Source organism: Filobasidium floriforme, assembly GCF_021052385.1.
Source record: "Filobasidium floriforme strain CBS 6241 chromosome Unknown HD553scaffold_10, whole genome shotgun sequence".
NCBI lineage: Eukaryota > Fungi > Basidiomycota > Tremellomycetes > Filobasidiales > Filobasidiaceae > Filobasidium > Filobasidium floriforme.
This window is the reverse complement of record NW_025763631.1, coordinates 167,629-676,842: the sequence shown is the minus strand read 5'-3', so window position 1 is coordinate 676,842 and position 509,214 is coordinate 167,629. Positions and strand designations below refer to the sequence as shown.

Genomic DNA, 509,214 nt, shown 5'->3' with positions numbered 1-509,214 from the left:
GATGCGGACATGTAAATGACGACATGTCCGGCGCATGTGCGCGCATGATGTTGCAGCGCTACTTTAGTTTTAGCGCGCTGAAACTAATCGATGACGTTATTTTGTGACCCAAAGAATTGGGTCACAAAAAATCGTCATCTTCGAGCGAGTTGTCCGGATCCGCGAGTTGTCTCTTTTGGCGCGGCGAATTACTCGGAGGCGCGCGAGATCCCTGGGTCGGATGCAACCTTCGAGAACGACGCGCGAGAGCAGATCATCGGATGCAAACTTTGAGATCTCGGAAGCTAAATTGAGCCGCGTGACCTGAACACATTATACCGCCTCAGGGGTGCTGTGTTCGAGTCACAGGTGGGACCCATTCTTTTTTGCCTCTTTTCCGCAAATTTTGGGTCTTTTTCCCGTCGGAGGCACGGGATTCTTCGACGTTTCAACCCGGCGCCTTGTCAAGCTGTCTCGCCTACCTAAAGAGATGCTCCTCCTCTCTTCCTGCACTCTGACCTCCTTCCGTTCGGCCGCGAACGAGCAAGCTGACCTTCGACTGATGGAAATTCCTGATATGGCAGCTCAAAACGGTCGCGCTTGCGTGTATTCTTTCCGATCTATCGCAGCGGCGCAGAGGGGATCTCAGATTGTATTGAGGTCCGACGTTGTTGTGGTTCTACTGACCCACCATTATCAAGGTCCTCAACTTCAGACTGGCTTGGACGAAAACATGTGATCCCCAGTAACGACGCCTGGTTCTTGGCGATACCCTGTCAATACCGTGTTTGCCCATGTCATCACGACGGTGAAGCACCACCGCGATGACAACACCTGTGTCCTTTTATATTCTTGTCGAAGACTCATGTTAGCGAGCATTCCCCTTTCGAGAAAATGCGGTTTTCGATCGCACTCGGCACGACTTTGCGTCCAGGTTCACAAGCAAGTCTGCACCGACGCATGCACTTGTAACCAATCTGTCGTTGCAGCAGTCTAAGCCTTCCATGGCCGGACCATCGGCCGCGCGAGCGCTCGATTCTACTGTCCGTCTACTTTGCTGCCTTAGATGCTGTCAGACACCATGGAATCAACTGCGCTCTCTTGCGCCCGGGGGTGCTGCGTTCGAATCACGAGAGGGACCGCGGTTGACGACGTCAAAGTTGTTCTGTGGCGGGGCGCACGCGCGCGTAAGTGTGCCGTGTTCAAGTCACAACAGGGACCCTAGACAACCGGCTGTCCTTCGTACGATCACCCCGTCTGTCAGATCCGGGTCGCTCGTCTGTCCTGATCCGATGGTATAAGCTACAACGATATTCGGCCGTACTTTGTACAATTCCCAGGTCCCATGCACACTATACTATCACGAGAACGAGAAACAAGAAAATCCCAAAATGCATCCTCACTAAAGCTCAATCACGTTCCCTCGACAAACCCCACAACAAGCCCGAAAATCCAGCTGCCGCAAGGGCTGCGAGGTCGGGAGGGTGACGACTGGCGGCAAACGGTCCGATTTCTCCTGACGCAAGTGGTGTCGAGGTCGAGACAACTCGAACGAATGCGAGGCCGCCGGAACTAGCGTGGCGCCTAGCTCGTCGTTGGATTCGGGGCCGCCTTTCGACACAGGGACCGGTCCACGGGGAAATGCAAACCCTCGCAGCCTGCTCGTTGGGTCAGACGAGGCGACGCCGAGAGGATGACCAGCACCTTGTTGATACGACGGCTCCTGTATCCGAGCCGCAGGCGCCAGCGCCTCGAGACGGACCTGCAGGCCGGCGACATTGGCGAGGGCATCCACTTTGGCCTTGCGTTCGCGCTCAACTTCTTGTGCCAACTTGAACAGCTGATCACGCATGGACGCCATCATCTGGCTGGGTGTGTCGACTTCGAGCACCGACGGTTCCGACGGACTGGCCGCAGAAGAGATTTGCGAGAGATGGTCGCCGACTATCGATCCAAGGACCGTCAGCAAGCAAATTGACGTTACCGCCTCCGAAATCGGCCGACTCACGTCTCCGGACCCGATCCCGCAACACCCCGCTCTGCTGCCGTTCGGCCCTCAATTGCTTGTCTAAATCTCCACATCGTCCGCGCCAATCCTGAATGTCCTGCTCCATTGCCATGCGTTCCATCGCGGCGTCTGCCAATTTCTCCTTGAGCAACGCGACGTCGTCACAGTTCTCAAACGACCCCAGAGCGATACTGTGAGCCGTAAGACTGCGGCGCCTGCGAACTCGCGAACTTGAAGGCAAGGCAACCTTTTGCTCCGTAGCGCCAGTGACCCGCGGCGTGTGTTGCGGATCTTCGACGTCGGCCGACTCGGACACCTCGTTGAGCGTCCTGACGGAACCGCTCAAGCTCACGTTTGACACCCGCTTGCCCCATCCTACCAGACTTCTGGGTCTCCGTCCGACCTTGGCCGATTCCTCCATAGCCGACGCGGAAGTCCTGCTAGAAAAGCTCGTCCTCCGCGTCGATACGTCGGACGCCGCATTCGACCCGGGCGACATGGGGGTAGACTCGATGGATGACGACCGACCACGCTCAAAACTCAACGAATGGCGATCCGAGATCGAGTCATCCGCGTCGAACGGTCTCATGGACGAGGCCGACTCGGAAGACATGGACAGCAGGCGTAGCGGTCTCATCCGGGTGGACGTCAAGGATACTGGTGGCGGAGACGCTATCGGGGAGGCGGCCCTAGGTGTTGTCGGATCCGCAACCTCTTGCTCTTCCTCGTCAGGCTCCTCCTCTTCTACCAACGTGTTCAGATGCGGCTCGACGCTCGCGCCCATGGTCGGCGCCAATGTCAATCCGAAACCAGGCGCTACCGCCGCTGGAGGCGCCTTGAACATCTTTTCAAACGAGTCCCGAGTCGAAGCGGGCGCCAAGATGATTCCCGAAAGCGGCCTCTCCTTGACCGGTGGACGCGGTGATGACGGAGCCGACCCGAACGGATTCGGCGACGAGACGTCCTGTCCCAAGATCTCTTCGTCGCTATCGAGATCGGGAATCTGCACCTCGGGTGCCTCTTGCTGAGCCTTTTCCATCATCAGACTCTTCCGGCTGCGCCGCTTGCCCTGAGCGCCGAGACCACCCGCGCTGAGACGCCTGCCATCCCTTCCAAACAGCCCATCCACACCGGGCATGGGCCATGTCAAGTTTGACACTGCATTGACTGACGCACCAGCAGCGAGTCCGTTTCTCGCACCTTCGAGCGTCCTGAGTGCGCCCTCGCGATCGAGTTTGATGTCTCCCGGAGCCTTGACAGGGCTGGTCATATCGAACCCCTCTGTCGGACTGGACGGACCGGGACTCAGCCTTCCGCTCGGGCTGGAAAAGGTGAGCGGCATCTGATCGATCGACAGCATGCCAGGTGACCTCGGAGCGGCTGGCACCCCGCTGTGCGGCAAGAATGCGTGATACGACGAGACCGACCCCGAGCGAGTGTGGGAATGCCGCTTCTTCCTCGTCGGAGTCGAAGGTAGACTAGGCATCGACACCGCCGAGACGGGCATGTCGTCGGCCACGGGGTCTGACTTGACAACAACGGGTTCGAGCTTTTTGCCAAACGAAAATGCAGACATGGTCGGCTTTGACTCCGCCGGCGCAGGTTGTCCGAATTTGAACCCCTCGAACCGCTGCTTGACTCGTTCCTCTGGTACGGGCGAGGGACTCGATGTTGAGGCGCGTCCTGGTGAATTCGAATCGAGAGCGGGCAGAGAAAACTCCTCCCAAGCCGGTGTCGAGGGGACTACAGCAAGTTCGGGCAAGATCGAAACCGGCCGTTCATCCGCAACCTCTCCCTCGACCTCGTTTCGAGCAAATCCGAACCCCTTTCGTTGAGGAAATGAGAAAGGCGGCATCTCGCTCGGTGCATCCGCATCGATATCCATCGGGATCGAAAAGTCCAATCCCGGCATCTCTAAGTTCGATTCTGTCTCTCCCGCGGCCGATTCCAACCTTGCACCAAATCGGGGGATCGAGAAGGGTTCCCCCAACCCTCCCAGCCCGGGCCCTGCATCAGAGCCCACCCCTTCCAACCTCCCGGGCGCCGTCCGGATCCCCATCTCCTCTTCCATATTGTCGCCAAATACGCCTCTTCCCTCAGGTCGTCTGCCGCCATTCCACCCGCTTCCTAGTCGTCGAAGACTATCTGCCGAACCAGTATGACGATGCGTAGGCACAATCTTCTTGAAGGATCTACGTTTTCGGTTCTCACTCGACCGAGGGCTGTCACGGAGTGGAGAAGGACGGTCGGATCCCTTGTCCTTGTCTTCAGCCCAAGAGGACGATTCGGACTGAACATCAACACCTCCCATCTCTCGACCCGTTCCCCATCCTATGCCCAATCCTAGTCCCAGGCCGATCCCGGACCCAGAACCGGACCCAGATCTGCCCATCTCTTGTACCCTAATTGGCTTCAAAGCCTCTCTCTTCCTTCTCCCTGCCAGCCTCGTCTCGCTAGCACCCGTGCTCAAGCCCTTCGTACCCAACAGCATAGACCCCGGATCCTGGTTATGATCCTGATTCATATTGGCGGGCTGAGGTGAGGGAGATACGAGCGCCAAATCCATCGGGGTGAGACACTTCGATCGAGCTCTTGAATGCGACCCCGATCCCGAACTGGACGCCGGAGCGTTCCACGAAGGCGCGAGAAACATCGGGGTGACCGGTCGTTGATGGCTGGAGCTAGATGGGGGATCTTCTTCTCGATCGGAATTGTCCGCCATCCGTATTGACGTTTCCCGCTCGTCAACCTCGGGAGACGGATCGATCACCGGACTAGGCAGCAGTTTCTTTGCTTTCTGTTGTCTGAACGAACGTAACTATTACATAGCAGCCAGTATATCAGTACAGTCAGCATCCTTGACCACAGAATTGACCGCTCCTTCTACACTCGCTCGAAGGAAAAGAGGGCTGACCTTTTTCTTGGCAGCTACCAACTGGGCTAACCGGCGTCGTTCATAGACCGCCTTGACCTGACTCTCGACCGGGTCGTCCTTCTCTCCACTCTCCCCTATTCTATCGGTTTCCACATTTTCTTCGTCGTCTAATGAAATGCTCTGCGGTGCCTCGACCTCGACCGTCTCGATGCCGGGGAGCACGAATTCCATCGTCCTGATCTCGATTTCCGTCTGACTTTGGTTTGTGTTTTCGTGTATCGAAGTAGATCGACAAAGTGCTTTGATTTCGAATGGTATGTCGTATGGAAGCACTAGTTGACCCCTGATGGTTGCAGTGGATGTCAGGTGTGGCAATGTTCGAGACCAGCTCGTATACACTGTCCTCCACGGATGGCCCGGTCTAGGTTGTTATCGACTGGAATAAGAGCGATATTGAAGGTTTTATGGGTTGAAGCGGCGAATGAACTCTGTTAGAGAGGCTTGTAGTATCAAGACATCGAGATCACTCGGATATAGTTGTAGGTAATGGTCCGGTTCAGATTGTCCGACGTAATCGTCAACCTCGGTGATGGAACTAGCGATAGACTTAGTAGTGTCCTTTCTCGGTGGCCCAGCTGAAGGTCGATACCAAGCTTGAAAATCTGGCAGCCAATGATATGATACTAGAGATAGCTATTGTCTATACGAATAAAGGTTGTGGTTGAAGCTGTGTTTGTGGCGAAAGATGTCGTCGTCGTCGTCGTCGTCGTCGTCGTCGTCGAATGTGACGTTTGTTTGTTATTGTTTGATGAAGGTAGAAATATCGATCAAAAAAGAGTGGCTGTCCTCTTCAGGAGAGAAAAGTCGAAAGTGTGGGTGCGAAACGAGCGTAGTATAGATGTAGCGAGAGTGAGGGGGATAGAGAAGTGGCAGCAACAAGTATGTGATGGTATCGTTTGGCCTGAGTAAATGATGTCGTGAGGTCTTGTTCGAACCTTGATCAGATGGATCTTGGAACGTCGTCGTCGCTCGACAGTCAGTCGCGTCGCTTCCCCAGCTTTGGCCTTCCGCCGCCGGCCGTGACCGGGACAGTTGCGTCACGTTACGTAAGCGAACGTGGTTGAGCTCGGCTGGATCCCTTCCAACTTAGTTTGACGGATTCGACTCATCCTGAGAACTGTCTTGTGCTCATCACGCCCAACCTCCATCTTTTCCAAATCACCTGCTTTCCTTATAAACGAGACTAGAACGGTCACGTGAGGCACGAACCAAACGAGAGTATATACTTCCGGTTCACTGCTAGCTCGGAAGCATATTACGACTTGCTCATATTCATCATATCGCTCGACCTTCCAACAAATAACTCTTCTAATACCTTGACCCCAAATATTCGGGCCCATCAGGGAAACACGCCTCCACCTAGAGCCATGTCATCCTCGGACTCGGTCATCTTCCTTACAGACGCTTCGACGTACTCGTCACTCCGCCAGGCGTTACTGGGTCAGCTTCTCGGTCCTGACCGCTCGCTAGACTTGGTCTGACGAGTCATGACATGCTTCTACCACTGTTTGCAGCTCGGGATGACGTTCGAGCGCCTCAGACTAGTACGGGCTCGCGATCAGATCACAAATCCGAAGCAAACATCTCGACAGATGCTCGCAATGCCACGGAAGAGATCTTGACTTACAAGATCGACAACAAGTATTATACGGCCGACATCTCTCTGTACCTTTGTTGCGTCAGCGGGCCATCCTCCACGTTTCCTTCCTCCCAGTCCTCTTCCTCTTCATCTCCAATTGGGTCAAGAAGTCCAACGACAAATATACCACTAGTCTTCAGGTCACTATGTTTACCAGAGGGAGGAGAAGGAGCAGCTCAGGCGTTTGTCTGGGCCTTCTCCGACGAGTCGATGATCGCCACGGGATCGGGTTCGAACGATCTTGTGAGTAGAAGTGGGAGATTGGCAAAGTTTTCGAGATTTCTGATCTAAGCTAACCGTATCTCATCTCATCTCCGAACGCTCCGTTGTGGACTCGATCTGCCTTGTCTGACCTGGCCGCATCGGAACTTTCCCGGCTCCAGCCCAAACCTCCTCCCGAATACCTTCAGACCATTCTCGAGCATCAACCCGCAATGGAACTGAGTTATGCGCTGTACCTCTCTAACAGGGGCGGGAGTCGGACTGGAACTAGCGAAGAAGACATCCGAGTACGAGGTTCAGAGGAGTTCGATGCATTCGGGTGGGAGTTCGTTCATCACTCTTTGAACGAGGGAGACGCTACGATAGCTCGCGACGAGGAGGTGGGTGTTCCGCGAGACCTAGATGAGGAGGATCTGCAGGAAGAAGACGGCTTGAAGGTCATCTTCGATTCCCTGCAAACGATCATGTGGGAAGGCATGAAGAGGAAACCCAAATCTGCCACCTCCAAGCCTAAACCTAATCGAGAAGTCGATCGGGAAGACGTCGAGCGGCATATTGTTCCTCTGGCACCGGGAACCAACCCGGACTTGAACTCGGACTTGGACTCAAGTCTAGGTCAAGGTCTTGGTGCGGTGGAGAAGGAAGGCGTGATCAGCCGGGACCTGGCCGATTCGAAGCGGATGGAGGACGACCTCGAAGCCTGGCTGAGCGATAAGCCCGGTGCTGTTTCGCCTACACCTGCCTCGCTACCAGCGTCGGCAGATAATGCAGGTGGTAAGGACGATGCAACGGCATCCATAGGCTTCGAGGACGATTTCGGGCCGTTCCTCTCGAATTCTTCCAGCTACGCTTTGAATCCCAACACGCGTGCGGAAGACCCGGATCTTGACCTTGACCTCGACCTTGACCAAGAGGTCAATCTCGAAGCCATCCTCGATCAGCTGAACAGGACGAGAGCAGAGTTGGGTATGTTCGAGAACGAGGACGAGCGGAGAGTCAGGGCGGGCAAGGAAGTCGGAAGGTTGTTGGGCATGATGGGTCTAGACCTGGACGATGACGACGACGATGATGATGGCGTCAGAGACGAGACGATATAGCGAGACTGTTGTAACTTGAGCAGTAATCAGGAGCGAAAGCTTCGCACCGCTGGATCGGAGCATGCTCGACGAGCTTTAACATCGTCCTCCCCAGTTCTTGCAAGTGTTAAGATGTGCCCTTAAGGCTCGTGTATGCTCAAACATGCTTACGCTCAATCCACCTTCCAATCGTCACCCAATGAGCCTCGAATTAGATAAAGAGGTTGATCTCAGGGAAAAGATGATCTCACTTGGATTCACAGCCCCTAAAGACACCTGCAATCTCGAGCTGCATCTACAGCAATGTGTCGATGCATCAGAAATACTGAAACGCCGCGATGATCGGTTCGCGCGAAGTCTCTGCTCTGCTGTTTCTGACGAAATGTAAACAAACGAAATGTTACCCCTTGCGGTGGAAAAGGTTCAAGTGGAATCTACGCTACTCTACCAGTATGTCGGGTATCGAGTGCTACCTTCGCATATACACACGGCGACTTGCATTTCCGAGACGTTGATCATAGACGGACACGTATATCCGCTTCTTGCCCGCTCGATGCCTCCAGCGATCTCCAAGCCTGCCGCGGCGCTCATCCGTTCTCCCTCGCTTCGACCTCCATCGTGGATAAGCATCTGGTTCGGGTTGAGCAGCGTCGTCCTTCTCTGGGGTGAGTAGCTCTGTGCTATAGATCTGTGTTATCATCAGCAGGATGAAAACAAACGCTGCGCGCGATTTCTGATGATGCCCATGCCCGACTCGTTTCGCTTTAGATGCCGGTTACTGTCTGTTGAGGCCGAGGTCGATGCCCGGAGGAGATCTGCATTGGGTCTGGAAGCCGTACGAGTGAGTTTCTTGCCTCTCTACCTCTCGCATACGATTCTGTCTGATACGCTTCCCTTTCTTGAATTGCCGTATCCTCCAGACTATACGGCGAGATCGATCACCTGTACGGTCTCCCTGGCTTCACCTCCAAATCTATTACCGGGTTCACCTCTGCCCAAGCTACGCTCAACATCATTCAATCGACTCTCAATCTGGAGTACATCTACCTCTCTCACTTTAGTCAGAACAAACGATGGAGACTGGAAGGGAGCGAGAAGAGGTCCGATCCGAAGGCGCCCTTGATCGGGTTCGCAGCAGCGGTGATGATGTTCAGCAAAACGGTCCTATATTGCCTTCAAGGTTAGTCCCCTTTGGAATTTCGACAGCGCAAATCCTACCCTGACGGTAGGGTCGATTCCGGGTGACAGAGTACTTCTGTGACAGCTGCTCGATCGGGCATAATCACCCGTACGACTTGTTGGTATTCTGGATCATCCCTAACGTGAGTACCGAAAGTCTTCGCTTGTGCCTTTCGATCAAAACTCGACTCGTCGTCTTCGCATCGCTTACTGATAATTCGCCTACCTATAATACACCACCTCGACGTTATCTTGTGTCCCCCTTGAATATTCTTGCGATCCCATCGAAATAGGGGTAAGCACTCCTTCCCGTTCCTAGGCGATGACGATTCTCTATCGCCCGCCGTCTCGTTCTCATCGCCGTGCTCCTTCGTATTTCCACAGGATCTGGCTCCTCCTGCCTCTGCTGGTCATGTACAAACTCAGCTCGCAAATCACCTACGCGCTCGGGAGACACGCTGCCGATCTGGCCGAAGAGGAGGATCGGTTGTTGGCTGATGTCGGGGCCGAACACGTCGAGGACCGGGAAGTGCAAGCTAGCGAGGAGCAGTCCGTGCCGGTCGACGCGTCCTCGCCGGTCAAGAGGGGTCGAGGTCGACCGAGAAAGAACGTCGACACCCCAGTCAAAACGGATCAGGTCCCCGTCTTCACTGTGGAACCACCATCAACCCGTGCTGCTCAGACTACCCCAGCCAAGCGCACAAGGACAGCCCTTGCGCCCGTCCCGGTCGCCTCTCCCGCTGCAAACACCCGATCGCGGAACAGGATGCCAACAAGTACCCCTGATTTAATGGATGATTCGGATCAGGATATGATCACCATCGTCAGTCCGGTCAAGAAGGCAACGAAGACTATCAGGAAGACGAGGAGTTCGAGCAAGTTGGCCGAGTGAGCGAGACACAGGAGAAGAACGGCGATCATGGGCGGGTTTCGATTTCTTTTCATACACCTTTTGCGGGGAAGGTCGTTTCGTCCGGAATTCCTTTCGGGTTCTCGGCTACTTTATAATGCGGTTTCATGGGATATTCAGTATCAATATTCATTTCAGTTCGGCCGGCAGTTCTTCGCCCTGAACTCCGGCTAAGACATTCTTTGCGCCTAGTATACCCGAACGATGAGTGATCCGGCGCGGTCCGATCGGACTAGAAGTCTCGAATCGACTCACAGAGCAAAGCCATCCCTTCTCTCGAATCCCACGTCGCGCTCCCAACATGTGGGAGCACGACACACCGAGGTTGTTTTACTAACGGGTGATCCGCCTTGACGTTAGGTTCTCCGTCCACGACATCCACTCCCGCGGCGAATAGTTTGCCCTGGTCAAGTGCTTCTGCGAGGGCGTGCGAGTCGACCACGGCGCCCTAGTAGATCCAGCCGATATAGTCGAAGACGAAGCAAGAGGGCAGTCAGGAGTATGATTACCAGCGTATCGAATTGCAGATTATGACTCACCCTAGCAGTATTGACCAGCACCGCCGTCTCCTTCATATTACTTAAAAATTCCTTCCCTACGATCCCCTTAGTCGACTCGTTCAGGTTGCAGAGAACGATAAGCACATCGCTCTCCCGTGCCAACTCCTCCTTCTCCACCCATTTGACCTCTACCCCGAACCGCTTTGTATACTCGGCGTCTATCGAATCTTGTTCAGGTCTCCGGTGAGACGAGGTGTAGATGACCTTCGGGGCGTCCGGGTGAGATGCAGGCAGGGTGAATGACAGGAACCGGCTGAGAACCGAATGAGAGATCCTGCCGAAACCTAGGAAACCGAGAGTGAGTTTGGGCCGGGAGAAGGAAGGACCGGTCAAAAGGAACGGCGACCAGTGCGTCTGAGGCCACTGCGAATAGACAGGAGTGTGATCAGCTTCGGTCGCACGGAATAGTGAAGATAGCTAGGATAGAGAGACGCTCGTACCTGGCTTTTATGGACGATATCCATCCCTTCTTTCGCTCGACGCATAGCCATCAAGGCTAGCATGACCGTCAGATCCGCCACTATATCGAAGACATAAATGTTGTCAAGTTCTTGGACTTGAATTTGAATGGGACGGGTGAGAAAGACTTACCAGCGTCGTTCAGAACATCGGGAGTATACCCTAGTCGGACATCACGTGCTTGAAGAGCATTGACGTCGATGTGGTCTTATTCCAGAGAACATGGGAAAGGGTGTCAGTACGGATTGATTGCATACAGGTAACATGGGAAAGGGTGTCAGTACGGATTGATTGCATACAGGTACGACAGTCGAGCTGCTCGCTTACCGTGACCGACGCTGAAGGTGGAGACAACCTTGAGGGAGGGTCCAGCTGGTTGCGAGGACAGATGAGATCCTGATCGCTAGCTTCTGATCCGTAAACGAGCATTGAATAGCTTACCAGCATCCAGTAACTCTTGATTTGCCTAAAAATTCCCCATTCTCAGCTCCTATCGCCACGACTCAGCTGATATTGCCTACTCGCTCAGCCAGCGCACCTTGTCCGCCATCATCACGCAGATTCCAGCAGCTCCCTTGATATTCTCCAAGACCCAGCTCCGTGGCGGTGGGTCTGGCGATCCAGGGAACACAACGACCTATACCATGATATCCAGAAGGAATTGTTGAGATCGGTCAATCACAATGGACCTTGATTGGCAAGCAGCATTCCTCACCTCGTGATCCGATGCGGTCAACAGACCCATAGCCTTCTCGCCCATATCCCGACAGACGACGATCTTTGCTCTTGACATCCTGGCAGAAGTACTCAGAGTTCGCAAAGATGTTCTTGTGACGATGCCTGATCCGGCGAGCATATGGGTATCGAGTAGATCTACTTTGATTTGCTAGTCCCTTGAAACGATGATATAGCTACGAATCCGCAACCTCGATGAGATGCTCGTTTCGATTCAACATCTACGGCTCGGGCCGGGGATCACGGGCATCACGGGCCGATCATTCTACCGGGAAGGATCACGTGATCGAATAGCAGGTCCACACACCTCACAACTCTACAATCTTGCTTGTCGCAACCGGATCTCCTATCCTCCTTACGGGCTCTTCAGCCTGGACGATAAAGCCCTCCCTTTCCTTCTCCTCATCCTCTCCCTCTTCTATGCTTTCGCCTCGCGCCTCCCTCAACCTCTCGATCCTGACGCTGATTACCCGTTCCAGCTCCATCCACCCCGTCCTCCCGATCAGACCCGCTAGCACGTAGTAGAATTCAAGCTTCTTGAGTACTTGTTTGTCCCTGATACTCTCAGTCGAAGAATGAGCGGAGGAGAACAGTGAGTACAGGTCGGAGATGACCAATCGGACCGGGTGAGGTTCCGTCACATCCAAGGGCGGCCGGACAAGGTCTACCAGGTCTTGCAGGTATTCAGTCCCCTGAACAACATGGAACTTGCTTGAGCCACATCTCGTTTACGCAGGCGCGACTCTTATCTCTCAATACTAACCTCGGAGCCCATATCCATACCCCCATAAATCTCCCCCTCCACATCCGCCATCCCGCCAGCTTTCCAAGTCGACCGAGGGTCGAACAAGAACCCGACAGTCCCCTTGAGAGAAGCTCTTATCCGTTCGACCTTTCGGTCGTTCGTGTTCCCAGTTTTTAGATCGGAAGACGAGAGGAGGTTTTGTAACGTCCCGGTTCCAGGGATGAAGGTCTTGATCGTGATCACGTAGGCCAGACTGCAGGTTGCGTGAAAAAATGCGTTAACGAACGTCCTTGTCGAATTTCTGTGACAAAAGGGAAGAGGGACTGACCAGATTGCCATCAGATTGAATCTTAAACCCATGACGACAGTCTCCGGGATCGAGATCTTGCCTGACACCGCTTCGTCCAGCATGTTCGGTTTCTCTGAGACAGCGGCCCGATCTTTGAGAGCGTCTTGGCCTTGCTCAAAAGGCTCATCTTCATCGTCCTCGTCTCCGTCCAGCTGGAGAACAACTCCGGTCGGGGCCCACCATCCTTGCCAATCGTCTCCCGCAGCCGCTACCTCCTCGTCGGAATCTCCAAGCTCGTCATCCTCGTCCTCGTGCATTTCGTCAGCCTCGGCATCCCGTACCAACCTCGCCCGACCTTTTTCCGACTGTAAAGCCCCGACAAACTTTTTCCGGTGCGCTGCGGGGAGGAGGGCGAATAGGTCCTGCGGAGCCAGCGAGTCTGACGAAGTCGTAAAGGTGGAAAGCGGAGGGTTGTAAATAGGCGTTAGCGTTGAGTCTCTGGGGTTTAAGGACGAAGAAGTTGCGAGAGGTGCTCACCGAGATCGACCCCCTCGAGTTTGCGTACGAGTTCTTCCCTGGCTTCCTCATCCTCCTCGTTGTCAGAATCTTCCTCTTCATTGCCCTCCTGTCCATCTGTGCCGGTTTCTGAGGCGATCAACCCTCGGTAGAGATCTTCCAGCTTGCTCGCTCCGATCCCGTTCCCTCCCTCCTGGCCTCTTCCTTCGTCTCCTCCTATTTCATCGAGACCCTGATCAGAGTCGCCATCCGCGCCCCGTTCGAACCTCTCGAGGATCGTGAACATCCCCTTCTTCTCCTCATCTGTGCTGGAAGGATTCTGGGCGATGGATTCCCGGATAGAAGCTGCGTAGAACGGTTCTGAACACTGAACGTGTTGCTGTCAAATGGAAATTGTATGTCGAAGATCGATAAGACGAAGATGTAGCGTTGATGGAGGCATCATGGACGAGACACTCACGGGCGATCGGAAACAGTCGAGTGAACAGTAAAATATGTTACATCTCGGACAGACGTATTTGCTCTTCTTCTCTCGACATCTACTCAAGAGCAACGCCAGCCCAAACAAGGAGAGGTCCGAATTCTCTTCAGTGGAAGCTGGGAAGATAGAGCACTGTGAGACGACGGGCTTACTGACATGCCGCAATCCGTCTGTTCGACCTGATTCAAGTGGGTGGATTTCAATTTCGTCGAGAAGGGGAGTCGGATGGGTTTCCGGCGGTTCAGGTGGAGGTTTGACATCCTGCTCGCAAGAGGTCAAGCTGGTGAATGACCGGAGTTTCAGAGCTTACAGTCTTGCTAGAAGATCAGATGACGGCAATGGATGTGGACGATCATAAGCAAGAGGGTTCTCGCTGATCGCTGAACTTCTGCGACAAATACAAGGTGGATGATGACCGAAGATCAGGATCGAGGTTGAATAAAAGATCGATAACTGACACGTCACACTGCTATTTGTGCTATCATTGATAAGAAGGGGGAGGGGGGGAGGGTGATGACGTATCCATCCATGGATCTCTCTCGATCCCCACTTTGTAAACAGCAGCGAACGCATGCTCCGTCGTGATCATCGAGGGACAAGATCGAACATCGTCTACCTTGCACACCTTGATACCGCCTTTGACTCGTCATCGAAACATACGCAGCACCTATCAACCACCCATAAATCTATCTGCAGCCATGTCCGACTACCCACCTTCCAACCCGTCGATCCACGACATCACCAACCTCCCCGAGACCATCAACGTCGCCCCGTCCATCCAGCTCTCCACGCTGCAAAAGAAGCAGGTTGGGGTCGTTCTCGATCTGTTCCAGGCAAAGGGGACGATGGCTAAACTGGAAGATTGGTTGACAGAGGATGCGGTGTATGAGGACCTGTTTGCTACGACTAAGGGGAGGAAGGAGGTCGGTGAGTCGCCGGATTTCAGCAAGCGGTAGTTAAATGATCGCTTAAAGAATGTCATATCGGCATACTTCGTAGCCGGTCAATTCCTAGGCCTCCCCGTAGTCTGCCAATCATCCTCGACCATCTCGCATCAGGTAACTCAGCTGCACACCCCACCAACCGAAACTTCCTCCTCGTCTACCCACCCGATCCCGACCTCGACCTACCCCAAGATGTACCAGATCGACATGGATATTCAGCATCGATTTGTCTTCAAACCTCTGGGGAACCAGGTAGAGATGAACAGTACGATCATCATTTTTGCCAACCCGGAGGAAGAGGGTGGGAGGATCGTAAGGATTCAGGATAGGCCGGTGGATCAGATCTCGGAGAACAGTATCATCAAGGTGAGAACCCGTTGCGTTTCCTTAACCTCGTAGTATACAATTATGAGCTTATGCTAAGGGCCATCGTTCCGACCCCGTTATTCTTAACAGGCTCTCCGGACGATGAACGCCAAGATCACCCCTCACATCCTCGGGATCCCAAAGAACGAGCAGGAAGATCAAGCCAAGGCCGAGAAATTCGGTGCCATCTGATAGCCCGGTGGTCGTACGCTGCTTCGGGAGCAGGCTTTGTTTTTGAATTGCGAATGTTTGTATGCTTTTGTACTAGCTTACTAGGATGACTTGCTGTAGATCGATTAATGGCAGTGCCGAAGTCGTCGGAAGTAGATTTGCGGAAGCAAATGAGCGATCACTCGCATTTCGCACTTGGTCGTGTTTTGATCGTTTTGATCATCTTATTGACCTAGCACTCTCGTCTTTCGTGATTAGTGACAACCTTGGACCAGCAACAACGTCATCAGCTCATGAAGCTACATTATCCGCACTCATTAGAGTGAGGTCCTCGAAGTATCGTGCTTGAGCATGTCTCTCGGCGACGATCGCCTGCGACCGAGGTGTTCGGAGATGGAGCCGGACGAGGGGTTCACCCTCATTTCCACAGGCCCAGATCCACATACATCAGCCTTGTCGCCCTCGAGTGAGAATATCAATGAGGCTGAGCGGGAAGTTGAAAGGGAAAATACGAGACCGGCGGATTCCCCGACGCCTCGCATCCCTCTGGCTATAGCGAGGATCGGGAATAGGGTCAAAAGGCCCGTCCTGTTGATCCTCGTTGCGATCTCGGATGCACTGGTCAACGAGATATTCCTCTTTCTCTTCTTTCTCAACAACCCCAGCAACACTATACCATCAAGTTCCGGCCATAGAAGCATCCTCCTTCCCCTCCTCATCTTCGGCTTCTTCAGAGCTGCTTCGATCCTGCTCTTATCTCTCCGGAAGAATTGGTCGGCGAGGGGGAAAATGTGGACGACAGTATTGTTCACGGTGACGGGGTTGGGGGTCTTGTGGGAGGTCAATCTCAGCGTGTTGTATCGCGGCTGGCACGAAGAAGAGGGGGTAGGGAACGATGGAATGGGAAAGGGGAAGATAATCTATTTGGTCTTGGTAAGTAAATTATGCTGTCCGTCGAATCAGATCTGGAAAGCTGGACTGATGAGACCTTGCGCGGGTTGGGCATAGCAAATGGTATTCGCATCACTCGAATACGTATGTCCGCCTTCCGTCGATCCCCCGTGGCCTGTCTACTAAATCAACTTTCTTCCCCTTCCTCTCCATAGATCGCATACGCCCTCTCCCTGCACTTTGCAACACGCGAAGGTCATCACCTCTCCTTTACCGCCGACCAAGCGCGGAACAGACAACGCGCGACCTCGATCAGGTTCGAGGAGAGCGACGTCTTCCTGGATCAACCGAGATCTTACGGGACGAGCGCAGATGGGTTGTTGGCCCCAGGACCGGGACCGCAATCCAGGCCGCGGGCGGAGGTAGGAGGAGTTACTCGTCGACATCTTGAGAGCGACAACGAAGAGGACGAAGATGAGCCCCTAGACTCGGAAACATCCTCAGACCACCATGGTTCCTCGAACGAATCCGACGACGAAGCCTCTACGGACCCGGATGAGATCATCGACCTTCCAATCCCTGCTGAAGCCAGGATCGAACGCAAGACATCACAGATGTCTCTACGTAGACGCCGCGCCGAGGCTATCAGTGAGGATACGGGACGAACGGTGAACGGTCGAGAATTTTTAGTTGACCCCGCAGGAAGAGGCGATGCGCCAACCGAGACGAGGGAGATTGAGGCGAGAGAACGCGAAGGGGTCTGGGAGAGCGTCAAATGGTTCTTGGGGTTGGGCTTATGGGATTGCATAGAAATAGACATCGAAACAAGGATCAGTGGTGGATGAAATGTCGTGTAGCCCGGAACGTGGTTGTAATGCAAGCTAGATGATCATACCCTCGACGAACGATGACCGCCAAGCAGAGTATAAGTACGGGCAGAGACGGCTTTATACTGCTTTTTTCATCCTGAAGGGGATATTACGATTTCTGCATGCACGAAAAGCAAGCACCACCTGGGCGAAGAAAAGGGGTTGCAGCGACTGAGGATATCTGTCAATTCGATTAAGAGTTGATGATCCTGGTGACCTTTGCTCGATACGAGCTAAACTATTCATCGCCCGGGGGGCCCTTCGTCTGGCTGCGCGTGCTTTTGGCGGCGCCTTTGACTTTCCTCTGCTCCTGCTTCCGAATCATGCTTCGGATTACCGGCTGCTCCAGGCCCTTATCCATTAGGCTCAAGAACCTCCTCTGCTTTGCTTTGACCCTGCCATCCTTGAATTCCTCCGCGAGCGGAGGTAGAAGTTGAACACGCAGAGAAGCAACATTTGTACATTAATAGCAGGTTCCTCTGGCTGGGGATTCGCTTCTGGATAGTTGTTCATGCTTGTGATATAGCTTCTGCCAAGACACAGAGGTAGACAAGAAAAGAGAAGAAGGAGAGAGTATGTATCCGAATAATTTGTTGGGGTGTCGGTGATCGACGAGAGCGCAAAAAAGAGCATTGTTTAAGAAAGCACGAATCAGCCCTCGAACGAATCTTCTTCTACTCACGCGATCCAGTCCGGACGCAAGAAGCTTTACACAATGCAAGCTTGGACCGACGGGGATCTGAAACAGGACCCTTTACGGTATTCAAGCGTGTGCGCCTTTGGCACTCTTATCATACCAGGTCTCTGCGGAGCGTGTCGTAGGTACACTGTGGTGATATTTAGACCTTCTCCATGGTTATTGGCTCGAGGACACAGCGCGACCCACGTCAAGGTCTTGCGCTTGAGCAGCATGTCACATCATTGTTGTTGTGCGACCGCGCCGCGCACCGTATATGGGAAATCTGTAGCCCTTGAGATGCCAAAGTATCAGAACTGAGTCCTCCACATCATTCTCCAGTTATCCTGTATGCCCCACAAGTCATTTCTTCCCATATCATCCGAACCCAGATACAAGCCGACTGCCTGGTTTTTAAGCGCTGCTTGCTGCTTGTGTCCTTATACCCAGATCACGAATCAGGCCAGATCGTGATCCTGCGCCCGCTCTCCGCTGGCGGGAATGAGCATACTATGGCACCTCTGATCGCTTGACATATCGGCGAGTGTGAGTCTACAGAGTGAATGGGTTCGTGTTTCACGCTGCAACACCATCGCACAGGATGCGCTCATCAAGCAATTTGCTTCCGATGAGCCGATGAGGCCCAGGCCGCGAGCTGACCATGATAGAAGCAAGTATAGGCAATTGCTCACCATCAACTCGAACTCGACCTCGATAACTGTCGTTATATCTATAGTATCCGCTTCAAGGTCATCGTCATGGTCAATCTACGCAGACCCCTGTGGTCGCTACTGCTTCTTCCCGCGGTACTGGCCTTGTCAAACGAGGAACCGGTAGCCGAAGCTCATTTCTCGACACCGGCATCCAGATCAACATATACCCTGTATCACCGGATTTATAACCCTATCGCTGAAGCATCACCATGGGCAAAACGAGGGGAAGTTTTGATTGCTTCTGACGGCACATCAGGATGGAAGGCAGAGGTCGGGGAGGAAATGAGTTCGAAGGACTCGAAGGAGGACGCTTGGTACCAGGTAGCTTTGGGTTCGGAAGGGGAGGACGATAATGTATCCAACCCTCGGTTTGGAATGAGCAGCGTCAGACTGGTAAGTCTGCGAATACGTTTACGACACTTTCCTGCTAGCTAACAAGACTACTCATCGCGACCCACAGTGTCACCTTCAATTCAGTCCCAACCTGACCCTCTCCGTCAGGCTAGACGGAACCGCATCACAGACCCCGAAATCCATTCACCTATCACTCGCCAACTCAAAAGGCATCCCTAAGGACGGTCGATGTCGAGGACCTATCACGTCCGATCGACTACCCAAATCCGAGCTTCAGATCGAGCTTGTCCAGCCTGAGGTGCTCGTTCCGTAAGCCCGATCTAGCCTACTCCCTACGTTACTGTCATTAGATCGCAGACTGATCGCTCTTTTCAATACCGGTCCCTCCTTGTTATCCTGTACAGAATCGCCCCCAACCTTTACTCTGGGCCCTCATCCCCCAACTCCCACTCCCCACCGCTCGACCCACAAACCGGTAAACCCCAAGCACCGGCAGTCAAGGAGAAGACGTTCTTCCAGAAATACTGGATCTACCTCTTTGCGGGTATGATGGTGTTTGCTATGATGACCGGGGAAGAACCTCAGAAGAAGGGGGCTGCTCCGGCGAAGTGAGCTTGGGAACGGGGAGTTGTGGCAGCAGATGAGGACCGGAAAAACAGGGTGGAATGAGTTGGGGGTCGTCACTCGGATATATGAGGCATATAGATGTCTACTCTTGGTCCAGGGGCAGCACCCGGATTGAGTCACTCTCATCTCGTGAATCCTCTTGAGTCATTACTCGATCGTTATCATCTGGGTGAGATGAAATGTCCCAAAAAATACGAAACCATCCCCGACGAACAGCCCAACCGCAACAAAACCGCTCTCTCTCCACCTTACTTCCGCTTCCCATCCTCTTCCTCCACTCCAGCTCCTCCGTTACCCACAGCTTTGCTCATGACCGCTCCTACCCAATCCTTGACCCTCTCCTCCTCGATCCCACCGTCCTCGTCTACCAGCTTGCCAATGTCCACGGCAGACGACTCGGTAGTCAGTCTCAGCAAGGACTTGTTGGCGTTGGTCGATCGGCGGTAGAGTAGGGTGAGGGAATATCGGGGAGGGGTGTAGGTGGAACTTTGACGGGAGGAGGCGGAGGGGAGGTTGGTGGACGTCACCTGCAAGGTCTCGGTCTCGATCTTTGTGCGGACAGGGATCAGGTATAGATCAGCTAACGAGCTTTGCGTACGACGAGGAAGACATGATGAACTCACTCGTTTGGAAAGGCTCTTACGCTTGCCTACGTAGATCTTCTGTCCCTCGACGTAGTACCCATACGCAACCTGCATGACGGCCAAGACCGCATAGCTGGTAACCCCATCAACGCAGATCCATTCCACCACATCAGCTTCATACTCCCGAGGCACAGCAGAAGAGTCCCCACATCAAGCTGCTCACCAAAAGACGCCCAACATGGTCATCCCCTTCGTCTGCTCGAACCCAAACTTGTAGCCGTATCCCATCGTACCCGCTGCGATCAACACTGACGTCCAGCCGAGAGCTAGTCGGACGTCGGTATGCGTGTGTGATTGCGTGAACTGGTGTTCCGTGGATATAATCTGTGTGGCCGGTTTTCAAAGCACAAAGCGGGTCGGAAATATGTGGTGAACAAGGTCGATGTCAGTATATTATTCTGATGCATGAAAGGGTAAAGGATATGGATGAGGTAACGCACCTTTTTCACGGCCTCGTCCAGTGCCAATTTGATCTCCCCCAAGCTCGCATTATTCACATGGACAGTAGGTAACGGCCGGCCTTCAAGGCTTGGGAACTCCTTCATCTCTTGTACGTGTGCGATGGTCGATGTACTTTGCGAAGAGAGGTTGTTGGCGGTCAAAGGTTGTTGAAGGACCGAAGACGAGGAGGACGCTTTCTTAGCCATCCTGAAGGTATTTCGCTTGTCTTTTTCAACTGTTATGTGCGGAAAGTTCTAAGCAGCTCGACAGCTAGTCTGAGCACTATTCTTGTCGGTCGGTATGTGTGATCTGGTTTGAATGGTGTAGGAAGAGTACAGGTGATCGACGTCCATACCTCAACATACACCATCAATTCCCCTCGCGTGCGCCGGGGCCTCGAGTCACCCTAGCCTGGCCTGACCCGAACCTGCTTGAACTATTACATCTCTTCAAGCTACTAGCCACTATCGACTACCTTTCTCGCCTTCTATCGTCGGACCAGTTCTTCACACTCTCAACATGTCGTCATCCTCGTCCACCTCATCACCGGCCGAGACCATCGCCCGAGCGGCACGGGAAGCGTTCGAAGCCTCTCAACTCGTCGACCCCGAGAAACGCAACGACGCATTGCGTTCGATCAAGGACGTATTGAAGGAGAACAAGGATGAGATCTTGGCCGCCAACGAGAAGGATATGGAGGTGAGCTCCGTGGTCAGATGTTGGTATGAAACAGAGGAACGATTGACTGATGCAGTTCCGTGATGTCCATGCATGACAGGCCGCAAGACCTCTGGTGGAATCCGGACACCTATCCTCCTCGCTCGTCTCCCGACTGTCCCTCTCTCGTCCGGGCAAATTTGAAGCAATGCTCTCCGGGATAGACGAAGTCGTTGCCCTTCCCTTGCCGACAGGCAAGACGACGTACTCCAAGGAGCTATCACCAGGTCTCGAGCTCTACCGAGTCACCTGCCCCATCGGCGTCCTTTTGGTCATCTTTGAAGCTCGACCCGAAGTCGTCGTCAATATCGCCGCATTGGCTATCAAATCCGGGAACGCTGCCATTCTGAAGGGAGGCAAAGAATCCGTGCATACCGCCACGCTGCTCAACGAGCTCATTCAACGAGCCCTCGGCAAGACCGAGTTCCCCTCGACCTCGATCCAGTCGGTCGCGACGAGGAGCGAGATCTCGTCCTTGTTGGCGCAGGAGAGGTACATCGACTTGGTCATGCCGAGAGGAGGCAAGGCGTTGGTACAGAGCGTCAAGGATCAGACCAAGATTCCAGTGATGGGGCATGCGGATGGGATCTGTGCGATCTACGTCGACGACGAGGTGGACGAAGGGATGGTCGAGAGGGTCGTGCTTGATAGCAAGGTGAGTCCCGTCTCAAAGGTCATGCGCTTCTCAGACAGACAACTGATAGAATCTGGTGCAGCTCGACTACCCGGCAGCATGTAACGCTTTGGAGACGCTGTTGCTGCACGAAACCCATCTCAAATCACTCTGGCCGCGCCTGGCCGAATCCCTCCTCGACTCCAAGATCGTCCTCCACCTGGATCCTTCTACCTATTCTTCCCTCCCCGAGTCCACACGATCGAACCCGCTCGTCAAACAGGCCGGCCCAGATGCCTTCGATACCGAACACCTCGACCTGGAACTCTCTGTCAAGTCCGTCCCCGACGTCCGGGCCGCGGTGGACCACATCAACCAACACTCTTCCCATCACACCGACTCGATCTTGACCACCTCGGACGCTCACTCGTCTTACTTTGTCCGGGGAGTCTCCTCCGCCGACGTGTTCATCAACGCCTCGACGAGGTTTGCCGACGGACAACGTTTCGGCCTGGGTACCGAGGTGGGCATCTCGACGGGCAAGACGCACGCCAGGGGCCCTGTCGGGTTGGAAGGGTTGTGCATCTACAAGTGGGTGTTGAAGAGCAACGAAAAGGATGGGAGCGTCGTCGGGGACTTTGCGGCGGGCAAGGGAAAGACGTATACGCACAAGGATTTGAAGGGGAAGGAAGCGCCGTTCTGAAGGAATATGCAGCGGAGCGTATCGGCAGTGTAGCAAAGCAAGAGCATAGTAGACAGACAGATAGATGGTATAATCATAGCAAGCATACGAACATACACGATCAATCCAGCTACCCGTAAACTAAACTAGTAGCAAAAAACGAATTCATCGACCCCGACTCGTCTCAGCAGACTTTTGGTAAGACCAACCCTCGACAACCTCTGCTCGCCCTCTGCCCACTCTGCACACGATGGTGGGTGGGTGGAGGACGGCCGGGACAATACGAGCTTGACTCTATGTGTTGATAAATCTCATCATTATGAGAGTCGGGGTTCGACGTTTCGTTCGTTTCTCTTTCCTAGCCTCTTCCTTCCTCTTCCTTCGAATTTACGATGTGTGAGGGGGAAAAGAGTTGGGGGAGGGGAAAGGATGGATAAGTCGGGGAGAGGGGGAAGAAGACATTCGAGAACGACACCTGGATCAACGCGGCTGCGATCACCTTGGATCGCGACACAGAGACGACCAGGCTCGATTCGGCATCGACCAAACCGGGAAGAGGCGGGCATCGGGACTGGTCCGATAGTTCGTGCTCATCAGACTCGTCTACATCGATCTTCCTCCCTCTCCCGTATACGAACGAACGAACGGCGAACGTATACGGGTAGATGGCGAAGGACCAAGGTGACAAGCTGACGAGCCAGTGTGTACCGAAAGTCTCAGAGCAGTCCGGATGCCCCGTTCACCGGAATGTCGAATGTTTTACCGGCGCTGGTTTTACGTTTCCAATGTTTTTGGTCCAAGTAGATGCTACCACGTTGTATCCAGGGTGTGTTGCTCGAATGTCGTACCATCAAGGTAAGAAGAAGAATATATGATAGGAAGTCGTTGTTCTTCCCAAAACCTTTGTAGCTCGATGAGCGGGGAGATGCGCTTAAGGGCTGGACAAGGTGATTTCGTTGATGTGCCAACTAGAAGCGCAACAGGCTGTGACCATCTCTCGCGCTTTCTCACGCGTCTTCCTTCCCCCAGCGTCTCCCTTTGTGTGGGCCCAGTGACTACGATCGAACAATCGATGATTCAACAAGTTTACAATCGACAAGGTATCAATGGAAAAGAGACGTACCAAGCTATCACCAAGACAAGCTAAGCCTGCAATCTCTCAAACGCACTCGTCGAACTTCCCGACGCACAGCAAAAGAACCCCGGCCGCCCCACCTCGACCGCCTCTCTTGACAAATAAACGAGAAACACAAACCGATCGACTGTAGACCTTTCATGCCTATTTCGTCCACCCGAACGACCGTCATCATCACCACCATATCACCTCTTCAGCATCGTAGGAATCATAGTTTTCGGAATACGGGACCCGATATAGACCGTCGACTTAGCGGATAAAAAACAGAGAACACAATCATCCAGTTTAAAAACCAAACCTACCAAGCACTTTTTTCTTGTCGCAAACTATCAAACCGAGTAGTTGCGATAAAGAAAAAAAAAGGAAAGAACCTAGTTACCTGCAATCATGGCTACCGTAAACATTCGACGAGATGTGGACGACAAGTTTTACGTGAGCGTCTTGTTAACTATCCTTCGTTATCGACCGCCGAGGCCTGGACCGGATCGCTAAATTCGCTTTTCGTTTCTTTCTCGATCTGTTTCTCTATGTGGCATGGCCATCGGGTCATCGTCTTTTCTTCTTCCCTCCATTCTTCCTCTCAACCTTGACCTCGGATTTGGATCCTCTACGGAACACAATACTCCTGGATGGTCATAACTCGCAAACCTTCGATCTGGGTTGACACAATCATACGCGGTTTTGGGAGTAATAGCGTTACAAGTGAGTCTTCGAAAATCAGAATGTAGACCGAACTTGGCAGGAGACCAGATCGGCTGATACCGTCGGCTTCGACTTTATTTCGCGCTCCGACTCGTACTTCTCAGGATGCCCGTCATGACGACCAAGATCGAAGGACGAGGTAACGGGATCAAGACGGTCATTCCCAACATGGACGAGGTCGCCAAGGCGTTGAGTCGGTTGCCTACCTGTGAGTTGAGCGTCGAATCGAAAGCGCGTCAACGCACAAAATTAGCTGACACTCCCCCGGCTTCTGTTGCAGACCCGACCAAGTTCTTCGGGATCGAACTCGGTGCCCAAACTACCATGGCCAACGACCGATACATCGTCAACGGAGCCCATCAAGCCGACCGTCTCCGAGAACTCCTCGACGTGTTTATCGAGAAATTCGTCCTCTGCCCCTCGTGCAAGAACCCCGAGACCGTCCTCCTCGTCAACGAAAAGAAAGAAGAGATCACTCGGGATTGCAAAGCTTGTGGAGCGCAGACGATGCTGGACATGAGGCACAAGTTGACGACGTACATCTTGAAGAACCCTCCTGCGGGATCTACGGGGAAAAAGGGAAAGAAGGGGTCCAAGGGAGCCGCCGATGCCGGTGCGCCCAAGAAGGACAAATACGCCGAGGCCGAGGAGTTGAGGGAGGCACAGTTGGCGGGGACCAACTTGCCCACCATCGGAGGTGGGACTGCTAGTCCGGCCAACGGCAATGGCGCGGCGGCCGAGGAGGACGACGACGATGTGGCCAAGGGGTTCAATAACCCGGCGGTGGCCAACCGGAAACTCACCGACGACGACTGGGCCGTCGATACTTCTGCGGAAGCCGTCGCTGCCCGTATGAAGAATCTAGCCGTCAATGTGGATGGTTTCGCCGGCGGTCTCGGGGACGAGGACGATGATGGCGAGGGTGCGGGTGACACCAAGTATACTGCCTTTGGAGCTTGGATCGAGGAGAACAAGGAGGATGCGACCGATGCCGAAATCGCCGCCAAGGCCAAGGAGATGGAAGTTTGGGGGAAACACAAGGCTTGCATCGAGCTGGGGCAGAAGCTTTGGAGGGACGATCTCGTCAAGGACGTCGAGAAGCGGGTTAAGATCTTGGGGGTTGTGAGTCCTGCGTTGACGCGCGCGTTATCGCTTATCGGAATCGCGGCTGATCGTGCTTGCACATGTCGCGCGAACAGATGACCACTAACGAAAAGGCTCAAAAGTCGTTGCTCGGCGGGATCGAAAAGTACTTTGGAAACGATCACCCGGAGTTGATCCCTCAACTGCCCAAGATCCTCATGGCGTTGTACCAAGCCGACGTGCTCGAAGAAGAGGTCATTACCACCTGGGGCACTCATGTCAGCAAAAAGTACGTCGACAAGGAGACCAGCAAAAAGGTCAGGAAATCGGCGGAACCGTTCTTGAAGGTACGTTCACCAAGTGCACGTGTCCTTTGGCCGTAATTGAGACTGACGAGGGTGTTCTTTTGCGATCCAGTGGTTGGAAGAGGCCGACGAGTCGGATGACGACGATGAAGACGACGAGTAGAAGGAAACTCAAGTCGCTCAAATGCGATGGTCCCGCTGAATGCGCATATTGTAACGATCGACATGGATTTGTATCGACATCTCGCCACTCCACATATCATATATATATATATCTCGTCAACTTGGCGCGACTCGTGTTATTCGTCAAGGAAGTTTACTCGTAATTTCAGGCCGTAAAATTCGTATCGCACTAACTGGCGTCGGGGGGTATACAACTGTTTCTCGATTCGTTCTCGAACCGGTCACACTCGTCTGTATCTGTCTGTCTTGTCTATCAAGCCAGCGCGGCCAATTTCCCTTGTAGCCCTCGAACCTGCTCCTCCAGGTCCGTCTTATCCGCTACTGCATGCTCAAGCTTGTTCTTGAAACGAACCCTGTCCGCTTCACAGACTTTCCAGTCGTCTCTCGCGCTGTTTCTCTCCCTACGAAGCCGCTTGTTCTCGGCTTCCATCTTCTTATTCAGATCCCTGTACTCTTTCTCTTTTTCGCTCCAGATCGTCTTGTCATCTTCGTACTGGGTCTTCACATGCCTCACCTCTGCCTCACACTTTTGGCTATCGGCAATGAAGTTCATCACGAGCTGCATGGCCTCGGTTCCCGTCACTCCTTCAGACATGGCGAGCGCATCCAATGCCGGGGGAAGTGGCGCAGGGGTTACCACAGGGATCACCGCATCCTCTCTGTCCACGGTCATAGCTCGAATGTCGTCCGAAGCTTCCCTGATCTCTGCCTCGTCGGCATCATCTTCTTGCATCGGGTCATCACTCCCGCCGCGATCATCCGCTTCCTCCGCATCGTCGTCAGTGTACATCTCAAGCAGACCGAGCGACTTTCCGCCAGTGGTAGTATGCATGGGGACGACCCGGTTCTTCTTCTCGAATGCTCGAGGATCGTCCGGTACTCGCTTCGAGGGAGTCGCGGAGGCAGGCTTTTCCGGCTTGATCGAGAGGTTTCCCCCTCTCACTGCGATCAGGCTTGGATCAATCAGCGTCTCGTCCGGTCGAGTGGTGACATCCATCGCGGGCGGGGTCGGAGGAGGAGTCCCTGACGGCGCCTCCATCCGCATGTCGGACGATGCAGTCAGGCTCGACTCGTCACGTTTTTTGTACGATGCTGTCAAGCTCGAGAGCGCCTTTTCGACCGGGTCTAGCTGAGGCGTCGACGGCTTGTACGAGTAGCGGGACGGTCCAGCGGCGACGATTAAGTTGGGGTTGTCGTCGTGAGCTAGACCTCTACTGGTGTGTAACATCGCCGCAGGCATCTTCGGAATACCTGCAGGAGGCTTTGGTCTCGAAGCCACTGGCCGGGTAGGACTGCCGATTGGCGTCGAGGTCAGGGGTGTGTTTGGAGAAAGACCGCAAGTCAAGGTCGAGGCCAGCTTGGGACTTTGCGAGAGGACCGAAGGCTTCGCGGTGGAAGCCGACGTCGACGCTGCGGCTGTGGTCACGTCTGGCATAGCGATCGAGATTGGGGTCCACACTCGAGACAGCGCCGGGGCCGAGTGCGAATTTGACATCGTGCTTGCTGTGGGGATCGGAGTGGAGATTGCGATCGGCATGGCAACCGAGCTGGGCATAGGCATGATCATGCCCGTTTGCTGTTGATTCTGCTGCGCGATTTTGAGCTGCTGATAGAACCATTGTCCAAGATAGACGCCCGCCCCATTCTCCCTCAACTCCTGGTCAGCAGTGTCGTCTACATGTAACAACCTCGCCAGTTGCCTCCTATCTGTCAACCTCGCCAGATCCACCTCTCTGTGCTCGTCGATCAAAGGCTGCTTGACCTTTCTTTCCAGGCCTTCGTGCCACTTCTTCCTCATGGCCAGTTCCATGGTATCCAGCGTCCATACATTCTGATGTCGACTGAAGGCTTCCGATGCAAGATGGCGTCTCCAACAGACTTTGCACAGATCCGCCGGCCCAGTGTCGGCTTCCAACTGCAATTCCCCTGGACATATGGGATATCGGAGTTTGTACAGGGCAAATTGCACCAAGTATTTCTCCAACTTCAAGATCGCGGATATACGATTGCCGTATTCCAAGCCCGGCAGCGCAGCTAGCACAGCGGGCGAGGAATGGTTGTTTCTGACCCATTCGATGGCTTTGATCCACCAGCTCTTCTTCTCCTTATCGTACGAAGCGAACCCTCGGCGAGTGTGCGGGTAGAGAGGCCGCCATGAGACTAGGCTGAGCACCGGCGCCGGTTTCCCGGCTGGTCACGACGGGATCATTCGAGGGGAGAGGTAGAGGGTCAGCCAGATCAGGATGTATAATCTGTCGAGATTGAGTGATCGAAAGATCTACAGTCCGCTGGACTCACCGACCTTGGACGCGTCGGTCGATTTTCGAGAGGGTGCTTTGCCCATGATGTGCGGAGAGCCAGATATTGGAGAGACGAGGACTGCACCTTAAATGGCGGTGTCTGTATACCGTGTGATAGGTTGGTCTTTATGAGCAGTAGCTCCTTTTTCAATCAATCTACACGTTTAGGCCAAGCACATAAGTACCGTATAGTCAAGGACCCTGATGGTTGGTCTCCTTATCAATGCTGTCGCTCGCGATCCGTAGAGTATCGATCTGTTTATGACAAGCGGGGTTGCAAGACAGTTTGATGGCGATGGGCACGACGCCTCTGTGTCTCTGTCCGTCTGTAAGTCCGCGTCAGGATCGAGATAGCCCTTTCCCTGACCGAGTCACGCCACGACGTACCGTGTGTCGGAGCGATCCCGTACAGCACCTTGATGTCAAAAAACGACTCTGCCACGGACGGCTCGTTGCTCGATCTTCTCGTATGTCTCTTTATCGATTGGTTCGCGCCACTAAGATATCTTGAACAGGTTGTAGGTCGTGTACGATCGTTGTTGTATTTGTTATTTGTATTGTTGTTTTTTCGGTCGGTTGGTGGCCCCTGAAAGGACCTTTTGAGTTTCGAAAAGGAGGGAGAGGGGTACGCGGCGGAGGATGCTCTACTGCTGAGACTCTACTTGCCACTAGTTGATGGTAGCTTGGGCTGGATGTGAACGAGAACGAAGGATGATGTGGCACAGTGTACAGTGGTACAGTAGATAACGAAGTGAGACTTGTTTGGAGCTGACCTTGATCCTTGATCGGTTCGACTTTTATAGTTGTTCCATGCGCCCCATGGACCCAACGGTTGCGGATGCAAACTGAACGGCAGATCTATACAAGATCCCTGTGGATCATCTTGTATGGTGATCAGGATTTGACACGTCATCCTGCATCCTGTTTCATGACCTGATAAAGCATGTACTCCGGGGGATCTCCGGGGTATGATTTGTCGAGTTTGATCGCATCAATCGAGTCGCGAGTCGTTGATCGTCGTGAGTAGCCAAAGAGATTGATGAGCCACAGAGTTTAGCGCGACGAGCCTGAAACTCGCAATTCGCGTCGACGGGTGCGGATGAATGCTACCAGTGCCAGTTGTGCGATACACCTTGTGACGGTGCTACATCGCCAATACACTTTCGCCCTACGTACAAACCCACGACAACCCCGAATCGTTGCAAGCCTACAGCGGTACAGCGGGCCCCAAAAGGCCAAAAGTCGCCTTAAAACCCCAAATCCCAGCGACCCGAACCTTCCTTTGAGCACTTGTTCGTCGCCATGCCAAGCGCGTCATGCTGACGTCACCCATGGAACATGACGTTATTCCGTGCTCGGGCGTGACCGGCGCGAGCTTGTGGACGAGGACAAGGGCGACTCACCCCGAGGTTGAGAGCGACACAGCCCTTTGCATGATCAACCAAAGGCCAAAGGTATATAACCCACACAATCGCGACTGCGAGCAGAATCACTTCACATCGTCACCAACCTACTCGACTAGATCACTCTTCACAAATACCAAATTACAAACACAATCACACATGCAAGGCTTATTATCCAAAGTACAAGAAAAGGCCCAGGCCTCCGGTCTCTTGAACCGTCAAGGTGACGCTCAACATCCCGTCGATGGACATCACGCTACCGGGACCAGCCCTACTGCTACTGCTGGTACTAGTTCGGGCACTACCGGGAAACCTGGCTTGTCGGCTCAATTGGGTCAATTGAGGTTGGTCTCCTCGCCGATCTGATCATCTTCCACCCACTGATCAATATGCATGCTGATCATCAACCTCGCTGTATCGCGTTCGCCTTGAGCAGCCAGAACCCTCAAATAGCTCAACTTAACCACCAGCTCAGAACTTTGCAACATCATTATGTGACCGGGTCGACGGGCCCTGTTCTGAAAGGATTGCAGATCGGGATCACCGCGCACAAGGTAGGTCATGATGTAGTGAAGGGAAAGAAAGAAAAAAGCATCTGACCAAACCTTCGCGGATACTCCGATTCTGTGCTGTTCGTTGTTATGATCTGTAGGGTGTCGCTTTGGATTACGAGACGCTCTCCAGGGACACGTCCATGTTGGGGAAAGAGATGGACGCTTGGGTCGGTTCGTTGCCCGCTGGAGATGGGGCTGGCGTGGAGGGACACGTCGAGGGTGGGGTCGTAGGCGGTGCGGGGAGTCTTTATGATGGTGAGTACCGAGTTGATATTCGAATGACTCGGAGGTCTACTATACACGGGGAAAACAAACTGACCTTGAAGGCACGTGCCTTGTACATAGCCCCTCCCACCTTGACCTTGTTGAACCTAACGACCCAGCTCTCCTCTGCGCAAAAGATCCTCTCCACCCGTCTGCTCGAAGCCCGCGCCCCGCTCAAGGCGTTGAGGGAAGTTGAACAACAGATCAACGACCGTCAAGTCCGATTGAACGAGATGGAGAAGCGTTTCGCGAAAAAGGGCGGGAGCGCCGGGGTCGCCGAGGTGGACGGGTTGAGGGAGGAGATCAGGGAGTTGTCCCTTGGGGTCGGGGAGAAGAGGGAGGAGGCGTTGGTCCGGTCGGAAAAGGCCGTCTGGGAGGCGTATGCCGAGGTGAGTCGAGAATCAGATCGCGATCATTCATAAAGGCGGATGTTGACGACTTGAGAGTTATTTCATTCTTGTTTTCTGGTAGTACGCCCGCAACGTCATGGTGCTCTCGCATGCTGGGACCACCTTGCTTGACCTCTACCCGAGCGCCTCTCGAGCTCAACAACATTTGACCACTCCTGCTGGCACCGCTACGCCGATCAAGAACGTCAATATCTCTGGGCCATCTACTCTGACCCCGGGGTCTCAGCTCTCCGCCGGCCAGAAGAAAGACCGGGTCAGGTCGATCGAAGAGGGCGTGAGGAAGAGCCTTGCGGGCCTCGAGGGTGGATGGAGGGTCAGCGTCGACGACGGTGGTCTCGTCCCTCATACCACCAGCGGCAGGGTCTCCCCGAGACTGTCGACCGGTCCAGCTCATGTCCCTTCGCACGTCTTTGAGGAGACCAACAAGCCCCTGAACGCGGATATCATCGGAGCGTACCCTTCGTCCCATCTAAACAACACACCCGCTCCGATCCCTCATAGCCCACACGGATCGTTCGGACAGGGGACGGCCGCTTCGCCCCCTTCACACCCTCACACCGGGATGATGGGCGCCTTGAACGTCGGTCCGGCGCACAAGCACCGAAGCTCGTTTGACCACCCCGTTCAGGCGTCTCATCAAAGCTTCGGAACTCCCTCTGGAGAATCCGCGTTGAGAACCGACTCGCCCCCGACCCTGCTCAATGACGATGCTGTCGCCTCTCACCCTACTGTCGCTGAGACGGGCATCCCTGTGGACAACAGCCACAGCGCCCAAGGTCCTGGTCCCGCTACGGGTCAGTTGGAGCGGAAGGAGAAACCCGAGGCGGGTCATGGGGTCGTCAGGCTGAATAGCCTCGGTGGAGCCGGACTTGAACAAGGGCAACAACAGCAGCAACATGGGGGTGATCTGCCCGGGTACGGAGAAGGATACGCCGCCCGAGCTTCGGCCCCGGAAAAGTCTGGAGAAGCCTACCCTGTCGTTGGAGGGTCGGAGGGGTTGCCTCCCCCTCCTCAACACCCGGCCATCGCCTCGGGAACCACCCATGCGGGAGTCGGATCTGGGGTGGAAGGGATGACGCCCAGGGAACAGGCCGAGTATTATTACAGGCAGAGTCAGTCCGGAGCTGGTACTGGTGCTGGCGCGGGTCTGCGTTAAGAAACGGAATGAATGACATCGTCTACTGAATCTCGAAAACTTACGAAGCACGATACGATAGGACAGCAGTAGGCGCTGATGCGGATAGATAAGGATGTTGTATTACTAATAGTTACTGCGATACACGGAACGCAGCCGAGGTCCTGATTGCACACATGATACCCTTTTCAAAGCAATCGAGCGTCAATGCGATCCGCATATACGCCCTTTTACGATGATCCGATGACCGCATCTCCTAGATGCCATTGCTGTCCCGCATATATTCTGCCGCTGCAAGTCGGTTAGATGTCTCAAGAGAGAAGCGGGCGATACGGCCGGTTTACAGCATGTTAGGGTGGACCACTGGTACCACATTGCTCTTACATTGTGGCTCATTGACTGGGCCAAACGAAGATACCCTCCATCAATTTTCTGGATGTATTGCTACCTTTTCCATGGAGACAACAATCACGAGGAACGACTGGAGTGGGAGTCTCTCATCGCAGGCGTCTACACGAGATAGCTCATGCCCTGCGACAAGGTAAGGGGATGTAGACTTCGCTCAAACCGAACAAAGACCCCGTCGCGAAACGTTTCGAGTTTTTGAGCCTAGACTCGTCGCGCGCGCAGCACAAGGGCGAGGGACGGGCGGAACAAAAGGGATTCACGCGCGCTTCCAAAACGAGTCTATGAAACTCGGTCATCAATCCCTTTTCTCTTACCCCCGGGTGGGAGCTGGAGCTGCCTTTGCGTGGGCCGAGGCTGATGAGACGAGGTGGCACCCTGCGCGGCTGGAAGCATGAAGCGCGGGAAGAGGAGGGAAAAGGTGAGAGAGGTGTCGTCGTGTTGCGTTGTTGTTGTTTGATGAAACTCCCCGGTTTTGATGGGAACATGTTGGATTTGTTGACATGTGACGATCGGATGGGAACGGGGAAGGCAAGGGAGGGGCGGGGAGAGGCGGTCAGCGAGGCAGCAGCGGTATATAAACCATCACCGCTGTCAAGCTGCAAGCTATTACCTTCGATCTACTCCACCACTTTCTGTTCTCACATATCGTATCGCCACCCCTCCCTCTCACGCTTGACGACAAATAACATCACGCATTCGGTAAACACACACACACACTCATTCACTCTAGCCGGTCTATACAACAGATTTACGAATCACGAACAAACACAACCCCGGTCCCCACGAGAATTCTCGGGCACTTCCCTTTGACGACACCTGCCTTTATCCATCCCGACTCGAGTTTTCAGGAGCCCAACCCCTTGACACTCGACAAGTCGCAACAAAGAAACACCCTTTGTCACGAACTCTCATACGGAAACGAAAGTGAGTATTATCCGAGACCAACTGGTTGTCCATTTTGATGGACCTTCGCTGATCGCCATCCCGAACGGCTTACGTTTCCATTCCCGACTGGCCTCATCTGTCTTGACTGGTGGACAACAGCAAGATGAAAAACTTTAACGCCCTCGTCGGACTCCTGGCCTGCCTGGCCACTACCAGCGTCAACGCTGCTACCAAGGAACAATGGCGTGGCAGGTCCATGTACCAGATCGTTACCGACCGTTTCGCCCAGCCCACTCCGGAGCAGGCGTTGACGGAGGGTTTGGTCGCCAACTGCGATCCCAAGGGAGCCACTTGGTGCGGTGGTAACTGGAGGAGTATTATCGACAAGCTCGACTACATCAAGGACATGGGGTGAGTACAAGCAGAGTTTGTTCCCTGTCTCGAGGTATGGTTCGCTCATAGTCAACGTTACCGATGACCTGCAGATTCTCCGCTATCTGGATCTCGTAAGCATCTTCTCCTCGCTTCTCTTCATTCATATGTCAATCCTGATCACATTCGCTGGTTTAAAACCTTTACAGCCCCGTCAACCAGAACATCGATGTCACTACCCCTTACGGAAGCGCAATCCACGGATACTGGGTGAACGACGTGACCAAGCTCAACCCTCGATTCGGAACCTCGAACGACCTGAAATCGCTCATTCAAGCCGCTCACGATCGTGGGATCTACGTCATGGTCGATATCGTCATCAACCACATCGCCACCATGCCCCGGGGGAAGGGTACAGTCAAGGAGATGTTGGATCAGGATCCTTTGATGATGTACAGGGATGAGGGGAGCTACCACAACCCATACTGCAGGATCAGGGACTATGGCAAGCTCCCCGAGTATCGGGTTTGGTAAGTAGGACGTCGTTGTGGTTGAGGAGTGAACTCTGCAAGAGGCTGACTTTCTATTGTCGGTATTCCAGCTCCATGGGTGATGACAGTGAGTTTGTCCATACTGTGTCTGGTCTGCCGCCGAGCTGATCCTGATCCATCACAATTTTGACAGAGGTCGCCCTGGTCGACGTCGACACCGATAGTCCTTCGGTACAATCCACGTTGAACTCCTGGATCAAAGGCTTTGTCCAAGAATATGCCATCGACGGATTGAGGTTGGACGGTAAGTTGATCATCTGAGCTGTGTTTGACGACTACTATGATTGTAGACTCACACAAGCAAGATGATCTCTCAGCTGCCAAGCACATGGAACCCCAATCGCAGAAGGACTTCTGTCAAGCCGCAGGGGTCATGTGTATGGGAGAAGTCTACAGTAACGCCGCTCAGTAGGTACCGCATGCCCGTGACATTTGACCGTCTCGATATGAATGAGCTGATGCATCCCGTCCCTGTCGATAATAGGGATCAAAAGAAGTACACCGACGGCTTCATCGACAGCATCCACAGCTATCCCTTGTACGAAGGGTTCAAGCACGCCTTCATCCCTGATTCTACGCCTACCCTCAACATGCAGTCTTTCTTGAACAAGCTCGACGAGCAGCAGTACTGGATCAAAGTGAGCGAAACCTTCGAACTGTACTAGACATGCTCGGCGGCTGACATCGGAAGTATATAGGACACCACCGTCCTGGGAACGTTCTTTGGTAAGCTCTTCTCTCCGCGCCATAGCCGATGTCATCCAGAGAACCTGATATCTTGCGCGTAGGAAACCACGACAACCCGCGTTGGTACGCAAAGAACCAAGATGCGGTGATCGGTCAGAACGCCTTCGTCTCTGCCCTGATGGTCGAGGGTATCCCCACAGGTTAGTCGAGCGGCTCTCCCATATCGATTCTCGGTCTAATACTCATTGACCTCCGTCTCGTAGTCTACTATGGTGACGAGCAGGTAAGTTTCCAAAGTAGGCGTTTCACATGCCGTATGCCAACCTTGCTGACGCGCGCCCCTCTATTGTAGGAACTCGCTTATGGCCTGGTGAGTTGTTTGTTGTGCAGAATGACCGAGCCTTGTCGCTGATCAGTCTGAATGGTGCCGCTTAGGACGACCCCGTAAGCATACAGTATGTCGCATGTATTGACTGAGCTCGTCGTTGACCGAATGCGATTTCACCGCTTAGGACAACCGTCAAGCTCTCTGGTCCACCATCGGAGGTGTTGGATCCTCAAACTATCCTACTGACAAGCTCGCTTATCAGACTATCAAGGTAGGTACGGATGGGGAGTCGAGGCTGACACGCTATAGTTGCTAATCCAGCTCCACTCCAATTCATGTAGCGTGTTCATCAAGTTCGAGGATACCTCTCTACCTCTAGCGACTTTGACACCCAGCTCGCCAAGCCGATCACCCCCAAAGGATCGAAGACCGAGGCCGGACTGAAGCGAGGCAAGGCGGTCTTTGTCGTTACTAACGTGAGTGAGCTTCGACTATTCCACAGCGGACCCGAAAGACAGCTGATGGTTCCCCATCAGCGAGGATCTGGTAGCACCGAGGGTACCTTGAAGGTCCCGAGCACCGGGTTCAACGGAACAGCGGTAGAGTAGGCCTGACAGCTTGATTCTCATGCTCCGGTAGTACTCAATGCACTGACAACTCCATTTTCTTCAGCATGCTCACCTGTACCTCGTTCCAAGTTGCTGCAGACGGTTCCGTCGAGGTCAGCTTTGCTAACGGTGGCAAGCCTTTCGTAAGCGAGATTTCGATTCTGTATTTGCCGCAAATAAGCTGATACCCCCAAACAATACACCAGGTCTTCCTTTCCATCGAGGACGCCGCTGCCAGCGGCATCTGCCCAGACCTCCCGGGTGCCGCTTCGACCACAGTTGCACCTTCTTCTGCCGTTTCCACCATCAGTCTCACCACCTCGGCCGAGACTGGCAAGACTGTTATGCCCGCCGCTACCACCTCCGCAGGAGAGATCGTCGAAGCCATGCCTAGCTCGATCAAGCATGGAGCATCATCGGCGGACGACATTACGCAAGACCAAGCTACCCCGACTGATGGGCCCGTCAGTATCACGGCGTCTGATGGCGCCATTGCACAGCCTACTCAGGTTTCTGGAGAAGGCGAGCAACCCAGCTCTGTCGTCGGTACCAGTGAAACAAGCGCCACGGCGCCCGAAGCCACTCAGGTCGCCGCTAGCAGTTCCGGCAGCGGTTCGACTGCTAGCGGAAACGAAGCTCCCCCTCAGGCGACCGGTGCCGACGGAAGTGCCCCTCAAGCTACTGGACCTACAGGAGCCGCTCCTAGCCAAATCGACAGCCAGCCCGATGCGAAGGACCCGGCCACTACCTCTGTTGGAAATTCTGCTCATTCTACCGGCGTGCAAGTCAGCTTTCTCGGGACGATGGTGATCATGATCGCTTACCTTGGACTCTAACAGTTGCAAAATGAAGAAACGCAAGAGATCCGTCATCCCCCAGCTCTGAGAGCGATTACTACCTCAAGAGGTGGTATCGCATCGAGCAGCACCTCACGGACATTAATGCCGTATTCCTTACTCTCCTTTGACGATCTCAGCCCCTATGTAGCGATTTTGCGTAGCGTTTTCACTTTAGTGATGTGCTTCATTATGATCATATCCCTCTCTTTCAGCGCAACGCTGCGCAATGACAGCTACAACCTGAAACGGCGCAGACGTCATGCGGATTTGGCCCAGCCTCGTCTCCCGTACCGTAAAACCATTCCATGATGTGTTGATAGTGTCCTCCATGATGACATCTGTGGGAATACCGCTCAAGGTCAGGTTGTGAGAGTCTGAGGTTAACATCTGACTCACGTTTGGCAAAAGACGAACGCCGACTCGAGGGTATCTATAGATCGTTTTTTGATGATTCAGCAGAGCCTGCCGGCCAGCAACCAAGGGGACTCACGGTGTGCCGGCCCATCAGGTGGTACCATGTCAATCTGCAGTAGACACACGATACAGCGAGGCAATCGATTGTGACAAGTCGGACAGCCCATTGTCTGCCGAAACTGCCTGTCAGACTTGGTAGCTCACAGACGTTGCCCGCAGAACTCACCCTAGTCTTGCTCTGCACAGTTTGTTCGCGCGCGCCGCCGCTAGTGATGTTCTTCTGACAGAAGTTGCACCTCACGACGACTTGCTTCGGGGTCCTGATCTCGTCACCGTACCATCGAGCGATATTACCTCGGCTCATGTCAAACATGACCCTGGCACGGTATAACTTCCACCCGTCAAGCATGTCGCGATAGTCCTCGATCCAGCGAGTGACCTGAGCCGACGGCCTTCGGGTTGTAGACCCCAAGATGGCGGCAACTTGAATATCGCCGGTAATATCCACATATCGAGATATCACTTCGAGACCCGCTTCGCCGAGACCGGTCAATGGTACGCCCTGCAGCGAGCCGTGTTGTTGCGCGATCTTTGTCTGATTCTCCAAAAACGCTGACAGCTAGTATGCATTTATAGGGTGAGCGCAGAGACTGGAGCACAGCCGATCGTCTTAACGTACCGCAGAATCGTTCACAAATCGGATAGCGAGAACAGTCCGATCAAGCAGAGGCAAATCTCGGTCGTTGATAGTCAGTTCCCAAGAGGCACCGCCTGCGAGATAATTGACCATGGCGCGCATGTACGGGTCGGACAAGCGGAGCTCTTTGGCTACCGCCTGGTCTATCCGGCCTTGCTGCAGGAACGAGCTCAACATCCGATGTGTATCGCCTGGTGAGACACCCGGGGGCAAGTGTTAGCGATATTTGGAATAGTAAAGGCCAAGAGAGGCGACTGACTATCGCTTTGTTTGAGCATACGAATCGCCCGGTCTCGCTGAGTATTCACGAGCGCTATCCAAGCAGCCTTAGTGAGCTGGGTTTGCGAGATCCTAACGGAACCACCCAAAGTAACCGTCAATACACGCTCTTGTGAATGCTCTTGACTGCCCTTGACTGCCCTTGTCATACCTTGAGATTTCTGCTTCGAGCCGTGCTCCTGTCAGCTCGCCACAGATGGCCAGCATGAACCTCCGGTGTGTGCGTCTCGATGTCTCGACAGGCAACACGGTATCGAGGAACTCGTCGGGTCGCTGTCGGATAATCGTTTCCATCGCCCGGATGTAATCCGGATCCATCGAATTGTCAGGCGTCCTGCCACCCCTCGAAGCCGCTGCTCTGGCTGCGACCGCTTTGGAGTATAGGAACGAGTCCGATCCGGCTTCTCGTTCAGCTGATGCGCTCCGTGACGGGGCCGCGGGACGTCCGTTCCAAATGCCGTAGACGCCTTGCAGTGTGAAATCGTACCCATCCATCGACCGCATCTCGGGAAGACCCATCAACCGGATGAAACCTATCATGCAGAGGTGAACATTGATCAGCCCTATGTCTCATTCCCCCATCGAGAACCTGGAATACACACGATCGAGCCATTCAAATAGGAACCCATCGGTCGTGGGGATCTTGGCCTCGATCGCATCATTCGACGAAAGCTGTCTCGATGGTCTCACTTCAGCATGTCATCTCAAAAAAGATCGCGCTGAACCGACTTACTTCCAAGCCGAAATCCAGCATAGCCTTGCGGCGCATGGCTTCGCCAATATCCATCCCGATGATATCGCTCCAGTCAAAATCTGCTGAATCCTCGGGAGCGGGCACGGGCGAGATTGCACCGGTCTTCTCGCTCAGATATGCCTGAGCGGCTTGAAGAGATGGTCCCTGCATACCCCCGCCTCCTTCTGGCGTCCTCTGCCAAGTCAATGGACCTCCTTGCCCGGTCGGCCGCGTCCGAGTCTGTTCTACGACAGGCTGCTCGGGCACCATGTTCGTATCCATCATAGCATTCCGGTTCAAGCTCAAGTTGCGGACATTGAGCGTCGTGCGTTGCGATCCACGTTGAGAGCGCGTCCGACCGCGAGGCAGAGGAGGCGTGGCGCCCGAGCTCGAGGTGGTTCCCGGTAAAGGCGGCGTGATAGCGGTAGGTAACATAGGGACTTGTTCCGAAGGCGAGATCAAGGTCATAGAAGAGTTCAACGCAACCGAAGCGTCCCCCATCCGTCCAGAAGCCACCTGACGAACAGCACGCCCGGTTAGCCCACAACATAGCAACTTCGATTCTAGGTCTCAAACTTCACGAGTGGTGACAACCCAGTCTCCTCGACCGTGTTCTTATTGTCTCTGAAAATGCTCAAGACGCTCGACCTCCCCGAATCCCTAGGTGGCAAGAACGCAAACGTCTGCAAAACCGCGTCCGAGGTCGTTTGCGCTACGGAAAGCCACCGCGCTCATACTGTTTCAGCGATCTTGCCACGGAATGATAGTCTGAAGTCCAACACTGCAGGACTGACTGTTTTTTACCCCGGCCAGGGTCGTCCACTTTATTCCACCCGACCTTCCTCCCCTTCTCGAACCCGTCCTCCCAAACTCACTCCCTGCACCTGCACCTTCCCCCTCCCCGTCGTCTTTCGTGGTATCGACCGTCTCCCCACTCAAGACGTCATACAAAATCACCCCGCCCTCCTTGGTCCCTATTCCCAATCGCTGTCCACCCCGCCCAGATTCCCTCTGATCCCACCTAAGCGCTACGACACCTCCTCGTCCGGAATCGTACGAACAGGGGTCGCTGAGAAGGCTATTATTGTTGTTGTTATTGTTGATGTCAAAGTTGAACAACCCGGGATGATCGGTCCCAGACCTCAAGAACCTCGTGTCCCAGATCTTGACCGCTCCAGAAAGTCCATCTTCACACGAAGCAAACAAGTGCGGGTAGAGCGTCGAAGTACAGAGGTTGTAGATGGCCCGGGTGGGAAGTGAAAAGGCTAGGTTCCCCAACCCTGTCGATTCGCCGGGATTTGAGTTCTGTCCCCCTGTATTCGCACCTTCCGCAGACACACCCGGTACCCTTAGATCGACACATTTGATAGCCTTCGAACTGGTTCCGGCGAGAACAAGCGTGTTGGTATGCGTAAACGTGGATACGGAATTGACGCACTCTCCAGGCAAGTATTGTTGCAAGGGTCTTCTCCTCGACCCGTCCGACGTGTTTGCGTGGGAATCGGGATTGAGGTAGTCGATATTGGGTCTCCGGTGATCTTCCTCGGTAAACGGGTAAGGTCGGAGTTTCTCCACGTTTCCTGCCCTGGTCCCATTAACAAACCCAGGACCGGCTGGACCTGCGTTTCTACCTCTCCCTGCGGCACCGTTTCCGACATCAAACCCTCCCCCCTGCAAAGAAACCTCCAAATCCCAGATACACAACGAAGCTTGTTGTTTCACCTTGTCGAACCCGCCTATCACAACCGAAGGGTCGACTGCGGACCAGGCGACTTGCATGCAAGCCCGATTAGTCGGGAGGTTGAGGGTTCCGAGGATCGTCGATGACGAAGACGTTGTCGACGAGGTACGGCGGGTCGATTCCGCCGAGTTTATCTGCGAGGCGTCAAAGTTGCCTGGGTGGTAGTTTTGCAACGTAGTCGAGTTGAGGTCGACGATGTGGATCTTTCCCTGGGTCGTCCCGCAAGCGAGGAGGCATTCGTAAGAAGGGTGGTTTGACCAGGCGATGGTCTGTCAACGTCAACGCAATGCAGCGTCAAGAGGGCGACAGTGGGAGGACAACTTCAGTTACGGTCGACGAGATGATCAGGGTGTTACAAGGAAGCCTCTCTTCGACTCACCTTTAGGCCCGGGAGGTCGGTAGCGTGGGCGACCAATTTCGAGCTGGATGACTGAGCTGGTCATGAACACCCCCGGCAACGCATCAACACGACTCGAATCAGCTCAACGTCCTGTATCCCCGTCTCCTGTAAGAAAAGTACACAGGCGGTGAACGACTTACCTCTCTGTCATACTCGTATAACTTGACTTCTCCCGTATGTCCACCGAACTGGGTAAACATCTGGGAGATGACATACCGGCTCTTGCCGTCCGGGTAGGACGACTCGGGGCTCGAGAGCGCGACCCGTTTGATTGATTGCATGAGCGACGAGCGGGTTTCCAACGAGGTAATGTGGCCGACGGGGACTGTGTGCCCCTTGACTCCTTGGTCTATAGGTCTCGAGGTATGTAGGCAGGATGCGCCGATATGCCGGAACGATGTAGAGTCTGCATGCTGCATGGCGATGACCGAAGAGAAGAAAAAGGTGTCAGGCTCATCTCACCTCAGCTCTCACCTATCCCTGGCACCGTGACGCGCTGGCCTAGGCTAACAACTCTACGACAGCGCGGCTTAATTCTATGCTAGATTCGCCTTTTGCGATCGTCGCGCGAGACTTTGCGCGCAAAGCCAAATTTTTCGCGCGCCGTTACGTCATTCTCGCATCGCCTAAATGAGTTCCCGTCCACGGCCCTTTGCATTCTCGCCTGCAAAATAATACTTCCCGCTTCCTCTCAAGAGTCGCCCCTCCCCCAAAACTCTCCGCACTTGCTATTCTTCCCTTCAGTCTCTTTCCAGACAGTCCCTTCTCTATGTATCTATGTACAATTATCTATTCCTTTCGCTGGAACACAGATATACAAATGCCCCTCCATTCTGCAGTGTCACACCACGTCGATACTTAGCTCCAGCCAAGACATGGACTTGATGCATTTCTCAAACACCAAATTCCTTTCTCGCAAAGACATTTTGGCTTGGGAGAGTACACCATTATATTTATACTGGAAGATAGTACAGACACCTTGCTAAAAGTACATAGCTCGAGAATGAAGACCGCTTGAGATGCAAACTATACAATTACTTGGGATCCAACACCGAGTTCCTACTTCCCGCCGGCTTTACCTCTCTTCCCGCCCTTTTCCTTCTCAGGCTTAGCCGCAACAAACTTTGCGTCCCGTTCTTCAATACGATCGCACAAGTCCGCCGCGCCTCTGTACGTGTTCTCCCAGAAAGCTTTTAGCATTGGTTCCCACGACTCGTCCTTGGGTTCCACCATGCCCGGCGAGGTGAATAACACCACCGTTCCCTTGTCGTCTTCTACCATAGGTCGAGCACAGATGGTCACCGATGTCGTTCCCGTTCGTTCCGCAAGATTCACAGCTTTCGTCTTCACGGTATCAACGAAATTGTTCCACTCCTTGGCTCTCGCGTCGCGGGCTTGCTGGTCGGTCCGACTTTCACTCGCCGTAATGATACTTGCGGGAAGCCAATCACCATCCTCGTCTTGCTTCCAGGTGATATTGGTAGCGTTCTCCTTCTTCAACGATGGGTACACGTGCTTCGTGCAATCGATGTAGACCATCCTTCGACCCAGAGCCTTATGGAAGAAGCTGTCAAGCGAGAGCAATTCATTATGTCAGAAGTATTTCCATCGAGATCCAGGCATTTCGACACTAACGATTCTCCGGTTCCCGCCTTTTGCGCCCCTTCCCGCACCGTATCCTTGTTGGCTCCCGTAGTGACTTCCGTTGTTGCTTTACCAACCTCGTCGACCACGTCGGTAGCAGGCTTATCACTCTGCCTTGCGGGCTCGGTACCTTGGTCTATGGTGATATCCATATCTAGATCACCTTCCCGATCACCCTCCTCTCCGTTCCCGGTGCCAAAGTCGAACATGCCGTCCAACTCAGGTTCCTGTTCCTCAGGTTGGCTCTGGCTTGCATCGATTCCTGCGCCAAACGTGTCGCTGGATATATAACCGTGTGATCAGGCCTTTGACTTGTAACAACCACGTTTCATTAGTACACTTACTCATCCCACAGAGCCTGTTCTTCCGCCAACGCGTCTGCCCGCGCATCCTCGTTTTGCCAGTCAACTTCCATCCTCGTTGCGGGCTTGGACCACATGAACTTCTCCTCGATGATGGTGGCGTCAACTTGTGCCGACTCCACACGGCCGTCCGCATCGAGCTCTTGGTAGTGGAACTCAACCAAAAATCGGTGAAGACTATGCTTTGATTTGTCGAGCTCATCGGTCTTCTCTTTCTCGTAGAGCGAGTGTTCAAGCAGACCCATCACCTTAGCGAAAACCGATTCCCGCGCAGTTGCACGAGCACAAAACGTCATCCCGCTCATGTTACCAAGTTTCAGTTGGTGAACATCCGCAAAATAGCTCGCCCAGGTCTCCGTGTGTGGGAACGTGCCAACCTTGTCTTCGACCTGAGCTCTCAAAGCACGTCGGCCAGCGGCGATGAGCGGCCTGTTACCCAAGTTCACGACCCCTCGCAGTGCTTGGGCAGCTTTGACGTTGGCCAAGTTTGCGTCGATGGCTATCGGCATCCTGAACGATTTCCCGGATTCCCGCCAGAGCTCTCGCGCTCGGCTACTGATATCAGCCCATCGCTGTCGTGCTTCCGGCAGCCGCACAGCACCCAAAAGCGCTTTGAGAGTGGATTGCGTCATCACGCTATCGGTCCTGCGGAACATGTCGAGGATGGGGATCCATTCGCTCTCATAGAACCTGCCTTCGCCCAATAGCCGCCGCAGATAATGTAACTCGCCGGTCAACGAGCTTGTCGATTTGTAGTCCGGCCGGTTTGCAAATCCCTGCAGCACCCCTCCCATCAAAGATACCAGCGCGGGAGAAGCGCCTTTCATCCATTCCCGCCCCATAAACACCCCTTCGATCCACCCATCAGCACGAATTGCGCAGGCTAGCAGATCCCGCTTGCGACGCGCCTGCGTGATCAGCCCCCGGCTGGTGTCCCATAGAGCCTTCTTTTCCGTGGTGTCGCATTCTTGTGGGCGTCCATCGATGCCCAATCGACCACGCTCCACCAGTGCGGGGCTGACCTCCCCGAATAGGTCAAAGACAATGTCGGCGACCCTATCCTCGATCTCAAGGATTTCGTCCAGCATCACCTCCTGCTTGTCGTCGAGAACGTCATACCGGCAACCGAGCTGTTCACCTCGGAACACAAAGTGCAGCTTCTCGTACAGTTCGTGCTTGGACATTCCTATCCACCGGTCCTCCCGCGCTTCAATGGCTTGCACCACGATCCCATAGGCCTGAATTATTGCGGGATTATCGCAGATGCTGAATCCTTCCGCATAGGCACCTGAGTCCCAACACACTTCGAAGAATTCGCAGAGGCGGGAAAATTTGGAAATACTACGGTTCATTGCGATGTCCCGTATCTTCTCCCATTCCGCTCCTTCCCATCCTTCTTGAAGAATATCCTTCAGGTGTGGAACAACGCGATCCTCCCATTGTTGAGGTGTGGCAATCGAGTCTTCGACCGCATGCATCGCTTGCATGAGTGCGTGACCGAAACCTTCCACGTTTTTGTGCCGCGCGGTAGGGAATGGTTCTCTCCATCGACTTCCAGGCCGGTAGATAGGCTGGGTCAGCGTTCGCTTTCGCCCATACACCACTTGTCCCATGAAATCTTGCGCCTCTCCCGTTGGGTTGTCCTGCTCGGGATTCGGCTTCGCTCTTTTGCGTTGACCCTCGCCTACATCGTCCGCCATTACCGAGCTCGACCTTTGTTCATGATCACCAACCGGGTCCAAGCCTTGACTCCCTCCTCGCCGTTTCCGTCCTTGTGTCCAGACGCTTTCCGCCGCTGCTCGAATCGATCCAATCATCGATTCCCGCCCATCCCCAGCAGGACCCGAGACCCCCGCAAATTTTTGGAACTTTGCGAAATTGGCTTCGAGAGCAGCCTTGTCGATAGGCTTGAGCTTAGGTAAAGCTCGGATTTGACGTGGACCTCTCAACCGGATAGTTGGTACCGGCCACGCTGCTTTGGGAAAAATCCCTTGGAAAAGGTCAAATCGCTATTACCACAAACCAAATCATCAACAACTACTCATTCCCGCCTGCTGATATGATCTTGAGTCTCACCGTCTTGGCCTTCTCTGACTGCTCTTCCCCCTCCTCCTTCTCTGCTTTCTCCTTCTCCGCTTTCTCCTCCTTCTCTGCTTTCTCCTTCTCCGCTTTCTCCTCTTCCGCCTTCTCCTCCTCCGCTTTCTCCTTCTCAGCTTCCTCCTTCTCCGCCTTCTCCTTCTCCGCTTCCTCCTTCTCGGCTTTCTCTCTCTCGCCTTTCTCCCTCTCGGCTTTCTCCGTCTCGGCTTGCTCTCTCACGGCCTCCGTTTCAACATCGGCTGGGTCGACGGCCTTCTTTTTCGATGTGGGCGCGTCCGAGTTCGCCTCTTCGTTCTTCCCGCTTTTTGCATTCACCTCCCCTTCCACACCAACCTCAATACCATTTCCCGCAGGTTGCTGCTGCTGCTCCGGCTGCTCCTGGTGTTGTTGTTGCTGTTGCTGTTGTTGTTGCTGCTGTTGTTGCTGTTCCAGCTCGTTTTCGTTCGTACCATCATCCTGTTCCCACCAGCACAAGTGCAATTTAGAACACGTTGACACTTCACGCTTAGTACCACATGAGAACGAGGGCTTACAGAGAGCGGAGTCAACGGTGATGTTGCCTTGCGAGACCTGGCCGGTCCCTGATTGTTATCCGGAGCCACACCACCGGTCGCTGCATGTCCCTGTTGGAACAGCAAGGGTCAGCAAACAACGTTCCACGCCATCTGAAAATACCATAGCCCAATAGCCACAACTTACCTCTCGTTCCCGCTGTCCGTCTGTCTCTGCTGCCTTGGCGAGGTCGGCCTCCTTCTTCAACCTTTTACGTTCGTTGATCTGTTGTGCCCGCCACCTCTGTCCTGCCTTCACTTCAGCCTTGGTCTTCTTCGGGGTAGCTGCGTTCCCACCGGACTTCTTTGATACGTTTTTCATGCTTATATGTCTGTGAGTTAAGTCGGTAGTGAGATTTCTGCGGCGATGCGAATCTAACGATGAGCGGGCAAGGGCGATGTATGTGCGATGAGGAATTTGCCAGGTGAAAAGAAGATAAGAACGTCAATGATATTATATGCACACATGTAACTAGCACAATGACTGTCCTTGTTCGCCCGTATTCATATGAGCTTGATATACCTCTTTCTCCTTTGTTGTCTGTAACGGTGATCAGGGCTAAGCAACCAGCTAACAATTGCGAAACAGACATCGACTCTTTGTTCGTCCTGGAGACAGAAGACTCTTCTTTCGCCCTTTGTTTCTCACGTGACGTGGGAATCGTTCCCGCTATCCAGCAGGCACTTCCCGCTTCCCGCCGTATTGACAAGTTCAAAAAGTCAACAACAGTCAGCCTGATAACTGCTTAGCTGCTTACTGTTTTGCACTCCCGTACTTCACCTCATCAACTCCATTCAGACAACGCTTCATCAGCTCACCTTCTCAAATCCATACTATCTCTCAATTGATACCCCACGCTCAAATATCTCGATCCCCTACAAATATAGCCATTCATCAACAACCCATCAAAGCCTCCCTAACAACATGGACCACACAAACGACAATGAGGACTTCCCGCTCGATCTCGCTCAAGATTTATTGGAAGAAGATGCAATCCCGGACTTGGGTGAACGTCTCGACCTCCGTACAGCCCGCCCACAATTCATGTCGAGATTGAATTTCAGTCTTGCCGTTCAGGATATACTGTCGTCGTTGCGCAATCAATGTGCCGAACATGCTACGAGGCTCAATGTAAAGCCTCAAACGCTTTTCCATTCTGTCCTAAACATAACTGAGAAGGAAAAAAAGAATCGGAAGTTAACTGCTTGGCAAGCAATGGTACACGTTACTCGGGAAGACCTTAGTCAGTTCAGTGTGGTTTCGTATTTTCATCCCCATGCACATGTTTACATCAGCTCTGCGTCATGGCCCTGCAGAACGTTCAGCTACGTCGACTGCTTCTTCACTGGCGGGACATGACTTGGATACAAATATTCCCACTCCACCACGGGAGTCTTTCGTCAATGCCATTCTAGAGGCCAAAAAAAGGAAACAGCAGGGTTACTGGACAGAGGATTACATCGAAAAAGTCCGACAAGATCTGGAATCGCGACGGGCAGGACGCAAGACGACCTCGACCACAGCCCCCCCTCGTACCACTGATGCCAGACGGTTCGCAGCTAGGCGAGCTGCGGAGGTACAGCAAGACATTGTTTCTAAAGTTAGTGACTTGCTATTCCCGGCGCAACCGAGTTCGACTCCATGCTGATATGTTTCGGTTGCGGGAATCATCTCGTCTTTCCTGGTCTTAGCTCAATCGACTACACGAGATGCACGATATTGCCAGCTGTCTGTTGCTTATGCCGGTCGATGCCGATCACCCATTTGTGCCGCAATACATCGTCCAAAGTCCATATCTAGGAGCGGTGCTATGGAAACGATGGGGACTGGGCGGAGGAGACATGGCGGGAACCTATGGCGTTCTCAGCGGAATCCAAGCTGCCATCCAGGAAGCCCGTGCGCGACGAAGTAAGCTCCCTGTCCGACTATGTATCATCTTAGGATTCAAGTTGACAGTGCGTTTGACCTGTCGGAAACAGACGACCAACAACTAACAGCTGCTAGCACGGCGGGAATTCCATCTTCGACTTCCCTTGAGCGTCATCATGCTGGCATGAGCAATGCTCAACAGCGTACCCGACTCACTGAAGAGGTCAAGGAGCAGCTTAACGCCATGCTACCTCCCAGTGCCAAGGTGACGCAGGTGCCATGGGCCAACATGCCTTTAGTCTGCCTCCGACATTCCCTTTGGTGGGAAGGCATTGACGCCAACTTCCGGTGGGAAGGCGTACGATTGACATCGAAACAAGAGGTTCGTGCTTCGGTCTCGAAGCTTCCATTGCAATGTTCTGACTTTTTACAGGTTACCTACGTGCATTGTTATCACAGATCGAGACGCTGGGCGCAGCGTATGTCAAGGGTAAACTTCGTTTGCGCCGACTAGAAAACTATTCTGAACATGTCACCGAGTGACGATCGGAACCGGAACGTCGGCTCAGCATAACCTCGGACTTATCCCGACGCGCTACGGAACGCGCCTTTATTTGGCCTTTCCGCCCGATTAAGCCCAAGACGCGCTCTCGACCGGTCGAACACACCGCCGCAACGTAGTTTAGAGGAGGGCGATCTATTGTAGAGTAGAATGAGGAGCTTAGAACCGAATTGGGTTCTAAGCGACGATATCGAAGTTCATCATACCGTTACCTTCTGTATCGTGGACTAAGTCACAACGAAACGGCCGCTATAGTACCAAAACGCCCCGAACCGCCCAACAACTCCCGCGTCGACGTATTCTAGCCTCCCCGTGACAGTATATCGTCGCTTCAAAATGTCTGCCCAGCGATCCACTTCTGCTCAACCCTTTGGTAGAACGAGGCTTCCCCGCAACGGAAAAGCCACGGTTCCGCCCGAGACGGTAGAGGAGGATGACTCCGCTAGACAAGAACAAGACGAAGACGAACAAGGTCCGGCAAAGAATAGCGCCGGAGAAATTGCGAACGCCGGCGAGGACGCCGAGGAACAGAACGACCGAGAAGGGTTAGATGACCAACTCGATGGAACAAGGGAACCGGATGACGAAGAACAAGAACTGAGTTTGACGGAAAAGTTGTTTGAGGAACTCGAACTCCTCAAAATGAAGAACCAAAGGTTGGAATTGGAGATGAACGCGATGAGGGAACGGGCCGTGGAGAGGCCAACAAGGAAAGGGACGACGGGAGAAGAGGGCAAAGTGTCCGAACGCCGATCTGTTCGGGCACGGGTTCAGGCGGAAAGGTACGGAACCGCCCTGTCCGACAGCGAAGGAGATTACGTGGATCCCGAAGACGTCTGGGAGGGCGTCGACCCGTACGCCAGACTGAACGAAGTTTCGAGTTCCGTTCGGGCCGCTGTCATGCAGGACAGGGCCAAAGCGTACGAAAAGGCCTCGGGTAGGGACCCCCGAGCCCCAGAACCGAACACATTTCACGGGAAGAGCAAGCAGCTGCCTTCTTTCCTCGTACAATGCGATACGTTTGTAACTTTGCAACCGAATACGTATCGGTCCGAGTTTCAAAGGGTACTGGCCGTTATTTCTCGGTTCCGAGACGATGCCGGGGTATGGATTACGCCTTATATGGACTTAAGCGCCCGTGATAAGCCCCTTATGTTCCAGAATTATCAACTATTCAAGAATGCTATGAGAGATCAGTGGCCGATGGACGATGAAAAGGAGAACGCTAGGCGGGTTCTTCAGGAAATGAAGCAGACTAGTACCGCTCAAGAGTACTTGGCCCGTTTCGCCCTACAGGCCCTGTATAGCGGGTACGATGACGACTCTCTGATCAGCCTTGCTGAAGGGGGTTTGGAACATTCCCTACTGATCAGACTCAAAAACGACCTAGACGCCCCGGAGAACTTCGACAAATGGAGGCAATGGGTCGTTCGTATTGAGAACCGTCAACGCATCACGGAAGCTCAAATCGCTCGATCCCGTTACCGTCCCAGTTCGGGACCTTTGTCGGCTTTTACGCCCAGAACCGCCGTGGCGGTCCCCGCTTCGATTCCTCAAACGGCCTATGTGCCCCGACGACCTTACATGTCACCGGAAGAAAGGGAAAGAAACATGCGAGAAGGGAACTGTTTCTCGTGTGGGGAAAAGGGACATATCGTTAGCGCGTGTCCGAAAAGAGGCGGAAAGGCCCAAGATCTGGCGACGGGGGCCAACGCTATGGAAGTCAAGGCCCGAGCCGCCTACGTGGAGGACTGTTCGAGCGATTCGGAAAAAGATTGAGCGAGGCGATTGGTCAGGAATCGTCTCGTGTGGAACAAAAGAAAATGACTGACACGCTTAGGAAAAGGTTTCGGATTTACATGGAGGGAAGTCATACGAGCTACTTCAGGGCGGAATTGGACGGTTTCGCTGGGAAATGGAAGTTCTTCCTGGACGATGGGACTTCTCAGAGCGCGATCGACCGACATTGCCCCTTACTTGAGGGTTTAGTACCGATTGCCTATGAGAGGAAGAAACGTCTGAGGAGGATTGACGGAACGATCGCAGCAGACGCGATCACGCACTTTGTCAAAATTCGGCTGCGAAAGAAGGATTTTGGACCGATCGAGATCGAACTGGCCATCATGGACCTCGATACGGGCGGAATAGTCCTCGGTTTAGACTTTAACGTCCGTTTCCGGGCCATTGTCGACTTTAGCGACATGTCTATCGAGATTCAAGACGACCGTTTGACGACGGAAGGGATCGAAGTGAAGGGAAGACGGAGCACGCTCGTAGATGGCAATGGATTGGAAAAGGGAGATCCGGTCTTTAATGCCCTGAAACTGGCGGAAGACCCCGACGAGGAAGAGGAAGAGGTCGAAGAGAGCGAGCTACGTAGCCTTGTACCGTCGGAATGTCATGGTAGTCTGGACTTATTCAAGCGTGCCAGTTACGAGTCATTACCCGAAAACAGGGATTTCGATCACGCGGTCGAGCTTAAAAGCCCTGAATTGTTACGAAAGGCCCGAGTCTACCCACTTTCGCATGCTCAAGATCAATGGCTGAAGGACTGGATCGACAAGAACAAACGGATAGGTCATATCGAAGAGTCGAAACACTGGTTCGGAAGCCCTGTGTTTCTGGTTCCAAAGAAAAACGGGGAATTCCGGATGGTGACGGATTTCCGGGAATTGAACAAGCAAACGGTGAAAGATATATACCCCTTGCCCCGGATCAGTACTCTACTCGAACGGATTAGGACGGCTACGATTTTCAGCAAGTTCGATATGCCCACTTCGTACCAATTGCTACGAATGCGCCCGGGGGATGAAAAATGGACGACTATTTTGACACGGTATGGGGCGTTTCAGTCCAAAGTGATGCGGGAAGGGATGTCGAATGCAGGCGCCAGCTTTCAACGGTTCATGAATGTGACTTTCGAAGACCTGATTGACGACGGAGTTATCGTCTACATAGACGACATTTTAGTGTACAGCAAGACCAGAGAAGAACATATCGTTACCATCAACAAGGTTTTTGATCGACTACGACGGGCAAAACTTTACCTGAAGCCGTCGAAGTGTGAGTTCTTCAAGGATGCGGTGGAGTTTTTGGGCTTTATAGTCCGAAAAGGTGTCGTGGAAATGGAGAAGGGCAAGTTGGAGTCGGTAAAACGTTGGCCGGCGCCTCGCTCCGTCAAAGAAATACAACAGTTCTTAGGTTTTGCGAACTTTTATCGACGGTTCATACGGGATTTTGCAAGCAAGGCCCAACCTTTGACAACTTTGACAAGGAGTACGGTACCATGGATATGGACCGAGAAGGAGGATTTGGCTTTCAAACAGCTCGTCACGAGCTTCACAGAGGCACCGGTATTGCGTCAATTTGACCCATCGCTGCCGATTACCATAGAAACAGACGCGTCGGCGTACGCGGTAGCCGCGGTTGCGAGCCAGAGATTCCCCGAAGCGGACGGTTCAGCCATTTTACGTCCGACTGGATTTTTCTCGAGGAGACTGAAGCCGGCCGAGATGAATTACAATGTCCACGACAAGGAGTTATTGGCCGTGCTGTTAGCTTTTCGACACTGGAAACCTAACCTATTGGAAAACCAATATCCTGTGGAAGTCATTACCGACCATCGAAATCTGGAATATTTCCGTGAAAAGAGGGAGCTGAACAACAGGCAAAAACGATGGCAGGAAGAGCTAGCTATTATAGGCGTCACGTGACGCGCGACCTACGGTGCGCGTCGCCTCGGGGTCTCGTTCGGAGACCCTCTCGGGGACTCTCTCGGAGACCCTTTAGGAGATGATCTCGTAGACGTCTAACTAGTACCTTGTAGTAGTTAGACATCCGTTATTACATTACTATGCCTATCGTTACCTTTCCCCAGTCCCGCGACCTTATTACCTCAAGACCCGGCAGGTCGGCTGCCAGGCCTTATAGAATAACGGATCACCAAAGGACCCCGGCTGGGAACGCGAAAAGGGGTAGTGATGGGATCCCGCTGCACATTGGTGCTAGCGGTAACCCTAGTGGTCCGGAGAGCCACCTCACTCTGGTAGGAGTGTTCTACCCGCAGGGGATTCCTGTGCAGGCAGTGATGATGGTAGATTCGGGGGCCACGGGTATGTTCATGGATCGGACGTTCGCGAGGATCCATAACTTTGATGTGATAGACCTAGAGAACCCTAGGACCGTCACGGTCATCGACGGAAGAGAGATAGTGGGTGGTCAGATCACCCAGAAGGCACATGCTATTGTGCGGACAGGATTGCACCAAGAGAAGGCGGAGTTCTTCTTGACGGATTTGTGTGGGTACGCGGCGGTCCTCGGGATTACATGGTTACGACACCATAGCCCACACATCCAGTGGGATACGAATACGGTCACCTTCGCGGACGACTGTTTGAAGAAGGGATGCGTCAAGAAGGTAGAGGTAGTATGCTCCCCCGACGAGGTGGAGATAGAAACGCGGAATATCGATCCGCTGTCGAGAATGAAGGAGCCGATCACGGAGAATCTCGTGGTGGCTCAAATGCAGATGACGAGGGAGGATGAGGAGCGGGCCCGCAGGCCGGACCTGTGGGACTGGGACGTCAAGCCCACCGACTCGATTCAAAACGAACTCGATCCTCCCGAGTACATGGAGAAGTTGCGAGACGTTGTGCCGAAGAAGTACCATGAGTACCTCGGAGCGTTCTCCAAGACGAAGGCAGACTCGCTGCCTCCGAAGCGCTCGATCGATCATGCGATCGAGCTGAAGCCTGGCACAACTCCCACGTATGGGAAGTTGTACAACCACTCGCAGAAGGAGACGGACGCTCTCAAGGCGTGGTTGGCGGAGAACCAGGCGAAAGGGTTTATTCGACCCTCGAAATCCTCGTGTTCGAGTCCGGTACTGTTCGTACCGAAGAAAGGGGGTGAATTGAGGCTGTGTATTGATTACCGCCGCCTCAACGAAATTACCGAGAAGGACAGGACCCCCCTGCCGCTTATCTCGGAGACCTTAGATCGCCTACGGGGATCGAAGGTATATACGAAGATGGACCTGAGGGGAGCGTACAACCTCCTGAGGGTCAAAGAAGAGGATGTTTGGAAGACCGCGTTCACGACACGCTATGGTCTGTTCGAATGTCTCGTCATGCCATTCGGTTTGACAAACGCGCCGGCGACGTTCCAGCGCTGGATGAATCAGGTCTTCCAGGACATGTTAGACGTGTGTGTGGTCGTCTATTTAGACGACATATTGATTTACTCCGCCGATCAGGAGACGCACGACGAGCACGTACGGGAAGTGCTGAGGAGGCTACAGGCGAATGGCCTGTACGCAAAGGCGGAGAAGTGTGAGTTTGACACGACGGCGACGGAGTTCTTGGGGTATGATATTGCCCCTACGGGGGTCAGCATGAATCCGTCGAAGGTGAAGTTGGTGTTGGAGTGGGCGGCGCCCCGAAATATTCGAGGCCTGCAGTCGTTCTTGGGGTTCGCGAATTACTATCGCCGGTTCATTCAGAACTACTCCAAGAAGATTCAAGGCATGACGGCCTTGACGAAGAAAGGGGTAAAGTACCACTGGCCGGAGTCAGCGGATGCTGCCTTCAAGGAGTTGAAGAAGGCGTTCACCGAGGCGCCCATCCTCGCTCATTACGACGAGGAGCGCCAGGTGGTACTGGAGACGGACGCATCGTCAGGTGCGATGGGAGCGGTGATGTCGCAGGTAGGGGACGACGGGAAACTACATCCCGTGGCGTTCATGTCGAAGAGCCTTACGCCGGCTCAACGAAACTACGACGTACACGATCGCGAGCTGCTCGCCATCGTGTACTGCTGCCAGATATGGCGGCATTACCTAGACGGGAAGTTCCCGGTGAGGATCCTTACGGATCACAAGAACCTGGAGTACTTCAAGAAGGACAAGATGTTGTCCCACCGACAAGCGAGATGGTCTCAACTGCTGAACCAAATCTCGTACACGTTGGAGTACAAGCCGGGGACAGAGAACGGGAAGGCTGACGCGCTCAGCAGGAGAGAGGAGTTGATGGAGGAGACGGAGCCCAAGCAGGCAGAGACCCTGCTGCGCCCCGTTAATGCAGACGCGTTGGTGGTCAGCGCAGCGACGGTACAACCCCCGTTGAGGTTGTGCGGAACGATCCCCGTCATAGGGGATTGGTTTTTGAAAGCGTTGATCCCTGCGGGACAAGAAGATCCGGTCGCGAGAGACCTGATCAAAGGCGTCAAGGAGGGAACCTTGACGAATAGTCGGTACAGTCTGAGCCCGGGAGGCGCGCTCATGTACGACGGGCTGGTGTACGTTCCCGATGCGGGAAGCTTGAAGACGGAGCTCTTGAAGAGGCTCCATGATGGGAAAACCGCCGGACACTACGGGCGGGACAAGACGGAGGACCTGGTGAGTAGAGATTTCTACTGGCCGGGTATGAAGGCGTGGATTAGCCAGTATGTGGCTAGCTGCGACAAGTGCCAGAGGAATCGGAGGCCAAGGGCCAAGCCAGTCGGGGAGCTGGCTCCCCTGAAGGCGGAGACGGAACCCTACCAGTCGATCACGTGGGACCATATCACGGACCTACCGGAGTCGAGGGGTTCGAACGCGATCCTGGTGATCGTCGACCGCTTCAGCAAGCGGGCACATTTCGTGCCTTGTCGGAAGGACAACGACGCCAAGGTGTTGGCGCAGATGTTCCTGCAGGAGTGGGTACGATTGCATGGATTTCCCCGGCAGATCATCTCGGACAGGGGAACGCTGTTCACATCGAGGTTCTGGAGGGAGTTCTGTGAGTTGTCCGGTGTCGAGCCTAGTTATTCGACCGCCTTCCACCCCCAGACGGATGGTCAGACGGAGCGCAGTAACTCGACGCTCGAACAGTACTTGCGGACGTACGTCAATTACCAGCAGGACGACTGGACCGATTTGTTGCCCATGGCGGAGTTCGCCTACAACAACTCGAAACACTCGGCGATCGGTATGTCGCCGTTCATGGCATCGGAAGGGCGGGAGCACGCCGTCGAACTCCCCATGCCTATCGCCAAGGATTCGGCTGTGGAGTCGATACAGGAGTACAGAGAGCGGATGAACAACATCTGGGAGTCTGTTAATGTCGCGCTGAGACAGGCCCGAGAGGATATGGCGAAGTACGCGAATCGGAAGCGTACGGCGGTACCGGACGAGGGGTACAATGTTGGCGACATGGTGATGTTGTCGTCGGCCCACGTCAATACCGTGAGGCCGAACAAGAAGTTGGAGTGGAAGACCTACGGCCCGTTCAAGATCACGGAGGTCGTAGGAGAAGGTCGCATGGCGCGACGTTTGGAGTTGACACCGGGGATGCGTAGGATCCACCCGGTGTTCCATGTCTCGCTGCTAATCCCGTACAAGCCGAACGAGCTTCCTGGGAGAGCAGTAGACCCACCCCCTGAGCCAGAGGTGCTGGACACCGGGGATTTGGGGTGGGTGGTATCGGAAATCGTACACTCCAAGGAGTTGCGTTCGACGCGCGCCGGGCGTAGGACTCAGTACTACGTGCGCTTTGAGGGGTACGGGGACGAGCACAACGAGTGGGTTAGCCCCTCGGACTTCCACCACAACGACACGCTGGTGCTGGAATTCCATAAGCGACACCCTGAGTTGCCGGTACCGGGCCGTCAGGAGTACGGCGATGCTTGATGCGTTCGGAGCTCGCATCTAGGAGGGGGATCCTATTATAGGCGTCACGTGACGCGCGACCTACGGTGCGCGTCGCCTCGGGGTCTCGTTCGGAGACCCTCTCGGGGACTCTCTCGGAGACCCTTTAGGAGATGATCTCGTAGACGTCTAACTAGTACCTTGTAGTAGTTAGACATCCGTTATTACATTACTATGCCTATCGTTACCTTTCCCCAGTCCCGCGACCTTATTACCTCAAGACCCGGCAGGTCGGCTGCCAGGCCTTATACTAGCCGACTTCAATTTCAATCTTCGTTACCGACCGGGGCGGAAAGGTACAAAACCGGACGCACTGACAAGGCGCCCCGATTACCACCCTGGACGTAACAAAGCGGAAAGGGCCATAGAAGCCAAGAACAACGAGTCGGTTTTGCTGGAAGACAGGCTGTTCGTGGAAGGACGGGCCGCTATCGTTGAGGAAGTGGACGAAGGCGAAGGAAACAGCTGGAGCGAGGAAGTACTCGCGGGTTACGAGTTGGGTACGTTACCGAATGGTATGAGAGAAAGGGTTTTCGCTTTGATTCCTTTCGGTGGATCGGAGGTCGGTGCACCTCTCACCTTCAAATGGACTCGCGGAGGGTACTTGTGGTGGAAGGATAGATTGGTAATCCCGCAATACGGGGCGCTTTGGTCCAAAACCGTCGGCAGTCGGCACGATGCGATGCCTTTTGGTCATCCGGGCAGGGACAAGACGCTCGAATTAGTGCAGAGGGATTACTACTGGCCGAATCAGTACGAAACGGTGAAAGAGTACGTAAGAACCTGCACAGAATGCCAGCGGAACAAGGGCAAGAAGCACAAGCCTTACGGCGAGTTGAAGCAGTTGGTCATAGCAAAGAGGCCTTGGAGCGAAATCTCCATGGATTTCGTGGAACAGCTACCGAGATGTGGGGAGTACGAGAACATTCTCGTAATCGTAGACCGATTCACCAAGGAAGCTCGCTTTATACCGACTCGACGTACAATGACGGCGCGGGAATTGGCGGAAACGCTACTGTCCGTAGTGTTTTCGAAAAAAGGGTTCCCAGATGCGATCACTTCCGATCGTGGTTCTTTATTCGTAAGCGCCTTCTTGAAGGAGATGTGGCGACTGATGAAAGTGGAAAGACGGGTTAGCACCCCGTATCACCCCCAGACAGACGGGCAAACGGAGAGAGTTAACCAATCGTTGGAAGGCTATTTGCGGACTTATTGCGGATGGGATCAGGACGATTGGGTGGGTTTATTACCTATGGCTGAGTTCACATACAACAACTCGGTATTATAGGCGTCACGTGACGCGCGACCTACGGTGCGCGTCGCCTCGGGGTCTCGTTCGGAGACCCTCTCGGGGACTCTCTCGGAGACCCTTTAGGAGATGATCTCGTAGACGTCTAACTAGTACCTTGTAGTAGTTAGACATCCGTTATTACATTACTATGCCTATCGTTACCTTTCCCCAGTCCCGCGACCTTATTACCTCAAGACCCGGCAGGTCGGCTGCCAGGCCTTATAGAATAACGGATCACCAAAGGACCCCGGCTGGGAACGCGAAAAGGGGTAGTGATGGGATCCCGCTGCACATTGGTGCTAGCGGTAACCCTAGTGGTCCGGAGAGCCACCTCACTCTGGTAGGAGTGTTCTACCCGCAGGGGATTCCTGTGCAGGCAGTGATGATGGTAGATTCGGGGGCCACGGGTATGTTCATGGATCGGACGTTCGCGAGGATCCATAACTTTGATGTGATAGACCTAGAGAACCCTAGGACCGTCACGGTCATCGACGGAAGAGAGATAGTGGGTGGTCAGATCACCCAGAAGGCACATGCTATTGTGCGGACAGGATTGCACCAAGAGAAGGCGGAGTTCTTCTTGACGGATTTGTGTGGGTACGCGGCGGTCCTCGGGATTACATGGTTACGACACCATAGCCCACACATCCAGTGGGATACGAATACGGTCACCTTCGCGGACGACTGTTTGAAGAAGGGATGCGTCAAGAAGGTAGAGGTAGTATGCTCCCCCGACGAGGTGGAGATAGAAACGCGGAATATCGATCCGCTGTCGAGAATGAAGGAGCCGATCACGGAGAATCTCGTGGTGGCTCAAATGCAGATGACGAGGGAGGATGAGGAGCGGGCCCGCAGGCCGGACCTGTGGGACTGGGACGTCAAGCCCACCGACTCGATTCAAAACGAACTCGATCCTCCCGAGTACATGGAGAAGTTGCGAGACGTTGTGCCGAAGAAGTACCATGAGTACCTCGGAGCGTTCTCCAAGACGAAGGCAGACTCGCTGCCTCCGAAGCGCTCGATCGATCATGCGATCGAGCTGAAGCCTGGCACAACTCCCACGTATGGGAAGTTGTACAACCACTCGCAGAAGGAGACGGACGCTCTCAAGGCGTGGTTGGCGGAGAACCAGGCGAAAGGGTTTATTCGACCCTCGAAATCCTCGTGTTCGAGTCCGGTACTGTTCGTACCGAAGAAAGGGGGTGAATTGAGGCTGTGTATTGATTACCGCCGCCTCAACGAAATTACCGAGAAGGACAGGACCCCCCTGCCGCTTATCTCGGAGACCTTAGATCGCCTACGGGGATCGAAGGTATATACGAAGATGGACCTGAGGGGAGCGTACAACCTCCTGAGGGTCAAAGAAGAGGATGTTTGGAAGACCGCGTTCACGACACGCTATGGTCTGTTCGAATGTCTCGTCATGCCATTCGGTTTGACAAACGCGCCGGCGACGTTCCAGCGCTGGATGAATCAGGTCTTCCAGGACATGTTAGACGTGTGTGTGGTCGTCTATTTAGACGACATATTGATTTACTCCGCCGATCAGGAGACGCACGACGAGCACGTACGGGAAGTGCTGAGGAGGCTACAGGCGAATGGCCTGTACGCAAAGGCGGAGAAGTGTGAGTTTGACACGACGGCGACGGAGTTCTTGGGGTATGATATTGCCCCTACGGGGGTCAGCATGAATCCGTCGAAGGTGAAGTCGGTGTTGGAGTGGGCGGCGCCCCGAAATATTCGAGGCCTGCAGTCGTTCTTGGGGTTCGCGAATTACTATCGCCGGTTCATTCAGAACTACTCCAAGAAGATTCAAGGCATGACGGCCTTGACGAAGAAAGGGGTAAAGTACCACTGGCCGGAGTCAGCGGATGCTGCCTTCAAGGAGTTGAAGAAGGCGTTCACCGAGGCGCCCATCCTCGCTCATTACGACGAGGAGCGCCAGGTGGTACTGGAGACGGACGCATCGTCAGGTGCGATGGGAGCGGTGATGTCGCAGGTAGGGGACGACGGGAAACTACATCCCGTGGCGTTCATGTCGAAGAGCCTTACGCCGGCTCAACGAAACTACGACGTACACGATCGCGAGCTGCTCGCCATCGTGTACTGCTGCCAGATATGGCGGCATTACCTAGACGGGAAGTTCCCGGTGAGGATCCTTACGGATCACAAGAACCTGGAGTACTTCAAGAAGGACAAGATGTTGTCCCACCGACAAGCGAGATGGTCTCAACTGCTGAACCAAATCTCGTACACGTTGGAGTACAAGCCGGGGACAGAGAACGGGAAGGCTGACGCGCTCAGCAGGAGAGAGGAGTTGATGGAGGAGACGGAGCCCAAGCAGGCAGAGACCCTGCTGCGCCCCGTTAATGCAGACGCGTTGGTGGTCAGCGCAGCGACGGTACAACCCCCGTTGAGGTTGTGCGGAACGATCCCCGTCATAGGGGATTGGTTTTTGAAAGCGTTGATCCCTGCGGGACAAGAAGATCCGGTCGCGAGAGACCTGATCAAAGGCGTCAAGGAGGGAACCTTGACGAATAGTCGGTACAGTCTGAGCCCGGGAGGCGCGCTCATGTACGACGGGCTGGTGTACGTTCCCGATGCGGGAAGCTTGAAGACGGAGCTCTTGAAGAGGCTCCATGATGGGAAAACCGCCGGACACTACGGGCGGGACAAGACGGAGGACCTGGTGAGTAGAGATTTCTACTGGCCGGGTATGAAGGCGTGGATTAGCCAGTATGTGGCTAGCTGCGACAAGTGCCAGAGGAATCGGAGGCCAAGGGCCAAGCCAGTCGGGGAGCTGGCTCCCCTGAAGGCGGAGACGGAACCCTACCAGTCGATCACGTGGGACCATATCACGGACCTACCGGAGTCGAGGGGTTCGAACGCGATCCTGGTGATCGTCGACCGCTTCAGCAAGCGGGCACATTTCGTGCCTTGTCGGAAGGACAACGACGCCAAGGTGTTGGCGCAGATGTTCCTGCAGGAGTGGGTACGATTGCATGGATTTCCCCGGCAGATCATCTCGGACAGGGGAACGCTGTTCACATCGAGGTTCTGGAGGGAGTTCTGTGAGTTGTCCGGTGTCGAGCCTAGTTATTCGACCGCCTTCCACCCCCAGACGGATGGTCAGACGGAGCGCAGTAACTCGACGCTCGAACAGTACTTGCGGACGTACGTCAATTACCAGCAGGACGACTGGACCGATTTGTTGCCCATGGCGGAGTTCGCCTACAACAACTCGAAACACTCGGCGATCGGTATGTCGCCGTTCATGGCATCGGAAGGGCGGGAGCACGCCGTCGAACTCCCCATGCCTATCGCCAAGGATTCGGCTGTGGAGTCGATACAGGAGTACAGAGAGCGGATGAACAACATCTGGGAGTCTGTTAATGTCGCGCTGAGACAGGCCCGAGAGGATATGGCGAAGTACGCGAATCGGAAGCGTACGGCGGTACCGGACGAGGGGTACAATGTTGGCGACATGGTGATGTTGTCGTCGGCCCACGTCAATACCGTGAGGCCGAACAAGAAGTTGGAGTGGAAGACCTACGGCCCGTTCAAGATCACGGAGGTCGTAGGAGAAGGTCGCATGGCGCGACGTTTGGAGTTGACACCGGGGATGCGTAGGATCCACCCGGTGTTCCATGTCTCGCTGCTAATCCCGTACAAGCCGAACGAGCTTCCTGGGAGAGCAGTAGACCCACCCCCTGAGCCAGAGGTGCTGGACACCGGGGATTTGGGGTGGGTGGTATCGGAAATCGTACACTCCAAGGAGTTGCGTTCGACGCGCGCCGGGCGTAGGACTCAGTACTACGTGCGCTTTGAGGGGTACGGGGACGAGCACAACGAGTGGGTTAGCCCCTCGGACTTCCACCACAACGACACGCTGGTGCTGGAATTCCATAAGCGACACCCTGAGTTGCCGGTACCGGGCCGTCAGGAGTACGGCGATGCTTGATGCGTTCGGAGCTCGCATCTAGGAGGGGGATCCTATTATAGGCGTCACGTGACGCGCGACCTACGGTGCGCGTCGCCTCGGGGTCTCGTTCGGAGACCCTCTCGGGGACTCTCTCGGAGACCCTTTAGGAGATGATCTCGTAGACGTCTAACTAGTACCTTGTAGTAGTTAGACATCCGTTATTACATTACTATGCCTATCGTTACCTTTCCCCAGTCCCGCGACCTTATTACCTCAAGACCCGGCAGGTCGGCTGCCAGGCCTTATAGAATAACGGATCACCAAAGGACCCCGGCTGGGAACGCGAAAAGGGGTAGTGATGGGATCCCGCTGCACATTGGTGCTAGCGGTAACCCTAGTGGTCCGGAGAGCCACCTCACTCTGGTAGGAGTGTTCTACCCGCAGGGGATTCCTGTGCAGGCAGTGATGATGGTAGATTCGGGGGCCACGGCGAGGAGGCAAGCACAGGCTGCTATGAAGGGATGATGATAGGCTGGCTGGACTACTCTGCATACAATGTGCTAGTGATGATGTCCATCACCTATATCTCCAGCCCTAGGTCGCCGCCGGGGGCGCGCGCGCTCCCCTCCCCTCAAGCTGGCCGACTCTACCCTCGCTCGTGATGTGGAAAGAAGAAAAAATGTTTGAGCGGTGTCGTGGGTTGTCGTCCATCCAGGTCGGTTATCGTGATGTCGTTCCCGACTGTTCGTGTCGTATGCCGTGGTTCTCGTCCCCGGTCCATCGGCACCGCCGTCCTCGTCCCCTCCTTCTTTTGGATTTGTGTTTATGTTTTCGATGAGATGCTTTTTGTCGTTGTGAGGATGATTGTGTGTCCGTAATGATGTGAGGTTGTTGTCGTGATGTGTATCCGTTTGTCGAGTATGCTGCGTGAGTGTATCCGTGATTGTGTCGATGTGTTTTATGCTGTGATGAGTGATGTTTTTATCTTTCCGTGTCGTGGTGGGTTATGTTTTATGTGTCCGTGTCGTGATGAGTGATGTTTCTTTCTTTTATGTATCCGTGTCGTATGGGTGATGTTTTTATGTGTCCGTTTCGTGATGAGTGATGTTTTTATGTTTCCGTTTCGTGATGAGTGATGTTTTTATGTTTCCGTTTCGTGATGAGTGATGTTTATGTATTCGTATTGTCGTTATTGAAGTCCGCTGTATCCAAGTCGTTGTCGTCCCGATCGTCGTCCCTCTCGTCATCTACCTCTCCTCCATCGTCCCCCTCCTTCCCGTCTCCGTCTCCGTCTTCTTCCCCTATCCACCTCTTCAGCCTCCGAAATCCGACTGTGCCTTTCCTCGGGAGGCCCTCTAACGTTTCGAGCGTCACAGACCTGTTGCCTGCGATCTTTCGTACGCGCCAGGGTCCCTGCCACTTAGGCCTAAGTTTCGCTTCGGTGGAATACGTCCTGTCGTCCGAGGTATCGTACAGTAGGACGAGGTGACCCACCGACGGGTAATAACTGTTCCATTCCTTCGAATTACCTTTTCGCCTCTCTTGTTCGTCTCGAAACGCGTCCCTCGCATCCGCTCTACCCGCTTCGAGCAGCGCCAGCCGTTGCGGTACTGTTGGTATTTCTTCTCCACCCCCTTGTTCCGGTCCTAGTAATACTTCTCTCGGCGACAAGCCCCCGAGATAAGTCAGCTTTCTATCATTCAGCGCTTTTACCGACCCTTGGAGTACTTCTGGCCAGTTTCTCGGATACGGGGGTCGTAAAACAGTGGGGACGTGTTCCACATCCAAATTCGCCAATCGTCGTAGTCGCTCCAACAGCAGGTGGTTTCCGTTTTCAGCTAAGCCGACATGTTCGTAAGGAGCAGCGAAATCGAGGGTAGTATCCGCTCCGCACCATTCTCTCACCGCCGCGTTGTCGAAAGCGCGGTCGTTGTCCAGTAAGAGTGCTTTCGGCCTTCGGTACGTCCTACTCAGGTCCTCTAGGCTCTTTATCGTCTTCTCGGCTGTTCCGTTCCCTTTAAACGGGTAAGCGACCATGAACCTCGAAAACACGTCGACGGCGACTAGTATATTGTCTACGCCGTTTTTGCCGACGGGCATCGCTAGGTAGTCCATCGCGACTCGCGCAAACGGGGCAAATTCGAATACCGGCTTCAGTAATAGGCGCTGCATCCTGGTTCCGAACTGAACACAGCGTTTGCATTCGTGTAGCGCCCTGTCGATATCCTTCCTTGAGCCGGCCCAAATGTGCGTCGCGAGTATCCGGGCCTGAACCAGGTCTCGTCCCAAGTGACCACTTTCGACGTGATTCTTCATCGCGAAGTCGAACCCTTCTGTCTTAGGCAGAACCGTTACCGCTCCGTGTCCCGGGACCCTATACTTTACCACGCTCCCATCCTCTATCCAGTACCTCGCCGCCCTGCGTTTGACATCCCCTAGTAGCTCTTTGTCCACCATGTCGATGTCTCGTTGTAGAATCCATCTCAGCACATCCTCGAGGTCATCGTCGGCGAATCTGTCCAGGAGCGCTATATCTTCGTCCGTAGTTAACGAGTTCACTTGAATCGTCAGGGGGGATCCTCCCATCTCCTCCTCGGCTGTCGTCGTAGCCTTTGTTTCTTCTGGTTCCCCCGATGGGTTTCTTGACAACGCATCCGCGATCGTGTTAGAGACGCCCGGTACGTGTTCGAATTCGACGATACCAGCGGCACATATCGCCTCTTTCCATGCAGCTCTCGGGCCCGCGGTCGTCTCCGAGCGTAGTAAGTCTCGAACAGCCTGGCAATCAGTCTGCACCACGACCGGGAAACCGTACGTATACCTCGAACATTTATCGAGTCCGAACTTTACCGCTATCAACTCGAGAGTTGATGAATGAGCCCGGCTCTCTACTTCAGTGGTCTGTCTGGAAAGATAGGCGATCGACCTTTTGCACCCGTTTTCGTCCTTCTGCCACAGATGGCAGCCGATCCCCGAGCTGGAAGCGTCCGTCGAGAGGTAGAACGGTGTCCCGTCAAATCGAGGACCGACTAAAACCGGCCATGATGTGAGCGCTTTTTTCAGAAGCCCTACCGCGATCTCGTGTTTTTCCGTCCATCGGTCATCGATCATCTCTCCCTGTAGCGCTCGTTTGTAGGCGCCTCGTTTGTTCCCTACGTCCCTCTTTCCCGTCAACTGAGTCAGTTTGTATAGCGGCTCAGCTATGTCGGCGAACCTCGGAATGAAGTTACGAAAGACAGCCGCTGTATTGACGAACGAAAGCACGTCGTGGGAGGTGTGTAACTTCGGCCATTTCACCACCGCGGCTACCTTCTGCGGGTCGGGAGCAATCCCTCTTCTCGAGAGTACATGTCCCCCGACTGTTGCCTCCGATACAAAGAGGTACATTTTTCCAGCTGAGAGTTTGTAGTCGTCCTTCTGAGCCGCTTTTAGGAAAGCCTCCAAATCTGACAGGAGGGTCTCGAATTCGTCGCTACCCGTGAAAAAGTCGTCCATCCATCGGTCCCAGCGCCCAGGGTTCAGTAAGTGCCCGAATGTTCGTGTTCCAGCGACATAGTAAGTGCCGGGGGATCCGTTCAGTCCCATCGGCGTGCGTTTGTACATCAGGTAGCCCCTGGTTGGTATGAAAAAACACAGGTACGGCCTGTCGATTTCTCGCACCGGAATCCAGAAAAAAGCTCCTAATCCATCGGCTTGACAGATCCAGCGCCTACCCGCGTGGCGTTTCACCATCATTTCCAAGTCTCCAGGCGGAAAACTCAGTACCGGGGTCGCTTTGTTCAACTGGCCGAAGTTGTGGCACATCCTGAACTCGGTCTCCTTCGGTGCACTGCTGACAGGTACATCAGCAGTGTCTGCTCCCTTGTTGCGGCGAGATTCACTATCGGAACTCACCGCGAGGGCTTGGGAGGCTTTCAGGCCTCCCTGCCTAGTACCGACTGAAAAGGGTCGCTCAGTCGACGTATACGGATACGATTTTTCCATTCTCCCTTCCACCTCCTTCCATAGTTCCGTCCCACCTGCGGCCCTCAACGCGGCATCTGCTAGTTGGGCTAGCGTATCCACGTCTTCCTGCTCCATCTTTCCTTTCTTCACTACCATGACCGTAGGCGCGACACACTTCGGCACCTCGGGCGTGACTTGCTCTATGATGTCGGCGGCTAGCATATTGTCGACTAGCTTGACCGCAGCTTTCAGCTGTATATCGCTCATCGGCCTCCCAAACGCCGTTTTCGTAAGCCTCGAGCTCCCATCCACCTCGAGCCTATGTCCCGTATGTCTACAGGGTCGAAGTTCGCTCATATCGACCGCGAATACCCCATGGTAAGCCGCAATCAGGTTCAACACTCTCTCCTTCTGCGGGCCCGTCAGGTCTTCGCCGATCTTTACCCTCTTGAGGACTTCCACTTTATGTTCTTCCTCCGATAGGTCCTTTCCTAACCCTAAGCTTCGTATCGGCTGTTCCGCGAAGCCGTTATCGTCGTCCCGATGGCGTCTTGGCCCGTCGCCTGCCCAACACCGGGTTGTCCCATCATCCAGACTCACCACAACTAGGTCGTCCGTATGATCGATTTTCGCCCCGACCGTTCTGAGCCAAGGCTTCCCCAATAATACGTCCCACGAATCCCGCGTATCTATCACGAAGAATGTCGCCTTCACGTACACGCTGCCATCAGGGTGTACCAGCTCATGCGCGACCTTCAGGCGTCCTCCCGATGCAATCCGCTCTCCCGATACCGAAGTCAGCGAACGAGCCGTGCCAGTCGTCTCACCCAGCGAAGCCCGATGTTTCTTGTAAAATGATGAGCTTATCGCATTGACCATCGCCCCGTTGTCCGCCATGCCGTCAACGTTTATGCAACCGTTCAGAATCAGCGGCATGACGATTGGGTCCTCCGTCACTGTCGTGTCCCTCAACGGCATCCCCGCCGACAGCCCTCTTGCTAGTCCGTCCTCTTCGTCGTCCTCATTGTATTCTCCGCTCCATCCTTCGTCTGTTAGATCTTTCACTCTTCCGTCCCCACCTACTCGGCCTACCCGCAGCACCTCTTCCCCGACACCTTCCCGACGTTCGCCCTCACCTCCTCCTACCTTCGTCTCACCATGCGGTATCTTCGTCGGGATCCGGCCGTCCGCTACAGGTCGAACCCCTCGTCGTTTCCCGCTTCACAAAAAGGCGGGTCCCACGCGGGTCCTTCCAGGCCGTTGTCGTATGCGTCAGGCAGCCCGAACCCGGACTTAGCCATCAATCCTCGGATAGGCACCGTTGCGTTCGCTCCCGAGCCGTAATTCCTGCCGCTCGCTGGGCCTTGTTGTTGCCCTTGTCGTCGCCTGCCTTCGTTCATGACCTGACCTCTGTATCGTTGTTCGTTCTCCGGGATTTCCCGCCCGTTGCACTGAGGCCTCAAATGCCCTAGGTTACCGCACCTGAAGCACTCGCCTGAGCCGGGCTTAGCTGTGCCTGGCGACATCGGGAACGGCTTCGACAAGCTAGATGGTGTACCGAAGCCGTACCTCGCATACCACGCCTTCGTCGCGTCCGTATACGCCTGCTGCCCCTCCGGAGTGAGGCTGAAAGGTCCGATCGGGATCGCGACCGCTTGGTTTTCGCTATTCGCAGCTGCGTCTCGCTGGAATATGGGTTCTTGTTGATAGGGGGTCTGTCGCAACCCCGACTGGCCAGGATCGATCTGAGAACCGAACGATCTGCCCCTGCTCGTCTCAGCTCGGCGGATCTCCTCCAACTGCTTCCTCCATCGGTAAGGCTCCATCATGACGTCGATGTCGAGCTCCGTCAAACCCCTAATCCCGTCTACGACCTCCCTTACTCCGGGATTCCTACCCAACGTCAGGCGTAGGTGCTTCTTGAGTTCGGGACCCAAGCCTTCGAGCATAGTACTCGCCTTCAAGTTGTCCGACATAGCCGCGGTTGGGATGCGGGAGGCAGCGGTGAGGAGCTCCCTAGCGAACGACTCATGTCGCAGGCTTCCGTTCGCCTCTCGAGTGTTCAGTTCTTGGTCAGTGATCTTCAGCTTCCTCAGATCTTGGAGACTCTCCGCGTCCGACTTGATCCTCGTGCTAGCGAAGAGATTCTTGTAGCTCGATCGCATCGAGTCGAAGCTTTTGCGTTCTTGTTCCGCCAACGTGTCGTACCAGGCTTGCGCCGGGCTGTCGTTCACGATACACGTCTTCCAATACTTGGCCATCTTCAGATCGTCTTCGTCCACGTTCCTGTCCAACATCCCGGCCTCAAACGAATTGAGCCATTCTCCGACGAGTTCGGTACCGGTACATCGGGGGAGTGGCGAAATCATCGCGAGATTCGTTCGGTTCTGTTCGATCTCGATCGCTTTCAGCTTCTTGGATAGCTCTTCAGGGTTCGGTCCTCCCTGGTCGTCAGACTGGTATGATGGTGGAGTCAAGGGCGAGTTCTGCGATGCTCTGAATGGAGGCGAAGGTAAAGGGATCTCCGGCTCTGTTTCGACTTCGACTGGTTTGTAGAGCTCGTCGAGGTGTGTCAGGCTCCAACCGGGTAGTCGATAAAGAAGGATCTGGGTGACCCGTTCCTCTCCTCCTTTGCACTTTCGGAGTCTCTCGATCTGGTCTGTTCTAGTACGAGCTCGTCGCTCTTCCATGCGTTGTTGTTCGGCGGCTGAGTAACTGCTCGATTCGGTCGACGTGGACGTTGAAAATTTGACTACGTGGGTGATCGTGGACGTGGACTCGTGGAAAAAAACGGCAGACCTCTCACCAGCGGGCTCAATCCTGCATGCGTCGCCACGAGGAGGCAAGCACAGGCTGCTATGAAGGGATGATGATAGGCTGGCTGGACTACTCTGCATACAATGTGCTAGTGATGATGTCCATCACCTATATCTCCAGCCCTAGGTCGCCGCCGGGGGCGCGCGCGACGGGTATGTTCATGGATCGGACGTTCGCGAGGATCCATAACTTTGATGTGATAGACCTAGAGAACCCTAGGACCGTCACGGTCATCGACGGAAGAGAGATAGTGGGTGGTCAGATCACCCAGAAGGCACATGCTATTGTGCGGACAGGATTGCACCAAGAGAAGGCGGAGTTCTTCTTGACGGATTTGTGTGGGTACGCGGCGGTCCTCGGGATTACATGGTTACGACACCATAGCCCACACATCCAGTGGGATACGAATACGGTCACCTTCGCGGACGACTGTTTGAAGAAGGGATGCGTCAAGAAGGTAGAGGTAGTATGCTCCCCCGACGAGGTGGAGATAGAAACGCGGAATATCGATCCGCTGTCGAGAATGAAGGAGCCGATCACGGAGAATCTCGTGGTGGCTCAAATGCAGATGACGAGGGAGGATGAGGAGCGGGCCCGCAGGCCGGACCTGTGGGACTGGGACGTCAAGCCCACCGACTCGATTCAAAACGAACTCGATCCTCCCGAGTACATGGAGAAGTTGCGAGACGTTGTGCCGAAGAAGTACCATGAGTACCTCGGAGCGTTCTCCAAGACGAAGGCAGACTCGCTGCCTCCGAAGCGCTCGATCGATCATGCGATCGAGCTGAAGCCTGGCACAACTCCCACGTATGGGAAGTTGTACAACCACTCGCAGAAGGAGACGGACGCTCTCAAGGCGTGGTTGGCGGAGAACCAGGCGAAAGGGTTTATTCGACCCTCGAAATCCTCGTGTTCGAGTCCGGTACTGTTCGTACCGAAGAAAGGGGGTGAATTGAGGCTGTGTATTGATTACCGCCGCCTCAACGAAATTACCGAGAAGGACAGGACCCCCCTGCCGCTTATCTCGGAGACCTTAGATCGCCTACGGGGATCGAAGGTATATACGAAGATGGACCTGAGGGGAGCGTACAACCTCCTGAGGGTCAAAGAAGAGGATGTTTGGAAGACCGCGTTCACGACACGCTATGGTCTGTTCGAATGTCTCGTCATGCCATTCGGTTTGACAAACGCGCCGGCGACGTTCCAGCGCTGGATGAATCAGGTCTTCCAGGACATGTTAGACGTGTGTGTGGTCGTCTATTTAGACGACATATTGATTTACTCCGCCGATCAGGAGACGCACGACGAGCACGTACGGGAAGTGCTGAGGAGGCTACAGGCGAATGGCCTGTACGCAAAGGCGGAGAAGTGTGAGTTTGACACGACGGCGACGGAGTTCTTGGGGTATGATATTGCCCCTACGGGGGTCAGCATGAATCCGTCGAAGGTGAAGTCGGTGTTGGAGTGGGCGGCGCCCCGAAATATTCGAGGCCTGCAGTCGTTCTTGGGGTTCGCGAATTACTATCGCCGGTTCATTCAGAACTACTCCAAGAAGATTCAAGGCATGACGGCCTTGACGAAGAAAGGGGTAAAGTACCACTGGCCGGAGTCAGCGGATGCTGCCTTCAAGGAGTTGAAGAAGGCGTTCACCGAGGCGCCCATCCTCGCTCATTACGACGAGGAGCGCCAGGTGGTACTGGAGACGGACGCATCGTCAGGTGCGATGGGAGCGGTGATGTCGCAGGTAGGGGACGACGGGAAACTACATCCCGTGGCGTTCATGTCGAAGAGCCTTACGCCGGCTCAACGAAACTACGACGTACACGATCGCGAGCTGCTCGCCATCGTGTACTGCTGCCAGATATGGCGGCATTACCTAGACGGGAAGTTCCCGGTGAGGATCCTTACGGATCACAAGAACCTGGAGTACTTCAAGAAGGACAAGATGTTGTCCCACCGACAAGCGAGATGGTCTCAACTGCTGAACCAAATCTCGTACACGTTGGAGTACAAGCCGGGGACAGAGAACGGGAAGGCTGACGCGCTCAGCAGGAGAGAGGAGTTGATGGAGGAGACGGAGCCCAAGCAGGCAGAGACCCTGCTGCGCCCCGTTAATGCAGACGCGTTGGTGGTCAGCGCAGCGACGGTACAACCCCCGTTGAGGTTGTGCGGAACGATCCCCGTCATAGGGGATTGGTTTTTGAAAGCGTTGATCCCTGCGGGACAAGAAGATCCGGCCGCGAGAGACCTGATCAAAGGCGTCAAGGAGGGAACCTTGACGAATAGTCGGTACAGTCTGAGCCCGGGAGGCGCGCTCATGTACGACGGGCTGGTGTACGTTCCCGATGCGGGAAGCTTGAAGACGGAGCTCTTGAAGAGGCTCCATGATGGGAAAACCGCCGGACACTACGGGCGGGACAAGACGGAGGACCTGGTGAGTAGAGATTTCTACTGGCCGGGTATGAAGGCGTGGATTAGCCAGTATGTGGCTAGCTGCGACAAGTGCCAGAGGAATCGGAGGCCAAGGGCCAAGCCAGTCGGGGAGCTGGCTCCCCTGAAGGCGGAGACGGAACCCTACCAGTCGATCACGTGGGACCATATCACGGACCTACCGGAGTCGAGGGGTTCGAACGCGATCCTGGTGATCGTCGACCGCTTCAGCAAGCGGGCACATTTCGTGCCTTGTCGGAAGGACAACGACGCCAAGGTGTTGGCGCAGATGTTCCTGCAGGAGTGGGTACGATTGCATGGATTTCCCCGGCAGATCATCTCGGACAGGGGAACGCTGTTCACATCGAGGTTCTGGAGGGAGTTCTGTGAGTTGTCCGGTGTCGAGCCTAGTTATTCGACCGCCTTCCACCCCCAGACGGATGGTCAGACGGAGCGCAGTAACTCGACGCTCGAACAGTACTTGCGGACGTACGTCAATTACCAGCAGGACGACTGGACCGATTTGTTGCCCATGGCGGAGTTCGCCTACAACAACTCGAAACACTCGGCGATCGGTATGTCGCCGTTCATGGCATCGGAAGGGCGGGAGCACGCCGTCGAACTCCCCATGCCTATCGCCAAGGATTCGGCTGTGGAGTCGATACAGGAGTACAGAGAGCGGATGAACAACATCTGGGAGTCTGTTAATGTCGCGCTGAGACAGGCCCGAGAGGATATGGCGAAGTACGCGAATCGGAAGCGTACGGCGGTACCGGACGAGGGGTACAATGTTGGCGACATGGTGATGTTGTCGTCGGCCCACGTCAATACCGTGAGGCCGAACAAGAAGTTGGAGTGGAAGACCTACGGCCCGTTCAAGATCACGGAGGTCGTAGGAGAAGGTCGCATGGCGCGACGTTTGGAGTTGACACCGGGGATGCGTAGGATCCACCCGGTGTTCCATGTCTCGCTGCTAATCCCGTACAAGCCGAACGAGCTTCCTGGGAGAGCAGTAGACCCACCCCCTGAGCCAGAGGTGCTGGACACCGGGGATTTGGGGTGGGTGGTATCGGAAATCGTACACTCCAAGGAGTTGCGTTCGACGCGCGCCGGGCGTAGGACTCAGTACTACGTGCGCTTTGAGGGGTACGGGGACGAGCACAACGAGTGGGTTAGCCCCTCGGACTTCCACCACAACGACACGCTGGTGCTGGAATTCCATAAGCGACACCCTGAGTTGCCGGTACCGGGCCGTCAGGAGTACGGCGATGCTTGATGCGTTCGGAGCTCGCATCTAGGAGGGGGATCCTATTATAGGCGTCACGTGACGCGCGACCTACGGTGCGCGTCGCCTCGGGGTCTCGTTCGGAGACCCTCTCGGGGACTCTCTCGGAGACCCTTTAGGAGATGATCTCGTAGACGTCTAACTAGTACCTTGTAGTAGTTAGACATCCGTTATTACATTACTATGCCTATCGTTACCTTTCCCCAGTCCCGCGACCTTATTACCTCAAGACCCGGCAGGTCGGCTGCCAGGCCTTATACTCGGTGCATTCGGCAACTCGCACAACTCCGTTCTTTGCGAATCATGGCTATCATCCTCGATTCGATGTCGAAGGGGAACTTTTCAGTACCGAATCGCCCACGGCCGGAGTTATGGTCAAGGACTTCGACAAAATGTGGAGGGAGACTCAATACTGGATAGCGGTCGCTAATCAGCGGACAGCGTCGTATGACGAAGGGCGGAAAAGCCAGGAGCCGTTGATAAAAGTAGGCGATCGAGTGCTATTAGACAGCGAAGTGGTGAAGAGGTATCGCCCTACCAAGAAATTGGCGGCGAGATGGTTGGGTCCTTACCGAGTCAAGGAGAAGGTCGCAGATCTGGCCTACCGCATCGAACTACCAAAGAGTTGGAAAAGGCACGATGTATTTCACGTTTGTCAACTAGAACCCTTCTGGGAGGCGGCGGAAACGTACCGAAAAGCCCCCGACAGTACCGAGGAGATACCAGACGACGGGCAAGAGTTCGAGCTGGAGAGGATTCTTGACTCTCGACAGCGCAAGGGGAAGGGAATCGAATACAAGGTAAAATGGCGGGGGTACACAGGACCCGATGCAGTGGAATGGGTACGAGAGGAAGACATTGAGGCGGAGGAGTTGATTGAAGACTTCCATATCTTAAATCCGGGTGCACCAAAACGGGCGGAAAGGCCTGTTTCCGCCGTGGACCGGGAAGATATGCAACGGACTGAGATGCGAAAGTAGGGGACGGTGCAGGTAGCGTGAGAGGAAAGTAGTGGAGGTAGCGTACGAGAGAAGAGCGAGAAGAGACAGCGAGGTATAGTATTTATATCGCCGGGAGTATGCCCGGCCGAAAAGCCCAAAAGAGTACAAGATCGGAAAAGATTTACAACGAATAAAAAACATAAAAAGAACAAAAACAAGAAAAAAGAAGACGAGTCTATTCAGACTCAGACGTTTCCTCGCCCATGGACGAGTCGGCGTCCGAGTCGGCGGCGGAGAGGCCGGCGGAACGGCGGAGCTTCCGCTGGAGGCGGAGGAACTCCAACCTCTGGGCCTTGGTGGCGGCGGCGGCGGCCTGGGACTTCAAGGCCGAAGCGACCTCGACCTGCGAAACAAAAGACGGAAAAGCCAGGATTAGTACGGAATAGTCGAGGACCGGAGACCAAAAGAAGCTCACCATCACCGCTTTCATCTTTTCCGGGCTATCCCGGCGAACCTTCACGAACGAACACTTCGAAGAACCCCGAGCGTTGCACTCGAGGCAGGACTGAAAGCCACCGTTGGCCTTCCTCTTCGCTCGGCACTCGGCGAAGACCATCGTTTCGGCGGGATCGTCCCGCCACGCCCGGCAGCTCGTACAGCCTTTGGCGGGGACCATGGTCTTCTCCCACCGGGCGAGGGCCTCTTTGAGGCGGACGAGCTACGGAACGGAGACGATTAGAGGCGGAAAAGTCTGAGAACGCCGAGATAAGAGACGGATACGTACGAAACCCTTCTTGGCGTCGGCGGCATCGCCCAAATCGCTCCCGACCCCCCTCTGACCGACGGCGAAAGACTGACCGCGGAACTTGATCGACTTCACACCGGTGGCGGAAGTCTCGACGACGGGGGCGGCAGGCTTGGCGTTAGAGGACATATTGAAGAGGTGGAGGGCTATTTGGTATGAAAGAGTATTGGTGGTAGTTGTCGAAGGGGGAAATCAAGAATCGACAAGAACAAACGGTCGAGACTATATACTGTTTGCTTCTCGACAATCGCGGATACAAACGCATAAGCGCAGCTGCGCTTTTACTACATACAAACGAGGACTTACAGCGAACAATAGCATCAAAGTACGACGAGGCAAACGATATACGACGATCGTAGTATCGAGACAATACAAGAACGATATCGACAAGAATAGAGTTTGACGCGCTAAAAGTCGCGAAGCGCGATGACGTAGGCGCGCGAGAAGCGTAAAGGACGAGGATCGGCGGAAGGGTACCTTATAGAAGGTCGAGGACGACCTTCTTTCGGAAAGGGGGATGTAATGTCACCGAGTGACGATCGGAACCGGAACGTCGGCTCAGCATAACCTCGGACTTATCCCGACGCGCTACGGAACGCGCCTTTATTTGGCCTTTCCGCCCGATTAAGCCCAAGACGCGCTCTCGACCGGTCGAACACACCGCCGCAACGTAGTTTAGAGGAGGGCGATCTATTGTAGAGTAGAATGAGGAGCTTAGAACCGAATTGGGTTCTAAGCGACGATATCGAAGTTCATCATACCGTTACCTTCTGTATCGTGGACTAAGTCACAACGAAACGGCCGCTATAGTACCAAAACGCCCCGAACCGCCCAACAACTCCCGCGTCGACGTATTCTAGCCTCCCCGTGACAGAACAGCAACAAACAAATATGAGGGCCCTTTTGACGCAATTAGTGTTACAAGGGTGTTCGGAAAAAGCCAAGAAGCGGGAATGGGGCGATAGTCCACCCAACTTCTCACAAACAGAATTAAATAGGTTGATTATTCTTGTGCCCGGGGCAGCCGAGCTGCAGTGATTTTGTGTAGCGAATGTCCTCTGTTATTGCATCTCCGTTATTGTATGTTGTTGTGGATGTGACCTGTGGTGTCAACGATACCGTGTCGAATGTGTGACACAACTGTTCAAACAATTCCCGCCCAAAAATAGCGCATTCCCGCCAAAAACATTGACGCCGAAAGGTACACACTCCAGAATCGAACACTAAATTGCTGTGAAATCTTCAGTGCAAAAAGAATTGCCAGACGTGCGCCGTTGCACCATTGCACCATGAATACGAAATTACATAGCCCCGTCGCATCATCTGTCTCACTGTCAATGGTAGAGTGTGAAACTCTTGGCCAATCTGAAACGCCAACCCTTATGAGGATAATCCTTCGTTCGTGAACACCACTGCCCGGTTCTGACAATTCAAAGCCTGGCCATCGAAGTATTTGAAGCAGAGCAATAAGGTGACCTGTTTGTGAGCTTGAGCTAGACGCTGACAGCTGGATGCCGATCGGTGGCGGGAACATCGTTGACGTTGGGTTATGAGGGCGGGAATAGAGAACTAATGATCTGACGTGAGACGGGAACAATGGTTTCTTAGGAGTTCATATCCTTGGGCAAGTCATCGTATGCATTGTCATTTCCCGGTGGCTTCAAATGGTGACTCGTATATGTCATTGCCCCTCAAACATCGGCACAAATATATTTGATCTTCCTAAACATCTATCTGTCTTGTATTATATGGAGCATGGCGTAGAGGCGTAGAATAGCGCGACGAGAAATATGTTGATTATGATAGTATAAATGAATATAGCTTTATAGCTTTATGATGGACCTGAATATCAGAAGATTAATACGGTTCTGATCGGCGGGAAACAAATTTGGGAGACATACGTAGCGTATACTCACCGGTCTAGCTGCACTCGCCCATGAGACCGTTGTGTAGACATCGACACATCTTGTTCGCTCGAGTCGATTCTTCTCGGAACGTCGCCAGAGTCTCCGCCGAGAAGGCGGGAAGTTTCTTCGCCGACTGTTCTCTGGTCATCCGCCAAAGTTTCTCCCATCGTTTGTATATGATGTTGATCCGGTATAAACCGGCACAAAGCGGGAACCAACTTCGAGGAGTGTGCTCCTTGCACAAGCGTAACATCGCCATGCAGTGGAACAGTCCTTGGCCGAACGCATAGATCTCGTACATGCGATCATCATTCCGGGCGGCGAGCGTGACCATACCGCCGGTCGCGAGGATCTCGGTCCTGGCGTCATCATGACCCATCATGATGATGTCCTACCAACAACGGAATCAACAACGGAATAGATCAGATCAATATGACTTTGGTGCAATTCCCGCTGTTAAAACTCACGTGCACTCGGAACTGAGTAAAGCCGTCGTCACACCTTTCGACCAAAGGATATTTGAACGGGATGTCGGGGGACATGAATAATTCCCGCGTGAGGTCCTGCGGAGTGTACCCGGGCGGGAGACGATGCATGCCGAGCTTCCAGTTCCATTGTAATCCGAGGCCTGTCTCATTGATCGCTTTCCAATTCCACTCGAGACAAGGCTGGTTGTTAAGCCTATTCGCCTCGAAGATGGGCGAGCGAGGCGGGAATATGCCTCGTAGCATACCGGGAGGAGGTGGCTCGTCGAACGCGCACATCTCTGGATACAATTCGACATTGTGTTCGGGTGCCCAAACAACGCGGTGATCCCTTGCGACCGTGTACGCATTGCCGTTCTCGTCGTAGTGGTAGACGCCGGGGGAAGTAGGGTCCTGGTAAGGACTGTATTGGGCGACGTGAGGGCCATAAAACATGGAGGGGGGACGGGTAGGAAGAGGGATGTTCTCCATGGTGATGAGCTTGACGAATGTGAAGGTGATGCGTGTGTATCGGCTAGGATGGTGATAAGAGAACGCGTGGAACGTTATGTGATTGTGTTTGATATACATACAAGTTACAAGTCGAAGGAAAGAACGTAGGTCAGTGCAGGTATATATATGTTTAGCCATTCGCGAAGTAACACCAAACGCAAGAAGAACTCTTGCAAAGTGCTACGATAACGATCGTCGGAAGCTTGCACATAACAAAAGATAAACACCTTTAAAGGACCTTACTAAGCAGCGAAAGGCATCGCAGATCATCATCGTATCCATTTAGCAAGCGAAACGAACGTACCTCACCCTCCCAGGCACGGAGAACAAAGAAGAATTCGTCAAAGGATGGACGATCATCCCAAGGTAATCACCCTATTCTCAGAGGCCACCGGGTACAATCGGAAGGCCTCAAGTCTCTGAAACGTTCATACTTGGCGCCGGTATTTGCGGGAATACAATTAAGACATATTCGATGCGGGAACTTCAGGGAAGTTCCAATAGATCGTCAGCAGTCTCAGTCAAACCAGGGAGTTGGGCATCGACCAACGGGTCGATGCCTTCTTCAGGGAAGTTGAGTCTGGCTTTGCCTCCCCCGACCTCTTCGACACACATGCCAATCCTGTTCTCATTTCGCCAACATAGTAAACGACGATCCGGCCTCACGAAAGGAAATGTCGGCGAAGGCTCAAGCCGGAGGTGATCGGTGGCGGGAATATCCAATTTGGTGAGGGTCTTTCTGCCATCAGAAATGACTCGCTGTAGCGCTTCAAGCTTTTCCTGTTGGTACAAGACTGCGAGCATGGGTGTGATAGCAGACGGGTATGCGTCTAGCTCGTCAGGCTGTGCATTGCCCCACAACGCTGATATTGGTAAAGGAAGCGCGGCTGAGTCGATCTGACTGCAGAGAGCCTGGGGTGCCTGGTCCATCCAGAGGAGTAACCGGGACAACTCAATACCGAGTTGCTTCTGCTCCATAATAGCACATTCATGCAATCTTGCGTGACGAATCCCTTCTCGTGCTACCGGTTGCGCCCAGTCCTCATGGGAATAACTCGACATGCCATCCCGGGCAGATGTGAAGTGATCTGAGACCGAGTCTTGCCCTTCCCCTAATGATTCCCGCTTCAATAGAGGCGGTTTTCCTTCCAGTGGAAGGTCATTCCAAGCGTCTACGTAGCGCTTATGCGCGGCATCGATACCACGAGCCCGGTCCCTGAGAGCGGCTGCGATCTTCTGGCGCAACTTGTAGTTGGTACCTGGCCTTGAGCATCTTTCGGCCTCCTGGAACCGATTGATGCATGCCAGCTCAAGAGCGTCCAAAGCCTTGTCATACTTGTGACGGCGCCAAAAACGTCCTGCTCTAGTACCCTCGGGCGAGGATATCCAATTGGCCAGGCGGGAATCGTTATCGAACGAGGCTTCTCGGCGATGCTCTGACAAATGTGCAAGCAGCCGGTCTTGTGTTGCTTGTAGCTGTTGTGAGGCAGCGCACATGCGAGCAAATGTCGTCCATTGCTGAGGCTGCGTCTGCATGTGATCGAGACCCTGCGTTGTGGATATCGAGGGCGACAATGCTGACCACTCTCGTTTCGCAACAAGGTAATCCAATGCGAGAGTCCATAGCTGAGCGTCTGCAAGGCCCGCTTCATAGCCGATACCCGTTGCCTCAGAAGCACTACGACGGCGGGCTTGTTTTTCATCCTCCCAGAGTGTGTTGAAATATTGCAGTGAGAATTCCGGGCGGGAGTATTGTTTTTGCATTTGAGCTATCTTGTGTGTGGCTTGTTGCTGAATATGTACCAATTCCCGCCAACCTTTGACCAAGTTCTTAGCTGTCGGGAGAGTCAACACAAGGTCCGTACGCTGCAGCGGCGAACGGAACGGCAGTTTGACGTACCCATCAAGCATAGCTTGTCGTTATTCCACTGTTCTATCACCCACTCGAGTTGCTGATGCCGGTGATAGCGAGTAGCGCTCCGCGTGACGCCTGCTACGCCGTTTGTATACGAGAACAGCCTCTCGCATGTTTCGAAGTCCTCCAAGCCGGCTTCAGCATTGAATCGTGGGTGGCACTTGACCTGACAGGGTCTGTCGTGTGCGTAGCCATGCCACGCACCAACCTCTGTAGGAACAAAAGGGTCGCTGTCAATATGTTGATGTAAAGTATAATTGGAAGGACAGTGTCTGCATGTAACTCACGGAAATTGATGCGGGAATTATGAGGATCGGGGCCTAGCAGATGGGAGACAGCAGGTGCGTGTCGGAATGTCTTCTGAAATTGACACCCAATGTCATAGCCGAAGGTAATTCGGCCAGAGTATTGCGTAGCGAACCAATGCGCTAATGCTAGTGGAAACTTAGATTGTTCATACTCCTTGATCAAGTCGGCGTATGCCAGGACAACGCCGTGCCGGCAGACAAGCGGGAACCACCCCATCTCTGAGAATCTCATATTAGCACGTGGCCTTGCCTTGGCTGCAGTCCAATGCGATGCGCAGGGCCCAAGTGGCTCTGCAGAAGGTTGTGTTGTTTGGGTTCGGGGACGTTTCGTTGTTGTGCGCTGTGCCTGTGCTGTTATGGTCTGGTTTGAGAACCGGTTAACAAGTTCGGGAGGCAGCCGGAACCGAGATGAATGTTCTTGATAGGCCAGTCCTGGCCGGTCCCTCCTCTTCAGAGAATTGTTCCCGTCCAGAGCGACGCAAAGAACGTAGTCTTCAGTTCCCGCTTTGCCATCGACAGGGAAACATAAGGGACATGTATCTCTTTGAAGAGCAGGTGCCTTGCGATCTGGCTGCGACGGCGACGATGTTGTTTCGAGAGCAGTGGGATTGCCACTACTTGTCGTTTGAGCAGGTGTTCCCGGGGTTGCAGGGGGATCGCGGGGTTTCCTGGTGAGTGTTTTGCTGAAGTGTTCCATGTAATTGACGATCCGGTCGTATAAGTCGACCGAGAAGCTGAACCTCTCACGTAGGCTTTCGGTATAGGGGATCTAAGGAGTAGATTCGACATGGGCAAGTGTTTTGTGGGTTGACGGGAAGGCACAGGGACTGACCTGGTTATAGTCACAGAGTGACCGAACGAAAGACATACGAGATGTCTGTGTGTGTCGGAATTGAATCAGGTAGAATTCTACAGACCGCATACTGAAGGCTACCGCAGGCCGATTAATTCTGGAGGGAAGGTAGCCTTGGGCCAGGACATGGGCGGGAACCCCTATAGGCGAAGAATCCCATGCATGATGTGGGTACTTGACGGAGCGACAGTCTGAAGTAAGACAAGCACTGTTGAGCGGGAATGGTAGGTTGCAGGTCAAACGTATTCCCGCCAACTCACAATATGTATCGATCAGGAGGAGATCGGTGGAACAATCTTGTGTGGGCCAGGGTGGGGGGCCGAGAGTTCTTGGACGGTAGCGAAACTTGTAGAACTGGATGACTAGAGCCGGCAGGGCATGCTCTAGGGCGAGTTGTTCCTGTTGCCTTTCCGAAAAATAACCGCTGCGATGACGATTGGGGTGTCGATGGGCATGCGGGAAGACGATCTGTAGTGAGGTAAGGTAGACTCACGATGGCATCGTCTGTTCTACAGCCATATCCTTGAGCTCTTTTAGAAGGTCCTCATACGCTTGTCCATCCTTCATAACGGGGAGTTCTGTGGTGTTGGGCGCGTCAGTAGGGAAGGTGTCATTGTCAAAAACATCATTGGAGATGAAAGGGTTGTGTAAATAGTCCAGGGAGGGTGGATTGGATCCAGGATTGGGCACGGTGAAGCCGGTTTCAGAGCCGTTTGGGCGGGAACCCTGGAAGGAAATGATCTTTCCCTTATACCGGTGGTTGTTGAGAAGGGTAGCCTTTGGGTGATGATCAATTTTAGGTGGACGAGATGGAGTGGCAGGAACAGTCCAAGTAGAGGCAAGGTGATCACTACCACGACGGCGTCTCTTGCGAGGAGTGACAGGAGGAGTTGACATGATGAGAGGCGTAAGATCCAACCTAGGAGCTGCGAGAGTTGGTCAACAGGAAGTCGAAAGGTTGGTTTGACGTTTGCACATGATTCTAAGTGAGCGGTCAAGCTGAGAGACTCGCAGGGCGGGAGCGAAGGCGACATTGCGGGAATGGGATTATAGACTGTGGGCAGACGAGCTGCAGCGGCGATTTGATGAGCGAGACAAGTCAGTGTTTCTTCTACAATACAGTCTGCCCTCATCACCTTTGCGAAGCAGCATGTATCTCGCAAGTGAGGCATGACAGTAGTACAGTAGGGCTCAAATAGATACTGACGTGGACGCCGCCAGTTGCAGGTCAAGAGGATAGACCACGCGTGAAGTATGTAAGTGTCAACGATTCGAGGCAGAAAATAAACGTAGGCAATGTATTATACGCCGGAAATCGAATTACAACTGAAACAAAGCTACTTGACTCGGGAGCTGGGGCGGTCTCAGGTAGAAAGAAGAGACTAGTATTTATCCCCGTGGTGCCGTTTCATTAGACGTTGCTGCGCGAGCTCGAGGGCCATCGATCTGCGGGCCGGCTTTCGGAGTGGTTCCCGACAGACTGCGCCCAAGTCTTGCATCCTACAGAGCGCCTCGATGTGCTGGAGCATGAAGGAGCCGCAACTCGATCCGTCTTGCTGTTGCGGGAGAGCCTGTATCTCGGATCGTTAGATCAGCCAGTCAACGTCACCACAGTTTGACTAACAGGATAAAGAAACTGCCAAGCGTCAGAGTTCAAAGCCTCGCCTCGGAACATGAGATGGAGATCGGAGAGCCAGCCTCCCACCGACTGTTGAATACAAAATGACCGAATTGATCAGTGATTATGAATTCCCGCACGTGGAAGAGCAAGCGATTTGACGACTCACCTGGAAAATAGTTCGGGCCTTCTGTAATGACGAGTCGACAGCACAAGGCTCAGCAGCGGGAATCTCTTCCCGCTGTTCCCCATGGAAAGGAGAAAGCGAATCCAATACGGCGATTGTCTTTGACGGGAGATCCACGATCACGGCAACCCAGTGGAAATTGCCGACGTTCCAGGGGATGGCATGGAACTGGTAATCAAATGGATCGAGAGAGTTCTGGTATTGACAGATAAGAGTATGAGCGTCCCGGCGGGATCCGTTACCAGCAGAAGGGACTTGCCTGGCGAAACCATTTCGCCATGTTTGGTGGGTTTTCAACTGACTCCGGTTCGAGTCGGCTTTGAATCCAGGGCGAAACTTGAGTACTGTGAATGAAGACCGGAACGAGACCGTTTTCGAGGCGGCTATATGTCGATTGGCGCCAATGGATCAAAGTGAGGTAGGAATCCACTAGTTGATCGTTAAACCAGACGTTGGTTTTCAAGTACTGGTAGATTGGTGGATCACCAAGGATGCGGATGGCGGTGGGGGTGGAGGTATACCAGACGGGCGGCCTGGAGGGGTCCGGCGCCGGACACGCAATGTGGGTCGAGGGGGGAAGGGTCGGATCGCTGCCATCATGGCAGAAATAGCAAAGGTGATTCAACTTTATCATGGTAAGGGTCATGAGCATTCGAAAAGATTAGCAGTGGACAGCGACCAAAGACCGGTACTGACCCATTCCGACAGGCTCGGGACTGCAGCTCCGAATAATGTGCCCTGTGGGACGTAAGCTCGGCCGTGAATCTCTGAAGAATTCAATGCGGGAAGCAATGTTCCAAAAGCGTGAGGTTCATTGGCCGTGGAGGCGATGGCGGCGGGAATGGAGGGAAGTTCCCACTGGATCTCTTGTGCAGGTGGGAAATCCGGGGGGAGCTGCCTCTTGGCCTCCGCAATCTTTCGGAGCAAGGCATTGCGGGCGGCATCACTGTCAGAGGATGGGTAGGGAAGGCGGACTCGATCGTGTTCGGCGGGAATGGGCGGGGACGTCTCAGGGGTCAGACGGGGCGGCAGGTCGTCGTCGGGAACAGGGACATCTTTACCCGGCGAAGTTGTGTTGTCGGCTACTAAGGCATGTGATACAACGTTCAGCGGACAATCGAAGGATGCCTCAGTATTAGACGATGGGGCTTACGTTGATCCGCGGCGAGAGGCTTCATGTCGGGTTGGGGCTTGCCGGCGGCCTGCTGGATCTGCTGCAAAATGTTCGAGTCCGGGAGAGCTGTTTCCCGCAAGGGGTCCGGCCGCGTAGGAGTTGGTCCGGTGCGAGAGCGTTTCTCCTGCCTGGGAGAAGAGAAGAACTTGGTAATGCGGGGCTGCTGCGGGTCCTCACGGGTGGGAGTATTGGGTGTGTTGGGCGGTTCCTGCGAAACAGCTGGGGCGTGCTCGAGGGGGGAAAGCGGGAATTCAGGAGCTGTTACGAGGAGGGGTCCGAGAGGTTGCAGATTAGCCAGCAGCTAGGGTGAAGGTACTTGAGTAGATGCCAAATCGAACATACCAAGTGTAGTATCCATAATTGGAAAGATTGGCGTCGTTCGAATATGCGAAGAGTGATAAATCTAGGGTGGGAAGGGCAGACCAGTCACGATGTCAGTTGTGGGAAGAGGCAGGTCAAGAAACGGAAATGAATGCATATCGATAGCGGTCAGGAGGAGTGACTTGAGTTATATAGGTTTTGAGGATCAGAGAGGGACAAAGGCACGACAAGACCAGCCGTCTCTGATGCGAGAGGGCAACACTACAATAGCACAATCGCCAAACTAGCAAGGTTGCTTCAAAACTGAAACTCTACCCGAGGTGTTTTGTTTACAATCTTGATGCGGGAAAATCATACAATAAGGCCAAAGGGATGCCTGAGGCGGGAAGCATTGATTAAACGCGGGAAGACAAAAGATAGAAAAGGTAAACAAATAACGGGAGGGCGACACGTATCTGGAGGACTTTTGCGCGAGTCATCGCGCAAAGGCCTTCAAGGCCAAATCTAGCATAGAATTAAGCCGCGGTGTCGCAGAGTTGTTAGCCTAGGCCAGCGCGTCACAGTGCTAGGGATAGGTGCAGCTCTACTCTCAGACTTACGTAACCCCCCCGCGCCCTAATCCCCCAGCTTGGCCCGCCCTCCCCTCCTCGGCTGACGTTCATAGACATTTCGACCGACGTAGACGAGTTCATAACTATTCGATCATCATCACTCTAATGTACCATGCAATCACACAGCTATAGATAAGTAGCAGAAACGGTGATATCCTTCTAAGTACCGGTATCGGAAGCGTACCTCATCGAAAACAGCACGAGGTAGTCGAGAGATCGCGCAACCCAGCGATCTACGCCTCCCGGAATACCTATCCTCGTTTCTGGTTGCACCGAACGCTTTTGACGAAAGTAGGGCGATCACCATCCTAGGAACTGTACGAAGGGCGAGGCACTAAACGATCTTGATGAGTCGTTGAAGAGGATCCCGACGACATCTCTCCTCAGGTCGGACACTCTGGGTCAACAACGTAGCGTGTGACGTCTGCCCATTCGTCTTCGCCTTTCGACCTCACTCCTCATCTACCACTCGACCGGGAGTCAGACCAACCCAATTGTTCCACTATCCTGTCTCTGTCGGCTTCAGACTTGTCACCTGCCATAATGTCGACCCGACGTACGAGCTTCCAGATGCCTACCAGCCGATCGAGCCCGGGTGGCAGTCTACCTCCACCGCCCGCTTCCTCCTCGGGAAGCGCCGGGGTCGTGACGAGGAGGATGCCGTTGTACAGTCATACGGAGAGGGACGATCTTGATGATCTAGACGAAGAGGAAGAGGAGGAAGGTGAGTTCCGATTCGAGATCCGGGTCATGCTGAAGGGCGAATCAGAGGTTCGGCAGAGCTGAATTTCTTTCCACCCGTTTGGTTCGTTAGATGACGATTTCGGAGGCCCGAGGTCGAGATCGACAAACAACAATACCACCTCGACTAACGCACCCCGATCCCGTAATTCCCGTTCTTCGAGCCTCGACCTCCCTCCTCCATCAACGTCGACCGCCAACACTCGCAATCGCAAACCTAGCACCGCAATAAAACCCCATCCCAACTCGAAAACCAACCCCAAAACCCTCTCTGGCCGCCCGTGGATGTTCGGCGCCAACCCGGGGATGCGTGGGGGTGGGTTGTATGGAACAGACAAAGAGTACGAGGGTTACGAATACGAGTACGATGGACCGGACCCGGACGCGAATTTCTTCAAGATCGATACGATGCGGATGGATGGGAGCGATTCAGAGGAAGACGAGGAGGGTGCCGTCATCGTTGGTGGTGGAAATGGGAATGGAGCGGGACAAGTCGGCGTTGCCGGATCGGTTTCTGGATCGGGGATGACGAGGCGGGGCAGTGGGAGGAAGAGGTCGATACAGGAGGTCACGGAGCCAGCACCGGGCAAGACGTATGAGACAGTCGGGGATGGGGCTACACCGGCGACCATGACCGAGATGGCAAACGCCAGCAACGGAGCTGAAGCAGGCGATTCCACTGGTGCTGGTACGGCCACGGGTGACAATACGGTCGGTGGTCCAGCCGTGCCTGTGATGAGCCCTGCGGACCCCGTCACCGAGTACAGCTCGAAAGTGGCCAGTCACGTCAAACGACAGATCTCTGACGAGGTTATTCCCATGCTCGCCACCCCCAACTCGGACGAAGGGAGGGAACGTCTGGAATGGCAGACCATGCTCGTCTCGGTGCTCGAGGGTGAGATCTTGAAGGGCGAGAAATCCCGGATCGGAGGAGAGAGGTCGACGAGCGAGACGTACAAGAAGGAGTTGGGTACGGCGTTTTGGTGGGAGATTCGAGCCAAGTTGAGAGGGAGGAGCGACATGGAGGAGAAGCGGAGGGTCAAGGAGAGAAAGGATCGCATGGTGGACGCCATCCTGGAAGAGATTGATCGGTTCAAGGTCTCGATCCCTGACGACGCCCTGCGCAAAGAGGGTAACGCTCTGGCTCAAGAGGTCGAGACGGCGGTTACTTCGGGGGTCAATGGCGAGGCGACAATCCAGTCTGAAGCCCATGCGGCAGAGGTGGCCATGACCGCCGATCAACACGCCATGCTACAGGTGCTCAACATCCTCAACAAGCTCAGCCTGGCCGAATCGCTTTATCCGAATAGGATGGCCATGATGTTGGAAAAACCGTTGTACAAGGCCGAGACGTTTCAGGCCAGGGTGGACGCCATGTCTTCCTGGGCGACCAACGTCAGGCTGGTCCAGGCCATCGTCGGTCGATTGAGGCAGTGGACCGGGAGCGAAGAGCTCGACGTGACCAAGCCGAACACAAATCACGAGAAACCGCTCGTCACCCACGGAGGGAGACATTACCCTGGGGACGCCAAGGCGAGGATCGACGCCGCTGACGATTCGACGTTCATAGAACGGACCCTGAAAGAGGTCTCGATCGAAAAGCTGTTCGAGAAGAAGACGTTGACGGACCTCTACTCGATCGTTAAAAACATCAAGCTTTCAATCATTGCGCATCACGCCATGCTCAACGAGGTCGGCCTGGTCGATATTTCGCACTCGACCTTTCACCCGCAGGTCATCCTCCTCATTTCGTTTCCCTGTCGACTCGTCGTCGCTGCCTTGCGTGTCAGGCTGAACGCCGCTGCCAAGCTTGTCGATCCCTCGCTCATCGTCATCAACGACATGTTGCACAACATGAGAATGACCCTCGGTGCCGCTTGTCGCGTCAAGTACGAGTACACGAGGACGTTCGAGTCGGATCCGGAAAAGGCTTGGCAGATCCCTCATTGCATCGGGGAGGACTTTGACGATGTGCTGTTGGAGTCGTTGAGGACATTTTTCAGGATCTTGCAGTGGAAGCTGAGAAGCGGAGGCAAGGCGATCTATTTCCGAGAGACCGAGGTGCTTGATCACGAGTGGGATTTCCTGTACAAGATCGCCGACGACGTCGCAGGGGGTGACGTGTTGGTGGCAGAGCTTTTCTGGTGAGCGCCTGACGAGCTGCATTGCGATTGACCCGATAAGCTGACAACCCTTCGCCCGGCAGTTCCTTGACCAACAAATTGATGGTCCGGGTCATACACTACTTTGAGACTCAGGTCAAAGTACCTATCATCACGGAAGAGGAGGAACAGGCCGCTAATATCAATACCAACAAGATCGACGACGAAACTCACGGGTTGGATCAAAGTCAGGGACCTCGAGTCATGCGTCACCGCGAGATTTTGCCGTGGTTCTCCAAGATTTTGGATGCTGTCAAGATGAGGTATCGAAAGTTGCAGACTTTTGCGAGGTGAGAAGAACTATCGAATTGAGCCATCGGAACGGGCATTAACATCTAAGCGGGGTTTCTGTGCAGGAAACTGACTGAACGGTTCAACAACTCGGCCGAGTACGATCTTTGCGATGTCGACCTAGAGCTTGTGCTTGAAGCTCTCGACGACACAGACCACTTTTTCGTCTATACTGGCTCATTCGAAGCGCATGGGACCTATCTCATTGCCAGTCCAACGCTCCGAGACCAGCCCGAAAAGATCAAAGAGCTGTTGTATCGAGCTTTCCAACGCAAGCCCGGGGACGCCGAGGCCAAGGACAAGGATGGTAACCCTAAGAAACCAGAGCCCAAGGGGATGATCAACTACTCGGCCGAAGAGCTCTTGTTGTCAAACGGCAAGATTCCCGAGCGAGTCCCAGTCCCGAAACCCAAGCCCTCAATAAACGAGATTGCTGAAGAAGATCTCGATGGTCGTGGCAATGAAGTTGAACAGGAAGAGTCGACACAGCAGCCGACGACCAACGTCCCGCAAGAGACACCGGAGCCGCCAGCCGTATATTTGTTGATGTTTTCGCCTCGTCAACGTTTCGTCTGGCCAGGCACGGTCCTACAGCTCGATCTGCCCTACGTCGACTTCCAAATCCAGGACAACCGCATTCGGCTCGTCGCTGATGGTCCCCTCGGACGGCTGAACGCGGCCAAAGAGACCTTCCTCGACTCCTTCACGGATGTGCCCACCGGCGAGACCTTTGTCCAGCTCGAGTGCCTCGTGCCGCAACAGGCGCATTCACCGAGACTTCAGCGAGAACTGCGCAAGATCGCTCGATCGGATCACAGCCTCACGGAGACCATCGTTGATTCAGTGTCACACGTGCAGTCGGCCTTGAAAGGGTTCCGTTCACCGATGGCTCAAGAATTGCTGCAAAACTGGTTTGCTTTTGCTACGGAACACGGTAGAAAGCTCGGCTTGAATATGGAAGTCACAGCTTGGTCTCGTTTCAGCCGGAGACTTATGCGTCTCGCTGTGAACTGGGTCACGTTCATCTGCGATGTCTGCGACCCATCCGACCGCAAGACTTTCCGTTGGACCGTCAACGCGCTCGAGTATGCGATGGCTATGACGACCGGCACAAACGTATTGCACCTAGACCAAAATGAGTTCGCGTTGTTACGTGCCAAGGTCGGAACTTGCATGCAATTCTTGATCGGTCACTTCGACATTCTCGGAGCTCGAAGTGGTATGGAAGCGAAGCGAGAAGCCGAGCGGATTGAAGCCCTTCGACGGTTGCAACGAATGCAAGAAAATATCGACGACGAGTACGGCGTCTCTGCCCAATCCAGCTCGCCAACTCGGGCCAATCCTAGCGAAAGGATCAGTCAACTCACCGAAGAGGTCTATGGATCTGCTGCGATCGACCGAAGTATTCGTCTGGTTCGAGATCAACGAATGGAATTCCTTAAAGCTCTAGAGGAAGCGAGGATCGGTCGCATCAACGACCAGCACCTGGTCGGACAGGTTCTAGACGAAGAGGTGTCCGAGGACCGGTCCCTGCTCTTCTTGGCGTCTTCGTCATCCAACATTGCGCTCAAATGGCAGCAGGGGTCATTCATCGGTGGAGGTGCAAACGGAAACGTTTATATCGGGTTCAACCTCGACTCGGGTGGTATCATGGCCGTCAAGGAAATCAAGGTTCAAGATTTGAGTAATAGTCCCGCGCTCTACAAACAGATCAAGGACGAGTCCGACGTCATGCAGATGCTCTCACATCCCAACATCGTCGACTATTATGGTATCGAAGTGCATCGAGACCGTGTTTACATCTTCGAGGAATACTGCGAGGGTGGAAGTTTGGCGGATCTGCTCGACCACGGTCGAATCGAGGACGAGGACGTCATCATGGTCTACACGCTGCAGATGTTGCACGGTCTCGAATATCTGCACTCGAAGGGTGTGGAGCATCGAGACGTCAAGCCTGACAGTAAGCACCAGGTTCATGATCTTAATATCGCGGGATTTGTCTGATCTTCTTTGTCCCTGCATAGATATTCTGCTGGGGGCAAATTCTGTTATCAAATTCGTCGATTTCGGTGCCGCAAAAGTCATCGTCAAGGGCAACAAGACTATGGCAAAGACCCGTCGGATGGCTGCAGGGGATGGCGCAGCTATGAGCGGTCTTGCAGGTACGCCCATGTACATGGCACCAGAGGTTATCAAGAACGAGAAGAGCGGTAGATTAGGAGCCATGGACATCTGGAGTATGGGTTGCGTCATTCTCGAATTTGCAACAGGTCACAAGCCTTGGAGCAACCTGGACAACGAATGGTAAGATGTTGTCACACTGGTAATGCCCTCCGGAGTCCTGACGGGTTTGACATCGTGTATACAGGGCCATTATGTTCCACATCGGTGTTTCGACCAAACATCCGCCGCTTCCTGAACCTGGTCAACTGTCCGAGATCGGGATCGATTTTATCGAACTTTGTCTCACGCTCGAAGCGGCACGAAGACCGACCGCGGCGGAACTGCTACGACACCCTTGGCTAATGCCGATGCAAGAGCAATTGACTGAGCACAACAGCGGGACGCAAAGCTCGTTTGGCAGCTCATTCCAATCTAGCAACATGACGTCGATGCGCTCGCATGGCTTTACACCAGAGACTGGTATGACTCCGGACACAGAGATGACCGGCTTCACCACGGGTCTTGAGAAGCCAAGCAGAACAAACTCGGAAGAAGCGGCACACATTCAAAAACTCGAGACAGCTCAGGGATCCGCTATCGAGTCTGCGGAGGTGAGTCGCGCTGTTTTCTGCTCGATGTTCTTGACCCTGACTGGCGAGATTGCCATGCACACGGTCTCATCAGCAGAACGGTCAGGACCAACAAGAGCAACAGTACGAAGAGGGTCAAGAGCAGCAGTATGCCGAAGGCCAGGAGCAGCAGGACGACGATCAATCATATCCCAGTCTGGAGCCTGCCGCCCTGGAGATGGTGATGGAAAGGGCAGAGCAGGACGACGAGCTCGCCGAGTCTTTGCGGTCCGCTCTGACCATCATCGATGATTGCATGAACGACTATGGGTCAGCCCGAGATCCCGACCACTTGGCAACCAGTTGGCTGTACTGATAAGATACTCTACACAGGGAGGAGAATATTGCGCTGTCTTACAACGGTGGAAAGGACTGTGAGTAACATCATCACAGCTACTAATGTTAGCAAGCCAGACTGACTTTCTTGCGCTCTTTATTAGGCATCATCCTTCTACACCTTATCGCCGCTTGTCTGTACCGTCGACATCAAGCTGCGCTCCCAGGAGACGGCTATCTCTACCCTCCCATCCCCGGAATCTATATCGCTCCCGATTCGCCCTTTCCCGAGCTCGAGCAATTTGTGTGGGATTCGGCGGCATATTACAACCTAGATCTCGTACAAAAGGGAGGAAGCATGAAAGAGGCGCTCGCAGACTTTTTGGCGAGCGAGGTCGGAAGCAAGACCAAGGCAATCCTCGTCGGGACGAGACGAACGGACCCTCACGGAGGTAAGAGCCTGATGCGATCGTCTGTCCATGAACCAGACGGAATACTGACGCATACAATGTCCTTTGTTCGGTCTGTGCATCTGATAGCTAATCTTTCCGCTCGCGATCCTACGGATAACGACTGGCCGAGTTTCATGCGGGTCCACCCGATTGTGGACTGGGACTACCATACAGTCTGGATCTTTTTGCGCGAGCTTAGCGTGCCTTACTGTGGACTCTATGACGAAGGGTAAGCTGATAGCTGCGCTCGCATCATGCGCGCTATCATGCAACTTTGACGAAACGTTAATGACTGCCTCCGTACGCACCAGATATACCTCCCTTGGCTCGACGTACAACACGCATCCAAACCCATATCTCGCGGACCCGGAGATGGAAAAGGGTTTCGCTCCAGCCTGGATGCTGGAAGATGGGTCCCAGGAAAGGGCCGGGCGAGAAGTAACGAATCACACACAGCAAACCGAAACCGAGCCCGAGATAGGGGGTGAGGCGGCCGTCGCCGACACTTCGGGTGAGAACGCGCAGGTTGCCGATTCGACTGCGGGCGGAGGAGAGTAGAAGCCTCGACCTAGACACACACGCACGCACGCACATGAAATCACTTTTGTAGCTGTAATTTGCATAGACTCTGGGGTAATTAGAAGTTGTACAGATACGAGGGATTATACTGTGATGCATTAGTGCCTGTATTGGCGAGCTAGTAGCTAGTCGGTATATGCAGGATCACCGTCTCGCGAAAGCAAAACGCTCGATCTCGAGGATGTCGCGTCAGGGATCGAAGAATAAGCTTCCGCCCGCGTGCGGGGCCTATTCTAGATTGGAAGATCTTCCGGCCTCGCTGCAAGGTCGTGTTCGGGGTGTGTTGACGCAACCGAAGTGATCCGAGAGATCTGCGTACCGGGGGGAAGGCGATCGAAGCGACGACGATCCCCACCACTGCACCGCCGGCTCTTTTGTCTCATCATAGCAACGGTGTCAAAGCGTCAGGACCGTCTGCGAACCTTGCGAGATTTGTATTTCTTCAAAGTACGGGGCCGATTCGGAACAACGATGGCACGTATGGGTACTTTCCATATGGCGTACATGCGAGATCTGATGTCTCAGCCCGGCCCAACCCGCGGTCAGGAAAGAGGGTCCATGCCAATCATGATCAGTGATTTTCGCTTTGTCACGTGAAATGTCAGAGGGTGATCGAGGTGGAATTAGCAGGGCAACCGGAAAGTTCACGCTGCTCTCTCTCTCATTCCCCTGCTGTTTCCCCCCGCTCTGCACCGGGTTTGCTAGCTGCTAGCTGCTAACAGTTGGCAGTTGGAAAGGTCCGTTTCAATTGACAGCGGGATGGATTTCGAAACCTCGAATGACGACGACCAGAGCTTCCTGAACATGAATCTAGCATCGCATTGGTGATCGGACCCATCTACATTGACATATATCGGTACTCGACCTTCATTTGGTGTGGCAAAAGGCAAGAGAGAGCTCTTGCAACAAGGCGTTCGATTACGCCAAAGAACGACGGTGCAAATAGGACTGTAGACGGTGAGTAGTCGAGGCAGGAGCATCCCCGGTCGTTCAAAGCATGAACGCTAGCTACGACCAGCTTTCGTACACCTTGAGTACGGCTATGCTGAACCAACATCGCAACCACAGATTCATATAACGAAACCGGGCCACTCGACTGCGGCCCTCTCATTTTTTTCCCAGCTCGATATCGCGCGAAACGACTATCCGGCAAAGTTCGTAGCACCGGGTGTTGACGAATCCGTTTCAAAGGCGAGTCACGAGTCGACCACAGCACCCAGCTTCTCTACAAACAGCTCGACTGACCTCGATACCAATTCATCGCCATAGCATTCAAAACCTGCCACCGGCCACCAATCAATTCATTCGCAACGTTCGCTCAGAACTAGACCGACGGAGGGAACTTCCGGCTAGTGTGAGTACATTCAAAGTGACATGTCGCGCGAGACGAGGCATATCTCTCTCGCGTAGCTCCCGGGCCTTCAAACTCGTCCGCTGCGGTCGCAATCACCGGTCGATCGATGGCCGATGGTGGTGTGCGACCTCTTTCTCACTTATTAAAACTGTATGCTGATTCCTTATGATCCTTGGCATGCTTCTTAGGCTAACAGACGAGAACAAAGCAAGTCGACTTGCACACAAAACGTGGACTCGGGCACCTGGACCGCTCGGTGAATAAGTCGGACGATAGGGCGACTTTTGGAGCAGAACGGCGCGTCTGTCGTCCGTTGCACTTCGACATTGCTCTCATTCGACGGTCGATCGTCTCCTCAGGCGTTTCTATCAGGCTACATTCTCCAATCGACCAAGTTCACCTCTCTGGCGCCGTGCGGCGAACATAACCATAGTTCGAGCGTAGAGGAGCCATCTACCTTTCGGACTAGTCCGAAATGGCCACCTATCTACCTCCTCATCCTTCAAACCGCGATGCAGGAGGTGTCTATGATCGGAACGGCGTGAACGGGGATGAGCAGACCGTGGAGTATGGGTTCAAGCCAGAGTACGCATCAGGGCAGAGGTTGAATGCGTATGTGGGGTATCCACCGGATCACGGGTTCAGGACGGAAGGAGCGACAATGGAGAGCGCGACGCATTCGCGGCCGGACGGTCTGAGGAGGTCAGGAGGAGGTCTCGATGTTCAGGTCGATGAAGACAAGACGCCGATTTTTGCATCAGACAACACGAAAACAGAGGGATCTATCAGTCCCACAGAGTTGCCGGAGACGGCGATCAAGCCAGGCGCACAGCTCAATCATAAGAGCACCTTGTTGTCTCCCTTCGTACCAGGTCACGGAAGCGCATTCCCCAACTCGACCAACGAAGATTACTATGCTCAGCCGGAAAGTCCGTCCAAGGGCGACTGGCAGAACGCGGCCGCACTATCTACCCCTGTTCAGCCTATTCTCGAGGGAGATGCTCGACGAACCGTAGAGGGTTCCAAATCGGCCATGTCCACGCCGTATGGTGGAGCGACTGGATACGCATATGCTTCGTACACGCCATCCCAGGTGAGGCACCCGGGCGGATCTTATCCAGAGGGAGCACCTGGTTCTGCCCAGGGTCAGGTCGGTCAAGAGGTTGCGCCTGCCATGACCTATCAGCCCTTTCAGTTCCGGCCGCCACCCGCCAACACTTACATCGAGACGTTCCAAGCACCAGCACCCCAGGGGGTTACGGGGCAGTATCCTTACGGTGTAGGGTACCAGACGCATCCTGATGGACAGATCTACCATCATCCCGGCGATCCAAACGCGATGGCTACTCGCCCGTACCATCCAGGACAACCCCTCGAACATGCGTTCCAGTTCCCTCAGGCACATATGGCTTACAACACTATCCCGGGGCCTCCAGGAGCTCCATACCACTATGTTATGCAAGCCGGACCTCAAGCGGGACCACCCGGAATGACTTCGGTCGATATGCAAACGGATGGGACTCAGGGACAATCTGGACAGGCGGGTCCTCCGGGAGTCGTTTTTGCGCGAAGCGCCGATACCAAGACGGCTCGACCAAAGGTCAAGCTAACTTACGATGACAAGAGGAGGATCGTCGAAATCTCGCAAAGCAATACCAACCTGCGGCAGGAAGACATCGCCCAGCAGTATGGGTGAGTTTTGGCCGCCATCTAGCGGCTTTCTGTCTGAGCTGCTTGAGCTGAACCTTGATCGAGCATACAGCGTTGATCGAAGTACGATCAGCAAGATTGTCATCCAGGCTCACCGGTGGACCGGTCCGCCTCAGCCTCCTGTCGTACCGATCCCCAAACCTGCAAAGCAGAGTGGTGGAAGGTTCCCGGCCATCGAGCACGAGATGCTGAAGTGGTGGGATGCTCAGGACGCTTGCGGACGAGAGGTCAAGGATTCGGTAGCGAGGGAGCAGGCCAAGGAGATCGCCCGGATGATGGGTTTCGGCGAGGACCGGTTTAAAGCATCTGCTAAATGGCTCGACAAGTTCAAGGAGCGTAGAAGACGTCCCTATGGTATGCAGCAGGGTTCTTCTCACGAAGGCAGCCCGATGTCATACAGTGGCTCCGCGACTCCTGGCAGTGCGGTAACACCGGCTTTCCCGACGTTTTTTCAACACGGCTTGTACTTGCAACCTAGCAGCGGTTACGCACATACGTCGGGCTACGCCTCTCCCATGAATGGTCAACTGTCGAGATCACAATCTTCGACGACGTTGGCATCCATGGATTCTGGACACCCTAGCTTGCAGATGAGCAGCAACCAATACGGCGAGCGGTCGCATCCAGTCGGTTGGAATGACCCGGATTCCGCAGGCTTGCACGGCTCCATTTCGGACATCAGCACCGTCTCGTCCGCATTGCACAGTCGTCAGCGGTCACGTTCTTCGCCCCAGCGGAACGGTCCATTTGACTTTTCCCAAGCCGGCTCGATCGACCCATCCTCGGGACGGGCACCGAGAACCTTGACGTCTGGCCTGCAAAGGTCTCAGTCGACACGGGTGGCCGGTGTCAGCCCTAGTCCGCGTCGACCTACGACATTACATCGTACGCAGTCCTCGACATCGAGCGTGTCAAGCCGACGAGGCAATCGACCTACTAGCCTCGCCGCATCTGCTTTCGGCTTGACACCGATGCAACAGCCAGACGATGCGATGGCTGGGGCGGATACGCCGGCGAACGGAACGCCCTCCCATACACCGGACAGGCGACAATCTAGTGAGAGCGTCCATGTGCCGATGCGACCGTTCACCACGTCAATGTCTAGCATGAATATTTCTCCGGCCGAGACCATGAGCTCGGCTGGCACGTTGACATCCAGCTCGAGCTCGAATTCGATCCAACAGCATGCATTATCTGGGCCATTACCTATCACACCGATCGCTCCGGGCGGGCATTTCATAGAATACCGTCACGTTGAGCCTGGATATGCTCCACCCCACCAAGGATACCAGCCCGTCCAGATGGCGGATCCTCATCGACAGCCAGCATACAACTATGCTTCCAACGCAGGTTACCATCAACAACACGCATCCGGTCCCGTCTACGACGACAAAGGCTCGATCGTCTGGCGTACTGAAGGATGAAACCGTTCTTTCTTTCGCCATCGAATACAAAAAGAGCGAACGCCGCTCACATACCCCCAACAAATCGCCATGCGTCACGGCTTCGTATCGCATGATCCACTTTCCTTACGCCCCCACGTCCATCTCACGGAAACAGAACAGGTCGACGAACCCTTATAAGATAGTTAGAAACTAGAGAATGTGGCAATTGTAGAATACTTGGGTAGAGTAAGCCCAAGACCTGTCTGTATATACTTGTACATCACGTCGCATGGGATGGATATGCCCGTTCAGCCTGTTACGGCATCGGCCGAGATATGATGAGCGCCGATCTAGGCAACTCGGTCAAAGACAGCTTCATCAGCTTCAGCCAGAAACTCCAAAGTGTCAAATTCAACTTGTAGCAGTACATTCTAATCGTAACCAGCAGGAATAGATATATTCATACCCAAAGCTTGAGAGCTACCCCGTCTCAGCTCGGAGCTCCCGACGATCCGGTAGTCATGTCCAAGAAACGCCCGACGTATACGAACGCCGAGATTGAAACTCACCTCTCCCAGGTTTGTCGAGAGAGGTGTGCAGCGACCGAGGCCAAGCTCATCAAGTAACACGATGTCCATAGCTTTCTATCCCTGCCACTGGGGGCCAAGAGAACCTAGAAGCACTGGCTCCATTGGTGGTCTCGCTTCAGGACACGAGCACAGAGCAGGTCTACTTGCGAAGCCTCGACCGATTCGTAGAGGAAAAGGAGAAGCAGATCGAGGAAATATGTGGAGACAATTACGAGGTAAGATAGATCACTCTTCGTATGTATCGCTGGACCACGACCTGACGACGAAAGGGCTCCTGTACAGGACTTTGTCTCTTCCGTTAGCACTTTGCTTTCGGTTCGTCAAGGAACCGCCCATTTGCGGCGACGTATCGGCGAGCTTGATGGGCAGATGGGAGATGTGGGAAGAGCCCTTACAGACAAGGCAAGTTCGGTCGATTGTTCGATTACAACAAAAGTGTGTCGTCCCCCGGGCTAATTCGCTCAGCTACCGAATCGATAGAAAAGAGCTCTCCTCAAGCAGCGCAAGATTGCTCAGAACATTGACGAGGCTATCGATACGCTGCAGACATGCTTAAGGGTGCTGGATCTTGTCAACCGGGTTCGCGATATGATCAACGAGGGAAAGCACTTTGCCGCGCTGAGGGTAAGTCGTCCGGTCGAGGTATCTCAACCTATTATGGTACTGACTATGCTGTTCGTCGCCTTCAAAAAGGCTATGGAGGATCTCCAAACTCTACCGCCATCAGCCATCTCAGAAACTCCCTTCTTCCAGCACATCATGTCGTCGCTCCCTTCCTTACACGCCGAAATAAAATCCGCTGTTACAGCCTCCGAAAAAAATTGGTTGCTCGACATGCGAGAGGTTTCGGCTCAAGTAGGGCGACTGGCACTGATTCAGATGGAGACGAGGATGCGTAAATGGAAGTCAAAACAGGACCGGGACCCAGGATTGCGACACATCAGAGTCGGGGATCCGATCGAGTTGGCGAGCAACGACAAAACGGAGTGTAAGTGACTTTGACCGCTTGAAGTGGTTCCAGGCCTGACTTGCCCTCTTAACTGTGCAACCCGTTCCAGTTGACCCTCTCAATAATGATCAGGTGCAGGTAGATCTGCGACCTCTGCTACAGTGTATCCATATCTACAATGCTTTGGAATGTCGGCCGGAACTGCAGCGCAATTATCAGGAAGATAGAAAGGTCAGCATCGCGAGACAACATCTCAGCGAGCCCGTGGTATTGACGATCCGTACGACCATTTTTAGCAACAAGCCAACCTTATCTTCTCGCAGAGATCTACCATTAATGCCTCCAGTATCAAGACTGCTTTGCAACCTCTGCTCGAAGATCTCGTCGGGTTCTTTATTATCGAAAAACAAGTCCTGCGAATATGTCGGGATTTCCGGACCTCGCAAGAGGTCGATCTCTTATGGGATGAGATGTGTGACAGAATCGCCCGGATCGTGAGCGAAGGTCTCAAGACTTGTGAAGATCTTGAGACGTTCCTGGCAGTCAAGCCGGTCGTACTGGCTTTTGAACAGACGCTGCAAGTGAGTGCAAGCTTCAAGATAAAGATACTGCATCTCCGCCTGACACCCCTTCATTCGATCTCAGGGGTACGGGTTTGACGTCAGCGCTTTGAGCCGACTGCTCATGACGCTGTTCGAGCGATACTCAAACCTCTTACAGCGCAAGTTCAGCGCTGAGTTCGATCAAGTTAGTCTCCCAGGTTCTGATCTTCGGACTGAGCGGCAAGCTTACCTTGATATATCGGGTAGATTGTGATGGAAGATGATAACCAACCGATGATGGTTCAGAACCAGGAAGAATTTGATCAAGTGGTATCAGCCTGTTGGCTAGCTACAGGTGAAGCAGAGCAGATCGCTATGTGAGTTGGGCAATAAGCGGATATAATTGTGATTAGAACTGATTGATGTGATTGTATTTCAGTCAGGGCTTCCCCCAAGCGTTACCCTTTTCCCAAACTTTCCCCATGTGCTGCATCAACATCAGAAATTTTGTGGACCAGTTTTATCAATTTGTGGAAGGTGTTCCGCATAGACGATCCGGTATCGATGAAGTGCTGCGCCGGGTAAGTCCTGCTTTTCAACTCCGTGGCATCACAGAGTCGCTGAAAACGTGCTATACTACAGTCGTTGGACGGTCTGCTCATTTCCCATGTCTCGAAGAATATCTGCGACAAGGTCAACACGATGAAGAACCTCAGTCAAGTTGCACAAGTCGTCATTAACGTGGAGCACTTCGTCGTCGCGGTCGACGAGTTGGAAAGCGTGCTAGTGGATCTCAAGTATGTGAAATCCGTTATCGGGGGGACGGGCGTTTGCCTGACATTGACCCCTGGCACCTGCAACAGGTCTGGTAATCCGTCTTCACATTCCCACACCCATTCGCAGACCTTGATTACGCTGCAATCGGGAGCTTCGTTGCAGTCTACCCTTGAATTCGCCCAATCCAGGATCGACAAGATAATCGCTGACAAGCTAGATCAATTCTTCGAGATGGGTTGGGAAGAGTTTGATTGGACGCCCAAGCTGAGCGAAACGGTCATGAAAGCTAGGCAGCAGGCTGCGGCTACCTCTTCCGCAACAGCACAACCTGCGGCACCCGCCTCATCGGGTGGGTTCATGAGCGGAGCCTTTGCTGGAGCAATGGGCTTTGGCGGCAATCATGGAAACAGTCGCCCCGCTTCGCCAGGACCAGGACTCCGCCCCCAATCGGTCCTAAGTACTCCCGGCTTGAAACGACAATCAACTATGATCCGCTTCAAGTACTTCGACGCAAACACGAAACGGGAACCAAGTACCTATCTGTTCGAGATGATCACCTTTCTGACAGCCTATGTAGATTCTGTCTTGATCGGCTTGAGAGAGGATGTCAGGGGTAGAGCCTATCGTGGCGCCCTTGAACACGTCCGGGACGGGTTGCTGGTGCGAATCGTGGCCCCTTGAATACATCTCCGTCATCGTATTGACTTCATCTATTCCTCACAGAACCTTCTTGTGACGCAAGATATCCCCAAAGCCAATGAACAGGCTTTCAAGAATTTGCTGGATGACATCGAGTTCGTTGAGCGCGAGATGGGTAGTCTGGGCCTGGACGAGGCGGCTGTTGGCTTAGGACAGGTCTTCGGCGAAATCAAAGGCGTAAGTCGGCTGATCGCGTATGTACGGCAAATACTCTTCAACTAAAAGCTTGGCGTGATAGTCTATCAACCTCATTCTGAGCGACTCGGTGCAGTTATACGTCAGCGATCCCAGCGTTAGAGCATCGCATGCGCAAGTGCGTCCCAGAAACCTAAAGATCATGCTTGAAAAGCTGGCGCGGTGGACTCCCGAGCCTACCCGGCTGACAGGCGCGGATGCGGAGCGAATGGCTGGCAGACGTCGGCAAGCAGATAGTGTAGCAAACTTATTGGCCTCATCCTAGGGTGAGGATATGTATCATAATGTACTATCATGATGTAGATTGATCTAGACGCTCGGTGCCTGTACTGGTAATCGTCGATCTTGAGCAGGCTATAGCGTTAAATTTTCATCGCACTTAGCCGTCTGAGGGCTTTAGACAGTCCGCCTTCGACTTTCGACGCCGCGACGATCGCTTCTTCGTCGAGATCAGGCAGATCCTGCTTGATCATGTAGGTGGCCAAGTCCTTTTGCTGGTCCGTCAGACCTGGCAGCGTTTCGAATAGAACAGCTCGGTCCCTGATATTAGCCTGTATCGCCACGATCAGGACGGTTGCTGCTTGTCGTGCAGCGATATTGGAGGCCCCCATTCCCTGCGCGACAAGATGCCGTTCGTGATCAGCAGATCTGGCGATAACGCATCGCAGAAACAATCCCAGGCGAATTGGGGCTTACCGAGACGATCAGGTTCCTCATTCGTGGCAATTGTTCACGCAGTACGGCGCCGGGTAAGCGCAGCACTAGTACAGCGAGTGCCATCGTCGAGAAGAACAGAACCTTCCACTGGTCCTGGGTCCCTGCTTGCAAGCGAGAATCCGCTTCCGATATTTCGTTGAGCAACAGACCGACAGGATTTGCAGTCATTTGACCCCAAATGGCCAGTAGAGCTGCAGCTGGGCGTCGCATCTAGTGTAGCTCTGCTGATAAGCATCAACCCGAGCTACAACGATTCGAGATCAAAGCTCACCCGACTTTCGTCTGCTTGATATAGACCAAACAGGCCAGACAAAACCAAATGATCTGATTGATCACAAAGCGAACGATGTCTGACGCAAACTTCCCATAGAAGGATGAGGTAAGAATCGAGCAATCTTGCGTCCTGATCAAGGCAGATAACTTGTCAATAACAGTCCCTCACGATTAACCTCAGACGGCTGCTGACCTGTTTGCGATTCAGTTGCTGATTAACGACCTCGATGAGGTCAGCTACAGCCTCTTCCACTCCCGCCGTGTGTCTCAAAGCATCTTCGCGATTAAAAAGTCTCCGTATACCGTCGATATCTGTAATATCACTAGCTGACCTGTTGCGGCCATGCGCGATATGCACGAGCCCCCGAAACACTTCCGTAACATAGTCTGATGTTACGGTGCCGGTTGACTTGGCGTTTCGATGCAAGGCCAATGCGGCTTCGTGGCGCTCCTGATCAAAGTCAAGCATCTCCTCGACACGCACAGCTTCCAACCAGGTCGCACAATCCGCGAACGGTGGCGTACGGTAGGATTGAGCTGCAGGGTTCCAGTCTGTGGTTCCCGGGTTGTCAATGGGATTGACCGTTGTGGCTGGCGTTTGGATCGGCTCAGCCACCCCGCCTGGGAGATGCTCGCCCACGTGTTCCTCGCTCTCGCTGGCAATGATCTCTTCGGTCTGAACCGCTTCAGGAACCGTGAGAGCAAGAGGTAAGATTGCCGGCGTATCAAGCACGGTGATGTCAGTCTGACTTGGCGGCGAGGACCGATCCGTAAAGTTTGGGAACGACGTGCTGCTAGTGTCTACGACAGCGAATCTTAGACTGGCCAACTCGGCCTGTATAGCATCAATCGATGCAGCGGGAGGGGGAGTGGGGGAAGTGAAGACATCCTCAAAGGGATTTGGTGCTGGTCTCGGCGGGCAGACGACTCGGGAGGATTGTCGGTTCCTCCTGGACTCCAAATCGATGAGGATAGGAGATTCTGGAAGGGGAACATGGGCTGGAACAGCCGGTGACTGTTTGGGTTGAGCACGAGGTGGTGTATCATGCCGGGAGAGCGATACTCGAAAAGCTTTGGCAGGCGATCGGGTCCCCGTGACTGGCGCACTGATCGGCTCCTCGCCAGCTTGTGTGTTCTGCACAGGCGGGGTAGAGTCCGGCCGTAGAGGAGAACTCGGTGCCGTCGAGTTCGAGTCCGTCTCTGGAAGCAGCAAGTCCTCATTAGAAGACCTGCTAGCTGCCAACGCTCGCATCGCTGCCATCTTCTTTCGCTTCATCTCTGCCATCATGCTCGAGACTGGCTTGCGCTCCTTGGTGGCCGTAGGTGCAGATACATTAGTTGTAGCCGGGATGACGGGTTCGACTACTGCCGCCACGGGTGCTGGCTTGACCCTTTCCAGCTGCTTTCTCGCCCCATCGTCGAGACTGTTCAGCAGATTGGTAGCTTCGTTCGAATACCGGATGTTGAGAGCCCAGAAAGCTTGTCGTGCGGTTTCCCTAACAGAAGGCGTACTGTCACCCAAAAGATGCTTCAACATCTCGATCACGCCGCCGATGTGCTCGCCACTCCAAGCCTGACCCCGATTTGCGTTATGTTTCTCGATGTAGTCCTTTAAATGTCTGGCGTAGTAACCACGTACTTGCGGTGCCTTCTCGTGGACACCGAGCGAAAGGAACGGTATAAACGTTTTTGGTGGACATGTAGTCTTCTTGATGATCAATGACACCGTGTTTTGCGAATTCTCCGCCGTGATCTTTTTAGTTGCACCTGAGAGCTTGGCCAAGGGAGACAAGATGGAATCGACCAACGGATCGAAAGCCGTGCTCAACTCATCGAGCAGATCATTGTACATTCCGATGGTCAAGACCGACAAGGTCGTTCGCAGACTGGCGAGCTATAAGACGGGAACGTTGAGCTATGAACTCTTAGGAAATATCTGCCAAGAGTCCGACTCACTGCTTTGGTTGACACGCTCATGAATGACGACCGCAATGTGGAAATGAAAGCTGCCTGCATCTGGCGGTGAACGCCAGTGACGAGCATTCCTCGTACCCGCGTTATTGCCCTTTCTCGTTGTATCCAGTTGTGTTCGGTCTCCTTGCCCTGTACCATTAACAGGCAGACAAGTATCAGGATCTGGACCCAGAAAGTGCTCGAGAGCAGCGCGCCGTACCTCAAAAGCCGGCAAGAAGGAAGCGAACTCGCTCTCCAACTCTCGTTGTGTCGAGATCTAGATCGCGGCCTTCAATCAGTGACGTACTGTGTCGGCGAGATTTATATCGACTCACGTATACTGGCGCGATCTCCACATCGTCCATCATGCCTACACTCTTGCTCGAGGCCACTCTCGATTTGGATCCTCCCATCGATACACCGCTCACGTTCCGACTCGGGCTAGGTCGAGATCCACCATTGGCAAGCTGAGCGGCTGCCTTGTTGATCTGATCCAAGAGAGATTCGATAGTCGTGGTCTTGATATTTCGAGACTGCATAAGCTTTTTCAACTCTGCTCTAGCTGAAAGAGGCGTAGATGGCGATGAAAGTAGGGATATCAAGCTCTGCGGCGAAATGACATTAGGATCAGCTCTGCCGGTCAGCTCTTGTGTCCACGGAAACGTCGAGGAGATGCAACTACTCACGGTTCGTGCACCTTCTCGAACGGCACTGTCACCATCCTCCAGATAGCCCGCCAACAAGGGCATGAACGGTCTCAAGCTCAAAGCTCCTCTCTTCTCCCTGATCCCGACAACCACCTTCATCCCGCCAACCTTTCCTCGAGGGGATTTTCCCTCCATCGTGTTGATAAGCAATCTCTCGTACATTTGCTGGACCGTCTCCCTTTCTTTTCCCTTGTTCAAGGTGGTCGTTGTTGACCCGGCGCTGTCCGAGGTGACTGACTCTGAGCCAAATTTGGTCGGAGTACTGTAGATGGCCAAACCCAGGGCAACGACGTTGTCTACGGCAGGCGTATGAACTCGATCCTTGGCGTCATTCATACGTTCCAACAGCGGGGATAACAAGGTCTGCACGAGTAATCGAGCTCGATCCTTCTGTGGTGTGCCGTCGTTCTCGGCAACCAGCTTGATCTGAGCCGGGATGAGAGAGAATAGGACAGGCGTCAACAGAGCCGGACTTGGAGAGGCTAGTAGTGGCGGGATGGAGAGTGTGACGGCGTCAATCGAGGTCGTCGAAAGCTAAAGGACCGAGGAGACAAGTATGAGCCGAGAACAATCTGTGTTATCAGAACATTCCGTGACTCGCCTCTGGACCTGCGTCCAATCGGAGAGCAAAGACTTGTACGATATCAGGTTTCTTTTGAGGCTCTACATTTTGCGGCAGCACCAATACATTGCGTCGTCAGCTTTCCACTCCCTATCAGTTAGCCAGCCGTATTCGAGCAACTTACGAGCATCCTTGATCGCTTGCAATGCTTCAGCTACGTTGTCCTCGTTGAGCGGCGTGGAGGCGTCCGGCATTTTGGAAGTAGAGCTATTCCTTTGGAGTATTTGACTGCTCTGAATGGCGTCTAATGGTAGTGTAATGAGGTATCTATGGCAAGGTATGGACGAAATATGACATCGCCAAGGCACATGCACGGTGACCATGGCTCGACGACAATGTCCGACTTGGGATGTTTGTTTACAAAATGGGGGGCGACGCGCACGTAGCGATGAGGGGCATGACGTTTCAGGTTGGAGGACGTCAATCGACCGAGATTACGTTTGGTATGATTATGACTCAGTAAGGTTTACAAGGAAGTTGCAGAAGGAAGGTGAGGCAGATTTCGTGTTTACAGTGAGTAGGACACCTAGGTAGTAGAGACGTAATAGATAGAAAGATAATAATGAGGGGAGAAATCGAGATTACCAGAATCGACCGGGAACTCATCCGCGCATCGTCTCACGATCTCCAAACACAGCGGGAAGAGGCCGGCTTCGGCCCAGACTCATTCCTGTAACCTTATTATTCCTCAGATTACTGTTTGACCTATTCTCCTTGTCCTCGTTCAGCTCATCGATGGTACCCCCCATCCTCGACCCAGGCCTGCTGGACAAGAACCCGCTCGACTTGGTCGTCTCGTAACCCGATTTGCCCGATAACGGCGGTGATGATTCCCTGGATCCTTTTCCAGCCGCAGCAGACCTCGAGACGAGGTTATCGGTCTCGAATGCTTGATATTCGAACGCGCTCGAGTCGAAGCGGCTTCGACTGGTCTTGTTCGGTTCTCTCGTCTTGATCGGGTCGAGAATAGAAGCTCGGCTGGACGATCGGCTTTTGATCTTGGGGATCGCCGGGAACGGGTAACCCATGTCGGACCTCCCGATTTCGACATCCACAGTCTCGTTCGGCGGGTAGGGGGTGCTCCATCCGTCACCGTTTTTGAATGGCAGCCCGTCCGTCGGACTCTCGGCCTTGTCGGCAAAAACCTTGCCAGCCCGTTTGTCCGAGTTGGATCGTTCGGACAAGATGTTATTCGAGCTCGAGCGAGGCAAGATCGGGATCTTGGACCTAGAGGCGAGCGACCCAGTTTGGCCCGTTGGTAGACCCATTAGCGGTGGGGACAAGGCTCTTTCCCTGCTCTCGCTCAAGCTGGGCCTCCCAGCGAGAACCTTTTCCGGGCCCAGAGAAGGCCGCGAGCTAGGTCTAGGCGGCGGCATCCTCCCTCCCGGACCCATGCTCATCTTCCCTCTTCCCTGTTGAACGGGGTTGGAGTTGCTCCAGTGCGAGCTCGTTGGCAAGCCCAGGATCGGGGTTGACGCGTTGGTACTCACCCCAAGCGCATTCGACCCAGATCGACCTGGAGGATTGGCGTTCGGAATCTGTTTCTTAGGGGTATACAATCCCAAGCTAGTCCCAGGCCTCGGAGGGAGATCCAATCCGGCCTTTTCGAACGAGTCGTTCCTAATAACCTTGTTGAAAGGCGGAGAAAATGGCTCGTGATCATCCAAAGGAGACTCTCCCGGAGAGTATCTCCCTCCGCCAATAAAGCTCGCCGGGGAAGCGTGCATCTGCAATGTCGGCGCCTGTTGTTTCTTCGGGGTGCCCATCATGTTGAGGTTTAACAGGCTTCGAAGCCGGAAAGGTTTTAGGTTGGTTCGACGACCGTTGGAATCCTTGGAGCTCGGGTCGTTCGACTCGGCTGTGTTCGATGAAGCGTTGACGGAGAGCTTGTCCATCATCTGCGGAAGAGGGGGGAGCGGGGTCATCGGTGGAGGCGTGGGGGCGTCGCGCCTGATAAGACCCGATCGTCAGCTTCGTTGAACCGTTATTTATGCTACTATCGAACGACTCACGAGAAATGCTCCATACTCGCCCTCACCCACCCTCCACTCTTCCTCCCGACCGACTCTCCCGCTGCCTTGTTACCGTCGTCATCAACGAAAGGCACCTTGCTCCCGCCCCTCACCGCAAAGCCGAGCAACGATCTCTTCTTCTTGGGTACTTGTTGTACCGGTCTAGGCTTATCCGAGGGTAAGCCGAGGATGTCGTTGATCGTCTCCAGGGCAGCGATATCGTTTTGTAGGTCCGTAGCCGGGTCGACGTCCATCATCTCGATGTCCCCGTCGTCACCTCTGCACGCGGTATGACTAGCTTCAAGATTCCCGCTTGAAGGTCCGAACATCCCTCCTTCCCGGCCTCGTCGATCCTGCTTCTGAGTCGGGGAACGGAAGAACTCTCCTTGGGCCATCGACGGTGTCGAACTCGACCTTCCCTTCCCAGTCCCAATTCCACTACCACCCCCATCGCCGCCAGGCGTCCTTCCTTTGGCCCTGTTTTCCATCTCCAACCTCTTCAAACTCGCCTTCAACCCCGCCTCGGCATGCTTCTTCGCAGGGCTTTTGTAAGGACTCGTACTGCTCTTCTTCTTGACCGGACTGGCCGAAGTCTTCAAGCTACTTTGGGAGGAAGCCAAGCTGTTCTTCCCCGGAGTGTTCGTGTTCGTCGCTCCGTTCACATATCCACCCACGCTATTGATGGACTGGTCAGTGACGGTAGCGGTCGACTGTTTCCTCGTCCTCCTCCTCGAAAAAGGCGATTTCGAGCTCAACGAGGAGATAAGGGAGGATGATGATTTCTTCTTGGCCGGAGTGCTAAAGGTAGATGGGTGCGGTAGATTCGATACGTTGACGTTGACGAGGTGCTCGGCTGGACCGGGAGGAGAAGGAGGGTTAGGACGGTGATGGTCCATGATGGCAGAATTGTAAAGCCCGTTGGTGAACTGTAACGCACCGAGACCAACAGGTTTAGATCGCCTTGCCACTCGATAGAGTTGGAACAAGGTTGGGCTCACCAATGGGGAATAGGAATGATCCGCCAATGACCTAATGCTATCCGTCGAAGGTCTCGCTGCGTAACTAAAGGACGGTCGAGGAGGTGGAAGTGGAGTCGAGTACGAGTTGTCTCTGCCTTTATCTCTGTCGTCTTGGCCCATAGTGAGGTGAGCGTGGTCGTCGTCGTGAGGCAGAGATCGTTGTTGTTGAATTGTTGTCTGATATCAATTTGGGTTCGGGGTGATTGTCGTTATCGTTATCGCTGTTGTCGCCAAGTAGGACGTGTGGATCTGGAAAAGGTTGTGGATGTATCTCCCTAGATCTGGACCTCTCCTCACGGCCGCGAGACCTTATACTCGAAGTCCGGCTCTCGTGATGACGATCGAGATCAAAACAAACAACAAATCCTACAACAAATGTCTGATCAAACACGATCAGACAATCAGACTCGATCAAAAACCCTTCCTCTCTCCTGCGCCGATCGTGATTTGTTTACTTTTGATCGCTTAGGGCGGGGGTTCGAGATGAAACACCAAACAAGGCGGGTGGAATCTACTTGGACCGATTAGCGCCTGATCAAATGAAGGCAGGAGGAGGAGGGGATAAAATCTGGACAGCTTTTATTTTTGATGGTCCGATGATCATCCGTTTCAATCCCCATCAAGAGCTGAAACGTCGACAACAACGGGAGATGCGATCGGTCTCTTCAAGCGCCCCTTCGGTCGAAGGCGGTGCGGGGTGGCGCATCGTGATGATGAAAAGCATCCGATCCGGATCTACGTCACCTGATTGTCTCGATCTGCAGTCTCCCTCCTTCGAGCGATTGGGAGCCGTTTCAACGTCAAGCTAGGAGATATTCCAGGCTACACCATCATCTTCTGTAACTATGAACGCACCCTGCCCCGACTTGGAGGTCTGGCCAGCTCTGGCTCTGACTGGCATGTCTCGGATGACAACCACCCTTTGGGCGCCAACACCGCAATCTCGGAACTGAATCAACTTCCGACCCTCCCGCTCGGTTTCCCGTGTGTGCGTGTGTGTTTTGCATCCGGTAGTGACCCTCGAAATCTCTTCTTGTTCTCACTCGGCTTGGGGGGAGGAGAAGCCAAGAGGATTCGAGGTCGACGAGGTTCGACGACTACAGTTCTCTCAGGATATACAAGGGACAGGGAGGTTCGATTCTCATCCACCAGACCTACCATCCTCGTTCTTTGCCCGGGCTTGAAGAGACCGAAGAGACGAATCTCCAGCAGCAGACGAGTGTCCAGTACCGTCGTATAGCCTCATAATCTCAAGAAGATGTCTTCTGGTATCTGTAGCAACCGACCTGACCAGGGTATCGTGAGTCGCACCAACGTCTTGGATACTACCTGAAATCTGACCCATACACGATCCTCGTCTTGTCAACGTCAGGGTCTCCACAAAAAGTCAGTCCTCGCTTCGAGTTCTGCCTCACACAGCCCATTGGGGACTAACGTCGTTTACAACTCCCTCGTTCATCCGCCTTTGCCTGGAAACGCCGTATCGCAGGGTCTTGACGACATGTACGACCGACGTCTTCCTCGTCCCCCTCGCTCCCCTCGTCGCGATCCTCATGTTCTTCGTGTGTTTCGCCATCCGGAAACGACACCCGGGGGAGAGGGAAGAGAGTGAGTCCGGGTGGTTCTCGCTCGAGAGCTTCCTGTTCGATGAGGAAAACGGTTGCTGACAAGCTCGATCCTCGTCTCATCCCCCTCTCCCTTGTCTTCCTGCAATCCGACACTCTCACCTGCAGACGTGCCCTTACAAGACTACACCTCGAAGAACACCTCGGCGGTAAATAGAGAGGCCATCCATTCTTACCGTGCCGAGCGGGAAAAGAGACAGTCCAAGGCAGGCTTTAGGTTCGGGTTGGCGGTGTTGTGTGGGATGTTCTTGTTGGCGGCTTTCGGGATCGAGGTCTATGAGATGAGTGAGTGTGGGGTCACCGGGTCTGCTGTAGATCATGATGTTAGAACCGATATTGATATACCCTCACATGTGCGCGCAGTCCGTCTCGACCAGGCCAAGCTCGGAATAGGTCTCCTTCCTATTGTACCCATCGGCATCACCATCGTCCTCGTCCCCCTCTTCGTCCCCACCCACGGTACCAACAAGTACTCTCGGATCGCCCGACCGCACTTTTTCCCCTGGGCCCTGACCTGCTTGGTCTTTGGGGTGTTGAGTTGCGTGTTGGTAGGGGTCAGGCTGAACAGCTTGATCAAGTTGGGTGAGGTAGAGAACATGAACAAGAATTCGGCAAAGAGCAAGCATTTCATCGAGAACGGGACCAGGAAGGTGAGTCTCCCTTGGCTCAAATCGGTGCATTAAAGAGCTCGTCTAGCTAACTCGAACCCTGAAACCGTATATTGCTGCCTTATAGCTCATCTCGGTCCTCCTGTGTGCCATGTACGGAGCGTTCTCGATCGTCTACTCGGTTCTGTGGTTCCACGATGCGCAAGCCTAGACAGGTTGTGCGACGTACCTACACAAATTTCACGACGGAACTTTCGCCCACACAATATCGCCGGCGAAGGTACCAAGCATTCTGTATCTCCATGTGTCAGCGAGCCTTGGCTTGGACGGCTTCAACAACTCTGTATCACTCCGCTGGACTCACTCGCCTTGCAGACCAGTTTTTTGCTGCAGTAAAGGCTTAAGGAACATCGTCTAGGTCGAAGGCATAACGGGACTGTATTTGTACTACCTTACAGATATGCTGGGACGGCGTACTACCGATTTGAACAATTATATATAGATGCGTTGAACAGGAAAGAGACTTTCGGGCCTCTCCTACGTTCCGTTCGAACACAGCTCGAGTGCAGTCAAAGCCAGTCCTCAAGGACTTTCCGTTCAAGTTGGGCTCCAGGACGAATGCAGAAATTTCCGCTTGCCGTCCCTTCGTCTATGAAGCGAGGATTGTGGTGGCCTTTCTCGAGCTCTCTGGCTTCCAGCCGTTTTCCCACGTATCGCGCCCGTCAAACCCGCACCGACCATGAGAGGTGAGGCGGATCGCAACGTCCAGCTGCCGTGCGTTCTCGGGCACATTCGTCGCAAACGGATGCTCCGCCTTTGCCGTATCGGCGTGTGTGGTCGCCGTCGCCTCCGAGGGTTGACTGCCTGCAACGAATATAATCGGAGCGTTCGGAAGCGGGCTCTACCAGCTTAGTGAGCACAGCTCGACTATACGATCCGTTTCGAGCCTCAGGTCTTATCCCTCGATTTGCGGGCTGCAGTTGGAGGAGTCGGTAAAGGATGAACACTCCATCCGTGAGTGGAGCGAAATTCGAGCCGAATCCGATGCAGGGCAAGTACTCCTCCAGGGAAACGTTGTCCTCTCCCAACCCACGTTACTTCTTGCCTTTGCCCTTGCCTGCATCGCCCCGTCTCAACTTGTCCACCATCTCCTCCACAACCTGTACCACCCGATCGACGCCTTCCGCCTCCCAAAACACCTTTTCGTCCCTCCCCAGCTCGCTCAAGACCCATTTGACTACCCCTCCATCGCCAGGTGCGTTTCCACCCCTTCCGATCCCCAGACCTAGCCTCCAGAAATCTTTCGTCTTCAAGCTGGACTCGATAGAGGATAGACCACCGTGCCCCTGAGCAGATACGCCGAACCGAGGTTTCCCCACGGTAAGCGGGTGGAGGGTCAGATTGTCGTGCAATGCAATCAAGGTTGGAGGAGCGTAGGTCGGGGGAGGATGAGAGGCGGAGAGGGTTCGGAGGAGGAATGGGAGTGGTCGGCCGTTGATGTTCATCAGGACGCCTTTTGTTATCGATCGTATAGGACAATTAGCTTAGTGAATATCTCACTGGTGGGGACCTTGGTGAGGTGGCGTTGAACGTACGAGGTTTAGCGACCGTCAACCTGAACCCCGCGTTCTGATCCCCAGCACCTAATTCTCGACCCCGCACCATCCCACTACCGACCCAACAATCGTGCTTCCTCTCCAGCCTCAGGAACTCCCTTTCTCCCGGTAGTCCAAACCGAGCGAGTAAACTCGGGATGATGTATTGTCCCAAGGAATGTTTGGTCGTAGGATGGGTATGGTTGCCTGTCGCATAAAGGAGGATATGTGGGATCTTGGCTGGCGCCGAGGGGAGGACGTTCATGCTGCGGGCAGGTCCTCGAAGGGAATGTCGGACGCCTGACTACCAAATGAGGGGAGGGTGTAGATGTCTAGTCAACGATGAAGCCGGTTCCGATGCCGATTACTAGAGTACTCTAGCACGTTCAAGTCTCTGTCAAACCTGAATACTGTACAGCTCCTTCGAAATATCTTCGGAATCAGATAGGTCATACCTCTCGGATGCTTTTTCGGTGAGAACAATGTGTACCGCGGATGACCGATACCTATTTCTGCGTACGTCATCTGTTTCTGGCCGCGGCGGCGCACAGCTACCGCCAACGGGGGGCGGCCGAGGACGTACGGTCACAACAAACAAACAGACAGAACAGACCTGGAGTATCGCAGGTCTTGGGGATATTGACCTACTCATGTCCACAGGTCCTCGACACAGCGACATGGCCCGTGTACCTGTATGACCAGCGTCTCCTTTGACGTCGTTGCTGTCCGTAGCCCAGTGAAACATGCCCCCCTTGTCCTCTTGTTGTGTGTGCGCCAAGTGAAATTCCCCGCGTCCCTCCCCCTCTCTCTCTCTCCTGTGCTGTGCCGGGCTTTTCTCTCGTTCCCGCCGCCGCCGCCTGCCGTCGCCTCTTTGGATCACACAAACCAAACCCACTCTGCAACCTCTGCAACCTCTCGCCTCTCGCAACTTTGACCTCACCCATACCTGAATCTGAATCGGACGATTGCTACTCTGGTACTCTGATCGTACTCATCATCTTCGTGTCCACTTCGACGCCATAACAACCCAAACTGTACAATCTACACGACCATCATCATCTACTACGCCTTTCCCGCTTCAGCCCAGAACGACCAGACCAGACCACCACCTAAACAATCACTTCCTATCTCCCCCATCCATCCACCCTTCAATAAACACCAAACATCAACCAACCGACTATGCCTGCTACGATCATGTCCACCAGGTCTCCCTTGGTTCTCCTCTTTACACTGTTGACCTTGTTCGTCAACACGCTCAACGTCGGCGCTCAACGTTATACGACCACTTTGCCGGTACGTCTCCCTCGCCCGGTTGGGAAGAGAGATTTGAGATGTGAGGGATAATGAATCTAGGCTGACGAAAGACGATCTTGGTGCTACTCTTGTTTCGACTTACTGGATGATGCCACTGTTCGGGAATGATAGTGGATTGTGAGTTTTTCACCTGCCATCATCAGATGCTTACCGGCATCGTTCCTCGAAGCTGATCTCTTTTCGCTCGCAACAACGCCATTCTGGATCTATAGGACGGAGATACCATCATCGTCTCCCAATCTACTAACGCCGCCGGAGTGACCCTGGAGATCGAGACCCTCTCCACCATTGCAGCCGTTACGACCGGGCTCGTCCGTACCACTACCACCCCCGGAGCCCTCTTGACCACTACCACCCCGCTCGTCCCGACGACCACCTCGATCCCGCTCGTCGCTACCACGACCACTACGCCTCTGGTGCCCACGACCACTACGACGCCGGTCAGGGTCACCACGGATTTGGACGAGGAGACGACGACGAGCAGGAGGAGGACGTCGACCAGTATCGCCATCGTCGCGTGAGTCACGATATCTGGTTCTTCTGTTCTTTCGGCACAGAACGGGGCAACAGGCGAAACCGAAACTGACCGCCCCATGCTCGTCCTCAATTGCGCCCTCTGTATCTCCTCTTGCCAACCGCAGCACCCCTACTGTCGCCCCTGGCGAAGTCAACCCCGTCCCAGCGGGTACCATCATGGACTACACCGAGTACATATCGTCCATCAACCAGGCCGCAAAGACGGGCGGTGTTAACTCTGCTCTGAACGATGGATCCAACGGGGCGGGAAGTCTGAAGGTTGACCTCGGATTGGGGATGGGGTTGACCGTCTTGGGAGGGGTTGTGGTGGGCGTTGTTGGACTGTTCTAGACGGAGCACGGGAACACGGGAGGGAGGAAAGAAATCGAAGGAAAAGTCACGATTGGGAGACGAAGGGACGAGGCAGGGAAGGTTTGATGGGGTGTAATGAGATAGCTGGGGAGGAACTGGCAAGGAAGGGATGGAATCGCTGGGAGGAGTGCTGCATAGGGGAAGGGCGAGCGACCCGCAAGCTTTCCGTTTGATCTCGCATCTTGCTGGGATAATCGTCGAAGAAGCGCAATCGCCTTGCCGCGCTGGAGGGATTGGGTCGATCATCATCTCGCACTCGCATCAGACCGCTAGGTCTATCGTCTGTCTCGGCCACCCACCAGATCACCAATTCATCACGGACGCCGACACATATACACACACACGCACACTTTTATCTTCATCGCCATCTCTATACCGCTACTCTTCCATGGACTCTGTTTCTTCTGGCTATCATTTATATAGAACGCTCGTTTATCGCCATGGATCCAGTCCCTGCCTTGTTTCTGCTTTCAGTTGATTGTGATTGTGATTATATCATATTCTCCCGATCATCGGTCAGTTGAACTGATCCTTCTCTGGTCCGGCTCGTTCAAAATTGTCAAACGTGTCATCAGAGTATGTAACGATCGTGCTCGACGACAGTGACGAACACGAATAGCTGGGTGATCTCAAACACTGCTAGACTCTGACCGGTCAGGCAGGATGTTATCGAGACCTCATGCCCTGACAGCAGAAACTGGCTCTCCAGCGAGAAGAACAGTATTCAAATGGGTATAATCACAAGCGGGCATTAGAAGCAAGTACGGAGCACAAAGAGGACGACCGGTTCTAGCTCTACAACGCAGAGCCATACGACACGAAGGTTCGCGACACGATGGCGGTGCCCATACCCCGGATCGAACCATCCATTCTTTTTTCCAAGTTTCGAAAGGCAGACGAAGCGTAGCAATCCAAGATGAAAGGCTGATGACCGGTATTATAGAAGAAGGACGAATCGGTAAGAGCGGGACAAGAGTCTGTCGTCATGCCCGCCTGTGCCCAGTGGGAGGTTGAGGCGGTTCGTGTATATTGACGTAAAAAAGGTCGACGTTTGACGGGAAGCAAACGAGTCTCGAAGCTATCTGCGGAGAGTCAAAGGTGGTACATTTAGCTGAGTACAGGTTAAGGATTGTGTTTGTAGGGTGTGAAAGGGGATTTCAAGGAACGTGCTTACGTGAACTGGATTCCCGGCCTATCAAGCAAGTCTACCTTACTTGCTCCATCGGAATTTGTTAAACACCACGATCGACAGTCTTCCGCCTAAAGAATGGGTCACAAGGAGTAAAGAATCAGTAAACATGTTGACGAAAAGGGAGTGAGAAATTACAAAGCGGAAAGAAAGCTCACCGATGCGGTCGACCTTCAAGACCTGTTTCGGTGAAACAGGACGTAACACAAATGAGCGGTCAATTACCTTTGCGAGGTTGGTGAACGGTTAGTAGGAGGACTACTTACACCGGGGATGATGTTGAAAGACCTATTGTGGTGGACTACGGAAATGGGCATCTTGGACGGTTTGGATCTGACGTTCTTGTGGAGAATGCCTGATGGACCTCAGCGTTCGATCTTTTTGCCCGAACAAGAAGCCGAGCTTACAAGCTGACGGTTACGGGAAGAGGCTAGCTAGTAGCTGGTGATAACGGTTCGAGGTTTGATGTTGAGGGGTTTTCAACAAGTCTGTGTGTCCAGTATGTCCAGTACTTCGAGAGGCGAGAAGATCTTTTTGCTTCTTGCTTCTTCTTGATGATTCCCCTCAATACGCACTGCGGATGGCACAAGGAGGAGGAGGGAGCAGCTGATCGGGCGCGATAAGGCAAAAACGGGGGGCAAGGGTGATGATCGGATGCAAATTACCCGCTTCATTTCGCGTTTCGGGAGCTAGTATCGCTACGTCATCGGCGTCGTAAAGGTGGACATACCAATTTAGTGTATGTCCACCCAACCCTTGACGGAGGTCGATCCGCGTAGAACATGGATCAACCAAATCACAACAACGACCTTTGATGCATGTCGGGTCTCATCAAAGGTCCACAGACTCGAATGAAGCGTCAAAACTAGCTACTACATCAATTTTACATAGCCCAACGACTCAAGACATCCTGCTTGGACGAACCCTGTAGACAATCGGCCGGCGGAACCCCCCTTGCCAATGCAGACCCCGACAAAGGCACGCAGTTCGAGGCTCATGGCCACCCCAATCAAGGGCGACCTCTTCAGTCCGAAAGCGGTCGCTCAGATGGGTCTGAATTCGCCTATCAAGCTGATTTCCGGCAGCACGCCTAACTCGAAGGATGCTGGAGCTCTAGGGAAGGACAAGGTGATCGTTTGCGTCAAGTGAGTCACCGTTCAACAATCACATGCGATACTCACCGTATCTGCCGAGCTGATCCCCGCAACCTGCTATACACCTCTGAACAGAGCTCGACCGGTATCATCCCCGGAATGCTTGGAGGCCTACGAGCTGGACCCGGAGTTTCCCACTCTAAGTTTATCCGATACGCATTCGAGGGTGATGAAGCGAGGTCGGAAATCAGGGAGAGCGGGGGAATACAGTTATTCCTTTGGTGAGTCCCATCTCGTTCCCCCTTTCCGTATCAAGCATTGTTGCTGAGCATACCGTATTTGACTCAAATGACGATGGTGGGATACTGTGTTGTGTTTTACTGTGTAGATGCCCTCCATCTGCCCCCGGCTCAGACGACCTCGCTTTACGAACAAAACATCGCTCCGTTGGTCATGAAGTGCATGGGAGGGTTCAACTCGACCATCTTTGCATACGGTCAGACGGGATCAGGTTCGTATATCCACGTCTTCTCTAAAGCAAGGTGATACGTAGTGCTGATTACCCTCTGGTGGATTGGGTCGGGGTCGATCAGGGAAGACGCATACAATGAGCGGGACGAGGGAGGACATCGGGGTGATCCCTTTGGCTATCAGCAGCGTGTTCCAAGCTATCGAGGAGGTGAGCAAGACATGTATATAAGTGAAGACGTGACGGGGAGAAGCTGATATTGCCACATATATGGCGAGAAGAACTCGGAAAGGCATTATTTGTTAAGGGTATCGTACCTGGAAGTAAGTCATTCCTACCAGCTTCAGCCAAGCTCGACCTGCCCATATGAAATGTATCTGAGCGACTCGGCGTTTCCTAGATCTACAACGAGAGTATCCGGGATCTGTTAGTCTCGCCGAAAAAGGTCGTGCCAGAGAACGAGCGTCCCAACATCCACGTCGAGAAGGTATGCCCCGTTCATAGAAACTTCAGGTCGTCTCAATTAGGCTTCCCTAAATGCATTAATCTCTTTCTGTAGGGTCTCGTGCAAGTCCGGCCACTGGTGGAAGAGATCGTCAAGAGCCCGGAAGAGATCTTGGAGCTGTTACAGCGAGGGACCAGTAACAGGAAGACTGGGGCGACGGATTGGAATTTTTCAAGTTCGAGGTCTCATTGCGTCTTCACTCTCGTGAGTCTGATCGCTCAGTCGTACAGACACGTTCTGTTCGTGGACGATCATGACTGATCGGACACTTTGCTACACAGACAGTAGAGAGCCGGGAAGGCACCGACGTTCGGCGGTCCAAGTTGGTTAGTGCGTTGACGATCCCCATAGGCTGTTCCTGTGCTCACAGATAGTCGACCGAGTAGACTTTGATCGATCTGGCGGGAAGTGAAAAGGCCGTCTCTGATATGGAAAGGTTGGCCGAGGGCAAGTATATCAACCGGAGCTTGCTAGCGTTGGGAACGGTGATCGAGGCCTTGTCCGATGCAACGCGAAAACCGTGAGTCAGCTAGTATTTTCCTTCGAGCATCCCGGAAAAGGCTCACACGAAGGATTACTCTCGGACAGTGGTGGACACATCCCTTACAGGAACAGCAAGTTGACGCATCTACTGGAACAAGCCTTGGGTGGCAATTCGAACATCGCCGTCATCTGTACCCTTTCACTAGAGGAGAGGCATCAAGCAGAAACGCTGGAGACCCTTAAATTCGCGTCTCGCTGCGCACAAGTTCAAACGAAAGCAGTACAGGGGATCGTGGTCAGTTCCCTGATTTGTGATCGTCTTCCGTCAACCGGAAACTGACATCGTATTGCATCACAGGTGGCTTCTTCGGAAAAGGCTATGCTGTTGGCCAAGGAGGAAGAGATCGCGGCTTTGCGATCGCAACTTGACGAGATGGCACGGCAGCGACCGCCTAGTATCTCGGACAGTGACGGACTCGATGCCCGCGCCGAGGTGAGAGCGTCGGCGAAGTTGCACATGTTCGATGTTGGCTGACCTGGTCGCGAAACACTATCTAGCTGACACTTGAACTACAAGAACTGGCGGCCCGTCGAAATCGCGCGATAACGCAGCTCGCGCAACTGAACGGACAGATCCTCTCCGGTCGCTCGAACGGCTCAGGCAACAACATCGCTCATCGAATGCGTAGACGTGTCAGCGATCATATCGGCACGTCTTCGCCGAGCCGATTCACAACTTTTGTGACTCCGCAAAGGAACAGTCGTCGAGCGGTGAGCGGAAGCATGGCTATGTTGCTCGAGGACGTCGGAGACGCCGACGAGTCCGCTCCGAGTTTCACTGCCGAGGACATCGCCCACGTCGCACGGTACCACCGACGGAATCACAGCAACCAAGTCAGCGACCTCGCGGCCGATCTGTCGGTGGCCGACTTGTCCAGGACCGGGATGCAGCTCGAGATCGATCAACTCGTTCACGACAAGACCGAGGTCGAGCGAAAGTACGAGAGGGAAAGGTTGGCCAGGATGGAGCTCGAAGAGGAACTCGAAGCCGAGAGACGGGCTGGCGCGCAAAAGGATCAGGCGATGAGAGCGATGACCGAGGAGATCGCCAAGCTGAAACAGCAGGTCTCTCTGGCTCGGACGGAGACGGCGCGCGCGAACGACCGGGTCTCGCGGTTGAACGAGATGGGTCTACCCAGACCACCTGCGGAACCGGAGGGAGACCAGAGCCCGACAGCGGGAAAGCAACAGGTACTTCGACACGCGGGATCACTGAAGGAACCTCGACTCGCCTCGATGGTCCAACCTGCGAAGAGTCGGGAAGCCGAGGAGGTCGATCGGTTGAACAAGGTCATCGAGGGGTTGAAGACGGTACAGGACGAATTGCTGGCAAAGGTGGAAGATTGGCGGCAGGTGAGTCGGCGTAGGTGCTCACAGCTAGTAGTGGCGGGAACTAACGCTCGTACCACGTCGATTCCGCAGAGAGTCTTGGACCAGAATCAGAAGATTCAAGCGTTGACTGTAGGGATGATGGGGGACGAGGCGACATCACCGACCCCAACCCCTACAGCGGTCACACCCGCCCATCGAGTCTTGACTCCATCCCGGTCGATCCGCTCCAATCTCGATCAACAGCTACCGACCACGCCGACACCGAAAGAGAAGACGGGGACCTCGAAGTCGATGCTGAAATCTCCCGGGTCCCCAGGATTCTGGCACTACAATCACGGTCAGACGGGATCTCCTCGTCCGATTCCCATGCACGAGGGGATGAAGAGCAACGCGAGCGCGAGAAAGGGGAGGAGGTTGACGGTCGAGAACGACCTGGAGAGATTACGAGGTGGGTCGCATGAAGAGTCTCATGGAGGTGATCCGGTCGATCGAATGATACGAGCGAGGTGTTGACATGTTTGGCACTTGATTCTAGATTCGAGTAGGGTGGATGAGGCCAGGCATTTGTTCACGCGCGAGGCGAGATGACATGTCACGACTGTTTCCGGGATTTGAGAACGCAAGAAGAATGGGTCGGCTTGTTGTCTATGGACGTAGTGTGCTTGTTTTTCGCTCCAAGTTGTATGTTCGGATCAGGTGGTATACCAAGAGACGTTGTACGTCTTGTCCGGTCAGACGACATACGGTCCGGATACCGGTTCCTTCGATGGCGCCGTCCCTTTTTCGCTGCGGAACGTTGAGACTTCGGGCTTCGGGCGAGTGAGATCGTTAGCGCCCGCGATGACGAACGAGGCCGAGGTTGGTGGATGAGATGATGCCGCATTCCTTGGCTTTTTGCTGTGTCCAGAACGACTTTGGATCGGGGTCTTGCAGGTCTCGAAGCCTGCAATATCACGGACCGCTGTGCATCTTGTTTCGGACAAGGGACAGATGTGAGACGGAAGCTCCTAGCCGCAGTCGTTGAGGATCGTGGTGCTATGTTGCAGGAGGTGGGGTGTGAAAATAGCCAAAGGTGTTCTGCGAAAACGCCGCGGGCATCGTGCTCCGGCGGTAATTCGTTGTTTCGCAGTTGGGCCCCTCTCCCCCTGGATTGTTGATGATCGAGGATGATCATCTTCGAAGAAAGGACCCCTCTTGCCCTTCCTTTCCTTTTGGTTTCTCCCTTTCTCAGCACGCAGCACGATATACATCCATCAACATATTCATGATAGCCATGCAGCCCATCAAAGCAGTAGCATATCATCGTCGCCACAGAGCTAGACGACATCCCAGCTCAAACAAGGACTTTTTAGCCGCCCTTCAGCACGCCAAGCGATCCAACGCAACCACGCTTACAGGGATCGGCAAGCCTCAGATTCATCATACCGGCTCCTCGATCTTGCTCGTGTGGTCGCCTGGACGACTACCTGCTTTGTATAAAGGGAAACTTTGTTGGCCGAGGTTGATCCAGCCGAAACGTACTTGAACGGACGATAGCTCTGGGTAGTTGATCCGCGATCGGGGCTCGCTACAATTGAACACCAGCTTGTCGACCTCTCAGCGGGCTAGCTGGAGTATCATCAACCTTAGTCTCAAGCACAAACAGCTCAAGTTCAACAAGGGATATCGATCTCTTCAAAGGACGCTTTCGAGTGGACCGCAAGGCAGATGGCACCATGGAGCGCTAGTCGGTGCTTTGAGGAAGACAGAGAGAATGGGTATATCGCACTGAGAAGGACATCTACACCGGTAGAATACGGACGGGTGAGTGATCACAAACTGCGTGATCGCCTGTTCATCATATCATGCTTAGATTCGGATTGGGAAAGCTGACCCTTTTGAAAGCTCCGTTTCGATCTTGATCTCGCAGAGCGTGATCCGACAATCCTTACCGCCGATAATCAAGCTCATCTTCATCGCCCTCGTCTTCACCTCTGGAACCATCATCGGCACGCATTACCCAACCTGGATCAATATCTACTCCCGCCGACCTGCCCTCAATCCGATCTCCCTGCTCCCGCCCCGCCTAACATCCCCGGTACCCGCATTAGACTCCTCCTTCCCATTTCTTCCTCCCGCTAGGAAGGAAATCCCCAACATCGTACATTATGTCTATGGACTGGATACGGCCCATGAGGAGGATTTCCCTTATTACGCCTATTTGGGGATGAGGTCGGCCTTGCTGTCACTGAAGCCTGAGCGGATCTTGTTTCACTGTCTAAAGGAACCGAGGGGATACTGGTGGGACCAGGTCAAGGAGTGGGGGCTAGAGGAGGAAGATAGACAGGGGGAAGGAGTCGGGATAGGAGGACTGGTGGAGGTCGTCATGACGAGGGATCCGACGTGGGTGGGCAAGAATAGAAGACCGGTATCGAGTGTGAGTAGAGGGTCTGCGACAGACATGGATACATGGGAATTGACAGCGATTCGTCTTGGGGTTCATGTTCAGTTTGCTCACAAGGCGGATATCCTGCGACTAGAAGCGTGAGCCTTTCGAGAGCAAAGTCGGTTGCATCGAGCGTCTCTCTGATCATCGCTTCACATTCGTTCCGCAGACTACGAGAATATGGCGGAATCTACCTCGACATCGACACCTTCGTCCTCGATTCCTTTGCCCAAAACGGTCTCCTCACCCGGGATATGGTCCTGGCTATGGAAGCTGAGCCTACAGACTGGGAGTACGGGTTTGAAGATGACGAGATGCGGCCAAAGGGACTTTGCAACGCCATCATCGTTGCCAGGAACGATAGCCAATTCCTGCAGAAGTGGTTAGAATCGTATGATTATTTCGACCAGGACGTCTGGGCGGATCATTCTGTGGTGAGTATTCGGGTCTTTGACCAGATGGCTTTTTTGTTGAACGGCAGGCTGAAATGAAGATTCGTCATCGCTCACCCGGACAGAAAGTTCCCTGGCACCTCGCGCAAAGCTTCCCGACCGAGGTCACGGTGCTATCCGATCGCGCCTTTTTCTGGCCAACGTGGTCAGACGACCATATTGACGCCGTCTATCACGGCAACGAATACGATTTCTTCAGTTCGGGACAGCTGGCCTACCATCTGTGGGAATCGCAAATGAAAGACTACCTATACGACCTGGACCCGTTACAGGTCTGGAAAAAGGATACGAGCTTTACGAGGATGGCTAGCGCGTTTATGGCCAGTGGGGAAAAGGAACGATGGCAAGCCCATCTCAAGGCTTTGGAAACGGGGTCAAGATGATGAGAACCCCCAGCACCTGTATCACGTAACGCCTCGAACGGCATTTATACCTTTGTATTATTACACCTGCATCACATTCGTCGACCCCTGTATTTCCGCAGTTGTAGAACCGCGGAAGCAGATAATCTCAACTCCGATGTCAACTCCGAGGAGTTGAGATGACATCTTGGTAATCCTGGACCCTGGAAATCATGAGACTCGCTTTGGGGCCTAGCCGAGCGGTACGACATCGGAAATGTATATATAGAGAGAGAGTAGACTCGGGTTCGTTGCAGAGATAGGACGTGTACCGAAAACATCTACTTACCAGAGAAAGCGAAATATCGCGATAGTGAGCATCAAACTTATCGATATGCGCGCGACACAAGAGCCCGCTAACGATTCTGATGACGGTTCACGTGATTTTGCATTGCACTAGATGTCCTCCCTCACTTACACCAACGAAGCCGGTGCTGGCCAGAAGCACAGCGACGAGTGTCACTACTCCCAGGCGGTCATCATCCCAGCTACTGCAGACGTCGTCAAGTGCTCTGGTCAAGGTGGTTGGGACAACACTGGATACTGCGATGCCCACAACATCAAGTTGCAAGTCGATAACGCCTTCGACAACGTCGACAGGGTCTTGCAAGCCGTCGGTCTGCGCGGATGGGAGGATGTCTATTCAGTCAGATCCTATCACGTCGATATCAGCGAGTCCTTTCCTCTCGTGGTCGAAAAACTCAAGAAGCGTCTCCCGGGACATCGCCCCATCTGGACCTCTATCGCAGTGCCAACCTTAGCTTTTCCTCCGATGAAGATTGAGATCGAAGTTGAAGCTTTGAGGGAGAAGAAGTAGATAGATGGGGGTGTAGTTTCCTGCGTTGTATCCCAAAGAGCGGACCTATCAGGATCACGTTCTCCAACTGTCGCCGATATCCAGGTCGAACGAAAACCTGTGTCAACACTTCGTCAGACTTTCTGAGCTCTTGACCCGCAGGACACTTGAACAGACCATTCTTGGGACTGTTCCAAGAGTCTGGTCAGGGCGCCCGGATCCGACCAATCGAACTCAGGTATCTGAGCCCGAGTTAAAAGTAAACGTGGATTCCAGGTCAAAGTGGCGGGCGTTTCTGAGAACCTCGTGCAATAACTCACGTTCACATTCAATGCAGTTTGATCCGATATCGCTGGTCTCTCCAGAACGGGAGTCTCCTCCGGCTCGGAAACCAAGCGGTTCCAAACGCCTCTAACAATGTGCGCCAATCGATCAAAGAATCTTGCCTGAAAGTGCGGGATGTTTTCGCTGTGACTGAAGCGAAAGCAGGTGGTCGAGACTGAAGAGAATAGCCTTTCAACGTTCTCGAGCAACTGGCTATCCATTTGTTCCCCTAACTGAACATCGATCGAGACACGAGTCAGCGCGTGTGCACGTGGATCATCCTCGCCAGTTCACACTCACTCGCGTGAGCAGCACAGCCATCTTGGATGCCTTGTATGTGATAAAGTCAGGGGCAAACAGTAGGACCTCTGCTGGACCCAACACGTCCACGACATAGTTGAGCCCCTTGATTCCCTGCCCTATAGCTTGGGCCAATGCTGCAACATGATCCTCTTGATCTGACGAGCGGAGACGCCATTCGGCTATGTCCATCCGGGCTGCCAGGTGATAGAACCCGACGATTGCCTTTGATGTAGGGTGCATCGGCTTTGGAGCTAATGATACAGCGAGTTGCACATCAGCGTTACTACCCTGTGTACCGCTTCTGGCTCTGATTTCGACTTGCGCTCGTTGCCAAACCAGCGTTCCTCCCATCGATCTGTTTGTATCTCCATGTTCCTGATGACAAGTAGCCGTGTGGCAACGTCAAAGCTTTTCTGAGAACCGTTCAAAAGATCGATGAGCGCTTCTCCATGTGGAAAAGAGGCGGCCAGCATGGTGTCCGCATAGCAATAGACTGTAGGATGGTCGCAAAGCCATTGATCGATAGAGTCCAGGACCTGCGCATCTATCATCCGACGGGTCCGACCGTGCAAGTGAGACATACTTCAGACAACGTTCAACATCAGTCCCAGTTCCCACTATTCGGAACTTGGTGTACCGTATGCTACTCACGTACGATCGAAGCAAGCAAGCTGTCGGAAAGTCCGCTCTTTGTTCTGAACTCGTCGCCATTGGTCAAAATCACGTCTGCCTTGACAAAGCACAATGGCCTCACCAAAATCTCGCGAGCAGCATGCTGATCAAGAGGAAGGGGTCGAGCGTTCGGCATGTCCAAACCCAACTCATAAGCCATCCTACCGAGAGACCCGCCGTTTGATAAGACTTCAACCGCTCAAGGTAGACATAGACCCCAGCCAAGACCAACCGTATTGCATATCCGACTCGCAGCCACGACCCGTGGTCCCTCGGAGCCTTCCATACGCAAAGAATGCTGATCGCCTGGACCAACCCAATGCTGCTGTGGCCTTCTACGAGGGCTTCTCCGAGTCTGGGTTTGAAGAGGTTCAAGAGGGCTTCGTAAAGTCGTGGCATGTACACTTGAGAAGCTGCAGTGATAATCGCTAGGAATAGATCGACAGAGGTGCGTCGACAATAATCGATGGTATGAAGTTCAGGGTCCAAGATAGCGATATAGGCATTCATCTTCTCAAAGAAGCTAATAACAAAGGATTTCATTGAGTCGTCCTTCCTCCAGCTCGATAGATGACTACTCACCGTTCAAACAGATAGGTCTCGTGTTCTGGAGACAAGACGCTTCTTATGGTGTCGTTTAGACTATCCTCCATTGACTCGTGTCTAGCCCGCGTTGCATTGCTTGTTGAAGGCTCGATCCCGATTGGGCTTCGGTTCCTTCCGCTCGACCCTGCTTGAGGCGGATGATCGGACGATGGAAGGGGAATCGAACGTCGCACATCACTTTCCATGAGATCCAACATTGATAAGAATGCCATCGGGTATGTTCCGGGTAAAATAGTAGCGGTAGAACTCGATGTTGAACCAGGTTCATTTCGAGGTTGGCCCGCCTCGCTGTCTTCGACGTTGTCCTGCTCGCCAACGAAATCGGCTGGCTCTGATACATATCCACATTCAATCTCTGGGTTCGCCGCCCTCTCTCTCGTTCCCGAATACCGCTCTGGTCTGGTATACGGTTCGGGCCGGCTTCTCGTCCTGCTTGATACTTCGCTCTCGCCCGGCTCATGGGCTCCTCCGTTCTGAGGACCTCTCTTGCGTTTGGGTTGATATCGGCAGGGTATTGCTAGCCGGACACATCGATGACATGGGTCTTGATCTTCAGAATCAGGTAGAGCATACAGGCATCTCAGCTAATTCGTCCAAAAGAGGGATGTAAGCAGCTGAGATTGGGCTATTTCGCGGGTCCGAGCGCGGCTCCCGAAGACCCGCCTTGTTTTCCCTGCAACTCGTGCAAGCAGTCCTTCGTCCCTGACGAGACTGCTGTTGGGATATCATCAGATCCGGATCGATATATCTGATAAACGAGCCAGGATCACCGCTTCTCGGTGACGTTGATGGTTTGCAGAGTGCATTCGAGCGATCCGAGCACAAGTGATCAACCAGCCAGCATCATCGGCGATTGACACCGAAAAAGTAAACAGGGAGGCAGAAAAGTCGTGAGGTGCAGAAAAAAGCGGTACTGATGGGACGTCAAGTACTGACTTTCCGCACACGCCATCAGCCTCTTTTTAACATACGCCAGCTATCTGGAATACGGCCGGCTTGTCGGTCTAATGAGTAGGTAATACATCATCCATCGTCCGTGCGTCATGATCTTCAACAAGTCTGTTTTACCAATATAGCGCTACAGTAGGATCAATTCACGTGAAACTAGCAAGAAGTCAGAAAGTGCCTTGGTACCTTGCAGAGTTGTAAGGTGATGTGTGAACTTCCGCCCAACTTTGAAAGTTTCCAACCAGGTCTGTACAGTCAAGTTTGCACATGATGGAACACTTCATCAGCGATCTGCTAGGCCATGCCTTTAATGCGTACGATCGACACCGTGTTTTGACCCGGGAAACGTCCCGTGATCTGTGATCTGTGAAGACTCAGACTCGACATTAATGTATTGGCTCTCTTTGATTACTGGTTCTTACCGCCTCTGCCCTGTCGGTATTGGGTATGGGCCTTCGGCCGGCGCAAACTATCCAAGTCTACCTTTATCTTACGATCCGCTTCCGTGTTCGAGACAATCATCGTGCTGCAGCGCTGCCCCTTATTCCAGATCGAGTCCAGATTTTGCTAGATAGTACGATGTAAGTGGTGTATGCATTGGATTGCCCTTCTTGGCCGAGCAATCACCCTCCTCCTTTTTACTCGTTCAAGCGGAACAGTTGACAGCTGGGCGACTTCAACGATGATCGCGACAGCCTCAGAATGATGGCCAAGTGTCTTGTTACTTCCAACTCCTCACTCGAGACAGAGGACCCCGATAGGATGGACAAGTCTATACAAGCTTGTGACGCTGTACAACGAGTATGTGGATGCAGGTTTGCGTTGCTCACAACCGACTTCGTTCACATCGATCATCGGTCGTTGCGTCATCTGAGTGTTGTGATGTTCAGGTAGATTCTACGCGGGAACGACCGTTTTTACGTAAACCGTTTCGTCGGTCGACCTTCTTGATCACGGGTGGGACGTTGGCTCGAAGTCACAAACCCCAACTACACCTCGGGCTATAGACACGAACTACTTGAGATCTAGACAACAATCTTCAGAAGTAATAGCAGATTCGAAAGCCTAGGAAGAAGGCCCTCGATCACCTTGCCTGAATGTCACGGTTCGCGGATCCACCACAGCCCTTGCCAAGAAGCGGTTCTTTTCGAGACCTCTCGCAACCTCCTTTGACTACAGCAAGATCGCAATCGTCAATACCCTCAGCCCCTTCGACTCCGATGCTCCGTCCGGCTACCGGTAGCAGGCAGAACATGCAGTTCGATGAGCCCAGTACCCCATCCAGGCTAGGGCCGGGAAGCCCGGGCCAGATGAGAGGGAATGTGAGGGCTATGGCAAAGCCCGACAGGATGGACATCAATAGTGAATTTGAGAAACTCCTGGTGAGGTTTGAAATCAATTTCAGCTGTCATTGGTCGCTTCTGAAACCAAACTTTCTCTCATAGGACCAATATCAGGTCCCCGCGACCGTCCGTGCCAAGTTGACACCTCTCGACACCCCGATCAAAGAATCCATGCTCCGTTCCTCCCAACAACCTCGTCTTCAAGGTCTTCGGACCCAGTCATTCTACCCTGGATCCCCCTCAAGAATTGCCGGTCCACCATCTACGCCTATGCTAAGGAAGACTCGCTCGGGATCATCGCTCGGCTCTCCTGGAACTCCGATCAGGGGATCCGACTCGATGCCGGAAAGCCCCTCGTGGCGGTCCACTATTACGGTCGAGGATGACAAGTTCGTCATGGTCAGGTCCGAGGCTCAGACACCTGTCGGTCGGAAACGTCTCACCACGGACGGTCTCCCGATGCCTCCCCCTCTACCTGGCGATTCGCTGCCGGACGAGGTGGTCGCTACAGGGAGAAGAGATAAACGCTCTTCTTTCGACTTGACGAGTATGAAAGAACGAGCCGGAAGCTTGGCCGGTGGTTCTTTTTCAAGCAAGGGAAGCATCTTCAGTAAGAATAAATCTAGTAAGACGCCGGGTGCCGGCGCAGTTTCAGGTTCGGGCTTTTTGAGCCGGGCTCAGCAGCCGGAAGAACGACAAAGAACCAGGAGCAAACCAGATGCTCCAGTCATGAACGGCAAGAGTAACAAAGAACTTCCGGAAACGTGGGCGAGATGGTTGGCTGGGGAAGACACTTTCAAGATGGATATAGGCAAAGTCAAGAGGTTGCGAATGTTGTTGCGGCACGAGACGACCGAGTGAGTCTGGAATAGCACCGTTGACACCGCGTGGTTCAAGCTCAGTATCTTCGCTGCGCAGATGGGTAGAAACTTTCTTGATTCACAAGGGGTATGACTATATTCTTGCTCGACTAAAGGACCTCTTGGATGTCGAATGGCGGTATGTCAAAGGATATCGCCCACGTACATGTATACCGCTCATGCAACGCGGTTACATTCGAACAGCGAGGAACAGCACGACGATCAGCTGCTGACCGAGCTACTACGTTGCATCAAGGCGGTCGAAACTGCCGAGGTCGGTCTTCTCATGGCTCTTTACGGAAAATTGACCTCCCTGACATGGTTGCGTCACTCAAAATAGGTTGGCAGAGAGACCATGCGGGCATTCGGTACCAGCCCGTTCCGTGAGCTCGTAGAACTGCTCTACAGCTCGAAGAAGCCCGGAGAGGTGGTCACCCGGCGATTCATTATCGAGATCGTCCAGTCGCTCCTACAAGTTTACTCCGACAGCCCGGCAGAGGTCAAACTCCCTGCCTCTACCTCGCGACCCGGTAGCAGGCCAACGACCATCTCATTCTCCGAGCAGTCCGTGCCTATGATAGCACGAACAGCTTCACGACCCAACCTTCGAGGCGCGGGCTTCGGATCACCGCCAATTCCCGAGAACCACCCCCATATCTCTCTTTACATCGCAAGCCTGCTTAAACACCGGCCTCAAGTCAAAGCGCTCGAAGACATATTCCAGCAGCCAGCGCATGATCGGTCCGGGTCCAGGATCCTATGCCCGGCTTCCGAGCTTCCGGCACCCAAGTTAGAGATGCACGATTTCGTCAAACAAGCACACAAGGATAGGGCGTACAGGCAGTACCTGGACGAAATCAACGATGTGTGCCGAGATTATTTCTGGTAGGTTTGCGTTGTGTCTATTTCACTGCTCTAGTCGAATTGAATCTCCGTATCGCCATTGCAGGGTGATGTGTCATTCTGGAAACGGCCTATGGGAGCTAGCCGAAGTGGACATGAATAGTATCAAGCCGCAGGCACCTAGCGGGGCGTCAGGCGGGGTCGAATTTGAAGCCATGGATTACCTAGTCAGTCGCGCGCGTGTTGTGAATCCCCATGACGTTGACATATTGCCTAACGTGTCCTGTGCTGTAGACAACACACTTCCAGATGCTTAACGCACTCGGCAGAGCTCTATACGAATATGACCTACAGGATCCGGCGGTACGAAATAACGAAAAGAAGGGAGACGCTTGGAGGTTCTTCCAAGATATGGCTGCGAGCGGTCTCGACCGAACATTGGTGGTGAGTAGATTCAAGGTATAGCGGGCGACGAACGATACTGAAAGAAGGTCGCGTGGCATAACAGACTGTGCGCAAGGCGTCATACGAATACTACCCTCACTTTCACCTAGAAGTCGCCAAGTTCATCCGCCTCATTGTCGATGTGGGATTCGACCTGTCCTATCCCGTCCAGCGTCTCCTCTGTGCACCACCAGCGCAATACAGGAAGCGCGAAGAAAGGGTCCAAGACCGCACTTCTTACACGACATACGAAGCGGCTGCTAGAGGAGGAGGTGGTGGTGGTGGGTTCCTCGATACCGCGAATAACAACGTGGCTCTATCGAGAGAATGGGATCGACCCAGCGGGGGCGGCAATTACGACTTTCAACTTTGACGACCATAATGTTTCGTTTCAACGGCTTCTGACGACCTATATCTTCGCTCGTTTTCGACTTGTATCTTTTTACAACTTTGGCACAAGAGCGCTATGACCTCGATATCACGATTGCCGGCCTACGAATCGCTTGACTAGCTGTTTTGCACACCCGTCTTCGTCGTCCCACTCAAGATCCATATGAGACCCAGCACATTGCACGACCAAGATTCGACCGAGATCTCCTAGCGTCTTTAGACCGATATGATCGTCCTTGTAAAGGAAGTCATGCTCTTCCATCCGGATCAGCTCGTGTGTCTCCGGAGCGAGCGAACCAAAGATGGCCGATTCTTTCGGGTAGACAGTTTCTGTTATGAGTTACAAGGCAGGATCAATCTACCATTCGCCAGTTGAGTACAGGGCCGAGAACATTACTCACCGTCTTTATCGAACATGACCATGACATAGTTGTCCAGTCGAGCCAAGTTCTTTCTAGCGACCGGTTGGTCCTCTGTTTCTCCGTTAAGGCGAGTCAAGTAACTGGGAGACGCAATCATATCGCTCGAGGATCAGCTTTGAAAATATGAATGACCAAATCGACAGACATACACGTTCGCAGCAAGGAATTCCTCCAACCGATCTTGATCACGGAAATAAGCCGCCTGAATATGCGTTCTCCGTCAGTCATCTAGAGAGATCCTCTACGCCAATGTGCTTTCGCAGCCCGCTTACCTGGATGATGTTATCTTGAGCCCACTTTCCGTAAACCCCCCGTTTGGCAGCCGCTTGTGCGAGTCGACAGGTAACGTCTAGATTCGATTTACACGGGATCAATGCGGCGATTCCCATGTGAGGTGAACCGAACTGGAAATGAATAAGAGGAGTACGGGTTTGAGATCAGCGAAACGTACGGTGCGGTATTAAGGAGATTCGTAGGTGGACTTACGGTGATGAGGTTATGAACCGGGGGAGAGTTGTACCTTTGGACGTAGTCCCGGATGAACAGGCCGCCCTGGCTGAACCCAATAGCATCTACAAAAGCCGAGGTTTAGCCAAGATGTATATGTAGCTGGCACCGGGGTGGAAGGCTTACCGAATCCTTGAGCCAGTTCCGGTGTCGCAAGGATCTTTTCCGCTACGATATCAACTTGGTCTGTAGCATTACCCCACTGCTGACAAGACAGACGATCAGAACCGAGACCAAGCTGCCTCCTCCTGACCGAGTGGAGGGCGACTTACGAAACCCGCCTTGCGCTCGTCATCGAGACTCCCTTCACCAGGCACTTTGACGTTCATAACAAAGATCCCTGGGTACATTCCTTCGATATCCTTTTTGATGCTTGCCATTCCCTCGCTGGCGGCGGTATCCCCTAACCCGTGCCAGACGACCAGAGGACGGGGTGAAGCAGGTCTCGAGGTGGCGGGAGTCAGAGGTTGTTGTCGGCCAGGGTAGGCCAAGGCGGACGGCACCAGTCCAAGTAGGACGATTGCACGGATGAGCAGCATCATGAATAGCCAGTCAGTAGATGATTGTCCTTGTCTATTCGATCTTGCAACGTATGTCGGTTCGCAAGAACTTTGAACAAGGTGATAGTCGTACGCAACCATGCGGCCGGTGGGGGGGCGAGGCGACATGGTTTCGGGTGGAAACAACGAGCTTCGGCGATCGTCACGTGCGTAAACTGAGCCGGGCTCATGTAGGACGGTCGCATCGAAAGGACCTCGAGAATGAGAGAGATGGAGTGCAGAGCGGGAGAGGGTACTAACGTACTAACGTAGCTGATGTAGTCGAAGGACAAGTATGCCACGGCATATGAGCACATGAAGCTTTGGAGAGATAGTGAGAACCCATTCACAAGAAGCAAAAAGGAATGGTCCCCGTTGCGAAGCCATCTTCTGCCAGGCGCATAAGCTACAAAAGATAACGACCGTCCCGTTCCCCTTCCCGCCTACTCCTAGCCAGAGAAAGACTTCCCCTCAACCCTTGCCTTCAACTCCACATTATATTTCTCATAGTTGTCCCGAGTAGACTTTCCCATAGACCAAGTCGGTCCGACGAGGAAAGACAGCATCCCGGAAAAGTCCTCTCCGTGGACAAAGGTGGTATGTCCGGGGGTGCTCTGGGAAGGGTTGAATTGGAACGAATGGTCCCCGCTGAATATGTAGGGGATGCTGCCTCGCCAGCAAAAGACTGAAGGAGTATTAGTCTGTACAATGAGATCTCGTTCTCAGTATGTTGCTTTCAAGACAGATCGACTCGAGTCTGCCTTGACTCACCAGGACGACCGGCTTGAACGTAGCCCCAGGAAGAACGACCTTGAGCTGATCCCCCTGATTGATTTCACCAGTCTTCCGGGGCGTGACAATGATGCTCTGAAAGAAGGACTTAGACCATTCGGGATAGCTGTCGAAGTCGAGAAACTGTTGTACCAGGACACAGGGAGGAGTCGTAGTCGGCTTCGTTATCGTTCGGCTTGAACCAATGTGGCACGGTCGACGGCTTACGATTTCGCGGACTTTGGCTGGGGCAGCAGCAATCTCGATAGTAGTGCTGACGATAGGCATGTCGATTTGATGCGGTAATTCTCGTAGGGACGAAGAATTGGTGAGTGTAAGGTTCCCTTGATCGTTCCTCTTATCGGTGGGAGGCTCTTCTTGCTTGACATGCCGTGCCGCTTGCCGTGATTATGATGAAGCACGCGCGGGACCATTCGATCACGGATCCGAGCAATCAACGGAGAAACATCGGGTAGTAGCCAGCAGGTCACGTGCTCTTCATAAGCGTCTCTGAGCAAGAACATGGTATTTTGCATGCTAGGCAGGATTCTCGTTTCATGTCGTGAAATGTCCAGGCTCCGATAGATATATTACACCATGCGTATGGATCAAAATAGCAACTCCGCTGCACTCAATTCAGGAGCGATACCACCCAGAAAGACGTGAGCATTCCCGCACCGTTCTCTCAAGCGACTCGGCATTCACATACCTTCATTCGTCTGAGTACTCGCATCCTTCTTGGTCTTGAACAACTGCTTGTAGACAAACACTTGGTCATACTCCCTCATGACCTCGCGTTGCAAAATCTGCCTGTCCTTGACAAGCCTTTCGAATTCCTTGACGACAAAGATCGTCTGTGCCGTGATGCAAGCGTTACAGATGAGGGCGATGATCGGGTTCGTATACCCGATAAGCTGAAAGAGGACTGGTTGGATGGGCGAGTAGTAGCTACGATAGAAGGGTATCGTTGATCAGGTTCGATACGCCAGACCGAGATCATATCGGGTGACTCACATGAAGAAGATCATGTTGAATTCAGGAGGATCCCAGACGGTCAAGCTCTGCATCATCTCCTGAGCTCGCTTCTCTTCTTCCCGTTTGATATGAGGCGGTTTACCGATCATGATTCTGATCAACGTCAGGGGATTGATATACGACCTAGCAAGACAACCAGCTAGGATCAATACCGATCGAGGTTTCCCGGGCAAGCGGGATTAGGTCAGGTATCACATACCATACGAGGAAGAAGACCTTCTTGGCCGTCCATTGGGCAACATCCTCGTCTTCCATCTCAAGATCACGGGAATTAGGGACGGGAACGCTTCGGGCATTCGGTGTGTTGAGTTGGTCCTGAACAACGACCCCATCAGCCCTGGCACTCAATCAACCGGTGTCTGAAGTCGAAATCGACCCACTTTTCGGAACCGCATGTCGTAGCGCCTTCTCGAGTTGAAGAGGTATGAAGCGTTGGCAAAAGATATACCAAAGACGATCAGGAAGAACAACCAGTTCTGCACACGCGAATCGACCAAGTCGTCAGTCAGCACCTTGGAGCCGAGCATCGATCTTGATAGAGGACTTACCCCGAACGCCCCCCAAACGCTGGTCGAACCCAGACCCAGCCAGCCCAAGATCTTCCAACCCTGTTTTCCCGCCTCGACCATCTGATCATACCTCTTCAACCCCGAATCAGGTTGTACGAACACGCTATCCGTCGGTTTTTGCGTCCAACGGCTTGATCGGCCCAGAGGTAGAAAGGACAGAAAGATCTGCCAGAGAGGTGCACGGATAAGAAAGTGGAGGGTGTGCAGGAGAAGCGAGATGTAGGGTGCGGTATGGGGAGGGAGAGTGAGGTCGGTGATAAAATCTACGGCTTCTTCGTAAGCATATCGAGGGTATGCGATGATTCTATAGCGTGTCAAAAGGAAAGTTGGAGTGTCTACCTCCGTTGATAAGGACTCCCAACACCTGACCCACCTGTCCGAAAGTTTGGCTTTCCGTACAATCCCCTTCCTCTTGACGCTCGCCCGTGACGAAAAGGCGTCTTCGCTAGATTTCCGTCCAAAGTTCAGAAGACCTCGTTTCCAACCTCCTTCGACCGGTGGCGTTCCAACATCCTGTACTTGTTTAGGAGAAGGTTTCTTCGCACTCTCTCTGATGGCCTCTTCAGCGTCATGCCGATTACTCTCCCTGTCGAAAGGGAGGATGGTAGATCGAGAGAATTGCGATGGAGTAGATGGCGAATAGTATGGGGTGAGGTGGCCGTGGTCATGTAACGGGGTCCCAGCTAGAGATTGACGGGATCTCGTTCGGATCTGGTTTATTGGTGTATGTATCTCCGTCGACGTGGAGGTCGACATCGAAGTAGGCCTCTCTGCTAGGTGCCGCATGTTGGGAATGCTCTTCGAGGTCGACATTCCAAAGCTGCGGGGCATGGCTTTGACTGGAGTGCTTTCATGGCTAGAAGGCTGTTCCAGCCTATTTGGCAGGTGTCTAGAGGAAGAGCTTGATACCATAGGGGAACCCGTGTCATCGACTGTCACGACGTTGGTCGAAAGCGAGGACCGTCCATGAGGAGCTGATGATCTGGAGCCATCATTCTGAGATTTATTCGGTGTCCTCAGATCGGTCCTGGCAAAGGCCTTGAGCGGAGGCATGGATTCTATTCCTCTAGTCCGGTAGACAACCGCAGCGATGGTGAGCTAGGTCGACTTCAGTTGTGGCCAAAGGTCTTATAGGGGTTCATCTTTCAAGTTGATGATCATGAAGTGGTGCCCGATGTTGTGGTTGAAAGGGGGCGACGCGTATCTGATGATCACCCTGAATTGTAAACAAACCCAAGTCTGGCGCTGGAGCTCGGTAAGTTCGAACTTTGAGATCGTGGTATTCAGGCTGAACGTGATAGTACCGACTCGGACGAACCGTTATGACCTCCAGCCACACGATCAAGAAACAGCAATCTTATGGCGTCATTCAAGTCGTAGTATTGCTCCTTCAAACCACAATAGAAAGGACCTCGCCATGTCGCGCTCACGAACTACCACTTCGGACTCGTCCGCAACAGGGTCGGCTACGGCTTCAACTTTGACCAGGACGACGAGGTCTAGGGCTCAGATAGCCAGCGCTTCAGCTTCATCCAAATTTGCAGTTTCAAGCTCTGCTAAGGCGGTGGTACCAGCCGCTATACCACCTCCAGCCCGAACGCGCAGGAGAGTCGAGCCGGCCATCGATGAATCTCCTACCAAGGCCTCCTCGACCGTTCCGACGGCTACACGCATGATGTCGCTCAAAGATAGAGCTGCAGCTGCAGCTGCTACTAGCCAGATCGCCGCCAGTGGTACTGGAGCAACTTCAAAGAAACCGACCACTAGTGCTCCAGCTCGCACAGCTCGACCACCCACACGAACGGTGTCAGCGACTACCTCTGCGAAGAAGGGAGACGAGGTGGACGAACTAGCTGTTGCGCTTCAGGACAATCTGCGAGTGGAGCCTAAAGCCAGAGTCGATACCAAGGTGCTTTCTGGAGCCAGATCAGTACCCGCTGCAGCAAATCCTGCAGTCCGACGGACAAGGGTCACTTCTGGCTCGACGATCTCTTCCTCGACAACCAATACCAGTGCTGCACGAGCCAGAACCAGGACGGATTCCTCGGGAAAATCCATCAGCAATTCTGGGTCTATCCCTAAACCTCGCATTGCAAGCCGACTGGCTCCTGCGCAAACCTCCAAACAGACTGTTCTAGACACAGGCCGGCACGCTCGTACAGAAACCTCTTCCACTACGACTTCCGACCCCGCCCGGATCAACGTGATCCCGCTTAGTACCTCCTTGCACATCCCAGCGCATCTTCTCGATCCAGCAGAAATACAGCAGGCCAAGATGACCATCAACAAATGTATAGCATCGTTCAAATCTGCTCAGGTGGAGGGATATCGATACGAAAAACCCACCGCTGGCAGACGGCTCTCTGCGCAAGCTAAAAAGGAACCCGAGACGGATAAAGATAAACAATGGACGGATCCTAAGGTCAAGGAGATCGTTGATAGCTGTTCTGCAGCACTGAGGGGCTTGGTAGGGCATCTACTAGCAACGAAGAGTGGGGCTCCGGATTGGGATGCCGAGGCAATTGCGGCGGTTCAATTGAGGATGCAGATCGCCAAGGCTTGTTCTGATTTCGGTTTGGTAAGTCGACGTGAACGAGCTTGCAGTCATAAATGCAAGACCGTACGCTGAACCAAAGTCGAACAGCATGCATCTACTGTGAAGCTGATGGTAGAGACTCGACCGCTTGTTATGGTCTTGCTCGAACGCGAATCGGAAAAGGAGGAAAGTCGGCGTGAGCTTGACGATATCGTCTTCTTGCCCAGTACAAGCATCGATCTCGAAAATCTGGATTCACGAACAAGGATGGCCATATTCAGTTGGTTGTCCATGTTATGGTTGGCAATCACGAATAAAGCTCTGCACGGGGCCTCGGAAGAAGAGATGCGTCTAGTCCTAGAGACGTTCTCGAAATTCAAGACCCGATCTGGGGTATCGTGCTTACACCCGCTAGACCTGACCCGGGGGCTCGAACTGGACATCTGCAAGAACTACTTGATGATGCTCTACAGCCGGATTGGGAAACTCCTCGCTTCAGTATCTGGTATCGCAGGGACCGGATTAGACGCGGACACGACGCATCTCTTGCTACTCGTATGCGCAGGTTCTGCGTCGTCTCAAGGCAAAGTCACCATCCCTAGCGTATGGGCTCAGGTCCGGCGTGAATCTGAGAGGTTGGCGAGACAAGCTCTTTCTTCGCCCGGCAGCAATTCGGCCAACCGGGAAGACGTCGAGATGGTCATGGCCAGGAGGATCGCGGCGATGATCGACGATGTTATACAGTTTGTCGTCACCGATGGGCGAAAAGGCAAGCTGAGCGATTGGCAAGCCGGTAAAGAATGGGAGGGGTTGATGGATCTATGGGTCGGGCTGTGCCGTGCAGTAAGTAGGGGTTAAGGTATCGAGCCGAGAAGTTGCTCTGAACGTTCTTCTATTACAGCTCGGGGATGTCAAGGGAGTAGAAAAGGCCCTTACGTATCTGCAGACTGCCCCAAGCGCTCCAATAGATCCTGCAGATGTGCTGGACGCGGGAATAGCCAAACTCAGCCTGGACGGAGACTCTGGTTCAAGTTCGATCTCGGTAGTCTGTGGAAAGCTTGCCAAGCTTGTGACACTCCTCGATCAACCGAACCTGAGCGACCTCGCCGAGGAGGTCGGGAAACTGTTACAGGAGCCTAGGCCGTTGAGAGTTGTCAAGCAGGCGTGTCAAGGACTCCCAGAAGAAGAATTGCTTTACACGCTGGGCAAGATCTCTAGAGCGGTCGACCGTGTTCGCAGTCGATTGGTCAAGATCATCGACCAAGCGAAGCAGGGGGTTTCCGTGTCTCCGACGCTGCTCGATGGATCCAAATCTTGGTTGGCGAGCACGTTCGACATGATCGAAAGCTTGCTTCAAGGGCCATGTTCGCAGGTCGAATATCACGAACGGCACGCGGACCTCACGGCCATTGCGATCGATACGGCCATGACATTGAGCAAGTCTGCTTTGATGCCGCGAGACCCAGACAGCAGGGACAGGTCGCTCGACCTCTTGAAACGATCGGAAAGCCTGTTTCGAGCAAGCCGTGCCCCCACCTCGGACTTGCAAGACTGGGCAAGATGTCTCTCCAACGCCGCCTGGTCTTGCGGTGCAGGGATATACCGTATCGAACTATTTGTGCCTGCAACACCGTTCGTCCAGATGGCGGTCGAGCTTGGCGACCACGCGCTGGAAACGTACCGCGCAAGTCAATCTGGTCTCACTGAGATTGAAAGGGACTGGGATGCCTTGAGGAACATTATGTCGGCTCGGTGGGAGGCATTGTCAGTATGTTACATGAGGTCTGGCAGGAAGACGGACAGCCTGAACGCACGGATAAGCTGCATACAAGCACAGCCAGATATTTTGCAAAGCCTCGAGAATCAATCCAAATCTCGACCGCCATCTATACTCTTCACGCCTGCCAACAAGATTTCAGCAGTCCTGGCACGACTGGCTTCCGTCCTCATAGGAGAGAGTCTGTTCCTCTCGAATGCAGAGGAGCGATTTGAAGATAAGTTTTTCGCCAACTACAGAGATCGATCTGCCTCGGCCGCGATGGCAGAACACCTCGTCACATGTATGCAGCATGTTGAGTATCGTCCGGAAGTCGCCGCTTTGATGCAGGCGTTGCTGCACAAGACAATATCGGTTTACCGCGAATCGGAAAGCCCGATACGAGAAGTCAGGTTAGTTTCAGGAGGCGGCCTACCTCTTTCACGTATATACTGACACACTCTACCCACCCCGCGCAGATGTATCGCCCGGCTTCTAGAACACTGTCTAGCAATTGGCGCGCCGTTACAAGGACTTGATGAAATGGTAGCGCGCGCTTTCGACCTGCTGAAGGGGGTAAGTGGAGCTGGATTCCCTTCGTTGACCGCTTCATTGATCATCTGTGCTTCTGTTCAGGACTTGGGTCAAGACCTTAAACTAGTGGCATATAAGAACCAGTATAAAGGAGAGCTTCACATGCTCGTGGCCACGGAAGCCTGTGCTACTCGCGATTCCGACCTATTGAACATACTGAAAGATCATGCTGCTGAAGCTGGACAGTGTTTGATCGGACTCGTGGACAAAAAACGATTACCTCTCTCCCCTGTGGCAAGGAAGACAGCCGCCAGGTCTGGTCTCAAGCTGATACAAGAGGGTAAGACGAGACCAACGGATCTGTGTTGCATTTCACCGTCTGACTATTTCGATGTGGACTAGAAATGCCTCTGCCAGCAATCGATGATCGTGCAAGCCTTTGCAATCGCTTAGGTAGGTCTATCAGCTTAACTGACGACAGCAAACGCGCTTATATTTGCGATCCCTGTAGACAAATTCATTGGGCTTCTGAGTATGCAAAGTCATGCGTTGGTGCAGTTAGAATTTCTTAGAATCAAGAGGGGATTGGAGAGGGACGACCCGTCTCTCCTGAGCGGTGAGCCGATATCGGGAAAGTCAGTCAAGTGAATGATCAAGCTGACTGGAATAACCGGTAAAACGTAACACAGACTATCTAGTCAGCTCTGTTCGCCTTGCGGCCGAGTATGCAAGATTGGGCAAGATGAAAAGAGCGGGCGCCATCTTTGCGAGCGCCCGGAATGCCGCGTCGAAATCAGCTGCGAGTACACTATCAGTTGAGCAGCGAGTGGATTTCGAGCTTCGTTACGCAATCTACCTCGCTGCCATTGGTAACACGTCGAAGAGGTACGTCTCCAGATATACCGACTGCCAGAACGTTGTGCTAACGGCTTGAGACGTTTCAGCGGCGAGCTCTACAACGATGTCCGAAGGCTTTCCCAGCCAGAAGCCGCTCCTAAGGGGGGCTCATCGACTGCTAAGATCCGACATAGATGCGCTGTCCTCGAGAGGGCTGCTCTGGCCAATCTCGTTCTGGCAGAGATCGCTCATGTACAGGATAATGCGACCGCAACGATCCGCTACCGATCAGTGGCATTCCGACTACTAAGCCGTGCTGCCGAGAATCTGGCGAGGATAGCGCCAAGAGCGGTGTCAGCGGTCGACGCGCCTAAACCGATAGACGAAGACCCTTTCGGACCACCATTACAAAACGCAAAGCCGGAAGACGCCCCGGCTGTTGATGATATCAACAAAGATACTAAGCCCTCTCACTTTACTGGCAAACAGCTGATCGGAAAGCATCTCAGTCTCATTGGCGTGAGTGTTCTTGTGTTGATCTAGAGGGTAGTATTGACCCTCGTGTCTATGTCTAGGATCTCCTCACAAGTTCGCTTCAGCTTGCCGGAGATCTGCTCTCAAGAGGATCTGCTAGAGACGCAATGAACTTTGTCAACGAAGCCAGGAGCTTAGCCGAAGTGACCGGATCGCCTTATTGGTCGGCAAAGGTCTCGTGCGCTGCGGCTGAAGTCAATATCGCTCTACGGCAATATGCAGAAGCCAATTCGAACGTAGAGCAGTCGCTTGAGATCTTGTCGGAGGTACGTGCTGCGAAGACCGATGATAGTAGATGATGAAATCCTGAATCCTTTGGGTGTCTTCAGGTTGAAGGTCCAGAGTTCGCGGAAGCACACCGAATCCTCGCGGAATTGCAATCCCGGCAGATCACCACGGAAGATGATTCTGAGCTAATCGAAGCCGCGGAGGAGGCTTTCGAAGCTACGAAACAGGTATTATCCAAACTTGAAGGATCCTTCACCGTCTCGGACCGCCTAGCGGGAACGTACGTTGAAATGGATCATGGTTGACGCGATCGATATGTGCTGAATCGTATCTAACCTTGCTTCAGTCCCGTCAAAGCGACAGACACGCCCACAAAACGTGCAAACCTCCTCGATACCGGCAATACATTGCTAGCTGCCACTCGTACAAGAGTACTAATTCAGCAAGGTGTGTAGTCTCGACGTGGCGCTGAGCCGGACCACCTACTAATCGCTTCCTGCAATCCTTTGTCTAGCACGTTTACTACGCAGAATCGACCGGATGGACGAGAGTAATGAGTTACTCGAGCAAGCCCGTAACATTCAACAAGGGGCAATGTTTGGGGCCGACGAGCTTCATATCATCGGTACAACATCATTTTCTGCGGCTCTCAACCGCTTCAAATCTGATTTGTTTCTCAACTCGATGACCGAATCGAGTAAGCATGCGCTGCGTATGATAACCATAAAGTACCAGATTTAACACCTCGAATTCACCTATAGCCATTTCGATGCCGGTCGGCACGGTGAACGACGTGGATGGAGATATTGCGCAAAGTCGAAACGCTATATCGGCTACGTTGCAAGACGCTGAATCGGCTTTCCAATCGTATATTTCACTTCGTGGCAATGCGGGAAACGTTAGTGACGTACGCGAAGCGACCGTCACCATCGCTATGCTGCGAGCATACCAAGCTTCTCTGGGACGAAACTCGGTACAATACACGAGAGGCGCGGCCTCGTTATTAGGTACGTAAGGATCATGTATCGCGCACTGTATGGTGATACTGACTTCGGCAAACAGATTCCAGCTGCTCTATCACCCTCCGAAGGGAGTTATTGGAGATCATGTCAAATCGAGATCGCGATAGCCGGCTGGACGAGATGGTGTGGTCCACAGAGATACCCGGACCCTTATTTCTGCCGAGTCCTTCGGCCGACTCTGACGAGGATGATACAGAGCTCGCCATTGATAACCCGACTGGACCGACTGAAGCAGCCGCCGCGGTGACCATGTTCGACGAACCCGACCTCTCCAACATGCCTTCCAACTGGTGCGCCATCTCGGTGAACGTTACCGAAGATGGCACGACCATGTTCGTATCCCGGCGCCAACGGAACCGGCCTCCAGTCATCTTTACTCTGCCACTCGATCGTCAAGGCAAGAGAGAGGAGGAAGACGAATGCTTTACCTTGGAAACCGCATTGACAGAGTTGCGTCAGATCATTGCGGATAGCGACGCTAGCGCAAGGAGTGCCAAGGATGTAGATCGCACAGACCGGACGGCGAAGACACAATGGTGGAGCCGGCGCAAAGAGCTGGACAAGAGACTGAAGGACCTACTGGATACGATCGAGTTCTGCTGGTTGGGTGCTTTCAAGGTCAGTGCATCTCTTGTTGCATCGCGCTGCTGTCCAAACACTCATCATCATCATCCGGTAATAGGCCATCTTCAACCCGGCCGGCGGACGATCGCCCAAAGCACTTGCCGCCTTCCGCAAGACCCTCGAGGACACCTTCGCTCGGACACTCAGCCACGGAGATAAGTCGAAGCGGTCTCGCATCCAGTTGGACGACAGCATCGTCGAGTGCTTTTCAACTCTGTCTTCCAAGTCAAAGGATCAGGAGTTAGAAGACCTCGTCTACTTCATCCTGGATCTCCACCAGTTTAACGGAATAGGGGTCGCGTTGGCAGAGATCGATATCGAAACGGTGCGCATCATTCGTTATACTGTTTGCCACGCAGACGCTTATGAAAGAATTGGATCTTTCCTTAACAGCTGGCGATGGACGTTCAGAACGCCTTGCAACAATTCGAACAGAGTATGAGAGCAGAATCCATCTCCCCCGTGGCAGACGAGCACATCTTCCTGATCCTCGACCGGAACGTGCAAGAGATACCATGGGAATCCCTCCCGATCCTTCGTGGCAGAGCTATCAGCCGGGTTCCTTCCTTGACGTTCTTGGTGGATCGGTTGCCCAAACCTATGCCTGGTGCAGACTTCGACCCGGATTCATTAAGAAAGGGCGTCAACCCGCAAAAGACGTTCTTCATCCTCAACCCTAGCGGAGACCTTGGGAAGACGCAGCAGACGTTTGGCCCTTGGTTGGAAGGCATGGTTGAAAAATGCGGCTGGAAGGGGATCGTTGGTCGCGAGCCGACTAGTCTGGAGATCAAGTCTGCTCTGCAGAACTATGAGCTGGTCTTGTGAGTCCAAAGGAGACAACCATAGAGGGTTTCGTGCTGACACGCTGCTTTCGTTCAGGTATTTCGGGCACGGCGGGATGGAGCAATACATCTCATCTAGAGCCATCCGAGAGCTGCCTAAAAGCGCCTCTGTCATGATCTGGGGCTGCTCGTCGGGTCTCATGAAGGATCAAGGCGATCTAGACAGGATCGGTACGCCGTACAATTACATGGTCGGCGGAGCGTGAGTCGATATGAATCCAATCGGGACCTTTTGCACGCGCGAGTGCCAGAACTGAAACGAGATTTTGTTTTTCTCTTCGTTAGACCTTCCCTCACGGCCGTACTTTGGGACGTGACCGATGCCGAGATTGACAAGATCGCTCAGTCCACATCGTCCCAACTTCGGATGGACGAAAGCCACATGGAAGAGATCCGAGCTGGGAAGACGGATCTGCCCGATTCAGCAATCTCGAACGCTCAGGCGCTGAGCAAGGCGCGGGAGTGTTGCAAGTTGAAGTACCTGACGGGGGCTGCACCGGTCGCGTACGGGATCCCTCTCTACTTTCGATAAGAAGAGCCTAGAACAGTATGACCTACAGTGGTATCCGTATAACATTCTTAGCGTTGTAACTAAGACTCACAATACGTATTGGATTGTGTCGAGCCATTACAATTCCGTTAGTCATCCACTTTAGAGAATTAGCTTCCGCAGATCTCACCGCTTTGGGATCGAATGAGCCTCCCCCTTGCCGATTCTCTGTTGACATCGGCTTGGGAGACACACACACACTCTCTGCCTCTCTCTATAGGAGACGACTCGACCTGGTCATCGTGTAGAAGTAGTGACGACGACATTGAACCTCGTCTTTCTCTTGAACCAGTCCGCCATGTCCAAATTGTTTCGTAGATCCACCTCATCCGTATCGGTCCAGCAACAAGCTCTCGGAAAGGGTTCGGCCCCGGATGACGATTCTTCGACGGCCGAGCGCAAGATGTCCAAGTCTCTCTCGATGAGGTTTGGGAATAAGAGAAGAACGTCTAATGGCTCGCTCGTCGGCACGGGAGAGGTGGTCGAGGGTGACAACGAGTCACGAAAGTGAGTTTGGAGGATTCTTGACGAAGACAGTTGCCGGAAGCTTAGCTCGAGACGTAACAGGTCCGGCTCGAAACGACGGCTCTCGTCGATCTTCAAACCCTCTAGTTCCAGTAGAGGACGTGAAGGATCCGTGGCCAGTATGGACGATCGATCTTCCCTAGCTTCAGTGGACCCGTCAATCACAAACAGTGGGAAACTGTCAACTTCGACGCACAGGCCTCCTCCGGCTCCGTCCAGCGGTCTGGGCACACCCACCAGGATCGGCACGAAGACGCCCGTCGAACGTAGAGATGTCGTCGCAAACGGCAATTCGTCACGGGAAGGCGTCTCCCCGACCGCAGTCGAGGCCAGATTACAGACCATGTCACTATCAGCGAACACCTCGCCGGTCGCGCTTGCCACCCCTGTCTCCTCTATGGGCTTATCCCCTTTGACGACTGAGCCTGAATCAATATCCACAATCATCTCGCCGGTAGCATCTCCTGTAAAAGCGACCTCGTCGAATGGCTCCCCCTCGAATGGAGGATCCAAGCCGAGGAACCGGTCCGACTCGGTCTACAGTCAGTGGAGTTACGACTTTGGGGATGAGAGCGACAGTGACGGGGAGGTATACGGAACTCCGGCTGAAGGCTTAAGCGAGGTCGAAGAAGAAGACGAGGAGGAAGATGTTGCACGACCTGCGAACATAACACGCTCGGATGTGCCCGCTAGTACAAAGCCAAGAGAAGAAGCGATACCGAGCGAAGCATTCTTGCCTGAACCTTCAACGCAATCCGCCAACGTCTCGCCTCCAGCTTATCATGACCTGAGGAGACAATCCAGCTCTGCCGTGATCCAAAGGGCTACAGTCGAAACGCAACCCGATATGAAGACCGGACACAAGATACAAGCGCACAACCCTTCCGCCTATACCGACCTTGACCAAAACGCCGTACTGCAACCCGATATCCAGAAATGCAAGCAGATCATTCACCTCTTCCTCACGTCTCGGATGAAAGAGGCCGAGGCCTTGTGCCAAGAATCGGACCCCGATGGCGTACACATGTACATCGGGAACGCTTCAGCCGTCATGCAGGCTATCAAAGCGATGATGACTTTCGATGGCGAAGATCTCAAGGCGGCGTTGGAGATCGCAAAGACCACTTCGGCGCTCTCGAACAGCTTGAGAAAGCCGGCGGGGTCGTTGACCGGTCGTCTGGCAGGCTTCGTACGGGATCGAAGCGGGATCGCGCACGTGAAGTCGATGACGCTCGTAGAGAAACATGCCGAATTAGTCTTTGCGGAAACGCTTCTCATCAAGGCCGTTTTGGGTATCGTCGCAGGCGGCGACTGGGTCGGGTTGATTAAAGAGGCGTGAGTTGGAATGTGGGGGCTAAATGGCCGAGACTTGGTGCTGACGATGTATTTGCCTTGATCCAGGCTCAACATGCGAACGGCGTACGGTATCTATCGTACGCTCCAGTTGTACCTTGAAACCGGCAATGATCCCACGCTGGATCAGCATTTCAAGTCCGGTGTCCAGTTGGGTAGCGGATTGAGCTCTCTAATGCTCAGTCTCTTGCCTAGCAAGGTAATGAAGGTGGCCGAACTGCTCGGTTACGCAGGCGATCGCAAGACAGCTCTGGCTACATTGATGGCAGCTGGTGGATGGTCAGCGGATCGAAAAGAGCCCGCTATCTCGGCTGAGGAGGACGGTCTACGAAGAGCTATCTGCGACATGGGGATTCTTACGTGGGTTTAGTATGCTCCGAAATTGATTAAGAGAAGAAGGGTTGAACATATTGATCTCGATCCGCCCCACTCCCTTCCCGTAGATTCCATCTGGTCATCTCATTCCTGATGTGAGTCTTTGCTTCGCTCTCGCTGGAAAGCTGACAGCCACTGACATTGCGATCAACGTCAGGCCTGTCGCAGGGGTAGACGTGCATTTAGCCCAGAACGTGCTCAATTTCAACATGGAGAGGTCAGTGATATACCTCGTGTCTCCTCAGAAAATCACTCAGAAAATCACAAACTGATCGTTCGTCGTGTTGAAATGTTGTACCGGCAGATTCCCTGACGGTACTTGTGTGATACCACCATCTTCGTGCACGATAATGAAAGCTGACCAACTCGACCCTGCCTTGTTTAGGAATCTTTTTCATGTACTTCCACTCGAGGTTGCTCACGCTTCAGGCACAGCCAGAGAAGGCCAATGATGTGCTGCAAAAGGCGCTAAATATGCCGCTGGAGTATGTTCAGGTAAGCATCGCCGTACAACGCTACTTTACTGTTCGAGTTCTGAGCTATGCTTTGCATACCGCAGCTTCAACATATCTGTCTTGTCAGTATCAAAAGCGTGCTGATCCTGTTCAAGATTGAAAGCCTGACTTCGATCTTCTCAACAGTGGGACATGGGGGTGAACAACCTTATGATGAGCCATTTCAAGCGATCGCGCGGTTGTTTCAAAATCTTGGCAAACGAGAGTTCTTGGAGTAAAGCCACCTATATGTAGTAAGTCAGATATCCGCGCTAGGGCTTGTAGATTGCCTTGGCTGACCATCTTCCTCCAGCTCCGAAGCTGCTTGTCTGGCCGAGCTGAGCTCAAGCGACGAATCGTTCAACGAGCACGAGACTCTGTCAAACATCATGCTCGAAGTACCAAAGAACATGAAGAGGATCGCCGGAAAGTCCCTTCCGGTCGAGGTAGGTTTTACGTGGCGGTCAGGACGTGTCTGCACGGCACTCACTTGCCCATTTTTGCCGGCTTAGAAATTTGTCTCGCGGAAAGCCCGAAAATTCATTTCTCAGGGTAACCGATTGATGCTGCCTGCCATCGAGCTTGGATACTTCTTTGGAGCTGTGAGTCACTTCCTCCCCTACAGTCATAAAGGGATGCGATTAACGCGAATTGCTGCGCGACATAGTTGCCCAACACACCGCCGCGCATCTTGTACAACAAAGTCATACCTCGGATCGAGCAACAGCTGAAAAAGGTCATGGCTAGCGACGAGCAAAACTACGAGGGTGGAATAGGGTACTGGGATGGTAGGCTACTAGCTCGATAAAATGATGATACGACAACAGCTCATTCAATTCGCTACACATACATAAAGATTATTGTCTGGCACACTTCCTACTTGGAACTGCCTATTCCTTCGCTGCATACCCGGTGAGTTCGGAGCAAACCATGTTTCCAACGGGATGGCAATTGATTTACATGCGGCGATGCACAGCACGAGGAGGCCATCATTGCGGCTGATGACGAAAAGACGTATAGCATGACATCAAAAGAAGCAAGTCAGAAATCCAGCGCCGCTCTACAGGCAGCACTCAATAGCAGTTCCAAAATCACACTTGATCACTGGATCCCCTATTTTACCCACTATGAGCTGGCCCGACTCTGCTCACAGCAATCCGATCAGGAGCAGGCCAAGCACCACCTCGGCCTGATTCTTTCTGGTCAGTCGGACCGCGGTTCAAATATCTAGGTGTATGATTCGCTTACTTGAGTCAATCGTTACGTAGGCAAACCTTTGGAGACTGCACCTACCGGCAAGGATCACGGTAAATACAGCCTAGAGAACGCTCTGATGATCAAGGCATACGCCGGGATGCAAACACTCAGAGAGAACGCCAGCGCGAAAATGCACTAGACGACCGTTCGTTCCAAGGATAGACAAAGATACCCCGATCCACAGGCTACAAGCCGAATAATGTATAACCTTGACTTTCCGATGCCATGCAGAATACAATGTAGATCTGATATGTCTAACAACGGCGCTGGATCCCTTGCCGTATCTCGGTCTCGCGATACTCGAACATGACCTGTACCGCTACAAAGAGGCAGGCACATGAGAACAGAGTGAACTGAAGCCCTGCGAAGCCGCGCAGCATTACAAGCCAGACATAAGCGCTCTTCGATAACAAGCTAACTTATCGCAACTACGCCTCCAACGGAACTCACCGCCAGAAGAGGAAATCAGCTGTTGAGCGAGATATCGCACTCCGTCCACACCGATAACGAATCCGACAAGGTTCGCCGTCATCATCATGAGCACGTTGAGGACAGCTCCGAGTGCAGCGATATGTCGGTACCAACTGGTATTGCAATACTGCGATCGCCCGCAAGAATTAGTCCGCAAGAAGTAGTTCGTGCGATGAGAAAGCTGCACAAAGCCAAGACTAACTTTGCTTTCCGGTACCATTTTGCTCGCTACGAGTTCTGGCAGGATGAACAAGCTCACTAACCATCCCCATGTGAGGAGGCGGAACGACAAATCGTGCCACAGGGCTACGAAGGTGAATACCAAGAGAGTCGCTAGCACGACGTTTTTTGCTCCTCCGAGAGGGACGTAGATGTAGCTGGAGCAAAGTGCAGTGCCGTACTGTCAGTTCATGCGGTCATCGCTAGGAATCCCGGCTTACCGAACCACCCAAAGGTTGTAGCTACGATGCCAACTGCGCCAGAATCCATTGCAGGAATAGTTGTTCGCCATACAGCGGACCATGTTCTCAGGTGGGTCCATCCCGTCGGCCAAGGCCCATAATCGAAAGAACCTCCAAGGGATGAGAAGCTGCAGGACTTGAGACTCAGCCGTTGAACTCCTGCACGATAGCACGAAAAGGACAAGTGGTGACTCACTTTGAGCCAAACGACGATCAAGTTCCAAAATCCGACCATGCTGAGCTCCGCCGGCGAGTCCCCTCCCCAAGATCCGGTATCCTTTATCGCTACGACGTACATAAAGTGGAGGACAAACTCCATCGTGAGGAGACAAGATAAGAATCGAAAGGCGTAAGATAGGAGATTTCGTGTTGTAGGCGGGATTGGATTCCGGATCTTTGTGTCGGGCCCGTAGAATTGGTCAGACGGAGGACACAAGCAAGACGTTTTGAATCGCACGAACCTGCCAGCTAAAGTCGTTGAATGTCATGATGGGTCCGGCGATGTAGAGAGGCGGGTAGAGGGTATATGCGACGAGGTTTTTTAGCGTGTACTCGTTTTGAGGAAGGCTCGTCCGCACACGCTCCTTGTGTGTTGACGGTGAAATCTGTAAAGCGACGACTATCAGCCCAGATGTGAATTGTGCACGGTCGGCTTTCCGCGGATAGTGTTTACCTTGGTCGCATCTGTAGTCTTCATCTGACTAGTATCCTCCGGCAGCGAAGCTGTAGTAGCCCAATATCGGTCCATTCCGAACGAGATGAGTCTCAACATCGTCATGTTGAAATGAACGTGCCATCTAGGCAACAGTCCCGGATACCTGTCCTGCAACCGACGCTGTCAGCTGACGCGCAGCACCACATCACAGTCAGAATAGGGTCTTCGAGCTTACCATAAACTCCAGGGCGCTTGACACGGCGCCAAACCGATATCCCTCGAAATAGTCGTTTGCGAAGATTACGGCAATATTATACGCCCAGATAGCAGCGATACCGATCTTGCCCTGCCCGCCAGTCATCCCCGCAGACGAGGTCGCCCATCTGGCAACAGCGTAATTCCCAAAGATGATGACCAAGACCTTAATGGCATTCGTCCCATGCAAAACTGCTATGAGGATGACGTTGAAGATACAGAGGAACGTCGTCGGAGATACATTCGGGTACGCAGGCCTGACGAGGTTGAAGAAGATCCGTGATGATCCCAAATGAGCCAGTGCTAGACCTAAGAGCGACGGAATGTTGCCTCTGAACGACCGGTATTGTGGGTCCGAGATGTCCTGAAAGGCACCATAAGGATCAGCATCACTCAATTCATGCGGCCTTTGACACCCTGAGCGCCATCGGCTGAAAGGGCAAGCTTACGATTTGACGTCCAAAGAGCCAACCTTGAGATAGACGGTTCCGGTAAAAGGGAAAGTTTGGGTGCGAGGCTGCCCATGTTGAAAATTATAAGCTGGTGATACGGCCAGCGAATTCGCCGAAATATGCTCACGCTGACTGAGCCGGATGGGCACCCATATCATGATGGGGACTACGATCGCGAAAATCACGCCATAGATCTTGAATTCGAGAGTGTTCCATCTTGACGGTTTACCCTGGACGTTCTGGGCCCGCTGTTGTGTCTGAACTGCCTGCGAGGGATACGATTCTGGTATATTGACCGTAAACTTGGTCGGACCCCTCCGTCTGTCGACAGGAGATTTGGCTGCAGGCATGCCGAGAGTTTCGCCAAGTCGATCGGTTGTGGGCCTGACAATTGGCAACTCCAGGCCATCCATAGGTAGCTGCGGATGAGAGCAAGATTACAAAAGCTAAAAACGAAGGACGACCATTCAGTTATTGAACAGCGAAGTATAGCCTGCGATTCGTCACGTACACGCATTCGAGCAGGGTTTCGGTCGTCTTTTTAGGTAACTTGGCAACCCAGCGATCGGATATTTTCGGAGTCTTCTTGAAAGCGACAAGAGAGAAGCTCCTGCTCTCTATAGCTGTACAGCTGTGGTCGTATAGGGTTCGATGTGCAAGTACATCAAAGCAAGGTCATGGATGACGAAATACGTAAGTTAACTTGCTGTGGATCGGGATCGCCGAGGAGCGCGTCCTAGATCCAGGCGACTCAGCTTGGGCAGCTTTAGCTTTGAATCTATATGAATCTCTATACGTACTGCAAGTCCATCTGCTCATCATCCCGACTTGCCTTGAAGATGGTATAGCTATACGGTCGTGCTCCGTCGACTTAGCCAGCTCCAACATGTCTGATATCGAGCAGGACATCGATCCGAACCTCGATGCCGAGGTTCCCGAAGTTGCGACCGACATCGCTAAGCCCGCACCAAACCTGCTCAACTTTCTCAGCGGACGGCCTGCAGCGGATACTACGACACCTGGACCATCGGAAGCTCCCAAGAAGCGGGCGCCAAGGCAGAGGAAGAGTCTCGCCGATGGGGACGCTAAACAGACGAGATTGGGAGCTGGATTGAGACCTGTCAAGGTTCAACCGGACGTGCCGGTCGAGGAGGATATAGACATGAATGCTGCTACCGCTGGACCGAGTCAACCGGATAGTAGCGAGCAGAAGAAACCGGGAAGGAAGGGGAAGAAGCGGGTTGTAGACGACGAAGATCGCGAGATCAAGGCCATGGCGAGGGCTGCTAAACAGAAAAAGCCAGCTGCTAAACCAAAGGCTACGGTCACGAAGGGTAGCAAGAAGAAGGATGCTGAAGGTGTTTCGGATATTGGTGATGAAGGAGAGACCGTACGAGGTCAGTTACTATGCCTCAAACCAACCATCTCCACTGAAACTAAACCACAAATTGAAACCCGTCTCACGATCAGGCCGCAAGACTGCTAAACGGAAATCCACAGCTGCCCCGGCTTCGAGAATCTCCTCACCGCACACCAACTCCATAGACACCGCCATCCATATCCCTGACTCTCCTGACCAAGTGATGGTCTCAAAACTACCCGTCTCGAAAAGGCGCAAGCTGGAAGCCATGAACGACGAAGACTCGGCGATCGTCCTCGACACATCATTCGACGATGACGATGGGATTGAGATCCTACAAAAAGCCTCGCGCTCCGTCTCACCGAACAAGGAGACCCGTAAAGCAACTTCAGTGTTCGCAGCCGGCCAAGGAAGACATGTTCACCCGTTCTTTGGGCCTAAATCCAAATCCCGCGGGACCTCGGCTACGCGAACGGAACCGAGAGCTGAATCGATTATCGATCAGGTGGACGATAATCCGGATGCACAACAGTCCCACGTCATCCACACCATCCCTGAAACCCCAAAGCCTGTCCGCAAGGAAGCCAATCATCCCGATAGGGCCACTCACGTCTTCTTCAAATCTAAGGGGAAGGCATCAGATGCAGGTGAAGCGGTGCTGGAAATGGGTCGTAAGGCTGTCCTTGGGGAACCCGTCGCCCCTCCTTTGGTAGGGAAGTCCGGATGGGGGAAAGGTGACGTCGAATCGCGCTTGTGCGCAGCGAGATTTCCGACTCAAGAGGAACAGGCTTGTCATATGAAGCCAGTGAGAGAAGGAGATTCGGGAATGAGCGTTCGAAGGGGAGGGCTCGATATGCCGAGAAGGGAGAGGAAACGCTCTCAGACCGAGAAATCAGCCGATTCTAGCTTTTGGCAAAGGCTTTATCCCAAGGACGAGCACACGATTTCGCGGAATTCAGCTCCTGAGTCGACCGCTTTTGACGGAGTCGTTGCTAATGATCAGGCATACAAGGAAAACGCGGCCGTCCAAGCTCTTTCTACCAAACAAGAGCAAGCCGCCCCTTATAGCACTCGCCTTTGGACCGATAAATACAGACCGACCGATTCTTCTCAGGTCCTCGGGAACGAGATTCCCTCTGACTATCTAGCCCGGTGGATGAAGGAGCTTGCTCTAGGTAAAGAGGCAAAGAACGTTCCTGGTGGAAGCGAAAAGCCCAGCGCCGATGTGACTCCCAAAAAGAGGAAGATCATGAGGAAAGTGAAAAAAACACGGAAGAAGAAAGAAAAAGAGGATGATTGGATCGTCGATGATACGCTCGACCCGATTGATGACTACCTCAGTGCGGATGGGACGGATACTACCGGAAGCGTGACGGAAGACGAGAACGGGAACGCCATTGACATATCGCTCGGACCTCCGATATACCCTACGTTCAGCTCGCGACTTGCCAACTCGATCTTGCTGCAAGGTCCACACGGCTGCGGCAAGACAGCGGCGGTTTATGCGGCGGCTGCAGAGCTAGGCTGGGAGGTATTTGAAGTGAATGCAGGTGCTAAGAGGAGCGGGGCGCAACTCAGTGCCTTGGTAGGCGAAGTTGGGCGGAACCACATGGTAGGGCGTTCTGCACATGCTGCTCAAGACGTCTTGCCTGCCAAGACGGTAAAGCCGGCTGAAAGTGCTAAGGAACCAAGGCGGAACGCGCTCTTCCAGGCCTTTGCCAAAGCGAACGGAAAACAATCGTCGAGCTCCTCTTCGAAATCTGCGTTGTCCGTCAGCACTGCAGGTCAATCGGATGATACACAATCGAATCCCTTCATTACGCCATCAACCCATGATCCCGTCGTTGACGAGAACGGCATAAATCCCGCCGAGACGGCGAATTTCGGATTTATTGATGGGAAGGGTGACGGCGGCGCTGAAGGGAGAAGTATCAGACAATCTTTGATACTATTTGAGGAAGTAGACATTCTTTACGAGGAGGATCAAGGGTTTTGGCCGCAAGTGGTGGAGCTGATCGCGGGCTCGAAAAGACCAGTCGTGATGACTTGTAACGGTAAGCCAGACTGACATAGGCTCCCTCATCGTGTATCCTGATCGGTGCCACTTGAACCCGCAGATCTCGGTCTGATACCGTTCGAGAAACTGCCACTACAATGCACGCTCCTGTTTTCGCCACCTGACGCACCCTTACTTCAAAGCTACCTCTCAGAGATCAATCGGATGGAACAAGGTGGCTCTCTGCCGGAGACCTATCTGTCCAATCTCCTGAAAGCGGCTGCTTACAATCACCCGACCGACACTGTCCTGCAGCAACCGTTGGCACCCGTCACGCTGCGTCAGGTGAAGGGGATTGATCTGCGCAGGAGCATCATGCAACTACAGCTCGACTCCAGGTGCTCGGCTTTGCGGTCAAAAGCAAGAGCCGGTACCGGACCACAACAAGCGCACTCGACCGGCGTCGCATCAAAAAGCCCGACTTGGAAGGAGACAAGATTGCAGACGGAGGCAAGATCGAAGGTGGACGCGTATCTTAGCATGAGTCCCAGTATGATTTTGGACGTGAGTACTGAGAGATGGTGGTGCCGTATACGACCAGGCTGACCTCGAATCTTCCAAACAGAATATCGAGATCGATCGATACAGACCTTCTGCGGACGATGAAGAAGGGATGCATCTGGTACAGAAACCGTTCCTCTCTCCGGACCTCCCCATCCTGCCCGCCTTTTCGAGGTCGGACGAGCTGGCGCAGACGATATGGGTCATGTCGGGTAATCCCGGAGACATGCAGATCGAGGCGGAGGATCTGATTTCGCGCTTGGCGAGGGACCGGTAAGTGTGAAACCAGCCTTCCGACTCTTGAGGCGGGATCTCATTTGCTTATTTGTCCTTCTATAGAGAGGACTACCAACTCGCAACTCTCCCCTTCCTGGATCCTGTCATCCCCCTCGAATCCTATCTCTTACCCTCTCCAGTCCTCTTCACGACTTACATTCCAGCCATATCCAGCATGGTCGCGATCGATGATACGCTTGAGCAAGAGGATGCCATCGACGCCGCTCAAGGGAGACCTCGGAAGAATCGAAAGACGGGCAGGATGATGAGATTGACCACCAACGCTATCAGCACGCCAAACTACGTGAGGCAGATGGTATCGAGCGACGATATCGGAATAAAGGGATTGCAGGCGGTGAGGGATTGCAGGCTCAACTTTGCCATCTTTGGCGAGGGCAACGACGCAAGGATTAGTCATGCGCAACCGGTGGAAGGTGACATTCAGGTCGTCGAGTAATCGGCCTGCGAGATCGCTGTTGAAGGATGTATAGCATTCATAGAGGGTCGCACGCTGTTACGAGGTATGAGGTATTACGCCTGTCCTCTACCACAAACATGTCGTTTTCATGACCCAGAATGACTTGGAACGGTCTGGCCTCTATCAAGTTTGTCCCCGCGCCCTCTCGCCGGCCGAAGCGGATCGGTCCGCTTGGCAATCAAGATCGCCCATGTAGCGACTTTCGTTCATGCGACTCTACAGATCTATAGATCTCGAGGCCCAGGACAGTGTATACAACAGACTGTATCTTTTAGCAGTTCACTCAACCTAGACGAACTTTAGCGCAAGTCTCGACGTTTCGCCTACCTTCCACGTCCGACCGTTCGCCTCTTTAGGTCGGCCGCGTCACTCCCTCACCTTTGTTCCTTTTGACTTGTAACTGCGGAAAGTGGTCAAACCCTTGCATCTCCATCAAAGGATCGGCAAGACGGCTTGCAATTAGGTTGCAGAAATCATTGCATACAGTCTCGTCCGATAGTGCAGACGTCTTCAGTCAGAACGTCTACGACATCCTACTCGACAATAACTTCCGCCTAGTTAGTAATAAAAGGACACAGCCGACCCTCAGTTGACGACCTAAATTGCAAACGGCGGCTCCATCCAACATAGGGATAGATAGTCTGGAAAGACATGGCCAGATATGCTCCTGTCGAGGGTTCTCCAACCCATACTCGCAACTCGTCTTTCAATCTCAATCCCTCTCGGCGGACGTCATCAGTCTTTACAGGACGGCAAATGAATGGCAACAACAGTGCTAGAGTAAATGGCAACTTTCCGGATACGAGGGAAATGGCCGCCGCCTTTGAATTGAGTGACGATGAGGATGAAGAAGATGATGTGCGAGCGGATCAGAGGGGTCTGCTTAGTCGAGGGAAGCAGGAACAGCAGTTTACGCTCGGTGGAGATGATAGCGACGAGGAAGATCACGATCAAACCCCACGCAATCCATCGAATATGCAAGGCGGAGGCGATCGTTATGATGACCCTTTGAGGGACGAGCGGAATGTAGAACGTCCGCAACCAGCACCGATCGTAACGACCGACAGGATGCCAGGCAGTTACGATTTCGACAGGGACCCTGTGAGTGAATTCTAATGATGCGCCGATCTAGTAAATCTCGCTAACGAGTATCTTCACAGTTTATCACTTCAGCTCCTCCTGCTAGACCAGCTTCACCCCCTCCTTTCTTCCCTTACTGGACGATGAACCCTGCGCCCCAAAACTCGAACGGGATCGTCCCTACAACAGCACCGGATTACCCTCGAGGCCACCCTTCGCATCGCTCTACCCGGCTCGAGCTCATCGGGGCGTTGCTACCGTCATTCTTCCATCCTCGGACGAGGAACGCTCAGGCTCCCGCTTTGGGCGGCGGTCATACGGGAGTGTTTGCCAACTTGTCGGCTAGGCCAGAGTTGCCAAGGGCTGCGCCGAGAGCGGGCGAAGCTGAAGGTCCCGAATGGGTACCAGAAATGGAAGGCACAGACGTTCCGCCGACGTACGATGCTGCATTGCGAGATGCTGTGCCTCCTTACTGGGAGACCACTGTCGTACTGCCCAATTCATCAGGACCTTTCGGTGAGTGAAGGGTCGGCCTATCCAATCCGCGTGTTGCCTTACTGACGAGTGTCGCAATTCTGCTAGGTACGATGACGTCTTCGATCACCGGAGACGAGATCCTCATCGATGGCATGCCTGTCGGGAACTTTTTCATTTTTGCTTGGAACAGTAAGTACCCTTTGTCATGTGGGCCTAATGACATGAGCTGATGATTGCGTCTGGATATCAGTGCTTGTTAGCTTGTCATTCCAGTTTGTCGGTAAGTCTGCTATCGAGACGGCTCTCGCGACCCAGAGCTGATCGCTTGCTCGTGCTTTTTCAGGTTTCCTTCTTACCTACGTCCTACATACGAGCCACGCAGCCAAACACGGATCACGCGCGGGTCTTGGCATCACTCTCATTCAGTACGGGTTATACCTGCGTGGCCGTGCCGAGGAGATGATCTCTACCGGGAAATTCCCACATGACGACTCGGACGATACCGACCCCAACTTTGACCCTTTCGAAAACGTCGACACTCTCCGGCAATACTGGAGGCCGGGTTACCGCACACCAGCCCACTGGTCGTCAGACGGAACCGTCGAGATCCCTTCTTTCAAGTCTCCCGAGGAAGCAAAGGCTTGGGAACTCGACAACGCCGCTTTGAACATGACGATGGCCGAGATCTTGCAAGAACCCACTGCCAGACAGGTCGGGCAGGCCAACGAGTACTTGAGCTTTATGCTCATGGCGGTGGGATGGTTCATCTTCCTCACAAGCATTGGTGGTTATTGGCGGGTGAAACGATTCGGTGAGCACACCTGCGCGATGCGACGTCCGGCAGAGCGAGGTACTGATAATACGCCTCTTGTGCAGAGAATGGCTTGAGGTCTTCGCAAAACACCACGGAGGATCCCACCACCGAGCTCGCCAACGAGCCTGTCGATCCCGAGGCTTCGAACCCCCGCAAACCAGCATACTACATGCTTCGAATGTCGCGCGCTTTGAATTCAGTTCTGAATGCAGGCCGGACTATGCGTGGGTCACTATACTATCTGAATCTGCCACCGCTTGGTCGAGGCGGGACCGATGAGAACGCCAGTCGACGCGGTGCGCAGTTGTCCGAAGTGCAAGAGGCGGATGGTGCAGATGGGTACTTACTGTTCGACCGAGGACGAGATAGAGAGATCGACATGGACGACGGTGCTGATCTGCCTAGCGCAGCTGCCAGTCAGGGCCTTACGACCGAAGAATGGAGCCGAAGGAATTTGTATAACGGTTGAGCGCTGTCCACACCGTATGAACTTGTTTTATGTAGTCGCTATCTCGCCCTCCATCTATAGATACCCTTGGCTGTTTTCGGGTTGTGCGGACAGATGCCATTATGCTGGTCTTGGATATCAAGGTTATTGCTCCTTCACCGCCTCCTCTCCATCGCTTTGCTGCTGCAAGTCGCCTGCTTACGCAATACTGCCGTTAGGCTCACGTTGTCCGTAGACTCTGCGGAAACGCTCCATGAGGGCAGGAGGATTATTACGTATGGTGGCGCTCAGAGGCGTCGTGGCTTCGCTTGCGCTGCTGTCTTGGCCGCCAGTTTTCGAAAATTTTGTACCTATTGGTCTTATAAGGTTTGATGGCTTTTCCGGAAGCAAATCGGAAGTAAATGCGGATACAAACTTCACCACATTCCGGGCTCGAGCGTCTCCTGGAAACATATATAACCCTGACCGTCTGGTCGGTTCATCCCCCCTCGCCACCTTCACTCTACTCTCTTTTCTCACAAGCAACCTAATCATCACTACTCCTTCATCGATCTTCACCTTCGATACCTTCACTACACTCCTTCACAACCACAACCAACCACACTCGTTAAACACAAACACAATGTTCGCCAAGCAGATCATCACCTCTATCCTCTTGGCCGTCGCCATGACTTCGGTCACCGCCGCTCCCACCGTCAACGAAAGGGACATCGCGATCAAGGGCCTCACTGGTGGCGACTTCCACCTCAAGCAGAACGACGTTGACCTCGTAAGTCTACCTTTACCTCGACCTTCCTCGCCTTGATCAACATGCTCCATCATCATCATTCATCATCGTCATTCGTCATCGTCGTTGTCTTCGATCACCGCTGACCTTCGACGTCTCTCACCGCAGGAACACTCGCTCCGACAACGTCAGATGGGCGGTAACGCTTACACTGGCGCTTCCGGTAACACCGATGGAGGGGATGCCATCACTTACCAAGGAATGGGCCAGGGTAACAGGAACGGAGCCAACAACGGAGGCCTGCTCGGAGGCAACGGAGGCTTGCTCGGCGGTAGCTTGCTCAACCTCAAGGCTGCCAACATGGGCGGAAACGGCGGACGAGGTGGACAATCTACTACTGGCAACGCTCACGGAGGTAAGCTCGCTTCGGTCCTTTCGCTCGATCGCTTTGACTGGCGCTGATCTCGATCATAAATCTTGCAACTCTAGGCAACGGTGGTGCCGCCATGCAGCAACCCGCTCCCGCCCCCGCTCCCCAGCAGAACAATGCGGCTCCCGCTCCCCAACAGGACCACGCCGCTCCTGCTCCTCAGCAAAACAACGCCGCTCCGGCTCCGGCTCCCGCTTCTGCTCCTATGGCTGGCACTGGTGGCAACGCTTACACGTAAGTCATTACTTTTTCTCTCGCTTTCCACGAGTCACCGACGCTCATCTCGCTCTGCTTGTCCGCCTTCGACAGTGGCGCGAGCGGCAGCGCCCAGGGTGGTAACGCTGTCACTCACCAAGAGGGACTCATCAACGCCGACTTGCTCAACCTCGGGGGTGGAAACGGTGGAAGGGGTGGAATGTCGGGCTCTGGTTCTGCTTACGCCGGTCACGCCTAGAGAGATCGCTACTGTTGTCACTTTCTTCTACTCTCGACCGCCTTTTGGGACGGGGATGACCTTGTTTAGATTGACGATACAATGATGTTTTTATCTTTCAACTCGTTGTTTTTGGGCTTTGCCTCGTTGGAGTCTTCTAATCCTTCGTCCCTTTTGATCTCGCATCTTGTTGTGTTCCCTCGATCTGCTCCTCTCGCCACTCGAGTCATCGTGCCTTCGCCTACCATGGTGATCAGTCACTCACCTCTGTCCGGTCGTATCGTTGCGCGATAGTGGCCATAGATCTAGATGCGCAACCCGACCGGATCAATGACATAGTTGTTTGAGCGACGCGTGCGATACGGGATATCACGTCATTGAATTCAATAATCTACTCGCTCTGTCTTACATTTGTCTTGAAATCCATCACGGCTGGGTGAGATCATCCTTGTTAAAACGTGATGTTCTCGACTCGTGCCAAAGCGACAGTGAACACGTTCTGAACGACCGTCGCGATTCTCCATATACGCATGACAATCAAGCGGCCACAGTCCCATCAAGCATCATGTACGGCAGGTCCACAGAGTCACACCACGAATCGCAAGCTTCACGTTCATAATATGGCTCCATAGATGTCGGAAAATCATGGCGTGAGCAGTTGCAAAGAGAACACGATAATCGCCTTCTCAGCAAGTCCTACGACCGCCCGAGTACCGTTATCCAAGGATACAGTCTTGACGCCCAACAATTGACCCGTCTCAAAACCCTCGCCAAACTTGATGACCGTCTGTTTAGCCTCGGTAGCCCGACTTTTGCCCCCCGGGGCCAACGAAGTGTCCTTGACAGGCGGCCAGTAGACGTACATGTTCCCTCCCAGGCCGTGGGCTTGTCTCGATTCAAAGATGAAGACGACCGCGCCATCGGCTTCGGTCTGATGGTAAACGAATTGTGCGTCCCGCTTCGAAGCCAGGACGAACGATATGGCGGGGTTTGTGGCGATATGTTTCCATGACGCTTCTGACAGATCTTGCGGCGGGACATATAGGTTCCCGTCCACATGGGCCTTGATTAACAGACTCTGATCGGGTTGGTCAAGTCGCCCTTTCATAGGCCTTGACAGGACGGATACCGAAGCGGTCTTGCTGAACGTCTTGACCGTATAGCCGGTTCGATCGGCATCGTCCTCGAGGTACGTAAAGACCGATTCCTTGCCAGCCTTGCTGCTACCTGCGCCACCCAGGCTTGCGAACTCGCCGCCGTCCATATGATCGTCGTCGTCGAACCCATCGTCGTCTTCTTCCTCGATCTCTTCGCGAAGCAGACCGGGAAGGATGGCACTGGCACGATCCGCTGCTTCGCCATGACCCGCTGCCACAGGCTTGGACTGAGCGAAGCTCGCCAGATCTTGGTGGCCCAAACCGGCGTACTTGTTCTTTGGCGGCGCGGTGGGTGTCTGGTGGAACCCTTCGAGACTCGCCTTGACATAGGCTCGGTCTTCCTCGCTCATCGTTTCCGGCACCTCGATCTCCTGATACGTCCATTGGTCCTCGTCACCTCCCGCCGGACGTGCTTTTCGGACCGGTAATAAGCCTTGGTCGTCCTCGTCATTTTCCTGACGGGGGGCGAATAGCTGGGGCCACTTGACTCCCTCGTTGGCCTTTTCCAAGCTAAGCTCGAGCTTGCCGAGAGTCATGCCTGTAGCAGGGTCGACTTCCTTTTCCCACGTCCAGGTAGATTCCTGGCCCTGAATCGTATCCCACCAATCGTGAACACCATCTTTTCCCCCGTTCCGCAAGAGCTGCCGAAGCGAGGGTTTCAGGGAAGCGTTCTCACGGGCATGAATCTGGAGGGTGAGGGTATTTGGACGGAGAAGGCAGACGATGTCTCGCGATGGAAGGATATCCGTGGGTAGCTTCTCGATCGTTAGGTTGATCGAGGTCTTGGTTTGCGACCAAGAGTAAGGGTAATCGGTTTCGTCCATTGGCATCGCTGCTCCAGACTGGTCTGAGGTCAAATTATCCCGCCCAACGTCACCTCCGGTAGAGTCGTCTTTCGTGGATCCATGCATCACAAAGGTCTTGCTAGCTCCGAAGATCCAACGGCCCCCGACCCGCTCGACATAGGTCGGGAATTCCTCTCCCGATAGCCTCCAGAGGACCGACAATTCTCGGCTTGCCGTCGTAGCCGAACCTTCTGAAAGTGGAATGACTACGCAGACGAGCTCATAGGAAATGTTGTGCTTGAGAGCAGCTCTCTTGCTCCCGGATGGCTCGTCCTGCGGTATTCTGATAGCCCGGGAGAGGACCACCTCTGCTCGATCGTCCTGAACCGCACCCACAGCCCTGATTAAGAACGGTTGGGCTTCATCTGCTGACAGATCATACTCTGCGACGGAGACCGTCTTGGACTCGGTTTCCTTGATTACTGATAGCGATCCCGTTCCCGCTGAAGCGATGTAGTATGACGTGTGCGTCTGGGTAGTGTAGGGAACGGCGATCACCGAGGGATACTCTGGTGTGGCATCCTGGGCAGAGCTCGAGGCCGTTTGAAGTGGTATCGGCAAAGAAACCACAGTACGGTAAGACGGAGAGAGATCGGACTGAAAGGTGGATATATAAATGCTAGATATGAGCGACTTGTTCGGCTTGTATCATATCGATCAACTCACTCCGATTGACACCGTGACGATATTATAGGCCTCGTCAATATAGCATATCTCGTTCGGCGAAAATCCTCCCGCCGCATGGTCCCACCCGACCCTCGATTGAATCTCCTTGAACGCTAGCTGGCGACTTGCAGGGATCCGAGACGCTGTCGCTACATTTCGAGAGGGAAGTTCATGTGTACACAAGGAAGCGGTTGGAGGCAGGTCCGATAGGCGATAGGTGTTGAACTGTGGGTACGACAGGGTCGAGTCCGGCTGGAAGAGCTTTATTGACGCCATGATGTTCCTTTACAACGTCCAAGTCTCCTGTGGGATCATGTGATGAAGCAAAAAAGAGCGAGGTCTGGGACCAAAGACAGACGACGATATGCGCGATACTGAGATCGAGTCGAAGTTTGTGCGATGCTCTTTCGTTCCAAATCCGCTTCCGGATCACCTCTGATTTGCTTGCGATGCGCCTATCCGTCGTCCGTACTCATAGGATGGATCTCGTCGAGTTGAAGACAGTCGACCCCGCGCAAAAAGAGCAAAAAGCCGTGGGCGCGGCCGGATTTGAACCGGCGAGTTAAAAACATCGGATTTCATTTAACAAGAACTTAAGGCCGACCCGATAGACCACTACGGGACACGCCCAATCTAAATTTTGAAGCCCAAGATTTTGATATACCCATATATTGTGCCTGACCTGCATCGCGTCATATTCCCTTTCGCTCATCTCAGCAAGTTGCGGTTTGCAGCTTCCAACTTACCAAACGAAAAGCAAACCATCATGTATCTGCCCAAGGACCCGATTTGATACACTAGGCCCTAGATAATCTTCCTCATAATTGCCTGAATCCCGAAACATGTCCGGTTCGTGGAGGGACAGTGTCCCTTCTCCATCCCGCTCGACCGCACGGTCTCCGGCTTTATCTAGAACTCCCTCGGGAACAGCTATCAATATCGCTGTACCTACCAGGATCGGAGCTCTCGGGACGACTTCACCTGGGATGACCTCGCCGCCAAACTCGGTCGGAGGTGGGAACGGCGCTCCGTCTCCTAGCGATCCCAATCAGTACAGGCCATTTGCGATCCCTTATCCTCCTCAAGCGGGAGCTCCTTTAGGTCGAGCCATCTCCCCGTTCAACCCTACCTCGAAAAAGACAGAGTCGGAGAGCGTAGGTAAATCCTTCTTGGCACCCTCAGACTTTGGAAAGGACAAGAAGGAACCTCGATTGGATGAAGAACCGGTCGTCTTGGGGATCTGTGCGATGGATATCAAGGCCAGGAGCAAGGCCATGCGTGAGATCTTGACGAGACTCGTCCAGATAGAAAAGGGTGGAGTAGTCGTCAAGCTGTTCGGTGACATGGTTATTCTTGAAGAAGGTACATCGAGGTTGTCGAGTTCGGATTTCCGGGATATGTGTTAACGGTCCCATTTCGTCACTCGAAGACATCACCCACTGGCCTCCCGTCGACGTCCTCATCTCGTTCTTTTCGACCGACTTTCCCCTTCCCAAGGCCATTGCCTATACGCAGCTCCCCAATCCGACCCGTCCTCCTCCTATCAGTATCAACTCGCTCGCCATGCAAGCCTTGCTCTGGGATCGTCGACTTGTCCTCGCTATCCTTGATCACATCGGCGTACCCACTCCCGCCCGAGCCGAGGTTACCAGAGACGGAGGACCTCGTGTCAATGGAAGACTTCGAGAGCGGGTGAGGAGGGATCTCGGACTTGTCCTCCCGGGGCCTCTCGGAGAGGGTGAAGACGCCTGGGGTCCTCCTAATATTCCCGAACGTTGGGTGCAAAGCAGAGCTAGGAACAGTAACGGGGACAAAAAGTACGGCAAGGTCCCTCGAGGCAAAGAGGTCATCTTGCGTGAAGATGGAGATGCCATTATTGTCGATGGTCAAGTCATCGAGAAGCCTTTCGTCGAAAAGCCCGTTGATGGAGAAGATCACAACGTGTATATCTACTTTCGAGGGGGTGGAGGAAGACGTCTTTTCCGCAAGGTCAGCAGTGCTCACCGGCAGACTTCGTATGGAAGAGAAGATGTGGCTGACCACAGACATCGCTCGACAGGTCGGAAACAAGTCTTCGGAATTCGATCCCAACCTCGTTCACCCTCGAACTACCGGTTCGTTCATCTACGAAGAGTTCATCAACGTCGACAATGCCGAGGATATCAAGATCTATACCGTTGGTCCCACCTTTTCTCATGCCGAGACTAGGAAATCGCCTGTCGTGGATGGTCTCGTTAGACGAAACGCAGATGGGAAAGAGACGAGGTTCATCACTCAACTCGACGACGAGGAAAAGGGCTGGGCCAAGGATATCGTCGAGGCTTTCGGTCAGAGGGTGTGCGGTTTCGATCTGCTCAGGTGTACCCACGAGGATGGTGGTAGGAGAAGTTTGATCATCGATGTCAACGGTTGGAGCTTTGTCAAGGGAAATCAGGTGAGCTAACATGCACACGGGCTCTTGCCGTACGTTTAACGCTGATCGATCCGTTCGCGTACATAGTCTTATTACGGTAATTGCGAACAATTGGACTTGTCCATGCTTGCTCGCTCGCTGATGGAATTGAACTCTACAGATAAGGCTGCGGAAATCCTGTCTAGCGTCTGTCAGACCGCTCGTGAGAAGAAACGCAAGTTTGCCGACATTGTCGCAGCTCCCGGCGGCGCTTCCGTCAACAAGACCAAGAGCGAAATGCCAGTTTTGAGTTCCAGTACCCTCAGAGCTACTGTCACTGGTAAGACGAGCGCTGGCGACCCCTACAAAACCCGGGCGAAAGCTGACATCATCGCTGTTCAGTGTTCCGACACGCCGACCGAACGCCCAAGATGAAGCTCAAGTTCTCTTTCCCAGCTAACCAGGCCTGGACAAAGCCGTTTTTGCGTCTGTTGCGGGGATACCGAGAAGAAATCATCTTGCGTGGACCGGGTCAACTGCACTTTATCGTTTCAGCCGTTGAGGAGGCGCTCAAGCTGGAATGCGCTCCGGAAGCTGTGAACAAGCTTGAGCAGCTCAAGGACATGCTCGTCAAGAAAATGAGTCTGCCTGGAACCAAGGCCCAGCTCAAGCCGGCGTTCTTCAAGAAAAAGGACAAGGATAAGAAGAAGGACAAGGACAAGAAGGGAACCGAAGAGGACGGCGAGGTTACCGATAGTGAAACTCGCGAGCGGGTCAAGGAGTGGATCGAAGAGTCAGGATCTATGACTACGCCTACTCCGGGACATGCACAGCCCTTACTTGCTCCCGGAAGTCCGAGCAAGTCGTCGGCCTCCGCCAAGGACAAGCATCGAAGTGGGCTTACGTCGCCTTACCCCGAGCTCGAGTCAGCTTCCGCTGTTGCTTCTCCTGTCCTTGCACCCAACGACCCCGCCTTGCCCAAGCCTCAGGAGGCGCTCAGCAACAAGCACGAATCGATGTCTGCGGTTACGCCAGAGGAGATGGACGACGAGGAGGCGATTCCGGAGGGCTTGGAGAAGCTCCAGTTGGTTGTCAAGTGGGGAGGAGAAAGCACTCACGCAGCGCGTTACCAAGCGAGGGATCTCGGTGATACCTTCAAGAAGGTGAGTTCGACTGTTAAAGACTTCTCAGTCAAACTATTGCTAATGGATCTACCGAATCTAGGATCTGATGATTATGAGTGCGCAGAATCAAAGACAATCATCCGAGAGCGTATGCTCGTGTATGCTAACCAGCGTGGCTTCGCAGACAAGGACGTCTTGAACAACGTTCAAATCTACACGTCTTCGGAAAGACGTGTTGTAAACACTGCAGAAATTTTCGCACGAGCGTTGCTTGGCCGGGAACAGTCTTCGTCATCAAACATGACGGGTGGTTTGCGCAAGCCAGACGGGGAGGACAATACACCCTTGATCGAGCACTTGATCCAGCGTCGAGACCTGCTTGATGACAATAACGCGGCGAAGGAGCTCACGGATCAAGCCAAGAAGAAGCTCAAGGTAGATATACCTTCTTGAATATTCGGCGGATTACACTGATCCGCATCGCATCGTAGGTCCTGCTTCGGCCCGGCGAGTCCGAGAAGCGGCCCGAACTAGCTTGGCCCAAATCCTTGAAGAAGGAGCCGTTCGAAGTTGTCAAAGTATGTGGGATTTCGGAATGAAACACACGGCGATAGAAGCTGATAGCCGATACCTTTACAGGAAACCGTTCAGCAAATGTCGGAACTGCGGGAAATCATGCGACGCAACTTTGAATCCGGCGCTGTTGACAAGATGTTACCACAGCGATGGTGCTCGGGGGACGACGCTCGGATCGTTTATGAGCGTTGGCAGAAGCTGTTCGACGACTTTGACGAGAAGAAGATTGAGAAGTTTGACCCAGCTAGGGTAAGTCTGGAACATACAGGTCGGTCGGTATACCGGGATGACTCACCACTTGAGTCCTCTACAGATTTCCGAATTGTACGACTCGCTCAAGCACGACGGAATTCAGTTAGTCATAACAAGCAACTCGCGCATGAGAAGCAAGTGACTGACGTAATATCACAGCAACCGGCAATTCTTGTTTTCCATCTTCAACCCAGAAGGCGTTCGAACCAAGGACGGTCAAACGAACCCTGACAGGAGTGAGTCGATTCCCTTTGAATCAGCTTATGCGTCTACTGAAGTAGGTGTATATGTACACAGGGCTTCATGAGCTTTACGCGCGAGCAAAGGCTCTTTTCGATCTGGTGGCGCCCCAGGAATATGGAATCGACATGGCAGACAAGGAGGAAATTGGTGTCTTGACTTCGCTTCCGCTATTGCGAAAAATCGTTAACATCCTCATCGAAGCCAAGGAGACGAGTAGCTCGACTGCCCAGTTCTTCTTCACCAAGTGAGTTGCATCATCCGCATCTTTCTCGACTATTCACTGACGTGCGTTTGATCTGACTCTCCAGGGAGTCGCATATCCAGACCTTTATGCACTTGCTCTTAACCTCCGGTCTGCCGCTCTTGCCCGTATCGCTGCCCCATCTAGATTATGCAAGTCATCTTACGCGTGAGTTGGCACCCTTATGCATCGTGCAATGCTGGATAGCTGCTGACCATCTTCAGAATAGTCGAGCTGTACGAGCGAGTCACGGGTTCAGGGAACAAAGTGTTTACTATAAGGTTAGTGGGCCCAAACGCGCGGTAGCCCCGAGGATCCATCTGAAGAGTCCTGATTCCAGATTGGCGGCTTCCGAGGGAGCTCACTCTGACGCAGTCTTTGACTCGTCTGTCGATGGTAAGTCCGACCCCGCGATTGAAGACCGTCACCCAGGACTAATCTCGCCTTCCATCAGCTCGTCATACTCTGTCGGTCCAGCCGCGGTACAAGCTCACTTCGTAGGTCGGATCGTTCAAGTCAAATGACACGCTCATAGCTGATGATCCATATGCACAGGCATATCGACTTTGACACGGCTCTTGCATGCCTGACCAAGCACTTCAACTCCTCTCACATATCCTCGACCACCCCTCTGGAGGTTAGTCGTGTCGTTTGCATAGCTTCTTTGTGGTCAATCGCTCACCTTATACCAACATTCGCAGGGCGACCAAGTATACCTCAAACGGGAAGTGCACGACGAGGCTGTGTTGCCGTTGTCCGCTCTCTCTAGGCTCGGTGACGATACCCCGCGACATATCAGCTCTGCCGCAAGCGACCGAACCCACGCCAGCGATTGGTGATCTAAGCGACTCTTGAGGAGTATTCCTGTTTTTAGGGACAACATCCAGGATACGTAATTTACAAGTTGACTGTTATCTCGCAATGCTGTCGCTGTATGATATTGCCCGCTTGAAAGGCTGCTCTCAGCGATCTATCAGAACCGATTTGCGCCGCAACGGTGAACCAGTTTGTCACGGCTGGCTGCGTGATCCCTCGGACATGAACCAAAGCCAACAGCGGTTGTTTCAACATAAAGCCAGCCATCTCCACGTCATGGACTGTGGCCGCAAGCGCCTAACGCTCTTAACCAACGGGCAGACCAGGTATTGGGGTAGTCTCGACAGCATCATCCGGGACGCAAGATAAAGATGATGTGTGTTTTCCAAACCGAACAGCTCGTTCCACGCTGCCAGTCTCCGAAATCATTTTAGAAATGCGACCATCTGCTGTGCGGCTTACATTCTGCTCGTTTCTGTGATGATGGTCTTCTTGACTCATCAAGATCTGTACTTCAGGCGACTAATGCCACAAACACGTTGCATAATTGTGGTAGTCTAGGATATTGGCAGAGGCGTTCCAAACAATAGTAGCGGCGGCAGTGTCGATACCAGCGGTAGGAAGTTAGATCATGCAAGCTTGCCTTGATCATGATTGCGATTGAGGTAATCGGTCGACCGATGTGATTGACGGTTTCCCCTGATCGATCTTGAAAATAGGTGCGTCCCGCCTACCTACTCGAGCCCCGGATGCAACTGTCTCATTTAATTCATCTCCGTCCTCGTCCTGTCTATTCTTCCTGAGTTCAAACCCGCTACAATAGTTCTTTATGACGCATTTGAACAAGAACAGGATTGAGGAGGGACATCATTCAACTTGTACATGTTCGACCTAGTTGGCATTAGGCTTCCGTCCTTCTGATGCTTCAGGAAGCGTATGAATGACGGTCAGAGCCTGACTATGGATGTTACCAGGGTCAAAGCGGCACAAACCAAACGTTAACACCCCAAGGCCAATGCAGCCGTAAGCGGTCCGTGAGGGATCTGCAGAGAGTGTACAATATCTCCAGGATGGTAATCCACTCGTTAGCCTCCCTGTCTACGCCCAATTCTGAGGTTAAGATGCCGGTCACCCGACAAAATTATGTGCATCAGGGCTTGACCGATCATCTCTGTTGGACACATAGTCGGGCAGCATGCCCAAGCAATGAGCCCGATAACGCCCTAAGGCTCAGGGGCCGGTGATCCAAACATGCATATGCCTATATGTGTACGGGATCCTCCTCGACTGTTCGAAACGCCAGGTGAGATCGGAACGATGTGTCTTTGCCCATTCGAGCTAGACATTACCTGACATACATCTTCGCACCACTGTAATCGACTCAAGACATGTCGAGGTTGAAACCCGATCGACCTGGGTTCCTGGCTAGGATTGTGTAGCACAGCACATCTTCATGTATCCATACATCTAGGATCATTCTGTCTCTGAACGACGAGTTTCCACCTGGTCGGTTGTTGACCGCTGCGTGATACGTATCAGATGTGATGGAGTGAAACGCAAGGTGGTTAGTCGATCACGTGACAAAGACAAGGTCGGTCATCCCGGTAATTACATCCGCAAGCGACTCCTTCCGGAAGCTGATTTTTGCCCAGTTGCATGGATGATCGAGCTAGAACGACAGGTCTGAATGACATCTTCGATTGTACATTGTCCCTAGCAGTATTGCGATATGGAGCAACGTCGATCAAGATGGAGCAGGTCAGACCAGCCGCAATCATGACGTACCCTCACGATCTGCCGACAATCTTCTTACCTCCTCTTCCTCGCCAGTCGCTCAACACCCTCTCCCCGCTCACGCCAGACATCATCACCTCACATGTCGCTCATCTCCGTACCCTCCTTGTTCCCTCGATATATGGCGTCGACATCGCCGCGTCGAACACTAAGGCCGGGTCCAGCTCCAAGGCAGCAGCACAGGACGGAGCACAGTCGCCTGTGACTTCACCTTTGAGCCGAAGCGTCGAGTCGAGCGCTTCGCATATCTCGGCGGCTAGCCAAAGCTCGACGACTCCTCGTGACAGCGAGGCAGGTCATGTCGTTCTGGACGAATTCGAAAGAGACTGGGCAGAGAAATGGCTTCACGGCCTAATTACCCGTGGAGAAGGATGGTTAGCTGAAGTGGAACCCGAAGAGGATCAAGACGATGATGAACTCGAGCTGGAGCAGGGACGGACAGCTGAGATGGATGAGTCAACCGAGGCGGAATGGGCAGCTTATACAGCGAGGGAAAAGGTGTTAATGGACGCAAGTGCGCTGATAAGCAGCCTGGCTGGATGTGCGGGTGAGTCGAGACACGCCTTGGAGTCGCGTTACGTTGGGTGAGCACGGTCAAGCTAAACATCGAGCAATTTAGCGGGAGGCGGTATCACCCGGGATCTGGTCTTTCCCCTCAATCTCTCTCGGTCCAAACACGTAGAAGACGCATCTTATCACGAGCGCAAAAATACTCAAGCAGACACGGACCCTTCAACAGCCGCTTCCGAGATTGTCCTCAAGATCTATGATGCACCTCTTTCCGATCATACCTCTGTAGGCGTTCAGACATGGGGATCCGCGATTCTTCTAGGGAGGATCTATGCGCTTGACCCTTGGAAGTACCTCATGCCGTCCGATCTTCCCTCTTCGTCGACACCGCCAGAGGGTGTGACAAGAGATCCTAGGATCCTGGAATTAGGAGCGGGAACGGGGGTCATGTCCATCCTAACACGCCGGATATTGGATCATATCGGGATGAAGGGGCGAGGCAAGGTACTGGCCACGGATTATCATCCTTTGGTCCTCGAGAATCTGAGCAAGTGTATTCGATTGAACTTTCCCAACGACGGGGAAGCTAGGGAGCACCCGGATGGGCACACAAAGAAGGGGTCGAAACGCCGGTCGAGGTCCAGGTCGATCTTGAGCGCTGGATCTGGTTCGGCGGAAGTGCAGCACAAGAGAGGCAATGCTGTTGGTGGTACGGGAGTTCCAGGCCTCGAGTCCATGTTGCTGGATTGGAGCACCTTCCCTGGGATCGTGGACGAATGGTCTGGTTCGACTCAGACGACCTCTACGAATACGCCAGCAAATGGACCGGGAGACTGGACCTTGCCCGAGTCCATCTCTCACACGGATTCCTTGTTGACGGAACAGATGAGGGACACGCTGAATTCTCCTTGGGATCTTATCATCGCTGCTGATTGCGTGTATGATACACGACATGCGGGGATGATCCGGGATGTGGTGAAATGGTGTTTGCGGCTCCCCGAGTTGAATGAGCGGGACGAGATAGTGAGAGAAGGAGGAGTTCTGGTAAGCTATCATATTTGACTTGTTCTTCGTTCGAATCGAGACTAATCAGTCTGCCTTGCCTGGCATTGGCATACCTCGACGTAGCACCTGTTGAGCCCCATCAGACCGACATATGCCGCAGAGACGGAATCTATCGTGCGGGCGTTCCCAGCTTCGCACCTGCTGCCTTCTCGTGCCGAGAGAAGAGCGCGACATGAAGCGCTGCGGAAGAACCCCTCCAACGAAATCGTAGCCGGATCAAACGGTCTGTTGTCAACACTATCTGCACGTCTAAGCAGGCTTCATACCAACACGACGTCTTCGAGCGGACGGAGCACACCCAACAACGACATGCATACGAGACAACATGTGCCTTCCACCAACAATTCGTCGGGTCGGGCTACCCCTCGTAGTTCTGCACCCATATCATCAGCTATGACAGGAGGAACGGCGACGAAGACGACGACGACGACGACGACGACGACATATAGTCCGCAGACGAGCCGACAATCCGGAACCGAATCCAAATCAGAAACATCACTGGAACCCGCCTCTGACAGTGGGCCGACTGAACCGCTCGATCACCAAGTTGATCCCTTTGGCCTCGCGGTTGACATGGAAGAGATCCTCGCCGAGGACATGGGGAGCGGTCGGTCTGGCAGTTGGGTCTTGGCGACAACGCAGAGGCGCGAGCTGCAGCGAATGCGTGGGAGCGGGAGGAGCGACGAAGTAGAATATTGGTGGTGGGAGATACGGTGGTGTTGACTGGGCACGAGCGGATTATATGATCCGGGACCCGAACGATGCGACTCCGTTGCAATTATCGAGCGCGACATGATGAACGGGACTAGTGTTTCTCCGATGATCAGCTGCAACATGGCTCCTCCGTCGTGAACACTTACCACTCTGCCCATCGATTCGCCGCTGTGCTCGCTCGTCAACCAACTCCGATGCGTCCCCGACGGACAAGTGCGAATCGAGCTTTGAGTTTGAACCCGTCGAAACCCTTCCAACCGCCGCGGTGCTCGTCGCGCCGTCATCGACAGCCCCACCACGATGCCCGAAATGAACGGTACAAACCTTTTTTTCTTGTTCTCAGCGGGACCAGTTGATCAGCCCCCGGATCATCAGACCTCGTTTTCGCGAGGCCGAAGGTCACCGAGCTGTGACAACTCCTCTGCGCTCTTTCCGCCGGCACCTCGGTCGAATTTTTACCCTCTTCCATGTGGCGTTTCTGATTTGGTCGTGTTTCGCCCCTGAACCAGACCCGAGGCGGGCAAGGAGCGCAGGAACGACACAGACCGAGCGCTTCGACTTTGTGAGAGCCGGGCCGAGCGTCGTACGGAGCGAGCTTGCAGAACCGAGCTCGTTTTGAACTGGGACATGGGGTTTCGTTCGATTTATTGGGGCGCGATGTGGACTCCACCGATATCGGACAGGAATTCGATCAGGGAACGTAACGTTCACAGCGGACAGGGTGCGGGATACGTAAGAACCGCAGAGCTCAGCCGAGACCCGCTAGACCCGCGGTCCTTTTTTCTCCTTCTCCCCAAACTTTCTACCGTTCTTTTCGTGGTCGATCGTTTGTGTCATGCAAAGCACGATGATGCCGGTCCGCTAGTCGCTAAGACCCTCCAGTGCAGAATATGAAGATAAACAAACAGGGCGCTACTAAGATGCAAAAGTACACTATATGAACTCTTCTGTGACACCTCTCGAAATCGTAACGATGGTTGACAATTGAGCCAGGACACAGCATACGTATAGTCGCATCTGAGGTGTGGCTTTGCCCGAAACTCGCCCGCCCGAAGCGTCGTGCTTCAACCTGGGGACGACTATGGCTCATCAACACAGTCGTCGACCTGGTGGATCATCGCACCACCAGTACCCCGAGCAGCGCAAGACTGAGGAAGATGTCGTTGTTGTTGGTGACAGGTCAGGAGTCCACGAGGTGAGTCGCTCTGTTTCACGGGGCATTCCCATTACCCGGTCGGTCAGGTCCAAACGTCCAAGCGAACACCACGTACCACGCAGATCTCGCTGACACGAGCACATATCCGCCTCCTACCACGCTTCCCCCACGTCCTCCTCCACTGCTAAACACCGTACCGTCCACCGTACTCTGCATACGACAACTGCCGCAAAACAACCTCGTTCCTATCCTACTGCATCCGACCTTTACTCGTCGGTCCATTCTTTTTCGACTGCTCGTCTCTCTATCGCTCTCGGTCCATGAACGGTCGATCTACGCGCTCGCCCTTCCTTGATCTGATCGCTTGCCGACGTCGACGACGAATCTGATCAAACGTCTGCCATCATCTCATCATCATCAAATCCCATCATCGTACCGTAGCCGAAACATGTCTACTCTCGCCAGCCGACCTTTTCGACACCGACCTTGTCGATGAGCGTTCAACTGCCTGACCCTCATCTCGACCAGATGGGGCACGGGTCGATAGATTCGATGCATCATGGTCAAGGTCAATCGAGGGCACCTCCGGGCCACTCTGTCACTCTCTCCTCGTCATTGCCCTCGACCGGAATGTACATGGGTGCCCACCACAAGTCGGGATTCACGAGCACACCTCGTTCGGGATTGATGCACCTCGCCGGCTCAGGGTCGACCTTGAACAAGAGCAGCACTACTACCCCGGCCTCGACGTCGTCGGCCAATTCGCTCCTCCCACCTCATTCTCCTTACGAACAACATCAGCTTCAATTTCAGCAGCAACAGCATCATTACCCACTAGAATGGTCGTACGCACATCAGAACCAGACCTATTCGCCGTTCCCATCCATGACTTCGGGGCACTTGTTAGAGAACGTCTCGCCCACGATCGACACTTCGGCCTTTCTGCTCTCACCCGCTAGCGCAGGGGAGACGACGACCCTGGAAGCGAATCCGCACGGAGCCGCAGCGACGACCTCGACGATAACGCTCAACTCGACTGGGACACCTCAGTTGACCGGTAATCACCATGGCGGCGGCGGTCACTTTGACGGGTTCCATCTCTTCCGCCCCGACGCTTCTTTGCCAACCGGTGACGTGACAATGGACGGCGTCAGCCCCAACCCGCCAGCATTTCGCGGGCTCGGATTGGAGCACGACGGCCTCGGTCTCGGTTCGATGTCGACCATGATGATGGGGAACCCCTATGATTCGACCTTGGGCATAGGAATAGAGGCTCCTGGGTCGAACTGGCAATCTTCCGGCAGCAATTCGTTCGTCTCATCGGACAACGGCGATCACCTTCTTCACGCACCCTCCTATCATCAAGACCCCCAGCATCAGCACCAACAGGCACAGTATCACTTTCAGCAATTCCCCCATCATGGCTCCTTTCCGACAGACTTTGGCGGTGACGGCCAAGATTACAGTCATTATCATGCGCAGCAGGCCTATACGTACCTTCCCGTACCGGACGCTGGCCCACAGATCCAGTCCTCCCGCTCACCGCAGATGGCCACGCATCAAGTGCAGGGCACCGAGCAGCAATCTGCATTTGCCCATCCGACCCAGCCCCAACTGCCTTCCCAACACGACTTGAACCCTTCGTTACATCACGTCCCACCTCCTACCGATCGAGAACTTGAGCAACCGACTCTCCAGCTACCACAACCGGCAGAATCACGTCCCCTGTTCCCGATTCAGGGTACCACGATCGACCCTGCTACCGCGTTCACGGTGCAAGGGTACCTCTCAGCAGCCAACCGGTATGCCTTTGGAGAACGCAAGCTGGTCATCCATTCGCCTAGAGTTGCACAAAAGAGTTATGGGACCGAGAAGAGGTGGGTTCGACAAGATGTCGTGCCCTAGCATGGACACGTGACTCAAAGCTGATTCGACTATTGATCCCCGGGCTACCGAGTCAGATTCATCTGTCCTCCTCCTGTAGCGGTTTTGCACGGCCGGACGTGGTGGACCAAGAAGAGCAATACCCTGCAATCTGCACCGGTGATCAATATATCGATTACCGACGAGGCTCGCGCTCCCGATGTCCGGTCGAGCTGGCATACGACCAGCAACCGGTACTTGGAAGAGCCTATCGACTTTGGATTTCCTAACGGTGAAGCTGCATTCATCGGCAAGGCTTGTGGGAAAGCTTTGCATATCTCGGATACACCCGCTCGAAAGGCAAAGGCTTCGGTACAGGCCATGATTACCATCATGTCTGCCGCGGGAGAGTCGTCGGGTTCGACCGGACCGAGACCAGTGATAGGCACGTTTGAGAGTAAACCGATCACAATCGTCAGCAAGCCGAGCAAGAAACGGCAGAACACCAAGAACAGCGAACGTGAGCAGGTCCAAGCTGTCTTGTACTGTTTGTCATATAGCCTCAAACTTACCCATGTTCTCTCGCCTCGTCAGTCTTTTTGCAACACGGAACGCCCGTATCATTGTACAACCGCATTCGATCACAGACGAGTTCGACCAAGTTCCTCTCGGTGGCGACCGATATCACACGGCATCTGGGCTCGGACGGCAAGGCGATTCCGACCCATTCCGGCATGAAGAGGACGGATCCTGCGTTTGTAGCTGATCAGGCATCTTGGGATCGTAAGTCGGATTCTGACGTCAATCGATCGACTGACACAGTCTGATTCTATTGCCAAACCATAGCCCTGCTTATATGGCTAGTCGATCCTCAAGCGCATGATCGACCGCCAGTGCCGGTTTCTGGAAGAGAAGCTTGGGATGGGTATCCCCCTCCTGCCGATGTCATCAAGCCGCCAGACAACGTTCCGGTACCCGTCATCTGCTACAACAACACCATCCGATTACAGTGTCCTGCTACTGGATTGACATCGCCGATGCTGGTTGTTCGAAGAGTAGACAATGGAACCACGGCGTATGGAGGTGAAGCGGTTAGGAGAGACGGATATCAGGGCAAATGTGCACCGGGGGAACTGCCGGGAGAACCTGTCAGCCAGCTGCACAAGGTAGGGTTCTCTCTCATCCCGCTATCGAAAAGGGCGACACTAACGTACGCTCCATGTCCCGCCAGATTGCCCTCGAACTGTACGCGCTACCGAATATCCCTAATCTGCCAGTGTACGGGCAAGACTTTAGGTACTCGGGACAATGGATGACAGCAGAAAAGGACCGCATTGAGTACCGACTCGGCAAGACTGCTCGAACGATGGCACCCGAGAACGCTCCTCCGACACCCAGATCTCGACCGGGAAGCGCATCGAGTTTACCTTCGTCGCCGAACATCCACCTGACGGGCCTGAAACCGTTGACGTCACGTGCGACTGGACCTGTCACTCCCACTACAATGACCACGACCCTGCCCAACACCTTTGGTTCGAACGGTCAAGAATTTCTTGGTGGAGGCTTGGCGCGGCAACCATCCATGACCCAAGGCTTTGGGAGTGCTGGAACACCCTATGGCGTTTCCGAGAGTCCTTCGAGAGAGAACAGAGCCGAGACGAGCGGACCGGGACCCACTCGCCGAAGACGGACAAGCAGCAACGCAAGCGTCTCGAGCAGAAATACCTTGGGGCTTTCTTCAAGCATGAAGAGCAGTACGATGAGTCCGCCTGCTCCCCCAAAACCGATGAGGACCATATCTGGGGAAGCGTCACCGTCATCAGAGGCCACGCGATGGTTCGTGGAATTGGCTGAAACAGCTACTTGGTGCGTATCGTGCTGCCTCGCATCAGTGTTCTTGTTGCGCATAGGCTGATAACCTCTGAATGCTTTGTGACTACAGGACCATTGTCGGCGCAGAGACAAAGGCTTACACGTTCTGGGTCAACCCCGATTTGCAAATCGAGTCGCCTGTGACGCCAATGCCGTCTGCGGAGCAGTGTGCGCAACCGGGCCAGACTATCGATACCGGTAGACGTCACATGGTCACCACTTCCTCCATGTCAACGTTACCCCAAGCAACACTGTAAGTGCCTGTTTTGACCTCGTCTACGATGAGTGAACTTTGGGCGGCACTGATATCCCATGAGGGTTTCTTCTAGCTATGGTGGCGGATTTACGAAAGACCATGAGGGTAACCCCACTTATACCGTTTGGTGGGGAACCGAACCTGCCGAAGAAAACGAGTTCAAATGCCCCGAGGTCATGTGCGCCTCCGTTCCGAGGACCCCGCCTGCACGCTCAGGGCGACCAAACAACCGACTTCCGATCTGTTTGGTACGGCAGGACGGCATGGTCGCGGTCCCTACTGGCTTGACTTGGACAAGATAGACATCGTGTCTCGTCGAGTGCTGCCACGACTTGTGTAGCATCCCGGTCGTCAAACCGATAGAGGCGATCGCGAGGCTGTCATTTCGATCGTGCTTTTGTGTCAGGTCCGCCGGCGTCCTTCGTTCCTGCAAACGTACTGTATTATAGCTTATATCCTAGTGCTCGTCCATGTGTATTATAGAGGAGAGACGCATGCGAGTTGATATTTTGCAGAACTACCTATGACGTCGCATCTGGGCGCATGTGATCGGAAGTCCACTCGTGCACGGAACCTATTTCGTTCGCCGTTTGCCTCTGGGAGCGTGAGGCGACCAGTGCCAGTGGCCAGAGAATTCCATGAACTTTCGGAGTTTCCTCTCTTCGTCAAAGTTACCGTCCATCGAAACCCCATCGTCTTTTACCTAGCTATAACAGTCAGAGCCTTGATCGTCTGCTAGCTGCTAGTCGACATGGATCGCCCTTCGACCCCTCCGCCGCAGTCGGCGGACCATCGAGCTTCCTTCGATTCTCCACGCTCCGTAAATTCGAACTCTCAGGAAGCCTACACCTCCCTTTCCGACCTGATGAAGCAAAAGAAGAAACCCAGAACCTCGTCCAACCCGAAACCGCAACCTCTGCGACTGGGTCAAGAATCTTCAGACTCGCCGGACAGGCACAGGGGAGCGAGGGTTGCCGGTCAACGTGGTCAGAACTATGGTGCCGTTTCCGATGCTGCTGCGGCCAAGAAGAAGGAGAAGGAGAAGAACCGACACAAGAAGCTTTCTTTCAAGCAGTTAGTTGCTCTCACTGTCTCCATGGGTGGTAGTCAGGTAAGACAAGGAGCCCTGTCACCCCTTGACGCCCACTCCAGCTCACAAGATTCCTCTTCACTTCACTTGCATAGATCGCTTGGGTACGTTTGCAACGTTTACCTACAACGAGAGAGAACGGGTCTCACCGGTGTCCTCTTTTCTAATAGGTCGTCGAGCTGGGTTACGGAACGCCGTACTTGTTGTCCCTCGGTCTCTCTGAACAGCTTACATCCCTCGTCTGGCTGGCCGGACCGAGTACGTATCCTCGAAGTTTCTCTGCACAACGGAATGTTGAAGCTTACAGATGCTCCTCCTGTTAACAGTCTCTGGTCTTATCGCTCAGCCTCTGATCGGAGCCATCTCCGATTCGTCCCTCTCAAAATACCGTCGTCGCTCCTGGATCGTCGGCGCGACCATCCTGCTCGCTGCTTCGGCCCTTGCTCTCGCCTTCACCGAACCGCTTGCGGATATCCTCGTCGACTTGTTCAGGGGTGGTGTTGCTGATTGGGACCCCAAGAGGCAGGAACTAGTTCAGAGCACCGCAATTGCCATCGCTGTCATTGCTTTCTACGCTCTCGACTTTGCTTTGAACGGGCAAGTCCAACTCTCACCGACTACAATGACGTCGCGAACCTCAAGCTGACTCTGTTTTGCGGCATTGAACTCAGTCTGCAAGGATCTCTGCGGAACCTTGCCCTCGACGTTGTCCCCGGAGAACAACTTGCTACAGCCAGCGCCTGGCACGGTCGATTCAGTCACTTCGGGAACATTCTCGGATACGCCTTGGGCAGTCTGAACTTGGCAAACGCACCTATTTTGAAATACGTTGGAGGTGGACAGTTCCGAAAGAGTAAGTGTTCAGCCATATCGAGATCAGTGAAGAAGGATATGTCTGATGCGAGTACGTCCCGCTTGAACCAGTTTGCATCATCGCGATCGTCGCCCTTGTGACTACCGTCTGGGCCACTGTCTGGTTTACGGAGGAAGAAGAGCGTGAGGAGCAGTTTGGGCAGAAAAAGTCGTAAGTATTGGGAGGCAATTCACCGTATTGGCACGTCTAACAGGTTTACCGATACATACAGCAAATTCACCGACGTCTTCTCCACCATCTACGAGGCCGTCATCCACTTGCCCAAGCCGGTTCGTCGGGTCTGCTACGTGCAGATCTGCGCCTTTATGGGATGGTTCCCTTACCTCTTCTACTCCACCACCTGGGTTGCCGAGGTCATGGCTACTGAAATTGGGAGAGACCCCAATGTCGATGACGCGACTCGGGCGGGTAGTCTTGCTTTGCTAATCTACAGTTCCGGTAAGCTCCAGGTCCCAGGGCGCTGTGACTCCTTAGGCATCTTTCTAACGTCTCCATCGCAGTCGCTATCGTTGCCGGTGTCTTGTTGCCTTACCTGGCCGCACGAGACCACCGTCTTTTGAGACCCGATAACGAAAAGCACGGACATGATGACGACGAGTCAGACGAGGAGGATGAAGACGACAAGGAGCTCAAGCGTATTCAAGACATGGTTCGAGAATGGAAGGCTGAAGCCCACCGGGAGGGCAAACCGCTCAAGCTTCCTATCAGTAAGTAGCGTCAGCGAAACGAACTGTCATGAGGTACCTGACTATAATGGTCTTCCGTGTATAGTGCCGTTCTTGCTCCGAAACATCTGGACGTCTACCTTGCTGCTCTTTGCCTTTTTGATGTTCACCACATTCTTTATCAACAAGGTCTGGCAGGTCAGTCGTCCTCGTCGAACTGGGTGATTGATTCACATTGCCTTATTACTGACCGGACCGGGATCTATAGGCTACCTTGATGATTGCTTTGGTCGGAATTTGCTGGGCTGTTGCTTGCTGGGTTCCTTTCGCGTAAGCCTGTTTTTATAGTGCCGCCAATACAGATGTCGAGACTAACTGGCTCTACCGCATGATAGCATCATCATGGAGTATCTGAAAGAGGTAGACGACCGAGGCAAAGAGGGCGGAGAGAAGCCTCAGGCTGGTCGAGCGGAACGTCCTCATACTGCGGCGGGCGGCTTTGCCGGTCGACCCGGACATGCTCGTGCCGCTTCGACTCCCGTCGTCTGGAACCCGCCTTCGGCTCCTACCGAGAGGACCGGTCTGATCAGGAGTCTCTCCATGGCCAACATTGATGACCTCAACGAAGAGGTCGACTATGCTGGTTCCAAGCCCGCCGGTGGTACCATCATGGGTATCCATAACCTTGCCATCGTCTTCCCTCAATTCCTGGTGAGTCTGAGCCGACACAGTTGTTGATAGATGAGGCTGACTGCTTCTTGCTCTTCAAATTAGATCGCGGTTATTGCTTCTCTCATCTTCAAATGGGTCGATGGCGAAGCCCCGGCTACTGGAGGCCTCGTCAAGCAGCATCACGCCCAGACCAGTGGCGTCGCTTGGACCTTGCGTTTCGGCGGTTTGATGGCAGTCGTGAGTGGTCCGACAATGCGAAGCCATGCCCTGACCACGCTGATCGTATGCTTCCTCGCCCATTCATATAGGTTGGCGCTCTGATCTGTCGAAAGGTCGCCCCTACCAAGACCGAGAAGGCCATGAGGCGTCGCCTTGCAGAGATCAAGGAACAAACCGAAAACGACGAGGTTTAGGCTGTCGAACACGGCCGTGTTCTCGGTACCACGTTTTGTCCCGTCCCCGTTTCACCCATCAGACTGTATGATGTTTTGGACCCTTTCTGTAGCCCACTTCCATGCCCAAGACATCTGGCAGACCCCTCTTTGTCTATCTTATAACGGTTCCGGAGCTCTGCATGTCGCCTGATTTCATTCTGCATTCCCCATATCGCGAATCGTTTGTTATCATTTCTCGTTTCGTGTTAGCGCGGATCGCTGACCTTTTGTGATTCAGAGATCAGAGAGCGATCAATCTCATTCAGAGTTGTTAGTTAACCATAGTACCATAGCCATTAATCGATAGTACAGCATCGTCTCTTATCACTAGCTACAGGATAGCCATCATCTCAGCATGTCATCATGTTGAATCATTGACGGGGAGCCTCGCCGACATCGCACAGCGGCATCATCGAACATCATCGAAATCCGGGCATAACAAAATGTCCCAGCGTCCGTCTCTACAACCTTCTGGACCCCGCCGATCACAAGAAGACTTTGAGCGTGCTCTCAAGTTGCCTGCCAATACCCAATATGTCAGCTCGAGCGACCCAGATAGGATCTTACCCGGACCTAATCACGGTGGCATCTCGAGAAGCAGACAAGGAAGCTCGGCTGGGACAGCTCTGCCTGGGATCTCGGAAACAATAATAGGTACCAACGACAGACCTGTCGGTCTACCGAGACCTGATCCGGGACCATCCAAGCCCTCGTATACTTCAGACCGATCGTATACATCCGAAGCTAGTAGTTCTAGGGCTTTGAACGAGGAGGAGAGACAACGTACCCTGAGGTCCATGTCGGCGAGCCACAAAGGAGCTTCGTTTGGAATCGACGGTGAGTCTCGGGATGTTTGAACAAGCACAAATAATGGAAGCTGACCCTGACGATGGGGTGTCGGATTCAGCTGAATTGAGCCCCCAAAGTGACAGGGCTCAGTTGTCGAAACGTCGGAGCATCTTCCGAAGCGCTGGAACCTCGAGCACCCCTGATCTCACACAACGGAACAAGGCGTCTGGTCAAGCTACCGTGAACAACATGCCATCTCCATCACAGGAACCAAACGGAACTCGGGGTTTGGTTCCACCCTCAACCGTATCGAAGGGTAATCAAGGGTCCTCGGAGTTTCTCTCTTCACCTGTGAGGACTCGACCAGGACCTCTGGGCACCGAGGAGAAACCCGTACATCCTGGGAACCGGGATCGTGCCGCTTCACATGGGCCGGCTGTGGTCCAGACTTCGAGTCAGATGAGCGGAGGAACGCAGCGGTCTACGAACACCTTATCGAGCAAGTCGAATGGTGTGCAGAGCCCTAGAGGGAGCACGATTACGAACCGGACGTCGACTACACAAGGCGATGATGGCAACAAGGTCGGTTTCATGCCCAGTCGGGCGTGCTTGTTGATTGTTCAGCTGCTGATAGTCGAAGCGTCCTCGTTATAGAGCGTAAGAAGCAAGACAAAAGGCTTCTGGGGGAAGTTGTTTAGCTCGAATCGGGATGAACCTCTTCCCAGCAGGGTGAGTTGATATGTGACATGCTGTGACTGCCTAGGATGGATACTAAAGCGTCTGACGTTGCGTCATCCCAGCCTGCAAACGCGTTCAAACCTTCGCCTTCTGCTCAGCCTCTTTCGACCGTACCGCGACCTAACGAGCGTAAGGCGGTATCCGCTATCCAGCCTCAGCCGATCCCAGCGCCGTCCCGCAAAGATTCTGCTGTCAGCGCAACCAGCCCGATCAGTCCCTTGCGGTCGCCGGAACTGAGTGAAGTCCCGTCTCCGGTTTCGGAAACACCCCCACCATCCTCGGCGCATCCACCCAGAATGGCCTCTCGACATCATAGAGAGCCTGCAACGCAGACGGGGGACGATAGCGACGAGGACGACGACAAAGAGGCTATACGCAGAGGATCGAGTTCTGCGAAAGGCGGTCCGGCAGATTCTACACCGGTACGAATGGATCAATGGCGCAGGCATGTAGAGGGTATGCTGGAAGGCGATAGTGTTGAACGGGACTTGGCTATGGAGCTCGGTGTTCCTGCTCAGAGCATGACACTTCGAGATCGGACGACAACGTCGCAGTCTGCTTCTGGGATTCCTTTGCCAGGATCTCCAATTGCTTCATCGAAATCCGGGCAGGACCTACTATCGCATCCTTCTCGGTCAAAATCGGCTGGATCCAGTCCAAAAATCCCCTTGGCTCCCGCTTTATCGACCCGCGTGTCTTCTCTGGCTGATGCGGACTTGACCAACACCCCGGTCCAGCAGGCCACACAGATCATGTCCATGTTGACTCCTCCTGCGCGGCCATCTAGACACCTGCGGTATCCTACGCAAAGCACCGATGAGGATACTCCCGCAAGTGAGGCTTTGCTCAGTCGTAAAGACGCCGGGAAGAGGTTGTCGGACGGCGACACCAGCACGTTACACGGTCGTGGGACGCCTGTGGCGGGCCCTGCAGCTGACTCACCGTTAGACGAGACGAGTCGAACACCGACCACAATGGGAAGAAGCCCCTACGCATACCCGCCTTTGGTCGAGCCTGAGGTAGACGAGAGCATCGATACCGAGGCAGGAAAGATTGCGGTTGCATCTTTCAAAGGCGAAGAAACGTTCGTCAAGAAAGATCGGCTGGCAGAATACATCGGTGGCGTGTGAGTCTGGCTCAGACCGCTTGAGTCGAGTCCGGTGCTGACTGTCGGGAATTTAGCAAGCCCATCAATCGACGTACTCTGATACACTATATGCGACTTTTCAACTTCGACGGGATACGGGTAGACGAGGCGTTCAGGCGAGCTGCTTTCCACCAATCATGTCAAGACGAATGCTTATGCTGATCAAGTTGGATACAGGCAACTTTGCCAGAAGCTCTACCTCAAAGCAGAGACGCAGGAAATTGATCGGATCCTCGAAGCATTCAGTCAACGGTACTTCGATTGCAACCCTACAACTATCTTTGCGTCGCCTGGTATGTCTCTCAATATGGGGTAGCGTTTGCGTCTGCTTAAGAATATCCTCTATTATAGCTGTGGTGCATACAGTTACTGGATCTTTCCTCTTACTGAACACGGATTTGCATATCGCCGACATCAGCGAGCACATGTCGAGACAGCAATACGTTCGCCTCACCATGGACACGATCACGTCTCATCTGGCCAAGGAAGGGACTTCTCGGCATGCTTCCACTCCCGAGCTAGTTCACAACGATAGCAGCAGCACGTTGCGGACATCCATTGCATCTGCGCCCTCACCGCCAGTCCCGGCCGGGAATCACCGATTAGGTCCTGCTATCAATCTCGACCGGGACGTTCTGAATCGGAAGGGTTCCATCGCTTCGATCGACCGGACTGTGGACCGGAGTCAGCGACATAGTATGCTAGTGGTGACCAATTTGGGAAAACAGCCCAGCCCTCACGATGCCAGAGGACGGCTACCATCTTCAGCAAGCGTTGGATCTATGGCACAACACGGAAGCAAGTGGGAGGCTGAGCTGGAGTCCACGCTGAAAGTGAGCATTGTCATGGGAACAATGGTAGGAGATCCAGTACTGATCGTGTCACCCGCCTTGTTTTCTCCTACTAGGATATATATCAATCCGTCAAATCCCGACAGATACTCCTACCGACAGCTCACGACTATGCGTTCCGCGGAGCGCGCAATCCGATGATGCGAACCACGTCCGATACCAGCGGTTCCGACCGTATGAGTGCCTACAAGCGAGGCAGCATACGTGGCATGCAGGGGCTGGGACCCGGGCATTTCAACCAAGACGGGCGGGCCAGCCCAACTCCCAGTCATGCAACATCAATCGGCGAAGTGAGCCTTTGCCTCTGTACCGCAGAGAATAACGATCAAAAGCTGATCCCACGGGCCCCTTCCTTTCATCATATTAGAATGTCGACAAGCATTACCCTTCAGGCCCAGCTTTCGGCTTTGCCAATAATCTGACACATACCGTCATCAAAGAGCACGAAGACGAAGCGGCTAGCATAGCGGAGTCTGCAACAACCGATGGCACTGAAGACATGACAGACGACCAATTGGCACTCCTCGGGCCGCCTTGGGCAAAGGAGGGTAATTTGCAGCGCAAACCCTACTGGGAAGGTCCCGGGAAACGATCCAAGGAGAAGAACTGGCGGCAAGTCTTCACCGTGCTTCAGCAAGGGGACATCTACATGTTCTCATTCGACGAGGGCTCCGGACGAGCTGTTCCGAAAGGACTCGCTATGGGTGGAGGAAACTGGATGGTGAGCGGCGTCTCACTCGGTTGAATTTGCGTAGAAGCTGACTCTCCGCACCGCTGTCAGGCTAATGCTCGCGGCCAAGGCGACATGAACCTTTCCCACGCACTGGCTTCTGCCCTACCGCCGCCGGGTTACAACACGCAAAGACCCTACTGCTTCAGTCTCACCCTACATAATGGCGAAATGAGCTTTTTCCAAGCGGGGACAGAGGAATTGGTACAAGAATGGGTATCGACCTGCAATTACTGGGCAGCGAGGCGCAGTCGACCTCCTCTGCCTGGAGGGGTATCGAACCTTGACTATGGCTGGAAAGCTCTGGAGAGTACAGATCAGCCGGAAGACCACACCGACTCGCAAAGCGTCTTTAGCAATCGGAGTGCCAAGAGTCGGCTGTCGATGCACAGGACGTTGGGCCGACGAAACATGCCAGCGGAAAGAAACCATCTGAGCGATTGGAAAGCGCCACAACCTTCCCTCATCCCGAGCAAGCTCGACGAAGAGGCCCAGCTAGAGTCGCTACAGAAGCATGTCCAATCGCTGGTGAAGGATTTGGCGGCTCACAAGGCGCTCGAAGCGCCACTTGCTAAATACGTAAGTACAAGTCACTTTGTTCTTATCAGATCAAGTCTCTTACCGATCGCGCTGGCTTGCAGTATCCCGCACGGTCGATCAACAGCATCAAGGCGCAAGAGAACTGGAAACATCGTTCTCTGTTTATCCATTCAGAGATAGTCAAGTACGAAGTGTATACGGACGCGTTAAAATCTGCGATCAACCTGCGCTTCAAGAAGCAAGGCGAAAAGAAACTCGAGAAATCCCTTAAAAGGAACATGGAAATTGACGAAAACGAGGACGACTTTTACGATTATTTACACGACACGAACGTTCGGTTGACGCCGGTTGAACGCAGATAGCTTCCTCTCCCCTTCTCTCGCTTGTAGTGATATTACCTTTTACCTTCGAATTCGATCTTGGTTCGTGCAATTGTCGGGGTACTCAAGCTCTACGATCGAACAGGATAGATGAGCTGCCCTTTGACGTTCAATGAAGCTTGTAGGAGCAGCGGTCTCGACTGCTGTAACCCGCCCCTGACGGACGAAACCAATAACAGAGTGATGTCATATTCCTTCATTCTTGATGAAGATTATCGTCGTTTACTTCTATCATACAGTCTCAACCGTTTCACACATCGCTGCATAATCGGCTTTTAGCCTACGTGGGTACCTGCATCAACAGCCCTGAGTTGGTAGCCGGCAAGTAGGTTACGTTCTTGTTGCCAGACAACGAAGTGGCTATGGATCGTTCAAGCACAAGAGCTCATCAGCACTCTTTTTGTTCTGCAATAACGAGAAAAATGGCCAAGCACTCACCGATATCCTTGCTAGCCTCGATCCGTCGGAAAGTAACGAAAGCCTCGCCGGCCTTGTCCAAAGCCTTGGAGATGGTGAACGCAGCCTCGGCTTCACCCTCGGCCCGGATGACGGCGGCTTGACGCTCTTGCTCGGCCTGCGTTGATCACGAAAAGGTCGGAGGTATAGAACGAGAGACGCACATATGTATCCGTCAGTATGTGTACCGAGGCGAGGAGGAAAAGAAGAAAAGGGGGATGGGCAGAGACGAACCTTTTCAACGACAAACTTGGCTCGCTCGGCATCCTGCTGAGCAATCTGTTTCTGCTCGACGGCGGTAGTGAACTCCTTTCCGAAACTATTCGGTACGGAGATACGAGATCAGTCTCTGGGATTCGTCCGGGCTGCGTTCGACGACTCGAGTTTCCGCTATGGATGCTACTCACGTCATGTGCGTCTAGAGTGACATAGCAAACCAGGACCGAACCAATTCGAACGTATCAGTCAATACGCAACGCTCAGCCATTCCCAAAGACGCTGACTCACGATCGAGACGTCCTCCAACAGGATGTTGAACTCCCTCGCCCTTGTCAACAGATCCTGCCTGATCTTTGCCGAGACGACCTCTCGCTGGGTGATCAATTCGGCAGCATCGAACTGGGCAACGGTGGCTTTGAGGACTTCGTTACCGATCGAGGGGAGGACTCGTTCGTCATAGCTATCGGGCCACACCGGGATAAAGTTAGTCGAAGTTTCAACGTATTGACGGGAGGCCCGGACGGTGAAAGAAAAGTTGAACTCACTCGAGACCTAGGTTTTGGTAGATCTTGGGCAAGACGGCGATATCCGGCCTGGACATGACCCTCAGCGTTAGGGAGACCATCTGCATATCTATAGTGCCAACACGCATCGTAACAAGCGGATATACGAGTCAGCGATCTAATCTTACAATAGCAGATCTTTCAGCGAGTTTGCAGGATTGCGGACTGACCTTTAGATCCAGTGGTGGTAGAAATGTTCTATTCAACCCAATCCGACGCAAAGACGACCACCCGTTAGTCCCTTCTGCCTGATCTGCCTTGACGAAGCAATGCGAGGGACACATGAACCCACCCTAGGCTTGATCCTGACATCATACAGGATGGCCTTTTGAAGCCAAGGGACGAGGAAATGGGTTCCTTCCCCGGAGGCCTGGAAACGGGAGAACGAAGCATTTACGAAACAAGATTGTATAAGCCACCGTATAACCTGGACCTGATCGGAACCTCTGGCCGAGACTGACCTCATTCTTGACTCCGCTGAACCTGTCGAACATGACGGCCCTGTATCCACCGGGTACATCGTAGATCGAAGCTTGGAAGGCGGCCGTACCCAGCGCGATAGGGACTACGGATGTGGCGCAGTCAATGCGTTTTGTTCAGGTCAAGATCGAGGTTCCGATGCGATTCCGATAAGGGTTTTCAGCGGTGGTCAGGTGGGAAGTGAGAGGAAAGAAAAGCAGAGAAGAAGATGGGGTAAGTGACCAGATTCGCCATCGATTTCGTCAGACAGGCCAAAGCCGATCCCAATCGGCCAGGACGAGACGTGATCCACGCACCGATCAACCTGGAGAGTGTGTTACCGAGAGCAGCCATTATGAAGATCTCTAGCAGTGTTTGTGTTTGACGGGGATGGGAAGCTGGGGGGAGTGTCGAGATGGATGGGATGAGGATGACCATTCTCAACCTGAAGATGGTCGATCGATGAGCAAGTGTTCCCCCGGCCGGGCTAGCTAGGGGGCGATGACTAGTTGCGCGTCGCCCCTGGTCATCTTGATTACGGTATGATCGAGCATGTAGTTGCATAGCAGAAAACATTACACACTAGAGGCCACCATCTTCTCCTCCCATGAAGACAGAGATAGAGAGAGGCTGTTCATAGATAATACGTGCACCCTCGGCGCCTACAACACCCGCTTGACCTCGAACCAGCTCTTCAGATAAGTCACGTTCCACGCGCAGATGGCGACGAGCAAGAAGCTCTGGACGATGGACCACCATTTCACCCGGTCGTTCTGCAAGAAGCGGGTTTGCGAAGGTATACGAGGATCAGCTCATGGCGTATGATGGGTACATTGAGACTCGAATGACTCACTGTCGACTCGGCAGCTATGTCAAACAAGACACCAAAACAACAAGAACCAACATCATCTCATCAGCCTCTACCCTAGCTCCAGTCTTCCTTACCCTCCATGCCTTCAAGACCCGCCAAGTCAGACTCAAACTCACTATCCCGATGAACCCTCTCCCTCACGACGATATACTCCTGCTCGTCCTTGACCCCCTGCAGTCCCGTAGACAGGGCCCGGATCTCGGCCTCGACGGGTGCGACCTCGCCAGAATCTTCCACGTAGAGCACTCCGTGGACGTTGAAGCTGCAGGTCGAGCGAAAAGGGAGTTTATCACTTGTATCAGCGTCAAGTATGATGCAAAGTGAAGAGGAAAGACCTGAAACTCATTGTGGGCGCTCACCTGACGACCTTGGGACTGACGCTGCTCATCTCGTTGCTGAAGCAATACGTATATCTCCCGTCTTTCGCCGCTGTGAGCGCGTAGGTTCCCGTTGATTTGCGGTAGATGCTGGACAGGGTCGCCGAGGTTGGGTCTTGAAGCTGGAGGGGGATCGTGAGATGAGAGGATCAGCTCTTGAGCTCCCAACCACACCTTGTTTCTCGACACACTCAAGCGGAGCACCTTGTCTAGGAATCGAGGCAAGGGAAGGGGCGAAGAGAATGCGAACTCACGTAGAAATCGATATCCATGTTCCCGCCCGCTCCGACCTGATAAGTGATCGTCATCTACCCTCGCCGTAGCGTAGCGTTGACGAGTCGAGTTCGAGCGCGGTTTCAGATTGATGGTCCGGATTTCAAGCGTCATTGTCCAGTCGAGAGCATGATCCGAGCATGATCCGAATAGGTCCGAGAAAGAACAAAGAGGATACGAAAGGAAAGCAAAATCGCAATAAGCCAATCGTATTTCCACTCAGACGGGAGCTTGTAATCGAGATCTAAAGAAACGCGGTACGCACCTGATCCTCGACATGCAGATCCTCGAAAAAACAAGCCTTCTCTCCCGCTGGGATATCTATTCGATGCGCTTGCACCAGGCTTGTGGTGAGGAGGGTGATTACGGCTAGGAAGAGGAGGGGAAGGATAGGGAGACGCAAGTTGAGGTTGAGGTGATGCATGATTGTGGTCGTGTCGCAGTCAGGGTTATGGTCGCTATGCGTTGATTTGTCGAGGTTGCGGAAATATTCCTTCAATGTTATTTGTATGGTAGAGATTCTGACTGTTCAATCGTCTAGGATTGAGGCTAGAGAGACCGGTATCGAGACTGCAGTAGTGGTCGTGAGATGTGGAGGATCGTGTAAAAGGGTCGTGCTGCTCTCTATGTCGTAGCGGCGTATCGAGCTCTCTGTCAAGCCTAAAGCGTTCTATGCGTCGAGCGTCACTGATGAGGGAATGCTGGATTGTGTGGATTGTGAGGTGTCGCTTGGTGAGCCGGGTAAGCAGGTCTGGTATGTCGACTTACCTGTCCATCTTGCATGTACAGCACTTGTGCACTTGTATGATGTGTTGACGAGGTCGCGCGCTCGTACGTCCTTTGTTTGCGCGTCGCCCCTTTCTCCAGCCAACGGTGATTTTGACAAGTCTTCTGGAAGAACAGGAATGACCTATCGGCGTCGAATCGCTTTGTAAGTCATCCAAGGAATAGGACGGAACAGGGTGGTGGGTGATGTGAAGGATCTGGCATGGTTAGTCTGTCGCAAGTCCGTGCTCAAGTGCCAAATTCTCTGTCGAATTCTGTCAGACGACGGTACACCGATCACCGGTACATAGACTGACATATGACAGACATCATGAAGGACTCCAACACGACATGATATAGATATTCTCATCGGTAGTACCAATTGTACGTCACACTTTATAGCGATCTTAACATCCGAGTCACCCGTTGGGAGAAACTCTTCTTTGACCACTTCAAACTAGGACGCTTGCGAAATCGATCTGGCTTTAGACTCCTTTTCCCCCGTGTTCGTCGTATCAGTAGAGGTATATGTACGGCTGAGGTCGTGTATGAACAGTGTTTTAAGCTGGACTTGGAGAAGCTTGAAGAGAGAAGAAGAGGAAAGGGGTGCGAGCGATGGGTAGATGAGAAGTACGGGATGGAGAACGAAGGTTTATATAGACAGAGTGACTCTGAGGTGAGACTCTTCGTCGATCACAAGTCGATATCAGGGTTGCGGGGGATGGGTGTATCGAACATCACTCAACATCTCCATGTCGCATGTCGTCGTACTCCTCGATTCGTATTCACCTCGACCTCTTGCGACTTTGGCAGTCACTCCTTATATCCTTGTCGATGGGGCAAGATGGCGGAAGATACGGGAGTCGACCCAAACATCGAATCAGAGCCACGACACCACGAACAAGATGAGCTGCTCGGAGACGGGAACCAGCCCGGTCAGGATCAAGATGACGAGGATCGAGGTGACGAAGATAGGGACGAGGAAGATGGGGAGGAATACCGGGTCCGATCACCTACCCATCCTCCCGATCAGAGTGTCGACTCCGATGCCGGTTTGAACCCTGCGATGGAGCTGGACCTGGATATGGAGCTGGACTTGGAACTGGAGGCCAACCTAGACCCCTCACTCCGCCCGACTCCTACCCGTCTTGACAACCCTCGGTCTAAACGTAGGATGAAGGTCAAACGCAAACGACAGTTCGCCTCTGAGCTCGATATCGATGATAACCTCAACATCGATCCCGAATTGTTCTCTCCCTCCCCATCGGAAAGACCGACCCCGCACGCACTAAAACTGGCCGATTCTCATTTGCGACAACGGACCGCCGGTCTATCGCACGTCCGAGACTTGTTGGTCGAGGAGAACGGGAGGTTGTTGGCGGATATCAGAGGTCTAGAGGAGGTCATGTCCGTCGGAGGTGGAGCTGAAGTTGGAGGTGGAGGCTCGAGCGGGGACCTGGGAGGTGCAGGGAATTGGCATGAGAGCCACGGTCTTAGGGATTCGAGGACAGATCTGTTAGCAGAGGCAGATACAGATACTGGGACAAGGCTGGCGGAACTCCTGGAGAACGAGATGCAAGAAGAGATCCGGGCATTGCGGGCAAAGCTGGATGGGAGCGTGGGTGATGACCGGATGGACGGGCGGGGAGAACTCACCGAGATCGTGCAGGATCCGGAGATGGCGAAGGAGACGGTAGCGACCACGTCAAGTTCAGCATTGGCAACAACATCGCCTGTCGGATCCACGTCCCCCTCGACATCGACACTATATACTTTGATAACCCACCTAGACCGTTCGCTCCGCACCCAAACGGCGTCTTTGGCTGCGTTGCAGGACGAACTGGCGCAGCTCGTCCATCAGCAACAACAGCAGCAAGAAATTTCGAACGACACTGGGATATCGAGGGTCGAGCGGGATCGACCCAAAAAGTTCGCTACAGGCCGTAAACGCAAAACCAACCGCGATCAGACGCAAAATCAGGATTCCGGCTACGGCTCCGATTCTTCTATTTCGCAGACCGACATTGATTCGGCTGAAGAGCTGGAAAGGGAAGAGCGCGAGATCATCCACGGTCCTGAGCAGAGCGAGGTGGAGAAGGTCATTATGGATATGAGGGGGTATGTAGAGGTCTGTATGAAACTGTGGGGCGAGGTAAGTCGGGACCGCCGTTTTCTTTCTTCTTTTCATCATCTCTTCCGCGCTGTTTCTTAGTACCAAGAAATGAATTGACCGAATCATCTCTAAACTACAGGAAAGCCGTCTACCCGAAGCGTCAGACTATCTCAACCCGGTCTACCCGGTCTTTGCACTCCCTTACGTGCCCAGACGGATGTACAATACCCGTCGAGGGAAAGTACCGGCGTCGAGCAGCAAGCCCAACGCGATGAGAGAGATGCCGGTCGAGTTGAGAAAGTTGATCGCTAGACGTGCTAAGGGGGGCGGGGATGTGCTGGATTCGGAACCGGAATCGGAATCGGGACCGAAGGGAGAGGCAGAAGGAGAGAGTTCGACGGCCAACGCATCGGCATCGAACGCCGCGAGACCAGATGCTGCGCCAAAAGAGGACGAACCATCGAGCTCTTTGAAGGGAAAGAAGCGCGTTGCCCTCGGACCACCAGCGACAGATCCTCGAGTACCAAAGAGACGTGGTCGGCCGAGCTTGTTGGATATGCGAATGAAGGGGCTGGAGCCGACCATCTTCGAAACGATGACCCGCTCTGCTGAACTAAGTCCTAGAGCCACAGACGGGTCGAGCTTAGGCCCAGGCGCTGGCTCGGGGTTGGGATTGGGTGATGTGTCGTCTCTGTTACCGGACGACATCGTCTACCCAGATCCTCCCCCGAACATCCCCATGTGGGATCCGGCGCCAAATGTGACCTCGGCGAATGTTCATTTCCACACCCAAGTGCCCTATCAGATCCAGATGGCTCGGCAGGAAATGGCTGATAGGCTGGCCAGATCGTTTGTCGCCTCGGTCCCGGGAGTGAGTATGGACGATTATCTGCCCGAGACGGACCACCATAACCATGAGCAGGATCCCAACCGAGCCGGTCCATCCCACGCTGTGATGGGAGCCGGAGCTGAGCAGGGGCAGGACGCCGTACCCGACTTCTCATTGGAAGACCTCCAGCGGCATGGGCTGTTCGATCATGAGATTTCTCAACAACAAGTGGACAGGACCGATCTGGATCAAGACAATGCATCGGCTCTCGACAAGATGCAGAACTTGGCGGTGAGGGCGTTGACGTGCGAAAATTGCGGCCGTACGGGAACGTCAGTCTGGAGGAAGTTGACGATCGGCGAAGATGCGCAGAAACAGACGTATCGCGTGTGCAATCGTGAGTCACGAGTCAAGGCTAGCGTTTCCAGGTCGACGAAACTGACACCAAGCGACCCTCTTCGACAGCATGTGGATTGCACTACCAGAAAAACTTGGTCATGCGGCCCCAGGCGATGTGGGGAGATATCAATATTGCGCCACGAAAACGACGGCCAGCCAAGCCGAAGGGCACGCGTGCCCAAGAGATTTTGCAGCAACAGAACGAGGAGCAGCAGCTGCAACCAGACCAGAATGAAATGCACCAACAAGAACACCATCCCATGGAACTCGGTACCCTGCAGATGGAAATGGACATGAATATGAACGATCGGATCGAGTAACGACAGACTGGTACAAGCGTTCCGCTCTGAGATCTTTCTTTTTTCCTTTCAGTTGTATATGTGGTCAAATATATGTGGAACGAGTCAAAACGAGCGTGTGTATAAGCGAGTGCGATGACCGATCACTCTTGATGAGCGTTGTTTCAATGGTCAGGCGGGAGACCTGGACGCGATGCCTCCTTGATTGATGCGGAAACCAAAGGTCTTTTCGAAAGCGCCGATGAGGAGATGGGCGAGAGCTTCCTCCTGAATTCTGTGCTGCGTGGCTTCCATCGGGTTGTAGGACTTGCCGGGAGTAACAGGGTCGGCGCGGGCTCGTCCAGGCGCCCTGGGAGTGCCGAGCGGACCCGGTCCGGCTTGACGCGCTTGGTCTCGTTCGAGTTTCTCTCGAACTTTGGCTTCGATGGAAGAACGCTGGATCTGGCTCTCGGTCCGGATGTGGAAAGCCGGAGTAGGAGAGACAGATTGCATCGTCTGATGAAAAGGCGAAGAGTTGGCTTTGGCGAGAAGATCGAGTTTCGACGCAGGAGGAGTGGGAGGCAACTGCGATCGGTGGGCGGCGAGAGTCCTCTTTGCGAGCACAGAGATAGCACCTAGTACAGAGACTTTCCGTCAGAAACGTGACGATACAGTCATCAGACTCTTGTATCCTTACCGGCAGCACACGCAAACAAATCCCAGTAGATCACCGAGGTTTTGCTTCCACCAGCCTTGTCTTCGTCATTGGCAGCGATCTTGGACAGGAGCGACATGAGGCTGTGGAAAGGCGCGAGCGGGCTCTTGAGGAATCGCCCACTCTGAGCCGGAGAGGCGATCACAGAGCCCTCGCCTCGTCGAGGTGTTTGCTGAGGGGTCTGCAGACCCGCGGGGTTGTCGGTAACGGTAGATTCAGGAGCCATATCGATGGAGCGACAGAGAGACATCAGGTTTTCGAGTTCACGCGGACCGGAGGGGCGAAGCTGATACACGGCGTTGTGAGTATAAAATGAAGTGGGCTGGCCAAGAATGATGACTTACTTCGGTGATCAAGGCAGCATGGGTAGAGAGAGTGAGCGTGACGGGGCGGGCTCGAGGAGGATGACCCAGAACCGCATTTTGTCGGCTTCGCAACACCTGCGTGGCGGCTTGCCTGTCCCGGCACTCAAAGAACTGTATTTTCGCTTCAGTGAACAATCCTGCGTATCATTCTGGTATATCTTCCTCACCAGATAGTCCTTGGCTTTACCATCGTTACGATCGAGCATGATATGAACGTTCTGAATGAGATTGTCGGCAAGCGTGTTGGGTGGCAAAAAGGCAACGACCGCTTCCGGGGTGACGTCCTATTGGTTCCCGGAAGATTAGCCATAGCGTTTCGAACGAACTATTCATACTGAGTACTTACCCAGGCGACATTGTCCATCCTGACGACCACAGTCTCCTCATTCTCATCGGGCAAAGCATCAAACGCCAATCGCAGTTGGGTCTCCTTGTCCTCGAGCTTGTCCGCTTGCTGCCTCACGGGCGGACTAGCCAAGAGGTAAGGGATGATGCCGACAGTTTCTTTCCCGCATCCGAAAGATGAGCATCGCGATCTGCCTGGGTTACCACCCGGTCCGTTCGAGCACACAGTGTTGAGCACGGCATTGAGGCAATCGAAACAGGCAAGGTGCTATTTTTGAGGGGATGCGTCTCAGTACTATGATCACGGTAACCAAAAAGACAAGACCGGACTTACGTAACAAGGCTCCATCAAAGTCAAAACGCTCGTTGCCGTAGCCCTACCGCAAGTATCGCACTTTCTGGTCTCAAGCGCCTTGGCAACTGGGGACTTGAAAGGTTTGGTGGCCTTTGTGAGACCAGGAGGAGGAGATATGACCGATCCGTGCGTACCAGCGATACTAGCGATCGACGAGGTTGAGGAATTCATTCGAGTCTTGAGGGGTTGGTACTCTTCCTCGCTGGTACCGAATTGGAGAACCCGCCCCTGGAAGTCGCCTCGCATGGCAGGACTGATTCCGGTAAGCTTTCGAGGATTGGCTTGAGATCCCTTGTCCGCCTCGTTATCTCCCTGTTCGGTCTCCGCATCGGAAACTTGGCCGCTACCAGGAGAAGTGGCCTTCTGTCGCGGCCCGAGACCAAAGGTCGTGCTCATCGCAGATACCGTCTCGCCAATGGAATCGACATCCGAATCATCAGCAAGATGATCCTCGATATCGCTGCTGGTAGTGATGGATTCTGGTTGATCGGGCAGAGTGCGTTCAGGACGCACGTCTTGTTGAGTGCTTCGAATGTCGGCTGAAGTATGAGAACGACCGTGCCTGTTGTCCTTGGAACGGGATCGTTTGCTCTGTTCCTCCTCGCTCTCGCCTTCGGCAGGGATACTGGTGAGCGTGACCGAGCGCAATCGTCTTTGAGGGTCAACGTAACTGAGAGAGCCCGAGCTGGTAGTCCGTCTCTTGGCTTGAGCCGGTCCGAGAGGTTGACGAGTGAGAACGACGCCGTCCGACGATTCCATATGCGCGTGGACCAGTTCCAAGATGCTAGGTTCGCGCTTGACGAAACGGTCCGACGGAGCAATACCTACACCACGCAAAGCGCGTTTCAGCAAAAAGGCGCGCGAGACGGACGAAGCGATACTCACTCGGCTTGCCCTTTCCTAATTGAGACATGGTCCAGTTGCGTACCCTTCCGCTGACGATCGCTTTGGTTTCTTCCTCCGAGCCGGGAAGGATTCCGAAATCCCTGGAAAATGCTTGCAAGTCGTTGTACTTCATATCCTGTCTGCCGACACCGCCGATAAAGTTCATAGCGCTAGTGTAGCCTCCCTGATTCTGGCTCGTCGGTAAGCCTTCGATTGAGCGATCTTGACCTGTAGTTTGCGGCATTGTGTCGATCGGTCCGGTCTCCTTGTTCGAGTAGCTCTCGGTACCATCAGGATGCTGAGTTTGAGGACGAACAGATGGCTGGGATCCGGTCTGGGCGAGGCTCTGGGGTACGAAGGGAGGACTAGCCGCAGAAAGGCCGGCACTCCAGACGCGGTTGTGAGCAGAGTAGCTCGAATCGACCGCTGCCGGCGGAGTCTGGCTTTTGGCTTCGGTGCGTGCTAGCGAAGAAGAGTGAAGTGGCAGAGAAGATTTGGCCTATACCGGAAACATATCGAAAGGTATCAGCATCGATTCCAGCGACGCTCATCAAGACGACAACTTCCACCCGCACTCACACCCAGCTCGAGCTCGACGTTGCCGGAGAATTGTCCCTTCCTCTGTTTGGCCAACATCTGCGACCTCGTCTCCTTTTTGACCTCCGTACCAGCGCTATCATAATCCAATTCGAAATCCTTGAGCGGCCTCTCTTCCTTTGGCTTGTTGGCGACGGTAGCCGGAGGCGAAAAGATCTCTTCGGCGTCCTGAAACAGCTTCCTGGCCTTTTCGAGCCTCGAAGAGGTGGTTCCGGTCCTTCGAGATGATCGTCGGATCGATCGGGGCTGACTGGAGGGAGTGATTCTGTCGGTGGATACCTCTGGGGTCTCCTGGTTGGGCGTGACAGACGAGGTCGGCAAGGTGTTGATCGCATGAGGGGTAGAGGAAGCTTCTGGTCCTTCAAACGGGGCGGAAGAGGGAGCAGGAGAGCTGAGTAGGTGGGTAGGTAGAAGCGACGATTCCCGAGAGGGGCTGTATGGGTCGGGGAGAGTCTTGTCATGGCTAGATCCCATGTCGACGTCCGACAGAGTCTTGTCGTGGACCGATGCCATCTCGACGTCCGAGGATTCCTTCTCACAGGTTTCAGATGGCTTCTAGATTCGGAACGTGGGAAGTACGAGGCGATAAGTACGATAAAGGTATCAGTTTCCGTGAACATCCACTCGACTACCCCTATTCCGGAATGACCCATTTCGGCATACCTTTGCGCTCGATCCAGCAGCGTCTTGCTTGACAAGGTCAGACGAAGTACTCTGTTGACTCTTCCTACGCTGTCTTTGCATCTTCTGCCTTTTGGGCCGGACGGTCTTGAACGAGCCGATCAGAGAACTGGTTCCCATCGGCGGGGATTTGATCGAAGATTGTTCCTGTGCATCGACACCCTTGGTCGCAGCATCGCCGGCAGGCTTGGTTTGGGGTGTTTGCTTTCCCTCAGGATCGTTGATCTGACTGACGGTCGTAGTAGATGGTTGAGACGATCCGGCGGGACTGCTCTGCTTGGACACCTCCTTTTTCGACATCGCGCTGCAAGGACCAGAGATTTTGATCAGACCCTGGAAAGTGTATCGGTTTGTGTTCAGTCGTAAGACATACCTTTGACTTCTCTGTCAATCAAGTCAACCTCGTATGGCAGTGATTAAATATGTGAGATGTTGGTTGTCGTTCGAGCTCTTTCAGTTCGAGATTGAGAGGCGAAAGGTGGGATGTTCGTTCGCCTCGAAGGAGCGTTTCAGGTGACCCCGGGGGCAAGGTAATGAGAGGGTTGCGGAGGTATGCAGTATGTACGATGGCGTACGGTGAGAGAGTAGGTGTATTGGGGATGGGGTCGAGGCGGTTTGATCGAGTCGTGGTAGAGGGTTGAGAGGCGAAAAGTCTCTGATGAGGGGTTTGCGAGCATTTTGATGGGAATTTGATGAGAATCGAGAGGGAAAGGGAATGAGCTGATGGCGAGGGGACGATGCGCTAAGCGAGAATTTACTTCCGAAGGAATTTTACTTCCGGATCGAGGTCAGCTTCCCTGTCAAACGAAACTATGGCTCTCGAGGAGAAGAGTCCTCTTGGAAGGCATATCATGGTTTGGGAGGTACAGCACAAGGTGAGTCGGCAGACATGCCCCTGTTGCTATCTGCGCACGTCGTCTACTCGAAAGATGCACGCGCGTAGCGTTCTTGACGTGTTTGTGAAACGCCCTCAGAACCGCGACACGAACGTCGCTTCTGCAAAACCCCAAAGTCATCAGTAACGCTCCTCCAGTCTCTCCCTTCTCACCAAGAGCCGTACTTACCGACCCACTCGACAAGCTTCTTCACCCTCCGCATCCCAATCTCTCCCTCCAACAACCGTCGATCCGGTCTAAACTGCTGATCCTCCGCCGCGATCGCCCCCCTGTGCCTCTCACAGACAGCGTCGGTGTCTTCCCCCTTCCTCCTGGTCTCGCCTCTGACGACGTTTCTAATCATCGCAGCAGCCGCGCACTCTTCACACCGGTCCGTAGGCCCGCGATTGTGATACCGATCGGGCATGGCACGGTACATGATGGTGATATTCGTCGGATAGCTGGCGTTAGGGCGACGAGATCCGACCGAGCTGATGAAACGCGGCCGGGCCCGGTAGGCGGCGTCTTTTTCCGCTTTCCGCTTGTGGTCCAGGTCTGCCCGAACTCAACGTTTTGAATCAGCGAGATTCTACCACCATATAGCGGGATGGTCCAGCAAATCCCATAATGTGCTCACTCTTGATCCAGACCACATCGCCCGACTTGAGCCGTTTCACGTCATCCGCATACTCGTCCCAAAAATCCACCCTCAACAGAGTCTTCCTCGTCCCCCACCCTGCCGAATCGTCGGCCCGTCCGTTTCCTATCGGCTGGCAAAGCTGAACCTCGCACTTGTTACTAAACCTCTCTGTCGCCCCGACCTCCCAGACGACGGCCAACAGGTCTACCCGCCTCGAATCTCCATCAGGTGGCAAGTTGAGGAGTTCGGTGAGGTCCGTCAGGCTATTAGCAGGGATGGCGAGATACGAGGGGAATGTGCAGATGGATTGCGACTGGCTAGTAAAGAGACCGCTGCCCGTCTTCCCCGTAGGGTTCATCGTCTGCGAGAACATGTCCGAGTCGGCAGAACCGGTCGGACGGGCACCTAGAAATCCGATACAGCACAAGTAGATCAGCGAGACTATCGATCGAATTACAAAACCAGGCAGACTGACCCTGGCTGATACTCTGCTCTCTTCCCGTCGACATCCAACCACTCCGAGACACGTCGGCAACGCCCGAATTTCCACTCCTTTGCGTTCTGAGTCTCTTGCTCTGTTTCCCGCCGGTCGGGGTCATCTCCCAACTTTCTGACCAGTCCATCCCGGTCGCAGGCCTCGTCGCCGAATCGGGAGCTAGCGATGCAGATTCGTTGAAAGTGGAGTTGTCTTCTCGCTGGGAGGCCGTCTTGTCCGCTCGTTGTGGAGCAGATCGGGAACCGTCGGTGGAGAAGGAAATCGGGAGATGCTCTGCGTGGAGCGGAGACTTCGGTCGAGCTCGGTCTTCAGCGATAGGCGATCTTCGTGTCGACGATGACCCTTCGACATGAAGCCTCGATCGCTCGTCCATCCCGCTGGGCAGGTCCAACTGTGTAGTCCTAGAGCACGGCAAGATAGGCGCGGGCCATTCTATCCCGGACTCGTTTTCGAGCTGAAAGAAATCTTGATCACCTGCACCTAAATCTTCCCGCTGGGTGGAAGTGACGAATTTGGCAGTCGCAGAGACGCTGACAAGACTCTTACTTCTGGACGATTCTCCATTCAGAGCGTTCGAGATCGGGGTATCCGCGATCGTGTTCCCCATAAGACCGAACCTCGAGCCGGTCCTCAAGCTGTGCAGCCGTTCCAACCAGATCGCGGACTTTTCTTCTTCTGAAACCTGATTCTGATTCGGAGTGTCTAATGCGACCGTATGAGACTTCGCTAGTTTCGAGACCTTTCTGGGACGGGGGTTGGTATCGTTCGCCAACAAGACCGGTTCTGACCTGAGCGGTCGGCTTAATGGGGTAGAGGGCGAAGCAGGGAGATGGCGACGTGGAAACCGAGGAATATTCTGTTCCGGTGTATCCAGAACTCCTTCTGAGCACGTCAACCTCCGGTAATCCAGCATGTTTGGCCAATTCGTTATCCCTTTCCTAGTACTGTCCGGTACGACATCTTTGGAAGGTCTCTTCTTCTGTGAGAAGCTCTTGATACTGTCCGTCAATTGACCTTCCGGATCTTCCCCGTCGCTTGCCGACCGGCCAGTCTGTACTGCTATCAGGTTGTCCTCGAGTGGACGTCTCGTATCCTCAGCAGCCAAGCTGCGATACGCTCGAATCTGCGAGTAGTCACGGCCGGGAAAACGGCCAGAACGATCGATAGAGTTGTCCGGCTCGATCTCCATCTTTTCGACGTCTGTTTTCGTCTTTCCCTTCAAAGCGCCGCACAAGTCATCAGAGAAACTCGCAAGCTCATCCCCGACATCGCCGGCCAATGCGGACGACGTCTGAGAGTCGGTATAGGCGAGCCGGTGAAAATGTATAGTTCGGAACCCGCTTGTCGGATGGTTTTTGGCGTTCTGATTGACGTTTCTTGACGTGATTGTGGAGGGCGGGTAAAAGACGTGCGTAGCATACGAGGCACACATCGTCTAGAATATGAAACAAGGCTATACCCGTTGGGATCTGTCGATGATATGACATACCATCGACCAATGTTACAGGCAAGCCCATAAGAAGGCTAAGAGTACCCTCGGACGTCTGTCTCACTTTGTCAACATCAATCAATCGTCCCTTTTGCGCTTATTTCCACCTTTTATGTAACTTCGAGAGGAGACTTCGATTGAGCATCTGGGGAATATGCCGAAAGTCGAATCTGTAATTCTGTAAGTTAGGGTGCAACTTGTAACTAATTCGCATATCGGCCACATCGACAAGCACAAGCTAGTCCGCTAGTCCTCACCTTCTGGGCGCATAGTATCGAGCTACGATCGAGATGGAAGGGCATAATCCCGAACTGGTTCAGCTGTTGAACGCCCTTGCATTCCCGACGGATCAAGCAACCTATACCCAGGCAGACAACGCTCTTCAAGCAGGTCTGAAACAACCGGGTGAGTCCATAATACGCTATGCGAGGCAGCGTTTGATGTTCGATCTGATAATCTTAGGTCTGCTGGCAACGCGATCAGGTGTATACGGTCAGCTTCAAGCCATTTCGGCGACAAGAGAGTTCCCAAAAGAAGTCAGGCTCCTGTCAGCTCTGTTAATCGGTCGAGAGCTACCCAAGAAATGGAGAGCTAAGGCGTAGGTCTTGATTCCACACCTATGAACAATTTGTATTTAAGTCGAGAGGAATATTAGGGCTGAATCCTTTGCACTTTATCTCCATTCAGGATCGTACCGGATGAGCTCAAACCGGAGATTAGACAAAGGTTCTTCCAGTTCTTCGACGAAGGAGACTACCAGGTAAGAATTGCTCAGTCTGACGAACCGTGAACGATCGCATCTTGATCATCATGTTGATTTTTTCAGATCGCTCGAGCTCAATTGAGGACCCTCGTCACCATCGCTCGTCAAGAATACCCTCGAACCTGGTGAGAAAATGTTTAACCCATCCTTGTCTTCCAATCTCGCCGTCAAAGGGAGGCTTACCCCTCTCATCGTCTTTCACATCCCTCAAAAGGCAATCACTTCCAACCGATCTACTCAACCCTCTTACCTCTTCCTTTGCTCACATCTCTTCCCATTCGACCGGGGACCTCCAAGACCAGGAACGGAATCGACAGAAAGTCATCCTTCTGAACAGCCTGTGGACTTGGAACGCTTTTGTCAAGGAATGGAGGAGCGTGAAGTTACCTGTCGGGCAGAAGTTGATGGCCGAGGTAAGTTGCATGTCTGGGCTCATCAGGAGCGTCCGGGACTCGTAGTGGCCGAATATCCATTTATCATTCTGGTTTCGGTTTACAGTTCATTCACTCATTGAGGACACCGATGTATCAGTACCTGGATTTCTTCATGGCAAGGGATCCGGTTTTGGAGGATTGGGAATTATGGGAGAGCGCTAGGTATTGTTTCAAGTAAGTGGATCTGTTCACATTGACATTCTCAGATGATCTATGCTGACCGGCTCGTATCCAGGATCTGCGCGAGATTGGCGGAGTGGGAATTCAGTCGACCTGCCGATAAACGGGTTGATCAGGATCCCAGTCGGGTGGGTTGAGGTCGGCCTCTAGCATAATGTCATTTTCGCTCATATTCTTCTATCGCCCCAGATCACTCAACTGGTGACCAACTCGCTGGGATACTTGTCGACCCTCCAAACCATTCGCCTTCAACTCCTCTCGTCTCCCTACTACACCGTCCCATCCAGAGAATACCCGGCTGCAAGCACCGCACCCGCTAGGATGTTAAAGAGTCTGACAAAATTCATCCGGGTCATCGGAAAGACCTACGAGGCGCTCATGCATATCGACCCGAAGACGTTTGTTGCCATCCCCGGAACTGTTGGGGCTGTAGGGTGGTGGTGGAGCGAAGTAGCGGGTGCTGCAGAGATGGACGAAATGCCGCAGGAAGGTGAGTAGATAAAGCTGTTCGTGAAGCTATAGCGATCGAGCTCATTCTCGAGGTTGGTGATCTTGCAGATGATGAAACTGCCAAGTATCCCAAAAGGTTCTTGCTCCTCGGGTTGATCCTCTTCAAGAATATATTGCCAACCTTGTCCGTTGATCATCCTGAAGGTAATTCCTCATCAGCGATGGTCTTTGAAGGCAAGCTTACTGATCCAGCAGTCTCGTATACTCGATACAGTCTTCACCGATCAATTCATTGCAGACGCTTTCAACCTTCTCATCGATCATTTACTACCCATGACCGACCGTGATTGGGAACAGTGGAACGAAGAACCTGAAGAGTGGCTGGTCGAGAGCTTGGACGTTTCGCAAGCATGGAGTTATGACTTCAGGGTGAGTCGAGGGGATTTGCACATATGGGTTTGCATTGATGTTGATCACCTCGTCATGACCGCAGCCTTGTGCTGAACGGGTCCTCATGTCCCTGAGTTCCGCATCTCGGGGGAGGAAGGTTATGGAACCTCTTCTGTTGCAGAAGTTGGAGGCAGTGATGGGTACATCAGCATGGGTAATGACCGCGAAAATACCTACCCTTGGCTGACCCCCTTTTGTCTGATCGCAGCCCTACCGAAAGATACATTGAACAACTTGTTGAAGCAGGACGCGGTCCTCTGTGCTGCTGGTAGGATGTCGAGGGCTCTGATGGACCATATCAAGTTAGATCAGATCCTCTCTCTCCTGGCGCCGGCTTTGGCCTCCAGCAATACAGAGTACGTACAGGCGATGCAATGCACGCTTGAGTTGGACCACTGACCGACAAATTCCACGCACAGAGATCGGATACTCAAAGCTCGTGCCGCATGGCTTATCGGGCAGTGGGTTTCTTCTGACGAGGACGCTGCGAGGCTGCAAGTGGTTTGGCAGATGCTGTTACACCTCTTGACTGTACGGCAAGACGAATCGTCAGACATGGCGGTGACAATCTCGGCCGCAATGGCTTTGAAGGAGTGCATTGACGTAAGCTTGAAAGCGAATCGTAGAGGTCTCAGGCTTAAACTAACACATGTTTCCTCTTTATCAGTTGTGGGAGCTTGAGGTCTCGGTATTCGAGCCGTACATCAGGCAGATCGCCCGCGATCTGTCAGTCTCAGCGTCGATTTCGCTCGACGATCACCGTCTGATTACCTTGCCTACAGCCTCAAAGCGATAGATACGGCAGTCACCTTGCCAGGCAAACGGGCGATCCTGGAATGTTTGACCATCTTGATCGACAGAGTGCGGGACAAGGTAAGCCGTCAGAGTTTACGATTCACTGATCGGGATTGACGTTGACAACTCGCTATTACCAGATCATGCCATATCTTCCCGATATCAGTGCTGCCATTCCGCAATTGTGTGAGTACTGTGCCAGCTCCGCCGAAAATACGTGCCCGGTGCTGAAGAGTAATTTGTTGATGCATAGGGGCTGGATCTGTCGATCTCGACGGAGAGTGGCTATTCAAGGCCTCTTTGGTCGTCATGGCATCCAAGTTGGTTGTCGTAGGTCTTCAGGTCTTCATTGGTTGCTCAAGCGACACAGGCGCATACTCAGTTCCCCATTGCTTTCAGGCTGCTGGGTCCCAAACGTCTCACATCCTGCATCTGATCGTGCCTCTCATCGAAGAGAGCTTGACCGGACCTGCCAAGGAGCACTTTGAGGAGGATGGCATGGTACTGTAAGTAGCACTACTTATCACCGGCCAACACGTACCCAATCTGAATGGCTTGTTTACGATCAGGTGGCAAGTGGCACTTCGAGCGGTCCCATCACTGCCCTTGAATGATCAAACCGGCCTGGCAAAGTTGTTCACCGGCCTACTTGGACTGCTTGCGGAAAATCTGGATGTCTTACGGACAACAGTGTCCCTCATGGAGTCATACATGATTTTGGCAGGAGAAGATCTGATGCAGGTAAGGATAGGACTAGGAGAGGTGATGTGGTTGATGCGCTGACTGGCTACATAACACCAGGCTTATGGCGAACAAGTCATCCGGGCGTACGCGGCTGCGCTCAACCAGGTTCCGAAAGAATCTACGAGAATACTATTGGAATCCCTCGATGTCGTCCTGCAAGTGTCAAGTCCGAGCACCTGGATCTCGCACTTTGTCAACACTGGCCTTGCGCAAAAAGCTTGCGACATTATCGACGACCCGAAGACTGGCGGTCCCGAACTTGCAGCATATGACACCCTCTTGGCGAGAGTCATCTTGCGGGAACCAACCGCTTTCGCGACGTTTGTCAACGCCTACGCGCAAACTCAGGTGACGGCCAACGCTGTAGCCAAGCAGCTCGAATTGACCATCGATGCCATGTGGCGCGCTTACGAATATGTCGGGGACGCCAAGAGACGGAAAATGGTAGCCATGGCGTTTGCCAACTTGCTTCTACTGGTAGGTCCTGTTATACCGCCCTCAAGAGGTAGATGCTCTAATATTGTCGAATCGCTACCGTTCTCAGGGAGAGGGTGCCGTTTTCGAGCACATGGAAGGAGAGTTCGGTAAGCCACTACATAGATGCGACCGCATAACCATATGATTGACGCCGCATTCTCCACACGTAGCCAACGCATGGCTGGACACGCTCGGAGAGATCAAGGAGAATCCTGACGCCGGCAACGAGTGAGTGCATCGATGCCAAAGCTCCACTCGAACCGCTGACCCAGACATTTTTGGGACAACAGGATCGTGCGAAATTGGCAGGATTCTCAAGGCCTCTTGGCGAGTGACCTCGAAGGTACGTTGAAAAAGCGATCCGCTGTCCAATGGCTTCTCGCTAACATACCTGGCCGTGACAGGTACCGAGGAATACAACCGCCGAAACGCACTTTCAGCTGTTGATCCGGTATTCTCGCAAACGCTCAAGGCATACATTGCTGAACGATTAACGCGAGCACAGGATTTGGGGATGAGGCCGTATTGGGATCGCTTGGATCAGGGAATCAAAGACTCGCTCACCAAGTTCCTCTCTTAGATAAGCTACCATTTATGAACGCATTAACGACCGACTGCTATCATACAGTCCATGTACAGTCCCCAATTAGCATTGCACTATGAATCAAATTAGAGACCCCGAAGAACCCTTTTACTAGCATGCGACCCGACACGTCATCGCCCAGCGAAAGCGCGGATGCGCTTCCTTTGTCATACCGCACCTTGCCTGAATCATCGAACTGCATAGTTACTCATTACTCAAAGGTTCTACCTTCATTTGCCGTAGTGCCTGTTGCTACCTTTACCCTCAACAGACGTAAAATTTACTGTATCAGACGAACGAATTTTAGGCTAGATACATACGAGCTGAACAGTCCGCCAGACAAAAACGCAAGACACCCAGGACCCGATCGATCGAAAACCCCGCAACCAGAAGAGCAACATGTCGGCGATGCAGGTAGATGAGCACCAGAGTCAGTAGAGCTGCCTTTCCACTCATTTTATGATTGTGTAGCTGATCTAATATACGATATTACCCACTTACAGTCGATGGTAAGCGTATACCTTGAGCAAGCATTAGCCGGTGAACAAGCTAACAGATATCTTTAACAGAGTCTCTTTACTCTCGACAGCTGTAAGTTTGGCTTGTCGTGAGCTTACACAAACTGAACCCCGGCTGATCTTTCTTGCTTTCACCAGCTACGTTTTGGGTCATGAGGGTAAGCGTTCTTGGCCTGATTCTGACTCATTCGTAGTTCCCGCTCACCTTGCTCGGGATTCGCCTCAAAATAGCCATGAAGCGCATGGCAACCTCGAACGTGCTAGTCGTCGGAATGAAAGGGTTGGGAGTCGAGATTGGTAAGATCCTGTGGTCCGAGTATACCTTTCCAGGGACCTGACGAACAAAACTTCGCTCTACAGCCAAGAACATCGTATTGGCTGGTGTAAAATCGGTCACGGTGTATGACCCCTTCCCGGTCGAGGTGGCAGATCTGGGTTCGCAGGCACGTCTTCAAGCCTCCTACATCACCGAGTATCCGAAGCTCATACTTCTTGAATATGACTCACAGTTCTTCCTTCGAGAAGCCGATGTTGGCAAGCCCCGAGGAGAGGTGACCGTACCCCGCCTTGCCGAGCTGAACAGCTACGTGCCCGTAACATTGCTGGAGGGGGAAGGAGAGGTCACCACCGACATGGTCAAGAAGTTCCAGGTCGTTGTCTTGACAAACACCACCTTGAGCAAGCAGATCGAGATCGACGAGTTCTGCCACAACAATGGGATCGCTTTTATCGCCGCCGATGTTAGAGGACTCTTTGGGTAAGCTTTGATATGTGGAAAGTCGACACGAATGAGGACTTGTTTCTGACTCTTTTCTCGTATGATAGTTATGCCTTCAACGACTTTGGTTCAAAATTCACCTGCGTTGACCCTACCGGTGAGAACCCATTGAGCGGAATCGTGGCTAGCATTGACAAGGTGAGTCTGGCCTTCTGGTTGGCGTCCTTTCCACGAGACTGACATTGCACTGTAGGATGGAGATGCTGTTGTGACGTGTCTGGATGAGCAGCGACACGGTCTCGAAGACGGTGACCATGTTACTTTCTCCGAAGTCAAAGGCATGACCCAGTTGAACGGCTGTGAGCCGAGGAAAGTGACGGTTAAGGGGCCTTACACCTTTACTATCGGGGACACCACCAGCTTCGACGACTATGTTAGCGGTGGACTTTTCACCCAGGTCAAGATGCCTAAAGACATTGCTTTCGTAAGCACAACAAAAGACGTTACGATCCCGCTAGCCCTGCTGATCACCATATCTTTTCACACTGACCCTAAACAGAAAACTCTAAAGCAATCCTTGAAGGAGCCTGAGTACTTCATGACCGACTTTGCCAAGTTCGACCGTCCCGCCACTCTGCACGTCGGTTTCCAGGCACTGTCATCCTTTGCCGACCAGCACGGTCGCTTGCCTTCCCCTCGTCACGAACATGATGCCAAGCAGGTCGTCGAGATCGCACAAAAGATCAAGGCAGACCTCGGTCTCGAGGACGAGCTTGACGAGAAGGTCATCACCGAGCTTGCCTACCAATCTCAGGGAGAACTTTCCCCCATGTGTGCCGTTATTGGAGGATTCGTCGCCCAGGAGGTACTCAAAGCATGCAGTGCCAAGTTCCACCCAATGGTGCAGAACATGTACTTTGACTCGCTCGAGTCGATGCCCGACCAGATCCCTACCGAGGAGGAGTGTGCACCTGTTGGCAACCGATACGACGGTCAGATTGCGATCTTCGGAAAGACCTTCCAGAAGAAGATCCAAGAAACCAGGGAATTTTTGGTCGGATCGGGAGCTATCGGATGCGAGATGCTGAAGAACTGGAGTATGATGGGTCTGGGTTCCGCCGGAGATGGATGCATCCAGGTCACCGATCTCGATACCATTGAAAAGTCCAACTTGAACAGGCAGTTCTTGTTCCGTGCTAAGGACTTGGGCAAGTTCAAGTCGGAGAGCGCTGCTGCCGCTGTCGCCGAGATGAACCCCGACCTCAAAGGAAGGATCATCAGTCACCAGGACCGAGTCGGGGAGGACACGGAGGGTCAGTCTACGATCAAGCTCGACAGGTCGACTTCTATAATCTGATTGAGCGTGATTTTCTTCAGACAAGTATGGCGACGACTTCTTTGCCAAGATTGACGGTGTCACCAACGCTCTGGACAATGTTGCGGCTCGTAAGTTGCGGACCCTAAGGTGTCAGCCTGACCTTTACTTATTTCGGCTGGTTCTCTCTTGTTAGGGCAATACATGGACCGCCGATGCGTGTACTATCAGAAGCCATTGCTTGAGTCAGGAACATTGGGTACCAAGGCGAACACTCAGGTCGTGATCCCCTTCATGACAGAGTCCTACTCGTCGTCTCAGGACCCTCCCGAAAAGTCGATCCCTTCGTGTACCGTCAAGAACTTCCCCAACGCCATCGAACACACCATCCAGGTGAGTTATCTAGCAGGACAGTATCGAGAACTGCGCTGATCACCTTGTCGTCTATAGTGGGCTCGAGAGCAATTTGACGCCTTGTTCGTTAACCCTCCCAGCAATGTGAACCTGTTCCTTTCGCAGACCAACTACGTGGACACCCTGAAGTCCTCGGGCCAGCAGTACGAGACGCTGAAGACCATCTTGGAGTTCTTGAAGACGAAGAAGCCCACTAGCTTTGAGGAATGCATTAAATGGGCACGTCTCCAGTTTGAGGAGGACTACAGCAACAGCCTGAAGCAGCTTCTATTCAACCTTCCCCGGGATCAGGTAAGTTGGCGATGGCATTTGGCTGGAATTCGCGCTCATTCCAGTCTGCTTCAGGTTACGTCAACGGGCCAGCCCTTCTGGTCGGGTCCCAAGCGAGCGCCCGAGCCCCTCGAGTTCAGCGCCGAAAACGTAAGCCCGACATCACTTCAGTTTATATAGCTTGAGTATCGACTGACCCATACGTTACATTGCAGCCCGTCATGTTGGATTACATCGTTGCTACTGCCAACCTCCACGCCTTCAACTACGGCTTGAAGGGAAACAACGAGCCCGATTTCTTCAAGAAGGTGCTATCAACGATCGATGTACCCAAGTTTAACCCGAAGGAGGGTGTCAAGATCCAGGTCAACGAGAATGAGCCTGTTGCCAACGAGTCCAGTAGGTCCAACTCCCGAATAAGTATAGGGGCGTGCGATATTCAAACGACTCGCTTACAGGCGGAGACGAGGATCTCGACAAGGTTCTGGTCGAACTGCCCAAGCCGAGCGATATGCCCGGTTTCAGGTTGACTCCTGTCTCGTTTGAGAAGGATGATGACACCAACTTCCACATCGCCCAAATCACCAGCGCTTCCAACCTGCGAGCCATCGCTTACGGTATCTCCCCGGCGACTTCCCACACCACCAAGCAGATCGCTGGTAAGATCATCCCTGCCATTGCCACTACCACGGCTTTGGCGACGGGAATGGTTTGTCTCGAGGTAAGCTTTCGCTTGGGCACATCAGCACTTTGACCGTTATTCGTGCTTACTGTCTCGTGTCAACTCACCAATCAGTTGTACAAGGTAAGACCGAGCGATCAACTACGTGTCATATCGATATTGATTTGGGTACTAAACGGATCCGCGCATGTAGATTATTGACGGCAAAAAGGACATCGAGAAGTACAAGAACGGTTTCGTCAACTTGGCGCTGCCCTTCGTCAGCTTCTCGGAGCCTATCGCACCACCCAAGGTAGGTGGATCGGGTCGACAGCAGGCGATGTGTGCGCTTATCGGGTCGTCCATAGTTTGGTCCTCCCGAGAAGAACTGGACCTTATGGGACCGCTTCGACGTTCAAGAGGGGACTTTGCAGGAGTTCATCGACCACTTCAAGGCCCAGGGTCTGAATGTGTCGATGATCTCCAGCGGTGTCAGCAGTACGTCGATGCAGGTCTCGTCTCTATGTTGACAATGCCGCTGATGCCCCTGATCTGCCTTGAATAGTGCTTTGGTCAAACTTTACCCCTCCTCAAAAGGTAAATCGAGCTCGCATCGCAAATATCATGCAACAACGCTCATTCTCATTCTCTGGTATCTCAGGCCAAGGAGCGTCTTCCAATGATGATGTCGGAAGTGATCGAGAACGTTTCCAAGAAGCCTATTCCTCCTCATCAAAAGGCGGTGATCGTCGAGGTTAGTGCCGTTCAATTGGCTGTAACAGGAGGGTGACGATTGACGACCTAAATCCCATACATCAGATAATGGCCGAGGACGACGACGACGAGGATGTCGAGGTAAGTATGACGAGTTTCAGTAGTCTTGTGGTAACATCCACCTAACGCCTTTGCATGTATTGCGACAGACTCCCTACGTCTTGGTTCATCTGAACAGGAACTGATCAAATCGGAAATGTGTTGTGTCCCTGATGTCAATGCCCATGTAGTCTACAACCATCGTAATATTCGTGTTGTACAACTTGCTGCTACGCCTTGTTTTCCTCAGCATTGCGGAACAGGCTTTCTCCTGACCCCCTTTGCCACGGTTCCTAACACCACACTATTTGCTGAGAACGGCTCCGCTGACGGCGTGTTCACCGAGCTTTCCTCGAGCTTTTCGACCACGCCATGCATGTTGGATAGCGGAAGCGAGAGGTTCTTGACGTTTCTCGGCCGAGTATTCGACGCAGACAACGCTGGTGGAGGCACACTATGATAGTCTAACGACGTGCGTGCCGATGCATATTCGGAGGGAGGTTCAGTCGACGTATGCATTGATTTGTCATCAAGCGATAACCCCTCTCCGAACCCTAGTCCTAGGCCATCTCGTGCCGTCTGCCTTTGATTTGCCATCGAATATGGCATCTGGTCGGAAACGCTCCTCGACCGATCGACTGGCAATTCGAGCCCGAACGTCGGCCCCGTTCTCATTCCCGTGCCGGAAGATGCACTCCCATGTCTAGGTTGAGGGAGGCTCGACAAGTCTTCTTGTCGGTAAGACGTATACGGCTGACCCGATACCGCATCGGCTGAAGACCGTCTCCAGCCGTCCGACATGGCCGACTTGACACCGGTGAACGAGGGCGATTTGAGCGCCCCGATGATGCTCCTCTTCTTCCCCAACGACGTCCCATCTTGCCCTGTATATCTCGGCGAAGATCCGCCCGCACCGGGACTGACGCCGGAGAGCGTCCGCGAAAAGTAATTGCTCGTTGCCGAGTCTGGGAGTGGGGGTGGAGTGTGCATTTGGAACGAGTAGGGCGTTTCGGGGGTTTTAGGCGTAGGGAGACCGTTTTGAGAGGTCATAGATGGGGTCCTGGATTTCTTGCCTGTCGCTCCCGGAAAAGTTGCCGCTGCAAGGTGCATTGAGCGAACTCCACCCAAATAAGCTTCCTGTGTATTGCTCTTGATCACATCGACGACGCAGACTTACGTGTATACACCCCTGACGTGCTCCGTTTCTTTTCAACCCCATCTACGATCTTGTATTCGTCCTTGACTAGCCCGACCCTTTCCTTCTCCTTGTTCTCCTTGTCCCTCTTGAGTCCCAGTTCGGCTTTCCTCTCTTCTTCCCTGGCTAACCGGGCATTGACGTAACCCGCAGCGCTAGTGTGTCCTGCAAGGGACGGCGTCGTCGATCCTCTCGAGTGGGAATTGTTATGGTGAGCTGATGAAACCGAATGAATGGAAGCGGAGGAAGAAGACGGTAGAACCGGGTAAGGCCGTTTGAAGAATGACGAGGAAGAGTTTCTCGAAGACAGTTTCGGGAGAGCGTTCAGATGGGTCTGTCCAGGATCCGGGTGCGAACTCGAACCCGAACTAGAGCTGGGTATTGAGTTCATACTCGTGTTCGAATTCGTACCCGTGTTCATAGGGGTCCCGTTGAATGGCGACCCGTATGGAGGAGTTACCGCGGGACTCGGGAACCCGCTCGTCCCCGTGGTCATGCTGGAAACCTCTAAATCGCTACTGTCGCTCCGACTCGCTCTGAGCATAGGAGGCTGGGACTCATTGCCGAGGTTAGGATGGAGCCCTGATCCTAAACCTGGGCTGGAGCTTGTGTAGGGTTGTGTGAGGATTTCGAACCCGTCTGGGAATTGTGGGCTGGAGAAGGGGGAGATGGTTGTAGATGCTGGCGGTTGATGAGGTCCAGATCGAGATTGTGACGGAGGTTGAGATCTCGATGTGCTACGTTCTGGAATGACCAAGGAAGAAGCAGAAGGCTTCCTCCGCTTTTCTGTAGAAGAAGAAGGAACGACGGGTTCCTGGGGAATTGTCGGGGTAGTATCCGGCTTGATGGTGGTATTGCTCAAGATCGAGTATCGTTGATGATCCAATCCTCCGGTCTTGGCCGGTCCTAGTGCACTGTCCAAGACAGGTCGATCTCGCTCTCCGAGCGTTTCGTAGCTCTCGACCGTCGGCGAGTGTAGTTGTATGACGGCAGGAAGCGGCGTATGGTGATTGTCGACTAGCTGAGGGCGATGCTGATTGATCGAGTTTACGATCTGTCGAGTCGTTTCCTCTGGCTCCGATTCCGACCTTAAACTTGTCTTCCCAGCATTCTGATTCACGCCCACATTCTCCTGACCCTTCCCTCCTACTACATACTCAATAGAATCGATCGTCTCGGCCGACCCCTTTCTTTCGATGCTCAGATCAGGTCTGTCTGTACGTCTCGTTCCTGCCGGGCGTGACCTGGCTCGAGGTGGGATCACGGGTGGTGCGAGGTTCATGATGGCAGCACCGGCCCCGTAGCCAAGCCTGCTGTTGTTACTATAGTCTAATAGCCAAGAGATGTACGACTTTGTATAGTAGAAGCTGGAAGATGTATCGGGGATAGGACCATCAGAGGTGCTTTGGTGTATTTGTGGTTGACGCCCATCGATCGCGGTGTTTACGATGTCACCGATGTACGTACGCTTTCCTTTCGGCAACTGACACCGAAGCTAGACTTGCCTCTTCCGGCAATCCTTTGAACTTTGTCGATAGCTTTCGCATTCACACTTTTAAATCCCGGATACTGGGACGAAAAAGAATGTACCCGTCATGTTCACGCTTGCCTGGGATTCGTCGTGCTGGTCGAGGTTACAACGATCGAGCCCGACGTGGAGACAACCTCCCGGTTGCGTTCGTTGCACCGCCTCGGACGACGAGGTCGCGCTAAAAACCTAAATCTTAGTTCAGACAAAGGATCCATGCTCGGTCACGAGACCCAAAATGGTATCAAGCTTCTCAAAATGTCGCCATCGGTATACACATGGCCTCATCCTGATCAGGTGGTGGCGAATGAGAAACGAACAGTAGGACGAGGAGAGATCACAGAGAGAGGATGACGAACATCTTTTTCTCATGATAACAGGCTGAAACGCGCGCGTCGATCCTTTCATCGATGAGCTCGTCAAATCGTCAGCATGCAGCATGATGTATCGGTAAAATATCTGAATGAGGTGTAACGCGAGGATGTGTCAGCTGATGTAATGCTTGTTGATCAAGGGGTCAGGTGACACATCACGATATCACGATGATCCTTTTATATGCAGCAAGCACGCAAAAGCGCGGAACATCTATATAAGGCACCGCGTGTAGATGTATAGAACCGGATTATTGTAAAGGAGTATTTGCCGAAATCCGCCATTTAACAACCTCTTCCCTTTTCCACGTCGATCAGTATCTCCCGCAATGTCACCCTTGCAAAGAAGATCAACTGCGCCGTCGGACCTGCAAAGCTGGGCAAGTAGTCAGAGCTATCAGCAAGGAAACGACCCCGCGACGCCAGAGCCAAGCCGCTATTCCACAGAAACAGGCGAGAGTGGGATAAGATTGGCATTCCATGTGAGGAGAGATGACGGAAGCGTTGGTCTCGCCCACATGGAGATTCCAAAATCCTGCTTCGGAACAGATCCCTTGGTAAGCGAGGTTTGCTCTTTTTCTCTCTCTCTCTCCGTCTCTCTCTGTGGCTGAAGAGTTGAAGCTATGCATGATTGGTGGGAACGCAGAATCACCATGACCATGTCAAAAGCATCGAAACGTTGTTCCAAGACTTTGCCTCAAAAGGTACCCTGGATACAGCTCTGAACCCGGAAAAGCTCTTGAAAGATTCCTTCCAAAGCTGCTGTGAAGCGTTATGTCTATGGGGCGTGTGGGAACTCACTCTAACTGCTACTACTAGTGTCACCGACATGCCTGAGGACACTGAACCGCAGGAGAACAAGGGCAGCCAGGCGAAACAGGTCGCAGATTTTCTCAAGGTCGCGACGCCATTTGAGAGGAGTGTTATGCATGGCGCGATATTGGGGGTGACACGCAAGGCTCTTGCCAACTTGCGAGCGGAACCATCAGAGGAATTTGTGGACTCCAATGGTGATCTCGTACAAACATACGCCAAATGGGTATGGTCTTACATGAACAATCAAGACAGAAACGACGCTCAAGCTCTACAGCAAGTTCCAGGTGTCCCAAACATCGCGGTCTTTCTGGACAAACAGATACAGGATGTACCAGGGTTGAACGATCGCGATTGCATGTCATACTACCTGATCAGATGGTACGCAAAGGAGAGGAAAGCCCTTGGGAGGAAAAGAAAGGCGATTACAGAATTGGACAACTTGAGAGACAATCTGCACAAGGTGATTTTGTGGGTAGACAATCTAGCCTGTCCCAAAGAACAGGCGGATGAAGTCACGCGAGAGCTCTCTAGCCTTGAGATCTGATTCGATCTATGTATCTTATCACGAACCGCATATCTGGTCGCTTTGTAATCTATCCCGTGATCTCGAAATGTGACATTAAGATTGTGTCCTTTATCGAATGAGCCATGTGTTGTGTTTTGCAGACGATCGCATTGTAAAATATCAATAAGTCTGATTAACCGAAGACTCCAGTCAATCCTTCAGCCATTTTCACCGCTCGTGCTTCAAATTACTATCATATCAGACTCTCGTATCCGCGCCCTCAACATCGAACATCCCCAAACATCGAGGTGAAAGGTCCTACTCAATAGCGTTACATCGTCATAGCCTGATTCTATCGATAGTCCCATGACATGAGGTCGCGCAACACATCCACTCCTGTGCTGGATACAGCAGCGTACAGGTATACACAACTAGGAACTGTATGGGATAAACGACCGCTTGACACAGGTGACAATCACCTTCATTCGTGCATGAAAATGTCGCAGCACGTTGCTGTTCATTCCAACGCAAGTCATCAATTTCGCTCGTGTTCTCGTACAAACCCTCGAGCACAGCTTACCAGTTTGACCATTCGCCCATTCCGAACCGCATTTGTCGTTCTTCATGGCGTATCCATGGAACGGCAGATCGGGTTGAGCAGATACAAACTCGAAATGCCCTTGTCCGAGCCATTTCGTGCATGTACCTCGTTCGGGGTTGGTCTTCCAAGCGAGCCAGTCAGCTCCCTTACACTCTGAGTGATGAGTGCAATCTTTCAGCACGCTTCGCATAACAAAGCGGTATAAAAAAACGAACCGGCATCTTCCCAACATTTGTCCGTGCACTCCAGCAGCGAGCTGGTGGTGAGAGTACTGTTCAAGACCTATCAATCTCCCAGAAGTCAGTACGAAAAAAAAAAATTGGTCAACGTCAAGTCAACGCCAAGCTCACAAAGCCCAAAGAAGCTCCGTCCCTTATGGCCTGCTTGCCATCCTTCCATTCGCCTTGTGCGAATCTTATAGCAGCGAAACCTGTATCGGAGGGCCTTGAATCGGAGCCCTCGCATTCGCCTGCCTTTACGACAAGCGCGCAGAGCAACGATATGATGGAGGTGGCGGCACCGAAGAGCATGCTGAATATTGAAGGTTGCGTTTTCTGTTTTAAGTGTAATATTGATCTTTTCGTATTTGATGGATGTTGTGATCTTGCGATCTTGAGTTCCAGAAACGTCTCGACCTCTGCACATCGCTCTCCTTATATCGTCTTTCCTGAGGGACATGTCATTGGTATCAGCACCTACACGAAGCGGGGCGCAACCCTTTGTCGCGCCCTTTGACGCGCTCTCAGGTCCCTTTGTGTATTTTGCCACCGCCATTTGTTCTCGCTTGTTAGCTGAAACACTGTCCATCTGGCAAGAGGGATTAGTGCGGATATATCACTCTCATGCCTATCGTTGCCGAGACAGGTCCCTGAAGGGGAAGGGCTCAATGGTGAGGGAGCCTCGGTGTACATCAGGGGCTGTTGCATAGCAATGACAATGGGGCTCGCTGAAACGTGATAGGTTGCCAGGCGCGCGCAAGCGGACCCTAGAGCGCATGACGAAGCGGACCATGACACAAAATACGACTCGTTGGACAGCTGTTTCGAAAGATCTCCTTCTCGTTTCATTCCTGGTATGGAGCCTTGAAACTTGGTTAGGATTATGTGATTATCGCATTCGGCTAGTGGGAGTACTGGCAGCAGATACAATGACCCACACCTGGTTTGCGGCTGACTTAGGCGTAAGAGATTTGTGGGTCTCAATAGACGAAATATCCACAACTCAAAATGATCGGACATTCAGGCAGGCGGCCCGATTGCATTGACTCGCATTGTTCACTCAGGCTCAGTCAACAACACGTACATTACCAGGCAAACATCGTGCGAACGCTCTTGGTCATCAGGCATCGGTGTCGTTCAGGCACAAAACGGGCATTGCAAAGGTAGACGATATCATGTGATCGACGAGTCTTGTGACAACTATATCGTTTCCAAGCGACGACGTGATGCCATTGCAGATACTTTAGCTGTCTTTGGATACCACATAGTTTCCTCCGGAAACGCAGACTTCACAGAAGTACTATGCATTTCCATCCTTTGGCATCCAGATATCGCAACAATTGTGATCCTCTTTCAATACCATGGGCTCGGTCAGCCTCATCACTGCTTCCCATTCCAGTACTCATGTAGGCAAGGTAGAAGACTTACTGGCAAACTTCTGCGCGTCCGGATCATCGCACGTCCCATCTCGACGCCAAGCGACCGCTTGAATACCCTTGCCCGCCTTGGGAGACCTGAGATTGGTGGGAGTCCCTTCGTAGAAAAGCTCACACGCATACATGTCGAAAACGTCCGTCTTTTCGACGAAAATCACTCCCTGACAGTCTGTCCCCATCAGGGCGGACAGATAATTCTGGTTCAGCGTCTCGGTGCGAGCGTAAGAGGAGAAAAAGCCTCACCTGATTGAGACCAACAGATGTCGGTACATTCGAGCAAGGTTTTAGCGACCCGGTGCGTGCTGGGCTGTTTCGGGGATTCGTAACCAAGCGGTACCAGACCCGCCATCAACGACTGGACTTTGTCGTGATCTATGACGCAAGATTAGGACGCCCAGATAGTTCGACTCACCTTAATTTCAGCGGGCATACTACCCTCTTCCCAAGAGGCCGCGACGTCCATAAACGCAGCGAATCCGACGCCGGTTGATGTATCCGCGGCGTTCGAACATCTCCCGGCAGCAACCGTGGCGATGGCACTGAGGGAGAAGAGTAAAGTGGCTGTCCAATGCATGTTGTTCTGGCGATTGTCTCGGTTTTGTATCTCTAGACGATGGTAGAGATCGCTGCGATAAGATGTCAAGCAGAGCAAAAGATGAGAGGTTTCGAGAGGTTTCTGGACCAGCTGAGGGGGTGGCTCTTTGTACGATTCAGTTCCGGATACTCTCTTAGCGAGACTATTTTGACCCACGTCTGAGAACATTCGGATCCCTTTGTCCCATTCTGAATCCGAGTTACTGATCGTCGTCAGGGACCAGGGGTAGACGATCGGGCTCCTGATCTTTGCTCCCCTCTGAGACTTGTTACAGGAGGTTTTCCAAGATCTGACAAAAGAACCGGTGGACCTGACCAGGAGCATTCCAGGGGAATATGGGGCGCCTTGATAGATCCTGCTGAGTATCAGGTATTTCGTAAGCGTTTGAGAGCGATGTTGACAGGCGGACAGGTGTTTCAGGTGCAGAACCATCCGCGGATCGGTTGGTTGATTGAATAGATACACGTCGCCCCTCCTCCTTCTCTCTGCGATTTCATTTAGTTCGCGTTTGCAGGGACGCGACGTGTTGGGCGAGTTGTGTTGTTGCGTTGTTGACATCGGACTCATAGACTTTACAGCTACATCCATCCATCCATCCATCTGATAACGTACCTGTCGTCCGATACCCCCCTGCCCTATTGCTGATACATCCAGAGGAATAAGGTCTAGACGTCACACTCCTTCATCATGGCCGACCTCCTCACCCAGACGCAGGACCCCATGCCGGTCTTGCAGGACGACCTCCTCAAAGATCGGATCCGACAGTTTACAGAATTCTTGGACGACGAGGTGAGTCTTCACCCTTGCCAATCACCCTGTCGCTCCACTATGATCTACTAGCTGACAAGCTGATGTGATTCGCCTGTGGATTGACCAGACACAAGCCGGTTACAACTATCGGCATGCGACCAAGACGATGCTGGACAACAATCAAAACAGGCTCATCGTCAACCTAGACGATTTGCGGGACTATGATCGGACCATGGCCGACGGGTCAGTTTCAATCAGCTGCAACGTGCGGACTCACCAATCATTTCGGCTGAATTATCATCGTCTGTGTGTCGTCTAGGCTGTTGCTACAGCCCATGCAATACATCCCAGCGGTCGACGGAGCACTGACACAGCTCGTCACTAGCTTGCACGATCCTATCAAACACGATATCCTGGGCAAAGAATGTCCGTTTCCATTCACCCTCATTCGGTTTGTGCGCCTCTTTGCCTTCTCACTGACTTGTAAACTCTGTTTTTGCTGTATATATCAGTCCACGTCGGGCTGAGAGGATCGTTCGGACAACAACACTGTAACCCGCGGACGTTGAGGAGTCATCAGATTGGAAAGATGGTCAGCCTGGAAGGAATCGTGACGAGGTGTGAGTCCGCGAGTCGTACTCTTCCACAGCCCCTTGCAATCTGCGGTTATAGGCTGACGCTGCTTCTGAAAATCTCGCCCGACCAAACCAAAATGCAGGCTCGCTCGTCCGACCCAAAATGCTCAAATCCATCCATTACTGCCAATCCACCGCGCATTTCCATTCCCGAACGTACCACGATAGCAGCACCATCTCCGCCCAGACCCTTTTCACCGCAGCTCCTTCCACCACAGTGGTCCCGCAGGACGACGGCGAGGGAAACCCTATTTCCATGGAATACGGTCTCAGTACGTTCAGGGATCATCAGACGATTAGTATTCAGGAGATGCCGGAACGAGCGCCGGCGGGGCAGTTGCCGAGGGGAGTCGAGGTGGTCTTGGCGGATGATCTGGTGGATGGATGCAAACCTGGGGACAGGATTCAGTTGGTTGGGGTCTACAAGAGCGCAGGAGGTGGGCAGGGTCAACGAGGGTTCCAGTGAGTCTGCGTCGACAAGTATCCCGGCCAAGAGGCACATTCTGATATGTTCGATCTGCGATGTCTTCTCGTACAGCACTTCGTTGATCGCGAACAACGTCATCCTCCTCTCCTCTAAAGCAGGTGGTGGGATCGCTCAATCCACCCTGACCGACACCGATATCCGGAACATCAACAAGCTTTCCAAACGACGCAACGTCTTCAACCTCCTTTCTCAATCCCTCGCTCCTTCCATCTACGGATCGGACTATGTCAAATCTGCCATCCTCCTCCTCCTTCTCGGTGGGGAGGAGAAGAACCTGGCGAATGGGACGCATATCAGGGGAGATATCAATATATTGATGGTCGGAGATCCTAGTACGGCGAAGAGTCAGATGTTGAGGTTTGTCTTGAACACCGCACCTTTGGCTATCGCGACGACGGGTAGAGGAAGTTCGGGTGTGGGTCTGACGGCCGCTGTGACGAGTGACAAGGATACAGGCGAGTCCAGTTAGGATTCATCATAGACCACCTTGATCTCATACTTATCCAAAGGTGCCATATGATCTGTAGGCGAACGACGTCTCGAAGCAGGCGCCATGGTCTTGGCCGATCGAGGCGTGGTGTGTATCGACGAATTCGACAAGATGTCCGATATCGACCGGGTGGCCATCCATGAGGTCATGGAACAGCAGACAGTGACCATCGCCAAGGCAGGAATCCATACCAGTTTGAACGCTAGATGTAGCGTTGTGGCAGCCGCCAACCCGATCTACGGTCAGGTGCGGTTGATTGTCACAGAGAATGGCCCTTGTGTAGTGCTTTGTGTGCTAACAGAGATATCTCTTGCAGTACGACGTGCACAAGGATCCGCATAGGAACATTGCCCTGCCGGATTCGTTGTTGTCCCGTTTCGATCTGCTGTTTGTCATCACCGACGATACCGACGAACAGAGGGACAGGGCCATCTCGGAGCACGTCTTGAGGATGCATCGGTACCTCCAGCCGGGTGTCGAGGAAGGTCAGTCCGACCGTGGTCATGAACGAATTTGCTGAGCAGCAAGCTCATGATCCTTCTTGACCGTTGCTCACTGCAGGCACGCCCGCCGTAGAGAATCTCGTCCAGCATCTAGATGTCGGAGGGGACGAACAAGACGCCCGAACGCTCGAAACCCCCGTCTTCGAGAAATTCAACCCGCTCTTGCACGGTGGGGTGACGACGTCTTCGGGCCGATCGACGGGCAAGAAGAAGGAGGTCTTGTCAATCGCTTTTGTGAAAAAGTACATTCAGTACGCCAAGAACAGGATACACCCGGTCTTGACAAAGGGAGCAGCGGACTACATCGTCGGCGTGTATGCGGCTTTGCGAAATGACGATCTCGCTAGCAACCAGAAGAGGGTAAGCTCATTCCTGGCGTGATGGGTCGAGGCAATGAAGGCTCATATTTCCGCCACACAGACCTCTCCGCTCACAGCGCGTACTCTGGAGACTCTGATTCGTCTCTCGACGGCACACGCCAAGTCTCGATTGTCGGCCAAGGTCGACGAGCGAGATGCCATGGCTGCTGAAGAAATCCTTCGATTCGCCCTGTTCAAGGAGGTGCTCAAACCCGAGAGGCGAAAAAAGCGTAAGCTAAACACGGGCAAATCTAAGCGATCAGACGGAAGTGACAGCGACGATTCGGACGATGAGGATGAGATCGATGGCGAGCTTGCGGACGCGGACGGCGAGGATGATGACGATGTTGTCAACGGCCGGACTGAGACAAGGGACGAACGGGCTGCAGCCAGGTCAAAGAGGATGACTACCCCAAGAGAAAGTGTGCCGAGAAGCGTCCAAGATGCTGATATGAACGTCGAAGCCGAAGAAGTTATGCGGGAGATGGAGAGCGGTGGCGGAGACGGTGCAGGTGCCCCTTCGTCGGGCCGGCCAGAGCGTGGCCCTGATGCTATCGAGTCAGAGAGGTGAGTTTCGGCGTCAGTCAAATGCAAAAGACACGCACTGATGTTTCACCGTAAAAGACTTGACCTCTTCCGAGAGCGACTATCAGCCGTCTTTGGCAAATACCCCGACGAGGACTTTTTGCCGTTCGACCAACTCTTGCCCGACGTCAACGAGGGGCTGACAAACGCCATCATGTTCGGTCAAGCCGAGGCTCGGCTGGCCATTACCAAGATGAGCGAATTGAACGAGGTCATGGAGGCCGACGGCGCGATCTACAAGGTGTAAAGGGTTCTTTCTTTCTGCGATACTGTCACACGCGATGCGCCGTGTATTCTATAATACGTTCGAGTTGTACATTGGGATTACATTTGATTCATACAATCTTTCGAGTCCGCAGCTGCGGCTCTACCTTTACTCCATTTGAGGTGAAAAGTTCGCTATGGACCCAGGGGTTCCTTGCCGTGTCTGGATTCTGTGGTCAGCGAAACCTCCTGCCTGCTCTTTCGTTTCTCTTTGAAGGACATCACCGTCTTATGGACTGTTACTTTCTCGAATACTGACCTAGACTTATATCTAGGGTAGCAATACTCGGTGCCCTATAGAATTCCTCTTATCCGAGAAAGGAAACCCCTAGCCGCAAACGGTTTGAACCTTCTGTGTAATGTTGTTCTCACTAACACCGTTGACCTTGCTTCCGTAAAGTATCGCCTTATTCACCTGGGTAGCAACGGGCCTGTTAGAATTCGCGAAAGGAATGGCCAGAAAAGACGAAGCAGCCGGTGTTGTCAAGTGGCGATCCTCAAAAGGGCCTCTTGCCGGGTCGAGGGGTGGACACATCAGTTCAGCGTTCCACAAGAGTATTCGTCTGTTATACTAATCCGGAACAGTGAGGATGTCAGACCATTTCCAGCTCCAGCTTCAGCCTCGACTCGGCTACCAAAGAGCCGTCGGGCACAATGAGCAGGGCAGAGAACGGCTGGATCGGGTGGGCGCGACAACGGGATCTTACTTCGTTCTCAATTCCGCGTCACGAATATGGTCTTACTCCCAGATCAGGTGCGACCCCGTAGCGAAATGCAATTGCGCGTGAATGTGGTCCGGTACCAAACGGCGAAGACAGCATGAACTCTCATGCATTTGGCCGGCGATCACGACGGGGTCTGCCAAATCGCTGTTCGTATGATAGATACAGTGAGAGCTGTTGTCGCTCATATTCGTTCTTGTCGTTATGTTTTCTTGCTCTAGGTTGGTTCTGTTCCTGTTCATGTTGCCGGACGATTTCCGGTCACCGACGATGATCTAGAATGTCTATCTGATTAGAGCACGATTGGGCTGTTCGTCATCGGCTCGGAAGGTTCTCCTTGTACAGGTTCGGTAGATGCCGGTTCGATCGATTCGGCCGGTGTGATTCGGACGACAGGTGCTGACGTCTTCAATGGAGCCAAAGGGGCAGTACCGTGCACTTGTAGCCATTGTTGCACCTCGCTGAGGGGCTTCGCTTCTTTGGGCGGCAAGCTGGTGTCGGGTATTGTCAAGAGGTTGGCCAAACTGTTGTGGTAGGCTCCACGAGCCCGTTGCTCGCGAAAGCGGTTCATAAAGGCGGTCGTCTGCGTGCTCTTGGCGGTTCCAACGGGCTGGAGTCCATAGGAATGCGCGTAGCGTCGTTTGGCGGCGGTCTAGACAGGCGGTACTGATCAGCATATTTGAACCATGTCACACTGAGCGTCAGAGCGACTGACCTGGAAATCCGAGATCGACTTGATAGTACCCATGAGATTGAGTGTACCCCTCGTCTGTGACGCGCGAGTCGAGTCAGCGACAATATCCTGCCAAGGTAAATGTACAGCAGAAACTCACCACTTGCACAACAGGAGCAATCGGTTTAGCCGGCGTACGATCCATTCTGGTGCTATATCGATCCCTCCTACACGAAGATTGGACTTCAGCTGAGTGTGCAGCCGAACTGGCGATCTAGAACTACCTACCCTAACGAAGACGTCTATACGCACAAGGCACAGAGGAGCACTGATCAGTACTGGATCTTTGTTGCTATCCCGCTGAATATAGGTCGACTTACCACGCCCAGGGAACTTGCATAGGCAGGAGAGGCTCCAGCAAGACTCGCCGACAACAGATCCATCACCTTGTCCCCGGACGACCCCGAATTCTTTCCAGCTGGCGTACTCTTTCCTGACGTACTACCGAAACCTCTAGCAGGCTTCCTGGCTACAGGGGACGGTTCTCCTCCTTGTGTAGGTGTGTCGGGTTTGGCTCGCTTTGGGTCCAAAGCTCGTTGAGCGATCGCCGAGTGTTGCTTGTTCTTCTGTTGACTCGGCTCGTTCACCGGTTTCGCGTCATCGCTCAACCGGCGCTTCTTGCGCGCCGGGTCCACCGATTCGTCATCCCTATCATCTCGCTTGATCTTCTTGTGATCGTCCCTGTCGTCCCATTTATCCTTCTTGGGCCTGTCTCCATCCCTCTCGCGATCCCGTTCGTCGCGAGGTCTTCTCTCGCTCTCGTCGCGCTCGTCCCGTCTGACTCTCGTAGTCTCATCCCGCTCATCTCGCCTAACCTTCTTTGGTAATTCCCTTTCCCCTCGATCCATCTTGTCAACATCCACCACTTCATCCCGTCTGACCTTCTTTGACTCGACATCACCTCCGCGGTCCGTTCTCGCCACCTCCCTCTCCGCTAGATCACGTCGCTGCTTAGGCTTAGGTCGACCATCCTCCCCCCTAGGATTCTTCCTCGGCGTGTCATCGCCTTCACCAAAGCTCAACCTCGGCTTCTTCTCCTTCCGGACATCCTTGTCCTCGTCATCGACTCTTTTTTTGCTCGGTTCGGGCTCCTGGTAGTCGTCCTCGGAGTCCGATTGAACGACACGTTTCTTTTTCAAGGGAACCGGCGTGTGAGTAGTGCTCGTGCCCGAGACTGTCCGATCCAGCTCCCTGGCTTTGGGTAAGCTAGCTGAAGGCGGTGATGATCGACGCTTCGACGAAGAAGGCTCGTCGCGAATTTCTTTCCTGGGCGTCTTTGTCGCCCTTACTTCTTGTGAAGGGGAAGGCTCGCTGAGATCGGAAGAGCCAGAAGAATCGCGTCTATTTTGAGCGTTCCTCTGTACTTCTCTTTCCCTTTCAGGCCGCTTTGGAGGTACGTCGTCCGGTCGAGATCGCTTGCTAGGTCGAGCGAATTTGTCTCCATCGAAGAAATCAAACGTCTTCGATTTGGGTTCCTCCTCCCTGCCTCGATCTAGGCGAGAAGGACCGGCCGTAGCCTCGGGCCGATGCCTTCCTGCGCCCAGCTCCCTCAACTCCGGCAGAGGAAGAAACTCGGCGTCCAGCTTGCCTCTCTTTGAAGTGTTGCTGCGCTTTGCAGGCGGAGGCGAGAAATCATCCTCGTCGCTATCATCCTCCTGATGCTTGCCTTTCTGTTGGCTGCCCCGCGTTTGCTTGGGTATAGCTACACCGGTACGCCAGGCTTGCAGGATGACCTTGGAAGCCGTGACGTTCCTCGATAGCCCCCTAGGCAGGACCGGTTTCCATTCGCACTCGACGTTGGCATCGATGCAAATATCACAGGGGAGACCAGAGAAAGCGGGGGCGGGACACACTTTCTTGACAACATCCGAGCATCTAAGAACCGGGCGTGAACCTCGTTAGGTTGCAACTGATGAGGAAAGGAGCGCCTAACTGACCTCTTGCAGTTCGTGCTATACTTTTCGGGGTAAAAGTTATCCTCGTCGACGAGACGAACGCCCGGTTTCCCCATGTTACTAGCGGTTCTTGTGACGCTATAGGGCTATGGTAGAAGCTGTACAGAATCGTGACGGTGTGATAAGTCAGTCTATCCAAATTCATATCTAGTCTAGTTACTTGTAATGATTAGCGGGATGTAGAGTCCAGGTTGCCATAGGTCAGGAGGTTGACTCGGAGTCTCAGCTTTGGGGATTTATGAGCAACTCCGGGTTTCACGGACATGATCCTATTTGATCTGGAAGGGACAGCATCATTGCATGTCCGCCTCACGTTTACGGAACCCGGTCGGGTCTCTCGGGCTCGACGAGGATGATCGAGATCCAGTTGAACAGTTGCGATAGACGATCCCACAAGTCGGTCTCATCGTTGATCACCCTACCTACAATCTTTAGATATTGCTCTCAAAATGGCCGGACCTGGTGCGTCCTCGCGTTCGACTGCTGCATCCCTTCGCCAGAAGGACTCATCCGTCTGATCGTCCGGTCGAATCTTGCTATTTGCAGGTTTCCACCCTCACCCCCCGTCGTTCGGACACCGATTCTTGGCCAAGGGTCTCGGAGCTGGCATGTGGTTCTTCATCTTCTACCGAGCAAGGTGAGTTGCGGATCAACAGGGTTGGACCGGTTATGTCTGCCTGGATAATGCGTAGATATTGACAAAGTATCCTAATCTCCTCCCTGTTTTTAGGCAAGACGGAGCTGCTCTTCTGGTACGTCTCTGTTGCTGGAAGCCTAGTATGAGACGTTCCCGGACACGTTATTGACGACTCCTTGTTCTTTCTCTTCTTACTGTGACATGATGACAATAATGATCGACTGCGACGAACCTTTCCACCACGATCATCAAACCTCCCCTTGCTCTCTTCTCAACTGATCTCTTCATATCGGACACGTCGCTGGATATACCGAACACAGGGTCTCAAACATCCTTGGGATGGTCACGGCCACGGCCACGGGGATGACGGCCACCACTAGAAATTGAGAAGGAGACAGAGAAGGGGAAGATGATGACGCGGACTGCTCGGGTCATGGTGTATCAATATCGCTATGAGACTATCGGAAACATAGGAAACCCCAGCTGAGCCGAACCAGATGGATTGCAAAAGCTTCGTTCGCTTTCCCGAGCGCAGCTTGGTCAACCCGCCATTGGCAGGGTGTCCACATCCTCACAAATGGCATCGTGGACATCGAGTACGCCGCGGTGATCGGGTTCGTCCTCCAATTTCCCTTGGCCCTTATGCTTAGTGGCGATCAGCATCCAGTTGGGAGTTTCGGCAACTATCAGTGTAGTGGAGATGACTTGGAGTGAAGTTCGCCGACGGCGAAAAGAGCCGTTTAAATCGTGCCAGGTGGCTTTCTTTAAACTCGTTCGTCCGCGATGGAGTCGTCGTAGGTACTGGTTTCACACAGAACAAGCGAGCCTGGGTGTGTGGGAAACCCTCACGCTTCGCTCCAGCTTTAGCCATACCAAGCAGCCGCAAACTCGCCAGGCGGTGAGCGTGAGCTTAATCTGAGATTTGCGCGTTCCTGTACTGTAGGTGGGAAGCTGTGTCGGAGCTGTTCCGTACAGAGCGCTATGTGAAGTGACTGGAATATCTCGAAAGCTTGCTGCCTGAGTAGGCGCACGCGAATGCAAGTTCATCGATCGCCAATTGTACGAAGGGCGTGTGTGGCCCGGAGTGCGCCCTCAGGTTTGCGCAGTGGAGCAGCGACCAAGTCTCGAGGGCAGAAGAACAGGCACCGGGTCGGGTAGACACTACTGTCGAGTCTATCTATAATATACCGGACGTTCATGGTTCCATCTTGACAGACTCTGAACACACAGACCACCAGTCCCACCTGGTTGCCCAGAAGCCGTTGTGATACATCGAGAAAGAAGAATATGTGTATACCCTACCTCGGCATTTCGCACAACAGGGTATTGATCACGGACTGACTCGGCGCATCTGAATATATGACTTTGATAACATGCCGGACGATGATGTTCCGAGAGCTTGTGAAGCGAAAGGCAGGATCACTACAGAAGACTGTCATAGTCAGCCCAGACGCGGCTGATGATCACTTTGCCCTGTCGAGAACATGGAACGAGTTCTGGTAAGGAATACCTCAAATCATATAATTACATCCCAGGCTCGATCTTCGCTTCGTCCTCCCCTGGCTTGCGCTTGTGTGAAAAAATGATCCACCACAGCCATCCTCCATTCCCTCAATTCCTTGCTACCAGACGTATCAACCCCATTATTATCCTGCTCCCCCTTCAACTTGATCTTGGTCTTTTTCCACCACCCATACATCTTCTTGGTCTTCTCGAGCAAGGCTTCATAGTCTTTTGTATCGCGGCGAAAATTGTATTCTGTAAGCAGGCAGAAGTCCGAGTCGATCGTAGACTTGATCAGCGTCAAGGTCTGGTGGGCCCGGACTTGTTTAGGCATACCTGAGCGAGTCGACTGGCTACGAAACGAACCGGCGCTACGGGTCTTGGCTACCCAGTCGTCTCGGACCTTTGCCCCTCCGACTATATCCAATTGCCTGAATAAATCAGGGAAACCAGTGGAAGCTGACTCTCACTGAGACCTTCCACGACTGGGCGCAAGTTGTCCGGGCGGGAGGTCGCCACCTCAGTGTGGTCCCTGGCGCCCCCGTTGAGAGCAATTCGGCGTGCTGCCTTTCCCACTTCAGATTAGGTCCCTTCGCCTAATCCTTGGCCGGGATGTTACGTTTGTATTTCATCAACGGTATATCCCCATCTGGGAGCAAGCTTGGCCAAAGGCGCCTCACGTGAAAAGTTTTCAATCGATGCCCTTGATATGCCATCGTCAAAGCCGTTTCAAGCCTATTTCGGACCTGACGCTGGGTCTCTGAGTAATGCTCACGGTGGTCAATGACCTATCATCGGAGCTTCAGTACCGATAAGCCAACTCGATGCCGTCGTTGGGTTGGAGCACACCAGCTATAACGGACTGCTCGATCCAAACTCCCGTTTGAAAAGTTGCCACTGCTGTATCAATTTGTCAGAGCCACAGTATTGGTGAGACCGCGCGATCATGGAGAATCTCCATGTCAAAGCGTCTGATGACTATCGTCATATCTCTAGTATCTTACGGAATCAAAGCTAACTTCGGCAATCCTACCAAAATCCAAGAGCGCACAGTTTCAGTTGGCACATCGCGCGAGGATCCAAGTGAAACGAGTAGGGCGACGACCGAGGCGGATCTCGACGTGTTTCCCATGTCCGTTCATGATTTCAACCTGGCTCGCCCGGAATTCGAATCGTAAACACACTCAAGTTGTAGCTTCGTCCATACCATGACTTTGATGCATGATGTCTTATAGGTACGACTGCCACTTTGACTCGAACGCTATACCAGCAGGACGTCGATATATCTAGAGGATACGGGTTTCATACAGAATACTCGTCTCGCAAGCAAGATGAACTCGGATCAGGAGCTGTATCATATCTTGGAAGCCACCCAGCAAGCGGATCAAGCGATTCGAAATAATGCTGAAAGCAGCTTAACCTCATTTCTGGCTCGACCAGGTAAGTCCGTGATCTGGTTGTGTTCAGATGTCTGCCCATGATGTAAGCTCAACTCCACGACCCGAACTATGCTAGATGCCGGCCTCAGCCTCTGTCGAGTTGCCCTTAGTCAAGAGGCGGCTCATCCGATCAGACAGATGTCTGCTCTTGTGCTGAAGAAATACGTCAATCAATACTGGTCGGCGATCTTTCCGCAGTTCATCGGACCAATGACCGATGCAGAGGTCAAGCGTCAGATTAGGACCCTATTGTTGCAAGCACTCGGAGAGCCCGACTCGAAGATACGCATCGCCATCGCTTTTGCGTTGAGCAGCATCGCCAACTCCGACTGGCCGAACGACTTTCCCGAGCTGCTCCCAGGACTTTTCACGATCTTGAACAGCAACAAGGATCAAAATGCTGTCCATGGAGCGATGAGAGTTCTGGCCGAGTTTGTCCGATCCGACATTATGGAAGAGCAGCTGCTGGACCTCCTGAGAGAAAGCATGCCGGTTCTCTTGGCGGTACTACGCTCTCCAGAGACGACATTCAGCACCAGGAGTCATTGTATCAAGATCTTCAGAACCAGTAGCAAGACTCTATATTCAATGAAGGACGAACACCCCGCCGTGGTTACGCAAGCGATGGAAGCGGTATTACCTGCTTGGATTGCCGCTATCGGCGAAGTCTTGCAAAGAGATTTGAATGATGAACTGAGTCGGGACACCAACTGGGATGGTATCAACACGCGGAACGAAATTTTCAGGGCGAGTCCGACGTCGTCGTCTATCTTGCTGCAACGGCCATGGCTGATAAGCAGCCCTCAAACAGACCTTGACAGTACTGCAAGCCTCGTTTCCCCGTGTCCTTCAGCCACATCTAGCCTCCTTCACGCAGCTATCGTTATATCACCTAACGACACTCGCACCTCACTTGCACGCCTATTACCTTTCGACTTCTGCCTCTGCCCCAGAGCCCCCCTCAGACCCCAACCCTGAAGACGGCCAAAATGCTGGAATCGTCGACCTGGGTGCTAGCATCCTAGACTTCTTGACCGGAATCAGCCGCGCCAGGAGCCTTCGAAGCGTTATGGTCACGAAGGACGAAGGTGCCGGTCCCAGCCATGGGTCAGGTGCGGCTATGAGTAGAGAAAAGCCAACTCAGGTCCTTGAAAGTCTTGTGTATGAGATTCTCGGATGGACGCAGATTACGCGAGAGGACGTAAGTCTGGCCGACGCCTCACAAGTACAGGTAACAGATAGCTGATGTTCTCGATCTCGCCTACGAAAGGCTGAAGTATGGGCAGAAGATCCCAATGCTTTCGTGGCGGACGAGGACGACGAAGCTGATGCTTACAGTTTGAGAACTGCTGGTTTCGATCTGCTTGGTGTAAGTTTAGTTTGATATTAGTATGCTCTATCAGTCTGACGTCCATCCCTGGATCAGTCGCTCCTGGATAAATTCGAATCCACGGTCGCCAAGGTCCTGCAGATCACCTACCGTCGCCGGATGGAAGAATCCAATCAACTGCATCAGAGCGGGGACCAAGATTGGTTGGTCAGCTGACTTGTTGATTCGTGGATATGACTGACATCATGGTAAACCAGGTGGAAGCCCCTGGAGGCTGCTCTTGCCTGTGTAGGATCCGTCGCCGACGCTTTGCTGGACATGCGAGACGAAGAGAGCAACGAAGGCGTGACTGAGAGCTTTGATCTCGAGAATCTCTTCAAGGAAGTGGTGCCGAACTTGCTCAATTCGTCAGGTAATTCGCCTCCTAACTTTGACATGCGAAAAAAGTTTCTAAATTCGCCCCATCCTATCCCAGATTCGCCGTTCCTGCAAGGTCGCGCTTTCGTATTTGCTAGCCAATACGTCTTGACGTTGGCGGAGACGGGTATCAGCAAGCAGTACCTGGAAGCTGCGGTGCAAGCGCTCGAAGCACCTGGTGTCGAAAGCGTTGTGAAGATCTCGGCTATCAAGACAATCAGGAAGTGAGCATATTTGAGTGCTGCCGGCGCCGGCGCGCCGACGACTGCTTTAAAGAGCACGTACTGATCTCTCTCTCTCTCTCTCGCAATCCAGCTTCTGTCGTTATATCAAGCCAGAAGAGCTCCAACCTCTTTCGCTACGAATCATTGGCGATTTAGGCCCTTACCTGACGGAAGCCACGGAAGAGACTTTGGCTCTTGTCCTCGAAACGATTCGAGCTGTTATTGGAGTCGATGGGAGTATACTCGATGAGAGCAGTACCCAACAACTGGTGAACGCTATCTTGCAGGTCTGGGGTACAAACGCGAGAGGTGAATCTCGCTCAATCCGCCGTGAAAGGCACGATCTGACCTACTCTCGCTTGCAGATCCCGTTCTGACGGCTATAGTAGAAGAGGTGTTCGAGACGATTGCTTCATCACCATCGCAAGCTGTGTATGACAGTCTGATCTCAACAGCTATGCCGCCGCTCTCGGGCATCCTCACCAAGCCTCCTTCGCTAGAGGACATGTCGTCAGCATCGGTTGCGGTGGAGCTAGTGAACGCTATCATGCGTGGACGAAAGACAGATCTTGGCGAACAGCTTGGACCAAATATCTGGCCAGCTCTTTTCCATTGTATGCTCACCACAGAAGACAGTGACACTGTGCAGGTAAGGAAACTTTGTGTTAAGTCTCTGATCTGCAGTTGCCAATGACTGACCGTGGCGCTTTTCTTGCGCCAGTACGGATGCAATGCCCTCACAACCTTTGTCAGGAAATCCGGACCCCAGTTTTTCGCTTGGTGAGCAAGGATATCGATCCTGGTCTCACCCTATCCTGTCCGACCACAGTACTCATGCCTATCATCATCGATAACAGGCAAGATGCTAGCGGAAGGTCGGGACTTGATGCTGTCTTGGCTGTCTTGGCGCGACTCATCGATCCGTCGTTTTCCGAATCGGCCGGTCTCTGCGTAGGGGATCTGGTTTTGCACCTCCTCCGAAATGCTGGACAGCATCTCACAAAGACCGTGCCGAGCCTGTTGGATGCGCTCGCAAGAAGGATAGCGGTAGCGCAGAGCACAATCTTCACTCAGGTATGTATGTATGCCCCGCAATCCAAATCAAATCAGTCTACTAAATGGCCCTCGACACCCGCAGACGTTGTGTTTACCCTTTGCATACCTCTTGACTGTCGAGCTAGACTTGACGCTGGACCTCCTTGAGGGCATGACTATCGCCTCACCTTCTCAAGAGTCTGCAAATCGAGTGCAATCCGGTCTCGAGGTTGTCCTGTGCTCCTGGTGCAACGACGCCGTGGACACAGTGCAAGGGAGCTACAGTATCCGCGTCAAGTGAGTCACGGAAAACAAGCCTGATCACAAATCGCTGGACTGACGTGTGCCGTTGCACACAGTGATATGGCTATGTCCAACCTCTTGGCATGCGAGCGCCCATCCGTTCGCGCGCTGATGGTTAAAGGGGATATGGTCGTCGACGAGGAGAATCGTAACAGTGAGCCTTGGTCCGGCGGATTCGGCTGCGAGTGTTGTTACTGAGTCGACCTTGTGTTTCTTGCAGCGATCATGACTCGATCACGTACACGAAACAGTGAGTCTGCGTACCGCCTAAAACGTTCAATATGCATACTGACAGTACACAACCCTTTCCGTTTCAGACCCTCACAGGTTCGAGATGATCCCTTTCCACCAGCGAGCTTTGAAATACCTTCTAGCGCAGCTGCAGAACACGGAAATTGCCGAAGCCGAGAATGCGCAAGACGTCGATATCGCCCCTGATGACGGCGATGACGATTGGGAGGAGGAGGACGACCTCACCAAGAACGAAAAGGATGAGATGGCTTGGCTGAGTGGTAGGCTTGTCGTTTCACTGATAATATGCCGACGGTTTCGCTGATATACTTTGATCCTCTATGCAGACATGCTCGGTGGGGGCGGAGGCGGTGGCTGGGGCGACCTAGACGATGATCTCGATGGACAAGACAATGACGAAGATTTGATGGGCGACCAGATCATGCAGGTCGACATGGGAGTGAGTCGAACTCAAAGGGATATATCTACATGATGATGACGATAACTGATTTTCGACGCCGTACGCAGTCCCACATCACTTCCGTGGTGAGACAAGCATATGTCAAGAACGTGAATGACGTGCAGGATTTGTGCAACCGTCTCACAGACATCGAGAAGGCTGTGATGAGTCGCAAGGTCCTCTCGATGTAATGCAACTTTAGCTCTTGTCTTCAATAGATATATCGTAAAACCATGCGATTGATCTGAATGATCTGATGAGCGATCATAGCCGATACGCTGCCTCAGAAGCTTATCTGATAATGCGGCCGAACTCAACGATCGACAGGGAACGCCATCCCCGAAATGGTCAGTCGCGATCACTCGAGGTCGGTCGATCGAGAAACGCGTCGCGACGCGATTTGTTTTGTTTGTCGTCTAAATTACCTTATCAAATAAATGATGGATGGACTTGTCGGTCTTCGATGCATCATCGGAGGTTGCTTAACGGATACATCGGACTCTTTCGTCGGGATACCAATTCGATAAATACTGCCTGTATACCCGTGGGTACATAGAATCTGCGTCGAAAGAGACGATCCGAGCGGTGGGCTTGTTGCTTGTTGAATCCATACTGTCATTTTCTGACGATCTGACGTGTCATTGCGATAGAGATCGAAAAGACGCGTCAGAACGCGTCCTAAAGTGGGTGGTGGGGGGATGGCACGCGACGGATATATAGGCAGAGAGGGAGAGAGAGAGGGCGGGGGATCGATCGCGCCCGCAATTTGTTTTTCCTTCCTCTTCCCATCAAACTACCTTCATCTCGATTCGGTCTATCAACCATCCCACTTCGTGTCCTGCCATCGCATCTACCCTCACAACTAGATACACAAGGTCCATCCCAGATACATTCACAATGTCCACCGACTTCGAGACCCCCAGCAAGCCTCTCGCCAACGGCCTCTCCGGGATTGATCTCACGAATGGATCGACAACCTCTTCGGCCGCTCTGAACGCCAAGTTGCAGGCATCGGCTGACGTCTCCAAGACGAGCAAGTCAGACGCTGAACCCGAGAAGACCGAGCCTGTTGATGAGAAGGTTGCCGCCATCGAGGCTCAAGAATTGGAGGACTCGAGGAAGAAGTTTGTCGGCGAAGTAGACCTGCCGGAGAGCGAGGAGCCTCTTTTGAAGGAGTCCAAGAGTCGATTCGTCTTGTTCCCTATCAAGTACAGAGAGGTTAGTATTCTCACGTCTGTTTGGTCGTCCTGCACCGTCCGCTTACCACGATTCGGTCTTCACGCTGCAATTCCTGCCCGCAGATCTGGCAAATGTACAAGAAGGCCGAATCGTCCTTCTGGACTGCCGAAGAGATCAACCTCGCTATGGACTGCCACGACTGGGAGAACAAGCTGAACGACAACGAGCGATACTTTATCGAGCACGTCCTGGCCTTCTTTGCTGCCGTGAGTTCAACGCTTTTGTTCTTGTGCCTACTATGTGTAGACCATTAGTGGCTTACCACGTGCGAATCTATCTTTTCCTCCAGTCTGACGGTATCGTCAACGAAAACTTGGTCGAACGTTTCAGTTCCGAGGTCCAATGCGCCGAGGCCAAATTCTTCTACGGTTTCCAGATCATGATGTACGTTTCTACGCGAGAAACTCGCATTGATCCCCCATGACTGACCTGTCGGTTTGCTTTCGCCACTGCTTCTGTCTCAGGGAGAACATCCACTCCGAAACCTATTCGCTGCTGATCGACACCTACATCAAGGACCCTGCTCGACGAACTTACCTCTTTGACGCCATTGACACCAGTAAGCCGTTTAGGCTTGTGTTTCGATCAGAACTCTCGCTCATCCTGGCCGACCCTGTTCCAGTCCCCTGCATCGCCAAGAAGGCCGACTGGGCTTTGAAGTGGATCTCGGACCGACGCAGCACCTTTGCCGAGAGGTTGATTGCGTTTGCTGCCGTCGAGGGTATCTTCTTCTCCGGGTCTTTCGTAAGTACCAATCTAGATTGTTTGTGTCAACAGGATGCTTACTTGCCCTTCCATAACAGGCATCCATCTTCTGGCTCAAGAAGCGAGGTCTTATGCCTGGTCTCACGTTCTCCAACGAGTTGATCTCGCGTGACGAGGGTCTGCACACCGACTTTGCTTGCCTGCTCTTCACTCACCTGTAAGTCAACTTTACTAGATGCACTCTTGGACTTGAGATCACATCGCTGATATACTTCCCCACCCTATAGTAAACGCCGCCCTCACCCCGACACTGTCGAGAAGATCATCCGAGAGGCTGTCGAGCTCGAGTGCGAGTTCTTGACCGATGCTCTGCCCGTTTCGCTGATCGGCATGAACGAGAAGTTGATGTGCCAATACATCCGCTTCGTTGCCGGTAAGTTTCGCAAAATGTTGTTGGCAAAGGCATCAGTTGGAAGCTTACCTATCTTCGGCTATTCCCATAGACCGATTGCTCGTCGCTCTTGGAAACGAAAAGGTGTACAATGACACCAACCCCTTCGACTTCATGGAGATGATTTCTCTCCAGGGCAAGGCTAACTTCTTCGAGTCTCGTGTATCAGCATACTCGAAGAGTTCGGTCAACCAGAGTATCGATGCGGATCACTCGGCAGTCAAGAAGGGATTCACCATGGACGACGACTTCTAGAGCACTCGCCATATTACTTTTGCTCTGCGCGTCGATCGCGATCTCTTCTACGTCTTGCCATACCCTACTCTGCTACCCACTAGACTTCAGTTGTGCACTACTTCATACTCAATAGTTCAATCTTGTATCCAAATTCTTGCAAGGCCCGGCCGCATCGGCGGTCTCTACATGTAAAAGTATGGGAATCATACAACTCTCGCGATATTCACGTCATCAAGTTTGGGCGTTGAGCAGCCTCACAGCTCGCTTTCCCTCCTTTTCACCAGTTTCTACGGCTCCTGTGACACTGCCCCTATTGTTCAAACTGGTATGCTCGCCGGCAAAGAGCAGTCTGCCTTGCCATTCGGGCTTTCCTAATTCCACAAAGTTCAGGGGCGTGACTTCGTCTGCGGCTATGACGGGCGTGGAGGTGGCGCCTAGGGCATAGGGGTCCTTCGACCAAGAGGTCAGTTCCGAGACGATCGGTCGCTTGGCTTTCACACCAGCGGCTCGTGGGAGGTTATCCAGAAACAGCGAATGGATCGCCTCGGTCACTTGCGCGGTCGTCATCGCCTCGAGCTGTACCGCAACAGGAGCCGGTAGATAGGTGAGCAAGGTCGGGTGAGGCGTGAGGGACGATTCGACGGCGAACGACGCCGTCACGAGCGATACCGAGTTGAGAAGAGCACGGGCATCTTTGAGAGGCGCTTCTTCCTTGGATACCGGAGAGGCAGTAGGCAAGATGGTGAACGCGCCTACATCTGTCGGCCACCACGCCTGATCGTAAGAGAGCACGATCTTGCCGAGTTGACCAACGTGGGTCTTTTCGATCGCCTCGACCTTTTTCGACGATAGGGGAGCTTGGAACAGGTCCTTGTGGGACTTTTGCAACACGGCGAGTGGGATGGTGCAGATGACCAGACGGGCCGACAGATCGTCACTTTCAGCGTTGCCAGTCGAGGTGTGAATGTCGACGCCTTCACCAGAAGCCCCCGGGTTCACGCCGAGCACGGGCGTGCCAGTCCTGATCTCGCCTCCGAGGGCGGTAAAGCTCTTGGCGAGGGCGTCGATAACCCTCGAATAGCCGCCTTCGGGCCCAGCGTCGGTCCCCTTGAAGCTGTCCTCGTATCCGTTCCACCTCAAGGAGAAGCGTTCCAACGAAGCGCCCATGCCGATCTCGAGCGTTCTCGTGAGTCCCTCTACTTGACGTTTCTCTTCGTCCGAGAGCGAGGTGAAGAGACCTGCAGCGTCGTGCTCGGAGAAGAGGAAGGCGCCAAGCGAGCCCGTGCCAGAGGACTTTGAAGCTTTTTCCAGCGCTTTGGATTGGTTGCTTTGTAGTTTAGAGACGATCTCGGGATTCAAGACCTCTATCGAGTGGGACCATGATCAGACAAGATGTTTTAGCTTGATATATGATGACCGACAAGAAGCCCAACTCACTGCCTTGCGAGATCACCACGGAGCGTGCCTTTTGCGGTACGGTGGCTTTCTGCATAGCGAATCGATCGATCAGCCGCTTTCGAGACCTTGTCACACCAAAGAGAACTGACGATGCCGAGCTCCTCGACCAGATCCCTGACCGGAGTTCCCTCTGCGTAACCATGAATCCAAGAACATCCAAGATCCACCGGAGCTGGAAACAAGTCTTTGCTCGTATAACAACGTCCTCCGAGCCGGGATTGAGCCTGTAAGCAAGGGAATCATACCCGTGAGCGAGAAGGGTGGATACATCCAAGCTACTACTGGCTGAGTCTGCCTACTCACCTCGAGCAAGACGACCTTTTTGTTGGCTCGAGCGATCGTCCTGGCGGCGACGAGACCCGCGAAACCAGATCCGATGACGATGGCGTCGTACATGTCTGCGATCTGTGGTAAGAGTGGAATCGCAAGTCGCAAGATCGTGATGCTTGGGACACTCGCTGACTTCTTATGAACACACGAAGAAGGAGAAGAGCAACTTGCAATTTGTGATCTGTTTTGTGTTCACAACCACCTCGAGCTTTCCTCGGCATTCCCGGTCCGGCGGATACTCGGGAGTATGAGACAAGATTACGTGATTGTGACTTCCACGTGAGCCTAGCGCAGGCATGGGAACGTGGCGACCATGCTTTGTTTTGTTACGTCAGATGTTACGCCATCGTCTTGATGCTCTCCCCCTCCCGTGCTGGCTGACTATAGCGCCTGGTTACCCTCTCTCTTCTGCCCCTGCTGCCCCCCCCCCTCTGCCCCGGAAGAGAAGATTTCTAAAATCACGCACACACCCACACACTCGCTCACCCAACCCCCATTCTTCTCCCGGGCGGCCTTGGTTCGATGGTCGACATCGTAACAGTGCGATATATCAACGTCTTCTCTTATCCCGTACCCACATTCCAACTCGTTCTCGCTTCAGATCACAAGCATCTCTCATCACGATAGCAAGTCTGCAAGAGACGTCTCCTCGACCTATCCAATCATAGTCATCGAGAAGCTTCCTTGGGCGATACCGAACCTCACATCGTCCTGAAACAAAGTGGTCGACTCCTGCTATCGACAATCTGTCATCGTCCTCAACCTTCGGCGTCTTTATCCACCCGCTCATCAACCTCATCTTCATCTGTCACACTACTGAGACACCCTCGTTGCAAATAGTTCCAGAGCCGATACCATTCGGATCAGGTTCAGTGCCTCGCATCCCTTTCGCCCAGAGATTATGCTCGATTCGTCAAAACGCTTCGGACCCCCCTCGTCGTTCTCTAGCCAGAACTACCCCTCCCGAAAAGACATCTTTTTCAATAAGAACAACAACAACGACATCACTGGCATTAGACACGCCGACCTTTACTACACGAACAACCTGAAAAGAGGGATCAGCAGGGCTGGGCGGAGAAGAGATTGAAGGAGGAAGAGTAGCGCGAAGAAAAAAGGAAATCAGCAACGGAGCTCTTGTGCACCCGTTTCTGAGCGAAACTGACATCAACAGGCATCGCTTAGGGGGAATATAGCACCTCCCTACGACGATTAGAAGATAAACTTTGAGAGCACAACAAACCACGGTCGCTCTTCACCTATCACGAGACTGCTATATAGAACGCATAGCACAACGAACTGGTCGCACGACCCATCTCCCATACACATACACACACCTCAAACCACCTCCACGCAAACCAAATCAATAGTCTACCTCGAAATGTCCAGTGCCCAGGTCAAGATTCAGCCTGGCCCTCAAGCCTCGACCAACCAGAAAAAGATGCTTCCCCCTGGCAGTAAGTCGCTGTCGGGCTTGTCCGAAACTTTTCTTGGGCACGACCGAGCAGTCGATCATGGTTCATTACACGTGCTCATCACGGTTTCATGACCTCGTTTCGCATCTCACAGCCACTACTGCATCTGCTTCTTCTGCTTCTCATCCCGCTCGCCCCGCCACGGAGAACAAACAAGGTCCCTCTAATTCCTTTCTCCATCAGCCCAATCCCAACCCCACCATCCCCAAGGTCCGTCTCAAAGTCAATAACGTCAACGCCGCTCCAACGACAAGCCAGTTCTTCTCGGAAGTCGGCCCTTCGGGTCCTCGTCCTCGTCCTCCAGTCAAGTATCATTACCCGATCATCCTCGATGATGACGAGGAGGATGACGAGGATGACGATGGGGATGCCGATTATGCCGAGGACGACGGGACGTTCTCCTCTCATCGCAAGAGGAAGGATTCCGTTCAGGCTTCTGCCGACATTCCCAGAAAGAATACGAACGAAGGCAAGCACAAGAAGGTAGTGAGCAAGAAACCCGATGGAGGCAAGGATCGCAAGGGGAAGAGCGTGGCTCGGGAAACGACCGAGACGGGCAAAGCGAACGGATCGGTGGCGAAAGGAGAGACTGACAGGGAGAAGCGCACGGCCGATGTCGTCAAGTCAAAGAAGAAGGACCAGAAGTTAGCTTCTATCGAACGTAACAGCGCGAGGAGGGAGAAGCTCAGTTCGGGCATGGGAAGCATCCAGACCATCGCCAAGGCGTCTGGTTTCGCGGATGATTCGGATGAATTGAGCAGTCTGCCAGATGAATACAAGTCGGCAGACGAAGCGGCCAAGTAGGTCGATCCGGAGCTTGACGAGTAGCTTTGAGTCTCGATGGCTGACTTGTTTGAGGACAAACAGAGCTGACCGCAAGATCAAGCGAGAAAAACGTCGACGAAGACACGGGCACAAGCGATGTTCCTGTTCATCCCACTCGCATCGACATCGACGTAGAGAGGTGAGCCTGAAAACCGCGGTTTACGATGAAGCATAGCTCATATCTAATCGCCTTCAATAGCGCAACGTCGACCTCCCGCTGGAATCCGCTTTCGCCGGGTCGTTGGGACCGGATATGGAGTTTCCTTCGGGCCCACCTCAAGCATTGGAAGACGAGCCTCAGCTTCCGGACGGAATTGACCCTTCCAATGTCGAAGACGTATTCCTCGATGTTGCGCCGCCGAACCTCGCTTGGAGTACTGACGAGGAAGAAGAGGTGAGTGCTAAACAGTGGACAAACGTCAAGTACCTGCATCAACTGATACTAATCTTGCCTGTAACAGGAGATCTTGTTTGCCGCCCTCGACGATTTCGAGGACACGGCCCAGACCGACGACAATGGCGCCAACGATACGGATGCTACCGAAGATGAATCCAGTGCGACCTTCTCCTCGGACTCGGAAGACGATGATTTCTTCATGAATGACGAGTTTGGATTTGGTCCGGCCAGCGATCTTCCTCTTGTTCTGATGGAAGACTGGTCCGGCAACCTAGTCTTTGCTCAACCGGTCATTGAAGCAGAAGACAAGGCTCGACCGAGTCGTGGAACCAGCAAATCCCGAAGCAAGGGCAGCAAGAGGTCCGGCAAGGGAAGCAAAGGGAGCTCGGGAAGCACCATTAACGGCGAAGGTCCCGCTCTATTGGTCGATGCCGAGGCTTTCGAGACTGAAGGTGACGGATACGATGATGGTATGAGTGATGGAGGCGATACGACGGACAGCCTTCCCGAAGAGGACATGCCGAGCCCGCCAGACATTATTCCCTTTTCGCTCGCGGCTGCCGGGCTCGAAGCCAACAATGCCGCTTTCGGAGTGACGACGGTCGACGAGGCCGCCTTGGCCAGAGACCTTGGTCTGCCCCTAGCGGATGCTAGGCATTTGCTCGAAAGGGCTCGGGCGGAAGAACAACAACACATCCTGGGAGGGGTTTCCAATCTCAATGTGGATGCCGATACGGTCATGTCAGACGTGTCGAACATCCAGTCGACGCCTTTCGACACCACGCATGCATCTGTCGTCGGGTCTAATCCCGCTCTCCAGAATCAATCGCGTACAAGCTCGGCGTCGTTGAACACGCCTCCTGTGATGGACGCTGTATCGCCCGGGGCGCAAGCGGTCGCCTCTCCTGCTCCCTCTACTGCCTTGTCTACCAACGCACCCATAGGTCTCCCGCTCATGGGATCATTTACGCGTGACGCAGCGGATCCAGAGCGAGTGGCCGTCATCGATGGTACGGGCAAGACTGCACCTTCGCCGTTTGTCCGTCGAGGGGCCGCTCGTGGTCGAAGCAGTGTCAAGAAGAGGACGTTTGGGCAGAGCCCTGCCGCCTCTCCTGTTGGCAGACCGAGATACTCGTCGGTGCCGGCTTCCAGTCGCTTCGGCTCGATGCGAGGTTCTCCGTTGCACCCAAACTTGCGTCACGAGCCGTTTGAGCGCGAGGACACGCCCTCGGACATGGAAGTCATGGTCGAACCCATCTCCATCGATGACGTGCTCGACGTCGACGCTCTACATCATTACACTCATGACATGGACCATCAAGCCATGCCAGATACCCACGATCCGCCTCGACACCTCCGAAACTTGCAGCGATGGGAGCGAGTTCCGATCACTACCTTTCGTCGGAGTCGTCATACCGGAGACGCTACTGCCCTGTCACCAGGACAACAATCGAATGTCGGGCCCTTTCGAGGTAGCTTTACCAGCCCATCGATGGCTTCGACATTGGCTGGCGCGAGCACCGGTCCGCTCGGGTATGCGCACGGCATGATGGTCTCGCCCATTCTCGAGGCGGTGCACGAGCAATCTTACAGCCACGATATGCGGCCTCGACGTCAGAAGAATCGCAAACACACGTCCAACGGTACCCTCGCCCGTAACCGGACTTCCTCTCTAGGCTCGATGCCGCCTCTCAATCTCGGACGATAAACATCATTCGGATCCTCTCGCATTACGACTCGTCTTCGGTCGTTCTCAAGAATCTGCTCTCTTTTCTCTGTATATCTGTGATTTTGCACTTGTATATATACCTTTTTCATACCTGGCTCCAGACCAGTCACGCGGATAACTCAACAGCCTAAGAGCGCAAATCATCATGTAACGAGAATGATAGAATACAAGTACCATGCTTTGAAAACTTTCAGCCACAACAGGGACGTTCGTTCCGGCGCCTCTTGACCTCCGGATCGATAACCTTTCACACTTCTCGGCATCACGCGTTTCGCGACGAAAGCCGAGGAGGACGCGACCGGTACGGAGGAGGAATCAGCCTGGGTGTACGATATTATTCTGATGGATCCTGCCCACTTGCTGATAGCTAATCACGACGACATCTCGCTGCAATCGGTAACGACCCATAACGACCCTGACGCAACGACTCCAGATACATCAGTAATCCGGGCTTGAGGCTGGATTCTGGATCGCCGTTCATTCACCATGTCGAGAGGTAACCGGGACAAGTACAACCCGAAGATCACGTCTCCGTCCGAGTCGAACTTTACCATCGAGGATGAGCCGAACGATTATGTCGAGCCTGGCACTAGAGCTCAGGTGAGTCGAGTTTCGAATGATCGAGTGAATGTTCCGTATTGTTCGGCCATCACGGGGGTTCGGTGTTTCATCGTCACGCGAACAAGAAGGAAAAAGGGGAAGAAAAGTTCCAAAGGAAGATTGGGACGAATCTTTTGATGGATGAGACGAGGATCGACAGAGAGCAGAGAAGATCAACCAACATGTTGTCGGGTCGATCATGACGACGACGAATAACAATAAGAAATGAGAGATGGGACGGGACAAGGAAAGAGGTCGACATCCGAGCCCAGCCAGTCGGGAAAGACCCCCCAATCCAGCCTGACGACCTTTTACCACCATGTCGCTCTCTCGAACCAAAATCTTTCGAGATCGTTATCGCATGAACAATTTGTTGGACCGCGACGCTGACTGTAAATCTCCCGGATCCTGCCACATAGTCGTTCCACATCCCCGACTATTACTACGAACCCTCGGCCCAACCAGAGCTGAAAGCCCCGGTCCCTCGATCGTATCCCAAGGGGTTGACTTTCTCGGAGTCTGACAGGGACCTACCCTACAATCTCGCCAACAACAACAGTGGCATCTCTCCGTCTCCGTCAATCGAATCGTTTCACCACGGACCCGACGATCGGGTTCGATATCCAGAACTCTATACCGCGGCTACGGGACTGGGTCTCGGTCTCCCCAACGAACGCTCTTTTCCCTCTCCAGATCACCTGTCCGTTCAGCAACCTGCATACGCATTAAAGGAGCGTCAAGGTTACCGTGCGGGCAGCCCGGTCGTGCCGATTCAGGAAAAGTTCGGAGCTGAGGATCCTTTCAAGTCGGAGTCTGACAACGGTCATTCCAATTTCGGAAGCAGGGCAGCCAGTGTACGCTCAGGTCGACAGGGTGCAGGCTCCGCTTCGATCGCCACTCGACAATCGAACAGGGAAGCTCGTGAAAGGATGATGGAAAAGGCCCGTCGGCAGAGGAAGAAGCGTCTCATCGTGATAGCCGTTGTGGTCACGATCGTCGTGCTCGCTATGGTCATCCCGGTGGCATATGTGACGAGTCGAAAGGGCGACGAACCGGAACCTACGGCGACTCGTCGTCCAAATCGAGGCAGTAACAATACTACAAGCAAAGCGCCGGAACAGAGCGAGCTGGCTAAATACTACGCTGCGGATTCCGTATTCAACCCTCTGGTATCCCTCAACTCGACCGACGTACAGCAAGGTGGTAATGGAAGCGCTGTTTCGACCTATGTCAATGGAGACATTCTCGAATTCACCTACATCAACGAGTTCGGCGGGACCTTCTTCCACGACCCGACCAATCCCTTTAGCAAGGGCGGTCAGGCTCAGAGCTGGTCGCCTGCTATTGGAGAACCATGGGTATGGGGACAGGATCTCGTCCGCGGGGTCAAGTGAGTCGACTAGATCGGTTGGCTGTATAGTCTATGGCCTGATGTCTGTTGCGTGATCTAGCTTGGGCGGATGGCTCGTTTTAGAGCCCTTTATTTGTCCCTCGATGTTCCAGGGCCAATGGGCAGGAACGCTGAATGAGCGGTAGGCCCCTTTTTGCAACTTGTCCACGATGACCCGATACTAACGTCATTCGGTGTCGCAGGGAACTTCATGCGAAAATGCGAGCGGTCTCCAATGTCACCTTGTAAGACCGAAAAGCAGCATCGCGAAGCTCGACACCTAGCTAACCCATCTTTCGTAGAGAGCTTGCGATGCGTGAGCATTACGAAACGTTCATCACCGAGCAAGACTTTGCCGAGATCGCTGGGGCTGGTCTGTGAGTGATCGGCTGTCTGATCGATCAGTTGTTTTCCAAGACTCCCGCTGAAGCCTGCTATCTCTAGCAATTACGTCCGAATCCCTCTCGGATTTTGGGCTGTCAGTACACTCGAATCGGAGCCTTTCTTGGAGGTGAGTGCCTATCCTTCCCGTATCACCAGTCGCAAACGCTCAACCTGTTCTTCGTGGTCGAGCAGGGCGTTTCGTGGCATTACTTCGTGAGGGCTGTCGGGTGGGCTCGAAAGTACGGTATTCGCGTCTTGCTAGGTATGTCTTTAAACTGCATTAAAGGGCAAGACCAGATCCAGAATTGATCGATGCCACCCGCTCCAGACCTTCATGCGCTGCCCGGCAGTCAGAACAAGTGGAATCACGCAATGTCGAGCGGAGCCGTCAACTGGCTATACGGCGTGATGGGAATGGCCAACGCTCAACGTAGCTTGGAAGTCGTTCGAACGGTGACCGAATTTGCTAGTCAGGAAGAATACAAGGATGTCATCACCATGGTCAGCCTGGTCAACGAGGTCGTATCCGCAGATATTGGTCCCAACGTTCTTCGATCCTAGTACGTAGGGACCAGGCTAACTCGTGCCTCGAGACTGATTCGAACCATCTGCTGCAGCTACTACGAAGCGTACAATATGATACGTCGTATTACCGGTATCGGCGAAACCAAGGGACCCATTGTAGCCATACATGAAGGCTTCGAAGGTATCGCACCCTTCAACGACTTCATGCCCGGCGCCGATAGACTGGCCCTAGACCGTGCGTCACCGACAAGAGACAGAGCCTTCGTAAGAGGTCAATGACTGATTTGCGCTGTTCACAACCACAGAACACCCTTACCGAGCGTTCATCGATCCTGCCGGGATGGACATACCTTGGGAACAGCAGTATCAAGTGGTTTGTGGTTGGGGTGGCGGGACGAACGAGACCCGGAACTCTCATGGTATCGTCATCGGTGGCGAATTCTCTGCGGCCATCAATGACTGCGGGATGTGGTTGACTGGGGTTGGAGGATCGGCCACGTACGAAACGACCGGCAAGACTTGCACAGCATGGAACGACTGGCGGTCCTGGTCACCCGAACTCAAGGCGAACATCAGCAATTTCGTTCTCGCCGAGATGGATGCTCTACAGGAATGGATGTTCTGGACCTGGAAGATCGGGACGCCTCAATCGCAGTCTTGGCCGTCCTCGCCGTTCTGGCATTACAAACTAGGCAGAGAGCAAGGGTGGATCCCGAGGGATCCTCGAGCGCATGTCGGATTCTGTGCCAGTGTCAATGTTGGAGGTGACAAGTTCACGGGCGAGTTCCCCAGCAGCGCCGTAGGCAAGGTAAGAGTGGTCATCGAATGGATGGATTTTCCGCGAGCACGCGTTCTGACTCGACTCTACTTGCAGGGCGATGGGGTCATCGCTACAGCAAGCATTGCCAACTACTCAGCCTGGCCGCCTCAATCCCTTGGCCCGTCACCGAGCTACGATGCCGCCCAAGTCGCTTTACTACCAACATTCACCCAGACGGGTGAGCCGATCACCCTTGCTCAACCCAGCCAACTTGCCGGCGTGGCAGTAGGTAGCGGATGGGCGAACGCAGCAGATTCGGAGCGCGCTTGGGTACCTGTCGCGGGTTGCCCTTATCCGGATTCTTTCAACGCGACGGCTACATCCTTGTTACCTACCGCTGTGTGTACCGGACAGCCGGTGAGGAGGAGCAAACTGGCAAGCTGGCCTGAGCCTACGCCTCGTCCCTAGATAGATGCGAAACAAACTGTAGAGAGCTAAGTTATAGACAAGTGTAACGGGTTTTATGGAAATCTGTGGTGGATCTCTGAAACCCGTGCTGGTGGTGGCGCGCGCGGGGTGGCTGTGAGCTCTTTTTGATGTCGTCATCGATTCACATGGAGGGAGAGAGAGAGGGAAACGGCAAATTTGATCGGAGAGATCACAGGTTGATGACCGTTCAGGATGTCGAGAAAGAAACGGTCGGGCGACTTTGCACGGATGTCAGATCCTCAGGCATCCAAGGTGATCCGTGTATATCAGAACCGTGGGTGTCATGGTGTGGGAAGATCATTGTTGAAGCTGGCTGGGTCTTGGCTGGCTGTGGATAATCTTTGGGTGGGGTGGAGCCCGAGGGAGGACGCGCGCGCTGGTTGGCTCGAGCTTGAGCTACCTCGAGGGACATGATAGTCGTCGATTGTAGACCCTACCTTCAAATCGCTTGTACATCCCAAAGATCCAATACAATACACCATCGACATCTAAAGTAGTCACCAAATAATCTGCCAGTCATGCTCAAGGTATGTCCTCGCTGCTCCAACCTTCTTCCCCTTGCACAGCTGCAGGTCCGGGTCACAGAGCTACACACGGATCCTTTTCTCCTCGTCGACTGACGAAAGAAGGATTGCTCATCTGACCACGACGACCCACCCCGGGCCTGGTCCGAATCGCAACGTCCGACGCAAGCTGACACTCACCTCGAAACATCTTCATCTCGTAGCAATTCTGGCCGACGACGCCATCTTCGAATAATAATGTAGCCTTGCCGGGTTCGGGACCTGCAGACCAGACGACACCAAGGGCGATCAACCACTCCAACCCTTTCGAGCAGCAACAGCAGGCGCCGTTTTCGCCATCATCTTCGTCAAACTACCAGCAACAGTCATCAGCCATGTCTCCCCGCTTAGACAATCTCTCCCTCCAGTCCCAATCCCCTTCGTCGGGTGCTCGAACACCTACCTCTCACTCTCATCCGGACTTGCACCTCAACCTCCCGCCCACCTCTCTCTCCTCGCTGGATCTCCGTCATACAGGGCCGATGACCCCTCCAGCTCATGTCGGAGCTTCGAGACCGACAACCGGGATTACGATTGGAGATACGATGGGCGGGACGTCAGGGATCGGATTCGGGTTGAAAGAGCCACCAAAGATGAGGAGGGCGATGACAGGTGGTACTGGGAGCGTAAGCGGCGGAGGCGTGGGCGGCGGTGTCAAGAGCGGATTGAGCGTGTCCAGCAGCGCCGGAGATGAATGGGGAGAAGACCAGGGCCAGACTCAACAAGGATCTCAGGGGCAAGACACACCGGCTTCGGCGACCAACACCAACGATCGAGCTCGGGCGATTCGGGGTACCTTGACGGTCAAGCTCATCTCCGCCCGTAACCTCGCTGTCGGCTCTGGAGACGCCGCGATAGGTTCAAACGGACAGGGGAAACCCGAACCTTACGTCGTAGCGCAATTCGAGCAGAACGAGTTCGTCTCCCGCCCCGCCCTTGTCGGGGACGCCGCCGTCCAGGAATCGAACCAGCAGCAACAGCAGGCTTCCTCGGGTGTCAGTACGGCTGCAGGCAAGACGATTCCTCGGACCAACTCGTACGGTCCTTCTTTGGGGATAGCTTCCATATCGCGGGCGTTTGCCGATGCCGCTCGACGGACCAAGGGGTCCAGCGCAGCTGGTGGAAAGAACGGTGCTAGCGGGCAGAATACGGGTGGTCTAACTAGCGGACAGACGACGCCTAGGGCTGGCGGACCAGGTGCAGGTGCTGGACCGGCCAGTCCGGGGTTGGGAGGGTCGTTCTTTGGCAAAGTTGGGGGATCGACGGCCGACCCTGTTTGGAAGGAAGACGTCTCGTTGTGAGTCTCGATAGCATACCGGTCCGAGTCGAGAGTGACCTTCGCTTATCAATATATAATGCCGACAACAACAGCGACGTTACCTCACCGAACTCGGTACTGACAATTTCGCTCTACGACCGAAGCAAGGCGGGAGAAGGTTTCTTGGGTGTCAAGGAGATCAAGCCTGTCCTCAAGGATGGGGTGACGGTAGACAACTGGTTTTCGCTCTCGCCCAGGGGAGAGGAACATGTCACCGGTGAGATCTGGTTGCAGATCAGCTATGACGCGCTCAAGGTGAGGAGAGAATCTGGGCGGGTTGTTTGTGGGAGAACTACAAGGTCTGACACGTCGTTCTTCCTGCCTTCCTACTCGATAGAGCAAGATCCACCTCTCACCCAAGGACTTTGAGATCCTCAAGCTTATCGGACGCGGCACGTTCGGAAAGGTTTTCCAGGTCAGGAAACGTAACACGAAGCGGATCTACGCGATGAAGATGCTGTCCAAGAAGGATATCGTCGCGAAAAAGGAGATCGCGCATACCATCGGTGAACGCAAGATCTTGCAACAGTCCTTGGACTCGCCCTTCCTCGTCGGACTTAAATTTAGCTTCCAGACGGAAGATTATTTGTTCTTCGTCACGGATTATAAGAGCGGAGGAGAGTTGTTCTGGCACTTGCAAAAGGAAGGCAGATTTACCGAGCCTAGGGCCAGGTTTTATATCGCCGAGCTCGTCCTTGCGCTTGAGCACTTGCATAAGTATGACATCGTGTACCGGTGAGTTTCGAGCCCAAGACTTGTTGGTGCGTTGACTTGATGGCTGACCTTGTCTGCCTCTTCTGTCGTCGTTAGTGACTTGAAACCGGAAAATATCTTGTTGGACGCTACTGGCCACGTCGCGCTATGCGACTTTGGTCTCTCGAAGCCAGACCTCGGAAGCGGCCAGTTGACCAACACGTTCTGCGGGACGACCGAGTGAGTTCAAGTGTACCGTCAAAGACCTTGCATTAGGACACAAGCTTATTGTGTGCGACATTCTGCAGGTACCTTGCCCCAGAGGTCTTGCTCGACGACCACGGCTATTCGAAGCTCGTCGACTTTTGGTCACTCGGAGTTCTGCTCTTCGAGATGTGTTGTGGATGGAGTCCATTCTACGCCGAAGATGTGCAGCAGATGTACAAGAATATCTGTTTCGGCAAGATTAGGTTCCCTAGGGGCGTCATCGGCGACGATGGCAAGCAGTTTGTCAAGGGGGTGAGCGGACGCATAGGCTCACTTACACCAATCTGACCTCTGATGCTAATACCGTTCTGGATGGATTACAGCTCCTCAACCGAAACCCCAAGCATCGTCTCGGTGCAGAACGCGACGCTGCCGAGCTCAAGGAGCACCCCTTTTTCAAGTCGATCGACTGGCGACTCCTCGCTGCCAAGCAGATAACGCCTCCCTTCAAACCGATGGTCGAGAGCGACGAATCAGTGTCCAACTTTGACCCGCTGTTCACGTCGTCTGACCTCCGGGACGTACCGTTCGATTGGAGCGCCTCGGACGACACCTTGATGAGCGGGAGCGTGGGGCACTCGTACAACGGACCTGGAGGCGGGATCTCAGTCGACAGGACCGGGAAACCGTCCTCGCAGGCGAGCGGGATGAACATCAAGCCCACTCGACCTGGTCTTGTCCCCACTGGAAGTCCCCTGACGAGCAGCGTACAGGCCAACTTCCGAGGCTTTACCTATACCGGCGAATCCATGGCCGTAAGTTCCGGCACGGGCAGACAAGACAGTACCTATGTCTAATCCATATCTTTCTCGATAACCCGACCGTCCTACAGCCCATTTCCAACCTCGCACATGGTTTCGACGATAGCGACGAGGGCGAGGGCGACGAAGATGCTATCGACGAGGAGGACGATTTCGAACCCCAGGACGAACACGGCGACCTCGTTCGGAGAACGAGCGATGTTCACATGGATTGATCATGCTTGCTTGCTTGCACCCTACCTACCTGCATGCTTGTCGACCTTGTTGTAATATATACCTAGTTTCCGAAACATAACAAAGTATAATCAAAGCGAGGGTTCAGGGCTCAGACTCCCAAACGTGGGGTGGGTGTCTGGAATTTACGTTATCGTGTGCGCCCCGGGGGCTGTGGCGGCGTTGGCGGCCGTGTGACGCGCTCGCCGCTCGGGGGATCTCGGGAGGGTTACGCCGGGGTTGGTAGGACATCGTCACAATCGTCACAGGCTTCATGTTTCGCGGCCGCAGGGGTCGCAGAGGTTTCGTCTGCCCCTGTGAGACCTGAACGACGGTGACGAAGGCGAATCGAAACACTTGGCGAAAGTCGATCCCGGATCGAACATGGCCTGGAGATGGGCCGCGACCATCGTGGACTGCGACCTGCGACGACCTGTACGAATTGAACATCTGTCCACCGAGCAAGCGAGCGCGAGCGACATGATTCCCACTCGTCAGTTACTCTCCTTGCTAGTGCGCACTTTCGATGCGAGATCCGCGCGAGCCAAACGAAAATTGATGGCGAGAGTGATAAGGTTCAGCCTGCGACGGGCGTGAAAGGCAGCAGAGGGGGTGATGCCGGCACGAAAGAAAAAAGGAAAAAGCCACCGACCATGCATCCCCTCTCGGCGTGGCTGCCTCTCTCGCCCCCTGGCTTCTCCTCCTCCCTCCTCCTCGTGCTGCTGCTGTTCCTCTCGGCAGAAACAGGGAGAGCGACGACGACGATGAGAGATTTGGGTGATGATCTGCCCTCCGAGCCTGCGACCTGCCTCTCCCCCCCTTCACAGTCAACTTTCGACGTCGGTCTCGCGTCTCTCAGCAACAGTCACTTGTACTGTAGTACTGTAGTACTGGCTGGCTACTCCTTTGACATCAGCCCTGCGAACTGGTCCACTTGCCTTCAGTAATCCCTTGTTCTATAGCGGCGAACAGGCGACAACTTCTTCTACTTCTCCCCGTCTGCACCGCGTCGATCCGGGCCGTCCGTCATCAAACCCATTCCACCTCTTTCCCCTCCCCCCCCCTTTTTGACTTCCCGCCCCTCTTTGACGTCTCACTGCGCGGTCGATCTCGATCAAGGTAGCAACATCTCGAATCTCCAGTTGGAGACAGAAAGATAGCCGAGATCGCCATCATTGGATCGGAATACAATAGTCTGGAACGTGTTGCGTGGTGGAATTGGACTTAGGCCTTAACTCGACGAGCCAATTCGGCAAAGAAAGGACGAGACAAACGCAAGGCGTTGAACCTTCCGGATAACATTCGTCGCCTCTTCATCCGGAGAACAAGCAGCGAAACCTCTACCTCGTCAGCATCGCCGCCATCGTCAACATCACCGTCATCGTTGAACCGTTGACGTCTCGAGCTACCGTGACATAACAAGACGAGACCAGAACTAAGCAGACAAGACGTTCGATGCCACTCGCCCGGAGGTTGACCGGCGGGAACCCCCAGCACGCTCCACACGACGGCTCGCACCACGCACAATCATCATCACAAGGACCAGAACGAGGATCAGAGGGTAACGCGGGACTGACTCTACCATTGTCGTCTCCGGATTCTGGTCTCTCAAGCGGCAAGACCAGCCTCGATCAAGCAGCTGTCCGGTTGCCTTTCCTCGGTTCGGCACCAGAACCCATCTCCCCTACCAAGAGCCTCGATACGACTTCCCTCTCGCAAACCAATAACCTGGCCGTCCCGAAACCCCCGCTCCCGAGCACTTCGAGTAGCCAGACGGTCGTCGACGAATTGGAGACGGATCCTTTCCGCTCGTCACCCAAGTCCATCTCCAACTCCAAGTCCATGAACCTGAAGCCTACCGAACCGAACGCGATGACTGGGGCGGGAGTAGGGGCCGCGCAGGAAAAGCCTCATCCGGGCTTACACCATGATCAGCGGGCGGTCCAGGATAGGCCTGGAATCATGAGGAATAGAAGTGCCGTGAACACGCATGGCAACGATAACAATAACAACATCAGCGTTAATGGCAGTGCAGCCGGGCTGAGGGGGCACGATCCGGAAAAGGGATTAGGATTAGGTGGAGATGCTGGAGCGCACAAGGGTGGAGCATTGGGAGCGTTCAAGGAGAGGTTCTCCAACAAGAACGCTCTGAAGGGCTCAGGGGTCGTACCGAAGATCATCGGGGAGAAGGATTTCGCGGATGACAATCCGACGACACACACTCACGCTCATAATAGCAACAACCGGGCCCGATTCGAAAAGGAACCCGGGTCGTTCGATTGGACCTTGAAGGAAACCTGGGCGAGGGTGAAACAACGTCTGAGGAACCCTTCGCACCCTTCGTCGAGTTCGCAGTTGGAAAGCGCTTTGGGAGAGGACTCCGTCAGCGCCATGGGATCTCATCGGCCCCGAAATCCGAGGAGCGTAACGGGCGGGACGAGCGTCGGGAGGAGTCCTTCGAATTGCCAGGGTGGGTATGAAGATGACGAGATCATCGGGTCGGGTGATAGGGGGATGACGGAACCCGTTAGCGTGGTCGCTGTAGAGAGCGATCTGAGGCAATTCGTACCCGCTGCCAAGAGCGACAATGGAAGCGCGGCGAATACGGGCAGCGTGGTTAATAACAACCCGAATAACAATACTACCCAGTACGGCGGAAACGGGTCGAGTCATCGTCCGGATACCGATGGAAGTACGACCCAGCCTTCCTGGGTGGCTAGGATGGCTCAGGGAGGTAGTTTCGGCATGGGCGATGGTGCGGGAAGGAGAAAGAACGGGGACGACGGATCGAGTATACGGAGGGACAGGAGGACCAATCTCATCAAGCGGACGTGGCTGTACGAGATGATCGCTGAGCGGGCTTGGCCTGTCGTCGCGCATTTCTGCGATTCGAAGTTCCCAGAACCGAGCAAGGAGAAGAGCTATTTGAAGGAAGTGCATTTCACGCTCAGGAGAGGCGCGATCTGTGCCAGTCTTTGTGAGTACACGCGTTTGTGCGAGTTGAGCTTCGGATGTCGAGGCTGAACTGAATCTCCTGATTGGCAGTCTACGTCATCTCGTGGATCTTGACGGCTGCTCTGCAAGCCAAGCCGTATGGGCCCATCGGCGCTTATGGTTATATGCTCGCCACTGGGGTCAGTCGACATCTTCCTGGGCATCACATGAGGCATTCGAGCTGATCGAAATGTTTCTCCACGTGTGATAGATCTTCATCGTTCCCTTGCCCTTGCTTGTCATCTTTGACCTGGTGAAGACCCGACCGTTCTTTTACCAGGCTTGGTTGTGGTGTGCCACATGGGGCTTCTCCATTATCGTCCTGATTGACATGTGAGCGAGACCTGTCGCCTCGCTGGACGGGCACCGTTATTTGTCGACTGACACTGTGATTCTGTCTTCGCCGGTTCAGGTATGATTGCGGATTCTATTCGGATCATAGAAACTGCGGGAAGAAGGACTTTTTGGGTCTTTTCTATTGGGGTCTTTGTGGGTAGTCGCGAAAAACAGGCTGGCCAGAGAGACCTCTAGCTGATCTCTCGAATTGTGCCTATTCTTCTTAGCCCTGCCCGTATTGTCCATCTTGGCGCTTGGTGCGAAACGGTCATGGCACATTTTTGGCATGATTGTTTGGGCTGCTTTAGTCATCGCTTTGATTCTAGGTGAGTCTGTATCCAGATGGACGTACTAGCAAATCAAGGAACTGACTGGAAATCTTTTCCATCAGTCGGAGGCTCTCCCGCATTGATGTGAGTGGGTCTACTGGTACTAATGCGATGCCAGATCTGATCCGTTTCCGACTTCCCACGCTTAGGTATCGAAACTTCGTCAACTGTGAGCACATGCTCGCCTTAGTTATCACGGATAATGGCTGAATACGCGCCCTCGACAGTCCTTCTGTTCCACGGTTTCTTGCTCATGGTCAGCTACCTCAAGGAAAAATCAGACAGACAATTGTTTAGCTTGCGGACCCAGTTGAAGCTGCAGTACCGGTATGTACCATAGTTTTTTGTTACCACCCCACACGAGGCCAGCCGTGCTAAGGTTTACGACTTCTCGAAACAGTGCTACTCAGCAAGCGCAGATTTCTGAGAAGAAGGCCAACGCCCTGAGTCGACGATTCGTTTCTTACATCTTCCAGTACGTTGGGCCGGACTTCGTGCTGCTTACTAGACCAATCCACTAATCTCAACGTTAATACCTATAGCGAGGTCCGAGTGCCCCTCAACACCGCTTTGTTGGCCGTCCAGAATCTGGAGAATGAAGGCGTGTATGACGCCGTCGACAAAGATCAACGTGATATGGTAGATGGCCTGCAGGCTTCCCTGTGAGTTGGGCGTGTACGTGTGCCGTTTGTGTAGCCTTACTGACGGATCAAGATCTTCCCAGTACGATGATGGAGAAAGTTCTTAATGATGTGCTGTCCTTCAACCGTATGGAAAGCGGAAAGGTACGCGTGCATGCGTAGAGGCAGTATTCACGCTTGTCTAACTGGGTCTTAACGTTGCACGATCAGTTCACCCAATCTCGCAAACCTTTTGACTTGCACAAGTCGGTTCAACTTGTTGTCTTGTCACATAACGCTCAGGCGCAAGCGAGTGGGCTCTACTTGAAGGCCGAGCTTGATCCCGAGATCGACAAACTTGGAGGAACCTTTATCAGCGACGAGATGCGACTCCGGTAAGCTCCACTTCGCCGTTACATCGCAGTCGTCCATCGCTAATGGCCCGCATCACTATAAAGTCAAGTGGTTTCGAATCTCGTCAGCAATGCCGCCAAGTTCACTCCTTCCGGTAAATATAGCCGTGCTATTACGCTAGAATATACTTGCTGATTTCGACGGGTTTCAGGTGGAATCACGGTCACTACGAAACTGCTCTGGCCCCGTCTTGCAGAGTTCACTCCCCTGGACGAAAACCCTACGGCATCGCACCACGACTCGATCACCACCGAAAAGACCCTCAATGGGGATGACGCGAATCCCTTTGCACCGTACCAAAAGGACTTTGTTCGAGGCAGTAACGACAAGGCGATCATTCGCGTCGAGATCAAGGATACCGGTATTGGTCTCAGTCCCAAGGATACGAAGCGCGGGGCTTTATTCTCGCCCTATGTCGTAAGCTACCTTTGAGCCAGCACCGATTGTGAGCGTGTCCTTATTTACTTCTTTTTGCAGCAAACCGAAATCGGTCGTCGTCAAGGCGGTAAAGGGTGAGTTACAAGTGATCAGCTGATCAGACCCAAGCCTGACCTCTGGTATCCGCCTCGCAGAACTGGTCTTGGATTGGCTTTATGCATGCAGATTGTCAAGTTGATGGGCGGTCGAATGGGCGTGGATAGTCAACTAGGCGTCGGTTCTACGTTCTGGTGAGCACCGACATCGAAAGGGAACTCTTTCGCGTGTTTCAACTAACGTCTTCTCCTCTCGCGTACAGGTTCGAACTCGCATTGTTGCTGCCCCCACCTTCCTCCCATCCTGTCAATCTCCTGCCACTGCCCGAACCATCCCGCGGACTGAAAGACCATCCCCCCGTGCACATTTCCGACAAGGCATATCTGCATACGGCTGAGGCTCCGGCTGATCTCGAACCGCCTCGACCGCCTTTCCTGCAAGTGCAGACACCGTCATCACCGGGAGAGGTAGCGGAGACCCCTGATAGCCAAAGTTCCGGCGATTCTGCCCAGACCCGTGCGTTTGATTAGCAGCGATCGTTTATCGAACGCAACTGACCGCACCGCGATCCGATAACAGCCTTTAAACCCCCTTATGAACTTCTCCCTTACCAAAAGCACATGAAGGCGGAGAACGTCTTTGACGCCATTGAAGAACAAGTCCATACCGAAGTCATGCATCAACAGTATCCAACCTTTACCCCCATCGTTCAATCGGATGAACCAAGCTACGAAGAGTCGGAAACGTCCACAGTATTTAGGAAACAATCGGATGCATCGTACGCGTTCAGAAAAGGCTCGGACGCTCAGTCGATGGCGGGAGCGATGACGCCAGCGATTACCCCGATGAAACACAAGACCAAGGACGGTTTGCCGCCCCTGCATTGTCTTGTAGTGGATGATGACAAGTAAGCTGGATGTGGTGGTAGGTAGATGGATCCATTGAAATTTTTGACTAACTGCCATCAACATTTGTCTTAGTATGACGCGGAAACTGATGTGCCGGTACGCAGATCCCTAACCGAGGCCATTCTTCCTCGGCCTTCTCACTGATTAGTCGACTCTTTCTGTTAACTAGAATGCTGCAAAAGATGGGCCATCAGACGGATCAAGCTGAAAACGGAAAACTCGCACTCGAGATGGTCCGACAACGACACTTCCGCGAAGTGACGGACACGCAGTATGATATGATCTTCCTGGACAACCAGATGCCGGTCATGACCGGGGTCGAGTGTGCGAGAGAGTTGAGGTCGTTTGGATGCCCGATCTTCATCTGCGGCGCAACTGGAAACGCTTTGCAGGACGATCAGACCGAGGTAAGTCTAGAGTTGGAACCCGCCCGACCGAAGATGACTAATCTTTCTGTTCACATTTCTGTGCTCCAGTACCTCGATGCAGGAGCAGATCGAAGTGAGTTTGCACGTTATGGTAGTGCGAATAGCCGAGCCTTTAATTGATACAAAAACCTCTCATAGTTCTGACGAAACCTATCAAGCAAGCCTCGATGATAGAAGCTATGGGTGAAGCCCGCTTGCGAGTAGCCGGTGACACGAAACCTAAAGGTGCCCGAACGGAACAGTTGAGCGACGAACTCTTGGGAAGCAGCATACCGCCGCCTATCACACCATGATCGGGAACGGCAATAGAGGCTCGGGATTTCTTCTGGTTTACGACTTCGACACGACTAGCACACACACGTTTTTAGAGTGATACTGTTTCGGTATTTGTATTTGATTACCACTGTAGTCAATATCTTTGGGTCTGAATATCTCGATGGCAGTCATTAGGATGCTGACAGCCAAGGGTCTTCTCCGGGACTTGTGTAGGCAGATGTTTGTACGATTGAGTGTGATAGCTATATAGGAAGTATATGTAGCTAAACAGTGGTTTCCAAGACGTGACCCTCCTGAGGTAGTGTTTGATGCTGTATATCGCGATTGAGGAACATCGGCTTGTGGCATTGGCAGTGCTCCTTGACGATTCGCTTCTTCTTCAGGGAATTCTCCGCATTGCAATGAGCCAGCACCTGAGCGCCAGCCCTGTAGACACTAATCCCTGAGCCTATGACATGAGAGTGAAATGCGATTTGGGTATAGAAACTCCCGTCTCTCTCAATGGTTGTCGGCTGTAGATTCTTTGAGGCATCTGAGCAGGCTAACCATTTCTCTAGAATCTGAATGGGGCATCGTTCGTTACAAGGCCATAGTCGTAACTATGATTGTTGGCATTATTTGGTCGTGCTGGTCATTAAAGGCATGGGCGGAAAGATTACCTCGTCTCTCCTTCTACGAAATCATCGCGACCGTTAGGATCTATACTCCCTCACGTCCCGCTGTTCATCCATCGAACAACCTCCTCGAGCTCATGTCGAGCATCATCTTTCATCAGCCCGCCAAAGACTAGTATCAACGCTTGTCCCGCTGAGGTCCAGTCCCTACACAGAGCCTCGTTGTCAGCATTGGACTGAGGCTGCCGCGGATGTGCCTCATCGATGTGCATCGCATCGAGATTGCCGCTCATCTTCTCGGCTGCCGTCCCGCCCGGTCGGAGATGCGCTCGGCTGGGTTCGGTGTACCACTCCCAGAATCCCCTCAACCAAGCGGTTCCCTCCCACATCACCGCCAAAGTCTCGGGTGGGAAACCTCCGCTCAAGCTCAGCCCTGTCCAGCTCTTTTCGATGAGGTGTAGGCAATGCCTCGTATCCCAAATTCCGGGACCAGGATCGTCCGCCGTCAAGAACCCTCGCAAGCGCACAGGGTCGTCGTTGAACAGCTTGCTCAGGAGAAAAGAGTATAGTTGGATAGGTATGATTTGGGATAATCTCGCATCGATGTTGCGCAAGGTTGGTTGAAGGGACGGCGAGACAGCAACCTCGGTCTTCTTCTGAGCCTTTTTGGCACGAGCTTTCTGTTTCTTCGAGAGCTCTTTGACAGGGGAAGAGCCTTCCGGGCGGTTTGCAGGATCCCACATTGAGATATCGCCTGTGAGTACAGGTCTCGGTTTCGTCTCCGTGGGTGATTTCGACACCTCCGGGATCTCGCGATTCGAGACTTGGTCGTGATCAAGCCTCTGCCTGACTTCGTTCAGTATGCTTTGAGCAGACAGAGATGGGTACCCTATGGTAGGTACGTTGTGCACCTCGGCCTGCGACGCCAGCTTGTAAGCGTTCGTAAGACGTTCGCCTGTAGGCCAGAGCAACAACAACAACTCACCTGCAGTCTCAAATTACGGTCATCGGTCCACAAGACGACCTGTGATCCGCCTTGAAACGCAGATGAAAAGTATCTGCAGCAATCAAGGATCTGGGTATCCGCCTTCTTTGGCTGTGAACCACGAGGGATGCTTCAGCCAAACACCCGAAACTAGATTGTATATGATCAGATCGAACCTACCAGATTCAGAATCCCTACTCCCATCTTCTCATCCCTCTTCTGGAACCGTATCGACCGCCATATTTGCGGGATCGACGGGGAACCCGATTTCTTCTTGTCAACCTTGACTTGTCGCTGTTCCTCCGCTCGCAACACCTCGAAGAGCCAGGCAACGGCCTCTCTCGCTGACGACTGAAGATCGTTTGGGCCGTTTCTGTTCCGGGAGAGATTTCCAGGACGATGCATCGATAAATCCAAAGAATCGTTGGAGATCAGGGAGAGCATGGGGCCGCTCGCTTGTCCTTGTGAAGGAGTGTACATGCTGGTAGCTGCGGGAGGAGACGACCAAGCTGGACCTTTCATCTTGAACCTGTCCAATTCTATGCATGTGACACGAAAACATGTCCACATTCGGTCAAGTCGATCATGTATTCCGAGGAGAGCAGCCGATACTGACCGTCTAGAACAATGCAAGGTAGCAGAAGGCATGTCTCTTTAAGCTGATCAGTCTTGTGTCTTGTCGCGGAGGAAGCTTGTGCTTGGGTTGTTCTTGCTGATTGGGCGACTGATGATCCCTGAAGTTTGAAATAGACCTTCTTGACCAGATCCAGATGCGAGATCAGGACGTTGGTATCGATAGCGATGTAGATGTATTGATGAGAAGGGAAGATCGGCGTAGCTGCTGTATTAGAGCTTTCGCTTGGTCTAGCCGGTACCGGCTCGTGGTCCATCTGGACATCGTCATACATTGCTTCAGATCTCGTCCCATTGAAGCGGGCGGACAGCCTTGGTTGATGCGATCCAAGCTATGGATGATTAAATTAGAAGTTGTAACTCAAACCTCATAACGACAGCTGAATATGCTCAACCTGTCTCGGATATAAATTTACATCCGGAGCAAGCGGGCACGTGATGATTATAAGAGAACCTCTGATTCACCAGACTCGTACTCATAGTAGGTTACAACAGAACAACAGAATATATAAGCATCACTAAAGCACAGCTATGGCGTGTATTATCGTAAAGACCAGTCGTTCGCAAGCAAGACCAAAAACTCCATATCTCTCCAGCCTACTGTTCGTCCTCTTCGTCATCATCACCGTAAGGGTTTCCCCAAGGCGCCATGTTGGATGGCACTGCCGCTGGCATCGCAGATGCGCTTCGGTGAAGTGCAGTCGGCCTTCCGCTCCCATGAGCCTTTTCCAACGGCACCGAGCTCGTTAAATCGGATCGATGAGCCACAAGGGCGTGCTGGTACGGTTCCATCCTCGGCACTCCCGAATATGGCGCACAATTGGTAAACGTCTTGAAGCTAGAGCCGCCAGACTTTTCGCGGGATGATATCACGCTCCTGCCAGAAACTCGAGCCTTCTTGGAAGTCTTCGTCGCTTTTGTCGAGTAGCCAGCGGGATCGGTGATTCCAGGCGGGAGCCCCGACACGGCCGACACTATAGGTCGAGATGGATGAGTTAGCGCTGTGAATAGCTCTGAAGGCCATTGGCGCAACATACCTCGTCGAGCGTCATTCTCCTGGCCGTAAGAAGAGTACATGGCATGACCGTTGGCGTACCCAGCCGGAGTCATTGGATGAGCAGCATACGAGCTCCTCAACTGCGTTCCAGTGGCGGCGTTCCCGGAACCGGCGGCAGACTTTTTCTGTCCTCCCTTTCCCTTCACCTTCTTGGCGGCCGTGGCGGCGACGGTCACCGCGCGCATCTCGACCTCACCAATGGGCCTGACCTTCTTATGGGATCGTTCATAGATACCGCAGCCTAAGGGATTGATTTTATGTTAGTCCTTATACTGTCTTCTAATGAGTGGGTTCGAGCACCCACGGTTGCAGAGCTATCGAACCGAGGAAAAAAGGGGGTCAAATGAGGTGAGCTAAGACATCTTGCTTGCGGTTACAGGACCATGATCACTTACGATCCGACTGGGGGAAAGAGTACTTTTCCTCCAACTAGGTGGATCCCGACATCCACACGTAAAGCACTCTCGCTTGACCTGTTAACCAATCAGATCCATCAGACTCATTCTCACGCTAAGTCGCACTGTTCAAACTCACGGTATCGGTCTGCTTCTCTTCGGCTAGCGAAGTGTAACGGACAAGGTTGCTGTCAACCGGCATCAAAGGTGGTAACTTGATAATGACCTTGTTGGCCTTGTCGAGAGGCGTATGTACGACTGGAGAGCCTGTCACCTTCTTCGACGCGGCTGACGACTTCTTGGTGGGCGTCGTCTTGGGGGACCCCTTACCACCTTTACCCTTCTTCTTCTTGGCTCCGCCTTTAGCCGCGGTGGTCTTCTTCGTTTTCTTGAAGCTTTTCGGGATCCACTCTTCTTCGGCAGAGTCGACGGGCACAGCAGAAGCCTCGGACTCGGGCTCGCTCATTGGCTCGTCGAGCCTTTCTTCCTCCTGAATTTGCTCGGCTTCATCATGGTGAGCCCCGTTCACGCTAGGCGTAGGCGCGTCCATTTCCATGTCCTCGCCAGGTGCGTATTGGTAGGCAAAGACGTTGTGATGTGTGGCATGAGGCTGTAAGATGATCGGATTCGGTCCGCCCTCTTGTCTAGGCTCTCCCCCTTCCTGAGCGGGTTGCTGAGGCGGTACGCCATTCTGAAACGCGTGAGGCGGATAAGAGATGAACTCTTGGACCGGCATGCCTTGCGGAACGTAAACGGGCATCCCGTTGACGGGACCGGCGAATGAGTATTCAGGGTTACCGTTGGCATCCCACCCGACAAGAGTGGTTCCAGGAGGATGAGAATAGTAATGGACCGGCTGCATTCCGTTTGGCGGAGGGTAATGCTGCATCCCCGCAGACTGGGGGAACGGCAAGTGGCGCGTCTGCATGGGCTGCAACCTCTGTTGAGGCGCTAGCTGGTACGCTTGAGGGTGGCCTTGAACTTGTCGCTGGAGGTGATGATGCTGTTGTTGCTGCATCGACATTTGCGGTCCACCACTGGCAGATCTTTGGCTCGGAACGTTAGCCTCGATGTAGAGCTGGTTAAAGCCAGGTAGAGAGACGGGACCGCCATGTTGCGCCTCGTTCGGGTTGGCAATCGGGATCAGACCCTCGGGTACCGCAGACGAGCGGGGTGGAGCCATGGCCACGTACTGTGGGCCGTAGGCCCAGTAAGTAGGAGCTTGAGTGGGAGAGACGACGTGTTGGACGTGATACGAAGGCGCACGGGTATGCGGCTGACCAGGCTCGTTGAACGACATCGACGACTTTCGCGATGAATGCGTAGCGGCTCCGGCCGAGTAGCTGGTAAACGACCTTCGATACGGTCGTGCAGGTGGGAAACCTTCCCCGATTGGTGTCCCATTTTGTCCTTCGTACATCTGAGCCGGCGCGGAACCGGGGTCCATAGCAGGAGGGAGCGGTCCAAAGGCAGACTCGTCCTGAACGACCGTCTTGAGTGCCGGCAAAGACTGCTGCTGCTCGACCTGCTGTTCCGCCTGGTTCTGAATTTCGGGCATCTGAACACCAGCGCTTTCGAAGGTATGTCGGCTCGGCGTGGGAGTCATCCCTGTATAACCAGTCCCACCGACGAATGGATCGGCAGAAGCGCGAAGCTGGAGAGGCCTTTGCATACCCTCACCTTGCTGCTGACCAGGAGGCGCAAGCCCGTAGTTTGATTCAGGGTTGGCGTACATGTTGTTGTACGATCCATCAGCCACCAGAGGCGGAGGAGGCGCACGACGAGCGCTAGCATTGGCACTCATAGGTCGAGGGGTAGATTTGCCTTCGGGTGTTTCCAGGGTGGCCATGGAGACTTCTTGAACCTCTTCGACGTGTCGGGGAGAAGCTGGAGTGGACTGAGAGACTTTGGTACCGAATCGATCGGAATTGGCAGGACTGGTGGTAGTAGGGAAGTGAATGTGGAACGCAACCGAGCGATTGCTATGAGCAGCCGTACTTGAAAGGCCACGGGTCGAAGGTGACGTCGGAGACGCTACGTTCGCTTGATCTTTTGTCGATGAAATAGCGATAGGATTAACACTCGAGCGAGTGATAGGACCTGTGTGGTAGGGATAGATTCCAAGTCCTGAAGACGCGAACACATGATAGGACGATCAGCTACCAGAAGTTTTGCAGGTAACTTCGATCGCAACGAAACGAAGTAGATCGACATGATAAAGGCGAGGTGACGCTCACCTTTCAGATCACCTTGTGTAGGATAACGACCAGACTCGGAAGAATTAAACCCGTGGCGATCACCTGTTTGATCGTAGTGGCTGTGCTCGTGATGGACGACGTCCTTGGAGATCGCGGATGATGCCTGATGGAGTGGCGACTTGGTCGAGACGGGCGTGGTGATGATGGGTGAAGGATCGCTAATAGGCGAGGAATGTTCTGATCCTGGGCTGTGCAGGTATTCACGTGCAAGGTCTTGAGGACTGGGTACGGTGCTGTCGATGCTGGATCGTTGTGATCGATGGTGTTGAAATGTGTATACAGCTTGATCAGCTGGCTGGCGAGGCGAGGTGAAGAAGGTGTCGATGGGCGCGACGTATGCAAGAGGCGATGATGGGCCTCTGTAGTGATCTTGTCGTGGTGATAGGTGTTGATCCGGTAAGTCCAAGATCGATCGCTTTGACGGCGATGATGGAGATGATGGTGGTGGTGTTTGTTGATGCTGGCGATGTTGGTGCTGCATGATGGAATATGTTGATGATGAGGCGAGGTCGTTTCTTTATGAGGGAAAAGCGAGAAGTGATCAAGGGGTATGGGGCCGGGACGCGACTGCGACGGGCGAAGGAGAGTGATGGGGAAAACAACACCGTGAGGTGGATTGAGTGGGTCGAGAGTCAGCGAAGATGCGGTTTGAAGGGGACGACGAGTGAAAAACTTACCCGATCGTGGCAATTGGCTCGTCACGAGTATTTATCGACGACGACGAAGACTACGGGCTACGGTATGACCCGCAGAAAATAACACGGTACACGGAACGGATTGGTTTCGGGGGTCACTTCCACGACGACCTGTTTCCAGGGTGGTGAGCTGTCGACGATTGGAGCGATGGCGGGGAGGGGAGAGCGTGAAAAATCGTCGAGTACCCAGATGAACTGATTTCGAGATATGGGGAATGTGAGAGTGAGACAGCAGAGGCGCGCGCGGGCAAGGCCGAAATCCAGGGTGATGAGCGAAGTGATACAAGTCGATATGGGTCCGTCGGACGGGCAAATCGGGCGATGGTCAATCCGTCAGTTATTAGTATGGAGATTGCGGAACGATCAAGAGGGCTCACGATTAGGGCCGGTACTGCTAGTCGATACTGCGAAGTGGTCAAGCATGAAGATCAGCACCTCGGACGAGCTCGCTGGTCGTTGTGTTTCGCTCTCGTGATGGGTACCTACGCGGAAACGCGAGAGGGCGAGGGGGTCCTTTGGGTTTTGACGCGGAAGCTACTCGATCAGGCAAAGAACATCATCATCATCGTCGATCAGTCCAACTGGCTCATCACCGATTGATGGCGCGATCCGGTCCGTCTCACGCTATGCTGTGCCGCTGAGAGTGAGGTCGCACAGAGCTGTCAAAGGAGGGTGATCGTTCTATGGGTCGTCAAAGGTATCCGTGGGCGTGAGAAAGGTCGTAAGCTATCGAGCTAGCAAGGTAATTAGGTAACGTCGTGGGTGTTTCGTGCGGGCGATGGTAGATCGTGGGTGGAAATCAAAACAGTCCCTTCAGCGAAACGCGAATCGAACGATCAGTCCTTTGATCGTCGATCGTTATATCATCCCTCTTTCCTCGCCCCAATCTCGCTGTGTTGTTTCGATCGAAACCCCCTTGATTGATCGATTTTTTTTCTTGTTGTTTCCATCACCGCATGATGGTTACTCCACGCACGCCACACCACACTCGAACCGAGCAATCCACCCGCCTGTCCTCCTTCTGCTTCCCGTATCCACCGACCGATTCATCATCAGAGACAAGGGGGTGTGATTGCCGTTTTTCTCGCTGAAACGCGTTTCGTCGACATGAGGCTTCCTTTCCCCTGCTTTCCCGTCGCCGATCGTGCCAAGGACGCGGCATGTGGAGCCGAGGATCGGGACGCCACTTCGGTCATCCGCGGCTGGACTGATACGAGAGCGTCATGCAGTACAAAGATATCATTGAGAGCTGAGGGTCGCTCTTCAGGCCTGCAGCGTACAAAGAACCCCTTCACAACATGGGACGTTGCCGGTGGAGCGAGAACGCGAGAACTGCCACGGACCCCCTTTTGTTCCCGGTTCGTTTCAAGACGCGAGAAGATCCTTTTGTCTGACGCGCTTAGTAGAGACGCGCGCTTTTATTTGGGTCGGACAGCGAGGTGAAACGCTAGGCGGGATTAGGCGCGAACTGTGACCCGGTTGTCTCACCACATGATCCCCTGCCTATAGCTGTGAGTTATGCAGTCATGTCCCTGATGCTGTCGAAGCTACCTGTCGGTTCGACTCAAAAGACCCGGGATGGCGATATGCTCCCGTATTAGACAGGACGAGTACAGGTCAACTATAGGTGAGCGTTTGGATCATGTTCAACTTGACCGCTGCTAAGGTCGGTGTTATTGTGTATAGAATGGCGACTTGACTCGTATGTTGGTAACCAGTTCTCGCGCGCACAAAGACCACTGCGCATTCTATACAGAATGTTGAGTCACATCGGTACCATCGTTTGAATTGATAGAAACGGCTTCGGCTCTCGGCCGCTCAGTATTGCTCTGTTCGGGAACTCACCGTAGTCGGACGGCAGATCAGCCTTAAGCTAGTTGGCAAACAATGCGATGGTAAAGAGAAACCAGGCAATCTTTGCGATCTCTCCTGTCATTGAGGTCAAAGACGGTCGTAGCGGTACCGACCTCCGCCGCCTTAGATCGGAGACTTTTGTCCTCGGCAGGTACCACAATGACATTTCATCCAATCTCGAATGAATATAGCAGCATCCAGCTGCCAACCTCGTCGTGGGCTTGTATAAAGAGGACTAGTGGGAACAGTCCACGGACAGCAACGAAGTCAGGTGAACTGTTGCCATAAGCTCTGATCTTTTGCATAACCAGCAAGTGGAGAACGCTAGTTGTCGGCGAGGTAGTGGTTAGTAACGTCGGCGAGTTCACGACATTCCCACAAATCCAAGGCCCCCCTCTCTCAGGTACCGCTCACACCCTCATTAGGACGCCAGGAGCTATCAGGCGACTAAATACCAGTTCAATATCCGTCGATTGGCCCGGCGAGGGCACCGCTACTGGACTAGCGGCACAGAAAAGGTTTTCCTCGGCATCAATGTCTGGATATCGCTGCTCAATGCGAGACACTTCGTCTCAGACAGGAGTGCAATATCCGGCGGGTAGCCTGGTTGCCTCGTCGGACCCGGAGCGGGAATATCATTGCATTGACGAGCATCGGGTTTCGGTATGTAGTCGTGCATATGACCTGTTGCCTCTTGGTACGGCGACATCTCCACGCCGAAACGCTCCAGTCCGGCTCAGATCAAGTCCAGGCGACTTGGTCTTCGGCTCATGAAACAAGCGTGCGTGGGAAGAAGATTACGATTGATAGGCAGAACAATGTGTCCTTCTTTTTATTCTTCAGCTTTCCTGGTCATCTTTCGCAGCGCCCGCGAACGATGAGCCTGGACTGCATCGATTGTCAAGTAAGATAACGGTCAGATCTTTCATGATACTCATCGATGGCATCCGTTCGAGATCAGTCGTCCTGTTCGGTGGTATCCGGCTCGACCCAACCTAGCACCAACTGTCTTTCTCTCTCTCTCTCACACGCGTCTCACACCCACTTCTCGTCGGTCCTCGAAATGAGTTATGCCATGATATATAACCCCTCTAGGATGCTCACAACCTCCTCCCCACCTCGACCCCAAACCTCCCACGTTCCCGCTCGATCGCCTCTTTGCCCCTCATCCCGACGCCCTTGTTCTTCCTCTGACCCTTTTTACCCGTCCCGTCCCCGAATCCTGGAGCGCCGGACTGTCGGTTTCAAGACACAACGATAACCATGTATCAGTAAAGACCGAGAAACTCAGAGACAGCGTCGGCACTCACCCCTCCGTGCAAAATCTGAATGGCCGCCTTGAGCGTCTGCATAGGGTTCCTCGACCCCTTGATGGTCGCTGAGCAATCTCGAATTCCGCAGGCCGTCAAGAGTCGATGCAGGGTAGGGGGTACCGCCAGTCCGAATCCTTCAAACGCGCAATAACAAGTCCAAGTTAGTGAACGAGTTACAACACCAGATGGCTGTGATAGTCGACTCACCAGCCGGTCTCCCCCTCATGATGACCTCTGTACTACCCCACTTGCTCCTCAGATCTTTTCCTGCTCCCCAGAGCGTCCTCCCCTCAAACTTGTCCACGTGGTCCATACTCAAGACGGCTCGTTGAAAAGCGGAATCCATGGCGACCGGGGCTGCGTCGCCTCGACCTCTACCTATTCCGACCAGGCCACGGGAGGGGGAGCCTACTACTACCATTGCGAAGAGGGAGGGCCTGGAGAATGCGGAGAGGAATGAGGGGAGGAAGTGGGGTTTGATAGCTGACGATCAATAAGAGCAGTAGTATCAAAGAAGTAAAGCGGGGACGACCTACATTTTACCCTTCTTGGTCATGTTGACTACCCGCTTGATAATCACCGTATACCTGTTCAACCCCCTAATCTCGTCCGTGCTCATCCCCGTCAGAGTACTCAAGACCGCCTCCTTGTTTTGAGCCTCCGTGAATCCTCCCAACAACTCTTGTCTCAGCTGACCGGAAGGCGGCTGGAACAACCTGGTAGGATGGTTGATCTGTACATGTTTGGGTGCGTTGGGAGGAGGGAGTTCGTTGCCGGATTGAGATTGGGTAGAGGGGATCTTGGACGATTGGGGCAGGAGGAGACGTTTGGCGGAAGATTTGGAGATGAGAGGTTGAATGCGTGGGGGGAGGATGTCGAGCAAGAGGTCTCCAGAGGATGTGGATGCTGGAGATGTCGAGCTCGAGGCATGGCGGAGAGCGAGTCGTCGAGGTTTGACGGACGACGCCGAGCGAAGGGCCGTCCGTACGATTCGGGGCGTCGTTGATGACATGGTAGATGAAGGTCTAGCAGTGCTGCTATCGATCGAGAGTGTAGCACATCAAGTTCAGGTCATCTGAAGTTGTCCAAGATCCAAGACGGATATTTCCTCGACCCCTTTGCCCTGCTACTGCTGCTCATCGGTTCCAGGGGCTGAGGTTTGACGGACATCAAGGTGTATTCTCTCGCCCCGGACATCCTATGATACTATCATGTCCGCCTCATGGCCACTCAAACGCGTAAGACGCGACGCGTTTCCAGTTCGTCGACCTCTCATCCTCTCATCTCAAAGGGCAGAATACTCGTGCATGACGACTTCATTTCAGTCTGCCTTGCATCCCTTGGCGACAAACATACATCCCTCACACAGATCAGACTCTCAACACCTCGCTATCATGTCCGCAGAACAGATCAAATGCAACGAGCTCGTCGAACAGGGCAAGAAGGCCCTGGCGCTCTCGGACTGGGAGGGGGCCGTAGAGAAATATGCCGCGGCCTTGGAGATCATGTGAGTCTGGCCTCTTGCTCTACATAGTCCATGTCCTCAACATATTCGCAAATTTTTCCGTCTGTATGATGATAAATTTCTAACCTTTGCGTGTTTGTTCGTGTTCATGTGCACGTATCGGACGATTTGCGATCCAGGCGATCGATGCACGGCGACTCGGCACCTGAATCCGCTCCTCTGCTCCTGCCTTACGGAAAAGCGTTGGTAGAGATCGCTATCGAGAACCAGGGAGTGCTCGGGAAAGAAGAGCCCGAGAAAGAAAATGATGAGGGACAGGAAGAGGGTGAGCAAAGCTGTCTGTCCTTTCAGGCGGTTAGGACTGGAGAAAGTCGTTCAATGCTGACTTTACCTGGAATGACCCTCTCACGACCTCCTTTGTACCGCAGCTGGCCCATCTACCAACCAACCTACCGCATCTGCTTCAGGCGAACCTGCCGAAGAACAAGAGGAGGAGGAAGAGACGGAAGACGACGATTTCACCATCGCCTGGGAGATCCTCGACCTCGCACGGATATTATACCAAAAGCGCCAGTCTTCTGGCGAGGACGTAGGAAGGGAGTTGGGAGAGTGTTTCGGACTCTTGGGGGATGTCAGTTTGGAGAACGGTAAGTTTCCGGTCGTTCTCGGTTGTCGAGGACTTCGGTGATGTCTCAAGGCTGATTCGACATGACCAACATTCGCTCCGTATGACCCGCAGAAAATTTTCCGCAAGCCGTTGAAGACTACAAATCCGCCCTCGAATCGTATTCCACCGCCCTTCCCTCGTCATCCCGTGAGATCGCCTCGTCCCATTACAAACTCGCCATCGTCCTCGAGAACATCCCCGATAGGAGGGAAGAGGCATTGGAGAACGTCAGGTTGGCGATCGAGAGCGTGAGGATGAGAAAGGGGATCGTCGATGGCGGCGAGGATCCTGATAAGAAGCAGAAGGACGGGTCAGCGGGCAAGGGCAAGGGAAAAAAGCAGGAGGTTGGGATCAAGTTGTCCGACGAGGAGAGGGAAAAGAAGAGCAAGGATTTGCAAGAACAGTTGGGAGACTTGGAAGCCAAGGTGAGACCGCGTCGCTCCTTCATCTATTTTGGTTTGGGACGCTGACTCTCGATTGCGAATCTGGTGACAGCTGGAAGACCTGAAGACCTCGCCTCAACAGCGAGACGTTGTCGAAGAATCCGTCGCTCACCTCCTCGGAAACGCCCCGACGGACATCCCTGCTTCTATCGGCTCGGCCGTGCAGAGCGGGGTAGACGCTGTAAAGAACGCCGATGTCGCTTCTTCCATCGCTGGGGCCGGTCAAAAGGTGGCTGAGCAGGTGGCGCCCAAGGTCAACGACTTGACGGGGATGGTGAGGAGAAAGGGAAAGAAGGCAGGGGATGCTGTTGCCGATCAGGCTGGCAAGGGGAAGGAGGTTGCGGTGGACCAGGCTGGTAAGACCGCGGATGTCGTCCTAGACCAAGCCGGGAAGGCCAAAGAGGTCGCTCTGGATCAGGCTGAACAGGCGAAACAAGTCGCACTGGAACAAGCCACCAAGGCCAAGGACGTCATAGTAGACCAGGCCAGTGGGCTAGCAGACGTCCTGGCGGACAAGGCTGACCAAGCTGCCGATGTCCTCGCCGCGAAAGCCGTCCAAGCTCAATCTGCGCTTATGGATGTCGGTGCCCAGGCCCAATCCGCCCTCTCCTCTGCTGCCGATCAGGTCTCTGTGAGCGTCTCCACCGCTACCGACTCTGCCGCCCAGACTGCCCAGTCGGTGGAAAAGGACCTGGTCGAACGTGCCGAACAGGCCGCGTCGGATATGAAACACCGCATGGACGAGACCTTGCGTTCGGCGGGAGAGGCAATCGAGAAGCTTCAACATGCCGGGCAGGACACGTTGAGGGATACGATCGGCGCGTTGAAACGGACCGCCGAGGGGGTCTATGCCGAGGTCATGCAAGAGGGTAAAGAGTTGACAGAAGGTGGGGTCGAGGCGTTGACGGGCGTCGCTGACGACTTGTCGAAAACCACCTCCTTGGCCGAGGGACTGGTCGAGAATGCGGAAAAGAAGGCCAAGGGGGCATACAGCGCTGCGGTCCAGGCAGGTACCGCGTTGGTAGACGAGGTGATGGAGGAGGGCAAGGACATGACGAGGTCGACCGTCGAGGACGTCGTCGGAGCCGCAGAAGAGGTCATGGAAGGGATCGAGAGGGTCGGGAGGGAGGGGAAGAGAAAGGTGGACGAGGTCGCTCCCGAGCCCGTGCAGGAAGAAGGCAACAAGAAGCAAAAGACGCAGTGAGGATCCAGGTTGGTGATGGCCTGACAAGAATGCAAGCGGGGAGAGCAAGGGGTTACAGGGGGTTTCGCGTCTACAAGGACGTGTGTATCGATCGAGGCAAGTATCTATGGCTTTTCGACATGATAATCAAATATGCAATCTACCGAGTCCGAAAGACATGGATACGTGTCGGAACAAGATTGCACCAAGTCTCGTTCATGAACAGTGAACATCCAGCAACTATCGCTGTTCTCCTTCAGAACTGGCCGTAACGGACCAGAATCGAAGGTCGAGACTTTTGACCGCAGACAATCGCAAATCCACAACGTTGTTACTGATCCCAGCATCAGTGATTGCTGACGGAAGGATCTGGGCTGCAGCACTCATTTGATCAGTGCCTGTTGCTTGTCTGATTACCTTTGCCACCCGTCAATCGATCCATCTGATAGAGTTTCATAGGTGACGGGACAGCGTTCATATCGATGATATATCGAGGTGGTACGATTGGATTCACGCCACCTTGCCCCGGGATACCTCCACCCTCGGCGGTCGGCGCGTTCATTTATTTACGTGATCGTGGCGTTTCCCCTTGCTCTTGATCCTTCCGGTCGTCGCGTGGTAAACTTATGGGGGAAGGGGGGTTTGTTACGGCGACGCGTATCTAAAAACGCTAGAGGCCTCTACAGGATATGAATGTGCGCATGGTATTGAGAGCCCGGTGTCAGCCAGGGTTGGAATCACCGGGTCGTTCCACTTTTGCCCTTGGACATCGCCACAACGATAGATCGGGACGTTCGGTAGAGGTTGTCTACCTGTACGCTCATCTAGCATCTAGCACTTGGTGGACCTACAGCTGGGTAGCAATCTCGTCGATCGTCGATTGGCACGGAACCCCCGCGATTTAGCAGACGCGCCCCCGGGATCGCTCGCTCGTATTTCTTTTGTGCGCACCTCCATTCAAAAGCAATCACATCACGTTTTATTCTCCGGATCAACATCATCGACATCAACAACGATCGCCTCGACTCCATAGGTTGCATCTCGTCTGTCTCTTTAGCAACACCCTGCCTACCGACCTCAGATCGAGGCATCGAGGAGGATCTCTAGGATGATTCGCCAGCTATTGCGTGCAGTCGCCGCGCCGGCAGCAGCCGCGCCCATAGAGGCCATCACCACCTTTTTCGTGCTCGTCACCTTGGTCTACTTTCAGCTATTGCACGCTATCGAGGGTAGCGAATTGTGAGTCCACGAACCTTGGAGGAGAGAGGCGTTTTATCTTGGTGTTTGGTGGTGCTTGGTATCGTTTGGAGGCCGGGCAGACGAACTAATAGCCGTTTATTCTTTTGCTCGCTATATTCCGTTTGTTCTGTGGCATCTACAGCTTTACGCTCCCGGACCATTCGGCAACACCGGCCGTCCCATCGACTTATTACGTCCCCACATTACACCTCTCTACTCCCTCTAATCCCGCAAACAAATGGACCCAGATCTCGGACCTGGACAACTCGGACATCTTCTCACCGTCTTCTCCTCTTAGCGGGTTGAAGAACGTCTTGGTGCAACGCTTCATCGTCGCCGGCGGCTCAAACACCGAGTCGGCGAGTCTGGATGAAAAGCTCAAAGCGCTCAGGTTGATCGTGGACGTCAAGGAAGGGACGACGGTGGGGTACGAAGATGTCTGTTACAAATCACCTACTTCTTCTTCTTCGGACTGCCTGGACGTGCCTGTGGAAACGACCTCTACCCATTCCTCGGCCTCGACGGCAGAATCAGAAGATGTTGTCGTCACCTTCCTCCTACGCGATGATACCCTCGGTCGGAAATACCTGGATACGCTCAGAGAGCTGCAACACGTTACCCTTGGCGTGGACGCTACGAACTCGATAGTCCTCTCCGTCATCCCTCTGTCGACGGGTATGTTCTCGTCGCCATCGGCATCATCGTCATCGGTCTTGTCCTCGGGACTAGGTGCCGGGAGGTCGGAGGAACGACTAGGAGGAGAATCAGTCTTCAGTCTTTACCCGTACTCCAGCTTGTCGATCTTTACGAGGACGAACAACGACGTCTTTACGCCTTCCCAGCGCAGAGCTTATCGTCAACAACAACAGCAACAACATCACGCTCATCTTCCTTTCCCCTCGTCCTCCTCTTCGGCGCAGGAACACGGGTCGGGTCTCCCTGTGACGCCTTCCAACTCCGCTTCGCACATCCCGGGAACGGAGACCAACCCGGCGAGGCACATCAAGTTCCTAGCCTATGCGCTGAGGGCGCTGGTCACCCGATTCTGGATGTTGGCCAAGAATGCCGATTCTGCCGACATCTTTGTCGTGCTTTTGGGCTATGTGTTGATGCACTTCACGTTTGTGAGGTTGTTCCTCAACATGCGAAAGATGGGGAGTAGTTTCTGGTTGCGTGAGTACCTTCTTTGGGGAGGGTGGATGATGTCTGCATATAATAGCTAACATTTCGAAAACGGTGTTTTTTGCTACTGGTTGACAGCCTCGGCCACACTGATCTCGTCCACCTTTGGGTTCCTCTTGGCGATATTCTCGGCCTACCTCCTCAGCTTCCCCGTCGACCTGATCTCGCTCTCGGAAGCCTTGCCCTTCTTGGTCATTACCGTCGGGTTCGACAAGCCCTTCCTCCTCGCCCGAGCCGTATTCAACAATCCAGAAATCGCACCCGTACGTGCACCTCTAGCCGCGCCCGTCCCGGATTTGAGCGGGGAAAAGTTCATCGCCAAAGCCAAGGCTGCTCTGGAGAAGAAGGAACGAGCCAGGAAGTCGGGAGCGCATTCACAACAGGATGGAACTGATCACGACGAGACGACGCCCCAGCCCAACGGGTTTGCCAACGACCTCGACCTGTCGGCGCTCGATCGAGAGTTGGCCGTACACGCGAGGATCCAACGAGAGATCGCCGAGGCCAAGGATCGCAGCATTCGATGGGCTGCACCAATCGGAGCCAAGTTTATCGTCATCGATGCCGTGAAGAAGGTCGGTACGGGGATCGTCAGAGACTACGCTATCGAGGTTGCCGTACTCTGTCTTGGTGGGGCCAGCGGGATTGGAGGATTGAAAGAGTTCTGTCACCTCGCCGCTTTGATTCTGGTCATGGACTGCGTGTGCTTGTTCACGTTCTATATCGCCATCCTCACCGTCATGGTGGAGGTTCACAGGATCAAAATTGCCAGGAAACTCACCCCGTCAACCACCAACCGACGAGGATCCTTGTTCGACGCACCGACTAGCTCGGTCACCCCGTCGTCTTCGTCCGGACTAATCCCCGTCTCCCCTGTCAAGGAGGACACTGCGTCGTCGGCCTCTTCTTCTCCGACGTCGTTGTTGTTCAGGCCTAGCGAATGGAAGAACGCGTTGATCGGTCAAAAGGGATCCAACTTGAACGAAAATGTCAGCGATCTAGCGAAAAAGAGGAGTCCCGCCGGAAAGCTCAAGTTGACCTTGGTAAGTTCGGTTGACCAAGTTTGTTTGAGGCTGAGACTGATCACTGATTGAAACACATCGCTTAGATTGTCGCCTTCCTTGTGCTCCATGTCGCCAACCTGTGTACTCCGCTCGCCGAACATACCGCGGTCAAGCGCAACGTCGCCCCGACTGGGCCTCTGCCGGTCAACAAGGATCTCGCCTGGGTGCAGAAGCACGGTTCGATCTTTGGCGTCGACGCTAAGGTTACCCTCGAGATCCTGCCTGCCATTCACGCCATCGCCCTTGCCTCGAACCCGACGTTGCAATCCGTCGACATCGGGACTGGTCTTCCGCTCGAGTTCAACCGAAGCAAGGGAATGGCTTCGCTCGATCACTTCATGTCAGGCTGGACCAGTCTCGTTGGTGACCCTGTGCTGAGCAAGTGGATCGTGGTCGCCTTGTTCGTCAGCATCTTGCTCAACGGTTACCTGATGAAGGGTATAGCTAGCGGTTCCGCACCGAGTCAATCGACCGGGCCCGTCGCCGTCGCTGCAGCTGCTGCCAGGCTCGTCGGCGCCGGTGGTGTCTGGGACCCAACCTCGATGAACCGAGACTCTTTGAGGAACCGTCGTCGATGGAGCGGTGGCATTCAACTCGAACGCTTCAGCAACACCCGTCAGACCGATTCTGACGAGGAAGGTGGAGCTTCGCATCAGCACAAGCTCGATCATATCAAGCACGCCGATCCCGTCACTCACAAATCTCGCGGAGCGTCCGCCGGTTCGACACCGGTACCCAAGACCGGAAAGACTGGAGACGACATCCGATCGGGCGAGGCAACTCCTCGATCTGACGGTGGCAAACCTAGACCTGATCCCAAGGCCGAAGTCGGTCGTCTCGTTGTTAACGATACTCCCCGCGTCCCGTACCCTACTACTATCATCACCAACACGGACGCCGACGATGACGATGACAATTCTTCTATAGAGCTCCGCTCGACGCACATTGGCCGACGAAGCTTGGAAGAGTGTTGGGAGATTTACGCCGGCGGATTGGGTGCTTTCGATTTGTCTGACGAAGAGGTCATCTTGCTCGTCGAAAAGGGCAAGATTCCCGGATACGGACTTGAAAAGGGTCTCAAGGATCTTGAACGTGCTGTTAAGATTCGACGAGCGGTCATGTCGCGTGCGTCCGTGACGAGAACGCTCGAGGCGTCTGACCTTCCCATGGCCAACTATGACTACAGCCGCATCATCGGTGCTTGTTGCGAGAACGTCGTCGGATATATGCCGATCCCTGTCGGAATTGCTGGACCCCTCAACATCGACGGCATCTCGACCCACATCCCGATGGCTACTACCGAGGGGACCTTGGTAGCTTCGACTTCTCGAGGCTGCAAGGCCCTCAATTCGGGTGGAGGTGTCACGACCGTCTTGCACAAGGATGGAATGACCCGTGGACCTGCAGTGGAATTCGGTAGTTTGCAAGAGGCGGCCTCGGCCAAGATTTGGATCGAAGAGGGCGACGGTTTCAAGGTTCTCAAGGCCGCTTTCGAGTCGACTTCGCGTTTCGCCAAGTTGATCTCGCTCAAGTGTGCCTTGGCCGGTCGAACGCTTTACATCCGATTCACCCTGAGGACCGGAGATGCGATGGGCATGAACATGGCTGGAAAGGCTTCGAACGCTTCCTTAGACGCGCTTTGCGAGCAGTTCCCGACAGCCAAGATCTTGGCCTTGTCTGGAAACTACTGTACCGACAAGAAGCCTGCAGCTATCAATTGGATCGAAGGCCGAGGCAAGAGCGTGGTTGCCGAGGCCATCATTCCCGGTAGCGTTGTCAAGTCGGTTCTGAAGACCGATGTCAAGACTCTCGTCAACCTGAACTGGAAGAAGAATCTGATGGGTTCCGCTATGGCTGGATCTATCGGAGGGTTCAACGCGCACGCCAGCAACATCCTTACGGCGATGTTCTTGGCCACCGGTCAGGATCCGGCTCAGAACGTCGAGAGTTCCATGTGCATGACCTTGATGGAAGCCGTCAACGACGATCAAGACTTGATGATCAGCTGCTCGATGCCTTGTATCGAAGTCGGTACCGTTGGAGGCGGAACCATCCTTGGACCTCAGTTCGCCATGCTCGAATTCTTGGGCGTGGCGGGTGCACACCCTACCGAACCGGGTGCCAACGCTCGTCGTCTGGCCAGGATTATCTGCGCCGCCGTCATGGCAGGAGAATTGAGTCTGATGTCGGCGCTCGCAGCGAACCAGTTGATCTCGGCACAGTAGGTCTCAAAATCAGGACCCCTTTTGCCATCCGCTAGGCAATACTGATCCGACAACCTCTCTTACAGTCTCAAGTTCAACCGAAGTACCGCTGCGACACCCGTCTCGCATACCCCTGGTGCGATGACTCCAGCCCTTACACCTCTCAAAAAGGCTTCTGCGACGCTTGCACCCATGTCTACATGAGCGGATGGGAGCGAGCATCGATGGGCACACCAAAAAAAAAAACGGCAATCCGACGGACTTGTGGTCACCAGGATTTTCCACTTTCTATCCTCATCTTCGATTTGCGCTCTATTCTTCCCCTCACGCATATCCGCACACATGGCATGGCACATACAACCTTGCATATCCGCAGCTCTTCTCTCTCCCACACAAACACGACGCATGGATAGTCTCACAGGCATATGTTACCGATACCTTCTTCTCGACGTGTATATACGACGTTCCACGAGCGTGCGCTCCAGGCGCTTTGTATTGAATATGTCATCTTAATCTCACGGGTCATTCTGGATCGCTATCCCCTGCCTGCTGCTGGCTGCTGCTGATGAGAAGTGGCCGGACCTCACTCCGTCGCGTGAAAGCTTTCGGTCGCGAGAGTTTGGCGTCACAGCGGGGCGAGGGGCCCGTTTAGACGTTACGCGCGGTCCGTTTGATGCCCGTTTAGAAATGACTTTTTTCCAGCACTCTCCGCAAATTTCCGCAATTTTCATGTCGCGAACTAAACCCCGTTTGGGGTCCGTTTAGGGCTTATCAAAAGTCAAGCTTACGTCAGCCTTGTTTGGGGCCTAACCGGGCATGTATTCGACCTGTTCTACATTCATGTAAGACCAACTATGTTCATACGTTCATACCTCTCACTTTACCACTTGTACCAAATCCTAGTAATCGACCTACAAAGGTACTCTAAACCCACCTCAAACTGACAACAATGAGCGGCTTTAGACACAACGCTCCAAGGTGGGATCAACAGTACCCGTTGTCACTTGGGTTGGACGAGATATTGAAACGAGTGGTACGCTAGATGGTCGTCAAACGGGCCTCTCTGAACCCCCACTGATTACCAGCATCAGCCAAAGCGAAAATTTGGCAAGTGCTACTGTACCAAATGTGGACCGGGCGGCGTCGCTATCTTAGGACGGACTTATTACGCCCATTCAGTGGCCGAATGGACCCTGATTGACAACCGGGAATTTGCCAGGCAGAGAGATCTGGATCGACTCGCCGCAGCGACTCACCCCCCTCCAGCTCCCCCTGAGCCAGAAGAGCCAGAAATGCGGCCTATTACACCCCAATCAGAGGGTGTTGATACACCGTTTGAAGCACCAGCAGAAATGTCCCTGGGTGATCATCTTCGGGCCTTCAATGACTTCCCCGAGAACATCAATCCTGATGTGGAACGGTCCTCAAATGACCATCGAACGGACCAAACCGGCCCAGCACTGCACACAGCTCCTGGTCTACACGACATGATCGACATCTGGCCGAACGATATTCCTCAGTGCTTGCAAGACAGCCCCCTTAGTCAGCCTTTATCAGGTCTGATTAGCGACCAACAAACGGCCGATTTGCCTTTTGTCGAAAGGTTCATCTACACGGTATCGCTTACGCTGGAGGCTGTCGGCGTACCTAGGGATAAAGCAGAATACGCCCTCAAAGCCATGATTTGTGTGGCCAATATGACACTGTTAAAGGCCCGAAGAGACTTCACCGACGAGCAGATCATCGACGACTCGCCCGCACAAACTCTCAAAACAGTCCGCAAGCGAATGGGCATCGATCTGTCTACAATCGCCCATCCTGTTTGCCCAAACAAGGACTGTCAAGCAGTGCTGTATGAAATTACCACGATGTCGACTGCCGCTGGGGCTTTGCAGGGGGTAGAGAAGTGCCCGAAGTGCGGCCTAGACTGGGCCCAACCGGGCTCAACTAGAGGACCATCTACCCCTGCAGTATTTCCGACACTTCCCCTCACCAGCGAGATTGAGAGACTGCTAGCATACCCAGGGGTAGAAGAACTGGCCTTTAACTGGCGTGAAAGGCACGAGGTCGACACCCAACTGGCTCAACATGATTACCCCGACCTGAAAATCTACCGGGACCAGACGGATGGCTCATATTTACATTCACTGCTCGATCCTGACGGGAACAGGGTGGATCAGGGCCCGTTTGAAGGGGTAAAAGAGATATTTGTGAATCTGTCTCTCGACTGGCTCAACATCAACTCGTCATCGCATGGACCTGGATATTCTGTCGGCCCAATCCTACTCCAAATGGGCAATCTTCCGCAGTCAATGAGGGGGCTTCAGGCCATGGTTATGTGTTGCGGTTTGACTCCAGGTAAGCTTTGTTGATCGCTAGCCATTCGTGTACATTGGGTTTAAACGTACTCTTAACAGGCCCGAAAGAACCCAGTAAAATGACCCTTTGGCAATTCATGCTTCCGATCATCATGCAACTTCGTCGGACTTGGGAAAAGCCAGTTTTGATCAGGACGCCAAAGCACCCAGACGGGGTCTTATGTCGCATTTATCTGGCCACAATCAGTTGTGATAGGCCAGCCTTCACGTCGCTCGCTGGGTTTACCGGACAGATGTCGAAGGATCACATTTGTACGCGATGCACCCTTACTGAGGATGGTTTTGCGGCCAATCAAGGTGCGTTTGATCCTCGTTCCAGTTTCACATGTATCGCTGACGGCTGTTCCAGTTGGGGAGCCTAGAGATTCGGTCAAACAGGCTCGTGATTTTCTAGAGAGTGAAACCCGAGTCGCAGCGGCGGTCGAAGAGGCCCGTTTAGAGCACGAAGAACGCCAAAGAAATCTTCAAATCTTGTTTGACGCAGGTCGGGAAACACACAGGTCTCAACCGCGCGAGTTAGGGGCCCGAATACCCCCCGCTCATCGCCCCATGCCTTTCAGCAGGCTAGCTGCACAACGTGTAGCCAATCTACCTCAAAACAGGCCTTCACCGGGCCACTTGAGCGCCCTGTATCTCCTCCCCTACGTGGCGACTGCAGTTGCTGGCGTTTTCGATGCCATGCACAACATCCTCTTGGGCGTGAACAAGACTCTTTGGCGATCATGCGTTGTTCAGGGCGAATACAAGACCGACAAAGGCCCGGTTGAGTCTGGAAATCGATCGGCATCGGAAACTGAGACTGATGATGTGGAGTCAAATGGAGAGGGCTCTACACGTGGTTCGCAAGGCCTGTTTGGGCCCCGTCCCCCCCGCGTTGCTACCCTACGACTGGATGATCGAGTCGGTGATAAACCATTGACTCTGACAGCCCATCAGTTGTCTTTGATCAAAGATACAATCGGCACTGTGAGTGGAACTTTAAAGGACCGTTTAATGTGCGTTTATGCTGAGTTTCAATACATCTGCACAGGTGATTACGCCTAGCAATCGATCTGTCTTCCCACGTCTGCCATCGACATTTTCGGACCTCAAAGGGGGGTCAATGTCGGCCGTTCAGTGGCGGTGCTTCATGGAGTTTTATGTCCCATTGATTCTCCCCGAAATTGCCCTCTTATCCCGCTCGAACGAGGCCCGAAACACCACCAATAGGGGAAAGTCAAATACTCGGATCACCCCAGAAGAGGTCGAGATGCTGCTTCTACTATCGGGCATCAATCTGGTCTTAATCAGGCCCGAAATCAGTGAGATACAGCTGCAAGAAGCAGAGAAGTTGATCAAGCGCTTGGTACCTCTGGCCCTTAAGATCCGACCGGGCCTTAGAGCCACCCGTAACCTACACCAGTTAATACACATTATAGACGACATCAGGGCGCATGGGCCTATCTACTCGCACTGGTGTATGTGTGGCGAGCGATGCGGCAAGTGCATCAAGAATGGCAACACCAACAAAAAGACCCTCGAAATTACTGCAATCAATGCCCGTTTAAAGGCCAGTACAGCCGGTCTCATACAATCAGTCCTGTCACGCTACACAGAACATCCAGAAGATCAAGAAGCGGTACTCAAACTGGCCTCGTTCCAGTCAGGTTTCCTAAAGAACGACCAGGCTCGTGGGTCATCTGCTTCAGAGCTCTATGCCGAGATGCAAGCCGACGCAGCCCAAGTAGAAGCTGGCGTTTATCGGTCCCTGAACGGCCGACTTCTTGGTCCACTGAAGGTTACTCCAGCACCGCTGTCCTATCTTGAACCCAACCTGCGTCCTATCGTACTCCAAACTCTCATGAACAGTGAACAAAATGACGGGAATGTTACTTACGCCTTCCGTGAACGAGGGGCTGAAGTACCTCAAGGGGAAGACTTGGACAACACCTATTTCATCCAACGAATGGTCAAGAAACATGCCCGATTGGACACCCATTACAAAGGCTTCAATACGTGGAATTTGAAGGCTGATCCTACAACTGCCAACTTGGAGTCGTTCAGGGATCGAATGGCCATTTATCAGCCCTCTCGCAACGTACTTTACTGTACCTATGACTCGCCATCCTTGATATTGCTGGATAACATCCTTACGGTGAAGGCTGCCACAAACGGGGGTCAATCGCGGGAGTTTGTACTGCTTCTAGGCCGTAGAAGCATTGCTTACAGGGGAGAGACCGAGCACGTCTACTCAGATCAGTCAGTATCAATCGACCAATCACTCTCACAGCTTCGTGTTAACCACCCTCTTATGTAGCCCCAATCTGGGTGTACAAATGTGGGAACCCAACCAGTTCGAAGAGGAGCCTTGTTGTTGGGAACTGAATACACACACTCTCACTGCCTTGAGACCCGTCACCTTGCGATCGATGCGGGCCAATCCAACCCTGAATGACCCCCGTTTAGTATGGGCTAGTATTCCTTGCACTAGGGTCTGACTTGATCCGACTTGATCGAGCCAGTGAAAAGACTTTCTCATCAAACAGGCCGTCTTGTTGTTCGTTTGGGTACCGTTTGAGGCCTTCTAGTTAATCATGATAAATCGATTCGGAATCGCTTACGAGCTTAGTATCTTATAGCAGATAAGTGATCGCTTCTCAGGTGAGCGCTCAAAACGTCTGAACGGACATCGAACGCTCATTAATCGGACCCCAAAGACTTCTATATATGCTACAAACAGATATTGATACATGTCGTAAAGAACTCGTAAAAAGACACAGCACCTCGTAAGTTAACATTATAAAACGGGCTCTAAACCCGCCTCTATTGCCTGCGTTGGCCCCCATATCGTCGTGAGAAAAGACGTCGTATACTTACTTGGTCGTGAAAAAAGGCCGTAACGTAAGTCGAACACAAGAAAAAACACGTCGTCGTATCGCCGCTGACTCGGCCCGTTTAGTGTCAGTTCAGACCCCACTGCTCGCACGAACCTCAAGTGCAGGTGACGCCGGTATCCTCCTTGTAGAATTGGATGGCGGCGGCCTTGAGCTCGAACGAGTTTAAAGTGGCCCCAACCGGGCTCTGATAGACCCCGATCGTGTCCCGAATGGCGACGTTCGCGCCCTCCTCGAGCCACTCGTCGAGACTCTTCATCGCGGCGTCGTTCGCAGACGGTATCGGATCGGGGTATATACGGGCCCAAAGTTCGGGCTTCTGGGTCTGGATCTTCGTCCGAACGTCCTGGCGAATCATCGACCGGTAGATCACCCACAGCCTCGGGTCGCTCTCGTTGGGGACGTTCGAGTCGTTGGCCGAAGGGGGGGCCAAGTCGTCCCGTTTGAGGTCCGTTATGGGCCAGAAGCGTCGGGGACCACACCAACGGTTGCGCCAGGTCGCTTGCTTCCCCTCTTGAGTCACTGCGAACTCCCGGTCGATCACACTGGCCGCTTTGATAGCCTGATGCAGGTAGTTGATGGTGTGTTTGATGGGGGTTGACGAGGCAGAGTATCGAACGAGAGGAAGAGGAAGAGATAATGTTATCGAGTAAGTACTCAAACACAATCGGTATCTTAACGGGGTCTGAACAGGCTGGAACATACCTCGTCGGACATCCAACTCGGCCAAACGACCTCCCAAGCCTTCTCGGCCTTCTCCTTACCGAGTACGATCCGCCGGTACGTTTGCCACGCGTCGACCCCGATATCCTCGGCCTCTTGATCCCCGTTCGCGGGCCGTTCCATGTCGGGAACCCCGGGGTACCTCGCGTCGAGCCCTGGCTCGTCGGCCTTGTAGAACGACGGTGCGAAGCACCTCTGCCTTAAGTACCTATAAACGGCCCTTTTTTGACAGTCATGGAGGATCGATTTCCCCCACATCTTCTCTCGGTCGGCGCAGGTCTATACGGAGATGAAGAAGGATCTTAGAAAACAGAAACGGGCATCAAACAGGGGTTAAACGGGACTGACTTTCAGCGATTGACGGTCCGACCACGTCACCCTCGACTCTCCACCAGCCTCAGAGTTCTGGGGGGCTCGACCGGCCTTGGTCCGAATCGTCTCCGCGTACTTATAGATAGCGGTGACTATCGTATCCCGTCCAGGGACCGGTTGATCCCCGTTGAACTCCTCCCAATCGTTCTTGACGTTGGCCACGCAGGCGTCGATGAAGGGTGCCCATTCCCTGTTTTGATACACGTTAGTTGAGTCCGTTTGGAGTGCGTTTAGGGACTCACGGCTTCTTCACGTTCTTCCAGTCAGGGCGCCAAAACGTCACCTTCCCTTCCGGTCGAGTGATCTTGACGGTCTGTCGACCGTCGCCGCGAGGAACGGGGAAGACAGCGGGGTCTAAACCGTCGTTTTTCCACTCCGGGTGGGTGCCGGTTAACTTCGTCTTCATCCCGACGAGAAGCTTCACCGTGTGGTGAGCGTGTGCCTGCAAAACGAGGGTTAAACGGGGTCTAAACGTATGCATCACAAGCAAGAATAGGCTTACTTCCAGAACCTTGTTCCTCCCGGCCTTCTCCTTCTTCTTCGGCGACGACGACGACGAAGCACCAACGGGCCCCGATTGGGCGTTGGTCGGGGTCGAGGCGCGGGCGCTGCCGGTGATGTCCCGAACGAGTTTGGCGAACTCAGGGTTGCCGTAAAGAAGCTGGAGGACACCAGCAGCGTTCATCTCCCCAACGAGTGGCTTCGAGGCCTGTTCGACGGCCGATTCCGCCTTGTCCTCGCAGTCGTCGACTCGCTTGCGGAGCCTCTCGATCTCCTCGTAGCGCTCGTCGAGCTCACCAAACAGGGCCTGAACGCCCACCAAAGTCCCCTGAATCTCCCCCAACCCAGCCGCAACGACTCCGAGAACAGGAAGCGTCTGCTTCAACGTCGACACCAACTCCTTCGTCTGCAACTTCTCAACCTCCCTCCCTTCGGCCATCAAACCGACCGCATCAGACACCTTCTCGACCAACTTGTTGACGGACCTTAGGCTCTTGTCGAACCGGGTCTTGGCGGCGGCGAGGTCGGCAGGCTTCTCGTAGGGGGTGGAACGGGTGTTAAACTGTCAAGATGGGTGTGACCGTGGATCACGATCAGTAAGCAGTCAAACAGAACGATCTCATAGGCTCACGAGGTCCTTGATGGTAGTCTTAGGCTATAGACAGAAACAAACATCAAACGGGGATTGTTCAGGCTCGATAACACCTTCCGAGAAGCCCAAAACAACAACATCGAGAACTTACGGCGGCAGGCATCTTGAGAGGTCGTAAAAAAAGATAGTAACGTTAAGGGGGTCGTAAGGGGGTTCGTATGGGCTAGTAAGAGGTTCGTAAAGACTTTGTTTGATGTTTTATAGATAAATAACGATTTCGAGTAGTATGTAGTAAGTTGTAAGTCGATTCGAGCTTCTCGGTCGAGTATGAGGGGGGGGGGGCGACGCGTACGGGGGTGCGGATACAAATAATCGAGAACAATAAGACCGTGTTCGAAGCGCGTTTAGAGTGCGGTTGAGACCGGTCCACAAAGCGACATAAACTGGCATCGAACGGGGGTTAAAGTGACCGCGTGTACCCCCCCGTTTAGAGATTTGTCCCCTAACAAATGGCGCGTCTAAACTAGCCCGTTTAGAACTCCTCTCAACGGGGGTAAAACGGTCCACGCGTGAACTCCTGTGCGTTCGCGGTTCAACTTTCAATTTGTTCGACCGACCTTGGCACTTGGTTGGGTGATTTGGTAACCACAAGCCAGATCTTCTTGAGGATACATTCCTACTCGTCGATCGCTGCGAGCCATCACCACTGCCAGACCACTGTATACCTTGGCGGCTGCGATCTCCCGGAAGGCCTTTCATAATATTTTAGAGCAGCCGAACTACCAAAGAACGAACCCTAGATCTGCGAATCGCAAGGTGCTACAGCTGCACTCCCAAGACACTGGCGGTTCTCCAGTCTCTTTCTTGTTCCTCATCCGCTATCGGCACACCACGGCTAGAAGAATCGGGAGATTCGGTCTGCTCGATCGGCTCGTTAATGCTACACAGACTCGCAAAACGTTTTGCTTTACCCCTATAAGACACGATGTCTGGCGTGAGTTTTTGGGTTCTGCTATCAGGTTAACCCGGCAAATGCTCACTATCGTAACGGCCGACCTAGACTTCCACAAAGGATGGCAGAACCAACGCTCTTGACCAGCTCAGGCTCAGGCGGCAAGAAAAGGCTGAGAAAGCAGCAAAGATTCCTAAACCCGACCCGGATGACGAGATGCCCAGCTCTCCCCCTCCGGCTGTCGTTCTCGCTCCCGCTTCCTCTCCCGCTCTAGGTCGTACCTACAAGACAGAAACCAGCCCGAGAGGTGTGGGGTCCAAGTTCTTCAATGGACAGCAAGACTCTCAGCAACGTCATCCGGGAAAGAGCTACAACGAAGCTATCCTCGGGGACGACCACATCGGCTCGCTGAACCGGAAGGCTGCGAAACCCAGAGACAGAGACTCGCTCAGCACTCTGATCGCCAATGCTGCTGCACGAACTTCGAGTAGCAGTACGGCAACTTCGGAAGCCCCATCTTCGATGTCTAGCTCAGTGATCGATCGGGATGAGAACGGCCAAGCTGTCAAGAAGCGAGCCATGACGTCTCGGGAAGGATCCAGCTTTAGCGTAGGCCGCGAAATGGCGCAGCTCGATGTGAACACTCGACCCGGCACCCCGGACACTCCTAGCGGACTTTCACGGACTTCCAGTTTAGACATGGGCACTCCAGGAAAGACCAAGATGTCTAGCCTTCCAGAGACTCCGCTAGGTCCCGGCGGCCTTAGCCGCTTCAAGCATCGTGCAATTCCAGGAAGCCCCAGCCCCAGTCCGAAATCTTCCCAAACGCAATCGAGTAACCCGTCATTGGGTTTGGTGAACTCGTACCGAGTCCTTTGGCCCGAGCTCTCGGACTCACAAATCGAGCAGGCCATGATTCAGCACGGTGATGGTGATAGGAAGAGTTTCCTGAAAAGGCTCGACGCTATGAGGGATCGGAGACCCTATGTTCCTGCTAAACCCAAGGCATTGGGTCCTGGCGGTAGCCCGAACGCAGCCAGGGCTCAGCCACCTTCATCACCTATCTCTACGTTGAATGACGGGAAAGTCCCAAAATACCTACCAAAGCCGGATCAGCAAGTCGCAGCAGCTGCTGCTTCACGAGCAGATATGAAACAGAAATCGGCCATTTACGCAAACAGGCGTGGAGATGGTGCCAACGGACGTAACTCGTCAACAGTCAAACCCGTAGAGACTGGGGCCAAGCGAAGAAGAGGGGATGATTCAGGGTCCGACGCTGACTGGTCCGATGGTAGCGATGTCGCTGGGGGCTCGCGAGGGAAGAGGTCTTACGGTGTTGATGTGGAAGACATGAACGAGACGAACGCGCTCAATGTCTTCAACACATGCGAGCCGGCGGAGTTGACTGGATCGATCGGTAGGTCGAGAATCGACAGTCCGTTGCGAACCGAAGATATGGTAACTGACATGAAATTTGATACCGCAGTATGCTCGGAAGAGCAAGCCAAGATCATCATATCACTTCGACCCTTTGAGTCGGTCCAGGACCTGCGCACACGGCTACAAAAGAAGCGTGGCGTCTCTGTGGGCCTGTTCGAGCAGTATATGGAGGTTATGCAAGGATACATCCAAGTCGACCGATGTCTGAACAAGTGCGAGAATATCGGGAAGGAGGTCCTCGATATCATGCGATTGTGGGGCGGTGGTCGAAGAGGCGCCGAATCGGGTCGCAGCAGGACGTCGACACCGGAGGGCGGATCTCAGGCTCTGGGTATTTCATCACAAGATACCGGGATGCATATTGCCACTGTAGACGTTGCCGCGCTTCGCGAGATGGCCGAAACCGAAATAGATACGAAAAAGCGAAGAATATTGAAGTCGTACAAGGCTGAGCCGCCTGCCGGACTGGCGGATGGCGTCAAGCTGAAGGATTACCAGATCGTCGGCGTCAACTGGCTCAACATGATGTACGAGCGGGAGCTCAGTTGCATTTTGGCGGATGAGATGGGTGAGTTAGAGCACAATAAATAGCATGCCAAGATGACGTGCTGATTCCCTGATACCGACCATCCAGGTCTCGGAAAGACTTTCCAGGTCATCGCTTTCCTTGCCGGCTTGAAGAGCAAAGGCAAACGCCATTCGCACTTGATTGTGGTTCCGTGAGTACTATGAAATAAGATGCTCTCATTCAGGTTCGCCAACAACCACACCTGCTGCCAGATCATCTACGTTGGAGAATTGGGTTCGAGAATTCCAACGCTTTGCACCAGATATCGATGTACAGACGTATTACGGCTCTCAAAAGGAGAGGGAAGAGCAGCGATATCACTTGAAGACGCAGCATCGTAACGGCGAGCTGGAGGTACTCATCACGACGTATGATCTCGCCTTCCGGCAGGACGACCAGAAGTTCCTGAAGAAAAAGCTCGAGTTCGAGGCAAGTGGCCTGTCGCAGAGCTTCTGAGAAGCCCACCTGCTAACCTGACATGGTTCATCCAGACCTGCATCTACGATGAAGGGCACACTCTCAAGAACTACAACAGCTTACGTTATAACAAGTTGATTGAGATCCGACCTCGGTGGCGTTTACTCTTGACAGGAACGCCATTACAGAATAACCTTCAAGAGCTGGTCGTGCGTATTCAAGTCGCTCAACATCGTGATCGTGCTATCATCAGCTAAAGCTCTTGCTACATACAGTCCTTGCTGAAATTCATCCACGAAGACATCTTTGATGATGCCGAAGCATCGCTCAGGCAAATCTTCAAGGTCCACGCAAAGGGCGCCAACAACCTGCTGTCCTCTCAGCGTGTATCAAGAGCGAGGACTATGATGACCCCCTTTGTATTGCGGCGGAGAAAGGCCCAGGTACGTGGAGTCTGTCGTGACTGGATGTGGACTTGGCTCACGACCTTCACGCATGCTGTCAGGTCCTGAAAGACTTGCCCAACAAATTGGAAAGCAAGGTATCCTGTCCCATGGAAACGGCTCAGGAAGCCCTTTACAACGACATCGTGCAGCGTTCACGGGACATCTTGGTTACCCAGACTGAGGAGGAGCTCGAACAGGCCGCACTGGATGATGACGACGAGGATGGCAAGCAAAAGGCCAAGAGCAAGGCCAAGAAGAACCAAGCCAAGCAGAAGGCGAGCGCGTCGTCCAACATCCTGATGGATCTGCGTAAGGCGGCCCTCCACCCTTTGCTCTTCCGGAGAATCTACGATGACAAGGTCATCCGCAAGATGGCTCGAGACTGTATGAAGGAGGAAGAATTCATGACGTCCGAGTATGACCTGATCGTTGAGGATATGGAGGTGAGACGCACTTTCGAGTTGAGCCAGACGCGCGTGCTTATTACCCCTCACCTACTCTTTGTTCCAGTTCATGACCGATAGCGAGTTATACGACTTTGCCATCCGCTACGACGTAAGTTGAAACTCCTAATCAAGTCTACTCGTCAACATCGCTGACGGATTCCGAGCACAGAGCGTGAACAAATACGCAGCACTTTGCGAGGACGCGTTCTTCCAATCGGCAAAAACGGCCATGTTGATAGAAAAGCTGGAACAATGCAAGAAGGAGGGCCGAAGAATGCTGCTCTTCAGTCAAGTGAGTACAAGGTCTTCTCAAACCCAAAGGAACCCTTATCAGAGAGGAGCGAAACTGATCGACCACACAATATAGTTTACTCAAGTCCTGAATATCTTGCAAGTGGTCCTCGCCAAGCTGAACACACGGTACATGCGACTGGACGGTAGTACCAAGGTCGACGAGCGTCAAGGTATGGTGGACGAATTCACGGAAGACGAGGGTATCCAGGTCTTCCTGCTATCAACGCGGGCCGGTGGGATGGGGTGAGTCACTGGTCACAAATTCGAAGAAACCTCTTGTTGGAGAAAAAAGTTGACAACTTCATCGTTTGTAGGATCAACCTGGTGGCCGCGTCCATGGTGGTCATCTTTGATCAAGACTTTAATCGTGAGCGCCTCAATCCTTGCGCTCGAGTCACAGCGTGTCTGATGATCTGTTCCGCCATCCTTTCAGCTCATAATGACAAGCAAGCGATGGATCGCGCTTACCGAATTGTGAGTAGCTGTCCTATCCTCGACTTGCTACCGACATGGTACTGATGCTACCGGTTCTAGGGCCAAACACGGGACGTCCTGGTCTATAAGTTCATCACAGTCAACACGATCGAGGTAAGCACGAAGCACCCAGATCTGCCGTGACCATACGGAAGCTGACTCCTTTACTTCTATCTGCATCAATAGGAAGATATATATAAGCTCGGAGAGACCAAACTCCAACTCGACAATGCCGTCGGTGGCATCGGCGGAGCATTGGATGCCGATGGCAAGCCCGATCAACAGGCTGCGAACGATACCAAGAAGAGCTTGATGAAGACGATCCGACAGCGCGTTGTAGGCGCCTCAGGACAAGGAAACGAGAAGACAGGAGAGAGTGCCAGAGCAGAGGATGTCTCCATGACCGAGTTGTAGACACAGGCCGATCGAAGAGATGCTTGTAGCGATAGCGAATGAATCAGATATATAGCATTGCATTTTCACATGGGACGATTGAACGATGCGGCCATGTCCGACGACACCCTCCACATTTTGTCAACAAATGGCTCGGGTTGGCTGACAAAGATGCCAGCTAATGTAGCCTGTCGACTGTTGCATCATCCATCCGGTACAAAGGGGTCGATATCATTCACCTACCATCATCATCTTCTTTGCCTGAGCACGCTCTACATTTCTTCCGTCCGAATCTTCCAAGCTCCACATTGTACGCAACCATGGCATCCGATCGACCTACCGCACCGCCCTCCATCTCGTCCACCCGAGCTCCCGGGTATGACCGGTCGTTTATCCCGAAACCTGCTCAACCTATCGGTAGCGTCTTCAAGGATGTCGAAAAGTTTCCTCAGAACAAGGAGGTTCCCAGGTTGTTTCAAGAGCTGGAGATCCGGGGAGTCAAATTTCATAACAGGATGATGGCTGTGAGTTGTGGTGATTCCAGTGCGTCGGCGCGATGGTCTGGCTGACGGCTGGTCGTGGGTTGGGTTGAAGGCTCCCATGTGCCAATGTGAGTCTCATGATGATCAGATACCAGAAGCGCTTGTCTCTTAGACATATTCGACCTCTTTAGACTCTTCGGACAACGGTCATGCCACCGACTGGCACCTCGTCCACCTCGGTTCGTTGGCTGCTCGGGGTATCGGTGCCATCTGCATAGAAGCCACTGCCGTTGTACCAGAAGGGCGTATATCCCCTGAGGATGCAGGGTTGTGGGCTGACAGCCAGATCGCCCCGCTCAAGCGGATCGTCGATTTCGTCCGCTCTCAAGGTGTTCCTATCGGAATCCAACTCGCACACGCCGGAAGGAAAGCTTCTACGCTCAGTCCTTGGGTTCAGGAAAGAGCCAGTGCTTTGTACGCTAGCGAGGGGAAGGAGAATGTCAAGGGAGGACATGTCGCTAGCAAGGAAGCTGGTGGATGGCCTGATAACGGTTAGCACGAGACCGGAGCGTCTGGACCGTCCCATCTCGTTGTCTGAACGGGATGTCCGCCTCTTCTCTATCGCTACCAGTCCAAGCCGCCTCGACGATCCCCTTCTCTGACGGATATCCTCAGCCGCAAGCCATGACTTCGGAAAAGATCGAGGAATTCAAAAAGGCCTTCTCGGATGCCGTTGATAGGTGCAACGAGATCGGTTTCGACTTTATCGAGATCCACGGAGCCCATGTGAGTCCGGCTGCCGTAGTCTAGACGCAGCTTCGACAGAGCTGATCGCGATTGATTCGTATAGGGGTATTTGTTGCATAGTGAGCAGAAAGCAAGCAACCGTTTCTCGTTAGGGATTGCTTCTCACACCTCTACCTTCTCGCACTTCCAGACTTCCTGTCGCCTATCTCCAACGATCGCAAGGACCAGTACGGAGGATCGCTCGAGAACCGATTGCGCCTCGCGCTCGAGATTACCGATATCGCGCGCTCCAAATGGGAGAAGCCGCTGATGTTTCGGGTCTCGGCTACGGACTGGTATGACGGGACCGAGCGGGCTGACGATGCCAACGTCAAGGACAATGAAGGCCATGGAGAATGGAGATTCTGGTGAGTGATCCTGGCTAGCGATCTAAGAGCCAACCAAGTGTAAGGAAGCTGATCTTCAAGTGAAATTGTTAGGGGCCTGGACCAGACGACCATCTTGACCAAGCAACTACGCGACCGTGGTGTCGATCTCATCGACATCAGTTCTGGAGGCAACTACGCTGGCCAGAAGATCCCGATCCGACCCGGATACCAGGTACCGTTTGCGGCTCATATAAAGCAAGAAGTCCCAGGCATCCTAGTAAGTCTGACAAAAACGTGATGGGAAAGCCGTGAAAGCTAAACCTCGTCCGAAATATGCTATAGGTCGGCTGCGTCGGTCTGATCACCGAAGCCAAGCAAGCCAATGACATTCTCGACAAGGACGAGGCGGACGTCATCTTCTTGGCTCGAGAGCTCTTGAGACACGCCGATTTCCCTCTTGTCTGTGCGCAGGACTTGGAGGTGGCGGTTCAGGCTGCACCTCAGTACGAGAGAGCATGGACGAGGATGTACAAGCCCGTCGAAAAGTAGCTTGGACGTAGAGTAGCCGGGAGTCCCTCAGCTCTTTCGTCAACCTCTGTAGCCTCAAATATTGGCACATGTGGGTCTCGAGATGGCATACTGGACATGCACAAGTACAACGCCAGTCCGAGGCTGTATTTCACATTGTTAAAGATGGTATTTGCGGTCATGGACACACGCTCTTGAGCAACAACGGCGAGTTTGGTATCAAGAAAGCCGCTACCTCGTTGATTGACACCGTCGGCGTAAGAGACCGCGCCATAGCAGGTTGATTTGCGCGCCGTTGCTCGCTTGAAGTCACACGTTCGCCCCAGTTCCATATCATACGGTCCATAGGCGCAGCGAAGATGATATTTGCTAGATGGAAGCATGGTGATTGTAGTTGGTGATGTTGTCTGTCAAGCTGAAAGCGTATCGCAGTCGCCCATGTACCAATGATCACTACATCAGTGTCAGTATCTGGTAGAACATATGAGTCAGGATCACAGACGCTCGAAAGGCGGGGCAAGCGCAAGACATCTAGCGCTGTGAGTCAAATTGGCCTCACGACGAGGTACACGAATGACACGATTCAACGATTCCACCTAGGACCACATGACTTCTGTTAGAGAGGTATGGTCAGTCAGCCACACACTGGAAGTAAGCGGAGCTGAACACATAGCTGTAAGTCAGATCTCCCGAGTCCATATAACAATTCCCACAAAATATTTCTAGCTTTGCCACCCTTTCCTGCGTAGGGAGATGAATAAAGCCTATCAGCCAAGTGAACAAAGACAGTGGATGTAAAAATCAAGGCCGGCAACGCTCGAAACACACTACTGCATGCGTCTTTCCATGCGAAATGCTTAGCATCTGACAGATAGTTTTGCGGCGCAGACTGAAATCTCTTGACGATGGGATCAGAACGAGACTAGCGACTCGTGCGATTTCAATATCAAGCAACTTCCGACTTCATAGTATGTTGCGTACTGCTGTACCTTGTCCCAGAACGGAGGCGCCGTTTCGACACGATAGCTTTGGCGGTGTTTCGCGATGGAATTCGCAAAAAAGGCAAAAAGTTATGTATGACATGACGGTGAATCGAACACCGGTCAACCGCTAACGACCACGTTAAGATGGAAGGCGGTTATTCTACCATTGAACCATCATATCTTCTTACAAGCGAATTTCTGGCGTGATGACAGATACAGATCCAATCCAAAACGACATCTTAGCGCTTAGCAAGTTCTCCAGGCCCTGCAAATGCTGACGATGGCGAGGGAAGAAAGATCTAAGGAGGCCCAATGATGAAGGCCTCAAGATCAACATTGATGACGATGGTGAAAATGTGATTCATTTGTTTCTTGCTTGTTCTGCTAACCCCCCAGCCTCAGATAACTTCGAGCGTGACAACAAGAAGTCTTGATTATAGTAGTGCACCACTGCTTGTGTACCCAAGAATCAGATAGACAGTCCATCCGACCTGGTCGTTTCGCACTCTTGCTCCCTCATTCCCTTGCCCACTTTGAATCTTCTTATCGTAACCCTAGCAAAGTTCATATAGCCCCACCTTGATAGCACCGTTCGTCTTTGCAGCTTGCGCCATATGAAGTTGTGCAGTCTTCCTCTTCATTCGGGTCATCATCATAGTAATGCCTTGTGCTAGAAGATTTACATTATTCAAGAGCTCTCGCTGATGCTATTACAGAAATGGTAAGATACACTGCATGGCGTTCCGCTGCGCATTATTACGTGTTGCGCTCGATTATTTTTCATGATCCCTGCTGCGTTCAGGTATGATTGATTTTCCCTTGGCATTCCCGAACCGGCTGCCTCGGGCTGTATCATTTGCAATTTTCTTTCTGCGTCGCCGGGCCGCCTGGACTCGAGTTATCCACCGAGACCTAAACCTTTCAAGGAGGCCCGCAGTAACGGATTCTCGCTTAACATCCCGATCAGCCCTGGTGTCAGCATGACGTGCGAGCCCAGCCGAAGGGAATGGGCCGGAGTTGACGGCGTCAACGTGGTGTCATGCGTCTGCTTTGTGATGTCGTCCGATGAGGTGATCGGTATTGTGTCCTCGAGTGGTTTTGGCACCGTAATCGAGTCCGTCTTATCGGTCGGCACATTAGGACCGTTCACCGGCATTCTGTGCATGTCTTCCGGTAATGCAGCTCTCGTAGCTATACCAGCTGATTCAGAGACGTCTTGAACCATCCTCATCCTACCGCCCTCGCCCTCGTTCGTCGTTGCAGTGACGTAGGCAGGAGGTATATACACCACTTGACTCCATTTGACTTCGAAAGGTACTCTATCGATCGCCATAGCGGGAAGCATAAATTGAGCACGTCGTCAGCTAGGCGGACCAGGAAGACGGGTCGACCCTGCCAGACTTACCCCTTATCATTGGTAACAACCGCTACCTCCCTCATTGCGTCCACGCTCAAAAGATAACTCCCCCACGTACCCGTGCCCAACCTTAAGCTGACAGGAGTGCCATACGGCACCGAGGTCAAGCGCCGCAACATGCCCCGGTGCGCTTCGAGTCGCTTCTGTTCGGCCAGAGCCGGGTTGTGAGACGGACAGAGGATATGCGCATGCACGATAGTCAATCGAGAGAACTTCCGGGCGGCGTTGTTTGTCGTCGTGGTAGGTCCTGGTCCTGCCTCGCCGGTAAGCGCTTCCTGCGACGACGTAGGCACGCCATCTTGAATGACCTCTGGCTGGACGACCCATTCGTCCACCTCCATCTCTTTGAACTCGACGTTGGGGTCCTTGATCGCACACGTTACGTGATAGGCCTTGACGCACTTGCCCTTTGTGCATTGGACCTTGGATCCGTACTTTTGCCGGTTGGGATCATCGGCACAGCTGGCGCATTTCTGTAGACGTGAATGTAGAGGTCGTCAGCTACGATGCTCAAGCCGAAACGCTAGACACGACGCAATCTAACCAAATTCCATCGCTCTCGACCGATCTTGTCGATACCCATCACCCGACGCACACTCCGTCTCGTAACCTCGTCCCATACATCGGCGATCCACAGCTCGGGAGTCGACCGAACACAGGTGAGATGAGCGTATTCATGACGCCTGCGTGGTGGCGGCCGATCGACCGGCTGCACGACCGGAGGAGCCTCCGTTGCCGCAACGCTCGAATTGTGCGGTGATGACTCGGCGGACTGATCGACCCCGGTGACCACGACAGGTATGACAGGCTCAGCAATCGCCTCGACGACTGGCTTGGGCTCCCGATAGACAGGCAGCAGAGACGTCGTCGACTGATCAGGGCAGAGTAAACACGGATAAACCGGTTTGGCCGGCTTTGGCGGTGGCTTGAACTCGACCACCGCTTTGATCCGGATCTTGGGTACCCTGGGCTTATTCGGGTCCTTGCGTGACCGCTTCACCCGAGGCTTGTGCTCTTGCCTTCGTTGTTCTGCCTTGATACGTCTTTCCTCCCTAGCCTGAGCTGCAGCTTCCCGTAGGGCCGACTCTTCCAGCACGGCGTCGACGTCAATATGAACACTGCCGGGAGAGAGGTTCCGTATCAATTCTAGTCATCGACGAAAGTCCATGCTCATCATGAACTTACTTTTCGCTCTCACATCGACAGATCTTGGCCCTCCTACCCATCTCGATCCAGTCGTCCAGCGCGAAATTAATGCTCTCGGCGCAATTGAAGCCCATATTGAACCCGGCGTGATACCCTCGTGGAAAGGTGATCACAAACTCGCCCTGCTTCTGTACCATGATATTTGGTCGGCTACCTTGTCCACCCAGATTGTAAGGCGAGACGGCAAACGACTTGTGTCGCAGGAACTGATCACACTTGCGAGCGTCCGAGGGAAAGTAGCCTAGAATAATTCTTGAAGTCAGCTCGAGGGTACAGCGGATGAATACGAGGAACTGAACTCACCCGCCATGTGTCGCTCGAACGCGTCTGCCTTTTTCTGAGGGATGGCATACCAGAATTTGGGCGCGCCAAAGTGTATGTAGTTGATCGAATAGAGATCCATCTATTCGATTCAGCCAGGATCAGTTTCACGTCACCTGCATTCAACGCTTAGCCTCGACTCACATCCTCCACATGCCAGGCGAACGCGGCTGCCCACATCCCCCAGTAAAGATACGGTGTATTGACGCCTGGCAACTTTCTCTTCAAATTCAGCCGGTTCAAGAGGTTGGGCAAGTGCGCGACGTTCCAACTCGTCGTCTCGTCCGTGAACAACGACCCCTTCATGTCCGCTCCGTACCAACAAGCTTCACCCAAACCTAGTTCTCGCCAAAACTTGCGTTCCAGATTGCGACAGCCTTCTTCGGTATAGTCTTCCTCCTTGGTCTCGTTGGGTAACCAGTCGGTATGAGGGTTGAACGTGTCGTACCAAGGGTCGGTAGCCTCGGTCTTGGTCTCGGCTGCGGTACTAGGTGCGGACGAGGCTGCCCTGTCAGATGCCGCAGCTGTAGGTGTCGCCTTGTCGCCCACTTCATCCAGCTCCATCGCCATCGTCATAGCCCCGTCTTCCTGCTTGACCGCCTCGGCCTCATCGACCCCGGGTTCGGAAGGTGCCGGCGTGGATCCCGATCCCGATCCCGAACCCGCAACCTTTCTCCGCTTGTTCGTCCTCGTCGACGGTCCCGCCGGGTTACCTCTCTTTCTAAGCTCGGCATCTTTCGGTCCGGGGTAACTGTACGATCAGATCCAGAATATCAGTCTTCTCTTCTTGATGAATGCTATTCCTGCTCCTCTGCGCCCCAGCGCTACCTAGACCGCAAGACTCACTGAAAGGGCGCCGTCCTCCCCTTTTCCCACCAATCTCTCACGGTCAACCCTTTCTTCTTTTCGATCGTGCTCTGCCTAAACAGTCCTGACCGCCCGAGCATGTTTTGTTGAATAGGGTTCTTGATACGCAGGTTGGACATGGTCGATGTAGGTATTGGGGGGAGGTTAGAGGTCCTACGGTTAATCGTCGTTATGTAGATGTCAGTCTCATTGTGGCCTGTAAAGAGACGTAGCCAAAGCTGGCGATGAAAAATAAATGCAAGACTAGTACACTCACCATTCCTCTGGAGGAACGACCTTTATGATTCCACTCCGATGTCCCCACGGAGCGACCCTCTCCATGTACCCTTCGAAATCCCTAAACTCGTCCATCGCCGGCCTGAAAATCGGAATCCCACGAGAGGCATAAGGGTCGTCTTCGGGAGTTAACCAGCGGGAACCAGGGGCAGCAGGGATCTCTTGGGTGTGTTCGTGTTGGTAGCTATGGATATTTGAAGATCGAGGCGGAGCGAGTGGGAGTGAGAATTTGATGGGGGTTGGAGTGAGTTGTTACGTAGTGTGTAGTAGAGGATCAATGAATCAGCGAGAGCATAAGTCGCTCTCAGCAACCGAAAGACTCACAAAGAAGCTGGCTGGGGGATCGGCGGTGCGTTCTCCTCAGGCTCTTCATCCTCCTCCTCATCTCCTGACAATTCCGACCCGTCCGTTTCATACTCGATCTCGACCTCCCCATCTTCGTTGATAGGCGACTTGGGATCGGACTCTGATCCGCCGGTAGATCCTCGACTCAAGCTCGGAGTCGGCGAGCCTAGAGTCGAGGTGAAGGTATGGTTTGTAGGTAACATGTCGGCTGTGTCTGTATTTATGTTTGCGGTTGGTATCGGTATCGAGGGTAGGGAATCCATGCCCGGCGGGGGGAATGGATGAACCGCTTGCATGCCTCCGACCTCTTCTTCCTTCAGGTGAGTTCAAGAATGTTTCGAGCTTTGCACCTGAGCGAGCTTGTGTGTCCTACAGTTGTCAATGTTCGCTACACTATTGACAAAGGGTTGAACCCTCGCCGGGGTCGAAAGCCGAAAAAGTGGAGGCGAGAGTGTGGTGATCGACCGGGGAAGAAGGTTGATGCGTGTGTTCCGAGTGAGTTGACGATTATTGTCGATCTGTCAATCGACGAGTAGATCGAGGCAAGAGGTACCGGATTTCTGACTGAATATGCTGTAGATCTGGACAGGACCGTATAGACCTCGTAACTTTGGAGAGCGATTCATGAAAGGAAGTGATCAGATCTCGTTCGGACGATCACACCAGCGGCGGCAGCGGCCTCTATCGCACGGAAGCAAAAAACGGACAATCCCCCCCCCCACCAATTCCACCAACGCGCCTCTGCGCTTGCTAGACATCATCGTTGTTGATACGCTTGTTGACTGTAAGTATGCTCTCGGTCTATTCAGGTCATGTGATATATATCGGCGGAGCCATGAAGAGTCCCACAAGGCGGAATGAGGACGACTCCTCGTGGTGAAGCCTTCGTTCTCGGTTCTACCTTCAGTTTTCGCTGAGCATCATGCTCTTTGGCGCTGAGACGCCGTACGGACTTGCGTCTGGGACTATTGATGCCTCGCTACATCTGATCACGAATACCTTAGGTTAAGTTCCTCCTTACGCTCGTCTCATGTTCTGGAGGTACTTTGGTCGATTCGCTCAATATCTGCCGCTGATGTTCCTAGAAAACCAGCTGATCATGTAAATGACAGTGCCCCCTAGCCGAACGTTTCAAGCTGGTAAATGAGGAGTCTTTCGGACCCCTGCAAGGAGCAACTTGTCGATCACGCTTGAACAATAATGGCAGCAGTTCGCAGGGAAGGGGTACTGGACTACGAGCAAATCGGCAAGTCTTCTCAGGAACCGATCAGGTTGGAATCGTCGTCAACGGTGCGGTATCAAAATGTATTTCATATCTATCAAAGACCGATCACACCACATCTGCGTACGCGTCCTGCGTCTAGGCCTTGTCGGCAAACATCTTCTTGATGGCCTCGGTCGAGAACGACTTGGGCCTCTCCAAGGGCATACCGAGAGCTCGGTCCCAGATGAGCTGAGCGGTCACACCGAGAGCTCGCGAGACACCGAAGAGGACGGTGTAGTAGTTTTGCTGGGAGAATCCGTAGGCGTTCAACAAGACTCCGGAATGCGAGTCGACGTTGGGCCAGGGGTTCTTGGCCTTTCCAGCCTTCAACAAGACGTTGGGCGCAATCTTGTAGACCTGAGCGACGAGCTTGAAGAGCTTGTCATCCGGAATGTGCTTGAGCGCAAACTCCCTCTGCGAAGTGTATCGGGGGTCGGTCTTTCGCAAGACGGCGTGACCGTATCCGGGAATGACACCGGTCTTCAAGGTCTCCCAACAGTACTCCTCAACCTGGGCGTCGGTGGCGTCCTCTCCGATCTGGGACTGCATCTTCTGGATCCACCTCAAGACCTCCTGGTTGGCAAGACCGTGCAGGGGACCGGCGAGACTGAGAGGTTGGCGGCGGGATTAGCGGCCGGGTCGACGGATTTCCTTTAATAAGCGCCTACTTACCCGTTCAAAGCGGCGGCGTAAGAAAGGAAGGGGTCCGACAAGGCGGAACCGACCAAGTGACCGGTGTGGGCCTAGCAACAGCGTCCGCCCTTATGAGCCTTCCGCGAATCGCTTCCTACCCGACGCCACTCAAAAGAGGCTCACCGAAACGTTTCCACCCTCGTGATCCGAGTGCAAGGTCATGTACAACCTCATCAACTCGACGAACGAGGCGTTGTCACCGTATCCGAGCATGGTAGCAAAGTTGGCGGACCAGTCCTTGGAAGGGTCGATGGCGGCGACCTTGCCGTTACCGTAGACGTTCTGGTAGATCCTGGCGGCGACGACGGGGAGCTTGGCGAGGAGGTCCATAGAGTCCTCGTACTGCGGGGTGCAAGGCGACTCTTGGGGTGAGTTGTGCGCTACACCTTGTATCGTTGCGTCTCAGACTCACGGTGGTCTTCCAGTAGTCCCTCTTGTGGGTACCCTCGGCGTAAGCCTTGGCGAAGGCCGAGTCGTGGTTGAGCTACAGACACGCGAACGTAACTTCTATCAGCCAAACAGGCCCCCTCTAAATCTCCTTCGAGCTCTAGCAGACGGCCGACTCACAGCAGTGACAGCCAACGAGAACTGACTCATCGGGTGCAAAGTGTTGGGGCACCTGTCGATCAACTCCTCGACAAACTTGGGCAGGGTGGCCCTGGCGGCCCACTCGGCGGACAATCCCTTAACCTGTTCCTGAGTGGGGACCTCTCCGGTGACCAACAACCAGAACAAGGCCTCGGGGAGGGGCTCGGAGCCACCTTCAGCGGTGGGGAGAGCGGCCTGGCACTCGGGAATGGTCATTCCTCGGAATCGAATACCCTCTTCAGAGTCGAGGACGGATCCTTCCCAGATCATTCCCTGTCAGGAGAGTCGAGGCTGAGCATCAATGGTTACGAGTTGCAGACGGTAGCTGAGTGATGCCCACCTTGATTCCTCGCATACCACCGTAACTACATCATCGATCAAATCGCCAAGATCGATCATCGTGAAGAGAAGGAAACACGTCATCAGCATCTCTTTGTGAACAGTAGCAGAATCAATAGCAACGAGAGAGACACCATAACTCACGCCTGGTCGACGGTGACCTCGCCGAAAGACTTGTGTCCATGAGCAGCCCTGACGGCCTTGACCTATTGTTCATCCAGGCAAAAAAAACATTAACGTCTAGTCAGCTACGTCTGCAATCTCTATGTTGACAATGCATGCCAGGAGACGCGGGAGACGATCGCACTGACGTTCTCGATCTCCTTGGGGATGAGCTCGGCGAGACGCTCTTTGAGGCTCTGAGCCTTGGCGGCGGTAGCGTAACCCCTGGAGGCGACCGAGGTCTACGGGATGTCCAGACCAGCATATAGCATCCAGAGAAAGATCAGGGTCGAGATCGTAGTTGACGTTCCAACCGCATCATGAAACAGCAAGGAGTAGAGGATACGAAGTGCGAAAGAATAATCGTCAGCTCATCCAGTACTCGAAATCTCGCTCGTTCGTCATCCGTTCTTCGCAAACTGACCTGAGTTCGGAGAGCGGTCCTGACGGCGAACATTTTTGCAAGGTATAAGTAGTATATGCCCCTTTTTTGTGGTTGTAGATCAGGTCGCAGGACTTGACTTTTGTGAGCTTTTGCTTTACGTTTGTGTGTGTGTTATCTTTTGGGGGACGTGGGCATGAGCGGGGACTTGGAGTGGATGGGTATGGAATTGTTTTTCTCGCGCGCTCGCTCGCATCCAACCGGCCGCTCGAAGCCCGGGCGCGGACGGAGAATGCGGGAGATTGCCGAGAGCGCGAGAGCAGATGATCAGCCAGTACAAGTTGGCACCGCGGATAGTTGCATCATCGTATGCCGTGATCCATGCCGTCATTTCTGAAAAGCAGTAGATGTTCGTTCAACTGTAAACAAACCCCCAGGAAGTCGCAAGTGCATGTCGCAAAGAAATGGTCCTTCTTGATCAGAGTCTCCATGCGAAATGCGAACATCCAACAATCAATAATCAAACAGAGGAGGCAACTGAGGAAACGACAAGTAGACAATTGCGGCAAGATAGACCGCCCCGGCACTTGCAGTCGGAATCAGCAAGCAAGACGGATCTAAACGCACCGAGTTGGAACATCGGGTCGTACAACTTATGATGGTCCTTTGAGGTCGAAACAGCAACAAAAAAATACCTTACAACTCAACAAAGCTTCGACACCACACTCGTTTAATTTCTAGAGCTGTCTCGGTCGAGATCAGACAGCCTATCGAGCTATCGGCCACGTCTTACGGTCCAGATCACAGCAAGAGCTAGGGAAAGGAACCAAAGATATCGTGAGAAGGGGAACAGAGCGAAATGATGGATTCCAACGCTATTCAGGTCGCAGGCAAGTCAGATTTCCACTTGAATACCTCTTTTCGTACAGCCGTTTTCTTAGCTAAACATTTTGACCCTCCCCCGGCCCTTTTCGTGCTACTACCTCTGCGGATAACTTCACGCCTCTGCAGTCCGCGTCAGGCCTTTGACGACCTTTGAAGCTGCCCGGATCCCTGAAGAGACCGGCGATGCATTCTTCATGGGCGACGGTGGTCTAGCAGGCGGGAATACCAATAGCACGCCTTCGAAGTTGTTGAACGTGCCTGGAGGAAGTGGGATGTACGGGAACGTAGGGGGAATGTGGAGAGAGGTCGTTGGTGAGCCATTGAATCTCGATTCAAACCCTATTGCGCTTCAGTCACAGCCAAGCTCACAACTGGGTACATATACGATGGCTTTTCCAGACGTGGTCGATCACAGGACTCTGATTTTCGATAAACCCGACCCGAACCCTACTCGATCGTTTCTTTCCGGTGGTAAACAACCGCCTGGAGCGAAACGGTACCGCGATCAGAGGTAAGTCTTGCTCGCTAAAGCGACTTCCGAAGGACAGATGAGAAGGCTGACCTGTACTATACCTTGGACAATGCAGGTATGCGTTTGACAGGGTCTTCGCGAAGGAAACTACTCAGGACGAGGTGTTCGATAAAACGGCCAAACCGTTGTTACCCGGTCTATTTGATGGCTTCAACGCGACCGTCTTTGCATACGGAGTAGGCGTCATCACATTGTTTATGCCAGGGATCGACCGGTGACAAGAGCTGACAAGACACTTCTCGCGGCAGGCAACCGGGTGTGGAAAGACGCACACAGTCAGCGGGACGAAAGAGGACCCCGGTCTTATCCACAAGACGATGCAGGAACTGTTCAGACAGATCGACGAGAGCGAGGCGGAGTGGGATACCAAGGTCACCGTCTCTTTCCTCGAGATCTACAACGAATTGATTAGAGACTTGCTCTCGGACGACTACCCTTCCTGTCCTCGAGGTGGGCTGAGTTTGCGGGAAGACGAGAAGAACCGGGTCAAGGTGGCTGGGCTGGCAGAAAAGGTGCCCAGATCGGCGGACGACGTGCTGGAACACGTCCTGTTGGGAAACTCTAGGCGGACTTGTTCGCCGACGCATGCCAACGCCGAGAGTTCTCGATCACATGCGGTGCTCCAGGTGAACATCAGCAGGAGGCCTAAGGGAGGGGACGAGGTCGACATGGCCGCGGGCACAGTGACGACTGCGATCAGCTCGGCGACCCTGTCCATCATCGATTTGGCCGGGAGTGAGCGAGCGAGCGCGACACAAAACATGGGAAACAGAATGAAGGAAGGAGCCAATATCAACAAGTCTCTACTCGCCCTCGGGAACTGTATCAATGCGCTCTGCATGCCGCCCTCGAGGGGAGGCGGACAACATATCCCATATAGGGATAGCAAACTCACGCGGCTTCTCAAGTTTTCGCTCGGTGGAAACTGTCGGACGGTCATGATCGTCTGCGTGTCTCCCTGTTCGGTGCACCTCGAAGACACGGGCAATACCCTCAAGTACGCCAATCGGGCCAAGAACATTGTCACCAAGGTCTCGCGCAATGTCAACGGGGTCGAGAGGAATATCACCCAGTATCTCAAGGCGATCGAGGAGAAGAACGCGACGATCGCCATGCTTCAAGCGCAGTTGAACGAAAAGACGAGCGAGAGATCGGTCGCCGAGCAGAGAAAGGCGGATCAGGCGAGGAAAGAGGCAGAAAAGGTCATGAGCGAGATGAAGAGCAAGACGGCGTCTTACCTCCCGCCCATGATCGCGGGAGCGTCGTGTCGAGCGATGTGGGACGCAGCCGAGTTGAGGATCGAGGTGCTCAAGAAACGATTGGCCGATATCAATTCGATGGAGCGTGGAGCGGGACCGGCCGAGTTGGAGGAGAAGTCGGTACTGGAGAAACTGATCGGACGCGAGGAACAGACGTATGGCAAGAATAACGAGGTGCAGACCAAGTTGCGAGACGCTTCGACGCAATCGAGCTTTATGGACATGCTCTTGCGTAGCATGCAGGAGAAAAAGTTTGACAAGCTGGAAGAATCTGACGTTGTCAATATCAGGTTGGAGGCGTCCTTGCAAAAGGCCGAAAGTAGCAAGGCTCAGCTGGAAGAGCGGGAAAAGGCGTACCGAGCGAGCATCAAGATGCAGGCAGAAGCGATGGCTATACTCTTTGGAGCGTTTGTCCGGCACTCAACGAAGGTGAAGAGCAGCGCGCTGGACGTAAGGGAATCGCCTGCGGTTGCCGAATTGCTCGACGAATTCGCTAGGGAAGCCGATGCTATCACAGCCAGCCTGTTGGGTATGAAAGCCGCACCGATGATGAGCCCGGCTAGACAGACCTCACCGGCGTATCGAGAAAAGCTGTTCCTCCCGCCCTCTTTGCCGACAGCTAGTCTTCCGGTCGCCAGTCTGGGACAACCCTCTCGTCCGAACAAGCGTATGTCGCTCGCGCCTATGCCTGGCTCGGCCGTCAAACCTTCCCCTTCCATGCGACGTATTATGGGACCATCGGCTGCTCGAATAGCATCGCCTGTGCGGGCATTCTTTTCGCCCCGCAAGCGGTCCAAGCCTCCTACCAGTTCGTTCATGAAGCCCAAGAGCTTGGGAACGGAGAAGAAAAAAGTCGTATGGCGGGACGAAGCCGGCGACGGAACCATCAATGATGTCCGACATGATTCGGGCATGCAAGGTCTAGGTTCGAGCGAGGACGATACGCCACCTGCTACACCTACTCCAGCCGTAGAGACAGAAGAAACGGCCTGGATAGACGACAGCGAGGATCAGTTGAGCGGAGACGTATCAATGCCTAGCTTGGTGTTCAAGACCAACATCAGCGCTAAGCCCGTCGCCAAAGAAGTCCCTGCCATCCCCGAATGGAAGAAGAACAGGCTCGCGAACCGTACCGCGCTAAGCCAGTTGATGGCAGTATCCGAAGACAGCAGTTTCGACTCTTTCCCCGAGCCCAAACTCGCCTCAAAGAACGCTCGTCTTACCGCGATGGGCGGACCTATTCGTCCAGGTCGTGCATCTCTGGCTCCCCTGCGTCCTGCCGAACCGCTGCAATCGTCGTCGGCTGCCAACTCAAGACCCACGTCGGCCTCCTCCAGGCGAACTTCGCTCGCGGGATCGGCGGGACCGACAAAGCCTAAACCATTCAGCTTTGCCGTTGGTAATGAATCAATGTCTACCTTGACCCGTCCCACAGCCACCAGCGCAGCACGAACGGCTAACGCTAGCGCCGGCTTGAATTACCCGGGATCCTCCATGGGTCCACCTTCCAGGCGACTCTCATCGGCAGGACCTATAAGGACGGAGAAGAAGAGGAGCCGTACTTCGCTGTTGCCCGTTCTCGAAGATGGCGATGCGTCGATCGGTGCAAGCCATAGTAAGATGCTCTTCAGCGGACTCCTCTCGCCAAGCAAGAAAAGTTCTCCCCGCAAAGCTTCGCGTCGACTATCCATCAAACCGCCTATCCCTTCGCAACTAGCCACCTCTGCCTATGTACGACCCGCCAACCAGGTTCCAACGACGTCCAACTCGCCCACGGTCGCGCCTCCCACACTCCGAGCGGCAATGCCGACATTATCCAGTCAAAGCAAGGCGATGCCAGCTTCTCTGCGCAGGCTGCCGTCGATGGCGTCCATGTCCGGGAACGACAGCGATCGTGATTCGGCTAGGAGTGCGACGGGAGCGCCGGTTAGTGGGTTGGCGATGAGGCCGCTGGTCCATATGAAACTATAGAGACAGCCTCGCTACGAGAGTATTGAGTTCGAGATCATTTACGCCTGCAAGTTACCATCGACGATATATCACGTGTTGTTGTTACGAACCAAGTCTACTTTTGTATTTATATAATGACCGATATCATAGCGCTGGTGGGATATATATGTACGCTACAATTTCGGCCGTCCTCGTTGTCCTTGTCTATAATGTTTTGCTTGTTCGCCCTGCTGTCTAGCAGACCCCGCTGAGGTCTATGCCGTGCTCTCCACCCTGATTGACCGCAACACCCTTTTCGGTAACGACGCAGCTGATGAGCTTGTTTGGTGTAACGTCGAAGCTAGGGTTGTAGACTTTCTGCCATTCCTCGGATCCCGAACCGATACCATCGGGAGTGATCTGGACGATCACCTGAGAGCCGGTCAAGGGGTCCAGACCTCGTGCCTGAGTCGCCTCGACAGCAGGCCGCTGCTCGATGTGGATCCTGTTGCGAATGCTTGGTCAGCTTTGCCAACAGGTCAAGATCTACCTGTTTGAGAAACTCACTCTTTTCCGGTCGCCTTGGTGAGGTCGAGTGTGGTGACGGGAGCGATGACCATGAAATCGATCCCATGCATCTTGGCAAGGGAAGCGGCCTGATACGTCCCGATCTGCTCGGAAAAAGCTGGACATTAGTCGGCAATTCACAGCCGCATCTCAGATCGTATTCTACAATTTGACTTGCCTTATTGGCGGTGTCACCGTTCTTGACGATCCTGTCCGCTCCGACAATTACAGCGTCGACGTCCTCGTGCTGGAAAAGCGATCCAACCATGGTGTCGCAGATCATGCAACTCGGGATCTGCAATGTGGACAGCTCGAGCGAGGTCAATCGAGAGCCTTGGTGGTAAGGGGTTGATTGCGTGTAGTAGGCTCGGTCAAGGTGACCAGTTTCGTGTAGAGCGGTGATGACACCTAGAGCGGTTCCGTACCCCTGAAAGCAGTCGATGTTGCGTCAGTCACACCTAACCGTGCACCTGACAAGCCAATCAGAGACACACCGAAGTTGCCAAGCTTCCCGTATTGCACACGGTCATGACCTTCAACTTGTCCTTGCCCTTCTCCCTCTTGATCTTTTCTACCAACCATTCAGCCCCGATCCTGCTCATCTCCTTGCACCGCTCCAAGTCTTCCTTTTCGATGTTCTGACATGTCTTGACGACCCCTTCCGCCAACGCCTTCGCCTGCTCCTGAGAAGATCCCTCCGCGGAAGTCGCCGACGATTTGACAGTCTTTCGGATCCTGTCCATCCCTTCTTGCAGATTGACGGCGGTTGGACGGGACGACTCGAGGTAGTCGAGGACGGGCAAGAGCCAGTTCTTCAGGGTTTCAGGAGAATTGAGAGCTGGGACATGGTAGGCTGAAGCGTGAGCCGAGGTGGTCGCAGGGTCCGTAGAGGCATCCAGAGGGTTCAGGAGACGTCGAGTGAGGACGAGAGAGACCGTCAGAGCGGCAAGCGAGGCGATCGCCGGTGCTCCACGGATCTAGAGTCATAGGTAGAACATTGGCCATCAGCCACACCAGCCGATGTTCACCCCGCCAATTCTCGACTTGCCCTCATCTGCTTGATGCTATCAAAGGCATCCTCGATTGTATGAACCGGGTCCCACTGTATAACATGGCTGCAATGCCGTAGTCAAGATCAGCGATGCTGCTGTGAAGCAGACTTGATTGCGATCAGCGATACCTACGGCAAGAGCAACTGATTGATGACCAGCACGCTATCGTCCGTGACTTTGAGCGAGGACATCATCTTTGGTGGCACGGCTGGCGCCGATTTGCTCGCAGGAGTGAGATCGACCATTATGAGGATCTATACTTGGCTCTTTATGGTCGTGAGGTGGGACGGTTGGTGGTGGGGAGGTTGCATGGAATTAGAGAAATGAACCAAGAATTTCCCCAGTCCCCCCGACTTCTGAACTTGCAACTTTGGTGCGCGCCTAAAACGAAAACAAAGACCGTACCCCCGAACCTGCATCGATCAACTTCTACCTACTTAGTCTTATTTGATCACCCATACCATCCTCGACCATCTATTACCATTCATACATCGGTATCGTACACGCCAGTCTTCGACAAAGCTCTCAGAATGGCCACCTACCAAGCTACCGCTTCGGCGCCCGTCAACATTGCCTGTATCAAGTCGGTACCTCCCTCTTTTGCGAATCACAGATGTAACACATTCATTCTTTCCTGTACTGATGAGCCGGTCACATTTCACTCTGCAACCTATCAGATACTGGGGCAAGCGTAACACCAAGCTGATCCTCCCTACCAACTCTTCCCTCTCGGTCACCCTCGACCAGGATCACCTCCGATCGACAACCTCTTCCCGAGCCGACGCTTCATTCGAAAAAGATCGACTCTGGTTGAACGGCAAGGAGGAAGAGATCGAGCGAGATGGAAGGTTGTGGGTTTGCATCGATGCGTTGAGGAAGTGGAGGCAGGAGATGGAACAGGCGGATTCTGGCTTGGACAAGGTAGGTCCGCTTTAATGTATAGGTTGGCATACCATCAGGAGACAGTATAGCTGATCGTCTTGATGTACCTGCACGACAGATCTCGGCCTACCACGTCCACTTCGCCTCGCATAACAACTTTCCCACCGCGGCCGGTCTCGCCTCGTCCGCTTCCGGTCTAGCCGCCCTCGTCGCCTCACTCTCTCACCTCTACTCCCTCCCTCAGACTCCTTCTCAACTCTCCCTCGTTGCCCGTCAAGGTTCCGGATCCGCCTGTCGGTCCCTCTTTGGAGGGTACGTCGCTTGGCGTATGGGAGAGAAAGAGGACGGCTCGGACTCTTTGGCCGAAGAGGTCGCTTCTAGGGAACATTGGCCGGAGATGCACGCTTTGATCTGTGTAGTCAGCGACGCGAAGAAGGGAACCTCCTCGACTTCGGGGATGCAAAGGACGGTGCAGACCTCGCCATTGTTGCAGCACCGGATCAAAGAGGTCGTCCCCGGTCGGATGGACGACATCTCCAAGGCGATCAGAGAGAAAGATTTCGAATCGTTCGCCAAGATCACGATGAGGGATTCCAACTCGTTCCACGCCGTCTGCCTTGACACGGAACCTCCCATCTTTTACCTGAACGACGTCTCGCGTAGCGTCATTGCGGTCGTCGAGGAGCTCAACAGGGCCGCAGGGAAGCCCATCGCCGCGTACACTTTCGACGCCGGTCCAAACGCTGTCATCTACACGTTGGAGGAGAACATGCCCAAGGTGTTGAACCTGATCAACAGGTTCTTCCCGCAAGAGGCTTCGTTCGCCAACCCGTTCAAGATGGACTGGCAGTCGGCCCAGGTCCCGGAAGGGTTCAACACCAAGGTTGTCCCTGAGGGTGGATGGGAAAAGGGAGCCGTCAAGAGCTTGATTCATACCAGGGTCGGAGATGGACCTCGAAAGTTGGACGATGGCGAGAGCTTGTTGAATGAGGATGGGATGCCTAAGACCCTCAACTAGGGTCGGAAAGATGGGTCGCGAGCGTATAAACATTAGGGTAGAGGGACGTCTTCAATATGCATATTTCCATTATAAGGCGATGTCCGGATGTGACCACGAATGCGATTCTACCATACTGCCTGCTCGTTTCCCACCGATACTGATCGATGCTTGTTGCTTTCCCCTTTTTCCCATCACTTGTCGCTCGACCTCTTTCCCTGTTTGCTATCCCCTTCCTCCTCATCGCTGTCCCACTTGAACACGTCCTCTGTCTGCGCGTTGACCTGCATTGCACTCGCTCGACGTTTCCCCTTGTCCGGCCGTCCCGAGCCCGCACTCGATCCCGTCGTGTTCAACGCTTCGTCAATTGACAGACCGTCATCCAGTGACCCCCGGTAACCAGGCTTTGTGGGTACTGCAGGAGCTGTCGAGGCCCATTGGTCCGTCGTCGATCGAGCGGTCGGTTTTGAAGATGAGGAGGAGAGAGGGAGCGAGTGGTAGGTGTTTGTACGCAGATGGGCGGCGTACGAGTAGATGACCACGATGAAGTAGATCTGCGCGACACATCGTGGAAGTTAGAATCGATATCCCCCGCTTGCCGATAACTTCACTTCAAGACCGGCTGCAGGCTCACCTTGAGCAGCCATGCAAGTATCAGGACGAAAGCGGTGAACCCCTTTTCCTGCTCCCACAATCCATGCGCAATCTCTGCCGTGTTCGACGGTCTCTCGGCCGGGATCTCGTGTCGAGAGATGGCCAGGTCCACAAGATCCTTTTGCGCTTGAGAGTTGAAACTCCTCGCTCCATCGTGAGGGATCTCGTACCACTGATGTCGGGCAAACCGGAGAGCATAGATCGTCTGGATGATGTGGTCGAGAGCGTAGAGGTGGGCGAGTTTGAGGCACTTGTGCGTGGATTCCTTTGAGGCAGCACGATATCAGCTCCGAGTCTCACCAACATCTTGGACTGGACAATCCTCGACTCACATCTGCCACTGCTCGTAAGCCCCAGACGACCACATAGAGCGTCACCGAAGAATAAATGTAAAAGCTCATTTGGGAGATGCTCCCTCCCGTGAATGCAGATATCAGGCCATAGACACCGGCGACCTTGTTGAGAGCGCCAAAGAGGAGGATGATCTTGGCACCTGCAAGTCGTAGAGTCGAAAGCTGGTAAGTCATTGTAAGCTAGTTGGGTTACAGCGTAGATATCGACCCCCCTCACCGGACTTGATATCTAGCAGTCCGCAAAACGAGTTGACGAGGGCCGGTGGCTGGAAGCCTCGAAATGTTGGCATTCTGGTGGTATCGCAGGACCGCTTCGCACGTCGTCTAAATCAAGTCTATCCCGAGGATTCACCGTTGTTTATTGAGGGGGATTGTTTACGAGATACTGACAGTAGATACAGCGAGGTCGTCTTCGTAGATGCATGATATGCAGACTTCTTCTTCTTCTTAGTCACCGCTCCCCGGCTCCGGCTCCCCGGCGGCACGCGCTTCGATCGTCGTCGCAAGGGCGGGGGGGCGATACCAGAACAGTTCAACGCAGACCCTGCGCGAATACCCTACGACGCTCGAAGCGCTCTGATATACTGGATCACCTGTATGTACTTGTCGAAGAAGCGTTCAGTCCTACCTGAACAGTCAAACACGGTGCGGCAACAGCCTGAATTTCCCCTGATCGCACCATTCTGGCGCGACACGCCGCGACTCATGAAAGGGGGAGCCTACCTTTGTTTAGCGTGGGCATAGCGTGATTGAATACTCCAAGGCTAGATCTTGACTATATAGGAGCAGCAAGGAAGCTTGCCGTGTAGAATCTCCTTCTTCTCGAATTGTCGAAACAGCCGATCAGACAACTCGAACCTTCTCGCAATGTTGTTTGCCAAGCAAGAATCGGGCCCCCTAAGCGGGGACGCCATTCAGCAGAGGCCCGACACTGCAAAGCAGACCACTGCTACCAAACAATTTGGCCACCAGTCAAGTCTACCAGACATCCTCTATCCCTTGTCATTTGTTGGTCCTCTTCCACCACCTTGGATTTCACCAAGGCTGTTCTTCTCTCACCCATGGATCCTCTACACTATTGGCCTGATTGCGGTTATGATTGCAAGCGCTTGCTTTCCAATGTTCACATTTGTCATTGGACGTTGGATGAATGGGATCACAGACATGAGCAAGAGCCCACAGGAAAGAGAACAAGTGGGGACTGATGCTGCGATCTGGATGCTGGGCCCCTTGTTTGCTGCTTTCTTTGGAAGCTTTGTCTGGTTCCTATGTTGTGAGTTCCTCATTAGCTGTTTGTGGTACCAGCAATATTATCAAGCTGAATATACTTTGCTCATCAGATGGCAAGGCTTCAGAACAGTTGGCAACAGCAATGCGTTTAGAATACGTGTCATCAATCCTATCACAGGATACTGCCTATTTCGATACCCATGGATGTGGTGAAATCACCACTCGTGCAGACAAGGATATCAATACAATCAACAATGGGTATGGAGAACAGCTTGGCTGGACAATGCACCTTGTGTGCTTCTTGATCACGGTGAGACACATCATGCAGACTATAACATCATGTTTGGCTGATTCAATGCAAATTGCTGGCAGAACTTGGTGGTTGCCTTTGTATCCTTACCAAAGCTTGCCGTAGTGCTTTCCCCATTTTTCATATGGCTGCTAGTGCTGTTTACATCTGTGGAACTGGTCGTCAAGAAGCAAGAGGTCAGAGCTGAAGATGCATCTGGCCGTGCCAACACCTTTCTGGAACAATGCTTCTCAGGCATCAGAGTGGTCCACACCTTTGCCATGTCCAAGCCTCTGAGACAATATTGGAACAACTCTCTTCTTGGAGATATTGAAGCACTGCAGACTCGTTCAATATTTGTGCGGGCCATCAAGATTGGATGGTGCCATTTTGCGCTATGCACAATTCTTGGTGTTGGATACTACTATGGTTCATCTCTCATGGATAATGGGGCTCAAGTTGGCTCTATATTCAATGTAAGTGAGCTTTTAGAGTTTCTCATCTGGCAATGCTGATCAACTTTTACACCCACAGACCATCATCTGTTTCACTGCCATGCACTTTATCATCAACAGCCGTCTTACTGCAATCTCTGGGTTCAGCAGTGCTGTGGCCTGTGTCAAAGTCTTGCGGCATCACATCGAAAGGCAGCCATACATAGACATCCGTGATGAATCTGGCATCAAGTTGGCGCCATTCTCTGCTCAGTGCGGATACACTCCCACTGTGATGTTCAACAATGTCACATTTGCGTATCCATCAAGGCCGGACATCAAAGCACTTGATGATGTATCATTCAGTGCAGAAGCTGGGCAATTAACAGCTATTGTTGGCCCTTCAGGAGCGGGAAAATCATCAATTGCTGGACTGCTTGTTCGCCAATATGATCCCTCCACTGCAAATCTACCCCATCCATATGACTTCATGGCTACCGGTGAAAGGAAAGATTTTAGCAATCAACTCGACAATGTACAAACCATCAATAAAACTGAAAAAGGACTCAACAAAAACACTTCCACACAACTGGTCACTGGTACTGAGCCTGTACAAGGTGGTGGTACTATAATATTAGCTGGAATCGATTTACGTGAATACAATCTCCGTTCACTTCGATCCCAGATCAGTGTGGTACATCAAGAACCACAACTCTTGTCTGGAAGTGTGTTTGAGAACATAGCATCAGGCTTAGCTGGTACCCCTCTTAGACATCGGAAAGACTTGGATAGCAGTGATCAGGAGAAGGTCTCTTTTACTCGCCAGCTGTGTATTGAGGCGCTCAAGAAAGCTGAGGCTTGGGAATTCGTGCAAGACCTGCCACAAGGAATGGATACCCAAATAACTGGTGGCCGCACAGGTATACTATCAGGGGGACAACAGCAGCGTCTAGCAATAGCAAGAGCTCTCATTGGTAAACCAGCTGTTCTGATATTGGATGAAGCAACTAGCGCCTTATCTAGCGATGTGGAACTCAAAATCCGGAACAACCTTGAACTTGAACAGCAGCAGAGGGGTTTGACTGTCATCTCCATTGCTCACAGACTGCAATTTGCTCAGCTGGCTCAAAAAATAGTAGTCATGCAGCAAGGGCGCATTGTTGACACTGGCACATACTCTGAGCTATTATCTGCCGATCGGCCAGACCAAACTTTTGCGCAGCTTGTGAATATGGGAGCCTTGAAGAAGGATCAAACCATAGACCCAGTGCCAAACAAGGGCAGCAAAGTTAGCCACAAGTCAGCGACCAACAATATTACCAATGGTTCTTTGGGATCTTATGTGTCACACGGAAAGCAGGACAGCAGCAGCTGTGACTACAGGAAAAGAAGACAAGAGACTGCATGTTATAGCGGTCACGTGACGCGTCGGACACGCCGTACGCGACTCCCGTATGCGACTCCCGTCGGGGGTACTTTTCGGTGTTGTTGTTTGGATGTAGAACTAGTACCTCGGTAATAGCTCTACATCCGTTATTACATCTAGATGTCTACCCATACCTTGCCTCATTCCTGCGTCCCGTCAGCCTGTCCAGGGGGACCCCCATCGGGGGCCGCTCCCGGGCCTTACAGAATAACGGATCATCAAAGGACCCCGAATGGGGGAGCACGAGGAGGTAGCCGGATCCCCTTGCAGCTGGGTGCAAGCGGAGTACCCAACGGTCCAGATAGCCATCTGACGTTGGTAGGAGTGTTCTACCCGGAAGGAGTGCCGGTCCAAGCACTCATGTTGTTGGATTCGGGAGCGACCGGGATGTTCATGGATCGGACATTCGCGTCGCTACATGGATTCGACGTAACGGACCTCGAGACGCCGCGGGTAGTGACGGTGATCGATGGTCGGGAGATCCAGGGAGGGAGGATCACCCAGAAGGCTCGTACGCTGGTACGTACGGGAGTGCACCTGGAACTGACCGAGTTCCACCTCACCGATTTGAGTGGGTACCCGGTGGTACTAGGTATCCCTTGGCTGCGGAGACACAACCCGCATATCCAATGGGACTCCAACGCGGTGACGTTCGGGGATGTCTGCATCAGCACGGGATGCCTCAAGAGGCCCGAGACGGTGTATGCTCCGGACGAAGTAGAAGTGGAGACACGAGGGATCGACCCGTTCAAGAAGATGAAGGGGTCGATCACGGAGGATTTGGTCGTCGCGCAGATGCAGATGACCCGGGAGGACGACGAGCGGGCGAGGCGCCCGGACCTGTGGGATTGGGACGTCAAACCCACGGACTCGTTCCAGGACGATCTGGATCCTCCTGAGTATATGGAGAAGCTGAGGGACATGGTACCGGAGAAGTATCATGAACATCTTGGAGCGTTCTCCAAGACGAAGGCAGATACACTGCCCCCGACGCGATCGATCGACCATGCGATCGAACTCAAGCCCGGTACGTCGCCGACGTACCAGAAGCTCTATAACCACTCCCAGCGGGAGAGTGAGGAGCTAAAGAAGTGGTTGAAGGAGAATCTGGAGAAGGGGTTCATCAGGCCGTCGAAGTCGCCCTGCTCGAGCCCGGTACTGTTTGTACCGAAGAAAGGCGGCGAGATGCGTATGTGCATCGACTACCGTCGCCTTAACGACATTACAGTGAAGGATAGGACGCCCCTACCCCTCATCTCAGAGACGCTAGACAGGTTGAAGGGCGCGAAGGTCTACACGAAGATGGACCTCCGAGGCGCGTACAACCTGCTACGCGTAAAAGAAGAAGACATTTGGAAGACCGCGTTTACTACACGTTTCGGTCTGTTCGAATGCTTGGTCATGCCGTTCGGCTTGACCAATGCCCCCGCTACCTTTCAGCGGTGGATGAACGAGGTCTTTCAGGACCTTTTGGATGTGTGCGTCGTCGTTTACCTCGACGACATACTTATTTACTCCTCCGACCAGGAGACCCACGATGGTCAGGTCAAGGAGGTCATGAAGAGGCTGCAGGCGAATGGCCTGTATGCGAAAGCGGAGAAGTGTGAGTTCGATACGGTGGCTACCGAATTCTTGGGGTACGATATTGCCCCGACGGGGGTTAGTATGAACCCCTCTAAGGTCAAGTCCGTTTTGGACTGGGCCCCCCCGAAGAACATTCGGGGACTGCAGTCCTTCTTAGGATTTGCAAACTATTATCGGAGGTTCATCCAGAACTACTCCAAGAAGATTCAGGGAATGACGGCCCTGACGAAGAAAGGGGTGAAGTACTCCTGGACGGCAGCCGCTGACGCTGCGTTCCGGGAATTGAAGGAGTCCTTCACCCAGGCGCCTATATTGGCGCACTACAACGAGGAGCGCCAAGTGGTGCTCGAGACCGACGCTTCCTCTGGAGCGATCGGCGCGGTGATGTCCCAGGTAGGGGACGATGGGAAGCTCCACCCGGTAGCGTTCATGTCAAAGAGTCTGACGCCCGCCGAGAGGAACTACGATGTGCACGACAGGGAACTGTTGGCCATCGTCTATTGCAGTCGGATATGGCGACATTATCTCGACAACAAGTACCCCGTTCGGATTCTCACGGATCACAAGAACCTGGAGTATTTCAAGAGGGACAAGGTATTGTCCCAACGGCAGGCGCGATGGTCGCAGCTGTTGAACCAGATCTCCTACACCCTGGAGTACAAGCCGGGAACGGAGAACGGGAAGGCCGACGCGTTGAGTCGTCGGGAAGAGTTGATGGAGGAGACAGAACCGAAGCGAGCGGAGACTCTGCTCCGGCCTGTCGAAGACGCACCCCCTGAAGGGTGTAGTCCGGTTGAACGACCGCCTTTGCGGTTGAATGGCACCATCCCCGCACTGGGCGATTGGATGGTGAAAGCGCTGATACCGGCGGCGCAGGACGACCCGGTGGCGAAAGAGCTCGTAGCGCAGCTCAAGGCGGGGACCTTGGCGAATGAGCGATACAGCTTGAGCCCCACTGGGGTTCTCCTGTACAACGGGTTGGTGTATGTTCCTAACGCGGGGAACATCAAGGTAGAGCTGATGAAGCGCCTACATGACGGGAAGGCCGCCGGCCATTGGGGGCGGGACAAGACCGTGGAGCTAACCAGTAGGGACTTCTACTGGCCTGGGATGGCGAAGTGGATCGGGGAGTACGTCGCTAGCTGCAGCATATGTCAGCGCAACCGGCGACCCCGAATGAAGCCTGTCGGCGAACTAGCGCCGCTGCCGGTACCGGCGGGACCATACGAATCGATCACTTGGGATCACATCACGGACCTGCCCGAGTCTATGGGGTCCAATTCGATCCTGGTGATCGTCGATCGGTTCAGCAAGCGAGCGCACTTCGTCGCTTGTCGAAAGGATAACGACGCCACATTCTTGGCGCGGTTATTCCTTGACCGATGGGTGTGTTTGCATGGGTTCCCGAAGCAGATCATTTCGGATCGAGGTACGTTGTTCACCTCGCGCTTCTGGAAAGATCTGTGCCGCATGGCGAACGTGGAGAATAGTTACTCCACGGCGTTCCACCCGGAGACGGACGGACAGACCGAGCGAAGTAACTCCACCTTGGAGCAGTACTTGCGGTCGTACGTCAACTTCCTCCAGGACGATTGGGCGGAGTTACTCTCCATGGCGGAGTTCGCGTACAACAACGCGAAGCACTCTGCCATCGGGATGTCGCCATTCATGGCGTCCGAGGGAAGGGAACATACCTTCTCCCTGCCAGTGCCCGGCACTAGGGAAGAGGCGGCGGAATCGGCGGGAGAGTACCGAGACCGACTCGACGGGATCTACAAGTCGGTGAAGGAGGCGCTGGAACAGGCGCGGAAAGACATGGCGAAGTACGCAAATCGGAAGCGTACCGCCGTCCCTGACGAGGGTTACAACGTAGGGGACCTGGTAATGTTATCTACCAAGAACTTGACGTCGGTGCGCCCCAGCCAGAAGCTCTCGATGAAGACGCTGGGGCCCTTCCGAATCACGGAAGTCATCAGCCAGAGCAAGATGGCGAGGAGGCTGGAACTCCCCGCGCAGTTACGCCGGGTGCATCCCGTCTTCCACGTGTCGTTGCTCATCCCCTATCGGGCCAACGAGCTGGAAGGAAGAGAGATGGTTGAACCGCCTACCCCCGAAGTCCTCGACAACGGTGACTTGGGGTATGTCGTGTCCGAGATCGTACACTCGAAAGCGTTGCGATCCGGGAGGTCCGGGAAGAAGACCCAGTACCTAGTGCGATTCGAAGGGTACGGGGATGAATCGAACGAGTGGGTTAGCCCCGCCGAATTCGATCACGACGACAAGGTCGTCGCAGCGTTTCACAAGCGCTACCCTCATCTACCGCAGCCTGGTCGACAAGAGTACGCCGACGCTTGATGCGTTCGGAGACCGCATCTAGGGGGGGGATCCTGTTATAGCGGTCACGTGACGCGTCGGACACGCCGTACGCGACTCCCGTATGCGACTCCCGTCGGGGGTACTTTTCGGTGTTGTTGTTTGGATGTAGAACTAGTACCTCTGTAATAGCTCTACATCCGTTATTACATCTAGATGTCTACCCATACCTTGCCTCATTCCTGCGTCCCGTCAGCCTGTCCAGGGGGACCCCCATCGGGGGCCGCTCCCGGGCCTTACACTGCAAGCAAGAGTTCGATAGGGCTACTCCACCATGTCTCTGCCAGGAGATTCCCATTCTTGGTGATGATACTTCTTGTTCTGCTGCACGCTTGCACCACTGTTGTGTTCCAATGGCAGGTGGGACAGGCAAATGCGAATCTCAGCGGCGCTCCCAACTCTTTGAGTAAAGGAGCTCGTGCATCGGTCTGGACTGCCTTTGCTTTCTGGTGGTTTGGGGTCACATATGGACAAGAGAGTTTTGCTGGGGTTGCACAGAAGGGAGCGGAAAGGCAATTGATTTCTGCCAGTGTAGAATCACTGCTTCAACAAGAAATCTCATACTACGACCAGGAAATCTTATCAGCAGGAATGCTTACTGCTAGCCTAGCCAAACATACAACTAGTATTGCAGAAACCTCAACTATTAGCTTAACTCGAGTAAGTAAATTGAAGCAGGGCTGGCACTTTGATCATGGTCAGACTGACCCACAAACTACATCACAGGTTGGAGGGGTGGCGCTAGCCACAATTGGAACTCTGCTAATGAGCATGGTTCTTTCAGCCAAGTTTGGTGCCATGGTGTTCCCCTTTATTCTGATTGCAGGAGCAGCAGGTTGGCTACAAGTCAGGGCACTCCAACATGTAGAGAAGCTACATCAAGCTTCCCAAGATGCCGCATCAACAATCATTAATGAAGCGGTAGATGCAATTGCAACCATAGCAATACTTGGCCAGGAGAGAGAAACTGTCCATGCTATCAGCATGTGCAAATCAGATGCAAAACACCTGCGCATGTGGCAGAATACCAATCATGCAGCTCAAGCTGTTGGAGAATGTATTGCCTTTGCTGTTGGAGCTTTGCTACATTGGTCAGTCATCTATTACAAGACACAAGACTTCAGCTTATGATTTGTAATTTGAGAAGGTGGGGAGCACGTCTATACGTCAGAGGTGATATTGTGAGTGGAGACAATGAGTTTCAAGGATTGATGCACTCCGCTGATGTATTGGCAAGTTGTAGTCACCAGTTGCCCTCTTTGCAGTCTATGAAGGTGCATTTGGAGTCATTTTTGTGATTTCACCGTCAGTAACCATATCGTGTTTGCTGCTGGACAAGCAAGTAACTTGCAACCTAAAGCTGACCGCATGCATCTCTACAGAGTTTTGCACTACTTGAATGCAGTCACCAGAGCTCTTCATGGCTGGACAATTCTGAAGAGCTATCTTCAGAGAGAACCTCAGTATGCCCAGAAGGACCTCTCACAGAAGCAGAGTGCTTCAGTGCATGAAGCGATGCACGGTGATATTGTCTAGTAAGTTGGCCATTGAGAATGGTAGTGCTACTATAATCTAACATTATGCTCAGTGAGATTATATCAATGGAATATCCAACCCGCAAAACTCATCTTGCACTTGATGGACTCAATCTGCGCTTGCGAGGAGGCCAAGTCAATGCAATTACTGGGACAAGTGGAGGTGGAAAGAGCAGTGAGTTGGCTTGGTCTTTCTTCACTCCTCCTAGTATCATGCTAACGATCTTCCTACAGCAATACTTGCACTGTTACAGCGCTTCTATGATCCTACTGAAGGGTGTCTGACATTTGGTGGTCTTGATTCTCAGGCAATTCCTCTAGGATTACTTCAATCACATCTTGCTATTGTCTCGCAAAACTCTGTTTTGTTTGAAGGTGATATAAGGTTCAATCTCAGCGTAGGTACTGTTATCCCAGCATTGTGTGTTTGGGTCACTAAACTATATTGATTGGCAGTTGGGCGCCAAAGATTCAGAAGAAGTTCTGCAGGCTGAACTTGAGCATGTTTGCCGGCAGGCCTGGTAAGTCTGCTCGCACCGTCTATAGTCACTATCACATCCTATTTGACTGATGCATTGTCTGAATCTGTAGTATTTTGGACTTCATACAGAGTTTGCCAGATGGGTTTGCAACAGACATTGGCTTGAAAGGTACTCGACTGTCTGGCGGACAGCGTCAAGTAAGTCTCTCAGAAGGTTGTCTCTTCATATGTTGTTCCTGCTCTTTATATGCTGTAACTGATCTATTAACACACACAGCGATTGTGCATTGCAAGAGCACTTCTACGGAATCCAAGTGTTCTTTTGCTGGATGGTGAGCAATCATTTTTATCAACAGCAAGGCACATTGCTCATACTATTATTGCAACCTCACGGTTGCTAGAGGCCACATCGTCTCTTGATGCCGCCAATGAAGCTGAAGTTGAGCGAGCCCTGCAGAATGCGTCTAAAGGCCGGTAAGCTGCATGTCAAATGTCAGAAAGACAACTGCTAATAGCATTTATTCCGCAGCACTGTGGTTGTGGTCGCACACAAGCTACAATCGATTCGAAATGCCGATCATATCTTTGTCATTGCAGAGGGGAAGCTGGTGGAACAAGGGACACATGATGATCTGGTAGAGAAACAAGCACTTTACTATGACTTGATCAAAAGTCAGCTATGAGAGCGATGGGGGACATCGGGAAGGCCGGGAGGTGTTGAGCTGCTTTAGAGAAGTGCAAAAAAAGGCTGTCACAGCCATCTGCGGCATGCCTATACGAGCTGAATTGTTGAGGATATCTGTAGCATAATTTCATAGAATCGATACAAGCACATATGAGACAAGCGAAACAAAAAGACGTTCTCGACCAGTATCCCGCTCGACGAACCGGGCGTCGTACACGGGAGCGACGTGAAACCTGAACGGAGTCTGGGTTCAGATCTAGGCGGGAGCGACCTTGTCCTTGACGGCGGTCTCGATCGGGTGTGTCCTTCGGTAACTACAAGGAGAACAAGTCGGGTCACAAGAGTTCAGTCCATGAAATTCAGTATACTCGGAAATTTCCGGAAGTTTCTCGTTGTCATTGCTGTAGAAGCAGAAGAGGTGTAGAGAAGAAAGACCTGAAGGACTTACTCCCAGATTCTGTAGAGCTGTCCAACACCGGTAGCGCCGACAAAGAAGTTGACCTAAGACCACCCGGAAAGTAACCCATGATCAGCGTTCTGGCCAAGCCAAACTGGAGCCCTAGTCAATCCCCGCTCCCGCCACCGAGAGCCTCCTCATCCCACAACCAGAATCAAACCCCAATACGAGACTCGGTACTCACAGCAGCCAAACTATAGTTGACCGGCGTGATGACCAACGAATACCTGACCCAGATGAAACCGGTAGCTGCCAACGCCAAGTTCTGGGGTGCCGAGAGCTTGTCGGCGGGTCGAGAGAGGTCTTTGAGACCAGCGGCTACCAGAGCCCATTTGGCTGTAGGTATGTATGCGAAATAAAGATGGGATGGGGGGCCAGTTCAGGTAGAAGCATATACGGAGGTAAGACAACGGGCGGACGTACCGAGAGGAGCCCAGAAGAAGATGGTCCTGATTCACGCAGCATCCCGGGAGGTGAACGTCAATAGCTGCTTCTCTAAATTCAATACGATATCCGGAGGCGGGAACATACTTGGGCCCTATACAGCCGCAAATCCAAAGACGTTTTAGCTAAGAATGTCGGGATGGTGGTGAGAGAAGCGGAGCCCGACTTACCGGCAGGGTGGTTCATGAACGCTATCCAATACCGAAGTTGACATAAGGCATCCGATTAGGTGTATATTACGTCCAAGTGGATTAAGACAGTTTGTATCGCATTTCCGAGGTAGATTGAAGCAGAAGATCAGCGCTCTTATCCACATATCGCGGAAACGGCTCGACCTACAGGCAAACTTGCTCGATACCCGAGCGCCGGCGGCGGAAGAAGCAGGACCAGACATTGTGGCGAAGTGGTGTTTATCTGTTATACTATTATACCTTGATAGAAGAGACTGATGGAATTGGATGAAAACTGGCACGCCAAGTTAGTAGAATTAGTAGTGAAATGTTGTCTGTAAGGTCGAGGTCGTCGGCCGGACGGAGTGGGAACATCCGCTTACGGCAAGCTTACGGCAAAATTACGGAAAGCTTACGGCGATACCCAATCTGACCGGGGGGAGTGACCTCCACACACTCGAAACCTCTAGAATGTCCGGGATGGATGATGAAGGCGGGTTGGGAATTAGGAAGGCACATACATACTTCTACCAATTCTACATCATCCAAGGATCGAGTCACGAGCCAACGACGACTGTCTCTCACGCAACTCGCTCGACCCAGAATCAATAATAACTACTACCAACATGGCCGACGTGAGTCTCACTGAGCTAGTCGACCGAGGAGAACACCTATTGATGTCTACACCTCCTCTCCTCAGGCTGCTGCTCTTAAAGCCCAAGCCAACGCTGCTTTCTCCGCCAAGGACTTTGCCAAAGCCTCTGACCTGTATTCGCAGGTGAGTTGGCAGCTGTTCTCAGCTGTTGTGCCTGCTATAATGGATTTGTGCTGAATCATTCTCGACGAATCCAAACAGGCCATCGAGGTTGATGGAAGCAACCATGTCCTCTACTCGAACCGATCTGCTAGCAAGGCCTCGCTGAAAGATTTTGCTGGTGCTTTGGAGGATGCTGAGAAGGTGAGTTCTGTTTTCGAAGAGCAGTGCGACGGTTCTAGACATGAAGCTCACAAACCGTTCCGCCTGAGCAGTGCATCGAGCTGAACGACGGGTTCGTCAAGGGTTACGCCAGGAAAGGAGCTGCACTGCACGGACTCGGACGATACGAGGACGCCGTCTTCGCCTAGTATGTTTATAATCTCTCGCAATATCAATCGATACCTCTTGCACATGCTAATTCTCAACTGCTACGTCTATAGCGACCAGGGGCTTGAAAAGGAGCCCACAAACACCGCTTTGAAGTCGGGACTCGAATCAGTCAAAAAGGCAATGGACTCGAACAGCCCCTTCGGAGCCGGCGAGAACCCCATGGCGAGCATGTTTTCCGACCCCAACCTCATTGGAAAACTCGCCAGCAACCCCAGGACCAGCAAGTTCATGGCCGACCCGTCCTTTGTTCAAAAGATCAGGGACCTCCAGAGTGGCAAAGCAAACGCAGACATGGCCAACATCCTTCAGGATCAAAGGATGCTCGCCGTTCTCGGAGTCGCCATGGGCGTCGACATGGTAAGCAGATACGCTGACGTATCTAGTTAAGGAGGCCTTGATTGATCCTGAGTACTACCCGTCATAGCAATCCTTTGAGCGCCCTGAAGGATCGAATGAGATGCCGGAGGGACTCAAGAAGGAGCTGAACGAGGACACCGACATGCCCGATGCGCGACCATCCGCATCCGCTAGCTCTTCGAGCTCGGCTCCCCGCAGATCGGCCACCGTGGAAGACGAGCCTGAGCCATCAAAACCTTCCGCTAGCAAGCCCGCAGCTTCTAAGCCCCAGCCTAAAGCACCGGAACCCGCTGCTGAGCCCATGGATGTCGAGCCGACCGAGGACGACTTGAAGAAGAAGAAGGCTGCCGAACTCAAGGCGGAGGGTACCGCTGCTTACAAGTCGAGAGACTTTGACTCTGCCGTCAAGGCGTTCCAGTCTGCGTGGGATGAGTCCCCTTCAGATATTACCTTCTTGACCAACCTAGCGGCCGTTTACTTTGAGCAGGGAGAATACGAAAAGTGTATCGAGGCTTGCAACAAGGCCGTCGAGGAAGGCCGATCCCTTCGAGCCGATTACAAGGTCATTGCCAAGGCCATGGCCCGTATCGGATCGGCATACGAGAAGCAAGGGAACCTCGAGCTAGCCGTCAAGAACTACGGAAAGGCTTTGACCGAACACAGGACTCCCGAAACCTTGACAAAACTGCATAATGCGGAAAAGGCCAAGGCCGATGCCGAGAAGCAGGCTTACATCAACCCCGAATTGGCGGAGCAGGCCCGAGAGGCCGGTAACGTGCAGTTCAAGGCAGGCCAGTTCGCCGACGCCGTCAAGTCCTACACTGAAGCCATCAAGCGACTGCCCTCTGACCCGCGTGGATACAACAACCGAGCCGCCGCTTACAACAAGTTGGCCGCCCTCCCGGAAGCCCTGAAGGATGCTGAGGAGGCCGTTAAGATCGACCCCTCATTCGTCAAGGCCTACCTTCGTCAATCTACCGTTTTGCTCGGCATGAAGGAGCCCACCAAGGCCATGGAGGCTTGTCAAGCCGTGAGTTTAGAGCATTTGCAGATTTGGCACGACCTCTTGCTGATGTTACTCTACGTTGCAGGCCACGGAAGCCGACAGCGAGAAGAAGCACACTCGCGAGATCGAGGCACAAATGATGAAGTGTGCCAACGATACATACCAGCAACGTCAGGGCGAGACCGATGAGCAAGCACTGGAGCGAGCCATGCGAGATCCCGAGGTCGCCAAGATTATGGTCAGTTCCGGTTGCGGACCTTCTGTTCCCAGAGTATGTTACTGATCTTCCATCGCCTCTTGTTCACCTTACAGAACGACCCGGTCATGCAATCGATTCTGCAACAGAGTCAGAGCGACCCCAAGGCTCTGCAGGATCACATGAAGAACCCCATGATCAAAGCTAAGATTCAAAAGGTCCGTTCTAGACTGTTGATTTTCCAAAGCCATAGCCTTACTGACGAGCATTCCCCTTACCATAGCTTATCGCCGCCGGAATCATCCGAACCAGGTAAACTTGTACATCATATTCTACGCATATTTTATTGTCTCAATGCGACGGCATGTGTCTGAAAGAATAACTACAGATTGTTGTTACTTATCGCTCGGATGCGCAATTACGTCGTCTTTAGTGGGGCCGCGTTGGTGGCCTGACTTGTGAAGCTGTAGTGATCCTCCGCCTCAGACAGCCCTTAGGTGTATCCTTCTGTAGGCTGTGTCTACTGTCAAGCAACCCAAAATCCTCTTCCAGACTGCCAAAACTGTCCCAGCCAGCGCCTGTATGGTCGACTGGCAAGTCCAGCAGGTTGCTTGCTTCTTGCGACCACGATTGGCGCGCCCTACAAGACCTATTTGGTTGACAGGTACTATCGACTTGTCGCCTATAATCAGAGTTCCGCAAGCTCCATCCCAAGAGGGGTGGACTGCTCGACTGTCTTTCCTCATTTAGGTCGTTGTAGCAGGACAAAAGGAGGAGCTCTCTCTTTCGCCTGAGCAACCGATTTTGCCTGAGGCGGATTGCCCGATTTCCCGTTCGCCTTAGCGGAACCTCGACTGGGTTGACGAGGGAGGACCGCGACCGGCTGATTGGGATCCGGACGGAGGAGCTTGATCCCATCCTTGTCCATCTTGGCAGGCGCACGACCATGACCACCCGGAGATCCCCTAGCATCCTGTGCCCTGGGACGCGTCAACAGGGAAATGGGTGCTCCTCCTGCAGCGGCAGGGCGAACGATCAATCCGGGTGTCGAACGCTCGAGACCGCGTCTTTGCTCGTTCTGAACGCGGTGCATCTCGCTCGCCTCTCGACGTCTGGCAGCATCTTCCATCTCTTGCGCTTCGAGGATCGCCTGGCTACGCTCCAACGCTTCCTTTGTGAGTCCACCGCCGCGCGCAGGCGAGGAGGATTGCTTCTGAGGCGAAGCAGGCGGTACTGGAGATTGAGGGCGGATCGCAGAGACTTCGGGCCGGAGCAGCTTGATAGGCTGCGCGGACTGGCCGGCAGACGCAGGGATCCTGGTCGCGGGACGACCCGACTGTGACCCATGTCCGGACCCGTCGACCGCGGTTCCGTCGCGCTTCACGTTCGCTTTCCCATCATTTCGACTCCCATTTTCCCTCCCTTGGCCATTCCCGCCTTTATGGTCTCGTCCTTGAACCGCGGGAGCCACCGTAAAATCGAGACATCCGATGCCCATGATCTCGGCCCATTGCTTCATGGCGTGTCCTCGTGCCCTATCACCGAATCTGACGATGTGCGACGCTTCTTCCTCTTTCACCCCGTCCTCCATCGTATTCTGCGTTTCAGGGCAAATGACCAAGATCGGTGCTTCCTCCGGAAACTCCCACACATGTCGGAAGTACGAGGCACATTGAAGCGTCGAAGCGACAAAGTTTGGCATCGCTTCTTCCCCCTGCGGGTCATGAGCATCGTCTCCGATCCCGACCCCGTCGTCTTGGTCCGCCCTGATCTCGGCCAAAGGTTCCCAGCCGAGGTTATTGTCCGTCTCCAGCTCGTCCTGAATCCACAACCCCTGCCTAAACTCTCCAGGTTCGAAATCGTCCAGGTTGCCCTCCTGCCGAGCTTGATCGCGAGTCTTCTCCTGAGCGTCCTCGATGAACCGGGTCGCCTGACGAGCCTTGACGCTAAGGGAATGCATGGATTTCTTGAGCAGGTCGAGCGTGTTGAGTGCTGCGTCGTAAAAGAGTACCGGTGTACCCAACGTAAGCTTTTACAACCCGGCAGAGAGGCTCGGACTGGAGTAGTTTGAATCACCTTCGAGAGGGACGACCACCTCGGCTTGATTCTTGATCAAGTTGCGAACTCGAGGGAGGGCGAAGAGAAGCGCCGAGGTGTCGAGGACGACCCGGCGAGATTGTTGCTCTCGACATCTGTCCCTATCGGGTCCTCCACGCCCTTGCCCTCCACGACCTCGTTCTCGGTCGCGACCTCTACCTGCTCCTCCGCTGCCTCCCCGACCATCGCGATGGCCCCCTCGCTGACCACCTCGACCGCCTCGCCTGTTGGTCGACGGGGATCCTGACCGCTTTCCAGCTTCACCGCCTTGTACTTTATCCTCGAGCTGTGTGATCTGATGAGATATGTAGGCTGCCGAGAGAGCTTTCGATAGACGAGCTTGACGTGCGAGCTGCAAAGAAATAGGCAAAAGACTGTTTGTCAGATCTGGGTGTCCAGAGTAAGTGAAATTCTAGGTGGTGAACTGACCTTGTCTTCCTGCGATTCCGTCGCCATGATATGACCGCCCGGGACCACGACCGATAGCAAACTCTGTCGGTGCGCACACTACAAGCACGATCAGTTGCTGGTTGTCTGGCCGTGATAGAAAGCCGAGGTCGATAGCTGTACGTCTAGGCGAGCCTAGAGCGAGTTGCTGATCGTTGAATCGAATCGATTGCGAGGCGATGGCAGGGGAGCCAGGAGGGGGGGCATATGAAAGGGGGGAGCACTTGAACAAGGGGGGCCGGCGGAGAATTTACGTCACTCGATTACGTTATCGGGTTGGGTGATCACCCTTCGGTATCAATTGGCTTCGCAAATCCTTGCTCTGCTCTCTGTGGCCGAGGTTGTCGAGTGCGTTATCTCTCGCTAAGACGCTACCCCGAGCTGGGAATGAGAGAGATATCGAATAGCGACCCCAAGACTATTATATACAGCGTACAGCTGCCAACAATCAAGAACAATAATAGTAATCAGACGATAGGGTACAACGCCGTCACTCGCTCTGCCCTTGTCGACCCATGTCCTGGTAACGATCAAACGCAAATCCTCCGAGCACATCCCATCTTTTCCTTCCTTCTTGACGTCATATAAACTCGAGGGCAACTTCCTTTCCTCTGGGAAACTTCTACACGATCTTTCACAGTCCACACTCGACTCGAAACCTATCAGACTCTTGCAGTCTAGACGCAGGAACAAGAGAGCTTGCAGCTTGAAACGTCGGCAGTCGATCGTTGGACACGAGCCAGATCCTCCCGCGTGATAGCCAGGCAGGCAGTGAAACGCACAACGTCCTCGCAGTCATCATCATTTTGATCACCATCGCCTGAGGCTGAGAAAAAGAAAACAAGAACAATCACAAGCCTGAATACATCTCAATATGCCCGCACGCGATCCTACGGCCTCGCCGCACATCTCGAGTACGGGTGGTCCACCCTCTCGACGAACCTCGATACAACATACCGGACCCATCAAGGACCTGAACGACCCGCAGAACCCTCATCGACCGACGTCCCCCGGGTCTAGCGGGATCAGCGGTTCCAACGTCCATCACCACAGTTCATTGTCGAGGAGCATCGGTGCACCTCGAGCTCGTAGAGAGAGCTTGACCGGGATGACGAGCAATTCCAAGGGGAAACGGCGGACGGGTTGGTACGGCCTAGGACAGGACGACGCCGACCGACAGGGCGAGTCGAGCGTGACGTTTGAAGCTGGAGGCGAGGTCGAGGATGCGACCAGCCCGCCTAGTCAAAACTCGTTGACCGCAGCCGCCATCCGTGATCGGACGCTCAATCTGGCCGCCTCGCTCGCCTCGCAATCGTACGGTTCTTCAGGGTTCGAAGAGCCTGCCAGTCAGCGGCGGGAGGATCATGAGGATTCGATAGGACGGCCGTTTGGTGGAACACGACTGTCGAGGATCCTTGACTCTAGTCTCGACCTCACCAATACTGCCAACAACAAAGATCAGGTCTCTCCGAGCAAAGACATGTATGCCAAAGAGACCCTTGGCACGGGTGCGAGTCCAGACGGTCGGTTGGGATCTCCGACGAGCGGACCCAGCGCGCTCAGCCTGATGCTCAGCCGGTCTGCCTCTTTGCGTGCCTCTCCCAACCAGAGCGCAGAGAGCTCACCCAACAAGCACGCCGGGTCGGCTATCTTACCGAAAGACGACGGGAACACACTGCAGAAAGGCGGTAGCACCGACATACAGGCTAGCGGCGCCAATGGACTTATTGGTCTACTCGACACCGACGCAGCCGCTCGACGGCACAAGGACAAGGAAGAGATTTCCCCCGGGTCTTCGTTGGGCCAAGAGACGCCTCGTCCCGGAGCATATAGGACGCTGGCTAGCCTGTCGTCTTCCACCCAGACCATCCGACCGAGTGGACCCGTGGGCAGGGCGATCACCCCGACGTCGGACGAAGACGTCGTCGAGAGAAGCGGCAAGGCATCGGAGTCGACTCCGCTGTTGCATACCATTCGCGAGACGGGACGATCAGGATCCAGGTCTAGATCGCCGCCCGTTCGTTCGACCAACAGCGTCGACTCTATCGCTGGCAAGATTGGGAACTCTCAGTCCCAGCCGACTTATTCCAGCACAGACGACACCAAGAACATTGACGATGCAGACGGACCATCCCCCGGCCCAAACCGAGTTCGAGGACTCGTCAAGACCATGAGTTCGTCCGCAAAGGAAGCTGTCAACGTCGTTCGAAAATCGACCTGGAAGGATGTCGGTAGAGCGGTCGTGCTTGAACCTCTGTCCAACATTCCTGCCGTCGTCCTGGGTCTAATGTTGAATGTGCTGGACGGCGTCAGTTATGGTATGATCACGTGAGTTGGCTTAGTCCTGATCATTGCGGCTAGACCCATTTGCTGATGGCCTCACAGATTTCCAGCGAGTCCGGTATTCACGGATTTCGGTTCCATCGGGGTTTCCATGTTTTTCATGTCGTCAGTAGCCGTCCCATATCGTTCCTAGTCACTTCGGCTTGCGATATTGATATCTCGTTGCTCCTGCAGATGTATCATTAGTCAGCTTTCTTACACCTTGGGAGGCAGTATCTTTCGGTGAGCAGCTGTCGACTGACTATTGGGTAAGGGCGAGCTTGCAAACTAACGGGTGAGGTCTCGTAGCGGAGGAAACGGTTCCATGATGATTGAAGCTGTCGTAAGCCTCGGAGATACTGCTGAGCGTCCTTGCTCGACAGCTCACACCCTTGCTACCATAGCCCTTCTTTCACATCTTGACAAATATCATCACTACTGAGATCGGAGACAATGTGAGAGCTGATAGTACCAGGATCAATATCGCTAGCTGACCAGTCATCCATAGGACCGTGCTATCATCGCCACTACCATGGTGTCATTTGCATTTAGTGCCATCTTGACAGGTAAGCGATCTCCTCGATATCATCTTGGTGCAACTAGATTGAAATTTTCCTTTCCTTCACAGGTCTGGTCTTTTTCGCTTTGGGTGCTTTCAAGTTGGGCGCTCTGATCGGCTATTTCCCTAGACATATCCTGGTCGGGTAAGCAATCGGACTGGTCCGTGAGTTGGTTCATGTGGCTGAGCCTTTTCCAATCATTCCTGCTTTACAGATGTATCGGGGGCGTGGGTATCTTCTTGCTCGAAACAGGGTAAGCTTATCGCTTCTTAATCACTAATCGCCGGTCGCTAAACCGGTCCTCTCAAAGACTCGAAGTGTCTCGTGGACTGAAAGAAGAAGGTTTCGAATACAACTTGACAACGCTCAAGTTCTTCTTCGAATCTCCTCACGCCATCGCACTCTGGGGAATTCCGCTCGCTCTGGCAATCATCTTGAGGATCATCACCCATCGCTTTCATCATCAACTCATTTTTCCCGCATACTTCTTCATCATCCCGGTCGTGTTCTACATTGTGGTTGCCATCGGTCGCTGGGACATGGCCACGTTGCGAGAGAATAATTGGGTGCTAGATGTCGGGAAGCAGTCCCGACCATGGTACACTTTCTATACCTTGTTCGGTACGTCAGACGAAATCATAGCATCGACACCTCGCACGGCTAATCTCGCCAGCTACCTGCAGACTTCAAGCAAACAAACTGGAAAGCGTTCTGGGCGTGCATTCCCACCCAGCTAGCGCTTGTGTTTTTCGGAATTCTGCATGTACCACTCAACGTGAGTCCCGGCCACTTCCAGAAACTTTGGGTCATTGTTTAATCTGCTTCATCGAAACAGGTTCCCGCACTTGGTGTCTCGCTCAAGGAGGATCATGTCAAACTCGACCGGGAACTCCTAGCTCACGGAGTGTCCAATATGGCAGCCGGTTTCTTTGGCACTGTCAGTTCTACCTTGCGCCTTCGCCTCTGCCTGGCTAATCCCGCACTCATCTCTACAGGTTCCGAACTATCTTTGTTACGTGAACACAGTATTGTGTAAGCGATCTCGCTAGAAGGTCTGGGTCAACAAAGCTGACTGATTGTGCTTTCTAGTCTACCGAGTGGGAGGCGGCTCTCGACTTTCAGGCTTGATGCTGGCGGGGGCTACGACCATTATTATGACGGTCGGACCATCTGTCATCGGCTACTTGCGTGGGTTTGATCGAATATCGCATGTTTCTGAGCCAATGCTGATGAGGCTGCGCTTCCAGCTGTCTGTGTTGTCGGAGCCCTGATCTTTGTGCTCGGTATCGATCTTGTCACCGAAGCGATTTGGGACACCAGGAACCGGGTCAACCGCATGGAATATATCACTGTCTGGGCCATCGCTATCGGCATGACAATGTGAGTTTTTTGAGTGATATGCCGCTCGCGGACATTCCGCTTATCTCACCTGATCCCCAACGCCACGCGCAGCTTCGACTTCGTATTGGGACTCTTGCTCGGCGTCGTACTCGCGTCTCTCTTCTTCGTCATTCAGAATTCGCGACGTCGTCCGATCCGTGCTGTATTCAGCGGGGCTACCGCCAAGTCTACCGTCCGCAGACCGCACGCTCAGAGGCAGTTCATCCAACAAGTCGGGAGTCAAACCTGTGTCATGAAGTTGCAGGGATTCCGTAAGTGCGCATAGGAACAAGGTTGGTGAGGGCGAAAATTTGACTTCCTCTTTGTTCTAGTCTTCTTTGGCACCATCACTCGTGTCGAAGACGAGATTAGGAGGCTACTAGATATCGCTGCATGGCAACACAATCCGATCCGCTTTCTCAGTGAGTTGTACACAAATCAGGCTGCGAGAAGACTGCTTACCCTTTGCGGTAGTCGTGGACTTTGCCCTGGTGGGGGGTCTCGACTACTCTTCGGCAGAGGCCTTTGTGCGGATCCAGCGACTCTTAAGCCAGAAGGATGTCTTGCTTATCCTATGTGGCGCCAGCCCTGATGGACTGGTCGGACAAGCGCTGCAAGCGGTTGACCTCTGGGCAGACCAGGAAGGTACTCGAATCGAAGTTTTCGATGGCTTGAATTCGGCTTTGGAATGGTGCGAGAATGCTTACTTGTAAGCCGGTCGCAATTCTTCCAGAGTTATGACAAGTCGGTCGTTGCTAATACTTACAATCCAAACTTGATCTGTAGAACGGCATTCTACCAATCTACTGCCTTCAAAAAGGAGCCTACCCGGCAGATCGGTGCGTAATCTCTCGCTCCAAAGCTGTCTCGGCTGAGAGTGCTCATGAACGGCCGTCTCGCAGACTTCCCTACCGTTTCAAAACCACCTTTCGCCCTCAGCGATTCATATTCGCATAGCCCACGGCGTAGTCATCTGGCCGAAGCTGGCGGTTCGACTCGGCCTTTCCAATGTAAGCTCCTGAACATAAACCTATCAGAGCATACAGCTGAGAGATTGGACCGTCGTAATAGCTACCCCTGTGACTCCGGCTGAAGATAGGGACAAGCCTGCAGGTCCCGCCAAAATCGCTTTCAAACAGCCTCTGCCACTGCTCATGCAAACCTTTGCCGGTTACCATACCCGCGACAACCCTCATGACTTCTTCTACCAGGTCATGCCCTACTTTACGCCCGTCTCAGTGGCCGTTGGAGACGTGATCTGGAACCAAGGCGACATGGCGGATGCTCTCTATCTCATCGAGTCTGGCTGCCTCAGAGCTACCTATACTTACGAGGACCACACGGAGCCGCTTCAAGAGACAATGGTGGCTGGAACCGTTGCGGGAGAGATGACTGCGCTTAGCGGAACACATCGAAACGCTACTGCCGTAGCGGAACGAGATGCGCAGCTTTGGAGACTGAGCATCGAAAGTCTCGAACGTTTACAGCGCGAGAAGCCGGATGTTGCTAAAGACTTTATCAAGCTGGTCCTTAAGGGTAAGTTTCGCTCGGTCTTTGCCTTCGCGGCTTGCAAGCGGATTTTGTTTGTTGACCCGGGCGCTACTCAATTAACAGTCGCGGCAGAGGAAGCCGACGTGTTGTCAAGTCATCTTATCGCTGTTTTGTCGTAAGGCAGAACAATATACCTCTACATTACACATCAGTAGTTCTATTGCATTTGTATCGTAAACAGGAGCCCCATCATGGCATATCTGCATTTAGGGGTGTCAAAGTCGATTTTCGGATGTTTTCTGGGAAGTACGTAAGCGAGCGCGAATCTGCCTTAAAAAGATGCCTCACTTTGACACCCCGTGAGAATTTCTGGGATGTCAACGAGGATCTAGAGTGGTAACTACCGGAAGTGGCTGAGACATGGCGCTGCCGGGTGAGACATACGGCATCGGGGGCAATTGAGTGAAAATGCGGACATGAAATGAGCTACTGTCCGTGAATTACTCTGAGAACCTCGGGCATCAGGCAGACAACACAACTCGACGCTACTTCGCCATCTATACGGCCTATCCTGTATCAACTTGCCTTCGCTGCGACAGTATCATACTCAATTAGAGATCAGAATACGTTCAATATGCCCAAGAAGTCTGCACGGGAAGAGGCTATCATACGACTCACGCGGCAGTTGGAACGTCTGATGGTCCTGCTTGCCATCTTTGAGACCCAACGTAATCACACTCGACATCAACTCTGGAGGGATAAGGATAACACCTTCCTTCGGACTCGGCTGGCATTCCGTCAGCAACGGTATCGCCTCATTTTGAACTTCATCGGACCCGTCGTTCACGAACTTGCCCAGGTGCATGCCCACCGGTACTACCTCCCACGGGTACCCGGTCGAGGGTTAAGACAGCGGAGGACACCGGTGTTCGAGCACTACTTAAGCACGAACGACATATGGTTTAAGCAGATGGTAAGCTAGATCCATCAGCCGAAACCAATCTCTAGACAAACCTTTGTTGACGTGGACTATTTGTGTACAGGCCCGAATGAACAAAGCCTGCTTCCATCAGCTCGTCAACCACATCAGAGGCCATCCGATTTTCACGAACAACTCGAACGTACCGCAAGCACCGATCGAATACCAAACGCTTGTTGCCGTCCGGAGGTTTGGAATGAGTGGGAATGGAGTTTCTTTGGGCCAAATGGCGACGTTCTTCTCGATTGCCGGTGAGTGACCAGGGTGAAAGATGTTGCGGTTTCTACATATCCTGAGCTCGTAACTGACCACTCGAATTTGCTATTTGACTATATAATCCAGAGGGTACCGTCGAACTATGGACACAGAGGGTTGTCAGTGCGATCATCGATCGGCTAGGGCATCTCATTACCTGGCCAGACGAGCGTGAAAGGAGGAAGATTGCAGCCGAGGTCGGGCGGGTCTCTCCGTTCCCCGATTGCGTCGGTTTCATAGACGGAAGCTCGATACCGCTAGACGCCAAACCAGGGACTCACGATGCCGTCGATTATTACAACTACAAGGGGTTCTACTCCCTCCAGTTGATGGCCTCTTGTGACCGGCGCAAGTGCTTCCGCTATATTCTCCTAGGCTTTCCGGGAGCGGCCAATGATTCCCGAATCTATAGCTTCGCAGAGGTCAGTCACGATCTGTCTTTGAGCGGCGAGGCGTAAGCTTATCTGAGGCAGCGAAATCACAGATCAACTTTCGGGCAGAAGAGTTCTTCTCTCCCGGACAGTGGCTTATGGGCGATGCAGCCTTCCCGCTCAGCGAACATATGGTTGCACCTTTCAAACGCGGACGCGGGAACGCTTACCTCGCACCCGACCAGCACCGTTTCAACCAGAAACTCGCCTCCATACGAGTAACGATCGAACATGCCTTTGGGATGTTGAAGCTTCGGTTTCAGTCCTTGAAGTGCCTACGAGCGCAGATCAGTAATGACAGCGATCTTCAGCACGCGTTGAGGTGGATTCAGGCGGTAGTCATCCTCCACAACTATCTGACCGAGAACAGCACGGACGATTTCTGGGATGACTATGACATGGCGGCAGAGGAACGGCAGTGGGAAGCCGATGCGCGTGAGATACAGGACGCCTGGGTAGCATACGTAGATGAAGAGAATAATGGCCGAGAGGATGGGGACTCCAGAAGAGCGTTCATAAAGAAATTTGCCGAAGATCGTAGATACGCCTTTGCTTACCTGAATGAAGATGAATATTAGCCTCTGTGTGCCCTGATGACATGCCTGTAACATACGCGAGACCAGCCGCTTTCATAGCAGCGCCGACATCCATACCTGCGTCCTTGAACGTCTTGAACGCAGCAGTACGGGCATTCAAGAGCTGTTCCTCTTGGGCTAGCTTCTTCTGATTGCGCTCCATCTCTTGTTCTTCCTTCTGCTGAGCCCATCGTTCCTCCTCCAATCGCAGTCGCCTGTCGTCCAACCTCTTCTGATCTTCCCACTTCGCCTGCTCAAACGCCGCATTCTTTTGCTGTGCCTCTGCTTCGAGCTGGGTACTCTGCGCCCATACTTCGGCAATTTGAGCCAGCTCGCTGTGCTTGTCTGCACGGCGCTTGTCGGGTCCAGCAGGAGAGGGAGTCACAGAGTGTGGGCGACTGGCCGCCGAGGTTTTTCCTCTCTTTGACGAAGCGGTGGTGGTGTTGGATTGGAGGGAGTCGCTAGGGGAAGGTTGGAGTGCCGCCTTAGATGTTTGGCGGCTAGGAGTTTGGGGTAGAAGGTTTCCGAACTGAGGGATCTCGTCTTCCGGATAATCGTCGTCGTCCATGAGCCTTCGATAGGCTGCATCATTCTCGAAGTCATGGCTGGCATCGTCGACCTGCCACGCTTCGTAATTCGACTGGCGGATAGGTGCGGAGACGGTGGCAGGTTTGGTGGGTGAAGATTGAGGAGTGGGAGAAAGGTATTCGCGTGCTGCTGGCTTGGTGGAGTCGATGAGGGTAACAGGACTGTCGACAGTCCTGCTCCCGAGAACAGCTTTCAGGTCTTCGTAGTATGGGTGTTTCTTGGCAAAGACAGCTGGGTATCGCTACGTATAAGCTCTCTAGCCTCGAGCAGATCACAAGAGGATGGGTCTCACCTTCAAGCGTGGCTCTCTTCTGCCTTTTCGCACTTCGCTCAACCCTGACTTCCTCCTCAAGCGACTCGTCATCCTCGATATCCGAATTCGTCAACCCGTTCCCAGTCTGCTTCATCTGTTTGTCGGCCTTACGCCAGTTATCTACAAGGTTGCGCACCTATCAAAGCGATCAAGGAGAACATCCCTCTGCTGTCAGCTAGCCGGTCCCGGCGGAAAATGGAAAAGGTAACGCCCACTCACCTTGTCAGAGATGTTGGCCAACGACTTAGTAAATTCGATTCCATTCCTTTGTAGCTCTTCGACGATTTTGACTCCCGCAGCTTCCTTGTTAAACTTCCACTTCGTATAGTTCTCGCCTGTCGACAACCATCGAACGAGGATCGTCTCAGCGTTGGTTTTGCCGTCAGGAGTGAGCAGCTGGTCCCAGCGGGTGTAGTCTCTCTGCTTCGTCTCCTGTGTAGTCTTCTTTCGGATAGTAGAGTTGCGGGTGGTTGTGGGGTTTGAGGTAGATGTGTCGCTAAGGAAGGGATCGTTGTCGATACTCGACGAGGAGGGACCGGCTAAAGCGGACGAGGAAAGAGAGGATGTAGGTTCGATCTGGGTGGCCTTCCTCTTGCGGGAAGGCTGGAGTGGTACTGTGGTGCTAGCGGGCATGGTAGAGGAACTGAGTCTGGTGGGAGGAGGCGGCATGGAGGCTCGAGAAGAGGATGTGCTGGAGTGTCGAGTTGTACGAGGTTGTGGGCGCTGAGGTGAGTGAGTAACGGGGTCCTTTGAGGTCATATTTTCCTGAGATTGGTCCTGGGCGATGTACGGTGTGTTGAACCTGAGCCTTATAGGTTGTTGGAAGGCAGTAGAAGGCTGGTCCTAAAGGTTTAGGTCGAATAGGTAAGAATCGACGGATCGAGTTAGCTCAGAAAGATGGCCGGAAGAGGGAGTTTACGATTCTGCAAAAGATGGCGGGCTACGATGATGGGAATGCCGATCAACTCACTTCAACCGATTGCCCTTCCATCCTGGGAACTTCCTGCACCGTTGAAACTATCCTGGGTGGTGTTGAGTATCTTAAAACGACTTTCGTAAGAACATAGGTTGATAGATCAACGACCAAATTTGGCGTTTGATCTGATGAGGTATGTATGGGTCTGCGCGGGGAACTTTTGGTGCGGGGCCCCAGGTTTACGGCATGATTACATAATCTGAGACATCGCCGGAAAACATCCCACGCTGCAACTTTGACACCCCTTATTGTTGACCGCTTCGCCCAGACGGGCGTCCACTTGCTCCAATCCCGCTCCAAGCCCGTCAAGCTCTTCGTCGCGCCCACTTCTCGTTGTATCGTGGAGGAATGACTTCAGGCTGCAGTGGCCCAGCATCCGTCTCTTGCGTGACGGGGAGATCAGAGCAGACTGCAGCTCCTCCTTGTGCAGGGCTGATCACGTCGGCATCGGCTCTGATCAATGGATTATGTAGAACCGTCGGGTCGTAACCTGCAGCCGGATCTGCAGCCGCCTCAATGGCCTGAGCGGCCTGAGATCCCGGTCTAGATCCCTTGCTGCTCTGTTGAGGAGCCGCGTGTTCGAGAGCCGCGGGAACGAGATCTACAAGAGATTCCACATGGTCTAGCAGTGTCTCATCAGAATAGATTCATGCCTGACTCACACGGTTGTACCTGTGACAAGGCGGTATATCTCCCTTGCTTTGGAAACTCTGCGAGCTGTTCGTCGGTCAAATCGACCGGTCCCCACGCCGCCCGTTCCTTCTTCTTGGCACTGCTAATCAATGGTCTCATGAATGAACCCCTTTTATTGCAGTGTCAGGAATAGGTAGCTTACTTGTTCTTCCTGCGCTTGAACAGGAGGTACATGAGGGCCACGGCGAGAGCCAGACCAAGGATTCCGCCGATCTGTAAGACCGTGCAGGCAGATTCGTCAGTGAGCTGTACCCGCATGGCTCGACTGCGTACTTACGGAGATCCCAGCGATCCGGCCGGCGGAAAGCGCGAGCCCATTGCGACCTGAATAGTCGATATAGGCACTGATCCCACACAAATCTCGAGATCAAATGGGATATTTCAGGTTGCGAACAGTCTGCTTCGACTCACTTAGATTTGACCCATGTGGTTACGATTCGGGATACCTCGAATGAAGTGGAATTATCCTTTCCGAGGTTGGTCACTTCTATGCTATGCGGCACGGTCGGATCCAAGGGTGAATAGAATCTGTGGGACTCATTCAAACGCAAACATTGAGCTTTAACACGTCGCGAGTTCCGTCATATCAACGGCTTACAAAATCTGATCATAGTCTCCCCACGAAGAGAAAGCGTTCCCGATCCATTCGGGGCCGCCGTCAATTTGAACGCTATAGTTCGCGTGATCGTAGTTGACTGTCCCGAACAGATAAAATGCGCTCGACTCGTTGCGGATGGCAATGGTTACGCTGGATCCGGGAAAGGTTGTCTGAATCCTAGGGTATCTGACGAGAGGAGAAGGGCTATTTTCTGCGGGTGGTAAGAAGGTTATACGTGCTCATATGAGCCGCTCAACCGACAGACAACGATGGGGTCATGTAGTGGTACTTGCCTTCTGGGCCATACATTGTTGATCGAGTCTCCCAATCTCCCATTGTAACGGTGAAGGGATCGTTGATACTACCCATCGCGGCAGTCGCATTCTGCGTGATGTTGACCAGGTCCAAGCTTACACTGATTGATATGCGATTAGCCACACGGATCCCCCCTGCGGACCAGACGCATAGTGAAGAACTTGTACTAACCCGGATCCTTCCGCAATGGCCTCGGTGGTGACGCTCCAGATTTGTACACTCTTTCCTCCTTGAACGAACAGAAGAACCGAATGGTTTCCATCTGTCATTCCGCGGCATCCCCCCAGCAGATTATCTTGCGATCCGAAGGTTTCGTAGCCTTCCGCTGTCCCGACCGGGTCGCACGATACATTGTATCCAGAATCTCCACTCGTCCCCCACCCTTCTGCAGTGCCATAGATCCAGACGTTCGTTCCGGTGAAATTGTACGACATAAACGAGCCTGACAAGGCTGACGAGTGTCCAGGTCTACCGCGGCCCATGGTGTTGTTGACGTAGTCTGACCAATCGGATTCTGGTACGTTCCATGTCCAGCGTGAACGGAACACTGTCTAAGTGATCTCGCTAAAGTGTCAGATTCAGGGCTTACACACCTGTATAAGTCAAGTTCCAAACGTCTCCAAGTTCTTTACCGGGGGACCATTTTATCATTGGCGATGTGCATGGCACCGTGACATTGTAGACTTGAGAGAGATTCATGGTCGACGGTGTATGCCGGGGGCCCGGAGCTGGATTTCAAGTGTAACGCTTGAATGTATACGGCCAAGGTAGCAAGCAGGGGCGGTATTCGTAGATTGATTAGCCGATTCGAATGCGGTGATGGCATATGTGTTATATAGGAGCAGGTCATCACAAAATCACAGAATATAGCACAGCATCAGGCATATCCTAGATCTCAGAGCAGGTAACCTCGACAGCCCGAGCAAGGGCGCAAGGGTGAGTTCGCGGGGGGAAGGCTAGGGACGCACATCATTCGCACGACCCCCGGTTTAGCACAGCTCACGCGTACATTCACGGTCAATCATCATCATCACTCGATCACTCGTTCCTGAGGGACAGAAACTATTTCCAAAGGGGTTTCGACGAGCACCAGTGGAGAGGGGAGGGTGTTGACTCATTCGAACGACCCACTCACCCATCCTTTGATCATCAACGTCCTTCTCCTCTTCTCCCCTCCTGCGCCTCCTCTCGCTCTCGCTAATCGCTAATCGATCTGAAACTCGAAGATCACTCGCGTCACAGTTTTGCTTCCGATTCGACGGGGTCCCACTCCCTCCCTTTCTATTCTTTCCCCTTTGGGGCTTTTCATGCAATCTTATCTCAGCGCGGGCGCGAAGCGAGGGGATGAGCGGACATTCCCGATCGGGTAACTCGGTCATCCCTTCTATCGACATCACCCATCCACCCAGCACTAACGTTCAATCTCGACATCGACCTTGATCGACCTTTCACCTTCTGGTCCTATCGTCCTAGGAAATCAACAACGACATTAACAATCGTAGACAACACTAGTCAACCAACAACCCACCGACCATATACAATCAATCCCCGGGCAAGCCAGTGACGGGGAACCTTTCTATCGCTTTCCGTTCGACATTCCGCTGCCCTGCTTTGATAACACGACCCTCGCCGGTTTCGACTTCGACACATCTGTCTGTCCTCGTGACCTATTTGACCTCCTCCCGCTCCTATCCCACCCATCTCAAAGAGGAGCAGTAACGGGTAGCCTATCCAGGTCTTACTCGTCGCAACTCCCCTTTATCATCTCCCACCTCATCTTCCATCTTGTCGCGCTTTGAACCTGCCGTATCGTCCACGACCGTGCTTTGATCGACAACGTTCGTCATCGAATCAACACAACAACATCCCCGCCCCGCCCAGTCACTCCGTATCTCTCTGGCGAGGATCTATCCTCACCACTGAACCTAACGAGACATCGGATATCATAACAAAGGAACAACTCTCGTACATTACCAATCACGGAGAACCCGCCGCCGACCCCGTCGCAGCATGAAGTACCTCGACATCCCCTCGCTCGCGCTGCTCTCCTCGGCCCTGTCCTACTCGAGCCCCGAATGCAAGGTTCACACCCGGTTCGAAGCATACACTTGCAAGGAAGTCAAGAAGGAGCGTAAACTTCGGCGAGAGCTCGAAGAGGTCTGGAAGGGCGAGGTCGGAGAGGTCGATGAGTGAGTCTGATGCACGCGTGACGTGGCGCGATCATCGGATCATTGCAGAGGCTAATGACATCCCCAACATGAACGAACGCGTTGCAGACTCTCCATCTCCCCGGAAGACAAGCTCCCTCTCTTCTCCTCGCCATTCGGCGACCTCCATGCCTCGTCAGCTCGCAAGATCCATTTCCTGCTCGTGTCGACGCTCAATCAAGCTTACCCGGACTACGACTTTACCCATCTCGGCGCCGACGAATTCGAGAGGGAGCCTGCTGGAGTCATCGGGATCCTCGCGGCTCTGAGTGGAGTCGTTCGAGGTGGTGTCGATAGGACGGGGAGTAGCCCGTGAGTGAGAAGTCGGGAGGTTGGCGTAGAATCCACCGTGCGCTTCGCTTACACGTTCGGTCGGCTCCGCCCGCGCAGCCGGTCTTACGGATCTTACCCGACGGCCATCCTCACTCCTCCCCAATTCTCGTCTTCGCTACCTCCATCTTCACTTCCCGAAGGGACCACCCAGCAAATGATGGACCTCTCCAACATCGCCCACCCTACCTTGCTCAAGATCCTTCGCGAGGTCATCGACCTAGATGATTGCATCGCCTATTCCTACAACCCTAGCGCCGATTGCGACCCGCACGCGGAAGACGACGACCCGGACGACGAAGACGTTGAACTCGGCGAGGCTGACGACCCATCCTCTGGTTATCGACGGGACACTTCTACCAACGATAATGGTGGTCCAGATGAGACGTTCGACAGTGCCGATGTGTTTGCGTCTTCGGACGACGAGGAGGGCATGATCATGGAGATGGAGCTGGACGACCCGACGGCCGAGAAGGAGCGCAAACTGAAGCAAGATGCTCTCAAGGAAAGTAGGAACAGGATAAGGAGGGAGAGCATGTTGGACGCCGGTCGGGCCGGACGAGGGAGTGGAGGGCTGTTGTGGAGCGTCAACTACTTTTTCTACTCCAAGTGAGTCGGGAGATGATCGGTCTAAGCCTAGACCCAGAGTTTCACACTGACGCCGTCTTCGCATCCAGACGTCAACGGCGCATCCTGTTCATCTCGGTTTGGGCACGTAAAAGACAATCCGCCTTTCTCGCTCCGATCACGATGCCCCTGCATAACCCGTTCAAGACGCACGGTGTGCACCCTCACCACTCGTCGTCCCCTCGAGGCGGATTCGCATCGAGCTCAATGCCCAGCCTGACAGGCCTGGCCGAGAGCATTCACAAGGAACTTCGTGCGGTTCCACCCACCGCTGCTGCTGTCGCTTCTTCCAATGCGATCACTAGCTCGACTCTCTCCAAGCTACCCGTGCTCGACAGGACGAGCGCGAGTCCCCAAAAGGGAGGATCGTCCGCTCGGCCCCGTCGTCGACGCCGAAGCGAGAGCGTCGCGAGTAACCGAAGCGGGGTCAGTATCCGAGCTCGAGGGAAACGCATCAAGGCTTGAAACTCTTTTCTTGGTGGATGGACAATATCTTTCTTGACTCGTACGAATTCACTCTCTTGACAGGCAAACATACTGTATGTAACACCACGTAGCTGGCATATTCCAGCGCGAATCGCAAGACAAGGTTGAATAGCGGCCACCTCAGGAGAACCCTTTGTATGACCGGACTCGGCACGTCTTCAAGGTTGTACACCGGCGTCTGTACAGCACCGCGTATAAATATTGTATAGTAGAAGCCGCCGTTCACACGGGATTGTAACCACCATGTATCAGCTTAGCAAACAGCATCGCCTCGACTTTTGAGCTTTGACATCACTTCGTGCGCACACAAGATGAAACGGCAATGCCCCATCCGTCTTGCTCTCGTCCTGCAACCTTTAACAATCCTGTCTCTCGGCTACCCGATCTGGACGAGTTGAGAAGGACGAATCTGGGGTGAGGGGTCTGTCCCCCGTATGACGAATCACAAGGAGGTATTTCCGGCAGCGCGCCCGTTGGTGGCGTCCACACAGCGAACCCTGTAATTACGCCGTTATAAATTAAATCAAGACGCCACATGCAACAGATCGTCGTACGATGTGGGACGTATGGCCTGTGATTGGTCTTGCCATGGTAAGCACCGTTTGCCATCCGAAAGTGGCCATGGCGAGTAGGGTGTCTGACGAGGTATGCATGGTACACAATACGAGACTTGTGACGTGGGGCAATACGAGAGTTGTGACGTGTTCAACGTGAAACTTAGGGACCGACCGTCGGCGTTGCGAGACGAGACCTCGAGAGTGTTGTGGGGTGGACCTGCGCCTCTCCCGGATCCTCGTCCCGGTTGCGATCCAGTGGGCAAGCAGGAAGGCAGGGTTGTTAGGGTCAGTCAACGATGACGCTTGACAAAAGGTTTCTACGCCAGGCGTGGGCAGGATCCACCTTTGCCCGGCGTTTGATCCTCTCCTGCGTGAAGCTGGGGACGCTGGGGACTCCCTTCTTCCCCACGCGCGTCACCCGGTGCCGAATTGGTTCCGCAAGCGATTCTCCGGAGGATCGTCATCAGATTGGTCCCGTGATGCGCTTCTCGATGAGGTTATTTATCCCGATCGAGACGAAAGCGACGGGCGGATTTAGAAATTCAATCTATCGTCGCGCAATTCGACCTCTCTCTCTCTCTCTCCTTCCAGAGCGAACCCCGGCACCTGATCACAACTCGTCACTCCCTCTATTGCTCTCTGCATGCGCTGTCAGTGCGATCGAGGCCGCATCGTACCACCCTTTTTGGTCCAGGGGTGTCGGATGGTTCTGGGACAGAGTAGAGTATATAGAGCTGGGCCTTTCTGAACCGTTGTACAAACATTTCGCCTCCCCTTCTCTACCATAAATCAACAAACCATCCGAATCAGCTAACACTCCAACTCACTCTATCACCAACACTTCATCTAATATGCGAACTTCTGCCGCTGCTGCTCTCGCCATTGCCTTTGGCGCCGCCAACGTTGTTGCTTCTCCTGTCACCAAGAGGCAGAACACCACCGCCTCTTCCATCGATGACACCACCATCTTGAACTATGCTCGTGAGTCGGCTTCCTGATACGCGTCTCAGTCTCCCACTGCCCCTTGCTGATCCTGTCGACTTTCGTAGTCACCTTGGAGCACCTCGAGAACGCCTTCTACCGAGACGCTCTCGCCCAGTTCGATGCTGCTGCCTTCGAGTCGGCCGGTTTCCCCGCTTGGGTCCGAGGTCGATTCTCTCAGATCGCCGAGCACGAGGCTTCGCACGTCGCCGTCCTCTCGGGCGCTTTGGGTGATGCCGCCGTCCAGGCCTGCGAGTACACCTTCCCTTACACCGACCCCAAGAGCTTTGCCGCTTTGTCTGCGGTCATCGAGAACGTCGGAGTCTCTGGTGAGTCTGACTTGCTGTTGCTCTCACTCGTCTCGCCTTTCTAAACTGTAAATCATCGTTCGACTAGCCTACGTCGGTGCCGCCGCCTCGATCATGGACAAGACCTACTTGACCGTCGCCGGTTCCATCTTGACCACCGAAGCCCGTCATCAGGCTTGGGTTTCGTCGGCCGTCAACCAGGCCGAGCCTTGGTCCGGACCTTACGACACCCCTGTCGCCTTCTCCCCCGTTTACTCGGTGGCCGCCCAGTTCATCAAGAACGGCTCGTGCCCCGCTAGCAACGGTGCCCTCCCCTTCACCGCTTTCCCCGCCTTGACCTACATGGACGGAAAGGTCGCCTTCGAGGGACTTTCGGGTCAGAACCAATACGTCGTCCTGTACCAGGGATTGAACATTGCCACCTACCCGATTGGTGCCGATGGTAGCGTCTCTCTCCCCGAGACTCAGGGAATCGCCTACATTACCGTTTCGACCGAGAAGAACGCCACTCTTACTGGAGGTGCGTTGACCCTCCGAATTTTCACCTTCGTGCTGCGCTGACATCCTCCCTTTATTCCATTCAGACGACAACATCATCGCCGGCCCCGCCGTTGTTGCCAACCCCTTCGATGCATACGCTTCGAACCCGGCTCCTACCTTCACCTCGGCTTAAGTCTGCATGCAGTCATCCAAGGCTGTCTCCCTTGCGGATTTCCGTTCGTTATAAAGGACTTTGATCATAATTTACGTAGTCCCGCTGTGAAGAAAAAGTTCACCTTGTCATAATTCCCAGTAATATGAACCGAAGTCGAAAATGTTTGATACCCACAATTTGAGTAACGGGACGGGTGGTTTTCCGCTCTGTCTGCTGGTATTGTCCATTTGTCATGTTTCTTGCCCTGAAGGCGACGGCGCTTCGTACTTCGAGAGGCTCGATAACGACGGTGAAATCCATTCGCTTCGAGCGCACCCGGTAAACAAATAGGAGACTTAGGAAGCGTAGGGTTCCATCTCTACCTTTCTCTTAGGGTTTTACAACAACCTGTCCGCATCCTAGATAATGCCGAGCCCAGTACCGTATCAAACAGTAAACTACTCTAATTGCCAGAATAAAAGTATCTCTATGTTTCTGGTCGTGTATTGGTTAGCCTAATTTACATGTCCGATATCCGCCATATCTTGACGCCGCCATCATCGCCAGCTGTGGCGAACAGCCGGGCACCGGGCGATACGTTTCGCTGAAGCACCGCTACGGAGTTGATGTCATAGATTGTGTGAGCCTGTTCCCGAAGGGTCAAGAGCTGCATTTGAATAGGTTGCGAGGTCTGATCCTGCTGCATTTCTCCCTTGGCCTATACATCGCCGCAAAGGTCAAACGCTATGACCCAAAAGGTGACCATGTTCGCCACTCACCACATTCCAGAGACATATACGGCCATCGCCGCCGACACTGACAAGCCTGCCGACACTGATCTCATCCGCACCGTCAGCAGGACCTGAGCCGGCTATCCAGGACAAGGCAAAGCAAGCTCGAGCCCGATGAGCTTCGACGTGTGTTCTTTCAATCCACCTGGAGTCAATGTCGTTTCCACTACGGAACGCCACATGAGGATGAGCACGGGTACGCCTAGATGCATTCATTGTCGGCAGACTGACCTGCGTTCCCAGATCCGAATCCCGCCACTATCACCGCCACTCGCCAGATATCGTCCGCAAGGACTATAAGCTAGGGACCAAACAGTCTCGGGCTCTTGCAACGGTGGTACCACGAAGTCTGGAGTAGATTCGACCGTGGCAGCCGAGAGAGAGGTAGAGCCTTCCGTCGATATCGAAGCGGGAGCAGCAGGCAGACTCGGGTTGAGCTTTTGAAAAGGCGACCAGTCCGAATCGGGGTCATCGGCAAACAGGTAGATGGAAGCGTCATAAGATGCTGAAGCCAAGATCTAGGATGAGACGCGGAGATTTCGGATCAGCTCGACATTCGCTCGAGACGTCTCGACTACCTTACCTCTTCTGAAGGGTGCCAAGCTATCGATTTGACATCTTGGGTGTGCTCCATCATGACCGAGATACATTCGAAATCGCCGTCCGCTTGTACTATTGGAGATATGTCTCAGTCGCCGAGCTGTCGGTGCGTGACTGAAGTTGCAACTCACGTTCCCAAATCCAGACACTTTTGTCTCTGGAACAGCTTGCTAAGAGTGTCCCATCCGAACTCCAACTCACGCCTTTACATTCGCTCTCGTGTCCTTCCAAGGTCGTAATACACTCCCACTCTTTCTCGACCGAATCATCCTGATACCGCTCGACGCCCTCCACCCCCTCGTATTCGTCGACTTCCTCCCAGATTCCTACGGTTGAATCGAAAGAACCGGTAGCCAGAGATTTGCCGTTAGGTGACCATGCGATCGATCGAATCGTACGCTTGTGAGCGGTGGGGATCTCTTGGAGGAACCGGAATTCGAACCTGTCATTGGCGCCCTCCGAGTCGGTAGACTGTTTGACGTTATATCCATACAGGCGGACCGTCTTGTCGCTAGAGCAAGATGCCAGAATCGGTCGACAAGGGTTCCAGGAGACAGCCCAAGCGGGCCCGGCATGACCCGGCAACTCTGTTACGAATTCGATGGCGGGCATGATGGACAACTTGATGAGGGATGTTAGATTCCAAGAGGTCAGGATTGCGAGATGGGGTTGGAGGTAGTGAACGCAGATACTAGTGATACGCAGTGACCCTTGGCCTCGGAGATGGATGGATGACGCGCCGGCTTGGACGGGTCCGACGTTACCCAGTCAGCTACCCATATGCAACATGACATTCCGAACCTCCTTTCTCATATCATTAGCTTACAACGTCGTAAATCAGAGTAACCATCAGGTGGTTTGCAGTACATTGGGAAAACATAGAGCTAGATTGCCTGCTCGCCCGGTCATAGTCCTAACTTGGTGGCTGATACACGCCGGTCTGACGATCAAGTCATCGTCGGGTCCTCGAGACCTCCAGTGTATCCACGCTGTGGATTCGGCTTCCTCCACAGCACACAGCCTTGCAGGTAAAATGGAACACCAAAATGATCTTGCAATCCGTCTGTTCTGATTGATGGCCCGGGTTCTGTAACAGAGGAGAGCGCCTTGCTCTCGGCCACTTTTGAATGGACCAACTATTCGTGCAGCTGAACGCTCTGGCTAGCACTTCCGGACTCCCGTTTCTCTGCGATATCAACCTGCGAAGAGAAAATGCATACGACCGGACACCGAGAACGCCCGATCCGAATCTCGGATCATTTATCATCAACAAGGGAACGATATCCCTAGCTCACACGCTCCCGAGCGACGTCGGGTCCACTCGAAAGGGTGACTTTTGGGATATTCGGGCAGAGACAATGCAAAAGTTGAGCGACGAGAAACCAACCTCGACTTGGGCCACCACGATGCATGATATGCACAATGAAGGTTCTTCAAGCGAACGTCTGGCGGCGCAAAGGCAGGACTCGAACCCCGATCCTAAGCAGTCCTCGAGCACTTCTGCGAGCGTTCCTCCACGCACATCTACTATCCCCCAAGCGTATCATTCGATGCTCGCCGGAGCGGGAGCTGGTCTCGTGTCCAGCATCGTCACTTGCCCCCTTGACGTAGTGAAAACCCGCTTACAAGCTCAAGTCAGCAAGAAGGGGGCAGCCGACTATGAAGGTGTCAAGGAAACTATCAGCAGGATCTGGAAGAGCGCTGGGGTACGAGGCCTGTACAGGGGACTCGGTCCGACAGTGCTTGGGTATCTACCGACCTGGGGTATATACTTTAGCGTCTACGACCAAATCAAAAACTCGCTAACACCTGATGGCAAGTCCGTTGAGATTGTGGAATACATGGACCTTACTGATCTCAATCGATACGGATCGTAGTTCCGGATGGGACGGACCACTGGGGAGTTCATATAATTGCGGCTATGACGGCTGGAGCTACGGGTACTATTGTCACAAACCCACTGTGGCTTATCAGAACCCGTTTCATGGTCAGTGCCACGTGCTGCTGAACGTGTCTTTACAAGGCTGACGCAGAGGAAACTTTCCACTCAGGCGCAAGCAACATCGGCTGATGTGACCGAACGATATACGAATACGTGGATTGCCTTTAGATCGATCTACAAAACCGAAGGATGGAGAGCTTTTTACCGTGGGCTAGCTCCTAGTTTGATCGGTGTAACGCACGTCGCCGTGCACTTTCCCCTATACGAAAAGATGAAGGCGTGGGCAGGTAAGCGCATTGAGTGTCTCCTCGGCAGAACAGACAGATAGAGCATGTCAACTTATCGACCATTAATGTTTACAGCGCCAGAAGATGGAGGCCCCCTGAATTCGCAGAGGATTCTGGTCTGCTCGGCACTCTCCAAGATGGTCGCGTCGGTCATCACGTACCCTCATGAGGTGCTCAGGACCCGTCTGCAAATCCAGCGCAGAGAGCGAGCCGATCAGGACGCGCAGCGCACCGCAACACGGCCCAGTCCGGGTACCCAGCTTTCTTCCAGTGTGAAAGGCGATGGTAAACATTCGGCGGGATTGGAACGGACGTCACGAGGCCTATGGCAGACCGTGTCGGTCATTGCGAAACAAGACGGGTGGAGAGGGTTTTATCGGGGCATCAGCATCAACTTGGTTCGAACAGTTCCCGCCAGCGCGGTCACGATGCTTACGTGAGTTTGTCGCGAAGTCGCATGGATCCAAGACCATAGCTGATCGCGATGTCCATGTTCGCGCAATAGGTATGAGCTGATCATGCGACACCTGAGCTCGTAAAGGATCGCATTCTCTCATCTGACACATCGTTTTACATCGGGTTGTTTTTGTAAAATAGCCGATAGATATACACATCGTGCTATGGATTTCGCTTGTATCAAATGGCATGGCTGAGGCATATATAAAGGTCCAAGCCGAGGGTTTCGCAAGGCCATCCAACCGCGACAGCTGCGCATGATCTCATACTGATGCAAGGGTCAGCTATGACCCAAGGCAAGCATTCTGTCTGGACATCCCGCCAACGGCAACAGGACTGAGTAAGTTAAAGGTAGATGTCTGTTAGGTCATGATGGATATGAACCCATTGATCACAAAGTTACTAGCTCTGTACCGTAACAACCACACCCAAAGTACCCCTCTGAAATCTCAAACAGGAATGTCTGCGTATAGCATAGCGTCCACTGTGTCTTAACATGATGATACCTGTTTACCAGAACAAGAAAAATGGCAAAAAGAAACTTTATTTCCGACGCAAGCTGGATTTGAACCAACGCATGCAATGCATAAGTGATGTCAAGAAACGAGTTCTAATCACTCCCCTTAGACCGCTCGGGCATTGCGCCAATGAGAGAATTTTATTGCTTGGTTGAGCAATAAACACATGTTTTCAGGCTGGGCATGGAGATGTGAGACAGCTGTCTGTTGCGGCACAATCGACATTGTGCTTGGTATTGGGATAGCCAGCAAGCCTGAGATAGTATCACATCGGACTGCATGGTAGTAGTGTATTAGGTTGTGTTACGGGCATCCTTGAAAATCATCTAAAGAGTTGCTTCCGCATGTTTACTTCTGCCGCAACTATATGGCGAGTTACAGGTCCCTAGATGCAAGCGAAGTCAGATCACGTGACTACGATGTCTCACGGTCTTTCTTGATTTCGGGGTGAAGTTGCAACACTGTACTGACGATTGCAACTTTGTCGGTCATATTGTAACCTCTCCTAATATGTCTCTGTAGTGTGAGCTAGGGTATAGGCATATGTCAAATGTGATAACTGCGCTTGAATCTTATAAAAGTACAACAGACTCGCACAAGTCCTCTACAATTCGCGCTCCATTATATGCTAACTACGGTACTTGCGTTGTCCCCACCGAATCTGCTAATGTTTGCCGATTTTGTCAGACTTTGCACTTGCTTCTTTTGTTCATGAACATAAGGCTGTCACTCATCGGTTGCTCATTCAAGCAAACAATAGAAGGTCATCTACTCAAAGTTGTGTTCTTCTTTTGTTGTCTTCAGGCGGATTTGCCAAGTATCGACCGAACCAGTCTGGTAGCCTAGACTTGCAACAATGCGTGCTGCCATTTGGTTACACCCTGTGACAGGTTGCCAGCAACCTGTGGTCTCTCTGGGACTTGCCTAGGGTAGTAGGTGGATACATCAGTGTGATAGCAGATGAACTACATAGTGTTATAGCCATCCGCGGTACGACTAGAGCGCACATCTAAACAGGTATTCCGCCAGCAACTCCGGTGGAGCAGGTACTTATAAGATATGATAGGTAATGTCTATCTACCACAATCACTATTGTAATATGTAATTCATCTGCTATCACACTCATTTACCTACCTACTACCCTACGCAAGTCCCAGAGAACTCATAGGTTGCTGGCAACCTGACACATAGTACAAGAGTAATCGCATATCATATAAGTACCTACTCCGATGGAGTTACTGGCAGAACATCCGTTTAGCAATATGTTTAGTTGTACCGCGGATGGCTATAACATATACAAATGAGTGTGATAGCAAATGAACTACGAAATACAAGAGCGATTATAGTAGTTAAACATCACTTATTATACCATATGAGTACCTGCTCTGCCAGAGTTGCTGACATAGTACCCGTCTGGTAGTCACCTATCTGCACCATGGGTGGTCATAACATAGGGTAAAGGTACAGATGTAGTACAACAGGTATTGCATCTGATAAGTTGCATAGGGGGTGTCCCAGATATACCCTGTGGGGTTGTTGTGAGACTTTTTCATGATGGATATCTGTATTGCACTGCTATGAGTACACTATACAGGGATTAAGCAAGCGGTTATAACAAATTGGAAGACTTTGACAGCCCAGCTTCACCCTTTGGTGCTTTGGGATTGGGTTGAGCAACTCTCCACAATTGAGTTTGCATACAACAATTTTCACGATCCCTCTTCGGGTCTGAAACCCTGGGTGTGACTTGCAATGATATCCACAATAGCATCATATCATGTCAACAGCCAGACACTCAGCTAGGGTTGGCAGACCGTTCAAAACGTGAACGGCGTTCACGTGAACGCCGTTTTTTTATCCCTCAAGTCGCAGAACGTGAACGTGAACGTGAACGGCCAATCTGTGAACGGCGTTCAGCAGCAGAGCAGGGCCGTTCAGTAGGTCCTGAACGTCTGAGACGTGCAGAACGTTTGAACGTTTGAACTCGAACCAACGCAACACGAACGTCTATTGAATCAGCCGGTACAAGATACAAAACGTCATTATACAAGTTCAAACACGTCTAAAACACATCTATGAAATGTCAATGTCCATATCGTTCGGTCCCCTAGTCGATGACTGAGGTTGGGTGGCCTGAACGTCGTCGTCGATCTCGATCACCTCGGCAGTTCCGGTCGGCTTCGGCTTCGGGAACGTTTGCCCGACGGCACGTTCACGGGCCTTGGCGTTCGCCTTCTGAACGGCGTTCACGAACCCCCTCTCCGACAAGAGCCCTCTCTTCTTCCAGTCCCCTACCAACATCTGCGCACGAGAGGTGTTGGGGTCGAGTCGCGTACGACGAACCGACATCATGAGACCGGCCTTGGAGAAGGCCCGTTCGACTTCGACCGAGGTAGCTGTAGAGGCACACGTTCAGACGTTTGGACGTTCAAACGTTCCAAGACGTTCGAACGGCTTACCTGGCGTTCCAAGAACATCCATCGCCATCTGCTTCATCCCGCACATCGTTGGCTGATGAGCCCACCACAAGAACGCCTGGCCGTGGAAGGGGGCTCCGGCGATATCGATCTTGGGGGCGTTGATGTAGGCATCGAAAGCGTCGGCCTGATCGTTGACGGTCTGCGAGTCGACAGCCAACAACATGTCGAGCTCATCGGCAACCTGAACGTTTGAACGTTGAACGCGATCAGTGAAACGGTGAGCCGTTCAACGTCTGAACGTGACTAACCTCCATCGCATCAACGTCCTCCCTCTTCTCCTCGTCGAAGCGGTAGAACGCCTCCCACATCTCCCGACCCAACCGTTTCGCCTCGTCGATCCACTCCTGTTCCCACTTCATCCGTTGCATGTATGCAACACGGTAGCCGGGGTGGAGGACTAAACACGTTTCGAAAGTTCAAGGGTCAGAACGTCTGAACGGCATAGAACGTTCCGAACTCACGCAGGGCAATCCGGTAGAGAACGCTATCGTCCGTCTTGCTGTAGTACTTATCAAGCAGCTCTTGGCCTCGCTTGATGCCGTACTGAACAGCGGACGTTCGACAGGTCGAACGGGAAACGTCGAACTTCGACGTGATGGCGTCCATGACGGGGATGACACCGGCGATCGAGGTGTTGTCGATCTTCATCTCCGTCGAGGTCGAGAACCTCTTGGTCGCGGCGTTCAAGAGCTGTGTGATAGTTGACGGATGGAGAGAACGATGTTTCAGTTATGATCCGTTTGAACGTTCGAACGTTCAAACTTTCAAAACGTTCAGAACGTTTTGAACGGTTTGAGTTTACTCACCGCCAACACCGGCTCCAGGTCCCTCAACGCGGCAAAGTCACCGTCCGTCATGACGTCCTCGGCGAGGTACATCTTCTCGTCGAGTTCGAGGAAGAACCTCTTGCTGTAATGGAGTGTCAAGTGATAACGTTCAGTCGCAAGAACGTTCAGTCGTTTTGAACGTTTTGAACGTTCTGAACTCACATAACGACCTCGTTCTCGTTGCACGCCTTGATGCACTCGTACGTCGAGTTCCACCGGGTGACGATATCAACGGGGACGGTGTGAGCGCCGGCCCTGATCTTCTTCTGTTGGACCAGAGCTTCGACACATTCTCCCCAGATTTGTCGGTAAGACGAACGGTATCTCAACCGTTTCGCCAATGTTCGGACCTGTAAGTAGAAAACGCGTTCGGAGTTCAGAGGTTGTTCCACGTTCAAACGTTCGAACGTTCAAACTCACCTTCACCAAGGCCCCCTTCATCACGCCTTGACTCTCCCTCGTCGCGGCCGCACTCTTCTCCTCCACGGTCACCTGGGACGCTGCACCTGCTCCCGAACGAGTCGACGTTCCAAGCGGAACGGCCGTTTGCTGGGTGAACGGCACTCGCGGCAAACGGATCTCGTCCAGGATCGGCTGGTCGACGGCGAAGTCCTCCTCTTCCGGCTCAGGTTCGGTCTCGAACTCGTCGAGATCGTCCCCGGGGAGGAACTTATGAACGACCTCGTCGTCGTCGCTCGACCATTTGGTACCAGTCGCACCTTCGATGATGGCCTGAGAAGTTCAAACATCAAGAACTGTTAGCTCACGTTTGACGTTCAAACGTTCGGAACGTTCAAACGGCTCACCCCAACGACCAAGTTCTAAACGTGGGCGAAACATCTCACCCGACCACCCTCGGTCAACCGTTTGAACCCCTTGCCCGCCAAGTTCTGCAACATAACGTCATTGTTTGACGCGTTGTCGCAGATGATGGAGAGAACGCGGTCCTCGATCTCCCAGTCTTGTAGAGACTTGCCAACTATCTTGGCAAGGTAGGCGCCGGTATGACTCGCGTTCGCCCTGAAAAAAACGTTCAGACGTTCAGACGTTCGAACGTTTCAGCGTGATGCATGCGTTCACCGGTAGAAAACGGACTCACGGAACGAAGTCGATCAAACACGACGAGGGGGAAACGGAGGTACCGTTATCGTCCATGGGGGTCCAATGGGCATAGATCCCAACGAACTTGTTACCTCGACGATCGGTCCAACCGTCGATAGCGATGTGGAAGACACCGACGTAAGCAGCGAAGGCCCTCTTGAGCCTCTCCGCGTTCACCGTGAAAACGGTGTCGATGTCTTGAGCGACCAAACGTCGCGACGGCAGAACCTTTTGAAGCGCCGGGAAGGAACGCGTGAACATGTCCTTGAACTGAACATATGCAAGCCGTTCAAACGTTCAGTGTCGAGTAAATGTTTGCCGTTCTGAACGTGTGAACGTCACGAAAAAAAAGAACTCACCCCATCCTGCTCCACGATACTGAACGGGTGATTGTTCCGGGCGACCCAAACGGCGATGGCGTGTCGAGTCGGCAAGGCTCGAACCTCCGGACCCAGCTCAGTCGCCAACGTGAGGGTGGTCTGGTGCAGACCGTCCCTGTTGTTGGCCGGGTTGCTGGCACATCTCCCGGGATGGTGGTTCAGGCCGGTACCGGAACCGGCAGTCTTGGCCGTCTTCAACCGTTTCCATGTTTTGCAGTGACTAGAAGTTCATGATGAGAAGTAAACGTTCAACGTTCAGACGTTCAGACGTTTGAGAACGTTCAACGTTTGAACGTTTACTTACCGGCAGACCCAAACCCACCAAAACTCGGAGACGTCTTTATTTTCGTCTTTCACCTCCCCAACAGTGGCAGCACGAGGTCGTAGGTACTCCCTATTATATTGGCTCGCCGCGCCATCGTTGTACCACCGTTGACACCATAGCTCGAGGTGTTCGAGGTGTTTTTCTCCGGGTGCCGTTTTGTCGGGAACCGGAGGGACCTTTACAGTAGGCGTTTCGGCTGGGGGACGTTCAGAACGGTTAGCAAAGAACCTGCATATAAACGTTTGATCGTTGAACGGCTTACGCTGACTCGAAACCGCCGTCTTCTTAACTTTTTTATTAGAAGTAAGGGCCTTGGCCTTACCCTTATTCTTAGACTTAGTAGGAGTTTCTATTCATGGATACGTATGTAAGTCAGTTCACAAGTTCAAAGATCAAGAACGTTCGAAACATTTGAACGTACCAATAAAAAACTCCTCATCCTCGTCGCCCAACTCATCGTCGTCGTCGTCATCGGACTCGATGGCCGCGAGCCTCTTCCTCTTAGACGACCCTGGCGTTCCCTCGACGCTGTTCCATTCAGGGTAGAGACGGCCAGAGGGTGGGGAACGGGGGGAGCCTTGCGAGCCGGAAGCGAGGGCGTTTGACCCTTCTACCGCGGCAGAACGTTCTAGAGCCATCGGATTCGGGAACTTGAGGCGAACGGGTGGAACGGCCATGCAGAGAACGTGTCTATGTGTTCATCGTGGCTATGATGTCTACGTTTGATAGAGAGAACGATACTAGAACGACTAGAGAAGGTGTAGTAAGTCGTTTAGCGTTCGAAGTTCATGTCGACATGCTTCTCGACGCGGATGCAAACCGTCCTAGGGAAACGTTTCTCACGCGTTATCGCTAGCCGACGATCAGTTTGAAGTCGTTCTGAACGTCATGGTCAAACGGAACGTCTCCACAGACGTACAGGTGGAGAGCTATGCATGTTTAAGAGGTACTAGAGTTCAGTAATCGAGGTGGCAGGTCAGGGTAACGTTCTAGCCGAACGTTCACGTTCGAACGTGGAAATCATAAGATGGAGAACGTGAACGGCAAAATAGAACGGCGGAAGCAAAACGCCGTTCACGTTCGAACGGCGGAAGCAAAACGGCCCGTTTTCGCGCCGTTCGTTTTCACGCGTTCAGGCGTTCAGGGCGAACGACCCGCCAACACTACACTCAGCCATGGCACTTGGTAGACAAGTCTATCGATTCAGCAGAAGGTTACACTACAAATGGCTCAGGAGCAGCTTAAGGAAAGTCAGGAGATAGAGCTCATCAGTACAGCAAAAGCAACAGTCTCTGTCTGGCATAGACACAATGATCCAGCATAATATTTAGTACCCCAAACAAAACCAATTACATCTGACCTTCATTCCTGCAAACCTTGGAGTCAGAGAAATTTTGTAGCAAGTGGATTAGACCCTTCCAAAGTTTGGGCAAAAGTTAGCCCAACTACCTAGACTGCTGATCTACCTGACCACAAAACAGTGCACCCTACCATCAGACTGTGTTACGGGATCATCATGTGAGTCGACTACTGTAAGGCCCGGGAGCGACCCCCGACGGGGATCCCCCTGGACAGACTGACGGAACGCAGGAACAAGGCAAGGTATGGGTAGACATCTACATGCAATAACGGATGTAGAGCTATTACAGAGGTACTAGTTCTACATCAAAACAACAATACCGAAAAGTACCCCCGGCGAGAGTCGCATATGGGAGTTGCGTACGGCGCGGCCGACGTGTCACGTGATCTCTATAGCAACTACCGGCATGCAGGATGGTTCTACGGACATCAGCATACACCTAAGTCCGGCTCGGCAAGACGAACCCGATTCCCTCGGAGCAGATTCGGTCGCCCCTGCCATTTGCCTTCACCATTCACCAAAACAACAAAACCTTCCCGACGCATATCACAAACAGGTACAGGGACCTCAAGGTACACAACAACCTTACTCATAACCTCGACAACCTTACTCAACGTACCTAGAGACAAATGCAAACCCAAACTCGCCTCTTCAACCGAATCCGGTTGCTCTCAACAGGATTCGCCTGTTCGCCATCTTGCCCTTCCAGTTTTGTCATCTCGCGCCGTTCTATTGTTCTTGGGTCTTTTCAGTGTTCGCCAGCCTCGTCTCCTTACTCGTCTTCGTATAAATAGCTAGAGGAACTTGACTGAATTCGATAGAGGACGCTCTGTAATAGTAATAGGTCAAGTTCCGATATCACATTCAATACATGCCTATCTGACTTGTTACAACATCTTCAAGACGTGTTGCGGAGAGGTTACAAGCTCAAGGACGTCGCTAAGTATCTACGCTTCATCGTTTTACCTTAGAACAAGCCCGGTACCCCACACCTCGTGATCGCCTTCCTTATCCATATATCTCTGGATTCGTATCCCTTATCCGAACCCGCTTCATCTAAGCGAACTTGCAACAATATCCCTACTACCTGCGATCTACCTATAAGCACCCTACGCCTTACGACTTAGGACCTATCTCGATCAGCGACTTCCGCCGTAACATGATGGTAGGATTTCCGCTGAAGAATGATGAAGGAAGCAAAGGGAGAACCAAGAAAGAAATGCTGTACAGTTTGTGAAGCGATCCAGAACAGGTGCTTGTAGTGAGCCATCTGATATTACGGATGATTGGCAGGTATGACGTGCTAGAGGCAAGGGTATAATGGTATAGCAGTCGCAAAGTGTGGATCTCAAGGCCTCAAGATCTAAGCTGTAGGCTTTACAGAATGAAAGATGCAAAGATTGCAGATCAACAGCAACCGGATACCTCTTATTGTTACCGCTCAGCAATTGCGAGCAACCAAGGGGCGTTGTGTTGCACTGCGCAATGAGATTCGACTGCTGAAGGCTTTCTCACGCGTCTGCTTGCCACCTCATACCTTCCAAAAGCGCAGTGAGGACTACGGCAAGCGTAGATGGCAAAAACAAAACCCTCACGCCCATATAATTTCGCTGCTCATCTCCTCACCCTAAACCGAGTTGTTTAGTCTTGTCAAGTCTGCATGGACATCAATCTTTAAGCTTCACACTGGTACGCTGATACCATGCCACCAAAGACCAATCCTGAGATCGAGTCTGTCATACCATGGGGTTTGCTGAGTGGTATAGCACTACCCTTCACCAAGCCCAGAGTGTGAAGTAAGCCGACTCTTATGTGGGAGAGGAGCGAATCTCACAACTGAATTTATAACCGGATACGTCGCAGTTGTCTCAACACTTGTTACGGTCGGGCCTAGTGGTAGCGAAAGGCTAGCCTAGGTGGAAAGCGTCAGTGGTAATTGTGCTAAGGCAGAGATACTCGACGGGAAGTGCTTGGTGCACAATCTGCTTGCTGACCGTGAAGGGCTTGATGAGAGCTTCAGTGTTGAGTAGTGAGAGGTGGTTGGGTGGCGAGTATGTTAGGGATGTAACATATGATAATTCTTATTGGGAAAGAAGAGAGAACATGAAAGGGGAGTAGTACAAACAGGCTGAACTGGCCAGCTATATATACTAGTTGAGATGGAGAACGTAGACCTAGTATCACAATGTGTAATTACATTGTGAGTTCACATTGTGTGGTGTCCGTTGTGGACTGAAGGGTAGGAAGGGAAGGGACAGCACAATGTGTGCTGTACATTGTGTCGGGGACAATGTGAGTGACCCATTGTGTTGTGTACAGTGTAGCCAGGTAGTGGCGCTGGTAGGCGGGAGGTGGAGAGGAGTACATTGTACTTGGGCGATGTACTTGGTACATTGTAGGCTGTACGTTGTAATCGATACGTTGTAGGTTGTACGTTGTAGGTTGTACGTTGTAGGTTGTACGTTGTAGGTTGTACGTTGTAGGTTGTACGTTGTAGGTTGTACGTTGTAGGTTGTACGTTGTAGCTTGTACGTTGTAGGTTGTACCTTGTAGGTTGTACCTTGTGTGCAGGCCGAGTTGGGTCGGTCCGTAACAACACTGTCCTATTTGGTAATTCTTGATAACCTTTGCTTGTTATGCAGCAAGGGTAGCTAGTCCTTGTTGATGTTGAAGAGGTGAAGGTGGAAAAGGAAAGGGTGAAAGGGATGAAGTGAAAGGTAAAGGTAATGGGAATGATTCTAGTGATAAGCGGTCTAAGTCCTCATGAAAGAGAAAAGGGATGACCCATTCCTCCTTCTGGGGACTTCTATATCTATGTACAATCTGAGGAAATAGCATGTACTAGAACATGTGACTGCAATCGCAAATGCGTGACTGTAGACGCAAATGTGTGACTGTAGACGCAAATGTGTGTCTGTAGTCGCAATGATGCGTCTCTGGTCGCACAAATGTGTCTGCAGACGCGGATGCGTGACTGTGGCCGCAAACTTGTGTTTCTGGTCACAAGTTGTGATTGCAGTTGCACCTTTACACGGGTTGCAGATTCGTTACTGTAATGCTCCGCTAGGCTCTACCTTCACCCCTGTCCAGCTCACAAATCATGGTAAGCTTACCTTTCCACATGGCACTCTGGCGATTCGATTGTACCAATTCAACCTTTGTATAGCTGCCGGAAAGGAGAATCTGGCCCTGCTCGCTGCTCAGCCCTCAGCTCGTCCCTCCAGTCAAATCAGGTGGTTGCTTCTCTTGAACTGTAAGATAACTTTGCATGCCGTGGCGGCACTAAAAGCTTACTTACCCCCCCCCCCCCCCCCCACCCCATCCCCCTGTCCCAATCAGGTGCCGATGGTGAAGAGAATGTGATCCCACCGTACAATGTTCAGCCCTACAATCTCTAACAGCAGCCCCCGCCCACCAAGCGCAAGAAGTCTCGCAACGCGGAGATTGTCCCAGCCAGACGTAAGAGAACCTTGGAAGGCTGTCTGTCCTCTGTTACGTCATTGTCAAACACGTCTAGCAGAGGGTCTGTCCAGCGCAAAAGCCGAAGCTAGCAAACACTGCTGTCCGCGCCTGCCTCACTCGACTTGATGCTGGATGATGAGGGCCCTGTTAAGGGCTCAAGTACCAAAGGCGAGAGCTCACATTTGAGGCTTGTAGTGGCCGTAGTAGAGGACAAGTGAGTCAACTCACACTTCTGCCATCTGCCATGGTTCGCTTTTGTCAGTTAGCACAATCAATCATGCTCTAAAGTGAATATTTATTGGACAATGAAGAAGACAAGGATGACAAAGATGGGCTCCTGGAGGACTACGCATTGGAGGTTGAGGAGCTAGAGGTCAAGCCTACCAATGCGAAGAAGGTCAAAAAGGTGTCACAACAACGACAACTCTGGGAAAGATGCCTTGGGCTCATTGCATAACACTGTCGATGTTGCGAAACCCAAGGGATATGTTGAGGCTATGGAGAGGAAGAAAAGTTATTAGACGGGTATAAGGCAGAGACCTCCCGCTCCGGTTTTGCTTTACTGGATTGAATGGTCTGTTCTCTACTCAAGCAGCTAGGCAACAAACTCTTCAACTTGCTTGCATGATCTCAACTAGAAGCCAATTCTGCGCTTCCACTGAAGGAGTTGCACTTGGTCTTGTGTAGTGTCCTGCCTGATATTGCACCCAAGATCTAATGTCACCACAGGAAGGCTTTGGCCAAGGTCCATGTCGTCACCAATAACCCGCCTCCATTGCAAGGGGAGTATACTCCCGGACCGATGCATAAGGGCCGTGGATACCTACACTGCCAAACACCTTTGACTACAATTAGGAGCTCTTTTTCCCAATATGTCACCCAATTTGTTGCTCCATTTGTTGCCCCATTTGTCACTGTGTCTCTGCGATATGTTACCGCTCGAAACGCCAATCATTCACAATTGTCCGCCTCCGCTCAAAGATTGCTGGATGTATGACCTGATACATGATCTGTCCCAAGCGCTTGGGGCTCAAGAGCTCTGCTATCAGCTTTATGAAAGCAGGGTTACTTGAACCGCCAATTACAGTGCGTCGAGAGTTATTGCAAATCAGCATGTGATGAATAGTCATCAACTTGTGGAAGCAATATCAATCACAAAGCAGGAAGCAAAGTGGAAGCAAAGTGGATTCAAACAGGATGCCAAGTGGATGCAAAGTGGAAGCAAAAGCATGAAACATGGTAGGTGGAATGAGTGTGCAACTGAGGCATCAATGCCATTGGTTGGCAAACCTGAGGGACTTTTGCCATTGGGTGGCAAATCTGAGAGACAGTTCACAACCAGCCATTGGAAAAGTTATGACTCAACCCCTTTGCCACCACTTTTGCCACCATTTGCCCCTTTCCAGAAAAGTATATATAGCAGGCCATTTGGGTCTGATTTCTCTTTCCCCTCTCATGTATTACTTGACTTTTATGCAAGCAAGCAATCAGATACAAAGTCATTCACACAAGAGACAGCATTTATCAACACCATCAAGGGAACAGCGTCACCATCAGCTTAGGCTGATATCACAACAGGAGTCATGTTTGAGAGCAAACACAAGCAGACATTTGTAAGGACAAGGATCAAGTTCAACAGGCCAGACACACAACTCTCATCCTGAAGTCATGTGATAACATGTCTTTTCAACAACCGCCATTACCCCTGCTTGTGCAAGCCAACAAAGTGATAAACACCCTCACCTGGCAATTCAATGAAACGGTCTTGGGGATAATGGGGTTGATCTGTTGACGCACAGATGTCCATGCATCCGACCACATAAATTCTTGGGAGACTGATGATGACATATATGGGAGTGAAATATTGCTTGATAATTGATAACATCCAGTCCAGTTACAGAGTGGGTTCTTGTGAGCTTGGGACATCTTAACCTTTGCAAAAAACCGACTGCCTAATTGTAAGATGGCAAGGCCTTGTGATGTCACACATCTAGGGGCTATCAATGACTGTTACATCTGAGTTGCAGTCAATAATCATGGCATTCAACTTGTCATGATCTTATCCGCCCAACCCCTGCCTGCTCAACCTTTGCCTGTTTGACCCAAAATAATGTTGCATACCCTGCATATCATTCAGCTGGAAGATTCTGCTTCACAGTTGTCTGTTTTGCAACTATTCGCTTTTGCTTGTTGCATCCCTTTTGTTTGGCAGTCTTGTTTTGGTCTTGCTCTTGCTCCCGTCCCCAATCTTATCCTTTCATTCCTTCGCTTTCCCCTTCCTCTTTCTCTTCCCCTCTAGCCCGTTTCCCCTTTGCTCTTGCATCCTCATTGCTTGAGCCAAAACAGATAGTCCAAGATGCTCAACCACCAGTGATTGCTTTGGAATGCCGCTTGCTGATGCCGAGGCGTGGCTTGCTAGCAGACAGCAACTGACTGCATGTGTGTGCCTGTGATTGGCCTTGGTTGCGGCTGCAGCACATTGAGGAGATTTGGAGAGTTCCAAGGATTAGCTGATGATATCTGAATCAAACATGTAGATATATACACTTTAGCAAGGATGTCTCTGAGTGGATTGGAAGATTTCAGGTGGTCTTGCCAGCAAAGTCATGGTGGTGACTGTTGTGAAGTAACAATTAGATCCACCAAGGTTGGTTACTTGATGTACCTAGGCAATAGTAATGGTGTGTTACTAGTGCTGATCTTGTCTTGTTGTAAAGATGAATCAATGTTGCTTGCATAAAAGTAAAGTAGTACATGAGAGGGGAAAGAGAAATCAGACCCAAATGGTCTGCTATATATGCTATTCTGATGAGCATGTCCCCTAGTGAACTTGCAACTAGAGCAGTCACATAATTGCGACTCTGGTCGCATATTGCGACTCCAGTCACGTATTGGTGACTCCAGTCACAAATGACATCACCAATATGCGACTCCAGTCGCATATGTGTGTCTCTGGTCGCATAAGTGTGACTCCAGTCACATAAGTGTGACTCCAGTCACAACATGTGATCCTGGTCACGTGTTGACCCTTTGTGCTTGAGATTGCACCTTTGAGCATCATCAATGATGTCATAGCATGCCAATCTTCAACAGTGACGCTAATGGGCAGGTATGTGGATAGTTCAGCCTTCACTACCAATCAAATCACAGTGGAAGGTGATATGGGATAGAAGGCCCAATCGTCCATGTCGATTTGGGCGGTGAAGGGTTTAGGACCCTCAATCTGAGTACTCATCTGCTTATAAGCAGGAAAGGTCCAGAGGTGATATCAGTGGAAGCGTCCATCAACAAATCAACAGCACAAAAGAGCCGCTATCAAGGCAAAGAACTTGGTTGAGGTTTTGACTGATGGCTGCTGAGCTTGTTCAACACACCTGTACTTTATGCTGCATATTTGTAATGCTTAAACGGCTCAGCCTCTCCTCATCATTACTAGAAGAATCTGCACCTTACTTGGTTTTATTATTGGGAAACTCCCCTCCCGAACTCAGTGCTGGTCTTTTGCGTTTTTGGTGGATAGGCTTCTAGGTCATCATTGCTATTGTGAGGGTGGAGGGGGAGTGCAGCCAAGCTTGAGCAGGACTCATGCTGATTGTTTGGTGCAAGTACTAATTTATGATTGGGCTGTTGTGATATCTTCCTAAGCTGATGATGTACCTGTTGCCTTGATAATGTTGATCAATACTATTTCTTGTGTGATTGACTAGCATTCTGGCTGCTTTCAAGAGAGTAAAGTAGTACATGGACGGGGAAAGGGGAATGAGGCCAGTCTGGCCTCCTATGTATACTATTTTAATGGTAGCCTTTGCGGCTAGCCCCTTGAAACCTATGCATCTTGCAGGGAATCCTGTAGATTAAACCAAGTACAATGTGCAATACACAAAGTAAAAGTATATTGTACATTCTGCAGATTAAGGATTTGTAATTGGAACCGCACCTCAACAAACTGCCCATGCTGTTCATGTCTCCTTTGTCATTGACAGATGACCTATGCAGCAGCCAACCCACATAAGGGTGAGGAGCAAATCTCACACCTGAATTTATAACCGGATACATTTTAGTTGTCTCAAACACTGTCCTATTGGGTGATCCTTGATGTCATTTGCTTGTCATGCAATAAGTGTAGCTAATCCTTTTTGATGTTGAAAGGGTGGAGGTGGAAAGGGAAAGGGTGAAAGGGATGAAATGAAAGGTAATGGCAATGATAATGATAATGATAATGATAATGGTAATGGTAATGAATCTAGTGATAAGGGATATGAGTCCTCTCAGAAGAGAAAGGGATGGCCCATCCCTCCTTCTGGGGACTCCTTGCATATGTACAATCTGATGAAATAGTGCATATCAGAACATGTGTCTTTAGATACTGTTATGTGTCTCTAGATGTGAATGTGTGTCTGTAGACGTATCATAAATGTGTCTGAGTTTAAGTGCAGATGCAGATGCAGATGCATGACTGTAGTTGTGGACTTGTGATTCTGGCTGCTGCATGTTGTAATTACAATTGCACCTTTAAGCTACCCCTGATCTGCTACTCCTCATCCTCCTTCAGTGCTCTTGTTTCTTGCTTTGTCCTTTGATTTTCCCTTTTCTTGCTTGGTATTGTCACGCATCATACCTGGTCCAGAACGGCATATGGGATCCCATCCTCTCATGAGCCGCTTGTAGTCCATTCAGATTCACAGGAAATTAGCAAAGTGCTGTCCTCAGATCCTCGGAAGGCGCTGATTGAGGAACGGAATGTAAGGTTATGAGACATAACCATCGCATTGATGCAAAGAAACACATCCAGTTGATGTGGTGGAGCACATTGAGCAAGGCATAATTTGCAGTAATCAGAATACAGGAGGGAGGATGGTTCAAGGTTGCTGGGCGGTACAGTCTTCTGTATGAAGCTCTTGCTTGATTCAAGCGAGCAATTGCACAGCTGGTATTGGCTGAAACAGCACCTTGAGTCCAAAGTCAAAATGGCATGGTGCAAGGTGTGGTAGAAGCATTTTGAGCAGAGACGGGAGCCTCAAGCCACAAAGATCTGGCAGCTATGCCAGTTGCGCCATTGGTCGAGTGAGACAGTCAGTTGCACAGGTGGCAAGGAAGAGGACTGCCAGAGGGAAACGGCAGGAGAATATGGTATGTTGGCGGCAGGGCAGCTTTTGTTTGATGCATGAATTAAATCGCCAGATGAGGGTAACTCACAAGTATCTATCAAAGAGGTGCTATATATGCGTTTAGTTAACAAGTTGAGGGACAACTTTGCACCAGCTACAGAGACACTGTGAGTGCTGATGTGGTCCCAGCTATCCTTTGAGTTTTGAAGCAGCTTTTGACCAGAGGTACCAAAGCAGGGAGCAAAGAATAATTACGGTAGAGCATAAGGATGGTCATGGCAAAGCATATGGGCAAGACAGGGACGGCAGGGATGGTGTGTGTATGCCTGCTTAGTGGTATAATGCAAATCATGATTGATTGTCATGAAATAAAGTTACAGGGAGCAAGAAACAATTCAAGCCGGATAGATGGGGGACACTAGCGGGTACCAGATGTCTGGTGTTGTCATAAAGCATAGGACGAGTAGTCGTATTTGGCATCAATTGTTCTGCAAAACAGCTGCTCAACAGAATTTGCATCTGCTGATAGTCATGTGACCGGGTCAGGGAGTCACCCAACAACATCAAAAGACCAAGTTTTTTGTTGCAGAGCGTGGCACCACGTATTTGAGAACCGCCACCTCAGTCCTGACTATGTCAGATCTTGCAAACCTACGGAAACGAGGTCCAGGAAGCAGGAACCAGAGCTACATCTAATCGCACGACCTCAATTTGCCACATCTGCTTCAACCTTAAAAGCAGTTGGTTGCACCCCTTCCTGCCGCATATAGAAAGTCACCGTTTCCCTTGTGGCCAGATAAGCCTAGTGTAAGCCTTGGATACAGATGTCCATCGCAAGTTGCAAGTTTAAGGTGTGGATTGTATATTGCACGTTTGCTTGCTATTGTTTAGTCTATGATTGAGAGTGCCTTCATGCAGTGCTGACTGATCATCATGTGCCTATTTCAAATGCTTACAACATCCTCCCATCAAGCATACCAATACATCTTCCACAACGGGTCTCTAGATTTTGATTTTCACGTCCAACATTCACCTTCAACAACAAGCATTCATGCTATGACCTCAATCAGAGTTCTTGTTCGAGGTAGGTCTCGCTAAGTCATCCCTGCAACTGATAAGTGAAACTCAAGACAGATTTATTTAGTGATTTAGGGTTAGGTCATAATTGAAGCGCAGACCAGGTCGATACTATAGTGCATACAGGTTGAGATTGCATCTCGTCATTCTCCTATGGTACAGGCTTACACATAGTGTACTCGGTACATATCTATCTGTATATCCCTGACAGTCCATCTTGATTTTCTAGAGGTCCACTTGGTCCTGCCTGCCCAAAAAGATAGTTGCCTGGTACTCCTCCCGTTGCCAATATAACCTGTACTTCATGATAGGTCGTCGATACAGGTAGAACTGGTTTTTTTTGCACATAAAAGGGGCAGTCATGGGAGAGAGAGATGATGATGCATGCTAATTATTTACTGTCACGTGACTAGATGTCGACGCGACTTGCCACCACTCGCCCTTACTCCCCCCTAGTCCAGATAATCACCTCTCTATCATTTATACTGCCATAGACTACTTTACACCTGTGTTCTCTAGCTAAATACTAGAATCACAGGTGAGCCATAACTTGTAGTAGTTCTGATGATATATAGCTAATTACTATGTTGGAAATAGGCATGTGATGATTGGACATCAGCACATGGAAGCAATCTCAACCACAAAGTAAACAGCAGGAAGCAAAAAGGGCAATTTGCAATTGACAACCGCAAACCGCAAACCGCAAGACCGCCAGACCGCAAGACCGCAAGACCGCAAGGCCGCAAGGCCGCAAGACCGCAAGTCCGCAAGGCTGCAAGACCGCAAGGCCGCAAGACCGCAAGGCTGCAAGACCGCAAGGCCGCAAGACCGCAAGACCGCAAGACCGCAAGACCGCAGCCTTTTGCCCCTTCCCAGAAAAGTATATATAGCAGGCCATTTTGTCCTGATTTCTCTTTCCCCTCTCATGTACTACTTTACTTTTATGCAAGCAACATTGATTCATCTTCACAACAAGACAAGATCAGCACTAGTAACACACCATTACTATTGCCTAGGTACATCAAGTAACCAACCTTGGTGGATCTAGTTGTTACTTCACAACATACTAGGGATCACATTTACAAAAGTGAGCAAGCATGCACAACATCCTTGATTCAATGATAATTCCGATACATGAAACATTTCTTCTCAAATCTCAGGAACTGCATGATTTGATATAGATTATGTAGGCCCCAGAATGTTTGCTGTTTGAGTCCATTCCAATCTGGACTTGGACAGAGGAATGATTCTTATGTCTGTCAACAGAAGATGATCTGTGGATTCTGAAAACAATACCAAACTCCCCAATGACAGCTACTCAATGAACAGAGGCAAGCGGCATCTTCAAGAAGCGCAGCTTCCCATGGAGCACCATGCTCCTCATATCCTTATCATTTGACAAGGTACTGCTTATTTTTATCTTTTCCCGCTTCTCGAAGGTTGAATGTTCATTTGATCTCATACCTTGGTTGATGGATTCCAAAAGGTTCTGTTGTTGCCACCTCTAAATTGTTAAACTGTGATAGAATTTGCTTGGATAACTCTGAGTCTTGCAATCTGTTACGGCAGAAGACGCTAATGGGCGATAGGTCCTAAATCGTAAGGCGTAGGGTGCTTAAGTCAAATCATAGGTAGTCGGGATATTGTTGCAAGTTCGCTTAGATGAAGCGGGTTCGGATAAGGGATACGAATCCAGAGATATATGGATAAGGAAGGCGATCACGAGGTGTGGGGTACCGGGCTTGTTCTAAGGTAAAACGATGAAGCGTAGATACTTAGCGACGTCCTTGAGCTTGTAACCTCTCCGCAACACGTCTTGAAGATGTTGTAACAAGTCAGATAGGCATGTATTGAATGTGATATCGGAACTTGACCTATTACTATTACAGAGCGTCCTCTATCGAATTCAGTCAAGTTCCTCTAGCTATTTATACGAAGACGAGTAAGGAGACGAGGCTGGCGAACACTGAAAAGACCCAAGAACAATAGAACGGCGCGAGATGACAAAACTGGAAGGGCAAGATGGCGAACAGGCGAATCCTGTTGAGAGCAACCGGATTCGGTTGAAGAGGCGAGTTTGGGTTTGCATTTGTCTCTAGGTACGTTGAGTAAGGTTGTCGAGGTTATGAGTAAGGTTGTTGTGTACCTTGAGGTCCCTGTACCTGTTTGTGATATGCGTCGGGAAGGTTTTGTTGTTTTGGTGAATGGTGAAGGCAAATGGCAGGGGCGACCGAATCTGCTCCGAGGGAATCGGGTTCGTCTTGCCGAGCCGGACTTAGGTGTATGCTGATGTCCGTAGAACCATCCTGCATGCCGGTAGTCGACTCACGTGATGACTCCGTAACAACTAGTAACACACCATTACTATTGTCTAGGTACATCAAGTAACTAACCTTGGTGGATCTAATTGTTACTTCACAACAGATACATAGTCATTCACACGAGACAGAGTATTAATCAACACTATTGAAGGAACAGCTACACCATTAGCTTGCTGGGAGGAGGAGGAGGGTGGGGGTCCCGGGAGGAGCAGGCCAAGTCCACCCAAGGAAGGCGGGGCCACCGTATCCAAGAAAGGCGGGGCCAGTGTATCCAAGGAGGGCAGGGCCAGCCAGGCAATTCGACCATCCAGAAGCCGGACATGTTGGAACCCCTACATTTCCGGCAGAGAGGGACGTAGCCAGGTGCAAGGGTATCTCCTTGACCTTGTTTGTCTTCCTCATCCGATTTGCTGATGTCCAGCTCAGGGTCATTGGGCTTAAACGACCAATGCTAAGGTGGCGGTGAAGAGGGGTTCAGGTACCTGAACTGTTATGTGCAGGCCAGTCAACGCCATCTGCATGTTTGCCCCGTCGACTCGCTCTATGCAAGGGATGCCAGATTGTGCGTTCGGGCTGATATCACAACATGTATCTGCTTGCTTTCATCAAATTAAAGTAGTGCAGGAGAAGGGAAAGGGAAATCATATCCAAATGGTCTGCTATATTTGCTATTCTGATGAGCATGTTCCCTTAGTGGACTTGCAACCCCTTATTCACACATTTACAACTTCAGTCACACATCTGTTGTTGTGAACTAGATCCATCAAGGTCGGTTATTTGATGTACTTAGGCAATGGTATTGGTGTGTCTTTAGTGTACCTCTTGTCTTATGGTGAAGATGAATCAATGTTGCTTGCATAAAAGTAAAGTAGTACATGGGAAAAGGCAGACTGGTCTCCTATATATACTATCCCGACAATAGCCTCCATGGCTTCACAACCCCTTGAGACCTGTGCATTTGTACCCCAAGATCAAGAGTGATTTACTAGTAACAACATGGACTCAAAAGCGATGGGATTTTACCAGAAGATACTGAGGTGGAGAGAGAGCTGGAAAAAGCGATCGGACAAGGGGCCTCAGCAAGGTGGAAACCAAACCAGGGCAGAATGATTGAGCTGTTGACAGAGAAGTCTTTGACACGCACAACCTGTTAGACAAGGTGCTCATGGCTAGGCCCAACATCAGAGTCAATTGGGTGCAATTCACGGGTGACCTTGATATTTCCAATCTTGAAGCAGGTTGGAGAAGCTTAGTGATAGACAATTGACCCAGGCTGGGCAGCCGTATAGTAGAGAGCAAGGATTATGCAGCACATTTGCAAGGCAACCTGTTGGGTTGGAAAGTCAGTCTATGTCTTTGAGAGGGGGGGTGGAAGGGAGTCATGACCTCACATTGACGTCCACCTTTTGCAGCAAATCCTTGCAAAGAAGTCGGATCTTGGGTGTTTGAAATGTGACGCAAAGGCAAGGGTCAGTCCTGAGATTGAATTTGTCAATAGCCAGTGGGCATCGGGCTCGTAGAAGCTTGATCAAGTCTTCCAGCTCTTGCTTGTTGAGACCCAAGACGCATGACTTCGTTCAAGCATGAGATGAGGGTCGAGAGGATCTTGTTGAAGGTCGTCTGCCGCCAAGGAGGCAGGGCACTAAAAAGCACACAGGGATGATGATGGTGATAATCATACAAGGTGGTGCTATCTAGTACATGTGAGAAGAGGACTGTAGCTATCATCAGCCTAGAGGGACAGCGCGCACGACCTAATTGCATGTATAGGACACAGATAGTTTTGCCGGCCTCTGCAATGACCTCTCTCTTGTTCTCCATCATGCATAACGTGACGAACTTGGCATCTCTGCACGAGGGAGTCAAGAGGGAGACGATAGTGTATCAGAAACATCAATGCGATGGACTTGCTCTCTAACCACTACCACTTACCGGTTGATCAAAGCAAAGTGACGGAACTCTCTGTTCCTGCAAGGAGTTTCACCCTTCTGAAAGGGACCAAACGCTCGTTCAAGAGGTTTGTGAGTGGACCGAATGATGTTCTTCATCACCTTCCCGTACAGAATGATCACAGAGCGAGACTTCTTACCCACAACCTTAGCGATGTTATTTGTCAACTGCTGCAACTTGTGAAAATCGGTGTTTCCAAAAACATCCTTGGCCTGTCTGTCACGGTGGTGAGCCCGCTAGGCCGCTGCCTCAGACTGGGCTACCGGACAGGTGAGCAGGAGAGACATGACGGTAGGAGTATACATCTATATAGTAATAACGGTGCCCAGCATAACATACGCACTAGTCTAAACCTACAAAAGTTCAGTGTGACAGGAATTGCAACATGTGATTAGTGGTTGCAAATGAGTGATCAGAGTTGCATCTTTACAAAATCAGCTTAGTAAGAGTGTACTATACCATTGCTGCTGCCTAGCTACATCAAGTAACCAACATTTGTGAATTTAGTTCTTATCTCACAGAAACTTTGGTGGCAAACAAGAGAGAGATCAGCATCAAGATGACAAGCAAGCAGGGCAAGCAGGCAAATGGAAAGTGGAAGTGCAATTTTGCGGGTTGCTTCTGTAATCATCTTGCCAGATACAAAAATCGGCACGTCCAGTTGGACAAGAGAGAGGAGCAGTTCGTAGTGGACTGGTTATGGTTGGCCCGCTGTATGCAAGAACAGGCTGCCTGCAGAATCTACCCTTCAAATGATTGCCAAGAGCAACATCGCATGGATTGCGCTCATGAAGCAAGCTTCTGATCAAGACCTTGACGCCTTCCTTGACAATCTTGCTATAAGGAAACGACAGCCTCGCTAGAAGCGAGAGACCGCCACTCGTCACATCACTACCATTGTCAGTATTGGGCGAGCTAATTCCCTCATAGCATAGCGCATCAGATTTTAGATGCTTGAGTACCACTTGATGATTAAGTATGGATATCACGTCTCTTCAATATGTGATTATCCTGGCAAAGGATAGGTCACTTCATTGACGGTGAACCATCCTTTTGTACCTTTCATTCCCGAAAAGTACGTCCTAGTCCTCTCCATATCACCCTGGCACGCACAGCTATCCCTGCCAAGACAAGTTTGAGGCAACCGTCACTTGGGCTGTGAGTCACTCGGTGTCCAATATCCGGCACCTGCTTCTAAGACTCCAATATACTTATCTGTCGAGAGGAGCGCATCAAGGCGTCTAAAGCAATCAATAGCTGGACAGGCTTGCTATGGTATACCCGTGTTGAATTGTCCTTGCGCCACGCGCGCCTCCAAACCACGCGCTTTGCAATATACTTCAGCGCTCCCGGCTTTGCTATGAAAATAGGTACTCAAGGGACACTCAACCCGGAGAACAGCCTCATATTACAGCATGCAAGTGCGATCTCTACAAGAGAGAACCATGACTGGACCAGTTTCGTGACCTACGCGTAGCAGATGACTATGACGACTACGGGGCGAGACAATACAAGATTGCTGATCTATGTCGACGGTGAAATATTTACCGGCTTCACATCTCGCCGATCATAAGATTTCCTCCTCCACCGAAGACAAGACGATTTCACGGGCTGAGCTTCGCCTGTGACACCGCTCTGATGTCGCGACCAAGTCTTCGGAGCAAGATTCCCCGTGCATGTCACTGCAGATCCAAAACTTTGCTCAATAGGGCGACTTTCTGCCTGACATGTGGGACTAGATTACCGGTTGCTTTGCAACGGATACCGTAGGCGAGTCTTGTATTTTGTGTGCCGATGAAGACGGGTCTTCACCGATCTCGGAAGCCAACATCTCCCCTGATGGTTTCGTATCTACTGCGTGGTCTGTTTCGTTGACAGGAGGCGATTCCTCTATTCGATTTTGTTGAATCGCTGGCACATGTTGCCATGCGAGCGAAGAGAACGCGGCAAAAGCGGCATGGTTTGTCGGGAGATGCGGCAGGGGCGATTTCATGAGCAAAGGAGCTATATCCGTCAACAAATCAGCGCTATTGGCGGTGTTTGACGGCCCAACGCTCTCACCAATCGTGGCGATGCATGGAGATTCTGCTCGCAGTTGATCCAGTGGCAGGCTGTTGGAGACGAGTTGGTTGCGCTCAGGGCGCTGAGCGATGAACTGATATATCCTGCCTACTCACCTTAGACTGTAGTCACCGAAGTCATTCGCAATCATTACGATTTGTCCCGCTGAGTGTTGCTTAGAGTTTGTGTCATTCTCTTTAGTTCGCCATCCGATCCGATATCCGGACCAGTTTTCACGCAAGAACGCCTCGTAAAGACCCCTGGGACAATGCGGAAGGTAAGCAAGCGCAGGTCGATCGATGGGTAGTCGATGACGTCCCAGCTGCGGAATTGGACATGAGAATTTGGCACACCGTTAGATAAGCTCTGCTATTGTTCATGCTCGTCTACAATATTCACCTGATTTCTCTCGACCAGATGGAAACCGCTTTGTTCGAGTAATAAGACGTCCACGGGATCTAGCATGGGGTCATAAACCCAAACGTCACTCGTCTTTTTGCAGTAACTCTCAGTCGGATGTTCCTGCAGATACAGTTCTCGGTGAACCCACCTTGAAAAACTTGGCTATATCCTGAAGCTGTAGGTACTGAAATTGACTTTCGCGAGATTCGCTAATCTTTCCGATGCCGAGACAAAGCACGTAAACGGGCGGAGACTCGTACATCCCCGAGTCGAGCGGAGCGCCAGGAGGTTTTTGATGCTCATCGGATTCCTCCTGTTTGATAGCAGAAGGATCGGTCCGACTTCTCTCGGGGTCCTGGCAGGACATGATTGTGGAGGCTTCGCTAAGCTGTTCTGAGGTTCAAATGGAATGTCAAGCGCAAACGCGCGGAGGGCTTCTAATCTGGTCCTCACTCAGCCATGTTGCTTCGTAGAGTGGCCATTCTCTGAGCTGAGATCTTCGGGTCTCCAATGTCTTCAAAAGTCGATCGAGCCGTTCGTTCACTGAGAGGGTTGCTGGATCTCGATATCGCGCACCGGGTCGCTTCTTGGGTTTTCTTCGGGATAGCTCCACGAAGTCTGTCATGTCGAACGACCCTTGTGGCCTCAGGCCTGAGCACAATGAGAAGAGAAGAGAGAAAGTGGAGACGTAGAATCTCCCGTCTTGGCTCTGTGTGACAGGACGGAGCAGGCAGGAGGAGATGCGTAAATCGTCAAGCAGCAGTAACTTTGCATGCAGGAGATCGTTCCGATATTTACCACGTCCGGAAGCTTTTTTGATAGGCGATCCTTTCATCGGAAGCTCTTTCGTCATCCTTCACCTTTGCTTCCGTTACCTACCGGTAACTCGCATCGATATCGATTGCGGGGCACGCCGAGGTCGTGACTGCGAGCTCTTTTAGACTTGCACAATTGCTGCGAGTGGTCTTCCTGCCAGCTCGTATCTCATAACAGAGCATCACCAGATCATCGATTGAGGTCGCAAATCGCTCATTGAACTATCAGCTGCCTCTATTTCATCCGCACACACCCTTCAGAACTTTGATCTTCCATGTCGGACATCACCGGTGCTCAGTTGGTCGCTCGAACGCTAAAAGACCTCGAGGTGGACGTCGTCTTCGGTATCGTGGGCATACCGGTGATCGAAGTCGCGCAGGCGTGTATAAACAGCGGAGTACGCTTTATAGGCTTCAGAAACGAGCAGAGTGCAGCCTATGTAAGCCGTTTCGAGCCACTTTGAGTTCGTTCGCAAGCTATTCGCTGACTCGGTCACCTAGGCGGCTGCGGCTTATGGTTACCTTAGTAAACGCCCAGGCGTCTGCCTGGTCGTTGGAGGCCCTGGAGTCATCCACGGCAAGTGTATTTGTGGGTGGATATGTATGGAGTAATACTGATATCTCAGGCATTCCGACTTTCAGCTATGGCGGGCACGCATCACGCAGAAGCAAACGCATGGCCGCTAATGCTGATGGCGGGATCGAGCGAATCCTACCAGCAGGGTATGGGTGCATTTCAGGAGTTGGATCAAGTAGGTCTCCTGAAGCCGCACGTAAAGTGGGTACACCGTCGGCCGTTACTCTTTCGGGACAAGCACCTGAATTCCGCAGTACAGATTCGCTGCGAGGGCACCCTCATTGCATCAACTTCCGGGTACGCTGGAGAAGGCATATAGAACAGCCTTCTCCGGTAGACCAGGACCCACTTACGTCGACTTGGTGAGTTGGCAGACTTAGACTAGGCAAGCCATATATCGAACGCTCATCTGATCCCATTGAAATTAGCCTGCGGACCATATTCAAGGAAAGGTAGAGCAGCACGAAAGCCCGAGAGTCGCTCCACGTGCCAAGCATTCACAAAGCGTAGCACCTGAGCGAGAGGTAGCTCATGCGCTTGCTCTCCTTCGCTCTGCTCAACGCCCTCTGCTTGTCATCGGAAAGGGGTAAGCGGTCCTCTCCTGTACCTGGCGGAGACGTTTATCTGACCACATATATGTCTATCTGTCCAGTGCACAGTATGCCCGTGCAGAAGATCCGTTGAGGCGGCTGCTCGAGATGATGCCCATCCCGTTTCTGCCTACTCCCATGGGCAAGGGCTTGATCTCGGACAAGCATCCTATGTGTATTTCGGCAGCAAGATCAACGGCGTTACGTGAAGCGGATGTGGTTCTCATAGTAGGCGCGCGGCTCAACTGGATCTTGCATTATGGCCAATCGCCCAAGTGGAACAAGGATGTCAAGCTTATCAGATTGGACATCAACGCTGAATCGATTGATGACAACAAGAGCGCCGAAGTTGCGCTTGTGGGAGATGCTTCGGCCATAATCGACCAGCTTTGCTATGCTCTAGGCTCGGAACACGGCGTTACCGATCCTTTCGCCAAGATGTCTGACAGTCAGGCGAGCTGGTACAAAAAGCTCCTCTCGACCTGTCATGATAATTCGCAAAAATTGATCGAAAAAGCCATGGTATTTCCTCGGCCCGCCAAAGGCAACGTTGGACAAGTCGCCCTTCCGCTCACCTATCACCAATCCTTCAACATTATTCGCAAAAACATACCGGCGGATCACGTGTTTATCGGGGAAGGCGCCAACACTATGGATATCGCTCGCAGCATGTTTGATGTGGTCTTACCTCGGTCCCGTCTTGATGCTGGTACTCAAGCAACGATGGGAGTTGGTATGGGATACTGTATCGCCGCAGCGATTTACGAGCAGAAGCGACCCGAGCGCCGACCCATAGTGGCTGTCGTTGGGGACTCGGCTTTTGGCTTCTCCGGCTTCGAAATCGAGACTGCAGTTCGCAACAAGTTGGGAATGTTGATCGTAGTGATGAACAACGGTGGTGTACGTAGTTGGTGCCTCGAAAATGTCTCCTCATGCTGTCTCGCTAATATCGCTTCTCACCAGGTTTATAAGGGACTGCCCGTCAAGGCCTACAATGACATTCCCGTAGAGAAACTACCGCCGACCGCCTTACTCCCTGAACTGCGTTATGATCAGCTATGCATCTCCCTTGGCGGACTGGGTCACTGTGTGCGAACGATTGACGAACTAGAAAAGGCAGTTCAAGACGGGATCGACAAGCAGAATGAAGGTAGGGTCACTCTGATCAATGTGCTGATGGATAGTGGCAGCAAAAAGAAGTGAGTCATATTGCAGACGTTTCGCGCATATTGCCCTTGTGTGCTGACCTGAAACAGGTTGGAGTTTGGCTGGCTAGCTTCGACGAAACCCAAATCCAAGCTCTAAGTTGCGGCTTTGTTGTAGTACGGCATTCAGAGATATTTTGTACGCGTGAGAAACGTTTAGAGACGCGCGCCTCATGTGCGCTTTTTCCTGACGACCCCATTTCAAGATCTTGTGCTTTCGATTTTCCCTCACGCGCGACCTCGGTCGTTCGACTTCATTGAGCCGTAGGTCAACCATTGCGTTGACTTCAGAGCATCGAGCTTGGTTTTACCCTCTCGATTCGATCCAGCCGTTCCTTTCTCGACACCTCAAGACAAGAAACCAGTTCATCCAACAAAATGGCCCCCGTCAAGAAGTCCAAGGCTGCCAAGACCTCCGAGTCGATCAACTCCAAGTTGCAGCTCGTCGTCAAGAGTGGAAAGGTTGGTTGCAAGGACACGTATTCGTCTGCTATTATGAATGGCTTAATTGACTTGACTTTCGTACTGCAGTACACTCTCGGTTACAAGCAGGCTCTCAAGAACCTCCGTAACGGAAAGGGTGAGCGTCATTTCTAGCAATCAATCGACCTTCGTTACGGAGCCTTTGTCACCTGCATGTGCATGCGGGATAAAGGGGGACTGGAGCAATGGCTGAGAAGGTCCCCATGCTGACCCTGGTTTGTCTGGCGGTAATAGCCAAGTTGATCCTCATTTCGCAAAACTGCCCCCCTTTGCGAAAGTCTGAGATCGAGTACTACGCCATGCTGTAAGTCGTCTCTGACAGACTGTGGAAGCATCGTGGGGCGGCAGCTTATAGCAAATCATTTGGGTTTTACCACACAGCTCCAAGACTTCCGTGCACCACTACCAGGGCTCCAACGTCGAGCTCGGAACCGCTGCCGGAAAGCTCTACCGAGTCGGTGTTATGAGCATTGTTGACGCCGGTGACTCCGACCTCGTGAGTTCGATGCGACCCACAATGACCTATCATCGGGTACCTAATCAATGAGCCACCTTGTCTAATACAGCTCCAGGTCACCGAGGCCGCTTAAGCGAGTCCTTGATCAGTCGACGCGGGCCAGGTACGATTTGATGCGTTTGAGATTCCTGAGCGCGATAATCCTGCCACAAAATCTTTGTTGATGTAACCGGGTATATATCGTTCATGACCTCTAATGCCAATCCTTATCGCACCATACTTGCCTGCCATGGGCATTCGACTGTCAGATCAACGACCCGTTTCATGACGAGGACGACGTGCAGAGTTGTCGATGTTGTCAAACTCCGATTATTAAGCGTGAAACACAGTCGAGTATTCGATAGAGTATACAACGGTCGAAGTGTCTACAATCCAAATCATTCGGCAAAGCTGCTATACAAGAGCGACTCAGAAGCAAGCGCAGACCTGATTACTTTCGTCGACTCTGAGCGTCTCCATGCAACCTCCGGTGCTCCCTAGCACTGGTATTCCGCAACCTCCCGCCTGACCAGTTTCCCTTCAGCTCAGGCTCTTCTTCTGGCGGGGTCGGCAGACCGAATCGGCCATCCCTCATGCCCTGCTCTCCGGCCCCATTGAGCGTCCAAGAGGGCGATGTGGAAAAGCCTCGATAAGCATCATCATGCGCAACTCCCGGGTTGTCCGTGCGATCGCGCGGTTTGGCTTTGAAAGCGCTCCATCCGTCTGACGACTTTCCCTCGTCGGATTTTTGTGACCCCATGTCACTTGCGTAGACAGGAGCGAACGCATCGGATGAGAACGCTGCGAAGTCTCCCTCGTCGTGTTCGTTTGGCGGCGATGGGAGGCGACGTTGAAAATCGTATGTGAACCCATTGTTATTCATCCTGGCGTGTGCATGATCCGTCTGTGAGACGTCGTCCATATCGGTATCCATCGCCTGTCCTTCCTGGCCCCTCTCCTCAGTCATGTCGTTCGAAGGCTGAAACCCTCGATAGCTATGCACCGGCGTGCATTGCGGTCGCACGGCTCGACCCTGGTTGCTTGCCAAGTTGGGATGTGTTGGGTATTGGTGGTAGGATGTGCCGTACGATGTGGAAGCCATCGAATTGAGAGAAGATACGGGTGGTGGAGGGATGTAGTGCACACCTTGCACGGGTTGGTAGGTCGTCGTTTCGGGATTATAGTTGAGCGTCTTGGATAGATGAGCCTGTAGTCGCGATTAAAAAGCACCACAATGAGTATCTTGATCGACGTTTCGACCCCGGCTCGATGATCTATACTGACCTGCAAAGCTTTAAGCTCGTAGCCCTCCCTACCCACATGCATCGATGCTATGAGGTCTTCGACGTCCATCACTGCACGATGGTTGACGTTTATTCTCCGGTCAAGGATCGTTTCCTGGTCTTAATCTCGTCCGTAACAAAGTGGACGGATGGCGATTGATCGAGTTTTTGCTACAAGTCGAGTGTGATCGAGATTGCCGGCTTGAGTGTATGGCCGAGGGTAACGACTAGATTGTTAGTAGAACACCAGTCGAAAAGTTTGTCGTGGGGTGTCCTGTCGAATCGATTCGATGTCGATAGAGACCGGAACAGAGCTGAGGCGATATCTCTCGAGCGCGTTCGATCGTAGGGTATAAAAGTTGCGATTCGGCGGGTCCGACGTAGAAGTGGATGACCGGGGTTTCGACGACTTGGCTGGCTATATGGATGCTGATGACGAACGATGGACAAGGATGATGACGGGTCGTAGGTAAAATATACTATGATCTCGAAGCTGACGACGATGGCGGCAAGATGGGATACGGATTTCCGTGCTCTTGGCCCTTTCATCATCGGGGAACTTGTTAGCTTCGACTCTAGCACTCTGCCTCCTCTAGCCTCTTTATCGCGCGCGTACGCTCGGGAATAGCCGGCAACGAACAATCTCGTCGTGTCCAAACACAAGAAACAACCCCGGTGGATCATTCGAACCGGCCCGGGGTGTCATGCACAACACGCATGCCCCGGAGTAATTGTCAGATCGTGGCAGAGGTCCTTTCGTTTCATATCTGGGTGGATCGTCTTAGATAGGCCACCTTTCAGCGGACAACAACAACAACAAAGACCAAAAAATTCGACTTGGTCGGGGAAAAAAACCCGTCAATCGTCAAATGCGAACCCGGCGGCATCGGACCGACCTTATCACGTCACAGGCTGACGGAAAAGAAGAGGAAAAGTCGGCATCGTCATCGATCTCGCACGTCTGTGTCCTAGCTCGTGCTCGGTAAGAGGTTCCAATGGGGACAGAATACGAGGTACAACAAGGTCGGTCTTCCAACGCCGCGATCTGCCTCGACACCCCTCGCCGGAAATCCACCGACGGGTAGACCGACCTCGCTGCGACTGATATGAAGTCCGACATCGCAAGAGTACGTTTTGCGTGGGATCAACGAATTGGCGTGTTGGCAAGCAATCAAGAACATGGAATATGATATCGAATGAGAGTATGTTTCGAGACTTTTACATATCCTGGTGTCTTCATAGACGATCTCCAGGAAGGCACGTCGCCATCCCAATACGATTCGGCTGATCGGACCTAGCTTCACGCTTACTGACCGAGAGCCTCGGGGATCGAAAGGATGTACGAGATCGCTTCCTCGCGATAGTCGTCCTGGATGACCGTGAGGTTGGCGGCTTCCAGCTGCAGCATGTCGACAGTCCCATTGACCCCGTATGCGGGCCAGTCGGTCAGGTTGAGGCTGCGCTTGACGATCTGGCTGACGGGCGAAGCTGCGTTGCCGTTCGGGTTGAGCGCGGTCGCAAAGTTGATCCTGGCAAGATCGTCTCGGTCAGCCACATGGGTCGTTCTGGCAAACCGGCGTTGGACTCACCAGTATGCGACCATCTGCCTGGAGAACTGAACAGCAGGCGCCCCATAGGTTGCGGGCGATGCGGAGGGAGCGCCAAACGTATACGGCACATCGCTTCCGTGGGCGACTCCGGTAGGGGAGCTCGCGTTCAGATTCTGGGTGAAGAGGTAGCTCCAAGTGGTGCCGTTCTGCTCGGTGATCTGAGTTTGCAAGTAACGCCTAGGCGCTTGGAAGATTACATCGCCAAATGCCGCAGCAATGTACTTGTAGCTGTCCAAGGTCTCGGATAAGCTTCCGGGGTCCCCTCATCTTGACCGTTTCATACGTACTATGGGCTACGGCCGAACGTCTCATTGGCAGGCGCTCGGAAGGGTGAGCCGGTGCCGTTGGTATAGTACTCGGTAATCGAGTCCAAGACGGTCTGATTGACGCCGATCGAGGCAGAACTTTCGAAAGCCGCCTCGACAAATCCTTGGAAAGCGGTTTCGTTAGAGATCGTGGGTGGCACAAAGATGGTACCCCTGTCACGAAGTAGGGCGATTAGCGTTTCGAAAGACATTGAATGACGCCCTTTGGCAAGACTCACTCGTCCAAAACGTCGCCTGCAATGGTCGGAATGTGCACGTATGCGCCTTCGGCGATCAACTCGGTAGGGCTTCCAGTGACAAGGCGGCCATCGATCGAGGGTCCTGGATGACCAAGGAATTCGAAAGATCTCAGTTACAAAATTACCAGCTTTCGTGGGCAATTTGATACGCACCATAAGCGACTCTAATATGAGGTGCACAGAAAGTCGACAGGCAGATCAGCGAGCAGGTCGGGCTTTATGTTTGAATGTGACAACTCACGCGTAGGGGTTCTGAGCCAAGACCGTGTTGGAGGCGTTGAGAAGGACGCTCTGGTTTACTTGTCTGAGGCATTCAAAAGACCCCTCGGTCGAATTGCCGCAGCCAGCAAGTTGAACGACGCCATCGTAGAACGCTTGACGACTGACGCTCGAATTGCTAAGGGGGTAACTGGACGGAGAACCGGATTGAAGGATCGCAGCGTGGAACAAGGGGGTATCAACAGAGACCGGCTGGGGTCCAGTGGCGTTGACGGCCGAAGTGGTAGAGTTGCCGGCCGGGAGAGTGGCGTTGCTGGCAGACGACGAGTTGCTGGCAGCGACTAATTCGGGATTGATGAGGTGAAGGCCGATGGAGATCGCTCCCGCCGATTCACCAAAGACAGTGACCTTCTCAGGATCACCGCCAAAACTCTGGATGTTTTGTCTGACCCACTTGAGAGCGAGTAGCTGGTCTTGCAGACCTAGCATACTGGCTCCAGCGGCAGCGGCTTCAGCCCCGCCCGGCCAACCCCAGATGCCCACACGGTAGTTCAGCGTGACCAGGATGACGGGAGAGTAGCTGGCGATCGACTGGGCGATGATGGCCGATCCATCGTAAGGCAAGGTAGATCCGGAAGTGAATCCACCTTTTGGTCATGAGACATCCTGGATGTCAGCTCAGAGGTTGCGGTCAGGCGGAAAAAGGCATCACATACCTCCATAGATCCATACCATCACAGGCAATCCATCCTCGTAGGCACTAGTGAGATTGGTGTTGTTGCCAGCCAAGATGGTGGCCGTCTGGTTCAGGGCAGTCAAAGCCCGGGCGGAAGGAGTGTAGACGTTCAAGTGAAGGCAGTCCTCCGAGGTGTTTCCATAACGAGTCGAGGGAGGTTGGGGACAAGCAGGCCCGTTGACTGTAGCGTTGATCGTGGTAGATGCATTGTAGCTGACAGCTTGAGGAGGAGCAAACCTCAGATCGTCAACCGGAGGCTGCGCGAACGGGATCCCCAGGTAACGAGTGACGTTGAGGCTATCGATCGTCACACCTGGATTGCCACAAGCGCTATGTTAGTGATTCTGAAAGGCGCACTGTCCACAGCCGTCCTTCGAGCGAACCCACCTTGCACAGTAACGTTGGCGCCATCACCAGTCAAAACAGTTTGAGTAGGGGTGATCGTCACGTTGGAGGTACTGTTGCTCCCCGAAGGCGACGAGGGAATGGCCTGACGAGCATGGAGCTGGTGCACCTGGCCATCGATGGTCGCAGCTGCTAGCGGCAAAAGCAGACCGATGAGACCTGCAGAGAAGAGCATCTTTTGTACGACGGAGAGGGCGATATGTGGACCGCTTGTTCTTGCACTATCCTCCCGAAACGACCTGATTGTAAATCGTAGATCAATCGTCGCAGGTGAATGGCAAGGAATCTCCTGGTGAGAACCCAAGGGAGTGGACGAGCGATGGAGCCTGAATGCGGAAAAGGAAGGAAACTTAAATCCAAAGGATGCTTGCTGCTGCTTGCTCATCATGACGCCCTTTGCCGCCGCGACAACCGGACCGGCTACCGAGCGACAATTCAGCTGGTGGCGGTAACTTTTACTACTATGGCGGTAATTGCACCTAAAGACGCGTTTCTGATTTTTCGGACGCAAAACCTCGATTTTGAAGGTGACAGGCTAGTCGGAAGCAGATCTAGTGCTAACCGGATGCAACAAATGCCGAGAATCGCGTTTATTTGCCTGTTTTAAGCTCGGCCAAAGTTGTTATAAAGACCCTCTTCAAAATCGCTTTTGGTAAATGGTTCTGATACATTGTATGTTCTACCTTGTGTCCCCTAAGTTATGAGTGATCCGAAGCCAGATACAAGGGTGAATTTTGACAAGGCAATACAGGTGCTTGAAACTGATATTTTGAGCGCGTTTGTCAGGAAGTAAATCTGCTTCCTTGTGTCCATATGCTCATTGCCATGTGTCACCGCTAAATATAGCGACGCGCCGATGAAAAACGCTAGATTTTTACCGCCATAGTAGTAAAAGTTGCCGCCACCAGATGAATTCTTCTACCGAGCTACCGATGACGTAAACCGATTACCCGGTTCTGTGACAGCCGGGGGGAGGTTCAACATTTTGGCCCGTTGCTTTACAACAGCCCTGCACTCTACATGTCATCGGTCAAGTCAGGCTGGGAAGTGCGATTAGGAGAGTACGCCGCGCTCAGAAACTTGTTAATTTTCCGGCTGGCCGGTTCAGCTGCAGACATGCTGTAGGGTCGGCATGTTCGATATGCGTTTCAATGAATCCCATTGATCATCACCGCAAACTTTCGAACAAACGTAGCTGCCGATCGTCCATCGCATACCCCGCAGCGTAATCTTTGACATCATCAACCGTCTCGCCTCTGGTCGAGAAGCCTCCGTTCCGTCTCGCCCAGGTCGTGAGGGGAGGACTGGCTTCACAACCGGGCCCTATAATGTTCCACCCTCGCGATTGTGGGAGACCCGGACCGTCTCCCTCGACATCGAACGTATATACGAACGCCCGGCGATCAGTCACGCCCCACAGCCTTCCTCCTTCGCCTTTTAGAGAATAAACGGGACTCTCGGGTCGACCCGGCGAGTATGCCGAATAGCCTCCACGGTGCCATCTAAGCATATCCACGTTGGTCGAGGTCGAATCCTCCAGCAAAGGTTGATCGAACGCTTGACGCGTATTCTCCGCCCTTGTTGCGGATAGGCTGTGTCGGGATTCAATCAACATTCTCGTGTCGAACAGGGATACCATCCCATGGCGTGACGAGCCCGTTGCGATGTTTCCAGGTCCCGTCCATGCACAAGAGTACAGGGATGACTGGAGCCACGGATCAAACATTTCCATTATCGGACGAGTCCGCATACTGGCCGAGTCGTCCTTGTCAGCACCGGATGCGAGAGAGCCCATCCCCGAGACTCGTAGGTCGTGTATACGGGCCCGTCCATCGAACCAAGCGGATAGGAGTATCGAGCTCGGGTTATTGCTGAACGGATTGGCCATGTCTGTCGGCGGAGAAACGATGTCGTAGACTGCAGACTTGATTCGAGCGCCAAGGAGCGATCTGGCCGGCGTAACGCTGACGTTCCTGCGTCGGTTGGCAGAATCGAATGCTCCACCTTCACCCATAGCATATACGTGCAGAGGCTGCAGGCCCGAAGACCCAACTACCACGTATGGCTGTGAGCCTCCTAAAGAGAGGTGAGACGACCACGGACGGGAACCGATGCTGAAAGTGGCGGGAGCAGACCAAGGCGCTGCTGCATTGTAGAGCGAGATCAACCCGTTGTGAGATGCTGTAAGAAACCTCTGTTTGTTCTGAGGGTCATTGCTGTTCCTCGAGCTCGTGAGAGATTCTATCGGGACGTTGGCCGTGTGAGGGTACAAGGCGGTAGATACGGCTTGTAACCGCTTTTGGTACGGTCCGTGAACTTGCTGTGATCGAAGCTGAACCTTTTGGAGTTTGCCTCCCACCGTGGAAAGTATGTACTCGTCGCTTCCGAGAGATACCACCCCGGTAAGATCGTCGAGAGGAGACGCCACAGCTGTCCGCTGAGCGAACCGCCCGAATCCCCCCTGCGAACTATTCACCTGTCGACCTCTGATCAAGGGGATCGGTACGGTCTCGATGCTGACGACCCCCTTCCTGCCATCAACAGATTCTCCATACGAATCATCCTTGGCCAGACCGTGCACAGTAAGTGAAGGTCCAGTGGCGATGAGCAGGCGATCGGGTTCGAGTTCGATCGACGGTCGACAAGGTCTGTTCCAGGTGTTGCCGACCTGTCGAGCCAGAAACCTCCTTCGCCGGAAATTCTCCTCGATGTTTCGGTTATGCCTGACAAGTCTAGTCACTTGCAACACGCCGGCATGGCCGTCTTTTATGGTTGCTGAGGTCGTGTGACTTGTTTCTCTTGGGTCAACCGTGATGTGATGACATGCTGTACGCCGTAGCAGCGAGGGCAAAGCCAAGTTGTGAACCTGGAAGTGGGTATGGGTCAACACCCTTTGTACCGGTCGTTTCATATCCACGCTCTTCGACCTACCCTAGCTGCATCGATCTTTGAGAGTTGGGTCAATTTGATAACATCTTCTACCTCTAATCCGTCGTAAACGATGCTGAGAACGTCATCCGGCAGGGATGCCCATCGCGCCATCCAGGTTTGACGGGTCGATAGCTCGATAGTGATAGTAGTATTTGTGTACCGTTGGAGAGTATACAATCTGGCTTGACACTATGGGATGACGGCTTGATCGTGATGGTTTGAGTATCTGAGTAAGTTTGGTCAGGTCAGGAGAAGCCATGCATGACGGAGTGGACGATCGGAGATCGACGAATTGGTTCGGAAGTAATTTGCTTCCAGATCACGTTGGCGTCAAAAGGGGGTCTCAAATATCTGTTTTCACTCCGCGAGACAATTGGTTAGGAAAGATGTCAGGCTCCAAAAGTCACGTGATTAGCTCGGAATGAATTGTCTCGCGACCTTACGAATGAACGGGGTCTAGACCTCGATCATTCGTAAGTCGAATTCCGAACAAATCGCTATTGTACCACCTAGACTGTTATAGCGGTCACGTGACGCGTCGGACACGCCGTACGCGACTCCCGTATGCGACTCCCGTCGGGGGTACTTTTCGGTGTTGTTGTTTGGATGTAGAACTAGTACCTCTGTAATAGCTCTACATCCGTTATTACATCTAGATGTCTACCCATACCTTGCCTCATTCCTGCGTCCCGTCAGCCTGTCCAGGGGGACCCCCATCGGGGGCCGCTCCCGGGCCTTACAGAATAACGGATCATCAAAGGACCCCGAATGGGGGAGCACGAGGAGGTAGCCGGATCCCCTTGCAGCTGGGTGCAAGCGGAGTACCCAACGGTCCAGATAGCCATCTGACGTTGGTAGGAGTGTTCTACCCGGAAGGAGTGCCGGTCCAAGCACTCATGTTGTTGGATTCGGGAGCGACCGGGATGTTCATGGATCGGACATTCGCGTCGCTACATGGATTCGACGTAACGGACCTCGAGACGCCGCGGGTAGTGACGGTGATCGATGGTCGGGAGATCCAGGGAGGAAGGATCACCCAGAAGGCTCGTACGCTGGTACGTACGGGAGTGCACCTGGAACTGACCGAGTTCCACCTCACCGATTTGAGTGGGTACCCGGTGGTGCTAGGTATCCCTTGGTTGCGGAGACACAACCCGCATATCCAATGGGACTCCAACGCGGTAACGTTCGGGGATGTCTGCATCAGCACGGGATGCCTCAAGAGGCCCGAGACGGTGTATGCTCCGGACGAAGTAGAAGTGGAGACACGAGGGATCGACCCGTTCAAGAAGATGAAGGGGTCGATCACGGAGGATTTGGTCGTCGCGCAGATGCAGATGACCCGGGAGGACGACGAGCGGGCGAGGCGCCCGGACCTGTGGGATTGGGACGTCAAACCCACGGACTCGTTCCAGGACGATCTGGATCCTCCTGAGTATATGGAGAAGCTGAGGGACATGGTACCGGAGAAGTATCATGAACATCTTGGAGCGTTCTCCAAGACGAAGGCAGATACACTGCCCCCGACGCGATCGATCGACCATGCGATCGAACTCAAGCCCGGTACGTCGCCGACGTACCAGAAGCTCTACAACCACTCCCAGCGGGAAAGCGAGGAGCTAAAGAAGTGGTTGAAAGAAAATTTGGAGAAGGGGTTCATCAGGCCGTCGAAGTCGCCCTGTTCGAGCCCGGTACTGTTCGTACCGAAGAAAGGCGGCGAGATGCGTATGTGCATCGATTACCGTCGCCTTAACGACATTACGGTGAAGGATAGGACGCCCCTACCCCTCATCTCAGAGACGCTAGACAGGTTGAAGGGCGCGAAGGTCTACACGAAGATGGACCTCCGAGGCGCGTACAACCTGCTACGCGTAAAAGAAGAAGACATTTGGAAGACCGCGTTTACTACACGTTTCGGTCTGTTCGAATGTTTGGTCATGCCGTTCGGCTTGACCAACGCCCCCGCTACCTTTCAGCGGTGGATGAACGAGGTTTTCCAGGACCTTTTGGATGTGTGCGTCGTCGTTTACCTCGACGACATACTTATTTACTCCTCCGACCAGGAGACCCATGACGGTCAGGTCAAGGAGGTTATGAAGAGGCTGCAGGCAAATGGCCTGTATGCGAAGGCGGAGAAGTGTGAGTTCGATACGGTGGCTACCGAATTCTTGGGGTACGATATTGCCCCGACGGGGGTCAGTATGAACCCCTCCAAGGTCAAGTCCGTTTTGGACTGGGCCCCCCCGAAGAACATTCGGGGACTGCAGTCCTTTTTAGGATTTGCAAACTACTATCGGAGGTTCATCCAGAACTACTCCAAGAAGATTCAGGGAATGACGGCCCTGACGAAGAAAGGGGTGAAGTACTCCTGGACGGCAGCCGCTGACGCTGCGTTCCGGGAACTGAAGGAGTCCTTCACCCAGGCGCCTATATTGGCGCACTACAACGAGGAGCGCCAAGTGGTGCTCGAGACCGACGCTTCCTCTGGAGCGATCGGCGCGGTGATGTCCCAGGTAGGGGACGATGGGAAGCTCCACCCGGTAGCGTTCATGTCAAAGAGTCTGACGCCCGCCGAGAGGAACTACGATGTGCACGACAGGGAACTGTTGGCCATCGTCTATTGCAGTCGGATATGGCGACATTATCTCGACAACAAGTACCCCGTTCGGATTCTCACGGATCACAAGAACTTGGAGTATTTCAAGAGGGACAAGGTATTGTCCCAACGGCAGGCGCGATGGTTGCAGCTGTTGAACCAGATCTCCTACACCCTGGAGTACAAGCCGGGAACGGAGAACGGGAAGGCCGACGCGTTGAGTCGTCGGGAAGAGTTGATGGAGGAGACAGAACCGAAGCGAGCGGAGACTCTGCTCCGGCCTGTCGAAGACGCACCCCCTGAAGGGTGTAGTCCGGTTGAACGACCGCCTTTGCGGTTGAATGGCACCATCCCCGCACTGGGCGATTGGATGGTGAAAGCGCTGATACCGGCGGCGCAGGACGACCCGGTGGCGAAAGAGCTCGTAGCGCAGCTCAAGGCGGGGACCTTGGCGAATGAGCGATACAGCTTGAGCCCCACCGGGGTTCTCCTATACAACGGGTTGGTGTATGTTCCTAACGCGGGGAACATCAAGGTAGAGCTGATGAAGCGCCTACATGACGGGAAAGCCGCCGGCCATTGGGGGCGGGACAAGACCGTGGAGCTAACCAGTAGGGACTTCTACTGGCCTGGGATGGCGAAGTGGATCGGGGAGTACGTCGCTAGCTGCAGCATATGTCAGCGCAACCGGCGACCCCGAATGAAGCCTGTCGGCGAACTAGCGCCGCTGCCGGTACCGGCGGGACCATACGAATCGATCACTTGGGATCACATCACGGACCTGCCCGAGTCTATGGGGTCCAATTCGATCCTGGTGATCGTCGATCGGTTCAGCAAGCGAGCGCACTTCGTCGCTTGTCGAAAGGATAACGACGCCACATTCTTGGCGCGGTTATTCCTTGACCGATGGGTGTGTTTGCATGGGTTCCCGAAGCAGATCATTTCGGATCGAGGTACGTTGTTCACCTCGCGCTTCTGGAAAGATCTGTGCCGCATGGCGAACGTGGAGAATAGTTACTCCACGGCGTTCCACCCGGAGACGGACGGACAGACCGAGCGAAGTAACTCCACCTTGGAGCAGTACTTGCGGTCGTACGTCAACTTCCTCCAGGACGATTGGGCGGAGCTACTCTCCATGGCGGAGTTCGCGTACAACAACGCGAAGCACTCTGCCATCGGGATGTCGCCATTCATGGCGTCCGAGGGAAGGGAACATACCTTCTCCCTGCCAGTGCCCGGCACTAGGGAAGAGGCGGTGGAATCGGCGGGAGAGTACCGAGACCGACTCGACGGGATCTACAAGTCGGTGAAGGAGGCGCTGGAACAGGCGCGGGAGGACATGGCGAAGTACGCAAATCGGAAGCGTACCGCCGTCCCTGACGAGGGTTACAACGTAGGGGACCTGGTAATGTTATCTACCAAGAACTTGACGTCGGTGCGCCCCAGCCAGAAGCTCTCGATGAAGACGCTGGGGCCCTTCCGAATCACGGAAGTCATCGGCCAGAGCAAGATGGCGAGGAGGCTGGAACTCCCCGCGCAGTTACGCCGGGTGCATCCCGTCTTCCACGTGTCGTTGCTCATCCCCTATCGGGCCAACGAGCTGGAAGGAAGAGAGGTGGTTGAACCGCCTACCCCCGAAGTCCTCGACAACGGTGACTTGGGGTATGTCGTGTCCGAGATCGTACACTCGAAAGCGTTGCGATCCGGGAGGTCCGGGAAGAAGACCCAGTACCTAGTGCGATTCGAAGGGTACGGGGATGAATCGAACGAGTGGGTTAGTCCCGCCGAATTCGATCACGACGACAAGGTCGTCGCAGCGTTTCACAAGCGCTACCCTCATCTACCGCAGCCTGGTCGACAAGAGTACGCCGACGCTTGATGCGTTCGGAGACCGCATCTAAGGGGGGGATCCTGTTATAGCGGTCACGTGACGCGTCGGACACGCCGTACGCGACTCCCGTATGCGACTCCCGTCGGGGGTACTTTTCGGTGTTGTTGTTTGGATGTAGAACTAGTACCTCTGTAATAGCTCTACATCCGTTATTACATCTAGATGTCTACCCATACCTTGCCTCATTCCTGCGTCCCGTCAGCCTGTCCAGGGGGACCCCCATCGGGGGCCGCTCCCGGGCCTTACATAGACACATCACACAATTGTCAAACTTGTGTCTCACGATACCTAAGCATCCAATCCGTCAACATGAGCAACTCCCAAACCCCTGGCGTGAGTACTTCGTTCGAAAACTCGGTTCAGGTCGATACCCCCCAAAACGCGTGCAAAAACGCGTAATTACCGCATTCGACCGGACGTGACTGACAGCCTCCCTTTGCCATATGTGCTATCCTTTCCGCCCGTTGTTGTGACATACAGCAATCCTCTTCACACCTCACAGTCCGCTTCCCACATCCTCGGTCAGCTAGGTCTCCCTCTCAATCCCCTTCTCGTTCCGTTTCCACTGCACCCTCCTCCCCCCGCGAAGAAATCACTCTTGCTTCAGCGTCGCAAGCCTCGCAAACCTACTCGATCACCTCGCAAAGCCGACCTTTGACTGGCACGCCGTCTCAAGAACTCATGCCTCCTCCTCCTCTTCCTGCATCTACTCCTTCCCGGAACAAACGTGCCGCTTCAGGCAGCATTGAGACCTCGCCGGAGGAGAGGAGGGTTAGGTCAAAGCCGTCAGCCGAGAGCAACAGCTCGAACGAGGGCGGGGTCAGCAGCCAAGCCCGATGGAAGAAGGTTAAAACCAAGGAAGGACGGACGGCTGAGGAGTACTTGGTCGAGTGGTTGTGTGATGGAGAGAACTATACCAGGTGGAAGAACACCAACGGGGTTGGGAAAGAGGGGATGGGACAGAAGATCCTCGACCAGATGGGCGAGGCTGGCTTTGATCTGGCGGGGTGTAAGAACGTATCGGGATTGATCTCGAAGGTGAGTCTTCCGCTACACCATCCACTGACCCGCCGTATTCTGAACCTCAATGGACTGTTGCGCCATCAGATCAAGTACATCATCAAGGTTTGGAGCCAAGCGCACGAGGAGTTGCAGCAGACGGGGAGCGGCAGTACGGACTCGGATATGGAGAGCCAGGACCCCGATGAACGAGTCAAGACGGCGGCCTGGCAGGCCAAGTTTGAAGCCAGATACCCGTACTATCGTATGCTCGAGCCAATCTTGGGCAGCCGAACCCTTTACGACCCCAAGTGCGTCCTCGACTCTTCCCGAACCGATCAACGGCCCCTTGAACAACAACTCGGGATCGAGGATGGCGTTGCTCTACCTGGCAGCCGATCTCGTAGTCAGGCTCCCCGCACCCCTCAGAAGAGGAACGCTCCTCCCACCGAAGAAAACTCCTTTGGAGGTGTCAGCGGGGACATGGAGAGTGATCCTGATATCATTGCGATGATGAACGGGACCGACGAGTTTGATGACGACGATGGCGTACCGACCGGCCCTGGCTTCCGTTCTCTCGCCGCAACACCAATCCAGCAGCGCTCTCCTAGCTCCTTCTCCACCAGCTCCAGGGGATCAATCTCTGCGTCCGTCTCCGCCGCAAGTCGCCAGGTCGCCAAGGAAAGCGCCAAGAAGAAAGGCAAGGGTCAGGATGACGCCAGTGCCCCCATGGCAGCGGCGATGCTGAAGCAGTCTGAGATCGACGAGAAGACCTTTGAGGCGGACCAAGAGTACCGCAAGCAGCTGCTTGAGACCAAGGCGGAGGAGAGGAGGTTTGAGGAACGCAGGGTGGTGATCGAGGAGAGGAAGTTGCAGCAGGAATTGGCGGACAGGGAGGCGATTCGAGAACAGGAGCGAAGCAAGAACGAGCACTCGCAGAGGATGGAAAGGATCAACGCGTATCTCCAGCTGAGGAAGGACGGCATGAGTGCCAAACAGGCCAAGAGGTTGGCCGGTATCACCGACGAGATGGACGAAGATTAGTGAAGGAGGCTGGATCAGGAGGAATTGTGCTAGGCGGATAAGGTTCCAATTTATGCGTACGCCCCAACATGTCATGTCGATCTAATATGCTGATGTATCGAGTATTATACATCATATGTCCTCCAAGTCAAACGCCGGGCGATATTGCCGCAATTCGGCAAACTGCTTCAGCCACCGTCGCTTCGTATCCGGTCCCGGGGGACGATCCTCATCAAGTCTCTCCTCTATCAGATAGGTTTCGTATGCTTCTCTATTTTGTGCCGCCTCCCACTCGAACTGGCGATTCAGAGTCTGAGGAGATGGACCGTGGTCAGTTTCTGCCCACGCCGCTACTGATCGATCTGGTACTGACCTCCATGTCCCAGTCTTCCCAGAAATCGTCAAGGCCTTCCTCCTTCTGATCGGCCAAGAAGTTGTGTAAGATCGTCGCAACCCGAATCCAATTGAGAGCTCGCTGCAGATCTAGCTGCGTGTCGATCTGAGACCTCAAGGCTCGTAGGGATTCGAATCTCATTTTGAGCATACCGAAGGTGTGTTCCACCACGACTCGCACCGACGATAAGCTTCTGTTGAATCGGTTGACTTCCGCAGATAGTCGTCTAACTCCCCGGGCGTGCTTGAACGGGGACACCAAGTACTCCGTCTGAGCGAAGGCAGAGTCCGCCATGATCCACTGCCCAGGATCGAAGAAGGCGCCTGGATTGGTCGCCACAGCAGTTCGGCCGAATGACCGAGTATCGTGGGCTGAGCCGGGGTACCCCAACAACACGTAAGTAAACCTCCGTTGGTCGTCGCATATTGCCAGAAGCTGAAGGGCGTAGAAGTGTTTATAGTTGTAGAAATCGATGGCGTCCTCTAACCCTGGCTTGTATTCTAGCGGAATCGCACTCCCGTCGAGAAAGCCGACACAGTCGGGGAAGGGAGACCGGGTAGCTATCCTGCCTGCGATCATCCTCCTGGCTCTGCGATCCGGCCATTTAATCCAACCGCTAAGGTTCCGAGTGATCGCAAGAATACATCGCAGTGTCCATAGCTCGACGGTTCCTTCTGTAGATTCGACAGGACAAGGCGTCTTAGCCGAGAAGATCGAAGCAGGTTCGTCTTGGCTTACCTGCAATACTGAAGTGGATGGCCGATTGCCCCAAACTGACTCCGTTTCCGGCCATCCCTAACCGACGTAGAGTAACGAGAAGCTGATACAAGACGGGGGCCTGGGGGTTGTGGGAGTTGTTCGAGAAGATTGGGTCGGCCTGGATGATATCGTGTAAGGTCCAGAAGCACTCTTTGTTCATCCGAGCCTAACAAACGCTCGTCATGAGTACGTTTCATGGAGGTATAACACGGTGAGAGTCGTATACTAACTGTTTGTTTGAACCACTTTTCATTCATGTTCAGATAGTACCGGAAGAGGTCGTCGCGTCTAGACCGAAGATCCCTATTGACTCGACGGTGCAGGTAACGACGACTCTCTATGCCTTCGATCTCCGCAGCTAAGCCGAGGAGCATCGTGAGTGCCCGTCTCCTGATCTTTCGTTGGCATCCCGCTCGATCGGCAATGTCAAGGGCATCATCTTCGACCCCGAAAGAGATGTTGCGTAGCTGACGTGACAATCGACGGTACTTCAGATCCTGGAAGGCATAGTACTGAAAGGCTGTGTCGATCTGAGAGCGAAGCTGGGTGAGAACTCGTTGCTTCTCGGATATGTTGGGCATGGTCGCTACTATCTCTTGGCAAAGAAGGGCTATCCGGTATGGTTAACACGGTCGAGGTTGTGTTCGATTTGACAAAGGTACCTTCTCGAGGTCGACTTAGGCGATTGTACGAGAGACGGAAGCAGAAGGAAGCAAAAGTAGTATGCAACGGACATTAAATGCTGTGAAGTCCGCGATTTCTCGAATTGACCGATTCACCGACTTTACCGGAAAGCATAACCGGGTGACCTCGCGAATGAACTGACTTATGAACCGCGGGTACTCAAAGCTGAGCCATTCGCGGAGTCACCCGGAAGTAATTTTACGGCATCTTACGCGCGAACGAATCGCCCAATGACCAAGAACTTTGAGACCCCATAAAGGGAGCACCAGTAGTGCTCAATTATTGTAGCAGTACCGGTCTCAAAGCCTCTCGCTGCTTGAACTTGTGACGACACTTGCGAGAACATGGCTATCATCTGAGAGGACGCACAGCACTTCTAAGGATCCCAACTTGCGGTTGGAATCTGTTTGAAAGAAGGGTCAACACGAGGATCCCTTTCCGAGACTCTTGTCAAGCCACCGAGAGTCAGAATTTGAACATTCGATACATCTCAACTGCTGCTTCTTGGCTGCTTGAAAGCAAGTAGATTCAATCTGTTTCGGATTGGTGACATGCAAGTTTCTTGTCTTGTACAACTCGGTAGACGAGGTATCGATGGTTTGTCGCTCGGCGTATCATCAAGGACAACGGTCATGGCAGTCGGTATCTAGGCGCTGCTGCAAGCGTCAGGCCTGTACTTGCTTCTTCTTCGCTTTCATCATGCTCACTGGTAATTCGGAATACATCAGTTCGAGCCCGGTTGTGCTGTCTTCGCCACCTTGACTCACTTTCTCGCGACAACAACCCTGTCGTCATCCATCCCTCGGGGAACAACTCGACGACTCGTCCATAGAGCCTGGTACGAATCGCTTGACCTTTGGGTAACGGGATCACTTTCTTGGGCTTGTCTTTATTCTTCTCTTCCAGTGCCTCGCTGTGCAGGAAATGATCAATGAGCTGGGCAGTATACCGACAACCAACCTTTGAACTCACGCGATTTTCGTGACGTAATGGATCTCGTATTCGACATTTTCGACCGCCGCCGCGAACAGCTCGCGAAGCCTAGCCGTCCACCTCCATTTCTTCTGTGGTAAGACGATCTGAAGAAGGGTAACGGATGAACAACAAGTACGTAATAGCCTGATACTATACGGCTCACTGGCACCACGGTTGTTTCCCCCGTCACCGGATCTACTTCCATCGTCGTTTCTCCAGCTGCCTTTTTCACTGTGAGACCGGGATCAGATACTTATTAGCAAAGAAGTAGCGGTAAAAGCGAGCTACGACAATACTTGCTCTCTTCCTCGAAAGCCTGCATGTAGTCGACGGCGAGGACGTCGATCTCGATCTGTAACTCTGCCAAGATTTTTTCTTCCAGATTGGCAATGGAAACCGCCAAATAATCCTTGCAGTTATTCAACAACCATTTCTTCATGGTGAAGCGATTGTATCCGATATGGTATGGCGCAACCACGTCGAAGAACGGGTCGTCCATGATGCGCAAGTCGATGGCCTTGTGACCGACAGCTTTGGACGGTGCGACCAAGTCTTGGGGAAATACCTTTTTCCGTTCTTTGTTCTTGTAATATTGTGTCTCACGGTCTACTCGGCGATCAAACAATTTAGCGGTATCCCTGGGTTCGGGCGTTTGGAAAAGACTCACACGGCGTGTCCTGCCGCCAGAGCTCACGAAGTTCGGCGTGAATGGCTTCGGGCATCGTTGCCAGCGCCTCCTCCTGCGTATATGACATATGCAATGTTTAGCAGACAGGCAACTGACACACTTCGAAATCGCTTACTGGACCAGCATATAGTCTTGGTACCCAGGCCTCAGCGGGGGTGTCTACAGCGAGGAGACGCGGACGTGCGTTAGATCGGAGGCGGACGAACGATTCTAGGCATTCATAGGACTTACCCTTTTTGGTATTTTCCAGCACCTGGATTTCAGGACTCTCTTGCCTCGATTCGATGGCCACGACGTCGGGCGATCCCGGCATGCCATCCACTATGTTATTCAAGCTGTTCTTTCTGATCTCGGCGTTGAGCATTCCCGGTCGAATTCCCATTCCCAAAATCGTCTTGGTCTTGCGTTTCTTGACCGGTCCACCCGTCTCTTCTCCCTCGACCCGCTTCTTTCGGCGTTTTACGATCGGTCTACGAGAAAGATATCGAATCAGTCAGTCCGATCCAACGCTCGATCGTGAAATGCGACTCACTCATCCTCGACCACTCCGCACAGTTCGATATCCCCAAGCGCGACATGAAACCCGGCCCGCTTTGGCTCTTGGTAAAACAACGGCTCGTCCACCATCAACTCGGAATCGTCGACGAACGGATCGCTGACGTCGTATTCCGCATCTCTCGACTTGCGGGTCCGTATGGTCTTTTTCACCGGCGCGCTCTCCTCGTAATGCTTATGATACTCGGCGGCGAGCCGTTCAGCTTCAGCAGAGTCGTCCGGAGCGTCCCCGACGGCGGCCATCAGAGCGGCCAACGAGGAAGACGGCCCAGGTCCCGCTTTTGGCTCGGGGACTTGGCCCAATAATCCGTTCTTCTTGCCTTGCTTCTTCTTGTCCGTCTTTTCCTCCATGTCCATATCGCCGTCGCTACCCTCGCCCTCGCCCTCGGCCGTCAGACCCAACCCCCAAAGACCCTCCCAATATCCCTTTTCCACCACCCCGCGATCGATCGCCTCTTGCTTGAAATTGATGATCAACGCCTTACCCGGTTTCTCCTTGCCAACGGGTTTGGGAAAGCTCGCCGGGTTGTTCAGATCGAATTCGAGTCGGACCGTCTGCATGGGCAACGGAGCGGCGGGCTCGGGAGGCGCTACAACCGACGTGGTCAGGACGGCACGTTTCTTCTTTGGCTTGACCGCCGCAGCCGGCGTCTCGGTCGTTGTGGTTTGCACGACTTGGTTGTTCAGGCTCGCCGGGACCGAATCCGGTAAATCGGTCAAGCTCGAATCCTGCACCGAAGCCGCACCGAGTAGCGATCCCTGGGTAGCTACCGTCGCCTGCTCATCCACCTGCATGGCCTCTACCGTCGCGCTCCTCGGCAGGTCGAGTCCGGTCTCGTTTGGCGTCCCAGCAGAGCCTAGAGGAGGGAGGTCGAGGATGACCATTTGCGCATCCGGGTCTTGGCCCTCCTGACCCTGACCCGTCCTCGCGGCTACTTCTTCCTGACTCTCCTGCTTGACCCTTACGGATCCTGCCTCCCCATTGCCGTTCACCCGCTCGTCAGTCCCGGAGAGGAGCTGATTCAATGTCAACGGTTTACGAGAAGAGAGAAAGACGGGCTCGTCATCAGACAGATCGACCGACTTGTCATCATCTTCTTCCTCCTCGTCGTCGTCCTCGTCTTCTTCTTCATCTTCCTCATCATCGTCGTCATCGTTCTCGCCCTCATCATCTTCCTCGGCGTTCTCGGCAATATCGCCGTCGACCTGTTCCTCCTCGTCTGCATCACCATCCTCTTCATCGTCGTCATCCTCATCCTCCTCATCCTCATCATCTTCCTCTCCCTCTTGTCCGTCTTGTCCGTCGGTATGGTCCGTTCCGCCCTCTCCTTCCTGCCCCGTTGTAACTCCAACTGGCGTATCCAAGTCCTCTCCCCATCTCACTCCCCCATTCTTCCTACCCACCTCCCCTGGCACTTCTGCACCCTTGCTCGGTCCCGCAACGCTAACTTCATCCGTCTCCAGATCGACGACGTCCATCATCATAGCCAAATTTGACTTCTTTGGTTTTGTGTTCAAGTAGTTCAAGTCCGTCTGTCCTGTTAGTGGCGTCACTCCTCTTGAGTCTGATGCTTCGGCCCCAGCAATAGGAATAGGTTCAGGGTCTAACAAGTCCGTCAACGCGTGGACGTTCGAAGTCCTCCTCTCATTCCCGTTAATCCCTGTCTTCCCGTTATGATTCCCGTTTCCATTCGAGGTGGGCGAGAATTTGATATTGTCAATGCTCGTGTTCGAGGAGAGATGACTGGGTTGTCCGAAACGATGAGGAGATACAGGCGTGGATGTAGATATAGGAGTACGTCGCGGTGAGAGCTGCGAGTGAGAACCTTGTCTTTGCCCTTGTTCTTGGCCTTGTCCTTCTTTCTCGGGCGAGGGTATAAACATGGAAGAGGATACTTTATCCTTGATACGGCTACCACTGCCATATGCTGGGATGTGGAATCGGGCTCGTGGTCGTTGTTGTTGTCGTTGTTGTCGAGGTTGTGGTATCGCGGGCGGGGAGAGATTCGTGCTCGACTTGGGATTCAACCCGAACCGTGAGCCAGATTCCGTGTCGTAGTCCTTGTCATGGCTATTAGTGGCTAGATCTCTATTGGCAATGTCGGTATCGTTGTTGACGGTCGCCATGGGGCTGATAGCTCGAAGATGATGTCGACTTTCAGAGTTGTGTCGACTTTCCGAATCTGCTTCCGCCGAACCTACGACCTCGACGACGTTCGAATACCGTGATGACGATCCGGACGTGTTTTCGCGCAACGTCGAGGTAGGTGACGTGCCCGTCTGATGAGGTCTAGGTGGAGAAGGTAGTCGGATGTTGTGGTTGATGTTGATGGGTGGATACGATTGCTGTTGTCGGTCCATCAGGATCTAAGAGGGGGGTTGGTCGATGATGATGTGGGAAAGGATGTTGTGATGATGTCGGCTTTTTCGTTGCGTATATTCGAAAGATACGGTCGACGACATACCTCTCGATCTACCGAAGAAAGAGGACTTACACCTCGTTACAAGGGAAATGCTTAGTTGCTCGCTATCCGCGCGAAAGCCTCGTACTTATCAGGTTTGTCGAGATTCAGTAACTCAAAGAGGTGGTTGTGTATCGAGGTCCTTCCTGCTCGCCTTTCGTAGCCTCGTCACCCCTTGGCACTCTCGCCTTTTCTCCTTTCTCACCCTCCCACTCCCTGCCACACACTTTAGACCGGCCGCCCCTTGGCTCGTGACCAAACGGAACTCGACTCGACGAACCGAAATCGCATCCCCTCCTCGCAAAACAGAAGATATTTCGGTCGGGACGTGAGCTCGCTCGCGCGCGCGCACAGAGAGATTCGTAAGATACCGAGTCGAAAGCTGCATGGCCAGAGGATGCTCGAATGTCGGTTAGCAATATCGCTATACGCCCTGCAATCCACAACGCTTTGAGCCAAAGTACAGCGTTGGAGATTTTCAATTGCCAAAGAATTCCACCCCGCCGCAGGTGGTCGACAGTCAGAATCGTCGACCTCGGTGAGCCCTTCCTCTCGTTTGCGGCTTGAGCCATTTCTTTTTCTTTGCCTAGGGCCGGCATGCCGCGTTTGGCCTGACCGGATCTTCTTGCTTTGAACTTTGGCGAGTTGCGAGTTGCCTTCTTGCTTCTTGCTTCTTGCTTCTTGCTTCTTGCTTCTTGCTCTTGTAAAACCACCCATAACTCATAACTCATCGATCATTTGCGACGAATACAACCTAGGACAACCTCGATCTCTCCAAAGCTCCAATCTATACACCCCCTGCCCCTTGTCTCACATCTCAGCTCGCACCTCCCAACTCTTCTCTAACAGAACAGAAAAGAACACTTTCATCAACGAACATGTCTTCGGAAACCCAACAACCCGCACGACCGTCCATCATAGGAACCGAATCCGGCCCCGAACCGCCTTACCCTATCAAGATGTTCGGGGTCGTTGAGAGGGGGTTCGGGAGGGGGAGTAAGGAGTTGGGGATCCCGACTGGTGAGTCCCGTGTCGGATTGTGGAGGAAGCAGTAATGCGGATGGAGCTGATCTTTGGATCTTTACACCTTGTATACCATTTCATTCCGTTTCGAAACTCTTTTGGATCATCTACCACGTTGGTATAACCCTTGAACTATCTTCAACGCTATCTCTCCACCCTAATCCCTCGCAGCAAACCTACCTCGATCATCCATCGCTCCTCTCGAACAACTCTCATCTACAGGCATCTACTTTGGGTTCGCCAGGCTCCATCCGATACCCTCATCGTCGTCATCGTCGTCCACAACCGACCAGACACCAAACCCGGAGTCGAACTCGAACTCAACTGCCGAGGCAATCCCGAAGAACGGGAACTCCAGCGATGGATCGAAAGGTCTGAGCGTACAGGCCATCGAAAGTCTTCCGGGGAAGACCGCGGCGTACCCTCGATCGCAGGTGGAAGGCGAGGAGAACGACCGGCCTTCGACTATTTCTTCTGACAAAGCCAGTGCCAGTACCGGCACTGAGAATGGAGGTGGAGACGGAGATGACAAGGGAGAACAGCCGGCCTTGGGAGAAGAGGATTATAAAGTCTGGCCGATGGTCATGAGCGTGGGGTATAATCCTTATTACGGGAACAAGGAGATGACCGCCGTAAGCGCTCTCCTGGATCTCCGCTCAATCTCTTGTCCTAATTTGTAGCTGAAACCAAATCCATCTGCCTTTTTTTGGTTGGGACCTCGTAGGAAGTCCACATCATGCACCAATTCCCCACGTCCTTCTACGCCCACCCGCTCTCGGTCGTCCTCCTCGGCTACGTCCGCCCGGAACTGAACTACGTCTCCAAAGAGAAGTTGATCGAGGATATCAACGAGGACGTCAGGGTAGCTTTGAGGAGTCTGGGGAGGAAGGAATGGGCCAAGTGGGCGGATGCTAGGGAATTGGAGGTACCGCGCGATGGGGAGGTCAAGGAGAGTAAGGGGGATGACAAGGTAGAGGAGGTTAGCAACGGGGTCGAAGGGTTGAGCGTGGGTAATAAGGAGAAACAAGAAGAGATCGAGATCAAGCTTGAATTTGGGTGAGCAAATGTTCCACCTCTTATTCGACACCCTTGACTGATCTTCGCATCTGTTCTGTACGACCGAACCTCGCAGCGGCGGTCTGCACCTCTTGTTCTCGTCCAAGCCGAAACACTCGGTCAAATTGCCCAAGACGATCGAGGACGCTCCGGTAACGATACGCTACTTGATCAAGTGGATGAAGGACAACTTGCTGAGCGAGCGGGTGGAGATGTTTGGGGATGGCGAGGGAGTGTAAGTCGGGCGAGACATCTGCTTCCTCACGGTTATTGAGCTAGTACACCTGATACATGTGACATACTACTCAGACGCCCGGGAATCTTGGTGCTCGTCAATGATACCGACTGGGAGCTCGAAGGAGAGTTGGATTACCGATTGGAAGACGGTGACGAGGTCGTCTTCATCTCGACGTTGCACGGAGGTTGAGAATCCCGTAGAATGAGAATAGGCTGAGGGTTCGTAGATGCGTTCAATCCTAATCATATATGTATAGAGCAGTGGCATAGGTTCCTTTACGAGCGGGGTATATCGAAACAGCGGCGTTTGTGCCGTTCATATCAGTGCAGGGTGGGCACGTCTCGGTTGATACCGGATGTCGGAAACTTCAGTCTCGCCAACAAGACCGCTTGGGGAGTGTCGCTGAAAACGAGTCGCAGCGCAAATCAGCCGGCTTTATTCAAGGCGATTTTGCTACACGGCGACTTGCCTCGACTTGGAAACCTTGGTGACAAACCGCGTTTGTGGCGCGTTGGCCTCATCGTTGGTTTCGAGACGTTTCCTGCTGTCTTGGACGATCGACCAGGTTCCCCAGGGTTCGCCGTTAGGACGCTGTTTGTGCACGTTGAAGTTGATCGTGCTGCCATAGTCTCGACTGGCCATCATCAGCGCCCATTCGGTGGAGAATAACCCTCCAACGATGATGATGATCTGTGGGAACGACCGATATCAGCTACGCTCTCTATTCTTTCACTGGGATAGACACTTGCGTCCTCCTTCTTGATACGATGCTGATCACCATAGGCCGCCGGGATGGCTTCGGCATTGACTTTGAGATACTCCCTCGCCGGCTCTCTATCGTTCAAGAAGACATATTTGCCCTCGTAAATGACTAGACCGGCTCGTTTCGGCTGAGCCAAGGCGGACAGCGGGACGCTATAAGTCCACTCGATGTCTCTTTCGCTATGAAAGTCGCGCTTGTCAGCGTGTCTAGGCGCAAACTTCAATGATTGAGCGCAACTCACGCCTCGACCTGGCCGTTCTGGCGAGAGACGAATCGGATGACACTGTTGGTAAGCGACGTCACGCTGTCGATGGCTCTGAGAGCGGCATTGCGCATGGAGACGGTCTTCTCGGTCAGACCAGATCCAGTGGGTGGGTCTTGTAAGGTAGGAATGGGAAGGGGCAGACAGATGTTCGCTGGCGGCCCTTGCTTCGCCTATCATCCTCTATCGTCAGCTGATGCTTCCGTCGGGGCTGAGCGAGACTCACGTTGAAAAGCGTGTGAAATGCTCCTGATGATGTCAAGTATCCAATGTCGCCAATCTCGCAAGCGGTAGGCTGCCATAATGGCTCGCGGAAGCGGTCATCGAAAGCGTGAGTGAGGTGGTGACGGTAGCTGCGAGCCAGCTTTTCAAGCTTGTCATTCTCGATTGCATCGATATCCTCGACAGAAGGTTCAGACGGACTGCTGCTCTCGCTCAAGAGGGATTCTTCGTCATCCTCCAGCGGAAGAGAGATATTTTGAGGCGATATCAAGCTGTTGACAAGCTAGATCAGCGCAAGCGCGGTTCGCCATCTCCTTGCGATTCGTGCTTACTACTGCTCCTCGGGTCCAGCTTGGTCATCCTCATCATCTTCCAGGTCGCTTTCCTCTCCAGCGGTCTGGTAGCTTGTACGAGTGTCTTGAGTGTCTCGACTCTCTAGTGACGTAATGTCCGAGTCTGTGAGCCGTGGTACTGATTGGTCAGCGATATTCAAGAGCTCGAACGGAGCATCATCATACCTCGTCCTTCAACCGTCGATACGGTGTGGCGTCGGTCGCCATTTGGCAAGAGCTCTTCGATTGTCGGGCTTAGATTTTCGAAGGACGGTCGATCCGCCGGCTCTAAGAAACAAAGCATTCAGTCTCTGCCACTAACGATACTAGCTACGACATACTATGCTCCCAGCACTTCATCACCAACGCCTTGATCTGGGGAGCGGTGGCCGGGATTTGACACCTCTCGCCGTTGAGAACCATCGCGCGAACGGTCTGCGAGTTGACGTAACCGTACGGGATATCGTTCGGGGCAAGCATCTCGCAGATCGTGATGGCAAAAGCGAAGACTGTAATTTTTTGTCCCTACTTAGTCGAAGGAAATATAATGTGTTTGCGTCACACTTACCGTCCGAAGCGAACGAGATTCGTTGCCCGAGAAGAACCTCTGGGGCCGTCCACCGCAAGGTCCCACCCGTGGGCTTTACAGTCGACTTGCGCTCGATGTCCATCTTGAGCTCAGAAAGACCTGTGAGGAAGCATGTCAGTTTGTCGAAGCGGATTCGAGGAATTTGAGTGCGACAACTGACCGAAATCGCATATCATCGGTACATGGTTGTTGGATATCAACACGTTCTTCGCTTTGAGGTCCTGGATGGCGTGAGTCAACAAGGTATGAGTTTCTAATCTGGGAGACCTCTATCATGGGTATGGTACTTACTCCGTGGCAAACATCACGGCTATGTAGATAACTCATGCCGTCCGCGATACCCAGCATCAATCGGATCTTGTGCGCGTCAGCACCAACTTCCGAGCGCAAGAAGCTGAGCAGGTTGGCGTTCAGCATATAGGGAGACACCAGAAAGAACGGACGGCTATAGCTCGCTCCCCAAAGCTCCAGGATGTTCTCATGTCTCAACGGTTTCCAAATCTCGACCTCCCTCAAGAAAAGCTGATCGTTAAGGAATCAGCTAGCGGCCTTTCTCCAGCCAAACCATGCTTACGTCTTTGTCGGTCAACGCGTTAAGCTCCTTGATTGCAACGATCTGACCTTGCCACGTCCCTCGCCAGACGGTACTATAATTCCCATACCTGTAACAGTTGAGTCGGTCAAGCGGTGCTTCAGTTGAATATTTATGTCAGAGTGAACCCTTACGCCACCTGTTCGTCCCGACTGATCTCCAGCCGCGTGATGGTCCAATTCGGCAAGCCATCGAGCGAACTAGCGCTTCTCCGACAGAGTACGTCATATCTGTACCGCACGGATAGGTCTTCAGTGAGTGTCAAGATTTCTCTACGCGCTGATAGTATCGCTCAACATACCCTCTTCTCAGGAAATGAACGTGTTGCCTGACCATCGGTGTAGCGATAGCTTCATCGCGGTACCGCTTGCCGTGATTCGCCGGCGTGCGCGATCGACTGGGAGCTACCGCGCCCAACGCCACCGGATGTACGGAAGTTGGAGACGCATGATAAGGATCGCCTGTCGTAATTTTGTCAGCTAACAGAGACACCGTGGACAGGCGCAGCTGGACTGAAGATGCGCTAGAGCTGGGTCGAGTCGAGTTGGGTGCCTGGTGGGTAGGATGTGCGTTCCCGTTATTGCCTTGGAGCGCGAAGACAGCATCTAGAGTTCGTTGGATCGTCTTGATCGATTCCTGGATATCGTCACCTAGGACAATTATAGCGAACGATCAGCCATCCCTCTCGGACGAGCCAAACCATCCATCTGGCACCTACTTTTTACCTGCAACACTTTGAGCCTATCATGATCGGAACAGCGAGCAGTCTCTTTCAATAATTTACAGCATGTAAGCCGATCATGGACGACCCACATTTTCTCGTCGTTCTCGGACGCCTCTTCGATCTTGGCAAGCAAGATATCCATATCCCGTTTCCTGTCCGCTTCGGATTGGATCCTCCACCGCTCGGAGTTCAACGCCGTCTGAAGCTGTTCGCACGGCGTTCAAGTCATGTCGTCATGATCTTAAGTCTGGATTTTAGGCAACACACGAGAATGAAACTCACGTGAAACACCTTGACGCAATCTTCCAGCTGTTCAGTAACGTCCTGGATACCTTCGTTGATCTGGTCGCATCGCAAGAAGATCTTGAGAAAGTTGCGCTCTGCCAATTTCCTGACCAGGTCTGCTCCGTGCTGCAGGGTGCTATCGAAGCCGCCGACCCGTGTAAAAGCGTCAGATGAAGTCCCTTTCCTCTGTATTCAATTGGATCCTACTGCTCACCCGGTCAAGTTGATCAGACTCGCCTGCATCTCCACCCCGATCGAATGCCCATCCTCGTTGATCCCCTTGACACATCCATCAACAGCAATCAACAGCTCGATACACCGCTCTGCCAATCTCCATGCGCTGGTCTCTACCAACCCGACCCGTTGGATCATCCCCCACATGGACTGTACGGCGACGAAACATTGTCCAACGAGGTCTCCACCTGCCGCTTGGCCAATCGTTGTGGTCAGGTTGACAGCGAGTCCGATGTGGCAGAGGATCTCGTATCGTTTTCGAACCCGCTGGAGGGTGGCTTGGCGATCAAAGTCGAGGTCATGGGAAGGAGAGATGAAGGTCGGATCGGGCTGAGGAAAGAGCGGCTCAGCAGGAGGTGGGACAGAGAGTGGGGTGAGGGTCGAGGACATCATGGTAGATAAACCCGAGGCTACGTTGTGGACAGTCTCGGAGGGTGGTTTTGAAGTCGAGGTGGATGTCATAATCGAGCTGGTAGTGGTTCCTTGTGGCGTTCCTTGTTCTGGAGGTTGTGTTCCAGCCGAGCCTGAGCTCCCAGCTATACTGTCACTCGTTCCGGATAGAGATCCAGAGCCCGAGCTCTTCAAGACCTTCTGTATCCACAACCCCGGTGTCTTCCTCTTCGGCTTTCCACCTGCACCTTCTACGTTGCCCGCTACCTTCGCTTCTTTGCCTTTAGGGCTCTTACTGGAGCTATTGAACCCGAAGATGGAGACCTTTGGCTTGGTTCCAGATGTACTAACAGATCCGGATGCGGTCGATCTTCCTCGAACACCCAGGCTCTCGACCAAAGGATCGGGGGAGCTAGGATGTCCCGAACCCGAATGAGCCTTGTCGTCCAGATTGTCCCGATCTTCCTCTTGTTTAGAAGTATTAGTATGATCTTCCTCGAGGATGCTATCCGCTTTAAGAGGTACCTTCTCGGTCTCACTCGCTGAAGATCCTCTGAGCCGGTTTAAGAGGCTGGTGAAGGATGCCGACCGTTTCCTTCCTGCCCCATCATTACCACTACCAAGACTACCAGCCCCAGTACCGACTCCAAGTCCAACTCCATTCGCAGCAGACGGAGGTGTTTCGACCTCGATATCGTTCCGTGCAGCTTCAGCGAGTGGAGAGATAGTCGCAGCAGGAGAATCCGGACCTGAGGATACGACGGGGACTTGCGCCACGAGTGGGTTGGATGGAGTTGGTTGGCGTTCGAGTATGGGTATGGGAAGAGGCTGGGTGGGCGAGGACGGCGATGGCGAGGGAAGCATGGTCGGTTCTTGCTCGTTCCACAAGACCCGGAAGTCTTCTTTCACCTGTCCGTATGCGGGGTGTTACCTGAGTCGATGATACACAAACAGTCCAGATATGCAGACAGATGTCGTTGGATATCGACTGTTCAGCATCGACTGTTTGATGTTTGCCATCTTGAGCGCCGGCCGTCGCTTCACCTCATCCGGCTCCGCGGCTCCACATCTGCCCCTTCTCCCCTTCCTCACCCTTTCCTTCTCGTCTAAGCGAGAACTGATTCTCTCAAAGGACCCCTTCCTCCCTCGTTGTTGTTGTGACCTGATCAGCTGCCGCCGGATACCATCCAGCAGACGATCTTCGGATCCGCGGTCGGCGGTGCAAACATGCCACGTCGTCATGGCACAATCACCATGATTAACGCATGGTTGGCCATGGTTGGACGCCGGAGAAGGGAGACATACAATAACAGGTCTATCTTACTGTACTCGGAGGAGACGGCGACCTCGGATCCGAAAATCTTGATCAAAATTGTTGATCAAAGGGATCTTGATGGCCGGCAGTATAAATCATCAAAAGGGGGTAGAAGTGAAACGTCATCGGAATCAAACTTGATCTTTGTATGGCGCACCGCGGATAGCAAACCTGTATCACACTCCCACGAGATTCTAGAAACCTCGACCGTCGCGACCAGCTCGAAGTTGGTTGATCGACCTCGAACTTGTTAGCATTCAACCGTAACAACCTGGACATACCATCACCAACATCCCACACCAAAGACAACCACACGCAACCATGCCTTCCGACCAGATCGTATCCGGCCCGACCACCCTCACGCCGTTCCAGGTAAGCCCCCTCTCTCCCTTTCAACAGCCAGCTCTATCGTCGGCAGGGTAGATTCGTCATACCTGCGTAAACTGACTTGGACTTGCTCCCCTTTATGAAATTTCCATTTTCGATATGTCGACGACGTCTCACCTGGGATATAGGCGACGTACCACTGGAGGAACAAGAACTGTTACCCCTGGGCAGCTCAATGGGTGCGTCTCGCACACGTTCTCACTCGTGCTGGATGTACTGAAAGGAGCGCTTACCTCCCATCATCTTACCTTGCCTACCCACTCCGTATTCCTCTTCCGATATGCTCTTCAATCGCACTCGCATCACGATAACCTTCAACCGACAGTTCAAATCAAACCTCCCAGGTCTCTCGATCGAAAACGAAGGACATTCGGCAGAGATCACTACCGTAGACGAGGTCGAGGGGGATGTAGATCTGGGGCAGAGGAAGGGAAAGTGAGTCACTTGTCGTCCAGATCAGAGGTTTCAGGAGCAGGCGGCTCAGTCAGACACTGCATTGTACTGTAGAATCTTGACGATCTATGATTGCAAGATCGTCATGTCCTGGAAAGGTCAGTTCCCACTTCCTCCTCAATTATCCTCTTTTCTTCTTGGATATCTTCTCTCGCAAGGATCGAAAGCTGAACATCTCTCGTCTTTCATTTTGCCGTGCGCAACAGGAAAGACCGCGGCGGGCGACGAGATCGAGGGAAAAGTGACCGTCCCAGAGGTTTCGCACGAGATGATCGATGGGCATAGCAAGTACGAGGTGAGCCTTAGGTTGGCTCACTAATCGTGTTAAAGGCAGGCAGAAGACGGCTGACTTGTCGACGACTCGTGTGCATCGTGCGGACGGTAGTACGAATTCTCGCTCATCAAAGACGACGCCTTCCGCACGTTCCTCCGGTCCAACTTCCCTCCTATCCTCGCGGCCAAATTCGACTCATTCCCCAAAGTCCTCGTCGAGAAGCACGGTCAGCCCACGACCACAACTCCATCGGGTTCGGGGAGTGGGAGCGCGACCCCTCAGGATATCACCGTCGAGGCCGAACCCGAGGCCCAATCCACGCAAGCAAAGAAGCCCGTGGTGGAAGAGAAGAAGTCGCTCGTTGGGGGTACGAGCAGCGTAGAGGTCGAGAGCCGGTTGGCGGCTAGTGCCGAGGACATGTGGTTGTTCTTGACCGACGAGAAGAGGGTGCCCATGTGGACTCGGTCGCCTGCCAAGGTGAGTCGTCCGGCGTGATTCTCGTTCTTGTGATTTCGGCCTTGAAACTGATCCGTTCTGTGATGTCGCTTTGTCCGAGCTAGATCTCGGCACAGGTCGGTTCGGAATTCGAGATGTTCGGAGGAAATATTCGGGGAAAGATCATCTCTGCCGAACCGGGTCAGAAGCTCGTGCAGTCGTGGCAATTGAGGAGTCCGAACTGGCCTTCCGGTGAGTGTCGCTCGTTCGAAGTCAACGTGACGATGCGAGAGGGGCTGATGCTGATCGATGGGATTGTTTCTTTTCCGGCGATGCAGAACACCACGCGACGATGACGACCACTTTTGACCAGGGTAGCGATTCGACTTTGGGTGAGTGCGAGTAACGGAGACAGTCCCCATCCGAAGCTGATCTGAATACGACGTCCGCTCTTCGCAGTCAAATGGAGCCTCGCAGGTGTGCCCAAGGGTCAAGAAGAGACATTACGCGGCGCTCTTGAAGGTTATTACGTGAACGGGTAAGTTCGGATATGCCTGCACGCATGACCGATCTGAAACAACAACTGATCATCCGGGTTTTCGCACGGTTCTGTACGACAGGTTCAAGCAGATCGGGTTAGTGACTTCTCCTACCGTTTCTCGTATCATCCAGGACGTCCCCCAGACGTCCTCATCCTCCTCGTCGACCGCCCGTTCCGCTACCAAGCCAAAGGAAAAGGCCAAACGAAAGAAGCGCACGACAGCCAGTTCGAGCAGCGTCAACGCGGTCGGGTGGGGAGACGTGGTCACGTACAGCCTTGTGGCGGGATCGATCGTCGGGTTCATAGGGATCGTCTGGGGGAGCTTTCGACAGTAAACACGCAACGAAATGAAGGAAAAGAAGAAAGCCTCGAGCTAGTGATCTCCGCTCGTATCCCCTAGCAGCGAGACCCTATGAACCAGATCGAACGAGATTTATACCCCCTTTCTCTCTTCTTTGACCAAGGCGCGACGTCCTGATCGATATGCTGATCTGACCCATTCTTCACCAGACTCGCGACCGTACTCTAGATGTCTTTCCTGTTTGTCTGGTTGCTTATCAACATTTTAGATAAAATTGCATAACAAGGATTTTCCTCGTGCCATCATCGTCTAGGTAGTCGTTTTCAACGAGGAGAAGCCGACCCGCTGATCCTTGTAGTCAAAGGTCGTGTACCAGTTTTGCATCGCAAACTGACCCAGGATCCAGAAGCTAAGACCAGGATCTCCCTTGAACATGCCTGCGGCCACGACAAAGTGTTCAGCGAGAAGGTCATGCAGAGTACGGATCGCGTCTGGACTTGCCAACGCAGTAGCCCTCGTCTAGCTGATAACCGCCAGGAGCGCACTTCACAAAGACGGATCCGGTAATGACAAAGTCTTTACCGTCAAACGCTGCCAGGGATTGTCATCATTGTCAGCGAGGTGATCCAGTAAATCTGAACCGATCGCTTACTGAAAGCTACGTCTGGTGTATCGCAAGGGATCTGCCAAAAACCGTCTGACCGAAGGCGAAAGAGGTGAACTTGTGGCTTATGAAGCCCTTTATCTGGTCGAATAAAGTTCTGACTCACTGTTCAATGGCTTGGCTCCTTTGACACACTGGTAAAATTGTTCGACAGCGTTCATCGGGCCGAGCATATAATTCGTTCCTGTAACATGTGCAGGGGCGATCGAGTTAGACCTCCTTGTTCAGTAATTTGGGCATCGATGTCCATAACTTGCCGGTATCCACGATCATCCTCTGCTCCAGGAGTACATCTGAGTCATCCAGCTTGATGGCATCTGCCTTGATCTTCCACAGACCTGGAGCTTCATCCTCGGCCAGATCCAAATCTAGCCAGGTAAAGTTGCCATCCGAGATCTCCTGATTCCATCCGTCGAGGTAAAATTCGCCAACGTCACCGGTATAAGAGAAGCTGAATTTTCCGTGAACTAAACCTTGCTGCAGCATGGTATCTGGAGCATCAAATCCAATCGTATTCAACGCGACGAAGTCAGTTGCACGCATGTTCCGATCGCGCTTACCGTAGAAAGATACATAAGTTTGACCTTTCTTTTGGCTATAAGGATCGGCTTTGAATGTAGAAATCGCAGGGAAAGCTAAGCCAAAGATCCTGTTGGCGGCATGTTCAGCTTGATGCCGGGATGAGCGAGAAATTGCAACTCACCCCTCGATATCCTTCATATCATGGACTATATCCGCCGCGCCGACCGCCACGTTCTCGACCTGGAGATCACCAACTCGAATAGTATCCCGATAGACTTTCCCAAACACATGAGAATCGTCGTGGTACGTCAAGTTCAAAGTACCTTCACTTTGGACACCCGCCGGTGCTATGTACTGGCGATACACTATAATCAGGCAATCGCTCAATGACGACATAACAGACTGACTCACCTTGGGCGCAGTTCCGCAATTCTTGCTGCATGAGGCAGACACCAGCCAAACGTCGGTAGATCCCGTGTCCAAGAGCACATTGACTCTGGTGTATCCAGGCGAACCTACATCGATCTTGCCCGACCACCATGCACCGTTGGACATAGGCTCGAGATCCTCGTGTATGTCCGAGTAGACAGCACGCTTCCGCAACAAGGAGCGCTCAGCGATACTCCCTGCGTGAGACAAGGGAGCGCCGGTATTTCGTTCATAGTTGTCGAGGCTGCGGTGTAGCCTTTCGACAGAGTGACGGGTGGATTGTTCGACGGTCTTGACTGAAAGGTCTTGAACCGAACCCAAGCGCTCGAGGGGTATCGCCTTCAGACCATCTCTTTTGCGCAAGAATGGCGATCCATGAGCGACAGTAGAAAGGGTCAGTAGGAAAAGGGCGATGTGGAACATCGGAGGCGAAGAGGGGGGAATGGAAGAGGGTTAGGAGAGGGGTACGCCGAATAGGGGGGAGTAGTCTTGCTTCACGAGACTGCTTGCGACTGAAGATTATCATCCGTATAAATACCTCCAGCCGCCCAAAATCCCTTCCTTTGAGCTACGCGCGATGAAACGCGGTAAACACTTGAGACGCGGGCACAGATGAAACCCGGAATGATTTGTACCGTATCCCACCTTTATTATATATCGAGTTTGTAATCCAGCTACAAAGTACCCTCAAAAGAACCTGTCGAACCCCTTACTTGAACTCTAGACGAGCTTGCTCCTGGCCATGATAGCCAGCCCTTCCGCCAACAACCTCTGTCGGTCGAGCAGGACGTCTCTCTGACGAACGCTCTCTACCGTAGCTGCCACCCTTGCTGCCCGCGTGTGTCGTCGAGCTTGACGGACTACGTTGTTGTGTAGAGTTCGCTTGCAGGTCTTGCCCGTCGACTTGGTTGTAGTAGCAGGTGCCGACGAGCTAGAAGCCGAGGTAGAAGCCTGAGCCGAAGACGAAGACGACACTACCGACGTCGGAGCGGCGCCCGAGGAAGAATTGGCGATGGATGACGACGACGTCGACGAGGTTGACAATACGACACTTGCCGAAGTCGATGCGGACGAAGCAACATCCGTGGTGCTGCTCTCGACAACCAAAGTCGGCTGGGCGCTAGGGACCTCGCTCGAGCTGACAACCGTCGCCACAGTGCTTGTCGGGACGACAGAACTCTCGGCCACGACGGTCGGACGAGAAGGAGCGATACCGGCAAACAAGTCCGTCTGGGCTCCTTGCATGAAACCGTACTTCTCGTTCTGCGCAGGCACGAATCAACACATATCGTCAGCACACGAGGAGCGCAAGACGTAGATTCGGGATGACGTACGTAGTAAGGAGGATCGTAGTAATCTTGAAAGTTGTTGTTGCCCCTGCAATATAACAATAACCATCAGTTCAAGCCGTCCGTAGTACCGCACCTGTCGCCACAGGCGACTCACTCCTTCTGCAACCAATAATGAGGCTGTTTCCCACCGACGGTGCAGTTGGCGGTGTCGGACGGGTAGTCGCACTTGTTGGCAGTCAAAGCTAATAATCAATTCAAAACGATCAGCCGGTGGTACAAGTGGAAGTCGTTTGATGCTTTGGTCTCTCTGACTTACGAGCCGGAAGAGCGCGGGTCTCGGTAGCTCCGGTGACTTTGCATCGGTAGACCTAGCAACACAGCATCGTCGCACTATTAGTAAACGAAGCGCTGAAGGGAAAAGGGCGATTGTGTTGATGCTCACGGTATGGTACATCTGCTCAGATCCGCTCTCTGGCGAATGGACCCATCCCCAAGAACCTGTCCCACCCCGGCGACAACAACGATCACATCAGTAACCCGATGACGATGACCCCAATAGACTAGCCAACGCGCCCATCCCTTCTACTCACAAAGACATCCTCCCTCGGGACAAGCGGGCAGATCCGCAGGGACCGGGAAATCCACCCGTCGTTTCCATGGACAGGCGTGGTCCACGCTAAAGACGGTAAAATCGGAGGGTTTGACGGTGTTCTCGTCCGAAGTGTAGGCGATGGCTAGTCCGCAGCCTGTCGAGGTGCAGCGGGAGAAAAGGCGGAACGGTATGGCATAACGGGATGTAAAGGGATGTATGTGTGGGTCAAAACGTTAGCTACGATTCAGGAGGACGCAACTCATCTAAAAAGAGAAGAAAGCGAAGTTGCACAAAACGTACCTTTAACGTTCGTAGGGTTCTCGCTCCCCTTGGCATCGGTCGTATGCATCGGCCCGACGTCATGACAAGCAAACTCGTCCAACTGGGATTCATCGGTGATCTCGGGATTCCAGGTCGTCTGCGCCTTGTTACAGGCCTGCAGAGATTACCGCAAGATCAAAGGAGAGAGGACGAAACGAAAGGGATCAAGAGCCAAGTTAGCCACAGTTCAACCGAGTTCGTAGTACGGTGTCCGAGCCAATAGAACGAGTACGACCGAGCGAGCCGACTCACCACCTCCCCCTTGAAGACCCCTCCGACGGGCAACTCGATGAACTTCCCCTCGGCAGGCTTCTTATCCTTGTACCCGTGGAACCACCATTCGTCAAACGTCATATCCGCCAACGGGGTGACCGCGTCGTTCTGGTTGATATTGTACTGGTCCCAGCCGAACATGGCGTCGTGCCTGTCAATCGATACGGGCCGTCGTGGTCGTCGTCGTCATAAGATGGAAGGGAGTTCAAATTGGGAGTTGCGAGAGAAGGTTCAGGCGAAAGGAAGTAAGGAGATAGCGTGTGAGCGTTCTTCTTGAGCTTTGATTGTCTTTCTTCGACGGAGGCTCACCAAAGGACGATATGAGCGGCCGTATCCTTGACTACCAGAGCCAGGACGAGCGCGCTGAGGGTGGAGATCGACAGAGAAACCATTGCTTCTTATTTCTATCTGGCAACGAGAGTGATATGTCACGATATTCGAACGGTGTTGCTCAAATTCAACTCGATCGATGTTGTTTCCGCCAGGGAAATCCAAGTCGAGCAAGATGATCTGGAGGTTGGGGGCTGGAAAGTGAAAGGCGAAAGGAGTACGGTTGTACGGTTGTCGACTCGATCAACGAGTGAAAAATGTTGGAAGGAGTGTGTGTTGTGCGTGTGTGTGTGTGATGTCTGTCGAGAATCGACGTCGAGTCGAGAACAACAACCAGGCCGAGGTGAAGGAGAAGCAACAAGAAAGAAAACGAGATGAGGTCAGTCAGTCTTTGGGATGAAAAGGTCGGATACGGTCAACTGGAGGTCATCATCCCCCCCACCCTCCTTTTGTTTGTTTACACCGCATTGTGTGGAGGCGGGACCCTCTCTCCAATCGCCCTTTGAGCCCCTTGTTTCGACTCGACAAGACTCGAAACGCGTTTCATCTCTACCCCGTAATCAACCATCATCATCAACCCCGTGACGCACGGTCGCCGTCCTTTGGCCATCTCATTCCTTCCCGTCCTCTATGCCCTGACGAAAACCTCCACATTCCCATCTCGATCTGGACACTCCGGCTCACCTGTTCGGAAACACCACGAAGACAATCCCAGCTATTCTCGTTCTTGTCTTTTTTCGCTTGCAGAATTTGATGAAATAGAATCGCGTATCGAAAAAGGCCGTCAAGGCTCGAAGATAACTCAGAGTAGCGACCAGCGCAAAGAGACAACAGAAGTTGGGGGAGGAGAGGGACCGAGAAGGTGAAGGGATGAAGGATGATCTGGGAGAAGAGGAGTATGATTTTCCAGACAGAAGGGAAGCCAAGGAGATCGTGTTGATGGAGTGACGATCCTCGTGTTTACAATTCCCTCGCGAGTGCGAGTCGCGTGCCGAGGGGGACAAAAGAGCCAGAAAATGTCTCGCTTCTCGAACGCGATGGCCGAAGTGACGTAAGGGTTACCTCCCTCCCCCCCCCCTTCGGCATCGATACACCGGCACCGGATTGCGAGGCGGGGGGAAGCGTAGAGGGAGGGGAGAGACATTACGTAATGGTGGCTTGCGAAGACGCCTCACCCGGTTCGACGCGTTTTGATCCAGAGATCACGGTCAGAGGCCAGAGGCCAGAGGTCCCGTTTCATCGTACTGTAGACCCGCTGTTTCGTGTAATACGTGTGCATCAAGGATACCGCGAGAGGGAGAGGTTGTCATGAAGCGGAGGTACCAGATTGATCGGATGGACCGTTGACAGGACCAAGGCCAGCTTGAAGGTGGCTTGACCGGGATTGAGAGGTGTGAGGGGTGTAAGACCCAGGGAGTGAGATCAAGAGGGTTCGTTGACTCTAGGTAACGACATGATTCATTAACGAGTGTGATGGGTTCAACGAGGTTGCTGATCGTCTCGACAGATTGCTTTGTGACTTCATTGTGCTCCTTATGACTTTTACCACAACGCCTCCTTCCTGACCATTGACATTTACCTAGCTCGAGAAAGAAAGACCTATCGATCGCGCGCGTTTCATCCTCGACTGCTATGAGAATCCCTTGTCCAGACAAGGACATCGTCCTTCCCCTTGAGCTCACCATCTCTCGGTAGCCCGGTGATCATCTCAGAAGAGACTCCTTCTACCGTGTTGTCCCCCCCCTGGCTCCTTTCCTCGGCCCCTTCCTTCCTTCCTGTAGCCTCCCTGCCTTTTGCTTTTGAGCTTCGAGTCGGCAACAAGAGGGATCGACGCGCCGATCGTTTCTAGATCGGATCATCGCTCCGTCGCTGAGTCCTACTTCGATGCTGCTTCCTCTGCCAGCTTGTTGCCATCGCAATTGTGGACAATGGAAGCTGGAGCTGGGGTGATGAGCCGTTTGCCATGATCCATCCCAGATCCTGGTTCGACATTGAGAAGAGCAAAGTATCGTGAGACGATGAACAAGAGGAAGGTGGGTATAAGAAGCTGAGAAGCTCGATCTGGATTATCTTTCCACTTCGACCCGTCTCAACGATATCTTGCATTCTCAATCCATACGGTCTACTTCACCTAGAGAAGATTGACAGCCAGCGCGATTAAGTCAATACGAGAAGTAGCAGGAACCATGTCTTCGGAAAATGAACAAGACGTCAAGCCTACTCCCGAAGGTAAGCTCATCAAATCCCACATAGGCAAACTATACCTTAGGAGAAGCCTCGTATCGAGAAGCTCACTATACTTCGCTTTACGATGAACCTATAGGTACGGCCTCTCACCAATCTTCCCCCTCACTCCCAGACTCTCCCACCCCTCAGAAGAAGATCCCCGTCTCCCCTTCGAAGTCCAAATCTACTCCCAAGAAACGCACCACCGCTCCTAGCGTCAAATCCGAAGTCACCGGCTCTTCTTCCCCTTCCAAGATGTCCCCGGCGAAAAAAGCCGGCGGTGGGGGAAGAGGCGGTGCTGGAAAGGCGGGTGCAACGAATATCATCATGGCTGCGGATGTCGTCAAACACGCTTTGACGCTGATCAATGCAGACGAACTGAAGGTCGTAGCGGAAAAGTTGGGCGTGGATCCTGTCAAGTTGAGAGATGTGAGTTGGGTTTTCGACGATGTGGACTGGATTTCGACTTCGTTTCGGATCCCTTGAATTGATTATGATTCTCTGCCTGCTTGTGCTGGATGTGATCACTTTAGTCTTGGAGGAAGAACTGGCTGTAAGTCCGAGCTCACTAGTACGCGCTAGATCGGGCAAGTTTCTGATCCTTGGTTCCCTGTCCACCTGACCTAGTCCTCGAGCGATCAAAGCCGCAGATTCCGAGTTTGGAGTCAACAACGCCTAGGACAAAGCACGGAGGACGTTTGGGGGAGAGAATAGAGGTTCATAGTTGTGCGATGTACGTTATGGGATAAAGAGTATGGGTCGATGTCATCTCTAGCTCTTTATCGCACTAGCTCGTTTTCGGGTTTGACCGATGGATGTGACGAATGAGACGTGCACGTAGTTGGGGTCGAACCTCGATCTAGAAAGCGACTTGGATACTTCTCAGTCTCTTCGTTCGAGGTGTCACTGCAAAGCTACATCGTCACTTCATAATATACACAGCAAGTATAACAATCGAGTCATGATAATGTCCGCACCGTATACCGACGAGAAATACCCTCTCCCCCTCGCCGAGGTCGAAGCCCCGGAGGAGAACGAACAACCCCAGCCTCAACCTCAGTCTCGACCCAAGCACACGTCCCGCCTCCGACTCATCATCCTAGCCGGAGTCCTCATCTACTTTGTAGTAGGATTCGGCGGGCACGCTCTTAAGTTGGCCACCGAGGACTATGGTCATCATCACGGGCATGGGCACGGCAAGGAGAGTCAGGCGAAATGTCCTTCTCAACCCAAGGCTCTTGGAAAGGGGGATGGCTGGGTACGTTGCTGTCTCTCGTTCGATCTCGTGTCGAGGCTGTCGTTTAGATCTCGATTACTGATGTTCCGATCGAATCGTCTCAATACCTCGTACCGCAGAACGTACCTGACAACTATACCGACCTGGTCATCGGCAGGCTATCTCGATCCGTCCGAGTTCCCGTAATTTCCCCTTTGACCTTTTATTGACGAGCAGGAACAGCCAATCTGAATTTCTTAAACTCTCTTCACCCCTTACAATTGTTCATGATCGCAACGCCAATGTAGGCCGTCTCGTACGATGACATGGGCCCGATCGGGGAAGATAAGCGATGGGACGACCATTACAAGTTTGCCCAGTTCCTTCAAGCCGAATATCCTCGAGTGTGAGTTCCATCGTGATCTTGTTACCGATTCCGTCCAAGCATTCTGCTTGTCCGTCTCTGCTCGTCATTGACGCCAAAAAAACAACTCTTTCTTCGCCCCTAATCCGCAAACTACAGCTACGACACCCTCACCCATACCCACGTCAACACCCATGCCCACCTCTATACCTGGACCGGCACCAACCCCTCTCTGCAGCCCATCGTACTGATGGCTCATGAAGATGTCGTCCCTGTCAACCCGGGTACATTGGGTCAGTGGACTCATCCGCCATTTGAAGGGGTTGTCGATGATGAGTGGGTTTGGGGGAGGGGGGCTGCGGATTGTAAGAACCAGGTCAGTACCAGGTCCGATCTATTTTCTTCTCAACCTTCTTCGCGAAGGCTAACCCGTTGTCTTTCACTTCTCGTCTCGTTTCTCGTTTCGCGTCCCGACAGCTCATGGGGATCATGTCCGCCCTGGACAAGCTCATTGAAGAAGGGTTCCAACCCGAACGTACCATCTTGATTTCTTTCGGGTTCGACGAAGAGATCGGCGGTAAACGAGTCAGTACTAGGTTGTTCTCTGTAGTTGCGTCGCTTCCGAGTGACCGGACTGAAGGACCTGTCGTTCCAGGGCGCCAACTACCTCTCGCGAGCGATCCAAGAAAAGTACGGGAAACACTCCATCGCCTTTCTCGTCGATGAAGGGTTCGGCGGGGTGGACGTCGCGTACGGGAAGACGTTCGCCAGTCTGGGAATGGCTGAAAAGGGGAATGTCGACCTGGTCGTCAGCATCGAGTGAGTTGTGCGGGTTCTACACAATCACAGGAAGAAGGTGGGCTGATGTATGCGATATGGTGTTCCAGGACCGCTGGTGGGCATTCCTCGGTACCCCCTGAGCACACAGGAAGTGAGTCGAGTTGCGCCGGTCGGTGTCCCTCAAAATCTCCGCGGGCTGACCCTATTGTCTGCCCCAGTTGGTCTCCTGGCCCAAGCCATCAACAAGCTCGAATCCCACCCTTTCCCAACCGCCCTCACTTCCGCCTCTCCCTACCTCAAGTACCTAACCTGTCTCGCCGACTACGCTCCGGACCTCCCGAAAGACCTGCGCAAGAGCATCAAAACGCCTAGCAAGTGGAAAAAGTTGGCAGCTGGTCTGAGCAAGGATCCTCAACAGAGGGCCTTTTTGGGAACTACTCAGGCTGTGGACCTGATCAAGGGTGGGGTCAAGGTTAATGCCCTGCCCGAAGAGGCCGAAGGTACGTGTTGTTTAGTGAGAGTGTTGTCAACCGGATGCCTGACTGATGATGACTACTTTACTCGTTGCAGCTACCGTCAACTACCGTATCGACTTGTGAGTAGGGAGACGCATCAGTCGGTGTATAAATTCTCCGTCTCACCACTTGAATCCCTCGCAGCACATCGTCGGTCGCCGAGACCAAGGCGAAAGTCACCGAGACGCTCCTCTCGGTCGCACACAAATACGACCTCGAGTTTGTAGCCTTCAACCAAACGCAAAAGGCTTGCAAGCACCGCAAAAGCAAGGGTCCTTACCGTGGCAAGATGAGGCTCGAGGTCGGGAACGAGAACCCGGCTGGTCTCGAGCCTGCCCCCATCACCCCTAGCGACGGGGAGAGCTTCCAGTTGATGGGTGCTACCATCAAGAAGATCTTTGGGGATGACGTTGTCGTGGCTCCCTCGGCGGTGAGTCTTCATCGAAACACAAGTTTGAGATCGTACTGAATGACATCTGATATCCCATCGTGTAGATGTTCGCCAACACCGGTATGTCATCCAAAAAACGATTGACTTTATCACGTCGAGCTTACCCGCTTTTTGCTGTTTCAACAGATACTCGGGCCTACTGGAATGTCACCCAGAACCTCTACCGATTCGCTCCGGCCGCTATCGGTCAGTCTTACGTCCGCTTTATCCTCACCTGACGTCTTGCCGCTTACACATCACATGCTCGTAGCTGACTTCAAGAACCCTCACACCGTCGACGAGCGAATGTCGATCCGGGGCCACTTGTCGACCATCAAGTTTTTCTACCAGTTGTTGCAAAACACTCAAGGATGGAGGCAAGGACAAGAGGAATAGAGCGGAGCGAGCGGCGCTCGTCGCATACCAAAGAGTCGAATCGTGATGGAAGAAATGTAGCAAGGAATGTCTGTCGATGAGAAGGAGCTGAAGGACCGTATGTGTCGTAGGGGAGGGCGAGGCGGGGGACGGAGGAGCTATGAGCAGCAGCGTGGCTACTACTAAGTTGTTCTCGGACAAATACAAACAGTTGATCAAGGTCATTTTCAACGACATGCGCTGGTATGAGGTCTGTCAAGACGGAACACCTTGTGGGGCATTTGACTGGATGGGAATTCCGTCAGAAATACATGTCGAGAGAGACGAAGAATCAGCACAGAGGTTACAACCGCCAGCCAACCTCGACCGCCGTTCGTAAGGGGATGATATCGTCTTCCTTGAGGGTGACTTTGATGATGTTGACAAACAATTCCGCATCTTTGGTCCGAAAGATCTTTGAGCCCATGAAACATCCACTGAGGGTCTCACGAAATTCCTGAAAGACAGCTTGGATGAAGCGTAGGGAAAGGTTGCCGCTGCAAGCCTAGAGAGCGACTTCTAGATTTTCGTTCCCGCCCCTCTTGTCGATGGTAACCAGCGAATCACCGGGGTGACCAATCCAATAGCATTTAAAGTCGAATTTGAGGGTAACCAAAAATCACGATCGTTATCCCGGTAAACAAGAACGCATACTACATTCGATCCATTCCTTGCCCTTCGAGTCTCGGTCTGCAGAACTTGCTCCTAAATCCGCGTAACAAGCTTAACCGTAAACCCTGCACAGATAACAGTGGTTAGAATCAATGATGCAAGGGGGCGTAACCCTCGCAGTGCTGCGCGATACTCACAATCGGAAAACGTCGTTTTGGCTACAGCGAAATAAGACCAGGTCAGCGATAGTCCCGAGCAAGCTGTAATCTGCCCCTGCGCTCGACTCACACGTAGTAACCGCCTGTAAACGTAGCACAGACAAAGAAAAGGACGAAACGCATCAGGACCAGTCATGTATACGTTATCCACAGATAGCTCACCGTTCTCATCGGGAACAAGCTGTAAAGTGAGATCAGAGGCGTCAGCAATCTGAACAAGCGAGATTATCCAGACATTTGATGTAGCTCACCTGGAAGGTCTGACTGTAAGGCATGGGTTGCGGCGAGTCGTCGACGATCAGCTGTCCGGTCACGAGGACGATGAGCGAGGCGACGGTAGCCGACGAAGGCTGAGCGTCGGAAGTGGTGACCTTGTGCTGAACCTTCTCGAAAGGAAGGGACTATGGAAACGGAGAAATAGATTTAAGCACCGGGACTTCGACACGGTATGCCAGTATGAGATACGCACGTTGAGCTTGGCGATGATAGCCGTGTTACCCATGATCTGCTCCCCCTCCCAGCTGAGCATCGAGTTCTCCCTCTGACGAAGTAACCATCGTCAGCTTGCGGTCATTGATCCGTTGGCCGCCATGCACCCACGTAAAGAGGGGTGAGCGAAGATCGATCCTTGCCGCTCTGGTCAAAGGTCTGGTAGTAGTAGTCTGCGGAATGTAGCTATGAGTGTCGGGTTCATAATATGTATCCAAACAGACATCGACACCTACTGGTGAACTAAATGCATGTTCATACCAAGTCGGGGTGAGCGATCTACTCCTGTAATCCATGAGCGTTGAAAGCCGACCTACCTGCTCCGCGATAGCTTGAATGTCGGCCATGATGGGCAAGACGATGCGATGTATATGATCAGGATATGCTCGAAGAGTTCGAGATCAGTGTAAGCTAAGCTGTCACAACGGATATCAACTTGACCCCTTGAATCTCAGTTGGGAAGAAGGAGGAGGGAGGAAGGGAGGATCGCGCTTACATAATCAAATCAACAACAATCAGATCTTCGGGTCCGAACCTTTCGATTCCCCCCATCCTCTTCAGTAGCTCAATAGTCAGCACAAGTTCACAGTCAAGCGATCCGCCGATCTTCCATACGTTGAACCACAAGAGCACGAGGCACGCCCTACCCCCACTGACTTTGAGCGGTTGAACGGAGCACGTCCGACTTGATCGGGGTTGGCGGCGAAATGGCATCTTGGAAGAATGTGCTATATGGATACAACTGGGGGGCGGGGGGGCGAATGCTATGAAAAGAACTGGCTTGCCTCTTTGCTCTGCCCTTCAACAATGACAGGCTTAGTAGGAGCACCGATGGTCGCTGGATCAATCCTGCTCTTGACCAGTATCAAATCCTGCATGGTATGACCGGACGCCTTGCGGTTCTTGGCGTTTCGCGGGACATCGTCCATCAAGACCGAGGCCAGGCTCATGGTGGATTGCGATGTGGGTAGAAAGGCGTCCTCTTCTTTACGTGGGACGGGTTTACGCTTGATCGTGGTTCCGGGTGAGACCGGGGTGGCATCGCTCGTGCTTGGCGAACGAGGGGTGGTAGCATCCACGCGCATCGAGGTCGCTTCGGCCGACTCGATCGTCGGAGCTGAGGACGTGCGACCACGCTGAGGTAGTGGGTTCGAGGGAGAACGGCCAGTGCTTCCCGGTATCCGCGCAGGTTTGGCACTCGAAGGTTGACCGTTGCCTATGGCAGGCGTGATCTTTGGTGAGCTGACCGATCGACCATGAGAGCCGAATGGTCCCTTGAATAACCGTCGACCGAAACCAGGAGTCTTTGGCGATTTCCCCGACGTCGACTGAGCTGTTTGCGCGGAACCGTTGTTCGAGTTATGCAGGACGCCGAATTCGTCCTGGCTCGGAGTGGGCGAGAACATCGGCAAGACGGGGCGCACCATGGACTCGTTGCCGTCGGGGATCATGATGGGTCCGCTAATATGCGTGACGGTCAACCCGACATCGTCATGATCGCTCCTGTCGCTCGTCTTCCTCTGAAAGAGTTTGTTCAATGGACCATTGTTGAACAGGGACTTGCCCTTGCCGCTATTGGATCGTGGTCGGCCGTCACCCAAATCAGGAGACATGCCTTCTGTCGCCCTGGGTGGCATCACGAACTCTTGTTCCTGCCGTGAGAGGTCGCGGAGGACGACAGGAGGGGACGGTGCAGCAAACTGGTCTAGCCGCGGCGAAGGAGGTCTAGCTGGTCTTTGTGGTCGCCATCCCCCTTCCGCAGACAAGTTGGGCTGCTTCGGGACATGCTCGTACTCCATGCGAGCCATGGTTTCGGGGGAAATGGAAACTGGAGCCGTTCCGTCAGGTATACTGCGTGGCGTGTACTTTTGCTGCTTTGCGGTCAAGATGCCGTTAGGCATGGCCGGGGACGTGCCGGGTGTCTGTGCAGGGACAGATTCCAAGCTACATTACGAGGTCAGCTCAGGTCGTTCACAGAACTCTGGAAGGTTTCGACTCACCCTGTTTCTCCTTCCATAGTCGCGATATCCATCGTCTTGGGAGAGATATCCTCGACTTGTCGAGGCTGTCCTGCAGGTTTAGTTGCCGGTTGATTGGTGGAAGATGGACCAAAGACGGACATGCGGATCTCGCGAGGCGACAGATCTTTCATAGCTAGAACGGGCAGGAAGTTTCTTCAGCAGTGCTAGGAACTATGTCTCAAAGATGCTAGACTCACCTCGCTCGAGCAAATCAAGTTGATCGCTCATCACCAGCGAGCTACCTCGCTTATCATATGCCATGTCTAGACCCATTCCGAGCCCGAACATGGCTGGCGTGGTAGCTTCAGGGATCTCTATCGAGAGCTTGCGGTCTTGCGCTGGAGTGAAAGATAGCGTGGGCGTGTTGACCACGGGACCAGTACTGGCAGTCTGTGGAGAAGGTAGGTTGATAGGACTAGCGAGACCTTGACCTTGCTCATCTGGGACGTTGAGCAGGGGAGTATTGGCAGCACTAGCTTGTTGACGCTCAGCAATCAACATTGCGACTTCTTGCACATCAGACAGAGGTTCCGTGTCTTGTTCTTCGGAATCTCCAGCCAATTTGGCGTCCGGTATCTTGTCATCAAGAATCGCGTTACTGCCGATATCATCGAAACCGAACTCGGTCTTCTCGTTGGTGAGACGGTCTGCACGTAGGATAGCGAATTCCTCCTCGTCATCATCGGGTGATAGGTTGCCTGCGTTAGATTCGGAGGCAACTTCTTCCTCGAGGGACTCGTCGTCAAGTTGAGCGTATCCTTCAGGGCTCTGCTCGGCGCTATATTCCGAAGCGCTTTCCTCTGGTGTCTCAGGCGAGGTCTCTGCGGTTACTGAAGCCAATGTCGTCGCAGTCTGCGTCAGATGATCAGGCTCAACCGGGTCCAGCTCCTTCACTTCATCCTGTCCCGTCTCATCCTGTACAATCTGTTTCGGTTCTGTCAGCTCGTGCCGCTGCAGCTGTTCCGGCTCTTCCTGCTTGAATTCTTCGGACCCCTCCCGTTTGGCATCTTCCGGCTCATCCTGCTTGACCTCTTCCAACTGCTCTTTCGGCTCGGCCTGCTCTAGCTCTATCGACTTGTGCTGTTCGAGCTCTCTCGTTCCCACCGCCGCCTCTTGATCTCCACTATCGAGTTCTTGGTCTTCCACGCCGAGCCTAAGCGGCCTCAATCCTCCTTTCCGAGGAATCTCAGCAGCTTGTTGCCTACGTTCCCTCCAAACTTCGTACCACTTGGCACGATCCCGATCGAAGTCAAACTCGATCTTGCCGACAATCCGACTTGGCCGTTTCGATGACTGAAACAAGGACCGCGGCGCGTATTCGAAGGTGGGACTGGTCTGATCGTCCGTCCAATTGGAATCTTTGCGTACTTTGCGGGGCGGAGAGTTGGTCTGCGAGGCGGAAGCCGATGGAGCCAGAGAGCTACGTTTTCCTGGCGAGTTGCCCGTATCCGAATTGAATAACTGGAACGACCTCGCACTAGCGGGCGTTAGAAAACCTTCGAACAGGCTTCTATTGTTGGCGCTCGCTCGGAAGGGGTTGGCGTTGAGATCATCTGCCAAGTCTTCTCTGCTATCCGCTCTGACCACAGAGAGGCTGCCGTTCCGGACCGGTATCGCCTGGCCCCTAGGTGACGGGAATCTAGACGACGGTAGCCTGACGTTGATCGGGTTGAAGAGGTCGGCCCAGAGGATCTTCCACGCTTCGGGCGAGCACTTCATCCCGCCTTCGTACTCTTGCCCCGATTCATCCTCCTCTGAACTCGCAACGGCCTTTTCCTCCTCGTTGACGAGGTAGAGCGTCATCCCGATCCCGCTAGGCAATCCCCATTCCCTGACCACGTCCTTGATCATCCCATCCATCGTACCCCGCAATGGCAGCAGCCTTCCTCTACGCCAACGTCGCAGTTCCTTCTCATCCGACGAAAGCGTACTCGAAGAGCCCGGCTTCTGCTCAATGTCCTCCAGGTTGAGTGTCGGGCTGAATCCCGATGGGACGAAAAGGTGGTCCGGAGGTACTATCTGCACAAGATGACCTCGTCCTCCCAGATCGGCAGCTCGGCCTGCTCCATGTGCTCGTCCAGTACGATTCGAAGAAGCGGCGGAGAACCCGGACCTTGCTGGACTGGGGAACGCTCCGTTCACCGACGGCCTGCGACGAGGTAAAGAGTGATCGCCTACGGATGTCCGCTTCGAACGGGGACGTCTGTCGTGCATCGACGACGACGGACCGGTACTGACCAGACCCATGGCCTGAGCTATCCGGGTCAGCTTCCTGGCATCCATCGTTGTTGGCATGGATCTGCCGGACATGATCATAGGATTCGTCGAGGTCTCGGCAGAAGCCGGGTCCGATGTCGAGGATGTGGCTATGATGGGTATATTGTCGTTGGGCAGGTGCGGGATGGCTAGGTCGATGGGAGGGGGAATGATCGTGGTGACAGGTGGTATCGGCAACGAAGCATTCGCGGTGGGCGAGCCAGGTTGAGTGCCATTGAGAGCGTCATACGAAGAGCGCTGCGACTGAGCCGTTCGGTGCCTCGCTCTGCGATCCCTTAGTGACTCTTTCCGTTTGGGCGTCTCGAACGTGTTCGAATCCTCGGCTCGTCGTGGAGACAAAGGAGGCCTAGCCGGCAATGTTTGAGTGGTAGGCGACTTCCTATCGCCAGGCAACGGTTCCACTTGCATGCTGCCCCTTGTGGACGGTAACGGCGGCTGGGGCCCAGTGGGTGAAGCAAAGTTGGCCGTGGTAGGCGATCGATACGCAAGGCTTAATTTCCGAATCGGAGACATGGTGATACCATAACCGATCGTATCCAAATGTAGGTGTGAGGTCTTCTAGGTTTTGGTCATCCGAACGTATTTATCAAAGGGGATTTCGAGGTGCCGATTGTAAGGGGGCTCGGTATGGGACTCGCAATGACGCAGATGGGCGACTTTGGCCGTCTGTCCGTCTTGAATCCTTCATTCATATTGAGCATGAGCTAGTGTATCTTTACATCGGCCAAGTTATCATCTAGCATATAGCTGACATACAGTTTGAAACGCCAGATCGTAATAACCGTTTGTTCTCTTCTCCTGGAATAGTTGCAAACGTCTTTGTTCTTCGGTTCCGCAGCGAGAGGTGCTTTGTCTATCGGGTACAGGCGGATCAAGGGCGATGTATCACGAAGACGCCATCGACAATGAGAACACCACCAGTCGTTCGACTTGCTATCTTGGAATGGATGCGTGTCCGTGTGTTGCGCAAGTGCAGTGCAATTAGTGCAACAGCTTTCGACGACGACTTCCCACAAATTCCCAAACGTCGTCCGTCCGCCGGATATGGTCGATCGTTGAACGCGGAAGCAAATTCAATTCCCCTTTTTGGCCGGCACTCGGCATCCACCTCGACCCCAATACGAGCTCGCTGGGACGGACATGCATTAAAGAATAATACAGACGATGATGATGGACTGACTCTGTACATGTACGAGCTTTGTGATAGACTGTCCCTTACAAGTAGGCTGGAGCTCGAAGGGTAGACAACAATTTGGGATCGCAATCCCAATGGCGACTATTAGAGATGGGTAGCGATCTCCGTTGCGCTGCTCCTGCCTGCTATCAAGCTGCGATCCGGGTGTTTCTGGCTCGCGGTGGCTTGATAGGCGCTTTCCGACCTTTGGGAATTCGCGCTCAGAATGAGTAGTCTGTGATATTGCCAGTCCGACCTGCAATGCGACCTACCTGATATGTTGTTGCCGAACCTATGGAATTGGTAGTTCTCGTCATCCGGTTTTAGGATCTACCAGACGAGAAGAGCCGTTGTCATCAGCATCGCTGGTACCGCTTGGTTGTGAAGAGTAACTTACAGCAAAGCTACACAACAGATTTTCATCTACTGTCATTACACCTGCTGCGTTATCTTGCTGTTGAAGATATTGCGAGAGATCAGCATCCACGTTATAGTAAAACCATTGCCGTTGAACATTACCGCTGAACAGTAATTCGGCGCAGTGAAAAGCGTGACCAGTTGTCGATTCGCAAAGAACTCGTAGCCATCGACGACAACTTGGTGGGCCCTGGCAATGAGATCAAGATCAAACTTCTGCAGAAATTTGGAGACGATGTCGGGCCCGAAAGCATAACTGGCGGGTCAGAGGAAAGGTAAGAGACTGCAACACATTTCAGAATCTTAGCTGGACCCACCCAGCCCCGCGCTCACTGGGTCCCCAGCCGATCTGGTCCTTTGCGGGATCGCTCCAGAGTAGGTCGCAGAGAAGACCTGATCCACATTCAACTTGCATCAGCAGCATGTACAGCTATGTCCGCGCTTGGACGAAACCCGCGCGAGTAGCTCGCTATCAATGTGTTTCGTCCATTGAAACGCGCGAATAGTACTTTCGCCAACAAGACAAAAGTGACGAACCGTTATCAGGTATCTCGGTAGGTCTGACAATCCTTCGGATATCCTCGAGACTGTGCAAATCGGGACTCTGAAATTCAGGGATCAGCTGTAGCTGTCTGTCGCCCCCAATGACTGCAAACTGCTTACGATTCCTCCATGCATACACAAGATGCGATCGCTGACCAGTCCTGCCACTGGCAAGCAGTTAAATGTATCAGAGAAGAGCTTCCACACCTTCATGTTGTATCGACGTTTGCACTCGTCCAAAAAACCATATTTCTGGGGATATCGCGTCAGAATTAACTTGTACCGACAGAATTTAAGGAAAACTGACAGGATTGACACCGGCGCTCTCGTGGTTACCTCTTAAGGGGAACTATTTCAGTTCTCTAATTAGAGAACTGAGATAGCCGTTCAACTACTACGTGACTTACGAAATTTTCTGGGTACTTGATTCTGTGGACGCCCGAATGGTCCTTAATCATCGCCTCGCGTTGGTCGCAACATGAAACAAACTCACTTGTACGCGAACATCAAAGCCGCGACCTCGATGTTGTGTCGACCTGTCCGAGGCAGACGCTCATGTCAGACACTGTTATAAGTCTGTCTCTCTGGAAAGCTTACCCCGATCGACGTAATCGCCCAAGAACAAATAGTTGGACTCAGGTGGAAATCCCGCTATATCAAATTTCAGCAAAAACTCGATGCGGAATCTGCAATACGGGACCTACAGAATTCGAAGACACGCAATAGGTCGTAGTATCGGCCATGTATATCTCCACATATCTTGATAGGAGCTTCGACCTCTACCAAGGTCGGTTGAGACATAAAAACTTCGCTACGATGCGCACACGGGTCGAAGCTTGAGTTTGACGTTAGAGACGCGCTAGTCCGGTAGCGCAACTCACCGCGCTGCTAAGCAGAGATATTTGATCTCTTCGAAAGTCAGCATGACGGAAACGTCGGTCGGGCCGCCTCGTACTAGGATATTGAATACATTCAACACTTCTGTCAAACACGTCCCGAAATGGCACGTAGTCGGCTTACCGGCGAGTAGTTTGGCTAAGATGGCATCCACATCGTAGCGATGGAAAATCGGCTCGAGATGATAGTCATCGTGAGCTCGCAAGGACGGTGTAGGAGGCATTGTAAGATATAAGTATTAAAAATGTTGACGATCCGCCTAACATCACGACAACAGAGACAGTAGACCTCTGGCTCTATGTCATCAGATTATATGTGCTAATCCTTTCCCTTTCATACGGGTTCAAATATCATGAAACGCGTCGCCACATGCCCCCTTTCACCCTCAACTGCCACGGGGACGATTCCGATCCTAACTCGATAGCAGAGTGGCGATAAGTGAGGGGCGGCTCAACAAGTGGCTCAGGTCGTACTAGAGCGGTACCCTCATGCCCGCAACGATCCTCTTTTCTTAACGGGCCAAACAAGGTTCCTCAGCTAGCACAACCAACACATGCTATGAGTTTCGCCTGCTTTGATTTTTGGCAGGATCTGGTTGGACGATGTTCTTGCGGCGATTGTTTTGACAGCTACTTAGGCCATATCCTCTGTGCGCGATCATGTGGTACAGGAGGATCTTCCGAAAGTTGACGAAAGAGATTGGTAGACAGGTAAACCGCTCCTGCTCCAGCCCGCCGGAGTTTTGGCTCGCCGTCGGTTTTATACCGTTGTGCCTGCAATTCGGGCACAATCTGAGGCGAGATAAATGGTGGAGTATCGTAACTCTGGTTCTGTAGATCGCTCTTAGGCAGAATAAGCCGTGTCTAGCGCGATGGCCTCTAAGCACTCCAAGGTAAAAGATCGTTTGTGTGAGATAGAGAGGATGTCATTCTGGGCATCCTTCTGAATTGGCGAGCACATCTGAAGACCCTTTGATTCTCGGTAAATCCGGGATACGCCAGAGTGTACTGTATGAAGGCAAGTCTACAATAGTGCGCGTTCATCACATAGCACAAAATAGGAAATAGGGCTTGTCGGAGCTGTAAAGTCAACTGCGACACTCGAGGCTGTGTATCATCTCCAGTAAGCCGCCCTCCAGGGATCCATGGATCCGGTAACCCTGTATGTATCCAATATGCAGCCATCGATTAAACAGACCGGGTTTTGAGGATGATCGACCGGGGTACGGACTTCCGGTCAGTTTTGCAACAAATCTATATTCCCCTTCTCAGGCATCTACGAACAAAAGTGTCTTCTTGCCTTTCTCTTGTTTGCATGTATGTAGAAAGGATGACAGTACCTCTATCTGTGTGCGATCGACTAAAGGCAAAGTCGACGTTATTATTCAGTTTACTGATCAACCGAATTTTGTCGATCTTTTACGACGCAGGCGCAGAGGTAGTTCTTTGGTGCGTGTGTAAGCTGTACCATCCAGGCAACAATCACACTTTAGAAAGGATGTATTGTGGCAGCTACTAGCATTGCGATGAAGCTCGAAGCAAGAGGTCGGTGTTCAGTGTATCGGTTGTGACTGTCGTGAAACACATCGACTTGTCCTCGTCTGTTTCGGAAGCAAACGTGATGATGGCACTTCGATCTCGACGACCGGATGCCCTGAATCGGTAGCGCGCAGAAAAGGGGGGCGACGGCGGATGGCGGAGGCGAACGCGTGTGAACCGAGTTATCTGCCCGGGTTCGAGCGCGAGAGGAGGGGACGGGATGGGATGAGGGAAAACGTGGGTGACGACACGACAGAGACCAGGGGGGAAAGTGGCGTTCGTCGAGTGTCTCTCTCTGGGCTCTGCCGCCTTGCAGGTCCTGGCCGCATTGAGCCGAGTTTCTTCTTTCCATGTGGTTCCGCGTGCGCCCCGCCCCCTTGACGACGCTTTTCAAGCCAAAGAAACGCCAGCAGCGAGCGAGAGTTCGATTCCCTGCCGGAATTGTTAGGCGCGTGCCATTTTTCTTAGATACGTGCCATTTGGTGTGGGGTAAGGGTGGAAATAGCGTCGCTGTAGTTTGCCCGAAGGTTTCCGCCGGAAAGTTTATCAAGAAATATTATGACGCGTAAATAAATCGTATTCGAGCTCAAGAATTAATACAAGTATTATATGAAACGTAAAGTCGAGAGTAAATAATGAGAAGAAAAAAATATATCTTAGGCGTTCCTGCTGCCCCTCGGCTTCGCCTTACTCATCCCGTCAATCGCCGCCGTCAAAATTCTCACGACTTCCTCCGAGGGATCGGCGCCGTGTTCTTGTACGACCCCATCGATCGCCGGCAACTGGAAGTCGTGGCAACAAGCGTCGCGGAGAACTTCGAAGGCTTCCTTTGCGGCGGAGAGCTTCTCGTGCTTGAGCTCGTAATGTCCGAGGTAAAATCCCCGGATATATTTGGCGACGCGCAAGATCGCAGACTGCGAGTCGTCCTTGAGGTCGAAGTCCCAGTCGTCTTTCGCATCGCCACCGGGGTCGGTGCAGGTGTCGCCGAGAGACTTGCACCTGCCGCAGGAAGAGAACGCCGAAGATTTGGCGAGGGGAATTGCCGCGCGGCAAAGGACGAGGTCGCCGTAACTGCAAGTGAAGGCGAGGGGATCCTTCCACTTAGATTCGGCGTCGGCGGAAATCTTGAGCTCGAATTGTCGGAAACCGTCTCGAGCGCGAAAGTCCCGGTGCCCCTTGCCGACGTCGGCGTACTTCGTATCGCAATGAGTACAGGCGACTCGCCAGCCGCCGCGATACTTGGCCTGAAGAAACGCGAGATAAGTCTTCCGCCGGAAAGAAAAACGAGAGAACATGAAGAAAGATAAAAAGAACTCACCAGCCATCCGTTGATCGCCGGCTCGTCTATCCCCGTTCGACCCGGCTCGCAGAGTTCTAGGAAATCCTCCGGCGGGTCTTCAGGCAGGAACGGTCGGGCCTCCTCTTTGATGAGCATCTTCTGGACTGTTGTGAGAACGAGAGATAAAAATGTAAGGGAAAAGATAAGAAAGAAATATTGCTGCGGAGAATAACTTACGCTCGAGATCCAAATTAATCTCGGCTAACTTCTTCCCGGTTGGGGGAATCAAATACGCCCCGGTCGAACAACGAATCGCCTTCCAATCTTTCCCGATTTTCGGCGTCGGAAAATCTTTGCGTTTACTCGCCGGCGTTTTCGTCCACCGCTTTTGATCCTCCGCCATATCCGCCCACCAATGCGCCAGCGTAGCCTTCCGGGGGTCGAAGATGTAGAGGTCGGTGTTCCCGAACTCTCGCGCGCACTCGATAATATTCTTGACCTCAAAATCGGCCGGGGGGATGTCGGAGTGAGAGTCGGGAAGTGGGCTAACGCAGGAATATAGCGAGAGAAATTCAGCGCCGGAAAACTTTCTCAGATATCTTCCCGCGTTCATCAAACTTACTATACGACGTGGTCGTCGGCGGCCCTCTTCTGGGGAGCTCCAGCTCCAACGGTACCAGGACTACGTGGGAATAATTCTAGATAAATACCACGTCGGAGCAAAAAAAAGAAGACGTTGTACTTACATTCGAGGCATGTTGTTGTTGTTGTTGTTGTTGTTGTTGCTGTTGTTGTTGACGGCGGAGGTCTTCTGGAGAAGGTACTAGTACGGAGTGTTTATTTCGCTAAGTTTGAAAGAAGAGAGTAGAGAGTAAGTTCGAGAGGGGGGGGGGGAATCGAGAATCGTCGAGATATATATGCTTCTCGAGAAGTAATTCGGGCGAGTCTTGACGTCGTATTCAGACTGACGTGAGCCTTCTCGAGAACCGATTCGGGCGAGTCTTGACATCGTAAAGAAGACTGACGTCAGCCTTCTTTTGTTCTTCTACCGAGTTAGTACTCGTCTTCTTTGTTCCTGCGTCAGATATCGGACCCGATATCCTACTATTACCACTTCGAGCTGTTTGTCGCGCGCGATATGCGACAGAGAACAAAAGAAAAAAAGTCCTTTAACATGAAACGTTCCTGCGCGTCGATCATCAAAGAACATGAACGTCGTCAGCTGACGGCGGTCTTTGTCGGTGTTAGAGGTATACTAGCACTTACTGTAAACGACAATAACACTGCTACTACAGGAACAGACGTAGATCGTCAGTACAATAGAAAGAAGCGATAAAACGCGCGACATGTTTCACCGCGCGCGTAAGCGACGTAATGTTTCAAAAGGTCCTTTGAGCCTATTGTCTTGAATAGGGGTAATAGCCGTTTTGGGAAGACGGCGCGATCCATGAGGAAGTAACTGTGACCTGGGAATATTCCGGGCGATATACTCCGGGGGAAGAGTGGGAGTAGCCACCTGGCGGAGGTCTCGCCCAAGATTGAGGAGGCGGCAGTTGTGTAGACGAGGAAGAGGCCTGCGCCGTAGGGTAGTAAGCTGGGAAGGATTGCGCTGGAAAGTCGTGAGGAAGACTTGGCGCCGGAAAATTTCCTGGGAAATCCTGCGAGAGGAATTCGCGAGGAAAAGTTGGCGCAGCTGAAGAAAATGGGGAGAGTTGAGACGGCATAATATTCTGGGTGCCAGTCAAAGGGGCAACTCTCCCGGTAGATGCTGCCAACTCTGCCGCCCTGGTACGTTGTGCGGCGAGAATTGCCGCCGCTTGGGCCTTCTTGTAGTCAGGGCACGTCTTGACGTTATGGTCGGTACCTTTGCAAAACCCGCAAGAACCCTTCTTTTGCTTAGATTTTTTCTCCGCCGCGTCCATTCGCCGGTTGACTGTTTCATTTCCTGTCTCCAGGCGATTTGTCGACGTCATATTTCCCACGATATCTTCCACCGGACCAATACCATTGAGTATCTCCCCGAGCTTTCGTTTTTTCGCCTTGTCTTTCTTCTCTTGTGCTTTCACGAACGCAGGGCGATGCAGTGGCTCCTGTATAATCGCAGCGTCGGGAGACATCTCTCGAATATTGGCGGCGGAGCGCTCACTCAAGTACTCGTTCTGGGGAACCGCGCCCCGGTTCGGCTGAGGAACAGAAGCCCGTACTTCATCTCCCTCCGGGTAATACATGAAGAAAGATCCCTCCGAAGAATATCTTTCAACATATTCCTCCGCCACCTCGTCCGCCTTTGCCTGCAGGCTGTTTTGCTGATGCAAATGCCAGAAGGCATGAATCTCGGCGGGGTTAAGAAGTGGGTGGGGGTTATCCGCCGCGAGAATTCTGGCGAAATCGTGCTGGCAGAGCAGTCCCATATTGCACTTCATCGACCCTGAACAAGGGTTCAATGGCGCCTGATTTTCTGCGGCGGCTTGATACAAACGATAGGCTCCCCTGAACATAATTCGCTGAGCCCGTTTCGCCACAACCGATTGAAGCTGAGTTTTGACGAACAAGAATATATTTTAGTTTTCTCCGGCGGAAAATTCCCTCAGAAACTCACCGTCGCCATGCACATCGGGTGTTCTTTGATGCGGTCTACAGCATCAGTCGCATGCTCCTTGAAGATCGACCGGTGAGTGGTACGCATGTGCAAGATACATGCGTGTACGGCGGAGAAAAGATCCGAAGTTGCCCCCTGGATAGAGTTCTTGATGGCTCTGTGCAGAGATTCTCCTCGCGACGTAGTAAATTCCCCGAAATTTAGCACCTCCGTAAGTCGGTGCGCAAGGAAAAATTCCCCCTCTGCGTCATGCAGGTTGGTAACGTATAGCCAAGCGGCGGAAGTTTTCTCGTCGTTTAAGAACGCTTCATTGAAGTGTTCGCGAAGCTCCTCATAGGTGTCTGCGTTCTTCTGGCAACGCAGTGTAAAAGCGGCCGACTTTACCCGCAGGAAATCCTTCTGCGGCAGAAGTGGTCTGAAATTTTTATTCAGATTCTCTCCGATGTGCCAGACACACAGCTGCTGACGCCACTGTGGGTATACGATATTGAGAGCGTTCCTTAGGGCATCGCATTGGTCGGTAATAACGACTCCCGTCGGCAAATTTCCCATCAAATCTCCCAGCGATTGCAATCCCCAGATATATTCCGCCGTCGTTTCGCCGTCTAAGAAAGCCAGGCCGACAGTGAAGGTTTTGTTCGTCGGAGACATGCTGACGATATGCATCAGCGGCATTTGATATTTGTTGCTGGAGTAGGTCGCGTCGATAATAAAAACGTAGCCGTAAAGTTTCGCGAGAACAATAGCCATGGGAGAAGTAAAAAACAATGATTGCAATTCGCCCATCAAGTTTGAACGATAGCGGTGGGGGATTCCTTTCTTCTTTAGTTCCCGAATAATAGCGTCGGCAGGAGTGCGTCCTTGAAGGGCGACCGATTTAATTTGGTGTTTCAAGTTATAAATTTCCCGAGGTGACACATAAGTCTCCCTTCCCTCAGCGTAAGCTTTCTGTTGAAGTTCTTCGACGATTGCTGGCGCCGGAACATTATTGTTGATCGATACCACAGCGGCATCTTTCTCCGCTTGAGTCAATCGGCGATGGTGAGGGAAAGCGTACGCCGACCCGACCAGAGGGTGGTTATGCTCCAGATCACCACGAGGGGAAACTTTCCAGAGATTTTTCGTTCTTTTAGTCCTGGCGACGTACAGCTTCCAGGTGCAACCTGTCTTTTTAGTGGTCGCGCCGGAATTTTTCCTTATTCTTCCTGCCGCCGGGATATATGGTTGGTCATCCCTATGTTCCCCACTTTGCACACACAGAACATAGAAGCAGTTTGTTTTGACACCTTCCCGCCGGACGGCAAATCCATTTGTTCTAGCGGCGTCTTGTAAGCGAGAAAAGACTACGGCGGAATCTTCCTCTCCTGGATGGTCGAAGAGACTTTGGAAGACGCTGACAAGAGGGGTCGCCTGACGAGGGCCTTGTTCCGCCGCGGGAAGTATCTCGAAATCTTCAGAGGGAGTATCACTTGAGCTAATAGATGACATAGTGGAATTGGGTGTGTTGTCGGTCATGTAGTGAATAGCATGAATAGGATGTTTGGCGGGGGCAGCGCGACTTAGAGATATTTACCGGGAAACAACACGCGTGAGAAAACTAGAAATGTTTGCTCCGCCGGAGCAAGTATTACGCAATAATTATTTCCACCCTCTACCCCGCAATGGCACGTATCTAAGAAAAATGGCACGCGCCTAGAAATTCCGATTCCCTGCAACACAAACCTTTTCGACCAGCGATCCAGCGATTGACGATTGACAACCTACCTGCCTACCTGCCTACCCAGCTAACACACCACAGTCGTCACGACATCCACATCCACCACATACAGATCCCTGACGAGTATCGCCGGAGCGTTCGAACGAGGTAGCTGCTGCTTCACCTCGCTCTACCCATCTCGCTCTAATCGACGCGACCCGCGATTCCGGTATCTCGACCTAGTAGCCAGTAGGAAAAAGCCACAAAACGAGGGAACGCGACCGAACATCGATCATAATCTTTGACGACGACCCCCGAGGGACACCGGCCTCGACCATAGATCGCAGGATCACCAAGTATCAAGTACAGATCGTCTTATTCATCAATCGTCGACGGCTGAATCGCACAAAGTAGCTGCAGCACAACCTCGTGATCGATCACCCAGGATTGATCTCTCTCGTCAAACCTCCCTGCGATATATACATGCCAAGGGGGTTACAGCCAGGAACATCCACATACCACAACCCGGAAACTGGCCGAGCTTCATTTACCATCGTTGACAAGACACATATCGATGTCGAATCCTTCAGCGACTCCTAGCTTGACTCCACCTACCCCCACACCTCGGTCAGAGAAACTGGACCCTATGGACCAACACGCTGAGCGACAACTCGCGGCAGCGGGGAACTACCCTCAATCCGGTAGCCCGGGTCGAAGGCGAGGAGAGCTGGATGGTCAAGCGGATAATGGTGGTAGGATGGAAGTGGATCAAGTGAGTATTTCAGTCCTCTTTCAAGTTGTTCCGAGGCTGTACCGGTCGTTGAACCTAACGTGCTTATCTGTCCACCTCGCCTCGCCATAGAGCAACGCACATCGACAATCCCTAAGTCTACTGCCCTCTTCGAATCATCCCCGCTCGACCGAGGTCTCACCGACGACGACGACGGGCACCTTTCACTCTCACGTCGCCATCGACCCATCCTTGACAGCGACGGGCGACAACGCCGGTCTTGGTGGTGGTGGTGGTGAACAACGAGAACCTCTTACCGGACCCACACGGACGCACACGAAACCCGCGCCGTTGAACCTTCGCTCGATTAGCAATTCATCCACCTTGCAGGCTCCTGGATCGTCTATAGGGCCGGGGAACGAGGCTGCATCCCCTTACGCCGGTCATTATGCTCAGAGACTGGAAAGGCGAGCCAGCCAATACCCGGTCAGCGCGAGTGCGGGGTACAACCAGGCTTCGATGAGCGCGACGAGTTCCCCCCAGCCTCCTCCGGCTCAACAGGCTGCCTCTATCACCACGGACGAATCGATGCGTTACCCAGGATCCGATCGTCCGCCTGCTCGACCTGCTCCTCTGGCGCATTCTGCGAGTCTACCAGTCTTGCCTTCTCAAGACCCCATGACGTCGAGTTCGCCTGCTACGTACCCTTCCCATCCTCATCAGGGTGCTCCAGGATCGACCACGGGGCAGGGGCAAAACTATTCTCGGGCCTACTCTTATGGGTATGGACAGGGCGCGGGCGAGTCGAGCAGCGCTCAACAACCTCCACCGTTCCCTCACGCGTACTCTTCCCCTGCGGTGCCCATGTACCCGCCGGGATCGCATTCTCATCATTATCCGGGTTACACGCACATGCCTCCCGGTTACCCACCCCCCATGCAGCATCATCATGCCTCTAGCTATCAACCTTACCCACCTCAACAACACTACCGAGGTCCAGGCGCTCCGGGTACTCTGGCCAGCCCGTCGTTCGTCGGTTCGGGACCCACCGGGGGCTATCCCGCCCCGCACCCGACCCCGAACTCCACCGGGAACACTCCAGGAGTCCTCGTCATCGGTGCCAACGGCCAGATCATGCCTCACAATGCGGCTCAGATGGTCGGCGGGAGAGGTACCCCGTTGAGCGAGCGTCCTTTCAAGTGCGACGAGTGTGTGCAGAGTTTTAACCGGAACCATGATTTGAAGCGGCACAAGAGGATCCATCTGGCCGTGAAACCGTTTGCGTGCGAAAAGTGTGGCAAGCAGTGAGTCCTCGGAAGTGGCTGCAGGTATAGAAATATGGGTTTTTGGCCGACACTTATGGACGGCGACTTTTCCACCTGCCTTAGATTCTCTCGAAAAGACGCTCTGCGTCGACATTGGCTGGTCAAGGGATGCAAGGCAAGCGACGACCCGAACGTCAATATGGCTAATCGTGGGTTTCCTCAACGTCACTCGAACATGATATTCATTTAGCTAATGTATACGACACCGTTACAGCTGCGTACCAAGGTAGCAAGACGTCATCAGCTTCTCCATCCAATTCGACGCCGCCTTCCTTGCCGCAGCACCATCACATGCATCAACCGCCACCCCAGCATGCGTACGCAAACCATCCGACGATGCTCCGCACGCCGAGCTATGGCGGTGGACCGATGGTCGTGACACCCGACGATGAAGCCTTTGGCGCGTACAACAACGGGTACAGCATGCACCCTCAGTTTAGACAACCCATGCCTCCTACCAACATGTCTGCCAACACATCGCCGGCCTCGACAAGACCGCCGGTCGGATCGATAGGGTATGGCGCACCTCCAGCTCGGCCGCTCGACCGGGTGCCTACTCCGGGGTCGGCCACCTTTCCTGGACAACTCGATCCAGCGATTACCGCGAATACAATGTCAGATCCCGTGTCATCGACGACCAACACGAAATTGCCTGGGCGGTACAGTCTCGACGCTCGTCTGCACACCACCTCGAGCCCTAGCCTAGAACGCAATGACTTGGGCACCCGCTCCGCATCCGTGAGCATGCCTCTCACCGATGGCAACCATCACAAGCGGACTCATGGACCGCCCGTGATGGTCTTACAGGCCGATGGCATGATCGAGCAGACTGTCCAGCTGCCAGGACAGCCCAATACGACGATCAAACGGATGTCGCGCGACGGGTACTTTGAGGGCGCTTTCAACGGTGGGCACGAGAATGGCTCGGGCGGGATGGATCAGGCGCTGGACTCCTACGTCAGCGTACCCGCCAGTACTGCCCCGAAATCGGCGTCAGCTAGCTCTCCATCGTTTGCCATGCCGTTCGACAAGTCTTCGCGAGAATCTTTGGAGGCCAGCACCAACAACGGACCCGGTTCAGATGCTTGGAACTCGACGCCAAGGTGGTGAGCATCGCACCGTCAGTCATCATCACGAATCTTTGCTAATCACGTCGACGTTTTCGTAGGCACCGTCCATCCTTCCCATTCCCTCCCGCTGGAAGCAGTGTTTACCGAGCTCCAGACTCGATGGAAGACTCTACCGATCTGCGCAAGAGCATCTCACATCGGGCGAGCGTATCACAGCAACACCACCATCAACAACAACAAGCGAACTTTGCCAACGGATCCGCCAGTTCTATTCGACCTGCTCAACGCTGGACGAGAGCGAGCTTCCCATTCCCTGAAAATCGCGACAACGGCATGGGTATCAATTCGGGCGATACCAATCAACAGTAGCCTAGTAGTCTCGTGATGCCCATTTCCTCTTTCACCCCTTCGATTTGGTCTCTAGGTTTTGTTTGCGTTGCCACTTCCGCGTTCTAGTTTTGAGTAGATAATCTTGCGAGTTGTGACATGCCGGGGTCGCAAGTACCACGATGTTGTACCAAACATGAATCGTTACGAATCTTGCACCTTGCAAACACGCCGTCGTTGGGACCTGACACTGGCGCGGAAAGGCGTCGTTGAAGCTTTGTGATCCGGTGCCTGAAAAGGGAACGCATCTTGCATCTTCGGCCTTCATCGCTGCCCCTCGCCCGCGGTTCCGTTTCGGTCGATCGTCAGACCCTGGAGCTCGGGATCGGCGGACGATCAATGGGTACGCCACATGCTGAACGCGATCGAGTCTGAACGCAGATTTTGGGTCGAATGCTAGGTCACCGTTCGCTCTCTTCGCATATTTAGAGCTCTACGAGAACGATCGTTGGTGATCATTTTGTTTCCTCAAGCAACTTCCGTGTTCCCTATGTACCTTGACTCGATCTGCCCAGAAACACTCGCAGATCGTAGATCGGGTAGCAGGTATCAATGGCTGGAAGCAGATGTTTGGACCGACCAGGATGTCTTGCGGAGTTGACGAGGAGGAACGCTCCAGTCCGCCTCGGCCTTGACGCGCTGGTCTTTCCTCCGTATACGAGCGTTGTCCTTCGGGTTAACAGGCCCAGGCCGTCGAGTAGCGAGGAGTCGTGCTGGATATTTCCCCCCGGGTCACGACACGCACATGGCAACGCCACCCTCCACTTCATGACTCGTTCCGATACCCGGATTCCCACCTCGATCCTCCTCTCGGTATTCATGCACATCGTCGAACGGGATGAGCGCTAGTCTGTCGCACGTCTTCATTTCGCACCCACCCACACGAGGTTCCCTGTCTCCTCCCCACAACAGACCAGTCATCCTTGTCGATCATTCTCGGACGCACAACATGGCACGGTGTGATGATATGATCAGCAAAGCATATGATCAGCAAAGCTTTCTCGCTGCAATCAACCAGCGAACGGCCTGTTATACCTCTTCCCATTTTGCTTCGATTGCCAGGACGAAAGAGGATACACGGGTCTCTTCTCGTACTGGTCACCATCCCATCAGTTGCGAGGATCTCGTGTCGGCATTCATCATAATAGTCGTTATACCCCTTGCTCTCGATAATCCACCACACCTCTTTTGATCCACGCCACAACCCGCACCTAATCCGAGCGTCGTTCGTCATCACAACCCTCTCTGAAGAATATCCACAGGCTTCTACTTGAAACGAAAGAGACTCCACCGACCTCGGACAATTGTCTCCTAAACTTACAAAAGGGGGCTGAAAGTGAAACGCCGTACCCCCTCGCTGAAGGTTTCGGGCGTGGCGGGTTAGAACAAGAAGGGGAGATTCGCGGTTTCAGCTACGGTCAGTACATCCATCTCTTCTTTGTTTCGCCTGATCTCGATCGTGTAGGGCGGGGTGTATGCGTGTGTGTTTGAAACGTCCGAAACGGATGAGCTCCGTACCGGCCGGACCGTTATCTTCGCTACGAAAACCTCAAAACTCTATCAAGGGAGATGTGGGAAGACGTCGTTCGGCCGCAATCTTCCTGATGGAAGCGAGAGTCAGAGACACAAAAGGAATCTCAGGTGGATCGTGATGAAACGAGAAATCGATCAGAGCATTTTGATCGTCGACGGGCGTCTTTGTCCGGTTCGTAACCGGGCCGGTCCATGTCGTCTTTAAGAGGAATGATTCACACCCATGGGATGTTTCACCGAGAAAACACGAGTGACGATTGAAACGGGAAGGCAGATTGGGAAGCGAATGCGATGATACAGTTTCAAACCCTCTGGGGATCGTCGTTTAGCGATGACCGACGTGAACACGAGGTCAACAATCCTCCGAGCACACAGCTCACAGGCGGTAGACGAGGGACAAAGATCAAGCGATGATCCATTTCATTTACGGACCATAGAAGGGTAGATCAAGCCACGATGCGCAGAAAGGGGGGGGGTGATGTTTCGACGACGATCACAGCCACCGATGGAAAAACGAGGATCCTCTCCTCCCATCATCAGATCGAATCTGATCGACGGCGCCAGAAGGAGAGAGAGAGAGAGAGGCTCGCGACGGACACGACGGATACGTGTTAAAGGGGTTTAAATTGAACGTTCATCGATCGTTTCGTACTCGAAACCTTGAGCCTCATGTCGACCCGAAGGCACCTGGCGAGAAAGGCATTTCGACGGTTTACTACTGCTTTCGTCAGCGGGCACGAGAATGACGAGGAGCTATGAGGCCGATGCTGTGCAGAGATCGCAGAGAGATCAGAGACGACGTCCACGGGATGGATGATCGAAAGCTTGTCCAGGACCTACAAAGACTGGCGGAGATCGAAACGCACATCGAAAAGATCGTGATCGTTGCGATAGCGATAAAGGGTCTTATAAACTTATAAGATCGATCGATCCGATCATCTTACCCTTAGCCCATCCCCTGCAAAGTGACTCTTGCATTCTGCCTACACCTGCTTCTTAGTCTACCCGCTACCCGTCGATCATCCTCTTGACATTTTCTAGTCCTAGCCTCATAATCTCAACTATCCGACGTTGCAACAACCAAGAACACGAACTGACATAAACTTGTATACACCCTTCGCTCTCCCGCGCCCTCCTACGCGGGTCCGTACACCTCTAACCCTGGGAAACGACCATGACTTCCTCTTCACCGCTCGTCATTCCATCCTCATCGCCCTCCCGACCGTCACATGGCTCTTCCTCTACGTCTACACCTCGACTGGTCCTGTCCCCGGATGACCACGACGATGGGATGGTTCACTCCGATCACGACGATGATGTTGATGATGACGACATTTCGGCGATCTTGTTGTCTCCCCCTGATCACCATCGTCGTCGCCGTCCAACCGAACCGGCGGCCTCCACCACCACCAACCCCACCACTACCGGAATATGCTCATCACATTCCCCATCAAACGATGATATCGCAAAATCTGCTTGGCCTCGCACACCATCTCCCACACGACATGCTCTCAACCACCGTCGACCTCGCCCACTTCATCTGAATCAAACCACGTACCTGTCGCCCGGGTCGTCCTCATCAACTACACCGTATTCACCTCGACAACGGTCACCACTTCATCGCTCTCGGTCTTCCTCATCATCACCTGATCGACGACCATCCGACGCTCACGATCACTTCGATCGCTCCTCGTCACCATACAACACTGCAACACCTTCGACTTGGCCTCATTCGAATCGTGCCCACCACAGATCCGCTGCTGCCATCAACACCCCAAGTCGACAGGTTCGTCCAAGAGTCACGGGCATACACACGTCGTCCCCGAGCTCGACCTTTTGGCCACGGAAACGGTACATACCCGGCACCAATCTTCACACACCTGCTGTCAACTGGCCTCCTCCTGGCTTTGGATCATTCTTGACACCCGCTCACAAAGCAGCCGGCTCGGTTCTCGCCAGTCCACTGTATCCTCGACAGACAACAGCACGGCCTCCTTTGGCTCATTTCACTCCAGGCCCAGAGCTCGACATCAGTCGAAGGAGCTCTCTACAAGAAACCGGGCTCACCACACCCTTTATCCGGCCCGCTCTGACGAGTCGCTCGCTAGTTTCCACTCGTGATAATCGCCCTGCCGATCAGACTACATCACGTCCCCCAGCTCTGGTAGGCTGGAACGAGCCATTCGTCAACGTCAAAGAAAAGCCCCTCAGGATGCATGAATCCATCAACGCAAGCCCTGCAATGTCCTCAACAGCTCTAGGCAAACGACGTGCTTCGGAATTCGACCAGGCCGACGCATCAGATTCTCTAGCTGGAGCGCGTCGACGAGAATCCCAGATAGGACCTACCGACCCAGTACCGCAATCCATGTCTCGCAACAAGACGGTGGATGGGTTCGTCCGTCCGGGCCTATCGCCTTATCAGCGTGAAACGTCTTCCGCTCGAACGCGAACATCTGGGTGGGCAGAGAATATGATGCAGCAGACGGAGAAGAAAGGAGACTCTGCCGAGGCTAGAGTCAGTCTACCTGGGATCAAGGAGCTCTTTACTATGGCAGGAGATGTCGAATCAGGTTGGTGTTAGATGTCCAGGTCGAGCAATCGTTCAATAGCTGATAGATCTTGATTGTTACAGGCCGACCCATTCCCGGCTCAAATGACTCGTCGCTCGCACGATGGCGGACGAATCGCAGTGCTTCCAGCTCCACCGATGTATCGTCGTCATCATATCAGCGCGGATCTCGTTTGGACTCGGGCAGCTTTACCGTCTCGACCGGAGGTTCCTCGAGTACCGCACCGAGCCTGTTCAGCGCGTCTACCTTCCGGGACTCGGTCGGTAGTCTGAACATTATGACTCCCGGACGGGGTCCGCTCGAATTCTCATTCTCCTGCGAGCGGGACAACAGCGTGGGGTCAGATCCGCGCAAAAACTCGTGGCCTGCCAATCTCCCTTATGGGTTGGAGCGCCGTACAATGGGACTGGAGCTAGAAGATACCGCAAATAGCAACGCGTTGGCATCGCTGCGAGAGAATCTTGACGGAGATGGTCTTGAAGATATGGACATGGACTCGCCTTCGGATGCCATGGACGTTCGGGCGAACAGTTCCGACCACAAGCTCGCGTCGAGAGCAGCTTCGGGAACGTCGATGTTGGGAGTTGATGGCCTGATGGATGTCAGCAAAGATTGGAAGGTCGACGAGGAAGGGCCGAGACCGTATAGTCAGTATCTTCGAGCTGTATTCTTGGCATTCTCGCATAGAAGTGCTAAACAGTCACGTTCCGATCTGCAGCCGTTCCCAATTCCTCTACTTCTTCGCTTTTCGGCTTCGCTGACGGCAAGCATCCCAACATCGACGAGGAGCGTAGCACGAAACGACGCAAACGCAGTGCATCGCCCTTGCCCTACCGACGCGAATCCGACCCGCTCGACCGGGTCTCGTTGACCAAGGCGCCCTTCTTTGGCAGATCCGAATCGACCCCTCACTTGAACTTGAACCTTCGCGAATTCGGCAGTGTGGCACGTCCGACCTTGCCGCCCCTCGGATCCATGACGTCTTTCTCCAGCATCCGCTCGACGGTCGAGACCCCGAGCGAATCGGGGGCATCACGTTACAGCCAGGGCCTGTTTGGACAACCGACGAGGCTCGCCTCAGACGCCCTCTCGCCTTCGACGTCGGCCATGCCTACGCCCGTGTCGATGCACGCGACCCTACGGGAGTCGAGCCTGGCTCCCAGCTCGACATCGGCGGGCGAACTCGCCAGCAGGGGGTCGTCACCGCTCAGGGCGATCGAGGAGACGAAACCCGGATCCAACGGGTATTTCGGAATGCCCTTGCCTGGGATCGACAGCTTCGCGAGTTCGCCTCGACACAGTCCACCCGGACCGCAGCGAAATGTCGCCTCGGCCGCACCCTTGTTCCCCCATTTCGGTCGACCTGGACAACAATCGACGTTGCCCCTGCCGGATCCCAATGGCAGGCGGGCCTCGTTGTCGGCGACCAACTTGGAGGCTACTGCGACGCTCGGTATCCCGCATGGGGTCGTGTTAACGCATTCGCCCGACGAGATCAACCGGGACAAGACTGGGAACCCCACCGTCGGACCTAGATATGGTTGTGACTTTTGCGGAAAGACGTTTAGTCGACCGAGCAGCTTGAAGATCCATATTTATACCCGTTAGTCATAAGGCCTACGGTGTTAGCCCGTGACACAGCACACTGACGCCTAGACTCACTGTGTGTTCCCTCAGATACTGGCGAGAAACCCTATGTTTGCAATTGGCCACACTGCCATCGCCAATTCTCGGTCCAGTCCAACCTGAAACGCCATGCCAAGGTGCATTACGAGGCGGCCGCTGCCCTCGCAGCGAGCAAACACGTTGGCGGGAGGACCGGCCCACCCCGCCTCGATCGACATCATTCCGACCTCCCGAGGTCGCACATCAACCTTTCGAGACAAGACCGGGATGCACAAGCACAGGGCAAGGAGATCTCGCCGCCTCACGCCTAAACAATAACGCAAAAGCCCTTGGCCCGCCTCATCCTACCAAAAAGGCGAGACCTCACACCCCTAAGTGATGATGATTCTCTCGCGACATGATCACGTACGACACGACGACATAACGTAGCCCTCTTTCGCCCCCATCCGCTAGCATGGACATATTCTGGTGCCTGTTTGGACAATTAAAGTAGCCCATTCGACTTGCTCATATTTCCCCCCGTATGAAAGGGAACCTGTCTTGCGGTTGTGTATACATATATTACTATCTGATGAAACGATGTAAGATCGTATTGCCATGACCAGGAGTCAGGTACCCTCCCGAATCCTCAGCAGACTAGGTGCGTACTAGTCCATGGGAGATGGTGAGTGCTCACGATGGGGTGTTAGGTGCTGCTACGTGATGCCTCGATGCGGTCTTCGGGGTGCCCTGCTGGCGCATCGATTGTTGGTGGCGCTCGGACCCCTTCTTCCCACGTTTACCAATCCTTCCTTCACATCTGAAGACCCGAGCCAGGGCTCCGCTCACCGCTTGAAGGATAGGGGAGTAAATTGTCCTAGCGGCAGCAGCAGACGAGAACATCAATCCAATGATTGACTGACGTTTCACATTAAGGCGTTCGTCATATCCAATCACGTGACTTAGCTGTGGGACTCAGCCCGATAAGAGATCGACATTCGTGTTCGACTATTCGTCTCCTTTCGATCGATCTCTACATCTCGACTCGGCATTTCTAGAAGTATATACTCAATCTCATCGTAAATAGCTCTGGGGAATCACTCGAAAAGCAGTAGCTTGAAACGGATCGCAACTCTGAGTAGGTATACGGACACGCTCGCGGGTTGAACCGACTCGCAATGTCAGATATATTGCTCATCTTACATGCCTTTGATCATAACAGCTCGATACAACAGCCTCTAATCCCCTTAATTCGCTCCTCGAACTTCAAGTTCAATTACCATGTCTACCTCGGAATCCCACCACTTCCCTACGATCGTCAAAGGCTCTTCATTCCTCCTCGCCTGGCGTCTCGAAAACCGTCACGTCCTCCTCATCGGCGGAGGCCTCGTCGCCTCGGGGCGTCTCTACTACTTGCTGGAAACCGGTTGTCGAGTCACTCTCATCTCCCCAAGAGAACAACTACACCCGGAGACGGCTTATCGGATCGACGTTAGCAATACCGAGGACATCACGTACTTGGACAGGAAGTACCTCGGGCCGGAAGAAGATGAGATAAAAGTCGGGGATTACGATATGGTCCTCACAGCGATCGACGAAGTAGGGCTCTCTTCCCGTATCTGTACGGCCTGTCGGAAAGAGAGGGTGCCCGTGAACGTGGCGGACGTCCCCCCAGAATGCGATTTCTATTTCGGGTCTCAGCTCCGGAGAGGTCCTCTGCAGATCATGGTCAGCACCTCTGGACGAGGACCCAAGATCGCTGCGTTGATCAGGAAGAGGATCGAAGAGTCCCTCCCTGCGGATATCGAACAAGCCATCGATTCCGTAGGGAAACTCAGGGGGGACTTGAGGAAGCGTGCTCCGGGTGTAGGAGGACCTTTGGGGCAGAGGAGGATGAACTGGATGATCGGGATTTGTGATAAATGGAACCTCGACGAGTTGGGCGGGATGACGGATGAGGTCAGGCAGAGGTTGTTGGACGAGGGGTGGGATAAGAAGCGGGTTCTGGGACCGAGGGATCTGGGAGTGAATAGCAGGAGTTGGGTGGGGGAGTGGTGGAGTGCGGTAGAGGAGGCGGTGGGGTTGAACGAGGAGAGGAAGAAGGTGTTAGGAGTGGGATTGATGGGTGCAGTGCTCGGGACTGCTGGGACGGCCGGGGTTTGGTACTTGAAGACGCAGAGGCGGTGATCACGAAGCTCGTCTTCCCGTTCCCACGTTGTACAGAATAGATTATGAAACGTGACACCACACAGCGATCAGCTCATTCTCCTCTTCACCCTCCTTGTCCTGCCACCATCGGTGTGCTCGTGGGTGATGGGTTGACGAGCCACTTGAAGGTCTTTCGGCGAATTTCCGCTTCTGGTCGCGATCAATCGCGTATCATTCGGCTCATCAAGTTCGATCTAGTTCGAGAGACCCTCGACCTTCTTGTTTGTTCTTGTTCATCATCAACTAGAACCGTATATATAACCATCTTCCTCTTGTCCTAACATCCCCTTCTCGATTCAAACTAGATCTCACTGCACTACACTACATACCCACACTCTCTTAACTCAACACACGAACGATTACTAGCACGATGTTCTCTCGATCCGTCTCCCAAATCGCAAAGACCTCTGTCAGGGTGAGTCGACCAAGGGGAACAAGCTCGCATCAACATGTCTGAAGAGTACGATACTGATCAAGCTTCCCCTTGTCTCTACATGGATCTGTTTCACATCTAATCACCTATAACCACCCGCATTGAAACCGTTGTCGAAACTGCAAACCAAACCCGCGGGTGCCCTTGCGATCACAGGGCATCTCCACCTCCTCCATCCGCTCAGATGTAGCCCGAGTGACCCTCGTCGGAAGGCTCGGAGCTGATCCTGTTATCAGGACTTCGGAGAAGACGGGAACTCAGTACTGCGTGTGAGTGCTGCTGCTCGTTCTGTGGTCGTCCTGGGTGGTCATATCGTCTTGTTCTCGATCTCGAGGCGATGTGACTTGCAAGAAGCTCGTTTGAAGCAAGGATACTATGGTACTTTGATGGCTGATGGACGATACTTGACTGTTGTTCGGAATATAGGTACCCGATTGCTACCTCGACTGGACCTCTTGGACCCGCCGACGAGCAGGGCAGTAAGTCCCCCCCAGACTCTCATTCACAAGTATCTCAAGAAGGCTAATCCATCACCATCACCACCCCAACCCTCGACACCTCATCCACCCCACAAAGACCGAGCCGACCCTCCCACCTCCTGGCACTCCGTCTGGTCCTTCCAAGAGTTCGCCAACAAGAAACTCTTGACGCTCGGCAAGGGATCTACGGTGTACGTCGAGGCTGACCTGACCATGAAGGAACAACCCGCCGAGGAGGGTCAGAAGAGGGGGACGGCTACGCCTTTCTTGTTGCACCGTGAGTTTATGTGCCGGAGTGCTCTGTCTGCTGTTGTCCTCTTCCCCTATCCTTTTCTTTTGCTTCACACACCACGTTACATCGACATCTAAAAGCCTATCCTCGTCCTCGTCCTCGTTTACCTCCCGCTCGGTATCGCCGTAAAGTGGCCAAGAGTACACGAAGCTGATCCGGCCCGTCTTCTACGAATATAGGTACCATCCAGGTCATCAACAGGCAGGCCAGGGCCGACGGAGAGACCACCGAGTAGATCGCTGCACGATCGCTCCGTCCGCTTTTCAACTCCCGGAGATGAGGGAGATTCTTAGACTTCTTTTAGGGCAGAGACGGGATGGGGTACGCCGTCGCAGGAATCAGGGGAAGGAAAAGGTCAGCGAAATTGGGCAGCAGAGGGTCTTGTAAGGCCGGTCTAGGTGGATTTGCAAGTCTTGTTGTACGATAACCAGGCGCTTGACGTGATTTATGAACACACTACTCTGACACTGGAGAGATAAGGTGTCGGCAAGAACGCTTTTGAGCTTGACCAATTCAGAAACAGCCATATGCGAAAACAAGTCTCAATCGCCATCAAGCTTAGCACTTTCGGTAATATGTCATTCGCACCACGAGAACCTGATAAATCATGCAGGATCTAGCTTTTTTTGCAATAGCGATTGCTTATCGGACGAGTTGCGAGGATATTCGTGGAATGTGCAGGGTTCTTGTCAAAAGGTTCGAAAGGACGCCATTCAATCAAATACGTAGGTGATATTTGTACAAGGCCGCACGCAACATAGTTTACAAGCGACACAGTCCGCATCTCGAGTACCCCGTGCGCAACCCAAACTGCAGGCTTGTGAAACGTAAAGAAGGGTCGAACGAAGTAGGGAGAAAAAGAAGATAGAGATAGAGGACGGTCGATGACAAGAGCTAGTGAGATCTGTTATATAGCTGTTACTGGGTCGAGCGATAAGTCAGCTGTCAAGAACACCCCCACCACAAACGCATATGCGGACGAACCCATCACAAAGGCTGATCAAACGGCCTGAGCGGGAATCCAATGCCCATCCTGCCCGAGATCTCCAACGCAATCCTTCCAGACCGCCTCGAGCTGTTTTCCCTGTCCCAGCTTCGGCTTCTTGAACCCGATATGAGTCTCGGTGACGATCGTCTTCTTGCCATCGGCCTCTTCGATCCTGACGGTCTGCTCGTGAAACTCGACACCCCTCTCGATGAGGTGGCCGCAGACGTAAGCAAGGCCGGTGGTAGCGACGGTGATCCCGACGGCAGCGGGCCAATTGAGTCGACCGATGAATGTTCCTCCTTTGACACCGGTCTCGATATCGAGGCCGAAGATGCCTGTGATCAACCCAACGGCCGCTTTGACCCCGCCGACAACGGTATCGTAGGCAGTCTTGATTCCCCTCCAGATCCCCTTGAAGAACTCGGCGACCTGTCCAAGGACCGCCTGTAATTGCTGAGCCAAGACGTTCAAGAGATCGCCGATGTACGAGCTAGCCTTGATATAGACGTCCGCCGCGTCGTTCCTCGATTCCGCGGGAAGCGCCTCGATGGTGTTGAGAACCTGCTGCGAGGCCGCGCCAATGGCATCGGAAGCGGCCTTTTGAGCCTTGTTTCGCTGCTCGATGATCCTTTCCTTCCACGCCTCAGCGTCCGGGGCAGCCTGCTTGAGCTTTTCGACTTCGCCAGTGAACTCGCCCATGATGGTCTGCATGGTATAAGCGTTGGCGGTCTCGATCTCCACGATGGCATCCTCGCCCTTCTGGGTGTCTTCGTCGGCGACGGACAATTGATCCACGGTGTTGAAGAGCTGATGAGCCTTGACGGCGTGGACATAACCAAAATCGCCCGAGATGATGCATTGCTGGAGGTTGAGGGTATGGAAGCGAATCTTTCGTTCCCAGCCGGGTCGTTGGATACGAACGGTCATGATGGACGTCGGCGTGGGATGGGATATGAGAGTTCTGCAAAAAAGCGAGTAAATGGTGATGGTTTAGCGCGTGACCGATCATGACCAAAAGATGATGCTCACTGTATGGGTGACCGAGATCTAGTAGATCGCGTCGATGTGTCTTGCTGTAGGGGTTACGGCACTCGGAGCGATACTACCAATCGTGAGAAAACAGTCAGTCCAAGTGGGCGTGCAAGATGATACCCGGACTCACCCTATAGGTACTTGGGTACCAGTGAGGTGCAAAGAGGTTTATCATGCCGTCCGAATTCTCAAAGCGACCGTTTGGACTCAGGCTTTATATCCCTAAGTTGTGAGCATTCAGTGCACTGCATGTGACCACTTGACGTCGAAGCTGTGCAACGCGCGCCGCAGCGATAATTCGCAATTCGGTGCATCCAAAGGATGGTCCAGTTGTTTGACTTTGGAACTGTCTCAGGTGTCCGATTCATCTCTCTCTCATTGTTCTTCCTCGCCTTCTCCACTAGAGCGGGTCGATACTAACAACTCCGCTTTGACGACAACCTAAACTTTATCGATCGGTATGCGACAATCGTCACGGAACCTTTTGGCGAGCGGAACCGAGGGTTCTATTTCATACCTTGCCTTTCGAAGCCTGTGGTTGGTTTAATGACCTAAACCTTGTTTTCCCTGTCACCTGATGAAAACGAAAGGACCCTCAGCCGGGTGGCTTCCGCCAGCTCGATTCAACGAGACATGCTCCACGAGCACTATGGGTTGTTCGGGACGGCAAGGTGGATCATGCTGGCGATAATGCTGCACGCATCGGCGCAAAGATTGGTGACACCAATCCGGATCTCTTCCGCGTCTTCTGGCGTGAGATAGGCTGTACGCGAGCGGTCGTGAGAACACTTTCGCTGTACGAGGAAACCCCTTTCCCTAAACCAGGATCGCTCGCTCTCGCCTTCAACCCGCTCATTAGATTCGTTATCGACGTAAAACGACTGGTCTGTCCGGTCTCCCTGTCCAGGTAGACCCGCGACCCAGATGCCGTTCTAGTAACATAGATCGTCGATAGCTGACGCAGCGTCGCGACAATGATACAAGGCGGAGATCAACTTAGCTTGTCGCCCATGCGTTGCGGATGCCTGCCTCGATCTGCTGAAGATGCACAGCACCTATCGACTCGTCGGAATGTCGTAATGTTGAGAGTTATATGGCAAGCAGTGGTGTCCCTCTCCGTAACTGTTCGATTTCCCTAGCGATACCCACTTTGTCCGTCGTAGTTCGTCTCCTGTTCAATAATATCGCGGCGCGTTTCGTAACGACGTCATGATAGTGGACTCGACGGTTTGTGAGACGAGTCCCCGGCATCCATGGGACAGGCCGAAGTACCCATCGGCCGTCAGGGATACATGATCATGGGCGAGCTGATGAGGTCCCGCTCTCGCTTTCGAGCCTGCTCGGCTCGGCAGACTTTGAAGCCTGGAACTAGCGCACATGCTAGACGCTCGAACCAGACAACGGCAATCGTTCGTCTTTCGATTGAAGCGCTTTGGCTAGCTCTCCTGGTGTCATGGGTACGAAAGTCCTGGGTAGCGGACGAGATTTGGATCTGTCCTCCTGGAGGAGATACAAGGCGGCGACCAAGTGTCGCCAGCCCGCTCGCATCAAGTCGGTGGCGTCGATAGGGAAAGAGCGAAGATCGTGCTTGTCATAGCTGATTTCGCAATTCGCCGGAAGAAGCGTCTCAATGATCTGGATCACATCGAGCATCTTTGCCCGCGGATGTACGGAGAAGTATGCGGGGTGAAAACCCATCTCGAAGCGTTCTGTCCGGGCTTCGAAAGGCAGCCTGCGGCCAGAAGGATCGTTCAGGCGAGCTAGATCGTCTGATGGTAACGGAATGCGACAAGTCAATTCGACGTCCCTGAATCGACTCAAAGCAGATAGGTAAGGGACTAGAGCGCCTTCAGTTTCCAGGTGGATGGTGTGGAGCATTTTGCCTTTCGAGAAGACGCAGTCCAGGTCTACCTCGTCTGCGTTGTACGCTGCGGATCCCCTCAAGCGACAACGTAGAACTTGAAGCTCCGGACAAGAGTCAAAAATGCTGCTCATCATATCCAGATGGATTCTGCCATCCCCTTGATGATCGAAGGGCAAGAAAGATAGGACCCGCAGATGTCCGAGGTGCACGGTAGAGGTTACTGATCCAACGACCATTGTCTGCGTGTTGAGGACTTCCATCAGTTCTTCCATGATGGCTTCTTCACTTTCCACATCATCCTCGTAACCGCCTATAGTGATTCCAAGGAGTTTGTCACAGCAACCTGGTTCTGCTTCAATGCCATGACGACATTCCCAATGTCGGGGAATATAGGAATGAATAGCGTAGTCGACATGAATCGAGGTCCCGTCGCACTCCACCAGCCTTTGAACGTTGCAAGGTTCGTAATCTGGGTCAGGAAGCACCTTGATCGCTTTGAGATTAGGCAATTGACCTCGATGTTTGCGCAAGTAAGCGAGGTCTTGTTTATGCCTATGCATGCGAGGGGGCACAGCCTCTTCCGGCTCGTCGTCCGGATACGCAGTCTCCCGCACGAGTAGCGTTCGTACACAGCCACTATAGCCGTTGAATCGATCCTATTTTTGCTATTTAGTTTGAGCTAGAACTGCAAGAGCGCAAATGCGGGCTCACCAGACTACAACCCGCTTGCAGTGCATCCGTCAATTCCTTATACCAACACTTTTCAAAGCGGATCTTTGCTATCATCCAGAATCGGCTCTTGCAGAGTAACATCCCATTGATTATGGTAGGCTCTTTATCCAAAGACCGGGTGTCCCATGCATGCCGGTAAATGGTTTCTACCAATAGGTCATTTGCCCATATCGCTTCTGATGCCGGCGACGGTTCGAACCGCCAGACAGGCGGAGTAGACATCTGTTCGGGCGTGCTCATGCTAGGAGACAGGTAGACGTGCTTATGACACGGTACGACACGATCAAGAAAGGGCCGGCGATCTCTGGAGTGGTATTTTCGTTCTCAGGAATGTATCGGGGATATCCGGTCGGTTGCTTGAGTTTCAAACAAGCTGTCGGTTCGACGAGACGTAGAGAGCGGTTTCCGATGACATTCAGATCGATTGTTTGGATCCGTCCGATACCCAGCGAGCTCTCCGTCTCAGTGAAAAGACCGAGAACAGATATACTGTGGTAGCTTAGTGGGCTCGACTTAGCAGTCGTCCCATACACGTGAGGGGACGGGTTTATGACTCACAGGCTAGGTGCCTGTCAATCCCGATCCGTTTGCGTCCTTTGATCCTCTGGTATCGTTGACCACAGGCCACATGAATATATTGTATATGCTGTGGTCACGGTCACTAAATTACTAATTGCAATTCCGGTGCAAGGAGGTTGATATGATACTCGAGTAGCATCGGCCACGAACCATGGCTTCACCGAGGGTGATCACGTGACGCGAGGTGAAACTGCCTTGAGACGGTTTCATGACATACCATTCGTTGCTTAAGGGTGATAGTATACAATAATGATATTACGCGTTGCCTAGGCATATTGTTGTATAGCTGTCTCTGTTCGTAATCCTCATAAACTCGTAGAAGGTTCGTATATCGTTGATAAGTCCAGGTCATTGTTTCCGCCATGTATCGTGAGGTTAGGATTCGGTCTCGTGTTTTGCCTCGTGAATTAGTCCGACACGTCGTATTTGTCGGATGGGTTTGATTCGTATGATTCAACTAACGGCGTTCTTGTTTGTGGTTGTGAGCGGTCGGTCTGGTTTCGTGTGTTCATCGTATTGAATCACGGCGAGCTGACACTCTAGAATTGACATAAGCTCGGGATCGGCTTTATTGACGACGGATGACTCACTGTGAGCTCCGCCGCGAAAGTCCAGTCGATTCGCTCATTATTTCTGCTTCATCGCCTCCGCCAGTTGTTCCGCCGTCATAGGAACATAGTCCCGAACGCCAGTCGAGATAGAGGCCGCCTTGATGAGGGATCTCACTTCTGAGCAGTACCATTCCCACCAGAGAATTTCGCTGCCCTTAATCGGATCCGCCGAGCCGTAGTGTACGATCGTAAAGTTTACGACACACCTTCGAGGGAGCATCCGCTGTATCAAAGCCGCCGTGGTGGGGCAGCTCCCACGATGTGAGGTTTCTTGCGAGACTATCTTAAGCAGTGGATGTGCGCCGAACGTGAAATGTCGTAAAGCCGAGCGGTCTCGATCCGCCCCGTCGACTTTGCGTAAGTACTCTACGTCCAGAAGCGAGAGTCGAGGACTACAGACCAATGTAGCCTCTTCGAACTGCCTGAGCACTTTGAGATACGGCAATATGGGTCCGCAAGTGTCGAGATGCACCTCTTTAAGATGTTTGGCAGGAGCGAATGCTCGGACCAGGCGACTCTCATCCGCCTCTTGCGCTTCCTCGCCCATGAGGCGGCAGCGTACTATCTTTAGCTCTGGACAATGCTTGAGGATGTGCTCCAACTCCCCTAGCTCTATCCCGGAATTGTCTGGGGTATGGGTCCAGAGCAAGGTCAGGGCTCGCAGACATATCCATTCATGAGGGATCGTTAGTCCCGACGCGGGATCCGCCATCTGGGTCATAGCGAATCTCAACTGCCGCGCGATCTTTGGACCGACTTCAGCGTGACGTGAAGGTCGCACCTCTATTCCGCATAGGACCGGACACGCATTGAGCGGATTAGAGTGTTCGTGAAGGCACCCAGACTGGCGAGGGTATTCCGGTTCGATCCAGTGGAGAATGTCGTCGTCACCGTCTGCGATTTCGAGAGCAGTCGGTTCGTAGTGTATTGCATCGGCTGGATGCTCCAAGATGACTCCGTGGTTAATGCAATCGAACTGTATCTCCAGCTGGATATTATGGCGGTAAGCGGCACTGTAGAACCTTATAGCCTGGAGATTTGGCAACTGGCCCTGCCATGTCTCAACGAGATCAAGATCGTATGGTGTGCTTATCCTGTCGGCGAAATTCCAAACGATCTTGGTCAGCTCTGAGTACTTGACGAAACGCTTCTATCAGAGAGACATGTTGGCAATTTCAGGTCAGCAGGCGGATTAAGAGGACAAACTAGATTCCACTTACCAAAGGACAACCCTGCTTGTAAACGTCCTCCGGGAGGTCAGAGCGGGCGTAGTGGTATAGAATACCAGCTATCGGCCAGAAAGTATTCTTGCAGAGTAACATCCCGTCGAGTAGTGCTCGAGTCCCATACCGACGCATGTGACGATAAATCATCTGCATAATCAAGTGGTTTTCCCCGATAGCCTGGCCAGCTGCTGAGTATTCGACGTTCTCAGGGGGAGTATTTGAGACCTCCTGAATTCTCGGCTCATCGTCTACCATGACGAGTTATTTTGACGGCTTGGAGGTCAAAGGAAGCTGAAGATAGTACAGATTTTGAGTGAGCTGCAGTCCGACACCGACTTCTGATCGATAGCATATTTGAGAAATGCTCACTGTAGTCAAGCCAAAGCGATATTCCCCTGACCAGAGGCAACACAGCTCGCCCTATTCAGGGTTTCCAGAGGATGTTGGCAATTCGTGAGACAGCAGCAGAGAAGGTAGTATGTCAGGGTTTCGCGTTGTCTAGGCAATCAGTGATCCGGAGGGTGCTGTCTGTTCAGCGCCAAATGCAAGTATAGGCTGACGAGTACCTACATTCGAGGATAACATCACTAGGAATCAGCTTCCAGGTTGATAGACAAACATAGAGGTCAATATGGCTCACGTTCTTGCCTTGAATCAACCTTGAAATGATGCGCCGCAACTCGTCCGACCGACCGGTAGATCGTCCTGCTGCTGGGCGAATCGAACTATACCTGCTCCAACTAAGCGCAGGTCTCAAGCCCCAAGCGTAAAGTGTATGAAAACGTACGTCTCGGATCACGAGGCATGATTAGCAATTAGCATATCGCTCACAAGATATCACTCCGCGATAAAATGTACATTCTTGATCCTTGATGATATGAGACTCCCATGGAGTTTGCGGCTTGCGTCATTAAGTCAATCACGTGATCTTTGGCTACTTCTTGATGGCAGCATTTTGGATTGTATAATAACATGCTCGCTGCTATATTTCTATATAAATCGGACTGTCACTACGACCATATGATGGTAATAGAGGGTTCAGGACGAACCAAGTATCTAAATAAAAGGAAATGTAGAAATCGGCGCGTTCTGGCCGTCATTACGGGCGACGTAGAAGTACTTAGTGAAACGCATTGTCTATCGTATGAAGCTAGAATCTGGGAACTGTCGTTGCGTCTGCAGGAGACCCGAGACGTGGCCGTTGGAAGGAAGTTCCCCGTAGGCTGCTATGTCAAACGTTTAAATTTAGTTCCCTAACGCCGCGTTGATCTGATACACGAAACACTCACGGATCGAATCGCTTTTCAGCGTCCCGCCGGACGAAACTTTTCTCAACCTAAACTTTTCTCAACCTAAACTTTTCTCAACCTTTTTTCATCATGAGGGCCTCGGCCAACTCTTCCGGTGTCATCGGTTCGTACACGCGGGGCTGAGGCGCATGTTCTTTGACCAGAAGCCTCAAAGTTGATTTGATGGCTTCCCACCAATCATGCCTAGAGCCGGACTCCTCTTTGAAGGATACGACGCACTGTCGAGGAAGCATCCGTTGAATTACCCGAGCTATCGCGTAAGGGTCGGCCCGGTCGGTGACATCGGGACAGGCTCCCAAGACCAGATATTGCAGCATGGGGCGGTATGAAAGCTCCGGTATCCCGATTTTCCCCATGACTATCTCGTTGAGCCTTTTACCCGGTCCGGGATTACTAATCAGTGTCGCTTTGGGAAATCGAGCCATTGCACTTAAATATTCCACGAGCTGACCAGAGGTCTCGATGTGGATGTCGTGCATTGCCTTTGCAGTGGAGAATGTTTTGTCGAGTCGTGACGTCGTCGCCTGAATCGAGTCTTCGCAAATTAAACGGCAGCGAAATACTTGAAGTTCGGGGCAGAGTTCGAGCAACACGTCGACGTCTTTCAAGGCGATACCTTCGTGCGTGTCATAGCGCAGTCCCGCCGACCATCTAAGAGATAGAGATCTTAGGTTCACAAAAGGGTTATTGGTTGGATAACCAGAAGCCAGGTCCACCGTCTTCAAGATATGCTTGAACTCCTTGCTGGTGAGGTGGGTGCCTCCCTGGATTATCGCGAGCTCGATAAGGGTGGAGCAAGTTGCCTCGGCGAGTTCCACATGATCGTGAACGCCATCTGAACGAGTGAACGGCTGAATCACCAATTCGAGATTGTCACTCGAGCGCTCTACCATGATTCCTCTTCCAATGGCATCGCAAGCAACGTAATGTTTCGCCCGATATAGACTTCCAACCGTGGGCTCAATTGCTTCGACATTCGGCGCCTGAGCTCGATTTCTTCTGATTCTCGAGACATGATTATCCAATTCGACCGGGAGTCTTTTGCGGGTTTGCGGCTCGCGCATGATTTCGACCAATCCACAGTAACGGATAAAACGGTCCTACATCGCGAATAAGCGATCGAAGTTGGCAGAAAGGGGAATGATTCCAGACCTACCATCGGACATCCTCTGTCATATATCGTTGATAGAATGCTCGGGCTACATAACCGATAGAGCTTGGCTGCAATCGACCAGAATCTCCGTTTACTAAGCAGCATCCCGTTGAGTATGTCACTTCCCTTGTGCTTGGGCACATGGTCGTATATCAGGCCCATGATGAGATCGTTCTCTCCGATAGCCCTAGATGCAGCAGAAGGGATCCCAATATCGCTCGCATACGATGATAGTTCCGATTCTGAGGCGGACGATGAAGATTCCGAGGAGTCATAGTCGGGGGCCGCAGAGTCGGCTGATGCAGAATCAGAGGTCATATTGGGCCGGCGTTCCTCGGATGGGTCTACGGGCCGAGCTGGAAGAAGAATCTACGGAGAACAGCCAAACAATCCTTAGCGGAGATAGACACGAGATTCCGTAGGACCTGCTCACAGTGGCTGGCTTGGTGTAGCCTTTTGTATCACAATCGCTCAGCTATCTCGAAACGGCTGATCTGTTCGAAGCTAGACGTTTTGATCAGTCCGGATCAGTAGGTCGACACCCCGGACTCGTTTGTCGTCGGTGTGCTGTGTTGAGTTGTACGTAGTGAGAGTGGTGATGTGCCGTATCACATACGCAGCAGATCAGCAGCTGGGTAGCTCAGTAGAGACCCGCAACAGTATCAACGATAGATTTCGAGTGATATCCTCAAAGTGATCAAGCTTTGAGCATTAGCCCCCTTAAGAGGTAAAGATGATTCACGGTCTTCGCACGTACGGATCGTGCATCACGTGATCTCTATGACGAATCGTCAACAAACCGAGGCTGGTGGCTGGTGGTCATCTTGCTAGCTTGCTACCTAGCCTTTCATAATCTCATGCTCATCACATGCATCCCATGCTATCGTGGATATCACTATACAAGCAGTCCAGTGCTACAGGTCATACCCGCGATGTCTTGCCAATCCGAAGCTCACAATCACGATCACACACACGACCATTCGCACGCCCACGACCTGCCCAGCAGCGATCCGAATGCTGGTGACAAGAACTCGCTCTACAGCAAGATCGATCGGGAACATGTCAGGGCTCTGAACGCTGCCGGAGGAGATGAAGCTGGAAAGAATGTGATCAAGTGAGTCGCCGTATAATATAGCTTCATACGGAGCCGCGATCATGAATGCTGATTTGATCCTGCTATTTATCCTAAGACCGTGGGATTTGCGGGAAGACGAGTTGCAGGTCAGTTTGCCTCAGAAATCGACCACAGGCAAATAGTAGTCCATCGCTGATAGAACATTCTACTGAATCATAATGATATCCTCATCTGATATATCGGAACCGCAACTAATGTCTCCTCAATCCGTATATCTTGAATGGCTTATCCTCGCTGGATACCACTCCTTCCACAACCTTCTCTGTTTTCGGGGCTACTGGATCACCTTACGCACGACTCTCCTGAACGAAACCTCTTCAACTCTCATTTACACAATCATGGATGCCATCGGCTGGTCATGTACCATCGCTGCGCCTGACGTTCTGGATATCAGCACTGCGAATCGGACGCGGATGATAGCTTGATCATCAACAGTGAGTCTATCACAACTGTTCTCCAGCAACGCACTCCGCTAATCGTTACTTCAGTTCAGTCCCTTTTACGGCTCAGATCAAGCTCCGAAGTATCATTCTGAAAACGGGACCCGGAGATCTGACACCTGAATCATGCCACCTCGTAAGCCTTCGATTCCGCCTCGCTGTGCAGCCCTTTGCCTCTCGCTGACAAAACCATATGATCCTATAGTACGTCAACGAGCCCGGCCTAGACTTCTCTTCAGTCTCCGACAGACCCGCAAAAGAAGTCGTCCAGCTCGTGCCGCAACGAGAATCTGTGGAATACGCCTTGAGGCCAAGCAAGTTCTCCGCGGTGACTTCGATACAGTTGGTCTTCCCCAACAACATCTCGGATGGCGAGGACGAGACTACGAGGGTTTATTATGTTGGATTCAAGGGAGAGTGGAACGAGGTGAGTGGTTTATGCTTCCTCTTCGACGATAGGCTCGGTATAGGTGACTGCGGTACTGATTCTGGTTGCGATGCGTCCTTAGCTTACGCGGAATCCGGATGGGATCATCTTATACGAAGCTCAGGCTAATCCGAGTGATCATGCCAAGTTGCGAGAGCAAGTAGGAGGTAGTCAGTTGGGTATGTAAGATGTATCTCTTCGTGTCGTGGGGATGCAAGACGTCTATTGCCGAAAAAAAGCGGAGAGATCTGAATCGAGATGACACGTTACGTATATGCGAAGCTATCTGAGGATCGTAGCTGACAGAAAAGCCCGGTGATACAAAACTGCGACAGCGAACACGAGCATGTTTGCTGTCAACCGGTTGGCCGCAAAGCACGCTCCAGGCCCACCGAGAAGTTTGCTCTCAGACTGGAACGCGACCTTGAGCTGCATAGCTCCTGCAGACCTTCCTTTCAGTCATCGAGTTCTTATTAGCAAGCGCTCGAGGTTCTAAGGGATTGACTAGCGCGTAAACAGGAGGTGCAAGTCGAGAAGCTGTCAGAAGTGCATCGATATACAGTACGTCAGCGAGATCAATAAGCTTCTCGAGTTACAAGTTACATCTCGCGCGTACATATACAGGCAATGGTCACCTCTATCGAGGCCGTTTGTTGTGGTGGTTCAGCCTCAACGTCACTGTTCTAGATTGCTCCAGTTCTCGCGACATGCCTTCTGACCTGCGAAACGAACACAACAAGGCGGGTGATTCAGTTCTGAGGAAGCAAGAGTTGGGATCCTTGGTGAGATTCTCTGCCAGACCATCGAGTGAATTGGTACTCATGAGATGACTGCACAGGTCAAGAAACATGTACCTGTGCAATCATCGAGTTTCACCGTGAGTCAGATACCTTGGAACGACTGTCTAGCACGATGGCGCTTATCACGCGGTGAGGTCCTTGCTATGTAGAGAGCCAAGAAGTTCGCCCAGCCCGTCGAGGAGTCAGTCTCTCCATCGTCAGAGAGAAGCAGCATCCATAGTACTGGTACCATTACTACGAAGAAGACAGCCTCGACTTCCGAATCGGCTTCTGTCTGTGCTCGTCCCGCTTCGACGTGTGAAGGCGCCAGAAGCACGTGTTGACCTGTGTCGGCTGTGGCGGATTCTTCGCAGAATGTTTAAAGTTGTACTGAAGTAGGAAGATATCACGATTTTGTCGTCATAATGACAGCGCCTGAACTGATAGCTTCATGATGGGCCCGGGCGTGATCGAGCCTATGCCGTAGGGGTGATAGTAAAATGATTAATACCTCGTGCACGCGCTTCCCTCGTCTTTCAGAGCAGAAAAATGGCATGTGAAACTCGAGCAGGTCCCTAGACAACACCTTGACGGCTTCGAGCATTCATTCCTCCTCAGAAAGCCGATAGCAGGACACTTCCATCCGGGCTCCTATTCAAAGTCTTCGGTCCGGACGACATCATGCTGGTATCTGACCGAAGGCGTCTCGCGAGCTGATACATGAAACCGATCTTTGCAGCAGGTCCGTCCAGCTAATCTCGTCACAGTATTCTATTGTGACCTCCAGTCGTGATCGTCCGTAGCGGCCGCAATGAGTGGATTTTGGAGTATCGATATCAGAACTGCTCTCAAATGCACAGCGCTACGGCGGCTCTGCATGAGGCTCTGATTAGAGAGCATTTCAGAGCGCCGTCTAGATTCACCACCCGTCGAGCTCTCCGCCATCGCCCCCATCGTCGCCGTTTAATTTACAGACAACTATCCCAATGTCAACCCAAGAGTCGGCAGCGCTTCTAAGGGAGGCAGACCAACTTATTTGCGCAATGGCTTGTCTGCCAATTCTCTGTTCAAGCCTTCTGCGGTGGCGTCAGCCGCCTTGTGGCTTGGTTTCGACGTACCAGATATCACATAGAGCCCGCCCGAGGACTAACAGGGCGACCAACGGCAAGAACATTCATTCGATGACTGACGGGAAACCCAGCCGTCAACCTCAGAATTGCCGAAACTTCGGACCTCAGTGGCCAAGCTCTTTGAGGCCCTGAAGTACCTCTTCCCTTCTTGATCTTGACCGGAGGAGATCACTTGCCATCAAGATTGATTTACATAGATGACCATTGCCAAGGAAGAACGCCTGGAGAGAGCATACGAATGAACTCTACCCGATTACACAACCCTCAACACCCAGCTTTTTCAAGGGATAACCATATGGAACATCCACCTATCCGTATCACACTTAAGTCGTGCAAACCGGACAGCTGTGAGGCCTATTTCCTAGGCGCCTTGTTGCTTCAACGTTGTCGACTATCCTGATTCCTCCTCGCCAGGCTGGCAGAAGCGAGTTATGCGGAGCCTTGGCTTCTTTTCATGGAAAAAGGTGAGCAGATCGGGTATCCTCGCTTGGGTTTCGCCCTGATCCTTTATCACATGTTGCGACTCTCCTTTTGTGTCGGGATCACGATGCAGCAAAGTTGAGCGAGCCTTATCGACGAACCTCTACCCTTGCTGGAGCAAGCCGTGCCGCTTCTTTTGAAGCGAATGAGGAATCCCTGTTTTGTCTCAGATCTCCTTTGACCGCACGTAGGATATGCTGTCCTTTTACTGTTTCTGACCGGTAGCTGGAAAACACGATTCAATCGACGTTTTTGTCGAAATGGATATAAATACACCCCCTCGCAAGAGAGCGACATCGATTATGGTCAGTGCCGCCGCGCTTACGGCATCGCCACATCCTCATCCCTCTGCTCGCGTCCAAACATACATATGCCTCGCCAAACCCAGTCTGTTTCCGCTAGGGCAGGAGCGCCTCTCGATGACCCTGGTCGACAGACAATCTCCCAAGGTATACTCAAGCTTCCTTCTTACTCGGATGAAGACGATATCAGGAGGAAATGCGACTACTTTTCGACGGTCAGTTCCCTTTATTGATTGTTGCATCCGGGTTGCATACATATGACGATATGCAACGATCTGTTCTGAAGATCCGGAACAAACGGATCAACTTTGGCTCTTCAGAATGGCAAGTAAGTACCGGTCTTTTTATCAGTTACTCCAAGCTCTTAAGAAGCCGGCTGCGCTATTTATATGGCTGATTATGCGTAATACAGGAGATCAAGGACGAGCTAGAGAACCAACAGCTAAAAAGTGAAGAAAGTTCCGGCCAGCCCGAGCAGTCGACAACGTCGCAAGAACTGACAGAGACTGAAGAAGCGAGTTCATCCATGGCCTCCGGGAGCAAAGGCGAATCTAGTCAGAACTAGACCATTTTCTCCTTGATCAGTGTACTCGAGTACATTCGCAAAGACTTCGATCGATCATGGTGATCTATTGTGATCAAGCTCGTCAATCTGTTTGTCGGCCTGTTTGTCACTGCTTGTGTATCCATCTTGCGCTGTTTTCAGCACTCTCGCTAGCAGAACTTCGATGATTCGGCTTGCACGTCCACCTTCTATACCTCTTTTCCTGCGCGTGTCCCTACTCCGCGTACTAGTACATTATTGACTTTAGACCCGCTCCGACGATCGAAACGAAAGATCAGAGCCAAAGGCTGGGGCGCGTGACTCGAACGGTTGTTTCAGGTTAGGGCGCTTGATGATTGGCGCGCGCGTGTAAGCTTTCGGGCTGAAACAGCTGACTTGCAAGCCTCGAGAGCGATCTTGGATGGGCGTTACCAGCGAGGGAAATCTTGATCAGGAGAAACGTGTCTCTTATAGTACACAAGTGACGTCAGCGACTTGGTTGCTTGGCCAAGACCCTGAAGTTCCGTCACCTGAGAATCCTCCGAAAGGCTCAAAGGTGATTGATGAGACGTGATCCATACGGCAAGTTTTCGGAACATTCTGAATGGCGGCCCTCACAGTACTCGGCCGCACCACGAGTTGAGTCCACAAGAACGCCTTTATCCCGTCTTTCTTTGTTATGAGTGCATGATCAAGTCCGCCACAGCCCTGAGGGTCAAAGCCGGTCTTTAAAGCGAAACCTGGAGGCTCCGTACCATATCTTTATCGGTTGGTCTCCCTTGTTCAATGCAACTCGCCTACGGTACCTAAGGACAAACAACATGAAAAGCCAAAGAAATGACATCACGCCAATTGTATACACCATAGGGCCGATTTGCCATGATCTGGAAGATGCAAAGTGTCAGCTTACGGATTACTACAACAGCCGTAACATCGACATGCTGAAACTCGGCGTCACCATTAGGGTAAGTGACGGAGCAAATCAGAGCGGGGGGGGGGGGGGGGGGGGAAAGTTTCGTTGGCGATCGGCGACACCTCACGGAATGACAGGCGGCAAGGCTCAGGACATGCAGCCAGGAGCACTCGTTCCATCACTACCAGGCAGCCAGTGCATTCCCCTCGAGAGCAAAAGAGATTGAAGATGCCCTCATACATCCTTCGCTCTCTTGTATTTGATTGTGGCATATGGTATACAAACTATACAATATACAATTCAATATCCTACTACAATTCAGGAGCCACAGATTGCAGATCGCGCACAATGGAAAAGTTCTACACCGTCACCGAGGATCTGATGATCACCTGTCAAGAGCTCAGTTTGACCTTGCAACATCCAATTCCTCATGCGCCTGAGTACATCCAACAAGTCGCAGCCGACATGCTTGACACCCTCGGCGATATTGGGGATCTTACCTTGTCCAAGATCATCTTTATGCGGGCTGTTCATTGCAAGCTGAGTGTCAGAGATTTGGCACCTTTGAGCAAGGGCTTCCAAGCAGGGTTTGGCGGAGGAGATCGATGGGGCTGACTAGGTATTCTAGTATTACGGGTCGCTAACGAACATCACTCTATAGGGGGGACGTGTCTACTGGAACGACATCAGGGTGAGAACGCGCAGACTTCTTTTTACTTGTGACGCAGCTTCTTCCTGACTGCCTATGGGCCCATCGATATCGTAGCGAGAGGATCAACTCACTGAGAGTACGCTTATCCAAGAACACAATGAGCGTGAACAGTTAAGGGATGAGCGGGAAAAGCAAACAGTTTCTTGCCGAAAGGGTGGGTTGCTCACGAAACATTGATGGCGAGAACTACGCATCTCCTTGATGTCTGTGTCTGTCCCAGGAGGGCCGAGAAGGCAGTACGACGCCCAAAGAAGATGGATCTACCGCGAATGATATCGACTTGGGTGATGTGGCTCAATCTGGCAACAGGGACGAAGGAATTCACCAGGATGATCTTACCGTTTGGTGTGAAACTCGCCTGGAAGTACTGCACAATCGGCTCCCCAACAGCCTGGCGATGACGGGTCTGTCTATGAGAGTGTACGAGTACATACTCGTTGGAATTGACGTAACACCTCAGTTGAGCGGATTGATGTACTTAGTTGTAGACACGAAATACGAGATGCCAAGATCAATGATTGAATAACCTTGAAATCTGTGTTGTTGTGCATGTCTAGCCGTATAGACTGGACTACGGAGCTAAAGCGAAAAGCTTGCCTATCACGGAGAGATCTCTGAAGGAATTTGAGTATGGGCTAAGCGACCACTAGATGGCACCTGGTAATCTACGGGGCAAGGTATATGATATAACTTGATGGGCGGTTCGCTTCGGTGGATCGCCTTAATCCGGCGACGGGCATCGTGTAGCTTCGCCTGCCCCAAAGCAGACATATATGTGAGGTCTGCATCACAACTAGAGGTGAATTGAAGTGCGCTTCGACCGATCATATGCTAACTGTCTTGATTATACCTGAACGCTGTCAACAGGTGCGTTCTGCCCTGCCTAGTATAAATTCGACACGGAACCCTCTTACAGGCGAGATTCGATCTCTCATTACCAGTCGCAAACATCCCTATAATCTTGGGCTGGAAGATCTGCGTTCTGCACAGTCGGATCTTGTGCACTATCGAACCATATCTTGTGATCCAAGCGATCATATTGATACTCTACAGAGCTCAATATCTCGGTAGTTCCAGGACAATGCGACTCATCGCATCACCAGATACAACTTGTCGCTACATCGCTTGCTAGTCTTGCAGCGGACATTGCTTTGGCTTCTCCTCTCTGTGAGAATCCTCCGAGAGAATGAAAGGTGATGACGTGTCCGCATGACAGGGTGACTTTCGGAGACATTCTCGAGCCATTGTATGGGTTCTTTCCAGGTGCGGAGAGGGTGGCCAGCTGACGAAGGATATTACCGCAGTCAACTTCCTCTACCACGCCCCCCTATATGAGTCTTCCTTTATGCTCACAATAACGCCATGGACTGCTTCTATAGGCCACAAGCCTGTAGGAATTCGTATATAAGGACGACAGCAAAGAGTGTCATTCGGTCTTAGAGACAGATAGTTTCCGGCTCATCAAGGACGACTCTCCAACAGCAGTTTCTCATTGGACAGCACTCGAAATGCCAGGCTATATTCACATCACGGACAAAAAGGCTCTTGAAATCGTTTGGCCAGGGGGTGAATACTCCTCGGTGGTAAGTACTTATACACGATGACACACTGATTTCGCATTCACTAATGATCAACTATGTGTAGGAGGAAGACGCCGTTGTCGAGCTTACATGGGAGAGAATCAAGGTAAACAACACAACAAGCTCAGCCAAGCCTTGTCGAATCGATCTGGATCTATGAGCTTACATGTGGTTCTTTCTCTAGATGATCAAGCGAAGATATCAAATCCCAGAAAGTGAGATTGGTTACGCCGAGCGATGGTTCCTGGAGCAGCATCAGGTCAAGCCCCCCCAGTCTGATGAAGTGAGTCAGCTTCAAGACTATATGACACACCGCCAGACAAAGACTCAACTTTTCCTCGCTCTGCATCTATCGCATCTAGTTCAACTTTTTAAGGGAGCATCGTAGCGCTCAGCGTGAGGCTGAAGAGAAACGAAACAGTGCAGACAGCAAGACCGATGATGCGGAATCATCTTCTATTTGCCAGGCCCCGGTGTCGGTGAAAGATGATTTACCAATCGACGTAAGCAGCAGATAGTGAAAACCTATCTGTAATCCTTTGCGTATTGATATGCTCTCGCGCCGATGATCTGTTTCTAGGAACCTCCAAGCTTCGAGGAATGGAAGCGCGGTGACAACAGCAGTATTTCCTACAAGCAGCCTGACGTTTCCAAGGAGATCCCTGCTGTGTTCGGCGCCAATGCCAGTGAAGATGGATCGGTTGGAACGGCTGGAGGAAGTTCGAAGTTCTAGCTTTCAGACCGCTTGAGCTCACTTTGCATTGCGGGGTCGTATGTGTTTATAGAAATATAGACAGCCATTGATGTACATATACAGCCATGAACCTGGAAGAGTGAAATACTTGACGTTCGATCTGATACATAAAAAGCTACGGAAACCAACCAATTTTTTTTTTCCAAGTTCCAGCTGGAGATAGCAGAGGCTCTACTTATTTCAGTCCTCAACTACTAGCAGCCTGTGATGTGACGGTGCTGATCGGGGAAAGTCTCTTAAGCAGAGCCTACAGTGGTGCTAGTCTATGTCCTTTACGACCCGCCGAGCTCATTAAACGTGATGGCCCACATTCCGGAGAATAGCGATTTGACGTAGATCGTCACCCAAAACATGAAAGCCAGGAAACCGTATGTCAGCAGTCTACTCTTGACTAAGCGATCACATGATTATGATAATTGGCGAAGCGTTTGCCTCGACTTGAGGTAAGCCTTATGAGTGTTCCTTTGTCTACCTGTATCGCCATCATTGCGCGATATGAGCTTCTTCCCCAAAACTATCCCCTGGTGTACGCCTATATATACCGGATACACAGCGCATGCAGGAGCATGGACAAGCGATCCCCCATCCGCCGATTAAAGCCTTTATACAGATTGCCATCCCTTTCCCCAATCAGAGAATTGATTGACAAGCACTTGAGATCGCAGCTGAAGATGCCGGACACTCCACCTCAAGGTGACAAACCTCAAGGAATCGCCCGGGCCCTCTCATCAAGACAGGAGGCACGAGTGATTGAGGCATTCGTCCGTAAACTCGTCTGTGTCACTCTTCCTTGATCGTATGCTAGTCTGTCTAGAAGCTTACTCCTGTGTTGGGATAACTCTTACGTTCTCTTGGAAATTCCAGAAGGCAGTTCCCACGGAAGAATACATGAAAATTCTAACGAGAGACTTCGTCCGTATGGCTTTCCGTCAGCAAAAAATGGTCTTCATCAAAAGCTGAACCCTCTTTTGTGTCAATTGATCGATCGGTAGGGATCAACTGTGGCCTTTGAGATTCATGCAAAGGTTAAGGCCGGAATCGACCGGGCGTCTAAAACCGAGTCAACAGAACCCTCTCTTAGCTCTGATCCTTCTGGAAATGCAAGTCAGAGGCAAAGCAGCCAGGACACAAGAACAGCCTCCTCTATCGAAACGGGCCAACTCCCTGATTTTGAGGATCTTGTGAAAAACTCGGTAATTGACATTTCTGTTTAAGTGAGTCCTAATTTGCATGTAATCGCCGATTGATGTTAGGATCCGCTACATACTGATTCGGTCGTTACCCAGGAGTCAGATTGATGAAAAAGGCAGTCGGAGATCGTTGTACTAGCGCGTTCATGTCCAGAAAGTACAAAGAGACAATGCTGGGCTGGTCAGAGTCGGCATCATCTACCACGTGACGTCCTATCGGACAGCTACAAAATGGCTTCGATGCACCTAGCCGATGATAGACCGTTTCGAGTCGTCTCGTAATAGCTGGAACAAGCTGAAACAAGGATCACTCTGCGCAAGTGCGAATAGGTCGACCCATACTAGGGACAGAAGCCTTAGAGAGTTGCGTGGCAAGGATGTCTACCTCTTGCTCAAGCGGTCACGACATATCTTTCACAAATACAGCTTCCCTGACGGTCTGCATGAACCATAGGATAGGTCGCTCCTTTGTGTACCCCTTCCGCCATGATGACGCGATCTGAGCTTTCTTGCCAGATCACTGCTTGTAAAGAAACGTATATATGGGAGGTCAAGAACAGTATAAAACTATGGGGGGATCGATGCATGTTCTAGTAGTAGAGCCTTTGCTTGAATCACCCTCCTTTCCCTCTTCCCTAAGATCAAGAACCAGCAGTTGAGATCACGGTTGATAATGCCCGGGAGTCCCAAGCAGCAACCCCAGGATGACGAGCTCACTAAAGGTCTTTCGAAAGAGGATTCGCAACTCCTGATCAAATACTATGTTCGTAATGCTATTCTTCTTGTCGCCGAGCTGGTGATATCAGGAGCTTACTGATCTTTCGTCTCAACACGATAGGGACAAGGTCAGTATGATGAAATATTGAGACAAGGCCCAAACGCGATCGGATTTGCGTTAGATGTAGCGAAAGAGGCAGAAGTCGAGGAGGATCCAGGTCATCCACCTTCCGACCGTTCTCAAGACGCAAACGGAAGCGACAGTCAGAATGATCTTGAAGGGAATCCAGACGGATCCGCTTCCTCCGTGTTCACCGGCGCCTGTATGGAGATTGGGAGTGCCAGTGGAGAGCCACAGACAGACCGTGAGCAAAAGGAATTGTTGAGCATGATCGACAAGGCGAAGGTAAGTTCTCATACTAGTAATCAGGCTTAAGGAGCGAGAGCTTACAATCGACACTCTTTCTCATTTTGACATTGACTCTGATATCCGCTTAGTCGGCACGCTTATGGGACACTTTTTGGGACAAGACGCGAAGCTCTGAATCCGATCACAAGGACGACAGCGACCAGGATCTGCCCTCCGAGAACAGTGCTGCCGGATTCACGTCGATCGCATCTGCAGGTGGTGGCAGCTTCAACAAGTAGCTGTACAATGTGATTCTGGACATGTGTGATTTCGTAGATATCGTTCTTTGTATTGTGGAGCTGCTTGCCCCTGATCTAAACCGATAGCTGGTAAAGGTGTCAGATAGCGATCTTTGTTCGAGAGCGCTTCAAATTTCGTAGCTTGTGGACGGCATCCATCCAAACCTTATATAAAGAACCGTGCTAATGATGCAACTTGCGACACGATTGTCCGATCGCAAATTGCATCGCCTCGATGCAGCTGAAACAAGCTAAAACGAGCTGAAACAAGGCTCGATGGATCGCTTGCACCGCGGATGTATTACGTAATCCCATTGCCTCTACTTAATCGAAATATGACGAAAGCTAATCGACCTAGGACCTTGGCTAATGTTGTTGAGGGTTATGGTAATCATGGTAAAAATCATCAAGACCATATCGTCGCCCTTATTCCAGGTCGAACTCAACTTTATCTTAAGCCTGGTAGATAAAACCACCGGTAGCTTGCAACATGGAGGCCTCGAATCCGAACGGAATCTTGTCGAGACTGCCGGACGAACTCGTAGGACGAATAGCGGGGTACTTGGATACGGCTCGTTCCTTGATAGCTTTCGGTTCGGTTAGTCTTTACATAATTACATATCACTTGTACTGTTGTACTTCAGCTGAAGCAAGACCCAACGTGAACTTCAATATGGTATGACATGATCTGTAGACCTGTAGAAGATGTTATGAAATCTCTCAAGAAGCCTCATTACGCTACAAACTCGCCCTCTGGAAACATTCCATGGTCGATAACCCTTCCTCCCCTTTATCCGCCCAAGAAAAACTCTCAGAACTCTTAACCCGGCAACAAAACTGGCTGGCCCTAAAACCACGTGTGACAGAGGAACTCGTCATAGAAGGAAGCACCTCGGTCTATGAGATGCAAGAAGGCATGTTCTTGTGGTGTCCGAGGGAACGACCGGAAAAGTTGGCGGAAGAGGTTCAGTTGTGGGGGTTACCGATGGGAGAACCGGGGTTGAGGAAGAGGGTGGATATGGCGTTTAGGGGTACGGGGAGGGGGATTTTGGATGTCCATCTGGATCCTACGCAGGATTTGTTGATCCTCAGCGAGGCATTGTGAGTAGGGATGCGAACCTAGTTTGGCGGTATGACTTCGTCTCGTAACCCGATGTAACTTTACTCATACTGCCCCATCCTCGGCTTTCGGTAGACCATCCTCTCGATACCACGACCGCCCCACCCCACCCTCCAGCACATCCCGTGACCCAACTCCTCTACAGAAATACACCTTCCTCACCCTGTCCACCCTCCAACCGCACCCGCTCGCCCCTCCAAATTCAAAGGAGACCCCGTTATTAGGCCCACCGCTGTTCCCCCTGAATACGATCGTCAGCCAGCTCTTGCAGGTTTATGGGGATGTTTTTGCCGTGTTGACGATCCCGGTGGAGGTGAGGAGTGGGAGGATATATAATCAGGAGTTGAACGTTTGGAATTGGAAGACGGGGGAACATCTGTGTGTGAGCATTGGCATTTCTTTCTTTCTGATCCGCTATACTAGAAGACTTCAAATTCGAAAGCCGGACATCGAATGAGAATCTCATCGACTGATCTGTCTGGGCGTATTGCAGCAATACCGTCTCCCCCTCTCACTATGTCAAGCGAGCTTTGCCCTCCTCACCGCAACTGAGTTCATGATCACCCTCCATCGACCGGACGACGATCCCACAGCCGAGATCTACACGTTCGACCGGTCTGCTCTCCCTACCGCATCAAAGAACCCTTCACTGTACCCGGTCCCGATGGCGCAGTTCCGCCTGTTACCCCTGGAAGAGGACGTACAGGTGGACCTGGATATGAGGCCGGATCCGCCTTTCCCCACTGCGCAGGGGCATGCAGGGAACGACTTGGGGCCGAGCAAGCCGTTCGGGGATAATCCCGAGGAAGGCGTTTTGGTCTTCAACATGACGGTGATGACAGCCACAGCGGACGATTTCACACACGTCGTCATCGTAGCATCCAAAGCCGGAATGTTAGAATTGGCCAGGAGGCGGTATAGTTCCTGCCTTGATCGAGCGGAGGAGTATTATTTGGGTCAAGGGGTTTTGATAGGGAATGAGGATTATGATCTGAGGAGGGATTTGACGCTGGAATGGGAGCTTTGGGGAAGCGTTTATACGAGGATCTTTGAGGATAATACGTTGGGTGTCAATTGGGTGAGTGTAGGGAGGAACCGGAGAGTCTTGATGACAGGGGTGTTGAACGCTAATACGTCGATCTGATTCTTGTTCGCCGGCAGGTCTGTTTCGTACACGGATATCGATACGCACGCCTCTGTCGAAGATCTGACGAACCCGTCCAGCGCCCTCGATTAGGACCCTATCAGATCGAAGTCCTGGACTTTTCTCCGAATGCCACGTTTTCGTTCCGAGAACGCGATCATACGAACGGCCCGGTTTGTGAACTGGAGGACGGGACGCAGCAGACTTTAGTCTCCCGATTGAGCATATTGAACAACCCGTTCTTGTTCCGGAAGACGATCATGAGCAGCTTGCCGTATGTGGTGACGACAACGGGCAAGAAGTATTTGACCGAGGGGGTCATGATCGGGGATAGTTCGCTCATCATCTCCAGGGTGAGTTACGTGCCAGTGAGCGATACGCGCTATTTAAGCTGATACGAGGGGTTTCTAAACAGGCTGAAGGATATGGAGATGGACAGATCAGACAGACGTTGACTGTCCTGGCGATGTGAACCACGAACGACAATAGCTTAGCATGCAGGAAGTTACGACCGGAATCAAGGCAGATCACTATAACGATCGGTAAAAGCGGTATAATATAGAAATACAGTGTATCATCCACTCAACCATTCAGCAGACAAGAGAAAGGACGTATATGCATAGGATCAAAGAAGGAAACAGCGATCTCAAGCGGCTTCCCGGTGCGCCTGACGGACAAACTCGGCGGCCTCTTCCCTAGTGAAACCCGGTTTGGTACCCTTCAAGACCGCTGAGGGTTCTTTCAGAGCGAACGGACTGAGGAGCAAGGCGAATATCAGCGCCAGATATTCGCGAAAATTGAAACTCAAGGAACACTCACCTAAAGTCCTTTTTCTGGTCCAGGCTGGCATACGAATGGTTGACGAACCGATGAGCGCTCTCGTCCGCCCGGATCGAGTAGATGACATCTTGCATCGTCGATCCTTCTGGCAGTCTCCAGTAGTCCTGCACATGGGTCACAAAGAATCATCAGCCTCGTATCTCCTGAGAAAACGTGAGGTATGAGTATAAACGGGGACTCACCATGGCGATCGCAGGTGCAGGCATCTCTTTCCACTCGGGCAACCTCCCCTTGTCCATCTCCTCCAAACACAGCGTATAGGTCAAACAAGCTTCTTCTTCCAAGTACCCTACGAACCGGTGTGCGGATTTCGGGCTGACCATGTAGGCGAGGAAGAAGAGGTTGAAGAATACGCCTTGGGCGCCGAGGATCATGGCTCGGAAGAAGATTGAGGGTTGTTTGATCGTCATGAAGGTCCTGCAAGTTGCATAGTCGGCGTGTGGGATAAGATATGGTGAGTAATGGCGAGTCACGGTGCGTTATGAGGAGTGAGTGGGGAGTGTGAGATAAGGCGGGAAAGGCTTACAAGAGGTGCATCCGTTCGTTCTCCGCTTCAGCCATCAACGTGTTGATCCACCCTCCATCCCGTCTCTATCATTCCCACCGCAGCCAATCCACCTGAAATCAGCTCCATTGTACAAAGATCGGGAGTCATGTGATCGGGAACCGAACTCACCATCAACCTCAAACTCCTCAAATGCCTCAACATCCCCGCCACCATCCCCGGAACCCCAGCGATCGATTCCAGGAAAAGACAACGGGCTAACCATTGTTCGGGGGTCATCACGTGGTTCCCCTTACGTAGTTGGTCCAAGGATAAAGGGGGGCCGGATGTGGGGATGGGGCGGTGTCGGAAGGAATAGCCTGTTAGGGCGTCGTAACATGTTCTGAGCGAGATGTGGGAAGTGGTTTCGATGAAGGGGGTCAGTCGGTTGGAGGAGATGAGATGAGAGGAAGGGGCAGGGGAAGGGGAAGGGGAAGGATAGGGCTTACCGGGATAGCTTGACGAGACCTGCAGCGAGCTTGTCTGAGAGCGTGACGGTTGCCCTTCGAACGACCTTGACTGATCGTAGTTCCTGTGACATCAAATAGAGTTCGTGAGCATCACCATTCTTTGCGATCCTGATGAGGACATATAAGATGTTCATCAGACCCACCTCGGGAGTGTAGACGGGATGACTGATCGTCCAAGGTCCGGTCCTCGACGGATCTTGTAGATCATGGACCGCCGCCAAGAGGCTGTCCGTTTCTGCGTGTACAAACCCCACAATACAATACAATACGACACAACATTACCGGATTAGCCTTTGTCATACGATACCCGATCGCTTGGGATACGAGATGCGATGGCTCACGCTTGAAATGTATCCCCTCGCTACCCTTCCCACCGATAGGCTTAGAACTATCCAGACCTTCTTCGATCTTTTTCTCTTCTTGCAATTTAGTCCGTTCTAACAGAGCTGTGGAGTTTTCTACCCTCTCGCCTAGCTCCGCTGAGGCGTGTAAAGCTCGACCCGAAAATATAGTTGCGATGGGAGTTTGAGTTTGAGTGAAGGATCTGGTCGTCATCGTCCTTGCAAGGGTACAGGACATAGGGTGGCGACAAGCGGAAAGTGAGGTGGCGGTCGATCGGGTTCGGAGGCGGAGGCCTGTTCGGAGGAAGGTGGTGGGTAGGGGTCGGAGGGTGTTCATGGTAAGAGGTTGTCTGGTGTTTGAGTGTATGCTAGGGTATCTTGGTGATGGAGATTCCAAGTGTCGTATGATGATCAAAGTGTATCGTATGAACTATCGCGCCTCTTGGACTCGGTGAAGGGTATCGATCGATGACAGCGAGGAATCCTCCTTTATACGTCCTGCCATTCGCTGACCTGCAACCTTTCTTTCCCGATCGCCGCTTCCGAGATCTGTAAAAGCATCACCATTCAATCTCGACATCCGATCCGTCTCCCGCTAGTACATCACGGTCACATGTGCAAGGCTCGTAGAGAAGAAGGGCCGTTTACCAAAGTTTCTCGAAACCTCGAACCTCGGGGATCGTCAATTCTCGCCGAAGACCGCGATGCGATTTCACCCGGGAGGCAGCTATTGGTCAGGGGTGAGACTCGTCGCGCTTCACCCGCGGACCCGTCGCGTTTCAAGTTGCGCATTCGGAATGGATAAATGGCGCGGTGGACGAGGCATTATCAGCAGACTGATCGATGATCAATGAGTTGTTTACGCCACGCCAGCGATTTCGATGATTGAATGAGCATGTGCTTGGGAACTACCCCTTTCGCGAGTGGAACCAGGCGATCGCCATTCAAGTTCCGAGGCGAGCGATCTACCTAGTGGTCGGCCGGTGTCAACAGCCCCCCCTTGGCGGTCCAGGTTTCAATATCCTTATCTCTACGATCCAAGGCACATATGCAAGGCATCCGATCTACACGTGGACTTCGTACTCATGACAAAGATTAGATCGGCCAATTATATCGATTCCGAGAATCGGGATCACGGCTCAATATCACAAAATCTATCAGATTGACAGTTCTGATGGCGCAAGAGAGAATGTGGACCAACGACGGCGGCAAGACTGTTCGTCATCGATGTAGCTAGAGCTCATCACGGCCATAAATTCCCATAGGTATCGCGGTCATCTGCCAGGAGAACTCGGTACCGTGTGATTGGACGCATCATAGCGTTCGCAATCGATCTTGGGCAAATGATCGAACCACTGAATGCCAAGACCGCTGCATCTTGCCACTCAGTTCGAAAGAAATATCAACCCCTTGGTATCATTCCGTGCCTATCTTGCAGGTAGAGTTTATGCCGGACAATCTGAATCGATCGAAGATTAGAATTGGAACGATTACGATACAGTCAAGGTAAGCACCATGCTACAGTATATAGATCCTGAGAAAGCCGCTTTTCGGTACCGGATCACTGGTCTATGATCCATGTCAGATAGTCGGTTGGGGTCATTATCAGCCTGCACATTGGCAGGGCGCTTTTGAGGTAAATCCTTGTCATCTTCGCTTTCAACAGAGAGATCCGCCGATATTCTCAACACCGCCTTGCAGTTCCAGACTGGAGGACGACTACTGGAGTCATACTGCAAGTATTTATGTATGGTACACTACTAAGCGGAGAAGCAGTACAGGTATGCGTTGTGCATAATGTCCTCAATCTCAATCTCGCTGGACAAGTGGTGCGGTCGAGCTTATAGACGCGGTGAAAATGTATTATCTTGGGATTTCGCTGGCGGCAATCATTTTAATCGTCACCTGCATTATGCCGCAAGCCAGGCTGAAAACTAAGCCTATGCTCGAGGGTTCCGTGCTGAACGTGATCTTCTCCAACGTTCCTGACGAGATCCGGGATGGAATCAACAAAGCTGGTGAAAGGACAAAGTACTCGACTGGTAACGGGATCGGCAATCGGATCAAAGAGCAACTTGACTCGACTTGCTACTTTGAAAATGGAGTTGCTTGACAATATAAAACCATGGTCGTAGCAGTGCGGTCACTGTAGACCGAATCTAAACGTAACCAACAACGCTCTACAAACACGGGTTGGATTATGAAAGAGAAAGCAGGTCTTGAAGGACACGCAGATGGAAATCGTCCGAGTACTCGCACAGCCAGGAGTCGATGTCCTTACTGTACTCCAAGCTGGCGCCGTCGAGGTCGCGCGTCGTCCTGACGCATCCCTCTGTGAGGATGTGATGACAAGTTCAACTCCATTCTGCAGGGACTGTCGGGTCGTGGATTTTGTGCTACACAGCAGGGCATTGCAGGACAAGCACTTGCTGTGCATGATGTTTTCTTTGCGCAACAATAGCACGGTCAGAAGCATACAAGTCTTCCTCGATGATGTCAAAGCCTCTCTTCCCGCAGAATTGTTGAGCGAGTGCTGTACAGTATCTCGAGACGCACCAGGAGATCTGCATCCCATGACCCTCCTTGGATTTCTCTCCTCTCTCCCACGGGCCCCCTGACCCCTTGATTGTTTCGGAACGTCATGATCGTCAATGCCCAACGGTGGCGCAGAACCCTTTCGAAAAGCCCACGGGATCAATCCGACAGCGCGTCCGGGGAAGCGAGCCGAGAACCGGAAGGGTCGAAGCGAACCGAGACATGATTTCGATCGAGAATATCACGTGAGATTTAGTGCGACGATGATGATGATGTCATCAGCTTGCGGGAGGGTAGGTCCAGAGGGGTCGTCAGCTCTCGTGACATCGATTGGTGTGGTGACTTTTCGGGCGAAGAGGGTTTGGGCTCAAAGTGGGTTGGACTTGGCACTACTCTCACAGTCAGCTGGGAGGTATATAACACAGAGAACGACCCTCTTTTCATCGACACCTCCTCTCTTCTCGTGTGGTTCGCTGCAAGTCCATACTCGAACGGATCAGATCGCAAGAAGCTCTCGCCGACCATAACATGTTCGTCCGAGCTCTTACCCTCTCGACGCTGCTAGCGTCAGCCTTGGGTCAATCATCGACCTCGACCCAGGACCAAGTTATCATCAGTTCTACTCCTACCGCCTCTTCTCAACCCGCTCCAACATCTGCATCGGTATCGGCGTCAGCATCATCCGGTGCTACCTCCCAAGCCGTCCTCCCCGCCAACTCGGCCCAACCGACAACGCTCACAGTATCAACTACGCTGGTATCTTTCGTAGCTACTTCGAGTACCTCGGATGTACCTGTAGCTACGGCCACTCCGGCTGTCCCGACGGGGGAGGGGGAGGGGGATGTGGTGCCTTATGCGCCTGAACCTCCTACGCAGTGTGAGTTTGGCTTCGACCTACTGTAACCTACTATCTAGCCTTTCTCTCTCCTCCCTCTCGAGCGGTATACCGCGCAGGCGGGTTACGTTTACATGCGGTTCGCTCACCCTTTCGACCTTGCGCCTTGTCCTTGTGTTCGTTCTGACCCAAACAGACTGGTGCGAACAAGGCTCAAACGCCTCATACTGCGCCGGCCCGCTCCTCCAGCTCGTCCAGCTGTCCCAGATTTATGGCGATTCCAAGACGTTTAGCGATAAACCGACTAGGTTGGGTGTTAATCAGACTTTCCAGGCGTTTGGGGAGTTGCCCCAGAATGCGACTTATGGGGAGGTGCTGGATTTCGCTGAGGAGTACTTTGTGAGCCTTACTTTACCTAACCTTTTGATGGAAGTCCTTGTTCGATATTGATACTAACAACGGTGATCCCATCCCGACAACCGACGGAACAAAAAATAGACCGGAGAAGGCCAAGAACTCAACCCGGTCACCATCCAAGGGTTCAACTCTACACCCGCCGTGCTCGACCAGATCGACGATCAGTTTTATAAAGGGTTTGTCAGTCTGGTGAATGGGTATTGGGCTTTGCTTATTAGGTGAGCTCGAGTTGCTTGCGGGTTTTGGTTATGATAGAGGGGACAAACGAGGCTGATTGTATTAATTCTGGAATATGCCTTGTTCTTGTGTTTGAGGATAGGGAGACGAACGAGTCGGCAATCTGTAATGGGACCAACTGTGATTCATCGTTGATCCCGTTGAACAGGACGATCGTCGTCCCGGGAGGGTAAGCTCGTGGTCCCTTATGTACCACTCCTTCCGTACTGAAGCTGATAGTGTTTTCAATGCAGTCGGTACCGGGAGATTTATTATTGGGATTCGTACTGGATCCTCGAAGGTACGAGCGCCCATTGTCGGAATGCTCCGTACGACGAAAGGAAAGCGCTTATGATAGTCATCCCGCAGGCCTGCTGCGAAGCCAACTGTATTCATACGCCGAAGACCTGCTCGTCAATTTCATGGACCTGGTCGAGTCTTACGGGTTCTTGCCGAACGGAGGGAGGAAGTATTATTTGAACAGGAGTCAGCCGCCGGTCTTCACTATGGTGCGTAAAGGTCCCTCGTGGTGATTAAAGTAGGATGAAGAGATGGGAGGCTGATATATTCCGATGTGGCTGGTGGGTAGATGGTCAACTCTTACGTTCAGGTGACGGGTAATACGTCGGTGCTTGAACGAGCTTTGCCGATCTTGGAGGTGAGTCGGATGAGATCGTATAGACCATCCACAGACCGTGGCTGAAATTCCTATCTTGCGGGCGATCTCAGACCGAACTCGAATGGTGGCGAGTCAACCGATCCATCTCGATCACGTCCCCTTACACGAGCCAAAACCACACGGTCTACCGATACGACGTCTCGATCAACACGGCCCCGCGCCCGGAAGGATATATCGAGGACTTTAACACCGCCTTTGGCGCCGAACCCGCTCTGAACGAGTCGCAGCGGTCCGACCTCTACGCCGAGCTCGCCACCGGTGCTGAAAGCGGGTGGGACTACAGCAGTCGATGGTGCAAGGAACCCTTGTTGAACGTGACCGACAACCTCCCTGCGCTCCGGACTTTGAACGCACGGGCTATCATCCCCGTTGATTTGAACGCCTTGCTTTACGGGGATCACGTGCTTTTGGCCGACTTGTACGAGCGGTACATGGCCGAGATGAACGGGTCGGCGGACAATGCGACGATGAGCAACTTGACGAGCAAGGTCACGCAGCACAGGATGATCGCCAACGAGACTAGGGAGGCCATCATCGATCTTCATTGGGATGCCGACAAGAAGTACTTCTACGATTTCAATACCGTGAGTGTCAGGTGCTTGGGCGAGTTTGGCTGAAACACAAGCTGACCTATGAGCTACCTTGGACGTAGACCGCCGATGCCAGGGCCGACTTGTTCCACGCCGGTGGATTGTTCCCTCTGTGGCAAAACATCACTCCTCCCGAGATCGTCTCGAACGAGACGGCCGCCTTGCAGGTGTTCGAGGGGATCCGCTACATTGCCGGAAAGTATTCTGGTTCGCCCAGCGTTGCGACGCTGCTCGAGACTGGTCTCAGTGAGTCGCTTCCGGCTGAAATTGGATCAAACGGCGGACTCTAATTCTTGCGCTTGCTCACAGACTGGGACTTCCCCAACGTCTGGCCTGTGAGTGATCGGTAACGCATGATGTTCTTCCTGACGTCCACTGACGATCAAACTTCTGCTGCGTTTCCAGCCCCACACCTACACCTCGATCAAAGCGCTCGAGACTGTCGGCAGGCTGTACCCCAATGGGACGGTCTTGGATACGGTCCTCTCCACCGACTTTTCGGCGATCCCTACTGGCCAGCTCGGGATGAACGAGACTGACCTCCCTGTACAACCCGCCGACGCCATCGGACCCAACTCGGAATTGTTCGCTAAGAATGTCGCTGAGATCCAGGCTGGCAAGCCTTGGTGGCAAGGTGAGCTTCGGTCGCGTTTCAAGCTTGTGATCCGGCTAACGCTCCGACATGCGTCCCTGCAGCGATCGCCATCGAGTATGCGAACCGATACATGCAGTCGACCTTCTGTAGTTGGTATGCAACTGGAGGAGAGATTCCTGGTCTGCTCCAGTCCCTTCCAGGTGATGCTAGGTCGGGCAACGCGGAAGACAATGGCCACATGTTTGAGAAATTCAACGGGTGAGTCGCTTTGGGCCGTCTTAACGATCGACTCCCCCTGAATGTGCGAATTTATCTTGAACAGGACGGATGTCGATGCTGCCGGAGGCGGAGTAAGCTCTTGTAATGAATAACAAGCTTTTGATTCCGTACTCACAGGTCCCGTTTGCTTTCTCTTCGATCTGACAGGGCGAATACGAAGTGGTCATCGGATTCGTGAGCTTCCTCACCCGTTCATCTCATTTATACCTAGGTTGCCCCGCTAAACCTGTCCTCTCAATATCGCAGGGCTGGACGAACGGAGTCGTGCTCTGGACTGCCGGTGAATACGGTCAATACCTCGCCACTCCTACTTGTCCCTTGATCACCATCATCGAGAACGACAATTCCACCATGACGACCATGGGGAACGGCACGACCAGCTCGAGCTTGTTCCGTGGAGTTCAGCTCCCAAGGACTGGGGCATAGGCACGTATCGAGGCGGTAGGAAAAGTAGACACGGGAGAAGGACACGAGCTATAAATCAAAATGTGACCTATATACAGTATACAAAGCAGGCAAAACGTGATAAGCCAGTTGGAGAATTTGGATTTATCATAATTACATGATCGCAGAACTCGAGGAGACCCCTCATCGATCAGAATCAGTGGCATGATCAAATCTGATCTTGCGGGCCCCTTCCCCCCCCCACGGGACCGTCGATCAAGCCTCAAACGACCGCGAGGTTGTCAAAGCCGTCAAAGCCGTCGGAACCGTCAAAGAAGCCTCAGGCAACCGCGAGACCGTTGTCATCAATCTCGTCCCAGCCCAAAAAGGGCAAGGTGAGTGAGCAGGAGAAGGCTGACAGGAAGAAGCAGAGGCAGAGGGTTGCTTTGGAGAAAAAGTTAGCAACTCTGAATGCCGAGATGGTCCAGGTAGCACGCTACGGCTCATTCCAGGGATGGAAGCGGGAACGAAGGGTAACGGTTCTCGTTTCTGTCTACCTGACCGCGACATGTTTCATTTAGCCTACCAGTACCCTGATGCGACATTGGCTCGGCTCAAACCTTGAAAATGAAACTCTCACTCGTCTTCGATCCGATTCTCTTTTTTCTACATATATGCTTTTCTTTCTGACAGAGCAGAAACTCGGCTTCACTTCCACTATCTACCTTCCCAATGCCTGTATCTTTTACTCTCTCTCTCTTGCTTCAGCTCCAGCGCAAGCCTGCACAAGACTTCGACTTCACGCTACCTCTCCACGGAGATGCGGGACCCCCGTCAATAAGCAAGTTCCGGACCGTGGAGACCACCTGTCTTTGAGCCCACGCATGTCACAAAACCGCAAGCGCGATCATGCTGAGCTGGTCTTCATATTGGTCAGTGTGAAGCCATGGTATGCACTCAACGATAACAGCCATACGTACGCAAAGGTCGATGCACGTACATATAGTAGGGCTATCGTGAAAATTCGAACAGCATGATCGTCCATGAATAGTCCATTCGAGCGGTGAAACGTAGTCTGGGGTATAGGGTATGCAATATGCAAGATACATCTGACGGGACCAGGTGGCCAGTGATTTACATTTTAATGCTACATCCGATACTGCATCATGTCAAGTCTGCGCTTCATTTCCCTCGATCATCGTGCGTCCACGAAGACTGTGGCCTTCGTGTCCGTGTTTCATGTGAATCTTCTGCTCGCTTCTATACGCGAACGAGATCCACGGTCCGTCCTCCCGTTCGATCCAGCACCCTCGAATTTATGCGCAACAACCTTTCCCCGCCCCCTCCTCAACCCGCCCGATACTTTCTCCCTGTTTTACCAAGTCCTCACCCTCATCGCCCCTCTCGCCAATCCGGCAAAAACAAGAGACCTCGACCTCGACGTCCGCCATGGCCATCGCCGTCCTCAACAACGCCCAAACGATCTTAGCTTCCCCTTCCCTCTCTTTGCCCAGTTTGAGGAGACATTCATAAGCCCCCCTCAAGGCCCAGATGTTACCGGGGTGTTGATGCGCCCGAGCTAAAGTGTCGTTGAAACCCAGGTCGGCGTAGTAGACGGAGAGGGCTTCGGAAACGTACCCCTGTTCGAGCTTTAGGGCGGCGTAGGCGTGTCGAACGGGGGTGAGCCAGGACCAAGGTTCGGTATAAACTAGGTTGTCGTACAGCCGGATAGACTCTTCCAAGCTGGAAAACGCGGTATCGTAGTTGCCTTTCCTGTACTCGAGCTCTCCCTGGAGAAAGGCTGTACCTACAGAGAGGACATCTCGGGCGGTGTTGGGGAACATGAGAGCTGTCGCAGGGACTTTTTCGAAAGCGCTCAAGTATAGCTTTTGGGAAGCTTCGGCCGCGGGGACGTCCCTGGTAGCGGAATATGCGATTGCTTTGCCCCAATGCGTAAAGGCCGTGGTGATCGGATAAACCGAAGGATCCGAAGGAAGGGGTAAAGATTTGATCTCGTCCCACCTTCCGAACCTCACGTAGACTTGTACACGGATCGCATAGGTCGATTCGATGAAATACCCAGCGGACGTACCCAGGTCCACCCCGAGGGGGAGGTTCCGCTCGATCATCTCCACGTACCGCATAGCGACTCGGTATTGTCCTGCGAACATGGCGCTGTAGACGATAAATTCCATACTGTGCATACGGTAGACCAAGTAAAACCCCCCCCGGACCTCGGAGGTTGACGTATTTCTCGTCGGCCTGCACTGCGAGCTGGTTGGAACGGATAGCTCGTTGGTAGTCCCCAGCGAGGAAGTAGATGTGGGAAGGCATATGTTGGATATGCCCGGCGTCGGGGAGAAGGTCTTGCAAGGCGTTGGCTGCGGGAAGAGCTTTTTCCGGGGAAGAAGACATCTCTGTTAGGTGGATGTAGAAATGCAAGATCCCCGGGTGTCGATCGGCTAGGAGAGGGAATCGCTTCATTGCGGATTCGAGCACGTTCTCTATTTCCACCGCTAGCGAACCAGGAGCTGGGAGACCGGTATGTACGTCCCATAGTTTCCAGGGGGTCAAGACCATCATCGCTTCGGCATAGAGGGCGGTGACGTCGAGGTTGTCGGGGAACGTTTTGTATACCTCTCGCATCGCGGCGATGTAAGCACGGTTCCATTGCTCGTAATCCCGACGTTCGAGATCGTCTGGCATCCTCGCTCGTAGCGAGCCAATCAAGGCGGTCTCCAACTGGTCCCCCTCGACCTCGAGCTCGCTGATTCGATCGAGAGCGGCCTTGATCTTGGGCAACACGCTCTCCACCTCTCCCGGCTCGAAGATCTCCCAGGTCTTGTTGTAGTTGGCTCCTAGCGAATAAGCTATTCCCCAATACGCCATGGGACACTGTGGATCGTGAGCAAGACACTGGTAGAAGCATTTGACGGCTTCTTCGTGGTTGAAAGAGTAACACAGGGCGAGTCCCCGGTCGAACCATTCTTGGGCCGACGAGGATGTGGTCGTGATGGGAAAGTGGCAAGGGCCGAGATCAAAGTAGGGCTCTGACACGGGTATCGGATCGGGAATGGGTTCCATGGTGGCAGATTGATGGTGACTGTATCGGATCTGCTCGGTTATAGCAATAATAGGTGAAGAAAGTCAAAGGAAGATATATACGTTCACTAGCTCTCGCTCGTATGTCGTCGCACCCACTTTGATAATATTTGATAACAACATCGTATGACACGACAGAGATGACGTGTAAAACAATAGTAGTCACGCCCTAGCAAATTGTCAATAAAGCGTTCCGTCTATGTGCGGACCCCACTGTACAGCGCTCGCAAAGAAGGTCGACGACGTTTGGCTCGGGTATCAAGCGGTCAAGCATCTTACGACCGGCCCGTTCAGCTTCTATGCGCTTGAATACCTTTGCAAGCACGACAGGACAAGGTCTCTGTGGTGCATCCTTACCAGTACCAGCCGGGATGCGGTGAATTACCTCTATATGATGAGGGGTAACGAGTCGCCTCTCTCGAAGTGGCAAGTTGTTTCGTGTTGGCCTGATGTACTTGCCGTAACAATCAAGATCGTCATCGTCGTTTATTCCTTCAAGATACTTATCTACGACCTCGTCAAGATCGTCGCTAGCACCCTGAACTGTCGCTTGTTTCACATATAGACAGCCTGTCGACGTGGTGATCCGTCTGTAGAGTTCAGCTAGCTCGTCCCTGTTTTTGTCGATGGATTTGACAACGGCCGCCATGACCTGGTCGTGGGATGGTTCGGCCGGAGAGAGGCGAAAGATGTGACGAAGGACTAGATCGAGGGTCGATCCCAACCCCGAAGGATGCTTCAGGGGTACTTCTAGTCGTAATCGACCTCCCGGCATAGGAGCCAGATGAACGGCAGTGAGCTCGGCCGAGTCCTGCTGTTGTTTGCCGATCTTTTGCCGCTTGTTTGGCCGACGCGTAGCCAGGCAGCGAGAGCATCGACGTTCTTCCTGGTGGGTAGCCAAGTCCTTGCAGCGGAAGCGATGTTGCTTCCCAACGATGGTGATCCTGCGGCTTTGTTTGTTACACCGGCAAGCGTCGCACAACGGCGTCTGGCTCCAACGATCATCCGGTTCGTCGTCCAGAGGCAGGACCTGATGTCCGCAGTGATTGCAGGCAACGACTGATGATTCGTCCATGTTGTGATTGATTAGGGGCTCAATGTCGTCGATTACGATGGTTGTCGACATGCAAGCATGGCTACATCAAGGACCCTCGATCCTGGCCACGCATGGGTCGTCCTGGCCGCGCTCGGACTCGATCGTGGCCACGCACGCGGGTCGACTTGGCCATGCGCGGCCATCATCGCGGCCATCATCCTGGTCATTCTGGCGACGCACAGAAGGACCTTTCACAAGTAGACAGAATACGTTGTTCTGGATTTTCGAAATCAGATGAGCTGCTCACACAGATAAGTAATGCCCGATAGACGACCCTCAACGTCATTGCGGAATTCATTGGTGGAGCCTGGGTCGCCGGTAACGCCCTCGCGATGAATTACTTCAAGTCGGTGAGTGAATCGTTCAGCATGATTGAATAGCTCTCTTATTCATCTGCCTTGAACGAATTTCAGTTCGGCTATATAACAACCAGCCATGCTTTGAAATTCTCCAAAGATCTCAAATTAGCGCATTACGCAAAGATCAACCATTCTGCATGCAGATCGCTGCCACACTCGTCTCGACTTTTGTCTGCACCGCCCTGATAAACGCTGGGCGTCTATTCAGTTAGCCCTATATAATTCTGGGAAAATGCGCGAGCCGGTACTGACCGTTGACATAGAATGGATTCTTGTGTGAATACGTCCTAAATCCATATCCTACCACTTCCATTACACAGCCGAGCGTCCAGAGAGCTTTGTTGAATGCGATATACGCGTCGCCCTTTTGCCAACGTCCAGCTTCCAGACGACTCCCTCTCGCATCATGGACCTAGCTAGTCCATCATCATCATCATCATCATCATCATCATCATCATCCGTCTTACCTTCCGCTTGATACTGACTCGAGAACCGCTATCGAAGGCCATCGATATCCATACTCGAGAGGAGGCCAAACGTGGACGAGGCAATGTCATCGAAAGTTTCTCACAGGTCATCCGAAACGTAGCTGGTCATGAAACTCCTAGTGTACAAGCCTATTGACCGACGCATATCTTCTCAATCTTTCGACAATTCAATGAGATGCCTTGGAGTAGTCAACGTATATCGATTCATCTATCATCCAAATCCTCGCGCACCGGCTCATCTCAATCCCAAAGCTGATCCAATCTTGCCATGACGATCATATCCCAAACATCACAGTCGCGCCGATTTCTTGGACAATGTATGACGACGAGACTCGTATCACCAGTGGGGATGCGGTCTCCCCAAAAGATTGTGGAGGGAGGACTTCCTCCCAATAGCCTATCATCGGTCTCTGGCCGGATACCGGCTCGAGGCAGAATCGTCTCAAGCTTTAAAATTGCAAGCTGCGACCGAATCGACAGCGAACCGCCTCCTCGGCTTGAATTCTGGCTGGCGAGCATAGCGTTGATGGTTGATGGTGACGGAGACGCTGTCGTCGGAATACTGTCCCGGAACGTTTGACGGTCGCGTCGCATCCTGATGAGCTGGATCGAGGAGCCAGAGCGGTTCGGCCGCATCATTTGCCATGCAAGTGACGTGCGTGTCCTTGACTGAACCAGGCGACGGGTTGAATAACAAGGTGTCAACGTATTCTTTGGTAAAGTCGCAATGCTGAACATCCCGGTTGTCGTCCACGATCGACGTGAAGTCCATGTTGGAGAGGCTCGCGGCATCTCCTTGCAACGACATGAACTTGGCATGTTCGATCATCTGATGCATGACCTCGTCCAACGAACGCTCATGATCCTGACTATCGACCGACTCGATGTACGCTTCGGCAAAGCGAGAAGGTCCGGCCATTCGATGAAAGACGTCGTTGAGCAAACGATCACCATCTTGGTGGTAGATCAACTCGTTGTGTTTGTAGTCGTCACGGTCCATGAAATTGTGAGGGTTCGGAATGATCTGGGGAGGTTCATCGGCGATCTTGACGTCGTAACGTTTGGCTCGGCCCTTTCCCTTATCTATTTGGAACGGGTCGGGTCGTGCGTTAGCTCAGCAAGGTACAAACGGAACGCTGAGGACGACAGGGCAGAGCTGGACCATGAACGTGTACTTACTGAGTTTGCTGTCATCTTCTTCCTCCTCCTCGGGAAACACCCTTTCCACGGGTCCCTTGGCCCAAGGTGTATTCCCAGGTGCCCAGAGCACCGTCTCTTCCGCCTGATCGAGGGTTCGATCCTTCGCTTCACTTTCCGGCGAACCACAAAACGGGTTGATGGCGGCTAAAGGACTTCTCATCCTCCTGCCTTGCGATCTCAGCCTCGTCAAAGACGTGTTGACGATATGATCGACCCGGAAGGGAACGGTTTTCATCAAGTCTTCGAAGGAGCCTTCGTCCTCGGTCCATTTGTTGTCGAAGGATTCGTACAGACGTTTCTGCATGGATAACGTCTGCAAGTCAGTGTTCGAGGAGCAAAGATCAGTCTTCCTGTTCTCCCTCCGCTGCACGAGCACAACTCGACAGACTCACTTCGTGCCGATCCGCTTTTTCCTCCCTTGGCCTTGACCCGTCCGCTATCTGACACGCTTTCACGAACCACTCATCCTCTGCTCCAACCCCGAGAGTCCAAGCGTTCCGCTCGACGACCTTGAGCGCGATCTTCAGTGCCCTGAACGCTGTATCGCCTTTTTGTTCGAGGCAGATATCGGTCAACAGCCGGGTGATGAGCAGGTGGTCGGTCTTATCTTCTTCCGGGTTTCGATCTTGCTTGTCATTTCCCTCACCCTTGTCATTGAAGTGGTGTCTGATGTCGAGTTTGTCGTTGAAAGTGGGGAGGGAAGCAGGGTAAGAAGTGGGCGACGATCCGATGTCAGACCGGAGTGGCGAAGGGTGTTTAGGGGTACTCTGATGAAACAATCCGATCCCGTTGCCGAATAGCTTGAAATCGTCCTTGCTGATGAATGAAACAGGACGCAAAGGAGTCAAACGACCCGAGGTTGGGTTGTTGGAAAGAGGTCCTGCGAACTTGGTAGGAGTGGGGGTGTTGATGAGAGTTGGGGCGTTGACGGTGTTGACCGAAGGTGTCAAAGGACCCTTTCCCATTTGGCGTTCTGGGAGTATTCAATCGAATGGGATTCAGTTCAAGAACGAGCTCAGGATGTACGGAAAGAGGAGAGCTAGGCAATATCATTCCACTCACCTGTACTGGACTCTCTCGCCATGACATCGAACCCCGTCTGTATGACTTCACGGGCCGTCAGGTGACCTTTGAGTTGAGGGCTAGGTTGGTCCGGATGGACCTGCACCAAGACGGGTCGACCGCGGCAAAGAGGCAGTCAGGGAGAGAGAGAGATGATGAATATGCTATCTAAGTACATGAGGTGATGATGGGAGAAGACTCTGCTGATGTAGGTCTCGCGCTCGCGCGCGAGCACTCCCACCCCCCTTTTTCTCTCTCTCTCGGTGAGACTAAACTAAACTCACAAAACCCGAAACCCGATGATAACTCTTTTTTTTTTTTTTTTTTTTTTCGTTGTGCTTTTTCTTTGTCTGTCGATTCGATCCGACGTCGGTCGCGGCCGCGCAGTCGTATGCGTCGGGCTGATGTATGATGATGTGAAGATGATTGTCGTATGATGCTTTCTTTTACCGCGCCTCTTCATCGGTCGCGTCTCTGTTGTCGTGTTGTCGTCTGTTCCCCGATCTCAAGTTCCGTCCGTCGCTCTCCTCGTCATCCCCCCTTCCTCCGTTCTCCACCTCTCCTTCTTGTCCTCCGGCCTCCTTTCTTAAATCCCTCCATCTCCTCATCAACGCCCACGCTACCCAGCCTCCTTTCTGCCGTCCATCGAGTGTGCGAACCTTCGCTGACCTGCGCCTGACGTCATGTACGACGTACGGCCCTTGCCAGCGGGCCCTCAGTTTCCATCCGGTGTCGAAGCTCCTGTCCCCCGATGCGTCGTAAATAAGCACCAGATCGCCGATGGCGGGAGCGTATGCGTTCCACTCTTTGGACTTGGACAGTCGTCGAGCCTGTTCTTTCACGAAAGCGTCCGAGGCCTCCATACGAATCGCTTCTGTCATCAGCATTCGTACCGCCGGCTCGACCCTGTCCGATCCTTCTCGTTTTCCGATGTTGCTCCCGAACAACAAGTCTTTCGGTGAGAACCCTCCCAGGATCGTCATTTTCCGTTCGTTTAGCGCTCTTACACTCGCGTCCAATTCCGTCGGCCACTTGGTTGGGACTACGGCTCTTTCGAGTAGGGGGACGTGGTGGATATCCGTGTTCGCTAGTCGTCGGAGGCGTTCTAGCACGAGGTGGTTGGCGTTCTCGACCAATCCTACGTGAGCGTAAGGCGCGCTGAACGTCAAAGCGACTCCTTTCTTCTCCGCCCATTCCCGGACCTCTTTGTTGTCGAAAAAGTTATCCATCAGTAACTCCCTCGGGGTCACGAACTTGTTCTCGATGTCCGTCAAGCATTTCACGACTCTGTCGGCTGATGGGTTACCCTTGAAGGCCCATACCATGATGTATCTGCTGAAGCAGTCGATAGCTACGAGTAACATGTCGAGCCCTCCTCTCCCTTTCGGCATGTGTAAGAAGTCGAGTGCTACCATGTCGAACGGTGAGAAGCGTATGATCGGTTTCAGGAGGAGCCTCTGCATCCTTGTTCCGAATTGGACGCAACGAGGGCAACTGCTTATGGCTGCGTCAATATCTCTTCGCATCGTCGTCCAGTAGTATCGTTGAACCAGGGAAGTCGTCATCAAGTCGCGGCCTAAGTGGCCTTTCTCTCGATGTTCCTGTTCCGCGATCGGTAATCCCTCTGTCGTCGGAACTACCTCGACTACTCCGTATCCGTCGGCCCGCCTCTTGAGTTTCTCTCCTTCAATGAAAAAATTGCAGGCTTGTCGCTGTACGTCCTCTCTCGAAGATTCCTCGATTTCGTCCGTGTTCCGCTGTAAGATCCAACGGACTACGTCTTCGAATGCGTCGTTTTCGAAGCGTCGCAGGAGGTCGTCCTCCCAGCTCCTCGTTATCATCCTGCAATTCATCCAGCTGTTCTCGATGCCCTTGGTCTCTTCCCAGCCCATGTCGGTGGCCGTCGGGGCACCTGATCCGATTCTGGAGAGTCCGTCAGCTACTTCATTCTCGATCCCGCGTCTGTGGACGAAGTCGACTATGCGACTCCCTGCGATCGCTTCCTTCCACCCGGCGCGGCTACCGGTGGCTGTGTCCGAGCGTAGTAAGTCTTTTACTGCCTGGCAATCCGTGTGTAAAATCACTTTTTGCCCGTAAGTATACTTCCCGAACTTATCCATCGCCCATTTGGCCCCTCGCAGCTCTAGCTCTGATGAATGTCTTTTCGCTTCAGCGGGAGTTGTAGCACGACTAGCGTAGGCGATGGTGCTAGCGTGTCCATCCCTTTCCTGGTAAAGATGAGCTCCAAAGCCAACGGCGGAGGCGTCACACGCAATATGGAACGGACGTCCATCGTAGATCGGACCTACTACGACCGGGAACGTTGTGAGACATGTCTGTAACTGCACGAAAGCTTTGTTGCATTCGTCGGTCCATAGCTCTTCGACTCCCTTCGCTTCCAGCGCGTGCTTGTGCGCCCCTCGTCGTCCCGCCTCTGGCTGCAGGTCCCTAGTAAGAGAGTAGAGAGGAGCAGCTACTTCCGCAAACTTCGGTATCGCGTTCCTGAAGACAGCCGCGGTGTTGACGAAAGAAAGGACATCCCTCGCGGTCTTCGGCTTCGGCCAATTCAGTAAATCTCGGACTTTGGCCGGATCCGGTGAGACCCCGCGGCAGTCCACGATTGACCCGCCTATCGTTGTGCTTTCTACGAACAGGAATGTTTTGCCCGGGGCGAATCTGAGCTTGTCGCGGATCGCTCTGTCCAGTGTCAGCTCCAAGGTTTGGAACATGCTCTCGAATTCGTCGCTGCTGGTGAACAAATCGTCCATCCATGCGCTCACGGGTCCGGGTTCCAGTAAGTCTCCTAATGTTCGTTCGAGAGCTACCTGATACGTTCCTGGACTTCCCGTGGGGCCCATCGGTAGCCTCGTGTATCTGAGGTATCCGTATCCCTGAACATAGAAGCATAAGTAGTTTCGGCTCGGTATATCGAGGGATACCCAGTAAAAGGCACCCAACGCGTCGATTTTGCTGATATACTTTCGTCCCGAGTGCCGAAGCACCTTCTGCTCTAAATCTCCTGGCGGAAACGCAGCGACATCCGTAGCTTTGTTGATCTGTGTAAAATTGTGGCACATCCTATACTCAGGCTCGGCTGCGACCTTCCCTCGTCTCTCTTTCTTTGCTAGGTCTTCCGTGTCTAAATCGGCCTTATCGTGAGGCAACCCCGCGTCAGCGAGGGCTCTGTTCGCTAATCGCAGAAGGGCCTCGATCTCGACCTCCTCAGGCTCGCCCTTTTTCGGTGCCATCACGATCGGCGCGCAACAAAGTACTTCGTCCGGGCGACATCTTTCGATCACTCCGGCCGCCAGTAGTTTCTCGACTTGTTTCTTCGCTGCGACTACTTCCGGCTCAGTTAACGGCCTTCCGAATGGCTTGCGAGTCAGCTTTTTGGTTGGATCCACCGCGAGGGAGTGCGACGTATGCGGGCAGGCTTCGACTTCGCTCAGGTCCAGCGCGAAAGCTTGATGTTTCGCACGTACCAAATTCGCCACCCTCCTCGTCTCCTCCAGTGTAAGGCTGTCTCCGATGGTTACCTTCTTGAGGATTTTCTCTGCCCTGTCCGAGGTAGTGAACTCGTCGGCCACTTCCGGCTGCACTGACCATTCCCAAGCTTCTCTCTCTTCGTTGTGTATCCTGCGGAACGCTCGGGCTTCGAATCCCCGGCCTTCGTAGGACACCGGTTCGTCCGACGATTTCCATGTTGCGTCTGAACCGTCGGCTCGTTTGACCGTCAATTCTTCCGTCCCATAGTCGACTCGGGCTCGATTGTCTCGCAACCACGGCCTTCCTAGCAGGATCGTCCAGTCATCTTTCGTCGGCATTACCTGGAACCTCGTAGACGTCTCAATCGAGCCGTCGTGGTGTATCACGTTCATCCTCAGCGAAATGGACCCTTTATTGAGTACGTGCGATCCATCGGCTAGGTGAAAGTGGAAGTCCGGGGGGTCGAGGTCTCCCAACTGGCCCGCGTTCGCTAGGTACCAGTCGTGATTGATCGCGTTCAGCAGTGCACCGCAGTCGGTCTGGGCCTCTGCTTTGATTCGCATGTCCCCGTCGAATTCGACCGGAATGGAGATCGGCCTTAGATCCGTTGATTCTCGAACAGCTCGAAATGGAACACCGTCCGCAGTATCAACGTTCGGTGAATACCCTGGCGAAATGTTCGGGCTCACCTCAGAGTCGCCCTGGGGGGTTATACCCCCCGGACTAACAAGCACCGCATGGGGTACATAAGAAGAAGATGTAACCGAGAGCGATGACCCAGATGCGTCCAATCTAGGATTTTCCATGAGAGCGACTCTGTCCACGTGCATTTTGAATTTTTCGTCTTGATCCAGTAGTTTAAATCCTTCTTTCCTCCTCCATCCTTTCCCGCACCTTTCCCCCTTCTCCCTCGCCTCCGTTCCGACCCCTACCTTCGGCGTTCCTGTTCCACGGCCTGTCACCTCCGCCCTTACGGGTGAGGGCCTTCGTCGTTTCCCGCGTCCGACTCGTAAAGGTCTCCCAGCTGCATCGGAGGTGATAACGGCATCGACGCTAGGTGTCTAAACTCCCTTTCATAACTGTTGGCATGACTGATGAACCGGATCGGCTTCCCTTGCTGTTGCGCCGAACCTGAAAAGACGTTCATCTCTCTCTTCTGCTTCATAACAGATCCCCTGTACCTCTGCTCATTGTCGGGCAAACGGTAAGAGGCGGTACACTGCGGACGAAGATGGCTGCTCAACCCGCAGTTAAAGCACTCGTTGCTGCCGGCGGGTTCCGTTCCCGGACTGAGGGGAAAAGGTCGAGAAAGGCTGGCCGTCGCACCTTCGCCGTATTTCCTGTAGAAGTTTTGGATCGCTTGTTTGTACCTGATATGACCCTCGGCAGTGGGCGGAAATGGGCCCGGTTCGACACGAACGCTGTTGTCACGGTCTGGCAGGCTCTGCTGAGCCCACGTCGATTGCTGGAAAGAGTTTTGCTGCTGGCTCTGTTGTTGAGACGCTCCGAGTGGTTGTCTCTGGAGCTGCTTTTTCAGTTGTGCTACCTCCGACCTCATCTCCGCCGTCTCTGTCTCCCTCTTGACCATCTCCCTAATCGTCTCAATCTCGTTCGGGGTCAGCGATTCGACCTTTGCGCAGATATCGCTAACCGAGGAGCTCGAGCCGGTCGCGATGAGGAGTGATTGGATGTGGGGACCCATGTTGTTCATCACTAAGAAGGCGTTCAGGTTGTCGGGGTCTTGGCCTGAGCGTTCCTTTGCGATTGCTATGGTGCGGGCCCATTCGACGTGCTTGAATTCCCCGTTGGACGTAGTCAAGCCGATGTCCTTGTCGGTCAGTTTCGTGGTAGACAAGGTGCGGAAGGCTGACCTCTTGTCCTCGATGGAGTTGTCGAAACGGTTCCTCAGTAACGGCACAAGGAGGCTCCAGTCCGTTTTCGCTTCTGCCGGAATCGTCTCGTACCAAATCGCCGCCGCCGAACCCTCGATCAGATTCACCTTGAAGAACTTCGCCTGCTTCGCGTTGTTTTCGTCGCAGTCCAACAACAACATGCAGTTCTCGAAATCGTTGTACCACTTGCGAAAGTTGTCACCACCGAACTTAGGGACCTTCACGATGTTCGACATCTTGCCTGCCGGGGTTTTGGGAGGTACTGGAGCGGGGTGTTGGGGAGGGGGAGGGTCGTCGGGCTGTTGACTTCCCGATTCGGCTGTGTTTTCGGTGGCGGGGCGGTTGATCGGTTGGTAGAGTTCGTTCAACAGTGTCAAACGATGTCCCGGTAATTCGTATAGTGCGATTCTGTTGGCTACTTGAGATCGGATAGCTTCTCTTGTTTTACTTCGGGTACGTTCTCTGGCTCTATCGTCCATGCGATGTATCGATCGGGTGTCTGCGTGGTCCCGGGGAAAAAATTTCTCGAAGGTGATTAGATCGTGGACGTGGTATCGTGGATGGGGTCTATATGGTGCGTACGTGGCCCTCTCTCTTTGACTTCTTCCTCAGATAAAGATCCAGCTTGCGTCGCCACAAAGAGGCAGTCAGGGAGAGAGAGAGATGATGAATATGCTATCTAAGTACATGAGGTGATGATGGGAGAAGACTCTGCTGATGTAGGTCTCGCGCTCGCGCGCGAGCAGCGGTCGTCCAAACAGATGTGTCTAACAGGCCGTTGTTGCCTTTGGTTCTGGAAGCGTGTGACGACCATTTCGCTTGACGAATTTATGAATTTGAACTTGAGCGGGGGTGCGGACGGGTTGGATTGGGTGAAAAGCGGTGGAGAAGAAGGTGGAGAAGAATGACCAAACGGTCGAAAGGACTTGTTGATCGGCCGCTCTTTATAGTCCGGCGGCCCATCCTTGGAGAGAGAGGTCAGGAGACACTTGTGATGATCATCGGTCGCTCCAGGTGGAACGAGCCCAAGCAAGGGAGATGTGTATGTGCGTGTGTGTTGAAAGGGGGGGGACACGTTGTTCGAAAGGGAAAGGGCAAAAGGTAGATCCTCTCCTTGGACAGCATACGATCTACGCGATCAACTGATCGATCAGAAGGGAGGATGGCTCGCCGGCTTGGGAGGGAGGGGGAGAGGGGGTTTACGTCATCCCACCCCTTTCTCCCTCTTCTCTCCCTATCTTATTCTCGCGTGCGGGGCTGAAACGATTCCTCGATCACTCGGACTGCCCACCGAACTCCTACCAGATCGCGACTCTTCCTTCCATGACGAAGAAAGGGGTGAAGTACCACTGGCCGGAGTCAGCGGATACTGCCTTCAAGGAGTTGAAGAAGGCGTTCACCGAGGCGCCCATCCTCGCTCACTACGACGAGGAGCGCCAGGTGGTACTGGAGACGGACGCGTTGTCAGGTGCGATGGGAGCGGTGATGTCGCAGGTAGGGGACGACGGGAAACTACACCCCGTGGCGTTCATGTCGAAGAGCCTTACGCCGGCTCAACGGAACTACGACGTACACGATCGCGAGCTGCTCGCCATCGTGTACTGCTGCCAAATATGGCGGCATTACCTGGACGGGAAGTTTCCGGTGAGGATCCTTACGGATCACAAGAACCTGGAGTACTTCAAGAAGGACAAGATGTTGTCCCACCGACAAGCGAGATGGTCTCAGCTGTTGAACCAAATCTCGTACACGTTGGAGTACAAGCCGGGGACAGAGAACGGGAAGGCTGACGCGCTCAGCAGGAGAGAGGAGTTGATGGAGGAGACGGAGCCCAAGCAGGCAGAGACCCTGCTGCGCCCCGTTAATGCAGACGCGCTGGTGGTCAGCGCAGCGACGGTACAACCCCCGTTGCGGTTGTGCGGAACGATCCCCGTCATAGGGGATTGGTTCTTGAAAGCGTTGATCCCTGCGGGACAAGAAGATCCGGTCGCGAGAGACCTGATCAAGGGCGTCAAGGAGGGAACCTTGACGAATAGTCGGTACAGTCTGAGCCCGGGAGGCGCGCTCATGTACGACGGGCTGGTGTATGTTTGTTAGAGATCGACGCAGCCGAGACGCGGGACGCGCCGAGACGCGTTCCGGCGGGCCACCCCGAGGGCGGGCTCCGCCGTATTTGTTGTTTACATTCGAACGTTGTACTATCGCTAAAGACCGGATGCTGGGCATCCGTTATTACTATATAGATGTATACTCCTACCCTCGCCTCTCTCCCGCTCACTTGTCCGGCGGACCGACCCGGGGCCCCAGCCCGGCGGACTCGCCGCCGTAACAATGTTCCCGATGCGGGAAGCTTGAAGACGGAGCTCCTGAAGAGGCTCCATGATGGGAAGACCGCCGGACACTACGGGCGGGACAAGACGGAGGACTTGGTGAGTAGAGATTTCTACTGGCCGGGTATGAAGGCGTGGATTAGCCAGTACGTGGCTAGTTGCGACAAGTGCCAGAGGAACCGGAGGCCAAGGGCCAAACCCGTCGATGAACTGGCTCCCGCGAAAGTAGAGACGGAACCCTACCAGTCGATCACGTGGGACCATATCACGGACCTACCTGAGTCGAGGGGTTCGAACGCGATCCTGGTGATCGTCGACCGCTTCAGCAAGCGGGCACATTTCGTGCCTTGTCGGAAGGACAACGACGCCAAGGTGTTGGCACAGATGTTCCTGCAGGAGTGGGTACGATTGCACGGGTTTCCCCGGCAGATCATCTCGGACAGGGGAACGCTGTTCACGTCGAGATTTTGGAGGGAGTTCTGTGAGTTGTCCGGTGTCGAGCCTAGTTATTCGACCGCCTTCCATCCCCAGACGGATGGTCAGACGGAGCGCAGTAACTCGACGCTCGAACAGTACCTGCGGACGTACGTCAATTACCAGCAGGACGACTGGACCGATTTGTTGCCCATGGCGGAGTTCGCCTACAACAACTCGAAGCACTCGGCGATCGGCATGTCGCCGTTCATGGCATCGGAAGGGCGGGAGCACGCCGTCGAACTCCCCATGCCTATCGCCAAGGATTCGGCTGTGGAGTCGATACAGGAGTACAGAGAGCGGATGAACAACATCTGGGAGTCTGTTAATGTCGCGCTGAGACAGGCCCGAGAGGATATGGCGAAGTACGCGAATCGGAAGCGTACGGCGGTACCGGATGAAGGGTACAATGTTGGCGACATGGTGATGTTGTCGTCGGCTCACGTCAATACCGTGAGGCCGAACAAGAAGTTGGAGTGGAAGACCTACGGCCCGTTCAAGATCACGGAGATTGTAGGAGAAGGTCACATGGCGCGACGTTTGGAGTTGACACCGGGGATGCGTAGAATCCACCCGGTGTTTCATGTCTCGCTGCTCATCCCGTACAAGCCGAACGAGCTTCCTGGGAGAGCAGTAGACCCACCCCCTGAGCCAGAGGTGCTGGACACCGGGGATTTGGGGTGGGTGGTATCGGAAATCGTACACTCCAAGGAGTTGCGTTCAACGCGCGCCGGGCGTAGGACCCAGTACTACGTGCGCTTCGAGGGGTACGGGGACGAGCACAACGAGTGGGTTATCCCCTCGGATTTCCACCACAACGACACGCTGGTGCTGGAATTCCATAAGCGACACCCCGAGTTGCCGGTACCGGGCCGCCAGGAGTACGGCGATGCTTGATGCGTTCGGAGCTCGCATCTAGGGGGGGGATCCTATTATAGGCGTCACATGACGCGCGACCCACGGTGCGCGTCGCCTCGGGGTCTCGTTCGGAGACCCTCTCGGAGACTCTCTCGGAGACCTTTTAGGAGATGTTCTCGTAGACGTCCAACTAGTACCTTGTAGTAGTTAGACATCCGTTATTACATTGCTATGCCTACCGTTACCTTTCCCCAGTCCCGCAACCTTATTACCTCAAGACCCGGCAGGTCGGCTGCCAGGCCTTATAGTCGCCCCGTCTCCAAGCAACTGAACTTGCAGAATATACATACGAGAGCAAACAACAATTTGAGAAGGTTGGAGCGAGCGAGTGAGCGAGACGAACTCATCAATTCGCCCGACTAAACGTCATCCAAGCCGAATAAAGATCCCCCAAGACACCATCCTTCTGTGCGTCCGTTAGGTCCTTGTTGTTTCTCACGGCCTGATCCATTTGAGTAATCCAGGCTGGGGTGAGTGTGGTGAGAGAGGGTCGTCCAGGATTGCCACGGTCGATGGCGACCGCTATCGTTTTCCTTTTTTTCCCCGAGACGACGACTGTTTCGGGCTCGTACTGGTCCTCCTCCTTGGCCTCCTCGTCTACGGTGTCTTCATCCACGTCCTCGTCGTCCTCCATCTCTTTGTCCACATTGCTTTCATCGTCAATGTCGTTGTCAGTGTCCTCGTCGTGTACCTTGGGAAATTGGAATCGCTTGTGCGACTGTTTTTGTTTGGTTATGGGAAACTCGTCGGCAAGATTAAAGATGTAGGGACTGTATTCCTTTCGCAGGCGAGCAGTGTAGTACTCTTTGCGATCAATGTCGTTCACCTCGCAGACGTATCCTCCTGCAGTCAAGGCGTCCTTAGCCCACCTGGTGCGTACGTTCAAGTCAGGGTGGTTGGCGTAGTGACGGTAGGGTTCTTGCCAGAGCCAAGCGAAGAAGTCTCTGTAGGATGAGACTTTACGTTGCTGATCTATTTTGATGGGCTGGGCGTTGATCAGCCAGTTGGCCGATTCTGTGCAGGCCATTTCAGCACCAGCACCAAGCGCGAGCAGTCCCAGACCGTGTGCACTCACTCTCGTTGATCAGACTGATGTATTCCGGGTAATCCTTATCGAAAGGTCGCACATCTAGCCAGCAGGCCTTGCGGAGACGAGTACCTTTGGTTCAATAGCAAGGTTGTTTTAGCACATGAACTCAGATCTGCTGGACCAAACACCTCGCTCGTGCAGACCACACTCGCTACGATCCCTCTTGATCTCCCTCTCGCACTTTATCGTATCGCAATCTCGCATTCAACTTCGCATTCTCGCATTCGCATCCGACTTCGCATTCTCGCATTCGCCCTCGCTCTCGACTCGCAACTCACAGTTTGCACACTTCGTGCCCAAGTTTTCGGCCGTATCTGGATGGACCCAATAGCCGATGGAACCCTTTCTTTCGGCTTCCCAGCAAGTCAAGTTGGAGAGATGACAGGCAAATGCTATCTTGAGACTGGCCACGGTCTTATCTGGCAGCCGGCGAGGGTCAAAGTATCAGCCAGAGAAATTCGAATTCCCAAACACATCTCGCAAGGATTTGCCTTTTTCCGTACTCTTGAGAGGCTCACAGCTTCTCAGTACGTGAAAGAGGTCGGGATAGAGTTGCATCGCTTCTGAACCTATACCATGTCGGACTAGATCCTGAGCAGTAAACTGGAAGACTTGTCCTGGGCGAGCGTTGAACTGAAATCGATCCGGGTGTTCTGTGAAGACGTTCCAAGCAGGGCCCGGTAACATTTTGTACTGTTAGCGAATGAGGCTGTCGGTCGATAGAGCTAGGTAGATGGAATGATCAAGGCTAGGGATCTACAGGCAGTTGTAGCGGTGTGGGGATCGAGGTCGATCGTCGGAGCTGGTTTGGTTAGACTTCTCGCCCTATTTGGTCTTCCAAAAAAGTGGTCGTTCCTGGATTGGCTCCCAGTCCGATCAACCTCCTCTTTATCAGCTATCATCAGCCATCTGCCTGGGAATAGTTTCGACAGCTCGACAAATATTCTCATCGCTGCATAATCCCTAAACATGTCCTGCGGCGTCAACAGAGCTTATCAGCGCAGGTCTGCTCCCCGTGATGGATCTGCACCGATCAATCCATCCGCCACCAATAACGCTAGGGGTGGACCTGCGAGTACCTCCGGCTTCAGAGCAGTCGCAGGAATCAGCACCAACTTTCCTCTTCACTCGTTCTCTACAAACATGTTCACATCCAGCTCCTCTTCCTCTGCCTTTACATCCAATACTACTGCCCATCCCGACCCTAATCTCGGCGATAACTAAACACGGACCGCCTATAGGCTAGCGCTTCCGTGTCCAGGTCAGGAGATTGTTGGATGTTACACATCGCTGATCGCCTTTGCCTGCTGTCAGGGATCAAAGGACAAAGAACACACGTCTCGCTGGCGAGAAAAGGTATTAGGCCGACAGTCCGCTTATAGAACGAACCCGGGGTGAACAAGGGGAATCTCGATTAACCACATTGTGCTCGACCCTCGTCTATGTCACCTCCCATTTAGCTTCAGAACATGGTCGCGAGTATTGCAGTGACGCCTTACCTTGATCGATCGTGTGTTAATCAGCTTGCAGACCTTGCCCTTTCCTCCGCCAAAACCACTCACGAAAGGAACTCTGCAACTCGTACGGACCCGTGCTCGTCTCAGGCTTTTGATCTCATCGAGTGAGTGGGAGGAGACCCTACAATGACTGTGATCGACCCAAGCTGACCCGTCGCGTTCAGCCCGAGCTGAACCATCGCGATGAGCTCAACCTGCCGTGTGCTGATCAGCTCAAGAATATGGATCGCTCGACAAATCGAAGACGCGAACCCCTAAGATTGCATCGACATACCACAATCCACAAACTACAATCTAAGAGCTGGGCAAGTGGACTACAAATCTCGCTAACCGAAAGGTCCGAACATGCGAAGTGTCTACCGTAGGAACAGATGGGTCTGAATCGCTGATGCGCGTCGTTCTCTTTCTTCGCAGGTCGAAATCCGAACCAAATACTATCGACCTTTCACCTCTTCCCTCGATCTGCCGATCACCCCATCTTCCTTATCGAAATCCTCTTTCGACACCACAACGCTCGGACCTAGACTGGAGTCCCTTGTCCCTGTTAAATGGAAGTGTTTATAGACTCGAGAGGGTGTCTTGTGGCCCTTTTTGATGGCCTCCCAACACACGCCCTCCCCGACACGCGAAGGCTGGCTGTGGCGCGATTGCGTGAAACAATTCCAGCTCAAGCCATCCGCGATCAAGGGGAAGGAAGGACGATCATCCTTTGGGGGTTTGTTGTGATCTTCGCAGCGAAAGGAAGGCCGAGCATCCTTTGGCATGATCCGGTTTGTTGTGATCCTCGCTCCACCGTGTCGGTCACAGCCCTGCCACTCCGTGGGCCTTAAGGCTCTGCGCCGGGACATATATATACCTCTTTCCCATCGGATCATCAAACGGACTTTCGACATGCAACCTCATCGGAACGCCAACTCTTGCACACCCTCATCAACTCATTCACCAGCTGAAAATTACTTCGATCATGTCCTATCTCATCGCTCGATCCCCCTCCCTGCAGGCCGACACCGCTGGCTTCGATAAAGGCGAAAGGCACATTCATGCTCTCTCCCCTAACCGCCGCCGAGCCATCACGTGAAGTCAAACTCGTGTGCATAGGGGACCTTTGCCCCTAAGGCAAGAAGCTTCGGTCGAAGCCAGCAAGCAGATGCAATCGCAAAGGCCGGGCCTTTACAAGGAGGCGAGAGTGTGAGCATGTCTGAGATGTTGCTGGTACGCTGCCGATACGTAATCTGATGCTGCCGGTTCGTCACTGCAGCCCGGTTCAAGCCCTAGGCTCTGGCCTGTCTGCCTCGCCCTTGACTCCTGTCGAGAAGAACAAGGTCACCATCAAACGGGCCAGGCTGTCCAACGGCGTCGCCAATCTCAAAGACAAAGGAACCAGACAGCATGCAAGCAAGGCGACTGCTGGAGGCACGGCTTTGTATACGATTTCCGAGTGAGTGATACACCTCCATCTATACTTTCCGTAGCCAACTGACATGAGGGCGGGTACACAGAGAGGAGACCAGTCAAAGGGCCAGTGAACGGCTTCGTACCAAGGCTAGCTGCGGAAGAAGTGATTCGACCAGGTCCCTCAGGTCCTAAATCTGTTGTCGGAATCGGCTCCTTACTTTTACTTTCAATTTGTTTGTTTAATATGACGTTTGTGCCATTCCGTCAACGATGGCTGCTAGAAATTCGATACTTGCGCTGGTCTGTCCAAGTCTCCGATCTGCCTTTACAGAACTGCCGTCTAGTGAATAGCGTGCCATCCCATCGAATCGCATGCGAGCCGGTCAAACTGTATGCGGTCATATTGAATCGGCATGCGAGCCGGTCAAACTGTATGCGGTCATATTGTATCGCATGCGATTATGCCACAATCGGAGAGGTTATTCATTGAACTGAAGCGTAGTCTGGAAAGCGGGATCTATGTCATCGCCTGAATCTCTACCCTTCTATCGGTACAAGCAAATCCCTGCCTACGATCTCACGCTCGACTGAGCTGGCCAACCAACAAAAATAGTTCGCTCCTCATCCAATCGGATTGGTCGGGACCATGTGAGGGGTCCGCCAAAAGAGCATAGCTTGCGTTCCTCAGGCAAGCCCTGAGACACGCTTGCTGTTGTTCGCGGACACTGGTGTCTCTGGCAGGTGCGTTTAGATCGGTCTCGTTCCAACCTCCTTTCGCTAGAGCGATGAGGCGGGCCGAGAATTGGTTCCAAACCTCGATACCCAAGTCAGAGTCGCCGGCAGCGATTAACCTCAACTGCGCTTCCGAGATGATTGTGTCTCTCAGAAGGTTTTGGAGGAACACGTTCGGAATGACCATAGTACAGTCCCCCAAATGTTGAACCAGCCGGTGGATAACCAGGTCGAAGATTTCCGAGACGTGTCTATCGCTTGGCCTCTCATCCGGACAATACCAGTCAAGCGCTGCGCTGACCGTAGCCCGTATCTCCTGGTCTTTTTCCTCGTCCGAATGGAAAATGTACGCTGGAGGGGCATCTGGCTCTCTTTCCTGCTCATCTTGAGCTTTCACTGCGGTCCGCCAGCCGCTTTAGCGCTTCGATACCTGAGAATATGCCGATGCAATATATGGAAAAGACTCACCAAGCTCATCGAGGCGATCAGCAAAAATCTGGCTACAATAGACCTTGTTGGCAAGGAGAAGACAGCTTTGGTTCCAAGCTTTGTCGTCCTTGTCGGATACCCAACCAATCACTGAGACTGTGGTGTTGTGTGCGCGTTCGGCTTGTCCGACGAAACCCATGTTTGGCGGAGATACTGGGAGGAGACACGCGTAACGGGCGGCGAAGTTTGCTTTGGTGTCCTCTTTGTCCATTTGAATGGAACGCATCAAGTTCATAGTCTGAACGGTAGCAAGATTGATCATTTGTGCCTTGACCCCTTGCTTATCGTCTGATCTTCCTTTAGCTCCCTGCTGGTAATCGGATGTCTCCTCGGATCCTTGCTTGTTGTCAAACAACCAGGGAGACAAGGTGCTGGACGCCTTGATGCAATTGATAACGAGAACGTGGGCTCGGCTCAAGATTGATTGGGCGTTTCGCCAATCATTAAGCATGGACGCCGTGGTGGTATGACGTTTGATATCGTTGGAGGGAGGAGACGCGAGCATGGCGGCGAGACCTCGACAGCCGTCCAGGAATTCGCGATGTCGTTCATCTTCGTCATCCGACAAGAAGGTTGTGTGATCGTACTGGACTTCGACAGCTTCTGTCAGGTGTTTGATCGAGAGTTGTAGTTTCCCCGGGGCCCCTTGATCGAAATTCGATTTTTATCTTGAGCTTTGGCATTCAATAATGCCTCATCCAGGCCGCGCGATGTGCGACATTTGGATATTTCATTGGTGAGGAAATGCGCGCTCGTCTGGTCGCAGGAGATTCCACCCGGATGTTTCGAAGAACCCTGGGAAGCAGACTTCTGTTTCAAGTTCCGTATGCGCCTCGCGCTTCAATACTCATACGCATAATCAGACAAGCATCTAACTTACGGCAGCAGCAATGTCATCGACCTGGATTCCAGACAATGAACATAGTCGAATTTTGGGTAAGCTCGTCAACGATCCTGCTGTCGCGCTGGCGAAACTTGAAAACGACTTGCCTGCATCGCTAGGATCTATACGGTAGTCGAGATTGTCAACGGATCAACCTTAACCGAGCGTAACGAGGAGAAACATGAAACTTACCTTTTCGTAGAAATCGTTGACGAGGAGTTGGGCAAGTCTGTTTTTTTCCAGTGACTCGAACCCACACTGTGCGAGGATATTCGAGGCTATTGTCTTAGCGGAGCTGGACGGGTCAAATTCACGAACTTTCACTCACAATATCGAAAAATGTGATGACACGTCCTTTTTCCTCTCTAGATTTCCCAAGTCGACTGGCTTTACCGGTCCAGAACTGTAAGACCGACTCGGCGATCAGGCTAAGTCGGCGTTGATCATGACACGCCGAACTATGGCTCACCTTGAAGATCAGTCGATAGATAGCCTTGCCCCGGGCATATAGTTCGTCCAGCTCAGCCTGCTCAGTTCTCGTCTTGCCTTTTGGGAGAGAAAGCTCCGTGTCCCAGTATTGAACAAGCTCAAATGCCGACTTGACTTTTGGGTCGCTACCATTCTTTGCTGCCATCAACAGTGCCACTCCGGCAAGTCCATTCCAGGTCAACGCAGGCAGTGTATCTTGTTCGCCAGCCACAAGCTTCATGGCATCATTCACTTTATGATACTGTTCTCCATCGTCATCTGATCTCACTCCTTGTGGATAGAGTTCCTGGATAAGATCAGAATCGAGTGCGCGATGGCCATGAGCAAACAGATAGTAAAATATGTGGAAGCTTCGCTCCTCTTTTCCTTTGATACCCGAAGGCGAGCGAAGGCAATGGACCCTTGTGTACTCGAGCATCATGGCGGATACGACAAAGCGGGGGTCGCGGCCGAGGTTGCTAGTCTACGGGACGTCGATAGTACCGTCGATCAGCATGATGAGTTGATCGCTTAGGCAGACAACGACTTTACCTGGATCGACTTGATCATTCTGCTCGAATCGTCGTTATTCTTCGTCCTGGCGTTGCCGAGTGCGTCGGTGATGATCATAGACTTCTCCAATTTAATGATCGCGTTCTTAGTTTCCGCGTAGTCAGAGTCGGAGAGCATGTTCAATATTTCCCTCATTACGGTAGTTTTCCCAGCCCCAGATATGCCAGTCGCTATCACAGCGTAGTGTTCTGCGGCGGCCCCCTGCGGAGGTCCCGCAAAGAGATCGCCTCCGAACAAGGTGTTGAGCCGGTCATGTCTGACGATGGGTCGTCAGGGCCAGTATTCTTCTTTACAGGTCTTCACGCATTCGTTCACTCACAGAACATGAGTATCCGTTGGTTTCTGATGTTCCGGACCGAGTCGACCGGGATTGATCATGACGAGGCCGTTGCAACCCACAGGATGATAGATTCTCTTCTCCTTGAAAGCTTGTTCCAGATACGAGACGATGTGATCGTTAGGGTCAACTATTGAACGATGCAGTCGACATAACGTTGCTCATCAGATCACGAAGAGTTCCAGCAGGGAGGAAATTCTGGACTTGCCTTGAATCGAAGCCGGAATGATCTGATCGAGGTTCATGATGGCGAGTAGCTTGCGGTGGTTGCTTCTTGCTGCATTTGGGAAAGAGGGCGGTATAGACTACGATAGCTACGATCGACTTGAAGCTTGAAGAGACTTTTAGAGAATCAAATAGTGTGATAATGGTACCATTCGAAGGTGTAGGATGATGTTGAGACCCGTGGCCCATGGGTCTTGCGAACGGAATCTTGCCCGCGCCGAAAATGGCGAACAAAAGCGGGAGAAGAAAAGCGGGAGCCACGCCAGCTTCTCCAAAGCTGAAACGCGCATCAAAAAGCGGGGTACCCCCAAGTAAGGCCGACCTCGGCATGCCTACCGTCAGGGCTAGTACGTGCTACGGTGGTTTGTTGTCATCTTGACTTGCCCATCAATCGGATTGCGAGTTGCAGGTCTTTCTTCGTAGGTCCCGAACTCGATCGTAGTTACCTCAGCGCCTTAGAAACTCTCACAAGCTCACTTGAATCTCGAACCTACTCGTACGCTTGAACCGGAGGTCAGAACAGCCACGATCTCGCCGAGTCAAGATGTCACAACCTCCTCCAAAGGTGGATCGCGGGTCTGCCACCTCCGCCCCGGCCATGGCTCCTACTGCCACCACCTCCGGGAGTACCATCACCATAGGCAGACATGAGCTTCGATTGACTCCCAAGCGGGTCGCAGACCAACAGTGAGCCGCAAGAGTCGTACAGAACAGTCCAACAAAGAAAGGTCGACGATACGAAACTCCCGTAGGATCAGTACGGCCTATCGGAGATACTTCTATGGACGATCCTTTTCCTGTCCCTCCTGGTCGTCCAGTCCCAGGTCCTCAACGCCTTTTCATTTCACCTGTTTCGGTTCCGCCAATCCCCACTCTGATTCGCGGAACCGCATGCTTGAAGCCGCCAGTAAGATCTGACCGCATTGGCCGCAGTGGCACTAGGATCGAACTGACCAAACGAATATTATTCACCGCAGGGACGTAAGGATATCATCTGCACTGCCCAGGAGGAAGGCGAGACAAGTAACCTCGAGCGACAGGTCGCCAATCTGCGGTCGGAAGCCGAGGAGTTGAAGGGGAAAAATTCGGCCCTGGAAGCCCAAGTCGAACGCTTGACGACCGAGTTGGAGCAGTTGAAAGATGCGCAAACGGCGGGCTCGATTCACCGAGACGACAGCATTCATGGAAACCCGGTTGGAAGGGAGGGTTTCTTGAGGGCGAGGGAGAATTGCCGCATAGCGCTACTGGAGCAACGCGATCGGGAGTCGGACCAGATGAGGGAGGTCCTGTCACGAAAGAAGTGTCGTCCGACATGAAGATGAGATCCTGTCGAGGTGAGCTAGGCCACGTATCGGCACGTGTTGCATCGCCTGTTGCTGATAACGCTTGGGTCGCACGTCAGAAGGAACCCCTTTTGACTGCCTCGCCTGGTCGTGAAGCGACACATCGTTTGTATGCCGCAGGTCATGTTCTATGATCAATATCACCATCATAATATGTATACAGCGCATGAAAACCAGGTTGAATCATCTTAGGCTCGAGGGCGACTTGAATCGCAAGGCAAGAGAGGTTAAGAGAAAATTGTTATGACGGTTCTCTCTTGATACGGTGAGCAGTCCATTCCTTGTGTAAGCTTTGGGTATGCTAGCCGTTGATATTGTGTTCGCAATAGAGGTAGAGTAAATCACACAATCGTACCAGCGATCTAGCGATCAGACCGAGTTCCCTATCACGTCACGCCGCGCGTCCCCCTCATCGTATACCATCGTATACCATCTTAGACCATCGTATACCACCGTCTACCATCGTCTACCAACGTAGATCTCATCATAGGACACACATAGAAACTACGTCGTATATCGGCTATAGCACCCTGCCATATCGGAAACAAAGAGTCACCAAAACTCACCGCCTCCGAGAGCGAAACTAAGGTGACCATCTTCAGTTGGTACGACACGGCACAGATCCAAAATTGACACCCATCCATAAGCGATAACGCTAAACGACAGATGCGGAAGAAGAAAGATAGAGATGAAAGATCAGCGAATCGGCAGTTCCCCCTCTCTCAAACCGATAGGGGGCATGTCCTCCGCGACGGTAGCCATGCGGTGAAGTGGGAGAAGCGCGACTGTGAGTACGGCTACTTGTGACTTGACCTGGCATCGTCCGGCGGTCAATTATCCCTCGAAGTGAACTGACCCGACCTCGCCAACCAATAGAGGGGGAAAACTCCGCCAATTCATTTTCAACAAGATACGGACAAGCCTAAGCAAAGTCTCGAGGGCGACAAGCCGGTGGACATCGAGAGGCAATAAGGCGGTAGATAACATGACAAGTTCGGGGCGATAAGTTGGTTGTACACGAGAAAGCGATCTGAGAATTCTGAAATCTCCATGCTAAGGGTCGAGAACATCCTTTCCACGCAGGCGTTGGGAGGGGTAACGACTTTGGCATGTGTGATGTACCACCGTTACAGCGTCATCGAAAGATCCAAAATGAAGCTTGTGTTCATCGAGGAGCTACAAAATCTGCGATAGCCTTTGTTCACGGGAGTTCAGGTCAAGACCTGGCCCATATCGCTCCGATCGGTCACCGATAAATCGAAGTCATGGGTCATGGTACGGCTTGAAGCAGCTATGCACAAACTCACGGCAGATGGCTCTCGCAAGGTGAAAGGGTCCACGCCGCTTTCAAGTCCCGTTTGGAAATGTCGCATATCAATTTCTAGTCATGTCGTTGTGCGGGAATCATCATCCACGAATGTGAGAGCGGAACGGGTGACGGCGGTCTGGCGATGGACTCTGAAGAGATCGTTCACGTCGACACGAGCGATCGAGCTGGAAGGGTTTCTGCCGACGGTCAGGGTCATCCGTCGTCATGGCTGTCATCGTCGAAGGATAAATCAGACTGACCTCTATCGTCTCCAGTTCTTTGTTATCCCTCTTGACACTGCGTCGTCCCCCAAGCACACATGCCGGCTCATCCTGACCGGCCACCTTTCCACTTCCGCTTTCCTGCTCGCTCGCACTCGCACTCGCACTCGCACTCGCACTCGCACTCGCACTCGCACTCGCTCCTGCCCCTGACGCGTTCCTCAGCACCTCAACCGTGCCAGTCAACGAATGGATCCGCCCATCCCTAGTTTGCACTCTGAGCTGTGTATCCGATGACGACGAGAAGACTGGCCAGATCAGGGTGAATGTCGTCATCGCAAAGCGGCACGTCCACCTCCAGAGCTTTGTGGAATTGTTGCGACAGCTTCTCAAACACCTCGTCTAAATATTCCTCGATGGTAGCCCCAACCTGTCTCTTATTGAAGCCTCCGCTGACCTTGTCGAGGAGACTGCAGCAATGTCAAAAGAACGTGTTGACCGCGTATTCACTAGCATCGCCGACTTATCGTTTCTAAGGCCCATCTTGTCTAGGTAGATCACAGCGTTTGCCCAGCCAAGCGAACGCACTGAAGGTCTTGACGACTGCACGGAAGCTTGTCCGAACGCGAACGCTGGGCGGCTGATGGTCTCGAGCCTCGCCATTATCCATGCTATCGCTTGAAATCTGGTTTTCGTCCGTGTCCTCTCAATGAGACAGGTGTTCTGGTGTCTTGCCGGTGCAGAGTCCCAGCCGGTCGACACCGATAAGCTCGATCCGATATGACCGATGACTGTATTCGGGTCCCTTTCTGCCGTTTCCGCTGTCCTCTCGTATCGATTTCCTGACCAGTTGATGAACGCGCGTTGTGGTGACAGGAATCTATCGGCCCCGACGGTCGCCTACTTCCTACATCCGCGGTTCGCTCTCGACTACCTCGACCTCGCCGCTGTTGGTCACGGTGGATTACTAGACGGCAGCCGACGGTGGATTAGAAGGTTTCATCGGACGACGGGAGACGGGATACACGTGTAAAGGTCGAGGCATACGGGCAGAGGAGAAGCGGAAGACGCACGGCCCGGAGTATAGACCGTTCCGGTACTTTACTCGGTCGCGCTGGCGTAAGCGTACGCTAGACACGTATAAAGGTCCCCACCTCGATATTCGATTCCCCTCTTTTCCATCGCCGTTTCACCGTTGTAGTAGTCAAGCAAGCAGTAGAGAGACCAGTAGTAGACGTTTATTCATAGCTTTTATCCCACATCTCACTTTCGGTATACACCTACCGTTCGACCTCGCTGATTCGCCGCTTCGCGTTTCACGTTTACTTCCCATCACCCGCTTAAGACGACGGATCTATAGCTGGCTTCCGGACAAGGTTAAGTAGATCGGCGTCAGAGTACGGCCCTTGCTAGCTTACCACCCCGAGAGGTTTCGAGTTTATACGACTTCGACGTATCGCGTTTGATCGGAGATATCACCTTTTACCTTCGAACGTCACGTGACCTGAATCACGTAACGTTTACACGACTTTACCTACCTCCTACCCCCCCCTATAGTCTACCGGGAACAGCACTTGCCTACCTGGACATCCCTTACCACTCCTAGGCTTAGCAACCCTATCTACCTACCTTACCGCCAACTCAGACGAGTTGTTGTTTGACGTCGTCATCGACGTTTGATCCCGAAGGCCGGGATTGACCCCACAAAACTGGCGACACCAGTGTGATCGTTTAGCCCGAACTAGCCGAGGGTAGTATCACAGGGGGACATTCATCAAGACCGACACGTACGACGAGATTCGTATATCGACAAGCACGACGAGGATTCGTGTACCGACAAGCACGACGAGGATTCGTGTACCGACAGATTACCGTTGAGATATACCACATCGTACCCTTCAGTCATTAGATAAGGACTATCCAATATCATGCCTCCCAAACCTGAGACTCCCAATCCCGAGGGTTCCCCTCTTCCGGAGGGAAGGAGCAAGAGATCTATCCCCAGTGTCGGGAAGGATGGTGCTCCGTTTATGTTTTCGGGTACCGAAGTCGAAGACATCGAGGAGTGGATGGAAGACTTTGAGACGTTCGCCCAAGAGTACGAAATTTCGGAGAGTAACAGGTGCAATGAGGTGACTCGGTACACTTCCCATTCCGTTAAAGATGCTATTCGGGCGATGCCGGGGTATGCTGAGAAGGTTTGGGCGACGTTGAAAGATGAGATTATTGTGTCGTACCGTGACACCGTTTCCGGACTGGCGGCCACGATCGAGCAACTAGAATATCTCGCTAAGTCTACGGGAGAAAGGGGAATCAAGGCTCCGAAAGAATGGGAAGCTTACTTACGAGATTTCAGAGTTATTTCTAACAAGCTGAAGAAGAAGGGTCTCCTCGACGCAGACAGGGAAGCGTCTATCTTTCACAAGGGACTACCTAGTTCGGTTAGAGACCAACTCGAGAACAAGTATATGATGACGAGCAAGGTACGGGACACAAGCAAAGCTCCCCCCATCGCTGAACAGGTGCAGGTCGGCAGGGACCTATTCAACATGAACCGGTTCGACGCCAGGGAACGGTACGAGATTAGCGACGAGCAGATTGATGAAGAAAGGCGACGACAGGAAGGGTTTCACCAGTTGGTCGACGTAGTACGCGCCAAAGGCAGGAAGATCACTGGTACTACCGAAGGTATCGATCTGGGCGGAAAGCCGTCGTGGCTGGCACCGGGAATCGTTCCGGCCGAGCGATGGACGGACAGGCAAGGGGAGCGGACGATGAACCAAAACCGGATCCGTGACGCGCCACCCCATCAGCCGATTCGATCGGACACGGACAAAGATCTGGACTTGGTTATCGGGAAGCTCAAGCAGCTCAACGTGGGATCTGCTCAATACTACAATGCGTACGTGACAGCCGTTCAAGAAGGATACGCGATTCAAGGACGGGTCCGACCCCCTATCTGGGCTTCGGAAAACGCTCCGCCTGCGGCGAGAGGAATGGGTCTACCTCGTGGAGTGGGTTTCCAGGGGATCTGCTTCTATTGTGGCAATGGAGGCCACAGAGTAAACGAGTGCGAGACCGCGGGTCTCCATATCAACAAAGGCTGGGTCTGCCGGGACAACGGAGGAAGAATCGTATGGCCCACTGGTGAATTTATCCATTGCCCGCCTGGGCAACGACGGTCGGTTCTAGTAGCGGATCGACAAGGACGGATGGGAGCAGGCGCGCCCAGGGCCGCTGGCGTTCACGCTTTGGAAGTGATGGAGGGATATCCCCGAAACGATCAGAGTTATGCTGGCCCCATCAGCGGTGCCTACGAGGAGACCTATTTGGTTAACGGGTACTACCCATCGACTTTTGAAGCGCGCCAGACCATGTATCCTTCGCACCCGGACTATAGCCACGCGGCTAATATCCGGAACAAGGTTCCCCAAGGCCGACCTGATGGTTTTCGACCTGGTCCCGCGGGAGGAAAGGACCAAAGTTTTCGAGACAAAACGACTCGATTCAACGCCCAGCCGGCAGGGCGAGGAACGTCCTCAAACCAGATTCCTCTTCCACATGAGCAGCCGCGGTTTCCAACTATGAAACCTGAGGTCTACCCGCGACAGCCGGGAATGGAAGTCAGCGACCGGAAGTTTATCCCTGACCAAGACGTGGACATGAAGGATGGTCGAAAGCCGGCTACTAGAAACAAGCCGAGCGGAGATGAGCCCCGGCTCACGCGTACGACTGACTTTGCTAGGGAGCTGAATCCCGAACAGATTATACAGCGCCTGCTGAATCAAAGGCATACGATTGAGCTATCCACGAAAGAGCTGTTCGCTATTTCTGGAGTAGCGACCGGTATTGTCAACAAGGGGACCCGTTCTCATTTGGGACCTGCGGCGGGGAAGCAGGTGAGCTTCGGTGACGCTACCCACTATGTAGCCGAACATAGCTACGGTGAGGAAGACGCGGAAGAAGCCGAATGGTATGAGGTCAACAAATCCGACGAAACATACGCCCCAGAGAGGAAACCGCCACCTGGAAGAACTCGCGCCCTTATCAAGATTCCTGCCGTGCTTGCAGGAATCGGCGTCACGGCTATGCTAGACACCGGCAGCGAAATCGACATGTGTTCCCGGAGGCTATACGAAGCTATGGCTAATCCGCCGCCCTTGCGGACTGATTTGAGGCTGCTTATGTCTGGAGTCAACGGACCCCCGAAACACATCGACGGCATCATGCAACAGGTCGAATTGCGCATTGGAGATCTGAATTTCCCGAGGGACGTCCATGTCAATGAGGATGGGCCGGACTATATCATCTTAGGACAGCCTTTCCTGAACAGAGCTAGGTTCTCCCATGGCTGGGATGGCGACAGGCCGGTGGTCCGACTGTCTTCGGAGGACGGAGACCTGGAATTCTCTTACAAGACGGTCAAGAATGGAGAGCTGGCAAGCGCACCGACGACCGGGGCCGCTCCCAGACCGAGGCGAAGGTCTGACTCGGACCGCTTCGGACATGAGGACAAAGTCGGTCACGCCGGGAATGGAGGTTCTTGTACCTGTTCGACAGCGGATTTTTGAACGCAGGCGAGCGTGTATTCACAGCATACAAGCCCGTCGCAAAGAAGAAGAGAGCTGTAGGGGCGACTGTGCCGCCCGAATCGTTGACCGTAGGACAGTTTCGAAGGCCGGAGGGGTTGCTGGACGACCTTCCGGACTTACCTGTACAAGTATCGTGTTTCAGTTTTGGAGAACGATTGACTGAGGATCGCTGGAAATCTATGGTTGAGGAGAGTATCCTCAACGAAGAAGAAGCCAAGTTGGCCAACTGGGTCGTTATGACCAATGAGAAGACGTTTTCATGGACGGATGCCGAGAGAGGCCAGTTCAAACCGGAGTATATACCTCCATACAAGATACCGACTATTGCGCATACGCCATGGAGGGACAGGGCGATTCCGATACCCCCTGCCGCTATCGACGTTATCATGGGAAAGATACAGGAGAAGATTGATTCCGGAACCTACGAGCCATCGCAAGGTTCCTATTTGAGCTCGATTATTGTGGTTGCCAAGAAGGATGGAGGGTACAGGTTTGTGCACAATATGCAAACATTGAACTCGATTACGGTACGGGACAATGCAACACCGCCGTTGCTGGAGAACTTCGCCGACGAATTCGCCGGACTATCCTGTGTGGGGCTGTTTGACCTTTACGATGGATATGGGCAGTACCCGCTCCATCCAGATAGCAGGGATTTGACGGCGTTCCAGACGCGTATGGGGCCGCTGAGACTGACAAGTTTGCCGCAAGGAGCGTTGAACTCTGTTGGGGTCTTTCAGCGGGCTGCCAACTTTATTACCGGTGACGAGAATCCCCCGACGACTGTGGCTTATCTGGACGATTTTGGCGTGAAGGGACCTAGGACTAGATATGAAGATTCGAAAGGGCAGCCAGAAATGATACAAGGAAACCCGAAAGTTCGGCGCTATGTGTACGAGTATCTGCAGAACTTACATCGACTACTGTGGAAGATGGGAAAGTACGGAGGGACTTTCTCGGGGAAGAAGGTACGACTATGCGACGCTGAACTCAACATAGTGGGGTTCTCGTGCTCGTACTTCGGGAGGAAACCCACGGATACGTCGGTCAAGAAGATCACCGATTGGCCCCCTTGTCGAAATGTGAAGGAGGTGAGGGGATTCTTAGGCACGGTAGGACCGGCCAGGAACTGGATCAAGAACTATGCTGTCATCGCTCGCCCGTTGGTGCGACTCACGGCCGGCAAGATAGCCGACAAGGACTTCGTCTGGAGCGACGAAGCTGATCAGGCTTTCAAGGACATCAAGGCAGCCATAGCCAAGTGTGGGTGGATGCGACCGATCAACTACTCGTCTGAAGGGGAGATATACCTGGCCGTGGATTCCAGCCATATAGCCATAGGCTTCGAGATAGGACAAGACCACAAAGGAACCAAGAGACCCGCCAGGTTCGGCAGCATCACCTTTTCTGAACGGGAATCTCGATACTCGCAGGCGAAGCTAGAACTGTTCGGTGTATTCAAAGCGCTGAAGAAGTGTGCGCAGTGGGTATACGGTCGAAGGATACGATTGGAGATAGACGCCAAATATCTCATAGAAATGATCGGTTCACCGGAATTACCTAACTTGGCTATGACGAGATGGTTGTGGTACATCCATAATTTCGATTTATACATCGTTCATGTGCCAGCGAACAAGCACATGGTGGTGGATGGACTGTCCCGTCGGCGCCGAACGGACGAGGATACGGATGAAGAGGATGTCGAAGCTTGGCTAGACGCCGCATGTGGACTTGCTCGTGTCGTGCATGCGGAGCCGTTACCGACTCTGTGCAGCACGAATCTGATACAGGAGTACTATGATGACGAGTGGAAGCTATTGGGAGACTACCTGGAGACGGGGGAAATGGAAGAAGGGTTGAGTGCCAGTGCTGCGAACAAGTTGAGGGCCAAGGCCCGATCGTATTTCATACGGCACGGGAAGATCTATCGACGGATTAACAATGAAATGCCACGTGAGGTACTGGGGACGCCAGCTAGACGGAAAGCCGTGCTGAAAGCAGCCCACGAAGAAGGAGGACATAAAGGATCACTCTCTCTCCGACATCGGGTTGGTCTCAGCTTCTTCTGGCCGGGTATGGCTAAGGACGCGGAAAACTTCGTGAAAGCCTGTGACCTATGCCAACGCCGAGATCCAAGACGTTTTGAGGAGGAAAACCGGTCCACTTACCCCGCCGATCTGGGTAGAGTATGGGGTATTGATTTGGTGACCCTACCGCCATCGGGAGGATACCGCTATATCGTTATTATTATAGGCATCCGCGGTACGCATGTCGTACACGCGCGGGATGTAGGTTTTCACCTCGTACGGAGGTCCGTTCGGAGACCCTCTCGGAGACCCTCTCGGAGACCTATTAGGAGATGTGTTCGAAGATGTCTAACTAGCACCTTGTAGTAGTTAGACATCCGTTATTACATTCATTACCCTACCCGTACCTTCTAGTCCCGTGTGTTACTATTCAGGTTTGCTGGCAAACCTTATAGAATAACGGATCACCCGAACACCCCGACTAGGAGACCCCGTATACGATGAATACGTTCACGCAGTGTTACGGACCGGATAGGGCTGTCCACCCCATCCCTGCGGATGCGATCCCGGTCTTGAGCGAAGACGGGAGCATGCAGATGATGGATGGACAAGGAAGGTTCATGTGGAGGAACCCAACTGGGGAGACGCTGGTGAACGACCAGTGCGTCTTTGCCCACCAGCAACCGGAGGTAGGTGCCACGGGGGTACCTACCGCTTCCACGCAGGCCGCACCGGCCAACAACATGGGGCAGACTCCCCCACAAATGCAGTCAACACCCCCAGCAGCTAACCCTGCTCCGGCCGCTGCGCCTCCTACCAGTCCGGACGTTTCCGCCCTGCTCTCCATGATGGCGAACATGCATAGCCAGATGATGGAGTTGGCGATGTCGAGGGACACTCGATCGGCGACGGCCACGGAGGAAGCGAGAGCGAAGCTGTTCAAGTTCGGTACGCCGGACAGGTTCGATGGCAGCAAGAAGGAGAAGGTTAGGGGATTCCTGGACCAATGCAACCGGGAGTTCCAAGTCAAGCCGGGGTTGTACACCGACCTTTACAAGATTATGTACGCGGAGTCGTACATGGATGGGCAGGCCCAGGCATGGGCAAGGGAGTACTCGTCGGGACGAACTCAGGTCACCTGGCGGGAGTTCGAGGCGTTGCTCGTGGAGATGTACGGAGGGGGAAGGAACATCCTTGCTACGGAGAAGGAGTACTACTCTCTGAAGCAGGGCAACAAGAGCTTGAGTACGTACATCACCGAGTTCAACGACCTCGCCGCCCTCCTCCCAAACCTCAACGAGTACGGCAAACGGTCGTTCTTCCGCGCCAACCTGAACCAGGCCTTTCAGGACGCTATTATCCCTATGCCCAACCAGGAGCATATGACGCTGGCGGAGTTCCAGATGGAATGTCGTCGGTACGAAGACCAAGCGGAAGCCCGTAGGCACACGTCTTCGGGTAACCGTGCCCACACGAGCGGGAATCGTTACGCAGGTAATCACGTCGCTCCCCGAAACCCTGTTGTGGTTAACACCACTGTTGCCCCTCCTGCGGTGGCCGCCACGTCGGGTGCTACGCCCATGGAGGTGGACGCTGCGAGGATGCCCGGCGGGAAACCCTGCTACAACTGCTGGCAGCCCGGCCACAGGAGTGCCCAGTGCAGCAACGCCAAGAGGTCTCCACCTGCTTGGTGGCAGGCTCGGCAACAGGCTGGTCGAATGCAGGTGGCTGCGACGTACATGCAACCTCCCGCCCAGAACCACCAGGCGTATTGGGACGAGGAGTTCGCTAAGCAGAACGGGGACGAGCCGTTGCTATGGACTCCGGGTGCTTAGGGTTTTCGTGATTGTCATTACTCATTGTTGTACCTTCGTCGGCAGGTCCGACGAAGATGTTTATCACCATTCCTTTTTTTTACGAACTTAACGAGCCAACGACAAACAAGTTTGTCTTACGAAAACAATGAAGTACCACGACTCATTCGGAGACTCGCTCGGGGACACATCCGGAGACTCGTTCGGAGACTTTGCTGGAGAAGCGAATGGCAAGAGAAAATAGCATAAAATAAAAAAAGGGAGCCGACCCCAGAACGGCGACCAAAACGAGATATTACAAGTCAAAACCGAATCAGTTCCCACCGCCGTTCCCGCCGCCGTTTCCGCCGCCGTTCCCACCAGATCCGGTCGGAAGAGGTCGAACGGGAGGAGGATCGTTGACGGGGCGAACGGGAGGAGCGGGGCGAGCGGGAGGAGGGGGGTTGGCG

General features: G+C 53.1%; 136 protein-coding genes and 3 non-coding genes across 139 annotated transcripts; 70 read left to right on the top strand and 69 right to left on the bottom strand.

Moving 5' to 3' along the window:
• Positions 1 to 1,257: 1,257 nt before the first annotated feature.
• Positions 1,258 to 5,543, bottom strand: HD553DRAFT_311032 (uncharacterized protein). Its single transcript, XM_046179909.1, has 3 exons — positions 4,902 to 5,543; positions 1,988 to 4,805; positions 1,258 to 1,923 (listed from the first exon to the last, which is right to left on the bottom strand). The coding sequence occupies exons 1-3, from the start codon at positions 5,091 to 5,093 to the stop codon at positions 1,382 to 1,384; spliced, it is 3,552 nt and encodes a 1,183-aa protein (XP_046036917.1). The 5' UTR covers positions 5,094 to 5,543; the 3' UTR covers positions 1,258 to 1,381.
• A 529-nt stretch (positions 5,544 to 6,072) lies between these two features.
• Positions 6,073 to 8,085, top strand: HD553DRAFT_311030 (uncharacterized protein). The gene is made up of 3 exons (XM_046179908.1): positions 6,073 to 6,362; positions 6,437 to 6,804; positions 6,945 to 8,085. Exons 1-3 carry the CDS (start codon positions 6,290 to 6,292, stop codon positions 7,878 to 7,880), a joined length of 1,377 nt encoding a protein of 458 aa, XP_046036916.1. The 5' UTR covers positions 6,073 to 6,289; the 3' UTR covers positions 7,881 to 8,085.
• A 223-nt stretch (positions 8,086 to 8,308) lies between these two features.
• Positions 8,309 to 9,807, top strand: HD553DRAFT_26233 (uncharacterized protein). The gene is made up of 5 exons (XM_046177425.1): positions 8,309 to 8,524; positions 8,628 to 8,700; positions 8,780 to 9,039; positions 9,108 to 9,181; positions 9,423 to 9,807. Exons 1-5 carry the CDS (start codon positions 8,413 to 8,415, stop codon positions 9,534 to 9,536), a joined length of 633 nt encoding a protein of 210 aa, XP_046036915.1. The 5' UTR covers positions 8,309 to 8,412; the 3' UTR covers positions 9,537 to 9,807.
• Positions 9,808 to 10,077: 270 nt separating this feature from the next.
• On the bottom strand, positions 10,078 to 11,760 carry HD553DRAFT_341951 (uncharacterized protein; the record flags this gene model as incomplete). The annotated part of the gene is made up of 9 exons (XM_046182693.1): positions 10,078 to 10,136; positions 10,204 to 10,396; positions 10,488 to 10,871; positions 10,949 to 11,028; positions 11,100 to 11,174; positions 11,295 to 11,339; positions 11,409 to 11,433; positions 11,506 to 11,604; positions 11,683 to 11,760. 9 exons carry the CDS (start codon positions 11,758 to 11,760, stop codon positions 10,078 to 10,080), a joined length of 1,038 nt encoding a protein of 345 aa, XP_046036914.1.
• A 129-nt stretch (positions 11,761 to 11,889) lies between these two features.
• On the bottom strand, positions 11,890 to 14,088 carry HD553DRAFT_26243 (uncharacterized protein). Its single transcript, XM_046177428.1, has 6 exons — positions 13,890 to 14,088; positions 13,713 to 13,791; positions 13,274 to 13,631; positions 12,776 to 13,175; positions 12,466 to 12,700; positions 11,890 to 12,394 (listed from the first exon to the last, which is right to left on the bottom strand). The coding sequence occupies exons 1-6, from the start codon at positions 13,991 to 13,993 to the stop codon at positions 12,011 to 12,013; spliced, it is 1,560 nt and encodes a 519-aa protein (XP_046036913.1). The 5' UTR covers positions 13,994 to 14,088; the 3' UTR covers positions 11,890 to 12,010.
• Positions 14,089 to 14,315: 227 nt separating this feature from the next.
• Positions 14,316 to 15,353, top strand: HD553DRAFT_311025 (uncharacterized protein). The gene is made up of 3 exons (XM_046179907.1): positions 14,316 to 14,660; positions 14,733 to 15,043; positions 15,134 to 15,353. Exons 1-3 carry the CDS (start codon positions 14,432 to 14,434, stop codon positions 15,233 to 15,235), a joined length of 642 nt encoding a protein of 213 aa, XP_046036912.1. The 5' UTR covers positions 14,316 to 14,431; the 3' UTR covers positions 15,236 to 15,353.
• Positions 15,354 to 15,472: 119 nt separating this feature from the next.
• On the top strand, positions 15,473 to 17,042 carry HD553DRAFT_335223 (uncharacterized protein). Its single transcript, XM_046182183.1, has 3 exons — positions 15,473 to 16,147; positions 16,223 to 16,249; positions 16,321 to 17,042. The coding sequence occupies exons 1-3, from the start codon at positions 15,566 to 15,568 to the stop codon at positions 16,948 to 16,950; spliced, it is 1,239 nt and encodes a 412-aa protein (XP_046036911.1). The 5' UTR covers positions 15,473 to 15,565; the 3' UTR covers positions 16,951 to 17,042.
• Positions 17,043 to 18,408: 1,366 nt separating this feature from the next.
• Positions 18,409 to 19,329, top strand: HD553DRAFT_341947 (uncharacterized protein; the record flags this gene model as incomplete). The annotated part of the gene is made up of 3 exons (XM_046182692.1): positions 18,409 to 18,756; positions 18,824 to 19,026; positions 19,122 to 19,329. The coding sequence occupies 3 exons, from the start codon at positions 18,409 to 18,411 to the stop codon at positions 19,327 to 19,329; spliced, it is 759 nt and encodes a 252-aa protein (XP_046036910.1).
• A 263-nt stretch (positions 19,330 to 19,592) lies between these two features.
• HD553DRAFT_341946 (microsomal signal peptidase 25 kDa subunit-domain-containing protein) lies at positions 19,593 to 20,635 on the bottom strand (the record flags this gene model as incomplete). Its single annotated transcript, XM_046182691.1, has 4 exons — positions 19,593 to 19,892; positions 19,968 to 20,061; positions 20,152 to 20,312; positions 20,429 to 20,635. The coding sequence occupies 4 exons, from the start codon at positions 20,633 to 20,635 to the stop codon at positions 19,593 to 19,595; spliced, it is 762 nt and encodes a 253-aa protein (XP_046036909.1).
• Positions 20,636 to 20,882: 247 nt separating this feature from the next.
• Positions 20,883 to 22,531, top strand: HD553DRAFT_311021 (putative glutamate-5-semialdehyde dehydrogenase). Its single transcript, XM_046179906.1, has 3 exons — positions 20,883 to 21,128; positions 21,208 to 21,801; positions 21,863 to 22,531. Exons 1-3 carry the CDS (start codon positions 20,949 to 20,951, stop codon positions 22,460 to 22,462), a joined length of 1,374 nt encoding a protein of 457 aa, XP_046036908.1. The 5' UTR covers positions 20,883 to 20,948; the 3' UTR covers positions 22,463 to 22,531.
• Positions 22,532 to 23,509: 978 nt separating this feature from the next.
• Positions 23,510 to 25,947, top strand: HD553DRAFT_311019 (translation initiation factor). The gene is made up of 6 exons (XM_046179905.1): positions 23,510 to 24,008; positions 24,033 to 24,037; positions 24,380 to 24,486; positions 24,559 to 25,400; positions 25,478 to 25,708; positions 25,779 to 25,947. Exons 1-6 carry the CDS (start codon positions 23,964 to 23,966, stop codon positions 25,827 to 25,829), a joined length of 1,281 nt encoding a protein of 426 aa, XP_046036907.1. The 5' UTR covers positions 23,510 to 23,963; the 3' UTR covers positions 25,830 to 25,947.
• Positions 25,948 to 26,005: 58 nt separating this feature from the next.
• HD553DRAFT_349918 (uncharacterized protein) lies at positions 26,006 to 28,193 on the bottom strand (the record flags this gene model as incomplete). Its single annotated transcript, XM_046183495.1, has 2 exons — positions 26,006 to 28,039; positions 28,148 to 28,193. 2 exons carry the CDS (start codon positions 28,191 to 28,193, stop codon positions 26,103 to 26,105), a joined length of 1,983 nt encoding a protein of 660 aa, XP_046036906.1. The 3' UTR covers positions 26,006 to 26,102.
• Positions 28,194 to 29,609: 1,416 nt separating this feature from the next.
• On the top strand, positions 29,610 to 32,142 carry HD553DRAFT_349917 (uncharacterized protein). The gene is made up of 5 exons (XM_046183494.1): positions 29,610 to 29,896; positions 29,989 to 30,106; positions 30,205 to 30,361; positions 30,452 to 30,759; positions 30,842 to 32,142. Exons 1-5 carry the CDS (start codon positions 29,712 to 29,714, stop codon positions 31,934 to 31,936), a joined length of 1,863 nt encoding a protein of 620 aa, XP_046036905.1. The 5' UTR covers positions 29,610 to 29,711; the 3' UTR covers positions 31,937 to 32,142.
• Positions 32,143 to 33,371: 1,229 nt separating this feature from the next.
• On the top strand, positions 33,372 to 36,590 carry HD553DRAFT_349916 (glycoside hydrolase superfamily; the record flags this gene model as incomplete). Its single annotated transcript, XM_046183493.1, has 17 exons — positions 33,372 to 33,619; positions 33,694 to 33,714; positions 33,790 to 34,110; positions 34,182 to 34,198; positions 34,265 to 34,375; positions 34,449 to 34,539; positions 34,616 to 34,769; positions 34,830 to 34,857; positions 34,920 to 35,018; positions 35,082 to 35,101; positions 35,171 to 35,188; positions 35,254 to 35,262; positions 35,331 to 35,417; positions 35,488 to 35,622; positions 35,683 to 35,750; positions 35,819 to 35,897; positions 35,961 to 36,590. 17 exons carry the CDS (start codon positions 33,372 to 33,374, stop codon positions 36,588 to 36,590), a joined length of 2,136 nt encoding a protein of 711 aa, XP_046036904.1.
• HD553DRAFT_26088 (uncharacterized protein) lies at positions 36,482 to 41,267 on the bottom strand. The gene is made up of 13 exons (XM_046177410.1): positions 40,998 to 41,267; positions 40,837 to 40,887; positions 39,511 to 40,726; positions 39,298 to 39,428; positions 38,717 to 39,232; positions 38,586 to 38,655; positions 38,135 to 38,516; positions 37,964 to 38,055; positions 37,687 to 37,895; positions 37,234 to 37,626; positions 37,084 to 37,177; positions 36,990 to 37,023; positions 36,482 to 36,931 (listed from the first exon to the last, which is right to left on the bottom strand). Exons 1-13 carry the CDS (start codon positions 41,136 to 41,138, stop codon positions 36,802 to 36,804), a joined length of 3,459 nt encoding a protein of 1,152 aa, XP_046036903.1. The 5' UTR covers positions 41,139 to 41,267; the 3' UTR covers positions 36,482 to 36,801.
• Positions 41,268 to 41,916: 649 nt separating this feature from the next.
• HD553DRAFT_341939 (uncharacterized protein) lies at positions 41,917 to 45,833 on the bottom strand (the record flags this gene model as incomplete). The annotated part of the gene is made up of 6 exons (XM_046182690.1): positions 41,917 to 42,424; positions 42,493 to 42,780; positions 42,846 to 44,872; positions 44,940 to 45,416; positions 45,494 to 45,583; positions 45,660 to 45,833. 6 exons carry the CDS (start codon positions 45,831 to 45,833, stop codon positions 41,917 to 41,919), a joined length of 3,564 nt encoding a protein of 1,187 aa, XP_046036902.1.
• Positions 45,834 to 64,977: 19,144 nt separating this feature from the next.
• Positions 64,978 to 65,241, bottom strand: HD553DRAFT_255471 (uncharacterized protein; the record flags this gene model as incomplete). Its single annotated transcript, XM_046177349.1, has 1 exon — positions 64,978 to 65,241. A coding segment is annotated over one exon (264 nt), but the record flags the coding sequence as incomplete, so codon positions are not given.
• Positions 65,242 to 65,975: 734 nt separating this feature from the next.
• On the bottom strand, positions 65,976 to 67,475 carry HD553DRAFT_341932 (uncharacterized protein; the record flags this gene model as incomplete). Its single annotated transcript, XM_046182689.1, has 1 exon — positions 65,976 to 67,475. The coding sequence occupies one exon, from the start codon at positions 67,473 to 67,475 to the stop codon at positions 65,976 to 65,978; it is 1,500 nt and encodes a 499-aa protein (XP_046036900.1).
• Positions 67,476 to 74,983: 7,508 nt separating this feature from the next.
• On the bottom strand, positions 74,984 to 75,926 carry HD553DRAFT_341928 (uncharacterized protein; the record flags this gene model as incomplete). The annotated part of the gene is made up of 2 exons (XM_046182688.1): positions 74,984 to 75,361; positions 75,438 to 75,926. The coding sequence occupies 2 exons, from the start codon at positions 75,924 to 75,926 to the stop codon at positions 74,984 to 74,986; spliced, it is 867 nt and encodes a 288-aa protein (XP_046036899.1).
• A 1,868-nt stretch (positions 75,927 to 77,794) lies between these two features.
• On the bottom strand, positions 77,795 to 78,402 carry HD553DRAFT_271959 (uncharacterized protein; the record flags this gene model as incomplete). Its single annotated transcript, XM_046177735.1, has 2 exons — positions 77,795 to 78,072; positions 78,150 to 78,402. 2 exons carry the CDS (start codon positions 78,400 to 78,402, stop codon positions 77,795 to 77,797), a joined length of 531 nt encoding a protein of 176 aa, XP_046036898.1.
• A 1,110-nt stretch (positions 78,403 to 79,512) lies between these two features.
• HD553DRAFT_341926 (uncharacterized protein) lies at positions 79,513 to 79,920 on the bottom strand (the record flags this gene model as incomplete). The annotated part of the gene is made up of 1 exon (XM_046182687.1): positions 79,513 to 79,920. The coding sequence occupies one exon, from the start codon at positions 79,918 to 79,920 to the stop codon at positions 79,513 to 79,515; it is 408 nt and encodes a 135-aa protein (XP_046036897.1).
• A 3,439-nt stretch (positions 79,921 to 83,359) lies between these two features.
• On the top strand, positions 83,360 to 89,428 carry HD553DRAFT_26017 (uncharacterized protein). Its single transcript, XM_046177402.1, has 8 exons — positions 83,360 to 83,658; positions 83,749 to 85,819; positions 85,882 to 86,127; positions 86,194 to 88,088; positions 88,153 to 88,432; positions 88,497 to 88,902; positions 88,976 to 89,294; positions 89,361 to 89,428. Exons 1-7 carry the CDS (start codon positions 83,478 to 83,480, stop codon positions 89,234 to 89,236), a joined length of 5,340 nt encoding a protein of 1,779 aa, XP_046036896.1. The 5' UTR covers positions 83,360 to 83,477; the 3' UTR covers positions 89,237 to 89,294; positions 89,361 to 89,428.
• HD553DRAFT_271879 (putative FAD synthetase) lies at positions 89,258 to 90,206 on the top strand (the record flags this gene model as incomplete). Its single annotated transcript, XM_046177731.1, has 4 exons — positions 89,258 to 89,294; positions 89,361 to 89,648; positions 89,736 to 89,877; positions 89,960 to 90,206. Coding segments are annotated over 4 exons (714 nt in total), but the record flags the coding sequence as incomplete, so codon positions are not given.
• Positions 90,207 to 95,194: 4,988 nt separating this feature from the next.
• HD553DRAFT_271619 (putative rsec15) lies at positions 95,195 to 98,693 on the top strand (the record flags this gene model as incomplete). The annotated part of the gene is made up of 15 exons (XM_046177722.1): positions 95,195 to 95,254; positions 95,317 to 95,481; positions 95,549 to 95,677; positions 95,747 to 95,890; positions 95,960 to 96,254; positions 96,325 to 96,446; positions 96,512 to 96,796; positions 96,861 to 96,962; positions 97,025 to 97,134; positions 97,197 to 97,338; positions 97,400 to 97,567; positions 97,661 to 97,810; positions 98,036 to 98,194; positions 98,258 to 98,410; positions 98,472 to 98,693. Coding segments are annotated over 15 exons (2,406 nt in total), but the record flags the coding sequence as incomplete, so codon positions are not given.
• A 4,609-nt stretch (positions 98,694 to 103,302) lies between these two features.
• On the bottom strand, positions 103,303 to 105,851 carry HD553DRAFT_349910 (uncharacterized protein; the record flags this gene model as incomplete). The annotated part of the gene is made up of 3 exons (XM_046183492.1): positions 103,303 to 104,650; positions 104,713 to 105,638; positions 105,711 to 105,851. 3 exons carry the CDS (start codon positions 105,849 to 105,851, stop codon positions 103,303 to 103,305), a joined length of 2,415 nt encoding a protein of 804 aa, XP_046036893.1.
• An 880-nt stretch (positions 105,852 to 106,731) lies between these two features.
• HD553DRAFT_25837 (uncharacterized protein) lies at positions 106,732 to 108,368 on the top strand. The gene is made up of 6 exons (XM_046177379.1): positions 106,732 to 107,031; positions 107,104 to 107,117; positions 107,221 to 107,339; positions 107,465 to 107,641; positions 107,720 to 108,006; positions 108,092 to 108,368. The coding sequence occupies exons 1-6, from the start codon at positions 106,990 to 106,992 to the stop codon at positions 108,173 to 108,175; spliced, it is 723 nt and encodes a 240-aa protein (XP_046036892.1). The 5' UTR covers positions 106,732 to 106,989; the 3' UTR covers positions 108,176 to 108,368.
• Positions 108,369 to 108,907: 539 nt separating this feature from the next.
• On the bottom strand, positions 108,908 to 109,915 carry HD553DRAFT_25894 (peptidyl-tRNA hydrolase). Its single transcript, XM_046177389.1, has 2 exons — positions 109,560 to 109,915; positions 108,908 to 109,477 (listed from the first exon to the last, which is right to left on the bottom strand). The coding sequence occupies exons 1-2, from the start codon at positions 109,822 to 109,824 to the stop codon at positions 109,059 to 109,061; spliced, it is 684 nt and encodes a 227-aa protein (XP_046036891.1). The 5' UTR covers positions 109,825 to 109,915; the 3' UTR covers positions 108,908 to 109,058.
• Positions 109,916 to 110,338: 423 nt separating this feature from the next.
• On the bottom strand, positions 110,339 to 112,273 carry HD553DRAFT_310991 (uncharacterized protein). Its single transcript, XM_046179904.1, has 4 exons — positions 111,515 to 112,273; positions 111,086 to 111,390; positions 110,985 to 110,990; positions 110,339 to 110,852 (listed from the first exon to the last, which is right to left on the bottom strand). The coding sequence occupies exons 1-4, from the start codon at positions 112,008 to 112,010 to the stop codon at positions 110,622 to 110,624; spliced, it is 1,038 nt and encodes a 345-aa protein (XP_046036890.1). The 5' UTR covers positions 112,011 to 112,273; the 3' UTR covers positions 110,339 to 110,621.
• A 1,519-nt stretch (positions 112,274 to 113,792) lies between these two features.
• On the top strand, positions 113,793 to 117,654 carry HD553DRAFT_310984 (kinesin motor domain-containing protein). The gene is made up of 14 exons (XM_046179903.1): positions 113,793 to 114,095; positions 114,180 to 114,325; positions 114,433 to 114,555; positions 114,638 to 114,723; positions 114,795 to 114,836; positions 114,914 to 115,000; positions 115,073 to 115,222; positions 115,300 to 115,344; positions 115,405 to 115,538; positions 115,607 to 115,796; positions 115,860 to 115,994; positions 116,060 to 116,914; positions 116,984 to 117,341; positions 117,429 to 117,654. Exons 1-14 carry the CDS (start codon positions 113,911 to 113,913, stop codon positions 117,479 to 117,481), a joined length of 2,589 nt encoding a protein of 862 aa, XP_046036889.1. The 5' UTR covers positions 113,793 to 113,910; the 3' UTR covers positions 117,482 to 117,654.
• Positions 117,655 to 118,509: 855 nt separating this feature from the next.
• HD553DRAFT_25669 (uncharacterized protein) lies at positions 118,510 to 120,319 on the top strand. Its single transcript, XM_046177357.1, has 5 exons — positions 118,510 to 118,696; positions 118,803 to 119,309; positions 119,382 to 119,416; positions 119,488 to 119,752; positions 119,836 to 120,319. The coding sequence occupies exons 1-5, from the start codon at positions 118,601 to 118,603 to the stop codon at positions 120,151 to 120,153; spliced, it is 1,221 nt and encodes a 406-aa protein (XP_046036888.1). The 5' UTR covers positions 118,510 to 118,600; the 3' UTR covers positions 120,154 to 120,319.
• HD553DRAFT_25670 (Endoribonuclease L-PSP/chorismate mutase-like protein) lies at positions 120,320 to 121,045 on the top strand. Its single transcript, XM_046177358.1, has 2 exons — positions 120,320 to 120,484; positions 120,572 to 121,045. Exon 2 carries the CDS (start codon positions 120,572 to 120,574, stop codon positions 120,986 to 120,988), a length of 417 nt encoding a protein of 138 aa, XP_046036887.1. The 5' UTR covers positions 120,320 to 120,484; the 3' UTR covers positions 120,989 to 121,045.
• HD553DRAFT_25728 (uncharacterized protein) lies at positions 121,028 to 123,857 on the bottom strand. Its single transcript, XM_046177365.1, has 9 exons — positions 123,536 to 123,857; positions 122,849 to 123,456; positions 122,499 to 122,789; positions 122,349 to 122,427; positions 122,246 to 122,289; positions 121,917 to 122,176; positions 121,592 to 121,845; positions 121,288 to 121,524; positions 121,028 to 121,209 (listed from the first exon to the last, which is right to left on the bottom strand). The coding sequence occupies exons 1-9, from the start codon at positions 123,599 to 123,601 to the stop codon at positions 121,102 to 121,104; spliced, it is 1,947 nt and encodes a 648-aa protein (XP_046036886.1). The 5' UTR covers positions 123,602 to 123,857; the 3' UTR covers positions 121,028 to 121,101.
• A 1,183-nt stretch (positions 123,858 to 125,040) lies between these two features.
• On the top strand, positions 125,041 to 127,683 carry HD553DRAFT_341911 (uncharacterized protein; the record flags this gene model as incomplete). The annotated part of the gene is made up of 8 exons (XM_046182686.1): positions 125,041 to 125,202; positions 125,266 to 126,020; positions 126,082 to 126,162; positions 126,228 to 126,297; positions 126,364 to 126,908; positions 126,973 to 127,093; positions 127,161 to 127,310; positions 127,375 to 127,683. The coding sequence occupies 8 exons, from the start codon at positions 125,041 to 125,043 to the stop codon at positions 127,681 to 127,683; spliced, it is 2,193 nt and encodes a 730-aa protein (XP_046036885.1).
• Positions 127,684 to 127,788: 105 nt separating this feature from the next.
• HD553DRAFT_341910 (putative palmitoyl-protein thioesterase) lies at positions 127,789 to 129,168 on the bottom strand (the record flags this gene model as incomplete). The annotated part of the gene is made up of 7 exons (XM_046182685.1): positions 127,789 to 128,030; positions 128,102 to 128,202; positions 128,272 to 128,324; positions 128,395 to 128,526; positions 128,609 to 128,694; positions 128,756 to 128,831; positions 128,902 to 129,168. 7 exons carry the CDS (start codon positions 129,166 to 129,168, stop codon positions 127,789 to 127,791), a joined length of 957 nt encoding a protein of 318 aa, XP_046036884.1.
• Positions 129,169 to 129,419: 251 nt separating this feature from the next.
• Positions 129,420 to 130,406, bottom strand: HD553DRAFT_349901 (uncharacterized protein). The gene is made up of 3 exons (XM_046183491.1): positions 130,168 to 130,406; positions 129,940 to 130,083; positions 129,420 to 129,869 (listed from the first exon to the last, which is right to left on the bottom strand). Exons 1-3 carry the CDS (start codon positions 130,225 to 130,227, stop codon positions 129,618 to 129,620), a joined length of 456 nt encoding a protein of 151 aa, XP_046036883.1. The 5' UTR covers positions 130,228 to 130,406; the 3' UTR covers positions 129,420 to 129,617.
• A 14-nt stretch (positions 130,407 to 130,420) lies between these two features.
• HD553DRAFT_310969 (uncharacterized protein) lies at positions 130,421 to 132,650 on the bottom strand. Its single transcript, XM_046179902.1, has 7 exons — positions 131,917 to 132,650; positions 131,523 to 131,847; positions 131,355 to 131,450; positions 131,174 to 131,289; positions 130,954 to 131,097; positions 130,649 to 130,887; positions 130,421 to 130,564 (listed from the first exon to the last, which is right to left on the bottom strand). Exons 1-7 carry the CDS (start codon positions 132,594 to 132,596, stop codon positions 130,548 to 130,550), a joined length of 1,617 nt encoding a protein of 538 aa, XP_046036882.1. The 5' UTR covers positions 132,597 to 132,650; the 3' UTR covers positions 130,421 to 130,547.
• Positions 132,651 to 132,878: 228 nt separating this feature from the next.
• Positions 132,879 to 141,099, top strand: HD553DRAFT_284172 (peptidase family C50-domain-containing protein). Its single transcript, XM_046178197.1, has 19 exons — positions 132,879 to 134,121; positions 134,188 to 134,922; positions 134,981 to 136,248; positions 136,315 to 136,411; positions 136,472 to 136,709; positions 136,772 to 136,822; positions 136,881 to 136,985; positions 137,059 to 137,254; positions 137,314 to 137,725; positions 137,782 to 138,006; positions 138,070 to 138,248; positions 138,315 to 138,415; positions 138,483 to 138,665; positions 138,730 to 138,975; positions 139,031 to 139,608; positions 139,673 to 139,939; positions 140,008 to 140,435; positions 140,494 to 140,658; positions 140,742 to 141,099. The coding sequence occupies exons 1-19, from the start codon at positions 132,961 to 132,963 to the stop codon at positions 140,986 to 140,988; spliced, it is 6,882 nt and encodes a 2,293-aa protein (XP_046036881.1). The 5' UTR covers positions 132,879 to 132,960; the 3' UTR covers positions 140,989 to 141,099.
• Positions 141,100 to 145,254, top strand: HD553DRAFT_310964 (uncharacterized protein). The gene is made up of 15 exons (XM_046179901.1): positions 141,100 to 141,513; positions 141,574 to 142,866; positions 142,933 to 143,244; positions 143,328 to 143,354; positions 143,417 to 143,476; positions 143,564 to 143,574; positions 143,645 to 143,754; positions 143,819 to 143,836; positions 143,901 to 144,007; positions 144,067 to 144,199; positions 144,266 to 144,355; positions 144,421 to 144,541; positions 144,610 to 144,665; positions 144,730 to 144,955; positions 145,022 to 145,254. The coding sequence occupies exons 1-15, from the start codon at positions 141,305 to 141,307 to the stop codon at positions 145,147 to 145,149; spliced, it is 2,901 nt and encodes a 966-aa protein (XP_046036880.1). The 5' UTR covers positions 141,100 to 141,304; the 3' UTR covers positions 145,150 to 145,254.
• HD553DRAFT_310961 (MBOAT, membrane-bound O-acyltransferase family-domain-containing protein) lies at positions 145,255 to 147,948 on the bottom strand. The gene is made up of 11 exons (XM_046179900.1): positions 147,816 to 147,948; positions 147,432 to 147,750; positions 147,302 to 147,369; positions 146,833 to 147,216; positions 146,616 to 146,765; positions 146,404 to 146,547; positions 146,139 to 146,336; positions 145,922 to 146,070; positions 145,684 to 145,858; positions 145,461 to 145,608; positions 145,255 to 145,371 (listed from the first exon to the last, which is right to left on the bottom strand). The coding sequence occupies exons 2-11, from the start codon at positions 147,715 to 147,717 to the stop codon at positions 145,265 to 145,267; spliced, it is 1,809 nt and encodes a 602-aa protein (XP_046036879.1). The 5' UTR covers positions 147,718 to 147,750; positions 147,816 to 147,948; the 3' UTR covers positions 145,255 to 145,264.
• Positions 147,949 to 148,746: 798 nt separating this feature from the next.
• Positions 148,747 to 152,176, top strand: HD553DRAFT_25564 (uncharacterized protein). Its single transcript, XM_046177351.1, has 4 exons — positions 148,747 to 150,718; positions 150,782 to 151,224; positions 151,286 to 151,494; positions 151,561 to 152,176. The coding sequence occupies exons 1-4, from the start codon at positions 148,888 to 148,890 to the stop codon at positions 151,952 to 151,954; spliced, it is 2,877 nt and encodes a 958-aa protein (XP_046036878.1). The 5' UTR covers positions 148,747 to 148,887; the 3' UTR covers positions 151,955 to 152,176.
• A 609-nt stretch (positions 152,177 to 152,785) lies between these two features.
• HD553DRAFT_355192 (uncharacterized protein) lies at positions 152,786 to 154,815 on the top strand (the record flags this gene model as incomplete). The annotated part of the gene is made up of 6 exons (XM_046183816.1): positions 152,786 to 153,076; positions 153,136 to 153,571; positions 153,638 to 153,721; positions 153,783 to 153,812; positions 153,876 to 154,343; positions 154,409 to 154,815. 6 exons carry the CDS (start codon positions 152,786 to 152,788, stop codon positions 154,813 to 154,815), a joined length of 1,716 nt encoding a protein of 571 aa, XP_046036877.1.
• Positions 154,816 to 155,320: 505 nt separating this feature from the next.
• On the top strand, positions 155,321 to 156,507 carry HD553DRAFT_310954 (uncharacterized protein). Its single transcript, XM_046179899.1, has 4 exons — positions 155,321 to 155,563; positions 155,690 to 155,936; positions 156,011 to 156,185; positions 156,261 to 156,507. The coding sequence occupies exons 1-4, from the start codon at positions 155,417 to 155,419 to the stop codon at positions 156,403 to 156,405; spliced, it is 714 nt and encodes a 237-aa protein (XP_046036876.1). The 5' UTR covers positions 155,321 to 155,416; the 3' UTR covers positions 156,406 to 156,507.
• A 200-nt stretch (positions 156,508 to 156,707) lies between these two features.
• HD553DRAFT_310952 (uncharacterized protein) lies at positions 156,708 to 159,465 on the bottom strand. The gene is made up of 2 exons (XM_046179898.1): positions 159,053 to 159,465; positions 156,708 to 158,983 (listed from the first exon to the last, which is right to left on the bottom strand). The coding sequence occupies exons 1-2, from the start codon at positions 159,326 to 159,328 to the stop codon at positions 157,028 to 157,030; spliced, it is 2,232 nt and encodes a 743-aa protein (XP_046036875.1). The 5' UTR covers positions 159,329 to 159,465; the 3' UTR covers positions 156,708 to 157,027.
• A 121-nt stretch (positions 159,466 to 159,586) lies between these two features.
• Positions 159,587 to 159,682, bottom strand: HD553DRAFT_t52. The gene has a single exon. It is a non-coding gene; the product is annotated as a tRNA-Leu (tRNA).
• A 137-nt stretch (positions 159,683 to 159,819) lies between these two features.
• HD553DRAFT_310951 (putative actin cytoskeleton organization and biogenesis-related protein) lies at positions 159,820 to 165,031 on the top strand. The gene is made up of 19 exons (XM_046179897.1): positions 159,820 to 160,414; positions 160,482 to 161,041; positions 161,112 to 161,486; positions 161,553 to 161,562; positions 161,626 to 161,784; positions 161,847 to 162,607; positions 162,669 to 162,684; positions 162,753 to 163,003; positions 163,060 to 163,146; positions 163,208 to 163,393; positions 163,458 to 163,498; positions 163,556 to 163,632; positions 163,694 to 163,883; positions 163,948 to 164,048; positions 164,110 to 164,161; positions 164,221 to 164,276; positions 164,335 to 164,377; positions 164,436 to 164,517; positions 164,582 to 165,031. Exons 1-19 carry the CDS (start codon positions 159,895 to 159,897, stop codon positions 164,717 to 164,719), a joined length of 3,705 nt encoding a protein of 1,234 aa, XP_046036874.1. The 5' UTR covers positions 159,820 to 159,894; the 3' UTR covers positions 164,720 to 165,031.
• A 1,374-nt stretch (positions 165,032 to 166,405) lies between these two features.
• Positions 166,406 to 168,881, top strand: HD553DRAFT_25262 (uncharacterized protein). The gene is made up of 3 exons (XM_046177325.1): positions 166,406 to 167,037; positions 167,110 to 168,044; positions 168,129 to 168,881. Exons 1-3 carry the CDS (start codon positions 166,446 to 166,448, stop codon positions 168,786 to 168,788), a joined length of 2,187 nt encoding a protein of 728 aa, XP_046036873.1. The 5' UTR covers positions 166,406 to 166,445; the 3' UTR covers positions 168,789 to 168,881.
• Positions 168,882 to 171,633: 2,752 nt separating this feature from the next.
• Positions 171,634 to 174,451, top strand: HD553DRAFT_25282 (uncharacterized protein). Its single transcript, XM_046177329.1, has 7 exons — positions 171,634 to 171,812; positions 171,893 to 172,318; positions 172,393 to 172,581; positions 172,645 to 172,964; positions 173,030 to 173,664; positions 173,741 to 173,923; positions 174,000 to 174,451. Exons 1-7 carry the CDS (start codon positions 171,740 to 171,742, stop codon positions 174,226 to 174,228), a joined length of 2,055 nt encoding a protein of 684 aa, XP_046036872.1. The 5' UTR covers positions 171,634 to 171,739; the 3' UTR covers positions 174,229 to 174,451.
• Positions 174,452 to 174,616: 165 nt separating this feature from the next.
• HD553DRAFT_331456 (major facilitator superfamily domain-containing protein) lies at positions 174,617 to 177,833 on the top strand. Its single transcript, XM_046182019.1, has 13 exons — positions 174,617 to 175,037; positions 175,112 to 175,120; positions 175,187 to 175,274; positions 175,343 to 175,613; positions 175,688 to 175,869; positions 175,941 to 176,040; positions 176,102 to 176,328; positions 176,391 to 176,597; positions 176,662 to 176,753; positions 176,824 to 176,885; positions 176,951 to 177,266; positions 177,330 to 177,464; positions 177,536 to 177,833. Exons 1-13 carry the CDS (start codon positions 174,678 to 174,680, stop codon positions 177,638 to 177,640), a joined length of 2,154 nt encoding a protein of 717 aa, XP_046036871.1. The 5' UTR covers positions 174,617 to 174,677; the 3' UTR covers positions 177,641 to 177,833.
• Positions 177,834 to 177,927: 94 nt separating this feature from the next.
• On the top strand, positions 177,928 to 183,080 carry HD553DRAFT_295775 (uncharacterized protein). The gene is made up of 11 exons (XM_046178498.1): positions 177,928 to 178,498; positions 178,569 to 179,032; positions 179,105 to 179,179; positions 179,251 to 180,314; positions 180,371 to 180,451; positions 180,513 to 180,628; positions 180,687 to 181,168; positions 181,243 to 181,476; positions 181,554 to 181,907; positions 181,968 to 182,495; positions 182,558 to 183,080. The coding sequence occupies exons 1-11, from the start codon at positions 178,105 to 178,107 to the stop codon at positions 182,816 to 182,818; spliced, it is 4,053 nt and encodes a 1,350-aa protein (XP_046036870.1). The 5' UTR covers positions 177,928 to 178,104; the 3' UTR covers positions 182,819 to 183,080.
• Positions 183,006 to 184,932, bottom strand: HD553DRAFT_310913 (band 7 family-domain-containing protein). The gene is made up of 10 exons (XM_046179896.1): positions 184,851 to 184,932; positions 184,536 to 184,639; positions 184,367 to 184,444; positions 184,245 to 184,272; positions 184,057 to 184,144; positions 183,800 to 183,971; positions 183,700 to 183,710; positions 183,527 to 183,611; positions 183,275 to 183,410; positions 183,006 to 183,196 (listed from the first exon to the last, which is right to left on the bottom strand). The coding sequence occupies exons 1-10, from the start codon at positions 184,885 to 184,887 to the stop codon at positions 183,117 to 183,119; spliced, it is 819 nt and encodes a 272-aa protein (XP_046036869.1). The 5' UTR covers positions 184,888 to 184,932; the 3' UTR covers positions 183,006 to 183,116.
• A 120-nt stretch (positions 184,933 to 185,052) lies between these two features.
• On the bottom strand, positions 185,053 to 186,802 carry HD553DRAFT_310903 (supernatant protein factor, C-terminal domain-containing protein). The gene is made up of 6 exons (XM_046179895.1): positions 186,320 to 186,802; positions 186,036 to 186,089; positions 185,764 to 185,903; positions 185,521 to 185,666; positions 185,387 to 185,400; positions 185,053 to 185,306 (listed from the first exon to the last, which is right to left on the bottom strand). The coding sequence occupies exons 1-6, from the start codon at positions 186,476 to 186,478 to the stop codon at positions 185,196 to 185,198; spliced, it is 624 nt and encodes a 207-aa protein (XP_046036868.1). The 5' UTR covers positions 186,479 to 186,802; the 3' UTR covers positions 185,053 to 185,195.
• An 861-nt stretch (positions 186,803 to 187,663) lies between these two features.
• On the top strand, positions 187,664 to 190,480 carry HD553DRAFT_341893 (uncharacterized protein; the record flags this gene model as incomplete). Its single annotated transcript, XM_046182684.1, has 3 exons — positions 187,664 to 188,971; positions 189,072 to 190,158; positions 190,227 to 190,480. The coding sequence occupies 3 exons, from the start codon at positions 187,664 to 187,666 to the stop codon at positions 190,478 to 190,480; spliced, it is 2,649 nt and encodes an 882-aa protein (XP_046036867.1).
• A 63-nt stretch (positions 190,481 to 190,543) lies between these two features.
• On the bottom strand, positions 190,544 to 194,681 carry HD553DRAFT_355158 (uncharacterized protein; the record flags this gene model as incomplete). The annotated part of the gene is made up of 9 exons (XM_046183815.1): positions 190,544 to 191,073; positions 191,136 to 191,439; positions 191,498 to 191,629; positions 191,686 to 191,802; positions 191,865 to 192,131; positions 192,198 to 193,042; positions 193,104 to 193,602; positions 193,683 to 194,255; positions 194,364 to 194,681. 9 exons carry the CDS (start codon positions 194,679 to 194,681, stop codon positions 190,631 to 190,633), a joined length of 3,498 nt encoding a protein of 1,165 aa, XP_046036866.1. The 3' UTR covers positions 190,544 to 190,630.
• Positions 194,682 to 195,194: 513 nt separating this feature from the next.
• HD553DRAFT_310900 (uncharacterized protein) lies at positions 195,195 to 197,878 on the bottom strand. Its single transcript, XM_046179894.1, has 4 exons — positions 196,372 to 197,878; positions 195,894 to 196,301; positions 195,446 to 195,811; positions 195,195 to 195,377 (listed from the first exon to the last, which is right to left on the bottom strand). Exons 1-4 carry the CDS (start codon positions 197,822 to 197,824, stop codon positions 195,352 to 195,354), a joined length of 2,253 nt encoding a protein of 750 aa, XP_046036865.1. The 5' UTR covers positions 197,825 to 197,878; the 3' UTR covers positions 195,195 to 195,351.
• Positions 197,879 to 197,992: 114 nt separating this feature from the next.
• HD553DRAFT_310898 (armadillo-type protein) lies at positions 197,993 to 202,860 on the top strand. Its single transcript, XM_046179893.1, has 24 exons — positions 197,993 to 198,286; positions 198,365 to 198,479; positions 198,569 to 198,641; positions 198,708 to 198,769; positions 198,859 to 199,057; positions 199,143 to 199,252; positions 199,314 to 199,386; positions 199,448 to 199,748; positions 199,817 to 199,912; positions 199,983 to 200,137; positions 200,202 to 200,298; positions 200,367 to 200,514; positions 200,578 to 200,761; positions 200,826 to 200,884; positions 200,941 to 201,031; positions 201,094 to 201,139; positions 201,207 to 201,283; positions 201,353 to 201,459; positions 201,523 to 201,694; positions 201,755 to 202,174; positions 202,242 to 202,281; positions 202,345 to 202,402; positions 202,465 to 202,517; positions 202,579 to 202,860. The coding sequence occupies exons 1-24, from the start codon at positions 198,172 to 198,174 to the stop codon at positions 202,752 to 202,754; spliced, it is 3,027 nt and encodes a 1,008-aa protein (XP_046036864.1). The 5' UTR covers positions 197,993 to 198,171; the 3' UTR covers positions 202,755 to 202,860.
• A 138-nt stretch (positions 202,861 to 202,998) lies between these two features.
• On the top strand, positions 202,999 to 207,662 carry HD553DRAFT_24927 (uncharacterized protein). The gene is made up of 23 exons (XM_046177318.1): positions 202,999 to 203,187; positions 203,261 to 203,266; positions 203,327 to 203,348; positions 203,414 to 203,433; positions 203,507 to 203,572; positions 203,636 to 203,718; positions 203,785 to 204,032; positions 204,101 to 204,191; positions 204,247 to 204,477; positions 204,553 to 205,306; positions 205,371 to 205,439; positions 205,505 to 205,701; positions 205,759 to 206,013; positions 206,068 to 206,142; positions 206,208 to 206,391; positions 206,451 to 206,713; positions 206,789 to 206,797; positions 206,868 to 206,966; positions 207,022 to 207,151; positions 207,219 to 207,250; positions 207,315 to 207,407; positions 207,473 to 207,508; positions 207,577 to 207,662. Exons 1-23 carry the CDS (start codon positions 203,157 to 203,159, stop codon positions 207,610 to 207,612), a joined length of 3,030 nt encoding a protein of 1,009 aa, XP_046036863.1. The 5' UTR covers positions 202,999 to 203,156; the 3' UTR covers positions 207,613 to 207,662.
• Positions 207,663 to 207,712: 50 nt separating this feature from the next.
• HD553DRAFT_341888 (uncharacterized protein) lies at positions 207,713 to 209,943 on the bottom strand (the record flags this gene model as incomplete). The annotated part of the gene is made up of 2 exons (XM_046182683.1): positions 207,713 to 208,563; positions 208,644 to 209,943. The coding sequence occupies 2 exons, from the start codon at positions 209,941 to 209,943 to the stop codon at positions 207,713 to 207,715; spliced, it is 2,151 nt and encodes a 716-aa protein (XP_046036862.1).
• A 2,383-nt stretch (positions 209,944 to 212,326) lies between these two features.
• On the bottom strand, positions 212,327 to 213,065 carry HD553DRAFT_310889 (uncharacterized protein). Its single transcript, XM_046179892.1, has 4 exons — positions 212,833 to 213,065; positions 212,698 to 212,764; positions 212,462 to 212,635; positions 212,327 to 212,394 (listed from the first exon to the last, which is right to left on the bottom strand). Exons 1-4 carry the CDS (start codon positions 213,010 to 213,012, stop codon positions 212,363 to 212,365), a joined length of 453 nt encoding a protein of 150 aa, XP_046036861.1. The 5' UTR covers positions 213,013 to 213,065; the 3' UTR covers positions 212,327 to 212,362.
• A 777-nt stretch (positions 213,066 to 213,842) lies between these two features.
• HD553DRAFT_310886 (uncharacterized protein) lies at positions 213,843 to 215,090 on the bottom strand. The gene is made up of 4 exons (XM_046179891.1): positions 214,549 to 215,090; positions 214,380 to 214,443; positions 214,129 to 214,305; positions 213,843 to 214,050 (listed from the first exon to the last, which is right to left on the bottom strand). Exons 1-4 carry the CDS (start codon positions 215,053 to 215,055, stop codon positions 214,001 to 214,003), a joined length of 798 nt encoding a protein of 265 aa, XP_046036860.1. The 5' UTR covers positions 215,056 to 215,090; the 3' UTR covers positions 213,843 to 214,000.
• A 196-nt stretch (positions 215,091 to 215,286) lies between these two features.
• Positions 215,287 to 218,890, top strand: HD553DRAFT_331452 (MCM2/3/5 family-domain-containing protein). The gene is made up of 11 exons (XM_046182018.1): positions 215,287 to 215,520; positions 215,609 to 215,724; positions 215,801 to 215,907; positions 215,994 to 216,101; positions 216,200 to 216,578; positions 216,655 to 217,058; positions 217,131 to 217,339; positions 217,410 to 217,578; positions 217,655 to 217,956; positions 218,017 to 218,522; positions 218,580 to 218,890. The coding sequence occupies exons 1-11, from the start codon at positions 215,419 to 215,421 to the stop codon at positions 218,785 to 218,787; spliced, it is 2,610 nt and encodes an 869-aa protein (XP_046036859.1). The 5' UTR covers positions 215,287 to 215,418; the 3' UTR covers positions 218,788 to 218,890.
• Positions 218,891 to 219,650: 760 nt separating this feature from the next.
• Positions 219,651 to 222,330, bottom strand: HD553DRAFT_24887 (uncharacterized protein). Its single transcript, XM_046177317.1, has 6 exons — positions 222,197 to 222,330; positions 220,580 to 222,134; positions 220,488 to 220,501; positions 220,360 to 220,426; positions 220,242 to 220,295; positions 219,651 to 220,178 (listed from the first exon to the last, which is right to left on the bottom strand). Exons 1-6 carry the CDS (start codon positions 222,268 to 222,270, stop codon positions 219,819 to 219,821), a joined length of 2,124 nt encoding a protein of 707 aa, XP_046036858.1. The 5' UTR covers positions 222,271 to 222,330; the 3' UTR covers positions 219,651 to 219,818.
• Positions 222,331 to 222,663: 333 nt separating this feature from the next.
• HD553DRAFT_341883 (uncharacterized protein) lies at positions 222,664 to 223,231 on the top strand (the record flags this gene model as incomplete). Its single annotated transcript, XM_046182682.1, has 4 exons — positions 222,664 to 222,676; positions 222,761 to 222,851; positions 222,945 to 222,966; positions 223,172 to 223,231. 4 exons carry the CDS (start codon positions 222,664 to 222,666, stop codon positions 223,229 to 223,231), a joined length of 186 nt encoding a protein of 61 aa, XP_046036857.1.
• A 2,364-nt stretch (positions 223,232 to 225,595) lies between these two features.
• HD553DRAFT_295758 (ARM repeat-containing protein) lies at positions 225,596 to 230,420 on the top strand. The gene is made up of 17 exons (XM_046178497.1): positions 225,596 to 225,794; positions 225,870 to 226,540; positions 226,605 to 226,994; positions 227,064 to 227,162; positions 227,220 to 227,326; positions 227,381 to 227,535; positions 227,599 to 227,764; positions 227,856 to 228,073; positions 228,130 to 228,413; positions 228,486 to 228,544; positions 228,622 to 228,838; positions 228,903 to 229,096; positions 229,159 to 229,256; positions 229,323 to 229,352; positions 229,420 to 229,614; positions 229,681 to 229,793; positions 229,862 to 230,420. Exons 1-17 carry the CDS (start codon positions 225,686 to 225,688, stop codon positions 229,982 to 229,984), a joined length of 3,228 nt encoding a protein of 1,075 aa, XP_046036856.1. The 5' UTR covers positions 225,596 to 225,685; the 3' UTR covers positions 229,985 to 230,420.
• A 125-nt stretch (positions 230,421 to 230,545) lies between these two features.
• HD553DRAFT_284128 (putative ribonucleoside-diphosphate reductase) lies at positions 230,546 to 232,603 on the top strand. Its single transcript, XM_046178196.1, has 8 exons — positions 230,546 to 231,011; positions 231,095 to 231,238; positions 231,322 to 231,416; positions 231,497 to 231,591; positions 231,655 to 231,776; positions 231,836 to 231,954; positions 232,025 to 232,170; positions 232,241 to 232,603. The coding sequence occupies exons 1-8, from the start codon at positions 230,691 to 230,693 to the stop codon at positions 232,441 to 232,443; spliced, it is 1,245 nt and encodes a 414-aa protein (XP_046036855.1). The 5' UTR covers positions 230,546 to 230,690; the 3' UTR covers positions 232,444 to 232,603.
• On the bottom strand, positions 232,604 to 234,352 carry HD553DRAFT_331450 (amine oxidase). Its single transcript, XM_046182017.1, has 4 exons — positions 234,187 to 234,352; positions 233,973 to 234,107; positions 233,863 to 233,911; positions 232,604 to 233,789 (listed from the first exon to the last, which is right to left on the bottom strand). Exons 1-4 carry the CDS (start codon positions 234,277 to 234,279, stop codon positions 232,657 to 232,659), a joined length of 1,410 nt encoding a protein of 469 aa, XP_046036854.1. The 5' UTR covers positions 234,280 to 234,352; the 3' UTR covers positions 232,604 to 232,656.
• A 953-nt stretch (positions 234,353 to 235,305) lies between these two features.
• Positions 235,306 to 238,638, top strand: HD553DRAFT_24692 (uncharacterized protein). The gene is made up of 5 exons (XM_046177316.1): positions 235,306 to 235,667; positions 235,780 to 236,485; positions 236,553 to 236,649; positions 236,710 to 236,904; positions 236,972 to 238,638. The coding sequence occupies exons 1-5, from the start codon at positions 235,592 to 235,594 to the stop codon at positions 238,613 to 238,615; spliced, it is 2,718 nt and encodes a 905-aa protein (XP_046036853.1). The 5' UTR covers positions 235,306 to 235,591; the 3' UTR covers positions 238,616 to 238,638.
• Positions 238,639 to 240,243: 1,605 nt separating this feature from the next.
• On the top strand, positions 240,244 to 242,763 carry HD553DRAFT_271953 (glycoside hydrolase superfamily; the record flags this gene model as incomplete). Its single annotated transcript, XM_046177734.1, has 9 exons — positions 240,244 to 240,626; positions 240,688 to 240,768; positions 240,929 to 241,003; positions 241,071 to 241,137; positions 241,203 to 241,272; positions 241,339 to 241,570; positions 241,628 to 241,770; positions 241,841 to 242,349; positions 242,410 to 242,763. 9 exons carry the CDS (start codon positions 240,244 to 240,246, stop codon positions 242,761 to 242,763), a joined length of 1,914 nt encoding a protein of 637 aa, XP_046036852.1.
• Positions 242,764 to 243,236: 473 nt separating this feature from the next.
• On the top strand, positions 243,237 to 246,700 carry HD553DRAFT_310871 (kinase-like domain-containing protein). The gene is made up of 8 exons (XM_046179890.1): positions 243,237 to 243,311; positions 243,512 to 244,644; positions 244,719 to 244,920; positions 245,003 to 245,400; positions 245,476 to 245,598; positions 245,667 to 245,877; positions 245,949 to 246,380; positions 246,458 to 246,700. The coding sequence occupies exons 1-8, from the start codon at positions 243,303 to 243,305 to the stop codon at positions 246,599 to 246,601; spliced, it is 2,652 nt and encodes an 883-aa protein (XP_046036851.1). The 5' UTR covers positions 243,237 to 243,302; the 3' UTR covers positions 246,602 to 246,700.
• Positions 246,701 to 248,054: 1,354 nt separating this feature from the next.
• Positions 248,055 to 253,395, top strand: HD553DRAFT_355111 (putative Two-component sensor molecule; the record flags this gene model as incomplete). The annotated part of the gene is made up of 22 exons (XM_046183814.1): positions 248,055 to 249,576; positions 249,645 to 249,733; positions 249,805 to 249,926; positions 250,006 to 250,082; positions 250,157 to 250,255; positions 250,321 to 250,342; positions 250,408 to 250,427; positions 250,486 to 250,585; positions 250,659 to 250,733; positions 250,801 to 250,920; positions 250,983 to 251,043; positions 251,110 to 251,273; positions 251,337 to 251,386; positions 251,444 to 251,709; positions 251,770 to 251,804; positions 251,865 to 251,960; positions 252,029 to 252,282; positions 252,346 to 252,673; positions 252,747 to 252,770; positions 252,844 to 253,081; positions 253,151 to 253,175; positions 253,241 to 253,395. The coding sequence occupies 22 exons, from the start codon at positions 248,055 to 248,057 to the stop codon at positions 253,393 to 253,395; spliced, it is 3,942 nt and encodes a 1,313-aa protein (XP_046036850.1).
• A 518-nt stretch (positions 253,396 to 253,913) lies between these two features.
• On the bottom strand, positions 253,914 to 255,933 carry HD553DRAFT_310866 (PIN domain-containing protein). Its single transcript, XM_046179889.1, has 4 exons — positions 255,594 to 255,933; positions 255,158 to 255,516; positions 254,978 to 255,088; positions 253,914 to 254,909 (listed from the first exon to the last, which is right to left on the bottom strand). Exons 1-4 carry the CDS (start codon positions 255,883 to 255,885, stop codon positions 254,088 to 254,090), a joined length of 1,584 nt encoding a protein of 527 aa, XP_046036849.1. The 5' UTR covers positions 255,886 to 255,933; the 3' UTR covers positions 253,914 to 254,087.
• A 131-nt stretch (positions 255,934 to 256,064) lies between these two features.
• HD553DRAFT_310865 (uncharacterized protein) lies at positions 256,065 to 257,402 on the bottom strand. The gene is made up of 5 exons (XM_046179888.1): positions 257,202 to 257,402; positions 257,063 to 257,140; positions 256,972 to 256,981; positions 256,648 to 256,908; positions 256,065 to 256,584 (listed from the first exon to the last, which is right to left on the bottom strand). Exons 1-5 carry the CDS (start codon positions 257,262 to 257,264, stop codon positions 256,208 to 256,210), a joined length of 789 nt encoding a protein of 262 aa, XP_046036848.1. The 5' UTR covers positions 257,265 to 257,402; the 3' UTR covers positions 256,065 to 256,207.
• A 5,296-nt stretch (positions 257,403 to 262,698) lies between these two features.
• Positions 262,699 to 264,252, bottom strand: HD553DRAFT_295742 (uncharacterized protein). Its single transcript, XM_046178496.1, has 4 exons — positions 263,719 to 264,252; positions 263,390 to 263,619; positions 263,180 to 263,316; positions 262,699 to 263,104 (listed from the first exon to the last, which is right to left on the bottom strand). Exons 1-4 carry the CDS (start codon positions 264,192 to 264,194, stop codon positions 262,970 to 262,972), a joined length of 978 nt encoding a protein of 325 aa, XP_046036847.1. The 5' UTR covers positions 264,195 to 264,252; the 3' UTR covers positions 262,699 to 262,969.
• Positions 264,253 to 264,486: 234 nt separating this feature from the next.
• Positions 264,487 to 267,127, top strand: HD553DRAFT_349867 (uncharacterized protein; the record flags this gene model as incomplete). Its single annotated transcript, XM_046183490.1, has 5 exons — positions 264,487 to 264,689; positions 264,827 to 264,972; positions 265,076 to 265,294; positions 265,387 to 265,739; positions 265,810 to 267,127. The coding sequence occupies 5 exons, from the start codon at positions 264,490 to 264,492 to the stop codon at positions 266,959 to 266,961; spliced, it is 2,070 nt and encodes a 689-aa protein (XP_046036846.1). The 3' UTR covers positions 266,962 to 267,127.
• Positions 267,128 to 267,671: 544 nt separating this feature from the next.
• On the top strand, positions 267,672 to 273,161 carry HD553DRAFT_331448 (hydroxymethylglutaryl-coenzyme A reductase-domain-containing protein). Its single transcript, XM_046182016.1, has 5 exons — positions 267,672 to 268,179; positions 268,322 to 269,352; positions 269,440 to 270,404; positions 270,470 to 272,646; positions 272,716 to 273,161. Exons 1-5 carry the CDS (start codon positions 268,049 to 268,051, stop codon positions 272,831 to 272,833), a joined length of 4,422 nt encoding a protein of 1,473 aa, XP_046036845.1. The 5' UTR covers positions 267,672 to 268,048; the 3' UTR covers positions 272,834 to 273,161.
• Positions 273,162 to 280,581: 7,420 nt separating this feature from the next.
• HD553DRAFT_310858 (SNF2 family N-terminal domain-containing protein) lies at positions 280,582 to 285,593 on the top strand. Its single transcript, XM_046179887.1, has 15 exons — positions 280,582 to 281,062; positions 281,129 to 282,437; positions 282,507 to 283,028; positions 283,095 to 283,179; positions 283,241 to 283,457; positions 283,520 to 283,654; positions 283,721 to 283,888; positions 283,951 to 284,334; positions 284,402 to 284,446; positions 284,507 to 284,629; positions 284,705 to 284,874; positions 284,946 to 284,998; positions 285,065 to 285,105; positions 285,166 to 285,219; positions 285,292 to 285,593. The coding sequence occupies exons 1-15, from the start codon at positions 281,054 to 281,056 to the stop codon at positions 285,517 to 285,519; spliced, it is 3,543 nt and encodes a 1,180-aa protein (XP_046036844.1). The 5' UTR covers positions 280,582 to 281,053; the 3' UTR covers positions 285,520 to 285,593.
• Positions 285,594 to 285,818: 225 nt separating this feature from the next.
• HD553DRAFT_271675 (FMN-linked oxidoreductase) lies at positions 285,819 to 287,644 on the top strand (the record flags this gene model as incomplete). The annotated part of the gene is made up of 8 exons (XM_046177723.1): positions 285,819 to 286,022; positions 286,093 to 286,108; positions 286,172 to 286,531; positions 286,612 to 286,766; positions 286,831 to 286,846; positions 286,918 to 287,134; positions 287,207 to 287,372; positions 287,438 to 287,644. 8 exons carry the CDS (start codon positions 285,819 to 285,821, stop codon positions 287,642 to 287,644), a joined length of 1,341 nt encoding a protein of 446 aa, XP_046036843.1.
• A 1,056-nt stretch (positions 287,645 to 288,700) lies between these two features.
• Positions 288,701 to 288,787, bottom strand: HD553DRAFT_t51. Its single transcript has one exon. It is a non-coding gene; the product is annotated as a tRNA-Gly (tRNA).
• A 717-nt stretch (positions 288,788 to 289,504) lies between these two features.
• Positions 289,505 to 293,241, bottom strand: HD553DRAFT_341866 (JmjC domain, hydroxylase-domain-containing protein; the record flags this gene model as incomplete). Its single annotated transcript, XM_046182681.1, has 9 exons — positions 289,505 to 289,925; positions 290,012 to 290,496; positions 290,568 to 291,141; positions 291,209 to 291,470; positions 291,533 to 291,632; positions 291,695 to 292,301; positions 292,397 to 292,570; positions 292,674 to 292,877; positions 293,018 to 293,241. The coding sequence occupies 9 exons, from the start codon at positions 293,239 to 293,241 to the stop codon at positions 289,505 to 289,507; spliced, it is 3,051 nt and encodes a 1,016-aa protein (XP_046036842.1).
• A 1,088-nt stretch (positions 293,242 to 294,329) lies between these two features.
• HD553DRAFT_310852 (citrate synthase) lies at positions 294,330 to 296,638 on the bottom strand. The gene is made up of 9 exons (XM_046179886.1): positions 296,509 to 296,638; positions 296,234 to 296,326; positions 296,067 to 296,128; positions 295,924 to 295,948; positions 295,563 to 295,856; positions 295,408 to 295,479; positions 295,119 to 295,337; positions 294,975 to 295,045; positions 294,330 to 294,909 (listed from the first exon to the last, which is right to left on the bottom strand). Exons 1-9 carry the CDS (start codon positions 296,539 to 296,541, stop codon positions 294,399 to 294,401), a joined length of 1,380 nt encoding a protein of 459 aa, XP_046036841.1. The 5' UTR covers positions 296,542 to 296,638; the 3' UTR covers positions 294,330 to 294,398.
• A 297-nt stretch (positions 296,639 to 296,935) lies between these two features.
• On the top strand, positions 296,936 to 301,246 carry HD553DRAFT_349861 (P-loop containing nucleoside triphosphate hydrolase protein). The gene is made up of 5 exons (XM_046183489.1): positions 296,936 to 297,356; positions 297,478 to 297,663; positions 297,751 to 297,862; positions 297,939 to 298,059; positions 298,132 to 301,246. Exons 1-5 carry the CDS (start codon positions 297,326 to 297,328, stop codon positions 301,111 to 301,113), a joined length of 3,432 nt encoding a protein of 1,143 aa, XP_046036840.1. The 5' UTR covers positions 296,936 to 297,325; the 3' UTR covers positions 301,114 to 301,246.
• Positions 301,247 to 302,989, bottom strand: HD553DRAFT_310846 (uncharacterized protein). The gene is made up of 6 exons (XM_046179885.1): positions 302,823 to 302,989; positions 302,687 to 302,753; positions 302,133 to 302,615; positions 301,817 to 302,065; positions 301,639 to 301,742; positions 301,247 to 301,576 (listed from the first exon to the last, which is right to left on the bottom strand). Exons 1-6 carry the CDS (start codon positions 302,933 to 302,935, stop codon positions 301,327 to 301,329), a joined length of 1,266 nt encoding a protein of 421 aa, XP_046036839.1. The 5' UTR covers positions 302,936 to 302,989; the 3' UTR covers positions 301,247 to 301,326.
• Positions 302,990 to 303,144: 155 nt separating this feature from the next.
• HD553DRAFT_349859 (GHMP kinase) lies at positions 303,145 to 304,671 on the top strand. The gene is made up of 3 exons (XM_046183488.1): positions 303,145 to 303,273; positions 303,368 to 303,611; positions 303,691 to 304,671. Exons 1-3 carry the CDS (start codon positions 303,221 to 303,223, stop codon positions 304,588 to 304,590), a joined length of 1,197 nt encoding a protein of 398 aa, XP_046036838.1. The 5' UTR covers positions 303,145 to 303,220; the 3' UTR covers positions 304,591 to 304,671.
• Positions 304,672 to 305,959, bottom strand: HD553DRAFT_310841 (Inositolphosphorylceramide synthase subunit Kei1-domain-containing protein). Its single transcript, XM_046179884.1, has 4 exons — positions 305,794 to 305,959; positions 305,556 to 305,716; positions 305,204 to 305,488; positions 304,672 to 305,123 (listed from the first exon to the last, which is right to left on the bottom strand). Exons 1-4 carry the CDS (start codon positions 305,864 to 305,866, stop codon positions 304,764 to 304,766), a joined length of 879 nt encoding a protein of 292 aa, XP_046036837.1. The 5' UTR covers positions 305,867 to 305,959; the 3' UTR covers positions 304,672 to 304,763.
• Positions 305,960 to 306,542: 583 nt separating this feature from the next.
• HD553DRAFT_262524 (P-loop containing nucleoside triphosphate hydrolase protein) lies at positions 306,543 to 308,724 on the top strand (the record flags this gene model as incomplete). Its single annotated transcript, XM_046177429.1, has 4 exons — positions 306,543 to 306,849; positions 306,917 to 307,116; positions 307,179 to 307,571; positions 307,630 to 308,724. Coding segments are annotated over 4 exons (1,995 nt in total), but the record flags the coding sequence as incomplete, so codon positions are not given.
• A 4,494-nt stretch (positions 308,725 to 313,218) lies between these two features.
• Positions 313,219 to 315,611, top strand: HD553DRAFT_271884 (P-loop containing nucleoside triphosphate hydrolase protein; the record flags this gene model as incomplete). The annotated part of the gene is made up of 12 exons (XM_046177732.1): positions 313,219 to 313,576; positions 313,646 to 314,003; positions 314,060 to 314,093; positions 314,156 to 314,217; positions 314,295 to 314,442; positions 314,505 to 314,622; positions 314,682 to 314,870; positions 314,929 to 314,968; positions 315,039 to 315,126; positions 315,206 to 315,260; positions 315,330 to 315,402; positions 315,458 to 315,611. 12 exons carry the CDS (start codon positions 313,219 to 313,221, stop codon positions 315,609 to 315,611), a joined length of 1,677 nt encoding a protein of 558 aa, XP_046036835.1.
• On the bottom strand, positions 315,432 to 316,970 carry HD553DRAFT_310835 (putative mitochondrion protein). Its single transcript, XM_046179883.1, has 7 exons — positions 316,854 to 316,970; positions 316,685 to 316,705; positions 316,602 to 316,608; positions 316,494 to 316,519; positions 316,255 to 316,406; positions 316,062 to 316,114; positions 315,432 to 315,927 (listed from the first exon to the last, which is right to left on the bottom strand). Exons 1-7 carry the CDS (start codon positions 316,906 to 316,908, stop codon positions 315,870 to 315,872), a joined length of 372 nt encoding a protein of 123 aa, XP_046036834.1. The 5' UTR covers positions 316,909 to 316,970; the 3' UTR covers positions 315,432 to 315,869.
• Positions 316,971 to 317,213: 243 nt separating this feature from the next.
• HD553DRAFT_310832 (chaperone) lies at positions 317,214 to 319,757 on the top strand. Its single transcript, XM_046179882.1, has 9 exons — positions 317,214 to 317,319; positions 317,385 to 317,462; positions 317,541 to 317,642; positions 317,714 to 317,808; positions 317,882 to 318,188; positions 318,256 to 319,218; positions 319,280 to 319,432; positions 319,507 to 319,608; positions 319,674 to 319,757. The coding sequence occupies exons 1-9, from the start codon at positions 317,311 to 317,313 to the stop codon at positions 319,704 to 319,706; spliced, it is 1,842 nt and encodes a 613-aa protein (XP_046036833.1). The 5' UTR covers positions 317,214 to 317,310; the 3' UTR covers positions 319,707 to 319,757.
• On the bottom strand, positions 319,758 to 322,089 carry HD553DRAFT_310827 (uncharacterized protein). The gene is made up of 3 exons (XM_046179881.1): positions 321,917 to 322,089; positions 321,467 to 321,839; positions 319,758 to 321,382 (listed from the first exon to the last, which is right to left on the bottom strand). Exons 1-3 carry the CDS (start codon positions 321,941 to 321,943, stop codon positions 320,133 to 320,135), a joined length of 1,650 nt encoding a protein of 549 aa, XP_046036832.1. The 5' UTR covers positions 321,944 to 322,089; the 3' UTR covers positions 319,758 to 320,132.
• Positions 322,090 to 322,346: 257 nt separating this feature from the next.
• On the top strand, positions 322,347 to 327,866 carry HD553DRAFT_295709 (vacuole protein; the record flags this gene model as incomplete). The annotated part of the gene is made up of 21 exons (XM_046178495.1): positions 322,347 to 324,262; positions 324,320 to 324,382; positions 324,452 to 324,499; positions 324,566 to 324,599; positions 324,661 to 324,711; positions 324,765 to 324,822; positions 324,885 to 324,960; positions 325,031 to 325,069; positions 325,127 to 325,437; positions 325,500 to 325,591; positions 325,652 to 325,753; positions 325,812 to 325,848; positions 325,906 to 326,004; positions 326,064 to 326,196; positions 326,269 to 326,468; positions 326,529 to 326,618; positions 326,671 to 326,905; positions 326,983 to 327,035; positions 327,099 to 327,206; positions 327,268 to 327,732; positions 327,811 to 327,866. Exons 1-21 carry the CDS (start codon positions 322,809 to 322,811, stop codon positions 327,864 to 327,866), a joined length of 3,804 nt encoding a protein of 1,267 aa, XP_046036831.1. The 5' UTR covers positions 322,347 to 322,808.
• A 1,838-nt stretch (positions 327,867 to 329,704) lies between these two features.
• HD553DRAFT_341854 (uncharacterized protein) lies at positions 329,705 to 331,461 on the bottom strand (the record flags this gene model as incomplete). Its single annotated transcript, XM_046182680.1, has 5 exons — positions 329,705 to 329,743; positions 329,817 to 329,904; positions 329,966 to 330,746; positions 330,808 to 330,964; positions 331,048 to 331,461. The coding sequence occupies 5 exons, from the start codon at positions 331,459 to 331,461 to the stop codon at positions 329,705 to 329,707; spliced, it is 1,479 nt and encodes a 492-aa protein (XP_046036830.1).
• Positions 331,462 to 332,109: 648 nt separating this feature from the next.
• Positions 332,110 to 333,892, bottom strand: HD553DRAFT_341853 (uncharacterized protein; the record flags this gene model as incomplete). The annotated part of the gene is made up of 8 exons (XM_046182679.1): positions 332,110 to 332,405; positions 332,467 to 332,576; positions 332,640 to 332,710; positions 332,775 to 332,841; positions 332,909 to 333,025; positions 333,096 to 333,299; positions 333,361 to 333,510; positions 333,582 to 333,892. The coding sequence occupies 8 exons, from the start codon at positions 333,890 to 333,892 to the stop codon at positions 332,110 to 332,112; spliced, it is 1,326 nt and encodes a 441-aa protein (XP_046036829.1).
• Positions 333,893 to 335,420: 1,528 nt separating this feature from the next.
• HD553DRAFT_341852 (Maf1 regulator-domain-containing protein) lies at positions 335,421 to 337,039 on the top strand (the record flags this gene model as incomplete). The annotated part of the gene is made up of 4 exons (XM_046182678.1): positions 335,421 to 335,599; positions 335,687 to 335,929; positions 336,008 to 336,556; positions 336,625 to 337,039. 4 exons carry the CDS (start codon positions 335,421 to 335,423, stop codon positions 337,037 to 337,039), a joined length of 1,386 nt encoding a protein of 461 aa, XP_046036828.1.
• Positions 337,040 to 338,180: 1,141 nt separating this feature from the next.
• On the top strand, positions 338,181 to 339,743 carry HD553DRAFT_310821 (ferritin-like domain-containing protein). The gene is made up of 4 exons (XM_046179880.1): positions 338,181 to 338,598; positions 338,667 to 338,927; positions 338,995 to 339,426; positions 339,491 to 339,743. The coding sequence occupies exons 1-4, from the start codon at positions 338,469 to 338,471 to the stop codon at positions 339,577 to 339,579; spliced, it is 912 nt and encodes a 303-aa protein (XP_046036827.1). The 5' UTR covers positions 338,181 to 338,468; the 3' UTR covers positions 339,580 to 339,743.
• Positions 339,744 to 339,769: 26 nt separating this feature from the next.
• Positions 339,770 to 341,688, bottom strand: HD553DRAFT_310819 (WD40-repeat-containing domain protein). The gene is made up of 5 exons (XM_046179879.1): positions 341,063 to 341,688; positions 340,915 to 341,003; positions 340,563 to 340,849; positions 340,320 to 340,497; positions 339,770 to 340,258 (listed from the first exon to the last, which is right to left on the bottom strand). The coding sequence occupies exons 1-5, from the start codon at positions 341,541 to 341,543 to the stop codon at positions 340,061 to 340,063; spliced, it is 1,233 nt and encodes a 410-aa protein (XP_046036826.1). The 5' UTR covers positions 341,544 to 341,688; the 3' UTR covers positions 339,770 to 340,060.
• Positions 341,689 to 341,767: 79 nt separating this feature from the next.
• On the top strand, positions 341,768 to 343,839 carry HD553DRAFT_310817 (mitochondrial carrier domain-containing protein). Its single transcript, XM_046179878.1, has 5 exons — positions 341,768 to 342,746; positions 342,809 to 342,918; positions 342,983 to 343,160; positions 343,236 to 343,596; positions 343,666 to 343,839. The coding sequence occupies exons 1-5, from the start codon at positions 342,059 to 342,061 to the stop codon at positions 343,697 to 343,699; spliced, it is 1,371 nt and encodes a 456-aa protein (XP_046036825.1). The 5' UTR covers positions 341,768 to 342,058; the 3' UTR covers positions 343,700 to 343,839.
• Positions 343,840 to 344,166: 327 nt separating this feature from the next.
• On the bottom strand, positions 344,167 to 344,262 carry HD553DRAFT_t50. The gene has a single exon. It is a non-coding gene; the product is annotated as a tRNA-Ser (tRNA).
• An 8,530-nt stretch (positions 344,263 to 352,792) lies between these two features.
• On the top strand, positions 352,793 to 354,526 carry HD553DRAFT_323795 (uncharacterized protein; the record flags this gene model as incomplete). Its single annotated transcript, XM_046181441.1, has 9 exons — positions 352,793 to 352,807; positions 352,932 to 353,002; positions 353,049 to 353,065; positions 353,283 to 353,324; positions 353,528 to 353,710; positions 353,774 to 353,860; positions 353,991 to 354,066; positions 354,230 to 354,283; positions 354,358 to 354,526. 9 exons carry the CDS (start codon positions 352,793 to 352,795, stop codon positions 354,524 to 354,526), a joined length of 714 nt encoding a protein of 237 aa, XP_046036824.1.
• Positions 354,527 to 356,453: 1,927 nt separating this feature from the next.
• Positions 356,454 to 359,511, top strand: HD553DRAFT_323794 (uncharacterized protein; the record flags this gene model as incomplete). Its single annotated transcript, XM_046181440.1, has 7 exons — positions 356,454 to 356,508; positions 356,607 to 356,750; positions 357,145 to 357,178; positions 357,777 to 357,798; positions 358,053 to 358,083; positions 359,251 to 359,344; positions 359,367 to 359,511. 7 exons carry the CDS (start codon positions 356,454 to 356,456, stop codon positions 359,509 to 359,511), a joined length of 525 nt encoding a protein of 174 aa, XP_046036823.1.
• A 6,360-nt stretch (positions 359,512 to 365,871) lies between these two features.
• On the bottom strand, positions 365,872 to 367,733 carry HD553DRAFT_310814 (uncharacterized protein). Its single transcript, XM_046179877.1, has 5 exons — positions 367,137 to 367,733; positions 366,986 to 367,078; positions 366,703 to 366,908; positions 366,587 to 366,636; positions 365,872 to 366,529 (listed from the first exon to the last, which is right to left on the bottom strand). The coding sequence occupies exons 1-5, from the start codon at positions 367,353 to 367,355 to the stop codon at positions 366,261 to 366,263; spliced, it is 837 nt and encodes a 278-aa protein (XP_046036822.1). The 5' UTR covers positions 367,356 to 367,733; the 3' UTR covers positions 365,872 to 366,260.
• Positions 367,734 to 367,947: 214 nt separating this feature from the next.
• Positions 367,948 to 370,389, top strand: HD553DRAFT_310809 (thiamine diphosphate-binding protein). The gene is made up of 8 exons (XM_046179876.1): positions 367,948 to 368,243; positions 368,305 to 368,380; positions 368,446 to 368,581; positions 368,640 to 368,742; positions 368,809 to 368,966; positions 369,033 to 369,870; positions 369,934 to 370,169; positions 370,227 to 370,389. Exons 1-8 carry the CDS (start codon positions 368,079 to 368,081, stop codon positions 370,273 to 370,275), a joined length of 1,761 nt encoding a protein of 586 aa, XP_046036821.1. The 5' UTR covers positions 367,948 to 368,078; the 3' UTR covers positions 370,276 to 370,389.
• A 48-nt stretch (positions 370,390 to 370,437) lies between these two features.
• On the top strand, positions 370,438 to 371,528 carry HD553DRAFT_310805 (putative 60S ribosomal protein l30-1). Its single transcript, XM_046179875.1, has 5 exons — positions 370,438 to 370,637; positions 370,707 to 370,755; positions 370,893 to 370,962; positions 371,040 to 371,154; positions 371,225 to 371,528. The coding sequence occupies exons 1-5, from the start codon at positions 370,554 to 370,556 to the stop codon at positions 371,246 to 371,248; spliced, it is 342 nt and encodes a 113-aa protein (XP_046036820.1). The 5' UTR covers positions 370,438 to 370,553; the 3' UTR covers positions 371,249 to 371,528.
• Positions 371,509 to 372,681, bottom strand: HD553DRAFT_23941 (uncharacterized protein). Its single transcript, XM_046177315.1, has 2 exons — positions 372,439 to 372,681; positions 371,509 to 372,361 (listed from the first exon to the last, which is right to left on the bottom strand). Exons 1-2 carry the CDS (start codon positions 372,505 to 372,507, stop codon positions 371,606 to 371,608), a joined length of 825 nt encoding a protein of 274 aa, XP_046036819.1. The 5' UTR covers positions 372,508 to 372,681; the 3' UTR covers positions 371,509 to 371,605.
• Positions 372,682 to 373,743: 1,062 nt separating this feature from the next.
• HD553DRAFT_341842 (Alpha/Beta hydrolase protein) lies at positions 373,744 to 376,147 on the bottom strand (the record flags this gene model as incomplete). Its single annotated transcript, XM_046182677.1, has 8 exons — positions 373,744 to 373,966; positions 374,027 to 374,275; positions 374,335 to 374,526; positions 374,592 to 374,694; positions 374,766 to 374,776; positions 374,854 to 375,478; positions 375,548 to 375,880; positions 375,955 to 376,147. 8 exons carry the CDS (start codon positions 376,145 to 376,147, stop codon positions 373,744 to 373,746), a joined length of 1,929 nt encoding a protein of 642 aa, XP_046036818.1.
• A 497-nt stretch (positions 376,148 to 376,644) lies between these two features.
• On the bottom strand, positions 376,645 to 379,160 carry HD553DRAFT_310801 (uncharacterized protein). Its single transcript, XM_046179874.1, has 2 exons — positions 378,904 to 379,160; positions 376,645 to 378,838 (listed from the first exon to the last, which is right to left on the bottom strand). The coding sequence occupies exons 1-2, from the start codon at positions 379,012 to 379,014 to the stop codon at positions 377,141 to 377,143; spliced, it is 1,809 nt and encodes a 602-aa protein (XP_046036817.1). The 5' UTR covers positions 379,015 to 379,160; the 3' UTR covers positions 376,645 to 377,140.
• A 4,911-nt stretch (positions 379,161 to 384,071) lies between these two features.
• HD553DRAFT_341839 (uncharacterized protein) lies at positions 384,072 to 385,433 on the top strand (the record flags this gene model as incomplete). Its single annotated transcript, XM_046182676.1, has 2 exons — positions 384,072 to 384,428; positions 384,498 to 385,433. The coding sequence occupies 2 exons, from the start codon at positions 384,072 to 384,074 to the stop codon at positions 385,431 to 385,433; spliced, it is 1,293 nt and encodes a 430-aa protein (XP_046036816.1).
• Positions 385,434 to 387,703: 2,270 nt separating this feature from the next.
• HD553DRAFT_310800 (uncharacterized protein) lies at positions 387,704 to 390,566 on the bottom strand. The gene is made up of 9 exons (XM_046179873.1): positions 389,445 to 390,566; positions 389,144 to 389,382; positions 389,028 to 389,071; positions 388,892 to 388,964; positions 388,525 to 388,830; positions 388,388 to 388,455; positions 388,222 to 388,328; positions 388,017 to 388,162; positions 387,704 to 387,955 (listed from the first exon to the last, which is right to left on the bottom strand). The coding sequence occupies exons 1-9, from the start codon at positions 390,350 to 390,352 to the stop codon at positions 387,915 to 387,917; spliced, it is 1,932 nt and encodes a 643-aa protein (XP_046036815.1). The 5' UTR covers positions 390,353 to 390,566; the 3' UTR covers positions 387,704 to 387,914.
• Positions 390,567 to 392,807: 2,241 nt separating this feature from the next.
• HD553DRAFT_341836 (uncharacterized protein) lies at positions 392,808 to 394,435 on the top strand (the record flags this gene model as incomplete). The annotated part of the gene is made up of 5 exons (XM_046182675.1): positions 392,808 to 392,949; positions 393,124 to 393,584; positions 393,677 to 394,008; positions 394,085 to 394,243; positions 394,318 to 394,435. 5 exons carry the CDS (start codon positions 392,808 to 392,810, stop codon positions 394,433 to 394,435), a joined length of 1,212 nt encoding a protein of 403 aa, XP_046036814.1.
• HD553DRAFT_23852 (kinase-like domain-containing protein) lies at positions 394,425 to 397,330 on the bottom strand (the record flags this gene model as incomplete). Its single annotated transcript, XM_046177314.1, has 14 exons — positions 394,425 to 394,648; positions 394,716 to 394,936; positions 394,996 to 395,188; positions 395,251 to 395,444; positions 395,498 to 395,765; positions 395,826 to 395,949; positions 396,012 to 396,113; positions 396,167 to 396,334; positions 396,394 to 396,513; positions 396,575 to 396,635; positions 396,706 to 396,936; positions 396,989 to 397,076; positions 397,141 to 397,236; positions 397,308 to 397,330. Coding segments are annotated over 14 exons (1,971 nt in total), but the record flags the coding sequence as incomplete, so codon positions are not given.
• A 2,945-nt stretch (positions 397,331 to 400,275) lies between these two features.
• Positions 400,276 to 402,379, top strand: HD553DRAFT_323785 (activator of Hsp90 ATPase; the record flags this gene model as incomplete). The annotated part of the gene is made up of 10 exons (XM_046181439.1): positions 400,276 to 400,326; positions 400,470 to 400,520; positions 400,667 to 400,776; positions 400,849 to 400,892; positions 401,001 to 401,089; positions 401,180 to 401,545; positions 401,629 to 401,755; positions 401,842 to 401,895; positions 401,963 to 402,041; positions 402,124 to 402,379. The coding sequence occupies 10 exons, from the start codon at positions 400,276 to 400,278 to the stop codon at positions 402,377 to 402,379; spliced, it is 1,227 nt and encodes a 408-aa protein (XP_046036812.1).
• A 174-nt stretch (positions 402,380 to 402,553) lies between these two features.
• Positions 402,554 to 404,095, bottom strand: HD553DRAFT_310789 (aspartic peptidase domain-containing protein). Its single transcript, XM_046179872.1, has 8 exons — positions 403,943 to 404,095; positions 403,713 to 403,885; positions 403,570 to 403,658; positions 403,267 to 403,500; positions 403,116 to 403,193; positions 402,998 to 403,042; positions 402,847 to 402,936; positions 402,554 to 402,782 (listed from the first exon to the last, which is right to left on the bottom strand). The coding sequence occupies exons 1-8, from the start codon at positions 404,084 to 404,086 to the stop codon at positions 402,655 to 402,657; spliced, it is 981 nt and encodes a 326-aa protein (XP_046036811.1). The 5' UTR covers positions 404,087 to 404,095; the 3' UTR covers positions 402,554 to 402,654.
• A 436-nt stretch (positions 404,096 to 404,531) lies between these two features.
• Positions 404,532 to 406,946, bottom strand: HD553DRAFT_23672 (uncharacterized protein). Its single transcript, XM_046177313.1, has 9 exons — positions 406,748 to 406,946; positions 406,418 to 406,589; positions 406,145 to 406,280; positions 405,843 to 405,998; positions 405,695 to 405,750; positions 405,569 to 405,620; positions 405,407 to 405,494; positions 405,295 to 405,337; positions 404,532 to 405,223 (listed from the first exon to the last, which is right to left on the bottom strand). The coding sequence occupies exons 1-9, from the start codon at positions 406,828 to 406,830 to the stop codon at positions 404,681 to 404,683; spliced, it is 1,329 nt and encodes a 442-aa protein (XP_046036810.1). The 5' UTR covers positions 406,831 to 406,946; the 3' UTR covers positions 404,532 to 404,680.
• Positions 406,947 to 409,961: 3,015 nt separating this feature from the next.
• HD553DRAFT_341829 (putative Gly-X carboxypeptidase) lies at positions 409,962 to 412,695 on the top strand (the record flags this gene model as incomplete). The annotated part of the gene is made up of 13 exons (XM_046182674.1): positions 409,962 to 410,252; positions 410,351 to 410,413; positions 410,519 to 410,616; positions 410,734 to 410,950; positions 411,052 to 411,159; positions 411,230 to 411,393; positions 411,462 to 411,505; positions 411,573 to 411,854; positions 411,925 to 411,949; positions 412,014 to 412,299; positions 412,365 to 412,380; positions 412,447 to 412,506; positions 412,571 to 412,695. The coding sequence occupies 13 exons, from the start codon at positions 409,962 to 409,964 to the stop codon at positions 412,693 to 412,695; spliced, it is 1,779 nt and encodes a 592-aa protein (XP_046036809.1).
• Positions 412,696 to 413,427: 732 nt separating this feature from the next.
• Positions 413,428 to 414,636, bottom strand: HD553DRAFT_310768 (nuclear transport factor 2). Its single transcript, XM_046179871.1, has 9 exons — positions 414,529 to 414,636; positions 414,350 to 414,448; positions 414,269 to 414,275; positions 414,144 to 414,205; positions 414,013 to 414,084; positions 413,795 to 413,944; positions 413,706 to 413,724; positions 413,614 to 413,626; positions 413,428 to 413,543 (listed from the first exon to the last, which is right to left on the bottom strand). Exons 2-9 carry the CDS (start codon positions 414,377 to 414,379, stop codon positions 413,519 to 413,521), a joined length of 378 nt encoding a protein of 125 aa, XP_046036808.1. The 5' UTR covers positions 414,380 to 414,448; positions 414,529 to 414,636; the 3' UTR covers positions 413,428 to 413,518.
• Positions 414,637 to 415,803: 1,167 nt separating this feature from the next.
• HD553DRAFT_23600 (uncharacterized protein) lies at positions 415,804 to 418,938 on the bottom strand. Its single transcript, XM_046177312.1, has 3 exons — positions 416,251 to 418,938; positions 416,033 to 416,186; positions 415,804 to 415,954 (listed from the first exon to the last, which is right to left on the bottom strand). The coding sequence occupies exons 1-3, from the start codon at positions 418,841 to 418,843 to the stop codon at positions 415,915 to 415,917; spliced, it is 2,787 nt and encodes a 928-aa protein (XP_046036807.1). The 5' UTR covers positions 418,844 to 418,938; the 3' UTR covers positions 415,804 to 415,914.
• A 519-nt stretch (positions 418,939 to 419,457) lies between these two features.
• Positions 419,458 to 421,325, bottom strand: HD553DRAFT_310764 (Serine/threonine-protein phosphatase alpha-1 isoform). Its single transcript, XM_046179870.1, has 12 exons — positions 421,169 to 421,325; positions 421,062 to 421,115; positions 420,958 to 421,000; positions 420,872 to 420,893; positions 420,772 to 420,813; positions 420,585 to 420,716; positions 420,459 to 420,525; positions 420,239 to 420,314; positions 420,024 to 420,177; positions 419,902 to 419,958; positions 419,777 to 419,834; positions 419,458 to 419,709 (listed from the first exon to the last, which is right to left on the bottom strand). Exons 1-12 carry the CDS (start codon positions 421,263 to 421,265, stop codon positions 419,654 to 419,656), a joined length of 858 nt encoding a protein of 285 aa, XP_046036806.1. The 5' UTR covers positions 421,266 to 421,325; the 3' UTR covers positions 419,458 to 419,653.
• A 1,533-nt stretch (positions 421,326 to 422,858) lies between these two features.
• Positions 422,859 to 426,151, bottom strand: HD553DRAFT_355024 (uncharacterized protein; the record flags this gene model as incomplete). The annotated part of the gene is made up of 10 exons (XM_046183813.1): positions 422,859 to 423,285; positions 423,591 to 424,143; positions 424,218 to 424,342; positions 424,416 to 424,723; positions 424,801 to 424,860; positions 424,925 to 425,001; positions 425,204 to 425,298; positions 425,445 to 425,467; positions 425,534 to 425,871; positions 425,933 to 426,151. The coding sequence occupies 10 exons, from the start codon at positions 426,149 to 426,151 to the stop codon at positions 422,876 to 422,878; spliced, it is 2,208 nt and encodes a 735-aa protein (XP_046036805.1). The 3' UTR covers positions 422,859 to 422,875.
• Positions 426,152 to 430,397: 4,246 nt separating this feature from the next.
• HD553DRAFT_260979 (uncharacterized protein) lies at positions 430,398 to 430,643 on the top strand (the record flags this gene model as incomplete). Its single annotated transcript, XM_046177411.1, has 2 exons — positions 430,398 to 430,507; positions 430,592 to 430,643. Coding segments are annotated over 2 exons (162 nt in total), but the record flags the coding sequence as incomplete, so codon positions are not given.
• Positions 430,644 to 430,741: 98 nt separating this feature from the next.
• On the top strand, positions 430,742 to 432,144 carry HD553DRAFT_23335 (uncharacterized protein). Its single transcript, XM_046177309.1, has 4 exons — positions 430,742 to 431,266; positions 431,336 to 431,435; positions 431,503 to 431,634; positions 431,697 to 432,144. Exons 1-4 carry the CDS (start codon positions 430,820 to 430,822, stop codon positions 431,981 to 431,983), a joined length of 966 nt encoding a protein of 321 aa, XP_046036803.1. The 5' UTR covers positions 430,742 to 430,819; the 3' UTR covers positions 431,984 to 432,144.
• A 5,399-nt stretch (positions 432,145 to 437,543) lies between these two features.
• HD553DRAFT_253580 (uncharacterized protein) lies at positions 437,544 to 437,860 on the top strand (the record flags this gene model as incomplete). Its single annotated transcript, XM_046177335.1, has 2 exons — positions 437,544 to 437,694; positions 437,769 to 437,860. Coding segments are annotated over 2 exons (243 nt in total), but the record flags the coding sequence as incomplete, so codon positions are not given.
• An 882-nt stretch (positions 437,861 to 438,742) lies between these two features.
• Positions 438,743 to 440,136, top strand: HD553DRAFT_284038 (siroheme synthase). The gene is made up of 2 exons (XM_046178195.1): positions 438,743 to 438,834; positions 438,919 to 440,136. Exon 2 carries the CDS (start codon positions 438,978 to 438,980, stop codon positions 439,881 to 439,883), a length of 906 nt encoding a protein of 301 aa, XP_046036801.1. The 5' UTR covers positions 438,743 to 438,834; positions 438,919 to 438,977; the 3' UTR covers positions 439,884 to 440,136.
• On the top strand, positions 440,137 to 441,705 carry HD553DRAFT_310757 (uncharacterized protein). Its single transcript, XM_046179869.1, has 5 exons — positions 440,137 to 440,319; positions 440,494 to 440,606; positions 440,764 to 440,816; positions 440,914 to 441,093; positions 441,288 to 441,705. The coding sequence occupies exons 1-5, from the start codon at positions 440,275 to 440,277 to the stop codon at positions 441,341 to 441,343; spliced, it is 447 nt and encodes a 148-aa protein (XP_046036800.1). The 5' UTR covers positions 440,137 to 440,274; the 3' UTR covers positions 441,344 to 441,705.
• A 100-nt stretch (positions 441,706 to 441,805) lies between these two features.
• Positions 441,806 to 443,173, bottom strand: HD553DRAFT_23109 (uncharacterized protein). Its single transcript, XM_046177307.1, has 3 exons — positions 443,126 to 443,173; positions 442,093 to 443,057; positions 441,806 to 442,023 (listed from the first exon to the last, which is right to left on the bottom strand). The coding sequence occupies exon 2, from the start codon at positions 443,021 to 443,023 to the stop codon at positions 442,109 to 442,111; it is 915 nt and encodes a 304-aa protein (XP_046036799.1). The 5' UTR covers positions 443,024 to 443,057; positions 443,126 to 443,173; the 3' UTR covers positions 441,806 to 442,023; positions 442,093 to 442,108.
• A 602-nt stretch (positions 443,174 to 443,775) lies between these two features.
• On the bottom strand, positions 443,776 to 446,655 carry HD553DRAFT_323774 (uncharacterized protein; the record flags this gene model as incomplete). Its single annotated transcript, XM_046181438.1, has 6 exons — positions 443,776 to 444,060; positions 444,515 to 445,648; positions 445,704 to 445,965; positions 446,001 to 446,097; positions 446,283 to 446,370; positions 446,521 to 446,655. The coding sequence occupies 6 exons, from the start codon at positions 446,653 to 446,655 to the stop codon at positions 443,776 to 443,778; spliced, it is 2,001 nt and encodes a 666-aa protein (XP_046036798.1).
• A 118-nt stretch (positions 446,656 to 446,773) lies between these two features.
• HD553DRAFT_23118 (uncharacterized protein) lies at positions 446,774 to 448,564 on the bottom strand. Its single transcript, XM_046177308.1, has 4 exons — positions 448,510 to 448,564; positions 448,135 to 448,431; positions 446,894 to 448,064; positions 446,774 to 446,842 (listed from the first exon to the last, which is right to left on the bottom strand). Exons 2-3 carry the CDS (start codon positions 448,393 to 448,395, stop codon positions 446,931 to 446,933), a joined length of 1,395 nt encoding a protein of 464 aa, XP_046036797.1. The 5' UTR covers positions 448,396 to 448,431; positions 448,510 to 448,564; the 3' UTR covers positions 446,774 to 446,842; positions 446,894 to 446,930.
• A 514-nt stretch (positions 448,565 to 449,078) lies between these two features.
• On the bottom strand, positions 449,079 to 451,270 carry HD553DRAFT_310747 (uncharacterized protein). Its single transcript, XM_046179868.1, has 4 exons — positions 451,037 to 451,270; positions 450,607 to 450,972; positions 449,430 to 450,550; positions 449,079 to 449,366 (listed from the first exon to the last, which is right to left on the bottom strand). Exons 2-3 carry the CDS (start codon positions 450,919 to 450,921, stop codon positions 449,504 to 449,506), a joined length of 1,362 nt encoding a protein of 453 aa, XP_046036796.1. The 5' UTR covers positions 450,922 to 450,972; positions 451,037 to 451,270; the 3' UTR covers positions 449,079 to 449,366; positions 449,430 to 449,503.
• Positions 451,271 to 451,419: 149 nt separating this feature from the next.
• On the top strand, positions 451,420 to 452,885 carry HD553DRAFT_310745 (DUF1000-domain-containing protein). Its single transcript, XM_046179867.1, has 6 exons — positions 451,420 to 451,717; positions 451,794 to 451,824; positions 452,133 to 452,172; positions 452,232 to 452,314; positions 452,384 to 452,605; positions 452,688 to 452,885. Exons 1-6 carry the CDS (start codon positions 451,461 to 451,463, stop codon positions 452,790 to 452,792), a joined length of 738 nt encoding a protein of 245 aa, XP_046036795.1. The 5' UTR covers positions 451,420 to 451,460; the 3' UTR covers positions 452,793 to 452,885.
• Positions 452,886 to 457,071: 4,186 nt separating this feature from the next.
• Positions 457,072 to 458,503, bottom strand: HD553DRAFT_323770 (uncharacterized protein; the record flags this gene model as incomplete). The annotated part of the gene is made up of 5 exons (XM_046181437.1): positions 457,072 to 457,315; positions 457,471 to 457,496; positions 457,537 to 457,546; positions 457,633 to 457,942; positions 458,380 to 458,503. 5 exons carry the CDS (start codon positions 458,501 to 458,503, stop codon positions 457,072 to 457,074), a joined length of 714 nt encoding a protein of 237 aa, XP_046036794.1.
• A 1,647-nt stretch (positions 458,504 to 460,150) lies between these two features.
• HD553DRAFT_323768 (uncharacterized protein) lies at positions 460,151 to 461,443 on the top strand (the record flags this gene model as incomplete). The annotated part of the gene is made up of 5 exons (XM_046181436.1): positions 460,151 to 460,242; positions 460,410 to 460,564; positions 460,605 to 460,711; positions 460,792 to 460,992; positions 461,240 to 461,443. 5 exons carry the CDS (start codon positions 460,151 to 460,153, stop codon positions 461,441 to 461,443), a joined length of 759 nt encoding a protein of 252 aa, XP_046036793.1.
• A 1,311-nt stretch (positions 461,444 to 462,754) lies between these two features.
• On the top strand, positions 462,755 to 465,173 carry HD553DRAFT_310738 (uncharacterized protein). The gene is made up of 5 exons (XM_046179866.1): positions 462,755 to 463,455; positions 463,550 to 463,856; positions 463,968 to 464,552; positions 464,636 to 464,971; positions 465,034 to 465,173. Exons 1-5 carry the CDS (start codon positions 463,121 to 463,123, stop codon positions 465,088 to 465,090), a joined length of 1,620 nt encoding a protein of 539 aa, XP_046036792.1. The 5' UTR covers positions 462,755 to 463,120; the 3' UTR covers positions 465,091 to 465,173.
• HD553DRAFT_310735 (alternative oxidase) lies at positions 465,174 to 467,437 on the bottom strand. The gene is made up of 8 exons (XM_046179865.1): positions 466,814 to 467,437; positions 466,616 to 466,707; positions 466,452 to 466,534; positions 466,135 to 466,345; positions 465,985 to 466,049; positions 465,641 to 465,875; positions 465,438 to 465,562; positions 465,174 to 465,373 (listed from the first exon to the last, which is right to left on the bottom strand). The coding sequence occupies exons 1-8, from the start codon at positions 467,148 to 467,150 to the stop codon at positions 465,265 to 465,267; spliced, it is 1,257 nt and encodes a 418-aa protein (XP_046036791.1). The 5' UTR covers positions 467,151 to 467,437; the 3' UTR covers positions 465,174 to 465,264.
• A 735-nt stretch (positions 467,438 to 468,172) lies between these two features.
• HD553DRAFT_323765 (uncharacterized protein) lies at positions 468,173 to 468,926 on the top strand (the record flags this gene model as incomplete). Its single annotated transcript, XM_046181435.1, has 5 exons — positions 468,173 to 468,251; positions 468,315 to 468,319; positions 468,345 to 468,449; positions 468,480 to 468,594; positions 468,661 to 468,926. 5 exons carry the CDS (start codon positions 468,173 to 468,175, stop codon positions 468,924 to 468,926), a joined length of 570 nt encoding a protein of 189 aa, XP_046036790.1.
• A 740-nt stretch (positions 468,927 to 469,666) lies between these two features.
• Positions 469,667 to 473,539, top strand: HD553DRAFT_310734 (Six-hairpin glycosidase-like protein). Its single transcript, XM_046179864.1, has 15 exons — positions 469,667 to 470,225; positions 470,380 to 470,582; positions 470,682 to 470,818; positions 470,920 to 471,006; positions 471,071 to 471,117; positions 471,186 to 471,325; positions 471,406 to 471,474; positions 471,546 to 472,079; positions 472,148 to 472,331; positions 472,395 to 472,420; positions 472,491 to 472,719; positions 472,782 to 472,938; positions 473,003 to 473,030; positions 473,107 to 473,133; positions 473,206 to 473,539. Exons 1-15 carry the CDS (start codon positions 469,877 to 469,879, stop codon positions 473,383 to 473,385), a joined length of 2,397 nt encoding a protein of 798 aa, XP_046036789.1. The 5' UTR covers positions 469,667 to 469,876; the 3' UTR covers positions 473,386 to 473,539.
• Positions 473,540 to 474,659: 1,120 nt separating this feature from the next.
• HD553DRAFT_349821 (uncharacterized protein) lies at positions 474,660 to 476,457 on the bottom strand (the record flags this gene model as incomplete). Its single annotated transcript, XM_046183487.1, has 2 exons — positions 475,578 to 476,457; positions 474,660 to 475,504 (listed from the first exon to the last, which is right to left on the bottom strand). Exons 1-2 carry the CDS (start codon positions 476,425 to 476,427, stop codon positions 474,660 to 474,662), a joined length of 1,695 nt encoding a protein of 564 aa, XP_046036788.1. The 5' UTR covers positions 476,428 to 476,457.
• Positions 476,458 to 478,830: 2,373 nt separating this feature from the next.
• On the bottom strand, positions 478,831 to 480,672 carry HD553DRAFT_341808 (uncharacterized protein; the record flags this gene model as incomplete). Its single annotated transcript, XM_046182673.1, has 4 exons — positions 478,831 to 479,471; positions 479,568 to 479,901; positions 479,981 to 480,561; positions 480,651 to 480,672. 4 exons carry the CDS (start codon positions 480,670 to 480,672, stop codon positions 478,831 to 478,833), a joined length of 1,578 nt encoding a protein of 525 aa, XP_046036787.1.
• Positions 480,673 to 483,886: 3,214 nt separating this feature from the next.
• HD553DRAFT_252772 (uncharacterized protein) lies at positions 483,887 to 484,213 on the bottom strand (the record flags this gene model as incomplete). Its single annotated transcript, XM_046177328.1, has 1 exon — positions 483,887 to 484,213. A coding segment is annotated over one exon (327 nt), but the record flags the coding sequence as incomplete, so codon positions are not given.
• Positions 484,214 to 485,106: 893 nt separating this feature from the next.
• Positions 485,107 to 486,507, bottom strand: HD553DRAFT_341806 (uncharacterized protein; the record flags this gene model as incomplete). The annotated part of the gene is made up of 1 exon (XM_046182672.1): positions 485,107 to 486,507. One exon carries the CDS (start codon positions 486,505 to 486,507, stop codon positions 485,107 to 485,109), a length of 1,401 nt encoding a protein of 466 aa, XP_046036785.1.
• A 3,589-nt stretch (positions 486,508 to 490,096) lies between these two features.
• Positions 490,097 to 491,527, bottom strand: HD553DRAFT_323762 (uncharacterized protein; the record flags this gene model as incomplete). The annotated part of the gene is made up of 4 exons (XM_046181434.1): positions 490,097 to 490,764; positions 490,826 to 490,909; positions 491,119 to 491,259; positions 491,359 to 491,527. 4 exons carry the CDS (start codon positions 491,525 to 491,527, stop codon positions 490,097 to 490,099), a joined length of 1,062 nt encoding a protein of 353 aa, XP_046036784.1.
• Positions 491,528 to 492,309: 782 nt separating this feature from the next.
• Positions 492,310 to 494,096, top strand: HD553DRAFT_323761 (uncharacterized protein; the record flags this gene model as incomplete). Its single annotated transcript, XM_046181433.1, has 6 exons — positions 492,310 to 492,461; positions 492,772 to 492,900; positions 493,165 to 493,431; positions 493,456 to 493,545; positions 493,616 to 493,795; positions 494,084 to 494,096. 6 exons carry the CDS (start codon positions 492,310 to 492,312, stop codon positions 494,094 to 494,096), a joined length of 831 nt encoding a protein of 276 aa, XP_046036783.1.
• A 233-nt stretch (positions 494,097 to 494,329) lies between these two features.
• On the bottom strand, positions 494,330 to 500,995 carry HD553DRAFT_323760 (P-loop containing nucleoside triphosphate hydrolase protein; the record flags this gene model as incomplete). The annotated part of the gene is made up of 18 exons (XM_046181432.1): positions 494,330 to 494,880; positions 494,953 to 495,559; positions 495,854 to 495,874; positions 496,049 to 496,114; positions 496,185 to 496,259; positions 496,326 to 496,808; positions 496,877 to 497,153; positions 497,217 to 497,364; positions 497,609 to 497,813; positions 497,937 to 498,265; positions 498,308 to 498,397; positions 498,488 to 498,835; positions 499,369 to 499,457; positions 499,659 to 499,832; positions 500,110 to 500,183; positions 500,372 to 500,541; positions 500,609 to 500,802; positions 500,856 to 500,995. The coding sequence occupies 18 exons, from the start codon at positions 500,993 to 500,995 to the stop codon at positions 494,330 to 494,332; spliced, it is 4,041 nt and encodes a 1,346-aa protein (XP_046036782.1).
• Positions 500,996 to 509,214: the final 8,219 nt, after the last annotated feature.

Bases quoted from the DNA above. Each gene is read 5' to 3' on its own strand.
- HD553DRAFT_311032 (XM_046179909.1), bottom strand. From the start codon at position 5,093: ATGGAATTCGTGCTCCCCGGCATCGAGACGGTCGAGGTCGAGGCACCG. The intron at 4,806-4,901 runs GTCAGCCCTCTT...GCTATGTAATAG, and splicing joins TGGTAGCTGCCAAGAAAAAG to TTACGTTCGTTCAGACAACA. The intron at 1,924-1,987 runs GTGAGTCGGCCG...TTGGATCGATAG, and splicing joins GCGGGATCGGGTCCGGAGAC to TCGGCGACCATCTCTCGCAA.
- HD553DRAFT_311030 (XM_046179908.1), top strand. From the start codon at position 6,290: ATGTCATCCTCGGACTCGGTCATCTTCCTTACAGACGCTTCGACGTAC. The intron at 6,363-6,436 runs GTCAGCTTCTCG...CACTGTTTGCAG, and splicing joins ACTCCGCCAGGCGTTACTGG to CTCGGGATGACGTTCGAGCG. The intron at 6,805-6,944 runs GTGAGTAGAAGT...TCCCGGCTCCAG, and splicing joins GATCGGGTTCGAACGATCTT to CCCAAACCTCCTCCCGAATA.
- HD553DRAFT_26233 (XM_046177425.1), top strand. From the start codon at position 8,413: ATGCCTCCAGCGATCTCCAAGCCTGCCGCGGCGCTCATCCGTTCTCCC. The intron at 8,701-8,779 runs GTGAGTTTCTTG...CGTATCCTCCAG, and splicing joins TGGGTCTGGAAGCCGTACGA to ACTATACGGCGAGATCGATC. The intron at 9,040-9,107 runs GTTAGTCCCCTT...TCCGGGTGACAG, and splicing joins GGTCCTATATTGCCTTCAAG to AGTACTTCTGTGACAGCTGC.
- HD553DRAFT_26243 (XM_046177428.1), bottom strand. From the start codon at position 13,993: ATGTCAAACCTCCACCTGAACCGCCGGAAACCCATCCGACTCCCCTTC. The intron at 13,792-13,889 runs GTCAGTAAGCCC...GCTCTTGAGTAG, and splicing joins GAACAGACGGATTGCGGCAT to ATGTCGAGAGAAGAAGAGCA. The intron at 12,701-12,775 runs GTCAGTCCCTCT...CGCAACCTGCAG, and splicing joins TTCAATCTGATGGCAATCTG to TCTGGCCTACGTGATCACGA.
- HD553DRAFT_311025 (XM_046179907.1), top strand. From the start codon at position 14,432: ATGTCCGACTACCCACCTTCCAACCCGTCGATCCACGACATCACCAAC. The intron at 14,661-14,732 runs GTGAGTCGCCGG...CATACTTCGTAG, and splicing joins TAAGGGGAGGAAGGAGGTCG to CCGGTCAATTCCTAGGCCTC. The intron at 15,044-15,133 runs GTGAGAACCCGT...TATTCTTAACAG, and splicing joins CGGAGAACAGTATCATCAAG to GCTCTCCGGACGATGAACGC.
- HD553DRAFT_335223 (XM_046182183.1), top strand. From the start codon at position 15,566: ATGTCTCTCGGCGACGATCGCCTGCGACCGAGGTGTTCGGAGATGGAG. The intron at 16,148-16,222 runs GTAAGTAAATTA...GGTTGGGCATAG, and splicing joins AGATAATCTATTTGGTCTTG to CAAATGGTATTCGCATCACT. The intron at 16,250-16,320 runs GTATGTCCGCCT...TCCTCTCCATAG, and splicing joins TATTCGCATCACTCGAATAC to ATCGCATACGCCCTCTCCCT.
- HD553DRAFT_311021 (XM_046179906.1), top strand. From the start codon at position 20,949: ATGTCGTCATCCTCGTCCACCTCATCACCGGCCGAGACCATCGCCCGA. The intron at 21,129-21,207 runs GTGAGCTCCGTG...CATGCATGACAG, and splicing joins CCAACGAGAAGGATATGGAG to GCCGCAAGACCTCTGGTGGA. The intron at 21,802-21,862 runs GTGAGTCCCGTC...AATCTGGTGCAG, and splicing joins GGGTCGTGCTTGATAGCAAG to CTCGACTACCCGGCAGCATG.
- HD553DRAFT_311019 (XM_046179905.1), top strand. From the start codon at position 23,964: ATGGCTACCGTAAACATTCGACGAGATGTGGACGACAAGTTTTAC. The intron at 24,487-24,558 runs GTGAGTTGAGCG...CTTCTGTTGCAG, and splicing joins GTTGAGTCGGTTGCCTACCT to ACCCGACCAAGTTCTTCGGG. The intron at 25,709-25,778 runs GTACGTTCACCA...TTTGCGATCCAG, and splicing joins CGGCGGAACCGTTCTTGAAG to TGGTTGGAAGAGGCCGACGA.
- HD553DRAFT_349917 (XM_046183494.1), top strand. From the start codon at position 29,712: ATGCAAGGCTTATTATCCAAAGTACAAGAAAAGGCCCAGGCCTCCGGT. The intron at 29,897-29,988 runs GTTGGTCTCCTC...CGCCTTGAGCAG, and splicing joins GCTCAATTGGGTCAATTGAG to CCAGAACCCTCAAATAGCTC. The intron at 30,760-30,841 runs GTGAGTCGAGAA...GTTTTCTGGTAG, and splicing joins TCTGGGAGGCGTATGCCGAG to TACGCCCGCAACGTCATGGT.
- HD553DRAFT_26088 (XM_046177410.1), bottom strand. From the start codon at position 41,138: ATGCAATCAATCAAACGGGTCGCGCTCTCGAGCCCCGAGTCGTCCTAC. The intron at 38,056-38,134 runs GTATGACAAGGG...TGGTTCCGTTAG, and splicing joins CTCGAAGCAGAAATCTCAAG to GATCTCGCAAACCCAGCTCA. The intron at 37,627-37,686 runs GTACGTTAAGAC...AATGCATACTAG, and splicing joins GATTTGTGAACGATTCTGCG to CTGTCAGCGTTTTTGGAGAA.
- HD553DRAFT_26017 (XM_046177402.1), top strand. From the start codon at position 83,478: ATGTCGACCCGACGTACGAGCTTCCAGATGCCTACCAGCCGATCGAGC. The intron at 83,659-83,748 runs GTGAGTTCCGAT...TTGGTTCGTTAG, and splicing joins CGAAGAGGAAGAGGAGGAAG to ATGACGATTTCGGAGGCCCG. The intron at 88,903-88,975 runs GTGAGTCGCGCT...CGGTCTCATCAG, and splicing joins CCGCTATCGAGTCTGCGGAG to CAGAACGGTCAGGACCAACA.
- HD553DRAFT_25837 (XM_046177379.1), top strand. From the start codon at position 106,990: ATGTCTTCTGGTATCTGTAGCAACCGACCTGACCAGGGTATC. The intron at 107,340-107,464 runs GTGAGTCCGGGT...TCTCACCTGCAG, and splicing joins CCCGGGGGAGAGGGAAGAGA to ACGTGCCCTTACAAGACTAC. The intron at 108,007-108,091 runs GTGAGTCTCCCT...GCTGCCTTATAG, and splicing joins TCGAGAACGGGACCAGGAAG to CTCATCTCGGTCCTCCTGTG.
- HD553DRAFT_25894 (XM_046177389.1), bottom strand. From the start codon at position 109,824: ATGAACGTCCTCCCCTCGGCGCCAGCCAAGATCCCACATATCCTCCTT. The intron at 109,478-109,559 runs GTACGTTCAACG...CGATAACAAAAG, and splicing joins GTTGACGGTCGCTAAACCTC to GCGTCCTGATGAACATCAAC.
- HD553DRAFT_310991 (XM_046179904.1), bottom strand. From the start codon at position 112,010: ATGATGATCGACCCAATCCCTCCAGCGCGGCAAGGCGATTGCGCTTCT. The intron at 111,391-111,514 runs CTGCGGTTGGCA...ATCGTGACTCAC, and splicing joins CAGGGGCGACAGTAGGGGTG to GCGACGATGGCGATACTGGT.
- HD553DRAFT_310984 (XM_046179903.1), top strand. From the start codon at position 113,911: ATGCAGACCCCGACAAAGGCACGCAGTTCGAGGCTCATGGCCACCCCA. The intron at 116,915-116,983 runs GTGAGTCGGCGT...TCGATTCCGCAG, and splicing joins AGGTGGAAGATTGGCGGCAG to AGAGTCTTGGACCAGAATCA. The intron at 117,342-117,428 runs GTGGGTCGCATG...ACTTGATTCTAG, and splicing joins CGACCTGGAGAGATTACGAG to ATTCGAGTAGGGTGGATGAG.
- HD553DRAFT_25669 (XM_046177357.1), top strand. From the start codon at position 118,601: ATGGCACCATGGAGCGCTAGTCGGTGCTTTGAGGAAGACAGAGAGAAT. The intron at 119,310-119,381 runs GTGAGTAGAGGG...GTTCATGTTCAG, and splicing joins ATAGAAGACCGGTATCGAGT to TTTGCTCACAAGGCGGATAT. The intron at 119,753-119,835 runs GTGAGTATTCGG...TCACCCGGACAG, and splicing joins TCTGGGCGGATCATTCTGTG to AAAGTTCCCTGGCACCTCGC.
- HD553DRAFT_25670 (XM_046177358.1), top strand. From the start codon at position 120,572: ATGTCCTCCCTCACTTACACCAACGAAGCCGGTGCTGGCCAGAAGCAC.
- HD553DRAFT_25728 (XM_046177365.1), bottom strand. From the start codon at position 123,601: ATGATATCCCAACAGCAGTCTCGTCAGGGACGAAGGACTGCTTGCACG. The intron at 122,290-122,348 runs GTGAGGCCATTG...CGACGAGTTCAG, and splicing joins ATGCTGCTCGCGAGATTTTG to AACAAAGAGCGGACTTTCCG. The intron at 122,177-122,245 runs GTGAGTAGCATA...CGTTGTCTGAAG, and splicing joins CTTGCTTGCTTCGATCGTAC to TATGTCTCACTTGCACGGTC.
- HD553DRAFT_349901 (XM_046183491.1), bottom strand. From the start codon at position 130,227: ATGCCTATCGTCAGCACTACTATCGAGATTGCTGCTGCCCCAGCCAAA. The intron at 130,084-130,167 runs GTAAGCCGTCGA...CTGGTACAACAG, and splicing joins CAGCCAAAGTCCGCGAAATC to TTTCTCGACTTCGACAGCTA. The intron at 129,870-129,939 runs GTGAGTCAAGGC...CTCATTGTACAG, and splicing joins CGTTCAAGCCGGTCGTCCTG to ACTAATACTCCTTCAGTCTT.
- HD553DRAFT_310969 (XM_046179902.1), bottom strand. From the start codon at position 132,596: ATGCCTCCGCTCAAGGCCTTTGCCAGGACCGATCTGAGGACACCGAAT. The intron at 131,290-131,354 runs GTGGGTCGATTT...GTCGTTGTTCAG, and splicing joins ACGACATGCGGTTCCGAAAA to GACCAACTCAACACACCGAA. The intron at 130,888-130,953 runs GTGAGTCACCCG...CTTCTATCGTAG, and splicing joins TTCAACATGATCTTCTTCAT to CTACTACTCGCCCATCCAAC.
- HD553DRAFT_284172 (XM_046178197.1), top strand. From the start codon at position 132,961: ATGTCGCGCTCACGAACTACCACTTCGGACTCGTCCGCAACAGGGTCG. The intron at 134,923-134,980 runs GTAAGTAGGGGT...CTTCTATTACAG, and splicing joins GGGTCGGGCTGTGCCGTGCA to CTCGGGGATGTCAAGGGAGT. The intron at 136,249-136,314 runs GTTAGTTTCAGG...CACCCCGCGCAG, and splicing joins AGCCCGATACGAGAAGTCAG to ATGTATCGCCCGGCTTCTAG.
- HD553DRAFT_310964 (XM_046179901.1), top strand. From the start codon at position 141,305: ATGTCCAAATTGTTTCGTAGATCCACCTCATCCGTATCGGTCCAGCAA. The intron at 142,867-142,932 runs GTGAGTTGGAAT...GCCTTGATCCAG, and splicing joins GTCGGGTTGATTAAAGAGGC to GCTCAACATGCGAACGGCGT. The intron at 144,356-144,420 runs GTGAGTCACTTC...TGCGCGACATAG, and splicing joins TTGGATACTTCTTTGGAGCT to TTGCCCAACACACCGCCGCG.
- HD553DRAFT_310961 (XM_046179900.1), bottom strand. From the start codon at position 147,717: ATGGATGGCCTGGAGTTGCCAATTGTCAGGCCCACAACCGATCGACTT. The intron at 146,766-146,832 runs GTAAGCTCGAAG...CGTCGGTTGCAG, and splicing joins CAAGCGCCCTGGAGTTTATG to GACAGGTATCCGGGACTGTT. The intron at 145,372-145,460 runs GTGAGTTCCGTT...GCGGCTTCGCAG, and splicing joins GCTGATTTCCTCTTCTGGCG to GGCTTCAGTTCACTCTGTTC.
- HD553DRAFT_25564 (XM_046177351.1), top strand. From the start codon at position 148,888: ATGGTCTCAAAACTACCCGTCTCGAAAAGGCGCAAGCTGGAAGCCATG. The intron at 151,225-151,285 runs GTGAGTACTGAG...TCTTCCAAACAG, and splicing joins GTCCCAGTATGATTTTGGAC to AATATCGAGATCGATCGATA. The intron at 151,495-151,560 runs GTAAGTGTGAAA...GTCCTTCTATAG, and splicing joins TCGCGCTTGGCGAGGGACCG to AGAGGACTACCAACTCGCAA.
- HD553DRAFT_310954 (XM_046179899.1), top strand. From the start codon at position 155,417: ATGTTCGCCAAGCAGATCATCACCTCTATCCTCTTGGCCGTCGCCATG. The intron at 155,937-156,010 runs GTAAGCTCGCTT...TTGCAACTCTAG, and splicing joins TACTGGCAACGCTCACGGAG to GCAACGGTGGTGCCGCCATG. The intron at 156,186-156,260 runs GTAAGTCATTAC...CGCCTTCGACAG, and splicing joins ACTGGTGGCAACGCTTACAC to TGGCGCGAGCGGCAGCGCCC.
- HD553DRAFT_310952 (XM_046179898.1), bottom strand. From the start codon at position 159,328: ATGGCGTCAATAAAGCTCTTCCAGCCGGACTCGACCCTGTCGTACCCA. The intron at 158,984-159,052 runs GTGAGTTGATCG...TCCACCTTTCAG, and splicing joins TCGTCACGGTGTCAATCGGA to TCCGATCTCTCTCCGTCTTA.
- HD553DRAFT_310951 (XM_046179897.1), top strand. From the start codon at position 159,895: ATGTCCGGTTCGTGGAGGGACAGTGTCCCTTCTCCATCCCGCTCGACC. The intron at 163,633-163,693 runs GTGAGTCGATTC...ATATGTACACAG, and splicing joins TCAAACGAACCCTGACAGGA to GGCTTCATGAGCTTTACGCG. The intron at 164,378-164,435 runs GTAGGTCGGATC...CCATATGCACAG, and splicing joins CCGCGGTACAAGCTCACTTC to GCATATCGACTTTGACACGG.
- HD553DRAFT_25262 (XM_046177325.1), top strand. From the start codon at position 166,446: ATGGAGCAGGTCAGACCAGCCGCAATCATGACGTACCCTCACGATCTG. The intron at 167,038-167,109 runs GTGAGTCGAGAC...CGAGCAATTTAG, and splicing joins CAGCCTGGCTGGATGTGCGG to CGGGAGGCGGTATCACCCGG. The intron at 168,045-168,128 runs GTAAGCTATCAT...ACCTCGACGTAG, and splicing joins TGAGAGAAGGAGGAGTTCTG to CACCTGTTGAGCCCCATCAG.
- HD553DRAFT_25282 (XM_046177329.1), top strand. From the start codon at position 171,740: ATGCCTTTGGAGAACGCAAGCTGGTCATCCATTCGCCTAGAGTTGCAC. The intron at 172,319-172,392 runs GTGAGCAGGTCC...TCGCCTCGTCAG, and splicing joins GAACACCAAGAACAGCGAAC to TCTTTTTGCAACACGGAACG. The intron at 173,924-173,999 runs GTAAGTGCCTGT...GGTTTCTTCTAG, and splicing joins ACGTTACCCCAAGCAACACT to CTATGGTGGCGGATTTACGA.
- HD553DRAFT_331456 (XM_046182019.1), top strand. From the start codon at position 174,678: ATGGATCGCCCTTCGACCCCTCCGCCGCAGTCGGCGGACCATCGAGCT. The intron at 175,870-175,940 runs GTAAGTGTTCAG...CGCTTGAACCAG, and splicing joins AGGTGGACAGTTCCGAAAGA to TTTGCATCATCGCGATCGTC. The intron at 176,886-176,950 runs GTAAGCCTGTTT...ACCGCATGATAG, and splicing joins GCTTGCTGGGTTCCTTTCGC to CATCATCATGGAGTATCTGA.
- HD553DRAFT_295775 (XM_046178498.1), top strand. From the start codon at position 178,105: ATGTCCCAGCGTCCGTCTCTACAACCTTCTGGACCCCGCCGATCACAA. The intron at 179,033-179,104 runs GTCGGTTTCATG...TCCTCGTTATAG, and splicing joins AAGGCGATGATGGCAACAAG to AGCGTAAGAAGCAAGACAAA. The intron at 180,629-180,686 runs GTATGTCTCTCA...CCTCTATTATAG, and splicing joins AACTATCTTTGCGTCGCCTG to CTGTGGTGCATACAGTTACT.
- HD553DRAFT_310913 (XM_046179896.1), bottom strand. From the start codon at position 184,887: ATGGCTGCTCTCGGTAACACACTCTCCAGGTTGATCG. The intron at 184,273-184,366 runs GTGGGTTCATGT...TGGGTTGAATAG, and splicing joins ATGTCAGGATCAAGCCTAGG to AACATTTCTACCACCACTGG. The intron at 183,411-183,526 runs GTTCGTCTCTGC...TGATCAACGCAG, and splicing joins CCAAGTTTGTCGTTGAAAAG to GCCGAGCAAGAGCGTCAAGC.
- HD553DRAFT_310903 (XM_046179895.1), bottom strand. From the start codon at position 186,478: ATGCATCACCTCAACCTCAACTTGCGTCTCCCTATCCTTCCCCTCCTC. The intron at 185,904-186,035 runs GTGAGTTCGCAT...ATCCCCCTCCAG, and splicing joins ACATGGATATCGATTTCTAC to CTTCAAGACCCAACCTCGGC. The intron at 185,667-185,763 runs GTGAGCGCCCAC...CTCGACCTGCAG, and splicing joins GTCAGTCCCAAGGTCGTCAG to CTTCAACGTCCACGGAGTGC.
- HD553DRAFT_310900 (XM_046179894.1), bottom strand. From the start codon at position 197,824: ATGTGTGCCTCGTATGCTACGCACGTCTTTTACCCGCCCTCCACAATC. The intron at 196,302-196,371 runs GTCAGTCTGCCT...TCGGATTTCTAG, and splicing joins AGAGCAGAGTATCAGCCAGG to GTGCCCGTCCGACCGGTTCT. The intron at 195,378-195,445 runs GTAAGTACGGCT...GGGGTTTTGCAG, and splicing joins GAAGCTTGTCGAGTGGGTCG to AAGCGACGTTCGTGTCGCGG.
- HD553DRAFT_310898 (XM_046179893.1), top strand. From the start codon at position 198,172: ATGGAAGGGCATAATCCCGAACTGGTTCAGCTGTTGAACGCCCTTGCA. The intron at 200,515-200,577 runs GTACGTACAGGC...TTCCACGCACAG, and splicing joins TTGGCCTCCAGCAATACAGA to AGATCGGATACTCAAAGCTC. The intron at 201,140-201,206 runs GTGAGTACTGTG...GTTGATGCATAG, and splicing joins TGCTGCCATTCCGCAATTGT to GGGCTGGATCTGTCGATCTC.
- HD553DRAFT_24927 (XM_046177318.1), top strand. From the start codon at position 203,157: ATGTCGGCGATGCAGGTAGATGAGCACCAGA. The intron at 207,251-207,314 runs GTAAATCGAGCT...CTGGTATCTCAG, and splicing joins ACTTTACCCCTCCTCAAAAG to GCCAAGGAGCGTCTTCCAAT. The intron at 207,408-207,472 runs GTTAGTGCCGTT...CCCATACATCAG, and splicing joins AAAAGGCGGTGATCGTCGAG to ATAATGGCCGAGGACGACGA.
- HD553DRAFT_310889 (XM_046179892.1), bottom strand. From the start codon at position 213,012: ATGCTCTTCGGTGCCGCCACCTCCATCATATCGTTGCTCTGCGCGCTT. The intron at 212,636-212,697 runs GTTCGTTTTTTT...CTCATCACTCAG, and splicing joins CAAATGTTGGGAAGATGCCG to AGTGTAAGGGAGCTGACTGG. The intron at 212,395-212,461 runs GTAAGCTGTGCT...TGGAATGAACAG, and splicing joins ATGGGCGAATGGTCAAACTG to CAACGTGCTGCGACATTTTC.
- HD553DRAFT_310886 (XM_046179891.1), bottom strand. From the start codon at position 215,055: ATGCTCCTGGTCAGGTCCACCGGTTCTTTTGTCAGATCTTGGAAAACC. The intron at 214,444-214,548 runs GTGAGTCGAACT...TCCCCGAAACAG, and splicing joins GTATGCCCGCTGAAATTAAG to CCCAGCACGCACCGGGTCGC. The intron at 214,051-214,128 runs GTAAGTCTTCTA...TGGTATTGAAAG, and splicing joins GGACGCGCAGAAGTTTGCCA to AGGATCACAATTGTTGCGAT.
- HD553DRAFT_331452 (XM_046182018.1), top strand. From the start codon at position 215,419: ATGGCCGACCTCCTCACCCAGACGCAGGACCCCATGCCGGTCTTGCAG. The intron at 215,908-215,993 runs GTCCGTTTCCAT...TGTATATATCAG, and splicing joins CGATATCCTGGGCAAAGAAT to TCCACGTCGGGCTGAGAGGA. The intron at 218,523-218,579 runs GTGAGTTTCGGC...TCACCGTAAAAG, and splicing joins GATGCTATCGAGTCAGAGAG to ACTTGACCTCTTCCGAGAGC.
- HD553DRAFT_24887 (XM_046177317.1), bottom strand. From the start codon at position 222,270: ATGGGGAAACCGGGCGTTCGTCTCGTCGACGAGGATAACTTTTACCCC. The intron at 220,296-220,359 runs GTGAGTTTCTGC...CGCGCGTCACAG, and splicing joins TTGCTCCTGTTGTGCAAGTG to ACGAGGGGTACACTCAATCT. The intron at 220,179-220,241 runs GTCAGTCGCTCT...CCGCCTGTCTAG, and splicing joins AGTCGATCTCGGATTTCCAG to ACCGCCGCCAAACGACGCTA.
- HD553DRAFT_295758 (XM_046178497.1), top strand. From the start codon at position 225,686: ATGAACTCGGATCAGGAGCTGTATCATATCTTGGAAGCCACCCAGCAA. The intron at 226,541-226,604 runs GCGAGTCCGACG...GCCCTCAAACAG, and splicing joins CGCGGAACGAAATTTTCAGG to ACCTTGACAGTACTGCAAGC. The intron at 228,414-228,485 runs GTAAGGAAACTT...TTCTTGCGCCAG, and splicing joins AAGACAGTGACACTGTGCAG to TACGGATGCAATGCCCTCAC.
- HD553DRAFT_284128 (XM_046178196.1), top strand. From the start codon at position 230,691: ATGTCCACCGACTTCGAGACCCCCAGCAAGCCTCTCGCCAACGGCCTC. The intron at 231,239-231,321 runs GTGAGTTCAACG...CTTTTCCTCCAG, and splicing joins TCCTGGCCTTCTTTGCTGCC to TCTGACGGTATCGTCAACGA. The intron at 231,592-231,654 runs GTAAGCCGTTTA...ACCCTGTTCCAG, and splicing joins CTTTGACGCCATTGACACCA to TCCCCTGCATCGCCAAGAAG.
- HD553DRAFT_331450 (XM_046182017.1), bottom strand. From the start codon at position 234,279: ATGTACGACGCCATCGTCATCGGATCTGGTTTCGCGGGTCTCGTCGCC. The intron at 234,108-234,186 runs GTGAGTAGGCAG...CCTTGCTTACAG, and splicing joins AAAAGGTCGTCTTGCTCGAG to GCTCAATCCCGGCTCGGAGG. The intron at 233,912-233,972 runs GTCAGTTCTCTT...TTCGCTATGCAG, and splicing joins TGGTCGAGGAGCTCGGCATC to AAAGCCACCGTACCGCAAAA.
- HD553DRAFT_24692 (XM_046177316.1), top strand. From the start codon at position 235,592: ATGTCCAGTGCCCAGGTCAAGATTCAGCCTGGCCCTCAAGCCTCGACC. The intron at 236,486-236,552 runs GTAGGTCGATCC...GAGGACAAACAG, and splicing joins TCGGCAGACGAAGCGGCCAA to AGCTGACCGCAAGATCAAGC. The intron at 236,650-236,709 runs GTGAGCCTGAAA...CGCCTTCAATAG, and splicing joins ATCGACATCGACGTAGAGAG to CGCAACGTCGACCTCCCGCT.
- HD553DRAFT_310871 (XM_046179890.1), top strand. The intron at 244,645-244,718 runs GTGAGTCTCGAT...CGACAACAACAG, and splicing joins TGGAAGGAAGACGTCTCGTT to CGACGTTACCTCACCGAACT. The intron at 246,381-246,457 runs GTAAGTTCCGGC...ACCGTCCTACAG, and splicing joins ATACCGGCGAATCCATGGCC to CCCATTTCCAACCTCGCACA.
- HD553DRAFT_310866 (XM_046179889.1), bottom strand. From the start codon at position 255,885: ATGTATGACGATGTCCAGATGGACCACGAGCCGGTACCGGCTAGACCA. The intron at 255,517-255,593 runs GTCAGTATCGGC...TCACATGCATAG, and splicing joins ACCTTGCATTGTTCTAGACG to AATTGGACAGGTTCAAGATG. The intron at 254,910-254,977 runs GTGAGTTGTTGT...CTGGCGTCGCAG, and splicing joins ACCGTAATTTGAGACTGCAG to GCCGAGGTGCACAACGTACC.
- HD553DRAFT_310865 (XM_046179888.1), bottom strand. From the start codon at position 257,264: ATGCCGGTTGACAGCAACCTTGTCCGTTACACTTCGCTAGCCGAAGAG. The intron at 257,141-257,201 runs GTGAGTTTGAAC...ATTGGTTAACAG, and splicing joins AAGAGAAGCAGACCGATACC to GTCAAGCGAGAGTGCTTTAC. The intron at 256,585-256,647 runs GTATGTTGCGCC...CTCGACCTATAG, and splicing joins GGAGAATGACGCTCGACGAG to TGTCGGCCGTGTCGGGGCTC.
- HD553DRAFT_295742 (XM_046178496.1), bottom strand. From the start codon at position 264,194: ATGTCATCAACGACGCCCCGAATCGTACGGACGGCCCTTCGCTCGGCG. The intron at 263,620-263,718 runs GTAGGTCGTCCC...CGCATTCTCCAG, and splicing joins ATGACCAAGAAGGGTAAAAT to GCCCTCCCTCTTCGCAATGG. The intron at 263,105-263,179 runs GTGAGTGCCGAC...TGAAACCGACAG, and splicing joins TTCAGATTTTGCACGGAGGG to TCCGGCGCTCCAGGATTCGG.
- HD553DRAFT_331448 (XM_046182016.1), top strand. From the start codon at position 268,049: ATGATTCGCCAGCTATTGCGTGCAGTCGCCGCGCCGGCAGCAGCCGCG. The intron at 269,353-269,439 runs GTGAGTACCTTC...ACTGGTTGACAG, and splicing joins GGGGAGTAGTTTCTGGTTGC to CCTCGGCCACACTGATCTCG. The intron at 272,647-272,715 runs GTAGGTCTCAAA...CCTCTCTTACAG, and splicing joins AACCAGTTGATCTCGGCACA to TCTCAAGTTCAACCGAAGTA.
- HD553DRAFT_310858 (XM_046179887.1), top strand. The intron at 282,438-282,506 runs GTAGGTCGAGAA...TTGATACCGCAG, and splicing joins GGAGTTGACTGGATCGATCG to TATGCTCGGAAGAGCAAGCC. The intron at 283,889-283,950 runs GTACGTGGAGTC...GCATGCTGTCAG, and splicing joins TGCGGCGGAGAAAGGCCCAG to GTCCTGAAAGACTTGCCCAA.
- HD553DRAFT_310852 (XM_046179886.1), bottom strand. From the start codon at position 296,541: ATGTTCGCCGTCAGGACCGCTCTCCGAACTCAG. The intron at 296,129-296,233 runs GTCAGTGCGATC...GATGAACAATAG, and splicing joins TCCCCAAGGAGATCGAGAAC to GTCAAGGCCGTCAGGGCTGC. The intron at 295,480-295,562 runs GTGAGTCGGCCG...GCGTGTCTGTAG, and splicing joins TCTCGTTGGCTGTCACTGCT to CTCAACCACGACTCGGCCTT.
- HD553DRAFT_349861 (XM_046183489.1), top strand. From the start codon at position 297,326: ATGATGGATTCCAACGCTATTCAGGTCGCAG. The intron at 297,357-297,477 runs GCAAGTCAGATT...ACGCCTCTGCAG, and splicing joins CAACGCTATTCAGGTCGCAG to TCCGCGTCAGGCCTTTGACG. The intron at 297,863-297,938 runs GTAAGTCTTGCT...TGGACAATGCAG, and splicing joins AAACGGTACCGCGATCAGAG to GTATGCGTTTGACAGGGTCT.
- HD553DRAFT_310846 (XM_046179885.1), bottom strand. From the start codon at position 302,935: ATGGTCGATCTCACTCCTGCGAGCAAATCGGCGCCAGCCGTGCCACCA. The intron at 302,754-302,822 runs GTAGGTATCGCT...ACGGCATTGCAG, and splicing joins ATCAATCAGTTGCTCTTGCC to CCATGTTATACAGTGGGACC. The intron at 302,616-302,686 runs GCAAGTCGAGAA...CTATGACTCTAG, and splicing joins ATAGCATCAAGCAGATGAGG to ATCCGTGGAGCACCGGCGAT.
- HD553DRAFT_349859 (XM_046183488.1), top strand. From the start codon at position 303,221: ATGGCCACCTACCAAGCTACCGCTTCGGCGCCCGTCAACATTGCCTGT. The intron at 303,274-303,367 runs GTCGGTACCTCC...GCAACCTATCAG, and splicing joins GTCAACATTGCCTGTATCAA to ATACTGGGGCAAGCGTAACA. The intron at 303,612-303,690 runs GTAGGTCCGCTT...CCTGCACGACAG, and splicing joins CGGATTCTGGCTTGGACAAG to ATCTCGGCCTACCACGTCCA.
- HD553DRAFT_310841 (XM_046179884.1), bottom strand. From the start codon at position 305,866: ATGCCAACATTTCGAGGCTTCCAGCCACCGGCCCTCGTCAACTCGTTT. The intron at 305,717-305,793 runs GTGAGGGGGGTC...TACGACTTGCAG, and splicing joins ACTGCTAGATATCAAGTCCG to GTGCCAAGATCATCCTCCTC. The intron at 305,489-305,555 runs GTGAGTCGAGGA...GCTGCCTCAAAG, and splicing joins GCTTACGAGCAGTGGCAGAT to GAATCCACGCACAAGTGCCT.
- HD553DRAFT_310835 (XM_046179883.1), bottom strand. From the start codon at position 316,908: ATGTCTGGTCCTGCTTCTTCCGCCGCCGGCGCTCGGGTATCGAGCAAG. The intron at 316,115-316,254 runs GTGAGTACCGAG...GGGTGGTCTTAG, and splicing joins TCAACTATAGTTTGGCTGCT to GTCAACTTCTTTGTCGGCGC. The intron at 315,928-316,061 runs GTAAGTCCTTCA...TTCTCCTTGTAG, and splicing joins CAGCTCTACAGAATCTGGGA to TTACCGAAGGACACACCCGA.
- HD553DRAFT_310832 (XM_046179882.1), top strand. The intron at 317,643-317,713 runs GTGAGTTCTGTT...CCGCCTGAGCAG, and splicing joins CTTTGGAGGATGCTGAGAAG to TGCATCGAGCTGAACGACGG. The intron at 319,219-319,279 runs GTGAGTTTAGAG...TCTACGTTGCAG, and splicing joins CCATGGAGGCTTGTCAAGCC to GCCACGGAAGCCGACAGCGA.
- HD553DRAFT_310827 (XM_046179881.1), bottom strand. From the start codon at position 321,943: ATGGCGACGGAATCGCAGGAAGACAAG. The intron at 321,840-321,916 runs GTCAGTTCACCA...ATTTCTTTGCAG, and splicing joins CGGAATCGCAGGAAGACAAG to CTCGCACGTCAAGCTCGTCT. The intron at 321,383-321,466 runs GTGATTCAAACT...TTTACGACGCAG, and splicing joins GGTGGTCGTCCCTCTCGAAG to CACTCAACACGCTCGACCTG.
- HD553DRAFT_310821 (XM_046179880.1), top strand. From the start codon at position 338,469: ATGCGAACTTCTGCCGCTGCTGCTCTCGCCATTGCCTTTGGCGCCGCC. The intron at 338,599-338,666 runs GTGAGTCGGCTT...CGACTTTCGTAG, and splicing joins CACCATCTTGAACTATGCTC to TCACCTTGGAGCACCTCGAG. The intron at 338,928-338,994 runs GTGAGTCTGACT...TCGTTCGACTAG, and splicing joins CGAGAACGTCGGAGTCTCTG to CCTACGTCGGTGCCGCCGCC.
- HD553DRAFT_310819 (XM_046179879.1), bottom strand. From the start codon at position 341,543: ATGCCCGCCATCGAATTCGTAACAGAGTTGCCGGGTCATGCCGGGCCC. The intron at 341,004-341,062 runs GTGAGTTGCAAC...TATCTCCAATAG, and splicing joins AAGTGTCTGGATTTGGGAAC to TACAAGCGGACGGCGATTTC. The intron at 340,259-340,319 runs GTGAGTGGCGAA...GGCGATGTATAG, and splicing joins GTATATGTCTCTGGAATGTG to GCCAAGGGAGAAATGCAGCA.
- HD553DRAFT_310817 (XM_046179878.1), top strand. From the start codon at position 342,059: ATGGACCAACTATTCGTGCAGCTGAACGCTCTGGCTAGCACTTCCGGA. The intron at 342,747-342,808 runs GCAAGTCCGTTG...TACGGATCGTAG, and splicing joins AAACTCGCTAACACCTGATG to TTCCGGATGGGACGGACCAC. The intron at 343,161-343,235 runs GTAAGCGCATTG...TAATGTTTACAG, and splicing joins AAAGATGAAGGCGTGGGCAG to CGCCAGAAGATGGAGGCCCC.
- HD553DRAFT_310814 (XM_046179877.1), bottom strand. From the start codon at position 367,355: ATGTCCTGCCAGGACCCCGAGAGAAGTCGGACCGATCCTTCTGCTATC. The intron at 367,079-367,136 runs GTGGGTTCACCG...TACTGCAAAAAG, and splicing joins ATATAGCCAAGTTTTTCAAG to ACGAGTGACGTTTGGGTTTA. The intron at 366,909-366,985 runs GTGAATATTGTA...CCAATTCCGCAG, and splicing joins ATCTGGTCGAGAGAAATCAG to CTGGGACGTCATCGACTACC.
- HD553DRAFT_310809 (XM_046179876.1), top strand. From the start codon at position 368,079: ATGTCGGACATCACCGGTGCTCAGTTGGTCGCTCGAACGCTAAAAGAC. The intron at 368,582-368,639 runs GTGGGTACACCG...TCCGCAGTACAG, and splicing joins CTCCTGAAGCCGCACGTAAA to ATTCGCTGCGAGGGCACCCT. The intron at 368,967-369,032 runs GTAAGCGGTCCT...CTATCTGTCCAG, and splicing joins CTGCTTGTCATCGGAAAGGG to TGCACAGTATGCCCGTGCAG.
- HD553DRAFT_310805 (XM_046179875.1), top strand. From the start codon at position 370,554: ATGGCCCCCGTCAAGAAGTCCAAGGCTGCCAAGACCTCCGAGTCGATC. The intron at 370,638-370,706 runs GTTGGTTGCAAG...TTCGTACTGCAG, and splicing joins TCGTCGTCAAGAGTGGAAAG to TACACTCTCGGTTACAAGCA. The intron at 370,756-370,892 runs GTGAGCGTCATT...TGGCGGTAATAG, and splicing joins GAACCTCCGTAACGGAAAGG to CCAAGTTGATCCTCATTTCG.
- HD553DRAFT_23941 (XM_046177315.1), bottom strand. From the start codon at position 372,507: ATGGACGTCGAAGACCTCATAGCATCGATGCATGTGGGTAGGGAGGGC. The intron at 372,362-372,438 runs GTCAGTATAGAT...TCGCGACTACAG, and splicing joins ACGAGCTTAAAGCTTTGCAG to GCTCATCTATCCAAGACGCT.
- HD553DRAFT_310801 (XM_046179874.1), bottom strand. From the start codon at position 379,014: ATGGCGCGATGGGCATCCCTGCCGGATGACGTTCTCAGCATCGTTTAC. The intron at 378,839-378,903 runs GTAGGTCGAAGA...ACCCACTTCCAG, and splicing joins CAAAGATCGATGCAGCTAGG to GTTCACAACTTGGCTTTGCC.
- HD553DRAFT_310800 (XM_046179873.1), bottom strand. From the start codon at position 390,352: ATGGTCATCCTCGACCTCCCTCCTCTAGGCTCTGCTGGGACGCCAAAC. The intron at 389,383-389,444 runs GTGAGTCGCATT...TCTTTCTCGTAG, and splicing joins TGCGGAGTGGTCGAGGATGA to ACCGATCGTAAAACGCCGAA. The intron at 388,163-388,221 runs GTGAGTTCAAAG...TTTCCTGCACAG, and splicing joins CATTACGTCACGAAAATCGC to CGAGGCACTGGAAGAGAAGA.
- HD553DRAFT_310789 (XM_046179872.1), bottom strand. From the start codon at position 404,086: ATGTCCAACGGTGCATGGTGGTCGGGCAAGATCGATGTAGGTTCGCCT. The intron at 403,659-403,712 runs GTGAGTTGCAAT...TGCCGCCAACAG, and splicing joins GATATGAAGGATATCGAGGG to GATCTTTGGCTTAGCTTTCC. The intron at 402,783-402,846 runs GCAAGTCCAGAC...TCGTGGCCGCAG, and splicing joins AGACGAGGGCTACTGCGTTG to GCATGTTCAAGGGAGATCCT.
- HD553DRAFT_23672 (XM_046177313.1), bottom strand. From the start codon at position 406,830: ATGGTTTCTCTGTCGATCTCCACCCTCAGCGCGCTCGTCCTGGCTCTG. The intron at 406,281-406,417 runs GTGAGTCGGCTC...TAATCTCTGCAG, and splicing joins GGGTCTTCAAGGGGGAGGTG to GCCTGTAACAAGGCGCAGAC. The intron at 405,751-405,842 runs GTGAGTAGAAGG...GGGGTGGGACAG, and splicing joins TCCCGAGGGAGGATGTCTTT to GTTCTTGGGGATGGGTCCAT.
- HD553DRAFT_310768 (XM_046179871.1), bottom strand. From the start codon at position 414,379: ATGGCCGACATTCAAGCTATCGCGGAGCAG. The intron at 414,085-414,143 runs GTGGGTGCATGG...TTACTTCGTCAG, and splicing joins CTTCGCTCACCCCTCTTTAC to AGGGAGAACTCGATGCTCAG. The intron at 413,945-414,012 runs GTGCGTATCTCA...CCGTTTCCATAG, and splicing joins CTATCATCGCCAAGCTCAAC to TCCCTTCCTTTCGAGAAGGT.
- HD553DRAFT_23600 (XM_046177312.1), bottom strand. From the start codon at position 418,843: ATGTCTCCGATTCGGAAATTAAGCCTTGCGTATCGATCGCCTACCACG. The intron at 416,187-416,250 runs GTGAGTCTAGCA...TGCCCGTTCTAG, and splicing joins ACTTGATTTGCTCGAGCGAG to CTATGAAAGATCTGTCGCCT. The intron at 415,955-416,032 runs GTGAGTCGAAAC...GTCCCTGCACAG, and splicing joins ACTATGGAAGGAGAAACAGG to ACACCCGGCACGTCCCCGGC.
- HD553DRAFT_310764 (XM_046179870.1), bottom strand. From the start codon at position 421,265: ATGTCTCAACCGACCTTGGTAGAGGTCGAAGCTCCTATCAAGATATGT. The intron at 420,315-420,458 runs GTTCGTCACTTT...AATGTGGATCAG, and splicing joins TACCGAGATACCTGATAACG to GTCTTCTCTGCGACCTACTC. The intron at 419,959-420,023 runs GTAATGTTCAAC...TATCTTCAACAG, and splicing joins CGCCGAATTACTGTTCAGCG to CAAGATAACGCAGCAGGTGT.
- HD553DRAFT_23335 (XM_046177309.1), top strand. From the start codon at position 430,820: ATGCATCAACCGCCACCCCAGCATGCGTACGCAAACCATCCGACGATG. The intron at 431,267-431,335 runs GTGAGCATGCCT...ATGGTCTTACAG, and splicing joins TGGGCACCCGCTCCGCATCC to GCCGATGGCATGATCGAGCA. The intron at 431,436-431,502 runs GTGGGCACGAGA...CGTACCCGCCAG, and splicing joins CTTTGAGGGCGCTTTCAACG to TACTGCCCCGAAATCGGCGT.
- HD553DRAFT_284038 (XM_046178195.1), top strand. From the start codon at position 438,978: ATGTCTACCTCGGAATCCCACCACTTCCCTACGATCGTCAAAGGCTCT.
- HD553DRAFT_310757 (XM_046179869.1), top strand. From the start codon at position 440,275: ATGTTCTCTCGATCCGTCTCCCAAATCGCAAAGACCTCTGTCAGG. The intron at 440,320-440,493 runs GTGAGTCGACCA...TTGCGATCACAG, and splicing joins TCGCAAAGACCTCTGTCAGG to GGCATCTCCACCTCCTCCAT. The intron at 441,094-441,287 runs GTGAGTTTATGT...CTACGAATATAG, and splicing joins TACGCCTTTCTTGTTGCACC to GTACCATCCAGGTCATCAAC.
- HD553DRAFT_23109 (XM_046177307.1), bottom strand. From the start codon at position 443,023: ATGACCGTTCGTATCCAACGACCCGGCTGGGAACGAAAGATTCGCTTC.
- HD553DRAFT_23118 (XM_046177308.1), bottom strand. From the start codon at position 448,395: ATGGTAGACGATGAGCCGAGAATTCAGGAGGTCTCAAATACTCCCCCT. The intron at 448,065-448,134 runs GTAAGTGGAATC...TCTCTCTGATAG, and splicing joins ACAAGCAGGGTTGTCCTTTG to AAGCGTTTCGTCAAGTACTC.
- HD553DRAFT_310747 (XM_046179868.1), bottom strand. From the start codon at position 450,921: ATGACCTCTGATTCTGCATCAGCCGACTCTGCGGCCCCCGACTATGAC. The intron at 450,551-450,606 runs GTAGGTCTGGAA...TTCGCGATGTAG, and splicing joins ATGACAGAGGATGTCCGATG to GACCGTTTTATCCGTTACTG.
- HD553DRAFT_310745 (XM_046179867.1), top strand. From the start codon at position 451,461: ATGCTCATCACATGCATCCCATGCTATCGTGGATATCACTATACAAGC. The intron at 451,718-451,793 runs GTGAGTCGCCGT...ATTTATCCTAAG, and splicing joins GCTGGAAAGAATGTGATCAA to ACCGTGGGATTTGCGGGAAG. The intron at 452,315-452,383 runs GTAAGCCTTCGA...ATGATCCTATAG, and splicing joins CACCTGAATCATGCCACCTC to TACGTCAACGAGCCCGGCCT.
- HD553DRAFT_310738 (XM_046179866.1), top strand. From the start codon at position 463,121: ATGGTCGATAACCCTTCCTCCCCTTTATCCGCCCAAGAAAAACTCTCA. The intron at 463,456-463,549 runs GTGAGTAGGGAT...GGCTTTCGGTAG, and splicing joins TTGATCCTCAGCGAGGCATT to ACCATCCTCTCGATACCACG. The intron at 464,553-464,635 runs GTGAGTGTAGGG...GTTCGCCGGCAG, and splicing joins ATACGTTGGGTGTCAATTGG to GTCTGTTTCGTACACGGATA.
- HD553DRAFT_310735 (XM_046179865.1), bottom strand. From the start codon at position 467,150: ATGAACACCCTCCGACCCCTACCCACCACCTTCCTCCGAACAGGCCTC. The intron at 465,876-465,984 runs GTAAGCCTTTCC...TGCAACTTGCAG, and splicing joins AACGAACGGATGCACCTCTT to GACCTTCATGACGATCAAAC. The intron at 465,563-465,640 runs GTGAGTCCCCGT...ACCCATGTGCAG, and splicing joins CTGCACCTGCGATCGCCATG to GACTACTGGAGACTGCCAGA.
- HD553DRAFT_310734 (XM_046179864.1), top strand. From the start codon at position 469,877: ATGTTCGTCCGAGCTCTTACCCTCTCGACGCTGCTAGCGTCAGCCTTG. The intron at 470,583-470,681 runs GTGAGCCTTACT...AACAAAAAATAG, and splicing joins ATTTCGCTGAGGAGTACTTT to ACCGGAGAAGGCCAAGAACT. The intron at 472,080-472,147 runs GTGAGTGTCAGG...CCTTGGACGTAG, and splicing joins ACTTCTACGATTTCAATACC to ACCGCCGATGCCAGGGCCGA.